Raw genomic sequence first — 576,716 nt, forward strand, 5'->3', positions numbered from 1 at the left:
ATAGCACTAAACAAAAAGGACACCAAACCCTAGACTTTAGGCATCTTGTGCCACATCTGCTGCAAACTCACTAGCAGCTTCCTATTCCACACGGAGTTAAAACAAGAGTCTGACGAAACCCTGCAAGACCCCACAAGACCAGCTTCCTCGTGGCACATGAAGGCTCTACATTCGTCACTCCCACTGTGCTGAGCTCCTTTCTGTCCTTCCCCAACGCAGGCAGCCCCCTCAGGCCATGAAGTGTCTGCAGAAAACCATAGGCTCCTTTTCTCCCCTTTTTGGTCCCTTCCTCAATTGCTATCTCAGCAAGGCCATCCACAAGCTGTTTTTAAAATTCTGATTCCTCCCAGATGCACCCTATTTCTTTCCCTGCTGTATCATTATCCATTGCACCATGGCCAGCAATACTACTTTTAAACAGGCAATTGTGCTCCTATGTATGCTTCCTTTGATTATATTAGGCAATAAATTAAAACACAAGTTTCAAGAAGGCAGAGATAGTGTCAGCTCACTGTTATATCCTTATCACCTGAGTAGTCTTCAGACATAAGAGAGCTGCTTATACACTACAAATTAGGACTATAGTTTGCTGTGCTCAGGTGGTTTCCTTTCACTGACTTTAAAGCTAACAGAATAGTCACTCTCACAGGCTCATCTTTTGGTTGGTAGGACAGTTAATTAATTGAAATTAGGAGCAAAGGGAAGAAAGCTGATGTAACTCGTGTGTGTGTGTGTGTGTGTGTGTGTGTGTGTGTGTACGTGCCTATGGTTGCCATAACAAAATACCACAAACTAGATGACTTAAACAACAAAACTTTATTTTCTTACAGTTTGGAATCTAGAAGTTCAAGATTGAGGTCCAGAGAGAGAAAGTTGTCTTGCTGGTGTCTTTTCTCTGTTTTGGTTTGGATATGGTTTGTGTAATCTTGTGTTTGCCAAGACTTCATTTGTTGACATTTAAAATTTTATAAAATATTATGACAGTAGAAACTTGGTTCAACTATTGTGTTTAGAGGCATGGCCTTTGAAAGGAAAAAGATTAGATAAATTCACCTCAGTGTAGCCCTCAAGATTGAATCTAGGTGGTTATATAAGAAGTGGGAGAGAGAACAAAAGAAATAAATGTACACATTGGAGCACCCTTTTGCCACCTCACAGTGATGCAGGGTGCCACCTCAGAGCTCTCTAGCTACAAGGCACCACTAGATGCAACCCTTCGACCTTGACCCCAGAACCATAATCCAAGATAATCTCTCCATCATAACTTATCTAGTCTTTACGATTGTTACTGACACCACAAAATGAACTGATGCAGAGAAGAACCCAGAGTGCCACCCTAATATCCTCATTTAATCCTAACAACTTCTCCAAAGACCCTATCTCAACACAGCTCCACTGAGATGGGGGAGTTGAGCTTCAACATGATTTCAGGATGTGCAAGACACACATATTAAGTTCATGTTATGGCCCCATTGAGTTGTCTTGCCTCAGTTCTAAGGCAAAGTAAATTACTTTCTATGTGTCCTTATGTGTTATGCTATATAGAATATTTAATTCCTAGGACATCCTTTTATTTTTCTCACAATAGTGTTTTGATAGTTTAAGATTAACATTTTCCTTCATGATAGGATTACATGAGTCCATTTTAAATGTTCAAAGCCATCTTAATGTCGCATTTGCAGGAAAAGAAACAATATTTTAGTTATAGAGTTTTAAGTTCTTACTTATTACCTGATTCTCCAAAGGAAGCAAATAGCCTAAGATTTCAAATGCTTTTATTTGTAATCCATGAATCCATCTCGTTATGAATCCACCTGTTATGTTCAGGCACAGGTAGAAGCCCACAGAATAACCCGTTAGCACTGACTTTGGATGTATGGAGCCAGTAATCTTAAGGGGAAAGCTGGCATAGAATAATGTACTAAAATAGCATGAAACATGATGGAGTGAGGTTCGGGGACAAATAGGGTGTCACAGGCAACGTGAACTGTAGAATATCACAAGTTTTTTTGTGTGTCATTTGAACTAAATGAAGCCTTTTCGTGGCATTTTTAAAGCATGAAAATAGTGTTGGCCTTTATAATCTCAGCAAAACTTGATCAAATGTGACATGCAAATTTTAAAAGGAAATAAACAGAAAGCTCTCCTAATTAGGAGAGGAGAAACAACCCGAAACATTCCCATGAAACAAAGTGGAAAATGTCACTTCTCTTCTGACCCTGATCACATCTAAGAGAGAAGGCAAAAGGTCTGAATAGTGGTCAGAATTGTTGCTGTTCACTGCTCACTGCTTTGTAAAAATCATTTTAAAAAAAATTTTAACTGAAATACAATATTGAACAATTTTATGGGGTACAGTATAATATTTTAGTACATGAGTACCTTGCTTAATGATCAACTCAGGATACTCAGGTTTTCTGTCATCTTCAATATTTACCATGTTTTTGATGAGAACATTCAAAATCTTTTTTTCTTACCATTTTGATTTACATGATATAATACTGTCAACTGTAATCATGCTTGTGTGTAATATTGCATGAGAATATGATCCACCTGTCTGGCTGTGTCTCTGTGCCTGTTGATCAGAATCTTCTAATCTCCCTCTTCCTCTGCATCCCAGAATTTAGTGACTGCTATTCTACTCTTTTTGAAATTCCATTTGTACTTGGAATCACGTGGTACTTGTCTTTCTGCCTGGCTTATGTCCCTTAATGTCATGCTTTCCAGGCCCATCCATGTTGCTGCAAAGGACAAGATTTCATTCTTTTTATTGCTAAATAGTATTCCATGGTTGTATGTTTACTGCCTTTTTTAAGTTGGAAAAAAATTGGAAGTCACCAGGAGGAATTTATACATTAGACAACTGTTAGTTTCAAAAGGAGATGTGTGCAAGGTCAGAATTTTAAATAATGCTTTCATGCTTGTCAGTGAATGATAATATTTTTACGTCTCAGAGAAAAAATTTTTTACTTAGCAGAGAAAATACAAAACGTTTGGGAAACATTGTATCAGGTATACTATATAACTGGTATAATAATATGAAATAAAATATCTATAAGATTTTCTAACTGAAGCACCCCCAGTGTGGGCCAGGAGGAGAACCAGTGACTCCTGTGAGCTTACCGGCCTGTGGGCTGAGAGTCAAACACATCCCTCCCCCAGTAGCTACTGGGGAATAGATGTCTCAGCATCTCTTGGGAGGATGAGCATATGCAATATAGCAAATATGGGGGATTTCCTTCTATCTTCTGTTTGAAGGCAAAGGTTGTTTTCACTGTTCTGTTTTGTTATGTTTCTTTTACTCCACTCAATACTCTCAATTGGTTTTATAATGTTCTGTTTTTAGTTTGATTTCGCTATACCTAATTGACTGGACAACTATTATGAAGATAACGAGATATACCGTAGTACCTATTACTAACATCCCAGCATCCTACTCTGAAGTTCTGTACCAATTTCACTGCATTGTCTCAGTTGGCTTTATTCTGTCATGTTCTGTTGTATTTTTACTACTTTCAAAATAAAATTTAAAAATCACCAACAAAAGAAAAAAGAATTTCTAAGAGTAAGAGGTTTGAGGTTGGTAGAGACCCAGAAACAAGATCAATAAATAGATTTATTCAGTTATTGAGATCAAAAAAAAAAAAGATTTTCTAACCCTACCAAAAAAAAAGCTGCATACTTAAATTTCACTCTGTAGAATTCAGTTCTACTGATTTTTTTCTTACACAGAAGAACTGATCCAAAAATATATTGCATGATACTGAATGACAATTCTATTGGTAAAGTAGTACATTCTAAAGCTGAGTGTCTCCTGTATAAAAGTCTAAAGGCTCTATCAGTGTCTTCTGGTGGTGGTGGATGCTGACAACAACTGGGCAGTGTCAGGTTTAACTCTCTGTGACCTGGAATGTATGCCATGAAAGTCCATCGGCTCGGGAGCACAGGATTTCCCTGTGACTGAGGTCATGATGTCTTCAGCCTTGCACGTTTGACAGTAGCTCTGAATGTTTTGCAATTTCTGAATACATCTTGGTATGATAACTGTGCAATCAATTTAGCAACTACGATATTTGTTCCTTCTTTTGTTTAAAAAAATAAGCACAGTCTTAGTGGGCTATAGTAACTTGCATTAGGACCTGCTTTTATTGCTCATTTCTAATCATGACAAAAATTTTGACATTTTAATGCTACTAGATAGGCTCTATGGACATCACACTAGAGACCGATAAATACGGAGTGAATGTTACTCAGAACACCTGCTGCCCCAGAGACTTTGGTTTTTCCCAGGACAGTTGTTCCTCTATAAATGGGTGGATAATAGATGGGGAATGACAGCACTATAGGTATAATTTGGCCACACACCCACAAACATACCACTAGCCCATTTTACACTATTGCTTTAGCCTTCCTCTCTTCTCTCCATTTCCTGCATATTGTGCATTTTTCTTTTATAAGAATCTTAAGTTCCAGCTAAATCATCTTTTTCTCTTGTCCATTCTCTTTATCTCTGGGCACACTGTTCCCTCTCCCCACTGCTGGTGCTTTAACAGTCCCTCTTTCACATATTTCTGAATCCTACTCTATTCTAGGAATTCAACTGATTAGTCCTTAACTGTTCTTAAAGATTCACTTTGTATGATATGAATTATTTGGGGAGGAGGGAGCGGGTCCTAGAAATTAAACTCAGGGTTTTGCACATACAAGGAAAATACTTTACCACTGAAGTACATCCCCGGCCCTCTAAACTATTTTTATAATGATTTCAGTTTGAAATGATATTTCCTTACCATAAACACCAATAGAAATTATTGGTCCTATAACTGATACGGTAATCAATTGTGTACATCAAGTGTAGATAAGATCAGATCATATATTTTCTACATATGGCTCCCACAAATTTTTAAACAGTATATTTTTTACTTAAATTTCTCTTATCCACTACTTACGTCCAGAATAAAATTGCAAATTTCTTGATGATAGTAATCATATCATAGTAATTTATTCAATTCTCTAAAGCAGCAGTTTTCAAATTGTGATTCCTAGATTGACCACATGCAGATAAGCTTAGAGCTTGCTAGAAATGTAAATTTTTATATGACACCCAAGATCTACTGAATCAGAAATTCAGTAGAGGCCCTGAATCTGTGCTTTAACAAGCCTTCAGGTGATTCGGATGTTAAAGTTTGAGAACCAGTGCCCTAGAGCATCTAAGATAGACCCCTAAACATTTATTCAACCCACTTCCATTCATAAATATTTATGGAATGCCTACTTCCTGACTGGCACTATGTTAGGTATACAATGCAAAAGCAGAAGTGGTTCCTGCACCAATGAGTTTCTAGGCTGGTGGAGACAGAGACAATATTAAGTAATCTCATGACTAAATATAACATGGCAGCTGTCATATGTTATATAAAGAAAAGTCACTTGAAACCTTCTAATGGAAAATTGATATTGTCTGAGGCATGCTTCTGAAAATGTGTCACTTAAGCCGGAAATGAAGGGTGTGTTTAACAGGCAAAGCAGAACCAAAGTGCTCTCTAGACTGAAGGAAGAGCATATGCAAAGGCCTGTGCTGAAGGAGGGCAAGGTGACCAGAGCTTAGGAAGTTACAAGAAGCATGACGAAAGATACTACCTCCATTCCAAGCTAGAAACTATCGGCTTTCTGAAATTATGGAAAGCAACAGAAGAAATGTTTAACATAAAGGAAGTAGGGCAAGTTGGGTAACAAAGTGAATAGATCTCAACATGGAAAAATGAATTGGAGGAACTGGCAAGATAAGTTAAAAATTTCTGTTGTCCAGAAAATGAAAAGTATCAGCCTGGATCACAGAAATGGTGATGGGGACAGGTGAACCTGAAAAATAGGAAAAAATTGACAAGTTGATGAACGATTGGGTGTTAGAAATAAAACTGAGCATCACAGATGAATCTAGGGCTTCTGGATTGCATAATGGGTAAATGCGCCACTCCCTGAAATATCAGATAGGAAGTGGGTTTGAGGACAAGCAGTAGATCAACTGACATAAAAATAGAAGATAAATGTTGGGGTTCATTTTCTGAAAGCACTGGAGAATGAAGCCCACAAGTGGGAGGATTTTAGACAGGCAGACCTCCTTCACCTGACAGGAAAGAAGGCTGAATCTTGATGCAAGAGGTCAAGATCCTTCCCATCTGAAAAATTTCCTGGGAAATAAGCCAGATGATCTTAGAAAGTTTGGATAGTATCTTAGAGGACACAGCATAAGAGATTTGAGATCAATGGAAAGATCGAAGGGCTACTGCAGAGGATGATAGCTTCATTTGATCAGAAAAACAGGATGTTTCTGGAGACAATGAGATTAATTTTATGAACATATCAAAACACTCATCTAAGTTACGGTGCAGCTTTGTCTAGCAGGGTCACATGGTCATATAGAAAATCTATAACAAGGTTCACTCAGCCAACTTTGAGTTTTTCTCATTCAAATATGATGAAAAGATGGAGCGAGAGGGCTTGGAGCATAATAAAAGTATATAGATGAGTGACTGCATGGGAAAATGAATGTGTGATAAATGAATTCTATATTTTATGTGGTTCTGTACAAATTCATGTATGCAAATAATAACAGCTGGACGATTTTACATGTGATTGTATGTTATAGTAACCTTATACTACTTCTAACCTTGCTTCTAGGTAGCCCGCATGTAACTAACTATTCCAGCATTGGCTTAAAATTTTGGCTGTCACCTTCTCTTTTCATATTTTCCAACTGATGAGCCCAAATTGCAGTGAGCCTGACTCTAATATTAGGGACTAACCCTGGGGAAAGTTTCCCGGATCTCATTACTGGTGACCTGATTGGGAATGAAGGGGCCTGAGTTATGCCTGTGGCATTGATAAAAAGCCACTGTGTCCCTTCTAATGCTGCCTGTTCTCTAACAAGGGTCAAAAATCAGTCTTAGTCTTCCTTACCTAGTTGATATGTACCTTCACACTGAGTCAGATAAAATTGATAAAATGGATAAAAACAGATAAAACTGTTTTTAAAGAGAGTTCAGCAAGATCAGGAGCTCAACAGGCCTGGAATCATCTGCAAATCATTAGGAAGTTTTGTGAAAGTACAAACCTTCTAGTTCTTGCTATTCTCTCTCCTTCTATCTCTAGGCTTCTCTTCTGACTCCTACAGTATTGTGAATATTCAAATAAAGGATTGCTTTTGAGATAGGAGAGTGTAATATTCTAACCAATGAGTTATTTCCAGATAAATGCAGGAACTTGGAGGATGTGGCTTTCACCTGACAGCTGTGTGCTCTGCTGCAGCTATCATAAATGGGGTCTTCATTGCAATGCATCATTAGACTTTTGTGATAAGATCCTGGCTCATTTTCAGAAATAAGGAACAATACAAAGCCAGGCCCAGTGGCACATGCCTGCAATCCCAGCACCCAGAGCGCTAATGCAAGAGGATTGCAAGTTCAAGCCATGCCTGGGAAACTTAGTGACTTGAAACAAAAATTAAATTAGGTTGAGGATATGACTCAGTGCCAAGGCTTTGGGTTCAATCACCAGTACCTTGGAGGGAGGGAAGGGCAGTGATGACTATACCACATAGAAGAAAGTTCAACTCTGCTTTCTTATGGAATTCCTCCAATGCCATGGCTATGTGACACCTGTCCTTCCTGCATCTTTATTTTGGGAAGACAAAAGGGTGGTGGTGAAAGCCATCTCTCCTTAAATCTTAAAACTCCCATAATACCTGTCATTCTCATCTTAAGCCACTAATCTTCTTCTCCATCCCCTACATTTTATATTTATTCTTGTGTAAATTGCTTAAAGAATGCCCTAAGTGGAAACAAAATTTAGACACAAATTCCCATGAAAGAGAATCATGTCATAGCTCCACAAAAGAATCCAGTGTAAGAATTCATAGAGCGTCGCTTTCAAATGATAATGGCTCTTCCTGACGGGCCTTCATGTGCATAAATGAGGGCAGAAAAATAGGGAATCTCAGAGAGGAGTGGCAGCACCATCCTAAAGGAGGTTTGTCTATTGTAAGACTCTTTAAGCACCCATTCTCAAGCTTCTTTATCTTGGACGTTAAGTTCTTTGTTTTTAAGTTATTTATGTCACTGTTGTATTAGAAAAACAGTATTTACTGAACAGGTCATTGTATGAAAATACAATATTAGATTAGAAATTAAAACTGATTCTCATACCTGGATTTGCTTCCAATCTGCTATCTCAGACTGGTGAAAATATATGAAGAAATTTGAACTCTTAAGGACATGCACTTGACAAAGAGAACATTTCAGTGCTTTCAAAGTATTGTGAATGGTTTTCTTGGCATCTGTACCAAATCTTGACAATGATAGTTTTGCAAGAGATAGTTTCTGTGTGATGTCTCCAAACATAGCAATAAGCTTCTCATACTTGGTACACACGCAAGAAAATAAAAGAAGAAACACCAAATAACACCTCAGTATTACACAAACTATTTTGGCTGTGGGAAGTCCTTAAAGTTTTAGGGGAACCCAGCAGTTCCTAGACCACATTTTGAAAACCATAAGGAGCTTGCAGGACACAGAGTGAGTGGATTTGATCATAAAATGATGTACTTGGTATCATCTGGTATCATCACGTGCATCACCAAGAAATATGTTCTCCATTGCTGGGAACTACAATAGAAAATGAAACATTAAGGTTGAAAGGAGCATTGTAATGGTTCATCTATATCACTGTCTATTTCAAGAAGGAAACAGTACTGAACATCAGAGCAGGGTGTTGAAATGGAAACTACCTGCTAGTCTGGGAACCAGACTCACAGTTACCATTTTGTGGGTTGTGGAAACATTGTGAACTGTAAATGCATGAAGAATTTCTTAAATTTTTTTGTACTAGGGATTGAACTCAGGACCTCACCCTTGCCAGGCAGGCACTTGTGCCACTGAGCTAAACCCCCAGCCCTGCATGAAGTATTTCTATTGCTTCATACTTTGTTTTTTATTTTGTTTATTTGTTTGGATTTTGGTACCAGGAATGAAACCTGGGCGCTTCACATCCAGTAAATACCCAGCTCTCTCTATTTCTGTCTTTGTCTTTGTCTCTGTCTCTTTCTCTGTCTCTGTCTCTCTCTCTCTCTGGACTGGGTCTTGCTAAGCTTCTAATTTGCCCAAACTCTACTCAAATTTTTAATACTCTTGTTTCAGCCTCTAGAATTATAGATCTATATATATTATAGAGAAAATAGTGTTATTTATTTCATACTGTTTCCCATTCACGCCTGTTGGTAGATGTCTTCTAAAAGACAGCATTTTAGAGGTCTGAATGGCAGGCAACCTTAAAGGAAAAGAATGAGAAAAAAATTTAGAGGACTGGGGATGTAACTCAGTTGCAGATCAGTTGTCTACTACATGTGTGAGGTTTGATTGGCAGGACCACAAAAAAAATTAAGAGGAACAGCTTTTTGTAGTCATTGTAATCTTCAAGAATAGTGTTGCTGCACTGGCATGGGCCAGACCCTGTGCAGCCATGTGCAACAGCCCTAGCCAACCTTCCAACAGTGAGGGAATAGTTACATAAATGATTTTATATTTACATTATGGCAGAGTGTGTAGCCTTCACAGATAAAATCTAACAATAGGGAAAATACATATGACAGTGGTAATGAAAAAGCAAGATGCAAAATGATAGCTTCCTGACACTTACAATTTTATAAGGCCATCTAGTACATTCTATAATCTCTCTATACTCTGTCCACTATCTCATTTTAAATACAACCTCTATTTTGGGGAAATGAGCATATCACACCCTTCATAGTGAGTCTGTCTTGAACTAAAATTGATCAGGCTTTTTAAACTTTGATTCTCCTAACCATGTTCAGTCCTCCCTTCTCTGTATGCTCCCTTGTTCCACTAGCTCAGACCCCTAGAATTTTCAGACTATGTATGTGCCAGGGAACATCTTCAGGATCGTGGAGAGAGAAAAGGAGTAAAAGGGAGAGAGTTATCAGTTCCTCCACTCCTACATCAGTCAGAACAGGTCTTTTCTTATGTATGAGAAATATGGTAAAATCACATTTGATGCAAGTATGCTTTGGTGAAGTAGATGTAAATATCAGCACCATAGCTCAGATACGTAAATATCTGATCAGTAGAGTTTAGGGAATATGTAAAGTTTTACACTTTGATCGTACTAAAGTTTATCTTTCAGATTTGATTTATCTAATTTCTCAGTGTCTTTTTTATTTTGATTTTGCAATCAACTGTTTTCTGTCCCTCCCAGCTTTGTGCCATCTGCAAGTGTGATTAGCTTGACAGCTCTGTCCTCAAACTAATTCAGTAATAAAAATGTTGAAAAGAATAAAGTCCTTAAGCAAGCCCCTAGACACCTCCCACAGGGTATATTAATTCATTAATTGGTCTGCTCTGGGACTGAGTTTTCAAATCAGTTATCAATCTCATAACTATATATAATGGCTCTCTCATCTTGAGCCCAAATTGAGATTCAAATATGTTGGCAAAATGGATAGCCCTGAGATTTCCAAGTTAGTTGTCTGAGAACTTCTGTTTCGAAATGAAAGGAAGAAAAAAGATTGCATACAGAGGCTGTTACAGTTTATGTCTGATGTCACCCCAATGTCTCATGCACTTTTCGATGGGGCTTTTTTGGAGGCAGCTAAAATCTAGAGTTTAGATTAATTCACACTTCAGATTAAAGGTGCTGGGATTAAGAGTGGATGGTTGCTGTATTAGTCCACTGATTTAATTTGCATCACCTTAATCCTAGCAGTCTGGATAAAAGGGGTAGAAAGAGGCTTGGGCCTCCTTATTTTGCTCTTGCTGCTTTTTGCTGTCTTCTTCTTCGATGAACTGTTGCCCCACTGCCGTGCCACCCTACTTTGGAGCCAATCAACTATGGACTAAAATCTTTACAAAGTGTGAACTAAATAAACCTTTACATCCTGAACTTTGGGCATTGGGTATTCTGTTTCAGAAATGAGAGAAAAGTAACTAAGACAGAATTTGGTATCAGAGAAGTAGGGTTGTTGCTGTGACAATACCTGACCATGTGGCTCCTTTGGGAAACGATTATGGGAAGAATTTGGAATTACTTGGAGATGCCAGCTGACTTGTAGAGCAGAAACACTTTATGCTGTTCTATATGGGAGGTTCTGATCAGAGTTCAGAAGATCAGAAAGTCGTAAAAACTAGGATCAGGAGGATTCTTATGGGAATAAGGACTGTACAGGTTGTTGAACTCCAGATGATGTATGTTATGGCTTGGTAGAAAGTTTGTCTGATTTTTTTTGTGGCCAGGGACTTTCCCTGAGACTGAGATTATGGGCATCAGACTAATTAATCTGGCAGAAGAAATTTCAAGGCAGTTGAATGTTGAGGCAGTGGCGTGGCTACTGTTGGGGGTTTTAAGCCAGATTTATGTTGAAAATCAAAAGTAAATAACCCAGTAGAATGATTTTTAAAAATTGAGAGTAAAAAACTATAGTAAAGCTGTGGAATGCAAAGATAGAGTAGAGGAGATCTTGATTGCTGAGAAGGAACAGGAAAATAGAAAAGATTACCTGAGGGTATCACAAAAAGTAGCAAGACTCGCTGCTTTGCAGCCTCAAAATTGCAAAAGTGAAGTGCTTTGCTTTGAGAAGAAAGCCCAGCATGCCATGTTCTAGAATGGTGGCAGTATGAATTCAGCATGACAGAATTGGATTCAGAGTGCTCGGTAATCCAGGCACTTGACCCTTACATCCAAAAGGAAAAAAACCTGGCTACTGCTCCAGTTGATGCAAAACTTGGCATCGACCACATGTTGCTGGTTTGGGGGCATATGCAGAATGGAAGAGTTGTAGGGTCAGGAAGACTTCCACCCAGATTTTAGAAGGCCTGGAAGTTCAAGCAGTGTGCCCTGAGCGGGCAATGTTTGAAGCTGTGAGTGTGAAGCCAAAGATGCAGTGGAGACTCCAAAAGCTTGAAGAAGCCAGAAATGTGGATTGCATAAAGAAAACTTCAGGGAGTGAGCAGAGCAGACCTAAAAGAAAAGCCATGGGAGCTGAAACTACCAGAAGTACTGTAGAGGCAGAGCTACTCAAGCCCTTTGGAGTTTACATCTTGCCACAGATTGCCTCAGATGCTGCACATGGAACTACAGGATTTAACGTTTGCCCTGTTGGATTTTGGACTTGCTTCGGTCTCATTCCTTTTATTCTTATTTGTAACGTTTGGAATGAAAATATCTATCCTGTACCTGGGCTCAGGTATTTTATATCAGCAATGAGAAAAGTAACTTAAGACAGTTGCCCAGCAATAAAAGAGATGATGTCATAATGGTAACTTTCCCTTCACACAGTCCTGTGATTTGGGACAAGAACTCTGAAGTCTGCAGGAGATAGGACAATTGTCACGTGTCACATTCTTATGGTGGACAGCCTTGTACAGCTTTGCGAGCATAGAGCATTTGGGGAGAATCAGAGAAGTAAAACATGAGATCACCTTTTATTATATCCCCAACAAACTGGCACATGTTTATGTCAGAAATGCCACCTAGGGCCTCCCAAATTTTGAAAGTGGGTGTGTGAGAGAATGAGCAGGCTCAGGAGAACAAAGTGGGTAAGATGTTGAGACACAGATGTTTAAAATTATATAATGCCATTTGAACCCTCGGACTGATATCTGCAGAGGTTCAGAGCTATCTGTTGTTATTGAGCACACATTTCACCTACTTATGAAAAAGCTTTCTGAACTTTGAACAATGTTCCAGTACTTTCTAGTTTCTGTTTCATTCTGAGACTCCTGATAGCTGTTTACTTAAGTTCTTTGGAGTGAAACACATTCCTCTAACTGCAGTAATCCATCATGAAATTCATGTTTACACGTTTGCTTTTAAGGTTGTTTTACTCTTATTATAGCAGAGGCATATTAGTCATTTTCCCATTGCTGGCACAAAATACCCGCAACTATAATTTAAAGGACAGTACTTTGGCTCATGGTTCCAACTCATGAATGGCTGGCTCTGAGAAACATAAAGGCAGAAGGATTTGGAAGAACAAAGCTGTCCAATTCATGGGATCCAGGAGGCAGAGCAGTGGGCTGGGACCACATGCTGCACAGTACCCAAGGTCACACGCCCATGACCTATTCAGATACACTCAGCATTGCATTTCACTAATTCATTAGGCTTTTCTTTATCCAATGAAGCTGATAAATCAGTATTAACGGTCACAAAATATTAAGGTAGAAGAACCAAAAGGAATCATAAAAAGGTAAATTCTAAAAGTGAAGAGTATCTCAAGCAGTATGGTCCCAAATTTACTTAATCTCCTGAGACATAATTATATAAAATGGATCACAGGCCTTTTACATTGTAGAGGGATAGGACCAGAGCCCTTCCTTTACCAAACCTGCCAGATAAGCCTTCAGGTCAAGCAAGTTTTGGAAACACCGATTTTGGGTAGCCTCCGTTTTTACAGATAACGCAATCAAGATTAACATAGTTCAAGCAATTTATTCAAGGTCACAGCTTTATTTTATCGTACTTACATTTTCCCCTTTGAATTGACCACCTCAGGAGTACTACTTTTGTTCCTCTATAAACTTGTATCAAGCTCTTTTATGGAAATGATCAAGGCATGTTATATACACGCAAGCAGACGTCACAGAGAAACCCATCAATTGGTACAATTAATATGCAATAAGTATGCTTGTAAGAAAAAAGGGAGACATTTTTAACAGGATACAAAATTATGATTCCCAAAGTGTGTGCTGAGAACTCTCAAATCCGGTTGCAAGGCTCAGAGGTTGCTCTGCACATAGAGGTTTCAGAGAAAATGTGGAATTGCAGTTCTCTTCCGTCCACCAAAATAGCCTTAATCTTACCTATTTCCTGTATTCAGTTTCATGAAAAATTTCAGCAAGCAAGGTTTGCTACTTAAAAAATTAATTTGAGGGCAGCTCATTTAAATATTCCCATCTACAAAACTAATCATATTTAAAAGTTCACCAGTCTTGAAAAAAATCTTCAGAGCCTCTTATTTTAAATTTTATTCAACCTTCATTAATCCTCACTGCTAGTGACATCTACATATATTTATTTAAAGGTCATATTTATTTTATTAATGTATAGGTGACCAATTAATGATCACCACATATTTCAAAGAGGTCATGCTTAATAAAGACTATTAGCATCAATTTGGGAAAGGAAACTAATACCTGCTTTCCAATGAGAAGAATACAAAGCTCACAGCCAACCTTCAGAAATGTAGGAAGTATATAACAGCCTGGAGCTGTTGCTCTCAGTGAGAACAGAATATGCACCTGCTCTCATGCCTGATTCTTACCCAGAACCGCATAGGCTGCGGAAGAACCACAAACACTTCACAGCTAAGTTGTAAACACGTCAAAAGCTTAATGTCAAATTTTGATCCATGTGTAAATATTTTTGTTCGAATTTTATATACTCAAGATAATACTGTTGCTTGGAGGATGTGTAGAGCCAGATATACTTGCTGCCAGCAGGAGGAGAAGATGTAGTTTAACTCTAATGTGGCATTGAAGGCACACTTATGCATTCTACAATGTGAGACACTGTATGGCTTATAAATAGAAGAGAAAGTCTGCTCGGGAAGGTGTACAATCTTAAACAAAGACTCAGAACTGAAACTAGTCTTGATGGTACATGATCTGTAATGCCAGTACTCAGGAGGATAAGGCAGGAGGATCACTTTGAGTTCAAGGCCATCCTAGGCTTCACAGGGAGTTACATAGTCACATACTAAGATCTTGTCTGAAAAAAAGCCAAAAAGAGGGGGAAAACTCAGAACAGAAGGGTAGAGAAATGAACAGTCAAGAACTGAAAGCTTTTGTTGTTACTGGGAGATGCTGGAATTCGGGAGTAGTAATTGTGCTGCCGGCATTAGAGACTTAATGTTCTTTTCTTTTTAACATGCCTCCTGAACCTCTTTAGTAGTAAGTGTTCTTACAAAATTCTTACAAATTTCTTTGAGTTCTTAAAATTTTTTATGTTCTTAGAAAAAACTACTATAGTAACATAATCCAAAGATTTAGGGCAAGAGGATCCTGCCCTTTTCCATCAAGGCATCAGGGTTGGTCACTAGAATGCTCTCCAGATCAGAAATCCGTAACAATGATGGGTGCTGTCTGCTCTGAATAGAAATGGTTCAGCCCTCACACTTCCATTTCAGGGAGGTTAAATCCACAAAGAATGTATTGGTCACAGAGAAGAGTAAGAGTTGAACATGGATTCACATCAATAACCTTTACTGACCTGCATTGTGAGGGACAAAAGCCGACAGCAGGTCTTCATGATTCCAGCTTCTCTTTCTCTCAGTGTCTGGACAAAAATATTATCTTCAACTTATCCTATCTACTTATCTATGAAGGCCTGCCTTCCCACTCAATTGTTAAAAGTATCTCCTGAGTTAAAAGTTAAAAGTATCTACGTCATAAAAAAGAAAAAAAAATGACATCATCCATTTTGTCCAGAAAGATATAATTTTTAGTAGTACATAGGAAATAATTACACTTTGATTTAATTAGACTTCAATATGTATACAACAGGGATCTAACATTATTCATGTCAGGTGTATGGGGCATACAATGAAAGATGAGTGGTTGAGAAAGAAGGTTTCAACTATGACGTGTTAATGAAAGCATTTCCATAGAGTTAGCAAATGTACATAATGCATAGTTTTGAGAGTCAAAGTCTATTTTCATCTACTGTTTATCATGACCCAGATACCAAACTATTAGTTTTAACAAACTTATTTTAATTTTATTCAAAACAAACAGGAAATTTTAATACAGATTATATATGATGGTTTGAGAACTGTAGTTGATTTTATTTCTTCTTACAGTTACTCCTCATTAAAATAATGCATGCAATGTTATGAAAAGAGTTTGTAAGATTGAGAAAGATAAGAAATAACGCAAACTCCATCACAAAAGTGTTCCTGAGAACCAGAGACACAATTTTAGGCAGTGCACCTGAAAATGAAACTTTCTGTGAAGCAATAGAGTTTACACTTACAATTCAAGCAACATCTTTATTTTCTTGCCTTATGTACTCCTATTTGGTATAGTATGAAATTAAATGATTAAGGTTTAATCAAGTAAAATTGATCAGTATATTCTGTACTTATTGTACAATTGTTCCAGGGCTGAGAAAGCTCTTTTCTTGCTCCGTCATATAAATGACAATTGGGCTCTTTTTAATCCTGCACAGCGAATGCTCCCCATCTCCTAGACCATGACTCTATACCACCAAAGTCTCTTCATGTCATTTCAGTGTGACCCTTTAGACATTCAAACCTCTGGTTCCACTCTCACAGGGAAGCAGAGAGCGACACTCAATATCTGAAATAACCCAAGTGCCTTCCCACAGAGAATGTCTCCTCCAGAGTGAGAGCTTCATTGTAATGGGAAAGGTGCAAGAGGAAATATAGGAAGTGGTAGAGGGAGTGGTAGATGGTAGTGGTAGGTAAAAGACATAGAATAAAGGGGAAAAATCAATAGGATTTACTGACAGTACAACACAAAGTCATTTAAAAAGAAAGGAGAAGGTAATCAAGAAATTGATGATTCCCAGGCCGAGTGACTGGGACAAACTACAATAAGGTCATTAGCAGAAACACAAAATTCAAACAAAAAGATTGCTAAGAAGAAAAAGTGAGCTCAATTTCATTTACGCTGAACTTCAATTAAGCAATACATTTGAAATCATCATGGAAAAGTTGAACCTTTGAGAAAGAATGTGGTTCGCAGGTAAGGGACTGGGCCTGAGAAGAAAGGAACAGACTGGTGTATTGGCTGGAGGTCAGCAGAATCACAGAGAGAAGCCGCAGGTGCATGGCCTGTGGGGAAAGTGTCTTCAAGAGAAGCAACTCACAGAGAGGGTAAAACCTGGCACAGAAGACAATGCAGATAAGGGAAGAGAAAATCCCACCATTTCAGTAAGGAAAAAAATTATTGCAAACTTTGAGGAAAGTGATTTTAACAGTGTCACAGAAGGGGCTGGGGATTTAGCTCAGTGGCATAAGCACCTGCCTTGCAAGCAGGCAGTCATGAGTTCGATCCCCGGTACCGATAAAAAGGAAAAAGACAAAAAAAAAAAAAAAAAAAAAGCCAGTGTCACAGGAATCTAAAAGAGATGAAAGAATTCAGGAAGAATGTTGGGAGCAATCTATGCACCAAGTAGAAGCCGTGAATATTTGTAGACATTATTATGGAGCAATAACCATCTGTGTGTCTAGTAATTGTAACCTTTCTAAATCAAATGAAATTTGCAGCAACAACTGAGAACCAGTGGATAAGAGGTATTATACTGTTTCACCAACGGATTTTTTTTTTTAAGTAAAACTGTGGAGACTAAACAGAAGTTCTTGACATATGAAGAGAGCCCACAATTGTCACTGTACTAAAAACAATCCACATCTATTTAATGATTTTCTGTTCCAACTGAAAAGGCAGGATAGAGGGTTGTTGAACCAGACAATCCAATAATGTACATCCCAGAAAAATAAAATGATTCTGAGATTATCCATATCTGAGTCTAAATAAAAATAAAAGCAAAGCCTTTGATAAGAAATTTTACTGGTAATATAATGCAATATAAATTACTCTAAAAATAGAAAATATCAGCATTAACACCAAATGCTTCATATCCAACCTTATGATGGTTAGGAATTTAAGTGAACGAAGTTGCCTATATAGCAAGTTGTCTCTTGGTAAACCTGAGCATCTAGCACTAACACACAGTAGGTTCATTTACTATGCCATAGTGAATATATATATATATATATATATGTATATGTATATGTATAAATACATAAATTAGATTTCATAAATTCATTGATGCCAGCTCTGTAATATCTAATAACAATTTAAACCAAAATATTCTCTTGGTATTGTGAAAGAAATTTTCGTCACTGTGCCTCTTTTAATGGATTAAGCAAATTAAACTATTCAACAGTGTTATGATATAAGCATTAGTCAAACTTGGTTGGACAGAAAAGTTCGAAACAGCAATATAATTAGAGTAAGAAGAAAACTCTGGCTAAGCTCAATAATGTGGGTGAACCTACACAGAATACAGAAAGACTACCATTATATTAGCAGGGACATTTGTGGGTGCTTCTTGTCAAGCTGAAGAAACTCAGGCTACAGTATCTCAGCTGAAAAAATACTTTGCCATTATTTTAACTTTTTGTTCTTCTTTTAATTTAAATAAAGGATTCTTTCCTGATAGTATATATCATTTCATGGGTGTTAAGAAGAAAATATACAACACACACACACACAAACACACACACACACACACACACACACACACACACACACACACACACACACACACCGAGGCTCACGATGCTCAAATTAAGTGAACAGAAATTGAAATCAGAATCCTTGGGTTTACAGACATCTTCTCATCATCAAAATATTTAGGGAGAAACTTCAGATATATAAACTATCTCAATTTACATTACAGGAAAACAACTTCAATTAATTATTTACCTCATAGCATTTAGGAGGTTTTAATCACTCTCTAAAATTCCTGTACAGCATCCATGTCAATCAGACAAAATAATTTTTCCCTGTATTTTTCTTCTGAAGAACTTGCTTTCATAATTCAAACAACTTTAGCAGCTTGAAATCTTGAAATACCTCTGTGCTTTTCAAAATCACATCTCAAAAAGGGCATTTATTTTATAAAGTTTACTGAATAAAAAATTTAAGCAATAAAAGTTGTCAAAGCCCTTGAATGTCAGAGTTAAAGCCAATAACACTTCATGATTTATTCTGCTTTGAAAAACAAAGAGAAGCCGAATGCAAATGACAAAGTAAAGGCAAATTCATTCACATTTCTTCATCTCATGTGTTTGCTATAAATAACAATTTAAGTATCCTCTGAGGTTAATATTTTCTGATTTGATGTGACAGTATAGCAAAAATGAATATATTCCTGTACACTATGAGGCAATAGAGACAGGAACATCTTATTTGTAGCAAATTTTATTTTCAAATAACCATAAAATGTATCCAGTTACGCTTCAGATCAATTTATAAGATCATGCAAGATGTAAACAGAAAGTTCCAAAGGAAAGAAACATTCCTGACAGTTCTAATATGTAAGGAAAAAGTACAGAGAAATGCACACCAGGAACTTTCTTAATATGGCTAATACCTGGATCTTTATTCTTATGTGTTTTGTCATTTGAGCACAAGATAAAATGTATTGCAAAGAAGCAAAAATTAATAACCCAAGGGAAGAGAAACTTGATGTGATACATGGCAAAGGAGGGTTAACTATGTTAATATTCACAGAGAAAAATATCTATTTTTCTACACAGTTAAAAAGAAAACGAATTGAAGCAATAACATTGCTACTCACATCATACTCTGAGAAATTTCCTTGATTATCATGCAGCTATGAACCTTTTTATTTGTTTTTGTTTGTTTGCTAGGGAACTAGGTAAAAATGAAATGGAAGTCATCCAAGAAGATGTTCAAAATAATATAGTAACTTAGAATGTTAACTTATTTTTAAAATACAGAAAAATCTTAATACCCTAAAAAATAGAAGTAAAGTTTTTGATTTTTAAAATGCTTAAAGGCAATAACAAATTGTAAAGAAAATAACTTATTTTGACACTGTAAATGATCCTGCATCAGGGTTTTATTTAATTTCAATGTTCAAAATTGATTTCCTATCACCAGAAATAGAAAAAAAAAAATCCACACCAAAGCCAATCTAGAATTTATCTATGTCCAAAGAAAATACAGTGGCATTTTTTTTCTTCCAATTTATTTTTTTGATACCAGGGATCAAACTCACAACCTCGCGCTGGTCGGGCTGAGCTAAATCCCTGGCTTTTCTTCCAATTTAAACTAAATCCTAGATTCCTTAATGTCCTCTGTTGTCTGATACCATAAAATGTAAAATGTATTGAATTACTTGGCAAGTATGCACTCTCTATAAGTTAAGCTTACTTCATTTGTAATGTAGTTAAAAATTAAACAGCAAAGTTCCATACAAAATTAGGCATTTTATATTTATTTTTACAACTACGTTATCCCTAATATTCTCCTTAAGAGCCTAGAATGACATTGAGTTCAAATGTCCGCTTCAGAACTGCTCATTTCTAATGCCTTCCACCAAAACACACTTTGCAGGCACACCACCATATGTGGTTAATTTTTTTTAAAAAATGTTTTGACTCCAAAAAAATGTAGATTCCACTGGGGTTGTTAAATAAAGCTATGTATTTTCTGGGTAATGAGAAATCACTGAGCTTTCAAGGGTGTTTGCTTTGGTTTCTATTATGAAGTTTTATCCTATGTGAGGTATTGAAAATCTTCTCCCTATGTAAATCAACCTGTAAATGCTATTCAACCAAAGCTCACAGACACTAACTCTTAGTAGAACTTTTTTTTCTAGAAGTTAGACTAACACAGGCATTTGGGAGGTAGAAGCTATAAAAACTTGATGCCCTGCGTCCATCTAAGAAGTTCACATTTTCCATTCTATGCCAGACAATAAGCTCGCAGTTGCCCGGCCTCAAGGACTGCTGTACTCCATGGGAAAGCTTGGTGAACCGTCCAATTCCGCCTCACAAGATCTGCCTTTTCCACGTACATAATCAGTGCTCCTTTCCTCTCCTTAAAATGTGTCTGTTTCGAATTGTATTATTTTTTTTTAAAAGATCTAATTTCAGTTGTGTTCTTTCCCTCTTTGGTCTCTTCCCACATTTCACATACCAGACAAATATTTAAAGGTCTGTAATGCTAGGCGAGATTCCAAAATATTTCTAAATGAAACTGCCATAGGTGACCGAACAAGAAAGGAAGGCAAAGGTTGTAAGACAAAGATGTGAATAAACTGGTTGAAAATCCACTGGAAACCCTGTTTATGTTGCTGTAGCCGTGGACGAGGTTTCAATGAGGCATAAACATTCAAGTTACTGACAAAACCAACATGTTCCATGATCACTCAAAACAGTTACTTGTCATGGTGCATTGTTCTTTAGTTGTAGCAGAAGTAGCAGTAAGCTGCCTCTCTCCCTACTGGGGTTTTTTTTTTTTTTTTTATTTAGTATCCAGGAAGAGAAAACATTTAAAAAAACATTCAAAATTCTGAGAATATATGTAAGTGAAATATTTAATGTCTGTTATTCATAAAAGTTACATCATTTACATAGGGTTCATTTGTATATAATAAAGATTTTATCATAATGAAAAATTTTCTGGAAAGTATGTCAATTTGTTTAACATATGCTTTGGATATACAGCTGAACAGGAATAGTTAAAAAATTCTTTCTTCAAATATTTCCTTAACAATTAAAAAAAAACCTCATTCCTACGTGATTTTTCTTTCCACCTGCTCCTTTGTAATATCAGTGTAATGTGAACCATACAAAGACTGGATCTTTTCATAGTTCAGAATATATTTGTATACTTCAATAAATTTGTTCATTGCATAGTGAACACGTAAACTCATACAGGATCTACATATTTTATCCTAATAATCTAAAAAAGTTGCTGAAATTTTACACAATAATTTATTCTGAGGTTTATTTTTGTTGTAATTTTGGTTTACATTTTTATTTTTCATGTATCAATTGAATATAAAAAATAAGTCATGAAAGTTGAAAACCAAGTAATTTCATTCTAGACTACAATTTTACCTCATTGTATTGTTTGAATTCTTTTCTAAGTATAACAAATTGTAAATGTACAGTGCTGCCTCTTTAAGACAGTGTTCAAAATTAATTTCAACAGTGTGTGTTTAACATAAAGTTAACTATTTTTGCAATCAAATAAAATGTTTATTAATGAAAGCTATCATACAAGAAACAGCAAAGATAAGTCATCATTACAGAGGTGTACACTAGAAGTGACAGATGTAAAAGTGCATGCAGAGACTTCTGTTTAAAAAGGGAATAATAAACAATAATACTAAAATTACTGCATTTTGGTCCCTATACTCTTAAATGAATGATAGTTTTTCTTTGAATTTACAACTGGAAAATGCCATTAACAGATAGGACTAATACACATTAGCAAGCAGGTGAGATGAGTGTTTCTGGACTTTATTTTACAGCTATTGTGCTTGACAAATGTGTGGGATTTTTTTTTCCATAATAGTTTTCTCCAAATATGGAGTGGGCATATTAACTGCCAGGTTGCTCTGGTTTATACATAGTTTATCTAATTTTTTAAAAAATCACATACTTTTAAGCCTTCATCTGTGTTAAACATCATAAAGAACAGAAGTTTTGAGAACATTCAGTAAATGACATTCTCACTCTCTCTCTCTCTCTAATGGTTTTTTTTTGGCTCAATAATTTTAGATGTATGATTATCATAACCTAATAGTGTCTTTGTCTTCACTGCAGTGGATTTCCGATCAAACTTTTCCCCTTCTTTTAATACTTTAGGGAATTTTCAAACGTCGGGATGTTTGGCTGTAATGCCCCAAGATTTGTTCTCCCTGAAAAAAATCATAGTGACAATTTATTAACTACAGAGCAACTTGGCTTTTAGGGGTCTGCAATTTCTATTTAGACTTACAAATATTCATTTCTGCTAAATAGACCTAACATAACTCTTAATCATATTTATGATTTCTTTTCATGCAATTACTTTATCTGCTAAATTTATTTTTTATTCTGAAAATTGGAGTGAGTCAAGTTGGTGGGGCATTACTTTTGTTATAAACAAATATATTTAAAGGTAATTCAAGATGGGATGGCACTGCATATGCAATGGTGTGTGCAGTTCATATGAATCCGAAGTCTGGAAATCTAAAACTATTGTATGTTTGAACATTAAAAAATTATACTATCATTTTAATATCTTTTACATATAGATAGCAAAAAGACACTACAATCAGTAAAATTTAAATAAAACTGATGGAAAATAAAAGTCCTTAGATTCAAAATGGTTTATTCACACAAATTTAATAGGATATATCACAATTGTTTGGTCCATAAATATTTAGGGGAAATAGTTTCTATACAATGCATTTATCAATAAACAAAGAAACATGGACAATTTTGCTAGACCACTTACTGTACTATAAACACGAAGCTCAATATATAAGATTATTGAATTTATCAACTATATTTGAAAGAGTGCACAACTGCTTTCTATGACATGTTTTGTCCCCTCTAACAGGATACACCATAAAAAGAGTTTCAGAAATAAGAGGTAAAACAGTACAAAACTAGTGAGGTGTCAAAAGGGTTTAAAACAGTTAATTTAACAAACAACACATATAATCCTGATTTTCACAAACTTACTTCCAAGTTATATCATAAGGCACATAGGAGAACTGAGTTATAATTAGTCTACTTAATAAAGTAGATCTATAGTACCATATATTGTTCTGTCAAAGAACAAAATTTATAAGTATCAGTATTTTACCTGTAAAAGTGTATTAATAAGATCTCAGCCTTATCAAGGTTGTTTGGTCTGGTTAGTGGTAAATGCCCAAAATGTAATAGAAATATGAAAAGTCAAGATTTAAGCTCCATATAAGATGATAACCACACTTGCTAAATATATAATGGCAATCACACCTTTCTTCTGTTACAGTGTTAACTTATCTTCCATCATCTTTTTTTTAAAAATAAGCTACTTTCTGTGCTAATTTTCTAAAGACCCTGAGCAAAAGTTACAATAATGCACTTTAATGTGGGCAGTGAACTGTCAATATGTAACCACACATTTATACAGCCAGAGGATACTTTTAAAACCTATTAAATAGCCATCTAGACCACCAGAGGAGATTTAAGGAGTCCAAAAAAGTGTAGAATATGTGCAAAGTTATTCTTAACAATCCACTAAAGCAAGACATATATCTTGACTTCTTTTTTATTTTATTTTTTCTTTAGGAAATCCACGATCTAATTGGTATTTAACTACAACAGAAGCATATAGATGAACATTCACCACTGCCCAGACCATTAAGAGTTTACCTTAAATTAAAAGGAAAAAAATGCTACTGTAAACTAGGAAATATATTCAGATCAGCATCCACAAGGCTTCTGAGTTTATCTACTTTAAGACTCATTTCAATTCTCTAATGTCAGAAAAGTTTATATATAATATATAAACCAACATATGCCAAAAATAAAATAAAGCAAAACACAGCCGAAGAATTATCATTGTTTGTGTTACTTTACTAAGTTTTTAAAAAATTATTCAGATAGCATGTCAGAGACAATATTATGGTACAGCTGAAGCCAATTAATAGTTATTAATTAAAGCATACCAAATTTTTTTGACTTCTTAAAAAATTATATTTTGCTTATTTCCATTTTCCCTAGGAAAAAAAATAAGGTGGAAAAAAGAATTTCAGAGCATTTAAGATTTTGTTGTTAGGTGGTTTTTGTTTTCTTTTTTAGCTTTTGCAGATCAAAGTATAGAACTGTAAATTCTAATTGGAATTTTCATGGATACATAAGGAGTTTAATTTTTTAAATGTTGAAAAGGAAATTACTACATAATCCTTAAGAAAAGGAAAAGTCACATTTCTGGAATAGATTTCCCATCTAGTTAATCATGACTATTTAAAATTACTATTATTGTCTTTGTTAAATCACAGTCTTCATTCGAACTAATAGTTCAAGTAAGAAATTAGGAATGCGCAGTAAATTTTTCTCAGGCTTAAAATTTTTAAAATGTGGGCCTTTCAAAGTTCCATAATCATACATACAGTTAAAAGATTTAAAAATAACTAATTATCTGGTTAATTGTTCTAATCACTTAAGCGGGAATATGACTAGTTGCTTATAATACAACTTTTTTTTCTTCGAGATTCTGGAAATAAGTAACATACAATTTTAAGAGGCACTTATTAGAATGATTCAAAACCTCCAGTCGCGGACTAAGAAACCTAATTAAAGAAAAAAAATCCAAATACACTTTTGTAGACAAACTATGTTTACTTAAAGGAGACAATGCTGTAAACTCATTTGCCAAGTGGCTGCAGATGCTACACACCAAGCTTGTTTATTCCCCAAATAGTTTATGGGTTAGAAGGGAAAAAAAAAAGTCTTGTAAATAATAAAATAATAATAATTAGAATAATAAAAAAGAAGAGGAAAAGTTTAAAAAAAATTAACCAATGTTAGAAAAGGTTCGTTAAGGTAGTTTGTGAGGGGCTTCCGGATTCGTGGCTGTCCAGGTTAGAGGTCACAGATGTCACTACAGTGATAGTGGGATTGGTCAGGTCTGTTAAAGTGGTCGCAGTGCCGGGTGGAGTGAGAGCTCCGCTGTCTGCTGAGGGCGGGGCCGGAAGCGACGCGCCATCGGCTTTATCAACACCCCCATTCTCCTGCCGCAAAAGGTTCCTTCTGAATTTGGCTCGTGCGTTTTGGAACCAAACCTGCAAACCAATCCCAATTGATTTCTTTACCGATGTTTATTTTTATATATTTGTTTTCTCTCTTTCTTCCTTTTTTTTTTTTTTCCTATTTTTCTCTTTTTTGAGATATTTCTCCTTTTAAATATAATTGCTTATTGTCCTCGGGAGGGAAAGGACTTTTTCCTGTCTTTTAAAACAGAGAAATTCTAGTAAACCTAGAGGTGTTCCTCTCTCCACTGCACATACTCCCCCCCAGCCGGTTTGGAAGGTCATCACATCAGCATTAAAAAGAGCCACTTGGGACAACTGAGAACTAAATGATGGAGATAACAGGAAATAAAGGCACAGAGATATGCGGAGGAAATACACCCTGATTCCACAACAGTGGTCTTTTGAGAATGAGAGGTAGATGGGCACTAGAAGAATTGCAAGGTAAAACTGCTTATGTGAACATCACTAAAAGTTTTAAGCTACAAAAGGAGGTAAATCTTCCCAGGCAAAAGACTCAAAACAGCCAGAGACAACTTAGTAAAATATAAAACAGCTGTAATTTGATCACAGCTGACTCAAACCAAGCCTTTATAATTTCACCATTGTATAGTTTTACCACAATAAATTCGGGGAGGCATTTGGACAACAGAACTCCCAGTTTTTAAGTATGATTTGCTAAAAAGGGAAAACTTGCTTCAGTTGGTTGCCTAGATGCTAACTATACTTCTGGCTTTTCAAGAGTTAGGGGAGGGAAAAGTCCACCTGAATTTAGAAGATCATCACATCTGGGTGAGGCTGCCAAAGGCATCCTGAAGTATGATAGTGCCAGCAGATACCTCATATACTGGCGCCCTGAGCTTACTGTGCCCGGGAATCTCTAGAGCTAGAACTTGTGCAAATCACAATCACTTGAATTTGCACAGCAGTAAGCAAGTTGTGCTGGCTTTGGAGACCCTCTCCCTATCTGTAGGGAGAAAGTGGCTGCATCTTAAAAGACCTTGTCTTTCTCTCTCTCTCTCTCTCTCTGAGTACCCCTCCGCAGGCCCCTGCAAAATCTCAGCACGCCCTCTAAGGAAATAACTAAGATAAACTAATAAGAAGTAGAACAAGAAATATCCACATCAAGTTGATGGGGAAGAGAGCTATTCACTGGCAAGGGGAAGGGAAATGTATGCACAGCCAATGAAGCGGTGTCTTACCTGCAAAACTCTTTTGGTCAGGCCTGTTTTCTGAGCAAGTTGCTTGAGATCCTTGGCATCTGGGTTGTGGTTGATGGCAAAGTAGGATTTCATGGTGCGGAGCTGATGGTGCTTGAAAGAGGTTCGCATGCGCTTGGTCTTCTGTGAGGGTGGATAAGGCTGCTGGTCCCGGTCCAAGTGGTCTGCCTCATTCTCATTACAACCTGTTGCAGTAACAGGAAACAACAGCTCAGTAGAGATCCCTGCACTAACTGAATGATTCCACTATGATAATAAAGCAACAGAGAAAAAGACTGTCATCCCAATTATGAATAGTATGTAGACAAAAAGGTGTTAATTGCCAGAGTCAGGCAATCTTGTCAGTTAATATAGACACAACTAGAGTTTGTAAAATAGAAAAAATACTAGATCAGTATTTTTCTTTTGCTTAAAAGATTGGTAGACAATGTTGGGAAAGTGAATAAATCTTAAGCAGGAAGTAGAATGAGAGGACTCTCCAAGAGAAAAGAAAGAAATCCTTTTCTAATACACTTATGTATGTCAGCACCCCACGCCCACATTCATACGGCATTTTTATGTCTCTAAATTTTGTCTGTGTTTCTAGAACAGGACTGTCTGAAGGCATCGCTGTTTCTCATGTAGAATGTGTCAAACAAGTATTTCAGCCCTCAACTTTGAAATTTGTGAGAACCCACCAACTGTAAGAGAATGTACACCAGTTCCCATTTTTAGCATTTTCTCATTTTCTTATAATTTTCATGATCAGGAAAAGTTTAAAAAGGACTAGAAAAAAGGGAAATGTGAGAAACATTTTTGAATTTCTTATGAAAGCATAAAAATATGTTTCAGGGCTCCTAACTATAACAGATTAGCACAGGGCTATACAGGGAGAAAATATTTTTTCCTTGGAGTTATCCTAATAAATATTTCTAAAGAGAATGAGTCCCACCTTCTTCTCTCTTGAATCATGCCTGAAGCACTCCTTACAGCTCACAGGAGACACTGATGGTGCTTAGGCTCAGATCTTGGCCCCTTTTCTCTGAATACACATGAGTAGGATGCGAGCTGTGCCACTGGCTAGTCTGGCAGAGAGGACAGTGTCTTCTCTCCTCTCCCAAAGCCCTCTTTGGCAACAAAGGCAAAGCAAATCAGCTTTTGAAAGCAGCTAAAAAGTCGTTATCCCCAGGATAAAGTTGTACATTTAAATGGTCATTTCCCTGAACTTACTGGTTCTGCTAAATATTTTACTACTTCCTAATTCAGTCAACTTTGCAAATTCCAGGCCATATCATTGTTTTGTTTAAACTTATACTTTTTATATTTATCTGATGCATATTCATAACTGGTCACCCTCCCTTTCAGTGCATTATTTAATATTAACCTTATCATGTCATTCAGCAGAAGGAAAAACTTGAATACTGAAAAAAAATCAGGCTCTCCTATATTGCTCAGTAAAGTGTTATCTGCCTTCTATGGCCTGATTAGCATTACCTTTTAAAACTATCCAGAAAATCAATATATATATGTTTTCTAATCATTAACCAAGAAATCAGTCACATACAAAACTCACTAAAGAAGAAATTCTCCCTAATGTAATAAGACTAAGCATGAATGAATGTTTCCTTAGTTAATGTTTCTATAAGATGAGTAAATGGGAAGACATACACTTAGCAAAGAGCAGGTGAGTTTTTTGAGAGAAAAGACTATATCATATTATGTTTGGGCCCCCCCCCAAGTCAAGCACAGAGCCAGGAATGCAACAAGCATTCAATTGAGATTTAAACCCTTTGTTCCTCAATAAAATTACAGATGAATATTGATGCAATATCAAACCAAACTGAAATGGAATCTACTTTAGAGGTTTATATTCAAACAAAGGCTTTTTTTCACTCACCAGAAATAGTAACATACACCCAGAGATAACAGAGATAATATATTTTACATTTTTTCCTATTTCAAACCAGGGAAAATATGTCAAGTTCAAATAGTCTACAGAATTGTGCTTTCATATTCTCAAACGGTTGAAACAATATCTCATAGCATACTATAAAACTATACTTATCTCTGGTAAACTGAGCCATATTTCACAGCCAGATTATAAATATGCCCAGTACAAAATAGTCAAAGAGGCACACATGAGCCATCAAGACTTCTTCAAATAAGATTTCATTCCTATTTTATGTGAGCAGTTTTTCCGGAACAACACATCAAATTGAGTATATTACACTCAGGGCAAAAACCTTAGTGCAGTGCTTAAACAATGCCCTGACCCATTCCTCCTTCCCCATGGTAATATTTCTTAGAAATTAATATGATTCCCAACCTAGCTATGTAATCATTGGTCTTTAAAATGGACTTTATGAAAAGTAACTACAGTAAGATTTGATACACTGCTTTCCTGAATATGTACTCTATCAATTATTGGTGATTTAAAACTTAGTGAAGCATTGTAGTGCCTTAAGTAGAATTAGAGGACCCATTTCCACATGAAATATAAAATTCAGTGTGTAAGAAGATAGGTCATTAGATCTTTATTAAACAGATCTTACTATATAAAATTTTCATGCGGCTGTATTATCACTTATATCACACAACTGCATAGGAAAATATATTTTTTTCCACCAAGTAATTCAGTTCACCATTCTAAATTATTTGGGTTTAGCTACAAATGCATTAAGTAAACTTGCAAATGATCAAGTGTGTCCCTATAATCCAGAATTTCTAAAGCTTTAGAGGTATTTTCCTCTGAATTAAGAGATCAAATAACTTTTTAAATTGTCTCAAAGTTCCACCTGCAAGTACACCTTTGACATTATTAAAATTAATAAGATTTAAAAAGTTTATTTTCAGACACAAGACAGTCATGTAACTAAAAGGGTTCTTTCTAAAGGTCTGTTAACCTTCTGAGAATTAAATGATTCCAGTGAGACCACTAGGGGTCAGTGCCAGGCTAATTTAACAACAACCAGGCACTTAAAAGTTGGGGTGGAAAGATCCTACGGAAAGATTTTGAGAAGTGGCAAAAAGGGAGTCTCTTAATTAATGTCATTATAATATGTCTATCTTAGACTAAATCTTCTCACTGTGAACAGCTTTATTTCAATCTGGTATTCCAGATAAACATTCCATGTCTTTTTCTAAAATACTGCTTGATTAATCTGCACAGAGGTGTAAACTACATTAGGGACATTCGCATTAAGAACACTTGCCTTATTTTAAGAACTAATCTGAACTCCATCAATTTTCACATCTCTGAGACTGTTTAAATTATAAACCTGTTTTGTGCACACTTTTGAAAACATGTCACTATGTAAAGTATGTTTTGTTTCATATCAATGGTACCCTTTATGAGACTAGTTTATATTAAAACAGAAATGGCAGTATAAAATCCAAAGATGCCTAAAATAATGCATTAAAATAATGAAAATGGGCCCATTTTGTTTCTGTATTTTAATGTTTTTAATTTGATGAAAGGTTTCCCTAGTTTTATAATAACCTGACAGTGGATTTATAACACTCTTAAAATGGTATTGTATCTGGTCAAGCAATTGTTCTAGATTATGTTTGGCCTAATCTTAGAGAAATATATAGTATATACTTATATCTCTGGGAAAAGTTCAGAAAGGGTGGTGTGAACATTAATTAAAAGGTTATAGGGAACGAGCAATGCACAAATTCTTCAGGTTAGGCAGCCCTGGGCAACTTTCCCCTCTATGTCAAGCAAGACATCAACTTGCTCAGCAACTTGTGGCAGCATTAGTTTGCACAGCAGAGGTTGAAGAGGCTCAGGAGGAGATCATCATTCTTCTTAAGAAATAAATTTGTACTCTAGTTCTCTTCAGAGAAGAGAAAAGAAGAGAATTATATTGTCCTTAAAGCCCCTTGGATCTTTTTAACATAAGATCCAAGGCAAAAAAAAAAAAATCAAATTTAGCTAATTAGATTAAATAAACAGGCAAAAAGCCAGGCTTGGCTGCAGTTTGGCTAGAAACATCCACCCTCCTGAACTTTTATCAGACTGAGAGATCCGCCCCCTCCAAAGGACTCAGGGTGCAGATCTCATTCACTCTGTCTCTGCCCCCACCCCTCTCTCTGGCATTAAGGCCTTGGTGAGTGGCTTGACATTCCAATGTCATCTTCTATTAATAAAGAACAATTAGTACCCTGCCTGTCCTGCCCTGGGGACCATGCATCAAAGGAGATGAAGTAAGTGTGCTGTGCAAAGTGGCCCCTAACCAAGGCACTGTCCCAGCACAGCAGGAGCCAAGGAGAAGGGAAAAGGCCACCAACACTCCCTGCTGTGGTGCCTCTGCCCAGGGTTGGAAAAACTCAAGACTATGCCTACTGCCTTTAGATAGACTGTGTGGAGCCTGTCCACCCTTTTCTCTTCATCCGGGCCACTCCAGCATGAACCTGCTAAGGGCAAATGTAGTTTTGCTGGGTTCTGCATCTCCACTCTGAAGATGTTACCTCCTTGGGCTGCCCAGAATCAAACCATTTGATTCAGAAGAGACAGAACCTAGGGGAGAGGCTCGCTTATCCTATGGGCTAGCTCTGAAAACTCTCCACTTTAGAGTAGAATTCTTAGTTCCTCCATTCGCATTGGCAGTGTGACTTCAGGTGGATCTTTAACTGGCTAGACATTATTTATTCCTTTATCACTCAGCAACAACATCATGCACCATGCCAGGCCTTGGGGACTGAAAGAGAAAAATAGGCACGCTATGTGCTGTAGGGTACTCAAGCCTGGCCAAGATGTCTGGAGAACTCATGGGAGTGACAGTAGAGTTGTTACAGTAAAGTGGTTCCCAAGTCCTTTTCCATAGAATGGTCTCTCCTGGTCTGCATCTCCTGCTGCTTGTTGAGATTCTAGACAGGTCTTGGCCAGAGCACCTGTCAAGGGGCAGTCAAGGTCCCTAAGCTCCCCAAAGTGAGCCAGGGCTTTTTACTCTTTTCCCAAGGACTGGGATTCACCAGAAGAACTTCTCTCTTAGAGTAAGATGATGGTCCTCAGGGCCTGTCCACACCCTTACCTAGGAGACGGAAAGTGGAAACTGGCTACCCTACCCGACAGTAGGAAATTGATGAAGGGGTGTGACACGGATTGGTCAATGATAGGTGTGTTCCCTAAAGTGAGGGAGAAAGTGTACTCTCAGGCTATATTGCTGCATTTTGTTTTTAATTAAGAGAAGGATATTGGAGAAAAGAGCAGTGTGAGACCCCACTAAGCTTCCTCAGTAGGCTGGGCTGAGAGTCTCTGTCAACTAGCTGAGGTCTGGATGTCCAGATGCTCTGTTATATGAGGAACGAGTCAGCTGGAGGAATACCTGACCTACCAGAGGCACAGGCCAGCTCAGCAGTGGAGAGATTCCTGCCCCTACCACAGCTTTTCGACAAGATCAGGGATTCGGTTTTTCAACACTCTTGCCAACTGTGTTGCTGATTAACTTTAGGCTGGTGAATAGAACTCTGCCCACTCTAGACAGACTGGGGTTGGGCTCTGAAGTCCCTCCCCACCCCCATCAGTGTTTAGGAAAATCTCCTCCTGGATCTATAATTTGGCTTCTACAAAGGAATTGGCCTGAGGCTGTTTTGCTCCAACCGGGAGCCAGAAACTAATGGGCTCATTAACTAATGGGCAACCAGGCTCGGTCTGTTTGGGGGAAGTCTCCGTGGCCCAGTGGTTTCCAATGTGTTTCTTGCCATAACCTCAATAAATGACGGTCTCATTCCCTGTGTCCCTTTCCCTCTGCCTTCTTTCTCCACACTGAGGAGAGTGAGAACGTTGGCTATAGCATCCTCTTGCAGTCAGATCTCGGACAGGCAAGGGACTGGATTGTCCGGTGGCTGCAGCGGGTATGCAGGGGCAGGGACCCACCTGAGTTGTAATTGACGATGTCCACTCCCAGCGCCGGGCTCTTCCGCTTCCGCGGTCGCCCTTTCTGCACGGTGCCGGTGCCGTTGAAGTAAGGAAGAGCCAAGCTGCCGCTCTTGGCCGCCAGCTCGGTGTAGCTCAGCTGCGGGGGATACTCTCCTTGCAAGAGGGTCTCGAAGTGGGCGCGGCAGTACACCAGGCTGTCCTTCATGCCAAAATGGTCGCCCGTGGTCAGAGTCTTGTTGCAGGTGGAGCAGGTGAAGCAGCTCAGGTGATAGACAGAGTCTCGGGCGCGCATGACCATCTCGGAGGCAGAAATGCCAAGGTGGCAGCGGGCACATCTCTGCACAGAGAACCTTCTGGAAGGAAACCAAAGAGTCAGGGCTCTGATCAACGCAAGGAAGGCCATGTCCCGCCTGCGCAATACCTGGGCTTGGTTTGCCGCGGCCAAAGATTGAGACGGGAGGGTTCGAGAAGGTCCAGACACTTGGGCCCACGTTGCACATTAGTTTTATTTGCTCATTTGACCTCTTCGGATTCTAGAGCACCAGGGCAAATATCCTTACAGTAAAGAAAGACCTGGATGCTGGGCTTCATTTTCTTTCTCTACAAAAATGTTTTTTCAAAAACTACCCCACGGTATCTAATTCACAGCGCTATTGAATACATTAAATTGCAATGCCAAAGTGAACAGTTTCCTTAACTACAAAATATTCTGTGAAGGAAGATAGACCTAAAGGTTGGAATGCGCCTCAAAACAACCAACCCTGGGTAGGTAGCAGCAGTATTGTAGAGGAAAGGTCGTTCTTTAATGTCCACCGAGAGTGCAGTTAGATCACCTGTACATAGCTCTGTCTTTCCCAATCCAGAAGAATCAACAAGCCCTCCTGCAGCTGAGTTTTTTCTCTGGTCTGGTGCAAACTAACAGGAAAGAGGACTCTGAATCTAGACCTTTATAAGGTCAGCTGCCCCCCAACCCGTCCACTGGCTCCTGTCTGGGCACCAGTTCGGTTTTCAGGCTCCTAAATTGCTCATTTCGCAGTAAGCGGGGGAGGGTAGGAGGAACGGGACTCCAGTCCCCGTCCGCAGTTAGTTTACTCTTCCTCAGATTTTTTTCCCCAGAATTTGGCAACAGAGCTGGGAGCAGTCTAAACCTTGGAAGCCCCCTCACCACCCGCGTGAGATGTCAAAAGCAGTGACTTTCCCCGGCCTCGGGAAGGACAACCTTACTCAAAGGTGGGGCACAGAGAAGACTGAACCCGGGCTAACCGTCTGGCGCTGCACACTCCGAGTGAGGAGCGCTGCGCGGGGGAGCCCTCACCTGTAGTAATCCTCCTTGCAGTAAATGCTACCGTCCTTGGCGAAGCAGGTGAGCTCAGACTCCAGCGCCAGCTTACATTCACAGCACTTCAGGCACCTCAGGTGCCACTGCTTGTCCACGGCCAGCAAGTAGTACCTATCCGAGATCTTGCCTCCGCACCCCGCGCACAGAGCGGGCTTCTCCGGGCTCAGCGGAGGCATCCCCTGCAAAGCAAGCACACGCGTGGCTGAAGAGAGCAGAGCGCGCGCACCACGCGGGATCCCCCTGGGCAGTGCGAGCCCAGCGCGCAAGGGGACCGCGCCAAGGGCCGCAGCCACAGCGCAGAGGCTAACTGGTAAACCTGGTAGTTTCTTCTTTGCAGCTCAGTCCTCCGTGTCTCTCTGAACCCGCGATTGAATCCTTCAGATACTAGGCTAAAGACATCTCGACTTTCTTTCTGATCCTTGCTCATGAAAGACAGATCGCCTATTAATAATAGTTTAATGGGTGTTCCCAAAATTAGAGTACTTATAAGCTGAATATTGTGGCTTCAAAAATACATAAAGTATCGTTATTGGGGGAAAGGCAATCTGAACTAGCTCAAAAATTTTTCACAGAAAAATCTAGAATTCTTTCTTTAGTTTTGTTTAGAAGGCGTTAAAATAAAATTAAACGAAGCATTACATCGGTGCTCATAATTTGGTCGGCATTGTTTTGATTGAGATATAAGAGCCAGATCCTTCTGTTCACTAATTTTCAAGGCTGTTGTTTCCTTCCCTCGTAAGAGTGTAAAAAGTGGCTAGTCCGAAAGATGGACCATTGTCCAGTTCTCCAGCGCAGCGCCTCTTTGCCAGGCATCAGCGTAAACAGGAAAATCCTTGTCCTGAAAAACCTCGTTTGGTGCGGAAACGAAGCTTCCCGTGGGATCCCACGGAGGCGAGGGGGGACGGCGCATCTCACCTTGAAGAGCCCAGCCCCGGCTGCTGCCTCTTGTTTTTAAATAGGATAATCACAAAGGGGGAAACAAGTTAATCCCTAAACTTTTCCCTCACATCTACCCAAAATGGGTTGGAATTCCTCAAGAAATTTTGACCGGCCCAGGGAAGTAAAGTTTTGCTTTATGCGAATTCGATACCTGCACTGAATTAATGTCACAAAAGGGAGGCACATCTACCCAGTGGGCTATTTGGCCCCTCAAGACCTGGTTAAAGTAGTCTCCTGGGTGAGTCTGAGCTCCAGTTCCCCTGGAAACACCAGAGCATCTGTGCCCACAGCACTGTTTGAAAGCTGGAGTCATTTCCGGAGACTTGGGTAGTTCTCTCTCCGGCTCAAGAGTGGAAGAGAGAAGCATACTGCGCATTCTTTAAGAGGACACGACTTCGCTGTTATGAATAAGTAATAGTGGTAGTTGATTACTACATTTAAAGATTAGAAAGTTCTTGCATTTGGAGTAAGTGCCCCGCTCCTCTGCAATTTTTCTTTGATTTCCCCCTCTCCGCGAACTCAAGGCAAAACTGAGGTGTCAAAGCCTGGAAATCTCTGGGTTTGAGACGCCGAACCCCAAACGTTCAGAGAACTAGAAATGGACCAGTGACGTGAAGTTCACTCCAAAAATTCAGGCCTCAGGCCCAGAGACTAAGACACCCGGCTCCTGCGTGGCTCGGGCGCCCCGACTGCAAGGGGCTCTCTCACTGCATGCGCCCCGCTCGCGCTCGGGTTGGGGACCCTGCCGAGGAGGCTCGGCAGTTTAAGAGGTTGGAGGCTGGAGTTTGAGATTTGCCTAGGAGGAGGCCCTCTCCTCCCGCTCCTGTCCACCCAGCTTGCTACCCAACAGTTGCTAGGGAGGGTAGCGAGCTTGGGGTTTGGGGAGTTTAGGCGTGAAATCAGAGAAGGAACCTTAGCGCAGACTTGGGTAGAAGGGAGAAAACCCAGCGGACGCCCTCAGCAGTCGTCCCCGCAGCCCTCCATCCCTAACCGCGGCGGGCCCGGGAAGCCAAGCTCCGCGTAACTGAGCGCGCAGGGCGGCGGGCTACTGCGGCGCGGGGCCGGTCCTTACCGCGTCGCGACCGTTGAGCTGAGCGCCTTTGGCCAAGCGGGCCTCGGTCTTGGATCTGCGCTCCATCTCTTCCATGATGCCTTGGATGTGGCCTCCGGAGATCCCGTGGAAGAGCATGGCTGGGGGGCGGAAAGGACACGAGTTGTCTTCTGCTCGGCACCCCACTATTTCCATAAACACAAGCCCGGGGCTCTCAGCTCATCCGAGTGAAGGAGCAACGGAACCGCAGAGGACTGCGCGGTGGAGGAGCACAGGGACAGAGCAGAAGAGGAAGAGAGCCAAGAAGCAAGAGGCAGGCAGAGAGAAATAGGTCTATTTGGGGAAGAAAAGGCAAAAAAAAAAAAAAAAAAAAAAGCGGGGGGGGGGTGAGGAGGGGATAAAACTCTAGCGGCCCCCAGAAGGAGATGTACAGAAAACAACCCGGTCGAAGGGGAAAGCGGGTGAAGAAGGAGAATCTTTTCTGCTGTGAGAGATCGAGTTACTAATGGGAAACAACTGCCACGGGGCGGGGCGGGGGGGCACAAAAAATCTTGTGAAGAAAGAAAATAGTTTAGAACACAAAGAAAGAAAACGAAGTGCTATTTTCAGCGGTCCCTGGCTGCTCGCAAGTTCGCAGTGCCTGTGGGTTGGGTAGGGGACTGCTCCTACCGGAGCTGTGTCCAATTTGTTAAGAGACTAAAGCCAGCCCATTTTTGATAATTTAGTAGGAGGAGTTCTCTCCCTGGAGCTGCCACGGATTTTTACTCAGACAACAAAGACCTGTCATACTCCTCTCAACCCCCTGGTGATGGGCAAGCAGGGACAAACATTACAAAGGGGTGGGGGGATGGAGGGGAGAGGCAGAAGGAGGGGGCATTTGCCTCCCCACAATACCGAGTGTGCACGCTTGCAAGGCGCGCGCACACGCGCGCGCGCACACACTCACACTCACACACGCGCGCACACACCCCACATATCCTTCCAAGAGTTCTCAGCAGTCATGCTTTAAAGGGGGAAAGGAGTCTTTGTTTTAAAAGGGGAAAGGAGTCTTTATTGTGTGCGCCCTGGCGCAGGAGGCAGAGAGCCCGTCTATTTGATCCCAGTTCAAGATCACACTGACTTAGAGCACACGGAATATCAACTCCAAACTTTAGTTTTCTCCTTGTCGACTTTTCATTCCCAGCCTACAGGACTCATTCAAAATATATAATGATTGGACAGAGAGTCAAGCTGTTCATTAAGGTGGAGAATTGAATGAGTCTTCCTTTCCTCCCCATCATCTTTCCTTCAACTCTATTTATTTATTTATTTATTTTTGGTACCAGGAATCAAACTCAAGACCTTGTGCTTGCCAGGCAGGCGCTGTGCCACTGAGCTATATCCCCTGCCTTTCAACTCACTTTTTAAAAGCAGCTGAAGATTCAGTTAGTCTCTTTGCCTCACCGCACTGAGAGCCTGTAACCCTCAAAGACTCCCTAGCATCCTCCAAAAAGGGGCTTGGAGCACCTCCCTTTCTGGGCCATACTTTTGCTGAAAGGACTTTCTTATCAGAAAAATTAGTAGAGGAACAGGACTTAGACTTGTAGTTGTGATTATGCAACAGAACCTTATCCATCCTCGTTTATTCTCTCACCTATGGAAGTTTGAAGAAAAGTGCTAGAGATTCTAGTATCCCATTTGAGACTCCTCAACGTGGGGAGGGACTCCAGGGCACTGATGAACTTGGCACCTGCCCCTGTAGGTCTAGGAACTGGCCCCATGGAATGCTGTGTCTGCTACCCTCACAAGACAAGGGACTTGTAAAACGGGGCGCCCCCACACACTTCGGAGGGTGTGAGGGGGCGCCTCGTTGTGGAGGAAGGAAAGGTGAGAACTGACAAGCAGAATGGCAGAACGGTCCTCACAAGAGGTGGGATTATTCTGTCGCCCTCTGTTCCTGTTAGCAGCAGCCCCTCCCGGCCCCGTTAAAAAGTGTCCACCATACTCTGATATTGTTGATTCATTCAAGCAGCCAGAGGCCCATTAGGGGGCCTGAATCCAGACGCAGGGACAGGAACCAACATTGCTTTAACCAGAGAGAAAAGGAAGCCCGAAAGCTCTCTGCTCCTTTCTTCCCTCTATTCCCAGCCAACTTGCCCAGGAGCACTGACGGTTACTTCCTGACACATCCGGAAAACTTTAGAGCAGCCTCCCAGCGGCAGACCCACTTCCCTCCGCCCGGGGGAGCCCCAGGCGGAGCTGTAGCCAAATCTATAGAGATGAAAGGAGAGGAGAAGCAAGGGAGAGAAAGAGGAGGGGAAAGGAAGGGAGAAAAAAGGAACTGTAAGAATGAGAAGAGGAAGGAAGGAAGGAAGGAAGGAAGGAAGGAAGGAAGGAAGGACAGAACAGTGGGAGAAAGAGACGAGCCACCCGTGATGTAGCAGCCTGATTTCCCGTCCCAAACCATCTCGTCTAAGGCTGCTGAATTTGCCTCTTCTGTGAAACCCAAGACCCAACTGCTCCCCCTCCCCTTTTTTTCCTTCCTCGGGTTCAGAAATAATGTTATTTGCAGACTGGCCGCTTGTAAGGTCCTCTGGGTGCCAGAATACAGCTCATAAAACACAATTTCACACAAAAATGAAGCCAATCAAGTGAACTAAGCTGGAGGACCCCCCCCTCCCATTTTGGCAGCCCTACCTGACAGCAGGGCGGCTATTTACTGTAAGTAATGTAATTAGCCCCTTTGGATGGAAATCAATGAGCTTTTCAAACCCACGTGCACACAGGAAGGGCCCCAAGGAGGGGCTGAGGGCTGGAGCCCTTTCAGAGACAGCAGGTCCTCTCACAAAGGGGTAGATTGCCTGCATAGGAGTCAGCAGTTCACTCAGTGCAGAGGAGGAGGAGGAAAAGGAGGAGGAGGAGGAAAGGTAAATACAGGACTTTAGGCCACTTTGTCCAGTTACTGTGCTAAACCCCGTCCCACTCTCAAATAAGGTATTCACAATTAAGTTTAGTGGTTATATGTTTGTCTTGCTCAGCATAAATAGGAAGAAGAAGAAGAAGAAGAAGAAGAAGAAGAAGAAGAAGAAGAAGAAGAAGAAGAAGAAGAAGAAGGAGAAGGAGGAGGAGGAAGAGGAGGAGGAGGAGGAAGAGGAGGAGAAGGAGGAGGAAGAGAAGGAGGAGAAGGAGAAGGAGAAGGAGAAGAAAGAAGAGGAGGAGGAGGAAGAAGAGGAGAAAGACAATAACAACGAGGAACACCACTGTTCCCTTATAAGAGAAGAAATTTTGAATACTTCCTGAAAGGAAAGCTTAAATAACTCTTGGAGAAGTCAGAACTTTCTGAAGTCTTCAGGGAAGCAAAATAGAGAAGTGCTGTCAGCCTTCTAATCAATTCAGTCGTTCATCTATTTCACACATTTTAAAATCATCTACTAGGCACCATACCACATGTAATCAGCTTCCCAGCTGAGTCCTAGCTATGACTTTTTTCTCCTACAACTTCAGTTATAAGTTCCATATGCCCATTGGGATTTGCTTCTTCCTATAAAGCAAGGAACTGCCAGGTCTTCCTGCTCAGTGAAAGGAAGTCTGTGGAAAGCTGGGTGTGGGGCGAGGTCCGTTGGAGTTTGGGAGGTCTCGATAGTGCTGTGGAAATAGTTCCCCAGTACATCAGTTCCTCAAGAGGAAGCCCCAGGCGTTGGGTGGGTGTGTGGGGAGGGGGTGACTTGCAAACTGAACTAGGTCTGTGGCCTGAGTTGTACTAACTAACCTCTTTGCTGTGGAATCCTGAGGGATTGCTTAAGAGCCCTCCCCCTCCTCCTCCTCACTCTCAAAGGACACTAAGCACTATAAATCAGGTGAGCATCTTTGTTTCCGTCCCTCGTTCTCTTCACCATTGGAAAAGCTGAGGCTAGAGAAGGGAAGCATTTCCTATCTTCCAGATTGGGGCTGAAAGACCTGCAAGTGTTCTATAAAAGTCAGAGTGCTCGCTACAGTTCCTAGGGCTAAGTCCCATCCTCTTCAGTGGGACAGACAGGTGCAGGAGTAGGCTGGGGGAGGGTCTCCCCTCTGGATTTAAAGCATCATTTCCAGCAATAGGCACATGCAATCCACTGGGCTCTATTTCCTTTCTGCTTCACCAGCACCCATGTGGCTATGATTGCCGCTTTCAGGAAAGCAAGAGAGGCTGAACTCCAGGGGCATAGATGATTTTAGATCGAGACTTCCAAAATCTAGAAGAGAGACCGGAGCATCCTCATTCCAGGCAGTTTCACCTGGGAAAAGTGACCGGGCTCAGTCAAACTTCCCAGAGGGGAAGCAAAGGCTTGCTTGGCTTTGCCCAGCAACCAGATGACACTTTGGAATAACTCTGCAAATGTGCATCTCTTGATAACATAGGTGACTCACGTTTGCTTTCCATCAGACATGAATTTAGAGGCCATAATCCTGTGCCCCTACGAAGGGCCTTTTGGTCTGAAAGATACAGTGCCCGAAATTTAGCCCAACTCTGGCAACCGCCAAAGCCTGAGATAGCTTCCTGAGCTAGTGGCGCCGCCACCGGCTTTGAATGTCCCGAGCCTCCACTAGGCTGGAGAGGCGCGTACAGCCAAGAGGCACTGGCGCCTTCCACTCACAGTGGAGACTGAATTTTCTCTATATACAAACCTTTCCCAAGCCAAAATTGGCAAATCCAGTCTGGTGCAGCTGCAGGGGCGCACCTCGGACGTACTTGGGAAGCCTTCCCAGGAGCCAGGACAGGAGAGTTTGTGATTGCCTGGAGAGGGTGACTCCGGCCCGCACCCCAGCTGGGAACCTTTAACAGCTGCTGGCCCCGCTGCATTCCGGGTCGGGGCCCCTTGGGTCCATCTACCAGCTCGGGGTCCACACACACCCTCCGTGTGCGCAAAGCTAACCCCGGCTGCCTGCCGCCTTCAAGTCTATGCCTTGCTTAGCCCCTGAGTTTTCCTCCTGCAGCTCAGCCCCCAGGTCTACAATATCGCGCATCTGAAATCTGCCTGAGACATGGTGCGCCGCTGGCCCTCTGCCCCTCCAAAAATAAAGGGTAAATCCTACGCGGCTCTTCTGATGCCGCGCGCAAAAAGCGCTGCACTGGATTAGGACTGAACAACAACAAACGTGCGTGAAGGCAGTTTCCAGTCAAACCCTAGAAGGGTGAGAAAAGGAGGCTTTCCTGCGGGTCTCCCACGGTTTCCAGCAGGGAGACGCCCACAGCAGCGCGCTCCGCGAGGGTCGGAAGGGCGTCCCCGCGCCCGCAGCTGCAGAGGCTCCGCGGCTCCGTGACCTCTGCCCGCGCTCGGGACCCCGGACCCGTATCCTGAGGAAAGTCAAAGACATTCAAGGGAAAAAGCAAAAGGAAGAAAACGCAGATTTCAGGAGTCCGGTCTGTCGGGAGAGTGAGAACCAGACTCTGTATTCGAGCCTCGCAAGCGTTTGCATTTTAAGATGCGCACTTCTCTGCGTTCGCCTCCACGAAGGCACGCTCACGCGTGCACACACGCACTATATGCACACCTGCGCACGAAAAGGAGCGAGCAAAACGAGAAGGAACCTGGTCTACAACTCACCTGCCTCTAGAGTGGTGCCGTTCAGCATTCTTAGAGCAAATGGAGTTGATCACGCTGTTCACGGCGGTTGTACTGACAGAAAAAAAAAGCCGCGTGTCAGCCGGGCAGTGCGGGCCGGGTTCCCCAAAGACCTCCTCCCATCTGGTGGGACAGTCGGAGCCGCTGGTCCCGCAGGGACCTCGGGCACCGACTTGGCTTCCGAGCAAAGCCGGGCTTTGCTCCGGGAGCTCCTGGGACGCCGGAGCTCCTGGCCGTCCGGGCGCGCTCCGGGCACAGGAAATGCTCCCACTCGGCGAGCCCCATCGGGATCTTACCTTGGTGTCTAGATGTCAGATGTTTTCCCCCAAGAATCTGGTGCTCGGCGCTAAAAGGCAGGAGGTGGCAGCCAGAGGTTCGGGCCAGTCCGGGAGTCTCCACAAAGGTCCCTCTGATAACCAAACAGATAAATAAACGGAGGACCGTTGGATGGAAATTCGTCCCCACCCATCAGAATTGACCTGAATGCCTCACCTCTGACCTTCAGCTCCCTCCACCTGTCTTTTATTTTCTGTTTATGCTTTCGAATCGGACGGAGGAGGAGGGAGGGCAGGGCAGAGGGTACGACGTGGACCGGCGCCGCAGACACGCTCTGAGGCTGCGTCCAGCCCTTGCAGCCTCTAAATATCAGAGGAGGTGTTAATGGAGGACTCGGCGGTAACCGAACCTCATAAAGCCGAGAGCGTCTAGAAGTCGGGGATAGGCTGGGGCTGGAGTCCCGCGGTGTGCCCTGGGCTCCCGGCCCCCTAGCCAGCCTGTGCCTTCCAGGAGCTTGAGCTGAAAGATGCCGCCGCCAGCTGGTGCCTGCATAGACGGTGAATGGGCGGTAGCTCCTGCGGGAAAACTGGGCTAAGCCATTCATTGCTCATCCACCGCCTCCCCGCCTCCCCTCAGGATCGCTCCTCCGCTCCCCACGCTCTTCAGCAGGGCACCAGGAACCCAGCGTCTTGCAAAGCATTCTGCTTTCGAGGGCGGAGTTCCTGGATGGGTCGGAGCGTGGACCCGGGCATCTCTCCAGTTCGGGCCCCTACTAGGGAGTGGGAGGCGATTGATCCTGTGGAGGACGACCTGCACTCAAACCCTGGCTGAGGAATGTTCGCGGGATGGACTGGACCCGGCACTGGGGCGGGGACCCTGTTACCTGGTTTCAGGTTCCGGAGGGGCTGCGTCGCCCCGGGCGCAGTCAGGCCTCTGGATGTGCAGGGAGAATCGGGAAGCCAGGCCTCAGGCCAATTATTTACCCATTCCCCACCAGGTGCGCCCCTCGCAGTGGGAGATGGGGAGGCGCGATTGCTGCTGGGCTCCCGCGCCAGTGGGGAAGGGGGTGTGAGCGGTGAGATTGGCAGCTTCTGAATGCTGGTCCAGGTGACAGAGCCGTCCTCCCTACCCGCCTCCCCTCTCCCTCGTGCCGTGGTAGCGCTCCACGGCTGTGCGTGGGCCGAGGGCTCGGTGGGCAGAGAATGCGGTGGGCCAGGGCTCCTGTGCGCCTCTAGTACTCCAGGGACCGCACCGTGGGATCCGGGGCGACGCATGGGGCAGCGCAGGATGGAAGCTACCAGCTCTGCCAGCTCCGTTACAGGCTACATGGTTTAGTGGAGGTAAAGGACAGTCCAGGAACTAGGAATCTGAGGGCCCTGGCTTCCTCTTTTCATCTGAAATCCTGGAATGTCGCACATATCAGTCGGGACAGAATCCCTTTTTTGGCCTCACTAGTCCCATCAACCAAACCATCCCACCGGTTTACCTTTTAAGCTTCCACTCCCAGACTTTGCCCTTCCCATCCTGGCTCAGCTCCCTCTTCCAGTATTCCTGTTGTAAGTCAGTGTTCACTCTCTACCAGGAAAGGATAGTTAAGGAGCCCTACAGAGGCCATTGAATAGATGGACGACAGTGACAACCGCAAACTGCCCGGGTGCTCTCAGCTCAATCTCATGATCGTAAACCTCTTTTAGCTCACAGACTCTCAGGTTTTTGATAAAGATATGCATTTAGCAAACACACACACACTTTGGTACACACACATGCACTGAAGCACACATCTAAACTCACACTTTAGTATACAAATTTCAGGAGGATGTGTTTGTTAGGAATTTTCAAGGACAGGACCATCACAGCACTCAGGCACACATGGGGCCCCAGAAATCCAGAATATGCTGAGGGCTCCAGGGACAACGCAGTCTCTGGCTGAAGGTAGCTGAGGCTTCTTCCTTCTTCCACAGTCTATTCTGAGAATTCAGATTCTTCAGAGGTGATTAGCAGGGCACAAACCTCGATGTAAAATATCTGATTTTTTGTTTTGGAAGAGAAGATAGTTTCAGCATCAGGGAGTATCCCCTTAATTGCTTCAGTGAAAAGAATATACTGGGTTTTAAATCTTCTACTTCCCTGGACAGGTATCAGTCCACAAACTCAAGTCACTGCTGGCATATAGAGAGGATGAAGTGGCAGGGGGAGGCCATGGGTGAAGAAAAAGGTTCCTGGTGGGCTGGTAGGGGATGCGCTGAAGGCAGTCAACATGCCAGCTGCCACTTGTCTAGGTAGGTAGACCTCCCCAGCCTTATCTAGAGATGAATCTAAGGCCTATCAGTTTTTGACAGTATAACTGTACCTTTGAAACTGACTTTGAAAGGGGAACAAAGACACTTTCCAGGTCAGGATTGCCCCATTCCAAGCCTACCGTTTGGGAGCCACAAATTTTATTCAAAAAAATAAAAGCTCTCCTCTTCCTTGTTAGCTGAAGAGATGCATCAGACTCCAACTGTTAGAGGGCCACACAGGGCAGGGTCTTTCCCTAGCTAAGAGAAGAAGCACAGGGCAGCACAAACTATGCCCAACCCTTGCCCTGGTAACCCCAGGTTCTACTGGGCCATTCTAAAGTGGAAACAATCTAGAAATTGGTCTCCCTGGATTCATTGCTTCTGGGGCAGGAGTCTCCAGAAACCTTAAAGTAGAACAGCATGAGTTGATTTAAATGGGAAGTCTCTATTTTCCAGCATCCACATGTGTTTGTATACACACACCTAATAAGAAACCTGCATTTTTACTTTACAATGTGTGAATACAATATAGCTTAAAGCTCTTTGCAGTAAGATCCATTTATGTGGCCATATTGTGTTTAATGTGGCTGCCACCCTTGATGTGTGTGGTTCAAATGCATCTCTGGAGAATCACTTCAAACTTCAGACCTTAGCTTCTGGGTCCAGGTGCAGGAAGGAGTCGGAGCATCCTCATCCCCATCCCTTTCTGTCCCACTCCCTGCCCAGTGACTCCTTTGGTCTCTTGCTACCAAAGTTCGATGTTCTAGCAAGTGTTCCGTATACAAGTGCTTTATGATGGCGGACTTTCTTTGTCTCTAGAAACAAGATATTGAATGGTTTTATACTATTTTGTTATGTGAAGGTACACTCAACTATTTCAAAGAAAGAGACATTATGGTAGCTACTGTTAATATTGAGTGGTCTTGTGGTGAAGTACTGTGTAGCTTACATTGTTCTATTCTGATTATCTTTGTTCTGTCCTCTTTTGTCTTAATCTCTTTAAAATAAAAAAAGTTCAAAAAGAAAGAAACAAGACCTTTTGGGGCTCTCTTCTCTTTTCTTCTTGAAGCTACTGAAGAAACCATTATCCACCCTCCACCCAAAAAATGGCCCTGTTAATCTTCAAAGCTAGTGGAAAAAACGTGAATAACTGGCTGCTTCTTGACCTAAAAATGGAAATAGAACTGCCTGCATCCTTGTGCTTTTCTGGAAAGATTAACTGCCTCCACATTCACAGTGCTGACTACCTTCTCCTACCCATCCCTGCAAAGTAATTTCAGGTCAAAAACATGGCTCTTTTGAATGTAAGGAAGCTGCTGATATCTCATATGGCCCATGTGAAGGGTTGTTTAGGGCATCACGGTTAAGGTACCAGCAAGACTACAGGGAGCACCAAAACTTTTTGGAGGACTGTTGGAGGCAACTGAGGTCTTCAAGAACCTTTCAGATTCCATTTGGAGAAGGTGAAAGGTCAGCTGCTCCAGGTAAGGCCCACTGTCCTAGGATCTAGAAGCCTCATTTTATGGACACCATCCACTGGCTAGGAAAGGGTCTCCTGGGAACTGCAGTCTGCATGGAGAAACAGAAAAAGTATGGAACAAACAGTCCCTGTGAGTTCCTGACTCAGCTTGAGGACTGATGCTTCATGGAGGCATCACTGCAATGGATATTGTAGTTGCAAAGCTAATGATACAGTCAAAGATAGATTTGCCTGGCAAGTGTCAAAGGAATGAAGAGGAAAAAAGGAAGAATGGTCAATGAGGTGTCTTCAGTGACCCAACCTCCAAGTCAATATGATTTAAAGTCTTCATTAGAAATACAGATGGGAGATGAGAGTATTTCATGGGCACTTATATGCTGCACAAAATTGCATCGTATTAATCTCCTAATAGCTCAAGACATAAGTATCAAGAACAAATATTTCTGTTTGCCAGCAACCTCCCTTGACTGCTAACACTGACAAGAAAATAATAGGAGACTCAAGACATCAAGACTAAAAGACATCAAGAGCTACTCATGTGACCCAATTGCTACTTTTATTTAATAGAATGGGCATTATTTTCTTTCCTCAACATATGAAGCACAAAAGAAAGGAAAATGATTATCACTGTGCTATACATATTTGTTAGCTTTTCCACTGATGTTCTTTTAATATGTGTATTTAAGATTAAACTTGTGTTCCAATACAAACAACATAGCAATTCTGAAGTAAGAGATTTATTTTTAAGTACAAGTTCAATCAGAGAACAGAGACAAAAAGCATTGTCAAACATAAAAATATGAATTGAATTGCTTCTTTTTAGATGGATCTTTAACATTGACTTGACCATATGGACACTGCAGAAGAAATAAAACATTATTATTATTAAATTATTTAACAATCATCTTGAAAAAGCACACTTCTTTTCAAGTTAAAAAAAAGAGATTGCTAAGAACATTATATAGATCATTTACTGTATCAACTGTTGCAGATCAAGAAGAAAGAATAGTAACTTTCAGCAAATGACCCTAGCTAGGGTTCAAGAATTATTTCCTAAATGGATCCTTCCAACTTTAAGAATTTTACTGTCAAATATTCACTTAAAGTATCCAAAGTCTTCAATTTATACAAAATTGTTACGTATTTCATCAGAAACAGCATTAATAATACAAGTAGGACCATATATAAAAATGAAGGCTGAATTTTTCAATAAGGACACAGTAAATACATACACTTAATGTCTACTCTTTAATCAAGAAGTAGTTCTGTTAAAGGAAGTAACACTTTCTTGCAACAAACCATATAAAATGTTCTGTAAACAAGATATTGATTTATAATCTTAACCCTATAACAATTTACCTTAATGTTATGTTTTTAATAGTAAACAATCCATTTGTATTTCATTGCTTAAAATAGGGAAGAAGGAAACAGTTTGTCATTTACTGATATAAAAATATTAGGAAATGTATAGGACTAAATTTGGGGAAATTTAGCTTCACACTTTTAAACATAAAGGATTAGGAAAAAAGCTAGATAGACAGAGAGGGAGGGAGAGAGAAAAAGACAGAGAGGGAAAGGGGAGTAGGGGGGGTGGGGAAGAGAGAAAAGAAGGAAGAAATCATTATCTTCTGAAGGCGACCCACCTCTCAGCTCTCAGTGCTGGGCTAATTTTTATTTATTCAGCTAATAATGAAAATGCTTCTTGGGATCTAGTTTGCCACATCCTTGATTTCTTTTCCTGCCTTCTTTGTACTTGCCTAGTGAACATAACTCATTTGGAACCTCATGAAAAGTTTTCTTGTAATGAAAGAGCTCCCGTGAATTTCAAGTCCGCAGCATTTTTAGGGACTGATGCTTACAATTAAACATTACCAAATTCCATTAACTTTAAAGGTCCTATGTTGGTACTAAGGACTTCATTGTCCTTGGCTAAAGTAGCTTGTGAAAAGTGCACTCCAGGTCTATTTAGCTTTTTTATTTGACTTGTTGTTCAAATAACAGGTCTTTATGAAGTTATAGAAGCACCGCAAACTGCTGTTACAAGGTGAATTGTTACTCACGTGTCTGCAGGCGGAGCCACAGCAGGCGCCTCTCTGCAAGTGGGCCAGCCTGGTGAACACGAAGGAACCAGTAGCTGGGTCCACATAGTTTAACTGCCCGGCCTAAGGGGTGAGAAAATAAAACAATCCATTCACCTCAGTGTTCATCATAGCTCCTCAACACACTTTCTACTCCTGAAGTATGGTAAAACATTGTAAAAAAATTATTAAATCTCTTCCCATGAATTTTAGTGCCATTTTCAAAGAAAGACTGAATGCATTCCAACATATACTATGATCCAACTTTATGTGACTACAGGAGAAAATACACAAGTCAAGAAAATGAGAAGTTGATGGAAAAACAAGAACTCCTCTATACACAGTAACTATTAGTGACTGCTCTGATATTTTTCATTCAGTTTCTAGGTAGCAAGCTTAATAACAGGTGATTTAAGTGATTTTAAGAGCTTAAGAGGCTGAAAATGAACTTTCACTCAGAAGTTGCAATTGCAATTTCAGTACTTAAAATATGTGGATAATGATTTAGACTTACAGAAAAGGTGCTAATCAAAACCAACGGTCCTTACAGAAACGTATTACTTTTGCCGTTATTGAACACTTTTCTTTACCTTTATGATGTTACTCCATTGCATGTCTCACACTATTTTCTTTTTGTCTAGAGTGTTTTAAATTTTCTTTTTAAGTAAAAAAAAAAAGTGGTTTAACACATTAAGAATCACTTCTTCTTCAAAGGTTCATCAAAAGCCACTTCTAGTAATAGCACTCTAATCAAGGAAGCATTGTTCTACCTATATTTACACATTTATCAAAAAAATCACTTTAAGTACTTGGTGTAAAGGTAAAAGTGAATAACTTCTGTGGATCTCAGAAATTTCGGTGATATTACTTAGTCTTAATATTTTGTATGGGAACTTTCCCATGGGCTTTTTCAAAAATAACGTTTTTACCATATGCTCGGGTACAGAACTTTGCAATAAAGTATACATTAAGTTACCCTGTATGCTGACATGCATTTTAATGAGTCATGAACAACTTCTTTGGCAGATCAATGTCTTAGTTAATGTTATTTAATGGTTCAATACCAACTGTATTTTGTGAATAAAATGTTGAAAAAAAAAAAAAAAGGACTGGTAAGGTTCAAAGTTTCAAGGGTCAGGTCCAGGTTCTGATATAGCATCCCAGAAAAGCTAGATCAAAGAAGTAGGAACTCAGCAAGGCTCCAGTTTGGTTGTGGAAACCTCCCCAACTTTTTGAGATCACAGAAACAGATTACACAGGATTGGGCACACTGCATACCACTTTAGAGGACCTTTGCTTCTTTTTTTTTTAAATTTTATTTAAAAAGAGAAAAAAAAACCAAAACAAAACAGTGTAAGGGTACAAGTAATACAGAACTACAAAAAAAAAAAAGTAAGAAATCACCAGTTAATAGATTACACATTATCATCTTAGAGATAGTTGCTCAAGTCACAGGATCAAAGCATACAAAGTGGACATTCAAACAGTGAGACTGCAAACAGTTGTGTTCAATGATCCAACAAAAACATTAATATGGTCATCTATCTTAACACACCTAAACACACTTGCAGTTGTATTCTTTAGAGTACTTTTTTTCCCTCGCTTTTTTTACAACAAAATTTACACATTTTGGGTTTTATTACTCCCATAGTTCTTATTATTTTTTTGGAAGAGAATAAAACCAAATATGACAAAACAAAGCTGTCAGTCAAAACCAAGGATAGACATAGCACATGATGTAAAAATAGAGTACAAGGTTATCAACAATGGTTACCATAATGCCTCTTGCTTCCTTAAAAAGAATTGCCTATATCATTAGGTATTATAAAGTTGAGCAAAACAGTACAGAACAAGACCAATAGAACCTAAACATTGTAAACACGTGGTAATCATGATTCCCCATTATGTGGTCATGAAGCCTTATAAAGTTTTCACTTATTAATTGGAATGGCTTTATTCTGGGCTGCTTGATATTATTGCCTGTGATGAAATGAACAGCTATTTTGAAGAAAACAAGTCATAGCTAGTGCTGATTTAATATCATCTTGTTTTGAAGCCCCACCAAACTATGGCTCTTCTGTCTCCATTGGTTTTATCATGATATATCTTGCTGGATTTTATTATATGTGATAGTATAAATAAAAATTATTATAGGCAAAGAGATAATATAGAAACCATTGCTCGTTTTCTGTTAGCTGGTTCTAAATACAATACTTTCATCCACTTGAATGCTTTTACACTGTCTTGATATGTTTGATGCTATAGTATATGAAGTTTTATTCAAATATTTCAAGGAAAAAGACACTATGGTAACTACAAGGTCGGGTTATTTGTTGGTGAAGCACTAGGCTGCTGAAATTGTCATGCTTTGACCTGAATTGCTATGTTGTTATGTCCTCTTTTATCTCAATCTCTTTCTTATTCATTAAAAAAAATTTAGTTATTTTTTTATTTTTTTAATTAAGGGGGAAAATTAGCAGGATATATTATAATAACTTTTTTGATTTCCTATTAACTTGTTTTGAAGTCCTGTATTACTCCCACTATCTTGTTTTGACTGATTAGACTCTATTCCGTTCTGTTTGACCTTTGCTTCTTTATTCATAAAGTTCGTTTTTTGGAAACTTGGGAGAGAAACAAAACACCGAGCACATCACAACGGCCTTCTTTCACTTGCAGTTTCTAGATGATTAGAAGGGCAATTATCTCCCCAACTACAGGGCTAACAGCCTGCGCATGCGTGTCCGCCTGCCAGCTTTTTTTTTTTTTTTTTTTTTTTTTTCCATTGAGAACCTTTGAGCTTGCTGGCTGCTCATACAAACGCATTCCACCCTCAGCAAAGGAGTCCTACACAATGGTGGCAACAAAGATCGGTGGCAACAAAGATCGGTGGCAACCAAGATCAGTGAGTTGACAGTTCGATTGGCGAGCAAGATCTTCAGTGATGCACATTGGTGCAAGAAGTTAAGCCAGTTCTCTACCTTGAGGTATGGAAGAAAGCAGCAAGAACCACCAGCTTCTCTTTGTGCGTATTTATGGTTTCCTGGAAGTCATTTAACCTCTGATACTGACACTAATGAAACAACTGGGGATTTCCTGTGTAAGAAAAAATTCATTTCTTTCTTCCTGCTGATTGAACCTGTTTTTACATGCTGCTAGTGTTTGCTCTAAAAACAAGAAATTTTTGGCTTATATTCACCATTTTTATATGGTTGTGTGGCAACAAATTACACATGCTGTTTTTAAAGGCAGTGTATAAACAAGATCAAGTCTGGTATAGTACCATAGCCTAAAATCCTAGCACTCAGGGAGGCTGAAGCAAGAGGAATGCAAGTTTGAGCCCAGTCTAGGCAAAATTAAAAGGGTGGCGCTGACAGCGTGGCTCAGTGAGTAGGCCCTGGATTCATCTCTAGTACTGGCGGAGGAAAAAGCAAATCAAAAGCTATCAGTTGTTTTGGTGAAACTTTATCCAATTTCAGCACTTGAATGGATTAAAGACTGGATTCTCCTGGTCTTCTAATTATCAATAAAAATAAAACAGTCAACTTTAGTCAACCTCTAAGGCTTTTTTCTAAAGTGACACCATATAACACTAGACCTATCAAGCCCTGGTCACGTATCTATGCGGATTATTAAATAGGTTCATTTTATATTATTTGTCTATCTTATTAAAGAACTGTTTCTCCTTTTACCATTGTTTCTTTCGTAAGGGTTATAAAAATATAAATATGCTACCTTCAAATTTATGTCATCTTAAGTACTGGGAGACATTGAGTTTAGATGCTGCTGGAAACAACTGTCAGATCTACAAAACAGAAGAAAGCATAGCCCTGGCTGGAGAGTCTAGGATGAAACCCTATAGTTTCCTCTGCTCCCTCAGAAACAACCAGGAGGCCACAGCAAAAACTAAAAATGAACTTGCCCTTGTCTTTCTTTTCTTTCATTTTTAAAATCACTGGATAGTGGTGTTCAAGTGAAACACAGATACAATATATCTGTTCAACACATTTTCCCTAAGACTTCCAAACTCCCCCCCCCATCAATGCCTCAATTCCACCCCACCACACACACACACACACACACACACACACATGGGAGCAAGTCACATACTGCGACCAGCTGATCAGAAAATAAGCGCTACTCTAACCCAGGACCCGCACACCGTCAACCCATTGTCCAGCGCGACCCCGAGGCTATGTCCCCACCGCCACAGACCGCGCCGCTCCCCAGTCACCCGGTGAGGGGCGTGGCCGGGCGCAGGCGCAGGCGCACTGGGGCGTGGTGGGCGTGGTGGGGCAGGAGCTCACCGCGCAGGCCTCTGCGTGCAGCTCCGCGATCCGCCGCTCGGCCGCCGTTAACTCTCCGCTCGCTGGGAGCCTCTCCGTGCTCTCCGGCTTGTCGTGCAGGCCAGTTGTGGAGCCGCCGCGCCCTCCCTGGAAGGCCCCGCCGAGAGTTAAGCCCCGCTGCAGCGGCGACCCCGCGGCGACGCGGAGAGGACGTGGCGGCTGGGCGGAGGGAGCGTGGCCGCGGAGCACGCCGCCCGCCAGCGCCTGGACCCGCGCGGCCGCCATGACCGCCGCCTGTGCGAGCGGGGCGGGGACGCGAGGCCAATGACGCGGGCGGTGCGCCCTAGGGCCTTGGCTGGGCTGAAAGGTGAGGGGCGAGGAGCCCCAACCTGCAGCCTCCACTGCCAGGCTCTTCTGCGGAAGTGGAATGTTTTTTCTTTGTGCTTGTGTGTTGTGTGCGCTAGTGAGTGCGGTGTTTTCCTGGTGCTTCCCGTCCCAGCACTGAGCTACATCTCCAATCCCTTTTCACTTTTTATTTAGCGTCTCTCTCACTAAATTGCCCAGTTCTGGCTCCAGTTTGCGACTCTCGTGCCCCAGCCGTCCTCCGTGCTGGACTAACGACTGTGTGCCACCACGCTCCGTTTATACTGGTCTTTTTAAGTCTTTAATGCCTAGTGATCCACTTTTGGAATCTTTATAACAGTACAACATAAATGAAGTGTGTTCTCTTCAGGTTCTTATTGCAGCTGTCTAGGTAATCTGAATTTTATGTAAAAATTCTTTTTAAAAATTTAGCCTTTGGCATAAATCAATTAAGGCCGTCAATGAGGCAGGCACTAGGAAGAACCGTCCATCTCTGTTTCTACCTAATTTTTTTTTCTTTTTTTCCTGTACGAACTCAGGACGGCCTGCTTGCAAGGCAGGTCCTTATGCCGCTGAGCTGAGCTAAATCCCCAGCCCCCAAGTTTCTACCTAATTCTAAGCTATTCTATTTTTCTGAGATGAAGGTGGGCTTTCTTTACGCATGTCATTACTAGAGTAGAAGTAGATCATAATTGCCACCACTGTTAAAAGTCCTAGAAACTTGGGTGTCCAACTGACTACCTTGGGCCTATCGAACGTTCATAGGTAGTATGTTCTAGCAATAAAGTCGGCAGCACAGTCTTAGCTTGACTATCTGGCCCATCCTAACTTGAAAGCCAAAATAAAATTGCACACTGAATATAAAAAGTTTTCATGTTGCTAAGTTTTTGCAGAATCGAAACTAAAAGTGTATTAGCTGTATGCAAGATGAAAGGTACCTTGATGCCTCAAAAAAATTGAATTTGAGGAAATTTGCATAAACCAAGAAGTAATTTCAGAGCGTTAGAGTGAAATTAATAAGACTTCCAATCTGGCCTTTATGAGGAGGATTGTGTTCTTCCATAGGAAGATTGAGAGCAAGAACTGATTCTTGAGGACAAGAGTAGAGACTTCAGTTGTATACCGGAATGACTAAGCCACTGTAGATCATCAGAACCTTTTGTAGACCTTCATTTACCATCCAACCCTGCCATCACGTTTTGATTTTTCTTATGATTGATTGACACAGTCCCCACTGGTCCATTAGAAATCTCAATAAGTTGGGTTCCTATTTTGCAAATGTTTGACATTTTTGGAATATTAAGTCAGGATCTGAAGACTGAACATTTTAGGAATTTAAAATCTGACAGTCTAAAAAGAGAATGTAGGGGAAACTATGGAAAGATGAGCAAAACTCAAAATCACCAAAAATGAGAAATTAGGCAGAAAAGAGGATTCACAAGTCAGCCCCACTATCCCCGCCATATTTCAGAGGCACTAAGTTCTGAAGTTTCTGCATTATTCTGCATTATTTTTGAAACAGGATTCAGAGTCCATTAGAGACTGTGACATCAAGGGGTGGGACAGCACTTCACAGAAATGGAACAGACAAAATGAAATTTAAGTAGAAAATGAGCACTATCATCTAGGAAGAATAATTGGAACACAAACGAAATGATTGTGAAAGTGACTAGAAGGGATTAACAAAGGAAATCTTTGTATTAAAGTAATAGCTCTGTATCTTGATAGGATGTTTATGCAAATTTAAATGTACAGGTGATGTCATGGAACTATACATGCACTGTTCGAATGTCAAATTACATATTGTAGTGCAGGTATATAAGATGTAAGCCTTGGAAACCAAGTGAGGGGTATGCACCTCTCTGTGTCACATTTACAACATGCTGGGCATTATAATTATTTTAAAATAAAAAAGCAGTAAAGATATATGAATTATTTATACATTAGTGAGGCAGATCATTGAATTCAGCAGGACTTTTGCACTCTTCATATCATCCTGGTTAGTCAGGGCCCCTGGGCAGCAGAGCTGGAAGTGCTGTTTTGTACTGTTTGCATGCTGCCACCATATTTATTTTTTTCCAGTACTGGACATTGAACCCAGGGCCTTAACTGAGCTATATCCCCACTCCTTTTACATTTTTTTTTAAATTTTGAGACAGGGTCTTGGCAAGTAACTCATATGCTTAGGCTGAGCTTAACTTGTGATCCTCTTGTCTTGGTCTCTCCAAGAGTTGGGTCTGTCAGAGTATAACTGTGTACCATGCCCAGCAATCCCTGAACACATAGATACCGTGCATCTTTATAGTCAAAATTACAAAAAATAATAAAATAATAATTAGTAAAATAAATCATATTGAATAGATTATGTATCACCTTCAATTCTCATTTGATCTTCAGAGTCTGGCATATGATATCAAGTAGCTTTCTTTCATTATATCTCTTATTTAAAAAGTCTATGCAGGGCTTTATCCTTAGTGTATTCTAGTATATGTTCATTTCTCAGATTTTTTGCACTTACAATAGACAAAACTGTGAAAGTGGAGCTTTTTAATCCTGTCATGGAATGGTAGTTTAAATTCTCATTTTATATACAAAGCATTTACTTCTAGACTTGCTGTAGAAAGAGTTTTTTTGTGTTACAACTGTGCATGTAACACAACATTGGACATTTCTCATCATTTAGAGTACTTATGTTGATACTGAACATGCCTGTTATGTTGAGAGAATGGGTTCTATGAAAATGTATTCACCAAGATTTTATTTGTCTTACTTTGTAAATATATACAGTATGATTATCTTGGTTTCAAGATACATGCAGATTACATAACAATCTGTTACTTGATTCAGAGGTCTATGACATAACTGGCACTCAGTTCTTTCCATTTTTGTGCTTTGCATCTTCTGTGCTAATTTCCTTTTCTTACTGGTGGAAAATAGCTTCCAGGGGCTCCTGCAGTGTCATCGTTCCCTCCTTGTCCAGGTTAAAAAAAAAAAAAAAAGAACCTTTGCTATGAAGGTCCAGGATAGAAGAAACCACTGTTTACCTCTCCTGGAAATCCTACCATCCATGGATTGATTCCTGAAGCAGTTTTCTGAGTACAGATTCTACATAAATCAATCAGGGTCTGTCCTGGATCTCCCTATAGGCAATTCCTTCTACACCCCTGGCTGAAAACAGCCCATATGAATGCTCAGTCTACAATTATAAATTCTACCCTGTGACTTTCAAAAGCAAAATCAGTTTCACCTGCACACGGAGTCCTTTTAGTACTTAATATTTCTGTGTGCATCTTTTAAAAAGCTTCTGCTGTACCACCGGTTCCCCTCGAGAACTCTTTCCATCAACCTCTCACAATTATTTGTTCCATTTTAGCTTATGTAGTAATTTTCTGGTGCTATTCCTCCCCAAATACCGTTGTTAATAAGACAATAGGGAATGTGTCATTTTTGTCTCTTTATAACCACAGCCCATTATATAATTTTACATATAGTACCATGGCACATAGTGGATAATGCATAGTGATTTTTTGACTGGATAAACAAGCCAGTGGTTCTTCATTCTTAAACATGTATTCATAACTACTGGCCAAAAATGTCATGTGAAATTTTAAATTAGTCTTCTCTACCTAATATTGCATATTTGAAAATATTTATGTCTTCATTGTTTCAAATGTTTTGAAAAAAACTAAGGACACTAAATCTGCAATCTTTGGGGGTCATTTTACTGAAAAACAAGACATGCATACATTATCAGATTAACTGATCTAAAGACTTGAATGCTGCTTCTAATTGATTTTAAGTGTTGACTTTTAGTGAATTATGAATAAATTGAGTTGTTAGTGGACAAATGAGTGCAGTGCTGAAGCCGCAGAGCTACCCATAAATTTCTCATATACTTCCTGTTTTGGTCAATTCCTTTTGGACACTGATTTATGTATTTGATGTTTTTCAACTAGCCAAATGGTGTGTTATGACATGCTCCATGCTCCGTGCCCCTCATAGGCTGCATTTTCACTACCAATTCCTATGATTGAGAGCAAATGTTACATGCCCCTAAGGTTGCCTATGGGAAATCCATTTTTTGTTTGTTTGTTTGTTTAATCGGACATCCAATAGCACACTTTGTCTCACAGAGCTGGCCTTAGAAAATTCTTTTGGGAATTATAATCATTTCTATTTTCAAGCCCAGCAAATCTCTGCTGACTTCACAGTGGATATTATTTCACCAGTGTTGCATGCCTAGAGCACTGCCGCATTTAGCTCTTATCTTTCCATTTTGTTTTTGTTATCCTGGGAAGTGTGGATGGGGTATGTAATGTGATGTAATCAAGCCATTTCGTCTCCTCGTGGACTCTCAATCATTGTGGAACAAGTAGTTTCCCTTCTATCCCCACTGTTAACTTGAAGCACCAGGGATCACTTGACTGTTAAATCCAGTGCATTTATCTAGTATTTCCTGTACTAAATACTATAAAACGCTGCTTTTAAATGGTGGATTATCTGTACCTTAAAGATACTCTCGTGATTTTTTTTTACTTTAAATTCTGAAAATTTGTCTTGATGATTATTCTTTTTCTGACTTCCTGGAGGGCCTGTCTTCTTTGAAAGTTGATTTTTGTTAGAGTTCTTCTGCAGCCCTCAGCACAATACTCCTTTCATTGTATACTTGGCAGCTGATTTTTTTCGATACCCAAATTCTTTTTTTTTTTTTTTTTTTTTTTTTGTCTTTTTCATTTTTATCAGTACCGGGGATCGAACTCACGACCGCCGGCTTGTAAGGCAGGTGCTTATGCCACTGAGCTAAATTCCCAGCCCCAACATCCAAATTCTTAATCTATTGTTATATGCTGATAACTCCCAAATAAATGCACCAGGATCAAAGCTTTTGAGGAAAATGCACCTGTGTATTCACACATCTGTCGGAGGTTTAAAAATACCCCCAAATCAGGCATGGTGGTACACACCTGTAATCCCAGCGCTTGGGAGGCTGAGGCAGGAGGATTGCCATGAGATCTAGGCCAGTTTGGACTATATAAAGTGAGTTCAAGGCCAGCCTTGAAGACGAGATAAGACCCTGTCTCCAAAAACAAATGCAAAACCACCAAACTCCTCATGTCCAAAATGGACTTAGTCATTATTTTTTAAATCTTTCCTGTTTTTTTGGTGTTTTTTGTTTTATTTTGTTTTGTTTTGACACAGCTGTCCAGTCATTCATCTTATTTGGAGATTTTAGACTGATTTTGAACTCTCCACATATCCCAATCTGGACCATCACCAACTCCTGCCAATTTTACTTGTAGATACAGTCTCAGACTGTCTCAAATTTGTCAAAAACGTCTCAAGTTCATTTGTTTGGCTTCTATCATTGCTCTAGTTCAGTTCATTATCACTTCTTTTCTCCAGTACAACTAGAACTGAATGGCTCATTGATGTGAAGAATGCATAAAGAGAGCTTATTGTGCATCAGAGAGCCCTCTGCTAAGTGCTGGAGAGGTTTTTTTTTTCAAATGTTATTTCGTTGTTACTTCTGGCAAGAACTATTTGACTTCTCATCTCCACCTCAATCTTCCTGTTCACTGCCTTGGAGTGGCGAAGTTGTACCTTTTCCTAAGGCCTCAGCCTGGGTCACTTCCTCTGCCACCCTTTCCCAGACTGCGTCTTTTGCTCCCTGGCTTCCTGGGCTCCCCTGCAGGATCAGCTGGGTGCACTGCCTCCAGGTTCCTGTAATAATCAGAGCATGACTCCACATTTGCTCTTTCCTGTTGTTATGTTTATGAGTTTTTCTTTATCACCAGACTGTGAAGCCTTAAAGGATAAAGATTGCCTTACTTACCTTTGTATCTTCAGTATTGTAAGTGCTTAGGAAATGCTAAAACAAACAACAAAAAGGAAGAAAGAAAGAAAAAAAATAAAGCTTGTTTAATGAGTGGATGAAGGAATAATAGCAGTAAAAACTCAAAAGCCAATTGCATAGTAAAGAAATGATACAAATGTATTCTCTTAATAGTTTATGGTTAAGCATCAGTTTATGGTTGGGATTTTACCAGCGTATCAGTTGTTCCCAGGCTGTTGTTCTGAAACACAAAATACTAAGAAAACAAGGTAATTGTGATTTTACTTGGCACTCTATTTAGTAAGTTCCCCCAGAACGGTCATTGAATTAATGGTAAGTGCATTGTATGGGATGGATTCCAAATGAAGTGAGTATACATTGACAGTGAAGTGAAACCTTGTTAACCCTGAACAATCACTTCAATTATAAACTACATGCACACAATCACTATCACATAAACTTTCTGCACTAATTACTTCTAGCTCTTTTGTTGTGCACGTATTAGAAATGAAGCCTGTTTTTATCTATTCAGTATAATAGTGAAAGAAAGAACATAGCTAAAAAGCTATAATTTTTACATTACTTAACTATATGGGTTAGTGTCATGCTTTTAAAATTATATAGATAGTCATTGTTCTTTAAGATTCCTCACACACTAACACATTTGTAAGAAATCTTGGTTAAGGCCATAAATACAAGATATAAATCAGACTGTTGTTCTCTGCACGCTTGTTACTGCCTGAGGGAGAAAAGCATGTCCACTGTTCCATGACTGGAATGAAAGGCACACTGAGTTTTAGGTCAAATACCCATGACATTGACATGTATGACTAGTCTACTGAGTATGATACATGTTAATATCTTCCCAGTGGTGGACCCGAGTGATACGCTTCAGTGATCAACACTGCACACATAGCCCATTTAGGTTTTCTACAGGTATAAAACTGAAGCATCTTTGAAATCCCGTTGAATGTGCTCCTTCTACATGCAGTTAAATTGTGCTGTTGCTGTGTGGTTGTCATATTTGTATAATGCTGTAAGGATATCAGTGGCATCCCTCTATCTGATCTTATTTCTGGATAACACATTTCAGACAACATCGCTGTGAACTAAGCTTGTTTGCATTACATTATGGGACCAATAATGACAGAAAAACCTAAACTCCATGGCTGAGTGAGCCCTATAAAATACAAGTGGTGTTATCTACATTATAATTTCTGAAATGGTCAGTGGAACATAATTGTGTAGTTTATCTGCCACCTTAAGCTCCACTGCAGTAAAAATATGTATATTTTGCCTATGATGTTATTTCACTGTTACAAAGAGTGACTAACCCAAAATTCAGTAAGTGAATAAATTGTTGAGTGGGAAAATGGCATGTTGAAAAAGCATTATCTTTTAAGGAATGAAGACCTGGTGTTGAATCTTAGCTATCCATTTTCTAGTTCTGTGACATTTTATTTAGTCTCTATGTGTGGAAAGTGAACATCTTTGAGATACATTATCATAAGGGTTGAATGAGATATTTTATATAAAACATCTAGTTGTGTGCCAGACACATAATAGGGGCTCATAACTATTAGCTATTGACTCTACTGAGCTGCAAAACACTTCTGGGCTTTTGGTCCTTTAATCTGTTAGTCCTTAGCTGCTTTACTAGCATAAAGCTTAGATTGAGTGAATAACTACAAATTTTTATTGGTAAATGATTAAAACTTGCTATATATGTGCATAATTAAACATTTCCCCATTAAAAGAAAAGATGTTGGACCAAATTACAGTTTAAGATTCCAGAGATCGTTTCCATAGCAGCAGCTTTGTAAGAATTTAAAGTGCATATTCATTGAGCAGTCCTAAATAATCACAAAGAGCAAGTGATATTTTGAATAGAGAGCAATATATGAGAACTTCTTAGTGAAGAAAAGTCTTATGATAGAAGTGCAATTCACACTGAGAATAAAGATAGAGTATTTATAAAAGTATTTATAATTTTGATAGCATTATGAATGGAAACCCTGTTTTTAGGGAAGAGGAAGAGCAAGAGATAAGAGTTTTAATGAATGATAATAGTTGGTGTGCTTTTAGCTATAAGCAACCACAAATATCAATTCTTTTTGCTTAACCTAAGAATGTTGTCCTGGTATAGAATAAGAAATCCAGAGGTAGGCATTGCAGTATGTCACACCATCCAGGAACTAAGTTCTTTTCATCTTTCAGATCTGTTTTCCTCCATGAGTGGGTGAATACTACTCACTGCCCACCGCAGAATGGTAGCCTAGGTTTACGTAATTTTATTCTTCCTACCCAGACATAGTAACACCCAGTTAGAGAAAAAGGACGAGTTTCCTTCCTTCTTAGATTCAGTTATGAATATATAAAACACATAAAATATGATGATAATATAACAATACCCGTACTCCTACCCTTAGTTTAAGACACAAAACACAATTGTAACTCTCTATACATAACGCCTCAAGTGCATTTCTCCAAATCCCCGCCTTGAGTTATTTTAAATGCATTATCCCATGTGCTATGGCTTGAATGTGCGTCTCCCTAAACTTATTTTGAAACTCAAGTCACAAAGTGATATTAGAAGTGAGGCCTATAGGAGGTGCTTAGGTCTCAAGAGTTCCACCTCCCAGATGAGTTCAGTGCCCTCCTAACAGCACTGATGGGAATGAGCTTGGCCCTTTAGTCCTCCCATGTCTTCTGCCACGTGCAGACAGAGTTTATCTCTTTTTCTTCCCTTCCACCATGTGAGGATACACACCCTGGAGGCAGAGAGCAGCCTTCACCAGATACTAAATGTATTGGCACCTCGATCTTGGATTTTTCAGTATCCAGAACTGAGAAAAATAAATTTCTTGGACTCAGATGTTTTGCGACAGAAACAGACTTTGCCTGCATGACTTTATATTTCATTATGTAATAGTGAAAATAATATAAGCATTTTAAAAAGTGTTAAATTTACATAAATGATTTCATACTATTCAATGAGTATCATTTTTGTTGTTAAATTTTACATAAATATTTTCATATTGTATATAACTTTTTATAATTTTTATTTTTCTTGATACATTTTTGCAGTGCATAATGTTTACATTCATTGTGTCGAGTTGCTATATGTACATAACATTTTAATTTTTATTTTGTTTTGTTTTGTTTTTGAGATAGTCTTTGCAATATGGTTCAGGTTGGCCTTGAATCCACTACAGAGCCCAGGCTGACATTGAACTCTTAGTGATCCTTCTGCCTCTGCCTCCTGAGTGCTAGGATTGCCTGGCTTAATTCTTCTTTTTAAAACTTGATTTTTCAATTAATTTTTAAAGATGTATCTATGTTAAGTCATGTAATTCTATCACATTCATTTCAGCATGTCTAAGAGTCTATTTTACAAGCATGGCTTAAAATGCTCACCATCACTAGTAATCAGGGAAATGCAAATCAAAACTGCAATGAGCTATCACCTCGTACCTATTAGGAGTGCCATTATAAAAAATAGATAAATATTGGCAAGGAGGAAAAAAGGGAACTCTAAAAGCACCTTGTTGGTAGAAGTGTGAATTGGTGCTGCCATTATGGAGAAACAGTATAGAAATTTCTCTAAAAACTAGCGATAAAAAAATCATATGATCCAGCAATTTCCCTTCTGAGTATTTATCCAAAGAAATTGAAACCAGTCAAAGATACTTCTGTCCTTCCACATTTATTAAAACATTGTTCACAATAACAGACATGGAAGCAAATAAAATGTCTGTCAACAGCTGAATGAATAAAGGAAATGTTACATTTCATTCCTCCATAAGACAGTTCTACAATTTGCAATAACGAGTAGACTCAAAGGATATTATGCTAAGTGAATAAGCTGACCATAAAAGGCCAAAAATACACCACTTCTATAGAGTCTAAAATATTCAAGCTTGAGGAGTGTTCATTGTCTTAGCTAGCTACTCAAAAAGCTAAGATCAAAGGTTTGCTTGAGCAAAGGAGTTTGCTCTATATAGTGGGACCCCACTTCAAAACAAACAAACAACAAAAGCCAGAAAGTTAAGAATAAAATTGTGATTGCCAGAAGTTGGAGAGAGGGAAAAACAGAGGGGTATTAGATGAAGGGTAAAAGCTGTAATTATTTGTAAGAGGAATCAATCTTAGATATTGCACCGTGCAGTACAATAATGGCTTTATCTAAAAATAATGCTTTTTTTGCTGGAAATTTTTTTAAAGCGAGTAGAACTAAGAAATTATGAGTTCATTGGCTGCTGGGAGGAGAACCAGATGCCAGCCTTTTCCCATGAGTTGGACTGTACCATTCACGGACTGTAGGGGAGAACAAGAAGTCAACAAGGAGCCCAGCCCTCCCTGTGAGTCTGCACTATGTATGGGTTGCTTGGGAAGAACCACATACTAGACCTTAGGGAGCACAGCCTGGGAGACAAGAAAAGCTACACCACCCTCCCCCACCCCTCCCACCTCCCCAACCCTCTCACCCCCCCCCACCCCCGTCCCACACCGCTGTAAGCAGCCAGCTGATCTGGAGAAACATAAGCTAAGATAATAGCTATTGTGGTAGAATACAGTTTAATGCTTAGAGTGTTTAGAGTTTCACAGACCTCGCAGGCCTAACCCAGTAATCTGATCAACATCTATGGGGGGGGTGGATTTCCTTCTGAAGGTGATAGCTGAAAGGTTTTGGCCCAGGCAAGACACTGTAGCCAGGAAAGCCACAACCGGAAGCAGGAAGCCCCATCTTGCCCTGCCCCTAGGAAGTTACCTGTGACGCCATCTTCCCGCCCCTGGGAATTTACATATGGCGCCAAACCTAGGACCAATGGGCTACCTGTGTATCCCTAATGCCCGCCTTAGGTTCCACCCCAAACCGAGGCTATTTACGGGCCCCCACGCCACGTGTCCGCCGGAGAGATCACCGGACGCCAGCGGTGGGGTTGCCGATCATCTCTCTCCGTGTTCTCAGAATAAAGGCCGCTTTTTATTTTATATTTCTCATCTTTTGTTAATATTTTTCATCTTTTGGAAATAACTCTATCATTTGGTGCCGTGACTCGGATCGGCAGGCAACTGACTCTTGGGCCACATACCCAGAGTTTCCTCGCCGATAACCAGATAACATCCTGGATTAATCCCGAGCTTTTTCCTCTCCCGAGACGTTCCTGTCGCCAGCAGTCTGCACTCCGCATCGGCCAGACTGATTTCAGGTGAGCACTCCCCGGGGAACTTTTCGCACTGGGCAGCCCCAGTGGAATGTTCTCCCCGTCTGCGTGGGTCTGTGCATTTTCACGTCCTTAGGACTGCCCAGGGCAGGGTTCTTTCTGGGCAAACCTGCGCCCACAAAATCTCTCACGTTCTTTGGGTTCGGATAGCCCAAAGCAGAGATTTTTGGGACCGCCCACACTGAAAGAATGCCTCACTTCTCTTAAAGCCTTGCGCTTTCACGGGCAAAACTGTTACTGACCCCACGTAGACTCCATTTGTAAATCTCTCAGTGACGACTGGAGTTTACGGTTTGGAACCGTAGCCGCCGCGTGGTACCACAAATAAGTGATGACTTTTTCTGGACCTCCGGTTTTTTTTTCTTGCCTGAATCAGTCATGGGGAACGTATTTTCTAACTCCCAAAAGACGCCTTTACAATGCCTAATTTCCAATTTACGTACTCTAAAAATTAAAGGTACCATAAAATCTAAACAACTAACTTTTTACTGCCAGGAGGTCTGGCCAACCTACCCGCTTATTGACAAGCCTTGGCCCAAAAAAGGAACATTTGACCCCTGCATTCTCAGGAACTTGTACGATTTTTGTCAAGCTGGCAACAAGTTATTAGAACTCCCTTATGTCCAAGCCTTTATTATTCTGAGAACACGCCCATCTCTCATTAAGTCTTGTGCTCCAGCTGAGATACTTTTAGCTATGTCTACTGCGCCGCAAACTTTTCCGTCCTGCCCTCCGTTGTTTTCCCGGCCGCCGCCTGCCTACCACCAAACTTGTTCCCTGCCGTTACCTCCCGCCGGACAGCGCTCTCCTCCCCCTATGCCTGATTCTCTCAGCAGCTCTAATCCCTCTCTGTTGCAAATACCTCCCGCTGTGCGATCGTCTCCCTCTCCGCCTTCCAGGACCCATAACTCTCCCAGCAGCTCTAATCCCTCTGTGTCGCAGTTATCTCCCGATGTTCCATCCTCTCCCCTACCTTCTCCTGGGACCCATAACTCTCCCAGCGGCTCTGATCCCTCTGTTAGTGCTTCCTCTCAGTCTCCGACTTCTCCTGAGAATTCTGTATCCCCTACAGCATTCTCACTGCCCGCCCACCATACTAGGTCTTGGTCGCTATGTCCTTCCAGCAGGTCTCATGATTGTTCCATCTTGCGCGGGGAACAGTCGCCATGTTGCAACCCTCTGCCACGTGGCATGGCGCTGCCATGTTCAGGAGGGTCACATGGCGACAGGGCGCCGCCATGTTTCGGGTCACATGACAGGGCGCCGCCATGTTCCTAGGTGCCGCCATGTTTTGGGTCACGTGACAGGGCGCCGCCATGTTTCCAGGACCCTCACTGTCAACAGGCGTCTCCTCGTGGCTCCTCTTGTGAACTGCAACAGCCACCCTGTTGTAGTGCACATGACGCTTCATTGTGCTGCCAACAGCAGTCCTCTAGCTGCAAGGCACACAGTGAGACGCCATCTGCTCGTGTTTCCCAGGGTGACCGGCAGCAGCTCTGTAGCTGCTCTACAGATGATTGCTCACATGCGCCTACCGGAAGGATGGCTGCTCAGTGGCCCTCTGCTCCGGAATCTCCTCAGGCTCTGCTACCGCTTCGGGAGCAAGCTGGCCCCGAGGGACCTGTTAACATCCATGTGCCTTTTTCCCTTTCTGATCTATCCCAGACTGTCCATAAATTAGGTAGCTTTTCTGTTGACCCACAGAATTATATCAGACAATTTAAATTCATTACTAATTGTTATGATTTACATTTTAAGGATGTTTATGGGATTCTAAATACCTCTCTCATCTCACAAGAACGGAATCAGCTGTGGCAAGCAGTTCAAAAAAAAGCTGATCACAGACATGAGGTAAACACCGCTGGTAATGACTCTAGGCCTATAGCTGTGCCAGAGCAGGACAAGCATACTAACTATAACAAACTTTTAAAACAGGTCCAGGAAGCTAATCAAAACCCAGCTGTGTTCCTAAATTGGCTTTCTAATCCTCGTGCCCTGCGAGCAGTTCCAGCTTCGCGCGCTGTGTCAGGCCGCCTCCCAGCCCCTCCCCCATGTGCCGTCCCAGCTCCTCCCTCCCCTGTGCACCGCCGCCGTCGTCGCTGCCACCTTACACGTTTCCGGGGGCAGTCCGAGCCCGCCCCTGCGCGCCACGTCCCAGCGCTTGCCCCACCCGCTGGGTGTGCTCTGCCGGAGCGCAGCGAAACAGCAGCTCAGCGGCTCTGCTCAGGCATGCTTTTTTTTACAATTTGGCTCCGCTCAAAAGATGCTTTTTTATTACAATTCTCAAACCATTTAATCAAGGTTATTGGCCACCTGATAACTTTACCAGCCTTGTTTATCAATCAAAGCCTTCACCAATCTCCTGTTTAACAACTAAGGTTATAAATTCCTTTTTGCTGGGAACCACTAGCTCTATTTCAAGACAAGGGTTTTCTTCAAAGTTTTATTTTATTTGTCTTGGTTCATACTACTGCAAATAACAACTTTAAAAGTAAATGTGTTCAGAATTTGACAGTATTAGATCAGTTTTGATTTATTCATAAGATTGCTAAACCTTTACTGCAAAATGTTTCCATTAAAGCCTTGTTTGGCAGACTAAAGCTTTGTTAATTCTACGTGTCACCCTATAAAAAGCAATGTGCCATCCAGATAAAGCCTGCTTTCTAATCTAAAATGCCAATATTAAATTCCTGCATACTTAATTCTACTATAGTCCAAATCCCAAACAAAAAGGCAAAACTTGACCTTCAAACCTTATAGAGATCTTAATATGGTTTTTTATATTTTTAACACTTGTGACACTTGGAGTTCTGAGACAGGTAAACCTACACAAGGTGGAGCTGCCTGCCCCCTCCATGGACCATGCTCAAATGCAGCAGAAGACATTGGCCACAAAATGCCCCATCCTGGCATTCTTTGAGACCTTACTCCAGGGCTACTGGACTGTCCTAGCCACCAGAGAGTGGGTAAGTCATCCTAAGTAATAGCCCTTACAGGAAATGTCGACACTGCCAGATTTGTCACTGACAGAAAATCGCTGCTGGAGGCTGAGGGAGTTCAGGGCAACAACAACCCCCTTTAAGATGTCTGTCTCAGATTCCAAGTCGCACTACAGTCTCAGGTAAGACATTCTCTATATTTGTGGACATAGAGGCCATATATACAGAGTTCTTCCTGAGTATTCAGGCTGCTATAATAAGTCCTCAATCTCTATGACATGGTATTGATGGTCAACCTATGCCATTTACAAACAGGGCCTATTTTGTGCAGGTCCCAGTCCTAAATCTTAAAATGCCTTTTATACAGGCTGACTTAGACACACTGAGGCCTCTACATCTTCCACCTGTTGTTGCTGGTAGACCCTTCCTCAGTGATATAGACCACCCCCTTCCTTTCTTGTTCACCAATTTGTCAGACAACCCTGGTCAAGACTGACAGATATATTTTTGTCTTCTCACTTTGTTTATACTTTTTCAGGAGACATAAAAGCCTTTCTCATACTTGCTAAAGTTCTGTTACAGCAAATCATTCCAAGGACAACAACCAGGTTACAGCGACCCATGCCTAAATCAAAGTTGCTAGACTGCCATCCTGGTTTCACATCACTCAGGCTAAGAGGTGCCCTTCCAGCCCTAAATCTGATCATTCTGAGTGGTCATCTCATCTTCTGTCGCCTACCCGTCTCCGTCTCACAAAGGCCTCACAGCCACAGTTAACAGGCTAAGTCATGTTTTGTTATCCACTTTGGTTCCTAATTTCTTACATTCTATTAATGATCATTTTTACAGCAGGACTCTTTAACAGTATTGCCTACAGACTCCAACATCATGCATACCAGAGACAAGCCTTACCAAGCTACCGTCTTAACTTTTATGCTTTCAGATGGGGGAGTAAGCACCTCTCATAACTCCACTCCTCCTAACCCCACATTTAATTTTCAGAATTCTGCCTTACCATGGAAATGTTTCTACCTCAACATGGTCCTGATAGAATGATATGTCTAAATCAAAGGCACCTTTCCCTCTACCTCACCTGGGTCCTTAATATGACAGTGCCATGTCTCCTCATAACATTTTGTCTCTTTGTTTTTCCAGTCTGACATACGTGCATTCACCAGTGAAGTTGTCCTGGCTAAAACACCTGGCAGCAGCGTCTACCTGGGCATCAACCTTCATCCCATCGACTCCCCTAGGCTCCAGTACAGCGCCCTTTGCCAGCAGGAAGTAGTTAAAGAGAGAAATCTTCGCCCCTTTTCATAATAATAACTATAAGACGGGATATGAAAGGTTTTGGCCCAGGCAGGACACTGTAGCCAGGAAAACCACAACCTGAAGCAGGAAGCCCCATCTTGCCCTGCCCCTAGGAAGTTACCTGTGACGCCATCTTCCCGCCCCTGGGAATTTACATATGGCGCCAAACCTAGGACCAATGGGCTACCTGTGTATCCCTAATGCCCGCCTTAGGTTCCACCCCAAACCGAGGCTATTTACAGGCCCCCATGCCACGTGTCCGCTGGAGAGATCACCGGACGCCAGCGGTGGGGTGCCGGTCATCTCTCTCCGTGTTCTCAGAATAAAGGCTGCTTTTTATTTTATATTTCTCATCTTTTGTTAATATTTTTCATCTTTTGGAAATAACTCTATCAATAGCCATTGTTAATTCCATGTTACTGTGTTTTGAATTCTTGTATCATTTTCATTGTTTTGTTTGGTTGTGTTTTATTCTATATTTTGTCTTGTTTGATTTTATTAAATCCAGTGGCATGGAAAGCTGTTTCAAAGATAACGATGTATTATAGTAGCTATTTTAGATTTACTATTATCTTGTTTTGAAGTCTTTTATTGAGTACATTGTTTTGTTTTATCGGTTCTATTATGTTCTGTTCTGCTTGATTTTTACAGTGTATGAAGGTTTGGACAGCTATTTTGAAGACAACAAGAGGCATGATGGTAACCATTGTGGATTTCCTGTTATCTTGTTTTCAAGCCCTGTGTCACTTGTACTGTTTTACTTTAATTGGAGTTATTCTGTTTTATTTTGCTTGGTTTTATTCTTTTTAGAATAAAAATTATTAAAAAAGTATATGAGGGCATGGATATGTTAATCAGTTAAATTAATAATAAACATATGAAAACATCATATTGTATACCAGAAATACTATATGCAACTTTTATTAATTCTACCTTAATAAAGCTTGGGGAGAAGAAGAAAGTTTATTTTTCAATCTCAGAAAGCCCATCATTTTTGGCGATCTACTCTTTTGGACAACTTTGCTTTATGTACTGATCCAAGAATTCAGAACTTTTTCATTTTTTGGTGCAACTTTTTTAAATGCAGTGTCTTAAATTTGCTGAAATGCTTAACCTCCTCAGCCTGGATGTGACTTCACTCAGAGTTGTATTCCATCACCTAGATAGAAGGTAGCTGAGACACAGTCAGTTCTGCCGTCCCAACCTTGATCTAATACATCGCACTTTATACCTTTTTTAAAGGCATGAAGGACATGAAAAGCTTCCCAAGAACAGCTTCTAACATAGCCAGGTGTGGTGTTGCACACCTGTAATCCCAGCACTCAGGAGGATAGGATAGAAGGATTGCTACAATTCTGGGCTACAAATTGATTTCAAGACCAGCCCAAATGCAAGGTGAAACCCTGTCTCAAAGACAAACAAACAAAAAACTTCTGATACTAAAGTATGGCAGACTTAAGGAAAATCATTGTATCTACTAATTTCTGGTGCGATATCCAAACTTAAGTCCTGGAGAAGCCCTAATAAACATTAATAGAATTTTATTAAATTTTTTAGTAACATTAAAAGCTACTTCATTTAATTCTTACAACAATTTATTACAGGAAGCAGATACATAATAATATCTGTTTTACAAATGTGGGAACTGAGGCTCTAAGATGCTAAGTGATTCTGCCTAAGTTCCTACCTAGGAAATGGCAGACCTGGAACTGGAACCTGATGATCAGAGTCTAAATTCTCTGATTCTTTGCACATTATCATATGAGTATGTAAATGTACCAAATCCTTGTGTTTCTTTTTAAGAAAATAATTCCTCCTGTATCCGATTTCTTTTTTCACAATATACTTCCGTTCTTTTGAATTCCTGTTGGCTCAGGTCATTATGTCTTAATGCCTAAGTTAAAAAGCTCTTCCTTCTCTAATTGCTTCTTAACACCATTGTCAAAGAAACAGTACTCATACACCATACTTACCGTCATCATTGGGCTCCCAAATCCTCAATGTTAAAAACTGTACATGTAGGATAAAATATGAACTCATTAACTAGGTATCTGTAGTACTCCCACAGTTTCACCTCTGAAAAACCTCTCCAGTCACATGTCCTACCACTCCCTAGGTCAAGGACACTGCTTGCATCACACTAATCTACCCAGACTCCCCTAAATTATCCATGCTGTAAATAGGCTATTCTGTAACAGCTATTTCTTTCCTATCCCTCAGTTTTGTTTAATTGTCATTCCATGCCCCCATGCATCCCTGAAGTAAATCCTACCAAGTCTTAATTTTGGAAACCTTAACTTTTCTTGTCATTGATGAATTTATGCAAGCACTTGACCAGTGATGCATGGGGGTAAATTCTACAGGGATTCTACCGGGAATGGTTCTTTACTCTTATGAGACTACTAGAACTTCTATTTCCAAGAACATAGCACAGTAAATATCCATAAAACACTCCCTAAGAAGATATTTAAATAGAAAAATAAAACTACATTTTAAAAATGCAAATGTGAGGATACAAAATGTAGGGGGGAAATCTAGGTATCAAAAACTGAAAACTAAGCTAAACATGTGAGTGGTAATTAGTCTCTGCCACTACTTTTTTCTTGAAGAAATCTTTCAAAACTGATAGTCATGATACTTGGGTTTTAGTGACTGAGTAGAGTCAGGAGATAGAGCCTGAGCCTGGAACAGCTAAGTAGTTTGAGCCAAAATCCTTTTATAAAGTTAAGACACTCAAAGGGCTATGTCCTTGTTCAGAGCCGAAACTCTCACGGAATGAGGAAAGCATTCACGTAATCACGGCCTTGCCCTTAGTAAATGGGAGGATTATAAAATACAACTACCTGTCAGGAAAGGGAGGAAAACAGGATAGCTTTTCTGCTCTGCCCACCAATGAGCTTTGAATTAAAAACTATGTTTTCTGCTTAGTCTAGTAAAATCAAGGTCAAAATAATAACAAAAATTTGTTTTAGTTTAGCAGAACCCATGCTTGTTTGCCTGAGAGAAGCAACCATAAAAAAATCAATTTTTAATAGAAGCTTTATAAATAAATAAACTTCCTGCCCTGTAAAATTCCTACAGACAAAAGTATGCTGAAAATGACGCCCTAGCTCCCAAAATACAAGACATAAAAGAGATCCAGGCATCATGGGTGACAATAAACAAAAATAGTGAAGAGTATAATTTGACAACCAAAACTCCTAATAATGCAATTACTGGAGAGGCTATAAAATAACCTTGAATATTGCTAAGTTAGAACTGAAAACTTAAAAGATAAAATATTTCAAAATCTAGGTGGCTTTAGTAAAGACTAAATGGAAATTGACAAACACAAAAAAGCTAAACTTAAAAACTCAGTGAATTAAAGAATTGACTCATTCTAACTCAGTAGGAAGTAACTAGTTTTAGTAGAGAATTAGAAAATGTAAAAAACATATAAAGAAATTATGTAAAATGAAATACAGAAAGAACAAGAGGCAGGAAATTTAAAATGCAGGTGAAAGGATATGAGGGATAGAATTGGAAGGTCTATCATCATCTGTTTGGTCAGAGGTTCAATTTCCAGCACCCAAACAAGCAATTAGGTGGGAATAGTGACATATGTAATTGACAAAGGATTATTGTCTAGAAAATATAATAAACTCATTCAAATGAAAAAGAATTTAACAAATCAAGAAAAAACATCAAGACACAAACAATTATTTCAAGAAGAGGAAACAAATGGCGGCTTTTAAAAGTATGAAAATGTGCTCAATCTAAATTCCTCAGGGCAAGGTGAGGCCCTGGATTTGATATACAGTACTGCAAAATAAATGAACAAAGAAATGAATTAATACATTATCCAGGACAACCTAAGTTAATACTACAGTTAGAACCTACGTTCTACCCAAGAGAGTATAAGAAAATCAAGACATCAACCAATACTGAATATTGTCTAGAAGCCAGAACAAATGAAACTCTGTGGGTTAAGAGTATAAATTGGCATGTTTTAGAAAACAATTAGGCACTCTGATAAAACTTTTATTACTAGAGCTTTGTACTGTAATTTGAAATCCAGGACTGTGACGTCTCCTGCTTTGTTCTTTGACCCAAGACTGCTTTAATTATTCTAGATCTCTTCTGGTTCCATATGAATTTAGGATTGTTTTCTCTAGTTCTGTGAGGAATGCTAATACTATTTTGATTGGGGGTTGCATTTAAACTATACATGAATTATGGCCATTTTCACAATATCAGTCCTGCCTACCCAGGAACAGGGGATGTCTTCCCATTTTCTGATATCTGGCACTTCGATCTTGAGCTTCTCAGCCTTCAGAACTCTAAAAAATAAATGTTTCTCACTTAAACTGTCAATTATGTGGTATATTTGTTGGAAAAGCCTGAAATAACTAAAAGAAACAATTATCTCAGACCCTGGGTTACAACAGTTATACTAGTGTCTTTTCCATAGTTTGTGACTTGGTCGTATTCAGGGTGGGCAGTAGAGGTCATACGACCACTGAAGGAAAGGGAAGAGTACAAAGCAAAGAGGGATGGTGACTGCATGACAGCCACTTTTCACATGTGGCCTTAAAGGATAATGCTGTGGGATATATATACAGTGAAATATTATTTAATCTTAAAAAGGGAAATTTCAAAAAAAAAAGAAAGGAAAATTTCTTAAATAGGCTACATCACAGAAGAGTCTTGAAGATCTTATGCTAAGCAAAATAAGTCCATCACCCAAGGACAATATTGTGATTGCACTTCTAGGAGATGCCTAGAGTAATCAAATTCATACACAGTAGTATTGTGCTTGGCAGAATCTGAATGGAGGAGGAAGGGGGAGTTACTGCGTGATTGGTAGAGTTTCAGTTTTCAAGATGAGAAGAGTTCTGGAGCAGAATAGTGGTGATATCTGCACACCACGTAAATGTGTTTAATGACACTAGATTGAACTATATACCTAAAAATAATTAAGGTGATAATGAGGATACAGCTCAGTGGTAGAGCACTTGTTCATCATGCATGTTATCCTGGGTTTGACCCTCCACAAAGAAAGCAAGAATGGGTAGAGAGAAGGAAGGAAGGAAAGAAGGAAGGAAGGGAGGGAGGGAAGAGATAAATTCTACGTTATATTATTTGTCACATTTAAAAATATTTTTGAAAACCTATTGCTCTAAAAACATGCTTTTTAATCTAGAGAAAGTTTCTATTAATTCAAAACAATGTATATGTGCGTTCTATGCTGTCATCTTTAATTTTTTTTAGTGAAAGAAAATATAATGGAAATAATTCTCTATTTCTTTTATTCCTTTCTTAAAAACAAACAAAAACCAAACCCGAATAGTAAGAGAGAAGTGTAATTTCATCTCTTCTAATTTGGTAATCAAGTTTTGAGTTAAATATATGTGATTGGTGTAACCTGACTTTTAAAACATCATTTCAAGGAGAACATTTTTCCTTTTTTCAGTACCAGAAATTGAACTTAGAACCTCGTGCTTGCCAGGAAGGCTGCTAAGCTAAATCCCCAGCCCCAAGATAACATTTTTGTACTAAGAACTCCTCAGTTTCTTTCTTTGTGTCCCGTTAAGATTTATGTAAAACTCCCCCAAATTAACGACTACTATTTATTGATTGCCTACCAGGTGGCAAACGGTTTGCAGACATTATCTAACTTAGAATGACTTTCAAATTACCTATCATTACTTTCAGGTTTCAGATAAAAAATGTAGACCAGTAAGGGGCAAGTTCTGGATCTGAATTCAGCTCTAGCCCTAAAACCCAAATAAACATTACACCACCCTTAACTACTTGCTTCTAAACTATAGGGAAGTCATCTCTATTTAATATATATCCATTTCCATCAAATCAAAATGGACATTTGATTCTAAATCTTAACAATTTGTAGATAGATAATTTATTAATAAATGAAGCAAATTATATCAGATAATCTTTAAGGACTTAAGATGCACTTATCAGAAAAGTGCAAACTGACAAATTTTCAAAGACTGAACCACACATGGATGTGTAACCAGTTTCTGAACAAAAGCCAGAATGTTACCTTCTCCTGCAAAGTTGTCTCATGCCCCTTTCCAACTGCTCTCTCTATTTTTAACAGCAATTATTATTCTTGCTTAAACATTGTATTTCTTCTCTTATGCATATTTAGTTTCTGGTTTAGACCATTATGAATTTGGCTGCTATGGACATTCTTGTTCATGTTTTTGTACTTAGCATATATATATGCTAACTACAAAACTATGCTAAGAATTGCTTGTTCAATATATATCTGTTCAATTTTAGCAGGTATTTCTAGTTTTCCAGTACTGTATCTTCCTACAAAGCAGTGAGTAAAATATTAGCAGCCAATAGAGAAAATAGATGAAAGACGTGAGCAGATACTCAGAAAAAGGATAACAAGTTATCAGTAAGCACAGTGAAACGTTTGAAAATTTTAAGGTTTTTTAAACTATAAATTTCTTTGATACAAAGATGGGGAAGAAGACATTCCATAAGTTTACCTAAAATATTTGTTTTGTGGCAGGGGATGCAGCTCAGTAATACAGCACTGGCTTAATGGTCCTGAGTTCAGTTCACAGCACTGAAGAAAATGTTTGCCTCAGGCCAGCCGGTCTTGCATGTGTCATGTACTAGAGAATTCATGAAATGAACGGAATCATCAATGTTAATATCTGTAATGTAGTAGTTCAGAAGTTAAAAATATGTATTGTGGTCAATGAAAACTCTTTGCTTAAAAGAAAAAATTCAACTAACTCATAAATTTAGAAAACTGAATATTAATAATATCTCCAAAATGATAGTACCTGGTTGAATTGTCATCAATTTAGTAAGTAAATAACTATTAATCAAGTTCAAAGAAAACCAATTACAGTTATTCACTAGATTTAATGATTGTTTTAAGAGTTCACTATTTGAAAAATGTAGAACAAATTTTTATAAATGTTGTATAAAATTGTTTACAAATGCAAATAAGAAATGGATAAACAAAACAATCTGTAATCAACTAATAAAGCCACTCTTCCTTTCTTCTCTCCTTCCTTCCTTCTTTCCTTTCTCCCTTCCTTCTTCCTCCTTCCTTTCTCTCCCTCTTTCCCTTTCTGTGCCCTCCACCATACTGTGGGGCAAACTCAAGGCCTTGCACATGTTAACCACGTGCTCCACCACGGCACTGTACCCCTGCCTCTGCGTCTTCTTACTAATTTTAATGTTAGCATTTAAGAAAAGTGTTTAGTGTTTGGGAGTGAATTATTTCCATGCACAATAGCAGTCCGGCTAGGCTCATGCCCTGAATTTAAAGATGGGATGCTGAGTCCACTGAGAAATGAGCCAAGAGAAACAGGTAAGACAGCCATCAGAAATAAAGTTCTGTGATCTCACATGTGTGCAAGTAATTTAGGAAAATAAAAACTTACAATGTTAATATGGCCTGAATTTCCAGTGAATATAAATTTTATTCCCTTTTCTGGAAGTGCAAAGCATAGAAAAAATTAGAAAAAAAATTAATTCTATGACCTGAGAGATTACAAGTAGAAAGTAAAACCAAAAATATAGCTCATAGATATTTTAGCATATGCAGAGAGGGGAAGAGATGGAGAGGTATAAAAGGAGAGAGAGAGTGAAAGAGAGAGATAATAATTCAATAATTCTTGTTGAAATCTTTACTAATACATCATATTTCTCATTGCTGTGTTTTACTTCACTATTGCCACCCAATTTTGTTTGTTTCCATTTGAATTTCCACATAATCCATTCTTTTCTGTGATAAATGCGGAAGTTTAGGTTTGTTTGGTTTTCTTATTATACTCTCCATTATCTTTGAATTCCTGTAAATGGACCATTTATAAACCTGTCTCTTGTAAGTGCTGCACTCTCATTTGTCACCCCTACTCTTAAAGGACTTAATCCCTAGGTATCTGAGGTATTCTTTGGGAGTCTTTTTAGGAGCATGTATGGCACTGATGGATCTGACAGAGCCTTTGAAAATATAATGGCTTATGTTCATCTTTTCATCAATGTTTCATGGGTTAATGCTGGGGACTTAGTTCTTTTCCTGAACACTTTAGCCCCATTTTCTACAAAGACTCATAGTTGGCTTGACTTGGGGTCTTTAATAGGTAGTAGATATCCTGTGCGTTCTTTCAGTCTGGCTTTGGGGTGAGACCTCTGATCTGATCTTTCTTAGGCTTCTATTAAACACATTTTGGTTTCCAGAACTAAAGAGTGATAGATAAATTCATAGCTATTTTAGAATATGCTCTGTATTTTTGTATGTGAAAAATTTAGGATAAATTATGGAAATAAGAAAAATAAAGAATAGGTTAAAAAATAAAAAAAAAGAAAAAAATGAGCTTTATATAAAAAGAAAGGAGCATCCACAGTTTTATAAACCTGCCTCTGGGAGGCACTAAGGGGTAGAGGTTGAACCTGGTTTCCATGGACTTCAGATCTGCTATAATTATTCACCACTGGTTGTGTGATCTGTGCCTTGATTTATCTGTGAAATAGGTATAATAGTAAACCATCTCCTATTGGATTTTTGTGAGAATTAAATGAGATAATTCCTGCCAGGCAGTTACAATTGTGCGGGTGCAGAATGAATGTTCAATACAACTTAGCTTTACTATGATGGCATAGGCTGTCTGCTCTTATATGTTCATGATCATTAAAGAAATTTAAGCAGAAGTGGGATAAAAAGTTGGTAGGGATTTTGTAGATAAGATTTAAGCACTGAATAGCTCCTTCAACCCCAGAGATTTGTGTGTCTATTATTTCCTTTCCAGTGAATATCGAGGTATTTTTCATATGACAATGGTGGTATTAACCTGCATGGTGTGCTTTTCCCCTGGTGGTACAATTCCAGTGGCACAATGTCCTGTAGGCAATCTGGGCCTCAGAGTAGGGAGAAGAAAACCACTGTGTAAATCTTGTTCACATGCTGACCTCACAAGCAAACCAGCTACCGACATTAGGAAACTAACATGTAGATTGTACATTCAATGTGGGGAAAACTCTAAAGAAATGTTCCTTTGATAGTTTAGAGTCTTTCCTTCCCAACGACAAAAATTTTAGAAGGGCCAAAATGTTCATTGTTGCTAAGACATAAAGGGGAAAATGGACTGTGTAATATATGGTTAATAGGAGTAAATATTTTGGAGTAAATCAGTGACCATTATAAGTTAAAATAAACATTCTTTTCGACCCACCAACTACACTTTTAAAGTGTAGAAATATAACACCATTATTGGTGTTACATCAGTAAAATTTAAAAACATTATTGTGGCATAGATACAATATCATGGTCTATCAATAGGGCACCACTACACTTTTCTTTTCTCTTTTTCTCAGTGCTGTGGATCAAAACAGGAAGGCCTTACACATGGCAGGCAAATGCTCCACCATGGAGCTACACCCACACCCACAGGATCTTTCTATAGAATATTAAATAACTTTGAATAAGGATTTAGACTCCTGTTTACTGACTTGAAGGACTTACGATGTACAATTAACTCAGAAAGCAAGTTCTATCATAAATAGTTTAATTATCTGATTTTTAAAATAACAAACAAACAGGTAAACAAACCATAACTTTCAAATTCCTTTAAGCCTCTTCCTACTACTACAACCTGGATACTCTCTTTGAGCAATAAAGAGCTGTAACTATGGGGCTTACTTCTGTGTTTCTTCTGTCATGGCCTATTGTCTCATTAACTTGAAAATCAATGTTTTATGTGTTCTTACTCCATTTTTTTTTTTTTTGGTCTTTTTCATTTTTATCGGTACCAGGGATCAAACTCACGACCGCCTGCTTGTAAGGCAAGTGCTTATGCCGCTGAGCCCACTTACTCCATTTTCTAGCTGCTTAACATCTGAGGGCTTATCTGACCATTTTGATGTTCCAGTCAAATTATACTAAGTTTTCTTTTCCTTTGGCACTGGGGATTGAACACAGGGCCTCATACATTCTGAACAAGCACTACAACTAAGCTATACCTCAAATCCCTTTTTAAAATGTTTATTTTGAGTCAGGATCTCGCTAAATTGCCTGGATTGGCCTTCAGTTTTTAATCTTGTCTTCTGGGTAGTTTGGATTACAAGTATGTAACACCACACCCGGCCCACAATTGGTTATTGTTTTGTTTTATTCTGTTCTGTTTTGTCTGTTGTTTTTGCTTTGTACTGGGAACTGAAATGAGGACTATCGCATTGGATGATATCCCAGTTCATTTTTTTTTAAATTTTGAGACAGAGTCTTGCTAAGTTACTAAGTTATCCAGGCCAGGCTTGAATTTATGGTCCTCCTGCCTGAGCCTCCCAGAGTGCTGAGATTACAGGTTTGTACCACAAGTGCAGCTCAGTCCGCTAATTTTTAATGATGAAAACTGATGATTCTCCAGGGTTTCTCTAGCTTTATTCTATGTACATTTATATTCCATTGTCCTCAGTGCTACTTTTTCTTCTCATTTTATTTTTTGCAGGGCTGGGGTTTGAACCTCGGCCTTTGTATATGCTAGACAAGCCCTCTATCATTAAGCCATGCTCCCAGCCCTCTTTAGACAAAATTTTTAGTAATCAAGATCAATCATTCAAATCAACAATAAAAGCAACTTTTTTATTTAAAGAAATGAAGAATCTGAAATGTACAAGTGATAATCTTGATTTCCAAAATATGAGTACCACTTTTTGTGTACGTAGAGAAAGGATTTCTTTCATAAGTTGCCAAAAAACCAGAACCTATATTAACCATAATAGGAAGTGAAAGGGTTTTGGCCCAGACAAGACACTGTAGCCAGGAAAACCTCAACCGGAAGCAGGAAGCCCCTATCTCCCCTGCCCCTAGGAAGTTACCTGTGACGCCATCTTCCCGCCTCTGGAAATTTACATATGGCGCCAAACCTAGGACCAATGGGCTACTTGTATATCCCTAATGCCCGCCTTAGGTTCCACCCCAAACCGAGGCTATTTATAGGCCCCCGCGCCACGTGTCAGCCGGAGAGATCGTGGCACCCAGCGATGGGGGTGCTGGTCATCTCTCTCCTTGTTCTCAGAATAAAGGCCGCTTTTTATTTTATACTTCTCATCTTTTGGAAATATTTTTCATCTTTTGGAAATAACCCTAGCAGGAAGTATAAGTCTCCTACAAACTTTGAACCCATAACCTGAAGATTCTAACTAAGTTCTCAGTTTCACCGTTAAATCAGAAGCCAGGCAAGGTCCATTGAGGTCGGGGCAGGAAGATAGTTATTATAGGGAAGAAGAGCATTGAACCTTTCCAGAGGCTGTCTCTCCCTCAAGGCAGAGTGAAACTTGATAAATCATTAAGAGGTTTTTGTCATCCCACTTTTCCCACCATATTTCTTAAATGGTTAACCCTGGGTGAGGCTGCAAAACCTCAGTTGTGATGTCTGGTGCCAGTAAATTAGAGTGATACATGCAAATAAGGCTGGGACTTCTCCCTTCTCAGACAATTAATATAAGAAACTCCCCAAGTGTCATAAACAGAGATTGAGTGATGGATGACAAAACAAGACATAGATCGTGAAATTATAAAGAGTGAAAATCAGTTGCTAATGTAATTTTCTTGCATTTTTATGATTTCACTTTCACTTGAATAATGGAATGCCACTGGATCCTAATCCTGTGACTAGGATGTCAGATAACCAGTTTGTGATAGCGGTGGTGTCCTGTTGCCACCTAATGTTTCAAAGTCAGACTTTCATTCTCTGCCAAGGACGGATCAAACTAAGAGCTGCTTCTCAAAAGAGGATTGTCACTGCTAACACGGCTAACGCCTTAAGAGACAACACTTTCCCAGAGCATCTCAACTGGATGCAGACACGAGTATAATTAAAGCTTCATTGCAATTGCATTACGTTTCTGTAAAGTTTTTACTTGACCCATTAAAAATATTAAGCCTTTTGGTAAATCTGAGAAATGGAACATTATGCTTACATGTGTTTCATGGTAGTATATGTTGCTTCTAAATAATGTCTACCAATCACTGTACTTTCTTTGTGGTAAACAGTAGGAAGGTATCAGAACTCCTGTTTGGAGAGGGTGCTTAGAGATACTCAATTGCACTGAATCCCCAGGAATTTTACCTCCTACCCTGGCACACTGGTATTTTACTGAGACATTTTGCATAGTCCTCACTGCATTGACATCAAGGTAGGGGATGAGTACGAGTTTCTATGGGATAAGGAGATAATAAATATCTCTGTGGTACAAAACTGGTGAATTTTTACCTCTCTGGAGCAAGACAGTAAAAGTGTCCTGCTGTCTTTCCAGTTAAAAGTAAATTTCTGTGGTCTCAGATTATGAGTATAGAGTAAATGTATGTGTTACCTAAGCACCCACACAACTGCTGCAGGAAAAAGACATTTGTGACAACTACTCTAATTGGAGTAAGCCACAAATTGATTAAAACAATGATTTATGTATTACATATCACATTTAAATGTGATAATATTTTAAAACAATTGAATATTTAAATTATTACTTCCCATTTTTTCTGATGCGTGTGTTCACTAATTTGAAAATTTTGAGAGCAAGTCACATTTGATAAGAGTAATAATGTTTTAACTTAACACGTAGAAAATAAATGCAGTCTATAGCATTTTCCTGTCATCTGGTTTATATTCCTGTGTGACTCTGGAAGACCACTATAAATGGTTGTGATTTATGTTCACTTTGAAATGATAACAAAATGTGTACAAGAAAATCTTTCTTACATTAAACAATGAATAATCTTTTATTTTTCTGTGTGTCCAGTTCCCTTCTTTTCATTTATAACTTTGGTTCATAAAGATGTAAATATTTTATGTAAGTTATACTATTTGAAATATATATTTACAGAAACTTTGGTGAACATACAACTGCTTTTGGCTAAATGTTAATCCTGTCACGTGGTAAAATGAGCATATGTGCATTTCTTAGAAAAAGTATATGTACACAAAAATAATAACTCAAGTGACTTGAAAGAATAACACTTATGAAGAAAAGGAATGTGCATTGAAAATTGAGATGTATGAGCATAATGCAGAGATAGCTAAATTGTGGAAACAACCCAAATGCTCATCAGCTGAGGAATGGATTTTAAAAAGTGACATTTTTGGGGCTGGGGATTCAGCTCAAGTGCTTACCTGGTAAGCACAAGGTCGTGAGTTCGATCCCTGGTACCCAAAAAAAAAAAAAAAAGTGACATTTTTATACAATGGAGTACTTGAGACTAATAGGTATGTGGATACAACTTGAGGCCATACTCACAAGTAAAATAAATTAGACTCACATGTGTAAACATCACATTGTCCCACATCACAGTGGGACATCACAGTGTAAAAAGCTAAGAAAATAAGATTTAAATGTACAATAGATTTATTAAGAGATGGGAAGAAACTGCTTAAAACAAGAAAAACTGGGATATGGGAAAAGAGAAAAGAAGGAACAGAGAAGGAAAAAATAAATACCCAAACAGTTAAGATAATTATACTACTTGTCGCTATTAGTTCATTGAAAAGAAAAGTATGTGTCTATATTTTATGATCAATTTGTCATGCCTACATCTTGCATATGAGCATTTATTTTGAAGATAACAATATACAATGTACTAACCCTTGTTACTCTCCTACAATCTCATTTTGAAATTTTGTACCATTGTCTTTATTGTTTTTTTTTCTTTGAAATAAAAGAGAAACAAAGAAATTGATGATTTCAGTGACCCCTTGGACCAACACAATATTGAGCTGTTTCAAGGATGTGAACAATCATTAAAGAAATACAGAATACTTAGATACAAATACAAAACATTTAGATACAAAATACTTACATAAACATCCACATATGTAGACTCTGAAGGAGCTGACAGTAATATCAAGGCATAGCTGTACTAATTTAGTACATTGAGTGAGTGCTTACTAGGTGCAAAATTTGGAGCTGATGCCGGGGATTCAGAGATGAAAAACTCACAAACCCTATTTCTGAAGAGCTTATTTATCTCCACCTAGAGAGAGTGTCATATAACAAATACTTAGAATTCAATGTGTAGAAACAGAGATATTAAAAGGCCATTAAAGAGAAAATGAACAGGTTTGCATGGAAAAATTGATAAAAGTTAATACAGTCCATAGTCTTATGAAATAAATCAGACATACATGCTTAAACATCACATTAACTTCCAGTGTGAGAAAACAAAAGAATAAATAAGGACTAAAATGTATAAGAGATATTGTGAAACAGGAAGAAAATGTACAAATGGAAAGGGAAACGGGGGTGGGGGAGAAAGGGAAAAAAGAGAATAGAAGGACAAAATGGAAACAGAGGCTTTGTAAAGAAGGAGGGGAAGAGCGGCTGAAAGGGAGGGAAGGGAACAGGAAAAAAAGAAGAATTAAATATATCATGTATAAATTCCCTATGATGAATGTTATCATTATGTATGTCTAAAATGTACCAATAAAATTAATTTTTAAAAGTTATGTACAGAATATAAATTTTAAATATTGGAAGAAATAAAATATGATAAATATTTTGGAAGTAGTTATTCAGAAAGTTGTTTATGTAAGGTGTAAAAGATATATGATTAAGTATATCCGTTTTCTATTGCTACATAACACATCACTCAAAAGAAAGTAGGTTGGAACAAATATCACATTATTACAGGTAATACATCTACAAAGCCTGTCTAAATTGCTACAGAGTTCACTATTCTGTCTTCTATTTCCATGGTACAGCCTTACACTATAATTAGCTGTTTTTTTTTCCCTAGACAGGGACTCAGCAAACTTTGGTCTCCAGAACAGTCTTGTCTCTTGCTTATTTTTGTAAAGTTTTTTTGGAATATAGACATGCTCATTTGTTTCTCTGTCTCTGTCTCTGTCTCCGTCTCTCTCTCTCTCTCTCTCTCTCTCTCTCTCTCTCTCTCTATCTATCTATCTTTCTCTCTCTCTCTATCTCTCTCTCCCTTTTTCTTTCTTTCTGGAGTACTGGGTATGGAACCCAAAGCCTCATGCATGCTAGGCAAATGCTCCAGTTCTATGCCCACTTTTTTTTCTGGTGCTGTACTAAGGAATCAAACCCAGGCTCTACCACTCTACGGCTGTACAACTAAGCTATATCTTCAGTCCTTTGGACTTATTAATTTATGTTTTAAATTTTGGGTCTTGTGAATTGTTCAGGCGGACTCAAATCTATGATCTTTCTGCCTCAGCTTCCCTCAGTGCTGGAATTACAGGCATATGTCACTGCATCAAGCTCTTAAGCCTATTATTTTGCTACAAAGGAAGACTGAGTACTTGTATCAGATTCTATATGGCTGGCAAGGCCGAAAGTACTGCCAATCCGTATTATAGAGCATTATTATCCAAAATAAGTTTGTGTGATGGTGTTGATTGCAGAGCACTTGAGAAGTGGTTACCATGATTTAGAAACTGAATGTTAAATTTCACTTCATTTTAATGAACTTATATCTAAATAGCTACACGTGGTAAGTGCCTACATACTAGACATACTAGTTGTAGATACTAAACTCCCTGAAGCCTCTGATCAATTTTTTATTACCATTTTTATTCCATTATATCCCATCATGACATGTATACTGCTTTTTCACATGGCCAGCTCAACAGTCTCAGTAAATATTTATTAAACTAAATTTATCGTGGCTCTTTTCTTTTAGTCAACTTTTGTGAACGAATTAAAGCTAAAATATTTTTCTCAGAATGATTAGTGTTTGGCTCATCTCAAATGACCAATAACTTCTTGAAAATGTCTCCAGATATCCTCGCTTATAGAAAAGTTTCTTGATGAAGAAGAGCCATTTCTGATGGTCTAGTTCACAGCATGAATATTCAGCTACATGCTGAGATCTGTGTATTACCCCAGATACTAGATTGTCTCTAGAGCAGATAAGGAAGGTACAAAATATTTTGTTGGGATCACAAGACCTCAGGCTCTTTGTGACTCACTCTGAGCTTCTGCACAAGGTCACCTGCTATATTTCCCTTTATCTGAAAGCAACAGCACTAAGCCTGCCCAACCAGGCTACTTCTCCGACGCCTCAGGTTGACTGCATTACCACTGGGTCTCAGAACAACATCCATGTAGTTTCATAGATGTTGTTGGATTTGAATACCAGAGAGTAGGAGCTGGAGTGCAGGTCATTCTTGGAGGAGTCTAATGCACATTGGTTCTTGATACACTAAGGGAAAGGGTAATTTTGTAAATCAGTAAACAGGGCTCCCCAAGGGAGAGAGGTTTCAGATGGAAACAAGGAGCCTATTGGAAACTGGACAATGTGTGCTGTTACATTCTAGAAAAGAACTTGACTACACTTTACTCATGTCCTAAAACTTTGGAGCAGGCCAAATTTATTTATTTATTTATTTATTTAGTTAGTTAGTTAGTTAGTTAGATTTGGTACTGGGATCAACTTATGACCTTGCGCTTACCAAGCAGGTGTTTATGCTGCTGAGCTAAATCCCCAGTCCAGGCTAAATTTAAAGACAACAGACTAATTGATCTGGTAGCAGGAATTTAAAGGCAGCCCGACATTCAGGGTAGGTACTACTGACTGCTTTTTGCCAAACCTATAGTGAAAATCAAGAGCTGAATGATGTAAAAATTTTCAGTTTGGCTAGAAAAGAAGCACATGTAAAGTTAGGATCAAGAAGAATGTGGCTGATGAAAAGATTAACATCGTTAAAAAGAGGTCATGTACTCTGCACAAGACAGTAGGAAAGCAGTTTTGAGTGCATCTCAGGCATTGGCCAGACTCCCCATCGAAGGTGAAAGATGTTTCGGAAGAGTGCCTCGCGACAGTCTATTCACTCAGAGCCACCTTAGAGAAGTATATCCATGAGTTCCATCACCTAGGAACACACAGGCCATTACCACCACGGTCCACAGGAGGCTGGCTCCTGCTTAAGCTGGTGGAAGCTCCTGGCATCATCCACATTGGACTGATGAGATATGAGGAGGGAGAGTCCAGAATAAGACTGGCTTATCTGTGTAAGAAATAAACCTCGATAGATACTAGTTTATAGTCAGAAGTTCTTTCAAAAAAGAAAACTAATTCAATTTATTCAAAACTTTTAAGAAATTTGGTGATGATACAAGTAAGTGCATGTCAAAACAGAGAAATTTGCTAATATGGAATATAAGAAAGGCCTTCTCCCCAACTTGCAAGTGGGATGTGCATAAAGCTGTTTACTTGTTAGGCATTTGGATTGCATCTTTACTTAAGGAGTAATACCAAACATCTATAAGAAGTCTTTTTAATCCATAAACAGTTGACTGAAATACTGTTTCTCATTCTTGACAATCTGTGTGAACTTTATTCCTTCTCAGCATATCTATGAATGAGAGAAAGTGAGGGTAGAGGAGGTTGGAAGAGTTTAATAGTGTGGTCTTTCTAGTAGAAAGGGCTGATGTCCATGCTTGCAGAGGACTGAGAGAATGTGAATATGGGGTGAATCTCAACAGGGATGCAGGACGGGGAGAGTTGTGGAACCAAGCTTTCAGTGGTATGGACAGGAGAGCTGCAAGTTTTTCTATGTTTAGCAGCCACGTAGTGCTCATATCTGGCTTCAAAAGAAAAGGCCATTCAGCTAAGAGGAATGTGATTAGAAATCAATCTGCAAGCGTGTTGCCTTTAGCATACACCTCAGCTTTTGGTCTAGGGCCACTCTCCCTTTGGTCAACGTTAGGCGTACTTGCACTAAGGCCTTGCCATCTCTGCCTAACATGAGACTTCTAACAGATGACTTCCACATTGCTAACTAAAACTTTGGCGGACTGCCTAATATGAGGTTTTTCCTGCCAAATTATCATTCTTTTCCCTTTTTTCTTTTCCAGGTGTCATATCATCAGGTTTTCCACGTGCATATTCTGAAGCCTCATTGGATAATCCTTCATGGATATTATTCCCCCAAAATCTGGCAGCTTCTGAAATCCCCAATTGCTGCATGAAGGACTCCATGGGTCTTTGTAAAATCAGTGTTGCTAAGTAGAACCATATAAATATATGCTATCTGAATTATCAAATGCAAAGGCTGAAATGTAAGAAATTAAATTAATTATACATGATACTATGAAAAAAATTTTAGAATTAATCATATATCTCTAATTTTTAACAGTGCCTAATTTCTTTTAATGGAAGAAAGAAAATGAGCTTGCATATTTGCAGTTTTTTGTTTTCATTTCAGAAGTATCATTTGCATAATCTTTTGTTATGTAACATTTTCAAACAGGTAGGCTTCATATGTTGAAATGTGTAACTTCATAGATTTACCTGCATTTGCTTTTGCCTGAGACTATCCATTTACTGAAAAAAAAGTTGCATAGACTTTGGATTTGTATTATTCCATCTCTTAGAATTCAAGAACTCAGTCTCCACAGTTATAATTTGATGTGAATCACTAAGATTCCTCTTTCAGTTTCTCCTATTTATTTAATGAGTTTTTTAACAGTTCATTGAAAATCATATTACTGGATTATTGATGAAAACTAAAATATTTATTTGAAGCAAAACAATGCAAATATAAAATCAAGACTAAATGCAAACCTAGGAGTATTTTTTCATGCTTACTATATTTATGTTTTTCATATTTATGTTTGCTGCAAGTAGAACATGCAAATCATAGAGCCTGACCCAGACATCCATGTACTTTTTGGAGAATACTCAAAGCATCTCCATATATATGTGGATTAACTGAAAATTCCCTGCTTTCATGGGAAAAATAAACCTGATTTTGGCCCTGATTATATATCCTGAAAAAAAGTTTTTACATGAAGAACATCAAGAATAATATTTTCCAAAGAATGTGGAAATTGTTTTTTGCTTCTGTCTAGTATTATTTCCTTTTTAACTAATTTACTTTTGAGTATGCTAGAGTTTTCCTTTGTGCATGATCACTAAGCGAAGTATCTTATGCTTCTAATATGCACTAATGAGTATGAGCTTGTGCATTGCATTAGGACTGTTTCAATCCCTGTGAAAGGTTTGAAGCTGTTTAGTCACACCCATGCAGCCTTGTAACACTTCAGAGTAATATGCACAGCCCTGATTTTCTACTTCTACTAATGGATGTCTGGATGACCTTAGAAATACAGAAAATGTGTAGAAGTCTTAGATGGTGGACCCTTATGGCCAACCCAAAAACCAAAATTTGTGAGCACTGTCCAGATACCATTAAACGCCCCTATGCCCACTTCACATATGTGAGAACAAGGCAGGTACAGTCCAGGCAGCACCAAGTTGATGAATGCATTTTGTAACTTTACCAATCACCAGGGAGCCAAGTGTAAGTCACTGGAAGGGAAAGTTAACTGAAAGTGGCAGTCAAGGTATTTACTGTGCAGAGTGGACAAAGATGTTTTTGCTTAAGTGGATAGAAAGGATTGATTTCTGTTCATGGCACCAGATAGTGGTGGCCCACTATCTGAGGCGAGGCTGAGGGAATCTGGTAGGAGGGTAAATCAAAAGCGTCTGGCATGTTTGAGGAGCAGGCGGTGGGAAGCCCCAGTCTCACTGCTGATAGCTTATCTGTCTCCCTCCAGTGGGGCTGGATCATGGTAGCTAAAATATAGCCTGAGTGTATTTTATGTTTGTGGCACTGTGGAGGTATTTATACACATTCAGCACTTTTATAAATTTAAACTATGTAACATTTCAAACTTACCAGATACATAGATAATAAAGTGACACCTAGTTAAATGTCATAGGTGTTAGATTTTATCAGTGTTTACATTGTTCTTGTAAGTTTCAAGTTTTTTCTTCCTTCTCCATCTTCTTCCTTTAAAAACTTATTTATATAAGATTCCAGGCATATAAGAAATATAGCAACACTGTTTCATCTGTATCCCTACTCCTTCCCTGACACCCAAGATTATTTGGAAGTAAATCCTATGTGTTACTTTAGACATTTTTTAGTACCAATCTCTTCTAACAGATAAGAATCCTTTTTTTTAAAAATTCCACAGTATTATATATCATGTAAGTAATTACAAGTAATTCTTTAAAATCTTTGAGTATCCACTCAATATTCAGTTTTTCAACTTTGGTTTTATAATCTTTAAATTTATTTTAATCGTAATTTATGCATCACAATAGATTGATATATTCTTAACTCTGTTTTAATGTGTAGATTCCTTGCCCCTATGTCTATTTTCTTTCTTATAATTTATTTATTGAAGAAACACACACTCCAGGTTTTGCTGATTATATCCCAGTACTATTTAACACTTTTCTTTGTCCTCTGTTTCTCAATAAATTGGGATCTGATTCTAGACATGAGATGGATAAAAGCCTATTTTTTAGAAAATACTTTATAGATATCCAGTGTACTTCTTCCAGGGGCACATAATGTTGATTTTTCTTTCTTTTCTGACCACTGTTTACTCAACTCATCTGAGCATCTTCTCTTTATCATCTTATTTTTAAATAAGTAAAATGCCACAGATACAGCTGAAATGCTGCTTTTTTGCTTTCCCTAGAGTTAAATACTTGTTTTTATACCTTAACTATATATAATACATATTTTAAAAAACTACATTCAAAATGTGTTTTATGTTTAAAATTTGTATACACTTGGTCTCACACTGCTGCATGTATGTGCAGCTTTGAGATTAACATATATTGATATACAAGCACCTAATTCATCATTTTAAAGTACAGTTTGATGAATGTTATATGAATGAATCCCCTGTATTTTACCAATGCCTCTACTTATGGACCATTATCTTTTCTATTTATTAGAACATGATCACAGTATGTAATGATTACATTTGTCAAGGGACATTGGTACATGAGTAAAATTCATCTTAATTTTTTTGCATTCCGTACTCCTTCCTCCCAACTCTCTCAAACTCTTGGTCCCTTTCACATTTGCAAAAACTCTGTTTTCAAGATCATTTTTCTCCTTCAATTTTTTAAAATATATAATTTTTTAGGGGTGGTGCTAAGGATTGAACCAAGGGCTTTCACACTAAGCGATCTCCTCAATCTCTTTTTAAATATATTTTATTTTGAGACAAGGTCACTCTAAATTGGCCTAGCTGGGGTTAAACTTGTGAGATCCCTATCGCACCTTCTTAAGAGTGCTGGGATTACAGGCCATATCATCACATCTGGCCACAAGGAATGTCCTTTTATCTGTGTTTTTCTTTTTATTCCTCAAATTACTTTAAGGTGAGCATCTACAAGGTACAGTTCTGGGTTGCAGTGACATCCCTGTCTTAGCTCGTACCAGCTTGTGAGAGTCTATTATTAAAATTGAAAGAACTGCTTATGAAAGACAAACATCAAAAATTAGATTACCTAAAGTTACTATTAGGCAAGTTATATTAGAGACAAAGGGAATACTCAGAAATCTTCACTTACTAATTACTATAGACTACTATGCTCTTATTGTGTGTGCTACAATTATCTGTACTCATGATTACTTATTGTCTCTGTATGGAAGAGAAACCATAGAACTGCACCACTGTGTGCATTTCTTATCATCTCTGTCCTGAGTGGCATCACATCTACAGCTTGAAATCAGCTATTGAAGGATTTTTACATCACAGAAATGGACACTATTACAAATCTGGGCTTAACTGATTATGGTTAAGATTTAAGAAAGTGAAGAGAAGAAAATAATAATGTGAATGAATTTTAAAAGTGTATCATGTCTGTGACCCTTGCACTGTAAACAGCACAGAAAGTGAGAAAGTATTACTCGAGCATTCAAAACCGGTTAACCAATAAAACATCCAAGGTTACATTAAGTGGTTACATTAAAATTCTTTGGTTGGTGGACTATTGAGTAAATAACAGAACAGTTTAGAGTTAATTTAAGAATAACTATGTAAACATCTTTCTTTTAAAAGAAAATATCAGAGTGTCTTTGTGGCCAAGAAGGAGACACAACCAGGTTCATTTCCAGGAAAGGTTTACTGATCAGCGGTGTGGGTGGCTGCCAGCATCCAGCTGTTAGCTCAGTCTGGATCCACATCACCTTTTCGTTTATGTTCTGCTGGGGGAAAGGAGTTGGGAGTAGAACCAGTCAACGACTAAACAAGGTGGTAAGCAATGTTCAAGCTATGTCTTTTTTCTTTTTCTTTTTTTTTGCGGGTGGGGAGAAGGTTTAATTTCTGAGAATCAAACTCAGACCTCATGCTTGCCAGGCAGGTGCTGTGCCACCGAGATTTACCCCCTCCCCGGCCTTGTTCAAGCTATTTCTATATAACATGAGATTAATTGGATGGGTGATCTTTGCTCTGCAGCCTCTTTGTTGGAGATGTACTCAAATCTGGATAGTGGTCTAAGAGCTTCTCACCCAATCCTGCTTCCTTATTTTTTCCTTCTTAGATGTAATGTCCCCCAAACATCTGTTTCGGTTTGTGTATAGATGTGCCCCCAAACCCTAATGTGTTCTTAGGGGGCGCTTTTGGGAGGCAGTTGGATCGAGGGTGTGTGATCTGGGACTAAGGATGTGTGATAACTAACTTGGTTTAGCATAGTTTTGGGTGTGGATAATGGAAGGCCCACCCTGGGTATGAGTGGTACCAATCAATAGGCCTGTAGCCTCCATGGACTATAAAGGGACAGAAGGACGGCTGCTTGCTGCCTACCCTGCCATGGACTGTTTCTCCTCTGCCATGAGGCCCTGCCTTGGGGCCTCACAATTATAAACTAAAACCTTCACAAGCTATGAGCTAAAATTAACCTTTTCACCTTCTTTTTATGATACCAGGGTTTGAACTCACAATCTCACATTTGCCAAGAACATACACCACTGAGTTAAACCCTCAGCTCAACCTTCTTGCCTTTAACTTTGGGTGTTGGGTATTTGTTCCAGCAATAAGAAAAGTAACTAAGAAATCTGACAACTGACTTGATCTCAAAATCTGCTTCTTTATTCCTTCAGTAATAATTATGATGTCTTAGCAAAGTATTTTTTGTTTACTCATTTAAAAATTCTATGAGATTCCACTGGATTTTTGTGGAAATCACTGATTATATTAAGATATAGTTTGTATATGCATACACTGAATTTAGAATTATACATACTTGTTTTAAACTGTATTCTAACAGAAATAATTGGCTGAAATGTTAACCAGGATTTAGTTGGTGGGAAGGTGGCTGAATTTTTCTGTTTGCTAAAAAGTATATTTCTTTTTTATTAGTTTTATTGAGACAAGATTTCACTACATAGTTCAAGCTGGCCTTGAGCTCACTATGCAGCATAGGCTAACCTTGAACTTGCAGTGATCCTCCTACTTTAGTATCTCAAGTGCTAGCATTACATAGATGTGCACCATGCCTGACAAAAATACATTTGGTAATGATGGGCGTTTTAGTAGTTTAAACACTAATTTTACTAAGTTCAAAAAACATTTATTCAATTGTCAAACATTGTTTTAAAACAGCAGGAGAAGAAAATGTGGTTTTTACACACAATGTAGTACTAGTCTGCTATTGAGTTAGGTAGACCTCATAATTAGGTTAAGTGAAATAAAACAGATTCACAAGCTTAAATAGCACATGATTTTTCTTTTTAAAAAAATTTTTTTATTATTTTGAAGGTAGTAAAATACAACAGAACATGATGGAACAGAGCCAATTGACACAGTGTAGTGAAATTGGTACAGAACTTCACAGCACATTACTGCAATAACAGTAATAGGTACCATAGTGTATCTCGTTATCTTCACAATAGTTGTTCTTTCAATCAGGTATAGCAAAATCAAGCGAAATACAGAACATTATAGAACTTATCAAAACAGAATATTGAATAGAGCAACATCATTAATCAGAACAAAGCAAAACAGTGATAAAAATATTTGCCTTCAAAGAGATGGTAGAAGGAAATCTCCCTATTGCTACATTGCATATGGTCAACCTCCCAAGAGATGTCAGACCTCTGACTCCCATTTGCTACGGGGGGGGGGGGGGATAGGATGTTTGATTCTCACGCTGGATGGCTCAAGGCTGCTTACCAGGGAGGCGAGTGGGTTGCCTGGCTTCCCAGTGCCCTAAGTTCCAACAGGGTGCAGATCCTGGGAGTACGCGGGGGATTTTTCTTGTCTACAAACTTAAAGCATAAATAAATTAAAAAGCAAAACGAAAAGAAGTAGGGAGATAAATCTTTTGCAAAGTAAAGGGGATCAGGAGATGGAAAGAGGAAGGAAGGGAGGAGGAAGAAACGTAAAGTGAACCAAGTTGTGTCATTTACATCTATCAACTTCCCATGATAAATGTAATTATTATGCATTGTAAACATGTACTAACAAAAATAAATATGTACTAACAAAAAAACCCAAAACATTTAAAAAAATAAAATCATTCTTGCTTTCAAGGATCTTACAAACTAGAATTAACACAAGGAACACTTTGCAGGAATGTTTTGGCAATGTAATCGTAGTCTATCTTAATTTGGTTCAATCAAATTAGTTTTTTTGAGAAGCTTTGTTTCAATTTCAGGTGGTAGCACCATTACATCTACAAAATTATCATCTAGTTTTTCTTATGGAGGAAAATCATTCGTTTTTGGTGACATGGGGTCTTGTTCACTTTATGTCAAAGTGACACTAGGAAGTGATTGTTGTGTAAATGGGAAAATTTCTTCCAGTACTTGGCTAATTAACGGGCACTCCCAACATACATTAAACACGTCTGCCTTCACTGGAGGCAACGCGTATGTGTTACAGCTATAAATAGAAAGGCTGTGCAAACGTGCACCAGGGCTTTCTTCTACCACACACACTTTCTTTTTTTCTGAGATCCCTCTTTTGATCTGATAGTCGACTCTTTCCTCCCTATAGTGGCAAAGAGATGAGCGCCATATGTTCAGAAATAGAAATACAAATGAATGGTCTTGGCAATAAAATAAGAAACATTGTTTTCAAGAAGTCATTTAGATTAATATTGAATGAAGAATTGTAGGAATGAAAAGGAAGCAGTTGTGTTCTAAGAATTTGAAATAAACTTGAGTTTATTTCAAAAATCCCTTATGACAGAGAGAAATATGTGTCTGATGAGGCCAGTGCCACTAGACTAAACTCAGTGAGATAGTGATGATTTAGAATCTGGCGTCACAGAGTTTTCAGTTGTGTGTGTAAATTTTAACACCCCCCATCCCTGGATCTGAATGAGAAAAGATCCTCTAACCCATCTCAGTCAACCTTCAAAGGAAAGCTAATTAGAAGAGGGGCTGGGATAGGGAAAAGAGGGCTATTTTTATGTCTAACTTATCAGGGATGTAGTCTCTGAATTTAGTCTTTCCAAACAGAAAAGATTGCTTATTGTTTTCCTTGTAGACCTATCATACCTTTGGCAATGTCCCAAAAACTCGATTTATTCTCTAGGGTCTTAGAACCAGAAAAAAGACAAAGCAGAGACTTTTCTCATGGTTACTCAGAGGAAATGGAATGAAAATATTGTGCAACTAAAAAAGTAAAACCTCAAAAAGCTAAGAAACCTTCTACACACTTTCTAAGTCTGGGTTATTTTTGAATTTATAACAGATTTACCTGACAAAAGACCACGATAAGTACATTTCATAAATACATTTCATAGTGTAATTGTGATTAGTTGACATTCGTACAACAAGTCATTGGGGAGGAAGGAGAAAGTGTGCAAAGCTGTGAGTTCCCAGTAGTCTTCTGTGGTGCTTGTGACAATAACAATGTGCTCTCACATACTCAGGCTCAAAATTTAAGGATTTGGCTCTTGAAATTTTGACAACCAAGGGATTGAGCCTTCCATGTTGTCTTACACTGCCTGTGTTTCCTAACGATGGAACATTAGCTGTTTTGTGATCCTTCCCTTAGCAAAGCTGGTGTATTTCCACTGTTTTAGAACATTTCACCCAGGCCTTTGTTTATTTGAAAATGGAATATATCTTATCTTGATAGGCCATGATTATTTTATCAGCAGTATTTCTTTCTTGATGAGAAACAAAGTAAGGGTCTATTATCTAATAGATCAAGTAAAATATCACTGTAATAATGACATTAGTATCAGTTCTATATTTGAGAACTTTCTTTGTCCTAGTCATGGTGCTAAATATTTTGCAATTAGTATGTTACCTAAAGTAATCCTCACAAAAGTATGTGAAGATTGTCCTTGTTTACATTTTGGAAAACAGATCGGACACTTTAACTTATAAGAAATAAAGTTTTCCAGAACCCAGCAGTACCTGAATCCAAGCCCTATCTTCTTTATACAATGTCTCATTGCTTCTTGAGGCAGTAGTTGACTATTTTCACTCAGTTCCAATAGCAACAGTGGTGTACTCTTAATATCAGCAAACATTAGTATCAGTGATGTACTATTAATATTGCCAAACTGTGTGTGCATGTGCGGGTGCATGCATTTACATGTGTGTGCGAACAAGGTAAGGGCCATTATTTCCTATTACATGGAAGAGAAAAATGAATCACAGAAACCCTACCTGCAGCTGATCACTGGCAGAACCAGTGTGAGCCTGGCAGATACACACATCTATTAACCTATGACTGAGATGAAAGGAAATACTACAGCTAAAATTCAAACACTGACAAATGATACAGAAAATTCAGCCCAGCTTTTTGCCACAATCTGCTGCTTTAAAAAATAGTAGATCTTCAAAACAATGCCCAGGCATTAGAGAAAACCAGCATGTGATTTACAATATGCCACTGGATTTGAAGAGCCTTGGAAGGAGGTTTACTTAACCCTCATGAAGACTATGATTTAAAGCATGGAATGGAGCCACTAGTGTGGGCAGAAGTGAGAAAGGTTATTTCGAAAACAGCCTGTCTTCTCTTGAGTGGAAAAAAACCAGAAGCAGGGAGGATCTGTAGTCAATCAGTATGTCTAGATGACTATATCACCCCCAAAATGCAGGTCAGTGCTGTGTTTTTTTTGAGTTTAGATAGATTTCTACTCTTCCCCTTCTTCCTCCCCGCAAGCAAGACTGCACTACGATCCTTTGTGATCAACCGCAGGATGGGGAATTAGCAATGAGCTGGAACTGAGATTTGGAACAGAAGACTGAAATCAATACACCAGCTGGAGCAGAAAGTCTATGAAACATAAATTTCTTGGAAAATGACCTTGATTTTGGCAGTTATTACAATGAATGAGAATATTTCAGATTCTTAATGCAGAACAATGTAACATGCTTTGCTCCCAATATGTTTATACTTGTAAACAATATGCAATATGTTTAAACTTGTGTTTATCCCTGAGTCACATTTGCATGAAATGTTGATTCTGCTTATTCCTAAGTGACTCTGAAGGATTTTATGCTTTAAAACAACACCAGACTTTATTTTATATTATTATATTGGAACTTTAAATTGTTTTCTTCACTATGAATACATTTCTTTTCAGAAAAGGATGTTGCAAATGTATTTCAGTGGATTGACTTTAAAAATGGCAAACAATAAATTTAGGATCTATTAATATTTACAGTTTGAATGTTTCTGTTTTCAAGCATAAAGTCAGTATATCTAGCCACCTGAAATCCCTTGTGATTAAGACCCCACAGTACTAGACAGGCAAATGATGAGTGAAATACTTCTGGCATTTTAGTGACTAACTCTTTCGGATAATATACGGTACTTTAGCTTCCTTACTCTGTAGTAATCAACCTCTGTTAAACCAAGAGACTTCCTCTGCAGAAACCAGGCTTCTACTTTATGATATTACAAATGGTTTGATTGTGAGCTAGAATCTGCACAATCAGACAGAATGAAACACCCTCTTTGCTTTTTTTAAGGTCCAGGGAATAAATTTGTGTCTATGTTATTTTTCACATTTTCTCTATTAGTCTTTGCAAGGCAATTAGTGATAACGTGCAGAAACACCTTATATTCTCATTACTTTCTTCTCTAATTGTAGGTACGCCATTTAATAATATAGCCTTGGACAACCATAACTTGGAGTCTATTTTTGTTTTGTTTTGTTGCTTGTTTCTGTCAATTTATTCATTCAAGAAATGGTCCTTATGTTGACTTTTGTATCTGGTCCTGGTTTAGACACTGGGATTACAAAAATTAACACTTTAGACTGAAATCTTGCTCTTATGAAGCTTACACTCCACTGAAGGAGCTACATAGACATTGTGCAAATATTTGCACTAATATTTACATTAATATTTCTCTGATTATCATTTTGTTGAGTGTCAAGAAAGAACAGCATATATAGATTGACACTTCATAATGAAAATTCCTAATCTTGCTTGTGTGAATTCTGAATGACAAAATGTGCCTGGCACATAGTAGGCTCAATAATGATAGCCAGATCTGACATTATGCTATTTTGGTGATGGGTAAAGTAGCAAACAAAAACAAGAAAACAATCAAATTTCTTTGATTTTTATAACACTCTTTTTTCTGGAGGCTGACAAGGGGAAGTGCTTTTGTCTTCTTCAGGTGAAAGAAAGAAAATATTTCAGGGATTCAAGCATAATATGTCTCATATATAATAATAATATATGGTATCAGATATATTATATATATAATATATGGTACCAGAACTCAAACTCAGGATTTTACACTTGCCAGGCAGGAGCTATGCCTCTGAGTTACATCACCAGCCTTATATGTACTTTAAAGAACTCAAATTAGTGAATTTTGACTGTTCAGTTTTTTATATTGCTTTGCTATCATATTCAAAAGTTAAATTCTCTGACTAGCTTTATTTTCTGCTTAAAAGGAGGCTCAGAACATGAAGCAGTGATTCAAGTGTCGGGGATAAAGACTTAGATTCAAAAATTTAATTCAACTTCATTCTATTCATCACATTTTTATGTGGTAAAAAATAGAAATAATCTGGCTTGGTCACTAAATGGAGCCTTGTTTTGGTACTATTCATGAACTAGAATGACTATTCTGCTTCAAGCCAAACTAAAAGTAGAATCTTACAGACCTCAGAGGCAGCCCAGGCAGCTCTCTAATGACTTACCTGATTAACTCTACATTAATGAGGAAGAAATACTGCTTTCATCATCATGATAGCTATGTTTTTCATGTCATTGCTTCTGACTGAGATATGTAGGGTATCTCATGTTATTTGGCCATCCTTAAGATCAAGAAACCAAAACAAAACAGACGAGGAAGTTATTTCCTTGGGGAAACAATCATTACTCAGAAAGGAAACTAGAAACACATTGGTCTGACTCATAAGATTTGACTTCAGGGAACAGTGGCATGGTGAGGAAAAACTGGCGGAGTGAAGAAGAGTACAGGATGGAGAAAGGAGCCCTTCTAGAAAGAGAGCAGGGAAAAGATGCTGAAGGAGAAGGCTTTAAACAGAGTGCCTGAGAGCACTGTTGTAGAAGTTTCAATGAAAATACAACCAGTGAGAAAAGTTTATTGTATTTATTTCTTTACTTTTGAATGAAAACCTCAAAATGATGAAAAATGAAGGTTATGAATAGCAAATAAAAATGGATTCATCACTCAAAAATTTTTACAGATTGGAAAACTGGATCAAAAGAAAGCACATAAAATACTGAATTTATAAATTAAATCACACAGATTTCAATCTAATGACAGAGGTCCTTCCTGCTTTAGCTGTGTTCAGAGCCTATGAGGAAGATGTGTAGGTGCCACACCTTGTCCAACATCTGGGGCTAATGAAAGCTGGACTTGTCAATATATTTGTGCCTCCCTTCTGAGAATCTAAAATCAGTATGGGTCAAGTGAACCAGAGGAGGTGCCACATTCCAATAGTTAAGAATATGGGATTTGCCATCAAAAGGACTTTTCTTTATGTCCAAGATCATGTGTCCTACTGTATGATCTGGGAAAATTACTCAGCCCTCATAGCTTCAATTGTTTCATGTAGAAAATGTGAGTGTGTCAGGGATATGGCTCGATGGCACAAGTGCCTGCCTGATAGTAACTAATTTAGAGAGTTTTTGTGACGAGTAAATGAGGTAGCACATTACGGTTTTAAGCAGACTTTGGAGCAGAAGTGACTGTGGTTGAATGGTATATATGTGAATTGCTGCTCACTGGATTTTAGGCAAGTTACTTAGCTTCATTGTTGTTGTTCTCAGTTTCCTCATTTGCAATACGGAAATGATGCACGGTAGCCACATCATAGATTGTGAGCATTTAATACAAGAGTACAAGTAAAACACTTAGAACAGTGAATGGCGTGCTGTGTATTGTGGCTCACATCTATAACCCCAACACTCTAGGAAGCTGAGGCAGAAGTACCACAAGTTGGAGCCCCAACTGATCAACTTAGTGATATAATGAGATCTTGCTTCAAAAAATAAGAAAAATGTTTAAAAAGAGCTGGGGATGTAGCTCAGTGTGAAGGTCCTGGATTCAAACACTGCTTGGGGAAAAGAAGAATTATAATTGGCAATTAGAAGGCATCCAATAAAAGATGATCATTATTAATTAGTCAACAAATAAAAGTATCTTGTATTTTTGCTTTTAAAATTATTATTAGCATGATATAAATTACCTTTTTGAGATCTAGCAAGAGAAGTGACCCAATATTTCCCTATTACAATAACTATTTTACATGACAAATTTCAAGAACTTTTTGCCCTATTTCTGATTTAGATTAACGTCTTTCTAGCCCAGAGTATCAATCACTGTGAACTACAATTCTCATCCTAATTGTAGATGGTAATTTCCATCCGCCAACTGTAGATATGCCTCCACATCAATTAAGACAAATTTCCATGGGCCGATATCTCTGAAATACACTTTCAGAGTGTCATTCTTCCTTACAAAATTACCCATTTCTATACTTTAGCAGTTTTTGTATATCTGAGAGGATCTAGATCAAAATCAAATTTCATGGGCCATAAAAATTTTGTGACTTGGAATTCTAGACCTCTTTCAAGACCAGATAGCCCATGGCTGATAATAGATAGATTCTTTCAACTTACCCATCTCATTTTATGTTGGCCATTAATAATTTCTACCTATAATTTACACTAATATAAGAACAGGCTTATATGTGAGGGGAATAACATCTGTTTTAGTCACTTTCTAAGACACAATACTTAACACCTGAAACTTAAAGGAGGAGAGATTTATTTTGGCTCATGCTTTAGAAGTTTCAGTCCATGTTCAGCAGACGCAGAGAAAACAGCATAGTGGAAGAGCATGGCGGAAGAAACCTGCCCACATTGTGGTGACCAGGAAGTTGAGAGATGAAGGGAGGGTCCAGGGACTGAGATACACCAGAGCAGATCACTGACCAGACCTACCTCTGTTAGCCTGACTCCTCTGTGGATTAATACACTGATGAGTGAAATACTCCAGTGATCAGTCACCTTCCAAAAGCTCCATCTATGAATGAATGAGGTCTTTGGGGGGGAAATCATTGATCTAAACTATAACATTCTACTTTTGGCTTCTAAATGACTCATACACAACTCTTTCTATATAAAATCCATTTAGTCCATTTCTAAGAGTTAACAGTTCGAAGTCTTAACACTTCCAACATGGCTAAAAAGCCTCAGTCCAAAGTCTCCTCTGAGACTCAAAGCAAACTCTTAGCTGTAAAAATCAGAGATAAAGGTAAGCACTGCAACACAAAAATGGCACAGGACAAACATTCCCATTCCTAAAAGAAGAATGAAGGATAGAATGGAATGGAACCAAAGCAAGACCAAAACCCTGCAGGGCAAATATTAAATCCTGTGGCACCATCTCCAACAACTGGAACAAGTTATGTCAAGATATAAACTACACATGGCATGGCACTACATTTTAATAGCAGGTGCATCCCCTGTGGCCTCTCTTTGGGGCAGATTCTATTCGCTGCCTGTGGCCTTCCTCAGTATGCTTTCCACAGTTTTGACTTTTCCAACTTTCTGTGTTTTCCACTACACTTTCAGCTTCACTCTCACAGCTTTACCTGCAGATCTCTCAGGGGCACACCATCTGCCTTTCAAGACCTTTTCTGAACTCTAGATGGAAGCTTCCTAATCACATAACTCTTGCATTCTGCATGCCTATAAAATTAGCATTCCATGGATGATGCCAAGGTCTGCCACTAGCTTGAGCAGATGCTGCACGTCCTTTGTTGTTGTTCTTTGTTTTTTGCTTTTGGTTCCAGGGATCAAACTCACAACCTCACATTTGCCAGGCAAGTGCTTTGAGCTGCTGAGCTAAATCCCCAACCAGGGCCTTCTTGAATCATGGCTTCAGATGCCTCTGAGTGCGTAAAGAAATACTATGAAATAAATCCTGGCAAACCAATTCCCTAAAGTCCCAGAAAACCAGTTCTCTTCCAGGCCCTTGTTGTGCAGGATGCCCTCCATCTGACTTCTCAAAGCAAATTCTTTTACCTTTACAAAGCAAAGGGAAGAATCTTGCTATTTCCTAGGGTGCCCTCAAGACAATCTTCCTATTGTCCTGACTCAAAGTACTTGGCTTCTTTATAACACTGTTCTTTTCATTAACCAAGCTCTCCTCAGCCAGAATCTTACTGTGACAAATACGAAACTGCAATAGTTTATTTCCTTTTTTCTCTTGGTATAATGCATATAATTTGAACATAAAAACAACAGTTAAAAAGTCTTACTAACTTTAGGCATTAACCTTTACAACCTGAGAAAATTTTCTATTTGTACTAACGTATGTTTAAAGAAAAATGAAAGCATTCTTTAGTACATAAAACCTTTATTGAAATACAAAGCAATTATAAAGTAATACATAAATCATAAGTGCACAAACTTAGGAATTTTCAAAAGTAAGCACATTCAGGTAAAGTCACTGACATCAACAAGTCATATATTACCAGAATCTCAGAAATTCCTTGTAATGTATGTTTCTTTTCAGTTACTACCTCCTACTAAGGGTAGTCATTTAATGATTGTTTTTGAACTATATATAGTAGAAAATATACACCATTTTGAGAGTGTGCGTTTTGGATCCTTTTGCTCAAAATGATGTTTCCAAGCTTCATGCATGTTGTGTATAGATTTAGATTTTTATTACTATATAATATTCCTCATGTGATTAATCCACAATAAAGTGGTACCTTGGTTCATGAACTTAACCTGTTGTATAGTTTTAGGCAGGATAGTTACATCAGGGTTCAGGTGAAAAAGATGGCCATAGTTGTGTTTGTCACTTGATACAGGGCTTGCAAATGAAAACAAAACTTGGATAAATGCTTCTGTTTGTGAACCAAACTGCAAACAGAAGCATTCGTGAAACTGAGGTACCACTGTATGTATATAAATTTGTTTCATTATTGTTGGAAATGTACATGGTCTCTCATTTGGGGATTTTTTAGAGTTGCTTTAAACATTTGAGAACATGGTTTTGGTGAAAATAATATAAATAGTTTGATGAATATATATCTAGACGTGGACTGGTTGTGCCCCAGAGCATGTAAAATGTTACAATACCTACTTTTAAGACTATGTCAGCTAATTGCCTTAGAAAGATAAAATTGGATATTTTATAAATTCATGATGTTAGGTAAAGACAAGTATATTATGTTTCATTGAAGAATATGAATATACCTGTGGTGGGCAAAATAGTATCCCCCTTTCTCAAACTTGTTATATTAGCTTTCCTGTCACTGGGATGAAATATCTGACAGTTGCAAATTTATTTACTGGTATCAGGAATTGAACTCAGGAACTTGCATTTGCCAGGCAAGTGCTGTGCCACTGAGCTATATCCCCAGCCTGACAACTGAAATTTAAAGGAGGAGAAGTTTGTTTTGTTCATGGTTTTAGTGGGTTCAATCCATGGTTGGCTTGCTGGAAAGTAGAAACAGGAAAGTGGGAGGACATGATGGAGGACACCTGCTCATCCCATGACCTCCAGGAAGCAGAGAGAGAAGGAAGATCCAGGAACAAGAATATATCTTGCTTCTTGACACCAGGCCCTACTTTCTAATAGCCAAGGTAGCCTCTGGTGCTCCCGTGAACCAATAACCTTTTAATAATCTTGCCTTGTTAAGACATGTGAAACTTTTGGGGATATTTTAGACGTAAAGCACAACAGTTGTCTATGTTCCAACCCTTGGAGCCTGTGAAAATATTACCTTACATGGTAAAACAGGCTCTGCCAGCATAATTAAGTAAAATTATTTTGAGGAGTGTGGCTTGGATCATCCAGGTGCAAGTGTAATTACAAAGATCTTTATAAAAGAAAGTAGGGAAGTAGGGTCAATGAGGGAGGTAAAAGAGAGAGAGAAAAAGGATGGGAGGAGATGAAGATTCTATACTACTAGCTTTATAAGTAGGGAAGAAACCATGAGCCAAGGAATTCAGATCACTTCTAGGAATTGGAAAAGAAAGGGAATAGATTCCCCCCCATGGCCATCATAAAGTACCAGGCATAATGTGAGTCTGTAGTTCCAGAAAATTTGTGAGGCTAAGGCAGGAGAACTGCTTAACTTAGAGGAGTCTGAGACCAACCTGGGCGACACAATGAGATCTTACCATAAAAATAAAAAATGTCACCATCAACATTGCCAACCAAGATTTTGGCCCACCAGACCCATTTTATACTTTTGATCTCCAGAACTATAACACAGTAAATTTGTCTGGCCTTAAAACATTACATCTGGGGCTGGGGATTTAGCTCAGCAGCATAAGCGCCTGCCTTGCAAGTGTGTGTTCATGAGTTCAATCCCAGGTACTGATAAAAAGAAAAAGACAAAAAAAAAAATTTTTACATCTGTGGTGATTTGTTATAGCAGTTATAAGAAACTAAAATTATATAAATTATAATATTTAAAACTTATCTCTTTTTAGTTGTACATATTTACTTCTTAATAACATTCCTATTCTAGTATACAGTTTTATTTTAACACTAAAGATGACAAAATCTTTCTATATTGAATTCCTTGGTGTAATAAATATAGGTAAATTTCAAATAAATGCTTTTGCAAGCTATTTCCAAATATCACATTTATTTTACTAATAATAATAACTTTCCTTAGATTTATTTTCCCATTTGCTCTTTGTTTTCTTTATTTTCATTTTGGTCTTGTCATGTATTTAGACTCTCTGTAGTTCTGTTTGTACTACAAGACCACATTGTCTGGTGAGTGTGTGTGGGGGGGTAGCAAGAGTTTTCCAATCTCTGAATCAAACATAGAAGAGCGGCTTAGGAAACCAGTAATTCTTGGCCCCTCTTTTACTTATATGGCTAAAATATGGTCTAGTATATGAGTTAGTTGGCCTAGAACACATAATCTTAGCTTTTAAAAATCACTATTTTACTAAGCTCTTTGAGTTCTATATTGATTAAATTTGTTTTCTTAAAATCTAAATTTGGATAATATTTAGCTAAATAAGTAGAGAAAAATACAAGAGTAAACAGAACTTGTATATGTTCTTTGAACTTAATCTTTGTCTGGTCCCTGTAAGAGTTCTATGTTCTGTCACTCCTTCTTTTTTACTAGGACAAAATCTCTTTTTAACGTAGCATAGATATATTTAGTATGGAATATGGTTAGAAAAAAATGAAAACCATGAGGATTAGCCAAAAATTAAATTTTTGATTGCCAAGATGTACTGCCATATGCAATATGGCCACCATTCTCAGGGCTAACTCCTAAACTCCAGAGCTGGGCAGCTTTTGGATGAGTATAATCTGATACCAGAGTTTGTGTTAAAAACTGGCTCAGGGAAATAAGAACCTCTTCAGGGACTCTGAGGCAATGTCCAAGAGTAAAAAAGTCTCATTTACCAAGATTTTTTAAAAATTATAAATAATATATTTTTTTAATGAATTAGACAGTATTTAAACTCAATCCTACAGTAGAAATCATATGGCCATTACATATTGTCAGTTCTAAATATATTGTGTGAGTTGTATGGATGAGAATTAATATTGGAAACTCCATAGAAGAGATCCTGTACGGATACAATAGGGAATAATTATGCATATTTTTAAGAACAGGATTCATAGAAAGTAGTTGATACATTTAATGTGATTCTTACGTTTTTCCCTGCTCCTGAGTTTGCAGTCTTGACCCTCATTAATGGGCTGGTCAGAGGTGAACTCTGAGTTCAGTCTGGTGCTTAGCTCAAAGCTCCCAGCCCTGAGATAGGCTGCTACAGACTCCTTTGTTGATTGAGTCATCTTGGTCAGGAGAAGTAACAGAAAAGGACAGTGTATCAGGGTTAATTACTAGAAAGAAAAATGTGTGAATTCAGGGGAATATAAGTGGGTTACCAAGAGAAACGGGCAAAATGAGAAGAAATTCTAGAATGTTTACTTTTCTTTGAGCCTCAGAGATAAGGTGAGGCAAGTATCCAAGTGGGTTTCAGTAAAGGCTGATTTAAAAATAATGCATTCCTAGTTGCCTTTGTAGAGGTGTCCTTCTCCAAATTAATGATTTTAAGATGAAAAGAGATATATGCAAATGAAGTAAATAGCATTTTTATGTAGAGCACAGAGTCTAGCCAGCTTCATCTTAGGAGAAAGCCTTGGTAGGGGGACTGGACTATGGTGCTGCTACCAAAAGATTAAATTACAAAGGAAAGAATTCAAGTTATATACAAAAAGGTAAAATAAAGCCTGAACGCCTCAGGGCATATGGAATATAGGAGACATTGGCTATGTGTGTTAATAATAAATCTTAGGGTTGAATATGAATGTATCTTGCCTGACTATCATCTTCATTGCTGTTTGGAAGGAACCTTGGGCAGGGAAATTGCAGAAACCCATTTTCTTGCAAACCTGTGCAGTATGACTAAGGTTTGTGGAAATAGCTTAAAGATACAATTGTTCTAACTGGCCCATGTGACCACTCCAAAAATCGTACCACGCTAGGAGAACAAAAAGGTTGCCAGCACTCTCCACTGTTCACTGGCCCCCCTCTCCACAGGCTGACTGGAGCCTAATCCTTAATTAAAGCCAACAACCCTAGAACAAGAACAAACTACTCTGAACCTGTATTACCTGCTCTGCAAGTTTTCTTGACTTTTCCTAACTCTTACTACATTGGATGAATTAAGACTAAACTTGAGAATGTTAAACACATTATGTATGCATTATGGACCGATTTATGTAGTACTGTACTTTCATAGCCAACTCTTAGGCCTGTTCTATCTTTAAGAGGAAATGAGCATTTTAGAACATATCTGCTGTTATAAACTGAGCTCTTTTGCCACCTGAAATACTAGATCCTTCTGTGTGGGAATATGGATAATGTTAACTTTGAGGCAGTTAAAAAATGGAGGAAGAGTACTAATACTTGGTAATTTTCTTTAAAAACTTTGAGATATTATTTATATACTGTAAAAAGCATAAATAGTAAGAGAACAGCTTGATAAATTTTTATATTGGTATATATACAACCATAACTCAGATCCGGACTACAGCATTTACAGCATTCCAGAACATTTCTACATTTGTCTCCTACTCATCAGAAATAACTTCCACCATAGGGAATCTCGATTGGTATTTCTATCACTCTATGTTAGGTTAGCTTTTCCCCATGAATGAAATGAAGTAGAATAGGTAATGTGCTCTTTTGTGCCTTTTATTTTTTTAATTCAGTGCTGCAGTTTGAACTCAGGGTCTTCACAGTGAACTACATACCCAGAGGGATTGAAGAGAGGGGAAGGAAATGGTGGGGGAGAAAATAAGATGCATGATGTACATATGCAAATTCCCTATGATGAATATTGATCTTTATGTAGATCTAAATTGCACAAATAAACTTAATTAAAAAAAGAGTTTGCATGCTGGAGGTCCCTTTGGTGTCTGGCAGGGACATGAGGTGGCCCTGTTGCACATTCCTTCTGCTCGCTGGCCCTCTTGGTGCTGCTTCGTGTCCCTGGACAAACCTCCAGCACCTGGCCTGCAGCTGAGAGTGAGGGGACGAGGAAGCCAGTACAGGTGGATTCGGAGTACATATTTTATTACATATTGTAATGAAGGCATTGTAGCTATACATTTAACTTATTCAGTTTATAAAACATGCTTTTCATAGAATCAGTTAGCAAAGCCAAAAGAATTGTCTAGTACATAAGAGAATGGCTTACTTCATTTTCCAAATAAATGTGAGATATGAATTTTAATACATTTCATAAAAATATTAAGGAATAAAGTGCTGAACATACTTGAAAGGACATGATATTAAAACAAGATTAAACTTGAAATGTAGTTGTAGCATAATTCATCAATTGTATAGATTATGAAACAAAGTAATAAAAATACTTCTCTATTTTTAAATTTATAATAATATAAAATCATGTACTACATAACAGTGTTTAGTCAATGTCAGACTGCATATCTGACAATGGTTCCATGAGGATATCACCTTGATGTCTTAATTTGTGTAAGTACACTCTGTAATGCTATCAATGATCAAATCACCCAAGGACACATTTCTCAGAATGAATGCCTCCCATGGTTAAGTGACTCATGACTGTAATATACAGAGTAACTAAGATTACTTAATAACGTGAAGAGGGAAGTAAGAAGCATATCATTCTTCCACTTAATGTTTATGGATATGCATGTAAATAATATTTAAACAACGTCTGATCTTTTGAAATAATTAAATAATAATTAAACACAAAATCAAGAATGTTATCCAGTATTTTTGATACTGTGCTGAAACATTTCCTAAGTATTTGATGGAAAGTGTATACTGTCAAAACTAACTAGTGTTATAGCTAATGTATGTGTCCTAGTTAGTTTCTCACTGCAGGGACAGAATGCCTAACACAATTGAAAAGAGGAGAGGATTCGTAGTTTTTAAAGGATTCAGGGTTTAGTCAGCTCGCTCCCAGGCAGGAAGAGCAGGATGAAGGGATCTGGTGGGGGAAATCTGCTCACATCACGGTGGTCAGGGGCAGAGCAAGAAAGCAAGAAAGGAGGAGTCAGGGAGGGAGATAATCCTTCCAGGGGGTGCCCCAGGGACCCACCTCTTCCAACCAGACTCCACCTCTATCCGCGCATTAGCGGTGGCTTCTGCAGCAGATGAATCCACTGAGGAGTGTTGTGCCCCTATGATCCAATCACCTACAAAAGCCCAACCACTGAACACAGGAGCCTTTTGGAGGACATTCTAGATCTAAACCACAACGTTAGTGTTTTCGTCATTATGAGGAAGAAAATATTTTATAAGATGATGTGTGATTGTAAATTGAAAAAATGTATTTCATAATATAGTTGGAACAAAAGTAGAATTTTAAAATCCCATTGACACATCTTGCTAAATGCAGCTTGACTTTGCTATAGTCTCATGCATTGTACATACGTAACAATAAACATCAAGCATGTACTTGCTTTAATAGTGGAGGAATATTAAGGAGTTTATTTAAAGGAATATAAAATAGATCAGAAGATACATAGGGTAAGAAAAACATCAAAGCGTATAAAATCAGTGAAAAATTGGATAAATGCACTGTAGGCAATATACTTCTAGTTTTGGCAGTTCTGTCTATTCAGCAAAATTTAAATTTCTTGTGTACTCCATGTAAATTATTTGCAACTTACCATTCTGCTATAATTTAGTTTCTAGATGTAAGAAATCTCTCAAATTACAGTAAATTGTGAATTAAAGCCTCTATGAAAACTAAGGTTGCTTAGGTTGCTCTGTAGGACAATTCCAGAATAATCTGGAAAGGACACACAACACCATTTTGCCACAATGTGGATAAGTTTCCTTGACACAGAAAATGTTTCCACTCTATTTAAAAGAACTACCTGTGGTTTTTCAGCTGTTCAAAGGTGCCAGCCAATGATATCACCCATGGAAGATTGATGAGAATAGCCCAAAAATAGTTGCTTTCATTTTAAAAATGAGGATAAGTAAAGTTAGAAAACTGTCACTACTCTGCCATCATTTTCTCATAGATCTGAATTAGCAATATCCAAAGGGTATACACAATACTATGTTCCTAGCAGGCTTTTCAGTAGCAGAAATAAATATTAGAAAGGAAAAGACAGAGAAACAGAGTCCTGTGGGCTTCACTGTTAAGGAATGATCTCCTTTACTTGGTGCCCAAGGCATATATTTTACATTTTAATAAAACACCCTTTCTAAGGGTTTGGATAGGTGAGGAGAATTGTTTGTTTTGCAAAGGAAGAAGCTCATGTTCAAGTTGGAACATTTTAGAAATGTGTATAGCCAGTGTGGCCTTTGCCTGTAATCCCAGCATGGGATGACTCTGAGGCAGGATGATAACAAATTTGAGCCCAGGCTGTAATTTAGTGACTCAGTGAGACAGTGTCTCCAAATTTAAAAAGGACTGAGGATGTAGCTCAATGGGAAGGCTCTGGGTTCAATTTCAGTTTCCACAGAAAACAAAAAGAGTACGCTCAGAAGCTGAAAGTCCAGAAACTGATTTCCCTACAAACCTACCTTTATGCCCCTTGAGGGCATTCATGCACCACACGCTTTGGGAGACTGCATTAGGATGTTCCAGATCCACGACTGGAGGCACTTAGTGACTTTAGTCAGTTACAGGATTCCTGATGGTGTTGTGTGTTCTGGATCTCGTCTGTCCCCTGCACACCACTCATCGCCTTCTTCACCCGCTCTCCTCTTAGAGCTGAGTAAGTCACGGACACCTCTGCCCTTTGCCTTCCAACAAGGTTTGGTGAATGGAACTCTCTGATAGGAGAATGAAGACAGACAGTTGATAACCCTGACTTGTTCCTTGTGAAATCACCTGCGGCTGTTGTGTCCCTCTTGTGAAAGTCACTGCTCAATTCAAAAAGCATAATTTTCTCTCCTGGGCTTTGATATTCTCGCTCTATCTTCATTGTTTTGGCCCCAGGGAAGGAAGAGCTCCACTGCCAGTTCCTGCACTATTCTTTCTGGCTTCTCAACACTGCCATGCCTTTGCAAGGTGTCCCTTTGTAAACAGGCCCTCCTTGAATTTCCTTCTAATTTGAGACTGTTATTTATTTCATGTCTGAGCCCCTAACTGATGCTCACCTTAGGCATTACTGACTACACCCTGATCCTCTCAGGCACATTTTTTGGAGATGAAGAATTTAAATTGTTACGGACGGGACACTGTGAGGGCTTAGTGTGAGAGAATCATGCCTCCCGTTGAACTCCTATCACATTGCTCCCCCTGTACAAGCTTAACAACTATTATGCCTGGAAGACATCGAGTATTTTGGAGACCTTGCTGGTTGGACAAGCTGCAGTTTATCTCAGAGGATCATCGCTGACCCTGCCAAGATCATACACACCACAGCAGAACCACCTAGTCTGGGAAAAGCCTCCAAATAATAGCATAGATATGCTGAGCTTTCCTGAAGATTCGGGAAAATAAAAAGAAAATAATCATAGAAAGAAAACAATTTACATTTGTCCTTTCCCTGATGTAAATAGTTACCTAATATCATTTCCTTAGTATATGAGCCAAACATCTCAGTCTAATTTTAAACAGTCTTATGAGGACAAATATTAGCTCTCCCCAGTTTGTTCTTAGAAAAGCTATCCTGCTTTAATTTGCTCTAAGCCAGATGACTGCTGTCCTGTTACTTCTGCTGTCTACCACTCTGGGAATTTATTTTACTTTTTCCCTGTGTTGTATCCCTTTTTTCATGGATTCTATATCTTATTCTTTCTTAGTTTCATGGGGGGCTATTTTCTAGTAGCTTTCTGAAAAAGGAAGCATAGGAGGTAAACCTTTAAGGTCCTGCATTTCTGAAAATTTCTTATTTTATTCTTCTACTTGGCTGACTTAGTTGAGTATAGAATTTTTAAATTAGAAAGCATTTCCTCACACTTTGAAAGGCATTTTCCCCCTGCCTTGTGGTTCCAGGGAAGCTGGTAGAAGGATTCAGTCCTTTTTATGTGCCATTGTTTTTAATTTCTGAAAGCTTCTAGCATTCTCACATTATTTTTGGTGTTTTGATTTTTTAAAAAATGATAATGTGACACGATACGCTTTCTCCCCTAGCAAGTGGGAGTGGGCCCTCTCAGTCTAACCCTTATGTTCTTTAGAGAAAGTTCTGAGAATTTTCTGGTATCATTTCTTTGATGATATCTTGTTTTAAGGTCTTTGTTCTTTTTTTCAGATGTTATATCTTCTGGCTTGATACTCTAGATTTTTTTCTCTTCTTCTTTTCTCTATTGCTTTCTTCCAAGTGTTTTGTTTTTTTAATTTTTAATGTTCTTTTAAAAAAGATCTTTCCCCTCTATTTCAGACATCAATAATGTGACTAAGTATAACAATGAAGAGATTTTTTTCAAAATATTTTTTCCTTGATTTTCTTTTCTGTGTTTATATGGCTTCTTTTTTTTTTTTACGTTAGAGACTTTCAAGTGTTTTGAGTGATCTTTCACTCTCCAACTATTAATACAGTTATTTTAAGAGTGGGATGATCAGATCACAAGGAGACTTACCTGCTCAGAGCCTGTCCACATGAGGATCATTCTTCAGGGCTCAGAAGAGTCAGTATATATAGTTCTTTTGTCCAGGCTGGACACTTTTTCTAGAGAAGGATATTTCTACTTTCTGTTTGGAGATTAGATACCACAGCTGCTAGTACTTTGGTGAAAGGGGGTTTGAGAGTGCAATATTCAATGTGAAAATTTGTATTAATTCTCCTTTTAATTCTCAAGTGCCTCATTCTCTCCTGTATATCACATCAGCCACACCTAATGTACTCGAGCCCCTATATTGTGACTACTCAAGAAAATCAACAAATATGCTAGGGTGTCATACTTGCCTTGTTATATGGGGTAGAGGAGATCACAGTTAAAATTTCAATTACTTTAAATGATTTTTCAATCTCATTCATAACTCTCTTTTTGGAAGTACTTGTTGCTTCTAATTCTTTTGTTTCTCCAAAGATCTATGGTGGTAATTGTTTTACATCTTTTGGACATGAATGCTTAGACTTCAGCTTTCTTTTGATTACTTGACCAGCTTATTTTTCTATTTACAAGATTTCTTCTTGTGTATGCTATCACATATTTTCCACGCATGCACATGTGAATGTGTGTGTGTGGGTGCATGTGGTATTTTCCCGTTTTGCAATCATTGTAGTGGGACTTAGGAGAGGGATGGACATGTTTTTCATTTTTCTTTTATGCTTAAATGACACTCTCCCTTTTCTTCCACTTTAGATGACTGTTTCAAAAATAATGTAAGTGGAATCTCATTCTTTAAGGTATGGGTGCAAGGACTTTACAGAGGACATCATTTTCAATTAAAAGATATTCACAGAGGGAGTTAGTACACAATCTGGTGGTGTATAATTCAGTGTTAGTTAATGTTGTCCAAGAAGACCTGGAGGTGAGGAAATACAGACAGATTGGAGCACATTGTGACATCTGATATTCTCTAGGTGACTTGAAGTATACAGGACATAGAAATGAAGAAGTACTCTTAACCAGTCTAAGGGTCTCAAGAAACAATGCAGATAAATGTGCCAACAGAAGATTCTTTTCCTTTTCATTGGTTTCCCCCAAATCCCACATCTATGATGGTTGAAACAGAGAATGAAGTTATAAGAGCAAATGTCATCTTAATCCCTATATTATTCAATACACTCCAAGTTGAATTTAGGATGTGTAACTTGCCTACTTAAAATGCTATGAGGTGGGCTGGAAATTTAGCTCAGTGGCATAAGCACCTGCCTGGCAAGGGGTGGGGTCTGAGTTTGATCCCTGGTACTAAAAAAAGGCTATGAGGTATCTAATGTATTAAATAGTACAAAATGGAAAGTAACCTAAATATCTCCTTGTTACTCTCTCAGATTACTTTTCTCCCATCCAAGTACTAACCAGGTACTACTGCTTAGCTTCTGAGATTAAAGAAGATCGGGTGCCGTAGGGCAGATTGCTTTCCTTCCCTGCTTCTTTCTGTCTTCTACTGTAGGAGTCTGACTGGGACAAGAATTTGTGTCATCTGCTTTTTTATTGTATTTAACCTAAAGGCAACCAAACCAAAGGTCTAAGTTAAGGGTGAGAGCAACCTCAGGGTATTTTCCCTTTGATTATCTCCTTGCACCATCTTCTCCAGCTTCTTCCCTCACCAGAGCTGACCGCTCTTTTCAATGTGACCAGCCGGCATCAATGTCCCTGTGATCACTCCCTATTGCTTACTCCCCTTTTCCCTTCTTATCATGCGAGTAGCACCCCTTTTGCTCTGTAGTTTTGGTGGAGAGTATATCTATAACCACATGTAAATAGATAATGTTGAAACTCTGAATAGATGTAAACAGCTTAAACTGTGCATGTTCAGTCTTGAACCACAGGGCTCAAAGGGAAAAGATAGCTTTGTTTCTTCCAGTTGTTGTTGCCTTTGGGTACATAACTGAGTGGTGCAATTTATCAAGATGTAACTTTAATGAATATGTTTTAATGCTTCTCCTTTTATAGCCTCATGCCAAACAACTAAACTAAATAGATACACTCCTAGTTTGCTGGCATTGGCTGAGTACTAATTATTTTGCATTGTTTTATACTGATTGATGCAACAGAACTTGAGGAAAACAAGAAGCTTCTCTGTGTCTTGTTTCAATCCTGAGAATCAAAACCAGAGTCTCATACATGCTAGGCAAGTGTTCTACCACTGAGCTACATCCTCAGCATGAGAAGCTTCTATTCCTGAAGACGTACAGGATTTCAGTGAGGAAGTCTTTCCACCTATTTCTACACACATCATTTTCTTAGAGACTCACAGGATAAGGTGAATTCATTTTGGTGCTCATAAATTATGTCATATAGCCTGAAACTCTAACATAATGAAAATTAAGCAATGCCTTTGAGTTAAACTTTAAGCAAAAGCTTGGTAGAAATGTGAGGCTGTAGCACAAATTAACAGAATAATGAGGTCCTAGACATCTTAAATGCGACCAAGGGTAAATTGTTCTGGACTCACAAATGATCTAACTCTATTTAACAAAATAGCCTAGTCCTTCAAAATTATTTCATTATTTTGTTTCTAGGCTATGCCATATCATAGCTATTATTTAAAAGTACTACACTGATCTTAAAATTTCCTCAAAAATAATTTGGTAATTATTAAATTTTAACAACAAATCATTTATGACAAAGAAAGAAGTTTTCATTAAAATTTCTGATTTGCATTCTGGAAATGGTGAATTCAGGTACTGAGATACATATTTTTTTGTGGAGAAAAGTAGCACAAAGTTTTATAACAAAATAATAGGAGAATAACAATAGCTAATACATTAAGTATCTAAAAGTAGTTAATCAGTGTACAAAATATGCCTTAAAAAGTTCTCCAAACAATACTAGCACAAACTTAACTTTTCAATGAACTAAGAGACAATAGTAGTATAACGAGCTTATATTTTGTTCGTTGTTTTTCTCTTCCCTCCTTTCCCCTTTTCTCATCCTAGTTCCTTTTTCTTTTTGAATAGTTTGTTCCCATTTCACAATATTTATTGTGAATTTTGGACCTTATTTACTCTTTCAGTTCCTCACACCGGAGAGGCCATGTGATACTTACACATGTGGATCTGATTTATTTCACATACAAATTTGGTCACTAGTTGTATGTATATACCAATAAAAGTCTCAAGTTTATGCTTTACGGATTAATAGTATTCCATTGTTTAAGAAGATTAAAAATTTTTTTCAAAAAAAGGTAAACAAAATTTCATGAGAGGAGAATAACAATTCTTAATACATTGCATATTATTATCTTTAAAGTAGTTACTCAGAGTACAAGATATGGGTGTAAAAATTCTCCAGTCGTTATTAGCACAAGCCTTTCTTTTCTATGAACTAAGAGACACTAATAACATAACTAGCTTACATTTTTTCTCTTTTCCGTTCCCCATTTCCCTATCTTAGTTTCTTTTTTCCTTTTAAACAATTTCTTCCCATTTCACAATATCTATTGTATGTTTTAGATCTTATTTATTCTTTCAGTTTTTCACACGTGACAGACAACACAATACTTACACACTAGTCTGACTTACTTCACTAATGAGTATGGTCTCAAGTTGTCTCCACTTAGCTATAAAAGTCTTGAGTTTATCCTTGTTTTTGACTGAGTGGTACTCTGTGTTATAAAAATATCACATCTTTTTTTATTTATTCCTCAGTTGATGGACCTTTGGGTTGTTTCCAGGATTTAGTTATTACCAATTGTGCTGCTACAAACCTGGGTGCACATATATCACTGTGGTATGATTTTTAATTCTTGGTAGATAATAAATTGTTTTTATGGTGATGTTTCAAAGAAATGCTGATAGGAATATATTACATGTCTAACATATTTGTTTTGCATAGTTCTTCTTGTTGATGGAATAGGAAACTGTATTGATCCCAACAAATATAAAACATAAAACTCCACAGACCAAGGACACAGAGGCTGTCCAATGGAAGAATATGTCCAGCAAGGGTATTAAAGGTAGAAACTGAGTCCTACAGTAATAGTATGCTGGGCATATGTTAATGCATGATATCTGGATACTAGATGTTGTTCTGCAGGGAGAATATAGGCTTAAATGAAACTACAAAGGAAGGGAAAGATTCAACCAGGAGATATTGCATAAAAATAGCTATTTTATACATTATTTGGAAAGCATTAACTATGTCAAGGAAAAAATTCCTCTGGGTCTTACTGGTCAAAGTTCTACTCAGGAATGTGTGTTTACTAAATCCTTAAACATTAGAGCTTAGCTACTTTATCCAAAAAGATCAAGATCATGCCTGGAAACCACCAGGGAGTAGCTACTGTGAAGTTCAGAAAACCACGTGACAGGAGACTAAATTTCATTAGCAACACCCAGAGAGGAGCTGGTCAGCCAAAGAGAACAGCAGGGAAATCCTCACCACTTAACACACAAAATGATCCTAACAGCTCCATCTCTGCATTTGCCACATCTGCTGCAAAATAATTCATCAGACTGAAAGTCATAGGTGTGAATCAGGGGGCAGCACCGAGATCCGCTATGACTGTGAGTGGGCACAACTTATAGCTGAATGGAAATACAGAAAACATGCTTCTCAGACTAAATTAGCAAACACAAAGCATAGGAGTCCAGTCAGTATGGTTTTATATACAAAAATCTAGGAAAATAAAGACTCAAATATATTTGTTGAATACATGAATGAATGAAATGGTAACTAAGTTTGGCATAATTTGGAGAAGAGATGAAGAACCTGGAAAATGCTGAATCTTACACTAGATAAAGTTAACTGTAAGCCTCTAGAAAAAGATTCTCTAAACTCTGATTTACTGATAATTTTTTATTTTCTGAAATAGTTTCTTAGTTACTTTTCTCATCACCGAGAATGTAATGCCCAACACCGTAACTTAAGGAGGCGAGGCTCATTGTGACTCATGTTTCAGAAGTTTCAATCCTGGTGCAGCCTGTGATATGGCTGGATGGAAGACAGTTGCTTTTATCAGGACATTTGGGAAGGAGCCAGAAATGAGCTACACTCATCCAGCTCATAGCCCCAGTAACCCACGTCCTGACGGTGCATTGAGCTGTGTCTCCTCAGTGGCCTAATCCATCAGTGAGTGTATTGCTTCCATGCTTCAGTCATCTTCCCGAAGCCCCACATGAGGCTTTGAGGGGTGTAGGGGTGTGTGGATATAAACCATAAGACTCTTTTTCAAGTTACTAAATTAATAAAATAATTTATAAAGCATTCATAATCTAAGCCATTTTGATTTCATAAATTTTTAACAGAAAAATTAGTATCAGCTCATATTCATGTTAATCATATTTTAAAATTCATCTCGGCACTTTTATTCCTCCACATATAATGTATATATTGAGATGAATGTATTTTAGCTATCAAAAACTTATGGAAACATAAACTTTTACAAATGAACCTATCCTGCAAAGACAGTAGAAAATTTCAGAGTTTTAAGAATTTTGGAACAATGGTGATTGTTTATGATTTTTTTTTTCTTTTCCTGGTGGTCATCACATTACTGTATTAATCAGTCAGTATATACTGAATATCAAATGGTCTCCAAATTACCTAGAGTATTACAGAGGACACACACACACACACACACATACACACACGAAATCACGATTCCAGCCCTTAAGACATTTAGAGTTTGAAGTTCTTGTATTATTATATGTTAAAAATAAAATTAAAAAATGATTAAATATTAAACAGCTGCAGCCTGGCTAAATACCACGGAAACATAAAGGAAAGAGACTATTGAGTCAAAACTACTGTGAGGAGTTTGTACAAAGAAGGCAGGGCTTGAAGGATGGGAAGGAGTGCGAAGAGGAGCTTTCTCAAGGGATTAGGTCAGCAGAAACACAGGTGGAAGAAAAATGATGCTGACAAGTCTCACATTATGTATTAGAAGCCGAAGTAAGGTAAGAATCTCATAGCAAGGAGCAGATTGCAAAAACCCAACTATTATTACTTGTGGAGAAATGCTGCTTTGGAAAATTGACAGATGGCATAATTTTTAGGAGATTAATTTGAATCTTGATAATTTTTGTATCTGTGCTAAAGATACTTTGAGGAATCAAATACGCTTATGGAGAATAGCTGATCTGCTGGTGCTCTGTTAGAAAATGCTGCTAGATTTAGAAACTGATCAAGTTTTAGGAGCCTAGTGAGTTCATTGCTTTATTTTTGCTACACTCTGGCTTGCCTATGCAACTTGTAGTAAAACAGTGGGCTTTTAATAATGTAGGATCCAGAAATATTTGAATGCATAGTCTCATCAGTGTATGTTTGGGAACATTCCCTTTCTTATTCCAATCTGTAAGAAACCAAAGAAAACATGTTCTGAGTCAACAGTTGTGAAGAAAAAATGAAAATATCCGAAAACATGTAGTAAATCTCTTGGCACGTAATTGGTTCTCAAATACCTTTCCCACTTTCCTATTTTCTCTTTCTCTGTTCTAATAATAGGCACCCACACACTTGAACACTACAACACCACATAAGTTATTACATAGACTTTTTGTTATTACATGACCTTTTTTGGAGTAAAGGAAGTATTGTTAAAGATTATTCCGACGAATTTATTCAGTGACCCTTACTGTAACACCTGTGAAAAGAGAAAGAAAAAGAATCCAAAACAATTTTTTAAGCTGAAAAATATTGAATAAAAGCTTGTCATCATAAGTGGCAGCTTGTGAATTTCCTTATATTTACTTGGAGTCAAACTCTCATTGCAGAATGGTTGACAGATATCACTAAAATAGCAATGAATGCAACGTTAAATGCAAACTACTACTCACAAACTCATGATACAACTTTTGCTATTGTATTCTGTTTTCTTCAGTTTTATTGAAGAATTATTGACAATTGTATGTATTCAAATTACCATGTGATATATTGATGTGTTACACTTACAGAATTATTACTATATTCAAGTTTAATAGTATATGTATTAATTCATTTATAGATACCTTTTGTGGTGTGTGTGTGCGTGTGTGTGTGTGTGTGTGTGTGTGTGTGTGTGTGCAGTAAGAACATTTTGGACCTATTTTCTAGCAAATTTCAAATGTGTGAAACAGTATTTTTAACTCATGCTGACATAACTCACCTTGCTGTGTAGTAAATCTCCAGGAATTTTTCATCCTCTATGACTGAAACTTTCTATCTTTTGACCAACATAATGTTATTTCTGCAGCCTCCCAAGCCCTGAAAAACACTTATTTTCTGCTTCCACATATGTCTGAGATTATACAGTATTTATCTTTCTGTGTCTGGCCTATTTTATTTAACACATTGTCCTTCATGTTCATCCATGTTGTCTCAAATGGCAAAATTTCCTTCTTTTTAATGTTGAATACGATTCCACTTTGTGATATGTATGTGCATGTATAATATTTTATTTTTATTCATTCATTGATGAACACTTAGATTGATTTCATATTCGCCTAATGTGAATGACTATGGAAGTGCAGATAGCTTTTTGATATACCAAGTTTCTTACCTTTGGATACATACCAAAAGTCAAATTGCTGGATTTCTGGATTATACGGTAGATCTAGGTGTTTTTCATTCTGTTTTTGTTGTTTTGGTTTTGTGCTCCTCAGGGCCTTGCATATAGTAGGCAAGCTACACTCCTGGCAGTAAAGAGATCTAATTTTTGTTTTTTAAGTATACCTATTTTTAATATTTTCAGAGCATTCCATACTATTTTCTATAAGACCAAAACCAACTACATTCATAAACATGTGTACAAGGTTACCCTTTTCTCCAAATCCTAATATTTATTATCTTTTATCTTTTTGATGTTAGCCATGCTGACAGATATGAAGTTGTATTGTACTGTGGTTTTGATTTATATTTCCACAATGACTCCTGGAGTATTGTTTCATACACCTCCTGACTACTTATGTACATACTCTGTGGAAAAGTATCTTTTCAGATCTCTTTTTCATTTTATGATTGAGTTATTTTATTTTTTGATTGAGTTGTTGGAGTTTATTTTATATTTTGAATATTAACCCCTGATAAATTTATGCCTTGCAAAAGTAGTCTCCCATTTTTTAGATTGTCTCTTCATTTTCTTTTGATACTCAGAGGCTTTTGAGTTCATTTTATTTGTCTGTTTTTGCCTTTATTTCTTGTGCTTTTGGAGTCATATCCAAAAAAAAATCATTGCTCAGAATTAATGTCAAGCTTTTCCCTTATATTTTCTTATAGGAGTTTTATGGTTTCAGTTCTTAAAGTTTTCAGTCCATTTTGCATTGACTTCCATACATGATGTGAGATAAGAGCCCAATTTCCTTCATATGTGAATATTCAGTCCCTACTTATTGAAGAAATTATTACTATTTTCCCACTGAGTGTTCCTGGGATCTTCATTACATATGAATTAGCTGTAAATGTGAATTTATTTATAGATTTTCTATTCCGTTGCATTAATTTATATGTCAGTATCATACTATTTTGATAACTAAACACTGCAAAACATTTTAAATTAATGTAATGTAATGCCTACAGCTTTGGTTTTTTTTGCTGAAGACCGCTTTGGATATTTGGGATTTGTTGTGGTTCTACTTCTGTAGAAAACACTTTTGGAATATTTATAGGAATTATATTAAAATCTGTAGATTTCTCGGGTTGGGTAGCTATTTTAACAGTATTCTTTCAATCTGTGAACATCAGATTTTTTCATTGTTTTTAATTTCTTTCGTTAATGTTTTACAGTATTCATTGTACAGATGTTTCATCTCTTAAATTTATTTTTAAGTATTTTTATGTTATTGTACATTACTTTTGTTACTTATTTTTAGATAGTTTATTGTTAGTATATAGAAATGTTATAATTTGTAATAGGCTGATTTTAATCCTGAAACTTTTCAGAGTTTATTAATTCTAACAGATCTTGGTGTAGCTATGGTTTGACTGTGTCCTCCTAAATTCATATATTGAACATTAATCACCAATATGGTAGTATGAAAAAGGAAGTTTAATAAGGTAATTTAGTAATGATGATTTGGATTAGTGGCCTTTTAAGAGAGGTTTGTGGCAACATGGATGCACTGAAGTGAGTAGGAAAAATAAATGCTGCATATTCTCACGCAGGTAGGTAAGAAGGTAAGGTAAAAAGCTGATCTCGTAGAACAAAAGAGAAAAATAGTGATCACTCGAGGCTAGGAAGAATTGGAGGAAAGACAGACATGCAGTGGTAGAATAACAGACACCACAGTACAGCTAGAGGAATTAATTCAAGTGTTCTACAGTACAGTAGGCTATAATAATTACATTCTCAAAAATTTGTAATGTACAACAATTTATTGCATATTTCACAATAGAAGAGTTTAAAGGTCCCCAACATATAGAAATGATAAACATTTGAGAAGATGGAAATACTTTTTACCCTGATTTCAGCACTTATCATGTACACGTATTGCATTATCATTATGTGCCTCATAAATATGTACAAGTAGTATGTGTCAGCTAAAACATTGTTAAAAAGCAATGAGCACACACACACACACACACACACACACACACACACACACACACAGAAGCTGAGGAGAGTTCTCCAGTCCCTTTCCCTCTTTTTCCCTTTCTGCCTTCTCTCAGCTGAAGACGTAACAGTTATGGTACCATGTTGGATGCAAAAAGCAAGCCTTCAACTGGCACCAAAATTGATTATGTTATGATCTTGGAGTTCTCAGTATCCAAGACTCTCAGAAACAAACTTCTATTATTTGTAGATTACTGAATCTATGGTATTTGTTGTAGCAGCAGAAATGGACTGAATGGTGGAGTTTTTAAAGTTTTCCATTATATATGATCATTAGCAAACAATTTTACTTCTTCCTAATATGAGTAACCTATTTTTTCTTACCTAATTTCTCTGAGGAGCATTTCTGATAGTATATTGAACAGAAGTGGCATGAGTTAGCACTCTTGCTTTGTTTCTGATCTTAGAGAAAAACTTTTAGCTTTTCACTGTGGAATGTGATACTATCTGTGGAAATCTATGTTTATCACATATGGCACTTATCATATCCTATTACATTTCTTCTATCGCTAATTTAATAAGTTTTTATTATGTATGATCGATGAATTTTATCAAATGCCTTTTGGTAGATGGTCATATGATTTATGTTTTCATTGTGTTAGTATGAAGCATTACACTCATTGGTTTTTATTTGTCAAACAACTCTTGCATCCCTTGTAAATTTTACTTGATCATGGCATATAATCATTTCCAGGAGCTGTTTAATTTTGTTTACTAGTATATTGTTGAGAAATTTTGTATCCATGTCCATAAGGGATATTGGCTTATAATTATACTTTCTTGTAGCATTTTCTCTGGCTTTGGCATAAGGACAAACGACAGCCTCATAAAATAAATCTGAAAGTATTCGTTTCCTTTATTTTTTTGAAAAGTTTGAGAAGAAAATGATGTTAATTCATAAAAATTTGACAGAATTTATAGGCAAAGACTTTAGGTATTCTACTTCACTTTGATGGGAGATTTGTTTATTTTTAAAAACAAGGTCTTACTATGTAGTTTACGCTGGCCTTGAACTCACTATGTAGTGCAGGTTGGCCTCAAACTCAGGGTGATTCTCCTGTTGGAGTTACAGGTGGGCACCATCATACCTGTTGATGGCAGATTTTGAACATGATTTAATTGCCTTAACTCATTTTTGGCCTGTTTAGATGTTTTGTTTCTTCATGATTCAGTCCTTAAAGGTGTGATTCTCTATATTTCTGTGATGTCAGTTGTACTATTATCTTTTCTTTTTTTTAAATTTTTTTTTTGTCTTTTTCTTTTTTATCAGTACCAGGGATCGAACTCACGACTGCCTGCTTGCAAGGCAGGTGCTTATGCCGCTGAGCTAAATCCCAGGCCCCACTATTATCTTTTCATGTATATATTTTTGTCTCTTTTTAAAATAGTCTATCTAAAATTTGTCAATTTTATCTCTCAGAAAACAAGATCTTAGTTTCATTGATATTTTCTATCATTTAAAATCTCTATTTTGTTTAATTATGTTATCTTCATTATTTCTTCTGTTCTGCTAACTTTGAGCTTAGTTTGTTCTTATTCTCTGAAGTATCAGTTTATTTCATTTAAGATCTTTGTTTTTCATGGTGTAGACATTTACACATATAAACTTTTCTCAAAGAACTGATTTTTCTGTTGTCTTTAAATTTTTATGTTTTGTTTCTATTTTTATTAATTTCAAGGTATCATTGATTTCTATTTTGACTCAGATATTTGAGGAGTGTGTTGTTTATTATGTATTTTCAAATTTTCTTTTTGTTATTGAATTTTAGCTTTATACCACTTGATAAAAATTTACTTTTCTTAAATAGTCTAAAATTTGTTTTGTAACCTAACGTACTGTCTATCCTAGAAAACAGTCCATATGTGCTTGAAAAGGATATGTATTCTGCTGCTGTTGAGTAGTGTTATGGCTGTGTCCAGATGTTCCCCCAAAGCCTCAGGCAGTGATAAGTGAGGCTTTTCCCGAGGTGCCTGAATCTAGAGTGTGTGGTTGATTCATCATGCAATGCTAGGATTAAAGATGTGAGGATTAAGGGTGGATAATTACTAAATCAGTTCACTGACTGGTTGACACCATCCTAATCCCAGAAGCCTGAATAAAATATAAAGGACAGAAAGAGGCTTGTCTTGTACCTCTTGCTTATTTTGCTACTCTCTCTACTATAAAGTATTTTTCTTCTGAGATGCTTCTCTGCCATGCCACCTGTCTTTGGAGGTAGCTGAAACCTCTACAAACTGTAAGCCAAATAAACCTTTCGCCCTTTAACTTTGGGTTTGGGGAATTTTATTTCAGCAACAAGTGAAAAGTAATTAAGACAAATAGAATATGTTTATTTGTTAAGTCTACTCATGTATGACAGTGAAAATCTGTTGATTTTCTGTCTGGAAAATGTATCTATTATTGGAAGTGGGATACTGAGCTGCTCTACTGTTATTATGTTGCTTGCTAATTTCTTCCTTCAGTTAATATTTACTTTATAGATTTAGGTGTCAATATATTTATGGTCGTTCTATTTTCTTGACCAATTAACTCCATTATCATTATATTATGACCTTTGTATTTTGATATAGTTATTTTTACTTAAATCCTATTTTGTTTGATATAAATATAGCTGCTGATGTTATGTTTGGGTTACCATATTCAAGAAATATCTATTACATCACTTTTAGCCTATGTGCATACTTAAGGCTAAAATGAGTCAATGGAGAACAATAAAGCTTTATTTAGCTCACAGTTTGTGGAGGTTTCAGTCCATAATCAGCTAGCTCCAAGGCAGGGTGGCCTGGCATAGGGGCAACACTTCAAGGCAGCAGAAGATAACAAAAACAACAAGAAACAAAAAAGATAGGGGATATAGAGAGGAAAGAAATCCTCTATTCCTCTTTTCTTCCCTTACATTGTAAACAGGCTGCCCTCAACCCCAGGATGGATGTAGCACTCACACCATCTTCCTGCCCTCCTGTTGTATATGTTGAGGATGTTTACAAAGCCAGGACCTTGGCTTCCTGCTGATTCATTAAGTTAAACTTCTAAACTTCTCAAGTTGACACAATGTGTCAACCATTACAATCTACCCCTTGTCAACTTGACAAACTTTCTTTAAAGACACATTTCTTTAAACCTGTTACCAGATACAATGACATGCTTATTCTTACCATTTCATAATTGGAACATTATAACACAGTTTAACAATTCCTAATAACCAGTATTAAATTTATCAATGTTATACTATACTATATTATAACCATAACATTCTGCCCTTATTCCCCTAAAGACTCATGCACATCCCTTTATGCAAAAGCCATTCAGTCCATCTTCAAGAGCTGTCAAAGTCCCATCAGTTTCAGCATTGCTGAAAGGTACAAGCCCCAACTCCTTCAAGATGTAAGGCAAACTCTTAGCTGTGAGTCCCTATCTATATGAAAAGTTAAGCACTTCCAACGTTCAATGGCACAAGATAAACATTTTCATTTCAAAATTCCAAAGCAAGTCCAAAATCCAGTAGGGCAAACACTTAGTCATGTAGTTCCACATGCAGCAATCTGTGAGCTCCAAGGGGCTTGGGTGGCTTCACTCCTATAGCACTTCCAGTGGTAGTAGCCTCCATGACTTCTCTCTTGGGTCTGTACTGCTTCCTCCTTTCAGATTTCTCTAGATGACCCATGTTCATGGCTTCTCCAAAATTTTGGGATCTCCACAGCATCTTTGGCTTCACACTCACAGCTTCACACATTGTGTTCTCAGAGGCACATTGCCTGGCCTCCCAGGCCTTTTGCAATCAGTCTGGAAACCTTCTTAACCCCACAACTCTTGTATTCTGCATGTATTTAAAACCAGTCCCATATGGATGCTTCCAAGGTCCCCTGCCAGTTGGAGCAGTAGCCAGGTTTTCTCTCTCTTAGTCATAGGGGTTGAGTGGCTGGTTTGCTGGGCACTCACTCTGAATCCAATTTTGAGGAACAAAGTTTCTATATTGTTGTCATTCTGGAACATGGCCACAACTTTCTTTTCAAAGCAAGATCTTTCACTTTTGCAGTTTTGAGGCTGCAAAGGGTGCAGACTTGATGCTTCTTGTGATGCTCTCAGGCCATCTTTTCTATACTCTGGTTCCTTCTCAGCAATCAGGATCTCTTCAGCTCTATCGTTGTAGTCCACAGCTTTATTAGAGCTTCCCTTCTGGCCAAAATTACAATATTTTAAATCATGTTTCTGGGCTCTTTGCTCTTGATTCTCAACATAGATCTGGATAAAAGATCTCAAAAATAGCCATGCCTCTGCCTCAACATTTGATTGCCTTGAAATTTCTTCTACCTGATTAATTAGTCCACTGACTTTAATCTCAGTCTCAGGCAAAGTCTCTGGACACAAGCAAAATGCAGACCAACTTTCTGCCAAGCCACAACACACGCTGTCTGAACTCCAACAGCCAATGCAGTCCTTCTTCCATAAGAAGCCTCCTGAGCTTGGTCTTTACCAGCACTGGCCTTCTGAGCGCTGACCAGAATCTCCATACACAACAGCCTAAGGCATTCCAACTCTACTCTTTCAGCTCACATATCTGAAACTTTCTAAACTCTTCCTACAAGCTATTCCCAAAAGCTTTCGAATCATATGGTCAGGTATGGTCACAGCAATGACTCAACTTCTTTGGTATCAAATTCTCTCTTGTTGCTGGGACAAAATACCTGACATCCAAAACCAAGGAAGGAAAGGTTTATTTAGCTCCCAGTTTGTAGAGTTACAGTTCATAATCAGCTGGCTCCATGACAGGGTAGCATGGCACAGGGGCAACACTTCAAGGTGGCAGAAGACAGCAAAAGCAACAAGAGTTAAAAAAAAAAAAAAAGGAGTGGGAGGGCAAGCTTCTTTTCTTCCCTTATATTGTAAGTAGGGTGTAGCACTCACACCACCTCTGTGCCTTCCTCTTGCACAGGCTCAGGGTATTTATAAAGTGAAGACCCTAACTCCCTACTAAGTTAATTACCCAAACTTCTAAACTTCTCAAATTGGCAAAGTATAAACCATTACAAAGATCAATATTTTCTTATTGAATCTAATGATTAAAAGTACAGCATGACCCAAATTGATGCTATTATATTGCTTACTTGCCATTTGCTAAAATAATGGATCTTTAGTATTCATACCACAAAAAGGTGATCCTTTGAAATAAAGGATATGTTAATTAGCTTTACTACAATACTTTCAATATAAATAATTTATAATATGTGTACCTTAAAGTTTGCTCAACTTCCATAAAATAACTGTTTTCAATTCTTTGTCAGGCAGTTCATGAACCCCCATTCGCTGGTATTTAATTTGTTCTTTTGATGGTGTCATGTTTCTCTATTATTTCTTTCTCTCTTTCTTTCCTCTCTCCCTCCTGAACACCCTCCCTTTCTTTCCCCAGTACTGGATCTTAAAACTCAGAATTTTCTCATTTAGTTGCATCCCAGTACCCTTTTCTTAAACTTTCTTTAAAATTTTCACAGAGGGTCTTGATAAGTCATTTAGTTGCCCAGGCTAAGCTTGAACTTGCACTCCTCTTATCTCAACCTATCAAAGTGCTGGGATTACAGATCTGTTTCACCACATTTGACGCAAAAACTTCTTCTTCCTCCTCCTCCTCCTCCTCCTCCTTTTTTTTTCCTTTTTTCTTTTTTTGAAACAGGGTCACTATATAGTTCAGGGTGGTTTTGGACTCATTTTTAGCCCAGGTCGGCCTTAAACTCACAGAAATCCTCATATCAGCCTCCTGAATGCTGAGATGACAAGTATGTGGCACCATGATCACATCAAGTTATTCTTGATTCTTGTGGCCATGTGTTAGTATCTGCACATTGGAAAAAGTAGAAGTCTGACAGTCTTTGCAGACTGACTTTGTAAGAGAAAGCTCTGTATCAGTCACTCTCTCAAGCAGTTCAGACAGCATATCTGGCATGGTCCATTGTTGTTCAAATCCTCAGGCAGGCTGGTCTGGGTCCTAGGTTAATATGTGAGTGGGACTGGAGTTGGGCCTGGAGCCTGCGTCCACTATAGTGGATTAGGAAGCTATGTTAGTGGGAGCTAGTCTAGGGCTAGGCATATGACTCTAATGGAGAAGTCTTGAAACTTAAGTCCATGCATGCTGGCCTGTAGCCAGGGTGTGCCTAAAGCCTAAATTTATAGGGTACAAGCCTGGCCTCCACGCAAGAGGGGGATAACCTTCATATTGGGCATGCAGACCTAGTTTTGGAGCTGTTGTCTGTTGATGCTGGCTTGGCATCAAGGGCTATAATAGTGGGTCAAGACCTTATGCCTGTTGGAAGAGGCTTGGACCCTGGCTCCACATGACTAGTGCCTGGGACCGAACCCTCTGGAGTCAGCCTGCTTCTGAGGATGAAAGGAAACTGTGTGGGGGGTTGGTCTAAAGTTTGGAGGTCACAGATGCTGGCCTGAAGATTAGTATACTCATGGGCTTGGAACTAAACTCTGGGCCTGGAGAACTGATCTCAAGACTCAGACCTGTGGTCTGCATTTGTGAATGTTGGCCTACACAGTGAGCCTGTTAGGAATGAGTGCCTACACTGCAACACAAAACCCATTTACTTATCACAAAGTGTCAATACTGCAGTTAAACCTAAATTCTGAGGTTTTAGTTTAGAAAAAGCAACTCATTCATTAACATCTTTTTAAAAAGAAAAACAACATGCATGCCATAGGTTTGCCACCACCAACTAGAACTTGAGGTAATAATGGTTGTTGAGTTGACATCATAGTGGGGCTCAAATCCAGGCCTATAAGGACTGACCGCACTGGTCTGAAACCTGGAGCAGCCTGGATTCTGTATTCATAATGGACTGATGTTGGGGTAGGGCAGAGACACTGCAGGGCATTGGAAGGCGGTCAGAGCCTGGAGCAGGAATGAAGATCCAGCCTTTGGAGGTTGACTTGGTAACAGGGTGGGTCTAAAGCTTGAGGCTTGGGGGAGGAGGGGGCTGATATCCTGCAGTGGTTAACTTGGAACATAAGACAGCAGGGGCCTACCGGGGTCGAGCATGGATGAGGAGCCTGGGTCTACAGGTGCCAGCCTGGTGATGACTCCCCAGGTGCTATCTGCCAGTGGATTCACTAGAGTGTGTAGTAAAGCACTCTTCTCCTCACACAGAAGGGTTTCTACCCCATTGAACTGTCCTTCCTACCCTCTTTCATCTGTGTCTTTTATTATTTCTGTGCCCAAGACAAGTGCCATAAACTCTCACCTCAGTATTTGTGAAGCTGTTTTTCAGGTTGAACAGCTGTCAAGTCATTTGTGTTGTGATCAACCTTGGAAACCCTAGAAACCCCTATGCATTATGTCTGCTCTGGGACATTAGGGAGACCAATAATTGAGATTTAGAAGGGGAAAACCTATATATACACATAGTCTCTGCCTTGTGATGGTTTGACTTGCCAATTTTTTTGTTTTACTTTATTGTGGTGTGAAGGCAATAGGCATTTTGCATTTTGTATTTTGAGGTCAGGCTCTGTCCTGACCTCAGGTAGGGCAGTGTGCCACAGCTCCCACTCAGTCACCCATCACGGTATTCCAGTGTGCTATGTTGCTGAACCAGAATGTTCAGTTGTCTAACTGTATTAAGTGCATTTTTGCTTATGATGTTTCCAACTTATAATGAACCAGCATGTAATCCTGTGGAAAATCAAGGAATGCCTGTACTCAGAATCCAGAGTGATCAAGTTTGGGATATAACATTTAAGTAAACTTGGGATGTACATTTAAGTGCCTTTGCTAAGAGGAGCTTCAAGGGGCACTGCAGCATAGACTGGTATAATCATGCCTTAGAATAGTTTAACTTGTCCAAACTTGTCCAAAGTTAACTTGTCTTTGGACAAGTTAAACTTTATATAAAATACCTTAAATTATATATATATGTATATGTATATATATATATATATATAGTGTGTGTGTGTGTGTGTGCGTGCCCTGAATGTCATTAAAAGAAAGGAGCTTTAAACTATTCTTCCACTCATCTCTGCCTTTCGTTATCGTTTATATTTTTCTTAATACTGAGAAGTTGCCCCTGAAATACTGCTGTCTTTTTTTATATTTGTTGAGTTTCACCTGTGTATGCTTTAGTATTTAGTAGCATTGATATTCTGTTTACAGACTTACCGCTTGTACTTGGCTCTATGATTGACAAACTAAATGGAAGCTCCCAGTCCAAGAAGTTGTGTCCTACAATACCGATTAGCACATGTCTGAGTCTCCTGGACAGCTGGAGGCAAAGTACAGCAATGAATGTTGATTTAATCTCTGGAGGTCTGCAGGAACTGTTTATAACTGTAGTTTATAACTAATTATAGTGGCAATACTCCTACCTATAATTCACAAGGCTGAAGGACTGATTCAGGGTATATTGGGGTGCTCTTTCAAATTATTTCAGTAATTTCTTAGATTTTTTTCTGGGCCTGAATAAGATCCCAGGTTTCCCCAACAACAGTGTCCCTAAATCAGCTTCACCAAATGCAAGGCAATTGGAGAACATCTTAGTGCATTCATGATGAGTGTAAGAGTGCACTGTCCACACATGTTTCTGTGTTTGGTGTTTTAAGCTGTCTGCTACATATTACCCAAACCATAGCACTCTGTCTTTCACTTTTTTCAAAAGGTCTCCTGGGGCAGAGGATCATTTAAAAGGGCCTGAGTAAGATGATGATTTTCAGACTTTTTAACCTGAGTCTGAAAAACTGTCCCAATCAATGGGCTCCTAGTGTACCAGTGGGCTGAAAGCGAGACTAAGGAGCTTCAGTTCCCTCCCTGCAATGCCTGGCATTGGGTTGGTGATAGATAAGACTCACAGGATGGCAGTTATGCAGACTGGTTTCCTTGTGGTTAGGCTGCATTTTCACTTGAGTGTGGAACTGTCATTTCAGCCTCATAATGTCTAAAAGCAGAACATTTTGTCCTTTTCTCATTCCATGCATTTTCTTTAGCTCTGTCCTTTATCAGATAGTTAAAGGGCTAGTAGTGACCTTCTCTTATGCATAACCATTCCACACAAACCTCCCATTCATATTTGGTATCCGATATCTGCATTTGTACTGCCATTAAAATCCAAAATATTATCATTGCTTGTTTGGAAGACAGCAGCCTCATAAATAGCTTTCTTAACTCCTTAATTTGCTCCTATACGTATTCTCCCCTATTAGCTTTAAACAAAAAGTGGAATACAATACAGTCTTTACCACAGTTTGCAGAAACACTTTACAGTCTGGCTGCTGCCTACCTCTCTGTCATTATCTCCTACTATTCGTACTGACTGTTCTGTTCCAAGTTCACACATGCTGTGTCACCTGTTCTCTTTATTACCAGGAAGCTCCATTCCCAGTATCTCCACACAGCTGCTGTATTTGCTTCTAGTGGCAGTTCAGAAATCTTTGCCTTAGAGGGGTATGCCTTGTCTATCTTAGCTAAAGTACCCTTCCATTCATCTCTGTCTCTCATAATTATTTATATTTTTCTTAGCACACACTACTATCAGAAATTTTATTATTTATATGTTTATTGTTTATGGATTCATGGGTTACAAACTTAATTCATAAAACAATATGAAGGTGAAGATGAAATCTCAGGGAGGATAATTAGATTAGATAAGGTCATGAGGCAGGACTCCCATTATGGATTAGTGACTTTGTAAGGAGAGAAGTAGACACAGACTTACTCTGTCTTGCTATGAGGTATCTTGCACCATGTTACCATGCAACAGGGAGATGTTCCCTGGGTCCAATGCCATGGTCTTGCACTTCTCAGCCTCTACATCCAGAAACTAAACAAACCATTGTTCTTTACAAATTACACAATCCGTGATATTTAGTTCTTGTAACAGAAAGTTAGCTGAGACAGGAGCCAAGATGCATAAATTCCTCTAGGAGAGGTAAGGTCATGTAGGAAAAGAGCTGAAAACACAAAGCATAACATCTTTGGAGATTTGCTTGATCCCAGAAGGCAAACGAGAACTGGATAGGCCACGGGCAACTGCACACGTAGAGCTGAGAACCAGAAGAGGTATGTGGGAAGAGGTGGAAAGCACTATAGAGAAATAATAAAAGATAAACCTTGAACATTTTGGGTTTGTGGGGCAGCAACTAACTGAAGTTCTCATAAAAGAACTTCCAATTCAAATCCACCCTCATAGGTGTGCTAAATACCCATGACCAGCACTATATATCTTGACTATGCAGATCCCTTCATTAGCCCTTTGTCCTCCTCTGGGTTCCCACTCTTCCATAAGCAAACAAAAAGTCCCCAGCCTTTTGGCAGGAACTGCCATCTTCCAGTAATTTGCCAAAATAACAAATGTGCAGTTTTGGAAAAAGGAGGAGAAACTGGTATATGTTTTCTAGGCTTTTAAAAACAGGGGATTATTCCTTTGGCCATAAACATGTGACTACAAAAAGGGTGATACTGTAGACATCAAGGGAATGGGTACCACTCAAAAAGGAAAGCCAAACAAATGTTACCATGGCAAAACTGGAAAAGGCTACTTTGTTACCCGGCATGCTGCTGATATTGTTGTAAACAAGCAAGTTATGGGCAATACACTTGCCAAGACGATCAATGTGCATATTGAGTCTATTAAATACTCAAATAGTCAAGATGGCTTCCTAAAATGTGTCAAGAAGAGTGATCAGAAAGAATCCAAAGAGAGAGGCACCTGAGTTCAACTGAAGCACCAGGCTGCCTCACTTAGAGAAGTAAACTTTGTGAGAACCAATAGGAAGGAGCCTGATTTGCTGGACCATCTTCGTTATGCATGCAGAGAATAAGCTGGGGATGCAGCTCTGCCATTCAGCACCTAATTGGCGGCTAAGTGTTCCAGGTCCTACTTAAAAATAATAAAAAAAAGAATCCTCTGTTGTAAGGATAACTTTCTTACTTGGACAGGTATGTGGTGCCTTCATTTCAGAAGCAAACATCTGGAGCAGATTTTCATTCCAACTAGTTAATTTTGTGAGGTCTTATCAGTGTTTTTGTTGCAGAAAAATATTACTGAGGTATTGTGTAGGTGTATACCCAAATGACCAAATATTTGTGAAATATTTACACTGCCTTGAAGGTCCTGTAAATCACCATAGTGAAAAAGATACATCAATAAATAGAAGTCATTTCAGTTATAAAAAAAAAACTCCCAATGCATAACTTTTTCCCAGTGTGTAATTTTAGTGAAAGCATTAAAAATTATAGGTTTGGACTCCGGGAGAACATGGCGGACAGACAACAGCAACTACTGAAGGCTCTCTGACAGGCTCGGCTCAGAGGCCAGGAATGATGCGGACTAAGGAGATACGAACCAGTAGAGATATGCTCTGCTGACTCAGGAACGAACTGGGCTGAGAGAATCCAACTTAGGATACAGTCCTGACGCTAAAATAGGAACAGAAAAGACTCGGTGTAGAGGCTCGACCCCGCGCCATTGGAAGCCGCGGTTTGGGTTTCCCGCCGCCTGGCGGCTGGCTGCCTCCACAGCGGCTCGGCAAGGAGAGACGCGCCGAGCTCTGGGAACGGGAGTCTGCTAACGGAGTCGGAAACAGGACGGACAAAGAGGCGTACACGAAAACTGACTGGTGGCGAGGTGAGAGAGAAACTGACTCCCTACCACAGTTTGACTCCAGCGGAGGTTTTTCTGGGCTCAGGCAGTCCTGTAAGAGCAGGGCGCGGTGGCAACTCCAGCCACACATTCCCCTCTCGGACGGGATTGGTGAAAAGTGCCTGGCCTGAGTGATGCTGCTGGCGGACTCCCTAGGCTGGCCTAACCCAGATCCCAGAGCCTGACGGTGGCCCGGAGGAGCGACTGACTCCCGCGTAGGCTGCCTCCTCCGCAACTCCCTGGTGCGCAGCGGTGGGCGGGAACACCTAGCCAGCGCAATTTGATCAGGCTGTGGCTGACAGGCAGGGAAGCCGGGCCTCCTATGTAAGCTTGCATTTTATAAGGAACAGAAAATATGGGGAAGGGAAGCAACAAAAAAGGCTCCTCGGCCCCCAATCCTGAGAATCAGGCAATAGTGGACACCGCACCAATAGACATTAAGCACCATATAGAGAGCCTCATAGACCAATTCAGGAATGAAGTTATCAATGACCTGAAGCTAGAAGTATGCAGAATAGTTAGAGAAATGCTAAGCACCACCCAGGAAAAAGCAGATGGTGGAATGGAAGAACAGAAAAAGAGGGGAGAATTGCTTGATGGAGAAAACAGAGAAAGCATTGAGTATGTGAAGCAGGTTCAAAGGGACTATCAAGAAATTAAGAAGTCTATCCAAGACTGGCATAACAGCTTGAAAGAAACTAAGGACAGACTATCTGAACTGGAGGGCAGACTTGAAACATGGGAGAATGAAATGAAAAACTTCTTAAAAATAACAAAGAAACAAACAGCAATAATACAAAGACAAGAAGATGATAAGAGGAGCCATAACTTAAGGATTAAGAACATAAAAGAAGAAGTAGGGACACAAACAAGTGAACTACAAAAGCTACTCACAGAAATAATCCAGGAGAATTTTCCTAATTTAGCAAAAGGTAAAGATACTCAGATGTATGAGGCATACAGGACCCCAGCTACCTACAACCCTAACAGAGAAACACCCAGGCATATAATAATAAAAATTCCAGAAATTCAATACAAGAACAGAATATTAAAAGCTGTAAGAGACAAGAAACAGATCACTTACAAGGGAACACCCATCAGAATTACAGCAGATTTCTCTTCACAAACCATCAAATCACGAAGAGCATGGGGAGAAATAATTCAAGCTTTGAAAGATAATAATCTCCAGCCAAGATTGAGATATCCTGCACAACTGTCCCTGGAAATTGATGGAAAAATGAGGTGCTTCCAGGATAAAGAGGAACTGGGGGAATTTGCAACCACCAATTCAACCCTACAGAAAGTATTGCAGGATATTCTAAAAAAAGAAAAATACAAAGAACCCAGAAATAGTGGCGGGGAGGCCACAACGAATGGAGCAGAGAACAAAATGAAGAAGACAAACTGACAGCTACTGACAGAAAAAGAGCTCAACAGAAATGAGACAGAGAAGATTGGATGATAGGAACAGCTTTTTTTGGAGAAAATGACATCTTAATAGGTAATGCTGATTTAGTACCATCTTGTTTTGAAGTCTCATCCAGCTTTTGTTCTTCTGTCTCCAATAGTCTAAACAGGTTGTATCTTATTGGATTTTGTTATGTACGATAGTATAAGAAAAAACCTTTTAAAGACAAGGAGATTATACAGAGACCATTGTTCATTTTCTGTTAGTCGATTCTAAATACTGTATAATGCTGTCATTCTCTTAAATGGTTTTACATTGTTTTGATATACTTAATGCTACAGTATATGAAGTTGTACTCAAGGACTTCAGGGAGGGAGTCAATATGGTAACTATTTTTGGGTCAGGATTATCTGGTGGTGAAACACTATTCTGCTTAAATGGTTATGTTTTGATCTGCCCTGTTTCGCTGTTATGCCCTCTTTTTTTCCTCAATCTCCACTCCATTATTTACTTTTTTATTTTTATCCATTTAATTAAAGGGAAAAATATAGCAGGATATAATATAGTAACCCACTTTGACTCTCTATTATCTCGATTTGAAGCCCTGTATTACTCTCACCATCTTGTTTTTGACTGAGGTTCCTCTATTCTGTTTTGCTGGATAGTATCAGGTTCGAAAGTTTAGGCATCAGCTGAGAAGATAATGAGATTCATTATAACGCCCATTCTCGTTGACTTTTATCTACTTTTGAAGACCTACAATATCTCCAATGTTTCGGTTTTGTCGGTTTTATTCTTTACGGTTTTGTTCAATTGTATTACAACTAATGATATAGGCAATTCTAGTAGAAATAGCGGGAGGCATTATGGTAACCATTGTTGATCACCTTGTATTATGTTTTTATATTATCTATTATGTCCACCCTTTTGACTTGACCGATTCTGTTCTGTTATGTCACATTTGGTTTTACTCTCTTCCAAAAAAGCAATACGAACCGTGGGAGCAAAGAAACCCAAAATGTGTAATAGTCACTGTACAAAAGAGAGGAAAAGAAAGTGCTCTAAACTATATAACTGCATGTATATTTAAATGTATAAGATAGAAAATGATATCACAGAGTTTTATTGGATCATTGAACAGAACTGTTTGCAATATCATTGTTGGAATGTCCACTCTACAAGCTTTAATTTTGTGACTGGAACAATTATTTCTAAGATGGCAATATGTAATCCATTAACTAGTGATTTCCTACTGCGCATTTTTTTCTTCTGTAAATCTGTATAACTTGTACCCCGTCACTGTTTTTTTTTTCTTTCTTTTCTTTTCTCCTTAAATAAAAATTAAAAAAAATTATAGGTTTCATATCACAAATATATAATAAGATGAAAATAAAATGACACAGAATTAGGTTTTATTTTTAAACTTTCATGAAAGTTGATAAAAAATTATACTTTAGCTTTCATCTTTGAGAATCAGGAAAACTTTTTCCCTAAAAGACACAAGTTTTTGTTTTCTTGGGGGGTGTAGTGGAGACTCAACCCAGGAGTTGGTACATCTGCACCCTTTTACATAGTTTTTTTTCATTTTGAGACAGGGTCCTTCTAAGTTGCCCAAGCAAGCTGTGCACTTGTGATCCTTTTACTTCAGGCTCCCAGGTAACTGATGTATGACACCATGACTGGGAACGGGTTTTTTTTTTTTTTTTTTTACAAATTAATTATATCAAGCACATTTCTATCAAGCCAAACATGGTGGCCCAGATTATAATCCCAGAATTCTGGGAGGCTGAGGTAGGAAAGTTGCAAGTTCAAGATGAGTCTAAGCAAGTTAGTAATTTAGGAAGACACTGTCTCAAAATAAAAAATAAAAAGGGCGGGGATGTGGCTCAATACAAAAACTTGGGGTTCAATACACAGTAGCAAAAAATAAAAAATTAACTTTAACATAATTGAACTGCAGTTTTCATTATCTGCAATAATATGGAGTGACAACAAAAAGTATCTCTTCTCGCTTCTTATAAAGATGATTTTCTTTCATTTTCAACTGGTACAGAGAACCCTTAAACAAGACTATAGTTATGACTACATGGGGTGATCGAAATATACAGTGTATGCTTATTTATATATTTATCTGCTGTTGTTTTTTGAGACAGGGTCTTGCTATGTAGTCCAGACTAGCCTTGAACTCACTATGTAGCACAAAATGGCCTTGAATTCACTGTGGAGGTTCCTGCGAACTTATATGATGGATATTTAAATTAAAAAATTTTTACATAGTGCATGACACATTGCAATTAGTACCCCTTAAAATGCTCCCTCTTACCTTGAACACACTTATCTCATTGTTCTTGTCACGTTGTGAAGCAGTTGTAGAAGTCCTCTGTGATGGGTATTTTTATAGGATGTGATAAAAATATGCAGAGTGTTGCTGGAACATGCTGTCCAACAGGAAAGCAGGTTCATAAAAATAGTATGTTGTGTTCTCATCCACCTTATGTACCAGATATGACACTCTGCAGTGGCTGGCTCTTCTCCATAGTCAAAATGACCATGAAAGGTAAATGATTTGAAATCATTCAGGATATCACAGCAGCCACAGCAGCACAAAGACTCCCATGAAAGAGACTTCCAGAAGTGTTTCAGAAAATGCTAAGGATAATGGGATAAGTATGTTCAAAATGAGGGGGAGTATTTTTTTTCAATGGCACTGTGTCTTTTACTATAATATTTTAAAAAATTAAATATTCCCTGCATCTTAAAAACCATACTTCATGCACTATTTAATGCTGTCATCTTGCACTTAAAGTATCCGTGAGGGAAATACCATATCATAATAAGTGGTTTTGAATTGAAGTATCATCTCACTTGAGCTTCGCTTACTTTGTTTTGAAAGAGAAAGCAAGTTTGTAAACCAATGCTTCTGATTTTATAAAGAAAACGGCTTTCACAAATGGTTCTGCAGCATTATACAGGATGACTTCTATTTCCTCATGCCCCTGGCAAACATGGGAAAGTACCTTCTTTCACACAGGCATTCTTGGAAATAGAGTCTCCCTGGAAAGCAGCTTCTTGCTTCATTTATAGCTCCTGTTTTACCTACTACTCTCTACATCACAGGAGTTTAGAGAGACCTAGCTAATAAAAAATGATCATAAAGCATTGGAAAAATCACAACTATAAAAATGCCTATGTGGTAAGGCTTGTCCTTCTGATATGTGTGTGAAATCTTTTGTCGGTTATGATTCTGTGACTCAAATGTTGAGAAAAAGCTCTATTGCTCTTTTGCATATGGAGAAGAATTTTGCTAGGTAGTTTGCTAGAGTGCTTTGTTTCTAATTCAATAATAGGCTACAACATTTAAAGCCTTCTTCTGGTTCTAATATTAGGCCTCTCTTCATAAAGCCATGTATGTATTACTTAAGATTTCATACCTGCTTATTGAAAGAAGACGTGCAACATATTTGCATTTAAATCATAGAGGTAAGTAAATAGGTCACATGATAATCAATGGCTTTATTTACATTGTCACAGAATAGGAATTAGCACCAATTTGGTAGCTTTCTTAGTAACCATGGTGAGAACACAGTATAATTACAGTACACCCTGTATACACTGTGTTGTATGTCTGCAATCCTCAACTGTGTCCATGAGGGAAGTGAAGATCCAGGAAACAGCTGTGTCACAAGCAGAAAAAGCAGCCAGTCCCCACTGATGTAGCAATTCTTTTAAGTCATGTGCAAACTCTCGGGCTGAATCATAGCTCCAAAAGCCTCCTTCCATTCCACCCAAGCCCAGCTGTCCTGGTTGATAGGGTCAAGAGATGTCAAAAGACTACTTGATGCACATAGAATGAAGAAAAAGGGTGTTGAGGCAGGTTTCTTTATAAGTGAAGCAAATTCCCAGTGATGTAAGAAGAACTTGATCAGTTTCACAGAGCTGCTGCTTTTCTGCCCTTTCTTTCTCAAAGATTGAAGATGAAACTGTTTTATGAAACCCAGATGAAACCCAAGACCTAGGTACACCCCTAGGTCTTGGTTTGTGACATCAGAAACAACCGTAGAGAGATAAGATCATGCCCACACTTTTGAAGCCCACAAAAACTCTATTTTTGTCTTTATCTATTTGTAGCAGTAGGAAATGGGCAGGGGCTAACAAATACTTTGGAGTTTTGAATCTTTTTATTATTCAAAGTATCATCTGCTATGGAATCTGCCCTGCTACTTGACTGAGTTCTATTTGCTGGCATGTGGCATATCCCTATTAGAATCAATAATACACAAGTACATGTAATATTTGCCTAGTTATCTCCTTCTATTTTATGAACATGGAACATGGCACATAGGAATTTATTTTGATTATTTTTATTTACATTAGAATTAGGGTTGCTTTTAAGAATTGCTGATTTTGTTGAACTGATTTTGTTGAATTGCTGATTTTAGCGTTACATAAGATGCTCTCCTATGTTTGCTTCCAATTAATTCTAGGGACATTGCATTTTGTATGTGATTACTCATCCACCTGAAAGTATTAAATGGGTGTGCACAGAACTGTCACACAATGATGATGCTATTATTATGAGGAGTATCTGCTGGGTGGAGTTAGGATTTTTTTTGCACAGGTGTGCCACTGGGTTACACAAGCACTGCACTCTTTCTTGAAAGCCAAGCAAGTCTTTTCAGCGAGTCTCCTAATATAAGTTGACTCCTTTGATTATAATCTGCTGGTCATACCCTCCTTTGGATATTCTTTACTCCTAACTCCAAGGATTGCTTTAAATTTTCCAATGTCTGACAGATTGAGGAATGAAAACAAGGATGAACTAGAAGAGGCTATTCAGAGGTAAGATAATTTATTTTACAATATTGGGTAAATCACCTCCAAAGAGGGGAAAGGAAAAGCTGTGTTGTTTTATTTCTATTTTCCTTCTTTTCAGTGTGTGTGTGTGTGTGCTTGTGTGTGGTACTGGGGATTGAACTCATGGTCTTCACACTGAAGTATATGACAGCCCTTTTTATTTCTTTATATTTGAGACAGACTTTTCTAAATTTCTGAAAATTACAGGCATGTGCTATGTTATTTTTGAGAATTTTACTACCCTCTTCACTAAAAATTTAACAGCAAGAGAAATATAAATGTACCCCTTGAATTTTAGGAGGATTTGGGTATGTTCATATTTGTTACTGAAGATATCAAAATGTATTTGAGCCCTTTGACTACAAATTATGAGACAAATTTAATTGGAGTTGAATTTTAAATCAACTTAATAATGCCAACTATGAGGTATAAAAGCAACCGAGAAGCATACATTAGGAAAGATATTGCTCTTAAATCCTCTCCTCTGTCTTCTGTGTTCGAATTACTTCTCGTACTAAAGGAGATCTCATTTTTATATCATTTTACATTGCTGCTAAGTATATAAAGAACCATATGTATGCTTGATGTTTTCCTTAACAACATTCTCTCAGTTGTTTTAAAAATCAGGTTCTGACAGAGTATTTTAAAAATAGTTTCCTTCAAGAAATGTGACTTGTTAAATATTTTTATATAAATAATTTTTATTCCATAATAAATGAAGATTGTGATACTATTAATAAATCTAACTTGAGAAGAATAATAGAAAGCCATGCAGAGTTGGATGCTAGGGAGGTTTTTTTCCCCCCTAGGGAGGTTTTGATTTGATACATGCTGACTGCAGATGATGAACCAGCTGCATGTTAAAGCTTAGTTTTAATTACGTGAAACTCAAAAGCTTGATATAAATTGGTGAGGTTCACAGCCAACATTTTTACTTGTTATATTGAACCTGAAACAATACTAATGAAATTAAAAATTACCATTCTAGAGTTTGCAATGATATTTTTCTTTTGATATTCCAAGATAAAAGAAGCTATCAGGGAGGTACTTTTAGATATCAATAAAAATTTCTATGTGGATAAGTAGCTAAAGTTTGGGAAATTAAAGGTTACTTTTGTGTTAGAACTCATGCACTGGGAAACGAGGCCTTTGTTCATTGAAAGCCCTGAGTTTGTATTTTTATACACTATTGTTACATAAGGATATATAAATCAGGGACTATGTGGGTATGGCTTGATATGTGTGGGAAGGCGGATATTATCAAGTGAATAAAATGTTACAGTTAGTTCATTTCACATGATACTATGGTCATAAAAGCCATTACATGTAACTATGAAATCATGATCAAATTTAGTCAAAACATCCATCAAAATCCACTACAAATTTATAATTAAATTTGAAAAAAAATATTTTTTATGTATTATTTATGTATTTTTAGATTTTTTTGTGCTGGGGATTGAACTCACGGTCTCATATATGTTAAGCACATGCTCATTCCCCAAGCTCCAAGTCTTGCTCTAAAGCATATTTTAGAAGCATTCAAGAGCAGGCAATCAAGTGAACTCCTTCAGGAAGCAGGACGAGTGAAAATCATTTTAAGAGCTACCATTTATATTGATGATATCGGTTAAACTAGATGGATTTAAACCTCTGCTGTCATGGCTCTATGAGGCTCAAGCTCCTTCCTAATGTGAGAGTTTCAATAGAATACTTCTCATAAACCACATACCCAAGAGAGACTTAAGATAAACTGGTGGCCTCACATACTGAAACTGAGCCTATTTCATGCTCCAGGAGGATTCACAAGTACAAGTCAGATCTCATATGCATGGTCCAAAAATTCCCAAGTCCAGAAATAAATGTACATCTTCTCCAGACAACTCATTTCAGACCCCAGTAAATTTCTATGTGTACAGTTTTAAGGATCAGATAATATTAAAAGAAATCACCACATATAGACCACATAGATAAGAGCTAGAATTTAAAAAAAATCAGATGAGTCAGTCCCACAAATGCTACAGATATTATAATTTTCAGAAATAGAATTCAAAATATGTATGTGCATTTGAAGACATTTAGAAAAGGCATAAAACGTGGTGAAGGAAAATATTTAAAAACTAACCAAACATAAGCATAGAATTAAAATATGGGGCTGGGGATTTAGCTCAGCGGCATAAGCACCTACCTTGCAAGCAGGTGGTCGTGAGTTCGATCCCCGGTACCGATAAAAAAAAAAAAAAAAGGTAGAAATGTAAAAGGTAACATTAACAGAGAGACAAATGTAAAGAACAGGAAGATATCAAAGATATTTCCAGAATGTAGGTGAGCCGGGGCGGGCGGGGGGAGAGAACTATGAAAATGTGTTGAGACATAGAAAGAAAATACGTGTACAATCAGAACAGAAAAAAGAGAAAAGAATGGACTGCAGAGTGAGAACTGATGAAACTACCAATCTAGAGTCAAAAAATAAAGGAAATCAAGAAAGATGAAAAAATAATTTATACCACCATTCTTCATAGTGGAACTATAGAAAACCAAGAAAAAAAAAAAGAGAGAAAAATCTTAAACATAGATACAAAGGAAAAACAGATTATATTTCAAGATTACTTTCAAAATTGAAATTGTAACTAAGGAAGCCAGAGGACAGTATAATGATACTGAAAGGATGCAGAAGAAAATATTAGTATACTTAGAAACATATCAGTGGATGAGGCTTAGTAGTGCAGGTCTATCATCTCAGCTACTTGGTAGGCTGAGGCAGGAGGATACCAAGTTCAAGAGATCTCTAAAAAAAGCAAAACCAAAAAAAGAGCCCAGGATGTAGGTCCACTGAAAGCTCCATTTTCAATCCTTAGCCACACATATGCACACGAAAGAAAAAGAAATGTATGGATGAAAATATTTTTAAATAATGAGGGTGAAATGTACCTCCACTCAAACAGAAAATGAGGAAACATGCCACCAACTATAGCATATATTGTAGGCAAAAGTTAAGGGGTATTAGGTTTTCAGGTGGAAATAAGAAGAGCAAAATAAAGAACAATGATCTAGGTAAATTTAAACAAACACTGGAGATATTCCTCATTAAATGATCTACCCGTTTAATGAGTGTTCAGACTTAGGACTGAGGCATGCTGCTTGGATTTATGACAGCACTGGGACCTAGACCTATCTTTTTTTTTGATATATTTCTATAATCTTGATCACAGAGCTTCAAGTTTGTTTTGTTTTGTTTTGTTTTGTTTTTTTGGTACGGTGCTTCATGTTTATACAATACTGTAGTTTTTGCTTATTGGATTGTTCAGTACAGTACTGTGGTTTTATACATTACCATATTGCATGTAAGAGTCATGCAAATAAAAGGAAAATCATCAAGGTGGGGTTTCCTCTGACCATTTCTTTGTTCTAAATATTGTAATATACATAGTAGATACAATTTCTCATTTAGCAACAAATTCACTTAATGACCTAGTTGCAGGAATGGAACTCAGTCATTAAATGAGGAATCTCCATATAAAAGTTCATAATGCAGTTTTGAAAGAGGTTTTAAAGGTCCTCATATTGTTGGAAGAAGGTGGATACAATGGTGAACTCTGGATTTAATCAGTTAGAATTGTTTATTAGACATTGAAGATGGTGTCACATACCTTTAATTGCAGCACTCCAAAGGTTGAAGCAGGAGAAGCATCATTAGTTCAAGGCCTGTCCCTGCCTTGTAAGCAGGCAGTCGTGAGTTCGATCCCTGGTTCCGATAAAAACAAAAAAAAGACAAAAAAAAAAAAAAAAAAAAAAAAGAAGAAAAAGGGGCTGGGGATTTAGCTCAGCATCATAAGCACCTGCCTTGTAAGCAGGCAGTCGTGAGTTCGATCCCTGGTTCCGATAAAAACAAAAAAAAAAAAAGACAAAAAAAAAATAGTTCAAGGCCTGTCTGGGCTATATGTGAATTGAAGTCCAACTAGGAAAACATGACAATCTCATCTATAAACAAACAGAAGTCCTCAAAACCAAATAAGCAAAGACCAACAAAACAAATTGCCTATTAGCATTTTTTACCAAATGAATGGAGCACCTAATTTCCAAATCAGAAGGTTACTGGGAGAGAGGTGGCCAGAAATAAAAGCATAAAAAGCACAAGAAACAAAGGAGGAAGAAGAAACATATAGATCAGGAGAAACTAATGGGAAGCAAATAGATTCAAATTTCTCAGCAAACATAAGAGATGTAAATGGTCTAAAAGCTCAATCTAAGAGCCAAAGATAAACTAGAGTAAAATCCAAAATTGAAACTTGTTAGATCCAAAACAATGATTTGGAAAGATTATAAAAGGATGGAAAAAGAAAAACTAACATCATGTAAATACTATTCAGAAGACAACTGTTTAGCATTAAGACAAAATAATGTCACAACATAGTGATAAATGGCTCAATTCAACTAGTAAATATAAAAAAACTGCTATGTAAATTACATCATAACGTTAACCAAATAAGAAAAAAATGACAGAAGTTAACTTGAAATGGGCAAATTCATTCATATATTGGGATATTGTAATTTATCTCTCATTAATTAAATTGTGTGATACAGGTAAAAATTTATTTGTAGAATATGTTAATAACACACAATCCTACTTGGTCAAGAACAGTTTGTTAGAATACTATGCCCGTAAATGTCAGACTATGTTAGAATATTCTAATTTTTTTCCTTTTTTGGTACTGGGAATTGAACTCAGAATCTTACACTTGCCAGGTAGGTGCTGTGCCACTGACTATATCCCCAGCTTCTATTCTATTTTTTCTTGTGGGTCTGAGGATGGAACCTAAGGCCTCTGGATGCTACCTGAGTGTGGTGTCACAATCTATACCCATGGCCCCAGAATGTATTTTATGAAGCCACACATGAAAATTCAAATTCTCCAAATAGTAATAACTTATAGGCCATATTCTTATAGTTATGGAAAATGTTTTATCAGTCATCAAGTAGAAAATATTATTGCTGAAACATGATCCTGGGAAGATCATATACCAACTGGAAAGTTTGCCTTTTGTACACTTCTCTAATAGTCATATGATAATTCTATATTAAACGAGTATTACAAAATTATACCACCAGTTTCAATAGATGTACTATCAGGATAACAGTGTAGGGTTCTTTTCTTTGCAGAAGGGTTAATCATAATGAAAGGAGAAGCCCAAAAGATTCAGTAACTCTTGGAGCAGAAGTGGGTTTTACATAATTTACTTCAAGGCTTTGGAGTATGCTAACTTTTGGGGCAGAAAAAGCTTTACTTGGGGAAAAACAAATGTATGTGATGTGGTTGACACAACCATGAAACTGAAATTGATAGAATAATATCTCAAAAGAGCACACAAATCTATAGAATTTTAAAAATCACACTGTTCACTTGATATTGTAAGGAATAATTCTCATTTTACAAATGTGGGAACTGAGAAACTGAAGTTAAACATCTCACCCCAAGTCAAGTTATGACACCACACACTATGCTAAACTATAACTTCTTTTTTGTTTCTCACATATCCTGTCCTCATTCTTTAGTAGGAGGTACCTGGCTATGCAATGCGCCCTGTTCGGCTGATCAAATAACACCATTACCTGGCAAAAACATTTAAGATCATTGTAATTGAGCTTAACTTTAAGTTGTCCAATTCTAAGTTCTTTTTTTTAATTCCCAAGACTCCTAGTCTGACTTTTACATTTTGTGACTCATATCACATTCACATCACTCTGCTTTCCTCTCATCTTCTCACCTCCTCCATGAATACAAACTGACACAACCCCCATGTGGATGATAATCAGTGGAACCATGTTTCAAGGATGGTAGAGTGAAGGCCGCCCCCAGAAGAAATGTGTAACAAACAGTCCAACCCTGGGCAATCTTTTGAATGTCTTAAGACTTTTTCTTCATCTTTGTACATCTCCAATGAGAGACAACATTGTAGAGAATGAAGTAGTAGGAATAATAGATGGACTGATCTCAGGTCTGCTTTTACCATTGCTCACTGCTTAGCCTGGCCTCAGTTTTTTATCCATAACTCCGCTGTGGCAAGTTCTGGGAGGGCGTGCATAACCTTAACATATACCTTGGCGCTCTCTGAATTGCTCCAGAGTTCATTCTTCAAGGATACTGTCTCTCTGAGCTCCCCTGAACTCCTGTCTAGGGGGCCTGGCACCACGTGAACGTGGGGAAAGTTATCCTTGGTTGTGGGGCAGCCGCGGCTTAAGAATGTGTTTCCTATATGTGCAGGCACGCGGAGCCCTATCGTTTTGCTACTTGACAAGACTGTTTAGCAGGTGCACAAGTCGGAACATTCCTGAATCAGGAGGGGGCCGCTCTGGATGTCAGAGCTGGGTAACCAGGCCACAGCTGGAGTGAGGCAGAAGCCAGGAGGGAGAACTTCAGCCCTGGAGTGTGCAGTCTGAAAGAAACGTCCTCACATCCAAGGGTGTGAGATGTGGCCAACTCCGCAAGTCAAGGTACTTTCTCAAGTGCTTCACTCCGGAAGGCCCCAGTCCGGGCGTCCTGGAGTGTGGACTGGACCCAGAGAAGCGGCGGGGGACACGGGGGCACCTCGCGTGCCGCCCCAGTCGCGCGGCCGTGCCGGGCGGGCGCCGGTGCCGCCCCTCCGCGGCCGCAGGGGACGCGGGCCCCGCTCGGGTCGCCTCCGCCGGCCGCGCGGCCCAGGTGCAGCGGCCGGGCGCGTCCCCGCGGGCCCCTTCCCCCTCGCGGCGACTTCCTGGTTTGCAGAAGGTGCAGGAGTCGCTCTGGGCGGCACCGCTCGCGGGAGCTGAAGAGGCCTGCGCTTGGGTGGTGGCGGGGGCGGCGGCCGGGGTGGCGGAGACGAGGGCGGCCGCGCGCCGCGTGCTGCTGTCACAGAAAGGCTCGGGGTGGGGTGCGAGGGAGGCGGGCCCGCGCCGGGGGGCGCCGCGACATGGGCCGGCCGCCTCCGCGGCCCTGAGCAGCCTGCTTCCCGGCGGGGCGACCGGCGGCGGCGGCGGCGGGGGCGGCGCGACCCTCGGCGACGGCGGCGGTGGCGCGAGGCCGGCGCGCAGCGACATGTAACCATGGACTGCAGGACCAAGTGAGTGCGCGCGGCGGGAGGCGCGGGCGGCCCGCCTGGACCCCCGCCCGCGCCGGCCCCGCGCGGCCCCTGAGACCCGGCCTGGAGGGCGGGCGGCGCTAGGCCGCAAAGCCTGCCCGGCCCGCGTCCCCGTGCTGGCGGGGTCCGCGTCCCGGGCCGGGGGCCGCGGCTCCGGCGCCGCCGCTGCGGTTTCCGCCGCTCAGTGTGTCAGACGCGCCCGAGCTCCCGGCCGGGTCTGCCGCGGCCGCCCGAGGGCGGGAGGCGGCGAGGGAGGCGGCTGTTTTGTACCTGGAGTGCTCTCCAGCCGGAGGATACCCGCTGGTGTTTTCATGGGTATTTCCCAGCTGTGACAGGGATGTTTCTTCTCCCTTTATTCCTGCAGAATTAAAATGACCTCTGATGTTTGTTTATGGTATTTTAATGTGTGGGCTGAAGTATCTTCAGGAGATTAGGTAAAAAGCGATTTGAATAACCGTAGTGATTTTGCTTGTAGGCATCTTAGAGGCGTGCATTTTGTATTTTTCTTCTGAAAGTTACTTTGGAAAGAATTCCTTTTTTCTCTTATTCCCCACTTCTTCACCTGTACCCCCACATTTAATATCATAGGTGTATTTATAATACTGTGGAAGCATTTTGCAATATAGAACTGTAACTAAACCGGCATTGAACTTTAACACCGAAGAGAGATACTATTAGGAAAATGAGAAAAATATGTAATTCAGAGTTATTTTCTTCTGTGTTTCACATTATAGTGGGCACAATGAATGAAAAAGGATACTTCACTTGCATTATGAGGGAAGAAGTCACCTGAGCCCACATTATTTCTAGTAAAGCAAGGCAGTGACAGCAGGGCAGAGCAAATGCACGGTAATTTACATGGCTTGTCATTTCCATCTGATTTTAGAGGCACGTCTTGTAGTACATTTTAAAAAAAACTTTAAGTAGAAGTCAGAGCTAGCATTAATTTCTTGAAAGATGCAGATACGTAAACAAAATCACCAATGTACAAGGACACTGAGGTCTTACTTAGCAGGGATATAGAGTACCTGAAATAAGTATTTGAGCACTTGGGCACTGTGGGGTCAGGCCACTTGTATCTTCTAGTAGAAAGACAGATTAAAACAGAACTGTCTTGAAAAGGTTTTAAATGGCTTTCAGCTCACTTTTTGAAATTCAGCCAATGTGTGATTGTGTGAGAAGTTAGCAAAAATCGTGACTTTGATTGAAGAAGCAAAAGAACCTTATTGTTACTAGTGGGAAAATGTAATACAAAAGCAAATGTCTAATTTGCCCAAAAATGTTGATGTTAAGCAAATCTTTTTTGCTAGCCTTGAGGTTTAAGTTGTTACTAAAATATGTTTAGGTGCAGTAAATAGATCTCAAGAAAACCATGCGAAACTATGCGTTCATGCCAAATATAAATGTTAGTGATCCAAGAGCTGGCAGGTGAAACTACGTATTCAATTATTTACCTTTATTGCAAGTCTTATGAGGAAGGCTTGAATGTGTGTTTTAGGCTGTGATAGGGTAGAAAGGCACTTAGGGATGTACTAGCTTTCCTATTTTAATTCACTGAGATAAAAGCAATGTTTGCATTTCTGCTACACTTAATATTTTATAAAAATACTTGGACATATATTATTTGAGTTGTAATCCTCATAATTATTCTGCACAGTGGGTAGAATACACTTTATAGAAAGCACAGCTTCACAAGTTAAATGCTTTGCTTTAACTCTTAAGTTCAGGTCCTTTAAATTGCTTGCCTGATAAAACATTTTCATTGTTATTTCTTCTGCACTGTAGTCAGTTACATGGAATGTATTGAGAAAAGAACATTAATTTTAGAATTAAGAAATTCTAAATAAGGGCTGGAGATATGGCTCAGTAGTAGAGTACTTGCCTAGTATGCACAAGTCCGTGAGTTTCATCCCCAGTTCTTCGAGAAACGATAACAATAAACCATGTATTACTTATTGGTAAGCTTTGTAAAGATGCTTGTTATAGGAAATAAGTGTAACCAAGGTTTTTTTTTATTTTAGAGAAAATCCAGAAAGAACCTTTGACTTGGTGTTGAAAGTGAAATGTCATGCCTCTGAAAAAGAAGGTATGTGTGATCTTTGGATTCTAAAACACATTGATGGAGTTTATCAAACAACTATTAATATTGCAGATGGCTGAAATGTGATAGTATCAGGAAAATGATAGTCCTGACAGTGTATTCTGTAGAGAGTGTCTCAAGTTTCTAGTAATGAAATACTCGCTAGGACTTTGCCCTGGGGTTGTAGAAATCCATGAATGTTATCTGTACAGCTTGAATTTCAAGTGAGTGTTAAACCTGAATAACTTACAACTCAGTTTTCTTCTTTGTTGAAGTTGTCATTAGTTATGGTGAAATGGTGTGTCTTTTCACTGGCTTTAATTTGATCTTGAGAATTTAGCTCCCTTTTTAAAACATTCATGTAAATTCTCTGCCAGTACCAATGGTATTTTGACCAGTTCTCTTCTAATGTTTCTGGAATGCAGAATAAAAACTGATTGACCCTTCCTATTGGACGTACTCCAGTGGTGTAGCACTTTCATGTGACATTAGTGTGAAGTAATAGTCACCTGGAATAGTTTCAGCTGCCAGTTCTATACAATTTTCTGAAAAGTCAAGAATACTTTAGTATTGCAACTTTTGTCTGCCCTACCCCGTTTTATATTGTATGTTATGTATGTTTTATGTTGGAGTGAAGAATAATTCTTTAACGTGTCCCCCGTATGATGTGTCCTCATGGATATCTCTCATGTATTGACTTTATTTACAGTGTTCTCAGACCATAGATAGCATGGTGATTAACTGTGGGATTCTGCGGAGACTACCAGTTGACTGTCCTAAAGACTTGAGGGAAAGTCTGCTGACACTGTTAGCTCTAAAACCTAGCTAGCAATTATATATTCTGAAGTAATTTGGAGTTGAACACCTTAAAATAGAGGAGCCCAGCCCAGTTGTGGTGAAATGGGCTTGGCTAATTTTAGGTAGGAAGTCACACACATTCCTGTCTCTACCAGCTCTGCCTGCTGTACTTCTGGTTTGTTTGAACTACAGATGTGATCAGGTTTGTCTGCTGGCAAGGAGTTAATCATCTTAAGCCTCCTTCAGGGTCCTCCTCCCCTTAAAAAGATTGGCTTTGTTGTATGGTAAAGTTTGTCCATTTGCCTTGTTCCTAAGCCCAATCAAATCCTCTTTACAGAATGGATACATTATGCAGAATATACTCAAATGGATGTATTGTTTTTCAGCTCCCATTTAAATCTATAGTATACTTATGGTATGGACTGATCTTAAAAAATTCTGATGGATTTGTAAAGCAGGCTAATATCATTTGGAAAATATGGATTCTATAATTTTAAATGGATCATTTTTGAATCATGAAGTAATCTTGATAAAAGTATCAATCTGCCTTATAGACCCAGTGATCTATGCATTTGTCACAGAGACTGTGACCGTCTTATAAAGATATTTGAAACTTTTGCTTTATTTCTTTCCTGTGCCCTTTATCACTTTTCATTCTAATATTTTATCCTGGTATGAATCTTCTTTTTCTGATTTTTGCTGTTGTTATTATTAAATAATTACTCTTTAGAAACATCTTCATTCATGTTTTAATAGTTTACCTACTCTGGTAAAGTTGAGAATGTAAGAAATGGGTAAAATAAACAATTTTGGCTTCTCTGTATGGTACAGTTTTAATACATTCTATGTGGCTGACTGGCAGTAAATTCTAAAGATTTTTTTTAAACAACTAAATTCAACCGTGTTGAATTTAGCCTTTCTTCTAAAACGTTAGCCTTTCTTCTTTTGATTGAGACTTAATGTGAATATAATGATTGTTTTAGGGCCTAACAATTTATATATTTTTGTGCTATAAAAAGTAGTAATATCTGTAACTTAGAGGGCTGTAAAAGTAAAATTTTATATCAAATGGAGAGTATAATGTTTTTGTAATATTTTACGAACTTCTTTATTGCTAAATATTAAAAGGAAGATACATTGAAATTATTTAAAAATTTTTGAGTATTCCAGTTTAACTGTCGATAACTGTTTTAATGCGACCGATATGCATATATTGGCTTGTTTACAGTTAGAGATGTTTTTGCTGACATTTAAATGAGCATGGATGAAATTCTTGCACAGTAACAGTCTTTGAAAACAAAATATCAATTAGAATGCTTTAGGATACAAAATATAAAGCTGATTTAAATACCAGGGAATCTCGGTAGTTCATAGAAGCAGCAGCCCAGAGGTGGCTCATCAGTGATCTAGGTTCTTTCTACATCTTAGCTCTGCCACCCACAAAATTGTGTCATTAATAGATATAGACTCCTTATAGTCATGACAGTAGATGTTGGAAATCTGCTTTCTTTTTTAGGGCTATCCAGGTGACAGACACTAGCTTTTCATGGTTCTGTCTTTAGGAAATTTCCTTCTGAAAATCCCCCAGAAAACCTCCTAGATGTCTGTAGCCTGAGTTGTCATAGTCATGACCATTCCTAACATGGCATGATTGTGGCAAGAATGGCATGATTGAATTCCTAAACAATTGGCAAGGGATAGACGTTGAGAAGTCAATTAAAATTAAAAAATTTCTCATAGCATTTATTTTTAGATGATTTTGATCAAATAAGAAATGTGCTCAGGCTAAACTTGATTTATACCTTTTCAATCTCTTGTTCATTTTTGTTATTTGTTGTTTAATGGAAAAATTATAATTCTGTCATTTATCCTGGATAACTATCTCTGGAGATAACATTATTAACTATGTTTTAGTTAGTAGTTTGACGTAGTTAGCTATGGTAAAATGATGATCTTTCGCTGTTTGGACTTGTTTTAAATTGATATTTCTGAGCATAGTACATTTTTAGAACACTCTGGAATATAAGTTAGTTTCGTAGGTAGTATTGCACAAATCGTAAGGTTTCTATGAGGGGAATTGGCCATGTCTCTCTGTAATGTCCCTGTGTTAGTGGAACTGCTTCTGTGGCATCTTTTAGTGGAAGTTACCCTGGCAAGACAACATCCCAATAACTTGGGCTCTGGCTATCCAGAGGGAAGTGTCAAGCTGTGGGTGTTAGTGCTCTTTGTGGTGGGTCTCTAGGCTGTAGATTTTCCATTTGCTGTTTCTTTTTTTCTGGCAGACAGGGAAGTGCAGCCCAGCATGACCTGTTCTCAATTCTAATGACAGAACTTACTGTTACCACACTGCATTGCTTTCCCCAAAGTGACTCAAGACTTTAGGGAAATGAAAAGTAACCTTTCCTCAAAAAGAATGGAGATACTTTCAGGGTTTGTGTTTAGGCTGTCTTGGTACTTCAACTTTTTCTTTTTTATTTTGTTGTTACCTGGCACAAGTAGTAGTAACAGTAGCAACTGAGACAGGTAAAATCTGTGATTTTTTGTGTACTAGACCTGTAAATCTCAACAAAACTTTATAGGAAATATTTAACTGAAGCACAGAGAAATTAAGAATATTGTTTGAAGTAGTGTCTCCACAAGCTGTATTTTAATCACAGTACCTCTCATTGCATAGTGACTTGACATAAACTTCTGTTTTATCTTGTGAGAGAATATTAGAGTATAAACTTCTGTTTTACCTTGTGAGAGAATATTAGAGTATAAACTATATATGGAGCAGTTAATATTTAAAAACAGTAATGTAGAATGTTATTTAATGTTAATGAACTACATATATTGCACCTATATCCGTTACAGAAGTTTTTATGGTTATGAACCCTAACTCAGCAGAGTAGACCCTACTCTTTTTTTATAGAATTTATGTCTGCTATATTTAATGAATCCTTGGTTTGTCACTTGTATTAATTTTATTAATTAATATTTTTATATTAGTAGTTTTAAATATACTCTTAGAAAATCTTGTTTTCTTTATTTCTTTCTCTTAGAATAATTTCTTTTGGATACAAATCTCTGTTTGTAACAGACTTACCACTTTGTTTAAGTCACCCATTTTGGTGTCATATTATCCATCTTTTTTTTTTTTTCTAAATCTTCAGCTCACGTTAGCAGTTTATGGACTTTTTACTCTTTTCTTAAATAAAGACTTTAAGGCAAAGAATTCTTGGTATCAAAAGATATTTCTAAGGCTGCCTTTGCATTTGATAACATTTTTGCTGTAGTGATATTTGCAGAAGAATAAAAACCACTTTGCTTCTGCTTATATTTTAGCACCTAGTATGTTCTGGCAAATATGTCTGATTTAGTCATATATAGTCATACAGATAGCATAACTAAATGTGTGTGTGTGTGTGTGTGTGTGTGTGTGTGTGTGTGATGACTCAATGTATATAGATGGTATCACTAGATATATAAATGTCTGCCCTGCTTATAAAATCTGCATGTGCCATATTAATTCATACCCTTAAGAAAAAGCTTACCACAGCATCTGACAAATTTAATTAATATTGAAAGAATGACAAAGAAAAAGAAATTGGACATACCTTATTGCTGGCCATTGAATTATCAAATGCTGATTAAGCTAATTCACAGAGCTGCTTGTAGAGGTGATCTTAAAGGCGTGCTGGCATGATAGGAGGAGAGGCATTAGAAATATGTAAGGGATGATTGAAAAACTTAAATGAATGCTGAAATTTTAAAAAATTATTACTATAAAAGATACATTGCCCTTAATACTGCTCAAAATATTCTCCTTTGCTTTGTGTACACTTATCCTGTTGTTCTTGCCACTCTGAAACAGTTCTGGAAGTCCTCTTTTGTGAGGTTTTAGTTGTGCTGTCATAACTGCCTCAGTATCCTGAATGGATTCAGAATGTTTAACTTTCATGGTCATTTTGACTTTGAGGAAGAGTCAGAAATCTCATGGTCCTAGACCTGGTGAAAAAGTGGATGACACACCGTAATGGTTTTATGAACTTGCTTTTCCATTGGATGCACTTAGCAGCATTTCCTGAATTTTTTATGACAACTAGTAAAATGATTTCTAGGTCTGTTTCAAAAAGTAGCAAGAATGATGGTTTAAGTATGTTTGAAGAGAGGGGAAGTGTTTTGAGGGGATTAATGATAATATATCTTTTGCTGTATTGAATTTAAAGAAGAAAACATTCACTGTATTTTCCATTCATTGGGTGCTTTGGGACACCCTGTGCTTGCTCAAACTCACATCTCCCATCTTCTCATTGCACCACAGGTTTTACAAGACAGTTGCTATGTGCATATATGTTTTTCACGATTACCTGAATGCCCTCTATAGTGATTCAGACATAGCAAAACTCAGCCAACTCTAACATTTAGAATGTAGAATATTCACAATATTCCACATGTGGAATCATTCACAATAAAATAGGAGATACTATAATATTTTCCAATATGGAAAAAAAATCTATGAGTAAGATGTGGTCACCATGGTAGTTGTTTTGCTCAAGTTTTGTGTTCATTAAAATAAGTACTCAGTCTGAGTTCCTCTCGGTCCACATGTACTATGATAAATCGATCATTTCTGAAAATATTAACTTTATTTCTTATATATAGGCTGAAGAAAGCTAAACTGTCTTATGTACTATACTTATTAACCAGAAGCAGAACTTAACATCTTTAGAAGTATTATCATTGGTCTATACCATTTTTGTTTCCTGTAGAAAATAGTTAAGAATGGCTGTATTTTTACATAAAAAGCAACTATAGGAACAACTCAGATTTCATTGTTGAATACTTGTTGATTATTTCATTAGGTGTGCTGCAGAATTTATATTTTCATAGTCTCACAAGGTACTTTTGTTGATCCTGTGCTCTTTTTTTTTTTTTTTTTTTTTTGCTTCAACTGGGTGACTTCCTGGCTTTGGAAATTAGGCATTCCCACCATCAAACATGTGAGGCCGCAGGGCCTCCGCTGCAGTGGTCTTCACAGTAGTGTGTTCTTGGCCCGCTGTTGGGCTACTGCTGTGTTGCCTGCCACAGGGCAACAAGTTTGTTCAGGTCTTAGCTTGGAAATTTGATTTTTCTTCTTTTCAAAGTACTGTGTTTCTAATATTCTTTTGATAATAATCTTTCATTGAGAGATTTTTATATTCAGATAGCTTCCTTTTTTCCTCCAAATTTTAATTTTTGATGTGCAAATTGCAATTTATATTTCATGTATTTAGGGTAATCACTTATAATGTATATTTTAAGGTAGGCATATTTTAAGGCCTATATTATGTAAATGTGTAACAACATAGTTTTATACATATATCATATGTGTGTTTATGAGCAGTGAGCATTTTGGGGAGCTTTAAACAGATGGTTTGTTCATTTTAAATAACAATGAGAGCATCCCACTGAATATCACTGATTTTTGGAATCTAGGAGAATGAATACTCTTAGCTCAGGCTAGCAAGGATTATAGATATTTTTGAGAAGCTTTTCTGTTGTTTGTTCCTGTATGGTTAGGTTGAATGATTTCTTTACTGTTTTATTTATTTTGGACAAACTCAGACTCTTTATTTATGTAAGTGGAGGAACATTGATTTATTTCAGTTTGTAATTAAATTTTATGTATAGAAAAGTGTGTCGTGGTTTTAGTATGTTTAGTGAGAATATTTGTTCAATGAATTTCATTAAGATTTTTAAAAACATTCTTAGTGAAATGCTGTTATTTTTTAAGAATTTTATTTGAAAGAGAAAAAAATTTGAAAGCATGATATTAGGGGTAATAATGCTGTTATTTATTGATAAGGCTTCAATATGCTGTTAGGCTTCCACTCAGTTGTTTTACAATAATAATGAAACTATTATTTGGTTTTTATCTTACATTGCAATCATTGGAGAGAGAGACTTGTCTTGGTTTCTTTTCCCTCATTGCTGAGACAAAAATATGATGCTCAAAGTTAAGGAAGGAAAGGTTTGTTTAGCTCACAGTTTGCAGAGGTTTGGCTTCAAGGGAGGATGGTATGGCAGAAGGGCAACTATTCATGGCAATGGAAGACAGCAAAAGCAATAAAAACAGTTTGTGCTTTCATTGTGTGATTAACTTTTCATGTCTATATCTTGCAATTTTTTTTTAAGAAAGAAAGAATAAAAACGATGACACAAAATTTCAAAACAAAACAATAGGAGATTAACAATGGTTAATATATCACATATTATCTTCAAGGTAGTTGCAAGAAATTGGAAAAAAGAGCAAAAGGGGAGGAGAGAATGAGGAGAGAAGACTTTTTCTGTTCTTCATATTGTATGTTGGCTACCTACCAAAGGGTGGTTGTAGCACTCACACCCATATTTGCAGCATTGTACCATAAATAAATTACAAACTATAGAAGCCTGCCCTCATGACCACATGAGGCTTTAGGGGGACATTCAGATGCAAACTATAACAAGATTTTTATCCTTTACAGAAAGATAAGAAAGTGGAGGCTCAGAAAGGGGAAAAACCTGGGCAGTGGTGGATGGTGGTATGTATCTGTAATCTCAGCTATCTGCAGGCAGAGGCAGGAGGATTGTCACAAATTCTAGGCCATCCTTGGATGTTCAAGGCCAGCCTGAAGTACATAGAGAGACACTGCTTCAGAAAAACAAAATAAAACAAACAACAACAGCAGCAAAACCACCCCCCCCCAAAAAAAAAAAGAAAAGGAAAACAACTTGACCAAATTACACAGCTTTAAGAGGTAAACAAGATTGGAACTTGTTTCTATTACCTTAGGCTCTAGCCTGAGGTCTGCATCTTTATGCTGTGCTACGTTTAAAGCAACTCTTTCTAATAGTGAAATCTTGTGCAGTGATTTTTAGACAGTTATCAATTTTAGAAAATCCACAACTAATTCTAGATTTGGCCAGAGCTGTAGTAATATTATATTCATTCTTACCAGACAGCAGAAGATCATGGAAAGAAGAGTCTAAACATCACCATCACAGGAAGTATTCAGCTCTCCTGTGCATTCAGTAAATGTTTCAGAGTGCTGCTTACTATGTCAGGCATAGATGAACAGCAAGTAAGAAGGTGCCATACTTGAAAGAATGTGCCAGTTTTAAATGAATGATTATACTAGTAAAACTGAGGTGCATAGCACTGAAGTCCAGAGGGACACCTCACTCATTTGTGTGGGGTCTAGAGGGCAATAGAGGAGTGGAGAGACTCCCATAGCTGTGTAGTGATGGAGTGAGAGACAGTTATTTTGTCAACCCTCAGTTGGGCATCTTTTCTAAAGTTACTTGGAGTTTTACTTTGTAGTCAAAGTCTTGAGTGAATAATTAATAATTAAGGATATGTTGCTTTCAATATAAGTATTTACATTTACAGAAAAAGATCAGTAGTCATCCTTGCTGATACAGTTAGAGTAACCTGTCTTGGCAGGAAGTTGCTGAGCTTAGTTTTCAGTCGGAACTTAAAGCAGTGTCTGACACATACGTGTTCAGTTAATGTTGTACTGAAGAACTGATGAAGGTACTAAGTGGAATTTGAAAGAAGAGAAATGGAAATTGTCTGCTTCCTCAATTAGTACTGATGGTTCAGTCATTATCATTAAATTCATTTCTCTTTAAAAGTACATTATCGGGGCTGGGGATTTAGCTCAGTGGCATAAGCGCCTGCCTTGCAAGCAGGCAGTCGTGAGTTGGATCCCCGGTACCGATAAAAAGCAAAAAGCCAAGAAAAAAAAAAAAAAAAAAAAAAAAGTACATTATCAAGCAGGTTGAGAAGTTTGTGAAGATGAATATTGAGAAGTAACCTACAAAAAGTTTCTAAGTAATGATTCCTTTGGTGTCTGTCTTATAGACAGTGATATATCCTGAGTCAGGCTTTTACTGTCCTGGTTGATACAGTCCCCTGGATTTTAGGTTTTTTAGGACAATAACCTCTTTGAATTTCCTTCAGGCTTTGGGAAGGTGTTTTTTTTAAATATAAATGATGTTCAGGGTTTACTTACTAAATTATATTATTAAAATAAAATTAGAAAAAAATACTGCCAGCACTGCTAAAGATTTCTTAAATCTTTTAGAAAACTTTATGGGCTTTAAGAGGCTTTGCATTTCTATCATTATAAGCAAAGGGTGCTTTAAAACTTTTTTTTTTAATGGAACTGTTGATAAACCACAAACTGTAACTTGGTAGGCAGAATTGGTAAAGATCAGATAGCGCCTTTTCCTCTTTCAGTTCCTTCTTACTTATCACTTGAATCTTTAAAAAGGCATGCAGCTATCAGTTTAGTATATCTGATGGTCTTCTGTAGAAGTGCAAACATCTAGTAGTCATTTCAAAAATAATTTTGTCTTGGTTTGGTAGTAGAAAAGCAGTAGCCCAAGAGTGGTATATTTAGTATTCAAATTCACTGTTAATATTAAGCAGTCTTAAAATTGTTACCTGAGTAGTTGTAATATTTACATCACATTTTTGCGTGGATAATTTAAACTTGTGAATTTATCCAGCAATTATTGAAATGAAACCCAAATAAGTTCATGTGTTTTGATATACTAGAATGTGTTAAAGAAGCTTGTGTGGAAGTATTTTTAGAAATCAGTTTTAAATGATTTTGTTTTTCTTTTCTTGAGAACCCATTTTATTTGGGATATGATGTTTGGAAGAGGAAATCATATAATTAATTTGATACTTTTTTCAAGACCATGATCATTTTTACTCTTATTAATTAAAATAGCATTTTCCATTTGATAAGGTTATTTATTTGGTTTTTAGAAAATGTGCTATCTTTTAAGATTTTTATTCTAAATGCAAAGATCTTGAGAGTTAAGTTTTGGAGTCTTAGTTTTTCTGTGAAATGTGTGATTTTGATGCTGAATACCTGCAGAGTAATCACTGAGAGTAAGAGGCAGTAAAGTTTCATCAAGATGATGTGTTGGTTATGTTCAGTGTGTACAGGTTTAGACATGTTAAAGCAGAAATAGGTGAGGATTGGTATGTACAAAATTTTATCTTAAAATTTTTAATGGTTGCTATAGTGTTGTAAATACTGTATAAAACCTTAAAAAATTACTAGTGGAAGACAAAATTTAAATTTAAAATTAAAATTTGTACATATTTACTCATTATAGCTTAATAGTTGAACATGTAATTGAATATACAGTATTATGCTTACCAAGTTATCATTTATGTATGTTTGGCCTTTAAGACATATAGTTGTCCAAATTCATTGTAAAGTCTATTGTTAAACTCATTTACTTACTCTTTGTTCTGTTTAGGAGATGCTAAGATCTTTTGGTTAATTTTTTAACTCATTTCCATCCAGTATTGTTCATATTAGTAATAACCATTTTGTCTGTAGATGGATATGGGAATAAAAGAGAGAACCTTAATTTTTTTTTTACCATAAGCATCACATTATTTACTATTTGTCTGCCACTAAGGATATATGAAAAATGGTGGTCACATTGTGAAAAACCCTTGAAGTTACTGAACACTACTGAATTGACTTCTCAATTGTGAAAGTAAGATGAAAATATATTTAAGATGTCTTCTAGTTTATATATTAGGGTATTTTAATTCTTCAAAAATAAAGCTAGGCAGTCTACTTAAGAGATATGACATTAAGCATGAATAACTTAAATTTAAGACATTTTAAAATAGATTAGAATTGATTTTTCAGGAATACTGATTAAGCTGGTCAAAGTACAAAAATTCTGTACTTATCAAGGGACTTGTCAATACTGTTTTGAGTAAACCTTATTTAGAAGTTCGTTGTTTACTTTTGGGTGGAGTAGATGATGAGTAGGAGATAAAATTGGGGCAGCTCTCTGAGATGTCTTCCTCCCACATAGCTATTTTTAACCCAGAAGAAAAACCCTGCTAGGCTTCTCCAGAGGTCCTGTTTTCTGATCCTGAGACTTTTAACCAGCTGCTTGACCCAAGGAAGCTGCTGTGGGTTGTATCATCTCATGCAGCTTGTATGGAGGTGATAAAACACTTTCATTCTGGAATTCATTCTTGTCTTGCTTCCTTTTGCCTTTTGGCATATTTAGTATTTTTCTTTTATTCATTAGACATTTAGTATTTCTGTATTACCTTGAAATGTTTAAGCTTCTTTAGTTTTTATTTTAATTGCACTTTATTGTATTATTGTTTCTCAAAATGTTTTATTCCTTTTTTAAAAAAATTTTATTTAAAAGGAAAAAGAGAAAAAACAAAACAAAACAAAGCGGTGTAAGGGTACAAGTAATACAGAACTACAAAAAAAAAAAAAAACAGTAAGAAATCACCAGTTAATACATTACACATTATTGTCTTAGAGATAGTTGCTCAAGTCACAGTATCAAAGCATACAAAGTGAACATTCAAACAGAGAGACTGCAAACAGTTGTGTTCAGTGATCCAACCAAAAACATTAATATGGTCAGCTGTTTAACACCCCTAAACATAGTTGCAGTTGTATCCTTTAGAGCACTTTTTTCCCCCTCTCTTTTTTACAACAAAATTTACACATTTTGGGTTTTATTACTCCTTAGTTCTTATTACTTTTTTTTTTTTTTGGAAGAGAATAAAGTCAAATATGGCAAAACAAAGCTGTCAGTCAAAACCAAGGATAGATATAGCACATGATGTAAGAACAGAGTACAAGGTTATCAAGAATGGTTACCATAATGTCTCTTGTATTCCTTTTTGATTTAAAAATTTATTTAATGAAACATTCTTGTTTGGGTAAAGTTGTGCTATTTTTTGTTCTGTAAAATTATGCCATTTAAACTTCTTAAGAAAAAGGGCTTTTTTTTCCTAATGATGAGACAGGATGATTACTAGAGAAGAGAGAACAAATATTCAGCAAGAACACATTCTGATTTGTACTTGTCCTTTGATTAAATGTGAATAGGTAGTTAAATGTTTTAATCAGAAGTTAATGGATTGGATGCTAAAATTTTCTAAAAATCTGAAATAGGAAATCCTTTTGTAGATAAAAAAGAATATCTTACCTGGTAGACATTATAAGGGAGTAGAAAGATAGTAGACTAGGAGTTAAAACGTGACTATTGGTACTGGTTTCACCACTTAACTACACTTCGTACTTTGGCCAAGTCCTTTAACTTATATTCATTTCACTTCACACTCACAAAATTTTTGCACATCTCCAGAATTTTTATAATTTAGATATTTAATAGCATGAAAATACTTTCTAAATTACATAGTAAAGCAGTATAACTCCATAAACTTTCCTTTGACATTTACAGTCTATAATGGTGGTTAACTGTGGGGAAAAAGGCATAATCACCTCAACAGTGTCGGTGATAAACTTCCTCTTTTGATGTGTGTGATCAGTTTGGAAGAAAGGAAAGCTTAAAGAAAGGTCGCCTAGTAACTTCTAGGAGGCCTATTTAATATTGCAGAAGTGTCAGGAACAAAGGTGATGGAAGACACTAACATATATTGGTCTAATTTGTTAGTTTCACTTTCAAAAGGATATTTGTGAGACAGTGACAGTTTATCACATCAAATTTGATAAGACCCGCTTAGATTTGTTGGTTTTTAGAAGGATAACACAAGATTTGGAAGTTACAACATGTCTTCTTTTTCTTTTACCTTTTTTTCCCATTTTCTTCTTTTTCTTTTCTCTTCTTTTGTTTAATATTGGGGATCCAACCCAGGCTTTGTACATTATAGTCAAGTACACTACCACTAAAGTTTAATCCCCAGTCTTATGTGTTATTTCTTTAGTGCTCCTTTCAAATATTTTTACATGCACAAATTTTTGCAGCAGAGGAGTTCCACATGTTTTTAGGCATCTCAGAGTAAATCTTGACAAGCTAGAACATTATTAGAGGAGGAATAATGTTAAGGATTTGTGTCCTTGAAGGAATAGTGATGAGGTGAGAATAAAGATAATATACTAGTGTAGGGTTTCTAAATGGAAACATCAATTGAGAAGTATGATGCAATTGGCTGTGAGGTATGTGCACATAGGTGCTACTATAAGAAGAAATTGAATATCTTTTGTCTGAAATTCTTGAGACTAGGAGTGTTTTGCATTTTGAATATTTGCATAATTTGGAATATTTGCATACACAGTGATGTCTTGGATATGTGATCAAGTCTAAACATGGAATTCATTTATGTGTCATATATACCTAAAGGTAATTTTACATGCTATATGTATATGTATTAGCTTGAAGGAAATTTTATGCACTTTTAGTAGGTCTGCATTTTGATGTAGACTGTCACATGAGATCAGGGATTAAATTTTCCACTTGTGACATCATGTCACTGAAGAAATTTCAGATTTTGCAGCATTTTGGATTTTTGAGTTTTTGGATTCTCTTCCTATACTGCAATTTGTGAATGATTAAAAACAGCAAATTCAAGGCCCTTTTAGTAATGACATTCCTCTCACTTGAATTCCTATAGAACTTTCTCAAATGTGAAATTTAGTTTAGGTTTGAAGTTATCCTTGAAGCAACAATCTGTTGTGTCATTGTTATAAATATCTTCTTAATATGTACTTTAATGAAGTGTTAATTTTATCTAACAAATTTAACTTTTAAGATTTTTAAGATTTCTTCATATTCCTTAGTTTTTTTTTTTTTTTTTTTTTGTTTGTTTTGAGGCAGGGTCCTACTATGTAATGTAGACTGGCTTTAAGCTTGCTTATGTAGCCCAGGCGGGTCTCAAATTTACAGAGGTCCTCCTGCTCAGCCTCCCAAGTGCTGAGATTATAGGTCTGTGGTACCACACCTGGCTTTCCTTAATTTTTAGTCACAGTGTTTTTCAGTTTGTTTTGACACATAGAAAATGACAATATTTTTCTGCCTTTGGGCCAGCAGGCTTCATAGAGTGGCCTGGAAGCTTCTTGAGTTGAAAGGGTCATTCTGCTCTCACTCTTTACCCACTACAGTGACACAGTGGGATGTTCTTGTCATGGTGTTTTTGGTGGGAACTTGCCTTTTATTTACTGATTTTGTTCACTGCCATTTATGCTAGTTTAGTAGAGGGGAAATCTGGAATTAGGCTCGAGTTAGAAAGATTTGGATTGGAGTTCTGGGTTAAGCTCTTCGAACTTCAGTTTCTTTATCTTTAACAATTATAACCCCCTTTTTCCCACTATAAAACTATGATGATCAATAAAATAGTGAAATATATGCAGATGCTTTACAATGGATGATTATTTTTACATGATTTAAGCAAACTGCAGGTGCATGCCTTTCATAGTTTTACATAGTATATGTGTATTATGTGTATTTCTATATTTAATGTATGATAGTGTGGTGCCACAATGTACTATGAGGAGTTTTAAAGGTTAAGAGGAAAAATTACAAGACTTAAAAATGACATTAAAAATTAAGAATTATGAGGGATATATTACATTGATTTATTCATCTCTTTTCAGGCTAACGCCTAGTCTGTCCTTTTAATAATTAATGCTGTAGTTTGTGGTAGATATTATACCTAACAATTTCATCGTGGTTTATTTTAATAACTTTTAAATAAAAAAGACAGTGAATAAAAACTCAGTAATACCCATGTTTACTGAAAGTCTGGCTATTTGTACCATTTCCCACTTAAATAATAAAACTATTTGTGTAAAGGGAGCATATTCTACTTTTTGGAAAAGCAGCTCAGAATAAATAGCTTTTGGTCTTGTATATTTAAAATCTAGAGTAGCAGGTGAATGCACTGAATCTGTCAAACATAATTGAGTAGTCAAAATATTCTTCAGTCATCAATACTCTGTTTGGAGGAATAATTCTAGCACATTAATTTTTTAGTTCTAATTTTTATTATTGCATATTCTCATTACATAAGGGTTAATTCATTATGGGGGGATTGGTACATGTACATATCTTCCTTTTTCATCCCCCTCTCTTCTTCTTTCTCCCGCTCTCTCCATCTGTGTTACTTCCCTTGCCTTTGAAAACCTAGTCCCATACACTGATGTAAATGCATGTCCCTATGAAACCCAACATGCCTTCTACCTGCTGTAGTGGGGCTGCCATTCTGGTTATGTGGACTAGTGTATATGGCAACCTTGTCCATGCACCAGCCTTTCAGTCTTCACTGCTAACTGAAAGTTTTCTCAAGCCAGAGTCTGCAAATTTTTATGTTTAAATACTGAATCTCCAAAATAAAATACATACTCAAGTCTAATATTTTAGATCCCTTGTGATCTAGATTTACATAACCATTTTAGACTTTATTTCATTGCCTCACACTTCTCACCACTCAAAACAAATCTTGGGTAATCCTGCATGATTTCCTTTCTGTCTAGGTTGCCATTATTTTCCATTTCCATATGGCCTATTTGTATATTCATGAAAGCTCAGCTTTCAAATCTGCCTTTAGGGCAACTGTATCAATTATATCCAAATCATGGAAGTGTATTAAACCTCCTGTAATCAAGGTACACATGTTTTAATGATAAGTCTTTAAAAGTATGCTTGTTTTAATGCGTTATTTATAAAATACTTATTAACAACCATGTTTCAAATCAGAAAATATTAAACACAAATGGTAAAAATGATTTATTATTGTCATACAAACTTGCATAAAGGAAAAGTTATTCTCCCACATCAGATCCAGAATCCTTCACTGCCTCTTGCTAGGATGTCCATAGCTGTTTCTTATATATACCCTAGGATGCATCTCATGCAAACTGTTTCTGTCTGCTTATGTAATTTAGTTTGTATAGTCTTCTAATTACATAGAGCCCAGTCTGATTCCTGCAAAGTGTGTTGGCTCAGTGACCATACAGTGAGCTAGTTCAACTTTTCAGCTTTTTGGAGATTTTTAATATATAAGGCAGCTCTTCCATTTTTATTTCGGTTTTGATGAAAATGAAAATACTGAATGTGAAGTGGCACACACTTGTAACAACTGGGAGGCTGAGGCAAGACGATTGCAAGTTCAAGGGCTGCCTCAGCAACTTAGCGAGGCTCTGTCTCAAAGTAATAAAAAAAAGGCCCACAGGTGCAGCTCGTGCAAAGGCTCTGGGTGAATCCCCAGTATTAGACAAACAAAACACAGATCCCTGGAAGAGTTTATTGTAATTTTTCCTCATTTGTTATTCATGTTATCATAATTGTATTATCATTGGAAATCTTTTAAGTTGACTTTGGTGAAGTGAATAACTTTACTTGCTTATATAATTTTTTTCACCGTGGTACATGAATATGTTGTAAAGACATTTTTCTCCTGAAATTATACTTTGAAAACATTCTTAGCATTTAATATCATTAATAACATTAGATTATTATATAATTTGGAATAAAAGTGATAGTATAACCTTATGAGAAGTATACTGAAAAGCAGAAAAATATAAATGATACAAGATATTAAAACAATAAAAACAAAAATATCAGATTTTTTAAATAGAAAGAAAATTATTAAATGATGAGTACTGTCATCATGAGCATGCATTTCTTTAAATATCTTCTAAACACTGAGCACAGCACAAGATACACAGGATTAAAATATACATAGACGACATTATTTCTTCCTTTCGAAGAATTTACATTTATTTGAGAAACAAATTCACAAGCACAATTATAAAAATTGGGATACCTGAGGGGAGGTGTAGGCGAATAGGACTAAAACCCAGAAATGAGAGAGCTGCAACAGCAGCAAGAGCACCTGATGGAAATGGGGCTGGCTCAACCCTGCATTTAGTCACACCTGGGCCAAGAAATGGAACGAGTTACCCAATATTACTTTGCTGGCACTGAAACATTAATGTTAATAATTAGTCATTCAACATAATGCCTGCTCAATGTTGAATTTTCGTTGAAATGTTGCCAAAACTGGGAGGAAAAGTAAGTCATCAGGAAAAAATGGTTGCCTCTATAGGATCAGCTTTAAAAAGAATACTTTAGGGGCTGGGGATTTAGCTCAGCGGCATAAGCGTCTGCCTTGCAAGCAGACAGTCGTGAGTTCAATCCCTGGTACTGATACAAAGGAAAAAGACAAAAGGAAAAAGACAAAAAAAAAAAAAAAAAAAAAAGAATACTTTAGGGGCTGGAGATTTAGCTCAGCGGCATAAGCGCCTGCCTTGCAAGCAGGCCGTTGTGAGTTTGATCCCTGGTACCGATAAAAACTAAAAAGACAAAAAAAAAAAAGAATACTTAGTCAAACCAAATATCAATGATAACTGTGAGCCAGTATTTTTCACTGGCTAATTCAGAATAGTTTTTTCCCATCATCTCCTTATGAATCAATAACTTTTAAAATTAGGAATGATCACATTCTGTGACAATATTGGTAACAGTGGTACTCCAATAAATAACAGAATTTAAATTATTTCATCTGGCTATAATTCTGGATTCTCAACCACTCAATCTTTTAATGAGCAGCAGTTAGAGTTGGGGTTTGGAAAAAATCTAAAATCTAACAAATTTAATAAACCCTAAACATATTTGAATTTGCTAGGTTATAAATTCCCTTGGTGACTTAGCCCCAGATCATTTTATACTGTACACTAGGATGGTCAGACAAGCAATAAGACAAACAAACACGTATGCCATGGAGATTTACAGTTTAGTTTGAGTGTCTGGGAAAGTAATGAACTCAATGGTAAACATAGGTTTCAGGATTAGATGCAACAAGGCACATGGAGGTGACGAACGGAGAAAAAAGGGGCTCCGGCTCTCAGCAAATGGGCAGTGAAAGCAGGCACTAGAAGATGAGACAAAGACACTGGAAGTGAGAACAGAGGGGAGGGGAGGAGAGGGGAGGGAAGGGGAGGGAGGGGAGGGAGGGGAGGTTAGGACTCATCATTTAATAATTTTCTTTCTATTTAAAAAAATCTGATATTTTTTGTTTTTATTGTTTTGATATCTTGTATCATTTATATTTTTCTGCTTTTTAGTATACTCCTCATAAGTTATACTATCACTATTAATATGTTATTTATTTATCTGTCTTGACACAGGATCTGTTTATGCAGTCCAGGCTGACTTTGAACTCACTGTAAGGCTCACCTGGCCTTGAATAGTGGCAGATCCTGTCTCAGTCTCTGGAGTGCTGGGGTTACAAGCCTGCACATGCACTCAGCCCAGCCATTAGTAATATTTTAGAAAGTATATTTAAAAGTTATTTTTTCACATAAATTGATTTTCATATCAATCATGTGATAGACTCTAATACTTCTATTTTACACTTGAGGAAACTGACGTACTGAAAAGTGAAGTGACCAGGTTCCTATGGGCTGCTGGATGACATTAAGATTTCAACTCTAAAGCCTATTTATTCCAGTACATCTTGATTTTAAAGAGAGTAAATTATGAAATGCCCAAAATTGCATAATAGCATGGAATGATTTCTTCAGTAGAATGACATTTTTTTTATCTTGTTAGGAGAAATTAAAGTTCAATTAGAGTGGACAAATATTGTTAGTATGTGTATCCATGTGTATGTGTGGGTGTAAATGCCTCCATGATTTGGGAAAAGAGATCTAGCCCATGGCAAAAAAATTTAAATAAAAGAAGAAAGTAACATGATGGTGTACTGCTATAGTCTGAAAAACCACACTAAATCCTATCATCCAGAGAACATCCTCGTTAATATTTTATGGAATAATCTGGTATGCATCTCTGATTTTCTTAAACTGCCTCTGTCCTTGGTATCCTATCATCTGACTTTAACAGTTGACAATTTATAATAAATATCTTTCTGTGTCTGAAAATAGAAATTTATTTCAGATTTAATAATTCCCTAAAATTCTGTTGGTTGGGTCTCCTGGGCATATATCCCATTGAACTTTTTTCCCCCCGCATTGGACTTCATTATCCACTTTGAGTAGATTCTGAGGAGCATCGTTTAACACATTATCTTCCCCAAGTGGTATGTACTTGTATGGTTGTTTTCAATAATACTAGGTAACCCTATTTTAAATGTTTTACTTAATTCAGTTAAACTGATACTATTTCCTTAAGTAAGATTTGCTGCTGAAGCATCCTGAGTCTAAAATTTTCTTAGTGAGTAGGATTTTAATTATGATTTCAGTTTCTTTAACAGATAAATAGAAAACCAGGTATTTAGGTTTTCAGTTTTGGTAATTTGCGTTGTTTTAAGGAGTTTTTAATTTAAAAATGTATTGACACAAAGCTTAATATTTTTTTTTTTCTTTTTAATTTTTGTAAGGTTTGTAGTAATGTCTGTTTTCTTGTAGTATTGATATTTTGTGTATTTTCTCATTTTTCTTTATGAATGTAGCCTAGAAATTTATTACTTTTATTGCTTTCAGAGAGCCAACTTGAGATTGTGATTTCTAATGTTACTTTTTCTGCTTAATTTCTGCTCTTTATTATCATTTTCTTCCTTATATTGACTTTGGAGTGTTACACTTCTTTTATTGGATTTAGTTTTTGGCTCCATTTATGAAAATTAGAATATTGATTTTTAAACTTTTCTGTTTTTCCTAATACAATCATAAAATTACTTTCAGGCGTTGCTTTATGTCCCATAAATCTGAATATATCATGCTTTCATTCTTGTGTGCTTGAAAATATTTTCTGATTTCTGTTATGACTTGTTCTTCATGCATAGGTTATTTAGAAATGTGACACTTAATTTCAAGATACTTGAGATTCTAATACATATTTTATTGATTTTAAATTTTCTTTAATGTAGGTCAAAGAACGTACTCTGTATATCTTCAATCCTTCACAATACAGGTTGGTTTTATGGTGTCTTATGTATTCACTAAGCACTTCAATAACAGTTTGTACCCTTTAGTTGTTAAGATGTATAAGTACCAGTTAGGTCTTAGTTTTTGAAGGATTATGTATTTGGAAATAGATTTCTAGTTTTAGAGCTTTTTCTTTCAGCGTTTAAAACTTACTGTTCTATCATCTTACATACTTTTTTTCTTTTTCAGTACTGGTCTGCTTGCTTGCTTCCTTCCTTTTTCTTCCTTTCTTCCTTCCTTCCTTCCTTCCTTCCTTCCTTCCTTCCTTCCTTCCTTCCTTTCTTCCTCATTTTGAGATTTCTCGTTTTGAGGCCTGGCTGGGTCACTAAATTGCCCAGTCTAGGCTTGAACTTGCTGTTCTCCTGCCTCAGCCTCCCAGCATGGTGGGATTATAGGTGTGTGCACCACGCCTAAGTCAGTTTGTATAGTTTTTGATGATGTTTTAGCAAAAATTTTTAATCATTATTTCTCTATATAGTAGTGTTCTTCCCCCTTCTCAGCTACTTGTAAGGTTTTCTCTTTTATTTTGGTTATCACGTAACTAGAATTTGTTTCTTTTTTTTATTCTACAGGGTCTTTTTGAGCTTCTAGGCTCTGTAATATTTTATATAGATACAGAAAAGCATTGTTGATTATTTTTTCACAGTTTTTCTATACTTTCTTCAGTATTTCTCTCATAATATAGTTTATGTATGCAGATTGCTTGATACTACTTCATAAGTCACAGAAACTTTTATTTTTTTCAGTATTTGATATGTTGCTTTGTATAGTTTCATTTATTCTGTATTTAGGTTCTCTGATCTTTTATTCTGCAGTCTCCAGTCTGCTATTAATCTCAGTAACTTGTTGTTTTCTAAATACTATTATTTTTGAGTTCTAGATTTCCGATTAGTTCTTTTTTCATTAGGTTCTTCTTATTAGTTTCCATTTTTCCAGTGAGAGTCTTCATCTCTTCATTCATTCTATCTTTGCTTTTAAATTCTTAGAAATATTTTTAATAACCTGTATTCATTTCTTCTCATTGGCATAATGAATTAAAACTTCTGGAGATCAGAGGTCTGACATGGGTCTCATTGATCAAAGTATTAGCATGATTTTGTTTCTTTCTGGAGCATCTAGGAGATAACAGTAATCTACTTTTTTCTCTTTTTCAATTTGGAGGCTTCCTGCATCCCCTGTCACATATTCCCTTTTCATCTTCAAAGCTCCCAGTGGCCAATGAATCTTTCTTATATTGTGTTACCCTAACATTGAAGTGTTTTTCTCATATTGTATTACTGTAACATTTGCTTCACATTTTGCTTTCTTCTTTAACATTTAACATTTAACTCTTATGGTTCCATTGAGACCACACTTGGCTAAGCTAGGATATGCCGCCTATTATAGGTCCTTAATTCATTTTGTAACTTTAATTTTCCCTTGCTGTGTTAACTAAGATATTCCCTGGCTCTAGGTGTGAAGGCATAGAAGAGAGTATTCCACCTATGTCATGACTCGTAAAATGCTGTCTGTCAAGTCTAAAGTTTGCATCTATTTATTTTCCATGCTCCCGGTCAGGGGCTGCATTTTCTTGTTTATTTGCATGTCCACTAATTTTTTATAATGCACTGAATATTATGTATTTTTACTGATATTTTAAAATTTATCTTCCTTTAGTAAGTACTGAATTTTGTTTTGATAGGTAGTCAGTTTTTTTTATTGATCAGTGATTCTTTCAAAATTTAATTTTAATCTTGAAGTGAATTTGGAACATTCTAAAGCTATAGTAGCAGTACTTTTAAGGGTGTGTCAAGAGCTAGCACACTGTGATTTTATCTGTTTAAGTGCTAGTTGGTTACCTGTAGTGGTTCTTGAGTGCTACTAGCAGACATGAGTTTCCAGAGTTAGGAACCAAAGGGCTTTATGACTTTTCCCACTGCAAGTAGTATGCATCAGCTTTTGGATCAGTTTTCCTTTCTTCTAAATCACACGAAGGTGGTGTGAAAGGGACCAGATAGATGCTTGCAAATGTGGTTGATTGCATAGTGGAACAGGACTTCAGAGTTTAGGAAACTCAAGTAACATATAATGTAACACAAGTATTATTGCCTTTTATTGTTGGAGGGAGATAGTGTTTCTTCTTCCAAGGCTATAAGCTAATGTGCTTATTGTTTTGAATGGAGACAGTCTGTTCCAGGTTTGTTTGCTTTCATTATGTTACATTATGTAATGTTTAATCATGTTACTATAGAGTATTTATTACTACTTTTTTAAAATTTAAAAAATTGCTATTTTTATTATCACTTTTCCATATCTTAGAATTATGTGCAACAAAACCCAGGCAGTACCTCTGCTCTCAAGAAGTAAAGAAAGATGACAAATCTTTGGGAATCTTACCTAAAAATACGACAGTTTGGGAGTACTCTTATTTGAATTTCCTGTGTCCATGGTTTTATCTGCATCAAAATCTCCACTTAGTTGTTCTCTGCCAGATTTTGTAGAATGTATCCTGCTCACAAGGGACTTAGTGTTTGACTTACTATTATTTTTATGCAGATTCCTGAAGGTCTTCTTATTTGGCATTCTGTTCTCATGAAGTTTGTTGCTCATTCTCTGTTCATCGAGGGTGTCATTTGTTTGTGATTTCAATTCTGAAATTCCTCTGAAATAAAATCCAGGGAGAGTATAGTAGTGTTCATTTTAGGTAAGTTTTTTATTTGTCATCAGAATCCTGCTTTGTCTATTTATCACCATTTAAAAGCATTTGTTTGAGACGTTTTATATAGTATTTTGCCATTTGTTAAGGTGAGCTGGCTAGTTTGTGCCCAGTACTGGCTCATGGCCAACAATAAAATCTTTTACCATTTTAAATTATTTATGAATGTATGGTATTATGCCACCTAGAATGTAAGATTGCTAATATTTCTTAACTGCTCTTTAAATTTGAGTAAATATCTAAGAAAGAATTATAAAACTGAAGTGTAAAGATTCTGTCCTTTAATATTACTGTTATGATAATCATGAGAATGAGTAATATGATAAGATTGGTTTATAGTATTTACCTGTATGACCACATGCCTACAGTTGATAGTAAATTTCTTTTCTTTTATTAGAGTATTAAGGTTGAACTTAGAGTATTATATATATTAGTGAACACTCTACCAGCAAGCTAACCCTCACTTTTCAGAAAATATAAACTTTTTATGCGTTATTATAGAATGTTTTGAGGGAAAAAATTACTGGAGAAATTTGTAAAAGGCTGCCATATCTGGTGGTATTTACTCACTTGAGAGTTTGCCATTTCATTACATTAATATTTTCTAAAACTGTTTAATTTGAAAATTTGCAGAACAAAAAGGGCTTTTATAGACATTATCATAAGCTAACTGAATTTCTCAACAACTCTATGTTAGGTGCAACAGCCATCTTCATTGAAATAATGAGAAAGTGAGAGCTCAGTGAAGTTCTTCCATCCCTGAGTTTTCAGAATTGAAGGACCAGAGCTGGAACTAAAAACTGAGTCTCTAAATCTAGTGTTCTTCATGCATACCACACATGTGGGGTATCAAGTTTGTTTTAACTTTGTTTTTTTAATTAGTGTATATAGGTTATGCCCATTTTATTTATTGTGTTCTCCATATTGGATCCTAGAATTGAAAATATAAGTAATAACCAAGTGAGATTGTGTTGGTACTAATGTTGCAATTACTTTTAAAAGTTTTTGTAAGTAGTTGAATATGATGGTACCTGTCTGCAATTCCAGCTTTTTTGGTGACTGAGATAGGAGGATCACTGTTTTGACCTCATCCTTGATAATGTAGTAACTTGGCAAGACTCTTTCTAAAGAGGATGCTGGTGTAGCTTAGGTCAAAGGCCTGGGGTTCAATCCTTGGTACCACACAAACACACAAATTTCTTGTAAATAGTAAATCATTAATAAAGGCATGAAAGTATGTTTTTAAAATGTTACTTTATCCCAGAAAACCTGAAATGGTCATGTCACAGTGATATAGGTGCACCTATGTTCATAGAAGCACAGTTTGTAATAGCTAAATCTTGAAAACAACCAAAATGGCCTTTTGGATGAAAAAAATGAGGTATTTTTATACAATGGAATATTACTCAGCTATAAAAAGGTTGATCTTGAGGCCTTACTGAAATGGAGGCAACTTGAGACTATCCTCATAAGTGAAATAAGTAAGAATCATATTTATCAATATCACATTGTGTCTATAGTGTAGAAAGTAATAAGCACTGTAGGAGTAATAAAACCAAAATGTGTAATTGCTATTGTAAAAAGAGAGGAAAAGAAAGTGCTCTAAAGGATATAACTGCATGTATGTTTAAGTGTGTAAGATAGATAACCTTATTACTAAGTTTTTGTTGGATCTTTGAGCAAAACTGTTGGCAGTCTCCCCGTTTGAATGTCCACTTTGTATGCTTTAATTTTGTAACTTGAACAACTATTTCTAAGATGACAGTATGTAATTTAAGTAGTGATTTCTTAGTGTTTATTTATTTTTGAATTCTGCATTGTTGCAACCCTTTTTTCCTGTTTTGTTTTTTTCTTTAAATAAAATTTAAAAAGTTCCTTTAGTCAGTAACTATTTCAAATTGTCAATTGGATAATTAGGTTCAAGCTATTGTATAAAAACTCGTTGAAGATTATGTATTAACATATTCTTACATTGGGCTTGTTCTAATACTGTTATTAATATTCTAACATTATAATATACTCTCAATCATGTTTGTAATTCAAACATTTTGAATTGAAATAACATTGTAACTGTTTTAATGATTATTTGCCCATTTAATGTATATCAGTAAGGATGACATCATTGTAATCATCTATATACGTATTTGGGTAATATATTTCTGGTTGTATTGTCTTGAAGGTGTTGATTATTTTGAATATATGCTTGAATCCTGTTGGCCACTCAGTCCTGTGGGATGTCAGAATTACTCCTTCCGTGAAAGGACTTGTTAGCTGGAGTTGTTATTTTTTACCAGCCAATAGTGTTTGATGTTGATTTGAAAGAAGCTAGCTCTATCAGCCCATACGATAATGATTTACTTCCCTTAGCTGTTTTTTCTTAGCTTTGAGAAATCTCAAAAAAACAGAGTCTTTTTGTTAGGGAGAAAATACAGTCTTTATAAGGAAAGCTTTGAGTACTTTTCTTATCAAAATACAGAAGGCTCTTTATCTTTCCATCCAGTGGTTTCCTTATCAATGTGCATATCAGTTTAGCTTTTCACTCCTTCCTTCAGAATTATAGGGCAGACCTGTGGAAATTATAAAAATAAATGAATGTAATAATTGGTATTTGCAAAGTGCTTTATAAATTTATTCTTCGCTTACTTAGCATTACCTTCATTGGTATATTAGACTTAAACTCTGTGAGTTTATTTCTGTCTACACAGATAACTATTTATATGATGTTATGTTAATCATTTTTGTGTTTTTGGCTTAAATTCCTTTGGTTAAACAAACACTGTAGATTATTTAAACATTGCCATTTTGTGTATGTTGTTGATTTAGTCCTTCGCCTTCACTGAAAGATTTTTATCTTCTGTTCTCACAATCAATTGAATAAAATATTAGATAAAGACTAGCAGAAATTTGTTTCAATTTTATTTCTCCAACTTCGACTTTACAAAAATCAGTCTTCCCCAGTACAGGGAAGATTGCTCATCATTCCTATTTTTATGTCGTTCTGCCTTTTTAAATCATCTGGATAAAACTAAAGACCTTTTAGGGACCTGCAAAATCTGATTTGAATCCATTTTTTCTTATTTCTAAACTTCTTCAACTCTTTTTCCCTTACACCCTTAATTATAGCTCCACTGGCCTTCTTGCTGTCATGAACACATCGAACTTGCTCCTTCAAGTATTTACACTTTTTGTTTGCTCTGCTTGTTGTATTATTTACCAGGGTATTGGCATAGCTAATTCCTTTATCTTTTTAAAGTATACACTTGAGGGTGGTTATTCTCAGTGAAACTTCTTTGATCAAGTAAATGCAATTAAAGTTTTACACTGTTTTGTCTGGCACTCTTGATTAGTTATGTGCCCATCCTTGAATTAAGCACAAGTTAATAGCCATAGTGATTGACTTTGCTAATATAAAAATTATATATGGAACTATACAATTTCCCTAGGCATACTGAGTGAAGCTGTTAATACCTTCACATGTTGCATTTTCTAATTTAAAAGTAAAAGTCTGATATATTTGTCTCCTTCCTGCCAGTATTGGAGATTGAATGTCCTCTGACTCTTTATTTTTATTTTTTAGTTTGAGACAGCCTCTTACTAAGTTACTCACTTGTGCAAGTTAGAGGTGGAACTTGAGATCTTCCTGCGCAGGTGTGTACCACTACACCCAGCTAGGGTCTGCTAGGTTAGACATTGGTGGGAGCATTCTGAAACCCAATTATATTCTGTTAAAATAAATTCACAAGCTTATTTTTCATAGGTATATCTTGTTTAGTGAAATGTCCAGATTTTTTCTTATGTTTTTTAAATGTGGTATTATTCTCTTACTACTGAATTTTGAGGGTTTTTCTTTTCATTCTAGGATACAGTAAATTTTTTGGATTTGCAATTTTTCTTTCATAGTCTGTGCCTTTCATTTTCATTTTCGTAGTAAACAGTGACTTTTACAGAGAAATCCTTGATTGTCACCACTTCTTTAGTTTTATGTTCATTTTCATTTAGTTCATTATTTCTGGTTTGTCTTTTGATGTTTTCTTTGACTCATGGTTTATTTAGAAGTGTGTTGTTTTGCTTTCAAATGTTCAGGGATTTTCTAATGATCTTTCTCTTATATTTTGATAATACTGTTTCAAAATGTAAGATGTATGATTTGAATTCTTTTAAATCTGTTGATACTTGCTTTATAGATACAAATATGTTAAATGTTCTATGTGTCACTTAAAATTGAGTTGTTTTTAGGACACATTTTAGTTCTTTGCCAATATTTGGTCCAGTGCCGATTTTACTGGGCTGCTGAGGTAATGTTGTGAGTGTCATACTCAATGGCCTAGTTGTTTTGAGCTTTTCGACTCTGAGGGCTTGAATATCAACTGTTCCTCTTTTTCTTTTGGGAGATTCTGTTGTCAGGTTTGGGTAGTCTTCTTATGGGTGTGCCCTGATCCAGTAAAGACTGGGTGGGTGGGGTCGAGGGTGTAGTAAACTCTCAGAGCTCTCTAAGAGATCTGTGTCTGTGAAGTGCCCTCTTCTCCAGTGCTTTTCTCTGTGGACTTTTGCCACCTTGGCTCCACTCCCTCTTCAAGACTTGTCTTGTTGTCTCCTGGATTTCTCCATCCTTGTGCCACATTCTGAACATATTGGATAGTAAGTTGGAGAAAATGTAAGACTTACCTTGTTTGCTCCTTCCCTTTTCAAAGACCACTGTCTGGTACAAATGGAGCTCGTATTTCATACATTTTTTTTTTTTTTAAATCTTAGTTGTTAAAGAGGAAAGATAAATCCAGTGTGTTATTTTTTGTTTGTTTGTTTTGTCGGAAATATTGTCTCAGTATGTTTTCTAGGCTGGCTTGAACTCCTGGGCTCAACTAATTCTTTTGTCTCAGCCTCCCACGTAACTGGGACTTCAGGTCCATACCGCCACACCTGGCCAATCTGTTACTTTTTCTTTGCTGCACGCCTATGTTCTGTTTATGGATTGTAAAAGTGTGGCTTTACCATTCTTTACCATAGTTACTAGAAGAGCTGTGTTAACAACATATATGGGATAAATAATTTTGGAAAATATGGTTACCATAGTAGTTCTGAGAACCTCATGTCACCACTGTGCTAAAAAAGTTATTCTGCATTATTGGTGTCTCTCATTTTGTGTGTTTTTGCAGTTTATAGTCCAAGACTTCTGTATGAGAGAAACAGTTCCATCTTAGATCACGTGTTTAGCTCCTTCACCTCTGGCCTGCGTTTAGATTCATCCATCTGCAAATGCACCCTGTATATAACAGGCATGGCTCCCAGGAATAGGAGAGTTGAGACCTGGATTTGACATTGATACTTTTTGTTTTAAAAGGAAAAGATTTTTATGTCCAAACAAAAATAGCACTTTAAATTCAAAATTTAGCAAAGCTTCAAAATAATTCATTGTAGAAACTTTTTCAACTATAATTACATTAAATGCTTGTCTTTGTCCTGTTACACAGCAGTGGCTACTCATGAATGCTAATTCATACAGGATCAGCTACAGAGAAATAAACAGATATCAGAGAAATTACTCTAAATGCAATTGAAGAGACATGTAAACAGAAAAATAATTATAGGAAATTGAAAGGTACTAAAAGGCTAGAAGAGAATCAGTTGGATTATCTGCTTTCTAGGTTAAGATCTATACATCATCCCTGTCCTTTCTAGTGCAATTTCAGCATAATCTGGAAATCTTGCCTTTAGAACTGAATATTGTTTTTTCCAACACTAGCTGATTGGAACTTAGGCTAATGGGAGATGGATAACTGAACCAAGGTAGAAAGCCAGATCTCTTTCTTTGATGCAGAATTTTGAGTATTTGCTCTTAAATTCACCAGATTTTTCATGGTTAGAATCATAAGTCTTCTGGTCTTTAGTAAATTACATTATTGTTCTCTGTGAATGTGTAGGAAAGGTGTAAGGGTCATTGTGGTATTCTACTTGTAATGATTAAGCCTCTTGTACTTCTTGGTAGATCCAGGTAAACAAGTCTAATAGAGAATACAAAAATTTTGTTTTGATTTGTCTCTGGATTTTTATCATGTCTTTCAAGTAGAATATTGCTAGATGAATATCCAAAAAATTGTTTTTAAAAAACTCACTGTTCTATGATGTTATATATTTTTTGTTGATTAATTGATAAATTGGGTTCCTGTGAGATTAGATTCTTTTAAGGATGAAAGTGAGAATATAACCTACATTTTTGAAAATGTTTCCCAAGGGATTGTTATGCATCTGAAAATTTTAAGCTGCTTTTTATAGAAATTGAGTTATGAGTGTTTCATAGTTCCCAGCCCTTGGACATAGGACAGATGACTGTGCTACTAGATGTTACGGATAATTGATATGCTGCCCTATAACTGGTTACAAGAGAGGAACAGCATCATGCCCCTCACTGTGATCCTCCTGCTTCAGCCTCCAGAGTGTTGGAATCACAGGTTGCCACTGTGCTCAGGCCTGGATCAGTGTCTTTAATAGATCCTTTATGTTCAATTGGAACAACCAAAGCAGCAGTAGGGATAGACAGGAGGTGATGGTGGCTGATCTTATCAGATGACAAAAAAAAAAAAAAAATCCAAGATTATTTGGATTGGTAGCCCTTTACATGTGTAATTCAGCAATCTTGGGTGATTTTCAAAAGAAGTGGTAACAGATTGTTAATGTCTTGCACAAATGTTAGTATAATCAACCCTCTATATATGTCTGTTTTTGAGTCACACATCAAAATGTTTAAAAAATTGCTTCTTACCTGAACATACACACTTCTTTCCTTATCCTTAGTCATTAAATAATGTATTTTAACAACTATTTATACAGAATTTACATTAAGTATCAGAGTAATTGAGATGATTTAAACTTTATGGCAAGATATGTGGAATTACATGCAAATACAATACCATGTTATATAAGAAACATGAACATTCATGAGTTTAGTGTCCATGGGTGGTAGAACTGATATCCTATAAATAATGAGGGACGACTATAATGAGAAATGGAGGAGTCTCAGAGAGATACTTAAAGAAATAGACATATGGATGTGTATTTAGAATTAAAAAATGAAGATGCTGTTTTTAGAATGTCAAATATAATAGTTATATAGATAATCAAAAGAGGAAGGAATTATATTCCTATGTATACATGTCTATTAACTGGTACTGTGATTACAATGAAGTAGATTGCCAGATAAAGTTTGAGGAAAAAATTTAAGTTGCTTAAAAGTAAAATTTACTTAGCCATATCAGTAAAACAAGTATGCACTATGAGATTTTGTAGAGAAAGGTTACAGTAATAAACTTATCACTAATCACTTAAGGGTGGTTTCTGTGCTACATATAGAATTTATTTCAATTTAAATATAATTGAGTAAACCATTTAACATCTTGTGAGTTTCAAAATGAGTACCTTGAATTAGATTTTTTAGATGTACTATAAATCAAAATTGTACTATTGAAATTCAGTAAAAGTTTTAATCTGAACTCCAGAGAGAGGATTGTTTGATAGACATTACAACCTATATTTTCTAATAATAATTTTTTATTAATAAACTTTATTAGGTACAAATTTTAAACAATAATTTTTTATTAATACAATTTATTAGATACCCATTGCGTATTATGTGATACACTAAAGTGAGCATAAACTTCAGATTCTGGTTCCAAATAAAGAAACTGTGTCCAGAAGTCTATGAAAAGTAGCCTCAGGATAGTGATTTTCTTTAAAAGTATGACAGTGAGATACATTCCGGTTGGACTTTTAAAATTTATTTTTAAATTTTCTTGCCAACAGCCAGGTGTCTCATGAGACCTTTCCATATGGATCTGAGTAGCATTCTCAATAGGAGAACAATTGAAGCAGATACATTTTTAGAATACATAGTAGAATAGAGACCCTGCCTTCAGTACTGTATTTGGATCAGTGAACTTGGTACTGTACTCAAAGGGAGACAAAACAGGAACTAGACATGTGTAAATAATTCAAGGTTCTGTTTTGAGTGCTGAACACTGAACAAGTATACGTAAGAAAGCAGAATTTCTCTTACCTAATATGTCGGCTCTAATATGAAGAAGTGAGTCAGTGTAGATTTTTGTACTATTCAAGCAAGAACTGTCTGCATCCATCTTGTGCATTTTCTGTCCTGTGACCGTTTCTAACTGAGGCCCATTCATTCATCAGACTTTACAGTGAAGCAACCTGCTTCATTGTAATCACAGTGCTAGTTAATACACCTGGTAGTTTTGGATCAAAATTATATTAATTTCCGGATTCTAGTTCAGTTGGCAAAAATGCATTTAAAACTATAAACAAAATTTATAAAAGTGCTCAGTGTTAGAGTGCATATTCTAATTTTTTTCTCATAGTAAAAAAAAGCGTTACTTGGTTCCCATCATACCGGTAGTTGCATTCTCTGTGGACTTTCCTCGCCTTTCTCTCGTATTCATTTTCTTTACTCCCCCCCCCTCTCTTTATTGTTTACTTATTACCAGAACGATTTGTTTCTCACAATAAACTTTCTTTACTTTTTAAACTTTGGACTATTAATACACATTTACAGTATACACTGATGAAATAAAAGTAATTCATGTTTCCATTTCCTTATCATTATCTTACATTTGGTGCCTTTAGCACCTCTCTTCTATTTATTCATAAAATATGTAATAGGTGGGTGGGAATAATGGTCCATACCTGTTATCCCACCACTAAAGGAGGCTGATGCAGGATCTATAAAACAAACAAAAATTTGTGTGTTTGTGTGTGTATGAAAGATAGGCTACTGTTATCTTCCTGTGCTATGGAGCACTAGACTTACTGGTTCTACTTAATTGTGTTGCCTACCTATAGGCACCCTTCTCTATGTCTCCTTGCCCCTTCCCAGCTTCTGGTAATTGTGCTTACACTCACATTGACTTTCTTTAGCATCTACTTATGAAAAAGAACATTCTATACTTGTCTTTCTGTGTCTGAATTATTTCATTTAAAATAATGTACTCTGATTCCATTCATTTTCCTGCAAATCAAAAGATATAATTATTTTTTATGCCTGAATAATATTCCATTGCAGTTATATTCCCTATTTCTTTATCTATTCATCTGCTGATAGGAATTTAAATTCATTCTGTATCTTAGCTGTAGTGAATAGGTCAGTCATAAACATTGGGTGCCAGTGTCTCTTTGATATGCTGATACGTTAGAGGTTTCTAGTTGCTGTACTAATTTACACTAGAGGTGTATAAGAATTATTTTTTCTCAGTATTGTTGCCAGCATTGTGTTCTTAATGTAATGTAATGTTCATTTTTTTTAAACAATATGAGGGTCTTACCTGGGCTCAGGGGTTTCTCTTTCCTCACCCTCTCTCACAGGTGTTTAGCTCTATTTTTAAACATATGGCCACTTGGTTGTCTTTTTTTCCTATCCTTTTACTTGTGGGATAATTCATGGAGAAAGAAGATATTTAATGTTAAGTGTGGTAGACCCTTTCATTCTTGGCTTTTGTAGCATTCTTTTAAATTTTGTATTATTCACTTATTGTAGATTTAATAAATTTTTTATTGTATTTTTGTTTTATGAAATGCTTTCTTTTTGCTTTCGTTTCCTGTTGTGTTTTATTTTATTTTATTTTTTGTAGTACCAGGAATCCAATCCATGACCTCACTCTTGCCAGGCAGGCACTGTACCACTGGGCTATATCCCCAGCCGTTACTTTCATTAAATTCTTTGTATAATTTCTTCTACAGAAGTAGAAAAAAAGTAGTTAACATTTCTTGCCAGTCATTGCCTGTGTACTTTCTTCAATAGTCTAAATCATTTTCTTTGTCGGTCTTAGAATTTCACATGACTCCTAGAGTAAAAACATGCATTTCCAGCCAATATCTGCTATGCATAAGAATTGCTTTTTCTTTCAAGAATAAATTTATATCTTTTGTTGAGTTTCTTAGTTGTTGCCTCTTGAAGTTTTCAATCTAATCATCATAGGTTAAAGAGTAAGTTTTTGGTTTTCCTAAAATTTGAAGAATCAGTTTATATTCCTGCATGAACTGTCTAACAAATGATTTGTTATTTAATTCTAAATTTTACATAGAGTGTACCCATATATTTCTTTAGTTACTACCCACTTACAGTTTTTTAATATTTTGATCATTTTACAGTTTCTTTTAAATTAACATTATGGTATAGACAGCTTTTAAAAAGGAAAAACATTGCTCATGCCTATTTTTAAGCTTCCTTTTTTAGTGTCAATATATGCTTACTTAATGTGTTGCAATTATATGATACAGTTTTCACTTAATAATTTTAAATACTGGTTGTAACTTGTAAGATTATATTTGGAAAATTGCAATCTTCTCTGTACTATTGTAAACAGTCATGAACTTAACCTATAATTTAACATATTTGAAATAATCCTTCTTTTTCTGCCATCACATGATCAAATTTGTGTAACGTGTTCAATGTTTTATAGGTTAAAATAATTTGTAAATTTTTATAAAGATAGATTTGTTACTGCTTTACTTTTGTTTCTAAATTTTAATCTAATATCTGCTTTTATTTGTCTATTTTGAGCACTTAAAAGCTAATGAATAAATATTATGGAGTGTGAAAAGATAGGACAGTTTTATTTAGACCTGCACTTTAACAAATGCGTTCAATGACAAATAAAATAATAAAGCTTCTAGTAAGAAATATGTAATGTAAAAACTGAATAAACCATAATCAAATGTGCTTTTCTTGAATGTATCCTTTGCTTAGGCAGATTTTTAATGTAAGAGGTTAGAATGTCATAAATAAGCCCCTGTGTATTATTTTAAGAAACTGAATAAAGGGAGGAGTTCTGTATTAGTAAAATACATTTGCTGACCCATGTGTGAATTGGTGACCAAATTGTTAAAGTGTTGAGCTCTAAAAGTTTTTCTCTTATCTTTATGTTAAACAATGGAAAGTTTTACCGTATGGTCAAATAACATCTTCATCAGGTTCTCAACAGGATACCTTAGTTAATTTTCAGCTGAGTGCTTGACAGGATTTTCTTTTTGGCTAGCTGGTTGGATGAGAGTCTAGACACTGAGAGGCTAGGCTTTCGTGGGGCCTCACAATATCATTATTGTGCATGTTGAGTAGGAGCAGCTTCCTCTGATGTAGGGGCTCCATGCCCAAACAACGAAGACAAAGACATAGCTTTTGTTCTCCAGGAGAGGAGCTAATCCGACTGCTGCACACTGTGAAAAACCTATTATGAGAGGAAAAAAAAAATTTCCTGGAAGGTGAAGGGTTAGCAGTTTAACCTCTGACAGAAAATAACCCAGTAAGGAGGAAAAAGTATTGGATTCAGTAGAATAGGAGAAACATTCATCGAGTTCTCTACTCTTGAGTTTATAAAATTAGGTCAAGCACATGACTGTCAGAGATGGGTGCTTGAGTTCTAATAATAAATATAGGTTTCCAAATGTGTGTGACTTAATATTCTTAAGCATAGAGATTTAGCTTTTTAATTGGAAGCTTGTATGTGGTTGGCTAAAAAAATGCAACTATAGTATAGTAAGTTTGGACTGATAAATAGTTGAAGACCATAAATATAAGTATTTGGTAAGGGATTATTTTTTAAGACAAAAGTATAAAAGAATTGTATAATATAAAATAAGTGACCACACTTGAGAAGGTCTTCAGTGAAAAGAAGTAGATTTATGTCTAGAGAGAAGAGTAGGAATAACCTGTCATTTCGGCTAATGCATTATCTCCATTTACTATAGTGGAATTTATGCTTCTACATCACAGATTATCTGCTTGCCTTACAGTAGTGGGTGCCGATGATGGCTAATACTGATATGTCTTTCTAAGTGCTAGGTACTGGTCTAAGAAGGTATGTTTTATATGTTTATAATCACTCTCCCAGAATCCCTCATTGGGTACTATGCAAGGACTCTTGAGGCAGAGTAACTTAGGAAAGATCATAGGCAACTAATGACCGGGGTGCATGGTAGTATCTGTAGAGAGTTGAATCAAGAACCCAGGCTTTTAACTACAGTGCTATGAATTATCTAAGATTCACTGAAAGCATAATCATACATGGCCTATAGTTTTAAACTTCAAATAATAATCCCCTTTTTTAAAAATTTCACTTCTTAGTAGCTCTTGTAGAATAGCTGAGGTGGAAACTTACTGCCCAATTTCTTAAAGAACAAGCGAGTGTTAGGATACCCTGCTAAATATATGCATATTTTTGTGTCTTGTGAATTTCAGATTTTTGTTTTTCTTTTGGTGTATCTTATTTTCCTAATACAGTTTTAAGGTAGTAATTATTTTTCATTGATCCAAATGACATAATTTTCTTCTTTCTGGCTCCTTTACTAATCTGTTTTAATTCTTTTGGTTGTAAGGTTCATGTAATTCTTTCAAGTCTGTTACGAATACTCTCAAGTTATAAAAATAAAAATACTTGCTTTTCCTCAAAGCTCCCTAGTGGGGAGTGTCTTTTAAGGTTTTAGCTGCACCCTATGTTGAACCATGTGTTGCTATATAATATTATCAGTATGCTCCTTTTTAGAATAATCAACTATATTCTATTTTGAGGTTGTGTTTTCTTTCTGTGGTATAACTGTAATATTCAAATATCTCCAAATGTTAGATTTCTATAGAATATAGTGTTTTGATTTAATTTTTTATGTGTGGTTCAGAAATTCAAGGAAACTGCATTGCTGGTATCTAGAGTAACTTAATTTTAAATTTATAATCTTAGAATCAGAAAAATTAAGAGGGAATTTTCTGTATTTTCTGTACCATTTTGATGAACTTAAACAACAAAAATTATGTTGAGTTGAGAAACCCCCGGAGCAGATTTTAAAATTTCAAGTAGTTAAATTATTCCTTTTTAACATTAAATTATGTTTTCCATTTTAACTCCATATCACACAATACAAAGGTTAAATAAATGATCCCTGACGTATCTTATTCATAAAATGTTCAATTAGTTTTCCAAATTTAACAATTAGATTTTTTAAAAATAAAAATCCTGGCTTCTCATGAAAAATTAAAAAAAAAATACCCATCACACTGGGCCTATGTGACTAGGGGTTACATGTTTGAGAAGGGGCAGGGATCTATCTATTACAACATGCCCTTTCATCACTGGTGTTATATTTATGTCTTTGAATATGTACCTACATGTTATCCTAAAGGCTTTTAATCTTGAAATCTTCTGTTTATTCAAACTATAAAAGGGGAATATATTTGTATAATAAATAATTACACGTGGAGTTTGCTTTAGGTTTGAAGGAAAATCTTACTCATTTTTTAATTTTTAGTTTTATATTTAAATATTGTTTCACTCTGGTTTTTAAATTCTGGATGCTATACCTGGTGTTCTTAAAGTATATTCTGGGGTCTGTGAAAATCCTTTATAGTTCTTTGAAATCAGAATTATTTTCATAGTAATAATGAAATATTATTAACTTTTTTACTTCCATTTCTCACAAGTATTTGGTAGGCTTTTTAAAAAAGCAGCTTCAAATGCTATTATTATTCTGATGAATAGTGAAGTATGAACTAGGATTTTTTATGTTTTACTAATTTCTGGGTTTTAATATTTAATAGTGTAAACATTATTTGCTCTAGTTCACAATTAGAAAGTTCCTTGATCTCAAATGTGATATTTAAGCTACTAAAATAATTTCTAAGACCTACTGTGCTGTATATTGAGAGGTTAACTAAAAACATATCACTATAAATGTCCAAGGACAGTTTGTATATAATTAATGTTTATTTGCTCATATCTTTCATGAAATATGTTGCTTTACTAGTTAGCAATAGTTTCAAGTAAAAATAAAACTGTCTTTTAAGAAGATGCATTGAGGCAGCGGAAGTGAGTGACTAGCTAGGCAATAAGGATGGCAGTGGAAACGAACATTTCAAAGCAGGCCTGCCAGTAAGCTTATCGTTAGTGAAAATATGTGTTAAAAAATACAAAAGCATAGTTTTTGACTTTTGGGATATCCACAAAAACTTGATTTCATTATATTACCTTTAAATCAGAATTAGTTAGACATACTTGATTAGGCTGGGAATTTCTCAAAATAAGCAAATTAACTGAAGCAAATTAAATCCATGAAATTTACCTTGAAGAAACTGATACGATATAAAGAATTTTGTATGCTTTATATATGTTCAAAGAATGAAGAGTGAAACAAATTCAGAAAAACACCATTAAAGGCTAAATATTTGAGGGCCAGGGATTTAGCTCAGTGGCTTAAGCGCCTACCCAGCAAGTGCGAGGTCATGAGTTCAATCCCTGGTACCAAGAAAAAAAAAAGCTAAATATTTCCATTAAACATTTTAAGAATATAAAAATGATTCCTGCCTTCAGGAAGTTTATTTAAATGAGGAAACAAATAAAATATTTAAGTTACAGTATAAAGTAGTATCATATAGTTCAAGTTACCTGGCTCAGATAATATTTACTGCCTGGAAATGTGAAGGGCTGTATGGTTGCAGTGTTTGGAAAGGCTTCATAGCATAGGATCAGAATAGTGCATGGAATTTGGAGAAATGAAGAGTCCTTAGAATTATAAGCAAGCTATATAGCATGTGTTGGAGTACGAGTAAATCCTAAGACTTGGGAATAAATAGGAAAGACAAGACCCCTAAATTGAGTAGAAATATTATTGGTATGTGGGATGAAATACCTTAGATAGATAGAACAGAGATAGGAAGTGCACATTTTTGTTATGCTAATCGGTCTTAATATATGGAATTGCTTAGTGTTAACATTTTAACATCTTGTTGAGACATTTAAAGTCGGTTCAAGGTACCTTGATTTTGTTAATGTAAGCAGTAGTTTTTCTGTGAAGGGAATCGTAATAAAAATATTCTTTTTAAGATTTAGTTACAGGGATTGGAGAACAGTTGAGCAGCAAAAAGACTGATTAGAGGATATGGATTTAGAGTGTGATGAGAAAGGAAGAGGAGGCATGATGTGAACCTCATTTCAAAGGAGGAACTAACATGATTAGACAGCTGATTAGATATAGAGGATGAAAGGGTGATAAGGCTGATCCTGAGATGTTTAGCTTTGGTCCCTGCATCCCATTAATAGAAAGACATGACTGTGATTCAGCTTTAGATCCTGGTTAAGGGAATGCTACAGTGAAGGCATGGGGAAAACTGGGCTTGAGGTACAAAATTTTGCCTTGTTTGTGGTTGTGAACATCTCTGCATATCAATTATGTTTCACATATTACATTACAGATTGAATATTCTTTTTCTGTGTCTTGAGACCAGATACGTTTCAGGTTTTGGAGGTTTTCACATTTTGAAATATTTGCATAAACTAAATATTGAGCATCCCTAATTCAGAAATCTGAAATTAAAATAGTTCCAACATCTGAAGCATTTTGAGCATCATATTGGCATAGTTGTGAGTTGTGAGTTCAGTGTGATGCAGTTTAAAACTTTAAAAAAGGCTAACAGTTTTGAAAAGTTCTTTTTTTCTTTTACAGCAAAGCTATTTATTCAAGCAATTTTAGAATTAAAAGAAAGGATCAGAAACATTCGAAAAGAATAAAACTGGTTCGAAAAGACTCAACACTGAAAATATAGTTGAATTGAAAATTACAATTGCTTTAACACAGAGTATTTACAGAAATTAAAAGTGGTCTGACATAGGAAAACTTTACACTCTGTCTATGATCCTTTAAGCATAGAATTGGAATGCATGATTTTCAGCCTGGAGCTCTTACTTTTGACCTCACTTGATGGTCATTTTAGAGGCATTTTTAAAATTTTAAAGTGGAAAATAAAAAGTTTCAAAACAAGATAATAGAGTAACAATAATCAATACATTGCATATTGTTATCTTCAAAGTAGTCACTCAGAGTAGTCACCAAGGCATGGAATATTGTCCAGATTGTATTAGCATGAACTTTTCTGAGTGAACTAAGAGAAACTAGCAGTGTAACTACCTACTGTCTTGTGCATAAGGCAGTATTGGTTTTCTTTTAAACAGCTTCTTCCCAATTCATAATATCTGTTGTACATCTTGGACCCTGTATACTCATTCAGCTTCTCACACTACTGAGATTTCATGGGTCTGATTTATTTCACTTAGGAGTATGATCTCAAGTTGTATCCATTTACCTATAAAGTCCCAAGTTTATCCTTCTTTATGGCTGAATAGTACTCCACTGTATAAAAACACCACATCTTTTTTATCCATTCCTTGATTGATGGGCATTTGGGTTGTTTCCAGGATTTAGCTATTGCAAATTGTGCTGTTACAAACATGGGTGCACACATATCGCTGTGTTATGGTATTTTTAATTCTTCTGGGAAGATACCCAGAAGAGGAAAGGCTGAATGGAATGGCACCTCTAATACTAGTCTTTTGAGGAAGCTTCACACTAATATCCACAGTGGTTGTCTACACTACCACCACAGTCTACACTACCACCAACAGTGGAGAAGGGTTCCTTTTTTCCCATAGTCCCACCAGTGTTGAGAGAACAGTGTTGTTTCAATTTGCATCTTATGAGTGATTAACAGGAATGCTGAATATTTTTTCATGTATTTATTTGCCATTTGTATTTCTTCATCTGAGAGGCGTGTATTCATCTTACATGCCCATTTTTGGATTGGGTCTTCGAATTTGGGGAAAGGTCCTTTTTTTCAATTCTTTATATGTTCTAGATTGAAGTCCTTTGTCTGGGGATAACTGGCTATAATTTTTTCCCCATTCTATAGATTGTCTTTTTACTCTGTTGGTGATTTCCTTTATTATGCAAAAGCCTTTTAATAAGGTGAGACCCCCATTTGTTGATTTTTTTTTTTTTGGTAGTATTTCCTGTGTAGTCTGGATTTTGTTCATGAAGTATCTGCCTATAATATGTCTTCAAGATTTCTTCCTAATTTCTCTTTCTGTAGATTTAATGTTTCTCTTTTAATACTTGGATCATTGATTCATTTTGACTTTAGTGCATGATATCTATATGAATCAAGTTTTAGTCTTTGGCATGTGGAGATTCAGTTTTTTCAGCACAATTCATTAAACAGAATATCATCCAATATCTTCCAGTGAATATATTTCTTTCTTTTTTTTTTTTTTTTTTTGTCTTTTTCATTTTTATCGGTACCGGGGATCGAACTCACGACCGCCTGCTTGCAAGGCAGGTGCTTATGCCGCTGAGCTAAACCCCCAGCCCCAATATATTTCTTTCTTAAAGATAAGGTGCCTGATTTTGTTTGGAGTTGTGTATGCATCTTCTCTTCTATTCCACAGATCCTCAGGGTTTTTTTGTTTTGTTTTGTTTTGCCAGTACCATGCTGACTTTATCACATTCACTTTGTAGTAAATTTCAAGTCAGGGATTGTGATACCCAGTACCTTGCCTTTGTTGCCCAGAATTGCTTTTGCTATTTTAGGTCTCTTCTGGTTCAAATTAATTTGAGGATTGTTTTCTTTAGTTCTGTGAGGTATGCTAATGGTATTTTGATTGGGAGTGCACTGAATTTGTATAACAGTTTTGGGAGTATGACTATTTTCACTTTCTTCCTTATGAATGAGCAAGGGCTGTCTTTCCATTTTCTGATGTCCTCCATCTCTTTTTTCAGAGTACTATAATTTTCAATGTATATATCTTTTATTTACTTTGTTAGAGTTATTCCTAAGTATTTTACTTTTTAGGATGTTACTGTAAATTTCTCTGTGTGAGTTTGTTGCTTGTGTACAGGAATACTATTGATTTTTGAGTGTTGACTTTATATCTAGTTATACTGCTTAATTTGTTTATTACATCTACAAGTCTTTTGGTTGAGTTTGTGGGATCTTCTATGTACAGTATCATGTCATCTGCAAATAATAATTTACCTTCATTTCCTATCCTTATTTTTAAAAGGTTTGAGAAAATTTTTCTTCTTTTAAGACAGACTGAGGTAGTGATTCTTACCTTAAGCTGCACATTGATCATTTGGGAAGTTAAAAAAAAACTACAGATATCTATTTTGGTATGGAATATAGCCAATGGGTCATGTTTTGAAAATTACGTTTCTTAGGTAATTGTAATAAGCAAAAAAAGTTTAGAACCACTACATTCGTAGAAGAAATAATTGGTGAGGTTTGGGAAATAGTTTCAGTTTTTTGAACTTGGTTTTAGTTACTTGCAGTTACTTCCCCTTTGCCTTCTCAGCTATAGAGAAGACATACATTCTCTTATGTGAAACATAACAGGACATGGTAAGAACTTATAACCGTTAGGTTTATTGGTTGTCTTGAGATGGAAACCTGAGATTTAGAGCACTCTCTGTGAGTATGCAGAATGGACAGACTAGATGTAATAGAGTTTGACACACAGGACAAGGTTTCTGGTAACGCCTCTAGCCTACAAGATGTGATCATTTTAATTTGCTAGTTTCAGATGATGTTATCCTTGTAAAGTTGTTTTTCTTCTTGCAGTCTACCTAAAAGTCATTTTTAGTTTATTTGTTCCTAAACCAGACCACTGCTTTCTATTTGAAATACATAGCCAAATGTTTTAAATTATAACCTCGAATACCTTGATAATTATGTTTTAAGGAAAATGGGTAAAATGATTCTGAGACTTAATTATTAACAAACATGTTCAGACCAATACTTTTCTGCCCCTTCAGATAAACTGATTCTTGTTGCCAGTGTCAGTGTTAAATTTGCCAGTCATAATATTGACCTCAGAGGATAACAATATATATCCATTTTTAATTCAAAAAAGTTCTGGATACCATCGGCAAAGATTTTAGATATAAAAACAACACAATTAATTAGAAACAGGATGGTGTATCTTCACATTTTTCATTCTCATTTCATTTGTTCTTTCATACTGTGAACATTTCAGGAAAGACTTGAAAACTGTAATGTAATATTTGGGTTATGCTCATTTTTCTTATTATTGTACTTTTTACAAGTTTCTTAGTTTTTATTGTATATATTTTCAAGCTATTATATAGATGCTCTTAGAATTCACTGACTTAAGAATGAAGATGATGGCACACTGACATTTAAAACTTAATCAGTCCCAGTTTGGTAACCTCTGTTTGAGTGCCTTGTAGATTGCTGCCCCATTTAGAGGTGTTCAGTTTTATTTTTCTATTTCTGTGAACCCCAGGGGATATTTTATAAGTGCTGAGGGGATGCTCATCCTCTTCAACTGTTATGTTTTATGTCTTCACTCTTGATATTTCCTTACAGTCATTTTCGTATCACAGATTCAGTCCTTTTTTAGACCTTGCCATGCCATCTCCAACACTGACAACGACCCTTCCCTAACTTCTGACCCTGGTTTAAAGTGCACTGCTATTCGTTTGGTTATTGCCAATGATAGCACTCTGCACTTGCAGTGTCATTTGATCTTTCACAGTCTAGAGTGTTACAAGGTGGGTAAGAAGGTGGCACCTCATATATATATTAAAGGAATTCGGCACAGGTAGAGCTCATTTAGCTTTATAAAGCACAGTTCTTTTCTTCCCAGAGTACCCATATGCTACCAGTCTCACTGGGTCAGGTCAGGTTGAAAGAAACTCATTATAATCTATAGGAAATCTTTTTCTTTGAATTTAGGCCCTATGTTTGTCTCCTTGCTTGATATTTTATCACAAATGTTTGCATTTAAGTTATAACATATGGTTCCAGTTCTTTTCCAGAAAGTTTATTTTATATTCTCTGAAGTTATAGTAGCCATGAAACTTTGTTAGCTTTTAGGTAATAACGCAGAAACCACACAGAAACTGGTGTGATCCCGTTAAACTAATGTCAACTCTCATTCAGACTCTCTACAGTTGATTGTTCTGGAATGCAGGTTGAATTCTATTTTGTGACTCTTAAGATCTTTTAGGTTCTGCATATTTCTCTTTGTTTTTCTAACCACATATTGTGTCCATATTTAGATTTAATACTATGTTAAAGTTTTTCTCTGTGTAAACAAATACAACTTTTATTTTATATTTTTTTATTTTCAAGAGAATAAAAACAAAACCAAACAGAACAAAGCAGATCAGAACAGAACAACATAAACAACACACGAGTTCAAAACAAGACAACAAGAAATCAACAGTGGCTACCATAATGTCTCTTGTTTTCTTACAAATATAATTTTAAATATAATTTTAAAAGCTATGATCTTTTTAAAGACTGCATATAGTATTTTGTGTAAGCAGTTTTATATTGATGGGCATTTACATTTTTTGTAGTACTTTTAAAATTGCAAAAAGTGCTTCTATAAACATTTGTGTGTGGATGTCTCAATACATAAATTATATAATCTCTTGCATATTACACTTTTCTTTTGGAGAATTATCTTTTTCTCTTCATGTCTTTGGAAGCCATTCGTTTACTCCTTGGTAAATCTTTCAGGTTTGTCTTTCTGAAAATATTTTTATTTTGACTACATTCCTGATAATATGGTTTTTGAATGACAGTATTTTCTTAAAGGTTTTGAATATATTGTTCCACTGTCTTCTGGTTTACATTGTTGTTGTTGAGAAGTCAGCTGTATTATTTTGTTATATATCTGTATATTATCTGTGTATATATCTATGTACCTATCTATCTATAGATGTGTTTTTTCCTGGTTGTCTTTTTTCTCCCTTGGATGCTTTTAAAGATTTTTTGTATTTTATAATTTCATTATGACATTTCTAGTTATGTATTAACATCTTGCTTGAGTTTCTTGTGATTTTTAAATACTAAGATTTATGTCTTTTACCAGGTTTGAAAAAATCACCAGGTTTAGAAAAACTCAGCCTTTAATTCTTCTGTTTTCTTTGTGTTTCCCATTGTACACGCTCATTTCTTTATCCTGATTTTTTAGGGTTCTAAATGGATTTGTAATTCTGGCCTTTATTTTTGTTTCTTTCTATGCCTTATTTTGGTTGAGTCTTTTTTCTTTGACCCAGTTTCCTGTTTCTCCCCTCAGTTGTGTACGAGCTGCTGTTTATTTGATCTATGAGTTTTTAATTTCATAAAAATATTTACGTATTTTTAAAGTTCTAGTTTTCAAAACTTGCCTTTTAAAAATTGATCTCATTGCTTGCTCATGTTTTGAATCTTTGTTTTTAAAACATTTTAAAGTATTAGTATAAATGCTGTTGCATGTAATTTTAGTATATAAAGGCTTTGTGGGGGTATCAAAATAATTAATATATTAATTCTTCTATTTTTTCTGATGGATTGTAATCCCAGGTGTTAGATTTTCTATAGTAATTTTTTTATTTAAGAGAATAAAACCACCAGAAATAAAGCAGAATACAGACAATCAAAACAAAACAATGAACGTGATACAAGACTTCAAAACAAGATAAAAGGAAACCAACAGTGATTATCATGATGCTTCTTGCTGTCTTCAGAATAGCTTCCCATACTGTCATTCACAATAAAATCAAACAGAACAGAGCAGAATAAAACCAGTCAAAACAAAACAATGAAAGCAATACACAACAGTGGCTACCATAAAGCATCTTGTTATCTTCAAAGTAGCTGTTTATACCATCAGACATAATGAAATCAAACAAAACAGAATAGTCAATCAGAACAAAACAATGAACATGATACAAGGCTTCAGAACAAGATAAAAGGAAATCAATAATGGCTGCCCAAATACCTCTTGCCGTCTTTAAAATAACTGCCTGTACCATCAGGCATAATAAAATCAAAACAGAACAGAATAAAAGCAATCAAAACAAAACAGTGAAAACAATACAAGCCTTCAAAACAAGACAATAGGGATACAACATTGGCTACCATAAAGCATCTTTTTGTCTTCAAAGAAGCTGCTTATACCATCAGACATAATAAAATCAAATAAAACAAAATAGAATAAAATCAATTAAAGGAAAACAAAGCTATATAGGGCTTCAAAACAAGATAATAGGAAACAATAATGACGACTATTACACATTTTATTATTTTTGAAATAACTGTCCATGTCATGAAGTAAGAAAAAAATCAAATAAAATAAATGGAATAAAACCATGCTAAACAGAACAATGAAAACAATACAGGATTTCAAAACAGCATATAGATTAACAAGGGTCACTGTCTTCCCCGCTAGACATCTTCTCTCCTTTCACCTTCATAACTTCTACTGTGCATTTTGGATCCACTAACTCCTTTAGTTTTTTATATTAAGAAGAGAACATGATGTTCACCCATGTGACTGACCCATTTCACTCATGAGCATGATCTCAAATACATTATTTCCATTGCCATCACTTCAGAAACTTCAAGTGTGCGACTCCTGATCACTTCCATGTTATCATCTCTTGGACTTGCTCTGCTTGGGTTGGGGTCCAGGGCCTAACTACCTTTTCCTTCTTACTCTTGACATTTTCTTGTTTTTTTTTTTGAACAAGTGGGTAGTTGGGTACCAGGCACTTCCCGCATTGGCTACAATTTCTCCAAAGGATGGCTGTTTGGTTCTGCTGGGTTCTCATCCAGTGCTGGCTATGAAGAACCCAGGTGGCCACTGGTGCACTTGTGAAGGATAGGCTGCTATTTTTCCCTGCTTGTGCCGGCAACTTGCAGACAGTGTCACCTGATGGCTGCTGGAGTGCAGGTGGGCCAGGGCCCGCTGGTGTCTCCCTACCAAGTTGGTTACCTGTGGCAGCACCTTCCCATGGCTGCTGGAGTGCATGTCTGGGCAGGGCCAGCTGCTACTTCCCAGCCTGAGCTGGTTACCTGCAGGTAGTGTCTTCCAATGTTTATAGTAATTTTGAATTACAAATTTCTATAAACAAAGACCAGAATAGTTTTCCCTTTCAGAGAACATTTAAAAAAATCTTTTTAAACAGGGTAAGACCAAGAAAAATAAAACAATAAAACTAATCAAAACAAATCAGTATAAGTGATATAGGACTTCAAAACATTACAAAATCAACAATAGTTACCATAATGCCTTTTGTTGTTTCTAAAATAGCTGCAGGTACCTCTGGACATAGTAAAAACCAAACAGAACAAAATGAAATAGAAACAATAAAAACGAAACAATGAATGCAATAACAGACTTAAAAACAAGACAATGGTAAATTCAAAATGGCTTCCATAATGTATCTTGCTATCTTTGAAATAGCTGCTCATGCCATTGGATTTAAAGTAACCAAGCAACACAAAAGAGAAGTAAAACCAAGCCCAACAAAACAATGAAAACAATATAGGACTTCAAAACAAGAGAATAAGAAATCAGCAATGGCTACTACCCTCTGAAGGAAGTCCCCTGCTACATGCCACACTGCATACCACTCTCCTCTGAGCAGATGATCAGACCACTGGCCCTTGACCTGCAAAGTCAGTGAAACACCAAAGCACCACAGGCATCCAACTGCATTTCACCTCAATAGCTATCATCACAGCCTGTGTTTCTCTGGATCAGCGGGTCACTTGTGGGGTCAGTAGGAGATTGGTACTTCTTGTTTGCCAACTCTGGAAGGGGCTATAGTCTGGCTATTCCCACTCTTGTAGTGCCTGGTGCATGGTGCTGGTTCCCAGGCAAGGCTTGCTTCCTGGTGTGGCCTCCTTCTCTTTCCCCACAATCTGCGAATGGTGCTAATTTATGGCCAAAGGCTTGAGTCTGGCTGTCCCAACTTCAGCAGTGGCCAGTGCATGGCAATAGTTCCCCAGCAGGGCTTACTTCCTAGTGTCCAGAGAGCATTTATACTTGGGTCTGCCACATACCTTTGCCACAATGCCTGAGATGCATCTCTGTAAGATTATAGAATCTGAAAGGGTTTTGGCCCAGGCCGGATACTGTAGCGGGTAAAGCCAAGGAGCTCCTATCTCTTCCACTCTTAGGAATCTACCTCTGGTGCCAAACTAAGACCAATGGGCTACCTGTGCATCCCTAATGCCCCCCTTAGGTTCCACCCCAAACCGAGGCTACTTATGTGCCTCACTCCACGTGTTCCACGGAGAGATCACTGGCCCGGGGTGGAGATGCCAAGCCCCAGGGGGTCAGGGGTGTCTCTCCCCACATTCTCAAAATAAAGGTCATTTATATTTCATACTTCTTATCTTTTCAGCCTCCGCTGGTCCTCCCCCCACAGTTCTATCAGAATCCAGTCCTTGACATTTTAGATACACAGATATATAAGTTGAATTGTTGCATTTACTATAATTTTCTTAGTAAAAGGATCTGTTTGAGTTTTAAATTTATTCTATAGTTCGTTTGATTTTAACTTGAATGTATTAAGGAAAAATGTGGTGTATTATTTAAATGTGGTATTATTAAAAATGTGTATTATTAAAATGTTTATTATTTGGTTCTTTAAAATTTTATTATAGTTGTAATTTTCATTTTAAAATTAATTTTAATTAGTGATTATTTTTAGTGTAGCTTATACATGTTTTCATGTTAGTAAATTTTGAGTTATTTTTATAGTTAGTATGATTCTACTCATGAACTTCATTCACAAATACTGAAACTATTATATTAAAGAATGCCAGGAGTGTACTGTGCTTCAGATTATCTTTGAATTATGCAAGAAATACCGGCCCAGTTTATACTTCCATTGTCAGTTGTATATTGGTGTAAGATAAAAATTATTTAAATGTTATGGAGAAAAACCAACTTTTATGAGAAATTCTTCTACATTTATATTTCTGAACATTTATAGTAAAGCTGTATTTCTTGTAAATATTTTAGTTCAAAAAGTTAAATATTAGACATATTGAGAATAAAAATGTCTTCATTTTGTTCAATAATATAGTTATAAGAAAAGATTAAACACTTGTCTCATGCTATCATAAAGCATGACTTCTTGCCTCCTTTCAACTTTGTGGAAATCATGAAACGAGGTATGCTTTAGGATATGTTGAATATATACATCTGACTGAAAGGATTATTGGGTTTTGTACAACAGATCATCTTTCTAGAAGCAATCTATGAACTTTTCCCCCTGTATTGTAAAAACTTTTGTGTTGGTTTTTAATGATTGGTATCTGAAAAATGTCAAAACATTGATTCTCAGTTGTAAGTTCCCTGTCATAGATTAATCAAAATTGAACATCTGTGGTATAGCATTTCTTTCTCCTTTTTCTTGTTGATTAAAAAAAAAAAAAAAAAAAAACTCTCAAGAAGGGCCTTTGGGACAGATGGCCCCTCACTGTTGATGGTTCGATTACCATGATCACCCACAGCTTTAGAGGAGTGCGAAGAAAAGAAATTGCTTTCTTTGTCAAGGTGTTTTCAATTCAATTCTCACCCATTAGCCCTGTTTGGTTAAGTTTGGAATTACTCTATCAGGTGATTGATGAGGGTTTTCATTTTATTATAATCTTGTTTAAAAGGAATGGAAGTAGCAAAATGATATGTCTAACATGCTATGGATTGGATATTTTCTAAGGGTTTTTAAAATTTCTGTTTTTATTGGCTTATTTCAAATTTGTTTATGTATGAGCAAAATGGGCTTCCTCATTTTGAATTATGAGACTAATTTTAGATAATTCTGAGCAGAAACATTTAGAAAGGCTAGAATTTTCTATTAAGTTGTTTATACGGCTTGAGTTTTCAAAAGCACCAAAATTATTCTTGCTATAGTGGGAGGAGTTTGATTATCCAGATGACCCTTTAGAATGAACACAACCACATGGGACGATATTTTATTTCTACCACTGCTTATGGACATTTTTAGAAGGGTGAAAAAATGAACAAATTTCTAAAAATACTTGCCTTAATTAAATTTATATTTAAATAGAAATACATACATTATGCAAATCAATGAGTAAAGTGTGATACCTGCTTTTGCAGTTGACTAAAGTATCTTGAAATAATCTCTTTGAGGTTTTTGAATATGTAGTCAAACTTACATAATTAAATTAAATTTATTTTAATTTCAGATTGATATGTATTTATTTGAGTACTGTTAGTTATTAATGTCCTTTTCATTGGCTTATTTCAAGTTTCCAAATACTGTTTAGAGAGTCTGTAGGGTTGATGTCATTATTTTGCAAAAATTTTTAAATATTTAATGATTATATTTTGATGTTGATAATTAAGAAAATTGTAGACAATGTAGACAGTAAGCTGCTGCCAAATGAATAATCACATAGCAACAAAGTAGAGCAAATTGACTTTTTCGTTTTTCTTTTCTTTTTTGTAGTATGATTTATATACAAGAGAGCAGCCTAGTTTAATAGTTGAGAAAGTTTGCCCTGTTATAAGAAGCGAGAATACATGCATTCTAATTGTAGCTTCAGTTATTTCTAGCTCAAGATGCAGACTATGGTACAATTTCTTAGAGTTTGGATACTATAAATAAATCTTTGAAGTCCTTTATCATTCAGAAAATTCTGATTCTATCCACATTTACTAGATCTTTTTCTTAAGTATACAGCAATCTTAAGTTTATTTATTCACACACATTTACAGAAAGTACATTTACCACTTTGGTTGTTCAAATTTGAACTAATTGTTTAAATTCTATAAATGAAAATATTCTTGAAAAACATAGCAAAAAATGTTTTCTCATATGATATATCTGAGATGGTAAGGTACGAAATACATATTATTCAGCTAATATACTAGCAGTGCATATGTGTGTGACATACAGTGAATAATATCTCTTTATGCACATATAACTGTAGTCCTCCATAATTGTACCTTAAGTCGTATATGTCTGATGGCACAAAACATTCAGTTTTGAAATAAAATTCTTTTCAATGAGATATGCAAATGGAACTTTAGTATTAGTAGTATTTATTAGCACAGAAAGTGTTTTAAGGACATTTTGGTCCAGTGCTTGCTCTGAGTTCCATCCCCAGGATGGCCAAAAAGCAAACAAAACAACAATAACAACAACAACAACAACAAAACAAAATGTAGTGTATCAGACCCTCCTAGATCAACGTAAGTTAGAAATTCTGTGAATGGTACTGAGCCAGAGATCTCTGTTCTAACCAGCTGTCTTGCCATTTCTGCTATATGCTTAATCTTGAGAACTGCTGGACCTGTAAGAAGCTAAAATTCTGTGTTAGCACATATTTTTATGGTGTATTTTTAATTGATGGATAGTCATCATATTGCATTAGACAATGTGTAGTGCTTGAATTAGGATAATTGGCCTATCACTTACCATTTGTATATTGTTTAAAATAATTTACGCAGATATGCCTGATTATGTGTTTTATTAAGATGAAATGAAACAGTGATTTTGTTTTTGTTTCACTACTGGTTATGATCTTAAATTTTGTAAGATTATATAATTCCTAACTAATGTTTTTAGGTGAAGAGTAATATTAATCAGTAGAGGTTTTATTACTGCCTTGTCAGAATGAGTGATATCTTTCCACTAGTGCTGTGAATATGGGTTTTTCTGGAGTGTATGCCAAGAAAAAAAATGCAAAGTGTTGGTTTTCTGGGTCTTTGGCTTCACCAAGTTCTTCAATAATTGAATGAAATGCTTCTTTAAATCTTTTCTTTTTCTAGTCAGGCTATAAAATACAGTTATTAATGAGTTTAAAAACTGTTTTGGGCCAAACTTATAATTTTACCTATAGTTATCTAATTATTTTCTTTTCAGTCTTTTTCATACAATTGCACTTGTAGAAAAATGGCTTTTATTTGATAAACAAGTGAAACTGTTCTTTTATATTAATCTAGTATTTTAGATACTGTCTCAATGCTTGGACAAACACCAGATACCTTCTGCTTCAAGGAGGAGACGGTTAGTTTGGTTTACGGTTACAGATAGTGGACTGGCTCCAGGGCTGAAATGGCATGACAGGGGTCTGAGTGGAGGAAAGCTGCTCACATCTTTGTGGCTAGGAAGCAGAGTGAGAAGAGAAGTGCTGGGAAGGGAGATAGAACATAAGCTGTCAGGTCATACTCCTAGTGATCTGCTTCTCTTGACTAAGGCTCACTTAGCCACAAGCCAGCTATATTGTCCCCATTTGAGAAGCACTACCCATGAGCACTTGTGGCCTTTGGAGGACATTCTTGATATAAACCATAACATCTAGAGAGAGTCAGAGAGGAGAATGAGATTAATGTGCTTTTGTTCAGTTCCTATTTATGATCATAGCAGAAAACATTGTTATTGATGAGTAGAAGGCCAAAGTTTAAGGTACCCGATTTTGTACATGTATTTATTTTAGTTTTTTATTTTTTTGAGTATATCACTGTGTAGTTGAGGTTAGCCTGAAACCCACTCTGTAACCCAGGCTGGCTTTGAACTCTCGATGGTCCTTTTGCCTCAGCCTCCTCAGTGCTGGGATCGATTACAGGTATTCCCTGACACTTGCAGCTCTTATTTGCCCTTAGTTCTGTTACCTCAAGGGTGCTTCCTAGATTTAGCTATTAAGAATTGTGCTTCATAGATACGCACGGATTGCTGTATTACGATGTTTTTAACTCTTTCAGAATGATACCTAGAAGGAGAACAGAGTCAAATGAATTTTCAGTGTTAGTTATTTGAGTAATTCCCATATTAATTTCCATAGTGGTTGCACATACTTAGAGTTCCAACATCAAAGTAAAAAGCTACTTTTTCCTTGCAGGTTCTTCCGATATTGTCATTATTTTATTCTTGATGATAGCCATTTTTTCTGGAGTAAATGGGAATCTCAGTGTTGTTTTAGTTGGTATTTTTCTAATGGTCCATGATATTAAACATTCTTCATATATTTATTGACCATTTTTACATTTTCCTTTGAGAGGCATTTATTCATTTTAGTTGCCCATTTTCTGATTGGGTCTTTTGAGGTCTTTATATATTCTAGATATTAGTCCTCTGTTTGAGGAACAGCTGGCAAAAATTTTTTCCTCATTCTATGGGTTGTCTCTTCATCACTCTGGTAGTTGTTTTGGTGTGCAGAAGCTTTTAAATTTGATATGATTTCATTGTTGATGCTTGTATTATTTCCTGTGCAGTTGGGGTTCTGTTCAGAAAGTTCTCACCTATGCTTATGTCTTTAGGAGTTTTACTACTTTTTCTTTTTGCAGATTAAGTATTTTAATACTAACATTTAAATTTTTGATCTATTTTGGTTTTAGTTTAATACATGGTAAGATACATGGGTCTGGATTCAGTCTTCTATATATGGGTTGCTAATTTTCCAAACACCATTTAACAGAGGCTATCTTTCCTCTAGCGTATGTTTTTGGTTCTTTTGTTAAAAATCAAATAGTCAAATGTGCCTGAGGTTGTTTCTACTTTCTCTCTTCAATTCCATTCATCCACATGTCTGTTTTTGTGTCAATGCTGTTTTTATCACTGTAACTTTGTAATATTTAAGTAGTAAAGACACTTTTAAATTCACCATTATATTTCTACAAGTAAAAAATATTTCAGACATTTTTGTTAATCATTTTTGCTCACTTATGTTCAAAAGATATTACCATTGTTTCATTAGCAAAGTTTCTTGAGATTATTAAGGCAGTGAGTTTTTCAGCTGATGCTTGGTTCTGCAGTATACCTTCTGCAGTATACCTTCCTTAAAATAATCTTACGCATAAAAACTAGGCATCCCTTTGACATTTCTGTTCATGGGTACTATGGGGCATTGGAGGACAGAGATTATTCTTGCTTAGTGCTATCTAATCTTTACATATACATATGTATATGAATTTATATTCACGTTTATATGTACATAGAGTGCATATACATTTATACATATGTACATATATGTGTATATATATTATACATATATGCGTATATACATTTTTACATATATATGTATGTATTTTAGATTGGGTCTTACTGTGCTGTCCGGGCTGACCTTGAACTTGCCATTTCCGATTCAGCCTGAGTAGTGGGATTACATGCATGTGCACCATGCCCCATTGCATAGATTTTTTTGAATAAAACAAATTGTACTTGTCAGATGAGTCACAAAAGTTATCAACTAGAACTAGTTATCAATTAGAAACTGGAATAGGTGATGCTTGCATCTCAGTGAGGAAAATTCTAATCTCTGGCATCAGCTAGCTATATGCCCAAGCCAATTCTTCATTATTTTGGCTTTAGTTTCCTTATACATAAACATTTGATTCTACAGTGTCAGTAAATCAGGTACTAGATAATCAAGCAAAATAAGAATATTTTACATTCTATTTTTCCAAAAATATATAGTCTCTTACCTGTGATTTTATAAATGTATAAATTTAAAAGGCACTGTATATTTGATCCATGTTTGAAAATTCTGCAGAATTAAGTAAATTTCTTAATTTATGCAAATTAAAAAATTTTTGCATATTTTTTGTAATTTAGTACAGTCACATTGATATTCTAAATTATTTTATTTATTTTCTATTAAGGACCAAAATATGGGAAAGGTCTGATTGAGAAAGAAAGTATTTCTGAATTTATCTTACTTTATATTTTTAAAGTCTTCATTATGAATTAGGAATCTTTTTGCTAGCAATACAAAAAATAATATTTTAAATGGTATCTTTAAAACACTGATTTAACAAAAATTTATTTTGCTGTAATTTTCTATAATTTTATGCACTGTAATTTTATGTTGTTAAAATAAAGATTACATATCAAAATCAAGTTTTATATGTATTTGATTTCTATATTTTGGTAGCAGAGTATTTTTAAGAATAAAGATCAGTCTCCTTTTAATTACCAGTGAACACTGGAAAAAGGAGAAACACAGTATATTATTAGATATCATTGAAAATTGTGATTCCTGCCAGGAATTCCCCCTTTCAACCATAAAATGAACATAAAACTGGCCTAATATTGTTAGATAACATTGAGTATTTAGAAAATAATCCCCAGGGAAGCAAACTTGTGGAGTGGAAGTTTTTCCTCCCATCTCTTTTTTTCTTTCTTTGTAGTCCTTCTGAAAAGTTGCTACAAAGTTATATTAGATATGGTCTAAATATAGCTATATAAATAGCACCTAATTAATTCATTTCAAAATATGACTCCACATGATTCTAATACATTTTTGAGTCCTGAAGTATAGGTTTTAATTAAACAAATAGTATGTTTTCTACTAGGCATTTAAACTACTTGTTCTTAAGTGAAAAAAAAAAAAGTAGATAGGGGGCTGGGGACTTAGCTCAGCGGCAGAAGCTCCTGCCTTGCAAGCAGGCAGTCATGAGTTCGATCCCTAGTACTGATTAAAAAAAAAAAAAAAGTGTATAGAACATTAACAAAAAGAATAAAAGATGAATGAAAACTCAGGCTACAAATCATGGTTAACTAAATGTTGGCAGCAGTGAGGGCAGACTGACTAAAAAGGCTATACAGAATTCGGTTAGCAAGGTTCTGGTTTTAAGACATAGGTGTTAGAAACCTCAAGAAGTATTTTCTTAAATGGTAACTAAAGTTGAGGTTGTTGATAAGGGATACTATAAATATTCTTACCGAAGCCCCTTGGTACTATAATGTATGAGATTATATTGTGCATGATTATCTGTTTATATAGCCCTTAATTTTAGTGGTTTTTTTTTTTTTTGTTTATTTGTATGTTCGTTTTGATTTTTGAGACAGAGTCTTGATAGGTAGTTCACTCTGGCTTTAGAATCAGGCTTGCCTTGGCCAGCCTGAAACACTTGGTAGTCCTGCTGCCTTAGCCTTTCAAGTGCTTGGGTTATAGGCATGTGCCACTCTGCCCAACCAGCCACTAGTCTTTGTATTAATTCATCATCATAGTATCTTTTACTTAGTATTTCATGAAGAATCTTACTATATACTTTTGCTTTATGGGATGCAAATCTAACACATTTGTTGAAACTGCCACATGAACATATGTGTATTTTTTCCATTTGGAAATCCTAACCCTAGTTATCCTTAGGACAATAACACTTGAAGATTTTTAGATGATCTACAACACACTTCACATTTATTTCATAATTGTATATTTGTTTTACATGAGAAAATAATCATTTGGTATTACCTTCATAAATTGTATTGTTTTACTTTTACATAATATCTCCTTAAGTGATGTACTTTTATTAATTTATTTGGAAAATTTTAAATCCTTAGGTGAAAAATTTAATTGTGGAAAGCATGATTTTTTATTTTTAAGTATTTAAAAACAGTTGTTTACCTGAAGAGAAAATACAAGAAGAGCCAGCTCATGCTAAAAATACCATTATGTATTTATTGTATTTTGAAATTAGCAGATAGGAAATTACGCATTCTTAGATTGCATTTTTTTAAAAAACACATATAATAGTGGAAATAATTTAATAGAGCTATAATTTTCCACTAGCTGGATACATAAAGTGATATCCTCGTTCAACAAAATTCTTTTATTGGGAGTGAAATTCAAACCCTGTCAGGTTGTCAGTACTTGCTATTCATATTAATTTCATTGTGAGTTTTTAAAGTTTTTTTCAGAAATAATATTAATTCATTTTATATTTTTCTTTTAAAACCATTAGAGAGTTTCAAAAGTTTTTTTGACAAGTTTATAAGTGTATGACCAAAATATTTACTACTGCTAATTAAAACTAAGAATTTCATTTTATTATATTAAGTTAGAAATAGGGAAGGATGTAATGAAAACTTAAACAAATACTTGTGACTATTTTTTAACAATGTTGATTTATGTATAAGAATTACTATGATATGTAGTAGAAAAAAATTTTTTAAATTTGAAAATATCAGTTGTGTTTTACAGTTGCTGTTATATCTGCATGCTGATTTATCTGTAATATTAAAAAGATTTGTAGAGTCTAAATACGATATTTGAAAACTGGTATAAAACTGATACTATTTTTATAAATTCTTAATTGGAATTTTAACTGCAAATTTAAAATGATATACTGTATTTTGGTTAGTGTTTGAAGGCCATAATATATTTGAGTCTGTATTTTCTACATTTATATTTATATTTTCAAGACAAAACCAATAATTTTATCCATAGATTTTTAAAATTGAAATTTCAGTGTTAAGAATCTTAAAAAAATTTTTTAAAAAAGGTGAGTTGCTAAAAGAAATGATTTTTAGTAGCCTGACTAAGTTATTAATTTCATTTGATGTTATTGTAAAGGTAATTAAATTCCCGAAAGGGTCAAGATATTTAATTTGATAAAGGAAGAGAAGTGAACCCAACTACCTATGTTTATAGAAAACTTTAAAAATTATAATTAAAGCAGCCTTAACTATTTGAAGACTATTTTAGCAAGACTGTTGCTTTACATGTCTTCCTTTGCCTCTTTTTTAATGATGTGACAATTATTTGCAGATCCTGTGGTGTTGTGGAAATTCCCTGAGGACTTTGGAGATCAGGTTTGGACAATATAATTTTAAAAAGACATTGAAATTAGAGTACCATGATTATTGTTACTATTACCACTACTGCTACTACACAAGTATAATTATTTTTTCTTGATCAACTGTTAGAAACAGCATATGTAAAGAATATATAGAAGAATCTTTTAAACTTACCCACTAGATAAGTGGAAAAGTTTTAATATTGAAAATAGTAGGTCTGGATGTTCACTGTTTAAACGTATTTGTACTCTTATTTATAGAAGATATATTTGGAAACACTTAAAAATTATCTCAAAAACTTGAAATTGTTTAATATTTGCTAGATATATTCATTATTTCTGTTTGGAAATAAGTATAACTGCCATGATTATTTTTTCCTTGTCACAATAATACCTGAATCATTTGCATTTAGAATTTAAATTGGCACTGTTTCCTCATTTTTAAATAACTTTTGCTTATTGCTTTATTTTCTTAAAAACATAAAACATGGGAGAATGCAGGATGAGTTGATTCCATTTATATTTTAAATTATATTTTCTATATAGTTCTTTTGATACTTAGTGAGAGCAAAATGACGAAATATTTATAAATGATGTATATAAATAATAAAATATTTAAAATTTTATGTTATAGGTTCATGCTTTGAAGTTGAATTATATTGAATGATTTTACATATGATTAAGTTTTGATGGGAATAAATATTTTTTACTGGATGCCTAATGAGTATACTCCTTTATTTTTCTTAATAGAAATGGGAGAAAGCAATCTTATCACTGTTAAAATTATAATACTATAAACTTATAATTTAAGATCACATATAATTCTCACAATTTATAAAAAAATTGACAAAAATATAATTTTAATTCATTCAGAAATAAGTATCCAGATATACGATTTGAATATACATGGAAGGATAATTTTCTAGGCCTGAAAGGCTATCTGAAAGACTTAAAAATTAGCAACTGACTTAAAAAGTTAATTAAGTGGCAATGTAAAGTATTAATTAGATCTAGTGCAACCTTTTGCCAGACCTTTTAATAAAATGTAATTAAGTTTTAAACTTTTAGAGAAATAATAGATTTCTAAATAAATATATAAAATAAGTTCCTACAGTGAAGGCAATTGGAAATAAGCTTAATTGGGTGTGTTCCCAAGCAGTATACAATGAATAGTCTTGCTGATTGATTTTATCCCTTTGAAATGTGCTTTTCGTGGTCTATTCATTTATTATTTTCCTACTTATTCAGGAATGTCTTTTGTTTCTCTTCAGTTCTGTTTTGTTGTTATTTTTGTTGCTATTTATTTCTGCCTCTTCGAATGGCCTTAAGAATTATTAGGAGGTCTGGAGACTCTAAACTTTGGGTTCAGTTTTAGTGAGATCTTCTATTGCTCTTCCCTTTTGTAACTTGCAAAAATTGTATTTGGATTTTTCAGTTGGGGCAGAACTTTCCTTTGTTTTGAGAACTTGTTAGGTCAACAGAATATCAGTAACTAGCCTTCAGATACTTAGTGAACTACAAAAGCAATTAACCATGTTGTCTCCCGAGTGTGAGGAACTGAAAGAGTAAATAAGGTCCACAATGCACAGTAGATATTGTGAAATGGGAAGAAATTGTTCAAAAGGAAAAAAGATAGGGGAATAGAGAAAGAAAGGAAAGGAAAAGGAAAACAAAAAACAAACTACAAAATAATTATACTACTAGTTTCTCTTAGTTAATTCAAAAGAAGGTTTTGTGCTAATATTAATTAGATGTTTATAAGCCTATGTCTTGTATGCTAATTAACTATTTTAAAGATAACACTCTGTGTATTAACTGTTATTCTCCTATTATTTTGTTATGAAATTTTGTTTTATTTTTTTCCATTAAAAAAGCAGTTAACAATGTAATGATAGTAAACGTTCATAACTCCTAGGATTCCAGTTCTCAGCAGTTCTCACAGACCTTTATTTTTAAAGAACTGAAAGGAACTCTTGTCTACTTACCTCAATTTATATAAACAGAAATAAAGCTTTGTAAGAGATTCTAACACAGAGCCTTGAAGAATGGTTTTACTACGTGCTTTTTGATGACTATATTGAATACTATAGAAGACACAAGTACTGTGCATGTATTTCTTACCTGTCTTACTTTTTATTAATTTATTCTATTAACTCTTCACTTTTTAACCAGCCTTTTCATTGTACCATCGACTGCCTCAGTAACAATAAGTTTTTTTTTTTTTTTTAACTCTTCAGCTCTTACTATATACTGGTCATCATACTAGGTGCTTTATGTGCATAATTCATTGTACTTTTAAATCCTCTCGTGGGTACTGGGAGATAGTATTATCCCTCAAATTGAGGCATACGTAGGTAATTAACTGAGGTCACACTGCTTATTCTCAGAGGCAAAGCTATGATTTGAAGGCACTGTTTCCTGAGTCAGAAGTGTGTGCACTTAACCATTAAGCTGTAATGTTCATTCTTATAAAGACCTCCGAAACTCTTCCTAATTATTTTAGTTCCCCCTTAATAAAGTTTACCTTAATAATTTTTTATCAGTATTGTTACAGCTATTAAGTAGTAATTTTATTCAACATAGTACAGTAATATCAATCCTTTACCCTTTGTTTCTACCACATGGATTTAACTGGTGTCACTTTGTTTCACATTTTTAATTGTGTTTTTCCTCTTTTGGTGTAATGGAGGAGCAATGGCACGTCACATTTCAGGAGCTGTGATTAAATTTTTTTTAATTCAATGAAAGGACACTTATGAGGGAGAAGTAGGAGACAAAACCATAAAATAAACGAATTTGATTTTAGTAACAGTTTATCTTGCCAGAAAGTTTGTTTCTTAAGTGAACTGTGGGAATGTATAATGTGACAAAATCACTGTTAGGAAGTTGAATGTGGGATAGACTAAAGCCTGGATTGGTGATAGTAGAAATTAAGGACAAGGGATACTAGTGAGGTAGCTACTGCCAAGTTCAGATGAGAAGTAAGAAGTGTGAAAGCAAGAGTTGGTTATATTAGAAATGTAAAAGAAGGTACACACGGAGCAGAAAAAAGAGAGGTTATATTTTGGAGGTGGGAGAGAGTGGAGAAGAGTAACTAAGAGAAGATAATTTAGTTTTATCACTTGAAAAATAATAATCTTTCATGTGAGTGATGAAAGGCTTTGTGGACTTAATAGAAATGAAGAGTATCTGTTTCTAAGGAAACACAAAGGCATGAATATTGAAATTTGAGGATTGCTATAGGGGGTAAAAATAACCTGTCATATTGTAGGCAAAGGCATTACTCAGGAAACTAAGGAAAGCAAGCTTATCAGAATTAAGTGGATTTTAACAAGTCCACTGGTGGGAGGGTGCATGTGAGGTAGTCCTGAAGCCTTATTCTTTGATCTTTGAGTTTTTTTCTTTGAGTTGGTGTTCTTTTTCAGGTGACAGTAGATGGTATCACCATAATTGAGGGTAACTGAGTGTGACCTAATATTGGAAGACAACAAAATAACAAATTACTTTCTGATTTGAAGTTGAGATGGAGTGACAACAGGAACTTTTAGGATGGTATTTTTTGCATTACTTTGAAGACTTAAATTAATTTTTTAGCAATATAGATTTGAGTTTGAATTTTAACACTGTCAGTTGTATGCATTTTGCCATCAGAAAAATACGCTGTATTAAAAATGATGTAATAGTTACTTCGCAAGATTCATCATGGGCTTTAAGGTCAGTGTGAAGCACAGGAGGAGGCATTTAGCAAGTGGAAGTTGAATTTTCTTCACACCCTGTGTCTGCCTTTTTCTGTTTTTTGTTTGTTTGTTTTGGGTAGCATTTCTGATTTTACTTCCCTTTTTCATTTTGTTTGGGTATTTCTCCTTAGTCTAAACATTGGTTTGAAAATAAGTTTTTGAAGGATTTTTCTGAAGCTCTGTGGTGCCCTATCTACACTTTCATAGCTTTTTAAGTGTACCTGTGTATCCTGTTGCTTCCTCTTCTCTCCTTTTCTCCCCTCTACTCCTCTCTCTTTCCTTCTTCTCCCTGCCCCAGCCCTTGCCTGCCCTTTCCTCCCCATTTCTCTCTCCCTTTATTGAATAACTCTGGGTTGTATATTTGTTTCTTGAAGGAATAGGGTCAGAATCTCCCCATTATTCAATTTCCACATGTAGCAGAGTGATGACACATGATAAGATCTGAATAAATGCTTTTTGAATGTTTAGTTGAGGGAACAGCAGAATAAAGGATGTTGAATAAACTCAGAATAGGTTATCCCAGTCACCTTGGAGAAATAGGAGACAAATAGTCTCCTGATAGAGGTGGTGTAAGAGTAATGTGCGCACATAAATTTACAACGTCGATCCAGTGCTATAAGACATACAATAGGGCTTCATTAAAGTATGTATGAAAGATGCAGTTTGTCATAGGGGTTAAGTGGCCTGAAGTTCAGTGGTTCCATGACAGACTCAAGATGTATATTTGACCTTAACAGTTGACCTGTGTGTTTTTCCCTTCCCACATTGCTATAAAGTTTAATAAATTTTAATATATATTGGAAAACTGGTGCGTGCACCAAGGCTACAAGATGAAAGTGAATTTAGAAAAACCTTTGAAAAAGTACACATGCCACATGATAATTTTAATCATATTAGAAATTTTGTTCATTAAGCAAATCTTCGTAAAAATTATCTGGAGACAGTTTTAATTCTAAGGCAATAGTAGTAAAAAGTACATATTTTACAATAATAGAGTGTTTAAACTTTTTATCTGTATCTTTCATTTTGCTTATTTATTTTGTGGTACTGGAGGTTGAACCTAGTACCTCATGTTTGCAAGCTGAGTGCTCTATCACTGAGCCATATGCCCTCCGCCCCATACCTTTTTAAAAAAAACTTTGAGGTAAATCTTGCTAAATTGCCCAGGACACCTTGAACTTGTGAACCTAGCTCAGCCTCCCAAATAGTTGTAATTATAAGTTACCATCACCTTTATAGGTCTTTCATTTCTAAAAATACCCTACTAGTTAGTTGATGTTAATACAATTATATTTATCACTGCATAAAATTTTTCTTTTATTTTCAGCATTGTCTAATGGTGGTTTTCAGAGTTAATAAGGATTGAGCCAAAGCCCTATGCAGTATCTTCAGTTTTTAAAATTATTATTATTATTAGATTTGTTTCTTTTATGAGCATACTTATTATTAAATTATTATTTTATTTATGTTATTATTATTAATTAGTAATTCATTAGTTTGCAAAGGCTGGGCTTGAATTTACCCTTCTTCTGCTTCAGTCTTTCAGAGTACTGGTGTGAGAGGCATGCACTACTATGTCTGGCTTGTTCTGAATTGTTAATTAAAATACAGTTTTATATATCATTATTAAAAGAATTTTCTTCTATATTAATTTAAAAGGAATTTTTTCAAAACAGAGGTTTTCATAATTTAAAATTGACAGACTTTGATACCTGGAATTGTATAATTTTATTTCCAGCATCAGTAATAAAGGTCCAAAATTTTCAGAAATAATTTATTAAATTCTACTACAAAATAAATATTTAAATAATTATAAGTTCTTTAAAAAACAAGTTTTTACATTTGGACTTGTCTTTTTAAACTGCCACTTGATTATTTCAGAAGAAGAACAGAATAATTTAATTTCATTCTATATCAGCTATTGCTTTTCCAAGTGGATAAAATGAAATGTTTTACTTAAGCTAATGTTTGATTTGAAAAATAAATTTTTATTTCAGTACATCTAAGAGTATTTGTGTACTATATGTAAACACTTTTCTAAGACAAACTAATTTCTTCATTTTTTTAACAAAATAAAATTTTATAGAGATACAATGAGTAAATGTAAGAAAATTATAACTACTTGCTTTGTTTCACATTAAAAAATTTTATCAATTATTTATCTTAGAAGCTAAAATATCAATTATTTTTTATCAGATTGGTTTATCATAGATTCGGTGTTACGTTTTTAGTGTATTGTGTAAAAAAATCAGAGTGAAGCATTATAAGGGACAAACATGTAGGAAAGTAAGATCATCTTCATAATTTTATCTTTCTATCTTTATGTAGATTAGATTTGTTTCTTTTGAGAGCGTAGTGTTAGGAAGTTCAAAACAAAACCTGATCATATTCTTGTTTTACCTGCATGCTTATTTACATTTTATACTTTAACATTTAAAGATTTTATTAGAAACAAGGAAGCTAACCTCATAAAGCATAGAGATATTTTAGAAATTTTGCTTTTTGAATGAGATATTTACTGAAAAACAGAACTGTATGTTTTAGGAAATTCCTATTGAAAAGAATATTTTTGAATGTTAGATAAAATTATACTTGAAAGTTCTTGTAAAAATGACCTTATTTTTCCTGCTGAAAGATGAAAAGTTTAATTTTAATGAGCTCGTAGATGTAAGGTTTTTTACATTTTTTTGGCAGTGGAATTATTATATTGTAACTATGGAAATGATTTAGATCAAACCTGGGATGACTGACTTTCCTCAGCAATTTACAGAAATTAAGTAACATGCAGATTAAATAAATGTGGTTTTAAAATTTTTTATTGAGCAATTAACTTTAAATGAGTAAAATTGGCCGTTAGTCCTGTTAAATTGAGTTCAAAGTCTTTGAATGAAACAAAGTGGAGAAATGATTTTTTCCAGTGTGACATAACATAGCTAATCAACGAGTCAGAAACAGTTCCCCCAAAGTCAGAAGAGAAAAACAGCATAATATGGGGATAGCTCAAAACTTTCTTTACCTTTAAAAGGAAGTTAACAGTGAAACAAATAATGGAAACAAGAATTTAGACATTACTTGACGGAAATAAAGTCTTTTAAAACTGGTGTTAAGTCTTTCTAATTCCAAATAGAATATACTTGAAATAATCCTGTTTATTACAACTGTATGTTAGCTTTGTGTAACTTGTGGGGAAATTTTCTTTTTTTGAATTTATTTAAGATGGATGGGATTTAGGAAGTATAAGAGTGAGCGACTGTCTGTAAGTTCCCATTGTACCTTTCTGTTTGGTGATTTCTGTTTTCCTGTATCATTCTCAGTACATTATTAATAGATAAGCATTTTAAAGAAAGTATTGCCAGGTTGCTCATCAATGTTTAAAGTGTAGGGTTGAAATATAATTGGGGAGAACTAATATACACAAAGACACTTCAGTATTAGAATTTTTAAATTTAAAAATATTCTGTATTAACTGAAAATATTGAATTTGATCAACATATGGTACCAGCTAGCCTCATTGCCACCCATTCTTTTGTTATCTTGTTATTGTTATGAGGCTTAATGACAGTTGTAAGCCATAGTTCTGGATGTGAGGGTTAGTCCCACCCTGGGGAGAAGAAGAGGAAACTGCAGTGTGGATTATGGAAATATGGACTGATCTAAAAAGAGACCTCTTGTAAAAGAATGAGGCTCAAAGAAAAGCTTGGAGAAACTGGTGAAAAGAAGATGGAATATGATGTGAAAATGATTATTTGAAATCTTTCTTTTCATTCCCAGCTGCTGTGTTTTGGAGAAAAGGAATACATTTGTATATTAAGGGAGAGCCAAAAGAGTTTAGATGAATAGCATTATTTATAAATATATTTTGATTCAGATAAATTATGTGCATTTTAATAGACTTTGCATATCTTACACATTTTAAGTCCTTAAAGTGTAGTTACATATTTCATAGAAACATTTCTAGTAATAACTGATATTTAGCCTTCTTAATTTCAAAAATTAATTTCAAGGTTTTTATATGTGAAATTTAGCTTATTATAATATTTACTGTTTTGTTTAAAATGATTATATTGTTAATTTTTTTAATTCAAGTATACAGATAAATGTTTATTCATATGTACATTTTAGATGGATAATAATATTACAGTGTATCTTGGCTTTGACTTAGTGATAATTTTTTTTAAACCTGTTTTCCAATCTAAGACAGCAATGCAGTCTAGTGGTCATTTTTGCAAAATGCAGACACAGGTTCCATGTGGCTTTAACTGATTTTCAGTGTTCTGGTGTATAAGTAAAAGAAAAGTGTTTCCTGATTCTAAAGTTTGAAAAAGGTTAGAACAGAAGAAAGTTAGCATAAAAGTGTAGAAATATGGCATTTTGGTGAAGCATCATACTTTGAGGGAGGAAGATTTCCATTTTGGATATGTTAAGTATTTTAATAGGAATATCTTCTAAGCAGTTGGAAGCCTTTGGAGTATAGGGAAAAAAAGATGATGTGGAATTTACTGTGCAAATGAACTTATAAAGGTAAGTTTTATGGAGAAATATTAGCATTTCACAGAACATCTGTTTATATAGACCCATAGTGAAAATAAATAATTATATTCTATGATGTTTATGAGTATTTTGTTTTGTAAGATATGTACAATATATGTGACTTTGTTCTTTCAGTCTTTATAGGCTCTAGCTGCCCAATTATAATTATTTAATATGTTTTGCATTGCAAATTGCAATCATTTAATATTTTTCTTGCTTATCCATGGAGTTAGATAGAAAAAAAATGTGACCTGATTGTTTATAGGATATTGGATAGGAAGGGGGAAGAATAATATCCAGGTGATAGCCTTCGGGTATGGAAGAAGCAGCAGAATATGAAATTAAGCATAAGAGCTTGTTGAAATAAGCACTGAATTACTGTGATTAGAGTGTGGCATGTATGGAGCTTGATGCTGAGGCTTCAAAGGTAGTTGGTCTGGGATAGGAATGTAAGTCAATGATAAAGAGCTTGCTTAACATTTGAATCCTTGGGTTCAATCTGTGTGTGTGTGTGTGTGTGTGTGTGTGTGTGTGTGTGTGTGTGTACTTCGGGTCAGATCATGAAGAGCTTTGTATGTATGCTCTTTGGTATTAGCCTGTAGGAAATAAATAACTATAAATGGGCTATATGTGTCAGTATAAGCCTGGAATCTCAGCATTCTGGTAGACTAGGCAGGAAGGTCACAAATTTGAGCCCAGCCTGGGCAACTTAATAGATTAGTGAGACTTTGCTTCAAGATAAACAATTAAAGGCCTATGGATGTAGCTCAGTGTGGAGGCTCAAGGTTCAATCTCCAATACCACAAACAAATATAAATATAAGCAAGGGGATTTTAGGAAGATAAATTTAGATTTAATGCTTTGGATAGGAGAAATGGAGCTTGTTTGAGATGGAGAATACTTTGAAGGCCATTGCTATTATGAGCCTGAACTGGTAAATGATGAAAGGGAAAGTGGAAAAGGAAAAGGATTTGACATTTTTTATTTGTCTTTTATTATAGAAGAACAGATGGGTACATAATATCTCTTGGTTGATAAAATTCTAAGGGTGTAGTACGGTTTGCTGAGTTTAGGACAGTGTGGATCAGCAAATCTCTATACATAACTAAACTGTGCTTGTTTAATAATAACTCCACTCTTCACTGTGCCTGGGCTATCATTCTACTCTTTTGTGTCTATGAGTTTGACTGTTCTTATATTTCATATAGGTATAATAATGCAGTATTTCTGCCAAATATTTCATTTCACTTACTGTCTTTAAGGTTCACCAACCTTGTTGCAAATGGCAAGATTTCCTTCTTTTTTAAACCTGACCAATATTTCACTCTATATCTCTATATATCACAGATTCTTTATCTGTTGCCCTATCTGGACATTCAGATTATTTTGTCTTGGCTATTGTGAATAATGCTCTGATGAACACAGGAGTGCAAGTATCACTTTGAGATTCTGATTTTATTGTAGATAAGTTCACAGAGATAGGATTGCTGGATCATCTGGTAATTTATTTTAATTTAAGAACTGTTACCATAGCTGCTATACTACTTTCTGTTCCCACTAACTTCACAGAGTGGTTCCAATCATTTTACATTTTCACCAAAACTTCTGTTTTGTTTTTATTTTTCAAAGTGGGCATCTTAATAGATGTGAGATGATATTGGTTTTGATTTGATTTTGTCATAATTACTGATGTTGAGTATCAAGCATCTGTGCATCTTGTTTGTGCAAACTTCTGTTCAAGTACTGTGCCCAATTTTCAATCAGGTTGTTTTGTTTTTACTAATTAGTTATAAGAGTTCCTTGTATATTTGGGTATTAAGCCCCAGGCACATATATAGCTTCAAACATTTTCTCTCATTTTATAGGTTGCCATCATTCTGATGATCTTTTTCTTCATTGTGCAGAAACTTGATGTAATCCCATTTGTCTGTCTTTGCCTTTGTTAACTGTGCATGTACACGTGTATATGGATGCGCGGTTGGTGTTACATCTAAGAAACCATTGCCAAGACTAGGGTCATGGATTTTTCCCCTTATGCTTTCTTGTAGGTGTCTTATACTTCTAAGTATTTATTATCTTTTAAGTTGATTTTTGTGTATAGTGTTAAAAAAGGCTCCACTTTTATTCATTTACATACATAAATGTTATTTTCTGAATACTGTTTACAGAAAAGATTTTTTCTTTCTGGTTATGTATCCTTGATACATTAGTCAAAGATGAGTTGATCCTACTTGTGTAAGGTAACTTCTGGGCTCCATAATCTGTTCCATTGGTCTATATTTTGTCATTGTGTTCTTATATTGTTTCAGTTACTATGGTTTTATAATATATTTTGTAACTATAACGTGTGATATTATTAGCTTTATTCTTTCTCAAGACTGATTTAACTATTCAGTGTCTTTCCTGGTTTCATATGAATTATAGGATTGCTTTTTTTATTTCTTTAAAAAGTTTCCTGGAAATTATAATAGGAATTTTATTGAATCTTTAGATTATTGTGGGCATTTTACCAATGTTAGCTCTTCTAAACTGTGAACTTAAGATACTATTCTATTAATTTGTGTCTTTTGAAATTTCTTTTATTCAAAAAAATTTAATTTTTATTTTATAAGTCTTTCACTTCCTTGGTTAAGTTTATTCCTAAGTATTTTTTTCTTTTTTTGTTGCTATTATAAATGAAATTGTTCTTTTAATAATAACTTTATTAAAGTTTGTTATTAGTATATAGAAGTGAAGCTTATATATTGATTTTGGTAGCATACAATGAATTTTATTCAATTTGTTTATTGATTTTATTAATAGTTTTTTGATGGATTCTATAGGGATATAAGGTTATTGTTATATGTGAATAAAACTAATTTTACTTTTTATTCCTAATTTAATCCCTTTTATAGATTTTCCTTGCCTAATTTTCCTGACTTGTATTTGTACTACTATGTTGAATAAAAGCAAAAATAAATAACCTTGCCAGGTGTCTGGTCTTAGAGGAAAAGCTTTCAGTGTTTAGCATGAAAATGGTATTAGCTGTGGAATTTTCATATATAGTCTTCACTATTTTGAGATCATTTCTTTCTTTTACTAGACTTTTCTTTTCAAATCATAAAGTGTCAAATTTTGCCAAATTCATCTTTTGCATGTATTGAGATTTCTTCAGGAAAGTAAAGAGTAAAGAGGGCAAAAATTTCTAGATTAGAAAATTAGGTAAATGATGATATTTATAAAGTGTCAAATTTTGCCATACATCTTTTGCATGTATTGAGATTTCTTCAGAATAGTAAAGAGGGCAAAAAGATCTAGATTAGAAAATTAGGTAAATGATGATATTTATAAAGCAAAGGACAACAAATTTGAAGAATATGATAAGTCAGCTACAGTGTTTTTTGGGTCTTCAAATGTCCCCTTACAATATCAAATTAATAATTGCAAATGAAAAAATGCAACACTGGAGAGGCATTAAGTATTGGTAATAGTAAGAAATGCGTTACATAATGTTGTTCCAAGCTTTTTATTCTTATTAATTCACCTAATTCTCACTATTGCTCTACAGATTAAATACTTGTCATCTCACTTTATAAGTAAGGAAAGTGCATTGCATAGAGATCAAGCCATTTGCTCAGGCTCTCATAGCTTAATTAAGTTGCAGAACATTCATTTGAACAAAGGCAATCTGGCTTGAGTGTTCTTATTCTTAATTATATATCATTCTCCTTCATAATAATAAGGGTTTCTGAGCATTTTTATAGGTAGACATTGTACTTATAAATCAACTCAATTGATGCTCAATATAACCCTGTTATTTTACAGATAAGGAAATTGGAGCAAAAGAGAGTAAAGTTGTAAGAATGATTTTATACCTCTATTAATTAGCCAAACTGGACCTTGCATTCTGGATGTAGAGTACAACCTCTTACCCAGTATGTATAACAGTGAGAGTAGATTCTTCATGGAGAGCTGCAAGCTGGAGACAGATATGGGGAAACACCAGTGCAGAAGGCTTAGGAAAACTTTTGAAGCAACATAAAAAGAAATGACAGAGATAGGGGAGCCAGAAAAAGATGGAGAAGGACATCGGAGAAAGATATCTTTAAGCTGGATGAGAATAGTTAGAAACCTTTAGTTTCCTCAGACCAAGCGGTAGGGCACTTGTATCTGTGAGTCCCAAGTATTTTATATGTAGAAAATAATAAATAAACACATATTTACTTAGTGAATAGTGTCACACACTGCAAAAAAAGTCAAATAAGATAACAAAGGTGTAGAAATCAACAGAAAAAGGTGAGAGGGAATTATTAAGTATGGATGATACTTTTAAGGGATCCCCAGGAAAAGGAACTATTTTAGTTGTTCTTTTAGCTGATGAATGGTCAAATCAAACTTTACAAAATGTACTATAAGCTGTTTGTGCAAATAAGTTGCTCTAAGTTTTTATAATTCTTATTTTATATATAGGCGAATATTAATGTAAGAATAAAAATTTTGAGATAATTTAATAAGGAGAAGTGTTAATTCTTAAATGAGAAAGTTATTAAATAGAATATGTATAACTTCTTACTCAATAAAATTCTTTATAAGAGTCTGGGCTGGGGATTTAGCTCAGTGGCATAAGTGCCTGCCTGGCAAGTGTGAGGTTGTGAGCTTAATTCTGTTTTCTCTTTAAGGTACTTGTACCAAAGTGGCTAAGATGAGGGGTGATCAAAATTCATTGCTACTTGTTAAAGGCTGTTTGGTGGCTGTCTTAGTTACTTTTTACTCATTGAGATAAAATATATGATGCCCAAAGTTAGGGAAGGAAAGTCTTATTTTTATAGTTCTTGGAGATTTAAGTCAATACTCAGCTGGCTCCAAGACAGGGTAGCATGATGCGGTAGCCATTTATGGCTGCTGCAAACAGCAAAAGAGGAAGCAAAATCCAAAGCAAAAGAGAAAGACCCACCTTTCCCTCACCATTACACTGACTCCACCCATGGCCTGGTGAAACCTTAACACTATCAATCTGAGCACTAAACAAGGAGCCAATCACAAATGTTAGATTTATTTTCCTCTACCACTGAATGAGGCTTTGGGGGAACATTTAAATAAACCACAACAATGGGTTTGTGTATGTAAAAAGAACCAGTGTTCACACTTTAATTTCCCCACATGCTTGCAAGGCAGGCGCTTATGCCACTGAGCTAAATCCCCAGCCCAAGAGTTCTCATTTTAAGAACCAAGTCTTCATTTATAATCTTAGCAAAAGTCAAAGATTGTATCAGCAGGGCGTATGAACTACATTTTTATTAAAAGTGGTAGATGTTCTATAAGGGGTTTGGCATAAGTTTGCAACATGATAGCTTACAATATTTCTATTTAGAATTTCAAGATACAATCATTTAAACACTTAAAACTTTAAATTTAAAAATTTGGGTATTTTTTTACAAAGAGACATCTTGTATAGTTTACAGTCACCTAAAAGTACAAAAAGAAAATTTGGAGCTCTTGTATTATTGAGCTTTTTAGTCCATCTTGCTGACTGAATAAAATCCAAATAAGGTTTTAATTTAAATATGAAGTTCTTAGTTCACTCTTTAAGTTGAAAGTTTTAGAAAAGTCTAATAAAGTTTATTGAATAAACTGTCGAGAATATTGCAACTGACCCCAGAGCATTCACCATTTGAGTCATAATTTTCTGTCTTTATGTAGCTACCAGATGTAGACAGCTTTGATCCATCTGTAGATTCTTACTATTAACCTAAGCTAATGAAATAGTCTCTCCACCTTTTAGCCTGCTGTTAGGTTAACCTGCTTATGTTATTCTGGCAGTGTCTACTTGTCTTGATATGACCTTTTTCTATATGTGTCATATAATTTTCTCAGATTTTAAATTAAGTGCTTCAATTTATTTACAATTTTATCTGTGATAATCAACTTAAGTTCTTACTACAAGTCTATTATTTGAAATATACTAACTGTATGTTTCTATGATAAACCTAATATTTCCTGTAGTAATGAACAAGCATAGATACAGGAAGTTACTTATTTTCTTTTTTCTTAATTTCAAGGGCATGGAATAATCACGGGGAGATAAGACTCAAAATTTGTGATTGTATAATACCACCCCTCCCCTCTTACCTCTTACTAATCATTCCTCTTTATTTTTTTATATACCAGGGTGAGCCTTAATAACATAATCTTTGCTTTTCATATATATGGATAATATCCAACATGCAGAGACAAATCAGACATCACATGTATGGATCTGCTGATCACAAAGTACAGCCTGGTTGAAAATAAGTAAACAAATAATGTAATTGGATCACAATGCTAAGTTTCAGGATGTAGTTTCAAAGCTTGTTGTGACCTTTCACTTAGCCTATGTGTCCCTCAGTTTTTTTTTTTTTTAACATACAAAGAGGAATAAAGCATGGATGGTTGTGAGGATTGAGTGATATATTTACAAAATACTTACATCAGAATTTGGCACAGACTAAGCAGATATTTTGTATCTTTATTTAGGAAGAGAAAAAAAAGACAACATACGAACTTTTAAGTCACATTTCCTTGTAATGTATACTATGGTAAATTTATTCTGATGGTGCCATTCCATTGTTTTTTCTCATGCTGAGTGATATGTCTGGCACTGGTTGGGTGTAAGGGGAATCTCTCAAATTGAATGAGCTCTCAAGATTTTGAAGCTACACTTGTTCTAGTTGATCATGTGGTTTATAATATCTAGAACTTTCTGTATCATTGCTAATTTCACTGATAGAGCTACTGCTAATCAACTACATATTGTAATTGTAATACCAGAAATGGCTGAATACTCTAACCTGTATCTTGATGGCTCCCCTTCCACCTTCCTTTCCTTATACTATGATTGGTCAACGTCTGATTTTTTCTTCATTTCTCTATTTATGTACAATTTCTTCCCTCTGACTTTTTACTACATTCCCCCAGAATGTTCCTCCCAAATTTGGTTTACATGTCTGTCTTCTACAGTCTTTGTTATTTTTCTCTTTTCTTATCAATGTTTTTATTACTGTATATTGTGGTTATCTGTGATTGGTAGTCGCATATTAAATATTTACAGAATTAATGTAATAAACACTACTTATGTAAGTTCATACTATTTGTAAATAAGTTAGCTTTGATTGTAGTTTACGCTTGTTTATGTAATTTTCATAAAACAATCTACTTACTGTAATTGTATAATTATAGTTTAATTATCTAGCAAACCCTTCAAATAGCTGAATAGACAATTGATTGTATTTCTTTCTGAATTTTCAACATATACCACGATTCTCATTTCTACATATTTTACAGGCTTCTAGGACTTGCAAAGCTTAGAGATAAGAGATAAAACAAGTATGTCACTACTCCCAGAACATGAGTTATTAAAAGATACAATTTTCAGACATCTTAAATCATAGATTTAATTTAATTTCTATAGCTAAATGTTTTATTTTTTCTTAAACCAACTTATACAAACCGCAATATTACTTTCTGGTTTATCAGAGGAGACACTGCATAGGGCAGTTTATGGTTATTTCTGAGAAAGGTTCCAGGGAGGATTATAGCAAAAATAATCATGGTGAAGTAGCACCATGGAACATATCTTTCCATGTGCCATGTGTTGCATAGACATCTGTTCCAGTGTAAGGCATTGGTAATGGATGAGAAATATTTGCATGAATATGATGATGGAAAATTATCTGCACATGGTCCATAAAGAATAAGAGAGATAATATGAATCAAAAGTCTGGTGATTTATAAGACTGAGGAAAAATATAAAATAGATTGACAAAAATAAGAAGCAATTGCCTTCTGAGTAAACAATATAGAACACAATTGTGTGAGAGTGTAGTAGTCAAAAGAAGATGTGTTTTCAGAGGATGTGTTTAATATCTTTTGTCAAGACAACAGTAGAAGAAAAGGCATAATTTGAGATTATAGAAGAGAGAAAGAAATACAAGGGCTGCTAAAATATTGTTAACATTTAAATTAAAAATTTTATTACAGTAAATGACACATTGCCATCAATCCTTCTTATAATACTACTTCTTTTGAACACTCTTTATGTTATAGTTCTTGCTACAATCTAAACCAGTTCTGGAAATCCTTTATCTTGAGTGTCTTTATGAGATATGATCAAAAATGCAGTGAATGCTGCTACTAAGTGCTGTCCAACAGGAAGGCAAGCTTGCAAACACACTATGATGCATCATTTCCCTCACTCACAGGATCTGCCACCTTGTGACTGTTCTTTCTAAAAGTAAAAATCACCAAAGGTAAATGTTTTGAATTGATTTAGCACATCAAAGCATCTATAAAAGTGGAACTAAGAACAGTCTTGAAAGTGGACACTTCCAGAATTTCTTTAGAAAGTTTTTCATACTTTTATTCCTTAAGTTGGCAAATGCCTCACTAAATTTGGTAATCGATCTTAAGGACTGATGAACAATGCACGAACAAAAAACAATTTTATAAATTTTTTAATTAAATGCAAAATGTCTATTCATATGACTATGAAGCTATTTCTGATTCAAAAGAAGCAGATAATGTAGTAGCTCAAAATAAGCTTCCAGTACATATGGAAATCTTTTGGTACACATAGTGTATGACTCCTTCTATTTTAAGTGGTTAAATAAAAGTAGTTGAATGTAATTCAAATCTGTGTTCATATAGGTATCTATGTCTATCTGTATCTATATAACTTTATAAAATATATGAAAAATCTTGGAGTGGTAGATAAGTTAATCAAACTTTCATCATTTTGTATCTGTGTTAAAAGTTTTAACTGTGTTAAAAGTTTTGGCAACAGGACACAGGACTTTTAAATGTTGTAGTTAACTCAGTAAATATATATTGAACTCATGACCTCACGCTTGCCAGGCAGGTGCTCATGCCACTGAGCTAAATCCCAGCCCACAGCTAACAATTGTTAGGGAGGTTTTGAAGCTGACATTGTCTTTATAATTTTACATGATTTACTTAATGCTTACACAAATTCCCAAATAAATCCTCACTTCATCTCATTGGACAGGTCCCAATTTGGCCTAATTCTTAGGCAAGGTAATGGAAACATATAGTCAGCAGCTTTTACTTTTTCCTCCAAAGCATTGTGCAATTGACTGAACTCTCTGATAATGCCTCCTTCTGTGTGTGAGTGTGTGTTTGTATTTTCTAATAATATGATCTTAATTCTCTTAGTTCTGAAAAAAAGGAGTCATATTTTCTTTATCCTCCACTGCATCTAACTGTGTTTTGGAGCCATAGTAGCTGATTGACTCATACAAAATTTTTATCTTTCAAAACTTGAGGCATTTTCCTACTTATCTTAATCCAAATGATCTTGATTGATACTTATTTTTAAGTACCTTGTTATCTACTAATTGCAAAAAATGTGGGCAATGCTCTGCTTTTAAATTTAGTTTGATACAGAAATACTACTAAAGTAGAAGTGAATGAAGCAAAGGGTTTAGATGTGTTAGCCTGAGAGTGTGGGGAGTTCTATGATTATTAGGGAAAAAGGAAATTTTTCTAAATGGCTTTTCTTCTTGGGTAGAGTTGGGCAATTGATACTCAAACTCTTGCCTAAAAGTGAGGCATAAACATTTACAGTTTGTGTATAATAGACGTTTTGACCAAAAAAGTCCCTTTGCAAACCCATTTGTTTTATATATACTTTTAAGCTTGTAAGTGGTTCTTTTTTAACTAAGTAATGAGAATAAATATATTATACTTTTTATTTTCTTATCAGAGCTATTGTATTTTGGTTGGGGGTACATATTTTGGATTCTTACTTTGTAATGCTTTCTACCTAGGCTTTCTCACTGGTATGAGATCAAATAATCTGAGACTGCAGAGGGCTGTTCATTTCTATAAGAATGATATACATAGGATGAATATTCCCAAAATTTATATGTTATAACAATTCTTGTTATAGCTAAATGTATTTGTTTTTTAGCAATTACTTACTTTCTAATAATGAAAGTCACTTAAAACTTGTTTTTGCTTTTTAATTTTAAAGAGAATAAAACAAAACAAAACAGGACAAAGCAGCTCAGAACAAAACAATGCAAGCAACACTAGATTTCAAAACAAAAAAAAAACAAGGCATCAACAGTGGCCGCCATAATGTCTCATTTTCTTCGAAATAGTTGTCCATATCTTCACAGCAATGAATTCAAACAAAACAAAATAGTATAAAACCAATCAAAGCAAAAGAATGAAAACATTACAGGCCTTCAAAACCAGACAATAAGGTTATTAACAATGGCTACCATCATGTGTCTTGTTCTCTTCAAAATAGCTGTTCATACCCTTACATATATTAAAATCAAATAATAGAAAATAGACTAAAACAAAATTTCATAAATAATAAAGAGAATAATAATGGTTAATATATTACATGTTGTTATCTTCGAAATATTAGCTCAGGGTACAAGGTATGGGCATAAAAATCAATCGATTTTAGCCCAAGTCTTCCTTTCTAATGAACTAAGAGACATTAATACTATAACTCACTTGCATTTTGTCCTTTTTTGCCACTACCCTTTCCTCTTTCACTTATCCTAGTTCCTTTTTTCTTTTTAAACAATTTCTTTCTGTTACACAATATCTGTTGTACATTTTAGAACTTACATAGTCTTTCGGTTTCTCACACCATGGAGATAATGTAGTATTTACATACGTGAGTCTGATTTATTTCATTTATGAGTATGATCTCAAATTGCATCCATTTACCTATAAAAGCCTCAAGTTTACCCTTCTTTAGGGCTGAGTAGTACTCCACTGTATAATATTATCACAACTTTTTTTATCTGTTCCTTGACTGATGAACATTTGAGTTGTTTCCAAGGTTTAGATATTACAAATTGTGTTGTTATAAACATTGGGGCACACATGTTGCTGTGGTTATGGTATTTTAAATTATGGGAAGATACCCAGAAGGGGAAAGCTGCGTAGAATGGGACCTTTAAACCTAAGTTTTTGAGGAATCTCCACACTGATTTCCACAGTGGTTGTAACAGTCTACCCTCTCCCAACAGTGGAGAAAAGTTCCTTTTTCCCTATAACCCCTCCAGCATTTGCTATTGATTGATTTCTTGATGATAGCCATTCTTACTGGGTGAGATGGAAATCTCAGTATTATTTTAATTTGAATTTCTCAGATGACCAGTGGTGTTGAATATTTTTCATATATTTATTTGCCATTGTATTTTTTGTCTGAGAAATATATATTCATTTTAGATGCCCATTTTTGGATTGTGTCTTTGAATTATAGGCCTTGATTTTTTTGAGTTCTTTATACATTCTAGATAGAAGTCTTTTGTCTGAGGGACAATTGGCTAAATTTTTTTCCTACTCTGTGGGTCGTCTTTTCATTTTGTTGGTTATTTCTTTTCTTGTGCAAAAGCTTTTTAACAAGATGAAATCCCGGTTGTTTATTCTTTGAAGTATTTCCTGTGCAGCCTGGATTTTGTTCATGAACTCTCTACCTACACCTGTGTCTTCAAGATTTCTTCTGACTTTCTCTTCCAGTAGATTTTGTGTTTCTGTTTTAATATGTTGATCTTTGATTCATTTTGACTTTAGTGCATGGTGATAGACAAGAGTCTAGTTTTAGTCTTTAGCATATTGAGAGCCGGTTTTTCCAGCATTATTTATTAAAGATGCTGCCTTTCTTCCAGTGAACATGTTTGGCCCCTATGTCAATGATAAGTTAGTTGAGTTTGTTTGTAGTTATGTCTGCATCTTCTAATCTATTCCACTGATCCTCAGGTCTGGTGTTTTTTTTTTTTTTTTTTTATCAGTACCTACTGACTTTATCATACTAGCTTTGTTCCTATAGACAAACAGCAAACTCACTGAGAGAGAAATTAGGAAAACCACACCCTTCACAATAGCATCCAAAAAAAAAAAAAAAAAAAGACATACTTAGGAATCAACCTAACAAAGGAAGTATAGGATCTATATATTGAAAATTACTGTACTCTAAAAAAGGAAATTATCAGAAAATGGAAAGATATCACTTGTTTATGGGTAGGAAGAACCAACAGTCAAAATAGTCATATTCTCAAAAGATTTAATGTAGTCCTAATCAAAATACTGTCAGCATACCACACAGAACTAGAGAAAACATTCCTAAAATTCATCTGGAGCAGGAAGAGACCTAGAATAGCAAAGGCAATTTCTATACAACAAAGGGAAGGCAGGACACATCACAATCCTTGACTTGAAATCATTTTAAAATCTTTGTTGGTAAGAAAGAACTTAATGAGGTTTAATAATCTAAACAGTTTTAGTGTGAGAATACACAGTGTTTTCCTTACCTAGAGAAGAGTAGTAATGGAGACTTTTATTTCTAATTGAAACATCACAAAAAGTGAAAACTGAGAGAAAAATCCCGTAGTTATCCCATTGATTTTTCTTTAAGTTTAAAACAGATTCTACAAATTTAAAACAGTTCTTTAAAAATAAAATGGAGATGATGATGCTCAAAGAAGTTGTCTCTTTAACTTACCATGTTAATATAAGACTTAATAAAATGCATTCTTGATTTAATCACCCTATTGGTATAGCTATGTTTCCTTTGAAAATTTAAAATATCCCTGATAGTTGGCTGTAGTGCCCTGGAGCACCTCATCACACAGTTGGCAATCTCAGTGCTGTGTTATGCATCCTCTGTGGCAGAGCAGTTTGGTACATGTTTCCCTTTAAGAAAAAAAAAGTTATTGATTCTTTATATAAATTTCAAAAAGATTGAATAAATATATGTTATTCTGATTTACTTTGGAGATAGTATTTAAAATTAAGTAATCATCCTTTTAGACATTTGTGGTCCTTGTAAAAATGATATTAAAATTGGCAAGTGGACCTTTTTATTACAAAATAATTCTGGACATGTAAAGCACACAAATAAAATATTAATATTTGAAAACTGTTTTGTGTAATGTTTTTCTTAAGAACTATATTGTAAATTTATCTGATTAACATTAAGATGAATATTAATTAGAAATACTACTTTTCTCAAACTTCTGTAACATTACATGTGCCATGGTTATTAGAAAGTAAATTAAGATTAATTCTGACTTTCCCTGTAACCACTCTGAGGTTAAACTGTGCATAGATAACCATTTCCCTTGCCAGTGATTAGTTTAGAACTGGCTTGTCACAGTATGGCTAATTAGATATAATGGGAAAGTCAGTGGTGGATCTTCTGAAAATCTCTTCCTCTTTGACAAAAAGAGACAGAAATTGATGCTTCTTTCACTGAATATTGCTAAATCACTGCTGTTTCTTCAAGTGATGTGCTAAACTCTGGCAGCTCATTCTGTGACCATGAATAGAGGAAGCTGGAGACAAAGTCAAAGTCAGATATCCATATAGCAAAATAGGGAAGAAGATTCCTAAGTCCTTGCAGGCTAGAAAGTCTATGCCAGCGGGGTGAAGAATCTGTGTCAACAGGCTGAGGGTTCTGCATTGGAGCCAAGAAACTATGCTCAAAATAAGGGTCAGAGTTCCCCTGAAAAGTACCACAGTCGTCCTCAGCAACAGTGTGGTCCCGAGCTCCTCCGAGGATGAGAACATCCGAGTACATATTAGGAAGCCAGCATGACAGACTTCTGGAAATTAAATAGCACACATTTTCCCCTCCAGAGCTAGAAAGAGATGCTCAAAGTAAGTATCAAAACTCCCCCAAAGTGAACCACAGCCATTATTAGCAATAAGGTACTGAGGTTTTCCAATAATAATAGTTGAGTTCATATCAGGGGAGCCAGCAAGACAAGCTATTTGAGGAGAATCAACAGCTCCAAACAACACTTAGGAGAACCTACAACAACTCTCTCTTCCTATCCACATCTCCTTTTTATGCTTCCTGAGGTTGGCCATCCGTGCATAGCACCACGCTGATTCAGTTCAGCTTAAATTGACCACCAGTTACCATTCCACTACAGTCCTTGTGTTGGATTAACAGTATAAGCAATCAAATGTGTTTCAAAAAATTGCAAGTGATTCTGATACCTCTTACCTGTCTTCCAATCCTTTATCTCTCTTGGAGAACTTTTAGAGCAAGGTAGTTAATAAAGAACTTTGGTGAATGCTGATTTTATATGAGGGACAGGGAAAAAGGAGGGATCTAGGTGCATACCATGTGTTTGGTTTGGGAACCGTGGAACTGGTACTACCACTCTAAATGGTAAGGACAGTAACCTGAAGAACAGTCTATGTCTTCTGCATTCTGAATGTGAGATGTCTAGGAATATTCAGAAAATGATTCCAGGAGGTATGCAGATATATAATCCTGGGATTTACAGAAATGTCTAAAGACTAAGAGATTTAGTATTTTTAGTGGAAACCAAAGGTGTAGAGGAGATTACATATAGATCTCAAATAGGGAAGAGAAAAATATGAAACTTAAGAGAACATCAGTGTTTCAGTACTGAGTAGGGGAAGAAGTGATTGAAAATGAGAAAAAAATGATTACAGATATCTTCAGTGACATAACTCATTTCATCTTCCTTTTTTTAGAGAAATTCTAAGAAATTTGTAGCATGGATCTTTGATCAGGATGTGAATTTTACATTTTTTAAAAACTAGATTCTTAAATGCTTTCGTTAATTAATGTGTAGTGCTATATTGAAGTTTCATGGATAAAAATCTAATGTACCATCTAACACAGGCAGCTCACTGTCTTCTCTTTTATAAGATCAATTACATTATTATGCTTATTAGTAGAGATGTATTGATGGGACCAAAAATGTATAAATATTCATCAATCTTTGTTTCCAGTCATTAATGATAGATGCCTTGTTTTTAAGGCACATGCAGAAATACATATAATTGCCTCTTGTATTGTGCTGTTCACAATTTTATATCTCATTCCTTTTGTTATTTCTGTCATTCAATATTGCTAGCTAATGTACTTTTTTGTATTAAAAATAATACATTTTGGAGAATAAGGATGATTCTAAAAGTCGGTTTTTCTTGGTTGAGGAAATTTCTTTAGAAGTGAACAAAAATTCATAACTACTGGAAAGAATTACCTTAAACCTTTCACGTACCTGTGACTGGAGATCTAAAATTGTGTGTGCATGTGTGTTTGTGATAACAAAAGCACTGTGTGGTAGAAATATCAGTCTTTATGAATACACTTTTCCCAATAAATGAAAGAAATACAAATTTCAATTAACACTATTCCTAAAAGGATCCAAAAAAAGATATTTGAATATATTTTATTCCTTCTTCCAACTTTTTCTTTGCTTTTTAAACTTCAGTGTGAATAGCACCTGTAATTAAGGGAGAAAACTGAGCCCTGGGAGCTAGGTAGGGCTTCTAGCTATTGATCTGTGCAAACCCTGCTTATACTGTCAGGGGAGAAACAATCAACTGCTGAGCTGCTTTGTCACTGCCATAAGCTGAGAGAGGATTTTTTTTCTTTTCTTTTTTTTTTTTTTTTTTTTTTTTTTTTGTCTATACTGTTTATATGCTAGTCTATAGACCTGCTGCCTGGTTGAATTTTAAAGAGTGCGGAGGTTTAAAGACTTGTCCCCTGAGGGATGCTTCTGCCAGTTGGGAAGCGAGCTGAGGCTGCTTTGCAGAAGTGTGTGCATGTGTATTGCTTGTGTAAGAAGGGAGGGGGGAAGGTGTGAAAAGACCAAGCAGCTAAATGGAAAGCCTCCTTCTTAATTTGAATCTTAAACTGAGATAGAATATATGACTAATTTGGATATATTTAGAGGTAGACATTGACTTTTTGAATATGTATTTATTACAGCAATTACGCAGGCACTTTTGCAGTAGGATATCTGAGTATGTTCATATGTTTAGTAAATATGATGAATAACTTCACTTTTCTGCAGCGCAAGATGGAAAAAGCAATAGATATAAACAAACTGTTCTCATTTATAATGAACTGTTATTCAGTAGTTTATTTTGTGTTTAATTGCATTTAACAAAATATCATCATTAGTAAGATAGTTGGCTTTCTATAAATATGGAGTCTATGTGCATACTTACATAAGTACATGTTCATAAGCACCCTGGGTATCCTGCCCTAGGCGAAGAAGTTTTCTTTTTTTAATATATTGCTTCTCCTTCTGTTTTGAGAGTTAAGGCTCTTGAAGTTTTCTGAGGTATTGATAGTAGAATTCTAGTATATTTTATTTTTATTTGATATATTATTGCAGTATACATTTTAAAAGAATTTAAAAATTTTACTTTAAAATAGTATATTTATACATAGTATTTAAATATTCAGAGATGGGATGATTTTCAAGATGTTTTATTGATAAAGAAATAGTAGTAAGGTAACTTTCTAGGGGGGTGGATTCTTACATTAATATATTTGCTTGATTTTCTTTTGATAGGAAACACTTTCATACATCTTTGCTTTGTCTTATAAGACCTACTGGGGCTTTGAGCTTTTTTGAATCAGAATTAATTTTAAGTTGTTTTTCAGATATAACAAATGGATCCTTTTCTATTTTTTGACAAGTGCCTAATAATTGCTAACATTTTGGTGTAATTGTTAACTCATATTATTTATTAAAAAATTAAACTTTTTGTAATGACTGTAAGTTATTGAAGTTTGCAAAATCAGTTTATTTTCTATGTTTTAAAACATTGATTTTAATACTAAATAATTTTTAAATAAAAGTGCACAGAACAGAAGCTATGTTTTAATCTAAAGGCTTATTTTTAGAAAACTATTTCTTTAGAAATGTTATTTAAGGTAAAACTTGTTACCAAGGGGGGAAACATAAATGTTTTTTAGCTATTGAAAGTTTTTTTTTTTTTAAAGGAACCATTTGAGTGTGGGATATGAAGACTTGTTATACCTCTCAGTAATTCATTCTCCTGCCAACTTCATTCCCTTTTCTCTGCCTGCATTTTAATTGAAACAACATTTATATTTTTGAGCCAGGATCTGTCAGAAGTCCCTATGGCTAGTCTGTGGTACAAGTAGCAGCAGACATAGCTTACCCATATGGTGCAGGGCTTCTTGTAAAATCCATATGGCCTTGTTGAAGGGAATCCCAGCGGGGATGTGAAGGGTGTTAATACCCTTCAGGCCAGGCCCTTCCCTCCTGTGGCTTCTGTGGCATTGTCAGTGCAATCTGCCAAAGCACAAACTTAATTCCTTTTTAATAATCAATTATTTTAGGCTAGGAACCTGCACTATTTTTCTGAAGAAAAAAGATTTTGCCTAGACAGTATCTTTAAAAAGTTGTAACTGCATCTTTCAAAAGTATTCTAAAGTTTTTTTTTTAATTTACATTTATAGGAAGTACTACAGAGCGTGCCAAAGTTCTGCTTTCCCTTTGACATTGAAAGGTACAGTATAAATCAATACTTATAATAACTTTAATTTATCTTAGCCCACTTTAAAATGATTACATATGGTTTTTCAGAAATCAAATAATCTTAACTGTTTCTAGAGAAATAGTAAAGGCTAAAGATTCAAGTTAAATTAAATGATATTTGTAATCAAGAAGCCTTTTCAGTTTTAATAGCTAATACTTTGTCCACCATGCCCAGAATGGAGGAGTACCTAAAGCAGAATTACAAATAAGTTATATTTTTCTCCCTAATCTTCAGGTATATGTTATACAAACTAGCAGGAAAAATATGTCCTTGATCTGAACTTTCACATAATATCTTTTAAAGTTAGACGTATATATCCTGGTGCCTCACTTCATCCTAATTCAAAAGACCATCTGTATGATGTAAAACTCATGGCCAGTTGTCTCCCAAGAATAGCTTCATAGAAATAATGCAGTATTATGGAAGGCTTCGTGGCAGTTGTGAAGTCTTATTTTTGTATTTTTTTTTAAACAAATACTGAATGTACTACATGTATTTAGTTGGAATTTAATAGAATATAGATTCCTTTGAGTCTAATGATACATAAGTTATTGTTTTTCATGTGATTTTCATATCATATTATTAGCTTTCTTAAGGGGATGGTGTAAGAGTTTTTTTAAACAAAATTTATTATAGGGAAATATTTTGATAAGGATTAGTGAGACTGCAAAGTGTTATTGTATTAAAGATAAAAGCTTCTATTATGAGCTAATTGATACTAATAACTATTCCTGAGATGATACTTCTTATTTCTAATTTCTGAAGAATTAGTTTTCTTCCCCCATCCTCAAAGTTACTATCTGAAAATTAATAGTAAGAATAAAGTAAAAGAAGAAAAGTTATCAAAGGATATTGTAAACTTGGAGCATAGTAGTCGTTGGAAGATTTATTTGATGTTTATTAAAATTTTTAAAACGTTGTCCATGTAACAGTATATTTTTTAAATATTAAGCATTTGAAATGTAATATTTCCTGAAAAAATAGTAGTATAGGCACATTGGTAGTAGTTTATTTCCTTCTTTACATCTCTTACTCTATTTTAAAACTAAATTTTAGGTGTCATTGGTATTATGTTTGGGAAAAGGAACCAGAAATTTAGTTATCTAATACCAAAATTATAGCCAGTGTATAAATACTTACTGATTTTATCTAATAATTTATATTTGTCTTTGTACTGTGATGTGACACATATTATGACACTATGACACATAGTTCAAGTTAGCTAGAATTCTTTATAACTTAGCCAGTGTAATTCTTCCGTAGAAATCACATTCATATTTGTATTTGAAAATATTATCCTCAATATATTGATAATTGTAACAACAAATGCTGAGAAACAAACACCAGTAGTGTTTTGTATGGTACTCTATTGGGTGAGAATGTCAACAGAATAAGCAATTAAACAGAAATGGTAATGGCTGACATTAGGTTCTAAAACATGGTTTGCTATCTAAGCAGTTAATAACTGTGGAAAGCAGAATAATTGGGGGAAAAAAGAAGCTATTATGAGGACTTAGTTTGTGTAGCTTCTTCCAGTGTATGTAGTAAAAATATGATACTTTAGGCTTTTGAAAACTATGGCAAATTCTTTTTGATTTTCTACTTAGGAATTATATATGCTGAATTGTGTAACCTATAAAGTATTACATCTAACTTTGATGTGTGGTTCATTATTTAATTTACTCATTTCATATTCATTGTCTAGGTATAGAATATAATTCTAACTTCAGGAACCAGTTAATTGAACATCAACTATAGAAAACACCACCACATGTATTTTTGGATTTTTCTTTAAGAAAATTGTCATGCCATACTTAAGTTTTCATAATATTGCTATATTTTAGGGTGTCTCAAAATCAAGTTGGACAGCACTTTACCTTTGTACTGACTGACATTGAAAGTAAACAGAGATTTGGATTCTGCAGACTCACATCAGGAGGCAAAATTTGTTTATGCATCCTTAGGTGAGTAATTGTAATTAAAAAAAATTGGCTGCTAAACAGATGAGCTGTATCTTTCTATTGTATTTTGCTTTCCTTAGATGCCAAAAAATAAAAATTGAAAAGTCTACTATAATTTTTTAACTTGTTTCGTCTAACTTCAAGTAGGTTGAAAAGTAATTTTATTTTTACTTTCCATATACAGAATCAGTTGGCTGTAAAGATTTGTTAGGAATATAGTGAAATTTTCTTTAAAGAAGTCTTTTCAAGATTAGATTTTGTGGATTTATTTTTGCAAATTAAACATTAAAACACAAGTTTGAATGGTATGGTTAAACATGATCCAAAGTTTCAGTAAATCAATGGATGCCCCTCTCTGTCACTGTTTATAATTTCGATTTTTTCAAATTTATGACTACTTTAAGGCAAAGGTTACAAACTGTTATGTAGACGAAAGGTAGAAGAGTTTGTTTGACTACTGTGTGTTTTAAAACCGTTAAGACATTGTCAATCTCATGTATTTAGGAAGTATTGTATAAATTCTGTATTTTCAATTTCATTAATGAGAAATGGAAATGTTTACGAATCTGGTCTGCACTCCCCAAATGACAGCAGTCAGGTAAAATTAAATGGCAGGTTTTCACTTCTGTCATGAGCTTGCTAGTTTCTATAGTTACCCCTTGTTTTGTTTCAGTAGGTTCTGTGATGGAGCTTCATTCAGTAAGTAGTACATAGTCTGTCTCCTGCTGGCAGAACTGATATTTATTTGCTGGCTATTGAGAAGAAGGGGTACTACAGGTTAGCGTTCCTGAATGTGTCCCAATGAATCCAAGTGTAATCTATAAAAATAGGACTGGATGCTGTTATAACAAGGATATCAGTCAACTTAGATTCTGCAGAAATATTTATAAAAAGAATTAACAATTAATTAACATATTACAAACAAATCAGTATAAAATCAGATGTCTTCTTTGTTCATTTTCTATTTAGCTGCATTTGTGAGATTCATTGAGTTAAGCATTAATAAATTCAAAACATTTATTGGAGCTGGGGAATTTTTCAATTTGTATCAGAACTAAGTGCTTAACTGTTTTCTAGGTAATAGAATGAATGTGTCTCTATTTTCTCTTTAAGGGCACATCTTTTTCATCTTGGTAACAATTGTATTTAAAAACAATGTTCTATCCAGAAAAGTCATACCCCTTAACTCTTTGTTGACTTTTCTAACTTGGAGCAGGGTGGTACAGTAAGGATTGAGTGGCATTGTGGGGAGTGGTTGGAGAGAGCTCCTTTTATCATTGTGTCTCATGCTAAAATTTCAAAGCTATGTACAGCTTAACAAGGAGCATAACCTCATGTACTCTTCCCCAGACAGGTTTGACCTAAGTAAAACCACAGCTATTGGTACTCTTTTGTCACTTTTGCCAATTTTTGAAACCTTCATTAGAACAATCCAGATTTGCAGAGAATTTGCAATAGTGTAATGAACTCACCATCACATACATTCATGTTTGCAGGCATCTTTCTCTCTTTCCTTTCCCTTTCACCCTCAGTGTATTCTTTCTTTCTCTGTCTGTATTACTGTTTCTGTTGAATATTTGGGCATTTGAGGGTAAATTGAAGTATTACAGACATAACTTTCTATATTTGAATGTATATTTTGTAGCTTATGTCAGTCTTCAAAGTATGTTCCTGTTATTTTAAAGAATCTAAAAGTGTTTGAACTCTTAAAATATTTTGAACCTGTTAATAATAAATAATTATATTCAGACTAGTCTGTATAAATGTGCTTGTAGTGTTTACATTTAGGAAAGCTATTATCACTTCAGAATATTAACAAGATGGGTATAGTGTCCATTTCAACAATCTAGTTGTCACAAATTTGTAGAAGTCAGATCCTAAAGCAATTACAGTAACCAAAATATTTTTATCTTAATTCTAAAACTTGTATGTGTGAAAGAACAGATGAATCTTGTAGTATTCTTTGAATTAGAAATAGTTACTTGTAAAAAATGTGACTATATAGCAGTGGTGTAGTAAAACATTAAATTATATATGTCAATAAAGATCTTTCAGAATCAACATCGATTAGTTTATCTTTTATTTAAATTATTTTATATTTAATCATTTATTTTGTCGTATTTTCTGATAGATAAGAAAAAGGAATGTCAAAGTTTGTGGAAAAATCCTGGAAGTAAATCTTATATTGAAAAAATTCTATACTTTTCTGCTTTAAGATTTAAATGACATGTTTCAATGTTGATCCTGAAAGTCAGCAGGCAAAGGTGTTTTTAGAGAATAGCTAGTTTAGAGAATAACCTGTAAATTAGATAACTACTTAGTTTTAATGGTGAAAAGAAAATTCAAATATAATGGAGTTCAGAAACTTATTTGGGAATTGTTATGGGTAAGTAAATATCTATAAGTTGAAATCAGTGTTATCACTTGGAAAATAATTTTCAGAAATCTCTACAAGTGCTATGTTGAGAGAAATACTGGTGTTTTGAGCCTTGGCTTATTCATCTAGGTTTTTGGTTAGATTGAATGTTGTAATTGTTGAAATGATCCCAGAAAAATTGAAAACAATATACAACAGTGATATATGTGCACTCATGTTTATAGCAACACAATTTGTAATAGCCAAATCTTGGAAACAACCCAGGTGCCCATCAATCAAGGAATGGATAAAAAAAATTCGTATTTTTATACAATGGAGTACTACTCAGCTATAAAGAAAGATTACATCGACACTTTTATAAGTAAATGAATGTGACTTGATATCATATTCATAAATGAAATAAATCAACTCACATGTGTAAATACTGTATTGTCTCCCTAGTGTAAGAAACTGAAAAAGTATATATGATCCAAAATCTCTAGTAAATATTGGGTAATGGTAAGAAACTGGTCAAAGAGGCAAAGTAATTGGGATAGGGGACAGGAAGAAACAAGGAAAGGAAAAGGAAAAATATGTAAATTTCTGTGTATATTTGTATATATGTAATTACATACATAAAAAGCTAACATGACTAAACTAATTGTATTAAAAACAGTTAATATTCATATGGTTAGACCAATTTTACATGTCTATATCTGTAATCTAAGCGACCTTTTTGAAGGTAACAATGTATAATACCACAAGCATTGTCAAATTCCTATCATCTTGTTTTGTAAAACTATACTGTTATAGTATTGAATTTGTTGTTGTTTGTTTGTCGCTCTTGTTTTTTTGTTTTTCTTTTCTGTGTCTTTTTTCCTCTTAAATAACCCCCAAAACCTCAAAAAACTGTTGGAAGAAATGATAAAAATCTAAATACACTGGGAAAAAATGACTGTGATAGTGAAAGCCTTTATGTACTTGACATGGAATACAAGAAGTCTGAAGGGTTAGTGTTGTTTTGTTTTACCAAATAATGATGATGGAGCCTTTCATTTGGTGACAAATAAGAAAAGTTAAAGTACAAATAGAAATACATTCACAATCACTATAACAGAGGCTAATAGCTGTAATATATAACAAGTACCTCCAAATTACTAAGAAAAAAATAGAAAAATAAGTAGACTGTCTGAAAATCTTACAAAAATGCAAATAGATTATGTGTTTATGAAGGATGCCTCGCCTTACTGAAAGTAAAATAAACGAGCACAGTAAGGTGGGCAGAATTGAAAATATTTTTTAAAATAAGCTCGTGAATACATGCATCATCTGTAAGAGACTATAATGAAACTGTTGTAAAAGAAAATTTAATATTGTTTGTCATACTTTCTTAAAATCTCATGCTTCTTGGTTCAAAGTTATATTTGTGTTTTTTTCAAAGTAATACATTATGGGTTTATATGTTCTTCAGACAGTTATATCTGTATACATGTATATGCATATATCTTAATAAGTAGCTAATCCATAACAGATAATTATAAAGTAATGAATGAGTATGTAATTATCAAACAGTTTAGAAGGATACATATACTCCCAGTATTTTTTATTTTATATACTTAACTATCCATTTAGTGGGAAAAAAAGCATTTCAATGAGTTTTTTTCTAGTTCAAAATTTTTGAGGTATCATCATTATATAGATAATAAACTATAAATATATATCTATAGATTATGTTAAAAGTAGGCATTTAGCCAGACATCTTATGCAACACTCAATATTTAGTGTGTTTGTGGGATAGGAAGTTATCGTACTAGTGTGTTTCAGTATAGGCATTTTAAATACATAACTTGATTATGGGTATATAGCAGAATTAAGAATAGGGAGAGGAAAATTTTGCCCTGTGCTTTCAAAACTCAGCACCACAATGTAAAAGAAGAATCTTTTAAAGAAAAAATATTGCTGATGGGGTGACTGTGACACTCTTGGAGATAGATATTAGTGAATTTTTTGTAATTTCAGTGTAAAACGTTCAATATGGTAGAAATGCTTTATGAGGTGACTGAAGAAATGCTTCTTTACCTAAAATTTAGTTTCTACTTCTCTATTTTCTAACAATACTCATTTAAATTCACTATACCTTGGATGCAGGATTAAGATACAGAAGAAAGATGTGTGATATTATACATAATATATATGCATTATAAAACTGAGATAGATGATTAGTTATTTTTTTGGAAGGAGTGGGTAAAGGCAGGAATATTTAATATGTTATTCATAAGTTGTTTGTGGCAATTAAGTTTCTTAATTCATAGCCTAGTTTTCTTTGTAATAGGTTGCACTGCTTCCAGTAGTGTATGAAAGATCAACTACACTCACTGCTCTTTTGAGTATCTCCTAGTGGCTGCCAAAGATTTAGAGTAACATTTGCAGTGTTTTATAAAAGTGTTTTGGATTTAGAATTTATGTATCTAATAAGGCTAAGATTTATTGAGGAATATAACAAAACACTTGAGTCAACAAGTCATACATATGTTTTTAACCATGTTTCCTGATAACAAAAGTAATATGCCATTTTGTTATGTCTAAAAATTGTAGAAGATTCAGATAAGTTAAAAAAACAAAATAAGAGCCCCTTGTATTATTTGTAATGCATAATGAATGCATTCATTTAGTAATCTTCCATAAGACTTAAGAGTATTTGCAAATTTTTCAATGAGATACCAAACTAAATGATTAACTATGCAAAAAGGTATTTCAAGTATCTCATAAGTTGACTTTTATATTATATTCCATAAATGCCCCAAATTTTTGCACATGCTTAATCTGATAGTTAAAATTTTTCTTTTTGGTTTTCCATACATTGTCACACAGATAGTTTTTTCCTTCTAATTTCAATTTAAATCATTTACTTAGAGTTTTAAATATATTATGACTTTTGAATATTAAATGTTATTATGTTGTCTGTGAAGCTATTGTTTAAGATTAGGATATTTATATTGAAGCATATTCTAGTTTTATGTGTTTTGAAACAACACAGGTTTGATTATTCACTGTGCATTAGCAAATGAATTAAGATTCTTGGGTAAAAATGATATTTTTTCGTAGTCACTAAAATGTTTTGGAATCTGAATTTTTTCTGTTGTTACAAAGTATATTTCTTTTGTCAAATCTTCCCATTTATAGAGTTACTTTCTAATGTGTGGATTTGGGTTTCAATGATATAAAAATTAAAATATTTTAAGTATCTCTTGAATTTTTGTTGATAGTGAAGTTTAAAATACTTTAAGTTCTTTTTTTTAAAGGTAGTAATGAAAATGATAAATATAAAAGATTTTAAGATATTTTATTATAAAATAAAACAGTACAATTGATAGAACACTTTTTAAAAACAAGCAAAAGTTAACTGTTGGTTGAATTTTGAATACTGGGTAGGTACTGAGGTTAAATACATTAATGATACAATGATGGCAGTAAATTAATAGCAAGATCATTTCATTTTTGTATACTATAATCAAGTTCTCTGCTAAATAACTTGTATAAAATATTTTAAAAGTATTCCTTGTATTTTAAGTTGGAAATTTGTATGTAAGTCATTAAAGCCACCTTTCTCCTAGACCATGCTGTTATGAGGTTTAAAATAATTTGGATATATATTCTAGTTCTAAATGAGGTAATTTGTACAGAATGCTGTAAAAAACAGGTATCTTTTTCTCTTAATTTTTGCTATTACAATATTTGGATGTTAGTCTATGTTTGATTTTTATTCATTTTGTTTATTCTCTAAAAGAAAAAATTACTTCTATGTAATATAACAGTTAATACTTAATTTTGAGCCACTGTTACATGCTTTAGTTTTTTTCTCTAAAATGTCTGTGGTAGTTTAATATGATTTCAGAAATATCCTGAGATATTACTGATTTAAATTTATCATTTGTATATGGAATTTCGTACATATGCTAGCAAAATGCAAGAAATACCTTTTGTTTTTAATTTGATTAACATAATTTTACAACTATAAAATTGTTGCCAAGGGTTCAAAATGAAATACTCTAATAAGGAAGACTGATTTATGTTTGAGCCTTTGTAGTTCTCTTTGCTCCCTTTAACTCATACCAAACTTCAAGCTTACATACTCTTCCTTTGGGCAAATCCTTTAGCAGCAGAATGTTTCAATTTTACACATTTAGTGTCAATTTTCCAGACAGCCTCTAGACATTAGAGGTTTTTCTACGGAAAAGCAGTTTCCTTGGTTTTATTTGATTAGTGTAAGTTAGGTTCCTGCTGATCACTCAGGCTGTTAGTGGTTACCTGACTATTTGACAAAAAACATTTCCTTTTCTTTATTTAACCTTTGACTTTTGAATGTAAAAGTTTTATCAGGTTTATAGTGGAAGTACAAGTGTGGGAAGTCTTCTTATGTCACAAAATGGGCTCATGCTTTTATATAATCTATGTTTCTGTATCTGTGTCTCTGTTTATGCCTATCTCTGTATTTTGCCTGTCTTAATATTAAATTAAGAAAATAATTTTACAAATCAACTTTTTGTTTTAAAATAATTGTCCTAATGTATGTATTTCACCTTTTTGTTTGGAATACTGTGATATTCATCTTTATTTTTTGTTAAAGAAATTATGTTTCTGTTTTTAAATATTTAAGCAAATATATTCAATCTTTGCTATATGGAGTATTTGTTTTTAACTTTATGATATTTTTGTGTTTGTTTGTAATACAAACAGATTTTCAAAAATGAGAAATAAGTGGAAACCAGAAAATAGATTTTAGTGATGGGGAAAGGAACTGTGAAGGCAGGAAAAAACAGGGTAGAGCATAAAGGGAAAGTAGTCAAAATACACTGTGTGCATATTCTAGTATATCAAAATGATTCGCCTTATTCCGTATTCCAAATATATACTAAAAAAAAAAAGATTTTGCACATCACATCTTTGATTGTGTGTAAGATTGCCTGAAAAACACTTTAGCTTATTGATAATTAAAGAGGTTTTATGAGAGTTAAAAATTTCTTTGAGCATATACTGTTTGAAAATTACAGAAATCAGGAAAAATGACATAGGAATAGCATTTCTTCCTTGGATACAGTAAACTTATAATATTTAATGGTATGTGTTTTATATTTGTATCTAAAGGTTTGGTCATAGTTCTCTTTTTTAAAAAGAATGTTATTTTGCTACATATTTTGGCTTTAAATGTAAAATGGTATCTAGATAAAGTTTTGAAATTGTGCTCCTTTTTATATCCTGGACAATTTTCCTATCAGGAAAGAAAATGAGCCATAGGATTCCCTGTTGAGCAATTGCTTTGTTTCAGTGTAAATTCAGTTACCTTCAAGGGACAGGTAGGTCACTCAAATTGGGCTAAAGTGTAGTGATCTGAGTAACCTATGAACATCCAAAGATAGATGCCACTTCTCAACTGTATTAATTGTACAGAGAAAAATTTGTGACTTGTGTTGCAATTTAAAAAAAAATTTAATGAAACAAAATAGATTTTCAAAGTAAATTACTTGATGTTTAATTGAGAACTTACTCAATTAAACAACAAGTATAACCACAAAACTGTTGACTTCACAAGATATGACTTTGGACTGGTAACTGCAGCCTGCAGGTAGCATCCTCTGAGCTCTGTATGCTTGCCTGTTTGCAACAGAAGTGTCTTTTCTCTCTTGACATTACTAGGTACATAGCTAGGTTAAAGATTAGTTCCAGTTTGACATAAGTGATATTTCCATTAAAAAGTGTGACTGATAATTTATTCTTTACAGGGAGCTAGTTATCATTAAGAACCAGAATGTATTCACAAAGAGCATGGTGTATGTGACTATACTTTGTTCTTTATGGTGATAGTGCTTAGTAGTGTATCACAGGGTGCTACAGCAGACATTTGAATGTCACTATTTCAAAAAAAAATGTAGAGAAGAATGTTATTTGGATTATGCAATTCCGGGTCTTCTGATTGAGTTTAAATGTCATATTTAGTCTTCTATTGGATTTGTATTATTTTAGAAGGCATTTTCTACCATGTTTCAGGTTAAATCATTGCCAAAATTCTGTAACCACATTAATGACCCAAAGTAATACCAAAACCTCGAATTGGATGTACCAAATTGTTAGAGGAAAGGATCTAATTACACAGATTAGAGAAATTTACCCATCTAAACTAAAATAATTTAGAAAACATAAAAGTAATCTTCTTAACATTAAACTAATTTAGGAATTTATAGTTTGCCTCAGTAGGTACATATTGTAACTAAGCTGTTTTAGAATTAAAGCAGAATGAATCTTACTGAGTTCAAGTGTCTGAAAAATATCCAGTCATTGGATATATTTATTTAAAGACTGAATATTTTAAATATGGATGCCTACATTGGGGGATAGGCTGTCTGCAGTGAAATACTGAGCATGTATTACTCAATCAGGCTGATAAGAATTTTAATTCCAGGGCTGGGGATTTAGCTCAGTGGCATAAGCGCCTGCCTTGCAAGCAGGCAGTCGTGAGTTCCATCCCTGGTACCGATAAAAACGAAAAAGACCAAAAAAAAAAAAAAAAAAAAAAAAAGAATTTTAATTCCAAATTTACCATTCGATAGCCTATGACAAAAAATATGAGCTGTGACCAAAATATATGGTGAATGTTTAAATTAAAAAAAGATAATAGTAAAAGACACTTGATGGTGGTTCTCTGCAAGATACTTTCCCTCAGTTGGAATCCATTTATCCCTTCAATCTTAGGCACTTTCTGGACCAGTTCAGGAAGTCTTCTTTCGTGATTGTCTTTACAAGATGTGAATGCCTCTGTTGAGTGCCACCCAATGAAAAGGCAGGCTGATAAAAACATAATGATCTGTCCTCATCCACCTTATTTACTGGATCTAGTACTGGGTGACTGCCTCTTCCACAAAGTCAAAAAGTCAAATTACTCATGAAAGTTAAAAGTTTTTTTTTTTTAAATTTTTTCTTCCTTTTTTTCTGAGTTTTGTTTTCTGTTTTTTAAGACAGGTTTTGCTTTGTACTATGGGCTAGCCTTGAACTCAATAGCCCGGGTTGGTCTTGAATTCATAGCAAGCCTCCTGCCTCCATCTCCCACATACTGGAATTACAAATGAAATGTAAAAGTTTTGAATCACTTCAGTCCACTGAGGCAGCCATGATAGCACAACTAAAGACACTCATGAAAGAACATTTTTCATTACTGCTTCATAAAGTGGTAAGAACAATGGAATATACAGGCGAGGGAAAGTATTTTTGAAGGTGATTAATGTCAATGTGTCTTTTGTTATAATAACTTAAAAATTTACATGTTCACCATATTAAATTCCATACTTCTTAAATGGCTTTATCTTAGTTTAGTTAAATACACATCAAAGTAAAAATCCATATAAGTAACACTTACTAAGTACACATCATACTGTTTACACATATAGTTTGTGCTAAGAAGTTTTACTCTCTCTACATTCAATTATTTTAATATATAACATTCTATAATTATTAATCTGTCTTCTATCCTCCAGATGGGCATATAACTAATTAGCAAGTTATAATCTCCAAATACATGTAAAGTGTATTTTGGCCTTAGATATGAGTGTTGAAAATATCCCATAAAGGTGAAACTTGATTTTAAACAGTGATAGTTTTATATACAGATGGGACATAGTCTGATACCAGGATGAAATTCAGTAAAGGTTAGTATTGTTGATTCTTACAATAGTAATAATTCTATAGATACCATATGCCTAGCACATATGAGAACTTTAAGATATTTTAAAGTAATCTAAGTGTGGATACTTTAAACATTATTTATTCATTTGTCATTAATAAAACATGAATAAATAATCCAACTAAGTTATTTTTCTGTGGGTAAAGCAGGTATCTAATGAAAAATTGGTTTCTAATTTATATTCACAGTTTGAAGGAAATTGAAAGAATATAACCAATGAAAAATATAATATTAAGTGAGAAAATCCAAACTTAAATGATCATTAGTGAGTTTATCCTAGAGAGAAAAATATTATCTCACATTGTGGTGACCTATAATTATGTTTTGTATATTTTATTTTTATAGTGGACTAGGGAAGAATCATAGTTAAATTTGGTTTTACATTAAATAGGGTGAAAGTGACAGTGTAAGAAATGCACTAAATCTAAATCATCTAAAAACATCTAAATCATCTAAATCATCTAAAATCATCTAAAAACAGTAAAGTTCACTTTTTCTAGGGCTTCTGAAAGCAGGATAGGAACAGACCAGTATGTTCCTTTTAGATTGTATCTCAATTTACATATGTATATAGGCCTGAACTACATGACACATTGAAGTTTTTTTGAAATACCAATTGTTTTCAGGCTGATAAAATTCATAATGTGAGTATGAAATGAATGTGAACTATAATGTGTCCTGGTGGAAGGGCATGTGCATGAAAATTGTGTTTAGAATTCAAATGAGTACAGAAACTATGATGTGGTAATTTATACTGTTGAAATGCTAATTGAAAAAGTAGTAGTAGTAATTTTAAGAATTACTGATTTTTTTCATAAGTGAAGAAGTGGTATTAGTAATTTTAAGAATTATTGACTTTTTTATAAATGAAGATTATAGCAGAATAACTATTTAAAAACTAGGATTTAAAAGATTTGAATAACCTAAATATGAAAATTGAGACTATCAATATTCATTTCTGGTTTTCAGATTCTTTAAAAGCTTTCACAGTTTTTCACAACTCTATCCAAAATTATCTAGAGTACCATGCAAAACTGTCAACATACTAGTTGTAAACATCCTGTTGAATTTTCCCGGGAAGCTTTTATTCTTACTGCAATCTGGACTGCTTGATCTCTAGGCCTTTTTGAAACTCATCTTTGGACTATTTTTCCATGGTCATAAATTTCTTTTCTCCTACATTGTTCTTTTTCTTAGTGTCCCTAATTTTGTTGTGATAATCCTTATGGTGGTTTAGGAGGCGAATTTTTGAGGTCTTTAATGACTGAGAATACTTAATAGTATGTCTTCACACTGTTCTGACAATTTTTGGTGCAAAGAAGTTAACCTCTGTATTTTGAAGACATTTATCTTCTAACTTCCTGTGTTGCTTTTGAGAGATTTAGTGGCATTTTGAACTTTGCATGTTACCTGTTTTGTCTCTTTGGAAATTCCTAGGCACTTTTCTATCCCCTGTTCTGGAATTTCATGGTGATGACTTTGGTTTAACTCAATTCATTGTACTATTCAGTTGCTCTTTCATTCAGGAGGCTACTGTCTAGATTTTGAAGTTATTTCAAGAAAAATTTTTAAGAAAGAAACTTACCTCTTTGTCTCTCTGTGTCTGCTTCTGTCTTTCTTTTTCTCTCTGTCTCTATCCATCTGTCTCCCTCTCTTCTCCTCTTCCCTCAGTAGGGAAAAATACAATTAGTCAACTACGTGGTATGGAGATGATGCTCTGATGTTTTAACATTATTTTCTACTTTTCTATTGATTTAATTTGTTTTCAGCTTTTTTTTGGGGGGGTAGGATAGTCTTGCTATGTAGTCCATACTGGACTTGAATTCACTACATTGTACAGAGTAGCCAAAAATTTTTAGCGCTGCTGTCTTAGCCTCCCAGAGTTGGAATTGTGGTTGTATGTTACTACAACCAGCAGCAACTTTAAAATTTGTGAGAGTCCTTACTTGTTCTCTAGTAACTGTTTTTCCTTTTTAAAAATTAGTTTTGTTTAGTAATATCCTGCTCTTTATTCAGAGGTCCTACAAATATTAAGGAAAAGTTTCTCCTGATTTATCATCTACTTTCATGTTTGTTTATTATATACATTAAGGTGTGCCTGCATTTCTTCATACTTCTAGTGGTTGGAATAATTTGTATTTAAGAATCAGGTACCAGATTGAATTGGAAACACTGAATGTGTGGTCGTAAATTTACAAAAATAAAATAACAACTTGTAATGATTTTGTTTTTGAAGAGAAATTTACAAATTAGTGTTTCACATTTGTGTAGGTTGCGTATTAGTTGCTCAGTTTTCTTTATGTTCACATGTAGATTTTGATTTCTTCTATCCTGCTGTCCGTTATCATTCTCTTTACTCACTTTCTTTATAAAATCATATACCCATGTTGTTATTTCTTTCTGTATCCTCCGCACTTACTAGTCTGTGCCCTTTTATATTCATATCCTGTCATTGGGTGCTACTTCTAGAGGCTATGGAAATAAGTGCATATATTCAATTCATTAAGTTTGACCACAGTTCGGTAAATAAGATTAAATATTATGGGCATTTTAAACATTATTTGTGTCTGTAATTATTATTTTAAAGACTTCTATCTTATCCTGCATAGTCAAAATACTGTAGCTTATCTAGCCATTCTTCTCTTTTTTTATGACTTTAGGTTGTTGCTAATTGAAAAAGCATAATTAATCGCTAAAATTATGTGACAGATTTCTGAAAGAATGCTCTTTGTTATTCATTAATTTTTAAAATCTTTGTTTTATGCACATAGTATTAACTGTAAGCAATTATACAGCAAAAGTATAATGTGGTCTCTTAAAATAGCTTACTATACTAATGGTTTGGAGAGAAGAATATGTTTTTAATTGATAATTAACAACAGTGAGGTATATTGTGAGTTTCTACTTTTCTGTACAGAGATTATTGATTTTAATAAGCATTAAATTGAAAGTTTTGGGCAGAATTTAAATCAGTTTCAATTTTTAAATAAGGAATATATATTTTATTTTATACAAGCAAAGTTTAGATTTACTATTTAGCTTTCTTAAAATAGTATGGAGAGCTATTTTGAAGATAACCAGAGGCAGTATGGCAGCCATTATTGATTTTCTATTATCTTGTTTTTAGATGCTGTATCACTTTCACAGTTTTGTTTTGGTTGGCTTTATTCTCTTAAAAATAAAAGAAATGCTTTGATGTGGGATGAATTAAATGGGTTTGTCTAAGACCAATTTACAGTTTTTATACTTTTTAAAAAATTAAACTTATTGGTACACTTTAGATATGCATAAATATCATATTCATTATGGCAAATTTGGACCTGTGTATGATATATTCTACTATTTTTTACACATTTTAAAATAGACTTTCTGATATTATGTTGATGTTTGAGATTTACCATCCTATTTAAATATAACTTCTGAAGGCTAGATTAAATATATAACTATAGTATGATATGCACAATGGAGTATATTTGCAAAGAAATACAGTTTTGTGCTGCAAAGTGGATAAGTCATGACAGATAACCTGTATAATGGTAGTATCACAAGATAGAATTACTCAGTAACATTGAAGTCTTATTAGATTGTAAGCATACATATATACTTGTAATCAAATTATATATTACTGTAATTTGTGTGTATGTGTATATATATATATGTATATATATATATATGTATATATATATATATATATATATATATATATATGTGTGTGTGTATTTTTAAATTTTGTTTTGCTTTGTTTTTTGGTACTGGGGATTGAACTCACAGCCTACAGTTTGCCAGGCAGGCGCTTATGCCGCTGAGCTAAATTCCCAGCCCCATATATTGATTTAAAAGCTTTTAAAATTAGTTTTAATGTAATAAATTAAATGAATTAAAATTAGTTTAATTAAAATTAGTTTTAATGTAATAAATTAAATTAATTAAAATTTAAATTAATTAAAATTAAAAATGAATTACATTTCATTTTATGAATGCTTCTAGTTATAACTATGAAATAGCATTAAATATTTTTAAATTCTCTATAATAAAGTAAAAGTATGTAATGAACAACTCTTATAACTTGAATTTTGATCCTTTTTTATGGAACTGAAAATAGATAATAAATAAAATTTTTCCGAAACTCAAGTTGTATCTGAAGAGAGAATACAGTTTTTTGAAAAAATTATTTTCCTGGATCAACCACTTTGAACCAAAGTAAACTCATTTTCTCTGCTTGTTTCTTGATTCTAAATTTCAATTTACAGTTTTTATACAATTTACAGTTTCACTTAAAATTTTTTTTACAGTTATCTGCCATGGTTTGAAGTATACTACAAGCTTCTAAATACTCTGGCAGACTATTTGGCTAAGGAATTGGTAAGCTATGCTATTTCTCTCTTGTTCTTCTAGTGTTAAAATATGCATAACATAAACTTTACCATTTTAAGTGTATTTTTTTGTCAGTAAGTACATTGACATTGTTCTGCAACCATCAATACCACCCATCTCTAGAATTTTTCCATTTGAGATGAAACTCTACCTATTAAACAATAACCCGTTTCTTTTTTCTCCTCTTCCTCCTCCTCCTCTTCTTTGGCAGCCACTATTGTACTGTGTACCTGTAAGAATCTATATATCTCATATGAGTGGAATCACCCAGGGTTTTTATATAAATGTTTTATTTTACTTATCAAAATGCCTGCAAGATTTTCATATGATAGGATATGTTAGAATTTCCTTTTTAATTTTTGATCATATCTTACTATATTTATACATTTATTCATCTGTCAAAAGATACTTAGGTTACATCTTTTTGACTACATATGAGTGAACAGTGCTTTTATGGAAGATGGCTGTACAAATATCACTTCTAGTTATTAGGTTTTTTTAGTATATCTACAAATATAAGTGCTAGGTAGCACAATAATGTTATGTATCATTCATTTTGAGAAACTGCCCTGCCATTTTCTATAGTGCCTGTAGCATTTTATGTTTATACTAGCAATGTACAAAGGTATTTTTTATTGTTTTCTTGGTATATATTTTATTCATTGAATATGCTTTTATTTATTCAAGGAAAATGATTTGAATGAAACTCTCAAATCACTCTATAACCACCCAGTACCAAAAGCAAACACTTCTGTCAATTTGAGTATGGTAAGTACTTAACCACTTTGTTTTTGGAGTCATAATAATTTTTCACTTAAGAGCACATACACTTTATAGAAATCATTTGCAAAGTCACATTTCCAAAAAAAGAGAGTGATATTACTAGTGTTAGTAATATTATTAAGGCTTTGACATGTAGTACTGTCAAATTTGATATATTAATAATTATGTATTTTGGTAGCTGTTAAGTTGCAAAATTAACAGTTTTATTATGAATTGAAAATAACAAAATCTGTAAGAACATTTTGATTGTGAGGAACATTAATTTTTCTTTGTAGTCCATGCATAGTGAAGGAATACACACACACACACACACACACACGCTACCTCTCCTAAAGCAAAAGCAGTGCTTAATGAAAATTCTGGCTTTAGAATTCTTTTTCCCCATACTTCAGTACATCTTCTAATGTGATCACAAAATCCTGGAAATATGAATGAAGTTGTCAAAAACAGAAAGCCTAATAGGACATAGGTTTTTGTTATTAATAATAAATATATTCAGTGAACTGGGCCATCTGAATCTAAAAGTACATTCAGTTTTGTAAATATTCAGATTTTGTGAAAATAAGTTACGAATGTTTTCACTAATGGTCTCCAATAATTTGGTATGTCAAATAGAATTAACATATTTTATTGATTTTTTCCAAAATAATACTAAACTTGTTCAATAAAGAAAAAACTTAATGATATAAGAAATATTGCAAGAATAAATAACTTGAAAGATATATAATTAAGGTTTTGAATTTTTCTTTTTTCTTTTTTTGCCTTTTTCATTTTTATTGGTACCGGGGATCGAACTCACGACCGCCTGCTTGCAAGGCAGGTGCTTATGCCACTGAGCTAAATCCCCAGCCCCAAGGTTTTGAATTTTTCAAAATAAGGAAACTGTCATTTTTAAATTATTTTTAATAATAACTTTCTTCTTGCTAAATTTTGTCCTCTAGTTTCATTTAATAATAATACTCTCTTACCTTACTCAGTTTTTAAAATTCCTACTATCACACCCTAATTTTAGGTGTGTGATATTTTCAAGTTTTTCTTACAGTCTTGTCTTTCATTCCTTTCCTCAAAAGATTGCCAGATCAGACTGCCTTAAACTATTTAAACTCCCCAGCTAAAAAGTTATTATGTAATATTCATCTACATGATTGGCCAGACTATTAGCACTATCCACTTCTTAGCTTTATTCAGTTTTTTGGGTCTATTTTTTTTTTCTAAGTTCATTATTCTGGTCTCAGTGTTCTCTCAGCGTCTAGAATTAACATCATACTTTCCTTTTGCACTAAAACTGTATAAACTGTCTGACTTTAGAATTGGCTCAATGGATCCCACAAAGCTTAAAATGTTCTCCCCTTCACCCCTGGTGCCTTATGTCTATACTCTTTTTCGTTGTATACTGCTAAAGTGGAAATGTTTAGTGGTAGTTTGGAGATTAGTGAGGTGAAAGCTCAAGATAACCTGTACTTTTTAAACACCAATTTGGGAATTATCAGCAGATGTAAGTTATAGCAGTTGAAGAATAGATGATGTTGCACAATCAAACATTAAGGAAAAAAAAGGAAATTAGTAAAAGAATGAGGAGAAATTCATAGAGCATAAATGCCAAAAGAATGCAGTATTAGTGCTAATGCAGCAGAACAGTGGAGAACAAAGAAAAGCTTTGGCTTTTCTAAAACAAAACAAAACAAAAAACTAAGTCACCTTTCTTTGAAAGTATTACATTTGTTAAGTGATCGTAACAGTTTGTTAAATAGCTAAGGAAAATAGTACAGCTGCTAAGACAATGAAGGCAGCTATTGTATAATATTAATAAAGAATGTTTTTTGACATTTATTTTATCTCCTTTTAAACTGACATATAATAATTACTCATATTTATCGGATGTAGTAGGATACATGTATCCATTGTATAATGATGCATGAAGGTGATTATACTTGATGTCTCTGCTTTCATGAGATCAAGTTTTTAGATCTGTCTATGAGTGAAATCAGATGTTTGTCATTTTGTTTCTGGCTAGGATTAAGACTGTGAGCACTACATGTGCTCCAGGGTGGGTAGCTTTCATACAATACAAAGCACAGGAAGAGGTTTGTCTCTTTTTTCTCTTGCTTGTTGTTTTTGCTATCTTCTGTCCACCATGAATTGCTCTCTATAAAACCACCCTGCCTTGAAGCCAGCAGATTATGTACTGAAACCTCTATAAAATGTGAGCTAAATAAACCTCTTCCCTTTTTAATTTTGGATGCTGGGAATTTTCTCCTAATAACAAGAAAAGTAACTAAGATAAATGCATACAATTTTTCTTTTATTTAATTTTCATCTGTATTGCCTCAGATTACAGAATTTCATTTTTTAATGGCTGAGTAGTGTTCAGTTATGCACATGTACCCCGACTTCAAAAATCCATGTAACTTTTGAGAAGCCCTTAGATTGGTTTCATATCTTGGCTGTTGTGAATAGTGTTGCAGTGAACATGGAATTGTAGGTACACTGATTTCTCTTCCTCTACGTAGGTCTAGTGATGGGAATGCTGGATTAAATAGCAATTACAATTTTAGTTTTTTGCATAACCTCTGTAATGTTTTCGGTAATGACTGTAATACCCTTATATTCCCACCAACATTGTATGACAGTTTCCATTTTTCTACATCCTCCTTAACACTTATTATTTTTTATAATAACCATATTAACTAGGTTGAAATGATAACACATTGTGGTTTTGATTATTTCCCTGATGGTGGTGATGCTGAAGTATTGGTTTGAAAGCTAGGCTTCCGAGTTTTTAAATCTTAGACACTTGTTCTCAGACTATGTTATCTTACATACTGGTAAAAGCAACTGTTTGCCTTTATATAAAGTTCATTAATAATTTTGTTTGTTTTCAACAACAGATAATGTTATGGGCCAAGTATTCTGGTCCAAATGAGAACCAATTTTGTTCTAGAATGTTTATGTTTATCTAGTAGGACAGATTTTGCTTTTTCATTGTCAGATTAAAATCGGTGGAAATTTTTGTGCCTGCAAGTAGGTAGTGGTCATAAGAATATGAGAGATTTTATAAAAGTTAATGTGTTAAACCATGTTTAAAAAGCAGTATTTCAGAAGCATTATATATCTTCCGCATTCTCTACTTGATGAACTTAAAATAATTTCTTTAGGTTTTTTTATAGCATGAAACTAGCAAATCAGCGTTTAGAACAATTGTTATTCAGTGAGTAATGTAGCTGCATGCATTTGTCTCAAACACACAGAAAATTTTTATGAAAGCTTCCCCTTGAATGTAAAATATTCATTTTTCTCTTATATATTATAAGAATCAAGAGATATTTATTGCCAGTGAGCAAATTCTGAAAGATCAGCTCTCACTAATATCGGTGAGTTAAAAGGACATTGGCCTCTAAAAATCAGTATTAAAGGGGAACAATCATTATTTCTTTCTCTAAGTCTTTAAAAATGACTTCTCAAGAGACTCTTGAGAAGTCATTTTTAAAGAAGTCTTCCCTTGAGAAGTTAGAAATTGACTCAAAAATTAATCACTTGGTATATATTTTCTGTTTATACTATCTTTTAATGATCTTATAAATATAGATTTATGAAATACAGTGCTATCAAACCACAAAGGTGGTTAATAGAGACTAAATCTATGAGTAGTTATCTTAATCGCATTCATAGCGTGACATTCCTGTTAATTTTGGTCACAAGATTTTCTTGTGACTTACCTCATATTGTTTTTCCAAATTGGAAAATGATGCATTCTGACTGTATAAATTAACTTTCTTCTGACTAGTTGAATTTGTGCTCACATTTTGGCTTGATAGCTTCTTTCCAGCTATAATTTTTAATTCTATCCTGATGTGACTAAGATATTAAATAATTTTGTAATATGAACAGAAAATAAACCATGTTTGTTGATTAAGTTGTACTTTGATTTGGATGATAAAACTTATAAACATGAGAAAAATGAGTAAATGTACATAGTGTATTTTTATATAAATATTTCAATGAATTTTATTGCTCATACAGTGTAAAAGTTAGGATTTGTATAGTGTATGTATGAGAATTATAATTCAAGATGAGTACCAGAGTTTTAAACTTCTATAAATTAGGCTTATTGCTGTCTTCTAAATAATGTACTGTTATTTACAGAATTTGCTATGATTTGTGATAAAAACTCAGTAAACAATAGATTTTAGTGTATTTTTGGGTTAGCATGCTTTATTTTTTCAGTTTTACCTAAACTATGTATGTTTTAATAATAAACATATGTGTATGTTTATCACTATACACATATATATCTTTTTTCTCTACTCGATTATACCTTGCTTAATATCTGTTAAGAACAAATGACATGCGAGAACTATTTCTATGCTTTACAAAATAGTAAAGTTTTATTATCTATCAGTCTATCTGATTTGGTAATATACTCTTCTTTTTTTTTGCCTTGAAGCTTTCACCAGGATTATTATTCTATTTCTCTCTTATTTTAAAGTAAAGCATTTTAACCAATAACTTTTATATGAGAAGGGTATTATTCCAATAAACCTGCTATCTCATGCAAGAGTGTCTCAAATTCAACAAATCCTGAGTGTCCCTAAAATTTATTAATTTAGGCAATATATTTTTATTTTAACCTAAATTAAATATAATATCAAATTTTTCATTCTTTTCCTTTATGATTTATTTCTACTGATTAGCATTCTTACTTCATCGCCCCTGATGTAACTGGACTCCCAACAATACCTGAGAGTGTAAGTTTTCTGATTTTTAGTTTTATTATTCTACTTACATTACACATTTTATTTGTTTTAATCTTACTGTTTATAAATTTCTGTGTAGAGAAATGAAATACATTGTAATTGTGTTTGTAAGAAAAAAATGAGATAAAGAATAATAGTGTTATCTTTTTTCCTCTACTCCGTCATACCTTTCTTAATAGCTGTTGTTGATAAGAAAAATGATGTGAGAAAAATATATTTCTGTCATTTGGAATAGTTATGTAAGGTCATATATATTCAGTTAGGGCCTGAGATTCAATTGAAAGTAAGGAAAAATCAGTAGGAAAAAATATTTCCAGATAACCTACTATTTATTGTTTTTCTAAATAGTTTTGCAAACCTCCTGAGTATTTGCTTTCTAAACATACATGAGTAACCCGTGGAGACCAAGAAGGCAAGCATAAATTTTCTAATATCTAATCAAGACTATCAGATAAAAACTTTAAGTAGTACAGATGAATTCTATGAAACCCTATGAAAAAGGTCTTTCAGTCAGCTGCTATCAAAAGACTTTCATTGAGTCACTGTAAATATGAACCTGAAACAGACCATCAGAGCTTTCGAGGCCCCTAATACAGCTGCAAGTCTTGAGTCCTGTGTGCTAGGGGCAAGGTACTTTCTGTTGGGTTTTCCTTAAGAACCGTTACCCGTCTCTTAACTTAGTGGCCCTTCACTTCAGTAGCTGATGCAAAGTCAATTTTACTTCCTTCTGCTTGCTCTACTTAACGTTTCCTTACATTTACTAACAAATAACTGGTCACTTCATTTAAAAATGTCACATTAAAAGAGGACTTTGCTTTGAGTATTTTACAGAGGTATTTACAACCACAGAAAATATACTAGCCCTTTTTAAAATTTGAATTTTAAACAGGGTCTCACTAAATTGCTCAGGGTAGGCTCAAACTTGTGATCATTTTTCCTTAGCCTCACAGAGTGGTGGGATTGGGGGCAGGTGCCACCATGCCCATTTTGAGAATACAAATTTTTGTATTGTGTTGACATATTTTATTTTGCAAGAAGTCCTGTTTAGGGAAAAAAGAAAGCAAGGTTGTATACATAAAGAACTATTCTGTGTTGAAAAATCTTCATCTAAAAATTACCCCTTTTTGAGTGGTAAGGAGCCAATTTAGAATATCATCATATTATATTTGGGTGCAGTGGTATAAAGCAAGCTTGATGTGGGATATAAATAAGGATTTTCTTTAATAAACAAGCGAAGTCTGCATCTAACTCTGCTCATCGTATGGCTGTCTTGTGCATAGTACACAGTAAGAAACAATAGTTTTAACTGTAAAGTGAATAGCAAATATGAAAAGACTCAAATGTGTTTTCTTCTGCAGTAGATTCTGTCAAACATCTGTGTATAACAACCAGCAATAGTACAATTTGTTTAAAAATCAGATTCGTGGGACCATTCTCAGAAGATAGTAACACAGAATGTTTAGACTGGGGCCTAGGAAATCAGCTTCTTTTCAAATACTTGGTGTGTTTTGAGTGGGGAAGACAGGGAAATATTTGGTTTTCTGATCACCCGTTGAGAAATAGGGTTGTGAGTAATAGGGTTATGCTTCAAAGAATAGTAGAATATTGTATGCTTTGTGTGGCAGCAGAAGAAAGTTAAATTTAATTATTTTAATGAATTCCACCTTTGAACTCCTGGTAACTGAATAAAATGTTTTTCTTTGTATTCACCATGAGCTATAACTTACACATTTTTCACTTATCCAGAGAAATCTCACGGAATATTTTGTTGCTGTGGATGTGAACAATATGCTGCAACTGTATGCCAGTATGCTACATGAGAGGCGCATCATAATTACCTCTAGCAAATTAAGCACTGTAAGTACTTCACAGTACTGTTAAGTAGCATGTATTGAGTGTTTCACAAAAAGACCTAAAAGCCTTTGCAAATTTAGAAATGTGGTATGTGTACTTGTAAGACAATATCTACATTTATATATATGGTTTTAATCTAGCTGTTGAAGTACAAAATGATTTATAGAAGGCCTTCTCTGATGTATTAAGTCAGGTTAATTATTTTTTCTTATCAGAAGATAAGAGGTTTTTTTTTCTCCTTCTCTCTTGAGTTCATTTTACTGCCTTCAACTATATAAAGAATTCTTAAGAGCTATTATGAGATCTTTATTATTCACTTGTGGCTTTTTCCACTGGAGCCTGCTTGAAAGAAATCAAGAGGCCATGATAATAGCTGCTATCCTAACCTGGTAATAAGTAGATTCATCTTTGTTGCTAAGTAGTGGTTCGCAAGTAGATTCTATAATAGTTCTGATTTGGAGGAGCTCTTCAGACTGATAATAACTTAAAAGTCAAAGTAGCATTTTTTATTAATCATAGGTTTTATGACACTCTGATCTTCTTTTGAAAGGTCTTCACTTCCATGGTAAAGTCATTGAGTACAAAATGATTTTTCTTGTGTCATTCAAAAATCTTCAAAGTATTTTGATATATTTCATAATTTTTTCTCCATGAAGCATAAAAACTTAAAATAGTTAACTTTAAAATTTTAAAACAAATTTACATAGCATTATGAGTAATCCATGGAATATTAAAAACCATTGTGCATATTTCATGAATTTGCATTTCTATAAATGGGTTTACTTTATGAAAATAAAATCATATTTTTAATATTTTATTTTCCTGTAATAGAAACAAAATTTCCTTCTATAGTATTACAGAATAGCAGGAGTTTTAAGATTTTTTTCTAGGGTCTCTAGTTTTTTTTTTAACAGTGAGAAGTTAGTATATCGAAGTTAAATGGTCACCCCAAGGCTTATTGTAAGTAGCTAACGGTGAAAACCAGTTCTCCTGATTCTATGATTTGAGTCATTTCCATTACCCTACAATTCAAAAAAATATAGTGTTGAGATTTTGAATATGTAATGGGTATTCTGTCATATGGTGATGAGTAAGTACTAGGCGATAAAGAGTAAAGTGTTGTATCAGGATAGAAGGTGAGGGGCAGGTTTTTATTTCATATTAGGTGGTTGTGGAAGGAGTGCTTTTCTTATAGGTAGAATTTAAGAAGAGATCTGAAGAAAGTAAAGCAATAAGATATGTGAATGAAGTACAAGCTGTACTGTATAGGGAAACAGTAGAATAAAACCTGCTTACATGTTCTTAAAAATTTGTTAATTTTTTTGTTTTAGTTTATTTTCCTTTCTTAATGGAAAATTAACCTCTGTTTGACTTGGTTTCTTCACCTATAAAGTGATGATAATAATAGTCTTAATTTCATAGAGTTGCTGGAAAGATTAGGGAGATATAATGTACTTAGAGTTGTATATACAACTTTCTTAGGATAATGTTCAATGTTTATTAATTGCAATTTTATAATAGTCTAGGTCTGTAACTTAGAATAAAAGCTAACATGCCTAGCTTTTAATTCAATATTTGACTTAAAAAACAAATTGTTAGAAAGTTTGGTACTACACAGGAATTGTTTCATGTGTTGAAGGTCAGTATAATACCAATTATTTCTGACAATTCATGAAAACTCTTTGATAATATCCTCTAAGTTATCAGCTTTGGCTTGGTTCAATCTCTTATTGCAGAAGGGATGAGAAAATAAATGATTCAAGTGTACTTTCATGATCTTTCATCCTTCTTAAGTAGGGGAATCCTGCTTTACTTCTATTATGAATAGTTATCATATATACTTTATATGTGCTATAAATATGCTAACTATAAATTCCATGCATAACAACATTTTAAGGTCAAGGAGTAGTATTATAAATTAGCGATACCCTATTCTATAAAAAGAACTGAACAGAATCTCTGAAACTTTCCAAAAAATAATTATTAATAAATTTAATTAGTATAATAGTTTTAAGCTTTTTGTATTTTTTATGAATCATACAGATTTCATTAATATAAATTGTTTTCTCTCTTGATCATCTTTTAAATCTATAGCAAAATTTTAATTGTTATTAGAACACATACAAGTTAAATTATCTTAACATTTATAATTCTATTGTGTTAGGAATTTTATTTTATTTATTTTTTGGTACTGGGGATTGAACTTGCGACCTCGCACTTGCCAGGCAGGTGCTTATGCTGCTGATCTAAATCCCTAGAAGGAATTTTATTTTCTTTGGTTACTAACTCTTTGACAATCATAAATCCTCATAATTATGATAGAATTATTAATATACATCTTGCTATGAGTTTTTAATGACTAAGTAGATTCTCTTCAAGTGCCATTTGTAATTTAAAATGATAATTGGTAATCTTTATAAACTTTATTTAAAATTTTTTTAAATACAGGACCTTATTCCTGTTGGGCAAGACTTCTGAGCTACATTTTCAGCCCCAACAAAATAAAAAAAAAAATAGCTTTAAGATAATGTAAGCAAAAATACTGAGGCTATTGTTATATTTAAAAATTTATAATAGGGTTTTCCCTCATTTCCTATAGTATAGCACAGTGTTAGAACCAACCATTATATTTTTTCATTGAGGTTAATGAATTAGGACACTATCTATTTTGCTTTATTTCTTTGATTTATACATTATCAAGTACACATGCAATGGTTTCTGGCAATCGTGAACAACAACATTGATTTTATGCATGCTGTAGGCAGGCCTTAGATGTTTAGGCCCCAAGTGAATGTCAGTAGATGACCAGAACATCATATTAGAGTCTCATACATTCAAAACAAAGAAATAAATCATGATATTACAAGGTTGTATCAGTTGACTTATTGCTGTTTTGTGACCATAGGTAGGGAGTACTGCTGTTTAAAGCCATGTCATCGGTTCTCAAATCAGTCAGGCATGAAGCCTTGTCATATGCCTCTGTAATTGTACTTCACCAGACTTTCCCTAACTAGTCAGCTGGGGCTGTGCATTTTGTCTCAAACACCCAGCTGGCCAGCATCTGACAGGAGCTTTCTCATCATCCTGTCAGTAATATGTTAACTAGCGTGTATCTTTGTAGTCCATAGAAGCAGGTGGAAAGGAAGCCTCTCTTTAAAGCAGATGTCTGTTAACTACTATATTGACCAATATTTAGTTGGTAAACACCACCATCTTAAAGTCTGTAATCACGTTACTTATAGAGATTTGACTCTGTGGTGAATATTGTGATGGAATATTTACAGCAAGTTATACGCTGTGAGTGTTGGAATTGCTTTAATAAACTGCAGTCTCTTCCTTTGTTTTAGATTCCCCTAGGCATTTAAGCATATCCTTTTCTCTCCCTTTCTCATTAATTCCATCAAGGGCATTTACAAAAGAAAATCTTGTGATCCCCAGAAAATCAACTATTAAAACAGAGATTTTACAAGTTTAGTTAATCTAAAGATGAGTCCAGAAGATTTTAACCTCTCCATCTGGATTGTACATATTCTTGATTTGTCTCCTAATGGTGGTACCACCTGTATCTAAATTTAATCTGAAATCTGAAACACAGAGGATCTTTCTGGAGATTAAGAATTGAATAGCTGGTGAGAGAACAAAGAGTACCCATGCCCACTTGCTGGTTAAAGTTATTGAAATGTAGTTTGGACCTTGTGCTTTTAAGGCTACGGCAGAGTAATGGGGTTAAACTTTTATCAGAGCCTTTTGGGGAGAGATATTCCAGAAATAATTTTTTAATGTTTAAAATTCTTCCAAAGTTCATAGCAACCAATTTTGTCAGTTGAACTTTAAACAATAATGATGGTACTTACCAGTATACTATTTTGACATATATAGTGCTATTCCATACATTGTTTTTTCGTTGTACTGTGGAGTGTGATTGGAGTATGGAAATGGGAATGTTCATATTATCATGAAATGCTTAATAGGAAGGAATGTATGTATATAGGTTAGTTGGAGGAAACCTCTAGGACAGGAAAACTAGAAATTTTTTTATACTCCTGTTCTTCTGAGCTAAAATCTCTGTCCATGGAAATGCATACATTTCTGGCTTACAGTTTAATACATTTGTCTTCTAAAAGCAATCAATTGGCTTTTAATTCACAAAACAAAATTTTTAGTACAACAGTTATGGGATGGTGTGAGAGGTACATTAAAGCATCATTCCTTTAGATTCTATAAGCTTCATTCCTACAATAGCTAATCACCAGAGCGAATGTGGATGAGTTTAGGTTACTAAAGTGTTTTCCTTATACATCAATGACTTGCTTAATTTTGTGATTTATCAAAATTAGAGAAAAATTGCACACACTTGTCTTAGTTACTTTTCTTGTTACTGGGAGAAAATTCCCAACACCCAAAATTAAAAGGGGAAGAGGCTTATTTAGCTCACATTTTGTAGAAGTTTCAGTGCATAATTTGCTGGCTCCAAGGCAGGGTAGTTTTACAGAAAGCAATTCATAATGGACAGAAGACTTCAAAAACAACAAGTGAGAAAAGAGAGAGACAAACCTCTTTCCTCTTTTATATTGTATGCAAGCTACCCGCCCTGGAACACATGTAGCGCTCACAACCTTTATCCTGACATTAGACCATGAATTCCATCACAAACTCCAAAGCCTGCCTCATGAATGCATGAGGCTTTGGGTGAACATCTAGGCACAAATCACAAAAGTATTGTTTTCTTTTTATTTGGTAAAACTGAGAGCAATGTGTAAAATGTATCTCCTATATTGATATGATTTTATGTATGATAGTTTTTATTCCACTGCTAGAGAATAAATCCAGGGCCTTCACACTGAGCTATAACCCAGACCTTTGTTATTTGCTATTTTGAGACAGAGACTCCAGAAGTTGCTAAGAGGCTCAGCCTGAGATTGAACTTGTGATCCTCATACCTTAGCTTCTTGGAATGCTGGGTCTACCGACCTGCACCACCATACCCAGCCTAGAGTTTTTCATTTTGTAGTTTCACAATTTTTTTTTTTCAGTTCTGGTAAACATTCCTAAGTTACAGGATGCATTTAACTCACATGGATATTTCACTCATATCTCCAAATGGGAATTTATCCTTTTGCCTTATTACATTCTGAATAAGGCTGATTTGGTGAGTGCACCATCTTGCTCATTTGTCTTTTCCACCTAAATGCTATAGATTCTACCTCCTTAATGCTTTTTTCTCAGAGCTCCATTCTCCATTCCATCTGCCTGCTGTCTTATTCTGAGCAGTTCTCACTTTGCACAGTATTATTTTTAGATTATGAATACTAAATGCTTGCATTTTTACTATTTACATAAATTGATGATGGTGGCAGTCATTGCCTGTGTAGTTCAGTGGATACTATGAGCTGGTCTCTCGTTTGAGTAATTATACTGATTTAATAATTTAAACTGATTTAATTACCATTTAGCATGCAATAATTACTGTTGTTATCTATAGTAGGTAGATGAAGATGAATATTTTGAAACTATACAGGGTAAGCTTTTCAAACTCATAGAACTAATTTGTGGCTAAGCCTGTACTACCTGCAAAGTAGCCTTTATGTAATTTTGCCTTTTATAGTGACTGCTTGCAAAACCAAATGCATCTTTACCTTCCCTTCTAATTCATTTGTGTAACACTCAACTCATCAGGCATTATTTTGTAGGTCAGATGATGAATGTGCAGCCTCTGTATTAGTTTAAGTCAAATCAGAAGACAGAACCTACATATTCACATATGGAAAATTTAATTAAAAGAATTTAAAATTATAGTCTTGGTTGAATAACAAGTGATAGGCTAGTAAGGAATGAAAAGAAGTCTAAAGACTATTGGAAGACCAGTCCTAAAGCACTGTTAGTTCTATAGGTATAGTACGTATAATGCAGCTACCAGTATTAGGGAGAAATAGAGCACTCAAGAAAGAAACCCCACTGACTCTCAGGGTTTGAGGTCCTGATCCTGGTAGACAAGGCTTAGCTGTGGTTTATTGGAAGCACAGAAGTTTCTTTGATATAGTACCATCAGAATTTATTGAAATCAGCCCTTTAAGTTGCCCAGGAAAACTCACAAAAAGAGGTACAAGAGAGCTATTTGTCCCCTGCCACCATATGAAATTGCACCAACAAAGTACCATCCATGGGTGCTGTGTATAGCATGAATAACCCCTCACCAGGCAGACGGTCTGCCTGCATTTAGATCTTGTACTCCCTAATGTCTGTATTGTGATAAGTGGATTTCTATTATTCATGAATTACCTAGTCTGAAGTATTTTTTTATAACAGCCTGAATGGATTAAGACACCATCTTAATAGAATAAACGAAGGGAATGATAAATAAAATACTAATTTATTAAAAAGATTTTAAGATTTTTTTTAAAAAATGATAAGTTTTGTAAATCACTGAACTCTTTTCCAAAATGGCTGTACCATTTTGCATTCCCACCAGAAATGAATGAAAATTACTGTTGTTACACATTTCCCCAGCACATGGTGTTGTCAGTGAACTGGGTTTTGGTCCTGGTAATAAGTGTATAATGATGTCTCAATGTTGTTTTAATTTGCATTTTTCAGATATGATACAAACATTTTCATATGTTTGTCAACTATATATATAATTTGATGAAGTGTTTAAGTCCGTCAGTCTTTTTAATTATGTTGCCAAAAAAAAAAAAAAATAGCTCAGCGGCATAAGCGCCTGCCTGCAAGCAGGCAGTCATGAGTTCGATCCCTGGTACCAATAAAAAGACAAAAAAAAAAATTGTGTTTCTTTCTTATTGCTGAGTTTTAAGAGTTATTTATATATTTAGGACAGCAATATTTTACCAGTATGTTTTTGTATTTTCTTGTAATCTGCACCTTCTCATTTTGTTACATTGATAAAGCAGAAATTTTAAATTTTAATGAAGCCCAACTAATGAATTTTTCTTTTATAGATTATGTGTTTGGTGTCATATTTAAATTGTCAAACCCTAGTTCATATAAATTTTCATCTTTATTATCTTGGAATTTTGGAATTTTGCATTTTACATATCGGTCTATGATCTATTTTGAGTAAGTTTTTGTTAAAGGTGTAAGGTTTGTATCTAAATTCCTTTTTGGAAGGCAGATATAAATCTTGGTTGTTTCAGTGTCTTTTGTTTAATAGATTATTTTCTCTATTACTTTTGTTTCTTTGTCAAAATGTGTTGATTTTGTTTATTCAAGTTTATTTCTGGTGGTCTCTGTTCTGTTCCATTAGATGCTTTGTTATTTTTTGTTAATATTTAGGGTCTTTGTCCATTATAATTTTTTATTACTAAATGTTTATAGTATATAATGATTACATTACTCATAGGGAGCAGGTTCATATATATATAAGACATCCTGATTCTGTATCATCTCTTTTTCCTTCTTCCCTCTTTCCTCCTCCCTCCATCTCTTGGTCCTCCTTCCCTTTGCAACAGATCCATCTTTGTATGTCCTGTTATCTTTTATTTTATTCTTTATGTTTTGGGTTTATCATATAAGAGAAATTATGTGGTATTTAGCCTTATATGTCTGTTTTACTTCACTTAACATTATGGTCTCCAGGTGCATGTATTGTGTTACAAATGAGTCAAACTTACCTTATTTGAGAATGATATTCCATTATGTGTACAATATCATACTTTGTTTTTTCATTCATCTGTTAGTGGACAGGTAGGCTGTTTCTGAGATTTAGCTATTATGAACTTTGCTACCATAAACATGAGTATGTGTGTATTACACTGTGATATGATGTTTTTAACTCTTTTGGGAAGATACCTAAAAAGAGCATAGCTGAGTCAAATGAAATTTCTAGTTTTAGCTCGTTCAGGATCTCCATACTGATTCCCGTAATGATTGCACTACTTCACATTTCCACCAACACTATAGAAGGGTTTGTTTTTCCTTTTAGCCTCATCAGCATTTCTTTGATTTCTTTTTTTTTATTTAAAGAGAAAAAAAACAAGAAAAAAAAGGGTAGAAATAATACAGAATTACAGAAAAATAATAAGAAATCACTAGATGATAAGTTACATATTCTCATCTTAGAAATAGTTGTTCAGGTTACAAAATTAAAGCATACAAAGTGACATTCAAGGGGCTGGAGGTTTAGCTCAGTGGCATAAGCGCCTGCCTTGGAAGCAGGCAGTCGTGAGTTCGATCCCCAGACCTATAAAAAGGAAAAAGACTAAATAAATAAATAAATAAATAAATAAATAAATAAAACAAAGTGACATTCAAATAGTGACACTGCCAACAGTTCTGTTCAATGATCCAACAAAATGTAGTAATACGGTTATCAGTCCTACACACTTGTTTTTTATTAATGATAGCCATTTTTTCTGCAGTAAGATGAAATCTCAGTGCAGTTTTAATTTCTCTAATGGCCAGAGATGTTGAACAGTTTTTTCATATATTTGTTAGCCATTTATACTCTATCTTAATTTCTCTAACTTTACAGCTAGTTTCAAGTTGACTGATGTCTGTCTTCTGATTTTATTCTTTTCCTTCAAAATTGTGTTGACAATTCTAGGTCCTTTCTTCTCCATGTAAATGTTAGAATCATCTTGTTGATAGCTCCTAAACAACTTGCTGAAATTTTGACTGGGATGGCATTGAATATAGAACAAGCCAGGAAGAACTGACAACTTGCAGTATTGTTTTTCTACCTATGAATGTGAAATATCTCTCCATTTATTTAGTTCTTTGATCTCTTTCCTAAGGATTTTGTACTTTTCTTCAGATAGCTCTTAGAAATATTTTGTTACATCATACTTATGAAAGATTTTTATGGTGGATGCATATTATGAATTTATCCAGATCTATAGGATGTTCATCCCCAAGGGAGAACGCTCCTGTAAACTGTGGACTCGAATGTTAATAAGTCAGTACAGACTCATCAGTTATAACAATGTGCCACTCTGGTGAGGTGAGGGATATTGATGATGGAGAAAACCAGGCAAATGTGACAGTTGCAGGTATATGGAAAACCTTCGAAATTTTTGTTTAGTTTTGCTGTGAACCTATAACTGCTCAAAAATAAATTTCATTAAAAATTCACAACCAAATTCTTTTTTATTATGTAAAATGTCTGTCTCCAAGAATTTTCTTAATAACCATCACTTAATAATTCTCAAATATATGGTTGCCACTATTTTGGTCTAAATTTAAAATGTGAATACAAATTAAATGTGTTTAAACATGTGTTTTCTTTATAGTTTCCTCTGTCTTTTAATTCCATGAGGAATGTGTTGCATTTCTATCTGTAGTAGTTTAATCTGTATATTTGTTTAGTTTATGGTGCTTATATTTCTCAATTGTTGATTCAGTTCAAGGTCAAATAATGTCTCTAATATGTATTATATAGAGAAGTTTACTATAGTGTACACATTAGATTATGGGTATACACAGATCCATAGACTGATCAAAATTACAGCAAATATTTAAATTCTAAAAAATTACAATAGAGACACATTGCTATTAATCCCACTGCAAATATTCCCTCTTGCTTCAAACACATTTTTTCCCATCTTTCTTGCCATCTTCTGAAGCAATTCTGGAAATCCTTTTTTATGAATCTTCAGTTGTGCTCTTGTAGCTGCTTCCATTAATAAATTCTCTGAATAAATTCAAAACAATTAGTGTAGTTGCTGTCAAATAAAAACTAACCGTGTCCTCATCTCCTTATTCACTTGATATGGCACCATGTGACTTCTGATTCTTCCTCAAGATCAAAATGACCATGAAAGTTAAATCTTTGGAATTATTTTGAGCGGGTTTTATGTCAGTGTCTTTTACTGTAATAATTTTTAATAGACATTCACCGTATTTTTATCAAATATATATATATTATGATTTGATGAATAAATACATTCTTAGCAGTATGAAGGTGTCCCTCAGTGACGCATAGAGTTCTGGATGAAAGTAAATAGGGTTTCTATATAATAAGAAGGGGCAGTATGGCTAGGTTATACAGAAACTAGAATACTTGTAGTAGCAATGTCTTAGTATGAGAGCTTTACCTGTAAATTGTGCCAATTAGAAATTTTCTGTTTTCCATTATGCTAGTCAACTGCTTAATTAAAGATGCATTTTTATGCATTTGGTAATTTTTATATATTTAAGTAAGAATATATTTTTCAGTCTCATGATGATGATAAATCTTTATATATTGAATATTTAAAGTAGTGGTTATACTTTGTATCTAGTCTCTCCTAATTTGTATTCCGACTTTTCTGCTTACAAGATGGATGGTTGTGGTCAGTTGGTTTAACTTTGCTTCTGTGTTTTGAGTGTAAAAAGGGAATAATGATGATAGGATCTACTTTATAACATTTTGTGAGGATTAATCTTGGAACCTGAAATCCTCATATTAGTGACTGACACATGGTAGGCATTATATAAATGTTTTCTGCTATTACTAATATTCAGTTATTATCAGTAGTGTTTTTTGTTAGATCTGGTTACTTGAGGTTGAAAGGTCCAAGTGCCTTTATTATGTGACTAAGCTCACAACTGCTGATGTCAGTTGTTAATTTTCTCCATTTTGAGATATCACAGGACCCAGTTGTTGAATCTTCACATAGTTTCCATGTATTATTATTAGTTCTCTTCCTATCAACTTTGATTAGCTGGGATAACCCCTGCCAGATAATGCCTGATGCAGAAATTTTATAACTCAGTTTATACAGAAATCATCTTCTAAGAACTCAATTAAATTTATCATTTAATATTGTGTCTTTTTAGCAAATAGTGAGTTCATTTAAGGAAGACCATTAAGTGAGTAGGAACAGTATCTACATGGTAGGGTGCTTCGTGATTTAACTGTGCTCTGGGAAATAAGTCACTCTCTTTCTAACATCTCATTTTTAGAATATATTTTTCCTTTTTTTTTTTTTTTTTTTTTTGATACTGGGGATTGAACTCATGACCTCACACTTGCCAGGCTGGTGCTTATACTGCTGAGATAAATCCCCAGTCTGTATTTTTCCTTTTGATTTACTACTACTATTTTTCCACTAATATGAAACACCCCCCTTTAAAAAAAACAGGCTTAAAACAAGATATTTTAAAAGTTATATGTGTAGAGTTGGAGAAATTTACTAATCAACTGCTTTCGAAAGCTACATAAGGTTTCTTAGCCCATCAGGTTACAGTTCAGGGATGGAAAGGGTTAATACAGTTTTAAAGATATCTGGTATACAACCAAGTAGTATCTGAAAGCTCTTGGAGAATTTGACACAATGAGTTAGATCAACTCTAGTTTCATTTCTCTCTGATTCAACTTATTAATGTAGGTAAATCCATGGTCTGTAATTAAATAGAAGTATTTGAATGCCTCCTAGTGGCATGTTATATACTCTAAGGAATTTCAAAATACTATTTGTTGAAAGACTACCTTGATTAATTAATAAAGCTTAAAAATGTAACGAAATAAAACCTGTTAATGATAGTATTGCATATAGAATCAAGATAAACTTTTTCCACATAAAATTGGGTAAAAATCTCTCTGGAAAAACTAGAAGGTGTATTATACTATAAAGATGAGTATATTTACAAAAATATATTTTTGTTTCAGATCAGATTTTTTTGTGTCATTTAATGGGCCTGTTTTGCACTTAAACATGACAAGTGTTGCTGTTAATAAAATCTGGATCATTTTGTGTACATTTTTTCCTTAGAATTAAATTAATTGTTGTTTCAGTATCTTTGTATAATCACAGTAGTAATGGTTTTTAGAAAGTCAATAGTTCCTTTTCAGGTAGTTTTTAAAAATTCTCATGTTTCCAGTTGAATACAATTATTTAAATTGTATCCATGAAATATAGGCAAGAGAAAAACTTAAAATGATGAAAATGATGTTGATATAATTATTACTTTAAACACTAAAAATTACTTTCCATGTGTAGAAATGTAATTTAAAATGGAAGGAAAGTCACATGAAAAGAATTCTGATGAGGGTCAGTAGGAGGGGAAAAGAGTGATATTCCTTTGTTCAGCATTAAAAATGTTTAATTAACTGCTTGCCAAAACAAAACAATTAAGATGGCAATTACCTTTAAAATAGCAACAATGTAATTGCAGCTGTTGTGATATAAAGCTAGGAAACAAAATGTTAATTTGGAATGAACAGTTTAAATATGAAATTATGATATACTTGGCTTCCTGTAGTACAGCTGTCAAGCTTGGGCAGTTCGCTGGTCAATAGTGACATTCTATGTGTCAGTGAACAGAGTCTCTTGATACCATAACCCGCAGTTCACACATTACTGAAGCTCCAACTGTCGAATATTCAAGTCCCCTGGTACTATTGCAGTTTCCAGACTCTCCTGACTGGCTCATGTTTCATTCTTTGGCAATTTGCCCTAATGATATCCCTCAGGAGCTTTCAGCTACTCTTTTTTCCATATTTAATCGTGTTATATTAATCTGAGTGATGCGCAAACTGTACTGTACAAATTGTAATTTCCTACAATATTTTTTAAGATGCTCACCTAATTTTTCAGTTTTATTTATGTTCTGAATTTCAACTCCAAACTATATTGTTAGGTGGTTATAACTATCTACATATGATTCCCAAGAAGCTACTTTTGCTGTTTATGTATTTTCAGAGGGATCTCTGAGACAAGACTTTTATAAGTAGAATTGGTAAAGACAGTGTGAGCTTTGTCATTGTGTAAATTGTTCTGTGATTATCATTCATCTTTGCTACCTTGAACATGCCTTTTTGTTTGGAGGGTCAGCAGCTACTTATTATTGTTGTCCTTTTACAAATTCTAGTTAACTGCCTGTCTCCATGGATCAGCTGCTCTGCTCTATCCAATGTACTGGCAGCACATATACATCCCAGTGCTTCCTCCTCACCTGCTGGACTATTGCTGGTAAGCTGGCTTTACCAGACTTTTGTCATAAACCTGGGCTTCATAATTAGGAAAAAAATCTTTTTATTTGTAGATATGGAAGAAATCACAAAAATTTCACTTTTAGATTATTATTAAACATTGAATGCTTTCTTGCATGTCAGAGTATTTCTTTCCATAAGTAGCAAAAATTTATACTTCATAAACAAAATTCATTAAATTTTGTGTTTTATCTGCATTTAGATAACTAAATGCATAGATGGAAAAATAAAACTTTAGTTTTTGGTTAATAAAATTGAATAGAAGTTGTGGTATCTGTAAGAGAATCCAAAATCCCAGCTGTCAGAATTTGTGGGGCATATCTGCCAGTAACCACATTGTGTCTGTTTAGGTACTCTTTTGTTACTTGTATTTACCTTAAAACTCATGTTCCTTGACTTTTTCTTCTACAGCACATCGAATACCAAGTACTGACAATGGGATTGCTTCTAATACAGGAATTCTTAAGTTTCTGATTTAAGTAAAAATTTCAGCCTAAAGTCATTATGAAAAGCAGTGTTGAAAGTTTTGGAAGTAATGCTGAAGAGGTTGCTAGCATTAGAAACAACTCCCAGTCTCAGGAATCTGAATTCAGTCAGGCCTCAGGACATCATGACAATAGCCAGTGACCGCCTTGTTCTCTTCCCATGGAAGTCTTTGTACTTGGACTCTTAACATATTGCAGCTTTGGGAACGTCATTAGAATTTATGGGTATAATGTTGTCTTCATTGCAGTCATCATCTGAAGTCTAGCTTAATCTGTATTGAATTTGGTGGATTTTTTACCCTCTAAACTTTATATGAAGTACATCATTTTGGCCCAAATGTATTTGGTTCTATAATGGCTAATTTTAGTCAAAACCAAAGCTCTGTTAGAGTTAATTTACTCATGTAAAACAGATCGAAGTATTTAAGTATTAAAATGGTTTAAGTGTACATATATAGGCTTTTATTAAGTTATAACAAGTGACTATAATGACAGGACATGTACTTGGCCACAGATTATTATACTGCTAAATTGTGTGTTTCCACAGGATTGATAATTCTGTGAAATAGGTGTGCAATGACCTGCCACTGCTTTATGGCCTTGGGAAGCTAGAAAGAAAAACAGTTTCTTAGACCATAGAAATGTGATTTAATTACATTGTGAGGTGTCACACACAACGTTAAATGTAAAATTAGATCTATAAGTAGATCTAATTTTTAGTTTTTACTATAGTTTTCCTTTGACAACATATCTACAGTATTTTACTCTGCCATAAATTAGAGGCTGCAATTTATTCGTGTCGACACATGCAATAGATCTTTACATGTAGTGTTTAATGCTACTTATTTTAAAAAATTTTACAGAAATATTTGAAAATATATTGTATATTGTATACAGTTTAAAATACACATCAAGTTTCTGTTTTAAGAGCTAAAATGTCTAATTATGAGATTTAGAATTATATTTTATCATATAATGATAGTTCCATCTTAATTTTTCTATAAAATGTTCTTCTCTCTTAGGTAAAACGCCTTTCAACTCCTTTCTCTGTAATGAATTACATAGTTAGGACATTCTCAAAAGTTACTTAGAAATTATTCAATGATCCAAGCAGTTCTATACTAGTTCTTTAGAGAAGTCTCTTTCTGATATTTTTTAGTCCTGTCATCAGATCTTTCTTTTCTACTATTTATAATATAATGAAAGAAGCTTCTTCTGTATTTTAGCTGGAATTGTCTTCTCTGTGGCTGTTGTCTGAAGTAGTGTTTATGACACATTGTAACATTTTCATGTGAGGCATCATCTCTCTGGGCTAGAGAGTATAGCAGTGATGCCCAAACAAGAAATTCTGAAAGTTACAATGATAAACTCTGTTTTGGCCATAGGAACTGGGCATTATAGCTAATTTTTTGTAAGTAGTAAAGACTGTAGTCATCTATTATTGTTAGAAAATCTGATGAGCGAAATAGTTTTCTGTGAAAAATGATTCTCTTCCATCATGTCTTTGAGGTTAGAATGATATGGACGTAGTTCTTTCTGTTTTAAAGAGAGAAAAATTACTGAGATTTTCTCCTTAATCTCGTGGGCTTTGAATAAATAAATTTTTACCTTCTAATTCAAGATACCACTACAAAGGCTTGTAAGGAATATATGTATCTTTATTAATTTCTTGGAATGATTGGGACTTTCCAGATTCTCTCAAATCTTGAGAGAATCCTAGTTTGACAGAGTCTTTCTGTTTTTTTGTCTGGGAACCTTGTCATGATGTAAACTGTGGAGAGCCATAATGCCATCTTGTGACCATGAATGAACATCGCATCGTGGTCTATGAATAAGTGTTCCTACTTTGTTGCTCCATCCCTCCTTCCATCCATCCATCTATCCATCCATCCATGCACTCATTCATCAACAACATTTAGTAAACGCCTATTTGCTTGAAGATGAGATACAATGATTAAGACTTCTTGCCCCTGAGAGATTCACAGATAGCAAGAAACACATGCATACATACATGCGTACGTACATGTGCTTATATGTAGCTACACATGCACAGCAGCACAGAGTAATACTATAGTGCCATAAGTACTATAGCACAAATGAAAGTACCATGGATGGAAAGATAGTAAGAAGTGCCCCACAGTCTGTGGCAGGTTAGGAAAAGCTCTTGGGAAGAATTAGCATCAACTACATTTTTCCCTGAATGAACTACAATAGGAGTAATTTAATTTGGCAAGTCTATGATGTTGCCTGGCACTTTTAAACCGTCTGAATCAAGAAACACATAAGAGGTGGTATGATGGCAAGATCAGTAAAATTATAATAGATTGTTATTTGTTCAGGAAATGCCTATGCCAGGCTTTTTATTTACCATATATATCAGCTTGTCTTCGTATGACACAATGAGATTTAGGTTGCAAGAACAAGTTTTAAAAAAATAATGGAAAATTATGATCTCAGACTACTCTAATACATTGTCCTTAGTCTCTGTCACAGGTCTCTTCATAAGAAAGGTTAAAAAAAAAACTTTCTTGAGCAAAGATTAATTGCTACCAAAAAGAAAAAGCAGTCATACAGAGCCTTCTGTATCCCATCTTTAGAAAATAACTACTGATAGAAAGATCTATGCCAGTTTTGTACATGGGTGATAAAATGTCCAGGTTGTCAGGAGTCTTTTCTTGATTTATTTACATCATAATCTAATTAGGGAATTTCAGATGGGATTGCAGAATTAATTTTCATGGTATTTTATGATAGTATATATGCAACCTAGTGTGAAAAAGTGAGAGACATTATACAATTAACTCTATATTCTGTAAAATACCATAATTATTTTATAAAATTATGCTATAGATTAATAATATTTGTAATTAAAACACTTATATGTTGGATTTTGTGAGAAATCTTGAGAAAAAACTACTTGGAGATACCCATTAATTCCATTTTTAAAAAGTTACTTTATTATTAAAGTCTTCATAGGAGCTTTATCTTGAATATCAAATTCTAGCTTAAGTATTTCTATAAGCTCACTGTTTACATTTTAAAAGATAAGCAGCTCTCATAAACTTTTAAAGGTATTTCTGTTGGTATAGTTCCTAGGATTTAGCAGTTTTAGCTATCATTTTTTGAAATTTCAAACAGCAGCATCCCTCTAACGTCATTAAAATAGAATTAAAATTATTATTTTTAGAAGTGTGATATATTTTGATTAATACTCTTTTATGAGTGTTTTGGAATTTAAGATGCAATGAACTCCGTGTTATAAATCTTGTGGGTATAATATCCTAAGCAGGAGTAAGTTCCCACAATAACTTGAATAATTTTATACTATTTTGGATGTTGAAGGGCTTGACATATTAAAGACCCCGGGGGTTGCCTAATTTGTTTTGTGAAAGTTGCCCAAACCTGGCAGTGGGAGAGCAGAATACTGATATGCTTTTTTGTCTTCTCGGAGTCCCAGAAGGAATCCCAGAATGAGACTTTGAACTAGGAAAGTAACCAACCTTTCCTTACTTAAGCAAAAGTGGAACAGCCCACATTTGTTCTTCCTGTTAGGTCTTAAGGATCTCAAAGCCTATAAATAAACCTCAACTTTTAGTCAAATGAAGTATCCATAATATTAGATCAATTACAGATAGTTCGTTGTGTAAAAATAACAGAATTACCAAAGGTAGAGACAATTAGGGATTAAAATGTAGTACAATAACAAGTAATAAACTAAAAGATAAAGACTAATGAACATCTTTATTCTGGATATATAGGTTACTGTTTACCCATCCTTGAATAAATTGAAACTTTTTGAGGCTACTTGTTATCTGTAGATTTTTCAAGGTGCTTGTTATTTTAATCTGTTAGTGGTTCTCAATAGCAAAGGGAACATACACGAGTTTGGCAGATTTGTTTTAATGATGACAATGATGTTTAGAAAATTATGCAAATCTTTTGAGAAAAAAGATTATCTGTATTAAAAAAGGTTTACATTAATAAGCAAAGATGTTTATAAAAGAATTGACAAAAATGTTTAATTTTAAATAGTATTTGTTTACATATCATCTGTCACTTTTGTAGGCATCTGTCTGTTCTATTATCTTAGTAGATAATATTTAGTTTGAAATACCACATTGAATAATTTCATAGCAGATACTGCTATAATTGCTAGTAATTCAGATTTAATATAAATTCCTTAATGTACACATTATGTACTAGAGTATAAGACCCATAAAAAGTTACATCCCATCTATATTGGTAATTATTTTTCCCAGACCTATGACCCAGTGCTTGGCATGCATATGTTCTTTATAAACATCAGGTTTTATATTCAAATAATTCTTAAACAAATATTTTAAATTTATTTTTTATTAATACCGATGAAAATAGAATAAATCTCAATTTATAAAATTTAAATAAATGATGATTTATGTATGAAAGGGGAAAGGTAGCAACTTTTGTGTTTTTATACCTCTAGCTCCATAACAGTGCCTTGCGTACAATGGCTATTTGGTGACTAGCTTAATGAATATATTGTAATATAGTAGGTATAAAATAATGAAGTAATATTAAGAAAATCTTTAAAATAAGAGTTTAATTGAATAAGAAAAGGTGTACAAGATAATTGCCCAATAAATTTGATGATTATGTAGGATATATTGCTACAAAGTATATGGAAAAGATTTGACTCAGATTATGGCCTTGACCCTGCTACTTTTCTTAGATAAAACTTTTTTATTCATTAAAACTCCTGATTTCATTATAAATTATTTGTGATTTTAAAAATATAAAACAACTTTAAGTATGATAATGGCCTCTAAGATTAAATTTGAGTATCTATTTGATTATCTAAGATTTTGAATATCTGTTTTATGGTATGCTGGAACTAAGCTTTAAATAAATTTAATTTTTAAGTATTAAGATCACTTTTAATGAACTGCATGAATGTATAAATATTTATTTATATTTCAATTTAGTGCCCCAATGCCATACCTGATTGGAATACACTCCAGCCTCTTAGAGGTGAGTATCTTTCAGATGTGAAATAATGATGGCATTAACTCATCGATAAAATTAAGTAGTGACAAATTTCATATTTAAGATATACTTAAATAGTCACTTTCAAAAGGTAAATTTGAAATAATTTCATTTAAATTAGTATACAAATGATCATGTTTAATAGCATGAGGCCCATGAAAATGAGTTATGTTGGTAGAGATCATATGATAAATATGAAGTCCTAAAAATTTTAATTCTTGATGAGCTACTTTTTTATGGCAACTTGAGATTTTTTATTTCTCTTTTTTAGGACTATATTGTGAAAGTCAAAGTTTACATACTTACGACTCACAAAATCACACATTTTTATTTTGTAAACTTTACTATTTTCCAACCCAATATGCATTTTTTTTTTTTTTTTTTTTGTCTTTTTCCTTTTTATCAGTACCTGGGGTTGAACTCACGACTGCCTGCTTACAAGGCAGGCGCTTTTGCTGCTGAGCTAAATCCCTAGCCCTCAATACACATTTTAAAAGCATGGTTTTGCCATACCTTTTAATTAAAGTATAACTTCTTTTTTGTTTTAATTTTCAGTTCTAGTGGAATATGTAAAAGTCATTTTTCCATTGTTATAATATAATTCTAAATAATGTTTATCAGAGTTTCATGTTACTGAAAATCCTTGAACTTTAAATGGTGAGCTTTCTAGAGAGGGATACCTTGTAAGATTAACTTCTAAAAAGTAAACAGAAGACTTACATTAAAACAAAAGATTTGAATCAATTGAATGGTGTCATTACGCTGACTGATTTCATTTTACACAAATGCATTTCTCTTTTTGTTAATTGTGCAGATAAATAACCTAATTTTTAATAAACAATTTATTAATTAGAGTGTTTTTCTTATTAGTTGCTGACACTGTATACACCACTGATACTTACTTTCTTGAAGAAGAGTCTATAGATACATCTTAAAACCTCTTAGGGTAATATTTAGAGTCATGTCCTTATGGAAGACTCAGGTTATAGAATTCTTTCTTACCTGTGCTGCAGCAGTTTTATTTTTATTTTTTATTTTTTGCAAAATGCTAGGGCAACATTTTTGTTTCATCATTGATGTAAAATATCTTTTTAATGATTTTTAAGTGATTTGTTTTCAACATTGAAGTCTACATTGAATAACTTTAAGACTATATTTTATTTGTTTTTTAGGAAACTTTTTTACAAGCGAAGACATAGTGAAAGTGCAGAGTTTGAAATGAAACACTAATGAATAGATATTTGGTCTATTACATCATAAAATATATATTATCACTGTCATTTTATCGATTAGTTATTGGACTTTATTCAAATTTAACTATGCTTGAAATTTTTTAAAAAGTTATTGAGTTTGACTTTTATATTACTGTAGTACTTAGCTATGTTTAATTTATCTAGTGAGATACATATTTTTATAGTGCATTTATAAAAGCAAAAAATAATTTAAAACTTTTGATAGTACCTCAGTGTTATGGTATGTATAACAATTTTATACTGACTTTTAAAAGAAATAATTTGGCTTTTCCAAACTTCTGTAAAAGGGATAGAATATTTTAATTAATATTTGATTTAATTTCCAAACTTCTATAGAAAGGAATAGAATATTTTAATTAATATTTAATTTGATTACATTTATCACATTTATTGGCCACATAAAGAAACCCAGTACTACTTTTTTAAGGAACACATTTAGGAATTATTTACTTTTTGAAAGTATTAGCTTAGAGAAACTTTAAATTGGCTCCTGTTATTAAATATGAACATTTGGAGACACATTAGCTTGGCTGAAACTCTATACTTATTGTAACCTGGATTTATCCAAGTACCTTAATAGTCATATTTACTGATTTATCTGGTTTAATAGTGAATGAGATGCTATTCTTGAACTTTAGAGATTTCTTTAAACTAACTAGGTATCATTTAGTAACTTTTTTCTTAATCTGATACAAGATAAGTATCTTACAGTTTTTTTTTCTTTTTTTGATACTGGGAATCAAACTCAGAACCTTGTGCTTGCCTAGGTGTAGGCATTTGTGCCACTGTGCTGTGTCTTACCCAGCCCTATCTTAGTTTTGTTCTTATTACACAGATTTTTAACTTAAATTTCTTCTTTTGTGCTTTTTAATTTAATAATAAATATTAAAAGATGGGTGTAACAACTTAAATAGTTAATATATCAAATAGAGCCCAGAAATTTTTACCTTGGTTGGAGTTAACAGATAATTCTTTTTTCTGGGAATCAGAATACTTTCTTCTCTCATGGTTAATAGAATTTTAACACGTCAGTTTTTAAAAAATTACTTTTTATTTTCATTGAAGGACTTTATGAGTATATGTTTTTGATACATAATGAATATATTCATCATGAGGAATTAGTAAAATATACATATTGCATTTTTATCCTTTTTACTTCCTGTTTCCTCTCCTCCCGCTGGCATCTCCCATTATTAGTTTTATAAAAACTTCTAAGTATTGCTGCTCCAGTCTTCTTTTGAAATCTCCCTTTCACTTATTTTTATTGAATTGTGAATAATGGATGGAGAGAGATCTCATTTTAAAATATAAATTTGCTTTCAAACCAAAGAAATAAGACATTTTGATTACCCTGAAAATTCTAGAAATGAACTCAAGAAGACTAAGGCATGTAGATGATTAAGAATAAATTAGTAAAAGCTACAAATATGAGGTTTGTGCTGTTTGTTTCAGTACACAAAGGATTCCAAATGAATGTTGGCTTATTTTCTTAAGTTTGTGTTATGTTATGTTATGGTTGCTGCCACTGCATCATTTTTCACACCAGTGAGCTTAATGAACATTGTCCCACACTATGTATGAATGTAGAGAGAAAGGAGTTACTGACTCTAACCTCTGAGTTATTCATTGTAAGCCTTTTTGTCTATGTGCAGTGGTGTTTTCTTATTTTTGAAGAGAAAGACAATTTTTTCACATTCTCTCATTTACTTTTATATCTTATAACAAAATATAAAACAAAGACAGAATTCTGAGACAGAGAAAGGAGTGCCATTTATGACTTTCCGTTTCTATTTAGAAAAAATAGCTAAAACTTAATTTTGAAAGAAAAATAGATAAAATACTGATATTATTATTATTGGTACTGGGAATCAAACTCATGGTCTTGCACTTGCCAGGCAGGCACTTAACGCTGCTGAGCTAAACCCTTGGCCCTGGATATTAATTATTTAAATTATAAACTTTTTTTCACTTATATCGTTCTAACATTTGGGGGCTCCCAGTCAATTGATTAGAAATGAGTGTTTTTCTATTCTTATTGAATGGCTAATAGAAAAAATTTAATATTTGGCTATTACCTGACCTTGTAAAGCTAGAAGCAATTTTGAGACAAATACATTTCATATTAATACCAATTTGTTTTAGCTTTTAATACTAGTATCATCACTAAAATCCTTGCAGACACATAACTGTCATTCTTGGTTATTTAGACAAATTCCTGTTTCCTTAAAAGCATATCAGGTTTCTACATTATCTTTATGGTTTCTGATATAAAAACAATTTGAATATGAAGATGGAAACTATAATTATGTCCTTTTTCCCATGAAATGCCATTATGTAGGTATATTTTTGCATATTATTATAGTTATTCTATAGTGAGTTTATACATAAGTTTGAAAATATGCATTTAAACCTTTTTACATATGTATATAGATGGAAAATAAATGAATATATTTATGTATTTTTGCAGTAGTATTAATAATATCACAAGCAACAATTTTCTTCTAATGTCTTAGAACTGGCCATCTTTTAAATCTTACTTTACAATAATTACAATGGCTTATATAATTCAGATTTTTATATTTATTTATTTATTTATTTAGGTACTGGAGTTTGCACTTACAACCATGCGCTTGTCAGGCAGGTGCTTATGCCTGCTGATCTAAATCCTCAGCCCTATTCAGATTTTTAGAAACATGTGTTTTCTTGACTAGCCTCTTGATACATAATTATTTCTTAAGGCATAGAAATTTCCTTCCTTAGATTGTCATTTTCCTAAAAACTTTAACACTACCAAATATGCAGAAAATTGAAATTTTAAATGGATTAGAGAAATTTCAATTAATACAAAATAATTAGATGAGTCACTTTAAATTTTGAAGCATGTAATGTTAAGAATAACTGTTCTACAGTGACACTTTTTAAAATATTACACTGAAATTAGTTATTGACATTTTTTTTTTTTTGTCTTTTTCCTTTTTATCGGTACCAGGTATCGAACTCATGACTGCCTGCCTGCAAGGCAGGTGTTTATGCCGCTGAGCTAAATCCCCAGCCCCTGACATATTATTTTTTGACCTGTACAATTATGAATTTCTAAATTCATGGATAATAATTCATTAATTAGTACACTGTTTGTCACTGAAAAATAATACTGTTTACTAAATTTAAATGAGATTAAATTAATTCAGTTATTTAACTATTTGCTAATTTAAATAGGAAAAATGAGCCATAAATGTTTCCTTTATTTAAAAATGAAAAATTTGATAAAATTCTAATTTATGGATATAGTGAGATACTTTGACTATTTTGACTGTTTTCAAATAAGATGAAGATAGTCAATCTGATAGACTATAAAATTTAATTACTTACATTGAAATTTATGGGTGAATATTACTAGTAGTAAATCCCTCTCTGTTCTTTCCTTTAATTCCACTTTTCATATTCCTCCTCACCTATTCATTTAAAATATAGTTTAATATTTTAATTATGATTATTGAATTATGTTGTCCCTGCACTATGATTTATGCTAATAATAGATATAGAGCTGGGCACACATTCCTATGTCACAGCCAGACTTGGTGATGCATGCTTGAAAGGGATGCTCAGGAGGCTGAAGCAGGAGAATTGCTGTGAGTTTGAGGCCATCCTAGGACTACATAGTGAAACTTTGTCTCAAAAGCATAAAATGAAAACAAAAAAATGCCTGTATCGTAGGATTGGTATTGAACTGATAAATTTTAAAAGCCTCAGTTTTTTACAGTTCAGTGTAATAATATCCATTTTATTATGTGTTGTTTGTGCTTTATCTTTGGTAGTTAATTCAGTATTAAATTAATAAATATTCTATTTTTAACAATTTGGCCAAATATTTTGAATGGACTGTACTCGTGGTAGAAGTATTTAGATTTTTATGATGTCAGATTTTCCTGTTTTTAGTTTTGCAAACTTTTGTTAATTAACATGATTTTTGTTTGCAAGCTCTTAGTTTTCTGAGGAAAATAAATTTATGAATAACAAAAAACTTTTTATGATTGTGTTTTTTAAACAGAGAGTGAAAAATAAATCACTGGAAGATGTGGTTATGTTAAATGTTGATACTAACACTTTAGAATCACCATTTAATGACTTGAGCAACCTACCAGTTGATGTGGTAAGTCTGAAAGCTTTTTGGCAAGCATATATATTCTCGTGGACTCTCAAGTTATTAAGTTATTTTTCTCATTTTTATTTGAAATAAAAAGGTGATGTATGTTTAAAGCATGTGAGAGGAATCAATATAGGTTCTGTTTTTAATATTTTTACCTTTCGGCAGTTGAAGAGATGTTGAATGGAACATCGTATTCCTTATTGTAAAAGTAGAATCATAATTAAAAAGCTGGATGCATTCATTAGGCAGAGTTTCTTTAAACATAAGTCTCTTTATCTCTTCTTAATCATTATATTACAAAGTAGGCATTTCTGTCTGCCTGGTGGCATGTCTTGCAAAAGAATGAGAGAGTTTTTGAAGGCAAGAAGAAGAAGGGGGCCAATTATCGGCTTTTGCTTCCCTGCCACCTGCCAGCGCTTTTCCTTTTAATTAATGATCTGATGGCACTGGTCAATATAATAAGAAATGCTTGTACAGTTGGGGTCAGAAAATTCTGGCTTTGATCTCCCTCAACTTTCTGAAACATTTATTTGTTTTCTCTAAATTATTTCAGTTTTATTTTAATCTTTTCTATCCTGCTGAGGGCTGCAAGAATGAAAACCTACACTGTTTGTCATTTGCTTTGGTAGAGCAAAGACTGCTTACTTAGAATTCTATTTGTAAATTAAACTGCAAACCCAGTTTGTCATAAAAGACATCTGATCCTTTTGAAATGACGAAAACTCTTTTGTCTGTAAAGGCTGATAAATTAAGTGCCAGTTCTTTTCTGGTCTTTGATCTTGCAAAGAGTGTGTGTGTGTGTGTGTGTGTGTGTGTGTGTGTGTGTGTGCTTACACATGTGTGCACATGGGCACTCGTGCATGTGTGTTTCTAGCTTATAGTGGTACATATTGTACATTTCACTGTTAGTCTCAAAAATACATTTTTGCCTTAATTTTTGTTAATATAGGCAAAAGTCCAAACTAGTTTTATTTCTGAAAATAGTATATTTAATAACTATATGAATATATTTTTGTAACAGTTCTAAATTAAAATATCTTTTAGAAATATAGACATTCATTCTTTAAATGGATATTAAAATTGGGGAATTTAAAAAAACCCTCTAAATATACTTCTCAGTAAATCACAAGTACCTGAAATTCATCATTAAAGAGTTTGAGAAAGTGAATTTAAAAATCTAAAATTTAAAAAAAGAGTAATACTAATTTTGATCTGATAGCTAGTGATAAAAATATTTCACTGATTTCAAAGTAAAAGGTTATTTATACCCATAAATATCCTAAATACTTGTTGACCTTGAAGTACATTAAACTGAACTGCTTTATCTTGCTGTAGTGAAATTTATGCTTAGTATGAACAGATCCAAACTCAGGCAAATGGAACTATTACTGTATTTCTTTCTTTTAGCTCATTATAGCTAGATTGCCTCCTTATAAAATTCTTCAAACACTGCTGTAAATGACTGTTCATTTAGAAATCCATCAAAGTATTCTACATTAGATAGAGAAATAATTACAAAAATAGAATCTCAGCTTTTAAGAATGTTTTCCTATGCATTTGTGTTTCCTATTGTTAATCCCGTGAGAAAGGATTATTAAAAAGAAATAACAAATAAAAAGAAAGAAATTCAACTTTTCTATATATTATGTTAAAAGTTTTATAGTCAACTTTGAAGAAAAGATTTCTTGAGAAGAAGCTTTAAAATTCATTTTATGATGGGTGATTCTTTTTTAATTGAAAAGTATTGTAGAACTAGTTGGTGATTCAGACAATTATTTAAATATGTAGGAGAGTATGTACTATTCACAAAATACATAAGCTTAAATGTATGACAACAGAAGAGATCGTATAGTTTACTCATCAGCAACTGTATAAGGACGGAAAGCTCGAATACTCAAAAAATAGGTCAAAAGAAACACTGAATGTGTAGATTGATTACATAGATGCTTGAAATTGAAGATCACAGATACACTGACAAATTTCAAAATGAATAAATCTGTCTCACAGATAGAGGTAGGACCATTTGTTAAAAGTATGTTTTAAAAATTATAGTAAATATTCTAAGAATATTTTAGGTGGTTATCCAATCCATCCCCAATAAATTTAGTTTTTTCACCAGTTTTCCAAGGCTGTCTCTTACTGTTCTGGAAGAAATATGAAGAAATATGATGAAGCATGTTTATAAAATGACAAATATTTTAAATGAGATGTATTAAAATCACAATGACCTTACTGAAGTTTTCTGTGTGATTTGAGTTAATAAAGTATGCTAGAACCCTGAGAAATATTGCTACTGCTATTATTTGATTGTTTAATAAGCTAAGTGAGATTTGCCTTTTAAAATCATCCACCAAGGCATTTAAATTATGCTTACAGGCTAGATGACTTTCTATGCATGTGCACTCCATTACTGTGTCAGGTTGACCAGTGATCTTGGCTGTTTAAAGGTCATTGGTCACAGTTGTCCTGAATTACTAGTTCTTTTTTCCTGTGGACCCTCTGCTGTGTTGTATGCTGTAATCTTCTTAATGGCTTCATTCCAATATTCACACATAATATTTTAGATTTATTGACTGTTAGAAATACTACCATGCCAGTAGCAGTTCCGCTACTCTTAAGGTATTTAAAATTGGAAAAATAAATCAGGGCAAAGCTTTCAAGAATCCTTTGTTTTCCTTAAGGCAGGGGAAAAAACTCTCTTCCTGTCTTCTGACAAGAACACTCGTTTTTGATTTCATCATTTCACTATTGTTTTGAGTTATTAAAATAAATGTTTTTTGGGAAACAGTTTTAGTGATATTATTATGTGATACAACATTTAATAGTAGTAGGTGCTTTAAAATATACTTGTTAGTTTTTATGTATAAATATATTTGACTATATTTTTAGTGGCTATGTAGAGACATCTTCAAACATGTAGTTTGAATATTTTGAAATAAAATAGTAGATTTTAAGGCTAAATATCAATTAAATAGTATCTTGGTATGCTTAAAAGGATAGGAAAAAACAACCATTTGAATTAAATGTAACATTCAAAACCTCAGATGAGTTCATTTTAAGAAGAGACTATGGAAATTCCCCATTCCAAATATATACATAGATTTACTTCTGATTGCATAGTAATTTAAAATGTGCTTCTAAAATATTATTGCTCATTTGAATTTTTGTTATTAACATTTTTCAATGTAATTTGGATAAGTGTTAATACTGAAAAAATAATAGAGTAATCCACTTATTGGAAATTAAATTAGTAAGTGGAGCTATATAACAAGATTCAGGAAGTAATATCTTTGTATATATAGTAAACAGAAACTTAACTCCTATATGTGGAAGCAGTTTAGCATTAACATCTAAAAATGCTACATCGGTTACAATAAGAATTTTAGCTTGCATCACTTACCTGTCTTTTAATCACTTTAACTCACTGGATTTTCAAAAATAACATATTCTGAATTAAGTCTCAATGCTTATCCCTATTTTAGATAAATATATCAAGACACAGAAAATATACAGCTAATAGTATATTTAAAGCTTTAGTTCATACAGATTGATCCGCAACTTGTGCCCCAAACACTAAACTGTATTCTCTCTCATATAAATCTGCTATACAATATAAGAATATTTAAAATTTACTATAGAAACTCACATTAAGGAAAAACCAAATTGATGTATTCAATTTAAATTATTAGCACTGTTTAAGATTTTTCTTCATTTTATATGCAATACTACTGGAGAATAATTTTCTATTTTCTTTTATGAGTATATGGAAAATGTAATATATTTAGGAGTACAATGAACTGTAGTTCACAATATTTAATAACACAGTAATGTTTTATATAAAGCATCTTAAGTATAAAGCATCTTAAGTCCTAAAACATTAAAAAGTCCTTATTATAAAATGGAGTTAATGAAACTACCATGCATGTTACAGTAAAGCTTTCAAGTATTATATGAAGAAATATGTTAAAGGTTTTGTTGTGATGTGAAACAGAAATTACTCAGAATTGCCAAAATTATATAAGCCTAAAGAATTGGAGAAAACCCCTAGAATTTTGACTTTACATAAGATTTTTGAATACCTACATTCAAGTGAGATTATTATGAATAAGTTCCAAAAAAATCAACTTTTAAAAAAAATAAAGAATATAAACCATTATCAATAGATATGTTTATTTCACTGAATATTTCTCTAATCTAAAATGAAGTTTTAACATGTTAAATGTCATAAAATATGTTATAAAGAATAAAGAGGCCCCAGGGAATATCTGTATTAGTTCCAGGTTTGCTACAGTCTGCCATAATCCTGTAGTGTTTAATGATAAGTGAAGTCCTTAACAAATTTCTAGGGTGACCATATTAGAAAGATAATGCAGTTTTATTCAGCTTATAGCAAAGTTTGTTGTATATTTTATTTAGTTTATAGGGTAGACTTCAGGAGAGAAATTGTGCTTTTGGTCTGTCCCTGGAGAAGTGAAGTCCTGTGCAGATGCCTTCCCTCTGGATTCCTAGCTGTTAAGATTCAGGCATCTGGCGGTCGATTGCCCCTACCGCACAGCTTTCATACAGTCACTGTAATGCCTGCTGTTAGCACACATTCAATAAATGATTGCTGAAGGGAGCTAAAATTGTACATCTTTTATCTTTTGTAATAATGTTTGCTTTGTAAAATCCCTGTTTACAGTTATCTCCAAGAGTATTTTTCTTTGACTTTCATAATAATGAAAAGAAACTTGAAACTATATATTTAAATAATACTTTTTAAATAGATAATAGGGAACAGAGAGATAGGAAGTTGGACCCCTTCTCATGGGAAGAGGATCTGGAATGGAGATAGGGGAAAGAAATGAAGAGGACTAAAATGTAATGTGTATATGTTCCAGGTCCCATGGTGAATTATTTTATATATTGCAAACACATACTAATTTTAGAAAGTGCCCAATAGCAAAAATAAATAAGTAAATATATATTCTCTTTTGACCGTGAGTACAACCCTTCATTTCTTGTCTCTGGAAAACACCAGTCATCATACTTCTCACTGAGTGTCTGTGGACACTCACTGTTCTTTCAAGTGTTTTTTTTTTTTTTTCAGAGATGTGATTATTTATAAACTTGATTTTTGTTCATAGGTAAAATATTACAGATTTTATTTTGTCTATTCTTGATGTATACTATATTTTTTTTTAAAAAATGCAAACCTTAAATGTAAAAACAAAACAAAACCCACAAAATTTAAATGTGCTTCCAAACATTTGAAAGATCTTTGCTAATTGCTAGCAGCTGAAAAAAAGAATCTGCCCCTCCCATCACAATGATCCAGGCTTTAGTAATTCCTTCCTTTATTTCTCTGTATTTTCGTCATTTCCGAAGATCATTTATGGTTTGTTTCTTCTAGTGATTTTAAGTGCTTATGAAGTTCTTCCGCTTCTTCATGGCTTTCCTTTCTAAATTACCTAGCCTCCTCCTAGTCCACCCATTTTTTAAATAGCATGCTTCTCTCTTTCCTTACTGCTAATGATTTTTAAATGGACAAACCTTGATTTTTGGCTTTTAGCATTTTTTTCCAATTTATTCTAGCTCTACGAATCTTGACTTTTCTTTATGCAAAAAAAAAATCCATGTGTTTAATATTCAGGGCACTGTCACAATAGCTGCTTCCAAGTCTCACCAATATCATAACTTGGTGAACTTCAAATGACCTATGTTCTTGATGGCCATCACAGATATTCTGCTTGAATAAACTCGAGTTTACTAGAAGTGTGCTGCAAATAGGTTATTAATTTGTTCATTTATTCTCTCATTCTGTCACTCCTGGAGTGAGTTATTTATGAAGCACCTACTGTGTGCCTTACTTGGTAGAACTTGATATATAGTGGTGAAAGAGAGCATAGACCCTCATTTCACAGCTCTTATATTGTAACAGATACACATCTAGGATTATAAAAAATTCCTTAAAAATTTATTTTTTTAAAAAAATACACATCTAGGATTATAAAAACATAAATTGAGACAAGTATTACTTTTAAAAAGTAATAAGGTATAGTGGAAGAGAGAAACAAGGTAAAGCTAATTTACATTAAGGGTAAGATAGGTAGATCTGGCCTGTTCTAGGTGCACTGATGCAGGGAAAGTAAAGTGTTTACCTTTGTGTACAGCAAGGAGCTATTTTCTTTGGTAGTATACAGACTCTTGAGAGTTCAGGTTAGTAAAGTGTGTAAACTTGAGGATTTTTTTTTTTTTTTAATGGCGTGGACAAACCCAGGTGCTATATCAGATACACTGAAGGTGAGAATTCAGGCATCATTGTGAGAAACTATGGAAGCAGTTAGAAACTTGGCCCCTATTCTTATTTCATATGTCTTGTATATCGTTTTTAACTGTTTGTTTCCCTTTTAGGTAGAGTACAGGCTAAAATGCTGGAACAGAGAGTCCTAAACATGAACACTTAGATCTAATGAGAAGTTTATTTCTCTGTTGTGTGATAATTAAGAACAACTGTGGAGCAAATACCAGGCACCCAACTCCAGGTTTAAAGTGACCATCCACTATTCTTTGTCTGTCTTGCCCCTAGGGAAAGAAAAGTTTAGTCGATGGCACTCATGTCTTTTTTTAGGGGAAGAGTCTGAAATAGTCATATTTTTCATTTCATATTTCATTTGTCCAAACCACCCATCTGGCACACCAAATCATAAGGGATATTGGGAAATAGCTACAAAACAATGTACTAGTCAAAACTTGATTTCCCCTACCAGAGACGGGAAAAATAGTTGCAAGTAGACAAATAGCTATCTCTGCTACCAGTAAGCTAAATTAATTCTGTCTAAGCAGAAATGTTATTCCTACCAGTCCACAAACTCAAGTCAGCCTTTTGCAGTACATTTAAGCTCAGTGTGTCAGACATAACTTTCTGCAGAAGTGGCCAGAATAATGCGTATGAGAAGTCCAGAGAAGGAGGAGGTGGGAGAGAATGTACAAAGGTTGTGCTTTGGGAAAAAGATTGGGGAATTCAAGAAAGGAAGATGCTTCTAGCTGTAGTGTGCCAGTGTAAAATACTCATAGTCTTTTTAAAGACTTTCAAATTTTATAGAAAATTCAGTGAAGATTTTTTTAGTGTTTGTTAGCAACGCATAATAGTTACACTTATTTGAAGAAATTGGTGTTCATATCTGGCATATCTTGATCATTTTAAATCACTTTACCTACTCTCCCTTCATCCCTCCTACCTTCCATCTAACTCCCTTTCCATGTCCCTCAAGTCTGCTTTTTTGTTTCCTAGCCATCATTCTTTTATTTTGCTTATTTATTTGTTTATGGTTTAGGTTTTTAATATGAGAGAAACCATTGATATTTATTTTTCTGTATCTAATTTATTTCACTTAACATTCTGGTCCAAGTTCTATCCATTTTCCTGAAGATGACATGCTTTCATTTTTCTTTGTGGCCAGATTTTTCTTTGTGTATATAGACTACATTTCAGTGAAGATTTCCTGCAGAGAAATAGAGTTTAATTTTGAGGTAGAAAAAATGTCTTGAGTTTTGGGTGCTAAAGATAACTGGATTTAAGAAATGAAGCAGGAAACCTGGTAGGAGATAATTGGAGAAGTCACAGTGAAAGATAGCAGTTACTTGAACCTAATAGCATCAAGGATTCAGAGAAAAGTAGGGCCAGTTGGAATGTGTATCAGAGAAGGCCTAGGTTAATTATTGTACGTAGAGGGTGGCAGAGGGAGAGGAGGACGTGCAGAGTTCCTGTTAGAGCAGCTGGTGAATAGAAGTGGTGTTGAGCCTGAGGTAGAGTGGTAGCTTTCTGTCACTGTGACAGGATTCTTGAGTTTAAACAATTTATAAAGAGGAAAAGTGGATTTGGACTCATGGTTTTAAAGGTTTTAGTCTATACTTGGTTGGCTTTGTTGCTTCTGGGGCTTATCTTGGTGGGAGCACTTGGCAGAGAAAACCATTCGCTTCCTGGTGGCTGGGAGGCAGAGAGAAATAAGGAGGCGGCAGAGTTACACGCCCTCTCAAGGATATATCTCAGTGACCTAACTGTTTCTTAAGTAGGTTCTACAATTTAAGGATTCTACTGTTGCTCTTTAGTACCACTGTTAACACTTGGGTGTCTGGGGCTTTTCAGAGCCACACTATAGCAGGTGGGGATAAAACCAATTTCTTTTTAATGTTAAGATGCCTCTGACAGGAAGTAGTAGGTATAGATGATACCATATTAATTAGTGGTTGCTACATAATGTAAGCATACAAAAGTTTTGTAATGATGCCCTTTATAGATAACTGTGTCATGTGCTTTTCATGAAATAAATGTTACAATTCATTATTTTGAACTTCAAAGAGAAGCTTATTAAAAAATTAGTATGTCATGAGGGAATTGTTAATTTTGTTTGTTAAACTAAACATTCAAATGGTGAAAAATACAGGAGTTTAATACCAAATTCATATGATAAATGTTTCACAAGAATAAAAATTAAATTTATACCTCTATTTTAAAGCAAATGATGATTTTTAATTAACTTTTCTAAATGTATGCAATTTCTAAAGTACAGCTTGGCTACATCAAAAGCACTATAGGGTCAGTGGAGTTTCTAGCTTTGGTGTTTTGAGGAATTTCCACATTGAGATCCATCGTGGTTGTACTAGTTTATATTCTCACCAACAGTGTGTAAAGGGCTCCTTTTCCCCTTGAGCTTCTCCAGCATTTGTTATTATTTGATTTCTTGATGATAGCTATTTCTGGAATAAGATGGAATCTTGTGTTGTTTTAATTTGCGTTTCTCTAATAGCCAGTAATGTTGAACATTTGTTCATATATTTCTTGCCCATGAGAGTTAAAATTATATTACATTGATATATGCACATTCATGTTTATAGCAGTGGGCAATTTATAAGTAAATCTTGGAAAAAGTTTGCTCATCAATGGATAAATGGATAAAGATAATGTGCTATTTATACACAATGGAGTACTACTCTGCCATAAAGAGGGATAAATTTGAGGCAATTGTAGGAAAATGCAGTTTGAGACTATAATATTAAGTGAAATAAACTTAAATATCACATGATTTCTCTTATATGAGAAACCCCAAATATAAATAAAGAGCAAAATAAAATCTAGATGTGCTAAGTAGGGAGATATTTCTTAAATTCATAGCAGCTCAAGACATGGGGACGAGGAAGGAAATGGGATTAAAAAAAAATTAAAAGGAAAACATAAAAATAGGTATTTTACAAATGGGAAGAAGACCAAGAGGTGGAAGGAACAGAGAGGGATGGGAGGAGCAGAGGCTAGAGAAAGAGTAAAGAGATGTTATGTGCATGTACCACCATCCCACAAAAAAAATACAATCATTATACTCAGCAAACATGCACTAATACAACAAACAGTATAGGACTATTTTAAATTGTATAAGTTATCTAAATACTACCTAAATATTATTTTTGAACAATTATTTTTATCCTTTCTTACCATAATGGTTCTCTTTATTAGCCTAAAAAGAAAACTTATCTAGGTACAGCAATTATTTATTTTTTCTACAAAGATGAATCAAGAAGTATAAGAAGAGAAAAATATATCATTGTTTTGAAAACCAGCCCCTTTATATACTCTTGCCTTTCTGACTTGCTTGTTTTGCATTATTAGTTCATTACTTAGGCTGTGTGCACATGGCTTGGACTAATAATTTGTACCTGTTGGCTCTGTGTACTCGTGTAATTCCCTCCTGTTACTCACAGTCACTTCAGTGCTAAGAGGTAAAAGTGGAGAGCTTGTGGTAACATTATTTATGCTGCAGTGAACTCCCGCTGTGCTAAACCCAGCTTCCATGGCTGACTGCTTGGAAGCTCAAATTCTCATTTCATGAAAGGAATTTAAACACTTGATAAGAGAAGTGAAACAATGTTTATTTCTGGTTTAACTATTTAACTTTATTTTTTGGCCTAATATAATACATAACTAGATGGAAATTATTTATGGTCCGAAAACTTTCTAGAAACAATAAAATACAATGTCAGTTTTGAAGGACTCTAGCAATTGGAGATTGGACTAGCTTACTTTATTAAAAAGAGTAAACTGGTTACTTCTTAGTACTGAGAGGATCACGTTATACTGGCCATATCATTAAGGTTTCAAGTGTTTTTCTGAATTCAGAGGGAGGTATGAGTATCAGCTTTAAAATTTCATAGGAACATAACATTTATTTTATAACCAAAAGTGGAAGTCTGGGAATTAAAGTGGACCAGATAATGAAAAAGTACAGAACACCTTCATTTTATAGATACAAACTACTAAGAGCTAATTGCTGGAACAGAGGACAGTGGTAACTCCTGATAATAGACCCCAGTGACCCAGGGGCCAGGAAAGCAGCAAGGTGGACACAGTCATTTCATGTTAGGTTTGATTTCTGTGTCTAAAACTGATTTGTAGAGATTATTTTATTTTTATAGGCTACTTTTGAGCATTTATTCTAGTCTCTGAAAACAGGAACAACCTGAAATTGACTGACGTTGTAGCCTTGAATAGATCATGGAAAAATACTTCTGGTGTAGTTTGTGTGAACTGAAATAATGTAGAAATAGACAAAGGAAAATGTGTAATCATGTTTCTCACTAGGCAAATTTTAACGCCCCATATTTGTATGAAATTAGATGATACAGTCATATAAAATAGCACCGTTAAATAGAAATAGTCTCATTAAAAAGTTAGAGAAATGGGTGAAATAACTTTATGATATATTTTACTTAACTCTGTACTGACAGTATTTTTTGAAAATGTTATTAATATAAAAATTATTCATGGGGGGTTTTTTTGCCCTGTCTTCTAAATACAGTATTTTATACTTAGAGCAAAACTGAATTTGGATGGAGCACATTTCATTTGCTCATGGTGTCTAATGGCTGCCTTTTAGAAAGCATAATTCTAGGACAAGTATTTTCCATTCTTTCCTATTTTGTACATATCTACACGGAGCTCAGAAACTATTGCCGAGTGATTACTTTTGGAAAGGAAGGCTGCATACTTTTGATTTGGTCAGGAAGCAGTTATGACAATGTGATTCCTATTCTTGGGTGGCTCCAGCAGCAGTTATGCAGTCAGTGGCATGGAATACTAAAGGCTAAAAAGTGGCTTGACTTGCCTCTATCATTTGTGAAACTAAGTGTTACAGTTGTGCAGAGAATATTGTGTCCTTCATTTGTGCAGAACTGAATTGTCAGTTTTTTGTTTTATTAAAAAGTATACTTTGAGGGATTTTTTTTTGTATAGATATAAGACAGGGATATCTTTAAATGAATATTTTTATTTTCTACAGCAAAAGTTTCACAGCTTCAATTATTTGCTTTTAGTAATATTTTTAAATATTGGAAACTCCTTTTATTGGTGTCAGACAGATAGATAGATAGATAGATACATAGGTAGATAATCATTCCCATTGCTATTTCTTTAAGGGCATTTGAAACTTAGAAAAAATTAACTTTTTCAAACTAGAATAAAAGGTTTTAAGTTTGAGTTTTGTTTTTGCGTCCTATATTATGGTTTGATTATGTGAATTACCTTAAAATGTTATTTATTGAAGTTGTGTTTTAGTAATAAAACTTTTTTAAATGAATGCTGGCTTATGCACTTTGTGGGTTAAATGAATTAGGCTATAAACTTATCAGAATCTGTGGAGCTTGAATATAAATTGAAAAGATCATAGCTATGGGGAGAAGACCTACACTGCAAAGGCCTTCCTGCATAGATTATGAACATCATAACTCAATAAGTTTTTCAAAACTATGGTTATAATTGGACCCAATGGGGGTCTCTTTCTTTGATCAGATCACAGCAACTGTGACTTTACACTGGAAAATGTCACTACTGTGCAGGTTTATCACCTGTAGAGCTGCTCTTTTCTCTGATGCTGTGTTCATTTCTCATTAGCATTATTCAAAGTTTAGTTCTTAATTAGTTTAACACTTCAGTTACAATTATCATTTACAAGAGTAGTCAGGACTGCTTGTATAAAGAAGTAAAAGTATTTATTTTTGCATATATATATATATATGTATATATATATATATATATGTAAAGACTGAATGGCACTTTTATTATTTGGTTGTTTCCTATGGGTAAGAACATGCTCTGTTAAGTTAATGTACAGTTAGGATTTGTATCATTAAGTTGCTTTTTATCGTAAGAAAATGAATTGTTATATAGCTTCATGTTTCTGTATTATCCACGAGGAATGTATATAACAAATGTTTTTAAATGTATAAAGTATAGTTATATGTTTGTATAAAAGGAATCAGTGAGTAAATGGGATACATAGAATATTATCTTCCTCTCCTTGAAAGAAATGAATTTATATCAGGAATGTGAAATCACTTAAAAATTAACCTAAGGGAAGTTTGTAAGTATAATTTTCTGTGTATATAACACTTGAAATTAAAGAGCAAATTATGTATGAAAAATTATGATTAAGTGCTCTTTAAAATTTTGCAAATGCTTAGGTAAATTTTTCTTTGATTTAAAATTATCAGTACTTTATTGTTATTACTGTTTTATGAGGAAGTGACTTTGAATTCAAACCCAGCATGTGGTACTGATAGACTGAGCTTGTATCGTAGATTTACCACTTATTAGTTTCATACTGAGGGCAAATTAATGCCTTTGTTTATTTTTAAATTTTTATTAGTACATGTTTATAGTACATAATGATTACATTCATTTTGGTGAAGTGGTACATGTACATAACACATCCTAATTTTGTTTTTCCCCTTCACCCCTTTTATTTTGTCAGCATCAGGTTAACTTATAAATCCTTATAAAGTTAATTATTAAATATACAGTTTAACAACCAGACTAAACATATATAAAAAAATCCACATAAGACAATTATACTAAATCAATGATACTTTTAGCTACATTGTCCATGCCAAATTATAGTAACTTTTTTCTTTCTCTTTTTTCTTGTTATGTATTTTGCACTTTATCTATTGAGTTTTTTATAAAAGAGAAACCATGTGATATTTAAGCTGATTGTGTTTGATTTTAATGCATGTCTTTGTATTTCTTATTTCTTCATACATTAATGGTATTATGAGTGGTTTTCTTAGAATACAGTTGTGAAATTGAGTGTATATAACATTTGCATAATATAATTCTCCACTCATAGTATGACCTCAATAACTTTCTCTCTTCTTCCCCCTTTCTTCTACTAATGATAAAACTATTGACTGGAAAATTACACATGCAAATGAGGCTTCCAAAAGTAAAATAAAATAGTAAGCAATCCCAGAGGACCCATAACAAATAACCCTACATAGCAGAAATGATTGATAGCCAACCAGCTTCACTTCAGAACAAGTAGACACATGTTGTAATTTTCTAAAAATCTGCAGAAAAGTGGCTCAGAAGCAGTTTACTGTAAAATAATTAAAGCTTATTTATGTCAAGAGGCCTTAGAAAAAAAGAGAGCATAAACCAATTTGCATTAGCACGTTCCCATCCTCTCCTGCTTTCGTTTCAATTAGCAGACCAGCAGGTGCTCTCTGCAGTTAAAAAGATAAGCTATCAGGGAGGAGGATGAATTTTTGGCTGACCTGCAGACTCTGTGGTTTGTCTGCTGATTGGGTTCGTACCTCACTGTACCAATTTCTGAGGTGTTAATTTAACTGTTCCTCTCTGTCATACAGGTCTCAGCCTTGAAAAATAAACTGAGGAAGCAGTCTACAGCTACGGGTGACGGAGTGGCTAGGGCCTTTCTTAGGGCACAAGCTGCTTTGTTTGGATCCTACAGAGATGCACTGAGATACAAACCTGTAAGCATTTTATTTCATTGTTATTTTAATTTGCTTCTTTATGTTTTTTTGGAATGCGGCCCAAAGAAACACCATTTTAATACCATACCTTAACTTTCTTTTAAATTCAATGTAATATTCTTTAAAGCATATATTCCATTTCCCATTGCATGACTTTTTATTTTGGTTCCTTTGATAACCTTTAGTTAGTATTTACTGCTTTTTTTTTTTTTTTTTGCACTTCACCTTATTAATGTTCTAAAAATGAAGTATTTACCCCTTAACTAATTAATGGTGTTCAAGCACTTACCTGATCTTGTTAAAATCATTAAGAAATTCACCAGACAAGTGAATTTATTTAATTAATAAGTTTAAATATGATGAGTATAAAGTGAAAGTTTAAAAAAATTAGAACTTAAAAATTTTGCAGTATTTGAAAATTTGTTGTATTCCTACTTCTTAACACTTTCTAAAATATGCTTGTCAATTTAGCATATCTTAGCTCCTTTTACCATTTATTTTAGTACTCTAAACATGAGTATTGTATACATGGTTTTAGGTTTTTAGGGTTTTATGAATATTGTATACAAGGTATTGTAACTAAGGTTTTAGATGATCCAAATAAGCATAACTGAAATATATATCTGTTTCCATTATTGATTGAAGTATGTACGTTAGGTTGATTTTATATAAATTATTTCACAAGTGTTCCATGACCGGAAAAGTCTTAAGGATAATAATACTGAATTAATAATAAATATTGGGTGACCTGCCATTCATTAAGATTTTTGTTGGCAAGCTGTATAATGCTCAGTGTTTAGACTTCTATCATGTTAATTGTAAAATGAGAATTTTTACTTTTGTACCCTTTCAGGGTTCATATGTCAACTTGCTTTTAAACTAGGGAGCACTAAATAAATTTGAATGTGCATCTTTGCCTAACTGACTTCTGAATTAATGGTTCCCACTCAATGTCTCTTATTCTCTGAAGGATTATTGAGTTTTTGGAAGCAATCAAAAGACTGTACAAGCCTCTGTCCCTAGATAAATATATATCTTTAGTTTATGTGCTATGTTTGTTATCTTTCTGTTACTGTTTCAGAATTTCTTAGATAATCAACTTATAAAATGTAAAGGTGTATTTTCCTTCATAGTTTTGGAGGTTTGAGTCTATGTTCTGTTGGCTTCTTTGCTTTTGGGCTTGTAGTGAGGCAGCCATCATTGTGAGATGCATACAGAGCTGCAGAGCTGCTGAGCTTCTCACCTCATGGCTGGGATATGAAAGAGCAGAAATAAGAGGCCTGGTTCTCAGTTCCCCTGAAAAGCACACTCCAATCAGAAATCTCTCTCTGAGCAGTGGCTTATAGGTCCCAACATCTCTTGAGAATAAATCCACTGGTTGATGACCAAACCTTTAATACACGGACCTGTGAGGAGCACAAATCCAAACCATAGTACATGCTAGTGTTTTTAAATAGGTCTATATTTTAAAGCATTACAGAGGTTATAGTATATTACATAAAATATATATCAGAGAGGAGAGTCTTAAAAATTTGTTAGGTATAAGGATCTGATTCTTTGAAATACTGGAAATCAAGCAGTCATCCATGTTACAGTAGAGGTCATTGCTGTTCACATTATTAAACTCAATTTAATGTGGAAAAGTACTTTTAAAATAAAGCTAGTTATCTTGTTAAGTCAGATTTTTGTAATACGAATTAATTTCAAGTTTATAGGAAGGAAGGCTAAAAATACCATTTTATTTGAGTTCTGCTGTATTTATTCAATGTCCAAACTAATTTTTCTTATCATTTTCCTGATATAATTTGTGAAAGACTCCAGATTTGAGGAGTCTTACACACTGAAATGAAAAGTAAAATTTCTTAAGTGACTTAAATTACTGTGTAAGGTGTTGAATAAATTGATTAATGTGTCTCATCTTTAGCATTAATCACTATGGATTTATAGATTAATATTCTCCCGATCATTCAACAGAGAGGGGAGTGTGATTTTCATTGATGAATTGTAAAAATTCTTGAAAGACATATTTCTAGTACCTGTAAAAATCATAATTTCATCATAGATTCTATTCATTACATTTTATTATAAATTTATTTGTTAATGTATCTACATTTTTTTTCTTTTTATGGTTGATATTTTCTCCTCTCTTAAGTCTAGTTCTTTTTAGGAACAAGGGGATGATACTTTTGTTTTCTATGCTTTTACATTTCTTCTGACTGAACCTATGAATTAGACCTACTTTTTAAAGTATACTGAAGCTTCACATAATTCTTTGAGACAGGGTTTCAATTTGTAGCTCAAAGGAGCCTTGAACTCACTAGATAACTCAGACTGGCCTTGGACTCAAGATGATCCTCCCATTTGTCTCCTCAGTACTGTAAGCCATTATCTTTACAAAGTACCTGTTTAGTCCTCCTATGAGAGAGAGAGAGAGAGAGAGAGAGAGAGAGAGAGAGAGAGAGAAAGGAGAGAACATGGAGAAAGAAAGAAAAGAGACCTTTACTGCAGGCACAGCAGGGCTACCAAAGAGATGCATGTCCCTGTGAGGGAGACATTGTAACAAGAATGCGGAAGTTAGTGCTAAAGGGAGATCTTGTGTATGATGTGAAAATCACCCAGAAAGACCACCCACAATCCTACTACAAAAAGAACTAGTAAAACACAAGGGATGAGGAACCAGACAGGGTAACAGACCATTGGTCAATCAGAGAGTGACAGTCATGAGTCCTTCATAAAGTGAAGGTGGGTAGGAATCTGGAGCTGAGATGTCCACTTGTGAGAGGTGCAGCTAGAGGAGGAGTCCATAACTAGTGGATACCATTTAGCCTGAATGATGTGGAACCAGGATGGCAATGCAGCAACTTTGGCCGCTGTTGGCATTGTCAAGTAGACCAGGTGAGGTCCACTCTACTTAGGCTGTAACCCTGTGGATTTAGAATATTTGAGATAAATTAAGTCTCTGAGAGATAAGGGGGGGGGGTCTGGTTTAATTCCTTCAAAGGACTGCGGGAGACAATGATCCACATGTTGGTGCAGCAGATTTCAAAGGAAAGTAAGAATCGGGATATAATCTGACAAAGAAGGAAGATCTTGGGAAGCAGGTAAATTATGAAGAATGGTCTGCCATACTTGAGCTCAAAGGGGCATAGGAAGGTAGAGACCAGAAAGTATCCTAAGCTTGGCTAGAGCCAAAGGAAGAAGCTGAGGCCACGGTTGATGTAGTTCTAGAATAAGTTTGTGAGATGGGTCTTACTGAGCCCATTTGCTTTTTCTACCTTCCCTGATGACCAGGCGTGATATGGAATGTGTAAATGCCACGCAGTATGTATGCTAGTGGACACCTACTGGATGATTTGAGAAATGAAGGCCGGGCCATTGTCAGACTGAATACTCTGTGGCAGCCTATTGTAGTCAGGGGTTGTGCAGAGACCAGTTAGAATTAGGACACAGAATTTATAATACTATCTTATGATGGTCACCCAAAGTTAAACTCAGAAAGTACAGGAAATCTGTCCACAACACTAGAGACTCAGAATATTCAGCCAAACACCTGGATCCCACAGCAATGTCTGTTTTACAGATGTCACACCAGTCTGTTTTACACATCCATACTGGAAAGGCCCAAAGGTCAGCAGTGGAAGCTAGAAAGTCTATGCCAGTAGGGTGAAGGAGCTGTGCTGGTAGGCTGAGGGTTCTACACTGGAGCTGAGAAGTAATGCTCAAAACAAGGACCAAGACTGTCCTGAAAAGTACCACAGCTATCCTCAGCAACACAGAGGTCCCAAGCTCCTCTGATGATAAGAATAGTTGAGTACATGCCAGAAAGCCAGCGTGATGAGTTTCTCCTGGAGATTAAACGGCACACATCTTCCCCGCTAGGGCCAGGAAGCAATGCTCAACGTAAGGACCAGACCACTCCCAAAGTGAACCACAGCCACTCTCACCAACAAGATTCCAACCTCATCCGATGACAATGGTCAAACACACTGGGGAAGCTAGTCATGATGAGCTCCTCCAGGAGAACCAATGGCTCAAACAGCAGTACTTAGAGAAACTCAAAATGCCTCATTCATCTTCTTCATGTCTCTATTTATGCTGGCAACTTTCCTCAGGAGGAACATCTATGCTCAGCACCATGCTGATTTAATTCAGCTGGCATTAAGTTGACCACCAGTTTTAAATCCATAACAGCCCAATCTAGGTATGATGTCCTGTAATAGAGCCCTGGTAACTACTGCAGCTGTGTCCCTAGCCATAGGAAAGGCTTCTATTGACCCTGAGAAAGTACAAAGGTAAGAAGATATCTGAAGACTTTGTGACTAGGCAGGTGGCTAAAGTCTATTTGCCAGTCCTGACCTGGAGTGTGTCCCCTAAACTTGTGAGTAGGAAAGGAAAAGGGAAGGTCTTTGAGGAGAGGTTTGACAGTCATGTGTGACCTGGTGAATAATGTTTCTTAAACAAAATGTGTAACCACTGAAGCTAAGAGTTTATGTGAGGCTTTTGGTCTACATGGAAACAGATATATGTAAGCTAGAGGCTTGTTGTGCTGGTAAAACTAGTATAGACCCATGGAAAATTCATGCCTGAGTGTTTCGTGTATAACTTGACTTGTGAGGGAGAAATAGGTATTCTGTTGAGTGTTTGGGGTAGTGGCAAGGAATCTGAGACTAATGGAAGCAGCTGGGTCAGATACAGTACCTCTGTGGCCAGTTTGGTCTATTTGTCTGCAAAAGGTTACCCAGAGCCACAGAATCAGTGGAGTTTTTGTGTGCATTGCAACGAATGACCACTACCTATGCTGGGAGTTGTGCTGCCTCTAAGAGTTTAAGGATGAGCAGCCCATTAATGATAGGAGTGCCCTGCACACTAATGAGACCCCTTTCCTGCCATATTGCAGCATGACAGTGTAAGATGCTGAACGCATACTTGAGTCAGTGTATATGTTTATGTTTTTACCTTTAGCTAGTGTTAGGGCCCATGTGAGTGATACAAGTTTTGCCTTTTGTGACGAGATCCCAGGTAGTAATACGTTGGCCCCTATAGTTTGTGATCTATTAACTATGGCGTATCCTACCGTCTTGTGATTGTCTGTATTCCTGGAACTCTGATCTATGAACCAGGTGTCATCAGCCTTGAGAAGAGGATCACTGTGGATATGAGGGAGGAGGTAGGAGTCATCTGTGAAACCTCAACACAGTCATGTACTGGGGCCCCCTTATAGGTGGGAAAGAGTGTGGCTGGGTTAAGGGTATTACTAGTGGAAATGAAAACAGCAAGGATCTTATTTGAGGGTTAAATGGACCCGTTGTAGATGAGATGGAGTCATCAGAGCAGAGAGTATTTTATGTGAGATTAAGTCTGTTTGCCGATGAGGTGAGTAAACTGTGATGGTCTGATCTATTGTGAACTGTTTTGCCTCTTATGTAAGTATTGCCACTGAAACAAGTGGTCAGAGACAAGGAGGCCAGCCACATAGAGTATTATCAAGCTGTTTTGGAAGGTGTGCTACTGCCTGAAAAGGGGGTCTTTTTTGGTGCCCTAAAACTCCCATAGCATTATGGCCTTGGGAGGTAGTACACAGAATGAAAGGTAAGGTAGGGTTTGGGAGTGTGAGAGCTTAAAGAGGGCATCCTTTAATTTAAGGAAAGGAGTACGTATAGGTAATGTTGGATCTAAGGACTCTGTTAGTGGCTCGATATAAAGGTTGAGCTAAAGTGGTAAAGTTAGGAAGCCAGAGACAGAAGAAATTAGCTAGATCCAGAAAGGATAAAACCTATTGCTTGGTGACAGGTTCGCGAAGGTCCCCACATATCACCTTACAATCAGTGGTTATTGAACAAGTGGTAGGTAAAGGTAAGACCCAGATACTTGACCTTTTGAGAAAGTATCTGGATCTTAGTGGCTGAAACCCAGTATGCATGACTGGAAAATTTAGAAGAATAGCTGTATGTTGTATAGCCATAGGATGAGAGGGAGAGCATATGAGGAGGTTTTCAACCACTGAGAGTTCTTGAGGTGTTTGAGGTTAATAGCTGTGAGGTCAGTAGCTAATGCCTGGCTGAAGAAGTGAGGACTGTCCCCAAATCCCTGAGGTGGTACTGTCCAAGTGAGCTTCTGAGATCAGAGGATGTCTGGTTCTGTCCATATAACTGCAAAGAGGTCTTGCCAATCTGAGTGTAAGAGAATGGTGAAGAAGACGTCTTTGAGATCCAGGACCACAAAAGAGTAGTAGAAGGGGGTGAGTGTGGAAGAGCATAGTGTAGGGTTTGGGACTACTGGGTGTATAGGCATGACAGCATTATTTATGGCTCTGAGGTCTTGAATCAAACAGTAGTTTCCATTGAATTTAAGGACAGAAAAAATTGAAATAGTGTATGGAGAGTGTGTAATTTTGAGAAATCCATTCATTAATAAGTGATGGATTATGGGTTTAAGATTCTGTTGCTGTTTGGGAGCAATAGGATATTGTGAGACAAAAGGAAAAATAGAAGGATCCTTGAGGTGAATAACTATCAGAGAGGCATGAGTTACACAGGTGGGATTGGAAGTGTCCCAAACAGGGGATCAACGAGGAGGTGAAACCTTGACACAAGGTGAATGAGTTTGGAGAATGAGAGCTACAAGTAGGGAGAAGGTGAAAGAGAAACTGAGTTTTAGGAGAAGGTCCTGCCTAGCAGAGGAGTGGGACAGGTTAGGATACCAAGAAAGTTGTATGTGAAAAAGAGAGTATGAAACCTACAAGGCACGAATTCAATCTGAAGAGGTTGTAATGGTTGACCATCAAACCTCCTATAGAAACTGTGGACTGCAAACATTGGCCCAAACAATCAAGTAAAACACTAAACTTGGCTCCTATATCAATAACAAAGGAAAGGGTTTCATTTGAAATGTCCAGTGACACTCAGGGCTGTAAGAGAGTCACCTTGTTTGAGGCCATAGGCCCAGAACCCTATCAATCATCAGTGGCAAATCTGAACAAGTTAGTCTGCAATGAATTTAAAGGCATTAGTGCTGTAGAATCCTGTGAGGATGGAAGTTAATGATATACTTGCTCTCTGTCAGAGAAGACAGTTTTCCAGTCACCCTCCAGCTTGCAGATGAGGCACGGCCCCAGTGGTGGCCTCAGATTTGGACATGCTCATGCCCAGCATCCTTTCTTGTTGCACTTGAAGCACGGTCCTCAAGGGGCTTGGGCTTGTTGAAGGGTTGTGACTTGTGTTGAGTCTCAAGTGCCACAGCCAAGTACTTGGCCCTGAAGTTTAGCTTGGAAGTTTAAGTTGTATAAGATCCTCTTGTTTCTGTCAAGTCTTCTATTATTAAAGACAGAGAAAGCCACATCTGACAGTTTACTACTAGGGACTTGAGGGCCAAGGACAGACTCTTGAAATTTAGTCAATAACTGGGGCTGCTTGAGAGACAAAGTATGAGTTAAAGAGAATGACCCTCTCAGGCAAGTCCCGTCTGACATCTGTAAATTTAATAAAAGCCTCCATCAGATGAGACATAAATTCTGTGGGATTTTTTTTTGGGGGGGGGGAATGCAGAAGTTTAATTGACATAGCAGCCATGTGGGGTCCAATGGGTTGGGTGGAGTCTGAGACCCCAGACAGTCCCTTGACCCCTTTCTGGACGCAGTCCTAACCCTGGGGTGGAGCCCCCCAATTGTTTACAGGATGCTCCAGTCAAAATGAGAGATTTGGACATCTCTGTGGGATTTTTGTCCTGTCTTTGAGTCAATTCATGAATCTTGTGGTAATTAAGCTGATTTGGGGAAATTTTGTGGAGTCCTATCAAGATACAACCATAATTTGAGCTATATATTTAGGACTGTTCGTATCACGTTGATAATGCCATTGGGGATCTGCATTGGGAGCAGCAGGGACCCTAATGGGATGATCATGGTCTAATTCATGTTTTTCATCAGCTACCAACTGTGCGGCTTTCTAGAGGTCTACCTTTTATGCCAGAGAGTGGACAATAAAAATAATATGGATATCTTTATAGGTCAAATCATATGATTGAAAGACAAACTTAATCTGTTTAATAAAGGTAAGGGTCAACATCAAAGGAGCCTACAGGGGAGGAGATATGAGAGAGATATGAAATGGAAAAAGGGACATATACCCAAACTAGCCCTTCAGGGCCTGCCACTTTATGGAGAGAAAGGAGAAGCTCAGGCAGAACAGGGCCAGCTAAGGCCTGGGAAGAAGGTATGGGTGAAGGAAGGGCAGAAGAGGAGGTCATGGGTGTTGCCTGGACAGAGTGAGACCAAGTGCAATGAGCAGGCAGAGGGTGGGCCTGGGTGGGAGGTGTCTCCAGAAGGGTGGGGTAAGTGGCCAGTAAGGAAGGGGAAGATGGAGAGACAGGAGAGGTGGGAGACAGCGAAGAGAAGGAGAGGACAGGTCTGGGGGTAATTTATCAACGGTATTGTTTTAATTTTGCAACTAGTTTTGGACATAAAATAGAAAAATGTGTTTGATATGTTTTTGATAGAAATAAATAAGGGCCAAGATTAGAAGTTATAATTTTTTTCAGTTTGTCTTTTCAGAAACTTATTTTACTAGTATCGTTTAGATGTTAGAGTACAATTTGAAAGGAAAAGCCTACTAAACAAGTTTAAGTGTATATGAATTCTTTCACTAGGCATTACTTTTTAAAGTTCAATGATTGTTTATGCACAATTTCCGTTACATGTGACAAAATCTAAAACTACAGGTTAGGCTTGGACTAACTGGAGTCTCAGAGGCTGTTTCTTCCCTATCATCAAAGACTCTCACCATAAATGGGCAGTTTGTCTTTTTCTACATTATTTTCCCTAAATTTTGACTACTGTTTAGATAATTCTGCCTTATAGATATCCCCAAATCCTCAAGCTTCCAAACTTCATTTTTGGATTGTTTTTTTTGTAATGTTTCCCATGTGATTAGGGTTTTATTTATAAACTCTCTGCCTATAACTATGTTTTCAAGAATTCTTCTACTTTCTCTTTCAGGAGATTCAGTATTTCTGTTTCAATAGCTAGATCTTTAATCCATTTTTACGTTAGTTTGGTGTATGGTAATAGACATGTGTCTAGTTTTAATTTTAGCATATGGGAAGCCAGTTTTTCCAGCACCTTTTTTTTTTTTTTTTTTTTTTTAGGAAAAAGAAAAAAGGGTAAAGGTTTGTTTAGGTAAAACAAAATTTCATAGCAAAATAATAAAAGGTAATACACTACATATTGTTATCTTTAAAGTAGTTATTCAGAGTACAAAATGTGGGCATTAAAATTTCTCTAATCGATATTAGCACAAACCTCTCTTTTCAATGACCTGAGAGACACTAATAGTATAACTCATCTGTATTACTTTCCCTTTTTCTTTCTGTTCTTTCCCCTTTCCTCAATTCTAGATGCTCTTTCCTTGTGAATGATTTCTTCCTATTTCACCATATCTATTATACATTTTAAAATTTCAGCTTATTTACTCTTTCAGTTTCTCACACCAAGGAGATAATATGATGTTTATACATGTGAGTCTGATCTATTTCATTTATGAGTATGGTCACAGGTTGATCCATTTACCTATAATAGTTTCAAGTTTATCTTTCTTTATGCTGAATAGTACTCCATTGTATAAAAATATCACATCTTTTTAGTCTGTTCCTTTGTTTATGGAAATTTGGGTTGTTTCCAAGATTTATCCATCACCATTTATTAAAGAGGCTATCTTTCTTTAGGTGAACACGTTTGCCTCTTTGTCAAAGATAAAGTGGCTGAGTGTATTTAGAGAATTGTCTGTGTCTTCTATCCTGTTCCACTGATCCTCAGGTATGTTTTTTTTCAGCTACTATGCTGATTTTATCCCAGTAGTTTTGTAATATAATTTCACATTAGGGATTGTAATGTCCTTTGCCTTTCTTTCTTACTCAGAATTGTTTTTGCTAGTCTCAGTCTCTTCTGGTTCCAAATGAATTTTAGGAATGTTTTCTCTAAATCAAAGAGGCATGATTTTCATATTTTGATTAGGATTGTATTAAATCTGTATAACAGTTTTCAGATTATGACATTTTTAACTGTGTTGACACTTCCTATCCATGATCAAGGGATAGCTTTCCATTTTAAGATATCCTCTTCTTTTTCAGAGCACTGTGGTTTTCAGTGTAAAGATCTTTTACTTCCTTTTTTAAATTTAGATTGACTCTTAAATATTAGATTTTTTTGAAATGTATGAAAGTTGTGGTTTCCCTAATTCCTCTCTCAGGGAGTTTGCTGTTTATGTACAGAAATGATGTTGATTTTGTATCTAGTTATACTATAAATTTGGTTATCAAGTATGCAAATCTTTTAGTGGAGTTTTGGGGTATTCTATGTAAAGTGTCATGTCATCTGCAAATTATGATACTTTAACTTCTTACCTTCCCATTTTTATTGATTTTCTTTCCCTTGTCTAGTTGATCTGGGTGATGTTTCCCTGGGAGTTGTGATAGTGGGCATCTTTGTCTTGTTTTAGATTTTAAAATGAAATGTTTCAGTTTTTGACCATTTAGTATGATGTTGGCTGTTGGTTTGGCATAAATACCTTTTATCAGATTGAGGTAAAGACCATGTATTCAAATTTTTTATAGGGATTTTATCATGGATGAGTGTTGGATTTTGTCAGATGCTTTTTCTGTGTCTATGATTATATGATCATATGATTTTTGTCCCTTGATTTGTTGATATGTGTCTTACATTTATTGATTTGTGTATGTTGAACCATCCCTGCATACATGGGATGAATCCTCCCTGTCATGTATAGATCTTCTTGATGATTTGCTGCATTCTGTTTGCCAGTATCTTATTGAGGACTTTTGCATCTACTTTCAGGACGGTAATTGGCCTATAGTTCTCTATTTTGGTTGGATCATTCTCTAGTAGCAGGGTAATGTTTGCTTCCAGGAGTGATTTCATGAGTATTGCTTCCCTTTCAGTTTCAGTAAAGACTTTGAGAAGTACTGGCAAATTCCATCTTCCATGAATTTATTGTAGAATTCCTTAGTGAATCCATCAAGACCTGGGCTTTTTTTTTTTTTTGGTCAGTTTTTATGTACATCTTCAATTTCACTGACTGATACTGGTTTATTTGGAATTTTTGTGTCTTCTTGACCTAGCTTTGGTAATTCATATGTATCCAAACGTGTGTCCATTTCTTCAGTATTTTCCATCTTATTTGAGTACAGGTTCTCAGACTAAGTATTGATGATCACCTGAATTTCTACAGGATCTATAGTGATTTTACTCTTTTCTTTCCGTATTGCATGAATTTGAGTTTTTTCTTTCCTCTTTTTGACAAAGTTGGTGCTATTATTGACACACTGGTTCAATTTGAGAAGTTTAGAAGTTTAACTAAGAGATCCAGCAGGGAGCCAGAATCCTTACTTTATAAATATCCTCATCATGTGCAAGAAGAGGGCACAGAAATTTTGTGAGCATTACATATGCCCTGGGCAGAGGTGGCCTGCATATAATATAAGGGAGGTTTGCTCTCCCCTACCCATTTTTCTCTGGCTGCTTTTGCTGGCCTCTGCATTTGAAGTGTTGCCCTAGTGCATGTCACCCTCCCTTGGAGCCTGCTGATTATGGACTGAAACCTCCACAAACAGTGAGCTAAATAAATAAATCTTTACTTCCTTCATTTGGGCATTGAGTATTTTGTCCCAGCAATGAGAGAATAATAACTGTTCCAAAAGAATTGGATAGGTGTTTGCCAATTTTATTTAATCTTTTAAACAATTGTTTTTTCAATTATCAATTCCTTGTATTGTTTTTATTTATACTTCCAGTAACTAATACTTTGTTCTTTATAATTTTCCAACCTTGCATGAGCTTTGCACTTGACTTGTTCTTCTTTTCCTAGAAGTTTGAGGTTTAACATTAGGCCATTTATCTGTGCTCTTTCTGTTTTCCTAATGTGAGAATTCACTGCTATAAATTTTCCTATTAGGACTATTTTCATTACATTCCACAGATTTCTGTTAAGTTGTATTTGCGTTTTCATTTGATTGTAGATATGGTTTAATTTCTTCTTTAATTTCATCTGTGACCCATTGGTTCTCAGGAGGGTGTTAGTTTCTACCTTTATGGAATTTTTGTGGTTTCTATTGTCATTAATTTCCAATTTTATTGCACTGTGGTCAGATAATACACTTGGGGTATTTGAATTCCTTTGCATTTATTTAAGCATGTTCTGTAGGCTAGTATATAGTCTTTTATAGAGAACATCCCATGTGCAACTGAGAAGAATGTGTATTCTGATGTTGGTTGGAATAACTTAGGTGTCTACTAAGTCCATTTTGTCACAAGGTTGATTTAATTTTGTTACTTATTTGCTGATTTTTTGTTTTGTGGACCTGTCTCTTTGTGATAATGGGTTAAGGTCCCTTGTTACAATTGTTATTGTTTATATTTTTTTGTATCAATTAATATTTGTCTTGTGTAGTTGGGTGCTCCCATATTTGATGCATATGTGTGTGTATGTGTGTGTGTGTGTGTGTGTGTATACATATAATTATTTCTTTCTTTTGAATTTTTCCCCTAACAAGCATGTAATGACCTTCTTTATACATTTAATCATTCTTGGTTTGAAGTTCACATTATCTGAAAAAAGAAATAGCTACCTCTTGCTTTTTCTGGGTTCCTGTTGCATAGAGTATTGTTTTCCATCCTTTGACTTTTAGTCTATGAAATTCTTTTTGAAAAAAATGCATTTCTTGTGTACAGCAAATTATCAAAACTTATTTTTGATCCATTTTGCCAGTCTGTTTCTTTTGATTGCTGAATTGAGGCCATTTACATTGATGGCTATAACTGATACGTATTGACTTGTGTTTTCATGTTATTTTTCTCTTAGGTCCCTGATTTTCCTATGTGTTTAATTGCTTGACCTGTTTGATGGTTTCTTTCTGTTGTTCCTGGAACTTGCAATACCCTTTGTAATGTTGGTTTGTTGGTGAAGAATTGCTTCAGGTGTTCTTTGTTATGGAAGTATCTTGTTTCTCCATTAATTTTGAAAGATAGTTTTGCAGGGTATATCAATCTGAGTTGGAAGTTGTTTTCTTTCAGGACTTGAAACACTTCACTCCAACCTCTTCTTGACTTGATGGTTTGTGTAGAGAATTTTGTCATGATTCTGATGGGTTTTCCTTTATATGTGATCTGTTTCTTTTTTCTTTTTTTAAAAAAAATTATTTAAAGATAAAAAACAAAACAAAAAGGATATAAATAATATAACATTTCAAAAATAAGCAGTAAGAAATCACTAGTTGATAAATTATATATTGTCCTCTTAGAAATAGTTGTTCAAGTTACAAAAGTAAAGCATACATAGTAGACATTCAGTCAGTGAGACTGCAAATAGTTCTGCTCAGTGGTCCAACAAAATCCTACTAATATGGTTATTAATCCTACACACTTAAACATACATGCAGTTATATCTTTTAGAGCACTTCATTTTCCGCTCTTTTTTACAATAGCAATTATACATTTTGGGTTTTATTATTCTTACATTTCTTATTACTTTTTACACTAGAGATACAATGTGATATTTATAAATATGCTTCTTATTTATTTCACAAATGAGGATAGTCTCAAGTTGTCTCCATTTACCTAGGAAGGCCTCAAGATCATCCTTTTTATAGCAGAGTAATATTCCATTGTAGAAAAATACCACATCTTTTCCATCCACTCTGTGGTTGATGGAAATCATGGTTATTTCCAAGATTAGCTATTACAAATTGTGCTGCTATGAACATGGTTGCATGTATATCACTGTTATGACCTTTTCAGTATTTCTGGGAGAATACCCATGAGGGGAATAGCTGGATTGAATGGAACTTCCAATCCTAGTCTTCTGAGAATTCTCCATACTGATTTCCATAGTGGTTGCACCAGTTTACACTCCTACCAACAGGGGAACAGTTTTCCTTTTTCTCCACAGCCTGACCAACATTTGTTATCAGTTGATTTTTTGATGGCAGCTATTCTTTCCTGAATGAGATGAAATTTTGTCTTAGTTACTTTTTACTCGTCGCTGAGACAAAATACCTGAAGCCCAACTTGGGAAAGGAAAGGTTTATTTCTTACAGTTTTTGGAGGTTTCAGTTCACATTCAGTTGGCTCCAAGACAGGCGGGCATGGCTGGACCACAGTTCATGGCAGCCGCCGACAGCAAGCTCGAACCAGCAAAGAGAAAGACATACCTTCTTCCTGCCATTACATCACATCCTGGCTTCACCCCTATGTGGGTGGAGCACTGACACCATCAATCCAAGCACTAGACAATGAACCAATCACAAATACACCTTGCAAACTCATGCGGCCTGGGGGACACAAACATAAACCATGACAAATCTAGATGCTGTTTTAATTTGCATTTCTTGAATGAACAGTGATGGTGAACATTTCTTCATGTATTTATTTGCCATTTGTATATCTTCACCTGAGAGCTGAGTGTTCATCTCAGATGCTCATTTTTGGAGAGGCTCTTTGAATTTGGGAGGCTTGATGTTTTTCAATTTTTTATATGTTCTTGATATAAGTCTTTTGTCTGAGGGGTTGCTGGCTAAAATTCTTTCCCATTCTGTGAGTTTTCTTTTCACTCTGTTGGTGATTTCTTTTGAAGTGCAGAAACTTTTCAATAATATGAGATCCCAGTTGTTGATTCTTTGAAGTATGTCCCAGGCAGTTTGTGTTTTGTTCATGAATTCTCTGCCTACCCCTATGTCTCCAAGACTTCTGCCTACCTTGTCTTCCAGTAGATTTAGTGTTTCTATTTTAATATTTAGGTCTTTGATCCATTGAGACTTCTGCTTTGTACATGGTGATAGGCATGGCTCTAGTTTCAGTCTTTGGCATGTGGAGAGCCAATTTTTTCAGCACTATTTATTAAAGAGGCTATCCTTCTTCCAGTGAACATGTTTAGCCCTTTTATCAAGTATCAGGTGGTTGAGTGTCTTTGTAGTTGTGTTTGCATCTTCTAATCTGTTCCTTTGTTCCTCAGGTCTATTTCTTTGCAAGTACCTTGCTAATTTTATCACTGTGGCTTTGTAGTATAGTTTCAAGTCAGGAATTGAGATGCCTCCTACCTTGCCTTTGTTGCCCAGAATTGCCTTTGCTATTCTAGATTTCTTTTGTTTCCAAATGAATTTTACGAGTGTTTTCTCTAGATCTGTGAGGTATATTAACGGTATTTGATTGGGATTGCATTAAATCTGTATAACAGTTTTGGGAGTATGGCCATTTTCACAGTATTGGTTCTTCCTAGCCAAGAGCGAGGAATATCCTTCCATTTTCTAATATCCTCTTCAATCTACTTTTTTAGCATAGCTTAATTTCCAACATATAGATCTTTTGCATTCTTAATTAGGTTGATTCCTAAGTATTTCATTTTTTTAGATACTATTGTGAAGGGTGATATTTCCATAATTTCACTTCTGGTGAGTTTTTTGATGGTGTACAAGATTGCTATTGACTTTTGAGCATTGACTTTGTATCCAGCTACACTGCTGAATTTGTTTATTACCTCTAGTAGTCTTTTAATAGAATTTTTTTGGGAGTCTTATATATAGAATATCACGTCATCTGCAAATAGTGATAATTTAACTTCTTTCTTTCTTATCTTTATTCTTTTTATTTCTCTCTCTTGTCTGATTGCCCAGGCTAGTGTTTATAGAACTATATTGAATAGGAGTGGTGATAGTGGACATCCTTGTCTTGTTCCTGATTTTAAAGTGAAAGCTTTCAGTTTTTGTCCATGTAGTGTAATGTTGGCTGTTGGTTTGTCATAGATGGCCTTTATAAGATTGAAGTAGACCCTGTATATTCCGAGTTTCTGAATGGTTTTTATCATGAATGTGTGTTGGACTTTATCAAAAGCTTTTTCTACATCTATTGAGATGACCATGTGGTTTTTGTTTTTGGCTCTGTTGATGTGTATTACACTTATTGATTTGTATATGTTAAACCATCTCCACATTCATGGAATGAATCCCACTTGGTCATTATGTATATAATCTTCTTGATGATTTGATACATTCTATTTGCCAGTATTTCATTGAGAATCTTTGGATCAGTGTAAATTACTTAGATTGACCTATGGTTCTCCTTTTTGGTTGGGTCTCTTTCTGGTTTTGGTATGAGGGTAATACTGCCTCCAGGAATGATTTAGGAAGGATTGCTTCCTTTTCAATTTCATTGACAAGTTTAAGGAGTATTGGCATCAAATCTTTTCTAAATTTTTTGTAGAATTAAGCCGTGAATCCATCAGGATCTGGGCTTTTCTTTATGCATAAGTTTTTAATTATGTTTTCAATTTCAATAGCTGATGTTGGGTTATGCAAAATTGCTATATCTTCTTGGTTGAGCTTTGGTAGTTCATGTTTCTCAAAATCTGTCCATTTCCTCTGTGTTTTCCACTCTATATGAGTAGAGATTTTCAAAATAGCTATTCATGGTCTTTGGAATTTCCATAGGATCTGTAGTAATTTCTCCCTTTTCAGTCCTTATCATGTGAATTTGGGTTTTTTCTTTCTTTTTTTTTTTTTATAAGGTTAGCTAGAGGTTGTCAATTTTGTTTATTCTCTCAGAAAACCAGACTTTTGTTTCATTAATCTTTGTGTTTTATTTTTACTTTCAATTGCATTTATTTCTGCTCTAATATTTACAATTTCCTCTCTTGTCTGAGCTTTGGGTTTAACTTGCTCTTCTTTTTCTAGAAGCTTGAGATGAAGTATTAGGTTGTTTAGTTGTGCTCATTCTGTTTTCTTGATATGACAATTTATTGCTTTGTATTTCCCTCTTAAGACTGCTTTCATTGCATCCCACAGATTACAGTATGTTGTTTGTGCATTTTCATTCAGTTGTGGGTATTGCTTTATTTCTTCTTTAATTTCATCTGTAGCCCACTGGTTGTTCAAAAGGTTGTTATTTAATTTCTACGTATTTATGCAGCTTTTGCCCTTTCTTTTGCCATTAATTTCCTATTTCAGTGCACATGGTCAGATATTACGCATGGGATAATTCAGTAACCTTGCAATTACTTAAGAATATTTTATGTAATGATGTATGTTATGGATTAAGAATTGGTGGTCAACTTAATGCCAGTTGGATTACATCAGCATGACACTGAGCAAAGATGCCCTATCTGAGGAAAGTTGCCAGGATAAATAGGTGTAGAAGGAGAAGGAGGTTGTTAAGGTGCTGGGGCATTGAGGCATTGTGGATTCTCCCATGAGTTGTTGTTTGAGCCGTTGGTTCTCCTGGAGACGCTCTACTCCTCACATTGATCATTGCTTCCTGGCTCTGGAGGGAAGACATGTGCCAATTGGTCTCCAGGATGAACTTGTCATGCTACTTCCTGGCATATACCCAACTGTGCTTGTCGTTGTCGGAGCTTGGGGCTTCAGTGTCGCTGAGGATGGCTGTGGTGCTTTCAGGACAGTCCTGGTCTTTGTTGTGAGTGTGACTTCTCAGCTCCCACGTAGAACCCTCATCTCACCAGCACAGCACCTTCATCCTGCTGGCATAGACTTTCTGGCTTCTACTGTTGATCTTTGGGTCTTCCGGACACGGTTTCATAAAAGAGACTGGCGGGAGTCCTTCTTGTGGTCTCTGGACCCTCCAGTTGGACTCATGGGAGGCATTGTCATGAGCTCTGGGTTTTTATCTGGACTCACATGGTACATTGCTATGGGATTTAGGACCTTGACTAAATATTCCATGTCTTTGGTATTGCAGATAGATTTCCTGCATTTTCCTGTGTTAACTCCTGGTGACCATTATAAAAATCATATACACTCCATGTCCTGATCCTGATTGTTCTCAGTGTACAACCCCTAACTACAACAATACTTGGTCTATTTTAGAGAGTGTCCCATGCGCAGCTGAGAAGAATGTGTATTCTGTGTGGTTGGGTGGAATACTCTGTAAATATCTACTAAGTCCAATTGCTCACAAGTATGATACAGTTCTATTATTTGTTTGTTTATTTTTTGTCTAGTTGATCTAATTCTTTTTGACAATGGGCTGTTAAGGTCCCCTGTTATATTTGTGTTCTTGTGCATTTGGTTTTTCTTGTCCATTAATATCTGTCTTATATAGTTGGGTACGCCTGTATTTGGTGCATATATATTTATACCTGTTATTTCTTCCTCTTGAATTTTTCCACTAACAATATGTAGTGACTTTCTTTATCTCTTTTAATCATTTTAGGTTTGAAGTTTACGTTGTCTGCAAATAGAACAGTTACCCCTGCTTTTTTCTGGGTTCCTGTTGCATGGAATACTGTTTTCCATCCTTTGACTTTTAATTTGTGAGTTTTCTTTTGGGTCAGATGTGTTTCTTGTATACAGCATACTATGGGATCATGGTTCTTGATGCATTCTGTCAGCCTATTTCTTTTGGTAGGTGAATTGAGGCCATTTACATTTATGGATATCAGTGATATGTACTGGCTCGACTTTGCCATGTTATCTTCCAGTTGTTTGCTTTCTGCTTTTCCCCCTTTTGTAATTGCTTGTCCTACCTGATGGTTTCTTTCTGTTGTTGTTCTGGGGATTGTGGTCATTTTTATCTGTCTGGTATGTCTTTTAATACTCTTTCTAGGGTTGGTTTGGTGGACATGAATTTCTTCAATTGTTCTTTGTCATGGAAGTATCTTGTTTCTCCATTAAATTTGAATGAAACTTTTTCTGGGTACATCATTCTGGATTGAGAGTTGTTTTCTTTCAGGGCTTGAAATATCTCACTTCAAGCTCATCTTGACTTGAGGGTTTGTTCTGAAAAGTCTGGTGTGATTCTAATGGGCTTTCCTTGATAGGTGAGTTTTGTCTTTTCTCTAACAGCTTTTAGTATTCTGTTTTTATGTTGTATGTCTGGGATCTTAATTATTATATGTCTGGGTGTAGATTTATGTTGGTTGTGACTGTTTGGCATTCTATATACCTCACTTATCTGCATATCAGATTTTTTCCCTATATTTGGGAAATTTTCTGCTATTACTTCTGTGAATATTTTAGATATGTCATTTGCATTGACTCCTGCATCTTCACTGATGCCTATTAATCTTACACTGTTGCTCTTGGCATCATCTTGAAACTTCTGAGTTGTCATTTCATGCTGCTTCGTTATTTTTAAAAGTTCTATCCCTTCATGATTGCCAATTGCCATCCTGTCCTCAAAGTCCGAAATCCTATCCTCCGCTTCATATAAACAGTTTTGCCAGCTTTGAATAGAACTCTTTGTTTCTTTGATGTCTCTTTGAGTTTGTTTCATGAATTCTGTTTATTTTCTACATTGTTCATTCCAGGTTTCAATCAGTTTCCCATGCTCCTGTACTTTTTTCTCTATTTATTCTTTAGCTCTACTCAGCAACTCCTTTACCAAGATTGTTATTTCTATCTTTATATGGGAGAGCACTTCTAATTTGATTTCCTCTATAGAATTGGTTTTTTTATTTCACTCACTGTCTTTTCAGAGATTTCTGGTGTGTTAATTTTGAAGTCCTCTATTTCAGTGTCTCCTGTACTTGTTCTTGGTGGACTAGATGTTTGAGATTGCATTTTGCTTTTTCGTTTTGCCATTTTTGTCTTCAAGTTAGTATTTGGTCCTTCAGTCCTACTAGTGTCAACTTTTGGTAGTGTGTATCTTGGGGTCCTAATGTGAGGTTGATGTTTGTCCAATTGCTGGGTCCCTCAATGAATATATGGGCCAGTCACCTGACTTCCCATTGCAGGGCTTATTGGGTGAGTCCTGTATTCTTCCTGGGCTGACAAACCTGGTAGTATTGATGTAGGTCAGTTTTTCGTTCCGGCTATTACTTTATTTTCAGGTTAGTCCAGGTTACCAAATCTTCCGTCTATAGTGTTTGTGGTGACTGAGGCCCTACTGTGTCCCTATTGTGTGCCTATGTGTCTCATAAGCCCTTTTGATTTCCTCCAAGTTGCGGGAGTACTTATTGATGTACTCCTCACCCTGCCTGATGTTTTCTGTGTGCACACTCTTGTCAGACTCATGAAGGTCTTAAGAGTTACTTGGAGGGAGCTTTACTACTGGCCCTATTTCCCCACTGTACACCTCTATTTTAGGGGCATACTCCCCTCAGTGACTGGAGCCTGCTGAGATCTTCTGTTTGGGTGAGACAGTTATTGAATCTCCCTTCAGACTAGCACAGTTAATCCACTGTAGTGCCGGGTTCTGGGAGAAAGGGTGGGAACTGAAAATCAACAGCAGTATTAAGTCCAGGAGGTAGGGAGTGTTCCAGAGGGACCAGTAGATGTCCTGGGTCTGGGGTCTGCTGGGCATAGGCCAAGGTCCTAGGGCAGCGTGGCGTTCCTCACTGGCAGCTGGAGTCACAGAAAGTGCACAACTGTGCAGGCCAAGGTCCGAGCGGAGCACAAGTTTCCCAGAGCCAGCGTGAGTGGCACAGGGAGTGCCCAGTGGTGGGGCCGACGTCTCAGGGTGGTGTGGCGTTCCTCACTGGCAGCTAGAATCTTATTTCTTTTTTCTAACAGCTTTTAATATCTGTTCTTGTGTTGAATTTCTAGAATCTTGATTATTATATGTCTAGGTATAGATTTATTTTGGTTATGTGTAGCTGGCATTTTATATGCCTCTCTTATTGTATATCACATTCTTTTCCTATGCCTGGGAAGTTTTCTGCTATTGCTTCTGTAAATAGAATTTTAACGTCATTTGTGTTGACCCCTATTCACTGACACCTATTATTCTTAAATTATTTTACTTTGCATTGTCTTACAGTCATGGAATTGTTATTTCCTGGTTCCTTGTTATTCTTAAGAGATCTTTCCTTTTGTAATCACAAGCTGCACACCTGTGTTTAAGGTCTGAAAGTCTGTCTTCAGTTTCTTTCAAGCAGCTTTGCCAGCTTTCAATGGAATTTTTGATTTCTTGGATATCTGCTTGAATCCGTTTCATGCATTCTATTTCTTTCCTGTATTGATGATTCACAGTTTCCATTTTTTAATCATCATCTATTTTCTTATCTATCTCTGCTCTAGATGTGCTGAGCATTTCCTTTAGAAATGTTGACTTTTCTTTTATAACCTCAAAGATTATTTCTGATCTGATTTCCTCTATAGCATCATGGATTTATTTCTTTACTTCAGTTGCTGTCATTTCAGAAATTTCAGGTGTGTGTCTCCCATTTTCTTCTATGTTGATGATTCCTGGACTTGTTCTGGGTCAACTAGAGGTCTGAGATTGCATTTTTCTTCTTCATTTTTGTCATTTTCCAGGTTCCCTGGAAGTCAAAGAGGTGATGGAATTGGCCCCTGCATCTGGCACAGTTCATCTGAGTTCAGTCTGTGCTTTTTGTGTCTTTGTACAGATAGGTATTAGGGTAATTCTGACCTCTTAAAAGGAATTTGGCAGACTTCTTTGCTTTCTTTCTTTCTTTTTTTTTTTCTTAAGGATGATTTGAGAATAGAATTAGTTCCTTAAATATTTGTAGATTTCAGGTGTAAAGTCATTTTTTAAAATGGATGACATTTAATTACTGCTTCATTATTGTTACTATTTGTCTGCTTAGATTTCCTTTTTTTTTCCAGTCAACCTTGATAGAGTTTGTGTCCAACAAATTACCCATTTTCCAAGGTTTCCTAATTTATTAGTATAGTATTTGTTTCTATAATCTTTTGTATCAGTTGTAATGTCTTTTAATTTCTAATTTCTTTTTAGTTTTCTTTTTTTTCCTCGTCTGACCAAAAGCCTTTTTAACTTTGTAAAAGACACTCTTTGTTTCTTTAGTATTTTTAAAATTCCAATTTTAGTTATTTATCTGAAATCTTTTAGTAATGCTGTGATTTTCATTATTTCTTTCTTTGTATTAATTTTGAATTTGTTCTGTATTTGTTCTCAATCTTTGAGGCAAATTGTTAGTTTTTTATTTACAGTTTTCCAGATTTGAAGTATGTATTTATTGTCATAAAATTCCACATTATTACTGTATTTGCTCTGTTTCTCAAATTTTGATATGTTGTATTTTTATCTTCACTTCAAAAAATTTTTAAATTTTCTTTTTAATCTGTCAGTTCATTGTTTTGAAGCATAGTATTCAATTTCTACATTTTTATACTTTCATTATTTTTCATTTTGGCCAAAGAAGATACATCACATAATTTTTAAAATTGGTTTGTGACTTATCATATGATCTATCCTTAGAGAATGTTCCATTTGCTGATCAGCGTATATTCTACCACTAGTGAATAAAATATTATTTAAATGTTTGCTATGTCCATTTGCTCTGTGATACAGTTCAACTCTGATGTAGTTTTCTTGATTTCTGTGTGTGCATTCATAGATAAAAGCAAGGTCTTTAAAACCTCAACTTTAAAAAAAAAACCCTCAACTTTTATTGTGTAAAGTATAAGCCTTGACCTACAAACTTATCAGTTGTGAGCTCTGATAATGGTACTTTAAAAGGGACATTTTGTCAGCTTATGAGAGAATTCAACTATAAACAATTTTCCTAGAATGAAACACATATGTAAGTCAAGGACTTACTGTATCTGCTTTATAGATGGATATTCGAGCATTGAATCCATATATTCTTACAATCATACCTTCTTGCTGAATTGGTTGCTTCATCAACATATAGTAACTTTTTCTCTTTTTCAGTGTTTGATCCAATGTCTTGTTTTGTCTTCTATAAGCATGCTTATTCACTATTTCCATTTGTGTGAAGTATCTTCAAACATTTCCCTTTTATCTATGTATGTCTTTGCCAATGGGGTTTCTTATAGATAATATATAGTCATATTTTTTAACCCATTAGACAAGTATGTATCTTTTGATTGGATAATTTAATCCATTTACATTCCAAATTATAACTGATAGGTAAAAACTCATGCATGCTATTTCATTGTTTCTGACTGTTCTGTATACTTTGATCTTGTCAGTTTCTCTTATGATTTATCTTTATAATTTGATCACTTTCTGTTTTGACCAGATTTGATTCTTTATTTGTATATATGATTTAGCAATGAATTTTTTTCTTTCATGTTTTTATAGTGGGCTACTATTTTTTCATTCCTAGTTTTTCAAATCCTTTACAAATTTCTTGTAAGTTTAGTTTGGTGGTGATGAATTTCTTCAATTTTTACTCATGAAATAAAGACTGTTTCTCCTTCATTTATGAATAACAATATTTACTTGGTAAAATTTTCTCATTTTCTTTTTCTTTGTTACAAGATTTCAAATAAATCATTCCATTCTATTCTGACCTATAAAATTTCTTTTGAGAAATATGATGTTAATCTTATGAGTACTCTTTAATGTATGAGTTGTTGCTGTTCTTTTACTATTTTTAGAATTGTGTTTATTTTAGAATTACTGATTTTTGTATAATTTGACTGTAAGTTACTTTGGACATCTCTTATGCTTGAGTACTTGAGATCACTTCAGGCTTTTGGACCTATCCAGGTGACTCACTGTTAAGATTTGGGAGGCTTTCAACTATTACTTCATTAAATATGTTTTCAATATCTTTTCCTTTTTTGTTCTTTCTTAAATCTTTATAAGAAAAGTATTTTTTTAATGATGTTCCATATGTCTTGATGTTTTTCTTTTTTATTATATTTTCTTTTAGTCTGACTAGGTTATTTCAAAACATGTGTTCTTAAGTTTATAATTTCTTTCTATTGCTTTGGCTATTGTATTGTTGAAACTTCCAATTGTATGTATTATTTAATTGAGGGTTTTTGATACACAGTTCATATTTGTCTCCTTTTATTATTTCTGTCTCTTCACTGAATTTCTCATTTATATCACAAATTTTCTTAATTTCATTGAATTGTGTCTGTCTCTCTTTTCTTGCATCCTATTGAGTTTCCTTAGGATCACTTTTTGGAATTTTTAAAAGCATTTTATAGATTTCTTTCATATTTTTATCTATTTATGGATATTATTATGCTGCTTTGGATGTGTTGTGCTTCAATGTATTCATTTCCACTGCTTGGGCAAATGCTCCCATAATTTAAAGTAGAAGAGGTATATTTTGGCTCACAGTTTCAAAGGTTTTGGTTCATGATTGGTTTGCTGTTAACATAAGGAAATGAAACTCTCAACCTACTATGTCCACAAGATCACATTCTCAAAAATCAAAGAATGAATTTTAGGAACAGCTGAGGTTAAGAGTAGAATATATTTATTGAGAGAAAGAAAGCTTCTATCTGAAGAGAGACAAAAGGGTCCTGAGCAGACTCTGTCTTTTCTTTCTTTTTTTTTTTTTTTTTTTTTTGTTTGTTTTGTTTTGTCTTTTTCCTTTTTATCGGTACGGAGGATCGAACCCACGACTGCCTGCAAGGCAGGTGCTTATGCTGCTGAGCTAAATCCCCAGCCCCTGACTCTGTCTTTTCTAGGGACTTTTATAGTGTAAAATCATGAGACAAGATGGGTTCAAGGTGGGGGAAGACTGGGAACTCACAAAGCAGATGGGCATAGGTGGAACATAACTATAGTTAGCCAATAAGATTAGTAGTTCAGGTAAAATTGATTAAATTGGGGACAAATGGGAAAGCAAGTCATATAGGAAGTGGGCATTCTTAGAGTTGTGACTCTTCCCTAGGGGGATGGGATGGTGACTAGGCTTCCTCAGGGGGATAGGGAACTAATTAGGATATCAGTGCTTAGGATGTGGATGCATTTGTTTGATCCTTTGTCTTGAGGCCTGGCCCACAGCAGGAGGTGTCTATCTTCCCCAACAGTTGGAAGGTATCAGTACTGGCTCCATGGAGGACCCAGCCCTGTCTGACTGCCTATAGTATTTCTAACTAACTCAACTGCCTGCAACACTATGAGTTGGAAACATCATGACACATGACCGACCATAGCAGAGAAAGCTTCTGAACTGATGGCATCCAGGAAACAGAGAGCTAAGGAAGAGCCAAACAAGAAAGAAACAGGGACCAGATATAGCCCCCACATTCATGCCCCGTCATCCACCTAGATACACTAAGTGTAATCTGGGTATCTCTGAAGACTAGTTGACAGTCAAGATTAGCCATTACACTTTTTTTTTTTTTATTCCTGCTTAGATGCCTGCGTAAGTAGTGTTGCAATCACCTTTATGGTTTTGTGGAGTAGCTTTCTGGTGATGCAGAGTTGAATGTTAATGCTGAGGGGAGCTCCCTCAGCTGGATTTAAAAGTTGTGAGGGCTGTGCAGTAGAGCCTCTCATCCATGGGGATGATGGTAATCACTAGTGTGCTTCTGGCTTCCTTTTTCTCACAATGTAGGAATTCCTCCTGGCTGAGTGGGGCACAGTTCCAGCAAGCTGTGTTCTCACTGTGCTGCCATTATTCCCCATGCTGTTTAGGATTCCTGTCACTCCCTCCACAGTTCCAGAGCTTTCCCTTAGTCACTTTCTTGGTAAGGCAGTCCTCCATTTGTCGCCCATTTCTTCCCTGTGGTGGAGGTAAGTGCCAGACACTTCTATTCATCCATTTAAGATATGCTCCTCAAACAGTGCTTTCACTTGTCCATTTGGGGACAGATTTTAGAGATTCCCTGGGATCTGCATAAGATAACCTTTGTTTGCAGTAAAGCTTAGCACCTTCTCCAGACTAAAGAATTTAGGCTATTGTTTTCTAGGATCATTCTTATTTTGTAAAAATCCCTGTTTATATTAAGAAGATAACCCTATAGTTCTATAGGAAGCAGAGACAGTAAAATCACAAGATCAAGCTTAGCTTGGGCAACTTAACAACTAGTGAGACTCAGTCTCAAAATAAGTAAAACAAGCTGGAGGTGCAGCTCATTGGGAAATCCCAAGTACTGGAAAAAAATAATTCATTCTATTACAGTGATATCTGCATACCAACATCTATTTTATAGTGGACAACTCATAAGAGTGAAATATTGGAAGAGGCCTGTATGTCTATCAACAGATAAAGAAATTATGAGTTTGACTCAGGTTTAAAGAAGAATAAATTTGAACCAGTTGTAGGAAAATACATGACCTCGAGGTTCATAATGCTAAATGAAATAAATCAGACATGAAAGGTTAAATAACTATCTCATGGTTTTCCTTGATAGGATTATTTCCAAAAGATGAAAAGTATAAAACAAAAAGAGGCTTTTATTCTGAGAACATGGAGAGAGATGACTGGCACCCTAGCTGCTGAAGTCTGGCGATCTCTCTCATGGACATGTGGCATGGGAGGATATAAGTAGCCTAAGCTTAGGGCAGTGCCCTAAGGCCATTAGAGATGCACAGGTATTTCATTGGCACACGTTTGGTGCCAGGGGCAGATTCCGAAGGGTGGGGGGATATAGGATTACAGGTAAATCTCTGGGGGCAGGGGAGACAGGAGCTCCCTGATTCTGGCTGAGGCTTTTTCTGGCTACAGTGTCCGGTCTGGGCCAACAACCCTTTCATCTCCCGTCTTATGATTGTTATGAAAAGGGGCAAAGATTTCTCTCTTTAACTACTTCCTGCTGGCAGAGGGCGCTGTACTGGAGCCTAGGGGAGTTGATGGGATGACGGTTGATGCCCAGGTAGACACTAACGCCAGGTGTTTTAGCCAGGACAACTTCACTGGTGAATGCACATATGTCAGACTGGAAAAACAAAGAGACATGATGTTATGAGGAGACATGGCACTGTCATATTTAAGGACCCAGGTGAGGTAGAGAGAAAGGTGCCTTTGATTTAGACACATTATTCTATCAGGATGATGTTGAGGTAGGATCATTATCATGGTGAGGTAGAATTCTGAAAAATAAGTGTGAGGTTAGAAGGAGTGAAATTATGAGAGGTGATTACTCTCCATCTGAAAGCGTAAAAGTTAGGAGGTTAGGTGTGTAAAACTTGTCTCCGGTCCAGGAGTTGAACTGGAAAAAATAGCGGGGGTAGGGGAGACCGGTGGCTGTACCAGTATAGAGAAGGTAAGGGCTTAGGCTTTCGGGGATGTCACGTTTAACCAGACAGCTGAAGGTAGAAAGAACCACGACAGTTATCACATAGAACATTATGAAGATGATCTTACACATGATGTGGGAGTCTTAGGAAAGACTCTCAAGAGTCCTGCTGTAAAAATGATCATTAATAGAACGTAAGAGATTAGGAACCAAATTGGATAACAAAACATGACTTAGCCTGTTAACTGTAGCCGTGAGTCCTTTGTGAAATGGAGACAGGTTAGTGACAGAAGACGAGATGACCACTCAGAATGATCAGATTTAGGGCTGGGAGGTCACCTCTTAGCCTGAGTGATGTGAAACCAGGATGGGAGTCCAGCAACTTTGACTGCTGTAGGGGTAGCCAAGTAGAACAGGTAAGGGCCACTCCACCTTGGTTGTAGCCCTGTGGATTTAGAACATTTGAGATAAATTAGATCTCCTGGGGATATAGGAGGATCTGGTTTGGCCTCTCCAGAGGGTTGTGGAAGGCAGAGATCAGCATGTTGTCGCAACAGGTGTCAGAGGAAGGAGAGGACTGGGACATAGCCAGGGAAGGGAGATTTTGGGGAGTAGGAAGATTGTGGAGTAAGAATGGCCTGCCGTATATAAGTTCAAAAGGACTTAAGTAAGTAGGAGCCCGGGGAAGTGCCCTGAGCTTGGCTAAGGCTAAGGGCAAAAGTTGGGGCCAAGGTTGGTGTAGTTCTAAAGTGAGTTTTGTAAGGTGTGTCTTTATGAGGCCATTTGCCTTTTCTACTTTTCCTGAGGATTGCGGATGGTATGGGATGTGTAGGTGCCAGGTGATGTGTAAGCTTGAGGATACCTGTTGAGTGATCTCAGAAATAAAGGCGGGACCATTGTCTGACTGAATACTCTGAGGTAAACCAAACCTTAGAATGATTTCTTGTAATATGATTTTGGTAACTACATCAGCAGTTTCCCTGGTTGTGTGAAAGGCTTCTATCCATCCTGAAAAGGTACCAACAAAGGTGAGAAGATATTTGAGAGTCTTGTGGCGGGGCATGTATGTAAAATCTATCTGCCAGACCTGACCAGGGTTGTGTCCCCAAAACTGATGGGTAGGAAAGGAAGGGAGTGCCATGTGCCCCTGAGGAGAGGTCCTGGCACAGAGATCACAGGTGTGAGTAATCTTAAGAATGATAGCTTTTAGAGAAGGGTGTGTGACTTTTGGGGCTAAGAGTTTGTATAGGGCCTGTGATCCTATGTGAAAACAGTTGTGTAAATCAGTGATGGTGTCTGAGGCCTGTTGATGTGGGAGAACAAGTTTAGATCCCTGAAAAATCATCCCTGAGTGTTTTGTGTGTAACCTGGTTTATGAAGTAGCTGTAACTGCTCTGGTGAATAATTGGGCTGAGGTAGACTGTTTGGGACTAAGAGGAGAAGATGAGAAGGGCAGAGCCCTTGTGCAGCTAATTTGGCTTGTGAATCTGCAAAGGCATTGCCTTGAGCAATAATCTGTAGAGTTTTGGTGTCCTCTGCAATGAATAACTGCTGCCTGCTTTGGAAGTTGGGCTGCCTCTAGAAGTTTAAGGATAAGGGGAGCATTACTGATGGGGGTTCCCTGAGTGGAAATAAAACCCCATTCTTGCCAGATAGAGGCATGAGAGTGTAAAATGCTAAATGTATACTTTGAGTCAGTGTATATATTTATAATCTTGTCTTTTGCTAGTGTAAGAGCCCTAGTAAGGGCAATACGTTCTACCCTCTGGGAAGAGGTCCCAGGTGGCAGTAGATTTGCCTTTATAACTTTTGACTGGTTAACTATTGCGTATCCTGCCTTCTTTTGGTTGTCTGTATTTGTTGAACTGCCATCTATGAATCAAGTGTCAAAGGCCAAGGAGAGAGGTGTGCTACTGATGTGAGGGAAAGGGGTGAGAGTCATCTGTAAAAACTCAATACAGTCATGGTGAGGATGGCCCTCTGAGATGGGAAGTAAGGTGGCTATATTAAGAGGACCACTAGTTGCAATAGAGTTACAAGGGTCTTGAGAGAGAGCTAAGTATACCTGTTGAAGGCGAGAAGGGGGTCATTAGGGCAGGGAGCACCTTATGTGAGATAAGGTCACGTAGGTGATGAGGTGAGTGTACTGTAATAGATTGGCCTAATGTAAACTTTTTAGCTTCCTGTGTCAAGAGGGCTACAGCTGCAAGAGCTCGGAGACAGGGAGCCCATCCTTTTACTATGTGATCTAACTGTTTTGACAAGTAAGCTACTGCTTGAAAAGAAGGTCTCTTTTTGTGTCCTAGTACACCTATAGTGTTGTGGCCCTGACAGGTAGTCTATAGGATGAAAGGTTGGGTGGGATCAGGAAGGGTAAGAGCTGGAGCTTGTAGGAGAGCCTCTTTTAATTTTTGAAAGGAGGCATGTATGGGCCTAGTAGGGTCCAGGGATTCTGATAAGGGACCTTTAGTGGCCTTGTAGAGGGTTTGAGCTAGGGCTGCAAAGTTAGGAATCCAGAGATGAAAGAAATTAGCTAAACCTAGGAAAGATGTAACCTGCAGCTTAGTTGTGGGCACCTGGAGATCACAAAGAATTGCCTTACGATCTGAGGTGATGGAGCAAGTGGTGGGGGTGAGAGCAAGACCGAGGTATTTGACTTTTGGGGAGGCTATCTGGGCTTTAGCAAGAGACACCCTGTATCCATGACTAGCAAGGAAATTAAGAAGACTGGCTGAGTGGTGTATGGCTAACATATGGGAAGGAGAACAAAATAGGAGGTTGTTCATATATTGAAGAAGAACATTAGGTTTGAGATCAAGTTCTGTGAGGTCAGTAGCGAGAGCCTGACTAAAGAAGTGGGGACTATCTTTGAACCCCTGGGGGAGCACTGTCCAACTAAGTTGTTGAGACCTGAGAGTGTCTGGGTCAGTTGATGTAAACACAAAGAGGTTCTGGCAATCAGGGTGTAGGGGGATAGTGAAGAAGGCATCTTTAAGATCTATAACTGTAAAGTCAGTAGTGGAGGGAGGGATATGAGAGAGCATGGTATAAGGATTTGGCACCACTGGGTGAGTTGGGGTAACAGCACTGTTAATTACCCTAAGGTCCTGTACCAGGTGATAGGACCCATCAGGCTTGAGTACCGGGAGAATGGGAGTATTGTGGGTTGAATGGGTAGGTTTAAGAAAACCATTGTCTAAAAGCCGCTTAATTATGGTTTTAAGTCCCCATAAATGTTGGGGAGCTATGGGGTATTGGGTAATGCAGGGAAAAATTGAGGGATCCTTGAGACGGATTAGAACAGGCATGGCATGTGTAGCCAGATTGGGATTGGATGTGTCCCAAACCATGGGGTCAACCAGAGAAGGAGGAAGAGCAGAGAATGGCTTTGCGATACATTGTGAGGCTGTTTGGAGGGTTAGGGCTGTGGGGAGAGAGAAAGTGAAGGAAAAATTAAGCTTTTGAAGAAGGTTTCTACATAAAAGGGGTGTGGGACATGTTGGGATTACTAGGAAGCTATGGGTAAAGAAAAGAGTCTGGAATCTACATGGGATAGGCCCAATCTGCAAAGGTTGATTCAGCTGGTCGTCTACGCCCACGACAGAAATTAAAGACTTACTACAGGGTCCTGAAAATTCAGGAAGTACACTATAAGTTGCCCCCGTATCCACAAGCAGAGATATTATTTTGCCTGAGACCTCCAGTGAGACTTGGGGCTCCGACAAGGTTACCGGAGTGGGGGCTGTGAACCCCGAGCCCCATCAATCTTCTGCAGAAAGTCTGAGCAGGTCAGTCATCGACGAATCTGGCATTGACGAAGTCTCCTGTGAGGGCGAGGGATTAGAGGATGGCCTAGTTGCTCACTGGCATTTAGGACAATCACTCTTCCAGGGCCCAGGAGGAATACAGGGTTAGGGCAGTCTTTTGCCCAATGTCCTTGTTTGCTTTATTTGAAGCATGGTCCAGGTTGGACTCAGGAAGCCACACCTTCTGCATTTTTTGTCTTGGGAGCTCCAAGTGCCACTGCTAAGAGGTCAGACTGATATTTAGCAAACTTTAATTTTTGAGCTTGCTTTTCCTCTTTTTGAATCTTATCTCTATTGTTGAAGATACAGAAGGCTAATTTAAGTAGATTTTGTTGAATCTTGTCCATTTTGATAGTTCCAGTTAGGATCTTGGTCTGGCACAGCTACAGGCCCAGGGTCGTTGTCAGTGGTATTTGCCCTATGCCTGCGGTCAGCTTCTTCTTGAGCTGCCTGCCACAGCTGATTTCGCTCTTGCGAGCTAAGGGTGGTATTTAAAATCACATAAACATCTTTAAAATGTAAATCATAACAGTGAGAAATTCAAATTGCCTGATATAATTTTGTGGATCAACAGAGAAGCTACCTAATTTATGGGTAATCTGAGACAGATCAGAAAGGGGAAATGGCACATGGATATTGCCCAGCCCCTCTGGGCCAGCTTGTTCTCGAAGCGGTAGCAGAGCCTGAGGAGAAGAATGTGGAGTGTAGAATGCCATTGGGCAGCTATCTGCCCGGTAGATGCATGTGAGTAATTATCTGAAGAGTGGCTACAGAGCAGCTGCCTCTCACCCTGGGACAAGGAATCACAGGCAGATGACATTGCACCGTGTGCCTTCCAGCGAGAGGATTGTTGTTGGCCATCATCACGTGGACCGCAACCAGGCGGCTGTTGCTGTTCACAAGAGGAGCATCAAGGGGGCGCCCATTGACTGAGACCAGAACGAACATGATGGCACCCTGTCACCATGGTAACTGACCAAACATGGCGGCATCCTGTCGCCATGTGACCCCTCTGAACATGGCGGCGCCCCATCGCTGCGGCAACTACCCAAACATGTGGCGCCCCGTTGCATTGCAGAGGGCTATCACGTGGTGACTGTTCCCAGCGCAAGCTGGAAAAGTCACGCTGCTTGCCGGAAGGGCACAATGAACGTGACCTAGTGTGGTGGGCGGGCGGCGAGAAGGTGTCAGAGGGCAGAGCAGAGCTGCTGGGAGAGGCCTGTATCGTGGAAGGTGGGGGGAGAGAGGATCGCACAGTGAGAGGTAATTTCGGTGCAGAAGGACAAGGGTGGGGGGAGGGGACGGCAGTGGTGAGCGAGATAAGGATGAAGAATCAATTTGGGGATATGCTGGGGGCCGAGAGAAAATTGGAGGAATATCGTCAAGCATATCCTGGGGACAGGATGAAACACATTGGGTCGCAGGAGAGCTAGCTAGGGAGTACAAGACTTAATGAGAGATGGATGTGTTCTCAGAACCAAGAACACTTCTATGTTTGGCAGCTCTATCACCCTGTCACTGGCTCAGCAAAAATCATGCAGTGTTTGCAGAATGGAAGCATCAAATGTTCCTCCCTGGGCCAACGTTTGCCGAGGAGTGGGTACGTAGGCCAAACTTCCTGGAAGTAAAAAGTTAATAATTTAGTTTTTATGGTACTTTTAATTTTTAAAGTATATAAATTGGAAATTAAGCATTTAACAGCGTTTTTTGGGAGTGAGGAAGTATATTTCCCATGATTCAGGTAAGAAAAAAACCTGTGGCCCAGAGAATAAGCCGTCACTGATTCTGTGGCGCCACACGGGGGACTAAGGTTCCAAAAACTCGTATATTCTAGTCGTCACTGAGAAATTTACAAGTGGAGTTTGCGGGAAGTCAGTAGCAGCTTTGCCGGTGAAAGCACAAGGCTTTAAAGGGAAGCAAGGCATTTTTCAGTGTGGGCGGTCCAAATCTCTGCTTTGGGCTATCAGAACCCAAAGAACTTGAGAGATTTTAGTGGCTAGCCCAGAAAAAAACCCTGCTCAGGGCTGTCCTAAGGATGTGAAAATTCTAGAGACCCACGCAAACGGCGGGGAACAGTTCCCTGGGGCCTGGCCCAGTGCCGCGAGTTTCCCGGCGCGTGGTCACCTTAAATCAATCTGGTTGGTGGTGCATGGAGGCGGCCAGTGAGAAGTGAAATGCGTCTCGGCAGAAGAAAAAGCGCAGAATTAAGCCAGGATGTTACCAGTTCGTGAATTGGCTGGGGACCCAATTGGGTGTGTGTGTCCCAGGAGTCAATCACCTGCCGATCGAGTCACTTCACCAAATGATAGGATTATTTCCAAAAGATGAAAAGTATAAAACAAAAAGAGGCCTTTATTCTGAGAACATGGAGATGCACAGGTATTTCACTGGCACACGTTTGGCGTCAGGGTCAGATCCAAAGGATGGGGGGATATAGGGGTTATAGGTAAATCTCTAGGGGCGGGGGAGACAGGAGCTCCCTGATTGCGGCTGAGGCTTTTTCTGGCTATAGTGTCTGGTCTGGGTCAACAACCCTTTTATTCCTTGTATGAGAAAAAGAAAGTATAAAAAAGACCAAAAAAAAGATAGTAGAAAATAAGGAGATAGACTTTGAGATTCCCAGGGTTGCGGGGGTGTGGACAGGAGGAAAGGAAGACAAAATAAAAAGATCAAGATATAATATATACCAAACACATTAATAAAACAATTAAAAAAACCCTCTCAAATTGTCTACAAACTTCTTCCCATTTTCTTCTCTATATGGAAAGTATTTATGTTTCAACCAGCTGATCCTTTTCCCCTGCCCCATCTGTGCTCACTGTCTCTACCTAGCGTTACCATGCTGTGATCGATATTGTTGATGCACTGCCTAGACTCCCCATCCTGTCTAGTGGTCCTGTCAGTGAGAAATTGTTCATTGCCAAATGAGAATTGCCACATTGGGAAGCCCATGTGTTCTTCCTCAATTCTGTCTCCACTGGGAATACCATGTTCTATGTTAAGGGGTGTAAAAAGCTGGCTTTATTGCCCCAAGGTGGGATCAACTCTGTAAAACAATCAGTGTTTTCCGTGGAATTAGGTTAAGACTGAGCTCTAGGTGGGATCACGTTGCTTTGCTTTTTTCTTCATTTTCATTTACCTTAATACCTTTTTGCTGAGAATAATACACCAACAAAACAATTGAACAAAATTTCCTGTCTCAGGCTCAGCATAGAACAGGACTTAAAATACAGGTCAAATTTGATTTCATCAACCTCTTCTTAAACTGAGTTATCTTTTTGTATTTCCAGTATCAAATAATATCACCTTGTAACCTCAACCAAGAAATCTGAAAAGTCATGTTTGACCTCTTCTTTCTTTCTCAAACTTTTTGGTCTGTGGATGTCTTTATACTACTTTAAATTATTGAGGATATTAAAGAATTATATATTTGTAGGGTTAATCCATCTTTATTTAAAATATTAGAAGTTAAATATTTAAATACTTTAAAACAGCAATACAGACTAATATATGTGTACCACCATAAAGCATATTGTAAAGAAAAATGACTATACTTCTAAATTAAAAATTTAGTTATAACAATGAAACTGTTTTTCATTTTTTAAAATTCCTTAAATTTCTTATAGGAGTTGCTGGATTTTTTTATATATTTTTTTGTGTGTTTTATTTTGATACAACCTCATGCTTGCCAGGCAGGCTGTGTGCCACTGACTTATATCCCCAGCCCAGTTACTGGATGCTTATTCTGATCATTTAATACTGTATTTAGACTGTGGCAGTACTGCAAGTTATGTAGCCCTGGTAAACTCCAGTAGGACTCATGAGAAATTGACAGTAAAAAGGGCAAATAGTGTCTTGCATTATTATGAAAATAGTTTTGATATTGCAGATGCTGTGAGAAGGTCTGGGTTACACTTTTAGAAATACTGCTGCTTATCAATTTATAATCGAGTCATTGATTTTGCCATCAAATGACTAACAACGTAGCAAGTCACGTGAACTCCAAACTCAAACTGACTTTAAGATCCTAGGCAGAATTCTTTTTCTTATGCAATTCAGCTTAGTTTTAATGTGAAAGAACTCATATGATGGGATTATTTATAATTGTATATACTCAAAGCATGATAAGAATTGAGACTCCTATGGATGCCAATACTTGAATCTTCTGTGTATTTAGAGCACTATTTATTAAGTTTGTTTTTTCCTCTAAAATTCTAGTATCATAGACTTGTGTTCTTTATTATTACTAGAGAATTTTATGCTAAAGGAAATAGTTTATATTGGTGCCATGAGTATAATAGCCATTAGCCATACATGACTGTTGAGAACTTCAGATGTAAATTTATAGAAATGAACTGAATTTATGACTGAATTTATAGAAATCAACTTTAATTTTATTTAATCTTAATAGACTTGTCCTTAGTAGCAACTTGTTACTAATGTCTACTGCATTTTTGGCTGAATAAATCTATGGTGTTGCTTACATATATCTATCTAATAGAAGGTGAACAGGCTCACATTTTCCTTTCTCTGCAATAAGATTCATTGCAAACTGAAAAAATTATTGTCATTGTGCTCTGTTTTCATTTCAATTATAAATTACACTTAACTAATACAGTTCAGTGGGCAAGGGAGCCATTTAGGCTGATGAGGGGAACAGCAGGGGAAAAAATCAACCAGTGAGTGATAATTTTCTGTCTCACAATAGTAAGTAGAACAAGTGGAATCTATAAGACTACAAATTTAAGTCTTTGTTGATTTGGAGGAGGAACTTCCAGTGTAATCCAGTTTATAAAATATGAATATTTAACTAACATTTTAACTTTGTATGAACTTTTCTAGCCACAGAGTCAAAATTAAGAGAAAATTTATATTTACATTGTATGTCTTGAGTTTTGGTTCAGAAAACATAATTGTTACTTCAATAGTAGAACTATGAAAGACACAGAGATGATTATTTAGCATGAAGGATAGAAAAAAGCAGATGCCAAGTGAGATTTATGCTAAAATATATATAATAGAATTGTATTTGTAATTGTGAAGTCTTGACCATAAAAACATTTCATTAATTTAAAAAATCGTGATCATTACTAATATACATGGAAAAACTATTCACCAATGGCTATAATGGTATTTTCTAATAAGGATGAACGATTGGAAGGGGGATTTTTCAGAACAGAAATATTTCTGTTAACCTGATAGCCAGCTATTACATATAAGGATCTATTTATTGCATCTGTATCTTATACTTCTCTAGAACACTCCCTGTGCCTTTGTAAAGAGACTAGTTCTCTCTGACTGAACATTCATTGATGCCCTGAACATCTTTATTTTTGTCTAGGGTGAGCCCATTACTTTTTGTGAGGAGAGTTTCGTAAAGCACCGCTCAAGTGTGATGAAACAGTTCTTGCAATCAGCAGTTAACCTTCAGCTTTTTAAGCAGGTAAGAGTGGACCTGTATGTTTTTAGTCTATGACAGAATATTATCATTGTTACACGTTTTTATTACTCTGAAACTGTGTCTAAACCCTAAGTAGAATCTTTCCCTGAATTTTAGGAAATTTTCTTTTCTTTTATAACTTCTTAGGTAGCTACGGAATAACACTGCAGAAATAAAGCCAAATAACTTTGCTGTTAAAAAATTCCTCATAAAAAGTTGTTCAGCTCAGGGTTTCAATGAAGAAATATGAACATCTATAGAAACAAAAACAACATAACTAGTTTAAAGTGTCTTAGAAGCCAGTGATACAGTTCAGTGGCGCAGCACCTGCCAGGCAAGCATGAGATCCTAAGTTTGATATCTCGTAACAAAATAATAGTAATAGTAATAATAATAATAATACTTAGAAGGACTTATTTACCTTGTCAGTCTCCCATTGACAAGGTAAATAAACTAGAAAGTTTTAATGTAATCCAGTTTATAAAATATTGGATAAAATAAGAATATTTAACTAATGTTTTAAACTTTGTGTGAACTTTCTTAGCCAAAAATTCAAAATTGAGAACATTACATTTACATTGTATGTCTTGAGTTTTAGTTCAGAAAATATAATTGCTACTTCACAAAAGCAAAAGTTTAACATCAGAATTTAGAAGTTTTAAATGCACTTTCATCCTATTGTAGAATAATAGCAAGTCTCTTAAATTGGGATCATCTATTTATATAATTTAAATTAAATTCTTAATACTCGTTTCTCTGACAGTAATTATAAAGTTAACTTTGTAAAAAAAATAAAGTTAACTTTGTGAATTCAGTATATAACAAAGTTTTAAAACATGTCATAAATATTGCTTAAGGCCAGGATAAACTTATAATGCCCTTGAGTAGCTGCCATCCTAATACAAATTTCTTTGAACTTCTAAAGGGGAAAAACACCATATAATTTAACCCTCAGATTGCTAAGAAAATCATCATTGCAGCAAATTAGTCTTATTAACTGTATTCTATATTACTTTTATCTTTTATTTATAGTAGGAGGTTTTAAAAAAATAACCTGAGGTTAAAAAAAATACTCTGCTAATATAGCTGTCTTCGAATATGTAAACTTTTACCTTAAGACAAGGCTTCTATTATCATATATACAAGCTTCAGGAGCATACATTTCAGGATCAACTCTAAAGATAGTTGTCTGCCTTGGAGATCTTTGTCCCCAGATATCTCCAAGCTGATATTGAATTACTCCAAGGTTGTCAGGAGGACCAAGTGATAGGGCTGTATAAATGCCGAAGTAAACACAGTGCAGTCTTACACCAGATATACAGTACATTATTGTTGAGTTAAAAATTAGTGCTTTATTATATTCATAATCTATCAAGAGGAGATACTATTTTCCATTATGAAAAATGCCTTGTGAAGATCACATTTTATACTGGTAAAGGATTAAATAAGTGTATAGAATATCAAATTTCTTACTTTTCTTTGTTGATGAAATTCTATAGCTAAATTGTTAACATTGGACGAAGTTAATGCAGTATAGTAAAGAAATTGCATACTAATGTTTTGCATTTGGTTTTGAATTCCATTTTTGGAACGTAAATTTTAGGAATTAGGTAAAGTTAGGTTAGTCTTTGTTACTTAATATTTGTCTATTTATGAGTATATGTTTCTTTTCCTTTAAAACAGAATATTGCCACTTACAAAACAGAGTGGTGGTAAAGTTTTTGTGCATTAGTATGTATACATTCAGCATGGTGCATAGTACTCTGTAGATACTCTGTAAAAAATTACCTTCAAAGTAACAATATATCGACCAAGCTAACTTAATGTCAGCAACAATGGAGTACAGAAAATTCTGCATGACATCCTCCAAGTGTATTGAGAGAAAACAGAGGTTGGTATATATAAGTGACGTGGAGACATTTCCCAACAAAAACTGAATTAACCCCTCGTGTTGACTTTATTGATGTTATTCATGTATTGTTGATAATCTGGTTATTGCTGGTAATTTCGTTGGTTGACTTGTCTGAATCATTAGGAATGCTTTAAAGACAGGATCCTGATGTTCAAGAGAGAGAAATTCAATCTGTGGAAAACAGCCTTCAGCCCTTGCCCTTGGTTCCATTTTGCCTATGATTCTTTATTGATTGCTTCTCCTGTCATCCTCAGACTGCCCTAGGCATCCTACACAGTTATACAAGCCAGTTTCTTGTCATAAATCATGTGTGTGCGTGTGTGTGTGGGGGGGTCTATGTGTCTGTCTGTGTTTGTGTATGTGTCTATGTAAAATTTCCTACTGGTTCTTATTTCTGGGTGAACTCTGACTGCCATACCAATAGCACAAAGAAATTCTTAAATAAGTACTTTTGAAAAAGTGTTTCATGAAGAAAGTAAGTTCTTTCAAATGGAGGATACAAGGTGGGATATCGTAGATGCCAGAAGAAGAACAAAAGAAGAAGTAAATGTGGCGGTTACATTTAAAAAGTAGTGACTATATAAGACATAATTTCATCTCTGTTCAAGAATTGAATGTTTCAATTCAGAGTACCAATTTTATTTTGAATATAGCAAAATGACACTCTATTTTATTTTTAAAGATAGTATAATTATATAGTATTTTCTTAAGTGCATAAACTAATGATACTAAAATGTAAAAATACATATATTTGATCAGTTAACTTTCAAAGACTTTGCTAAGGTAAGCTGGGGTTTAAAATACAGTATTTTAAGTCTGTAATTTTTATTTTTATTTTTTGTATTTGGGGGCTATATACGAATATTATTTTTCTTTTTATTATTAATACCTATTAACTTCTTTAAAATTGGGTTTTGGTGTTTGGATCCTATCCACCTTCCTGTTATCCTCTGTTATACACCTCTCCCATGGCCCTTATTTTCTTCCTCTTATCTAATAGTAGTGACCCTTTTATTTTCTTTTTTATATTATTTATATTATTTTATTTTCTTTTTTATATTCTACATAATAGTGAGAACATGCAGTATTTTCCTGAACCTGACTTATTTTATTCAACTTGGTGGTCACCAGATCCATCCATTTTTCCACAAATGACAATTTCATTGTTCTGTAAAGCTGAATATTATGTGTGTGTGTGCGAGCGTGCATGCGTGTGTGTATTTCCTCATTCATCTGTTGATAATTAGGCTGGTTCCATTATCTTTACTATTGTGAATTATTCTGCAATAAACATGGGCATGCATGAATCCATATTATATGCTACCTGACTCCTTTGGGTGTATATCAAGGATTGATATGGCACTACTTTAGTTTTTTGAGTAACTTCCATAATTTCAGTGGTGGCTGCACCAATTTACATTTCTAGCAGCCATGTGGAAGCGTTCCTTTTCTTCCAGCATCCTTTAGTAACTAGTTTCTTTGCAGCTTTTATCATGAAGCAATCTTGGATTTTGTTGAACGCTTTATCTGTGTCAATTGAAATGATCATGTGATTTGTATCAACTCAACTTATGTGGTATATTATGTTTATTGATTAGTGTATGTTGCAACATCCTTACTTCTCTGGAATGAAATCAACTTGACCATGGCATATGGTTTTTTAAATTTGTTGTGCCATTCACTCTGTATTTTATTAAATATTTTTACATCTATATTCATCAATTGTATTGGTCCATAGGTGTGTGTGTGTGTGTGTGTGTGTGTGTGTGTATGTGTGTGTTATCCTTGCCCAGCTTTGGTATCATGGTGATTTTGGCCTCATAGAATTCAGTTTGGAAATGTTCCTTTCGTTTCTATTTTATGGAATACAGTGGTATCTTGTTTGTGAATGCTTTTGTTTGTGGAAAAATTTGGTTTGCAAACAAGAATATTTGACAGAATTTTGTTTTTGTTTGTGAAGTCTGCATCGGGTGAAGAATATGACCATGGCCATCTTTTCTCCATGAACACAAATGTAGTATCATTTCCAGAATCATGGAATGAATTAAGTTGTGAAATGAGGTATTACTGGAGTTTGAAGAATACTGATATTAATAATTTAAAGGTCTAACAAAATTTACCAGTGAACCATCTATAGAGTTTGGGCCTTTTTTTGTTGTTGTTAGGAGACTTTTACTTCTGATCAATGTTTTTAGGTGTTTTTATATTCTCTTGGTTGAGTTTAGGTAGGTCATATGTATTTAGAAATGTATCCATCCCTTCCATATCCCCCGGTTTATTAGAATGTAAGTTTTCAGTGTAGTCCCTCTGGATTTCAGTAGTGCTTTTTCATCTCCAAGTATATTTATTTAGTTCTTCTCTTTCTTTTGGTAGTTTGGTTTAAGGGCTTATCATTCTTTATCTTTTCAAAGAACTGATGTTTCACTGATCTTATGCAATATTTTTTTAGTTTCTATCTTATAAATGTTAGCCCTGCTCTTTATTATTTCTTTCCATCTGTTAGGTTTGGTCTCGGTTTATTCTTATTTTTCTAAGACATGGAGATGAATTGTTTATTTATTTGAAATTTCTCTGATTTTTTTAATGTAGCTATAATCCCATCCCCTTTTTAGAACTGCCCTTTCAAACTAGGAATGGTGGCACGTGCCTGTAATTCCATCACTTGGGAGGCTGAGGCAAGAAGACCCATCCATTGTGAATTTGAGACCAACCTGGGCTACAAAGTGAACTCAAGGCCAGCCTCAAATGCATAGCAAGAACTTGTCTCAATAAGCTAAAAAAACAAAAACAAAAACAACAAAAACTACCTTTTCTGTATCCCAGAATTCTAGTATGTTTGTGTTTTCTTTTGATTCTAGGAGGTTTTAATTTCCTCCTTGGTTTGATCATTTCAAAGTGAATTACTCAATCTCCATGTATTTGTATATTTTCTATAGTTTTTTTTTTTTTGCTGTTGATTTCTAGTTTCATTCCATTATAGTCTGTTAAAATATAGGAAGCTATTTTTTTGTGTGTGTTTCTTAAGGTTTACTTGATGGAATAAAATATATGAGCTGCAGTGAAGAATATTTATTCTCGAGTAGTTGGAACTAATGTTCTGTAGACATCTGCTAAGTCTGTTTGATGAACGGTATGGTTTAACTCTGTTTCTTCATTGACATTTTTGTGTGGATGATCCTTGTAATGTGAGAGTAGGGTAATGAATTTGCTCACTATTAGTGCATTTGTGAATTCTTTTATGTTGAGTAGTGCTTATTTTGTGAAATTAGGTGCACTGAGATTTGGTGCATATATATTTAAAATTGTTAAATCCTTTTGGAAAAGGATTGTTTCCTTTAACAGTATTTAGTGACTTTTTCTTTTGTCTCAGTTGACTAAGTTTGTCTAAGTCTGCTCTGTCAGATATGAGAATAGCTACTCCTGTTCTTTTAGGTTCTGTGTGCATGGAATATTGTTTTCTGTCTTTTCACTTTTCAGTTCATGTATGTCTTTGCTAATGAGGTATGCCTTTTTATATCTAATGTGCTGGTGTGTTGTCTTTTAATTGGAAAATGAAGAAAGACTATTTATATTCAGAGTTACCATAGAAATGTTTGTACTGATTCCAACCATCTTGTTTTCTAATGTTTGATGCTTTCTTATACCTCAGTAGTACTCTCCTCACCTATGCCTGCATTCTTTTAAGTACTTTCTGCAATTCTAGTTTAATGTTCATGAATTTATTTAATTTTGCTTGTCTTGGAAGATCTTTATTTCTCCTTCAAATGAAGAATAGGTTTGCTAGATATAATACGGTAGACTGGCAATTACACTCTTTTAAAACTTGAAATACATTTCATGTCTTCCTGGCCTATGATTTCTGCACAGAAATGTGCAGCTACTCTGATGGGTTTGCTTCTAAAAGTGACTTGATGTTTTTCATATATACTTTTAAGTATTCATTCTTTGTTCTGTAGGCTTTAATTGTAATGACAAGTCATGCTGGCTTGTGTTTCTTTTCTTGCTCTTCCTGTTTAGTATTCTAAATGCTTCCTGTAGAGATGTCTGTGTCTTTGGATGTCTTTTCCAAAATTTGGAAAATTTTCTGTTATTTTATTAAATAGATTTTCTGTTTTGGAAACTGAGAGTCAACATTTTCTACACAATATTTGTTGCTCAGGGTTTTTTTTTTTAACCATGTCCCAGAATTTTTGGAATGTTTTATTTGTAATTTCTTATTTTCTTTTCAAGTCTTCATATAATAATTCCTCAAACTTATTTTCAGAGTCTGAAATTCTAACTTCCACTGCTAGGATATTATATCCTGTCTGTTGGGGAGAGGTTTTGTTGACTTATTGATATGACTCATTACATTTTCATTTTCAAGCCTTTATTTGATTCTTCTTCAGAATTTCTCTTTGTTGAACTGAACTTTCGTTTCCTTAATTTTTTCACTCCTTAATTCATTTAATTCTTTATTTCTAAATTTGAAGTTATTATTTTTTTAAATGAGTCTGTGGAATTCTTTGGCATTTCATCTTTTCATTCACTTACTGACAAGTTACAAGGACTTGAAGTTGTCATGCTGGCTTATGATTCCATGATTCTCATGTTTCTATATTGAGATTTGTGTGTTTTGGGTTGGATATTTCTTCCACTTGTATATAAGGGTCTTCATAATTTCCAACCTTTTTTTGAGGGGGTTAATCTCCAGGATACTCAGGAGAAAACAAATTACAGTAATGATGATGATACAGAATAATCAGATATTAGCATACAATAAAAACTGATTAAAAGCAAAAAATCCCCTATACACCATCAAAAATAGAAATCAGCAATCATAAACTAAAAGACTAAACATTAAATTAATAATAATGTGGGTAGGGAAGGGAAAATGAAAGTAATAGTAAAATTTTTAAAAGAAAGAAAAGATTAGGTGAGAAGGATGAGGAGAAAAAGTGACATAAAAATTCAATGAAATAAAAGTTAAATTAGGTAAAAGTAACTGAAAAATAATCAAGAAAAGTAAAAGTAAAAGGAAGCCAGAAAACAAAGTAAAATAAGAAATAATTCTAAAAATTTTCTCAAGGTAGAAGTATTTCTTTCCAGATGTGTAATGTTAGAATCCACCAGATATGTGGGAGGAATAGCACTTCACATCTGGGTTCTGTTGTGTTTCCATGCCCACTTAACTGGCTGCTGCTGTGTAAATGCTGAGTTCCGCCCCATGTTTCTCCCAGAAGGGTCAGTGAGTGGTGTGTTGTCTGCTTCAAGGCTATATTCACTCTGGAGATTCTTAGCATTTTTTTTCTGTGAACCCTGAGCCATTGCTATCCCCAACTATCTTTGTAGCATGTGGATTCACTTGCTTCAGCGGCTCAGGAATGTGGCAAACATAGAAGCAGCAGCATATACCTAATCGTGTTGGCAAGTGGGGAAAGTACACAGTTCTGTGCATGCAACCCGGGGAGCCAAGCAGTCCACTGGAGCCAGTCTTAGTGCTTTCAGTGCCAAATGGCCAGAAAACCGTACACAAGAGGCCTAGCTCTTCACCAAACAGAGTAGAATCACTGTGTGCTCTACCATCTTAGCTGCTGCTGCTTAAACTTCTCATAGGGTCTGTGGCAGCTCTCTACCTTTCCACAGATATTTCCTGTGGCCTTCTCTTACTTGGTTAATACAGTAGGTGACACCAGAGAACTGAAGTATGGTTGTGGTTTCTGATTCACAGAATAGTTCAGTGAATAATAAACTACTCATAACAGCTCCTCATTATACAAATCTAAGATTTGTATGGCACTGCCATGGATTTCTTCTGCAGTGCCGGCCTTACAGTGTGAAAGCAGTCACTTTCAGAGCAAATCTTGACATTGAATTTGTAGCACAAAAATAACAATCACAATGAGTTTTTCCTGGGACCAGCGCTGCCACTTTTTATCACTGCAGCTTACCTATGCTTGCAGTCAAGTTCCTCTGTCCAAAAGGTATAAAGATTTAGGGAAGAGGATGATATTTTTTGTTACTTTGATGATAGAGACATGTTTCTTATGACATGAAAAAATAATATGTTTGACTTCGTTGAAATTCAGAACCTTTCATGATCAAAAGAAGTCATTCTTGCAAGATATGTAAGGTATTCAAGAATTTAGAAGAAAACCTTCCAGATGACTGCAAAACATATTTTATATTGGGATATATAATATGTAAAAGACTTGATGAGATACATATGGAAAATTTTAAATGATTGGTAAAGATATATAAGACTCAGCTTTATTTGTAACCAGAGACTATTAATAAGAAATACAGTAAAATACTACTCCTCATCTACCAGACTGGCCAGCTTTTAAGCATCTGGAAAGCCCAAATTTGAATGAGGGTATGCAGCAAAGAATAACTTTTAATTCTTTATGAAAATGTAAATTTTATAAATTGGAAAACACTCTGACTTTACCACTTTAATTTAAATATTTAAATTTCGTATGAGTTGGTACTCTCATTGTGCTCTAAAATGTTCAAAAAGTTTATTTACTCAAATTGCTTAGAATAGAAAACCTGGACATAATCTTATGCTTGTCAATATTTGAAATAAATTCTTTTATCTATATTCATAATACAACACTGTTCAACAGGGAAAGATCTACAGTGAAGTTGAAGTAAAAGAAATTTCATTGCAGGGTATGTCTGTTTATGTACCGTTCAAAAGCAGTAAAACCTAAGTAGTATTGAAGTACACAAATTCATGTGATAAAATCCATAAAGGAAGAATAAGCTGAAGGAATTTTAGGTAGAGAAAATGGCACATAAGAGAGACATTTAATGTAAAGTCCAGGAATAAGATTCTCCTTATTTATCATTTTTGTTAATGAACTTTGTAATTTTAATTTACAATTGCACATAATGTGATATTTTATATAATATATATACACATACAACAAAAGCCTATACATTGTGATTATATGACGCTAATTAACATGTCTATCAACTAGCATATTTTTTGTAGTTAGAACATGTAGAACTGTTTTGCAGTTTTTAGCCAAAAGTGCATTATTATTAACTAAGGTCACTGTGCCATATAATAGACCTTAGAAACTTACTCCACGAAGTGAAACTTGGACTCTTTGAACATGATCTCCCCCTCCCCATCTTGCATCTTACCAGTTCCTTTGGTAAAATCCTTAACTATAAACTCCCCAGCTTTATCATTATTAAACTGTCAATTTTTAAATTAAGTATTGTAGCAAAATGCATTTTTTAATGTGTTTAGGTTAGGCACTGATAGGCTGTATTTTCACTGACTTTCGATTGTCTTTCAAAGTCTTTAGACCTCAATTTCTGCCTCTGTAACATGAGTTAAACTAAGATCACCAAGTTTGAGATACCTTTTGACTCTAACATTCCATAATACTATAAGGTAAACATATAGCTTAGGCAATGATAGTACAGTCATTTGGATGTGTGCCTCCTTAGATAATAGGTTTGGAAGCAATCCCAGAAATGATTACTTAAATCTACAACTTTAACATCATCTTTCTCTTTTTGTTTAAAGAAGCAACTTCAAGGTTTAAGCTATTGGTTTTAGGTCTCTTACCTTAATTTCATACTACCCGAACACGAATTTTCTTGTGTATATTATTTGTTATTGATACCACTGGAAGTAAAGTTTTCTGTGCTTATTTTCCTATACACTTCTTATAACTAAGGACCATGATAAATTTAGTGTCAATCCAAGAGCCTAAGTTTAAAGTATACATTTAAGGAATCTCCATGTCTAGACTGTTTTTGCTGGCAACCTACGTAATTAAGAAACTTGCAAAATAACAAATTGCTGAAATATGTTCAAGTAGATATTTTTTCTTTTAAATTCTACTTGTCAAAACTTTAACTCAACTAAGGACAAAATGGTAGGGAACATTAAAATTGGATAAAAAAATCATTGTTAGTGTTTCTCCAAAACTTTTTCCTGTGTTTCATAAGAAATCATAAATATATAGTCCTCAAACTTTTCATTTAAAAAGGACCTATCATGGCAAAACAGATCATATTTTTAAATATGTGGGGAAGTAGCTGTAGACATACTGACTAATATACAGTATTAGGAAGCCTTCTGCAGTTTTCCACAAAAAATTACAATACTGTATTCTATATTACACTACTGTCTTGCATTATTTATTTTAAAGTAAAAACATTTGAAGTATATTATTGGTAAAATTATCCTCTTCCACCTTCATATACAAAGAAAGTAAAGAATTCAATTAAACTCACAGTATCCATTCTGTTGTGGCTTGAATTCCTGACTATGCCACTGTGTGCTACTAGTAGCATGCCTGTCCCACTGTTAAGAATAATTCGCTCAGCACCCAATAGTCTATTCTTCATATTTCTGCTGGGAGTATCACAGTGTGTAAGTTCTTGATCTCTTGCTAGGTGTCAGATCCTTGCCCAGCTTCCTATACTATCACACTGAATATTCTTTCAAATGCATCTTTCCCAATGTGAGGCTTTACCTGTGCTATACCATATCGCCGCTGTTGGGCTTTCTGTCATTGTCCCATGGTCTGTTCATATGTCAATCCTTTTGTCTATCACTGTCACTTATTTCCTTTGAATTTTGCTCATACTTGTGTTACAGCATTTATTCCAGGTTATTATAACTTACCTCTTTTTCACATGTACCTTATCTCTCTGAAGCTTTTCCTAATTGTCCCTTTCCCTTCCTCACTGTCTTCTACTCTTTTCTCTGTGTCTGCCCAGCTGTTGCGGCAATAGCTTATTGTTTGTTTCATGTCAAAATTTCATTCCAAGGACTTTAGATTCAGAGCTTCTTTCACAGAGCCAGAAGTTCTAGAAAAGAGAATGGGCTAACAAGAAAAATGTCAGTCAGTGAAAAAATCAGCAGAAATGAGACAGTTACTGGTTGGCCAGTTAAGACTGAGTGGTTGGAAAAAGCATTACTACTGAAAAGTGATATTTAATCTAAGTCTCAAGAAGGAATCAGTTTTGAGCTATAAAAGTAAAAACATCATTACCAATAGAAGGAATTGCTATTCCAAAGACCCTATAAAGAGGGAAAGACTGAGAATTTCCTAGGGCTAGAATTCAGTCAACTACTGAATTGAGGGGGAGTTGTACTAGTTGAGGTTTGAAGGGGATGGATAAAGGGTACAGATCATACAGAGCTTAAGGCATAAGGAGTTTATATTTGATTCTAAAAGGAACAATATTCTCTGAGGATGTTTTGAAGAGACATGACGAGCTGATTAATATTTTATAAAGATTTCTCAGATTACTCTATAAAAGCGGATCGGAGAAGAGAAAGATAGCAAAAGTCCAGTTACAAAGCCTGAAGTTGCCCTGGAGAGACAAGAAATGTGAACTACAGTGGTGGTAGAAAAATGAACTGAAGTCCAAAAGACAGAATTTGGTTAAGTTTACAAAGTAGAATGGTCACGTCTTATATGTGACAAATCTGAATTAACAGATAATGTCCTTATTTGTATTTTTCTATTGACAAGTTTAATAATTCTTGTTATCAATCTTTCAATAGATAATGAATTTTTCTTGGGTTGAGAACATTATGACTAAAATCTGTGTGTGTACTTTCTTGTCTAGAAAACTGTCAATTATGTATGCTAAATAAATCTTAGAAAAATTTCTTGACAACTTGTTTTTGATTGCTATATATGAAAAGTGTTTCAAATACTAAAATGTTTACATACTAGAATGATAACAACATGAAAGGATAAAGGAGATAGGTTCTGTTTCATTACAGTAAACCAGCAGCCGGACATAGTGGCACAAAATCCCAGCACTCTGGGGCTGAGGAAAGACGATTATTGCAAGTTTGAGACCAGCCTGAGCTACAAAGTGAGCTTGAGACAATAAGACCCTGTCTCAAAAAAAGTAGCTATTAAAGTACACTTTGTTATAATTGAAGGAGAATAGTAAGATAACAATACATCCACTAAATAGAATTTAATAATATTATTACAGCAAAGTCTACAAGGCCATCTACCTTAAGAAATCCTTCAATTTTGTAAATATACCAACAGATTTTCATTATATAAGAAACATTTCTGTGGATATAAATAGAAAAACAAGCAAATTTCTTTTTTTAAAAATTTTATTTAAAAGGAAAAAGAGAAAAAACAAAACAAAACAAAGCGGTGTAAAGGTACAAGTAATACAGAACTACAAAAAAAAAAAAAAAAAGTAAGAAATCACCAGTTAATAGATTACACATTTTCGTCTTAGAGATAGTTGCTCAAGTCACAGTATCAAAGCATACAAAGTGAACATTCAAACAGAGAGACTGCAAACAGTTGTGTTCAATGATCCAACCAAAAACATTAATATGGTCAGCTATTTAACACCCCTAAACACAGTTGCAGTTGTATCCTTTAGAACGTTTTTTTCCTTCTCTTTTTCACAACAAAATTTACACATTTTAATCTCCTTAGTTCTTATTACTTTTTTTTTTTTTGGAAGAGAATACAGTCAAATATGGTAAAACAAAGCTGTCAGTCAAAACCAACGATAGACATAGTACATGATGTAAGAACAAAGTACAAAGTTATCAACAATGGTTACCATAATGTCTCTTGTTTCCTTAAAAAGAATTGTCTATCTCATTAGGTATTATAAAGTTGAACAAAACAGTAGAGAACAAGACCAATAAAACCTAAACATTGTAAACATTACAGGACTTCCAAAGGAGATAATAGTCAAACCAGAATGGGCATCTTAGGGAATCTTATTGCCTTCAAAGTAGTTGCCTATACCCCCAAACTTGTTACTATCATACAGAATGGAACAGAGTCTAATCAGTCAAAACAAGATAGTAGGAGTATTACAAGACTTCAAAACAACTTAATAGGAAATCAAAAAGGTTACTATAATATATCCTGCTAGTTTTTTTGATTTTTTTCCCCTTAGTTTAAAAAATAAATTTAAAAAATTAAATAATTTTTTAATGAATAAAGGAGAGGTTGAGATAAAAGGGGGCATAACAACATAACAATACAGGTTAAAGCATGACACTTTCAGCAACCTAGTGCTTCACCACCAAATAACCCGACTTAATAGTGTTACCATAGTGTCTTTTTCCTTGAAATATTTGAACATAACTTGATATGATACAGCATCAAACATATCAAGACAGTGTAATACCATTCAAGTGGATGAAAGCATTGTAGAGTATTTAGAACCAGCTAACAGAAAAATGAACAATGGTTTCTATATTGTCTCTTTGCCTGTAACAATTTTTGTTTATACTACCACATACGATAAAATCCAGTGAGATACAACATGATAAAATCAATGGAGACAGAAGAGCCATAGTTTGGTGTGGCTTCAAAACAAGATGGTATTAAGTCAGCACTAACTATTATGATGTCTTGTTTTCTTCAAAATAGCTGTTCATTGCATCACAGGCCATAATATGAAATAGCCCAAAATAAAGCCATTCCAATTAATGAGTGAAAACTTTATAAGGCTTCAAGGCCACATAATGGGGAATCATGGTTACCACATACTTTTATATATTTGAATCATTTCTTACACTAGGGAAACTATTCGGTGTTCACAGATGCGAGTTTGCTTTATTTCACTTATGAGTATGGTTTCAAGCTGCGCCCATTTATTGATAAATACCTCAATGTGATCCTTATTCATAGCTGAGTAGTACTCCATTGCATCACAACTTTTTTATCCATTCCTCAGTTGATGAACACTTGGGTTGTTTCCAAGATCTGGCGATTACAGATTGTGCTGCTATAAACATAGGTCCACATATATCACTGTGGTATGATGCTTTCAGTTCTTCTGGGAATATGCCTAGAAGTGGAATAGCTGGAATAAATGGGACTTCCAATCCCAGCTTTTTGAGAAATCTTCAGACTGACCTCCACAAAGGTTGCACCAGTCTACACTCCCACCAACAGTGTAGGAGAGTTCCTTTTTCCCCACAGCCTCTCCAGTATTTGTTGTTGGTTTTCTTGATCCTGGCCATTCTTTCAGGAGTGAGATGGTATCTCAGTGTGGTTTTAATTTGCATTTCTTTAATGACCGATAATGATGAACATTTTTTCATGTATTTATTTTCCATTTGTATTTCTTCATCTGAGAAGTGCATATTCATTGCAGATGCCCATTTTTGGATTGGATCTTTGAAGCAAATTTCTTAGGATTACCAGATAATTGAATTGCAATTTATTTTAAAAGTCTGGTTGAGCTTGGTTATATGGTTATTATAAGCAAGCATCTGAAAATTTATCATTTAATAAATCCCATATAGTTTTGGATAGAGAAACTCATTTTCAACTAACATTTGGTAGTTCCTTGAAGACATACTAACTACCATAATACCTAAGAAAAATTTAGTGACTATGATATAGGTTGATTATTGTTGGTGAATAAAAATTGTATATATTTGTGTTAAGCAACTTGATGTTTTTGTATTGGAATTTGATTATAGGATGGCCAAATCAAGCTAGTTAACACTAATTTAATTATGTAACTGTTAAATCAAGCTAATTAAGGTATCATTTAATATTCTTTGTGGTTAAGCCATTAAATCTGCTCTCACCATTTGCAAGACTATATTACCTTATAATAAAACATAAACATCATGTTTTTAAGAAAATTTTCTATACTTCTCTTGTCTCTAGTTTTGTGTGATTTGAAAGTGTCACTGTGTTCTCCCTACCTCTTCAGTCCCTGGTAACTACAGTTATATTCTTTGTTTACATGAGTTAAATTTTTCTAACTGTCCACATAAGTGAGATCATGTGGTATTTTTCTTTCTGTGCCTGACATCGTTAGCATAATATCTTTCAGGTTCACTCATGTTGCCATGAATGATTGATATTCTTCTTTTAAAATGCTGAATAAAATAACATTCTATGAATGTATATGTGTGTAGGTACAGTATGTGTAATACATATATATATATATGCCTATAATATAACATACATCATTCTGTTACTCATGTACATGCATACTATATATGTATGCAGGTTTTACATGTACATATATTTATATAGTATTCTCTGTATACAGCCATCCATTAATGGGCACTAAGTTGCTTCCATGTTTGGCTATTGTTCACAATGCTTTAATGAACATGTGAGTACAGATATCTCTTTGATAACCTTATCTCATATACTTTGGATATATATGCATAAGTAGAATTATTGGATCATTTTATTTTTTTGAGGAACTTTCATAGTATTTTCCATAAAGGTTTTATACATTTACATTCCCATCAATTCTCTGACAATGTTCTCTTTTCTTTGCATTATGACCAACAGAATCTCTTGCTATCTCTTGCCTTTTCTCTACTTCTTTGTTTGTGCATGCTTATAGTACATAGTGATTCATTTATCACGATGAGTTGGTACATGAAGATAATACATCTTCATTTGTTTTTGTTCCCTACCCATTTCATTATTCCCTGCTCCTTCCAGTTTTTGGTCCCCATTGCTATTTGCAGAAGCTCTGTTTCCATTTTCTTCCTTTATTTCATTTTCTCCCATCATTTCCTTCCCCTCTATTCCTTCCTTGATCACATAAATCCTAATGAGTGTGAGATGATATTACTTCTCTGATTGATAATACTGAACATTTTTTCATAAAACTGTTGGTTGTTTTTAATCTTCTTTTAGAAATGTCTAAATGCAGTGTATAGGTACAGTGCTCCTTTTTAATTTGTAATTACTTGTGTATTCTCTAATATCTTTTCCGTGACTGACTTTTAACACTGATTTTAGACTTTCACATTCAGAATATTATTTGACTTTCATTTTCTTTTATAGTCTAACATGTGATCTATTCCTGGAGAATGTTATATAAATGCTTAAGGAGAGTGTATATTCTGATACTTTGGGAATATATATATATATATATATATATATATAATGATTTGAAGTGTGATTAAAGCTCAATGCTTTAAATCTTTATTCCTTGATCACCTGGCCTCTATCTGTGTAATACTTAATACTCTTGTTTCTTACATTCTGAACTGTTTGCTGTTCTTTCTCTGAAAATTGTTTCATTATGCTTCTGCACCTGCATTGTATAGAGGCTTAAAATAATGAATGAATGAATGAATGAATACAATAAATTATAGATGCATAAAAGTGTCATTTATTACATACTACTTAGTGATGAGTGCAGTTGGAATGCATTATCTATTTTAATCTTTAAAATATAGTATTATATGCCAATTACTGCTGTATTGCATTTGTCACCTTGTAATATTGTACATAATTTGTTTCTGATATCATGCCATCCGTTACCCTTTCTAGACGTTTTAGAATCACAAGGATTTTAATTTCTCTGTTTCATTCACTTCTATAGTCAAGCATCTAGAATACTACCTGGAATATAGTAAACATTCAGTTATATATTAAATGATTGAATTAATTGATTCTTTGATCTTGTGATCATAAAATTCAACAGACTAAATCACTGAGGAAATTTTAAAATTTCATTTGACTTTTAATTCTTGAAAGTAATATTGTCTATTACTGTTATTTGAAGTTATTAGTTCTGCTAATAAATTGCACTGAATGGGTTCTTTGTACTCTTCAGTGTTCATTGTGTTCACTGTTCATTATACCATGGTAATTTTAATTTTATATACTTGAACATTGCATTCATCTAATTATCTAATTTTTGAAGTGGCATAAAGGTAACAGCTTATCTCCATTTTCTCATATGTTTAATGTTCGTGATTTGAGCTCTAAACTGACCTACCTCATTCTTTACATGGCATAGCCATTTGTACTTACATATAGCCACTAACTGAATGCCTTACATTTAGCAGGTATCTAAAAATATCTGCTGACTTAATTTCTTGCAACACTTTAGTGTAGTTTTAAGTAACCCGTCAAGTTTTACTAAACATTTATAAGAAAAAAACATTTAAATTAGGCTACTTAGTCCAAAGCGTTATATAAAAAGCCAAATTTTACAGATTCATAAGAAATTAATATATTTTTAAAAACAATTTTTCCTGTATGTAAAAATTCTTAATTACTAAACATTTTGATTTATTTAAAACACTTTCTCTAGTTCCCAACACTTTTTCTTAATTATCTTATTTTGGTGACCAAGAAGTTTCAAATATGAAGTAAGTTTTTGAGGTATTAGTAATTTTTCCTTGGAGGAAGGAAAACTTCCTTGAAGAAGGAATGTGGGTGTATAGATTTGTTGAGGGCGTTGCTTCACTATCCCTGATGCTTTTCCTCAGGAAGATGAAGGAAGCACTAAGGAGCAGTAATCCCTCTTCCCTCCTCCCTAGGGGTACAGAAAATCACACCATGGGCCCTGTTTCCTCAGTACGTTTTTTTATGAGTTCCCTTCTACCCCAAATCAAATGACTTTTTAAAAAAATATTAAGAACCCTGAAATTTAATTACTATAATCCTCAGAGTTTTGATGGAATGATTGCAGTTAAATATTTATATAACATATGTGTAGACCACTAAGGGCATTAAGCCTTTGGTGATAGCAAAACTTGCGTTAGATTTTTAGATCAAATCCTGGAAATACACTGACTGATGAATAATTTTTTGAATGCCTATAACTTATCTCAAAAGGAAAGAATGCATTTCTACAAGGCTACTCACCTCAAACTCACTCAAATCAAGTTTTATGTGCATTTAAAGTTGCCAGTGTTTTAACATTAACCATGTATTACACTTAGCAAAACCAATACATTCAAATTTATTCTGTGAATCTCACCAGACTTTTAAAATACTTTTGAAAGGAGTTTGACATCAGACCTATTCTCTGTACTACATGGCATTATTTAAGCATTCATTTTATATTTAACTGTAGTTTAAAAATCAGTTTATAAGATAAATGTTCATTTCATGAATAGTAGTGCTTACTAAAGTACATTTAAATCACTAATTTCTTTAAATTGATCAATTTTGTGTAAAGATAGCTATTTAAAGATTAAAATGTGATAAGAATCCTAGTGATATTCAGAAACAAGAACAAGAGCAGTTTTGGTCTTTGAAAATATTTACTTCATTATCTTTATGATTCTAACACCAAGTTTAAGAAAATCTAGTTCTTGCTGTTGTGGATGATTTAGAGGAAAACTGTCATTGATCTTGAAAATTCATATATTTGATGTGACTTGAGAATTATGTATATATTGTTATCTAAATATATTCTGTCTTATAATAAAATCATAGAATCCATGTTATGAAAATGTATTCAAGTATTTCTCTAAGATTTCCAACTATTTAGTTTTGGTATGATCATTTAGAATGCTTAGTTCTAGGTTTTAAATTTTCTTTCAGAGAAAAAAGCAAAATACCAAATTTTATGCAAAAAGCATCAGTTAAACAAAATTCTTAATGTTCTTTAAATTCTGCTTACAATCTAATTTTATCTTATAGGTATATCATTTTCATTGTTAACAAAGTTACCAGTCTTTACTTTCAATTACAAAAATATTCAAAACCATCTTCTAGTTACATAAAGACACATAGTTATTAAATGATAAATAACTATTAATCAACATGTTATAGCCCATAGCACAGCTTTTATGTACAGATACTTTTCTATTCAAAATTACTTCCGTGCATCAATAGTTTAAAATGTTCTTTTCTCTCTTACATACTATGAACTGACCCAGCATTATTAGAGCGGTATTACCATAAACCAACTCCAGTTAGTAGGAAAAAATAATTGTTAATGAACCAAAAGTAGAAAAGAAGTTTCGACAAGTATTATTGTCTGTATTGTGTCCTTTAATATCACTTTTCTGTTTATTCCCGGATGTCTGTATTTGTATGAATGTGTATGTGTGTATACATATAGTACATGTGGATGTTTGCAAGTAATCTTTATTTCACAAACATAATTTCATTGTGTGTACATTGGTAAGTATCTGATTGTCTCTGACAGAAATGTTTAGAAAGTCAGTGATAATATGTGGTATTTTACCAAGTGATTAATTTATTTTGGCTCAAATCACTAGCTTAGTAATACAGAGTGGTTGCTCATGCTCAAAAATGCATGATCAGTAAATAGTTTGGGGATTTATCTCTTTTTAGACTTGAACTATTCCACTCATTTAATAAAATGGATGGATTATTTTCAATAAACACAAAAATGAAACCTTTTAAGAAGTCTTATAGACTTAATCTTTTTAGAGCAAATTAAGTCTTCTAAAAGGGTGCCTTAGTTTGTTCTACTTGCCAGTAATGTACTATTATAAATTTATCATTTTGCTTTCACCTTGTTTTTTAAAAGATGATACTTAGTCCATCAACTTAGATCACTTTAATTTGATTTATACTGTTGTGTTGAGAACGTGTACAAATCAAGTTTTACGTGCATTTAAAGTTGCCAATGTTTTAACATTAACCATGTATTATACTTAGCAAAACCACCAGTATTTTAAGTTACTAGCAGTGATCTCATGATAGAATTAAGTGAATTGCTTTTGTCTGGTATAATTATTTAACTTTAAAACTTGGTAAAAATATGCCACCTGTCAGCATACTTCAGTGAGCAGCATTTATTCAGTTTGAAATTTATTTTTGGCCCAGAATATACTACAGTGGTAGAGACAAAGTCCTGAGTTCAGTCCCAGCCCCCCCCCACCCCCGCCCAAAAAAAAGCAGTAAAAACTTGTGCCATGCATTTTTGCCAAGTGTTGTTGATGCATATGTGAGAAAGATAGGGATTTATTCCTCAGGCCACTCACAAATAGACAAAGATGGAAAAGGTAATGGGAAAAGTAAACTTTTATTATTTAGCCCTTATTCTATCTATGCAGTTACAGGCACTTCCTATCATTTTAATTATTTCATATAAAGTTCCATAAGGTATTTATTATTCTCATTTTCTAGAAGGGGAAATAGTGTTTTAGATGAGAGAAGTTGCCCAAGGTCTTAAATCCAAAAGTGACAGTGTTGCGATGTGGGCCTTTGACACTCCATACTCCATGTATATTTGTACTTCTGGAAACTCTGTGTGTCAAGCACACTGAGGTTATATAAAGGGGTCACCATTCTCGGAATTCAGAGTTCAGTGAGAGCAGCTCAAGCTCAAAAAAGCCAGACTACTATTTTAGACTGTATTTATTTACACCTATATTATCACATTTTTGTTGAAAAACACTGTGATAAAATTAAGACAGTTAAAATGCATTTTGAACAGGAATCCATTGATTGGTTTGACATTAATTTTTAATTTTAGTCTGCAAGAGGATTTTATCTGAAAATTTAACTGTTTAAGTTGGTTATAACTGGTATAACTTAGTGTTTTTAATTATCTTAAATTTCTCCCTGAGGAAAACTATATTTAGCTGTACAAACCTTCCCAATTAGTTTTGTCCATTAAGCAGTCAAATATAAAACTAGTGGAGTCTTCAAGGTTTTTTAAGTGAAGCAACTTTATTTTAATGTAATTAAAATTTTAATTTCTATAGTAAAAATTAGGGTTAATTTTAGAATGAATATGAATACCTTGTGTTATTATCAAATCTTTGTCTCCCCTCCAAAAAGCATCTAAATCTTCTCTATGTTAACTACTACTTCTTATGCAAGGAAACTTTAGACACCTTAGTTTTTGTAGATGTGGCATATCAACAAAATAAAATAATGAAATTCTAGTAATATATATACATTTGATTACATGATGGATTCTTCACCTCTAGTTGGTCATATGAATACACTTCGAGTATTTTTTAAATGCAGTGCAGATGCTACAAGGCAGTGATACCCGCTGTGTGGGAATGGGACAGGACAGGTGGTGGGTAGTTATATTTGACAAGGGATTTGAGGGAAGTGTTTATGAATAACTTTTCCTTTTTACTCGAATCTCTTCTTTAAAAGTACTGAAAAGTATTATTTAAAAGATCCTTATGCATGTCAACACATACTGTTATTTCAACACATACTGCCTTGACATGCATAGGATTCTTTAAAGAACTCCTAATCAGTCAGCACATATGCCAGAAATTATGAAAGTTGTGTTTATTTTCTTGTTAATGATTAAAATTTTCTGGTTTTCTGTTTTGCATTAAGGCTTCATAGTTTAGAGAAGGAGTGGTATTTTTTCATTGAAATTAATACTAATCTTGAGAAATAATATACAACATTTTTGGATGTTTTCTGTGACAGAGACTGTACTAAGCATGTAATCTACATTAATCTCATTTCATGTTTGCAGCAACACCATGAGGCAGGTACTGGGAGAGCTGAGGCCAGGGGAAGGCGGATACAGCCTCCTGGATAAACAGCTTGAGAAGTCAGCAGTGCTTTTGTGCAGATCCTTCTGCAGAGACATGTGCCAGGCAGCCTGCCTGCAGCCTGTGACCTTTGCTGCTGTACTTTGCCATTTCTTTTAATGAGTTAAAGTCTATACTGGACCTTTGTAATTTAACTGATTAACTCTTGTTTACTGAGCACCTGCTCTTTGCTTTGTTTGAGAAATTTCTTATGTGTGTTTGTATACATCAGATATATGCATAATTATATAGATACCTTATGCCAATATTTTAATATAGGTAAAAATTTATTATGAAACATGAAAAATTAACATATTTGATACTTACAAATTTCAGTTTATTGATGGTCGACTGGCAAAACTAAATGCTGGAAGGGGTTTCTCTGATGTATTTGAAGAAGAGATCACATCAGGTGGTTTTTGTGGAGGTATGGAATATTTAGAGTATGATTATCTGTCTTTTAAATAGCAGTTGTCTCGACTTTTCAACTTGTGTCTGATGTAATCTATTTCATATACAATGATTTTCTCCTAAGTATATAATATCTTATAAGAAATATGGTGTCAACTTGTTTTGCTTCATATCTGTTATTATTAGCATTAAGATTGTCTCATAAATTGGTAGCTATTTGCTTATATGGTCTCATAATATTATCAAAAGTAACACAGAAATCCAGTCAGTTTATACCCTTTAAACTTTCCTCCTGAAAAGCCATAGTCTCTGCTTGAAAATGACTAATGACAATAGCCATAACTGAGTATGAATTTAAAAACTGAGATTACAGTTGAAATAATACATTGTAATCTAATCCAAAAAATATTTGAACACTAATACTGCAGCTTTAGGAAGGTTTTAATATTACCATCCCACAAATCTAATTAATTCTTCAAACATAAATATTCAGTGTTATAATTATATAGGCAATTAATGACCTACAAATCAGTATTTTATGCACTGTTATTCTTGTATATTACTTTGGCTTGCAGAGAATTTTTTTTGAATCCTTGTAGTGTTCTGTCCATTCACTTAAGAAATATTTCTTGGTGTGTACTATGTACTTTCTAAATACTAGGTGAATGAAAGAAATAAAAATTACTTTAGCATGTTAATTTTGACCTGTTATAATAGTGTTTTTCTACCTCTCCCAGGTGTGGTGGTAGATGCCTGTAATGTCAGACTTGGGAAGCTGAGACAATAAGATTGCTTAAAATTCAAGCCCCTCCTTGGGTTACACGTAGTAAGACCCTACCTCAAAAAGAAAGGAGAGAGAGAGAGAGACAGAGAGAGAGAGAGAGAGGGAGGGAGGCAAAAGGGGAGGAAGGGAGAGAGAGAGGAAGGAAAGAAAGGAAAAGATTTTCATCTATACATGTATAAAGTCCCTAGCCTTTAGAACAAAATATGAAAATATAAAAAGAAATCAGTAATCATCTACAATTTCACAAATTTAAATTTATTCTTAACTAAGAATTATTTTCACACTATGAAAATATAGAAAATATATAGAGATCATTTGTTCATTAAAATAAATACAAATGAATTTAGCAGTCTTAGACTTTCATCTGATATAAGTACATTTCATTGAAAGTATTTAGTTTAGGGAATAAATTTACTTAGCAAAAAGCAGAATGTCGAATCATTTAGTTCCATCATTTCCTCAGCTTATGGATTAAGAGTTACCTTCAAATGGAACTTTGGTGTTAAAATAACACTTTTTTGCTTTACAACTCTGAAAAGCAAAATATTGTCAGCTCATGGACAAATTGTTTGAGCCATCTATTCAGTATTTACATAACTGCTATCTCATTATCTTTATGACCCGTGGGGCTAGTAGCTTCTATAGAATTGAAGATGACATCTTGTGACAGTAATGGGGTAGAAGTATGGTCCTTTTGTGCAATTAAATTCCATAGTCTTAACCATCTAGCTGGATGCTTGTATAATACAGGGAGATGTCGTGTGTGTGTGTGTGTGTGTGTGTGTGTGTGTGTGTGTGTGTGTATGTTGGAAGAGGGTAACTAGAAATTTTTATTAAAGGTTTTACTGTTCAAAGAAACAGAAAGGGAGTATTGTCTTCTGACTTAGACACTGCTGTATTTTAGTACAACTTAATGACAATTGCTTTTTGCTCTTTATTGCGATGAAAAAGGTTTTAAATTCATTTTAATTTTAAGTAACAAAGACTTACCCAAAGAGATGGTTTTACCATCGTTAACTTCCATGAACAAGAAATTACCTCAAAAATTATGCTTGTCAAATGTTATTTTTAATTCTATTTTAGATATGTATGGAAATTACTTCTAAAAGAAAAGAAAGCATATTATTAGGATTTAAAACGGGAAAAATAAATAAACTAGTAAAAATTAGTAATGTTTCTCTAAATACTAATTGGGATATGTATCTGTCTGTGTAGGATATATGTTCTTATATGTATGTTTGTGTGTGTGTATTTCCAAAAGTATTCTACTCCAAACTTGTCATAGAGACTATACTTATGGAAAGAATGTGTCTGTGTTGTGATGTTCACCTGTTCTTCTAAGAAGAAAACAAATTTAACATTGTGATTCTCAAGTAATAATTTTAGTATTATTTATTGAGCACTAATATGGGTCAGAAAGTCACATAAGAGATCTATAATATTTCACTTGCACTTTATAACAATCTAGAAGGCCAGTTGATCATCTCATTTTGGAGGAGGGGCCTCTCAACTGAGCAGTTCATTTAAGGTTACACAGCAAGTAGAAGGCAGAACCTGAACTCAACATGTGTCTCCTTGCTTCAGAGCTCTTGCTTAACAGCTGTAACACACTGATATTTAAATATTAGGATCTTACTAAGAAAACATTTATAAATAGTTTTACTCAGACCCTCCCTAATATGATCAAATACAAGCAAAACTTCTGTCTCTTCTTTTAAATATTTCTCTTACACATAAAGCTTAGGAAAGATCACTATATAATAAACCAACAATCACAAAAACTGAAGGGGAAATTTTATTCTGTTAAACAGAAATAGGAAACTTTATGGAAAAGTTATATGTTCTGTTTTTATACATCAGTGTATAGTAGTTTGTACACTATTTTTGCTAATGTCCATGGTCATGATAAACTTAATGAGTATGGTAATATTTTACAGTTATGTTTCTAATTAAAAATTCAACACAGTCAGATACAGAACATCTTAAATATCATTTGAATCTAGAGCTGTAAAAATCTGTGACTGTATGGAGATTTTCCAAAATTTTTTTCTGTCCCATGGGGACTATTCAGGAAATACATGATTTCCTTACACATGATTCCTTTCATAAGACTCTCGCAGAATATTCAACCTTAGCTTAAAAGGAAAATAGTAAAGACATAAGGAAATGTGTAAAAGAATACCCATGGAGATTACAGGGTGATAAAAGAGAACCTGAGAACAAAGGACTCAGTAAATACAAATGTTAATCTATGAAAAAGTCACCAAGGAACATTCTGTTAAGAACATGATTTTTCAAATATATATATATATTTTTCAGTTAAAATAAAACTAGTTCTTAAATCCAGATCAAATTGTGTAAACTTTGGAAAGGAGAAATATTTTCAGGTTGCTTTTATACAACTATGTGTATATTTATTAATAGCATATGCTTCTTCATTAGTTTCCTTATATAAACGGGTGAGTCTTTTATTTGTTTCTTTTTACTAACTACATTATTAAAGGGTTTGAAAAAGTGGTAGGCATTTGCCAGTTTTAGGGACATTTCTCTGGCCACATTGGATAATGTAGACCACTTTGTCTTTTAATAAATATTTACAAATTACTAGGGTTTCAAATAGATTTAGAAGAAAATATTGGCACAAATGAAAAATCAAAATTCTTTCCCTTGAGTATGACAAAGTCAGTTGTTTAACAAGAATAATGTTATATCCTCAAATATGCTTATTAATTGTCATAAGATCGTTAACTTAAAAGAAAGACTGAGGAATTACTTTAGCATTCAAATGAATATTTAGGGGAAAAGTGGCCTCATTTTTTTCATTTTACCAGAGGATCATGTGCTACTCTCAGAAGTTTTGTGGGGACAGAAACCTTAAATCATAGGAACATTTATATTTGGAGACAGCCCTTAAAATTTCAAAACTAAGAAGCTATTTTTGAAACATGTTTTACCACATTTCCCTATAATCTTAAATACTGTGTTTTTTCCTAGGGAGTTCCTCTTTGTCCTCATACTTTATATTTCTAGATATTACTGTCAAATGTTTTTATTTCCTTTCCTTTCAAGGAGCAATCTTATCTCTTTTCTAATGTGATGGTTTTGAAAATGGTACAGAGAAAACTTTTATGTGACTTAAATTTTATTATTTTTAAGTAATCTTAGAGGTAGTATTTTAAGAGTTGAAGGAATAATAAGCCATGAATTAAAATACCTAGATTCATATACTTTCTTACTTGCTAGCCTTCCAAAGCAAATAATATATCACCTCAGAGCCCCATTTCTTTATCTGGCAAGTTACTTAGAATAATTAATATTTATGGTGTTCCCAAGATGTATTGGGGACCATACTACACATTGTATAATCACTATCTTTCATTCTGGCAATAATTCTAAATGGCAGTCACTGTTTGGTGTATTTCGTGAGTGAAGAAGCTGAGGCTCAGCGTGATGAAGTATCTCGTCCCAAATCACATCATTCACAGATGGAGCGTGAGCTCCAAAGGCCCTTTAAACTCTGAAGACCTCTTTCCTGTGCTGCCTGTGGCCCTCTCTGCTTTGCCTATTTTACAGTTCAGAAATACAAGTCAAATAATGTAATATAGGTAAACACATTTCATGACCCCTAAAGAGCTGAATATGAACTTTTATATTTGTCAATTCTATTTTTATGACACTTCTGAAATTTTTTAGTAGACATTCTCTTTGTAGTTCAAGTATTTAAGTATTTTTCTGGGTTGACATATGCTCCAGAATCGTATCATACTGTTACCATTTCTGCTATCTGAAAACACATTTTGGAAAAAAAAAATAAAACCCTCTAAGAATAACTGTAATATCTAAGTCTTAAAATATGTGATTTCTAGTCAACCATTTTTATTAAAGAAGTAAAAAAAAAAAATGAACAGGTGAGAACTTTGAATAAAGAAGTAAAGTAAATTATCTGGATGAATGAAGAGAGGTAGTATTTTCTTTTGTTAAAATCTGAGAAATTGATAGGAAAACTTGGAATTTGTCATTATTTTTAAAGGAAAATAAATATACCTTTAAAATTTTGGTCAGACCAATGCCACCTGGAGCTCTAGTGACATTTAAACAATCATTTTACTTTTATATATGTTACTTTAGGTAAGTACATTTTGCTATAATAATTTGATGAAGAAAAAAATATTACTTTCTTTTAAATTTCTTTCTCCAAAAGAACACACAATGCCATGCTGAGTAGTAAAAATTTGTTTATCAGAAAGTTGTTTCTTGAAATTTTTTTTAAATTAGAGAAAAATTTTCAGTAGAAACGTGAAACTAAAGCTGGGAGACAGCTACAAAAATATTCTTGGGCCAGAATCATCCTGCCTCTATTTTGTAACAGCAGACTGATACTTTTTAAAAAATATATTCTTTATGCATTTGAACTATTATTTGAAGTAAGCCTAACTGTGTAAAAGAAGAAAGCCTTCGCAAAATAATATAAGCTTCAAATATTGACAAGTCAGTTTCAAAAGCATGGGAATTTTAGATTTCAAAAGAGAGGTTACATTTTCCCTTGAGGAATAATACTAACATTAAAGAATATAAAGTGATATATTAGCTTGATAAGTCAATGAAGAACACATTATTGTCTGTTTTTAAAAGTGCTAATTACTGTGTTCCTTGAAGTAATTCTTTTACAATACTGGAATTAAAACTTGCCTGCTAAAATGCTGAAACTGTGATTTCTTAAGATGATGATTTATGGACTTATTTTTGATCATATGTTCCTGGGAACTTTTATGTATTCCAGGGAATCCAAGGTCATATCAACAGTGGGTGCATACTGTTAAGGTAACATGAAATCTTTGACGTCTCTTCTTTCATAGTGGTAATTATGGAGAAATATTGAATAAAGTGTGCTATTTATAGTTACAATGTTTATTTGTAATATTTGAAATGAGTTTATATTCTCATAATTTGGATACCTCTGTTATGCTTATAGTTTGTTGATAATCATGATGATTTTAATTGAAACTTTTATTCAGAGATAAGTAGCTTGATTTGGGAAGCAAGGATTCGTTGTCACTTTATGTTATATTACAGAACAAGAAATTAAATACATTAATAGGATTTGATGGAAACGTTGTAATTTCTAATAACATTGTTTGGTTAATATTTTTATATGAAACATTTCTTCCGTAATTTGACTTTATCAAGATCTGAATACTGAAACCTCTGATAAATCTTGTATTTTTTATTATGCTATATATATATACATATGTACTATATTACTATCTATATTACTCATCTAGCTAAATTGAAAGATGAAATCATTTTAAGTAATGTGTTATGTCAACTAAAAGAACAAAATGAAACATTCAAATTTTGTTCTAAATTATTATAGAAAAACTTTAAAAACATTAAACATGAAATAATTTTTATAGTTCTATTTAACTTAAGAATAAGGTTCTTATTCTATGTTACTATTGCTGCTTTGTTTTTAGGACAATTTGTCAAAAGTTTTTGAAAATATGCTTGTTTTTTCTTTTCCAGAAAGGAGGTGCACTATTCAACACAGCAGTGACCAAAGCAACTCCTGCTGTACGGACAGCATATAAATTTGTAAGTTTTATTTTGTTATAAATTCTATTGCTAAAACTGTGCATTCCTCTAGAAACTAGATGTGTAAATTCAAAATATTTACCATTTTTAATGCTTAGAGTTAATATTAACCAACCCAAATTCATTTATTAAAATTCGTTTGTTGATAGAGAAACAATATTTCCTTTATATAACCTTAAAAGATTTCTTTTTTGTTTCAAAGCTACCAAAAAATCACACATCAAATTGAAACAGTTCACAGTCAGGTACCCTTTTGTAAATTCAGTTCTTTCATAAAACAATACATTTTAAATTTTCATCATGTACTTGAGGCTAAAATGGGAAAAAATAAACAGATACGGTAATATTTCTTCCCTCAAAGATGCACTGACTCTGCATATTTAAAAATTTTAGAGATTTGCCATAGTTTATGTTACATTAATAACAATAATATTAAATAAGCAATAAAATAAAAATCTTTCATATGATGACCAAGAGCCTTCAAGGTCTGTTCCTTTCTCTGTCCTGTTCCATTTCACCCTGTTCCTCTGCAGCTTACAGACCTCTAAAAATAGCTAGTGCTCCTTGTTTCTTTAATGCAAGATACCTTCTTCTGTCCTCATCCTTGCTCGAGTTTTTCCTAACACTTGAAACTCTGTTTTTGCTCAGTAGCTACCTAGTGAACATTGGCTTCTCCTATGAGATAGTTCAAACATTGGTTTCCTTTCCAAAAATTTTTCCCAGCCCTTCGGAGAAAAACTTATATAGCTATTTCTACATCCCTACAGGAACTCTGAGAACTTGTTTCATTACTACCTTTGCTTCTGTGTGTTTTTATTTTTAGTACTAGACTGGTAGCTCCTTGTGGGGAAACTTTGGAATGATATTCATTCAAAACAGTTTTTGAAATTCAATAGGTCTTATATAGTCTATATTTATAAAAATATTTAGGCCAGTACTTGTGATTTGATGAGAATTTGTCTCTAAATTATCTCAGCAAATAAGTTAATGTGATGGACTAATAAAATATTTTAATAAATATTTAGACCTTTTGTTTTTTTCCTTGACTTACATCTACAATATACATGCAGTTACTTTTTGTTTAAAAAAATCTATTTTGAAGATTGCATTTTATAGTAGAGAAGATAATCTATAGAGTTAATTCAAATATACAATACCAACATTCAAAAATAATTATTTGCCTTAGGAACATTAGCCTCTGCTGTTTGGTTTTCCTATAACTTTACTAAGAAATCTCCCTCCATAGATAACTATCTCTAGAGAGTAGGTTTAAATTTTCACAATGAAATAGCACACGGCTGCCAAGTGAAAAACTCAATTAATGTTGAGCCTTGTTTTTCATACACACAAAAATTAAGTTTCTGCAAAAGGTGTAGCAGTCAGTAGGCCCTCATTTTATTCCTGAAGCACGGACTTGAAGAATTTTTTAAACATTAATGCTGTTGTGTTGTTTTATAGACTATGTTTCTTCCCCTAATTTTACTCAAATATTTCATAAGAGTACAATAAGAAAGCAAGCTTGTTGAAAGCTTTATTCATTATTTGCAATTTTTGTCCCTGTAATCAGAAGAATGTTCTGTTTGAAGCATTCTCTGCAAGGCAATAAAAATCTTTCCAAGTTAAAAATTTTACGTTTTTTAGGATTATTCTTTCATTTTATTTCAGACTAATTAAGATCGAATTCCTTGTATCATTTCTGTTGTGATTATGCCTGCAATTTGAGATTTCAGGCAGGAATCAGTCATTTCATGACCTTTATGGTTTTACCTAAAACTTATCTTTCCAGACTGCTCGTATTTGTTCTTTGACTACAAATTGCAATGAGCAAAACTTCCAGTTTCTATTATGTGTGTATAACAAACTGTGTGCACCTTGATTTTCTGCAAATGGTAAATTTTTTCAAAAGTGAAGGCCAAGCATTTACCTTGATTTCAATTTGTTTAACAAATGAAGAATCTGTCATGAATTAGGCCTTTTGCTCATGTCAGAGTTAGAGTATGTAAGGTAAGAAAGACACTGTCCCAGGTTTTCTATTTTTATCCCCATTGCTTTGCTATATGCTTTGAATATGCTACAGAAGTACTAAATATGTGTTCGTTGAGGTGAATTACAATTTTGTTCTATGCTTACAGCATTTTTAAATACTGATTTCTATGCCTAGATATTGTTTCCTATGCTTTATGTGCTTATGTTTTTATATGGCTACCATGGCGATAAAAAAATTAGAGGTGATAAGCATGCTCTCATAAGTCCAAGAATCACAACAAAGCAAAGTGCACATTTACCTGAGAGAGACCTAAGTCTTCTTTTTGTTAAGCCTTTGGTCAAAGCTATCTGCTTGATACATTTATATAGAGAATGCTTGTCATATATTGTTATATTTCATCTTGGTAAAATGAAAAAGAGGGAAAGAACCTGTATTCCATCTTCCAGGTAATAGGAAAGACATCCAGGAAAGAGGTAGGACAATAAGCGTTTAAATTAATTAGCACACATGCTGAAGGACCACCCGCCTAACAGTGGATTCCAGTCTGTTCACTAAAGAACATCTAAAAACATTAGTTGATCAAGTGAAAAAGAGGATATTTGGGTAAACCAGAATATACTCCAAACATAAACAAAGCATGCATGGGTACACATTTTAGGAGATGGGAACAGAAGCATTTTGCTTGATAATTATGTATTTCCTATATAAAGGAAATGTAGGCATTATTCTAAGACTTCCAGTGGCTTTTCAAATAAAATAATGAATATGACAGTGCTTTATAAAACTCTGAAAAGCCGAAGGCTAAAATTTAGTGTTGTTTGTTTAGATTATCTTTTAGTAAGTATAATATTTTAGTTTTGCTTCAGTTACAATGAATGATTTTTTCATTCAGTTCAAAATATTCCTTGAACAGCTACTCTATGCATTACTACTGGGTACTAAAGATATGAGTAGAAAAGAAATAAAGAACTTGGGAAAGTCATGATTTACATTTCTAGAAGCATCTCAATAGATCAGGATGGGTTAGTCTGAGCAAGAGTTTTTGAGTTTGCTTGTCATCAGTTTCTGGGTCTGTGAATGAAACTCAAGAGCCTTCTTTTTGGTGAGACTTAAACTCACTAGGTATGTTTTTCAAGTTTTTCCTCCTTCCTTGTTGAGAAGAGAAGGTACTGGACTTTGTAATTAAATAGACTTAGCTTTGAATCTAAGCTATGATCTATTTTCTGAGCCACAATGCTTACTTATAAAGTATGACAGTGATAGAGTTGTTGTAAAGGCTAAATGTGATAATGCATGCTACACACCCAGCACACAGTTTTGTGTTTGGAAAACACAAAATAAATGTGAATTCCTTTTTTTTTTTTCTTTATTATTTTTTTTTCTACTCTGACCATTATGAATGAAAATTTCAAGTGACACAAAGATTGAGGCTTTTATGAAGCCCCAGTTTTCTTAAGTTAAATTTCAGGGGTTTCACAGTAGGGCCTGAGCCACTCAGATACTGGTGCCAAATTCCAGCAAAACATGAGGATAGCATTTAGGCTGTTAAACGACTTCTAATTTTTCCCAGAAAATCTATTTACAAAATAGCAAATGGCTTTACTGCTAAAAATCTGTGTGTGCCTATAAAGCACTTTAATAAAGCCTTGTATAGTTGCCTGAGTTTTCAAATTGAAATATTTGCTCAAATAACTTGGTGCTATGATGTAATTTCTCTTTGCCCCTAATTTGTTGTAACTTCAAAACTGGGCATTAGTGGTTTGGTTGATTCCTCTTGTATTCATTATACTTTGGGAACCCAAATAGGCTAACCATTAGCCTTAGTATATTTATATGTAAACAGAGGCTAATCATGTTTTTAACCAGTCTTCCTAGGAATAATAAAAATAAATGGGTAGTCCTGAAAATAACTTTCAATTATAATCTGCTTCTTTGCTAAATAATATGAATAGGTAGTAATTTTCAATGAATATAGTTGTATATACTTATCTTATAGATGGTAACAGAACCATTCTAAACCAGAAACCTTTATTATTGTTTTCCAGGCAAAAAATCATGCAAAGCTAGGATTAAAGGAAGTGAAGAGTAAGCTAAAACACAAGGTACATCATATTCTTTTTATTCTACCTGGATTCTTGTATTAGCTTGAAGTTTATTCTTTATAGGCCACATCAGATTTATATTTTAGTGACTTTTGAAATATGCTTATGCCTTTGTTCAAGAATGTATTTTCTGAAACAAGCCCTCTGGCAACTATCTGCATTCTATATGCATCCCCTGAATAATCTCTTTATTGTTTGCATATTTTATCACAGAACTTACAGATCTTTAAAGATACTTTTATAGGATGTTGTTTTCATAAAGTTGATTGCCTTGATATCACAATTGAAATTCTTGCTTCAAGCTGAAATTTTTGTTTAAAAAAAGATGTCACTGGCATAGAATTAATCTAGAAATGCCATTATTTGGTTTTATAGGCTCTTTCCAGCATTTTAAGTAGATTTTTCTTCATGTACAATAAATTTTATATGAGGATTTATATTTAAATCTATGACTATTACAAGTATATGAATATTAATGTGTATGTATGTGTATGTTTTGTTTCACTTTATATCTTTGCAGATTTTATTATTGGTTGTTATGTTTTGAATTTTCCCTTTTTTCCCTTTTTGTTTCTTTTTGGTCTTTGGAGACAGGGTCCCACTATGCAGTTCAGTCTGGCATTCAGCTCACTTTCTAAAACAAAGCTGGTCTTGAACTCACAGTGACTCTCCTGCCGCACCCTCCCAAGTACCAGGATTACAGGCATGCATCACCATACCTGACTTTTTCAATTTTACCTTTGAAGACAACATACTACATACAACCTCCAGTCATAGTAATGGAGAATAACTTATCTTAGAACAAATTTTATTTAAATTATCCAAAATAACCAGAAATTATTTTGGTAATCATTGACTCATAGTGTAGAAAAATATAGTTGCTCCCTAAATACATTCTTAAACTTACAGTATATAAAGTTGTATGCATATATATCAGATGCTCTCTGTCAATCAAATAACTTTAGGAATATTCTAAAACAATCCTTTGTATTTTTTGTATATGTAGGAAAATGAGGAAGTTTATGGGGCCTGCTCTGGTGCAGTGCAGCATGCACCAGTTTACACATTACACAGTGAAAAGGGAGGGAACCTGGAGAAGCGTAAACTTGCCCAGGTAAGAACATTTATCCTATCTGCCTCCACATTTTGAAATTGTATAATTTAACTGAACACGTTAGGAACAATTTTGGACCTACTGCATGTTTATCTTATGATAAGAAAACCTGCTGCGTTGGTCTAAGAGAAGGGTGGGTGGATGCCAGCCAGTGATTGGCAGCACGCGCTCTGGACAGCAGCCTCTGCCTGCAGTTGAGCATCTCAATCTGAAAATGAAAAGCCCAGGCTTTCTGAGTGTCAGTATGATGCCACAATTGGGAAATTGGACACTTAACTTTGTGTGACAGGTTGCATTCAAAACACATACTATAGTATTTATAAAAATATCAAAATCACCTTCAGGCTGTGTTTGTCAGGTGAATATGAAACATAAGTGAATTTTATGTTTAGACTTGGGCCATATATATATGCTTTCTAAATCCAGAATCTGAAACTTCTGTTTCCAAGCCTTTCAGATAAGGGATATATTCAGCCTTTATTTTATTATGGAGTTTATAATCCACTAAGGAAGACAGACAGTTAAATAGGTAGTTGTCTTTGAATGTGAATAGTTTGGTAATCAACAGGAAACCATTGATTTCTTAACTCCAGAAATGAAATGAAATTTACCCATAAATATTTGATCATTGAAACAGTCTTTAGAAATTAGATAGTGAACTACCAAACAACTTACAATGGGGTTATAGTGTCATAAATTCATTCTAACCTTTTCCAGCTAAAAATATCATAACTGAAAATATGTTTGGCACACCTAACTTACTTAACGTCAGAGCTTAGCAACACAGTGCACCGTGGAACTCTTTACCCTTATCATTGCATGACCAGCTGAGAGCTCCCTGCCTCTACCCAGGAACAACAAAGCATATCACCCATATTTCTGGCATGGGAATATTCAAAGTTGAATTAGAGTTTCAACGGAAAGATTGTGGCTTTTTCGCCATCTTAACAAAACAAAGCAGAATCACCATAAGTTGCTCAGTTAGGCAGATACTGTGAAGTGTAAATGGCCATGTAGTATTTCAATGTGTCTTTGTCTTGTTCTCCTTTGTGCCCTATAATAGAATGCCTGAAACCCAGTAGTTTATAAAGAACATAAAATTATAGAAGAAGGGAAGACCAAGGTTAAGGCATTGGCATTTGGCAAAGCACAGGGACAAGAGAACAAAAAGGAGCTGAACTGTCCCCTTCATGAGGCACTCACCGGGGTGGAGCCCTTGTGATCTAATCAGTCCCAAAGATCCTGTGATTACTCTTTCCATTGTTAACACTAAGGCTTGGAGGGGACAAATACTTACATTAGCAGTCTTTAAGTATGGGAAAAGGCCAATAAAGTTGTACTAAAACTCTAGGCTTTTGTAAAGAAAACCTATTCATTTGGTAGTCCAACACCTACAATGTGGGAGCCACCTTCTAGTTACCTATTAATATACAGAAGGGGAACATAAAAGTTCTTCACCCTCATGGAACTATTTTTGTAATTATTTTCTCTGATTTTTCCATTTATTAAGTCGAACTATTTCCATATGTTAGAATTGCTTAATCACAGCATATTAGTGAACACTGATTATGTGACCTAAAATAACCCATTCAATGGAGTAATTATTCTTATGTAGAAAGCTTTACTGGCCACTGGCATTAACTGGAGAAGTTTTATTAGCTTGTAAACTAACGATAGGTTGTTGATCTTGCGGGTTTTTCTCTTGTCATCAGTATGATGAATTCTTCTCTGTTTTCAAAACTTCAACGTCTTAAAAATTTTTTTAAACTATATACTGGCTTAATAATGTAGTATGATTACATTTGCAATGATGAACACATTTTTGCATTAAAATGAGATTTTATGTACCTATTTGATGTTTTCATATAAAAAGTAAAGCTTTAAATTGAAGAAATTATTTCCTTAAATGTCAGTTTTGAGTTAAGAGAATTTTCAACTCATATTGTAATTTCTCAATATTTCTTTCCTGTAATATGGCATAAAATTTCTATTATACTTCAGTTATAAAATAAATTACTGATTCCTGGGTTTCACTTTGTGTTAATCCTAGAGATAGTTTTTTTTTTTTGTATACTATTAGGGAGCACAGCATGTTTTGATATGCTTGATGAAATGATTATTCCAATTGAGCAAATTAGCATTCCCACCACCTTCGCAGCTCTTTGTGTCACTGCGGTAGGAACACCTACAAGCTGCTCTCTCAGCAAACTTCCAACATGTTCTCTGCTGTGGCCCTCATACACTGAAAAAGCTATATAAAGTTGCAGAAAAATTACATGATAGTATCCATTGTATACTTATACTAAATCGTCAGGGTTATTATTTGTTATAATTATTTGCACTCATTAACATTTTATGGTTTTCAAATAAATATGACAAATGATTATAACAAAAATTAAGGGAAATAGATTATTGTTTAAGAATTTTATCATGATTTATCTACTCAGTATAAAGGAGAATTTGTTAAACTTTTAGAATTAGAATGCATGTGTCAATAATGTCTTCATAAAAACTTATTTATGTGAAGTATCTCAGTTTCAGAACACATGTATATCTAGTATATATACCATTTTATATATACATGTGTGTTTATATATAAATATATATATATATATATATATCCATATGTCTAGTGATGTGTATATACTTTAACAGCTAAATATTTTAGTAATATCTCTAATCATTTGTGACCTGATGCTTGGTATAGTTTAATTACTTGTATCTTTTCTGTAATTGAAATTTCATTCTTTAGTTTCAACTTATATATATATATATATATATATATATATATATATACACATATATATATGTATAAATGTATATATACAAAAAGAGTTCAATTTTTGCCTCTTTGGCAAAAATTGCCTTTCTTGCTACTTTCCACCCTATTTTCCCCCAAGGCTCCCTAAAATCAATAAAATTTTTACTTCCTTCAGTTAGTTAGTGTGTGCTCTGAAATGTACCCTATTTATGGACTATGGCTTATTTTATAAAAATAGAATATCATGCATTCAAATTGAATTTGTTACCTTTCATTTGAATTATGTAACTGCATAGTATTTATAAATTCACACAAATGAAATAAGACAATATCAGGACATTAATTATAAGTATTGAAGTATTCCTCGGGGTGGTCACGTGCAGGAATATATGTATTCCTGTGACTAAGTGGAAAATGTGTCAGGGAAGAATGCTCCCACCTTTACTCTTTAACTCTTTCTTTTTCTCTCTCTTTCCCTACTCTTTCTACCTCCCCCTTCACTGTCTGGTCTTCTCTTTTGCTTGTCCTTTGCACATTCTGTGGTTTGGCTATTTTGCTTCTCTGTACTCCTGGCATAAATCTTACAGGTTTTGGTTGAAGCAGGCATTAGAAATGGACAGAAATTCGAGAATCCAGTTTCTTCTTGAAGAGTGTAATCATCCCAATTAGGCCAGGCATTAGCCCTTGGTTCAATAAATTCTGACCCAGAGAAGTAGAAATCCTGTTTCTACAGGGAGGGAAGTAGGGTGAGTAGAGTGAGCAGTTAAAGCAGCTCTAAGGCCTGTGACAGTGTGTTGGTTACTTTCTGTCATTGCTGAGACAAGATATCTGATGCCCAAGATGAAAGGAAAACTTTATGTAAGGTTATTACAGTTTGTGGAGGTTTCAGGCCCTATTCAGCTGGTTCCAAGGCAGGTGGCATAGCTGAGGGACAACCATTCATGGTGGCTGAAGCAGATACCAAAAGTGACAAGGGCAAAAGGGAGGAGTAAACATCTTTCCCTCCCTTACAGTGTATGCAGGCTACCCACCCACGGGCAGGTGCAGCACTCACGCTGCCATTCCCAGCACTGGGCAGTGAACCAGCTGCCTTCAAAAGGCTGTCCACTCAAGACCACGTGGGGCTTTGGGGAAACATCCAGACACAAACCGTAACAGACAGTATTGCATAAGATGTCTACGATTTTTTAATGCCTTTATAATGCTATTTCCCAAGAAGTTGTCTCTTAACTTTCTGCAGTGGTAATAACAATACACATCACTGTTCAGAATCACTAATAATCATCTAGTCACCAAAGTAGCAGGGACTCTTAAAATTACTCCCTCCATTTTACATCCCTCCAGGGATGACGGCTGTACATACCAGTACATGATTTGAATAGCAGTCCATAGCATATTGTACTGAGAAGTCTCTATAATTTTGTGAGGTCCTTGTATGTTGTTTTATTGTCAGTAAAATTAAGTAGTGAATATGGAATTGACTCATATTCGTAGTCTATTTGATTACCTACTTCAGGAATGATCTTGTTAGTTGTGATGGTGTAGGCTTGTAGTCTCGGCTACTCAGCAGGCTGAGGCAGGAGGTTCTTAGGTTTGAGCTAAGCCTGGACAACTTAGTGAGACCCTGTCTAGAAACAAAAAGTAAAATGGGTTGGAAATGTAGGTCAGTGGTAGAGCACCCTGGGACTGGAACTCCAGTACTAATGAAAGAAGGGGAAAAAGGGAGGGAGAGTCTTAGATGTACTAAGAACATTGTATTTCCAGTTTCCATTAAGACTTATCAGTGAAAGCCTTTATTTTCATCTAATTTTCAAAAGATGAAAATGGGATGGTGATATTTCAATTCGAAGAATATTTTGAATTTAAAAAATTAATGTGTCTGCTAAATAGAAAAGAAAAAGAATCTAAATATCTCTTGTTTTAGGCCTGTGTTCCATTACTTAGCTCATCTATATAATAGACTGTGAATCTACAATGCATCCCCAGCAAACAGCAATTTGTGTACCAGTCTACTAATTAGTGTGGTTATTTTCTGTTTTGTTGATGAGGCTTAAATAAATGTCAGGGGTACAGCCATGAAGCTCTTCCAATTAGGCTTCACATTTGTAAAACCCAACCCTTTTCCCTTTTGTGTGACGATGACAGTTCTAACAGCAGCCCCAGCCTAACAGGACTCCAGGGAAAGGATGCTCCTCTGGCTTTATTAAAAATAGGGCCAGTTGAGTCCGGAGAGAATACTGCCACTGGTCATGGTGCAGAGCACTTTTAATCCTGTGTACTGCCTTTTCACCAGTTTTATTTCAAAATAGAATACTGAAGTCTTAAAAATATTTAGACTGTTGTTTTCAACTGAAATTATGTTTAAAATTTTATTAAATATTTAAGAATAAAAGTTCCTTTATATAATAGGTAATGTTTATATAAATCTAACATATTGCTCTATTTTTAATAATCTGAGCCATTCTTAGTCTAGCAATTATAGCGTGTATGTATTTGTGTCAACATCACACACACACACACACACACACACACACACACACACAAACTACATTAGTGCACAAGCAGGAGAGCTTAGTTGCATTACTAGTCAACATTAACAGATGGATGGCCCTGAGCAAGGCAAAAGCACTGCAGTGAGATCTAGTGAAAGTAGAGGTTTGAAGCTTTTTGTTGTTAAGCCCTATTAAAATCCTGGCACACAGCGCACTTTTAACTATTTCATATCTGGAGCAAATAGCGTCTACTTAGATTTTCTACGTACTCAGTCAGGTAAAAGTAGCATGAGAAAATAAGATTGTAAGACAGTTTTTATTTGTAATATATAATGTAATGTGCCTGTTGATAAATATACTTGGAATATAGTCAATATTTTAACTCAAACACAGTGTCTAACAAATAGAAATATGATTAATACTCATAATTTCTACAAATAGACCGAGCACTATCAAACTATTAGACACTTATTTTAACATACGGTGACATACAGACTTGGTTTGCAAAACAAAGTTATATTTTGAATACACAAATAAGTAAGATTTTTTCATCATAAAATGTAATCTATGTGATTTTCCATTCGTACTCATTAGGCAATGTGCTATACCCAGTTGAAAAAAGAAACTTTTCTGTCTTTTTGAGCCCATGTATTCAATTGCTTATAAATCATTCTAATAGATCTGAGGAGCATTTCATAATGGCTATAAGTTCATTTTATGATTGATAAATAGTATACTTTATATACTTAATAGTATATCTTTATAAAATGTGTTCTGATGTTACACTTCTTTTTAGCTTGCAAAAATTTGTAAGGCATTGCAAAGTCGTATTTTGAGTAAGAACTTAAATAAATCTCAGTGTAATACCATCATTTAAAAATAATGAACAATCAAGTAATATATCTTACAGATATTTATATATTTTAAAATGCTCCAAATGAAATTAAGTTTTTGAAAAACTTACAGGAAAATATAAAACTTAAATTCTCTTAGATTACTTAGTTTCTCATAAAGATAAGATATTTGCACCTGCAGGGTTTAGTTTATGGTAATGTACTTGACAAACTTTCCTGCATAGGAATTTGTGAATTCTGGGAATTATATAAATATAATTAAAGACAGTGTTTACTTAGATGACAGATTTCAGAAAGTGGTACACTCATTGTTGGGGTCTTTAAATAAATACAGTCTATTATATAGAATCACTTTACTGGTCAGGAAAGAAATGGCACAGCCATGCTTTACCGAGCAACGTTCCAATTACTTCTGACCAAGAAAAAAAATGATTGTAAATTACAAAGCAATAAAGATTATTCAGGTGGGAGGTTTATGTATGTGGCAGATAAGTAATTGGAAAGAATAATTTTATAAAATACGTTTTGCAAAACAATACAAATAAGTTTAGCCAAATCATAATGAGTAAAAAATTACCTAGTTTTATACTTTTAGCACTTTATGTTGGCACAATGTTTAAAATGTTGTTAATAGTCAATTAAAATGGTGGTGTAAAATAGGAGCTTCAAATGATAAAAAAAATTTTTAAATAAGTAAAAATGCTTTCTTAACAAATGCCCATAAAAAGTACTCCTAAGTGAAAGCATAATTGTGGCAGTTTCTGTTCCAGTGTCTCTTTTTCACATTTTTTGGGTACACTCTGAAAAATATTGGTACCATATTGTTAATTAGAAATAAAATTATATTCTTTATTATTTCTTTGTTGAAATAATATTAATTTCCAAGATGTCATATTTGCCATATTTATAATTAGATCTAGTTCCAAAAAAGAAAGAAAAAACTCAATTATGGATTACAGGAGTGCCCTCTAGTGGAAATCATGTAGTGCTTTCCTTAAGAAAGGATAGTAAATTTATAGCACCTTTCAGAATTGTTTCTTAGAAACACAATAGAGTACACATTGAGACATTTATGTTGTCATAAAGCTGTTCAGGTACATTATTGAATCAAGAAAAGAATTCAAAACTGACTCTCTTTTAGTAACTGGCCAGGGATTCATTTTTAAATGTTTTATATCTGTTGAATAATAGTTAGCATATTAAAAAGATATAATGAAAGATAGTTTAATTTATTTAAACATGTTCTCTAAGTTTTGAAATAGTTAAGTTGATTGAAATATATGTTTTAACATTATGGTTTTGCTCTTCAAATTTATTGCCACTATGTTATTTATTACAAAATTTTGAAACAAAACTAATGGTACACAATTTCTGTATTTAGGAAATCTCATGAACATCTAGATTGTGCATGGCATCGTACGACTACTATTTTTTCCTCCATGTTTTATTTCATGTTTAAAGGAAGGTTTTTTTTCCCAATACCTTTTCTATTAGCAAGGTTTACGATTAGATTAACAACAGTTCTGTATTTAAAAGTATCCATTTTTTGGTAGACAAATTGTTATTTTCTCTTAGGCATCTTAGGATAAATAACTGGCAATTTTCCTCTGGTTTTTGTGTAGAACTCTTTAAAGTTTCTTGGAGATCAGTGTTAGTGTTGATGAGAGGAGAAAGCAGCCTTCTCTCTGTGAGGGTTACTTTTGTTGCCCATTAGTGTCCCCTGAGAGGGGAATTGCCTGAAATGCCAGTAGACATATAACTCCAAGAGAATAATGGATTCTTACTATAATTTGAGCTAGATTTGTATCTACTACATATTGTTACATTCCCTGATATATAACATAAAACAGTACCTGATACATAAATAAGTTAGTCTGTGTCTTCATGCCCATTTCAAAATAGGGCTCCTGTGTTTGCAACCTTTTCTGAAAGTTCTTTGTTTTCCCCAACATTAGGAAATAATACTGTTAGCTTCACAGAAGTCTGTTTCCTATGTGCCTTTATCCGTGCCTTTGATATTTGTAATAAATTCTTTTTTAAGTAGTGGTATTCAATTTGAAACCAAAATATAATTGTAATTTTTATTAAAACTTTTTGCTACATTCAGCTTAAAAAATTTTTCCCACTTATATGTGTGATTCCACATAAATTTGTACTTGCTATACATTGATGTGATAAATTCGAGGAATAAAATGCAGCCATAGTTATTTTTGTAGATATTTTTATTTTTGAAAACATTAATTTATGAAATGATTGGAAATTATATGACTCTGTTATGCTGACTTTTAAATTATTTATCTTGCCTAGAGAAATCACCTTTATATTATTTAATGAAAGAAATCAAGTCTTATGTATCATTGGAAATAAAAGGACTTGTCATATAACAAGAAACCTTTTGAAAATGTTGAAATATTAAAACTGTCAACAAAAGTGAAATTTCAATAAATTGCCACTTAAAGAGGTTGCTAACTTATTTTCCTTTGAGAATATTATTTAACAATTTTATAAAACTTTTAGTGTATACTGACCAATGCTCTCCCAACCCTGAAAAGTTACTGTAAGGTCATTGATAAAATTTACATTCTCAAATGTAAATCAGAAAAAAAAATTAAAGATTGTATTTTATTAATTAATTATTAAATAAAGATTGTATTTATTTTTTCAAGTTTTATGATTTTGTTTTAATTTTTATTTCTATTTTTTGTTAAGTTTATTGGTGCAATTTAGTATACATAAAGATCATATTCATCTTAGAAAATTTGTACCTGTATGTATCTTGTAATAGCTAAATCTTGGAAACAACCCAGATGCCCATCAACTGAGGAATGGATAAAAAAAGATGTAGGTTTTTCTTTTAATTCAATGGAGTACTACTCTGTCACAAAGAAGGATAAACTTGAGACATTTTTAGGTAAATGAATGCACCTTGAGAGTATATTCATAAGTGAAATAAATTGGTCACATGTGTATAAAGATCACATTGTTCCTCTGGTGTGTGAAATCTTAAAAGTAAATAAGAATAAAAGTGTGTAATAGATATTGTGAAATAGGAAGAAGTGGTTTAAAATAAAGGGGAACTAGGGATATGGTAGAGGAAAAGGAAGGGAAAGAAAAGAAAAAACAATAAAAAGAAAAATGGCAACAAAGCTTTGTAAATAAGGTGAAGAAGAGGGGTTAAAAGGAGGGGAGGGGACTGGGACAATAGAAATAAATATTGTATTTTAAATACTTAGAGCTAATATAATATGCTGGTGTATGAACAATCCTTGAAAGTTGGCTTAAACAAATTTTCAACAGTGGTACATATAAGCTATAGGTGAATGAGGATGTGGATCTCATGACCTTTTTTGCCTATGAGCACATTTCAGTGAGAGACAGCTTTTTAGAGTGCCTAGTCGACTTTTGGCATTGGATGGGGTTTTAGATAGCCTTTGATCAACGATGCAGAAATGAATTCTAAAGTATTTTATTTCTAGGATGATCTTGATACAGTATTTGGCCAAACTCAACTTAATTGGGATCTGAGCTCCCTGATCTGCTGAGTAAAAGAACTCGATAATTGGGGTCACTTCTGACTTCCAATATTCTACTTCTAAAACTCTCATATGGACATACCTTTAGTCAGATACTCGAGTGGATCACAATTTAATATTAATTAAAATAAGTTCCATTAATTAATGGGACACACCATGGTGGAGAGTCCGTGTCATGGATTCAGTCATGTGAATATCTAGTGTGTGTTACTGTAGTTTATAGCTTCCAAGCTCTGTGTCTGCTCTGAGCCTCTACAGTGCTCTGCCTCTGCTGATTCACAGTTCAACCTCCTGACTTTCTAAAGGACCATCATTTACAAATTCTGAAAGACTTGCCTCATTAACCTTCATAGTCACTCTCCTTTTGCAAGTGTTAATCACCTCGCTTGTTATTTAGTTGAAAGACCCCTGTGGAAGTGTAAAGATGCTTGCAGGATTAAAGATCTGGACCAAAATGCCATATCATCCATGAACCTCACTGACTGTCCTAACTTCTGCAAGCCTCTTACCCTTCAAGTCTGTAAAATGCTGATAATTATGTCCACCTTCATAGAAAAATTATAGCAACTAGAGTTAGTAGATTCACACAGTGTGTTCTTCCAGCATTCATTAGAAGTTTCATAAATATTAGGTAATACTTTTATTCTATCAACTGCAATAACCACTCACTGCAGATAAAGGAGTTCTGTTATGGGTTAGAAGCAGAGTTAGATTGGTTGATGTTTGGATGCTATGTTCTGTAATTTTTGGCTTGTATTTTTTGATTCATTTTTCTTGTTCTCTTTTCTCTTTGTGTTTCAATTTGTGTAATTTCTATGGACTTGTTTTTAAATCAGCTGATATTTTCTTGAGTCTGCTGATGAGCCCATCTAAATAACTTCTTTAATAACTTGTTTCTTTTTCTTCCCCATCTTCTATCATTTTCACTTGACTTTTTAAAAAAAAATAGTCTAATGCTGTCACTTATTCTATTTCTGCATGCTGTTTATCTTTTTCTTCTTTTTCATGTTTCATAATTCTTTGTTAAATGCTGGACACTGTGTATAGAAAAGTTAAATAGATTTTACACCCAGAAATGGCCTTTTACTTGAAATGCTTGTGTTAGTTAAGAGGTTAAGTCAGTTGGAAGTGTCATTGGTTTTGGGTTTTGTTGTCATGTCATTACCGACGAGTGCTCAGGTTGGAACGCAATGGTGGAGGCTCTGGATGCTTCTCAGTATTCCACTTCACTCCCAGCTATCAGCAGTTTCTGTACACTACAACCACATGGAGCAGCGGGGGTGGGGAGCGTGCTTTTCTTTTGTTGTCACCTTCCCAAATGGTTAACTTCTGTGCGAGTTTCTTGGCCCTGGCCTGTGGCTCTTTGGTGCTGTGGTGCTCTGTGTTTCCTCAGAGGTGGTCTTTCTTAGCAGACCTCTCCTCCATCCCACAGCAAACAAACTGCATTCTGTCTGTGCCTGGGCCTGTGAACAAGAGCACCTAGCCCTCCCCATGGAGCAGATTTCTGCTTGGGATCGTGGAGAATCCTAAGCCTGAGAGAATTTCTCATTTCTCCCTAGGGTACAAAAACGTTTTGCTTCCATGCCCCCCACAGCAGTCCTGGGAGTGAGCTTGCCACCAGTGTAAGACTTTTATATCCTGTAAATGAAGCCCGAGAAAAGAGGTTTCTGGCCTGGCCCTGTGAGGCGACCAAATCTAAACCATGCTTCCTCCTAAGCACCAGGTGGTGGATCTGCCTGATTTAGCATGAATGAATGAATAAATGAAATTTGTATGTGGTAAAGAGCCTGTCTGTGCAAGCAGCCCGACTTTGAGAATTGCAACTATTTCAGATTAACATGTTAGTCCATACTTGGCCAGTAAGATTTTAATAAATTTTAGCCAATTGCTTCTTACCTGCTTATATGGCAACTTTCTGTTTCCTTGTGCTTTGCCAAAAGTGAATCGAGCCTCCCCTTGGAGGGATTTTTTGTATAGGAAAACATTGTAACTAAGCTCTCTGATATTCTCAAGAACCATTATGGCTTTTTATTTTTATCCAGCCTTTACTAATTGTTGAAATAGCAGTGAAGTTCTCTTGCAGCTTTCTGCATTCTAAAGAATAGTGGAATTAGAAGCAAAAGAAATTTAAAAGTAAGAGTCTTCTTGGTCTCAAGGATGTGGTAAGAGATGAGTGAATTTTATATAAAACACTGCTTTTACAAGGGAACATGCATCAGGTAGAGAATGAAGTGAATAAAGCTGTAAAGAATTTGCAGTCACTTGGTCTGGCGGATTGGGAAAAAGAGTTTTGGATGCATCAGAACCACTTGAAAAATCTTGCCTATTGTCTTAGCCTTATACAGTACTCATCCACTCAGAAACGTAATTTGATGCTTTTATAAAATCCCGTTTCCTTCAGTCTAATAATAACAGGTCACCATCAGTTGAAGTCATCAGAAGTCATTAACTATGGCTCTTGCAGATTCTTCCAGTATCTCTTTACATCAGTAAGAACATTTTTCTGTAACCTAGGTAAGAAGGTGCTAACCTTGTGTCCCTTTGCCCACATATTTCACCAACCTGGAACATCAGTACTCATTGTTCTGATAGTACTGTGTGCTTTGAAGATGTCTTCAAACCTGCCACTTTCAGAAAGGCTTTCTCAGGCTAGTTGTCACACACTGAATTCTTTTGGATCCCTCAGGGCTTTCTTACCCAACACAGTTACAATGAACAGAGTTCTGCTCACGGAGTCAGAACACTGGGTTGGGAGCCTGGCTCTGTCACTTCCTAAATACCTAATCTTGCCCAAATCACTTTACTTTTGTTAAGATTTGAGTTGCCTATGATGTTAAATAGGAAAAATGTTCACTAAAATTTGTGGTAACATAGACTTTTAAATGAACTAAAATATCCTATATAAACATTGAACGCACTAAGCAAATGAATCATGACTAAGGCACTTACCTTTGCTTCAGTTACTACTGGTACCTATAAAAGTTAAATGTGTTTCTAAGTTCTTTTCAAATGAAGAGAACTGCTGCTGTGTGTGTAATGTGTTGCTATTTTATATCTTTGATTCTCTTACTGTTTCATGCAGGTATTTTTGTCTTAGTCACCAAAATGCACAAGCTCGGGAGTTTGCTGCAGACTGAGTAAGCCAAACAGTCCTTTTGCTGCACCTGGTTGCCTCAACTCCTAATAGGAGCAGCAGCAAAAATTGTACCTGTTTTTTTTAAATTCATGTATTATAAGCACCTTAATTTTATAAAGTCTAAAAAAATGTGGATTTGGGGTTTATCTTCTTACTATCTTTTCTGACCCCTTCTTAAGAATTTGAAGTTATCCTTCATTTTGCGTTATTAGTATTTGTCTGCCATCTAGTGATCCAAACAGTAACTGCGAGATTAGTAGGCTCATCGGTGCCTCTGGGGAATGATTTTCTCCATTTCTTCAGCCTGATGCACTTTCAGGAAATTATTGGATGTAGACTTGCATCTTGAGGTCTCCTTAGATACTGAGTCCTATGGTTTTTTGACTGAGTCTTTGTGCCATGTGATTTTCTGTTAATGTTTTGTTATGGTTTTAATTTCATATAAAATGCTTTTCGTCTTATTTTCACTGGTGTTTATTTCATTCACTGTCTAGCTTAGGGTCAGCTTCTCTAGTAGCATCTTCCTCAGTAATTTTCATTCCATATTAATGAGTTTGTTTAATTAATTTATTATTTTCCCGCCTGCATAGCAAGCAACCTTTGTCATATGTTTACTTTGTGAATTTTCAAGTATATTAAATGGATGCTTTATATTTTCATGAAGCAAAAGTTTACAGTTATATGTAATCAGAACTTAGAGTCTGAAGAAATGTGGCATCCAGTTCTTTATCTCATTTTTAATCATTTGTATCAAAATGATGTAAAACTGTTACTTCATTTTGTATGAAGAGTTTTGTATAAAATATCTTATTTTGTGTAATGCTGAGTCTGCAGAAAATTACTGACTGCAAAGTCTTTATGTGACCATGAACTAATGTTACCCCCACTGCACTAGGGGTTTGTACCTCATAGATTTCTATACCTTCTGATTTGATCTCAGAATATGCCATTGTCTATAGTATGTAATTATAATTATGTATTGTTAATAACACTGTTTTGCTGACTTTTACATTATTAGAAATGTTTCCATTTGATATTGTGATTAGTTTTATGTAATTATTGTATATTAGGAATCTTCTACACAAATTTTCATCTGTGCTGACAAGATTAAATTCAGTTATAATCATACAATGAGGAATAAGAAGATTTTTCCTATAATGCTTTATTGTGTTTAGTACTTTCGCACTTTTACTCTGTATTTTTAAAATACCTTGAGAGGGAAATGTCCCCCTCAAGGGGAATATCACTTTAATTTCTCGGCTGTGCCTCACTACGTGGATACAGCAGCACAATGCAGTGAGTGGTTAATGGATGTTACAGGATGCGGAGATGCTAAGAACTGAAATACAGCTGAGACCTAACTGCTGCCTTACTTGAAGGTGTGCAGCCCCGTTTTCAGTAGGTTCTCAATAAATATTTGAGTAAATGGCTTTTTGTTGGTCTCCACTATCTGGACTTGAGAGTCTGGGACCTGTCTCTTGTCTACTGCCTCACCTCCACTACAACTTCTCAACTCCCGCACTTTACCAGTACATCTCTAATTTCTTCTGTATCTTTTTACCTGTTATGAATTAGAATCTAACCAGTTTTTGCCTTCTTGATGTGTTTCTGCCATCTAGTGATGAAAGGAGTAACTGCAATATTTAATAGGCTTAAAGAATACAATACTGTACACTAACCCAAGTTCTAATCCACAGCACACCAGTAGTTGTCATTAATTCACTAGTATTTTTCTTGATTGTCCCACCCAAAGAATTTTGTGCATATTATTAACCCTTCTAAACTGTTCCTTATCACCTACCAGACTTCCATAGTTCAACTTGAACATCTTTCAGAAAGACTTATTTTGACCTCTCAGACTAGATCAAATTTCTATTACATGCCTTCGTAGAAGTCATAGTTTAGTATAAGTTAATGTAAACCATAGTATTCATGATTATTTGTATGATGATGCAATATAATTCATGTCTGATTTAGTAAAATATAACATGGATGAGGGCAAGACCGTTCTGCTCTCGGTCATCACTATATCCAGGCATATAGCACAATCCCTGCACGTGGAAGGTAATTCTTTAATCTTTGTGGATGATTGTAATACTGTTCTGTGTCCCAGGTACACTGAAAATGCTTTTGTCAGTTAGTTTCTGTCACTTAAGAGCAGAGGCATAAAGCAGCGGCGGAGGAAGGATCTGTCCTGTAGATCCTAGAAATGTGCATATTCTTTATAGGTGCAATAAATGAAGGTGATTATCTGGAGTGGGAGATCACAATCAGAAGACAGAAAGTTATTCCTCTTTGGTGTCAATGATTGAAGTCTCAAAATTCAGTTTACTGTCTCTCATCCAGAATGCCATCTCATATTATCCAGGTCCGTAGCACCCAAATGCTGTACTTTAAATACCATTTCTCACTTGGAGAAATCAGGCTCTTTCCTGAAATCATGTTAAAGAACATAAGAACCAACTGGAAGGGGCAACCATTGATCAAATGGGATAATTCTTTCAAGTTTTGTTTTGAAAGCTTTCAACTATATGTAGCACGGAGAAGCATATAGAAGTACCTGTGGGTCTCTTATATGGTATCAGTCATAGTTGGACAGGGCCACTATTGAATTAATTCAACTATTGAATGAATTTTGAAATAGAAACCCAACAGCATACGATTTAATCTGAGTCTTATAGGGTATATCTCTAAAAGATGGAAACTTTGTAAATTAAAAGTGTGGTATATTTAAAAGATGAGGCAGTTTGAACATCCAGGTAGTAATAACTTGATATGTTATACATAAATCTTGATATTATTTTGAAAACAAATGCCTTACCTATAGTGATTGTTAGGACAGTACCTAATTGCTTTCAAAATTATCAAATAAAAGGAAACAATGGCTTATCATTTTTTCCCATTACATGTTGTAGTTTAGGCTAACCAAGTAGCTAAAATAAAGTTCTTCTTTCTAAAATGTCAACAGATAGAGAAGGAATGCTCCAGAAAAGCCTCACTCTGCAGCTTTAATAATGTAGTAGATTTAGCCAGTGTTGATAATAAAATAGTCATGGCAAACCTTTTAGAAACCAAGAACCCAAACCACAACTAGAGCCCATGTATTTATTGCAAAGTGCTAACACTGCAATAAAACCTGAATACTAAGGTTTTACTTTAGGAAAAAAAACACAATCGTTTGTCTTAACAGAAAAACAATAACAATGTTCGATGATACAAATAGCCCACAATGGTCCATGTGCTATAGATTCATGTGTATGATACATGTGCTAAGACACCAAAACTGTCATAAGATATTACCAAATGAATAGTTGGTGAAGAAATTTATAGTAGATAGATTGGCAAAACCTCACCTGGAGCCATCGATTAACCTTAATACTAACAAAAATTAGATATCTAAACATTGTATGTCTACTGATGGAACTACTAGAAAGCATGTATCACCATTCCACACCATATTCTTGCCAAAGACAAGCAGAAATCCAGTGTAACTAAAACTCTAGTTGTAACCTTCAACTTATAGGCAGTGAGAAAGGAATATATCATGTTCATACCACAAGATACAAATGTCAAAAAGGAGGGGAAGTGTAACTGAGTCCTCTAAAAGACACTAGAGAGAAGTGTCCATCAGGTACAGTAGTAATTTTGTTGAGATTCTGATCTGAAGAAAAAACAAACAAACTGAAACACTTGTGGAGTAATAAAGGGATGCCAATATGGCCTGGGTAATGGAAGATTTAAAATTATTAATTCTCTAGGCAGAATAATGATATTTTGGTTATGTTAAAATGTTTTTGTTAAAAGTGTATAAAGTAGCACTTACAGGTGAAGTGAAACGCTGTTTAGGATTTGCTTCAAACAGCTTGTGTGACCCCCGTTCAGCAGCACTGATCTTACCAAAGAGCCTGCAGAAATGCAGAACTCAGGCCCCAGAAATCCCAGCCACTACAGAGCCAGAGTTTCCATTATTGTTTTCATAAATCACTACGAGGTTTATATACATATTAAGGATTGAGCAGCACTGCTCTAACTTGGGGATGGAAAAGAAATAAGCGTGGCAACTTTTAATAATTACTAAATTTTTGCGATGTGTGCATGGTGGGGTATTAAATTAAATATGCTTGATATAGTGTACATATGTATATATGTATTCAGCCCAGTGATTTGTTTTCGGTTATTGGTGTGAGACATGCCTTAGGATTAGATAAATATTACTTGGATACTTCTGTTTCTTCTTGTCTCAGATTTCCAAGCAAAAACTTACTGTGTCTGACAAAAATCACATTATTCCTTTATAATGTATGAAAGCGATTTCTTTTAATTTACAAACGTCAGTCCATTGTCAATTTCTCTGACTAGGCACGCTTGAAAAAGTCTCTCCAGAGCCTTGATGGTGCCCTGTATGATGATGACGATGACATTGAAAGAGCAAGCAAGTGAGTAAAACATCACAGGGCTCTGTTACCTGGTGTGATTTAATGGCAGTTGTAAGTTTTAGGGTATTTCGATGAATGTGCACTCCTAGAGCTCAGATTTTCTTCCCTTCAGTTTGTGTCACCAAAAGGAACCAGTGCTCCTTGGAATGTTGTGGGGAGAAAGACTCCGACAGGAAAGCAAGCCAGCCCTGCAAGCCCTTGTTCTTGGGAAGCACTGGTGTCTATAGAGATGCTGGGGCAGGAATAGAGTCCACTTCAGTGAGGCTCACACTCTCGTGCTGAGGGGGGCAGGCCAAATCCGAGCCACAGTGGTAATAATTCATTTGAAGCAAATTGAGTTGAACAAATTGAGTTAAACTTAGTGAAGTTTAGGGTAATATCTAAAAAGGAAAATTTAGTAAAAAGTGTTCAAATTAATTTTAAGTAATAATAGTAGGTATTTTATCTTCTTTATAATTTTAATATGTATGAAGATGACAAAGTGGGCATTCTTTTTTCTTCACTAAGTAAATCTGTCTATATAAAAAAGTACATCTTTAAAATGAGTAAGTAAATATGAAAAGGAAAACCATGTAACAGTATTAAAAGTGAACTTGAACTACAACAAACCAAGTATTCAGTCCAAGGTAAAGATCCCCAGACCCACAAAGTTAGGCTGGGTGAATAGCCAATCCTTTTTCTCCAAATTGCCAGGTTATCATAACTCTCTGTTTGTTTTTTCATAACACATATACTTTAAATTTCCAGTATTTGAAGTGGTAGAAACACAACTATAAAGAGTTTGGCCATGAATCAGTTACTGTTTTATTCCACTGAAATAGCATTTGGATTTTAAACATCTCATTGACTATAATTGGTGGAAGTCATTTATACGCAGCATATGTGACTATATGTCTACTATTATATGTCTTGTTTTCTTCAGGTTATCTTTTGAAGATGGTGAAGAGCCTTCTGCCTATTTTTATGAAAGTGATGATTCTGGTGAAACAAGAATGAAGACGCCTTATTCAGGTGAAATGGACTTACTAGGAGAGATCCTTGATACACTGAGCACACACAGCTCAGATCAAGGAAAACTGGCAGCTGCAAAGAGCCTGGATTTCTTTAGATCAATGGATGATATTGATTACAAACCTACGGTCAGTTGATTTTTCAACTTATTAAATGAATGCAGTTCTCCTCTTGATGTAACTGTCTGAAATTATAATCTTAGTTGGTGGAAATGTTTAACCTCTTGGTGTCCAAACTGCAAAAATATGGTAAAATGTAATTATTAAGAATTACTTGCAGTAATATGGTCATAAAATTTTCCTTTTCATATATCCAATTCTGGTAGGTTTTATCATTAATTGAAATTATTTTTGTCCAGTAGCAATATTGTCTTGAAATCAAACTTTGTAAGTTTTCTTGGGGGAATTTTAAAATATGAAATTGTCTTATTTTTTTCCTTTACTTCCAGGGCTTTTAAAAAAGTAAATATGTTTCTTCAAGTCTTTTTTTCCATTTTCTTCGAAAATGAACACTCTTTTAACAAATGGAATTGAATATTTTGCCTGCATGTGAGATAGAAGTATGAGCCATGGCAACCCCACTGGGATTATGGGAGACTCCAGAACGTTGTTAAATTACTGTGTGTGGTCTAGTTTGAATTTGGCAGGTGACGAGTATAAGGACCTGGAAACCAAAGTCCATCTAGTTTGAGTCCTCTTCATACAGCCATTTAGAGGTATCAGAAAGAAATGTCAATGCTACATTTTTTCTGGAAGAAGCTTCAGGTTCAAGCCTTGAAAGATATGAATATTGATTTCAAAATGGAAAAAATACTAGGATAATAATTTTATTAAAAGTGTTCTGAACTTGTTTCTTTTTTCAGAATAAATCCAATGCTCCTAGTGAGAATAACCTGGCCCTCTTTTGTGGTGGCTCTGGGGATCAAGCAGAGTGGAATCTCGGACAGGATGATAGTGCCCTCCATGGCAGACACCTCCCTCCTTCTCCCAAGAAGCAGGTTTCCTCTAGTGGTTTGACAGAGTCTTTGTTTATTTTGAAAGAGGAAAAGAGTGATGAACACATCAGTGCTGACAGTGTGTGTGGCTCTAAAGTGGTGGAAAACCCAGCGTCTACTTCAGGATTGAATTTCCAGCTAGCTCCCTTTGAAGTTTCCCAAACTGATAAAGGAGAAACGAAAAAGAAGGAAACACTAAGCCAGAGTTCAGATGATCTGTTTATGCCCAGTCTTGGGAGATGTCCATCTACTTTTGTTCCTTGGGAGAAAGAAGGGAAAGAAGTCAGTGAGAATTCAGAAGATCTTGGACTGCTCCATGAAGTAGTGTCATTGTATCACATGTCATCTGACTCCAGGCAAGGCGCAAGCATTTCGAAAGGAAGTGCAAATGGAAACGAAGCTTAAGTCACCAGTGAAGTATCAATCGCTTGCATCAAAACTTCCAGGAGGCATTTGGGGATTCCCTATAACCTGTATAGTTAAATAGAATTATTTGTAAGGATGACAACTCTTTATACTATTTATTTTTTTTTCATTTGGAAGAAACATTTCCCCCACTTGTTCATCTCATAGATATATGTTATCCATTGATTTTTAAATGTAAACTGAATTCTACTGTGCTATTAAATCAGGTACTAGTTTGTATGCATGTTTAAAAGATATGTTGCACATATGATTTCCCAGTAATTGGTGCTTAATGCCATTCATTTTATTTAAAATAAGCAAGCATATGTAATCCTAACACATAACCAGTAGTTACTGTGTTAATCTGGTTAAGCATGAACTGATCGACATGTCACAATGTATCAAAACTAGCCTGAAACTGATAAAACTGTTAATCCACTAATTGCCTTAATCTTATCACCCATACTTAAATAATTAAGAAATTACATATAGAGACTGAAAGAGAAGTCACTTTATTTTGCAGAGCAATAATGCCTTTTTCTACTCATCAAGTTAAGGTCAAATTTAACTTTTTTTCAAGGTTTATAGCTCTTGTGGAAATACTTGCTTTTATAAGGATACTGCAGCCATGTTTCTCAAAAAGTAAAAAAGATATAAATTTATCTTTCACTCAGTGACAAATATGAAGTGCTTAGTTGCAGTGCAAAGTTAATGACTTCTGTTTACAAGGAGACACTTAAAAATGTTTGTGGTCTCTCTCTCTGTATGCCTTTGCTCTCTGGGGTCCCCTTCCAGAAAGCCAGATGCAACACAAACTGTCCTGGCAAAATTTTTTTTGTCTCTTTTCCTTAATTAATAGTTTTATGTCAAAAATGCTTTATATTCTCTTCTCAAATTGCATTTTTAAATAACTGACTTTGTATTTTAGAAGTTTTAGACTTATGGAAAAATTGAAGAGTTAATAGAGAGCTCCATATATCCCTGCACCCAAGTTCTCTGTTCATGTTTTTTTTTTTTTTTTTGTCTTTTTCGTTTTTATCGGTACCAGGGATCGAACTCACGACGGCCTGCTTGCAAGGCAGGCGCTTATGCCGCTGAGCTAAATCCCCAGCCCCTCTGTTCATGTTTTAAATTAGTATGGTGCACTTGCCATAATTAATGAGCCAGTATTGGTAATCTGTACTTTTTTTCAGATTTCACCTGTGGAAAGTGGCAGCGTCTGTTTTCTGTTCCAGGGTACATTACATATAGTTGTCATGTCTCCTTAGTTTTCTCTTGGCTGTGGCAGTTTATTAGACTTTACTGACCTTGACAGTTTTGAGGACTATTGGTAAGATGAATTATACAGTGCCCTTCTCTTGGAGTTTGTCTAATATGTTGCTCATAAAGTAGATTTCTCACAAATGGACTTTGGGAAGAAGAGTACAATATAAACTGCTATTTTCATCACATGCTTTCAAGGGTATATACTGCCGATGTGTTTGTGAATGTTAATGTTGACTTAGATGGCCTGGCAAAGGTAATGGTTGTCAGATTTCTTTATTAGAAACTCACCACAGCCCTCTTTTCTATTGTGGTCTTTGGAATGAAGTCACTATGAGCAGCTCACACATTTCCTCTAAGGCGGGGGAATATCTAAATTATTTGGCATTATTTATGTGAAATGTATCTCCCTCATTTACTGATAAGCCTTGGAGTTCATCTGAGAAGGAGTCATATACTGATTACTTTATGATAGGTGAAACTGCCAGGAATAATCAGGAAAAAACCTAGTGAGGTTATATTAACTTAAATTTCTGTGCTCAGTTATCTATTCTCTATATCATAATCATGATTTTTTAAAAAAATCTTTTAGGAAAAGTGTTCAAGAAGCTATTCAAGAATCCCAAGAAGATTGTACCCTAAAAGTATTTACTTATGGAATGTAATTTCATTATCCTAGAAGGAGATTTGTCAAAAACATTGCTTAAAATATTTATTCAGGTCACTTTTAAAGAAAATGACTAAGTATTTTAAATACACATTCCATAATCTAAACGAATATGTTGTATTTGGGATAGTTATTGATTTACAATTATACAGGAAGATAAATACAGCTTTTATTCTGGAGTAAATTCTATATGTAAAGAAAAAAGTACATAATCTGCTTTTAAAACATGAAAGATTCAAGTTCTTATAAAATTTGACTTTATGCTCATTACAAATTCTATTATACATCAGTGAAATACAAAATAAAAAAGTCCAAGTATAAGAGCTTTTTTAAGTAATAAGGAAAAAAGGTTACCATAGTGGTCGATCTGATTGACAAGTATTCCTTCTTAATTAATGACAAGAATTCAAAATAATATCTATTACGAATTTTTAAATGCAGTTTTTTCTTTTCAGAACTGATAGTCTGAAGAATAACTTAATCCAGAGTATAATATGAACCAGGTTTGGGTTTTAGTCCATTTACTTAACAAAAACATCATGGCCATGGGCTGTCTATCTTTCAGTCATCTTCCAAAATGTTTGGCTATAATGCTGTGTTGTTTTGAGGATAGTAAGCCATTCACAGATAATGTAATTGTCTTAAAGTATTTTAAAGTGAATTGTGCCTTATTTTAAACATACAAAATTACCTATTTTACTCTGTTAAAAACAAAAGCAAAAACAAAACTGTATTATTCTTGAAAACAGTCCATAAAACTAGTAGCAATTATTAACATTTCAAACCATGTTACCGTGACTTCCCAGTATTATGATGGATATTGAGAATGAAGTGAAATTAGGGTGAGTTCCTGAGTAAACAAACAAAAGTATTATTTTCTGCCATGTTCATATTTTATGTTATAACCTAACAAGTCTTTTAAAGTTTCTAAGTTTAAATTATTTTTTCAAAGAAGCAATACCACGTGTACAAAAGGAATTGTAACTTATACAGTACCACGTGTATAAATTAAGGCTTGGTACATAGTCTTTTATATAACCGCTGAATCAGGTCATGTTTTTTCTGAATCCCTCACTAGCTATTGTTCTTCTGCCCATAAATATTGCTCCCATGGCATTTCAGGGAGATAGAGATTATTACGTACATTAAGGAGCTGTCGTTTTATTGAGTGACAATGCTGCCTAGTGGTATATTTTGATGATTACCTACTTTGGCATATCTTGTAGAGGTACCGAAATGTAGTATGATTATTTTTCCCTTGAAAATTTCATTTACAAAATATTTATAAACTTTTTGCACAAATCATGTACAAAGTATGATAACTGAAGGTTTGAGGAAATAATATAACTAGCATGATCCCTTCTCTGAAGAAATAAAAGGGATTGTAAATGTGTTGAAGTGATGATAATGATGGTATAATAATAATAATGTGCTCTGCTTACAAAGTTACTACTCTGAGATTCTATCACCAAAAAATTGTTTTTAATAGCTGTTTAATCAAACCATGCTCTAAATACAATACCATTCATAATTTCATTAATTTTCTTAGTTATTCATGAATTATAATAATGCTGCTAAGATTCACTTTTAAAGGATAGAATCAGAATCATTCAGTGTGCTGGTTTACCTGATTCTCCTTCAGATGAGCAGTCACCACAGGGCCAGCCTCCTCCTGTAGGGAAAGATGCTCCTTTTCAATACGCAGGGCACTCTGCTCAGCTTAGGAATTACTGGTACAAAACCCAATCTTTTCTTTTTAAGATTGTCATAATAATTTTCTCCAGAACCAGTCCCTTCTTTTTAAATTGAAACTGTATGTGACAATGCTGTAATTAGGATTCTATCCTAATATCTTAGTAGTAGGATTCAGGAATGCTAGTGAATTAGTTGCTTATTAATGGTGAAGAAGTAGACTTCTGATCAAGAGAAGAAAACTGTGAATATTCTTATCTATAGACCTTCATTCTCTGTTTGGATTTTCAGGAGATTAATTACTTTCATGAATAAATTTTCTAGTAAAAATTCTATTTGATTCTGAATCTGAGAAGATATTTGTAAATCAGAATATAAATTTAGAAGTGTGAAACAAATCCCAAAATTTAGTTTTCCTCAAAACACTTCTTAATATAGGAAATAAACTTTAGAAATCCTGCTATTATCAACACCTTTCCTACATCAAGCATAGTGATACTGTTAGTGAATGTTTCTTAAAGCTTCTTTAAGAGGCAGAATGGTTTTAAATAAATCAATGAACATAATGATTTGGTCAAGAAATAGGAAATTATTTAAATTTAGATAAAAATTTTATTTGAAAAATAATAGTATTTTGTGCAATATTTTTTTCTTGCATAATTTAGTTCATATTGATATACACATCTGCTTTTCAGGCAGATGCCTTAAGGTCACGTCTTTCAGTATTTGTGTAAAACTGTATGTAGTAATGTTCTGTGTGATTTTAGAAAAGAACAGTCTTTATATTATTGGAAGGAAAAATGTTTTTGTTTATTTAAAATAATTATGTATATTCCATTACTGTATTATAACTAACTGCCTCAGCAACAATAAATATGCAATAAGAAAATCTTGTACCTTAGATTAATATTGACTATACTGTTACTTTAAAAGAAATGTTTATGGTACAAAGTGCTGATTCTACACATGTACACCTAAATACTCTGTTCTGTACCACATAAATCAAAATGGCATTTGTATGGTAATGACCGTATATGTAGAGTGTAACATCCTTTATGATGTATCTTTGCTAAGTTTTATAAAGGGCGTTGCCAATACATTTAACTGTCTATAAATTAAGTTAATTTTTTGTATGATGTACAGTTTGTTTAACCTTATAGCTTCTATAGATTTTTACTTTTATTATACTTGAATGAGGCAAACGCACTGTGGAAATTTGTAGCTCTGGATGCAATATGCAAATATACCAAAAAAATAAAACCAGGTACCGAACAACAATGTTAACAGAATGCTTTATATCCAGAATGCTATGTTGTTTTCAAGTCACACTTAAATGAAGTAATTGAAGATATGCAATCTTTTATCTTAGAAGGTTGTAGAATCACAAATGATTACCTCTTTGATATGACAGACTTGTGAGTCTCTTCATTTCTGCTCATCATTGTCAGATGAGAGCCTTGATAAGGTCCATCAGTGAGTTCACCCTCTGCTTGACTATAGATGTTTAGGACAGAACAAATTGAGAACTCTGTACACATTAAACGGATTGCATGCATTCACCGTCCTTTAGCTTTCATAGATTATTTTGAAAACTACCTAATCATATAGTAAAACTAAATTTTTAGAATCTGATGATTTAGCTGTGCCTAAAACAGCAATTAATATGAACTGCAGGACTTGTACAATTTAACATGCACAAAGGTGTTTTGCATAAAAGCCACATGATGAGTTCAAAACTAAACCTTTCCAGAGCCTTTTGTTATTGTTGTTGGCTTCAGATGAAAAGGTGTTTCCAAGGACTGAAAATCTTGAACTTTTTATGCAGTATGGTAACAGATACCTGTAAAAACCTACTCAACATTGTGATTTGCTGTATTATTATTACTATTATTATTATTATTATTATTTTTGCATCCTTGAAGTTAACAGTGTAAATCATCTCCAAGGTTGACTACTAGTAGGAAGCTGTTATGTACAAAAGTATTACTTTGGAAAACTTTTAAATATACAAAATATTCAATGAACTCAGTATTCCAACTAAATAAAGTACCCAACAATGCAGTTATAAAATAAAAATTTGGTCACAATTAAATTTTTCATGGTATTTACTCTTATTTTATAATTTTATCTCTATCAGTTTATCTCTTACTGTTCTAGGTTGAATGACTGAGGACTCTTCCCATCTCTAACCCTCCAACAGCATAAATGTAAGGCTAAATCTAACAAGATGAAAGTACTTTTACTGTTAGGTCAAGTGAAGTTTTTAGGCTTTAAAAATCATGGTGAAATAGTTAAATACTGCAGTTAGTATGTCAATCATTATATCGGAGGAGTGTGCATGTCAAAAAACTGTGTGTAAGGACCCAAATATTAGGTTTGAGGACTAAGATTAAAGTCAAGTATGCATGAATAATGCGGCAGGGACCAGAAGGATGGACTTCCCATTCAAGAGTTATGTTGAAATAAATGGTTCCTTTAAGTTTCAGAAGTCCTAGGAATACTGTAACATGTGGAACTTCTCATTTTTATAGAAGCAAAGTTCCGAATCCTGCAAACCGAAGATGCAGCTGTCTCTTATTGATCTGAATTGTTAATGTCTAGCCTCCCTCTCCAGATTTTTCTCAGTACCTCCCGTGGTCTGTAAATGAGAGATAGACTCATTATACACAAGCATCTCTTCCCTACAAACAAGGCTGAATCACAGGACCTACACAGATTTCTATATAAATGAAAATACAGCATTAGTAGCATGAAAGTAAGGTGTTAAATCATGGAAGGTAAATAAAACCTTCCTCAGGTTCTGCTGTTGATTTAGGCCTACTAACTTCGCTGAAACTTTATTTCTCTGCCTTTAAAGTGTCTGTTGTTAGACTTACTAAGAATTTTATATGTAAATAACAGCTACCATATGATTTGAGGGACAGAAAATATTCCTAAGTATCCATTTGACTTTGAGTTCATGGTTATCTGATGTCTGCAACTATAAAACAATTATAAAATCTTAGATTTTTGTCTGAGCCAATGGTCCCCAAACTTAGATTTTTATTTGAGTTAACTGGAGAACTTTAAAACAAAACAGAAAAAAACATAAAAGCAGATGCTTGACTGTACTCACACAATTTCTAGAGTAAGTTCTATGATTAGTTCCTTGAATATGATAAAGGTACACAAAAGATTAGTGATACCCTTAAAATCTGATAGCATCCAATGTGCAAGCTGGGCTTTGAACCCAGCTGTTTGATTGCAGCCCTCATGCAGATACACAGAGATAAAGGACAGAACGTGAAGGCCATGTCTAATATGGCCTTTCTGTTCTGTCTCGACTATCCCCTTTCAATATTTCATAACTCTTTGACAAATCTATGCAACTTTTTTCTCTTCTCCCCTCCCCTCCCCTCCTCTCCACCTCCAACCTCCTTTCCTCCCCCTCCTCTTTTCCTCTTCTTTTTTCTTGAGTACTAAATTTCCTGGTGTCTTTTTGGAAGATTTGAATGTTTGCCTTTTCTTTTTTAAGTCTTCTTTATACTTTCGCTTCCTTTCTCAATCTTTAATTCCTTTTCAAATACTCTCTTGTATATATACACATTCTCACCACTATCTTTGTGCTCCTTCTGCATTCACCTGACTCTTTTTTGCATGTGTTGGAGAACAGAAATGGGAAGTCCCTGTTGGGTTAGCAAGATAACAAGAGTGTGGTTGGTGTCATATCTGTGTATTTTGGAAAAAAGCGAAGGTCATGAGTTTTTAAAATATGGAGCCACTCTTAGCACATCAGCAGTCCTTGCAGAATATCCACAGATACCATCTACTCTTTTTTTAGCTCATGTTCAAAAATGATCTCTAAAAGACAAACTGTTATTCTTAGATTTGTTGTTTTATAATCAAGCCTCCCTTAAATATAAAGAGTGTTTCATATATGATATTTTGGAGTAACAACCATTTAAAACACTATAATTCACAAATTACTTTTTGCAGCTCTAGTTTCTAAGAGACTCATTTGAATTGTAAAAATACATGAATAGTATTCATTCCATATTCCATTGTCCCCCCCCAATCTAGTAATTAAAGTGTATTTTAAATAAAAGCTAAGCTTTCTGAGGTTTGATAAATGGCCAAATTGGATACAATCCATTAGGCAAAATTACCAATTTGTGAAACAGATGTTAGCAGTGCTCTGCTTACGCTTACAAGTTTCCTGTATATTGATAGTGTTAGAAAAATCATTTGAATTTCTAAGCATAACAGATAGTTTAGAATTTTTTTAAAAAACTAAAAATTTAGTCACTATTAATCACAAAAGTTAAGACTGGTGATCACATATTTCAGAGGATCATTCTGTACAAAAACAGGCAATAGTCAATTGTTTTGTGGTATCAAAATTGATTTTTAGCATAAAATGATTTGAGTAAGCTAAAAGTCTTGGCCGTTTTGATGGGAAAGTTCTTACAGGGTTTTCAAGTTGTCTTTGATAGCACCTCCTACTGTTGTTTGTGTGCGTGCATGCACGTGTGCGTGTGTATGCAGAATCTTTTCATTGTGCACCTTCCACATTAACTTCCTGAAGTATAATTTACTTCTGTAAAAATTTGAAGTTTCCATATTTGAAACTATAATTCAGTGAGTAGACATATATATACACACACATGCTGTTGTAAAAATAACAAATCAAGATTTAGAATACTTATGACCCAAAAAAGTTACTTTGTCTCTTTGCAGCTATTCCTTTTTTTTTTTTTTTTTTTTTGTACCTCCTAGCTACAAGTGATCTACTTTTACTATAGTTTTGCTTTTCAAGAAATGGGTGTGAACACATTCCTGTAATCTCAGCTATGCAGAGGTAGGAGGATTTTGGGTTCAGGCCAACAGGAGCTATATATTGAGGCCGGCCAGGATTACATAGTAAGACTCAGAAATAAATTCAAAGGGAGTATCACCTAAATAGATTCCTTCAATTATCATAGTGATCTCAAAAATTTTAATTTGTCCATTCTAGTAAATGTGCCATGGTATCTCATTTTGGTTTCAATTCACATTTTTCTTATGACTGATTATGCGAATATTCAAAAGTATGTTGACAATTTATTTATCTTCCCTGAAGTAGAGTGTATACTATCTTTTACCCATATTTGCATTGAATCATTTCTCCTTTTATTACTGACTAATAAACATTTGGTTTTCTAAAAATGTTCTGAAAAATCTCTTACATATGTTTTGTAAGAATTTCTTCTAGTAAGTTACTTGCCTTTTCATTTTATTCATAATGTCTTTCCAAAGAAGTCTTTAATGTTTTGTTTATTTGTTTGTTCCCTTTTTGAGACAGGATTTCACTATGCAGTTCAGGTTAGTCTTGAACTCACTTCATAGCTCAGGCTGACCTCTGACTCCTGGCAATCCTCCTGCCTCAGCCTCCCAAGTACTGGGATTATAGGCATATACCATCAAACCTGGTTTAAAAATCTTTCATTTTGATGCAACCCAATATTATCAGTTTTTATGAAGTATATTTTTGTTACAGGGGTTTTCTTGTCATAGTTTTAGCACTGCACTTCATCAATTCTCAACTGAGTTTACTTTCTTAATGTTATAAAGTTTTTTTTCCATTTTTCTCAGAACTACTTACTAAATAGTCTACAGTATTCTGTTCTTTATTGAACATATATTGTAAATCCATTGAGCATATTTGTGTGTGCCTCTTTATGGACTCTAAACTGTTTTCCACTGATTTATATGTCCATTATTATGGTTATACTATACTATCATCATGTTTTTATACTAAGCTTTGGAATTAGGGTCAGTCCACTAATTTTTTTCTTGGGTATTGTGTTCAATATTCTAGATCTTTTATTTTGCCATGAAAACTTTCCATACTAAAAATAATTCACCGGGATTATGATTGGGATTGTATTCAATCTATAAATCAAGTTGGAAAGAATTAATATCTTAACATTATTGAGTCTTCCAGTCAGTGAACATGGCATGGCTTCCCAATTAACTCTTAATCTTTTTTCAGCAATATTATATAAGGTTCAATTTAAGAATATTTCACATATTTTGTTATTACATATTTTGATTACATATTTTGATGCTATTGTAAATGATTTCTTCTTGAAATTTCTACTTACAATTGATCCTGCTAAGAGTTTTAATTCATTAATTTCAAGACATATATATATATAGTCCAGATTATTAGAATGCCTAGGATTCATAGTATAATATTTATTTTTTATTTTATTTTAAAGGGGATAAAACAAAATGAAACCAAACCAATATAAGAGATACAGGGCTTCAAAACATTATGAAATCAACAATCATTGCCATAATACCTTTTGATGTCTTCAAATTAGCTGCAGATAACTTTGGGTATAGTAAAAATTAAACCAGAATAAAATAGAAACAATAAGAACAAAACAACGAATGCAATAAAAAACTTAAAAAGTCAATAGTAAATCCAAAATTACTACCATACTATATCTTGCTATCTTTGAAATAGCTGCTCATGCCGTAGGATTTAACATAATCACACACAAGACAGTAAAACCAGACCCAACAAAACAATGGAAATATGTAGGACTTAAAACAAGACCATAGGGAATCAACAATGGCTACAACCCTCAGAAGGAGATCCCCCCTAGATGCCACACTGTGAAGCACTGTGCTCTGAACCGATGATCAGACCACTGGACCTAGACCTATAATGTTAGTGTAACACCAAAACACCACAGGCATCCAGTTGCATTTTACCTTGATAGTTATCATCACAGCCTGTGTTTCTTTGGAAAAGCTGGTTGCTTGTGGGAGGGAGGTGGAGAAGGTTGGTGCTTCTTGTTTGCCAGGTCATGAGCCAGAAGGGGTTGCGTTTTGGTTGTTCCCAGTGTGGTGGAGACCTATGCATGGCGCTGGTTCCCAGACTCTCTATGCTTGCTGGTGTGGCCTTGTTTTCTCTTCCCACAGTTGGTGAATGGCACTGACTCATGAGGCGTGGCTTGAGTCTGGCTGTTCCCGGTCCAGCAGTGGCTTATGCATAGTTCTGGTTCCCAAACTGGCCTTGTTTACTGGTGTATAGTATAGTATTTAGAAGAAGTGATGAGAGTGGGCATTTCAACCTTGTTCCTGACTTTGAGAGAGCACATTCAATCTTTTAAGAGTGATACTGGCTGTAGGATTTTTGTAAATTCCTTTTATTGCAATGAGGAATTCCCTTATAGTCTTAGTTGTTGAGTTTTTTTTCTATCAATACATGTCAAATATTATCAAATATTTATGTGAGTTGAGAAAATCTTAGAATTTTTCTTTTTTACTCCATTACGTTAATTGTATTGCTGGATTTTTAAAAACTTCGTTAGGAGCCAGAAGAAAAAAAGTCACTAATTGTTGCATATGTAGATTCAATTTCCAAATTGATCTGATTGAGCAGTCTCCCTTTCCCTTGAAAATACAAATCCTGCATTTTTTTTATCATGGAATATCCAGCTTTTAACATGACTTCAGGCCCAGATGAGATACTACATAATCTGATGTTGAATGAAATATTACTGGTTCTAGATAGTGGAACTATGGAAGGACCTTATAGCTCTCAACTCTCCTTAAGTATGATAAATGATCTCTTCTTTAGGAAATGTCCTATTATATATCATACCAGAAACAAAGGAATGGTATCAATTTTACTAATAATTGGGTAAAATTCTCAAATTATTATGAAGTTATGCTGAGAGTATAAGGGAAAGAAAGACACCAAGTAACCAGGGACTTTTTTCTGAAGTTCAAATCCCTTTAGGAAGTTAATCCTGTAGTCATTTCTACATTGCATTATGGCTAAAGATTCTCAAAGTATAAGGGAGTATTATTATATTTACTTTTTAAAGATCTTCAACAAAAGGATCAATATCTGCCATATCCTGATTTGTTGGATGCAATTTAAATGTGAAACACTTTATGCAAGCATAACCTGTCTACATGCAGTGTCTCTTAATGAAGAAGATTGGTAACATTAAACACCATAATTTATTTGTAGGCTTAAAGTGAATAACTTACATTTTATTTGTTCCAGCAATTGCACCACACATTTATTTCATGATTTGAAAAATGTTAACAGCAGAAAATAGTTTAGAGGTCACTTAAGACTTTTATTATTTCAGTTTTTGATAGAACTCTCAACAAATTTGACCTTAGGCTTATTGTAAAGCAGGTCATGCTACCATCTTGATATGATGAGTATTTTGAATGATATGGTGGGCAATGTTGAAATTTCAAACTAATTAGTTGCATCTTACTTTGTGATTTGCCTTGAGCACCCTTCCTTGCAAGTTGAACTATTCTTTTGAACTTTTATGATCTTGTCACATTTGAAATGGCAACAAAACAGTATTTCTACGCTTGGCTCTCTTCTCTCTTTTCAACCCATTAGTGCTTTCTTTAACACAAGAACATATGTTTTGTACTGTAAAGTCTAAAAAATTTTCAGAAGAATTGACTTTTATTTTCTTTTAAAATCTTTATGCTGTATGTGTTACATGATCTTTACCACCACAGTTTTTTCTCTCATGTAAGATTTCAGGTGATGTGTTTGATTTCAATTAATTGAATTGTGATTGGCAGCAAATGCAACACATTTTGTGCTTTTTTTTCCTTTCAAATTTCTTTTAAAGAAATTATGTGTAAATGAATGAAATGAATAATTCTGCTGTGCAGAGTGAATATGAGGAAGCATTATCACATGGATTTCCTATAAAACTATATATATATATATATATATATATCTTTGGTCAAAAAACTTGAATTTTGAGCAGCCTCATATAGAAGAAGCAAGTGCTTAAAGTATGTAAGGTCTGGGCATCTTTGAATCTGTCAGCATTAGAATGAACTGGGAGCTAAGGTTTAGTAGTACACACTGTGGAAATCACTGAATTTCCTTACTTACTTTAACTCCAGTAATTCAACACACAATAGATAGTAAGAATTGCATAATTTAGGGGAGATGTCCAAGAAAGTGGTTCAGTTTGTGTCCTCATGTTAGATGGAAGTGATAGCAAGAAAAGTGAATTTTTCTGGAGACACTGAATGGTAAAGTGTATCTAAAAGGAAAAATTTAGACTGCATTACCTCTTCACAGATCATGAAAGTGATTATATTGAATAAGAGAACATTATACACCTAACCTCAATCCAGGTTTTGAAAAAAGCCAAAACTGAGTATATTTTTCTGGCTAGACTGTCACCATTCACCTTCCTATGCAAACCTCTGAGTTCTATGTCCTCATCTGTGCTAAAGGATCCTGAGGGAACGAGGGTCTTGTCTGTGTGTCCTGGGGTTGGGCCACCCTTGGAAACAAATAGAGAGTGTTGCTTGAATTCTCCCAGGGAAAAGGCTGTATCTTTGGATGGAAGTCTGGAACAGAGGAAGGGCCTCAAGGAGAACATGCATGTGACAAGAGAGCCCTGATCCAATGCTACAGCAGCTGTGTCCCTGTAATGGCTCTAGTGCTTCAGGAGAAGCAGCTCGGTGAGATGTAGGGTGGAAGGTGATTGAATTCCACCAACTTTTTTCCTAAACACTATTAAGGTTCATCGTCAATTTTGAACTCTGTATTCATCTGCCATTTTGAAATATTTTTCACCTAGTTTTATCATTTCTAGTTTTCATTGTTTTATCAAACAACACATAAATATTACAGAAGAGATCCAGTCTTCCTCTTTAATATAAACTGATGTTAAAGTTCTTGTACTTTATGATTCCTTTATAATCTCATCACTAGACTAATAACTATTGAAGGCAGATGTTAAACCTAATTAAATGTTCAAAAAAGCAAAATATTACTCCTATAAACAGCTAGAACTTCAGTAAATATGATCAGTGTTTTAAGAAAGAGATGATGGAATGAATTTGTATTTCATTTCAAAAGATTTAGTTACCCTCTATCAATTTAAGTGAAAATATCATGTTTTACTCTCTAATTATAAATGACATCTTCTTCATGATTTTTCTCTTTTTAAACTTTTTATCGGTACCAGGGATCGAACTCACAACTGCCTGCTTGCAAGGCAGGTGCTTATGCCGCTGAGCTAAATCCCCAGCCCCCTTCATGTTTTTTCTTATGACACAGGATTTCACTCTACCATGTTAATAAGTGCTAAGCTACCATAATTTAAGTCCCCATTTATCGTTGATTCAGGTCATTATATGCTTCAGATGAGCAGCACATAATTATGAACTTGATTATCTTTTCCCCTCTTCAAATGGAGACGCTTAAGTAGTTACTTCAGATTTCCTTAATTAAATCAGTACATGAACTAGAGGAATTTTGAATTGAAACCCACGTCGTGTTTGAATCACCAATGAAGAGGTGTCTCTAGCTTCTCTTCTGCCTATCAGAAACATAAACACCTATGATTTGGAAACATAACAAGTGTTTCCAGGAAATTTTGAACTTGAATTTGTGTGAAGATGTTTATATTCTTTATCTAAGAAATGAACAATTTCACAAACCAAGTAAGACAAACCTTTTAATAAGCATTTAACCTTTAATCAAGATTAAGTTACCCTTAATTGGATTTTCCTTCATAAAAATTTTTTAAATTAAATCTAATCTTGACAATTTCTAGTCATATTTCTGAAAAAATAAAACCCCTAATAATTCAAATATGGAGCAAATTCTTTGTAAAACAAGTATTAGAAAATAGAATTGACATTATAAAGTAAGTTTTCTGATATCAGAAAGTTAAACTGAACTTATCTTGTGAAGCACCTGCCCCAAAGATACACGGCTTTTATAACTTTATGAAGGTAGATTTGATCATGTTTCTGAATGAGTTGTCTCATGATGTATACAGATCTATGCTGTGAAGGACTTAAGGGAAGCAGAGTCCTAAAACACTAATAACACACTGGTTTCCATTCAGGGTTTGCCTTATTTAGCCATGAATAACCTCCAGTTTCAAGGCAAAAGCCACAAGTTGCAAACCATGAACACCAAAAAAACATGCTCCATTTAGAGCTGAAGATGGGGATTTGGGAGCAATTTTCAAAGAAAGATTCTTGCCCAGCATATTAGGAAACCCTGTGACTGGTTTTTAAAGCAGCCGTCTTCAAGCAGGCGCAGTCAAATATATTTGATGTTGTTTCCAGGTTTTGGGAACCACATAAAGCAAAAAGGCTGGGTACTAAATCACAGAAGTATGGGTTTAAATTGGAAACATGCACTTTTGTCATCACTGTTCAATGCAATGCAAAGCAGTAAAAATTTCACATTTGTTGGAAGTAGGTTGAAATTTGAAAAGTCATATTCACTCCAGAATTAAGGACAACTTCATGGTTTGAATCATATTTCTACAAAGCATACAACCAGGTGAAAGTTAATCATCATTAGAAGGATAATTTAAACCAAGATTCATGGGTCAATCTTTCTTGTTGATGATGATAGTACATGGTTGTGTCAAAAGAGTTTGAAGAGTAATCACAAAAGGCAGAACCAAATAATAAAAAACAAAAGCAATAAGAAGAGGAGGAGAAAGAGGAGGAAGAGTAAGATTTCTATCAAGTGAAGTTTTTTTTTTTTTTTTTTTTTTTTTAAATCTCTATGGTCAGTTGTTTGGGGGAATCTGAGAAATCTGAGACCTTTCTATTTATTTTCTGGCAATTTTATTGAGAACACTGAAGCGATGTGTATATACATATTTCAGTTTTACAGATAAAGTGCATTAATCAGTGGGACTGCTATGGGGGGGATCTGAAGGTGACATAAAAGGAAATCTTTCTCTGCATAAAGCCTGCTTATTTTGCAGACCCATAATAAGATGCATAGGAAAGAAGACTGAGAGAAAAGGAGTGTGGAATCAATTAAAATGTTATTGCTTCTCACTTGTCCTACTAACACTCCATTTTATATGAATAATAACAGGTGCAATTAAAGAGTTTAAATGATTAATTATCAAAATATGCCTGTGAGAGGTATGACGGCCATTTTTCAGATGAGCTCAGGTCACCTTGATGGAGCAGATCAGAAATTTAAAGGAGTTTGTCTTCAAAGCCTCCTCAAATGATCAAAGTTCCTCTTTCAAAGGGATGTTGAAGGTTTAAATGAGACATAACATATGAGGTATAGCAAGCTTTGTTGATATAGTTCTAGCCCTATAGCTCAAGGTGTGCAAAGGAGGCCTCGTTTTATTCTGTAATCACTGTAATGTCTCCTAGCTCTGCCTCTCCACACTGTGACTATCACTCTTTACTGCCTCTAATGCTAACTGGTAATAGTAATCACTCTGGCTACACAGGGTCAGGCTGCGGGACCGTCCCTCCCTCCATCTCGGAGGTAAGAGGATTTGTCAAACAGTAGTATGTATGAAGAAGCAAAACAGGGGCCAGGCTGACAGGTGATTTAAGTTACAGTCATTTGCCATTTCCTGATTCTGCACTTGCTGTGGCCACAGAAGCCACGTGTGAGGCCACGTGAAGGAGCCTTTCTGTCATGCCTTCTACTGCACGCCAGATGTGCCTTTCCCATGGGCTGCTCTGGGCCAGGACTGTCCTGTGGGCAGGATATAGGCCAGCTGTGTCCACTTTACATCGGACCCCCAGGTCTGCGTTTGAATCTAATAGCCCCAGAGAGAAATAAAGCATGTATTTGTGATATTTTATTAATAGTGTACTAATTATAGTTAGTAGGAAGATGAACAGTAAAGAATAAAAAACAATACAGACTATTTTATATTGTCTTAGATTGCCCCATGGATGTGAATGGTTTGGTCCATTCCCTGTATAACTAACCTTAGCAGCTCACAACACAGCTTGCTTATTTCTCCAAAGTCTGTGTAGTAATAGAGTATTCCATTTCTTGTGGCAGGTGGGTCACTGTGCACCTGCATCCAACACCAGGCTTTGCACCGCAGGCATGGCCAGAACTCTCTCTCCACCTGGTGTTTTCACCCAGGCTCCCTCGAAAGGTGGGGGTCTCCAGGCCACTTTTCAAGAGAGGCCAAACAGACGGTAAGTATCCAGGGCCTGACCTGAAACTTCACAGCTTCGTATCTGTGGTCTTCTGTGGACCCAACGCAGCCACCAGCAAGTGATTCAAGACAAAGGTTGACAGACTCCACCTACCATCTAATTTGCAAATGACACAAGAATTGCTGTGTTTATCTTCAAAACCAATCCTAACATGAATTGCAGAATACATCTGGTCCTAAAGGTGTACCGTTTGTGATGCAGATGCTGGACTGTCCTACTTAAAGTGAGGTCCACCTGTAAAAGATCATTCAATGTGGTCCTCCAGAGGGGTAACTTGGAAGCATTTCTGGCATAAAGATGTTGAATATTTTGCTTGTCCAAAGATACAAAAAATTGGCTCACCAGTGCATCTTGTGTTTGAAGTAGCCATATGGAATCATTCACTTACTCATAACTCACAAATTTTCTATACATACATATGTACATTTATTCCTATGCAAAGGCATAAACTAAGTACTGAACAAGGACTAATAACCAGGTTAATTACACATGTTTTCAACTTTATGATATCAACATTGGAGTTACTTCTTTCTTCCTACCTATGTTAATACCAATAGGATGAATTTACATTCTGTAATTTTTGTTTGTATGTTTTAACTCAGTTACTTGTACTTTTTCTTTTAGGAAGAATGCTTTTTGCCCTTTCCACTTAAACCTCTGTTTAGAAGTTATAATTGTAATGTGATGCAAAAATAAAATATGTCTCATGGCACAGTTCATTTCTGGGCAGCCAGACACATCTGTCTTCTTGAACTCATACTGAAGGCATTGTTTAATGTTGAGGGAAAAACAGAGATCAATACACTAGATAACCACAGAACCATGATGCTAGAGCATCTAGTTATAAAACACATACATCTTGGGTATATTGCTGGTGGCAGGTGCAAACTTGAACCTTCCCTCACAGTTTGTTAATTTATACAAGAAATATTATTATGTTTTCACTATAGATTAATCTGCTCTAGGTGAAGGACATTAACAAAACATCTTTTCTACATTTTATGTTGTTATCATTGGAAAAACCTTTCTTCCTGTGTTAATACCAATGGGGCCAAGTTACTCTCTCTTATTAAGTTTGTAATTTTTAAAACTCAGTTACTTGCATTTTTCCTTTTCCTGTGAAGTTCTTTCCCTTGTATAACTTAAATTCTAGATTAGTGAAACAGAAAACAGAGGCTGTACATACATAGTCTTAATTGGTAGTAAACAATACAGAAAAGAAAATAAAACAGAGTTCTGGAAGATGGGAGAAAACAGAGAGACTGAGTGGACAATTGTTTCGAACTCTCCTGAAATCACGGAAAAGGGGGTTGAGGGCTGGTTATTGTGTTTGGCAAGTTGAGAAGTCACTGAGAGGTGGAAAGAAAAGGTAAATTAGTTAAAGAAGGGATGAGGAAAGAGAAAGAAGAACGTCCAAGTGGACAAGTCTGTTACAGGTACTCTCCTGACTAGGGAGGTTGGGAATAGGTCATGGTAGAAGATTCCCTGTGAAAGAAAATGTGACCGCATGTTTGGTGCTAAGGAGCGTGGTTCGGACAGTGTGTGAGAGAGGACAGTTTGCTGAAATAGTGTCCTTCAGTGATTGGGAAGGATGAGTTTTTCTAGACCAGATTTAGAAACTGGTACTATTAAAAATTTTAAGCATATATTCAAAAATGTGTGCACACATTCCTGTTATGCTATCAGACCCATAGAAGGCCTGGTATTTCTTCTCTGTACCCTATAGTCTTGCACACATACCTTAAAGTGTGTACATCTCACTTTTGGATGCTTGCCTTCAGGTAATGTCATTGTTTGACACTGATTTATCAAAAATGAGTTGAAAGAAAAGAGCTTGATCTTTAATACTTGATAATTTAAATTTTCTTTCTATTGTGATTTCTGTGAAGAAGGTAGCATAGTTTATAAAGATTAATGACACAATGTAATCAGTTAAATGATACAATTCAAAGGGAAATTCATTCTCTGGCATTACTTTGGTCACATACAATGTCACATAAGGCTACGAAAGAAAGAAAGAAAAGTGGACAACCACATCTCAATTTTTATTTGTCATATTTTGGTCACTTTTTAAAACAAAAGTCATTTCCATGGGTTTTTTCGAATCCATGATTTTTGGAAAACAAAAGTATATCTTTCATCACAGCATAGAACTAAAATCTTTCACCATATGATCAAAGGAGTGAAAAGTTTATCCCCAAATCCCTTCGCTTCTGTGCTTAAAATAGTTGCCCTCTAGGGGGCAAACAAAATAAAGTTTCCAGGTTGCAAAGAGGAAAGAACTTAAGAAACAACCAGTGGAGATTTTTATAAAAGATCCTGCTCTCTGAAAGATGTGTTTGCTAATTAGGAAGTTGAAAGTAACAGCACAGAACCACTGTGTTGTCGTGACTAATATAATAAACCAATGGCATCAAAATGGACCATTGTGAACCATATGAAAATCTTTCCGGTGGTAAAAGAAACCTTTCCCCCAGTTCCAGTGTAACCCCAGGTGTAAACTAATGCATCTAGGTGTGTGTCACAATCCCTACTATGCAAGCATCACTTTCACTGCCTGGAGATCCCTTTCTCAGAGAGTCAGCAGTCCTTAGATCAGCCTCTCCATCGTGGGGGGCGGCGTCACGCTCCACATTTCCACTCGAGCACCCTCCTTTTCCTGAAGGCTGGGGTTGTAGGTTCCCTGAGTTGCCCTCTTGTTGGAGGCAGCAATAGAAGCAATCACAGCCAGCAAGAGGATGAGTAGCAGGACTGAAGTCACTGAGCCAATGGCGGTGAGAAGGTCCGAAGTCATGTCACCTGCCAACTGAAAGGACTCGAGTAAGTGTGATGTGAATTTTACAGCAAAGCTAAGGTCTAGGACAGTAGGACTACCCTGGAATGAAGACCCATCAGATCAAGCTGGTTCAGCTCAGTACTGGAAAAAGACCAAGGGATTAAGGATTCTCAAACCCTGTGAAAATGATCATATGTCCAACATCTAAAGTCTGCAATTTAAAAATGTGGTAAGAATATCTACTGAATTTGCTCAGTGTCATAATTTCAGTGACTGAGCTTGTTCAGGTGGCAGCAGAGCCAAAACAGGAACCTCTTTGTACGTAAAATCATTCTAACTTAATAGGAAGGCTTTATTTCCCCTTTTTCCCCAATGTTCTTATTTCAGACGTATAGAAAAGGAGAAGAGAGAGGAGAGAGAGGAGGGGAGGGAAAAGAGGAGAATGGAAGCATGAGGAAAAAGGAGAGGAGAGGAAGAGAGAGAGGAAAGCAGTGGAAAGGAGTGGAGAGGAAAGAAAAAATTTGTTTCAGTTTGAGAAAGGAAGCAAATTAGATAACTTGGGTCTTTTGGGAAAGACTCTGGAGAGGAAAAGCTAGCAAGATGTGCCGGTCTCCAAGGCCATTTCCACAGTCATCACTTTGATTTGGATTTGCTGTGACAGGTCAGTGCTTGTGAATGAAATAAGTTGTGAGCTCAATGCTGAACCCAAACATCCAGCAACAGAAAGAGGAGGAGCTGGTGCTGAGCTCTCCTGGGCGTTCCTGGCTCATCGTAGTCTGTTTAATACTGATTCCAGTATTTACATAGCACTTCAGCTTTTCCACTCTCTGTGTCCCATTATCAAACTGATTTACCGTTACAAACAGAACCTTTGTTTTAACATCATAGGCAGTTTAAACGTCTTTGCTATCCTTAGTCTTTTTTCTCTGTGTTTTTGTTCAAATCATTATATAGTTAACATAATACAGAAATGTCTTCATCATTGATTAAGTGCTCATCAGTTTACTCACTTAACATTAACGATTTTCTATGGGCTGGGAAATAAAATATATAAAGATAAACGAGAATTTGGGATCTAGATCCAGATTTTGGGCATAAGACAAAAAGAAAAGATACACAAGTGATATCGTGTTATGATGTCATAAATAATTGTACTGAGCTGCAGGTCGAGTATGACTGGAATGAAGCATGTAATTCTTTGAAGGATGAATCAATGATGCTCAAGTACGCTAAACAAAAAATTCCATTTGGATGTAACTATTTGAAAAAACAACAAAGGAACATTATATTCCTTATAATTACAGGAAACAGTAGGACACCCAGTGTGAGCAAAGCTTTTCATTGTCCCTGAAGTGTATGTTTGAACTGGGAAAGGATTTAAAGAGTTGATGAGAAATAAAACTATAAAAGAAGTGAATCTTTTCAGGACATTTGCACCCCCAAAATTTCATCTGTTCTGTGGTCATCGTGGAATCATAGAAGATGCTTAAACTGTAGCATAACATGGTTAGATCCATGTCTTAATCTGGCTCTGAAGAGGATGAGAGCGAAAGTGGGGAAGAAATTGTAGATAAAAAACAGTTTATTAGCCATGATAAGAAATGACGTATATCTAAATTTTGCAAAGAAGTGAGAATTGAAGGAAAAGGATGACAGAGAGATTTTTGGAATAAATACTACATCGTTAAAGGAGTTAACCATATGAATTGGGATGTAATTAATTGAAACTGAACACCAAGAGGAAAAATAAATTTGTATGCATTCAATTGGGAAAATCGAGTTTCCAGTATCAACAAGGTGTTCACAGACAGTATTAACTATCCCATAATTAGAAATATCATAATTACTTCCTCTCCTCCTTTTCATATAGTTATAAAGAATTTGAGCCACAACAAATTATCACCCAGCCATCATTGGAACTTTTGGAGAGAAATATATAGTATTACAGAATTCAACAGTTTTTGAGAGAAATAATTTAACTGAGCTGGCGATCATGTTCCCCATCCATACTGTGTGTTCATGCTTTTTTGAGTACCTACATATTTTATCAGTAGCGATAACTATGAGCTGGGAAAAATGAGTCATGGAGCTGGTTTTCAAAGGCTAAAATTCTATGAGAAGGAAAGATTAACCTTTCGTTATTTTCCAGCTATCTTGAGATAATGCATATTCTTGTCCCTAGATGTTGGTTTAATCTTGGTCTGTCCAATAAATTGTGTTTTCTTTGGGAATAAATGACTCTTCTTTTGGATGAATGAGTTGGGATATGTATGCGCATGAAGACAGAAAACAAATCATTTTGTTTTTCCCTGTTGTTTTTTTTTTGTTTTTTTTGTTTGTTTTTTTACTTTTCTAGGCCCTCTCTTCTTCATTAGGATCAAAACTGATCACACTGGGGAAAAAGAAGACCACCTAGACCGTCTCATACGCTAAACTGCAAATGGAGCGCAGAGAACTCATGGGGAGAGTCCCATGCTCATTTTTGTTAGTACCATTATTCTGGTGGACATGGACAGCTGATTTACTTCACTTATCCTGTGACCTGTGAGTTACCAAGAACTTTGTCCACATTGCTTCACTGCCCTCAGAAATATAGTAAGAATGAAAGCAGATTGAAGGACTGGGATGTGGCTTCATCTTTGCTACCCAAACCCGAATCATTAAGAGCTAGCACATAGACTTAGAGGCCTGGTTTGGTTCACGTCTTTGTCACTTACTTGTGCAATCAGTAGCAATTTATTTCATCTCTCAGAGACTTATTTTAATCACTTCTAAAATGGATATTGTGTACCCCAACAAATGGGATCAAATGAAATCCAATGAATGTGAAATACATTAAAGCACTGCCTTTAGTAAATGCTTAATATACAACAGTATGTTGAGAGATATTAATGAACAATTTACTATTATTGCTAATTCAATTTTTTATAACAATAAACCAGAACTACCTAAGTGCCTTTTTTAGTTTGATCAATGGAGCCAGTCTATAAACCTAAAATTAAGTTTTTAATGAAATAGTTTCCCTAATGGTCAAATAAGGGATGTTAAGATTTGGGGCAGTTGAATGAGGAGTATTTACAAAGAACTTCTTGAGTGTCCTTTGGCTCTGAATTCCCATGGCTGAATGACCTTTTTGCTCTGCTGTTCTTCAACTATGTTTAAAATGTACAGCTCTGGGATTAATCTTTCTAAAATTAAAAGCCTAGTGATACGTGAACTGATGATACAGTCCTCAAGTGTGGGAAAAGACCTATTTGAATGGCTTGTGCTTCTAACTCTGTGCTTTTGAACAACCTTTTCCTCAAAGTAAATACCCCCAACTTCGCAAAAATTACCATGAACAATTAATTTTTTAGAAAATGATATGCTCCAATCTATATTCAGTGATGTTAATGTTTTCAAAGTATATCTGCTGTATATAAATAATTCAATGTGATTATTTTGAAATCTATAGCTGTAGAATGAAATAAATTTCTCATTTGTTTCTCTAAAAAAGGGCTCCTTCTGAAATATTGATAGGGTTGTGTCCTATCTAGAATCCAATCAAGATTATTATTATGCTATTCTGAGGTATAACTGTCCAAACATATTTTGCAACCTTTCACCTGATAACTGTGTGTTAGAATAAACTGAAAGGATGTATTAATACATTTTTAATTCCATAAAAGCAGTTCTATACTGCTTATTTTGAAGGGGTACTGAAAATAATACATATTTGCTCAACAAAGAGAAATGAGTTTGTATCTGGTTTTATCACTTAATATATTTAGTTTCCCTACCCATCGAGTGGAAACAATAATTCCTATATTTGAGAATTGTCCAAGAATGGTAGCATTCAGGTGTCTAAATAGCCCTTGTGGTGCTTAGGTACAGGAAAAGAACTCGGTCCCTGTTACTGAATTCATTCCCACTGATCACCCATGCCCTGCTGATGTTCCTAAATCCTACCACCCCCGACTCCTCTGTGAAACACCTGCCTCTGGAGCTGAACCAAGGTTGCAGGATGTCTTACACCACCCTCTGCACACTCGGGCACAGATAGATGGAGGGAGTGTGGTCTGGGCCCATTATCATCAGCTCTCCCTTTATTAATTGATTGTATAACAGTTCATCCTATTTTGAAAGAACAAAATGAGTTGGCTTGTTTGGGAAAAAAGTGAGACAATTCTATCGCTATTATCAGGAATTGCTTATCAACCAGGACCGATGACTGTATTTGAAAGATTTTGGAAACAATAAAAAGATCAAAGGAGCACCTCCACCCCCCAAGATATAAAGATTGACAGGATTTTGGGGAAAGCAGACCTCACATTTTTAAAGGATGGAGGTGAAACTTTAGAGCTTTGACTCAAAGTGAGGAAATTCAGGAACTTAGGCTAATACCACTGAGGTCTTTCTCTCAGAAACTGGGTTGTATAAAATTAGCAGAAATTTGTTTGTGGTTAAAAATGGCGGCTCTACTTGGAGTGAAAATTGGCCACAGAAAACACCACAGTGGGGTGAGTTGCTTCAATTCTTTCTGGAACTCAGAGTCATGTCAGTGATGTCATGTAGGACTATGTGGAAATATTTTAAGATGGGAAGTTAAATTGTTGTATGTGTTCATTGATTATAGGCTGCCTTCCAGCTCCTGCGTGTGTGTTTTCAAAACTAGTTTGTATATATTTGATGTTTGTGATATTCTGTGTCACATAAGTAACCAAGGCCATTATGTACTCTTATGAAAATTAGTACCTAATGTAAAAACTACTTTAAACCTGGGTTTTAATATATCATTTAGCATATCACATTTCAAAACCAAAATAATTTTAAGTATCATTTCCTATGTTAAAAAAAATCACAAAAGGAAAGGAGTATTTCTCATTTAAGATTTCAGAGAGCAGTTGTGATGAATTACTATTGCAACAAATAGATTCTATTTTGTGGATGGTAAAAATCTCCCACACAGACCTGAGTCCTTGAACTGTATCTTATCAGTGAATTGGTAGAAACAGTCGTTTCCATAGTAATACTGAATATGTGCCAGAATTTTGTTTTTAAATTTAATATTGCAACAGTGGCCAATTTTAACAATAATATACTGTCCACTTAACAGTAACCAGGGGGTGGGAGACAATGTACTGCAAAACTGGAGAGAACTTGGAAAGTGTCCTGGCATAAAACAGGACAATTTAGCTCTAAGAGAAGGCGGGAAGGTGAAGAAACTGAGGGGTCAGAGGCCTGCTTTACCTTCCCCAGTGCAGGGACTGACCATGGGAGTGGAGGGGAGGGGCTCTCAGACCCAGGGCGTCCTTTTCTCCTTGGCACTGACAGTCCCTTGACTGGCAACACACAGGCTCTCCCTAGGATTGCTGGGGACAGCACACAGTGAGCTCCAGCCACTTCGGGAGGGGCAGTCCTGCAGTCCTTTGCTGAAAACAGAAGGAATGTGTCTTTTCGGTAAATTCTCACCCAGGGTTGCAACGCCTTACAACTCTGCTGATTTGGAGGCTGTCAGGATATTGGGAGGAAAACTCTGGCTGAGATGGGTAGCTCAGGGAACCCCACCCAGGAACCTGTTACCCTGAAATCTCATTATTGATTTCTGTATTGATTTCCATACTGGGCCCTGCTGAAGAGGTTGGAACAGGGCCTAGAAATCTCCTGGGGGAAAGCTGGAGATAAATGGGAAGAGGAACTGATAATCTAGCACAAAGACACAAGTCTGAGTCGCAGCTGCGATCAAACCAGTACCCATTTTGGTGAAGTAACCCAAGCACAGCCTGTTGCTCTCGTCGGTCTTTAGGGGAAAAGTTCAGTATACTAAGACCTGAGTTGTGCTGACATTGGTCATAAAAGGGCGCATCTATTCCTGCATTCAACAACTAACGATCCAGCAGGTACTCTGCAGAAGCACAATGCTCGCTAGATATCCACTGGTGAGCCCAAAGAAACCTGCCTATTCCAGCCTCAGTCTGTGATTCTTGCTCTCATGTTTCCTGGCTCTGTTCCTACACTGGATCCCAGATGGAGGAAGAAGTGTACAAGCTGCTAGACGTTTGGAAACACTGCTTTCACATTTTTCTCTCTGGAAGCAGGTGGTGTAAGTGATATCATTGTTTTCCTTGGAACACAAACCCTTGTGAATACAACTTATCTCTCTTCTCTCATGCAAGAACCAGGTCCCAGCAGTGCAGACTCAGATTCCATTGTTTTGTAATATGTTGTTTAATGATGGTAGTTAACCATTTCTTCTGACCCTGCAGTCAGGTGTTTGCCAGATGTTTTAAAAGCAGAAATCACCTAATTCTCCAAATAATCCAGCTAGGTAGGTATCACTATTTTGTGTCACCTTCTCAGCAAGACCTTCCTGGCCTGCCTTCACTGCAGTCACCATGAATGCTGGCAAGCGGGAAGTGCCACATGACAGCTAACTTGTTCATGTTTCTCCCCCTGCAAGGGCAACTCTGTTAAGACAGAGGTGTTGGTCTGCTTGTTCCCACCTGTCCTTGCACCTGGGTGTCCCTCTAACACCTGAACAGTTTCTGTCCTGCAGAGACACTGTCACAACAGCCACCACCCAAAAGGGAGTTAAAAGGGAAGGAGCCTGGCCTGCAGCACACAGCAAGCTGCAGACTTTCTCACCACAGAATCTCTGCCTTTCAGGAGTTTTGCCTAACGCAGACCTCAGCCTGGGCCCAGCGGAGGAATAGAAGCGGGTTGTGCTGTGGCTGTCTCTGAAGGAGAGACTCAGCTCTGAGATGCTGCTAGCAAACACCACTGTGACAATGGCCTGAGGTGACCACAATATGAGGGCCCGAAGACGGTTGCAAATTATTCCTCATGGTGAAATTAGATGCACACCATCTATTTTTTTCCTGTTCCTCATATCAGGAATAAAAACCTCACCAAGTGACATAAGCAGAACACACTTATGAGGATTAAAAGAAAATAAAAGGCAGCGACCAGTTTTCATTTCCTATGTACGAATTACTCCTTTTGTCTCTGTTAGAAGCACAACTCAACACTCTCTGGATCCATTTTGTTCTCAGAAAACCTGGGTGGACATTTGTGCTTGCGCTGCCCTTTTCTCGTCTTTCTTCCTATGTTAGAATGTAGCGGTTGCCAAAGATTTCAGGCGTATAAACCACACAGCGCTACACAGAGCACACTGACTCTTCGGCCCAATCCCTTTGGCGCCTCACAGCACCAGCACAGAACCACTCACAGCCAAGGCCTTTGCATTCTGGTCAGATGTCTAGTTTGGGTTTTGTTTTTGATTTTGATTTTGTTTTCATTCCCCGTCCCGTTCCTGGCCTAAGCCATGTACCTTTGACTTGGATGATTAAACTGCCTTCTTGTAACTTTTTTCCCCTGAGAATCTACATCTCTTACCTAGCCCTCTAGGGAGAAGAAAGAAAGAAAAGGAAAGAAAGAAAGAAAGAAAGAAAGAACTAAAGTCAGAAGGCCATGGAAAGTAACTACATCAAATCAACCATTTAACACCTAAAATGCTAATTTTTAAGCGAAGACTCTGTTAATGAGCTCACATTTCCTTGGGAGGGTACAGTCTACTACAGCTAGAACTCTCCATTCCAGCCAAGCAACTCATACCTCTCAACTTTTTGGAACACTACTCAGTCTTTTTCTGACCTTTGCAAAGTCTCCCCAGGCAAAGTGCGTGACTCTGGGTTCCTCAGGTCCCTTTTACAATGATGTCCAGGGCCAGCATATTACTGAGAAGACCTTTAGCTGTGCTATATGGCTTGCAGGGTGTACCCGAACGTCTTGTTACCGCTCCTTGTGAGTCAAGTCAAATATTCCACTTCTCCCATTAGGACTGGAAGGAAAGCATGTCTGTTGTTATTGGGATTTTCCAATAATACAAAATGCAGAGCTTTGCACAAAGTGAGTGATTAGTTGTTATTGACTGACACACTTGTAATGCTCATTGCTCTGTTTAATGCATTATTAATTTTTTCAGTTGAAAGAAGGGTTCTACATAGCACAGAAACTTTTTGATGGTGAAAATCATTCACTCAATACAGTTTTACTTATGCCGTTAAAGTTTCAGAGAGCATACTCAGAGGTCATAGTCATTTTGTTTAAAAAAAAAAAAAAGATTATCTCACTATTTAGTGGTAGTGCCTGGGGTTGGAAGAAGCTATATAAACAACCACTGTTCTGTGCGGGAGGCTTTGGGTTAGAGGCAAGTATAAAGAACGCAAGGAACCAGGAAGGGCGACTTCCTGTAGCCTTAAATTCTTCATAGAAAATGTCCAGAGGACGAAATAAAGAGGGAGAGGGTACTTTAGGCAGAAGGGAACACCATGACCCAGTTTTTGGGAGAACAAGAAGCGTGGCTGTGGTGCTAACTTCCAGCTTGCCTAGGGAGCTTCATAGAAGGCTAAGTCTCTTAGGAGAGCCATAAATGCAGGCGTGGAGCGGTAGCCCACAGCCAGGAAAGCGTTTGTCCAGCCTGGATCTATAACCCGTCTGGATGCCATTCCTAGCACCTTTATTCCTTCTGCCTCAGTGAAGCAGCAGGTAATTGCATGGACATTGTATGTTGCCTCTGTCCTAATCCATGTGACCTGGACCATTGGATGAAATGTACCAGCTTTATTATGTTAATTCTTCTCCTGTGTCCTGCTAATCTACTAAAGATTTTAATATTTTTATACTCCATCTCTGACATAGTGCTGTACATAGATTTTAGAGAATAGTTGATACATGTGACAGTTAATTCATTGCAAAAGCAAGAGAGTATTTAGAGGCAAAGGTATTAAAATACTCAAGGGAATACTAAAATACATGACAACTACATGCAATTGATGGTGTCTTGCATTTAAAAAAGCAGTAAAGGCATTATTAAGACAACTGCAACATTCTGCATAGGGATAATATGTGAAATGTTAAGTTTTTTGAATGTGATACTACATTATGGTTGTAGAAGGAAGTCCTCTTTCTTTGGAAATACTTGCTGAAATATTTAGTGATATAACATTATGATATCTGAAACTTCCTTTCCACCAATTCAACAACACAAATATATGTACATAAATATAGATAAAGATAGCAAACTGTTAAAAAAATTTCAATCTGGCTATATAGGCGGATATACATAGATATATGTTCGTTGTATCTTTTTCTCTGGTTTTCTGTAGGCTTTTTCCAAAAAAATAGAAAAATAATATTTTTAAAAATGATTTTTATAGTTAACATCTCCCCCACCCATCTCATTTGCAGTTATTGTGGTTCTATGACCCTTTCCCTGTCTATTCCAGACCTTCCCAGTTCTCTCTCATCTATATATTTTTGCACAATAAATCTTTGCGTTGATGTTCAGGTTTTTTCTTTAGTTACTAAGGAAAATCACATCCTACACTAATTTTCTCATACATTTGGCCCTCACCTTGTCTGCCAGCACCCAGAACCGTGTCCAGCACACAGTGGATATTCATAGATCTGCTCGTGTTACCACTGTTGACTTGAAACCCATGTGTTGATTTTCTCATTTGGATTTCTACTTTCTGACTTTCTTCAGCTGGTTGAAGGCTGTTATTAATTCATTTCCACATTATGCAGAAAAAAGAATTCCAAATCCCTGACATCCTTATGGCTTATCACCTATTCCTTCAGCAAAGGTAATCTAGTCTGTGTTATCATATTTACTGCCCCCAAATCAAAACCAGTTGCCAAAGTAATGAAGGCCTATAGGTTTCTGTTGACTTAATCCATGTCAAAGGAGCTTTAGGAGCATATAAGGATAATTTGACTAGTAAAAAGGAAGCCATAAAAATGATCAAAAAGCCAATAGATATGCTGAGAACACCAAGCTTATTTTGCTGAGGATTTATGGTCAACTTATCAGAAAATTATTTGGTCAGAGTCTTCATTCAAATAAGTCCCTCTATAATTCAGCAAAGATTCCAGCCTCTAAAAAATACAGCCTCTTATAATGAGATACCCTGGTAACCCCTAACGTACAGCACATGTAGTCTAATTTTCAACAGTTGTGAGACTGCAGTAAATCCAGTTTCTGAATAGCTAGTTTCCAATATACCTCGGCCCTGCATTAAATTATCAGAGCATGAACTGCACTGGATCAGGGCCAGCGGCATCATCCCTTCTGACATACCTGCATAAGTGTTTATTAATCAAATAGAGTTTAAATATGCGACATGCCCCAGATGCAGCAGCGGCAACTCCTGCTGGGTCCCACTTCAGCAGAAGCGGATGCAAAGTCATCGAGCTCTGCTGTGCCCTGTCACTTTTGCCCCAAACCCAACCCTTCAGGTTGTATTTTATTGACCAGACTCAAATTGGCTCCTCTCATGGAGGTGATAAAGTGTAGCATCAAGTCACCCATGTAAAATGCATTACTTTAACTTTGACGGCTTGTCATTGAAGCCCTTGTTTATATAATCTATTGTGCCATTTACTCTATTCTTATTTTAAAAAGTAAACATAGACATAAGAACCCTTTCTTCCAGTGTTTTGTTGATGAATGTCTATACCCAAGCCTTCCCTTAAATAATATCAGAAGTAGCCATTTCTATTGCCACTGTCAACTTACATCAAATTACCAGACTCCCAGGTTTAAACTCTGCCTTGTGGAAGATAAAAGATACACATCAAGCTGTAATGGGAAACTTTTCACTGCCAGCCTTCTCTCTTCCAAATAGCTTGTGATTGCTAATGTCTGAAGAGGGGGATCTGGAGGAGGGACAAAGCAGCGAAGATCTGAAATGAGCACTGCTAGAACTATGAGCTTGTCACAACTTTAAAACGCCTAAGTATCAGGTAGCTAGCTACGGTGGAAACTTTCGCAATTGTGAGAACTTAGTGAAATAGCATTTAGTTTTATAAGTAAAGAGCTCTCTCTGAAGTCAGCTTTAAAATTCTAAATAAACCATTTGGTAAAAATCTAGAATTTTTAAAGTTAGTAAGATTGGGGGAAAAACAGCACATACATTTGACTTTACTAATGGTTTGCCTAAAATGCCCAAGCACATAACTAAGAGAAAGTATATATTTACTACCGAGGCATTGAAAGTATCCCTTCTTAGAGGAGACCAAAATAAGGGCTAAGAGCATTTTCTTATTGGTTTAAAAATAAAACTTAACTTAAATTGGTTAATATGTAAATTAAGCACAAAATTGAAGAGTTCATTATAAAATCAGATCAGATAATATAGCTGAAATGGTTATTTTATGTTTTGAGATATCTAAGTCCATGTGATATACATACAGTAACAATGATACTAAAAATGTTTTAATCTACTTTCAAAATAATAGTTTAAGAGATTCTTGTCCAAGAGAGAATGAGAATGTCCCTTTCCTAAGAAAAGTTCTAAGGACAAAACTCTTCTTTGCCACTGATTAATTTTTAGTGGTTCTTTTAACAAAAGAAAGACCAGAGAGCCTATTTCCTAAAGCTTAAAGACCCATTTAAGAGACAATTAGATAATCCATCTAACGTGCTTTGTTGTATTTTGGTTCTATAATTTGCTATTAATATTATCAAAATGTGAGATTTTTTCTGGATAATCTTCTTGATTACAACATTTTCTTACATTGTGTCATATTGCATTATTTACATACCTTTTCTACCTAAATTTTGAATTAATTGCTAAACGAATATCCCCTTCCCTAACTTGAAAAATTTGAAACTCAGGAAAATTTTGTTTTCTTAACCCAAAGAAACGTAGAACTCAGAATTAAAACTATCAACAAAGACTTTTCAATATTTTGGTACAGTACCATTCCCTCTTCCTTTTCCCATACTCCAGATTAACACTCCTCCATTCTTTAAGAAATATTTCCCTTGGGTCTGTAACTTTTCTATTCAGTCACCATTTAGATTGCCTGTCCTCAGGGATGAGGCTGTTTTGGGAGCCCCGGAAAGAAAGCGGTGATTAGTCACTGGGCTTGGAAAATCTTCCCCACCCTGTTTATGGGGATTGATGCCAAGTCTCCCATCGCGCCTCGTGCTCATGTTCTTTTCAGGGTCCTTCTGCCTGCACAGCGCAGATTAAACACACAGCCTCGGGATTTTCAGTGTTGCAAGGAGGCGGCACATTTACATTCCACTGACAGTGCTGGGTGTAAAAGGGAGCCATCTGCCGCGGTGCACAAGGCCAGGAGCAGAGCAGGAGTGGCCACGCAGCTCCTCTCAGGCCCAGGCTCCTTTGTGTGTAGACCCGGCAGAAATCATCCTGGTATTAAAAGAGATTTTCATTCTTAAACGATGCTTAGTTGGTCTGCTGGCACACGGTTTCATTCTCTTTCACTTTGACTGGCTTGCCACTATTTTTTCAAGATTTTTGTCTTCGTTTCAGGAACCCAGAATGAGTATGTTATTCTTCCTAAAAAGATGACAGCTAAATCTTTGAGTATTTGTTTATCTTACTCAGGCAATTCATCCCTCCAACACCTAGCTCATTTTCTACTTAGAATTGGTTGTAAAAATACTTTAGAACTAAAAGGTGATGTATAAGAAAAAGGGGAATCTGAGGACTTACGTGCTGGGTGTTTTACAAGCTGCCTCTTTATCCTAACAATCTAATAATATAGAGATTATTTAAAAGATGACCAGCAGTTTATTTAAAGGTACATACATAGTAAACTGCAGATTCAGTATCCAGATTATCAGAACTTGTTCAGTGACACAGTTGCATTCTAGCTAGAACATGAAATAGATGGAACCCTAAACCTACCAGTTGTTACCCTTAGTTGGCATATTTACACACTGACAGAAGAGCCGCAATGGTGATTTTATATTTCAGCTCCTTACTATGTACAGAGTTTTATAGCTAGTCATGCGTCCCTGCTTGTTCATGTTTGTTTAATTTTTTTTTTTTTTTAGAGTTTTACCTGTGAGAGCAAACTTCAATAAAATAGGCTGATGGATGGGAGAGATTTTTGTGAGTTCTAGGAAGGGACCTTGCCCACAGGAGGTATCTGGGAGGCAAGCTTTCTGTACATATACTGTGCAAAGCTGGAAAATTGAGCAGGAGAACAAAGAAATTCACAACTTTGAATCCTGTGCTTTTAATACTCACTGTTTCTATCAAGAAATAAAACAACTAAAACCATGTAGAAAATCTGCCAGGGTTTCTGCTAGTATAAAATTGCCGTGTGCTATCCTCCAGTTTTAACACAAGGTTCTCAGCTGATGATTAAGAAGGTAGCTTTTCAGTGCTTCACAGTGTCAGGAAACAAGGTTATCAAGACATCAACTCCCTTTTTAGGTGTAGCGCTTAGATTGCAGCCATGTACTGCTTCCAACTGTAAATATTAACAGGGAAGCAAAGAAAGAGATCTTCATTGGCCACAGACTGCCTGAGCTCAGCATATTATATGACACTCTGGCATTATTTGCTGAGATGGAGATAATTGTACCTCTTGTTAACAAGTTTCCATGCATTTTCACTCCATCAGCAGGTTCTTGAATCAATGCCTACTGTAGGTTTGATGAACATCAGCATAATTTGACTTTGATAGAAAGTTTGGAGTTTATGTGTAATTAAAAATTATACAACTGTTTCCCAACTTCCCGGTAAAAGTAGCTTAATGCTTTTGGATGTCATAGCATTTACACTTGGTTTCACAAACCACATTGGTTCTTTTACCTCTAACTTTAGAAATTTATGCTGTTTGGAGGACAAAGAAGGACATTTGGCTGATTGACAAAAGGATATAAGGCTTCCAGGAGCATGGGAAAAACAAAGAGCTATTTTATATTCCTTCTGAAACCCTGCGTATCAAACCTGGTATATTAGAGCTCTAATTTTCTTGTAAATGTAACACTAAAAAGTGATCTGAACATTATTTATAGGAAAACATGCACATATTTTACTATATATAAATCTTACCAGTATTAATATAAAGTGTACAAACTTGAATTCAGTAAATGCCTGTTGATAAGGATGGTGGTACAATAGTTCTTAAAATGTGTTCAAATTGTCTCATTGCAATGACACTGTACTGCCTGAGAAAATCAGACCTAGAAAGGTTCCGCTGTGGTTCCTGCCATACCTAAAAGCAAGAAAGACAGCTTTACATATCTTATGCAAAGTATGTCAAAAAATCAAGTATTATTTATAAGAGCAAAAATTCAAATTGGCATGTTCTCTGCCATGGACTTCTACAATTTATGATATATTAACCTTTTTACTTAATGTGTGATTTCAAAGCCTACACTTTTAAGTGTTTAGAAGGCTGTATTCAAAGAACACTCTTTTTCCTCTTCTCTCTGTCATCTTGAGAGTTTATGATGTTTCGCAGATGCTTAATTTTTGCGTGTGTACAGAACTGAAGAATTAAGTGGCATTATAAAACAAATGAGGCACCTTCTAAGATAAATTGAAAACTGTACCTCCCTGATACACCTGGGTGACACTGGGGAGAGGGAAAGACTACAGATCTGTGTATTAGGCCTCACTGAACCAGGAGAACATAAGAGCTGGTAACTGTGATTTCAACTTGCAGTCATTGGAACGAGTAAAACAGTGGACAAATCTTTAAACTGGAATTGATCCAAGGATGGTACCCTTATTGCACTGTTCTAACTATGCAAGCTAACCCACAGGATGCAGCCCACTCTCCTGCCCCAAATAATCCTGAGGCAGAGGCAGCCATTCAAAGGTTCCCTGCACTTACACGCCTGCTTGTCCCCTCCATATGGATTGCCATCCACCCTTTACCTCTCAAAAGTGCCTTTTTATAGAGATGTACATTTTTCTTCTCCTCAGAAGAGGAATGGCTTTTCCACCCCAGCTGTGCCTTTTTCAAGAGAAGAGACTAATTATACACAGAAGCCACATCGCTTCAGCTCACCTTGTAGGTTGCATGAGAATCTCAATGTCATTATTTAGGGCTCTGTGAATAAAATTTTAAATTGAGGTACTTATGTTGGCTTCTATAATTTGAGGACATTTATATTGGTAATTAAATGACAATGTAGCTAAAACCAGCCAAACAAACACAACCTCCAACCTTAAAAATTTGCAAGTTAGGATAATTTACATATGGCTAGCTGTGATTAGCTGTAGCACTCACAGGACTTAATGGTAGAAATAAATAGATACAAGATCCCATTATAACCATAAAGTTTCATAATCTCTTTCCCATGTGTAGTTCTTATTTGCCCCTGGATCTGTTCTTCAAAAAAATTAGTGTCCTAGACATTGTTGGTCTGATGAAAAACTTGTGTTTGCATGACTACATGTAATCACACCTGTTTTGAAAAAACTCTTTTACAGTTAGAAAATATTAACGCTTTAGAATTTTCTGGTAAGGCAGTTTGCTTCAAAAGAGTCTCCAAGAGTTGCATAGCTCTTGGCACAAAGAGGAACCAAAGGAAGAATGGGGTCATGTGATTCCTGAGTCCATGGGGTTTCCTCTGTACTGAGCTCACATCTTTTAAGTGATTAAGAATTTGCTCTCATAATCTCTGGCTTTCTTATCTCTGAAAATAGATCGCACTAATCACGTTCGAAGCAAGCATTACTTGCGTAAGATCAACCTAACTGGGGCAGATTCTAATGTGAATAAACATCGTTTCTTAACTTTATATACTGTAAGACAACAAATAATAATATTAGTCTGTTGCCCTGGGACTCATTTTTAGAGGTGCTAAGTCACAGAATTTGCTCAATTTTTCATCATGAGAGTCTTAAACCTCCCCAGACCATAACATGTCTTTGGTCCAGAGGAGGGGGAAGAAATAGAATTAGAGACCTTAAACTTTAATTAATGAGGAAGAATATTAGAAAGGATTCAGATGAATTTTTAAAAAGGCTTAAAACAAGACTTAGTTACAAAACTGTGCATAGAGAAAACTTAATTAGAAAAAGTAAAAAACTGAGCTACATAATAAGTGTATTAATAAACTTTTTTAAAAACCAAGCACCTCTAAGTATCTGCTCAAGAAGTACTTCCTTTCTGCACATTATTTTTAATGAAGCTCTAGGATTATTGAGTTTCAATACAAAAAGATAAGTCTAAGAATGTCACTGGAGAGGTTTTTATGGATAATAAATCCATCATTTGAAAAAGCCCCTACTGTTTTTGCATAATATCCTGCTATAGTATATTGGTGTCCCCTTAAAATTCTGAACCCTGAAGTGGTAGGATTGTGGCTTTAGAAGGTGTAAAGATGTGAGGATGGGGCCCTCGTGAACGACCCTTCCGCAAAGCGAGGACAGAGATACTTATCATCCAGGAAGCAAACCTCAACAAACATTCTATCTGCTAAATGCCTGATCTTGGATTTCCCAGGTTCTAAACTGCAAGATGTGAATTTCTCTTGTATATAAGTAACTCTATGTGTGGTACCATCTAAAACAGACAGATCCTTTCTAGACAGAAAGTAAGTAGAAACCAGCAATAATCAAAAGCTGTAGGAAATATGCTAGAGGAAAACACAGCACAGGCCTCCATCACAGAATCAGAAAGACTCTTCCATCTCTGGCTTTATTTTCATAGACATTTGAGCAGTTTAATCTGTGAACTAGCCCTACTTTTAATTATGTGCTTTTTCCAGCTTTTTTTTGCTTTTTTTTTTTTTTTTTTTCCAACTGAGTGTGTAAAGTCTCTGTTTTTCAACTCCTCTAATCTTTTCCCCATGATCATGTCTTTACTTAGGGCACATTTTCTATCTTGAAAGCTCTCTCATTTTCTGTCCTATAAATAATCTTTCTTGTATTTCATGGCCTAGTTAATTCCCATTTGCTCTATGAAAACTTCCCCTGTTGCAGTATTTCATAAGGATCTGTGAAGTTATACTGTTCTTTCACTCAGTAACATAGATTAGGAATTGATTGGTTTTGGTATGTTTTATAGGTCCCCTTTTTCTCTGCAATGCAATTATAGTTTTTTGAAATTATTATGGTAGGGATCATACATTATATTTCACTCACTGTCTGCCCTTCTTTTGGTCCCCCGATGTCCTAGCCATTGCTGGATGAGCTAGATACTCAAGGAAGATGGTCGCATCTCTCCGTTATACCAAGGCACTGCCTCTGTAACTCTGCATCATCATAGGACTTATGAAAGGACAGAATATGGATTTCCTGCCTCAAGGCCCAGAATGGCAGCTGTCGCATGGGGAGCAGTTAGTGCAGATGAAGGTGGCCTAGAGGAAGGATGAGTTGGCAGTGAGCAGGTGGGAGCAGACGACAAAACTCTTTAGAACTGACTGAGTTTGGAAAGGGGAGAACATTTGAAAAACGCTTTGTAAAGCTTTTCTGACAACTAGATTGGTGAAAAACGATCAGCTTTGGGCTTATTAATGGCATTTTCAGAGCAAATGTAGGAATCTCCCTCCCTGTCTCTGAGTCCTGGTGGCCACTCTTTCTACATGTGACCTCCTCCGACTCTTGCTCGGATCCTCCTTTACTCCTGGGACCACCTGTTTTTCCTCAGCATACGTTCCTCTCTGATGGCGTAGATCCTCAATCTGCCCTGAAAATTGGGGATTCTCTTTGGGGCAGTCCCTTTCCTTCTGTCCTTATAGGACAGAAAATGAGAGAGCTTTCAAGATAGAAAATGTGCCCTAAGTAAAGACATGATCGTGGGGAAAAGATTAGATGAGTTGAAAAACAGAGACTTTACACACTCAATTGGAACAAGCAAAAAGTTCCTTCCCTTTCCCATAGCTGGGAGCTTTGCTCGGTGATTCCTAAGGAAGTTTGTGGTTTTAATGCTTGTTTTTCGGGTTTTCCTTTCTCTATCCTCACAAATATAGTAATGCAACTATAGCAAGAATTAATAATAATCATCAAGGTAGAAAATATCATTATGAGAGATCATTATAAAGATCATTATAAATGAAACATGGCACTGATACTGTTAGTGTTAGTAAAAATAGGGCATTCCAAGCTTTCTCTGCTGACAGGCATAAATTAAATTCACCAGTAAAAACTAAAGTAACACTTTGATGCCAGACAAACAAACAAAACAAAAAAGTAAGTCTAGAGGAAATGTATTTTTATATTGTGAAGAAAAGTTCTATTCATTTCTCATGTTCTGAATCAAATATCTTCTGTGTGAAACACTTCCTGGCCTCCCCACTGGCAATGGATGCACTCTGCACAGGACATGCCATTCATGCACCCACTCATTTAATATGTACAGTCTTTTCCATCTTAATTTCAGGAGACTGAATAATATCTCTCCTCTACCCACAGATGACTTTTGAGGTTAGAAACTGTCATAGTGAATATCAGAAACATTTCATCTATTACATCAATCAGTTAATATTTATTATCAACTATATATCCAACTATATTAGCTATTGACCAATTCAAAGGAAGTTATTGATTTTAAAATGTATTTACTTCTGAGTTTCATGTATTAACTACATTGATTTTTATCATTTACCAGGCATCAGTATGGATTTGGCATTTTGAATGACAAATATAGAGTGCTTCAGTTTTCCTGTATCTTTTCTTGCTATCAGCATAGAATTATCAAAGAAATCTTAGGCCAAGTGGATAGAAATAATATATACTCAGAACTTTTAGGAAACTAAAGTAAACCCAATTGACAATGAAACAATCATGAATATGTTTTCCAAATGGTGAAATACATTTCAATGCAAATAGCTTGTTTTTGTATGTCATATTTGATGTGTTCTTTCCCTTCTGTATAAAATTAATCTTAAATAAATTTCTACAATTTATATGAAACTAATCTGTTTCATTATTTATAATCATGAGAACAGGGTAACAGTTATAAACTTTTATATATTCTTTTTATAAAACGAATATTTTTATTGTTAAAATATTAGGAAAGATATATAGATATTCATGAACAAATATTATGCATCATGTAAGTTTTAAGTAAAAACATTAAACAATTACCACTTCAAGTCAGTTTTCTTAGCATTTAAAATTTTTCCAATATTAAATCCCTCCCCATGTATCTAGTTTTCTACATACCATTCAATTTGTTCTCACCAAAAACATACACTAAAGGGTTTAATGATCTGTAGCCTAATTTCCTAAAAGCAATATAATGTCACTTTTAAAAGTCCATATACATAAAAAATCATTAACTTCACTTGGTTTTGAGACACGATCTCACAACACAGATCAGGCTCGCATTGAACTCATGGCAATCCGTCTGCCACAGTCTCCCAAATGCTGGGATTACAAGAGTGTGCTGCCATGTTGGCAATATACACTTCATTCTTGAAAACTAAAACTAAAAAAAATAAAAATCATATCAGGTTAATATTAGCAAACCGGATTATATACCATTGCAGACAATTTGCAGTTTGGTCACGATTTTAGATCGAGAATCCAACAAAGTTTACCTTGAGTAAAATATAAAGGAAATTGTAAAATGACAAGATGCAATCAACTTTAGTTGCCTGGGATGACATCAGTTTGGGCTCTTGTCCTAGAATAATTATTCATAGGATTTTCTTTTTCCTTCAAAGTTTGTTATCCCAGTTTGGACAACAAATATTCTCATTCTTGATATAACCAACATATATTACTATAGGCACATTTCCAATCATTTCATGCTTTACAAACTTGAAGAACATCATGTAAAGAGCTATGGGCTTCTTCTCTTACCTAAACTCTTTGTGGACAGGATCACACCCTCTGTGTACATTGTATTTTGGTAATTTACCCTGCCTATCTTAGGAGTTTGCTGTACTAGCCTTTCAATAAATGGTGATGAACATATAAATGCATTATTTAAAAAATCAGCCTCCTTAAGTACAGTGCTGTAAAGGTGATAACCATTTCAGGGTGATTTTTGTTGCTGATAAGATTGATTTGACAAGTAACAAAAATGCAATAGAATATGGTTAGTTAGTTACTCCATGGCAAGTATCAGCCAATTTCTCATAAGTGTTTACTACTTAACACTAAACTATTCAACAGATTTACCCCTCCCATGCAGGATTCATTTCTTCCTACTGTCTGTTTGCATTCTATTTTGGATACATAAAGAAATGTGCTCTGAAGGTGATAGTGTAGGTCCCACGATTTGTGGAAAGCCTGCTGCAATGACCTCATATGAAGAAATGAAGAACATTAATTATACTTGGTAAAGCAGAAAACTTAATGATGTGTGAAAGATGAAAGGAAAATAGGTTTGTGAACTAAAATCAGATCTGATTTCAAGGCTTGATAATGCACCAAAATAACATGTGAGAACTATTTGTATTCATTGCCCTCCATTTAAATGTTTTCACTATTCTCTTAAATAATTTACTTTTTTATCAGTGTTAAGAGCACTTAACATGAAATCTACCTTCCTACCAAATTTCCAAATGCAAACCGTAACGCTGTTAGGTACACACCCCCTTTTAATGGCAACTCCCTATTTTCTTCTTGCCCTTCCCCTGACAACCACTAATCTACTTTTCTCTTCCGTGAGTGGGACTATTTTAGATCTCATAGAAATGCAATCATGCTGTATTTGTCCTTCTATGCTTGGCTGGTTTCAGTTAACTCAATGTCCTGCTGTGTCATATGTTCAATACATTTCTGTTATATGCATATACTATATTTTCCTTTGCCATGCACTGTCAAAGGACATTTAGATTGTTTCTATATTTGTAAAAAGCCAAGGATTTTTAGAAACAATGCAGAAATGAACCTAGGAATCTAGAAATATCTTTGGGATCCTGAGGGCAATTCTTTTCAATATATCAGTAGAGTTGCTGAATTGCATAATACTTCTGTTTTAAATTTTTCTAGGAAACTTCATGCTGTTTTCCACAGTGATTTTGACATTTGCATTTTCACCAACAGTGTGCAGAGGTATCAACTTCTCTGCATCCTCTCAAGTACATGTTCTCATTTGCTTTTTTGATAATACCCATGCAAATACATGTGAGGTGGTATCTCACTGTAGTTTTAATTTGCAATGTCCTGATGATTAGTGATGTTGAGCATCTTTTCATATACCTGTTGGCCATTTGTGTGTCTCCTTTGGAAAAATATCTAGTGCCATATTTCCTCCCTAATGAATGCTAATTAGTGGAAGGTCAGTGATGACTGAATGCTTTTTTTAAAATTATAATTTGAAGAGAATGTCATTCTGGGTTCTCTTTCCTACAGGCCAAATTCAGGATACAAATAAGTTGCCATACAGAGTAAAATCGCTGTGCCTTTGGCCACTGCTCTGCAGCAGAAGCCTGGGGATGTGGACCAGTCTGCATTGTCCTTGACATCAGCCTTTATAATTAAGCACAATTCCAACTCTCCAGAAAACATTTATGATTCTGTCACTATAAATGACTCTGAGTCCTCATGGCACTGTGCTTATTTTTACTTCCTGATTCACTTAGATTAATGAGTTCTATAACTCATTTTACAATGTAATGAAGAACTTCATATTACTTGACAAGCATCCAGGACCAGTTTATTCTTACTCTGAATGACAAGGGTGTCTTTCAAGATGGTAAACAGGATAGAGTTGATGGTTTTTGGCTTTTAATTTCTGGACATCCAGCATAATAAATCAGTGTCACTAAAAACTCAGTGATTTCTGATTCCAAAGCATTTCTTTACTACAACCTGATCCAATGGATTAATGATTAAAGAATCCCAGATATATTCTTCTGAATCTCACAATCCTGTGTACAAAGTGTATTAGTTGTGCTTAGTTAACCAAACATAGATACTTAAGAAACTTCAGGTACATAAATCTTTCAGTCATAGTGTGTCTTCTATAATATTTCTGACATATCTCTCAGGTTCTATGTGAGAGTGTTCAGGGTTAGAAGTTCACTTTGGTGAAAACCAATTCATTAAATTATCAAACAATTCTAATGTTAACTTGTTTTCCCTTTTTCTGACTTGGAATCTTCCTGTAAGTTCTACCCCTTAATCTTATTTCTCCTCTCTGTATTGACATAGAACAAATGTACTTTCACATTTCTGTGATAACCACTGAAACATGTAAAGATAGTTTCATGCTTCCCTTAAGACTTCTCTTTCATGAGAAAACATTCCTTTATCATTCCACTATTTCTAAAATGCTTTTATCTAGGCCCTGGTAGTCATCAACATTCTCCTTTGACTCTAACGTCCAGAAGTAATCCTACTCTACTGAAGTGATCTGGTCAGGGCAGAAGTCAGAAACAAAACCATATCCCTTTTTCTGGGACCAAATACCTACATTAACAAGGTTTAAGATGATCTATTTAAAACTATAGTTTCAACTTCTGGTAATAATAAAGTAACTCCTATTTGGAAAAGCTTTGGGTAGATAAAAACAATATGTGAGCACAAGTGAATAAAGTTTGGATTAGATTATAAGGTGATTAAATTCAGAATCAAGGAAAACAGTGGGTAATTTTCATTTTCTCATTCCAATTTGTTTTCTGGGTACAGTCTCTAATAAATACTATCTAATGAACTAGAATTAGGAGAAAAATCTGTAATCTTATAGGTTTGAAGAATCAGACAAGGGAGTCAAGGCTTACTTGTTAGCTAGAAAGTGAAAAAGAAAATTTTGCAAATGAGAGAGCTACAATTCTATAGGAAAGAGCTACAGAGTCCTGAATTCTGAAAATAATTTCTGCTCATGTTTCTGGCTAAGCCCTAAGAGATGCTGATGGGACATATTCCAAGCAGTCCAGCTAAAGACAGAAGACCAGAGTAGAGATTTCAGCTGTGGCACACCACTGAGACTCCACTCCAAAGATGAGAGTTTGAATGAACTAACTGGATTCTTGGTAAAACAAAATATTTTTGAAGAAATATAAAAATATTATAGTCTCCAAAACATATGATCTACAATGCTCAAGGTGCAATCCAACACTACTAGAAAAAACAAAAATATAAACCATGTTGGAGAAAAAATAAAGCAGTGGAAGCCAATCTCAAGATGATATAGGTGTTGGGATTAGTAGATAGATAAAGATTTTATAGCACCTCTTATAACTATGTTAATACAACTAAAGGACAATCAAAATGTAGATTGACTTAAGCACTACCTTTTGACATTATTACACCACTACAAATAAGTGCTTAACTGGACTACAGAGACAATAAAACTTTGCTACAAGTGTATCATAGTAAACTTCATCTTAGAGAGATTAGCATTTATTTTCATTAAAAGAAATATATCAAGACAAGAAACACATATAAATACTTTTTAAACTCCTCATGTACTGTGAATTGAAAATTCTTATAAACATTGATAGAGCTGTGTCAGATGTGTTACGCAATCCCAGATTTAAGAAGATTATTACTGACTACTGGCTTTTGAGTATCTGCTTAGGTGACTATATTATCAAGTAAAAAGCATAAGAAGAGAGACAGAAAGTGACAGGAGCAGGAGTAAAATAGTGGCCTTTTTCTGGGGCGATTGGGGAAAAGATCCTAGAAGATTCCTAGTAGATTGGAGATTCAGGAAAGACAGGAATTTGCCAGGCAGAGGAGAAGGGAATGGTGCACAGGATCCGATTGTAAAGGGAAGAACTGTGACAAGCTGTGCTGATCGTGAAGGCAGACAGAAAGTTACACCTAGCTGGGAAGTGGAGTTGTGAGAGGACAGATAAAAAATGCGACTGGAAAAGCCCTCTGGGTTGTGTTTATAAAGGACTTTCAGTGAAATTGAGTGTGGAACCCATCTTAAACTACCCAGATGTTGTGCGAATCCTTAAACAGAGCATACAAAAATATGCTCTAGTCTGATCAAGCTCCTCGATGCCCAACCAAAGACCAAAGCCAGGATTATAGACAGAAACACTTCCACAACTCAGCGAGTGCACAAGGACTCCCACAGGAAAAAAAAAAATCCTCTAAGGTTGTGTTCATCCATAAAAGTTACAAATCTCAAGAGGAAAAACTCTGATAGGGAAATTCTGCAGAAACAAAAATAGGAGAATGAGTACTTCAAGGGTTTGAGTTATTAGAACAATCTTAAAATGAATATTAAGTAGGATGAGTATTTAAAAGAAAATAAGGAACTGCAATTATAATGAAAAAATTGAACATGGACAAAAGGAAGGTTGCCTTGTAAGATAATAAAATGTCTGGCAATTTAAAAGGTAATGGAAATTTTAAAATTCATCAGTGGATCATACACAGATGGGCCATCACACTTGAAGTGAAAAAGAATATGGAGACTCGCTGGGGATTTAGCTCAGTGGCATAAGCGCCTGCCTTGCAAGCAGGCAGTCGTGAGTTCGATCCTCAGTATCGATAAAAAGGAAAAAGACCAAAAAAAAAAAAAAAAAAAAAGAATATGGAGACTCCTAACTTGGACCTCAGGGTCCCCACCTCTGGTGTTCAACCTTCTCTGATCCTCTCCCTTTGTGTGTGGACATACTGCGATGTTTCTAACTGATAGAGTACCACACATGTACGGAGATGCCCGTGACTATATGGGCATGGTGATGTGATTCCGTTACACAACACTGTAACATCTTTCTTGCTAGAATTTCTCTTATTTTGGCTTCTGGGACATTAGCAGCCATGCTGGTGAGCCCCAGTGGCCTGGAACCACATGTGGGCTACACCTAGGATGGAAGAGTTGCCACTGGTCAACAGTCACAAAAACTGAAATCCCTCTTTAGCTGATGTCACCTTGTAAAACCTTGAGCATAGGACCCAATTAAGCCAAGCCCAGACTCCTGTGTCATTAGAAATAGTGTAGTAATACAGGAATGTTGTTTGAAATTTGAGGTAGTTTATTATAGAGCAATTGCTAAATAATTCAGATGGATTTTTTATATATGAACCCATTGAGATATGGAATACAAAATGCAATGTATCTATAATATGAATCTCAAATTTATGTGCCAAGTTCAGTTTATTTCTTGAATTCCAAACTGGAATATTCACATTGATTAATGAATAACATGCATAGCCTACAAAACTTTGTCCTCATTCATTTATTCAGTGAATGAACATTTAAAAAATAATATTCACCAAATATAACATATCACCCCTTGGACCTCCACTTTCTCCATATCACAAGGTATTACTGCTTAAATTTTGTTAATCTAGTCGCTTTTCCACATTACCTCAATGACATAAAGTAGCATTAAATCTTTCATTTTGTCTGTGTCTCTGCAATGGCTCTTAACTATGGTTTTCTGGATCCAATCTTGCCTATCTTTTTCATTCATTCTTTACTTAGAAGCTGAAGTGATCTTTGAAAGTACAAGTGTGACTTTCAAAGACTTCCTGTTGCTACTAGGATGAAAAACCAAAGTCTCTGCCATGGCTAAAAGGGATGTGTAGTGCTATAGCCTCAGCCTTACCAGGCTCCCTCTCCCTGCTCCAGACACATGGCCCGGCCTGGGCACCCCTTTCACTGGGGACATTCTGGCTATTCCACGCCTCCTTCTACAGGCCAGCTCCTGCTTACCTTCCAATCTAAGCTTCAGTTTTTGCAAACATCCTTGATCTTCCATGTCCACTTTTACAAGTGGACAAAATGCCCTTCTTATGTCCAGCTCTCACAGCTAGTCCTCAGTTCCATCCTAACCCTGACCTAGCACCTGCCCTTCTGCTTCCCTGTATTTTCTTTGAGACCTTCAGCTTGTTATAAGCAAGGACCGTGTCTAATTCACTGTTGTATCGCCAGTGCCTACAATGGGGTGTAGCAGATAGTAGGTGGTCACTAAGCATTTGTTGAATAAATCAAAAAAGGATCACAGAAGTAAAATAGTCTGTAGTAGTAATAATATTGGCAGTCAAGAAACAGATATCTTTACTGGTTTCCTATTTAACATTACTAACTCAAATTTCCCATGATATCATTTCTAGAGAAAAGCTTCATTCTAATTTTGAAAAGTAAAGACTGAGTAACTTACATTTTAAAATCCAGAAATGGGAAAAAAAGGCTTTCAAATAAATTTAGCAAGGAATTTAGAAGGCAAGAAATTTTGATCAACTTTGTCTTGAAAAAAAACCTGAAAAAATCATGATTTTAAAAATGTTTTGTCACAGTCTAGATACAGAATAAGTTTTCAAATAATAATTGAATTTTGTTATTTCTCCTTGTTGCCAAAAAACCACTTCATCCACTTTTGCCTAGGCTTCCTACTTCTCTTTTCATCAAAAGGGATGATAATGAACTCCCCATGCATGGATGAGACAAGAATGCATCCCTTTTCGTTCATATGAAAAAATGAGTAGAATAAAGTTGATTCTTAGTCAAGTAAATTCAGGCTATGTTTTAAAAGTTCAGCCCAGAATAGGAGCTTTGTATTTGTCACTTAAATAATCTGACATATCTTTAGAGCTAGATGGAACTAAAAAATAACTAGCTTTTTCAGGGGCAGTGTAAACCAGTAGTAAGAACAATTAGGATTACTGTCATTTCTAGAATGCCAACTAGACTATCACTTGCCAGAGAGCAAAAGTACACAGGATGTTGAAGTTGATATCACAGCATTACTTACAACAATGCATGTGGAGAGAGGTTACAATTCAAGAGATCAGTACTATCATCTGTGTTTCTTAAGTAAGTGTTGTGTGTGTGTGTGTGTGTGTGTGTCTGGATTGTGAGTCTCATAAGGCACAGTCAAGGGAAACAAAGAAAGCATCAGCAGATGAGAAAAGAAGATGCAGAAAAATGTTTTATTTTCCGATGCAAATGTGCAAAAGCCATAGTCACACAAAACACACCTGAAAATACAGAAGGATAAAAAAAAAGGATAGTATTTTAAAAAATTAGATATTTCATGACAGACTATTTGGAAAATCAGGAAGCAACTGACAATTACAGTGACAATAGAGACATCAGAATTTTACAGAGAAAGAAATTGTGAGTGAATATCTCTTAAATATATTTGGTAGAGTACATATAACCTTTGAAATAGTCCATAGACACACAATTATGCATAAATCTAAAAGGGAGTAAAGGTGACAAATAAAAGCGTAGTTTGGGGCTAACCTGCTTAATGCTTATTGTAAACACTTGTAAATGCTGGTGGGAGAGGTTCCTCCAAGTCTCTTGTCACAAAATCTGACTTCAAAGAGATAATCTAATACCATGGTGTGCTACACACTGCCTTGAATGTGAAGAAAATAAATGAATATAAAGGAAAAAATTAAACTTAATCACTTCCAGTTTGAAATCGCTGAAATGTTTGAAATGTCTACGCAGAAAATGAATTGCCTACTTAAACTCTTCTATTACTATTGCAAAATAAAATGGAATTCATTTTCTTTGCTTTTTTTTTTTTTTTTTTTTGTCTTTTTCATTTTTATCGGTACCAGGGATCGAACTCACGACCGCCTGCTTGCAAGGCAGGTGCTTATGCTGCTGAGCTAAATCCCCAGCCTCTTTCTTTGCTTTTATAACAAACTATTTTGTTCTTTTTGTCTTGAGAATTATATGTAGGTTTACCTTGGTCATTTACATGGAGAAATAATTTTCTTAAAACAATTAGAACTAAATGTGCACTGGATATTATCCAATGGATAAATTACCCTTATATAGGTTAAAGACCTAGACATAAGACATAACACATTTACAAAATGACATCTAGCAGGCCATTGTTAATTTAGTGTTATGAATTAATTCATAGTATCAAAATATTTTCCCTCTCAAAGAATATCTCCTTTGGGAAAATACAACCACACAAAGATATTTATACAAGACAATATGCCAGTAAAATGAATAGAAAAGTCAGTAGTCTTATCAATTTATCAGAAATTGACAAACATCATTGTACCTGTGGAAAGGAGAAATATTGGAAGATAAAGAAATAGAGCAAATGTCTTTTTGAAAGTCCTATGAAATAAGAAATTATTCACATGAAGTATAATTTGAGTATAATACCAGATCATTCTCTTCCTACACTTTTAGGGCTATTACTCTCTCTCTCTCTCTCTCTCTCTCTCTCTCTCTCTCTCTCTCTCTCTCTCCCTTCCTCCCTCCCTCCCTCCCTCCCTCCCTTTCTTCATATATATGTCACATAATCTATCTCACTGGCACCAGTTCCTCTGAATAAACACACACATATATACATCTATAGTAATTTTCAAATGTTCATGTCATAGGTAATAGAGGATAATGAAGAGCATTAATAAAACAGAACCAGTGAATGAGGGCAACTTGCCACAGGAAAGTACACTGGTTCAAAAATAGAGTGTGAAGAGAAAGTGGTCTGTTAATTGCAGCAGTAACCACTCAAATATGGAAGTATTAAGGGGGATCATAGAGTTGTGCTAAGTAAACTCAATAACCAGATATTTGTGGTTGTATCAAGAACTCTCCTCCCCCATTTTAAAGCTAGAATTGGGAAATATTTTATATAGACACAAAGTAATTGTGAAATGCTTGAAAGAAGCCTTGAATTAGTTTGGTTTTCAAGATGGTTTTATTCTACCTTTTCCCTCCTCCTTGTTTTTCTGTTTTAGAGATCTAAAAAACGAGGCAAGCCCTTTCTCGGGATTCAGTGGCTTTTGCTGCTGGAGATGCTCACAGGCACGCTAGCCATCCTCCTGCTCACCCCACTCCACAACCGGCTCGTCGTTCATGCGCAGAATGAGGTAGGAGAGCAGCTGGAAGAGGCTCTGCCACAGCAGGAGAGAGACATAAAAGGAGATGCCGCTTACGTCCAGCTCGCAGCGGTCGCCGGCGAAGGCCACGTCGCAGAGGCACTGGAACCTGCCCAGTAGGTCCTGGCACAGGCCTCCGTTGAGGCAGGGAGCCGAGGCACACTCGTCTATGTCCTGCTCACACCTGGAAGATAAACACGGACACGCGGAACCCTGTTGGTACAAGGGCTGTGAAACATTTGCCTTATCCACTTACACCAGCACAGTCCTGGCTACCAACCCCCGATTTTTACCTTTGATAGTGAAGGAGATGTTCCTTAAAAGCTTCTTCAAAGGTTTTGGGTTTAATAGAAATAATTGTGTACACTTGCGCGTGCGCACGTCACACACACACACACACACACACACACACACACACACACACACAGAGTGAATTAAGTAAAATGACAGAGCAGGTGCAGGTATTTACAAACCATGAGAAACAGGCCATACTACAATCACTTTCTGCCTTAAGAACACTAGTGAATTTACGACCTTGTAACTGTTTATTGCACAGAACAGGTGAACCAAGAATCCACTGAGCACAGGCTGTTAGAATCTAAGGCCTCCGTGTCTCTGGCAAGCCACCAAACACAGTTTCAGGCACACACACAACTGGACAAAAAAGGGTTATTTCTGAGAGATTATGAGTTACTTTTCTTTGAAATTCCATTTTATCATTAACAAAGTAGGCTATAGAAGATTACATGTGCAAAAAAAAATCAATGTTCAAAAAAAAAAACTAAGCATAATTTTTGTTTCAATAAAATGACTTTCAAAGCCAATCTTTCCAAAGAAGCAACATCAATTCTAAGGTAAATTGAAGTTTCCTTCTTCCCTTAGACATTGTCCATTTTTATCTAATTTTCCACCAATGACTTGTTTTGGTTTTTTTCTGATATATAGAACAAATTTGTGTATAATCGTGGGCTATCACACACTGTTTTGACACATGTATATATTGTGTGATGTATAAATCAGGTTAAGCATATCTCTCTCCTCACCATTTTTTTCTGGTGCAATCCTTTAAATTCATTTCATTTATCTGTTTAAAATAGTAAATTATCTTTATCTGTAACCAACAACTTGCTTTTCTATGTAGGCACTGATCAGTTCACCAGCACTCATATTCCATCATTCTGTAGTTATTTACCACATGCTTGAACACTCTTCTAAAACCGTGGAATGGAACAATTACTAGCACATGCTATTTTAGGAAATTCATGTAAAGTGTTGCCATCAAGGATCTCTTCAACCATCTTGTAATGTAGAAGCTACACTTTTTCATTTCCCACCTAGCAAAAAGCAAAAAGCTACCTTGTTTGGGTCAGAGACTAATCAGCAAGCTCAGAATGAGAGGATGAGGTCATGTGGCTGTGGCAACCCCAAATATGAAAGAAAAGGAAGATTTCACCTGGGAAAAACAGCTCCTTATCCTGTTAGATACCAAGCATAGCAGAGGCATTTTATTTTCCTTTTTTGGCTTAAGCTTCTGGGCTGGAAAGAGACTTCTTTGATTAGATCTGAGCAAAGCTTGACAACTCACAGGAGCTTGCCAAGCATTCTGTGTCCTGGGTGGGCCAGAGTGTGCACATCATCCATCATTCACGACCTGCCGGGATGACACTGTGAAGCTGAAGGTTTAACCAGGCCGGGAGCAGCCAATTCGCTAGAGGATAGCTTTTCAATACCCTTGGATGTTGTGGAAGGCTCGTTTCCCTAGTCCTTGGAAAATTGTCTCCAATTTTCTAGCCTTTCTCCAGCTATTCTTTTCTCCCTTTCTTAGCTTTTTCTATTTTGTACTAAACAGCAAGTGACACATATGGATGGCTTATAAGCATCTGTGGAGCTTTTATTAGAAGATAATTAGTAGATGGGCCAAATAAATCTATTAGCATCCAATGAACAAATTAAGGAAAGTTAAGGACTCTAAAAAAAAATAGTTTAGATTCACTTTGCATCAGAGAAGTTTATCCAAATGAAAAGTTTCCTAGGAGAGAAAATAAAATTATGAGCTTTTTCTGTTTACAATACTTCAAATCAATAATTTAACTACCAAATGTGAATTTTTAAAAAAGACTACATATCAAAGGAAAAATGTAATGTTTTTTGTAAATAGAAACAATGCTATAAATGAGTAGCATTGAAAAATAATCCAAAGCTTTGGATAAGCTCTATGTTTTGTGCTCTGTGATATGAAGCAAGTCAAGCACTTGAAAGATAGATACTGAAGACAAAGAAATATTTACAATACCAGTATTTTGAAAGTATGCAACTGGGGGTCAACTGAATGATTTTTGAGTTAGTAATTGCATGGAATAGACAGATATAATGGAAACTGCTACATGGCTTAACTCACTTTCTGAGCTCATGCATTTTACAAGGATCTTATGCAAGAATAGCCTGGATTTCCTCCTGTTTTGTAAAAATGGCAAATCAGCTATATCTATGTGATGCTAAAAGACCCAGCTGAAAACAGAAAATTCAAATTAGTCCAAAGCATAATTGGAGTCCACATGTATCCATTATTTTATTGACTACTCTTAAGGGGAAATTAATTCAGTCAAAATATTTATCAGTTGTGTCTGACATGCTGAAATGTTTTCAATGTATATATTTGATTGGAAATCAGTTATGTTATTCTTGGTGATATATGCGATAGACGAGCACATTGTTTTATTTTCTTAACAACTGATGAGCAAAGATTTATTCATACAGTTATCAAGCATTTTTGAAAGATAAGCAGAGGCTTTGAAGACAGCTCAGCCTTACTATAGCATACAATTGGGTTGGCACATAATCTGTCACTTAACTGCTTTAACCTTAGTTTGTAAAATAAAAACAATAAAACCTTCCTTGCAGAGTTCTAAGAATTAAGAACAATATTATAAGGTACATGGCATAATTATAAATGAATGGCTAGTGTGTATCTGTCTCTACAGTATCTGTGTCCTACAAAACCCAGGTTTGAAACCCTTTTGGAAACAGGTTCCTGTGGAAATCTTCTAGGGTTTATAGAGAACATACTCTTCCTCTCTTGAGCTCATCTCCAGCCCATCCAATACATATCCTACATTTTTCATCTACACTCTCAGCAGGTTACAGACTGTGTGAAGCCAGGGACTGTCCCTTTATTAGCTGAAGAAGATTTGAAGGGTTTCTCTGGAAAAAGCAGCATCTTCTGGGTGAAATGTTATGCTTTGGGAGTTGTAGCTAGTTCTGCAAAACAATCTTTTAGATTTCTTTTACTTCAGTGGCAACCATAGTTCCATCATGGTTAGAGTGGGGTGGGGGGGGGTGGATCACGAATCCAGAAGTAACTATTAGAAAAAAATAGCATGTTATACATTTTAAAACATATTATTTCCCTATTCAAGATCTTGGCTAATAAAATGTTCTCTTCTTTGACCTACACTGTAATTAATCTTCTTTTTTATTGCTTGATTCTGCCTGGAACTATATTTCAACACAGAATTTCCTATGGGAACTGAGATGAAAAATTAAAGGAGAAAATGCTCTGTGAGTGATCCCACTGTTCTTTCGTCTAGCATCCCTTCCATAAAGTTCTAATGTGACTCACCGTTCTCCAGTAAAACCCGCCCGGCACATGCATTTTAATTCAGCGTGGAACTCTGTGCAGTTGCCTCCGTTGTAACAAGTAAGATTTGTGATCCCATTCCCACAGACTGTTGAAGGTAATCTGCTGTGTCTAGAGAGATAAAAGTAGTATCCACAGCTGTTCATCTTGTTCATTTCATTCAACAAAACTTTTGAAAAGTTCATGTATGGAGTCAATGCCAAGCTAATTAAATACTCAGGCTGGAGGATATATGATGTTATCCAAGTAACACTTTCTCCACCAAAAAGCCCATTCTGTAGGGCACCGTAGCAGGCAAGCCTATCCATCTTTCATTCTACAGCTTTCATTCGTGAGATAAGATCTATGCCATAGGGTTGCAATAAATTTAGGGTTGGAAAAGAACTTGTTATAGCTAGATTTGCTGTTGCTTTCCTCATAAATCAACAAAGGCCATAAGAAAACTGCATCTCTATAAAGGCCAGGAAAGCAAGGACAGCACTTTGGTACCCAAGCACTCATGTGATTTCTCTGATGGCTTTCAGAGCTGAACTTCAGTTGCCCTGCCAAGACTTTCTGCTCCCTCTGTCATAATTCATAGACTTCTGAAATGCGAGCCAAGTGCTTTTCAGGAGGTTTATCTCTAATACTGTGGTAAATGCCTGTGAATTCAGCATGTGGCTCTCTCATACAGTAACAAAGCTGAACATGTTAAAGCATCCTCATAAAAGGCAGAACAGATTTTTATAAGCTAAGCAGAACCTCTTTCTAGAAAAAAAAAATCCAGTGGGTTTTAGGGACTGATGTTTACAAAGGTTTTAAATTTGTTGTTTAAGTACTTTGACTCAAAGTGTATGTGCGTGGTGTCAATTATAGTACAGAAAAAAGTATCCAGGAATTTAAAGTGAATTTCATTTTATCCTGTTATGTGTGATGCAGCTAACATGGAAAAACTGGACTAGATGATGGTAAACTTGTGTCTTCTCACAAGAGCTAATCAATTCTGCTTTTAAAAGAAGATACCATATGGACATTGCAAAGGAGTCAAAAGTGTCAACCAGCTTTGCAAGTGGTCAATTAGCAATGCAAATGCAAAGCTTGTATATGTCTTAAGCTTAATAAATAACTTCTGTATCTTATCAGAAGGTGCTTTGAGAATTCTAGTCTTTGAGAACTTGACTTTGCTGAACTAGCTACACATTCACTTATCCAGAGTCAGAATTTCTCTTGTTTTTAATCAGTTAGTTAACTCACAAGAAGCAACATATTATCAGAATGTCAACACTTAGCACTTATCACTGTGCCTTGCCACCACAGGTTTTGAACATGAATGTGATGAAGAAACATACAATTTTTATGGGTATATATGTTACATGTTATTTCTGTTAGAGGTCCATGTAACTAACATCCTATCTCTGAATTTGTGTAATACCCATTGGCTGCCAACCCAGTTGAGGTGTACTTGCCAAAGATCTAGAATGTGTTTCTTGTTAATAATGGCTCTCTCTTTCACCTCCCCAAAATGTCTCAATTATTTAGTAAATTTAAAGCAGTATAACTTGTAAAAACAATGACTTCCACTTATGTAGAAATATTGAAGCAATATGACTTAGAAGGAAAACACTATTTCTTGTCTGTTTTTTACAGCTTAAAATAAAATACTGATCTTGTAATTTCAGAAAAAAATTATGAAATATTTTGAAATTGGCAAAAGAGATGATAAGGTCTTCTTTCAATGGAGTGCTAGATGTGCCAAAAAGGATTTTCCATTATTAGTTGACTCTACAGCAACATATCCTTAGATTTTCTTTATTAAGCAATATTATAACTCTGTAAATTGTAGAAAACATTATTAACACAAATGACTCTTGCTTATCAAAGTGTTAAACAATTATATCAAACACTATTTTTCCTATAAGATATTAAGCAGTTCTGTATTTATTAGCAGATTCATTTACTCACTATAACAGTTATATCTAAAAATGTCTCCCAAATATCTCATGTATTTAGAGGTAGGGTCTGGTCTGCAGAGGTGAGTTATTAGGTATGTGACCTGGAAGAACATATTCTTGTTCTTGGCTCTTCCCTTCTCTCTGTCTGTCTCTCTCTGTGTCTCGGTCTCTGTCTCTGTGTGTCTGTGTGTCTGTCTGTGTGTCTGTGTGTCTGTCTGTCTCTCTCTCTCTCTCTCTCTCTCTCTCTCTCTCTCTCTCTCTCTTTCTCCTTTCTTGCTGACATGGAATAGGCAGCTGTCCCTTGTATCATGTGTCATGCTCTTTCTACTTTGGAGCCAGTCAACTTTTGACTTAACCCATTGGAATTATGAACCAAAATAAATTTCTCTTCCTTTAAATTGCAAGTATTGAATATTTTGTTCCAATAATAGGAAGGGACTAATACATTCATTGTGTGTGTGTGTGTGTGTGTGTGTGTGTGTGTGTGTGTGTATCTTATAGTTTTCTTTGTACTAGTTTTTGTATCTTACTTGTTCCCTCATTAATTGATGGCTAGTGAAATTATAAAAACACCTTCACTTTATATTTTTCTGGAAGTCATAATTTTGCCTTTTAGAAATTATACTGTAATGGAGCTTTAGGATTTTATAGATTTACCTGACTGAAATAAATTAGAGCACTATTTTGGTAATAAAAGTACTCCCTTCCCTAACAATACTAAATGTCAGATTTTGCATTTGTGTAAATACCTTAGTTTCCTGAGGCCTTAGTCTGTTAGACCCTGAGCCCTAAATCATGAGACATTTTCTAACAAAGATGACTGAGAAAGCACTGTGTTAATTGTCTGACTGAAGTATTTTGTACTTGTAAGACATCTCAGCAAAATAAATCTTGGCTTTGTACCATTAAAGTGTGATGGAAGTGACCAGAGCCAATTTCGGTTTAGGACAATACATATGTATACCTTGAAGAGAGGGATTTTCAATTTGACAAAGAAAATGTAGAATGCAGCTCCAAAAATCAAGCTTAGTATGAACTCTTATGCTCACCTGCAAAATTTTCCTGTAAAGTTTCCAAAACAAAGGCAGGAATAGCCGTTAGTGTCACTAATGCAGGTGGCCCCATTTGCACATTGGTGACTCTGGCAATTGTCTATCTCTGCTTCACAGTTCACACCAGTGTATCCAGGCTCACACCTGCATTGGTAGGCTGCAACTCTGTCAGAGCAGTTGCCATGGATACAGGGGTTTGAAAAGCATTCATCAATGTTGAGTTCACAATGTGATCCTGACCATCCCGAGGGACAGGAACAGTGATAAGAGCTATAGAGGTCTTCGCAGTCTCCTCCATGCAAACAGGGGTTGGAGAGGCAGGCATTTAACTGCAAACAGCCAGTAAGCACCAAATTGGTAGAGATTTTGAGAAACTGCTCTTCCTGGGGTTTATTTGTGACACCATGAACATTTTCAAAATAAGAAAGATAAATGCCTCCAATTTCTATTGTACTTAGACATCCTTGAAAACCCTTCATGTTGTCAATAAATGAGTCACCCACATAGATGTCTGTATTATCTTTCAAAAAGTTGAGGCTTCCAGTAGCAATTGCACTGGTCACAAAAGATGTTTGGTTGTCCAGCTTCATCTGCCACCTGGAGATCGGGGCCAGTGGATCTGTCATGGAAAGAGTCACTTGGTGCCATGTGCCATCATTCACTGACTGCAAACTTCTCAGTTGCAGAATATAAAAATTGTTGCCACTTTGCAACTGAAAAGATAATCGAGAATCTTGAATGCTGATATTAAGAAATGCAGGCTCATTTTCAGCATGAAGTATTATCACATTCGCATCCCTTGTTCTGAAACCAAATGTGATATTAGTGAGCTCTCTGGTAATATTTCCATTGCTTTGGAACAATATGTTACTGCTTTGTCCACTCAAAACAACATTTCCAATACCTAAAGAGAGAAAGCAAAATTATTAAATTTATGGAATCTATAATGTTTACATAATTACTTTTATTGATAATAATGATCATTGCATTAATGACATCATATATTGATTGATACATGCTGTAGTAGATGCTGTCCTAGTTGCTTTTATGTTATTTCTAGTACAGAAATCTCAAACATAAGCATTAATATTATCCTCCTTTATGAAAAAAGAAATTGAGACTCAAGCTAAGTAATTGCTCATATCATAAATAAAAAATAAAGCTGAAAGTTAAATGTGGATAGTCTGATACCAATATTTCTTTTTCATTGGAAGCCTAGGGAATAATAATTGTTATTTTCCATTTGTTTCAATAAATAAGGAATTGATTACTCATTTTATAAATAGAGACTACAAAGAAATGAATTCAGCTATGAAGACACAGCAAGTGAACAGTGCAATCTGAATTCTGAGTAAGCTGACCAGCATGCAGTTAGAAGTGTAATTCCAAGTAAGGGATTTGCTTACCTGGTAGAGTTCCAATTATATACCAAACTACCATCTGTCTACCTATTGCCAAATACCTTCCTGTGATTTGGAAAAAATATACAGCCATGTCGATTGCTCTCATTTTTTGCCCACATTTTGTATGCGAACAGCACTTTTGGGCAATCTTACTGTTTTTCTCCATTAAAAGTGTTTTTCTCATTCTACAAGATCATTAATTCACAGCTTGTTTTATCTTTTAAAATATCATCCTTGTCTATTTCTAACCCTCTTTGGCTATGTTCTCCTGTATATAATCTTGAGAAGATAAAAGAAGTAAGAACAGCCATAGATTTCAATGAAATCTGTAACCTTAACGATAATATCAGAATCTCATCTGACTCCACCCTGTTGTAATGAATTCAAAACAGGATTTTTCTATGCAGTTCGGGCTGGTCTTGAGCTCACTTTGTAGCCCAGGCTGGTCTCAAACTTGCAACAATCCTCCTGCCTGAGCCTCCCCCGTGTGGGGATTACAGGCATGTGTCACCACACCCGGGGTATGCATTATTCTTAGTACATCCTTTTTCTTTTGAGTTCAACATTTCCCTTCCCTTTCTGTTTTTTCATATGAATGTAGAAATATTTTATAATTGTCATGTATGCAAGATCCCAAAGCACTTACTGACAGTCCCCTCCCTTCTTGCTTTCTCTTTATCATCTAAACTTGTAATAGTTTTATATTCTCACTCTTCACTTTCTAATTTCCTATTTTATTTTTAATACAAGCCACTCAGGACTTTGTCCCAATTACTTCACTGCAACCATTTCTCAGGTCACGGTGATCTCTGGTTACACCACCAGATGTTGATTCACTATTGTCATTTCTCCGTCCTCAGTAACAACTAACCTTAAAATACTATTATTACCTTACTTTTAGGCACTGCAGCCAGTGACTGTCATCTTTCATATAGACTAATTACTTCTTAATATTTCTGTTTCTCTGGCCATGCAGATGAATGTAATAACCTCTCCTTAGCTCAAGACTTTCCTTCATATCACCATGGCCAGAAAAGAATTCAGCAGCACCCAAAAGAGTTTATGCAACCTGACCTCTGATTAACTCTCTCATTCTAATTCCTACCACGCTTTCTCACTCACGTATCAGCCACAAAATATCTTGTTGCCACTTATTGAAGATAACAAGCTTGCTTCCAGTGAGGACCTTTTAAATTTACCCTTACTTAAATCTAGAATATCCACCCCCATGCCTTACCATAACCGGTCCTTCCTCGGTGTTGATACCTGCTCAGTATCACCTCCACTGAGAAGCTTTCTTTAACTGCCTAAGTTTAAATATCTTCCTTCCTTCATCCACTGTCTATCCCATTACTGTTAGTTTTTAGCTCCTGTGACTATTTGAAATTATATTACTTGGCTCCTTGTTCCTTGATTTTCTCCACTACTGTATGAGCTTTGGGAGAGCAGAGTTCTTCTTTGTGTATGATTTCACTTAGTTCTTAAACATAGAATAGTGCCTGACATATAGGAGATGCTTAGTAAACACTGTTCAATAAATAATCTCTAAAAAGAACTTTATCCTTTATTTTGAAAAGTAATGATTAGCATAGCAGTAAAAAAATTACATCACCCAAGTGTTATAATGAAGTGAATCATGAGTGAATTAAATCTTAATTGACTGTATTATTTTTGAAGTAGGAGAAAAAGCAATATAAATGATAGCATGGTTTTATGTAAATATGTCAAAATGGTGAATGTTATATTCAAATTGCTAACATTTGAGAAATTGTGTGTTCTAGTACTCAAAGAAGCAAGAAAACCTTTCACGTGGAAAGAAATAGTCATTGCAAACCTTAACCTGGTGCCTAACATGTTTGATTGTATGTGCAACGGTATAGTATCATGACGAAGAGACTTCATAGATATTTTCATGCTGTTTTACAAAAGAGAAAGCTTTAGGTTTTTAAAGAAAGTCTCTTATTCTCAGTCATGAGGAAAAGGAAGTGGTTTATTCTTCACACATCACCATAAAATAACCAGGGATGTCAATTTCCATCCAAATACTTGAGGCAGGAAGAAGCAAGAACCTATTCTATCAGGTTTCTCAAACCACTCACTCGTAGGGAAACAACACAAATTTCTCCTAGAAGCAGACTGTGCCTCAATTCTTTTCTTAATGTTTCTGTTTGAACAACTGAAATGCACCAACTTAATTGGATGGGTGAAGATTTCGAACTTTACCTACATTCAAACCCTCGGGGCACCGGCTGGCAGCGGGTGCTGGCAGGACACGGGCTGAGTTCACACCACCGCACTTCCTCGCAGGCTTTGCCGGCCGTGTTCGCAGGGCAGGCGCAGGAAAAGTCATCCCACAGGGCATAGCAGACACCACCATTGAAGCAGGGGTTAGACTGCGCAGGAAAGAAATCAGAGGCTCAAATAAGCACTAGAACTCAGTATAGAAATATGGAAAGCAAGAACATGTGCTTGCTGTTTCTAAGCACCAATTTCTCTGCATTTTTAGATTGTAAACTTGAATGAACACTGCTAATCATACAAACTAAACCTGACTATTCCATTGCCAACTGTTTTCTAAAGGAGCAGCTGGAAAACGAGTGACAGAGAAAGGAGATGAAGAGAGAAAATAGAAACTCGATCTCTAATACAAGAAAAGATTTTTGAAACCTAACAATGTTCTCTGCAATTTGCAAATTGTCGAGCGCTTTCACAAACACTGTCACTTGAGGTAGGAATTATTACTTCTGTTTTTACAGATGAGGAAGCTGAGGTCCCTTCAATGCTGAAGGTCCTTAAGAAATGAAATAGTGAAGCTTAGTACCTGTTCTCCTGGGCCCCAGTTCAATACCCTCTCTCCTTGTGTACTCTGTCTCTGAATCATAGACATATTGTTATCGTTTTAATTCTCACAAGGTCCCTTACAAAGTCTTTAAAATAAAACATATTAAAAATAAAAATTTTAGAGCCTGGACTGTATTTTATTCCAGATCTCCTATTCTAGTTTAAGAACTAAGTGAAATCATACACAGAGAAAAACTCTGCTCTCACAAAGCTCATATAGTAGTGGAGAAAATCAAGGATGCAGGCTAGTTACACGAACCTGTTATTTTTGGATTTTGGTTTTTTTTGTATTTGGACTACAACAGGAGTCATGTGCGTGCTAAGCATGTGCTCTACTGCTAAGCTACAGCCCAACCTCACATAACCTTCTAAATCTCAGGTTCTTTGTGTGTAACTAACATACATGGTGATAACAGTGCCTGTCTTAAACAGTAATCCTGCAATGGAATTAGTTGCATTAATACTTGTAAAGTAGTGTCAGGTACATTGGAAATGTTCCTACAATAATGTCATGGTGATTAATTTGTGTGTATTTAGGACCAAGTGTAGGGTATGGAAATATTTTGAGCTCAACAAATGTTCAACATGTACTGTATGTTCCATTGTTTTCCTTTGAAAGCTCCTGCAGAGCTGACAATTTTGTGTATTTAAAGCACCTCTTTGAAGAGGCTATGAAAGAAGTAAAAAAAACTGGGGTGTGGGCTCTGAAAATTATATTCCAGAGGATTTCAAATTCAAATTACCTCTTAGTTTTTTTTCTTTTAGACTCAGTAAAATTTTAAAACAACAGAAACTGGACACTTAAGAGGAAAGAGATCTTCCCAAAAGAGTTCAGTTAAAACTCTGGATGCCATTAGAGTTTAGGAATTAAGACACTATTCTTGTTAAATAATTTGCTTGTTGTGGAGGCAGAGAAGCGTGTACCTGGAGTTATCTCAGTTGTCAAATACACCAGGATGCTAGAGCGAGGCTGTCACTTTATGCCTCAGTATAAATCTCTGTCTTTGTGGGAATATAGCAATAAAACCCTGTTCTTTGGCTGGTGGGTCAGTGACAACATCTTTGTGACATTATTTACAAAGAATTGTTTCAATAAATTACATATTTCATGAAATAGAAACTTAACATGCAACATGTACACAATCATACAAATAATCCTACCTTGCAAACATTGTCTCCAGGACAACCTTGGACCACATTGACAAGAACTGGATGGTGGGATGAACTGTTTGTTGAGTTTGGGAAGAATTCCAGATTTTGGTTGTTTAATCTTATATCTTGGATACAGCCTTTGAAGAATCCACTGTTAATTTCAGTCTCTTGCCTATCAGGCAGGCCACCAATGTAGATGACATCTCCTTTCTGGATTTTCCATGTAGGAGCAGAAATAAATCCTAACTTTTGTGAAGACTGAAAAAGTTCAATTCTATTTGACTTGATTTTCAAAGATATTAAGTGGAAATTTCCATCACTTAGAACAAATTTGGCTAGTAATTTTGGAGAGCCTGGAGTCAGCAGTGCTAGTCTGCCATGCTCTAACCAGACACGAATGTAGTGATAAGTGCTGTTTTCCAATGCTAGAAGAAAGCCTGATGGTCGATGTGTTCGCACAAACATGGAAAGGCTGAAGTTCCGTCCATAATTCTCATCAACCTTAAAGACAGCATAAGCAGCGGAGCCATCCAGGCCAAATCTGCCTGCCACATACTCTTCAGTGTTGAAATTGAAGAGAAATAAAGAAGAAACATCTTAAGAGTCAAAAAAAGAGACAGAACACAAGCATTTTGTACATGTAAACACTGATATGTACTTTCCAAGTTCAGGATAGACTGATTCAATATTTTCATTTTCTGACCTTCTGAATTTACTTTATTCAAAAATAGCTATATATTGGTTTGTACTTTATGGTTGAAGTTCATTAAGCACAAAACAAAATATTTCTGCACTGGTAACTAAGGAACATCCCCTTCACTGTCACAAAATACTGGAGCTTAAATGGTGAAATGCCAGACATCTAATAATATAATTTGATGGAAGAAGTTTTAGGATGAGAGCACTTCATGCAACATCTGTGAACAGGTTTTTTAAGTAGTTGTATAGGCCATTGGAATACATGAGGCAGACATTGTCATTAAACAGAACTGTTTTTAGTAAAAGGTAGAAGTGAAAAATAAAGCTAGGAGATCCTCTTTTGAAACGAAACCCACATAGTAAAAGATTCGGCATTGAACAAAAGAAGAAGGGGATGCTTTTATGGTCCTGATTGGGAAGAATGAGGCACTTGTGGAAAGGGAAACAGGGAAAAGGCAGTGTGCCAAACTCATCCAGCATTTCCTGTGGTCAGAAGAGTCAGGACTACACAAATGGCAATATTATCCAAGTGAATTATCTCAACAGTACTCCTGAGATGTGAAAAAAAAAATGAAACTTGACATTTAAAATAATTGGTGATATAATGGGAGCAAGAATTCCCATCCTTATAAAGCTTACACTGTCTCCCATCTAGAGAAAGACACATCAGACACATATAACAAAGCAAACTGTATAGTATGTCAGTAGGTAAGAAACTACTTGACATAAGATAAATTAGGTAGAGAAAGCAAATAGGAAGATTAAGAGTTAGAAGTGTAATTGTAATTTTAAATGGAATAGTCAGGGAAGAATTCTCTCAGAATATGACATTTGAACAAAACCCCCAAGAAAGTAGGGATATTACTACAGTAATTCAAGGGACAAACAATTATGACTTAACTCAGTAATGCAGAGGTAGTGAGATGTGGCCAGATTTTAAAAAGAGTTTGAATAGAATTTCTAGAACAAGTGCATTTTCAAGAATTTTGCCCCAAATAATCAGAAACCTTGAAAAGGTCTCTATTTGTAGAGATGGAAAGAAAACTAAAGGGACAGACTCGAGGTGAATGGGAATTTGTATTAATTTGAGATGCCTTATACAATATTCATGTGATGATGACTGATAGGTAGTTGATACAGAAATTTGGGGAGATAATCTGAGTTAATAATTTAGGAATTTTTGGTAATATAAGGCACAAATAGCAGCCAGTAGAGAAGAACCCTGAGCCAGTGGTAGCCCATAAGCACAAGCAGGAAAGAGTTTTCAGGAAGATGGAAGTGTTGGAGTGTGCTGACGGTTACTAAGATGTCAAGTAGGAGAGGGCAGAGATTCGACCATCGAATTTTGCAATGTAAGGATCATCGATGAACTTGACAAACACATGTCTTAAAGATATTGTTGCCTTTAGGTCTTCACATCTCAGTCATAACCAGAAATAAAAAAGCATATTCTTGTATGCTTAACTGCCATCATATGGTCCAGTTGAAGTGTAGACAAAGATAAGAGATATTTTGGTTTACCTGAACTATAGTGAAATTTACTTACGAAAAGTCTATGTTTGAAGACCTCCTGGGTAAGCAGATACATTTTTTTAGAACTCTAACTTGATTTCCTACAGGAGCATTGCATTTTGAATCTACTTTTAGAGACCACCTGCTCCAGGCAACTACAGGTAGCTTTCAAAGTCTACTGCTAGATAAAATAACCCCTTTGAAGAGGTTAACATCTCTGAATTACTGCAGTACTTTCATGTGAGATAAAATGCTTAATAAGAAAACTCGGCTCTTGAACCTCTTGGGGTGTGAGGATACGCACAGAGTCATTCAACCTCAGGGAGTGGACGCCCTGCTGGTCATCATACGATGCCTGTAGCACTACTTTGTGGATCCAGATTAAAAGACAGAACACAGAGCCGTTTTCTCTTTTCCTTAGAAGCCAGACTCGCCAGTAATCCTATTCTCCAGAAATCACAAGCAGGTAGTCAGAATGTGTGATGTACTACATAATTTTAGAAATACCCAAAGCTACCGATAACTCTACTGTGGACATGGAAAGAATCTCATACATATCACTGATATGTCCTGAAGATGAGTAACATAAAAAGGGAAAATGATTTTGATATAGATGAAATTTAGTAGAATAAATAAAAGGCAGTAAGATCTACATGTGCCTCATGGGTGTAGGGCAAAACTCTATGACATCATGAATGACAACAACTCAGACTGAAGGAACCATGTAATACAACTGCCAGAAAATTCACTGTAATGTTAAGCTGCAAAACAGAAGCACAGAGCTTGGGATTAGCTCAGTGGCTCAGGACCTGCCTGGTAAGCCTGAGGTCCTGGGTACAATTCCCAGCACCAAAAAAAAACAACAAACCAAAACAAAAAACAGAAGCACAGTGTACAGAAGTGATGATTGCATGTCACTGTTGAGCAGGAAGTACACCTAGGCGACATATTTTAGAACGAAGACAGAGAAGCCAATGTATTCTAAAGTCAGCAAGCAGGATGGGAGGGTCTGAAGGCTGTCATGTGAAACAGCGGAAGAAGCTGCGATGTGCAGTGTGGTAGAGGTGATGACTTGGACAGAGCAAGATTTTTTTGGAATACATAAATATTCTCAAAAGAGATGTTAAGGCTTATATGAACATCTTTCAGAATTAAAATGTAAGGAGTGAGAGATTTGTGCAAATCATACTTCATTTAAATATAACAGAAGACCTGATTGGAAATTTTTTCCAAGTTAGATTGAATGAAGATGTTTAAACAAGAGGTTTGGGTCATTACACGAGGCAGGCCCAGTAGTCTAAAAAACCCAGCCATAGAATAATACCTCTTCTATATATGTGAATTTATAATTCTAAAATGATAAAATTCCCAAAGTCTAGGTGTAAAACAGAAGATAAAATCTACATAGGTTGCTTTTATAACTTGAATATTTTCCTATAGTAAAAGAAGAAGTTACAAATCTAAATAATATCTCAGAAGCTTTATGTTTTTTATGCAATCAAAACAAGCCACGCTGAGATAAACACATAGACAGTTCTGTGAGTAATGCTCAGGGAAACCCTTCTCAGAACTATCCTACTTGAGAGTTTAGATCATTTTAGCAACTTCAGCTTATACTGGAAATCCCTGTGTCTTTTGAGTTTAGTTAGCTAAGTAAATCATCTATTCTATTCTACTTGTTCCTTTCAGTATGTACTGTGATTGGGAAACATTGTGCCAAAACCATAATCTGAGTAAAATTTGCCTTCTTTTTCTTAGTGTGTTTTCTCCCTCTTGCATATACATGCCCCTCAATAGCAGACTCCAAGTTCTCATTACTGCACTGAAACATGTTTTATAGTGGGAATGGACTCCTGGAAAACATTCTTCACAGATAAGAGCCAATACAGAATATTTTAGTTACATGACCAAGAGGTGATATGAAAAATAGTTTCTTTTAAAACTTACCCGAATAATTTTCAGAAAGGAAAGATTTGACAAAGCTCTTTCCCTATAATTTCTTAAAGCCAAACATTCTCATGGGGGTTAAATAGTTTCAAACTATGTAGGGATACCGGGGGCAGTAAGGAAGTGTAACCAATTCAAGAACTTGGTTTAAAAAGTTCATAATTTTCCAAGTTGGGAAAAATAAACTAAAGAAAACCAGAACACACTGGGTTGGCATCTCTTGGACATATTTACTAGGACAGTTAGCATCACCATGGTCAGCATTAACCTCATGGGTCACTGCCTCTGGAAGCCAGTCAAAATGAGTCAGCATCTGTTTGTTATTTTGTATATGTAGTAAAAATATTGCCTTGGGTCAATTAAATTTTTCTTCAAAAAGCGAACCATTGCCTCAGCATAATTTCCCCTTTTTGCCTTAAAAAAATCACAAAACAACTTGCCATTCCATTTAAAATATTGCATAGAGCTAGTGGATGTCATACCTCATTGTCAAGCAGGTCCATGATTTGTAATGAATATTGTGGTCAGGGAGAAACTCGTGAATAGCTTCTAATAATTCTTAGCCATTTGAACATGGAGTAGGGTATGGGCTAAGACTGGTTTTAATTTTACTTTATATAAAGCAGGGAAGACTATTTACCAGATGTTGTCCTACTTCAAGTTACTCTGAAATCTTGGAGTAAATTAGTGCTGAACTTCAAAGCAGTCTATTACAATAACCTCTCAGGTTTTCTCAATGCACATGGATGATTATGACAATAACAATAATACAGGTATATATTATCACTATCAGCAACTATCGGTGGGGTGATGTTCAAAATAAAAGACTTATTTTGTTAGAGAAATCAGATCAATTCATTTATAGCATTTACCGGGTTTCACTGGGGTTACTTTTCATGTTTTTTTTTCTTGAGACACCTATCTGTTTTCCCAAGGTAATCTTAAAGGTGATGACTTTGAATAAAATCGGTGGTTTGTAAATGTATAAATGGGAAGCATGATTTTGGAGTGAGGGTTAATTGCATAAAAAGGAAAGCAAGGAAGTGATTGTTTACTGAGAATCTACAAAGCACAAAATACTCTGCTATTGTGCGTCATTGACTAGTTTAGTCTATAAAAGCCTTTTTGTCCAAAAGATTCTCTTTTAAATAAGATTTACAATAAATCTCTGATATTTAACTCTTGGTAAAAAATTTCTAAGAGCATTTTAACACCAAGATGAATACTAATTTGGATAGAGCTATTTGCTTAATTTTTTATTTCTGTGTCTGAGTGGAACACGAATGTCCTATGACGTCACTCAAAATTAATACACATTATCTCAATATTATCTTTTCTCATTGTTGGACAAACAGCAGCATAAGTGGCAAAGGGACATTACGTTTCATAACAGGAAGTAGCAGACTGGCTACTTATGTTGATCTGCCCAGAGGCACAGCCCTCCAGAATGCCCAGCATCCTCTCACCTCTCACACAGTTGGGGCCTGCATAAGGCCTATAGCAGTCACACTGGTAGCCAAGCCATAAGTTGATGCAACGTCCTCTATTTTGACAAGGTTGACTTTTACACCAGTCCTTTCGCATGCAGCCTGCTTTGATATTTAATGACAAGCCAGATGAAATGTTCTCCAGGGTAATAGGATTTGAATCAAATTTAATGTCTTGGAGACAGCCCACAAATGAAGGTGTGGATGCTGTATTATAGATGTCAAGCAGTGCAATGCCATCTCTGGTCATTTCCACTGGTAAACCACCCAAAAAAGAGTCCCGGAAAGCACATATTGATTGATTAATTTCAAATGGAGAAGGAGCGTCAGTGACACATTTCTCCTTACAGGAGTCGTCAGTGAGGGAAAGGGTCACAGTCTCTGAAAATATCACCTCCACCAAGTGCCACAGTCCATCGCTGGTGTTGTGGGAAATATACAGAAGCACTCGCAACTGATTGTGAACTCGAACTGATAAGTGAATGTAGCCATGTAGCAACTCCAGCTTTGCAAACATGTCTCTGCTGCCCCAGATAAATAGAAGTGCCATGGGTTGAACAGTCTGAAACCTGAAGATGATGTTACAGACTGAGCTCTTGGTTGTATGTGAGCCACTTGTGACCCACAGGAAGCTATTGCCCCCAAATGAAAGTGTGGTGACAGCTTCGCATAGTGACCCAGTAAAACCAGATGGACATAGGCAACTGAATCCATGATGGCCATTGTGGAAGTGAGGTATGCAAATTCCATTATTTAGGCATTGGCGATGTGTGCAGCCCAGGAGAATATCAGAACAGTCTTGTCCTCCATAAAATGTTCTCGAAAGGTTGTCAAATGGACAATGGCAACTATAATTTCCCGGTAAATTCTCGCAAGTGCCACCATTTTTGCAGGGGTGTGATAAACATTCATTGATGTCTTCTTCACAGTGGATTCCTTTTAAGTAACAAAAATAAGTGAAAATTATGTGTATTCATATCATAAATAGAACAGAGCTAGCTCAAGTGTAGGACTGTAATGGAGTACATTTCTTGAAGAAAACTAAAATCAATTATATACTTTATATGTGTGGTAAAAGGGAGGGCAGTCACAGCAGACTTGACATTCATCCTTTAGAAATAATCAATTACAGCAGGTGTTCCATCTACCATTTCCAAGCATACGTGTTATATTCATTGTCATAAAAATGGAAAAAAGGAAAAATTTTGCTCCTAGCAGTGACTACATAATTACAGACTCTTCTTGGTTATTCTTTATCCTATTTCACTCTGTCCTATTTTAAAATAGTGCTTTTGCTTTTTGTCTTGTACCTCTCCATGACTCCTAAAACCAAAATTTGACAGCTATAAGTCTCAACATTTCTCACCATACAGGGATTCTACAGTGAATGGAGGGTCCCAATGCACTCCTTTTCAAACAGTTTCAGTAAAAAATCAGATACATAACTCATAACAAATTTCTGCTTGTATTTTTAACTTCATACTTTAAAATTTTTCCTAATTCCAAGTCAAAGGAAGATTTCTAGAAGAAAATTATTACAATTTGTTTCATATAATAGCAGGCAAAAATATAAAACTTTAAGAGAGATAGTAAATTTAAATGAAAAATAGTGAAAAAATCGACATATGCGGAGTACTTTTTTGATTTCTCCAATATCTTCATCCACAATTTTATCTTTGTACTCACCCTAGTTATCTGGTTTCCAAGCCAATATTCTGAGTTCTTCTTCACAGAAGAAACTCAAGCTTAGAATATTCAAAGTCTAAATTGCAAAGTAATTCTACAATCTCACTCTAACCAAAGTAGATTTTAAAACTCCAATGTGATATTGTTCTTTTAATTGATAACTTAGTGCATTCTTGTGTATTGTTTTACTGGTTTGTGTGTCATATTTTATGCTGAACTCTATGCCTATACATGTGTTTTTAAAAATTTAGCCAAAAGTCTTATGTTAGCTTCCTCTTGTTGTGTTGGAATACTGAGGGATAACAACTCAGAAGAAGTTGTTATTTTGGCTCATGGTTTCCAAGGTTTCAGTGCATGGTGCTAACTTTATTGCTTTTAGCTGTTCATCTCATGAGAACCAGGAAATAAAGATAAAGGGAAAGATCTAGAAAGGAAGGGAAAGGTACCAAATATAGTCCCCAAGATCAAGATATATAATAATATATTCCTTTCATTTTCAGCTCTACTTTCTGATTCCATCACCTCCTAATTATGCCCTGAAATTACGATCTCACTTATTGATGCGTTATAATGATGAAGTTAGAGCCTTCATGATCCAATAACTTTCCAAAAGCCCAACCTCTGAACACATGGGGTTGAGGGGCACATTTTAGATCTAAACCATAGCAAGTTTCCTGTACTGACAATGTTAGATCAGAACTCCAGGAAGGCTAAGTGATCTTGAGCAGGTTTTTTGACTTTCTGCTTCTCAATTTCCTCTTCTACAAAATGGGGTTAATGATAGTATTTATATCACAGGCCTTTTAAAAAGATTAAATGAAGTAAATATTGTACTATTCTCATAACATTAGTGTTTTAATAAATTATAACTATTGGCCACAACTAAAAGTAATAACCAAAACAATTATCCTGTAATGAAAAAATGTGAATAGTTCTCTGGTCGTTGAAAGAGGCACTCTAGAAAGTGCAGACATAAGTAGTCCATAAATTGCATTTTATATACCAAGAGATATATACGTACAACATAATAGTCTAGAATCTCATTAGATTTGAGAGTTCCTCGAGAGAAGAGAAAATACCTGTTTTATGAGTCAATATATTTGGTGCTTACTTAGTGCCTGCTCAAATTTGGCATATGGTAATTAATTTTTTGAATTAATGATGATCTCCCTAACATAATAAATATTTTATAATGTATTTAGTATGATCTAAAGCCCAAAGTGCTCTTACTGTATGTACTTTCAGATCCATTTAAACAATGTTAATCATTGACTGTACATTGCCATTTATGTGGCATATATTTAGGCACTTGATTGGATCCTATTGTATTGATATTGTCCAATACTTACATTACTTTTGTACAACCTTTATTAATTCAAAAACATGGTAGCTCTGTGGAAACAAGGAAGGTTCTATAATCCTTTTTAATGTGGAGCGTAGTGCCTGAATAGTGCTAAGGGTACATATTGTAAAACATTTGATGAATAGAAATGATAGAACTGAAACGAACTGATGTGTTACTTAATCATCCTTAGAACAGACATAAAATTATAGCTAAAGCTTAATTTTAAAGGAGTGTTTAACTGAAATGCAAGTGGAATTTAAATTTTATAAGACATTTTACTTTAATTTTTCAGAATTTTAAAAACAAAAATAATCAGTAAGTATTTAATTAAGAGGAATATTTGACTTATAGGTATAATAAAAATAAGATACGAAGTTTTTTTTCTCTCTCTCATTCTATTGTTAACATGTTTAATGGAGTGAAGATTTTTTTCCTTCTGGATAAATTCTCCATAAGACTGTGAATTTTATAACTATTGTTGGATAATAGATTCATGGTGAAGTTTTTAAAATTCATAATAATTAAATGGACAGTTACTAAAAAACAGTCTCAGTGAAATGTAAATGAAATAATCCCTTCCTTTGTCTGCTAGGCTAACTTTAAGCTGCATTGAGGGAAGACCTGGAAGGCTTCTTCCCTCATTTTCTGCCCCTCCGCAGGTCTCACCTCCCGAGCTGTAAGTGTTGGGGATCCAATTTGTGAAGAGAAAAGAGGGGTTCAGAAAGGCTTGGCCCAACTTATGACGTGCCAACGCCTCTGAGCCTAGAAGGTTTTAAAGTTGATTTTTCTAAGTTTCTTGGAGCCTCCAGCTGAGGCTTCCTCCAGGGACCTGCGAGGCACAGTGGGCCCTCTCACGTTCCCTCCCCGCTCATCCCATGGCCACTGACTTACTGACATTGATGCTTTCTTCACCAGCTCTCTGTCAGCATTCCCTCGTCTTCTGATGGGGACCTGCTGGAAAATTTCCCTTTTATTTGGACCACTGACTGATATTCCTTTTGTCATGAGTTTCCGGTCTGGACTTCTGGACTCTCATTCTTTTGACCTGTATTTGGAGGTCTTATTGGCTTTCCAGCATAGTATAGCAGCAATTTCTCTCTCTTTCTTTCCTGCTGCCTTAGAATGAGCCACAATCTTCATCTTTAGATTCTTCAAGGAAGTGGAGAGTCTACTCTAAATTAGGGTTTCTTCCTCCTCCCAAGTTTAGATGGCACTGACACTGTGCTTGTGGCCACCTCTCTCCAAAGAGATTTCTTTATAACCCCAGTGCTTCAAATTGCCTTTCAAAGATCTTCACATATGTTTCAGATAAAGATACTTCTTTCAAAAGGTCCTTTGTCTGCATTTATTGTGACATTCTGCATTATTCTCTCTCTTATAACTTGTTTTGGTACCTGACAGCAACAACATCTTAGCCCTTTAGCTGAAACTTCAATTGACCATTTTCTGAGATTTACAACATAGCTAATCTAGGTTCTACTCTCACAAAGTATAACAGGAGGGACAAAGTAGGAGGCACAGACCTGGGCTCAAAACACAATGTAAGTGAATAAAAATGCATCATTATGAAAGTACATTGTACAGAGGAGGTTCCCAATGGGAGTAGAAAATACACAGGGTAACAATAGAGAAAACTTAGCAAATTTTAGGGAAAAGACTTGGAGAGAAGCACAAATCTTTAGCTATGAAAACTTGGCCTTACAAACTATGTCAAATAAACAAATACTGACTACATATCCATAATTTATAAAGTTCTGTGTGTAACATGGAGTAACAACCAGTATCTAGTCTCGGGGAATTTAAGAAGTGAGACAAATTTGTGAAAAGTTAAACAATAGTATAAATCAAGACAATATTGAAGAAATATTACCACACATTACACAACAGATCTGAATGAGTTGTATGGGCAACAGTGACAAGGAGGGACCCTGAATTCCCTCTTCAGGTCGATCCGGGAGAGTTTAATGGACATAGGAGTTCGTGTTTCAATATGGATGAGGACAAAAGCATCTCTGTATGTACAAATAAGTGAATAAACAAAATACTTCTCAAAGAAAGCTTAAGGCCTTTAGAGGTGATGGTGAATCATGAGGTTGGTCTAGGCGATTTATGTAGGAAAATCAAGTCAGAGAGGTCAGATGCAGCCAATTTAGAGGTTTGGGAACTTACAAAGTTTTTATTGTTTTATTTTTATATGTTTACTACTTTATTTTCTGACAGTGGGGAATACTGGGCTCATTGTTGGACAGAAGACCAATACAGTTTCTCATAAAGATCAGCCCCCCAGGGAAATATAACAGGATGAAGTGAAAGGGAACGACAGGCAGGAAGACAGCTAGCAGCTATTAAAACTGTCCACACAGAAGATTATTTGGGCCTAAAACAGGGTGTTTAATTCCTTAATTCCTTTCCGTTCCACTTAGTCTACATAGAAATGCACATGGCTCACTGCTTTCTTACAATTATTAATAAATATTTCTACATTTAATCTTTCACAAAATATTTACATATTTCCTATTAATATAAAGGGAAGCTAGTTTCAAATAATGCCATGATTTAAAAAATAGAGAAAACTCATATCACGGTCAAAGGTCTGAAGAACAATAAGCACAATCCAGAGTCAGTGTTTACAGTGATTTGTGGCCAAAACAATTTCATTAAACATCTCCATAGTAAAATAAGGGTGGACATTCTTATTTGATAAATCTAGTAAACTAAAAATGGGGAAACAGGTTGAAAATTCTTTCATTAGTTATATGATTGGCTGGGCAAAGAAAAAGCTCCTCCATCAATCAAAATAAAAGAACCGAACAATATTTATAAGATTACTGGTGGATTCAGTTTTCTTAATTTGGTATTTTAGTTGACTACGAGTTGTTTAAGGTAAACAAGTGAATGTTAGCATTTTTGTTTAGTTAAAGTCTAATTAAGCATTATTCTCTTATTTTATTTTTCCTAAATTCTTTTAATTCAAACAACTTCTGATTCTATAATAATATTATATTTAACAAATAAATTTGTTAGTGAAAATTTTTGCTACTTGGTATATCTCATATATTAACCAGAATAAATTATATGAACGGGTAGAAAAGATATAAGCTTAATGTTTGAATATAAATATGGACTATGAAAATGACTTTCAGCATAATTCTCATATCATTGAAGTCACAGTCAATGAAATATCTGGGAGAATGCTATTTCTACAAAGACACACAAAGGTAACATAAAAACCAAGATTCTATTCTTTCTTACTGAAAATTTCTACTTTTCATATGATCATAATGCCATATGGAAACATTAAATATTAGTTGCTAAATCAAAACTTTAAAAACACAAAAGATGGTACCAATTATCCTATATACATAATAGCAAGAGAACAGTTTACCTATGAGAATCACCATTAGAACACGAAGACAATTTATTCTGGCTCCAAACATTTTTCTGGGAAAAACCAAAAATAAAAAAACCAAGCACCTAGGTTGACAGACCAAGTTTCTGATGTTCCATTTCCAGAACTGTGGGCTTGGTTTTCAATTTCACCATCTTCCTCTCAGCTCACAAATGGAGGAGCGGGGTTTGACTCATCCCCCTCCACTCTGCACTGGGTGGACTTAGTGTAAGACTCACGTGTGCTACTTAGCAGGCAGACGTGTTATATTCTTAGCTCCAATCCCTGCTTAATACGTGGAGATTGTCAGTACAAATGCGACACTGAATATGAGCAAGTTGGAAAAATGAGTTGCAAGGAATCTAAGTACAGATTGTAATTTGGGCAACTTTTATTATGAAAAATTAAGAGTTTATTTTAGTATCTTTACAGTGAAAATGTTGCTTTCTTGCTTTAATTTTTTGTTTTGCTTTTGAATAATGCTTAAGAAATTCATAGTAATTTAATAGTAAACCTATTGATGTATGCTGGAAAGGAAGGAGATTTTTAAAAATTAGGGACAAGAGAGTAGAAGATTCCATCAATTTAGTCAGCCCTCTGCGCCTCTGAGGTCCCACATACACAGATTCAGCTAACTCCAGGTCAAAATTATTGTTTTAGAAATCGTGTCTGAAATGAGCAGGTACAGATTTTCTTCCTGTCATTATTCCTCAAGCAATACAGCGTAACGAGCATGTGTATAACATTTACATTGTATAGGTGTTAGAAGTAATCTAGAGGTGATTTTAAATACACAGAAGAATGCACATAGATGGCCTGAGTATTCTTGTATTGTGGGGTCCTCTGAGGTCTTGGGTCCAAATTTGTTGGATATCAAAGAATGACCGTGCTTTTGAGATGCTTTTAAACTTAAATTCCACCCCTGTGAAAGAATAACTGTGTTCTGATCCTCTGAAATCCAGTGCCATTTAATTTTATGGAACAGGATCATTTGAATATATTCAGCGTTTGAGAAATACTTAGAGTACCTGGTGCTTGACATTTTCACTTAACTTTTTGTGAAAGGAGAAACTTGCTGACTTGCAGAGATTTTGCACAGGCAGTGCCAGGTGAGACGTCACTAATGCCTCCAGAATGTGCTAATAAAAAGATAAATAGGCAAATAGATAAATAAGTAAAAGTTCTGTGTTTAAATATGGAGTCTGCAGAATCGACTATTTTCTCGGGACTTAGTTCATCGTTTATTTTTATTTTAGATGTAACTAAAATAAGCTGGCCTGAGCCATATCTCAACTTGCAGTGAAACAGAATCACCAAGGGAAAAGTGACAGGGGATGCTGCTGCGTGTGCTTTCAGCCAGGAGAAAGTACAGCACAGAGCTGGGTGGCGCGAGCGAGGGAGTGGTGCTGATGCTGGGTTCCAAATATATGCAAGGCCTCGGTTAGAGTAAGGCTTTACTCATGTGACCTTTTGATAATTTCCATAAATGATGCCCAGGGGATGACATGAGCTAGCTTGTGGTTGGTACCCCATGTGCTTAATGCCTGGGATGATCCTTTTTTCTCTATAATGTGGTGCTGTCTTCAAGCAAAATACTATGATGAAATGGCCTAAAATACTGCAAAAACATAGCTATTTAGAGATATTGCAAATAGGAGCAAAATCAACATCTAAACAGCACAGGACAATAATCACCATATAAGTCATCATCTTACAATGTTATCTACTACATGTTTATTCAGAAATATAAGAAAGTATGCAATATACTTTTGAAATATTTTGATGTCAGATGATTAAAGTAAGATAAATTTTTTCATGACACTTAAAAATATGTTAGGTCAAAAGTTCTTTTATACATAATCACCAACCTTAATGATACCAGAAAAATGTAGAGTTGGTGATTGGTTTGGTATAATATGGTTTCGTTTTTATGTACAACATAGAAAGTGGATTTCTCTGGTATCCATCATTTTGTTCCTATGGTCCTTTATTATTATGTTATTTTGAAATCATGATACAGAGACAAATATACAAATATAAAAATTCTGATATTTATTCAGGACCACTTTTGGCCCAGATTTTAAAAAATACTGAATTCAGGGAAGGGTTTATTTAGTCTACTGTTTGAAAAATGAAAGTGCATACAGCAAAAAAGCTTTGTGTTTCAATTCCATGTATCGCTTGATTTTACACTTCAAAAGTCATGCTGATACTCTGTGGATATTGGTAAGTGATTGTTAAAAATTATTTTATGGACTCACACACAGAACGCTCAGCACTGCACATGCTCACTCTTGTTGATGCTACTTTGAAAAGTAATTTTAGAGAAACTCGACTCTGTTCAACCAGAACATTTCTAATTGGCTTTGATCAGTAAATCATCAGAAACAGCTCTGCTTCTGCTTAGTCCTTTTTTCCCCTTTTCTTGTCAAAAGTGAATGATTAAATTCTCAAGTTATGGTGAATTACAAAAACCTGCTTTGTACTGGGTTGGATGTGTAGCTATGCCAAGTGATGTTTGCTTTCTTTCTGCCATGGTAAGAATTGGCTTTACATTCTTTAGTAGTGCTGTTTGTCATTTTGCACAAATTTATTAATATTTTCATTCTGCACAGTTAAAAAGTAATGTCAAAGGCCAGGTAAATTACTGGCCTGGAAAGGCCTGCCTGACATACAAGGCTCTACAATCTGGCTTTTATTTATTTCCCAGAAATGCTTTCCCACTTTCCCCTACATAGATGGACTGTATTAAGACATACTGTAGTAGAATAAAAATTAAAACATATTCAGCATTCTCTCTCTCTCCTCACTTATTCAAAAATCCAAATTTCTTTCCAGGGTACAGCTCAATTGATATTTACCCCATGAGAATGCTTTCCTTAGGTAACTCTCCCTCAGGCCTATCCTGGAATTTCTGGGGCTGGTGAACCCAGTATAAACTGCATTCCGCTGCTGTTTATTGTGAAACATTTGTGATTTTTCTCAACTGTACTGTAAGGTTATTGTAGTTCTTTGTATTTTACTTCTAGAATAATACATTACATAACATAGTGCTATATTTTACATTGTACCCTGTGCTATACAGTGATATAATTCGGGTATATTTTTAATTGTGTACATTACTGCATCAATTTTCAAAGTTGAAACAAGGATGCATTCTACTTTTCATATGTCTAAAAAGCCTAAATCATTGGAAAGAGAGCTCTAACTTTTTTCAATAAAACGTTTGTGAGTCTAGTCTTACTAGACAGCTAAAGCATACATGAGTAGAAATTATATGTGTATAAAGTATCTAACACATAAGCAGCATTTTGTCACCTGTTGCTATTTTATTTTGCTGGAGAGATAATCAATAGAAATGAGTCCTTAAATCTTACAATTTAAAAAATTTCCTGGTTTTGAGTTATATTTTTAAATATGAATTCTTAGAATACATCCTTAAAAATATAGATTCTATAAATGAGAATTGGGATCAAATAATGAATTTTCACAATTTCCCCAGATAATTTTAACAGTATTTCTCAGATGAGGTCTAAGGTTATTCTTCAAAAATGATATTGTTACATTTTGATTTCCTATTATCTTGTTTTGAAGTCCTGTATCACTTACATTGCTTTGTTTTGATTGGCTTCATTCTGCTTTCTTTTGCATGGTTTTATTCTCTTTAAAATAAAAATTACAAAAAAAGCCCCAAAACTGAAATTTCAAAATGTAAAAAAAAGATATATAATAATCTGTTCTCTCAATCATGATTTTATTAACAAATAACAATATCATAAAGAACAGAGAGATTTAATTTTAAAATGTGGTTGGCTTTTTGTCTCATAGATTGAGCACCAAAATAATGTGATTTAATTTTGACCTTGATAATTAGGGAATATAGGTTAAAGTATTCTTAAAATCTAAATTTATAAGTACAAGTACTTAAATGAAATGTAAATTACTTAATTACTATGGTAAACAAAACCAAAGCAGGGTAAATTTAAAAATATAAGATAAAAATCTACAAGCTAATATAACAGAAGAAAGCATACAGTGAATAATTTAAAAATTAACAAAACAAAAAAGAGATGATACAAGCCAGATAAAACAAATGCTATAAAATAAATGTAAATTACTTAACTTACAATAAAAGAAAAAAGTTTAAAAATTGTGTTCAAACAAAGTTTAAGAATATTCTAAGGCAGAACAAAAATTCAGGATGGGATTATACTCAGATAAAGCAGAATATAGATTAAAATGTATGATGCAAGAATTAGGAAATTTTCGTACTGAGAAAAACTACAGAATAAATATACAGTTTTGATTATTGGCAATTAGGTGAACTAAAGACTTAGGAAACAAGATAAAACATCCCTGATACAGTCTATCTAACACTAGATTAAAGCACACCCTTTAAATGCTGGCATTGCTTTGGGAGTAACTGATGAATTTTTACAGTGTAGACTAGAATCTCTGTCTCTTGAGTTAAGCCTATTAAGTAAGATGAACTTCGCTGTACATATACAGTGAAAAAATCAGTTCTAAGGTTTCCTTTCTATGCATAGTTGCTAACACCACATAATCAGACACTGAATGTGCATAATAGATTTAAAAATTACCCAGTGCCATGAAGTTGTAAGGGGAGGTATTTGTTTAGGCTTTGGTTAATTAAAAAATAAAAGTTCCTGAAAATTCTTAATTAGTAATGTACATTTTTCTGTTGATATTGAATTCAGACTTCTATGAAACAGAAAAAAGAAACAGCAAAATACTTGGAGTAAGTTTTAGACAGTCATAAAATGCCAACTTTTTCTGTAGAAAAAAATGTTAAATGCAAATATCAAATAATTCTCAAAACAAAATTCCAAAGACTATGAGATCACAAAAATTAATACTTGTACATGAATCAGAGAGAACAAAGTTTATAAAAAATAAAATGTAAATGGTCCTGTGTTATTAAGATATATGAAAACAAAGCATTCGAGAATAGGATAAAGGATCAAAAGATTACAAATAAGAACTTCTAGAAATAAAAAATATAATTATTAAAGAAAGAAATTGTGAATTAAATAATAGGTTAGACAGACCATGACATTACTAAACAGGAGGGTGGAGCTGAAGAGAGAAATTCCAGGATGCATCTAAAAGAGAAAAGAAGATTAAAAACACAAGAACATAGTAGTATAAATCAACTTCTGCCGAATTAAGTTACAAGAGACTACAATAAAGAAAATGAGAAAAAGGCGATGCTGGAGGAGACAATGGCTGAGGAATGCTAAAAATTTATGAAGAAAACGAATCTTAGATTTTAAAAGTTCAACAAATCCTAAATGAAATAAAAGATGCAATGGGCATGATTTTTATATAAAAAGTTAAACTTACTGAATTACACAAAGGAAAAAATATAGACATTATTGTTGTATAGAAAAGAATCTAAGAGATATATAATAAGAAGAAAATAGATCTACAATACTTAGCTTTTGTTAGCCAGAAAAGAACGAAAGAATTTGACTAAAAACTAGCAAAATTAATAAGTCTGTGTTTATATATTATTAAAAGTTAGCATAAATAATGTCAGCACTTGTGAATTTTAGTAGTAAAATGAATAAAAAACATATAACCTTTATTTTGTAAATACTAGGAATAAGATACATTCTTGAATTGGACAAGGTGGCGTAGGTCTGTAATCTCAGCTGTTCAGGAGGCTCAGGTGGGAGGATCATTTGAACCCAAGAATTTAAGTCCAACTTGAGCAACAGAACTAGACCAGGTCTCCCAAAAAAATGTATTTTTCTTGATATGTATGTTAATAATGAAAACATAAAGATAAGGGAAAATTGAAATCCTTGTTCATGATTCACGTACATAGAAAAGAGACAGCCATTAAGGAACTATGGGACAATGATACCTCAAAAACCTTAAAAATTATAGAATAAATTATAGAATAAAAATTAGAATTATAATATATCATATGCGGAATATATATTTAATGTTTATTTCTGTTATCTTACACACAGTTCCTAAAATCCTCAGGATCTCCAAAATGATAGTTTCTTTTTTGTAGGCTAAAAAGATAAGAGAAGTTGGCAAGACTCTCGATGGCTTTAGGATGTGAGCTGATCGCCAGAAAGATCGAGGCAGGACTGGAATAGAGGACACTTTTCTTTAGAAATGGCTGTTTCTTTGCTGGTGAGGCAAAAATTCCCATGTCTTTTGAAGTCACAGATTTCTTCTGTGTTGACAGTGTAGTGTGGGAACAAAGAAAATGATTTGTTTTTTCCTACACTATAGAATCCAGTGTACCACTTCTGAAAAAATGTATATACAATATACATTATATATAAAATATATAATATACAAGATATTATATATTATATACATTATATATTGTAGTATATGCAATATTATATACTATATATTATATATTGTGTATATATGTATAAAATATAATACTATATATATTGTATTGTACATATTATATGTGTTGTATGAGATACACACACACACACACACACATATGGCAGGAATTTGAAGAGTTGTTTGTTCATCAATGTTAATAACAGCAATTTTCATGATACCGAGAAATGTGGAAGTAGCCCAGGTGTCCATGGACAGGTGACTGGGCAAATAAAATGCAGTGTACAAACACGGTGCTGCCGCATGGATGAACCTGGATGACACTATGCTAGGTGAAATAAGTCAGTCCCAGAAATAAATACTGTATGTTTTCACTTATATGGGATGCTATAGTTGTCAAGTTCATAATTAAAGCAGAACGGTGGTTGAAGGAATGGGAAATTGTTTGATGGGTACAGAGACTGAACTCTGCAAGATAAAGAGTTCCAGAAACTGGCTGCACTGCCATGGGAAAGTATTTCACATCGCTGAACTGTATATCTAAAAATGGCTCATAAGATAAATTTTCATCATATGTACTTATCACGATTAAAATTCTAAGTAAAAAATAAAAAAATTTTAAAATGCATAAGCTCAAAATGGTAGTCATTTTGAACTATAGATGTAATTTAAAAATAGAAAATGTGACAATAACATATGCCACTATATATAATCGAAAATGATTCTTTTAAGATGCTAAGAATGAATTAAATAAAATTTGACCCTATTTCCAGCACAGAAAATTTTCTTAAAAGAGTAGGGTAGAAGCAATAAGGTGATAGAAAACATATATCTTCTAAAAATGTAGGTATAATGCTAATGAATAAGTAAGTTTGGGAACCTGAGTTAGTTAATATTCAAAATATGACTAACTATGATTAAATATGCATTAGTTGATCTTAGGACATATTTAAATTCAAATGTACCTTTTATGATTTGTCAAGAGCTATGACCATTTTAATAAAAAGATAATTGAACCTCTTGGAGAGAAATTATTTTCAACAGATACATTTTTATGCAATAGGTATGTTTTTAAGGTTGATCCACTTTACTGAGCTCTAAACATTAGCTCATTTATCCTTTTAACAAGGTAAGCATAATTATACACAGCAAAACTGAGTCACAGCAAGTTAAGGTCACGCGTCAGCTAAGTGGAAGAATTCACACACTTGACTGTGTCTCTTGAATTCCAAAACTATTTTTTTCATTCGTCATCCTGTTTCATTTAAATTTTGCATCTGATTAACAAAACTAGAGACTTATCTTCAGAGTGATGAAACACACTACAATTTATGTTTTAGAGAATGTTTTAAGAATTGTAAAAGTGTTCATATAATATTATATCATAAAATCAGGATACAAAATTATTGATGATTTCAGTTTCTGTGTGTGTGTGGGGGGGGCTGTTGGAGGGGAGGAAGGAGAGAGAAAAGTGGAGGGAAATGAGAAAAAAATCATTAGAAATATGCCAAAAATTTTTAAGTGTGTGATTACGATTGCTTTTAATTTTCTTCGTTTTCTCTGTATTTTACAAACTTTCTATAATTAGTTTCATTATGATTTAGACAACTATAATAGCCACTATATTTAGAAACAGAAAAACAGGAACTTCTAAGTCTTTAAGAGCTAAAGCCAAACAGAAAATTTAAATCAAGACTAAGTCAGAAATCTTGTACAAGAGAACACTGGAGTTTTTGTTTATTTTGTTTGCATAGTTTATTTTGGAGGAAAAAGCAGAATAGTTTTATAAGAGCACTAGAGACTCAAAAGAGTTTTAGTGAGGTGCTTTTTGTGTCTGTTTTATGATGAAATGCACTTTGCCAGGGTTGTGCTGGTGGCTAGTTGACCCCACTTTAACAGGAAGCGGTGAAGGATGTACCGCCATCTAGTGGTACCTCGGGTTAACTGCATAACCCATTTATTCATTAATTCCTTTATCCATTACATAGCAAGAGCTGTTTGTGTACTTCTTATGTTACGGATATTTTGCTAAACCTTCTGGTTTGTTGATGTGTTCCTCATATGGGGCCCCAGTGATTCCATCTTCTGGTATTCACACTGTTGCATAATTTTTCCCCTTGGTAGCTCGCTTCTAACAGAAGATGGCGAAGGCAAGGAGGCCTCACTTCTGTGATGGTCACAAAGATCATGACTTCCTTGTTGCCAGAAAACGCTCTCTTGACTTTGTCCAAATTGTCTTTGTAAAAAGGGTCCCTGTCATTGAGGAACTGAGACCTCTGTCCAGCTGCCCTGTAGGAACTGAAACCTTCCAACAATTATATGAGTGAACTTTGTAGTTTAATCTTCTCAGTCAAGGCTTTTGAAGAGACCTTGGCCAATCCCTTGATTTCAGCCACATAAGAGACTTGGAAGCAGAGGAAACCACTATCCCATCCATGTCCCACAGATACTGTGAAATCTTATACTGGTTTTACTTTAAGATGCAGAGGTTTGAAACTATTATGAAACAATAAGCAATATCAAAATAACTCTATGAGCAAAGCACATTATAATCTTTATTTTATTGAACCCTAAACTTAAAGAAATTAAATTATTTAAATAATAACATAGACCAGTAGATATGAGTCGTAATTCAAACTCAGATCAGTTTGAGTTCCTGAACCTTGCTCTGACCAACTGTATAAAGCTACTATCCTACTCAACTATTTCCCGTGGGCCAGGAAGTTAAAAGCACTGACGTTGTGAAGAACAGGAAACCAAGAAGCTTACAGTGGTTTGTTGGGAAATGACAAGTTGACATAATTCATTCAAAATATAGTTCATTAGTGCTTAGTGTACAAATGTATACACTGTGCAGCTACTGCCACCACAATAAAGATAGAGAACATTTCTTCCTCTGCAAAGTGTTCCCATTTCTCTAAATATCAGAGCCTAATCCTAGGTTCTGGAAAACATTAGTCCGTTCATTGTTTCTAGAACATCATAATTCATCTTTGTTGTTTCGGGTGTCAGTAGTTCAGAACTTCTTATTGCTAAGCAGCATTTTACTGCAAGGAAAACACAAGAGTTTGTTTATCCATTAACCAATGGGAGCAATTTGGGTTGTTTTGAGATTATGATTGAAACAGTGATAATGCATATATAGGCTTTGCTTAGACATATATTCTCATTTTTTAAGTAAATATCTAGGAAGTAGTATGAGATTGCTGGGTCTTACATTAAGTATAGTTGTAGTTTTATAAAAAGTACCAAACTGTTTTCAATTTATATCTCCACCACCAAAGCATCAGAAGTGCTCCACATTCCTGCTGCATTTCATTATGCAATAACTGACTACAGATATAGATAAAATATTAATAGTTGTGTAGCGGTATCTTACTATTTTCTTGATGTTGAACATCTTTTCATGGAATTATTTGTCATCTTGTTCAGTAAAGTATCTGTTCAAACCGTTTGAATACTTTTAAATTTATTTTTTATGTACTTTTAAACTGATTTGTTTCTTTGCATCAGTACTGAGTGGTGAGATTATTTAAATATTGTAGATATTACTATGAATGAATATATGTTTTACAATATCTGCATGATCTGATTTGTCTTTCAATTTTCTTACTTGTATCTTTTAAAGAGCAGAAATATTTTCTGTAAAATGCAATTTATCAGATTTCCTTTTACAATTGGCACTTTTTTGATCCAATTTAAGAAATCTTTGCCAAATCCAGAATCAAAGAGTAGTTACGATTTTTGGTGCTGCTGCCACCCTGGACTTTAGATTCCATATTCTTAGCCCTTTGAGCTTGGACCTGCACCAGTGACACCTCCACCCACCCATGCGACTGCAGGCCTTCACGTTTCATGGGCCTGTATCATTTTTCTCTATTTTTGGATTCACAGTCACTACATCACTGGCTCTGCTTGCGACAAGCTCTTTTCCACGATATGCTACCTCAGCATAGGCCCAAAAGCCTATGGTCTGCCCAACGGTGGGCTGACACGTCTAAAACTGTGAGCCACAGTAAACCTTTCCTCACTGGTTCAGTATTTCAAGCATTTTTCACAATAACACAAAACTAACACAATTACTCTGTGTCTTTTCTTTTTCTTGTTCACTCTAACTTGATAGTGATCCATTTTATTGCTCTTTTCAAAATTTATCATTTTGTTTTTGTTTTTTCTTCCAATTTGATTTTTCTGATGTAAGATTCATTGATTTATGTTTTAGTATTTATTTTCTTCATTATGTCTTTCCCTTAGCCTCGATAGGATTTAACTTGCTCTTATGATGACATTTTACAGTTGGAGCTGAGGTTATTGATGATCATTTTCCTTTTCCAAGATAAGCAGTTAATGCTCCAAATTATGGATCCACAAACTTCTTTTGTCAAGTGCTTGATGGTAAATGTTCTTCCATGTGTGATTATTATGGTCTGTTTTATTTCTATGCAGTTCTTCAGTATACTGTGAAAGTTAGCTCAGAATAAACAATGAAATGGGTATGGGATGTTCCAAAATCTTATTTACGAAAGTGGGCAATGGTATGAATTTTGCAGTTGAGAATAGTTTACTCATCCCTATACATTCATGAGATAACCGTACCAAAAGTCTGGCTTCTATCTTGGGCATCCTGTTTTGCTGTCTACTTGGAACTGCTTTCTGTGAAAGAAGCCAGCTACTGTATCATGGAACCTCCTTATGGAGTGACTTCCTTGGATGAGCTTGGAATCAGATCATCAAAAGCTTGGCAAACGCCTTGGGAATGATTTTGAAGAGATTTTCATCCAGGAGAAACATGACAGCTGCAGGCCCAGCCAATACTTTGATTTTAGCCTGGTTTGAGACTGTAGGCCAAAGACAGAGTTGAGTCCTGATCCTGGAGTCACATAAAATGTTAGCTAGAAAAATACTTGCTAGTTTGTTTAATTTGTTACATAACACAATGGGAAGCGTATATAATAGTATGCAATAGAATACAACAGTATACTTCCAATTGCTTCCTATTCTGTGCTAAGATTGCCATGCATTTTAGTTTCAAGGATGTTATACTAATCCCAATAAATTATTAGTGTGTTAACTTTATGTTGTGAATTTTCATTAAAAATTATTATTTTTTCTTTTCAAGTTTTTAATTAACAAATAATATTTGAATATATTCAAACAGTAAAATTATGTAGGTATACACATTATGGAATAATCATATTAACCTATTTTACATGTCCATCACTTTACATATTTGTCATTTTTGGTATGAATATTTAAGATATACTAATCTAGAAATACTTCTTAAAGTATCTTTTATATTTACCTCATATGAATCTCTTCTTTGGGTCATTTTGGAGACCTTTATTTCTTTATGTAGATCTAAGTTACTAATATTCTTCACACCCACAAATTTACATAATGTTTATATAAGCATAAAAGTACTTACAATGCGTCCTTTCATCTTTTGTTTGTCTGAAAAGCCTTTGTGTGACTTTCATTTTTTGAAAGATATTTTCATTGGGCATTGAAATCTGAGTTGACTGTTTTTGCTAGAATTTTTGCCTGGTATTTTAAAGAGGTCACTTCAAGCAGTGTCAAATAGTCTGCTAAAATTTATATCTTGCTTCCTTTATGCATAATATATCTCATTTTCTGGCTGACTACAAGATTTTGCTTTACATTGGTTTCTTAGTTTTGACATAAGTGACTAGAGCTGTGTGTGTGTGTGTGTGTGTGTGTGTGTGTGTGTGTGTGTGTTTCTTAGGTTCCTCTGAGATTTTTATCTTTTCTTTCCTTTTTTTCCTGAGACTTGTTTTATATGTTACACTGTTTGATACTGTCACAAAGCTTTTGGATGTAATATCAAAATTTTTTAAACTCTTCCTTTCCTTTCTATGTTCAGTTGGATATTTTTTGCCTATTCTTAAGTACACTGATCATTTCCTTAGCTGTGTTAAATTTATATACATACATTGATTTATTTATTTGAGATAGGTGTCGCTATATAGTTTAAGCTGGCCTTGAACTTGCTGCGTAGTCCAAGTTGTCCTTAGACTCACAGTGAGCAACCTGCCTCAGCCTTCTGGGAGCTGGGTTTACAAATGTGTGCCATGGGTCTTGACTTAGCTGTGTTAAGTTTATGATTTAGGTTGTGGAAACAATTCTTAATCTCAGATACTCTTTTTAAAAACATTATATCAATTTGTTTTTATATGTTGTCTACTTTTAACATATCAATCATAGCTATTTTAAAGATTCACACTAACAGGTCCAACACTTTCCAGCACTGGGCTTTAGATTTTATTTGTTCCTGAATGCCTGAAGTACACTAGTCATCTTCTTGTTCTTATCCCCTCTCTGATAATAGCCTGTTGTTGGATACTGGGTGTCTTGTTTACTTTTCTCTCCTTGCTGAGACAAAAGACCTGACATCCAAAATTAGGGGAAAAAGAGGCTTACACGTTGTAGAAGTTTCAGTCCATAATCAGTTGGCTCCAAGGCAAGATGGCATGGTGCAGGGGCAGCACTTCAAGATAGCACCCAGAACAAAACAGGGGAAAGCAAGCCTCTTTTTATCTCTTATATTGTACACAGGTCACTCCTACACCCAGGGTTGGCTTTTCTGTGCCCTCCTCTTGCACAGGATGAGGATATTTAGAAAGTAAGGACCCTAGCTTCCTGCTGAGTCCCTCAGTTAAAACTTCTAAATTTCTCAAGTTGACATAACACCAGGTTTTTGTGAGACTGCTGGTAAGAGCAGAGTGTTCTCTGTTGCCCTGCTGCTTCCTCAGTCTGGGAGTAGACCTTGGGGGTGGGCTTTTGCAGAACTTCGGCCATTTCCTTTGCAGTCCAGTTTTGCCTGACTGTAGCTGACCTTGTGTGAGGGCTTCCTATCTCTCTCCCAGTGCTTGTAGATCACTAGCAGTATTTGGGTAGAATAGTAAGCGTAGGATTATGTCCTATGTCTCCTACAGGCTAAGAAAGCTTTATTTTTCTCTTCTTCAGCAGCAGTGTATTTTTTTTTTGTGCACCCAAAGTGACAAAGTTTTGTGTCTCCTGATTAAAGAAGGATGTGACAGGGATAGGCTTCACTCCATTTCTGCAGTGGCTGCTAATCAGTTCCTACTGTTCCAACAAGTAAGACAGCTATAGCTAATCTGGAGTCCCACTTGACCCACACTAGGAAATTCCCAGTAAAGGCCTGTGAGACAAAGATTGTAACTGTGTGCAAATTCTTCTCATGTACGTAAGTCGTTTGCTGAGCCTTGTTACTCCTGCCTGCACAGGGCCCTTAGCAGTATAGCAAATTTGATTCCCTATTATCCCTTTGGTTGGTGGCTTGCACCTCTACTACCCGCCCTCTGTCATGGATGAACCAATCTATGAGGATTTCCTTGACCTGTCTCTGCTTAAAGTCAGTCATCTTAGCTGTCTTTCTTCTCAATACTTCGATGAGTCTACAAAGCATCAAGATTTTTAAAATTTTATTTGTGATTTTCTCCTTACAGTAGTACTGACTCCCTTTCCAGTTTTCTACATTCTAGACAGAAGCAGAACCACTTTCATCTTTGAAAATTCCCACTACATCATAAAATGAAGAACTAAGAAAAGTGAGTTGGGCTCAGCAACTCCAAATGGCTGGGAACTGTCTGCATGCTGAGTAGCACAAGCTGCAGACGTGCACAGGGAACTCCGCCCAGCTGTACAGCCTTACTACATTGCTCAGAATCTGGAAGAACCCCGCACAACCATCCCAAGCAGCTGAGAAGCTTTGTTGTGCCAAGTGTCACGAGCTAATGGCCTGCATGGTGATTTCCACCTAACCATGTAGCCTTGGCATGTTGCTCAGCACCTGGTAGAACCCCCTCAGTGACCCCAAACAGCCAGAGAGCTTTGGTAGGTAGCATGGGTCCTGTTAGGGTCCCATCCAGTGACCCCAAGCAGCCAGGGAGCTTCGGTGCACTGTGTGTCAAGAACTGAAGAGCTCCACAGCACACTCTACCTAGCCATTCAGCCTTAGTACTCAGAATCTGGTAGGGCCCCATCCAGCAACCTCAAAAAGCCAGAGAGTTTTGGTGTGACACATGGAGTTTGCTAAAGGTCTTACCAAAGTACTCCCCCAATTCAGGGAGCCTCTGAGTGCCTCTAGGACCCTGTTAAGGCCTGCCTAATGATTCTCACTCAGTGGGGGAAACTCCCTCCTGTATGGACAGCCATCAGAAAGCTAGGAAATAACTGAGACTCTGCACTTGGCTGGCTCAGGGGAACACAAGAAAATGACAAAGCAAAAGAGCAAAATGCAATCTCAAACCTCCACACACCTGAAACTTCTGAAATGATAACAACTGAAGTAAAGAAACAACTGCATGAAGCTGTCAGGGAACTCAGATCAGAAATAATCTCCCAGGTAAAATAAGAAATGATACACACAATGAAAGAAGTGTTGGACACATCTAAAGAAGACATAGTTTAAAAAGTAGAGGAGCATTACAAAATGATAGAAACCTTGAATGAACAATTTAAGAAAGAAACAATGTATGAAACAGATTCAAAGAGATATCCAGGGAATCAAAAATTCTATCAAACGATGGCAAAACCACCTCAAAGAGTGTTAAGATAGATTTTCAGACCTTGAAGACAAGATTAAAGCTAGTAAATAGGAAAGGAAAGATCTTTTAAAAATAACAAGGAATTAAGAAATAACAATTCAACAGTTGTAAGACGATGCAAAGGAACAATATAAGATTGATAGAAGTAAATGAAAAAGAAAGTAACAACACAAATGACATAAAAAGGTTATTTACAGAAGTAAGAGCACAAAATTTTCCAAACATGGGAAAGGAAACTGATATATAGATAAGTGAAACATATAGAACCATACAGAAGCATATAAGCTATAATCAAAATAAATATACACCCAGACATAATCAACATCCCAAAAATTCAACATAAAAATAGAATATTAAAAGCTGTTAGAGAAAAGAAACAAAACACTTGTAAAGGAAAACCCATCAGAATCACAGCAGATTTTTCAACACAAACAAGTCAAGAAGAGCAGGGAGTAAAGTATTTCAAATCCTAAAGTAAAATGACTTCCAACCTAGATGATGTACCCTGAAAAATTATCCTTCAAAGTTGCTGGAGAAATAAGATATTTCTTTTCCACTAGAAAGAATAACTGAAGAGCTTCATGACCACCAAACTGATCCTGCAAAGAATACTGAAAGATGTTCTAGATAAACATAAAGATAACTACAATTTCAAGAACACCAACAGAAAAAAATCAAGCAAGGCAAACAATTAAACAGAAGGAAAAGGTAAAGAACCAACAGCAGAAAGATAACATGACAAAAAGAAGCCAATATATATCAGTTATAAACATTAATGCCAGTGGCCTCAATTCATCAATTAAAAGAAACAGATTGGCAGAATGGATCAAGAAACAACATCCAACCACATGCTGTCAACAAAAACCCATCCAACATGGAAAGAAATTCATAGACTGAAAGCCAAAGGATGTAAAATAGACCCTCAAAAGCAAGGGTACCCATTCTGTTTGCAGAAAATGTCAACATCAAGCCAAAAATAATCAAAAGAGATAAAGTCACTGCATACTTGTTAGGGGAAAACTTCCAAGAGGAAGAGATAACAATCTTAAACATATATGCACCCAAATATGGGAGAACCCAGCTATAATAAAATAAATATGCATAGAAATGAAAAATCAAATAAGCAGTAACACAACTAACACCCCACTGACACAGAGACAGATGAACTAAACAAAAAATCAGCAAGGAAATAACAGAACTCAATCAAACTTGTGAACAAATGGACTTAGTATACATGTACAGAAATGTTCCACCTAACAACAACAGCATTTACATTCCTCTCACGTGCATATTGGACATTCTCTAAAATAGACCATATATTAGCCCACAGAGCATGCTTAAGTAAATGCAAAAGAATTGAAATTATCCCATGCATGTTATCTGATCACAGTACCATGAAAGTGGAAATCAATGACAAAAGAAACTGCAAAAACTCCATAAACACATAGAAATTAAATAATACACTCCTGAACAATCAATAGGTCACAGAGGAAATTAAAGAAGAAATTAAACAATACCTACAAGCAAATGAAAATACAAATATAACTTACTGGAACCTGTGGGATGCAATAAGAACTGTCCTCAAAGGGAAATTTATTGTGGTGAGTTCCCATATCAGGAAAACAGAACACAAATAACCTGATGCTACACACCTCAAACACCTAGAAAAAGAAGAGCAATTCAAGCCCAAAATCAAAAGAAGGGAGGAAATTTTAAAGACAATAGCAGAAATTAATGCAATAAACACTAAGAAAAAAATACAAAGAATTTATGAATCAAAGATTGATTATTTGAAAGAATAAATAAAATTGCAATCTTCCAAGGTTTTTTTTTTTTTTTGTACCAGACATTGAACTCACGACCTTGAGATTGCCAGGCAAGTGCTTATACCACTGAGCTAAACCCCCATGTTGTTATGTCCTCTTTTATCTCAATCTCTCCCTTATTCATTAAAAAATTATTTAGTTATTTTTTATGGTTTTTTTAATTAAGGGGAAAAATTTAAAAAAATTAGCAGGATATATAATAGTAACTTTTTTTGATTTCCTATTAACTTGATTTGAAGTCTTGTAATACTCTCACTATCTTGTTTTGACTGATTAGACTCTGTTCCGTTCTGTATGATAGTATCAAGTTTGAAGGTATAGGCAACTATTTTGAAGGCAATAAGATTCACTAAGATGCCCATTCTGGTTTGAATATTATCTCCTTTGGAAGTCCTGTAATGTTTACAGTGTTTAAGTTTTATTGGTCTTGTTCTCAACTGTTTTGTTCAACTTTATAATACCTAATGAGATAGACAATTCTTTTTAAGGAAGCAAGAGGCATTATGGTAACCATTGTTGATAACCTTGTACTCTGTTTTTACATCATGTACTATGTCTATCCTTGGTTTTGACTGACAGCTTTGTTTTGCCATATTTGACTTTATTCTCTTCCAAAAAAAATAATAAGAACTAAGGAGTAATGAAACCCAAAATGTGTAAAATTTGTTGTAAAAAAGAGAGGGAAAAAAAGTGCTCTAAAGGATACAACTGCAAGTGTGTTTAGGGGTGTTAAATAGCAGACCATATTAATGTTTTTGGTTGGATCATTGAACACAACTGTTTGCATTCTCTCTGTTTGAATGTCCACTTTGTATGCTTTGTTACTGTGACTTGAGCAACTATCTCTAAGATGATAATGTGTAATCTATTAACTGGTGATTTCTTACTGTTTTTTTTTTTTTTTTTTTTTTTGTAGTTCTGTATTACTTGTACCCTTACACCGCTTTGTTTTTTCTCTTTTTCCTTTTAAATAAAATTTTTAAAAAATTACAAAAAAAGAAAGAATAAATAAAATTGATAACCCCCTAGCCAATATTATTTTAAAAAGGAAAGAAAAACTCAAATTCATACAATAAGGAATTAAAAGGATGAAATCACTACAGACACTGTGGAAATATGGAAGATTATCAATACGTACTCCAAAAACCTTTACTCACATAGGTTCAATAACACAGAAGAAATAGATGGGTTCCTAGAAACACATGAATTACGGAAGCTGAATCAAGAAGATGTAAAGCTGCTGAATAATCCAATTTCAGTTAATGAAATTGAAAGTGCAATTAGAACGTTACCTACAAAGAAAAACTCAAGTCCTGATGGATTTACAGATGAATTCTATAAGAAATTTAGAGAAGATTATTTCTAACACTTTTCAAACTCTTCAAAGAAATTTCAAGGGAAGAAATTGTCCCTAACTCATTCTTCAAAGCAAGTATTACCCTAATCCAAAATCAAAGAAAAACCCAGCCAAAAAAGAGAACTGCAGGCCAATCTCCTTAATGAACATAGATGGAAAAATCCTCAATAAAATACTGGCAAACAGAATTCAGGTCATCAAGAAGATTATATACCACAGCCAAGTGGGATTCATTCCAGGAATGCAGAGATGGTTCAACATTGCAAATCAATAAATGTAATGCACTGTATCAATAGAGCCAAAGATAAGAATTACATAATCCTCTCAATAAATGCAGAAAAAGCTTTTGATAAAGCTCAACACTCATTCATAAGAACCCTATGAAAAATTGGAATAGATGGTTTTACCACAATCTGATAAAAGTCATGTATGACAAACCAAAACCCAGCATTATATTAAATGATCAAAAACTGAAAACTTTCACTCTAAAGTCAGGAGCAAGACAAGACTTCCACTGTCACTACTATTACTCAATATAGTGCTGAAAACATTAAGCAGAAAATTTAGACAGGAGAGAGGAATAAAAATGATAAGGATAGGAAAGGAAAAAGTCAAATTATCATTGTTTGAAATGACATGATATTCTACATAGAAGACCCCCAAAACTCCATCAAAAGACTTCTAGATGTAATAACAAAATTCAGCAATGTGGTTGGATACAAAGTCAGCACTCAAACATCAATAGCATTCCTGTACACACAAAAAAACCAAACTCACTGAGAGAGAAATATGAGAAACCACAGCCTTCACAATAGCATCCAAAAAATGAACATTTGGGAATCATTTAATAAAGGAAGTAAAAGATCTATTCATTGAAAATTACAATACACTGAAAAAATAAATTGAAAGGATCTCAGGAAATAGAAAATCATTCCTTGTTCATGGATAGGAAGAGCAAACATTGTGAAAATGGCCATTCTCCCAAAATTGTTATACAGATTTAATGCAATTCCAATCCAAATATCATTAGCATACCTCAGAGATCTAGAGAAATCATTCCTAAAATTCATCTGGAATCAGAAGAGACCCAGAATAGCAAAGGCAATTCTGGGCAACAAAGACAAGGCAGGAGGCATCACAATCCCTGACTTGCAGTTATACTATAAAGCTACTGTGAAAAAATCAGCATGGTACTGGAATAAAAACAGACCTGAAGATCAGTGGAATAGATTGTAAGATACAAACACAACTACAAACACCCTCAGCCACCTTTGTTTTGACAAAGGGGTCAAACATGCTCAGTGGAAAGCAGATAGCCTCTTTAATAAGTGGTGTTGGAAAAACTGACTTTCCATATGCCAAAAACTAAAACTAGACCCATGCCTATCACCATGCACTAAAGTCAGAATGGGTCAAAGATCTAAATATTAAAACAAACACTAAATCTACTGGGTGAACAAGTAGGTTAAAATCTTGAAGATAGGAGTAGGCAGAGAATTGATGAACAAAATCAAACTGCATTGGAAATACTTCCCAGGATCTATAACTGGGATCTCATTTTACTAGAAAGTTTTTTCATGTGACAGTAGAGTGAAAAGAAAACCCATAAACTGGGAGCAAATCTTAGTGAACTGTCCCTCAGACAAAGGACTTCTATCTAAAACATACAAAGAATTTTTTTAAAAAATCCGGCCCCTGAAATTCAAATACTCAATCCAAAAATGGGCATCTGAGATGAATACACACTTCTCAACTGAAGAAATACGAATAGCAAATAAATACATGAAAAAATCTGCAGCAGCTTTGGTCATTGGAAAAGTACAAATTAAAAACAACACCGAGATTCCATCTCACTCCAGAGAGAATGGCCAAGATCAAGAAAACCACCAATAACAAATGATGGAGGGAATGTGGGGAAAAAGGAACTGTTTTGCATTTTGAGGGGGAGTGTAGACTGGTGCAACCACTGTGGAAATCAGTCTGGAGGTTCCTCAAAAAGCTGGGATTGGAAGTCCCATTTGTCTCAGCTATCCCACTTCTGGGCATATTCCCAGAAAAATTGAAAACCTCATCCCACAGTGATATTGCACCCATGTTCATAGCAGCACAATTTGTAATAGCCAAATCCGGAAACAACTCAAATGCCCATCAACTGAGGAATGGACAAAAAAGATGTGGTATTTTTATGCAATGGGGTACCAATCAGCTATAAAGAAGGGTCATACTGAGGCTTTTATAGGTAAATGGACGTGACTTGAGACCATATTCATAACTGAAATAAGTCAAACTCACGTGTGTAAAATACCATGTGGTCTCCCTGGTGTAAGAAACAGAAAGAGTAAATAAGATACAAAATCTTCGATAAATGTTTGAAATAGTAAGAAGATGCTCAAAGGAAACAGACTCAGAGAAAAGGAAAAATAAACAAGGGAGAAGAAAAAAGATATACACTTGTTTATATATACTTAAGATAGCTCAGATAATTGTACTACTGATTCTATTAGTTCTTGGAACAAAATAGTTATCAGTCATAGGATTAGATCAATTTTCCATGTGTATATCTGATAATCTGAGCAACTCTTTTGAAGATAACTGCAAAATAACACCTTGTTTTGAAAGCCTATATTGTTATTGTATGGGGTTTTCTGTTATTGTTATTTATTTGTCTCTTTTGTTTCTTATTTTTCTTGTATTTTTTGTTGTTTTTTTCCTCTAATACAGAAAGGATAGATGTACATGTATAGGAATATACATGCCTAGAACCTCTCTTGGAGAATTCACAAGAATCAATTTTATTATGTGTGATGATGTGAATGGCTCTTTTGAGGAATATGAGACATTTTCGTGGCCATTGCTGATTTTTATCATCTTGTTTTGAAGTCCTATAATGCTTTTATTATTTCAATTTTAGTCTGTTTTCTATTTGATCAATATGTGTGATTTCAATATGGACAGCTATTTTCAAGAGACATTATGGTAGCCATTGTTGATTTCCTATTGTCTTGTTTTGAAGGCCTCTAATGCTTTCATTCTTTTGTTCTAATTGGGTTTATACTATTTTGCTTTAATTTATTGCATGTGAAGGTGTGAAAAACTATTTTGAAGAAAACAAGAGCTATTACAGTAGCCACTGTTGATTTCCTGTTGTATTGTTTTGAAGTCCTGTGTTGTTTGCATTGTTGTGTTCTGGTCTGTTTTTTTCTATACTGTTTTATTTTATTTTCTTTACAATAAAAAAGATTAAAGAATTGAATTATGAATTAAATGTTTATATTAACCAAATAAATAATAAAGTCAAATTCACCAATCCATAAAACAGTGGACTTTTAGCAATTTTAAAACTCTATATTTAAAGTTTCCCTGAACATGAGGACATGTTCCTTACTGTGGTATCACTAGAGACCTGAAATGTACATCATCAAGTCCCTATGGATCAGAGAAGAGTGCAAGAAAGTAGCTAGAAATCTTGTACAGTCCATACAATTTTATGTCCGTGATTGTTGCCCTACATCATGGGATACAAGAAAGAGAAAGGGATCAGATGATAAAAAGAGGCTACAGGAACTTGAGACCATATTCATAAGTGAAATAAATCAGATTCACATGTGTGAACACCATATTATCTCCTAGATACAAGATAGAGAATTATACTACTATGCAAGATGGATAATTATACTACTGATATCTGTTAGTTCATCAAAAGGATCAGTTTGTGCTTTCCTTGGTTGATCTTTTTTCATGCCTAAATCTTGTAATCTGAGTAACTACTTTGAAGATAACAATATGCAATATATTAACCATTGTTAAAATCCTATTTGGATGTTTTGAAATTCTGTAACATCATTTTTGTTCTTTTCTTCATTTTAAAAATCAAAGAAAAAAGAGACTATGAGAGAGGAAACTATAGAGAGATCCAGCAAGTGCTGTTTATCACGTACTGGTCTGTGGATTATGATGTAGTCCCATACACAGATAACACATGCTTTCCTTCTTTGTAAGTCTCTCCTGAATTCCCCAGAATGAAATAATCCTTCCTTTTAATTTCCCAGAACTGTTCCCATATAGACATATGAATCCATTTTGACATACTGTAGGCGTCTTCCGTCATAATCATAAGTGTTCCAAAGTAACACCGGTCAGTTTTTCTTGCAGAGTTTCTCAGCATATTCTAAGTACAACAAATTAGTAGAATTAGTCAGACTAGATCCTTGCACCAGGAATGCATCTGACTCTCTAATTAGCTTAATATTCCATGAATCAAGAACATTCCAACTTGGATGAATTTGCCTTTGCCTTAATCACTATATAGATCTTTCCTTATGACCCACATTGTGGGGATCTGATCCAAATTATGCTGCCCACAATGACGCTTCTGTCAGAAAGTCTCCAATATATTGAATACTATACAATGCTAGATCTGTCTATCTTTATTTCTTTATGCTTATGACATCTTTGGGATGGTTCTTTTATCCTAGATCTAGCTTGTTCTGGAACATAGCACAGTGCATATTGCCTGTACTTATGTTTATTGTTTTGTTTACATGAGTCTGAACATTTAAAAGGAGGCCATAAGTCCTATCCTTATTTATAGTATATCCCTTACTATTTACACAGGGTAATTATACAGTGAATGGTTAATTAAGAAATTAACAGAAAGGTGATTGATTGTCTCCACAGGATTATTAACTATTTACCTAGTCTTCCAAGTATAATGATGATACTAATTTTTTTCTTTGATTAAACACCTTAACATGTATCCCACATATCAAAGGCTCTAAAAGAAATGAACTAGTTTTACAATACACAATTGTCTCCTTAATTTTTCTTGAGACTCAATTTATCCTTAGGCCACAGAGCTCTATAATCTGGTTGTTTTTAGCTTCAAACTTGGAATATGGAGATCTATTTAGATGTGTCGAGATATATTCTACTTTTGGTGATGTCAAGCTGACTGTGCATTGGGAAATGCTCCTTCTAGCAAGATACTGTAAGGTGGTTACAGGCTAAAGCAGTAGAAAACACTACTTATTGTGACTCAAAGTCTTCATAAAAATCATACTCTTATTCGTAGAAGTAGAGACTGTAATGGACTATGATTGGAATGATATATCATAACTCAAAACACCTAAAATTACATCGGGCAAAACACAATCTAACAGAGTTAGTTTGAGTTATTTGGGCTATTTTTTTTGGTTAAGAGTTTGACCATTCAAATCCTGCAAATCCTTAAATCTTTTCTGGTAAAATAATAATATCTCCCCTTTACCTCAGTTCACCTTTTAAAAATACTTTATCTTTTGAAAAAAATGATCACTTTTTAAGCAATTAGTGGTACTGAGAGTAGCTGACCATTTGTCTAGATGTTCAAAGGAAAACTATAAACAGTCTAACTCTTTAACTGCAAATGCTACCTCCCAGCCCTTCCCTTGCTCTGCTGTTGCAAGATTCCTCTGTTCTTTACTCATGGATTATTCACTCTGTGTATAGTAAATAGAGCCTGGGACCCTGAAACCATTAACTTAGCTGCAAACCTCACTTTAAGAAAATATATTGCTTCTTGAATATACATTTATAGTAATATAAATATTACTTTCCATGACTAATTTAAGAAAGATAAAATAGTGAGCAAGAAATTTTATTTTTTGTCATATGTTTATTCCTTGTCTCTTTTGGATGTGCTTTAAAATTTTTAATCTATTTTCCTGTCTATATGTTTAACTCTACAAAAAAGAGTCCTGTCTAGTTTGATTTACAGCCCTAATTATAGTGATATCATAAAAGGGGTACACAATCTGACGATCTAGTGTCAATTTGGATAGTACATGCATTTATGCACACATATGTTACCTTGGGAACAGTAAGAACCTTTTCCTGAAAATCATTTCCATCAGGTGGCTAATTTAAATGTGCCCTACATTTATAACCTGATTAGATACTGTTGCAGTTCCAGTAAAATGTAACCCCTCATTCTCTTGTACAGGGAGACCTGCAGGTGTCTTTCTCTTCATACAGAACTCAGTTGCTTTGCAAGGACAGCTTCACGAGTCCACTGGTGATCAGGTGAATGTTTATCCAATTGCATACCTTATATTTGATCCATGGTATTTTTAAAGTTATTTTTATTATGAATTTTCTGTAGTCATACTGATTTATTTAAGTGAGGCCTTAGAGGTCTGCAGTTTTATGTTACATGTTTTATGAAACAATAATTTCACAAAAAGTTATCCCATTGCCCTTTTCTCTTTTAGTGCCTTGGGATGCAACCATATTGCTTAGTAGAGTTTGAAAAATGAATTCCTAGTAATTGTACTAATAGAAAAAATCATTAGAGCTGACTACACAGAACCATAATTTTAAATTCAGTGTAATATGTATTTTTCCACTTCTTTCTCAAAAAAATTAAATATGTATTTTTAATCTGGCCAATTTGCATTTTGGTATATATAGATTGTGTTTAAACATATAGTTGTTATTCTCTACGTAACCCATTTCTTTACTGCTTGGAGCTTATTCCAGTAAAAATGTTGAAATATGAAAATTATGGAAGCAGATTATCTGAGTTATCTTCAAAGTCTGAGATCCTACCTGGCATCAACTGTACTACAGCTGTCTGTGATCATTTTTCTGTTAATCTGCACATTTTCTTACACAATCAGGAAATCCTTGAGGTCTTATCTAATTTGAGATACTTGAAGTCACTTTCTCACTTGCAAATGAGAAATTATATCTATGTATGTGCATGCATATTTTGTGTATATACATAAAATATATATGTATGTTTATTATATAAAGTGTATGTACTTTATTATATAAAGTATTATATAAAGTATATGTATATAAAGTGTATTATATAAAGTGTATATGTATAAACATATGTGTGTCTATGTTCCTTCCACACGTATGTATAAAACATACACAATTAGCCTTTTATCTCTGTTAGTTCCACATTTAGAGTTCAACTGATCTCAAATGAAAAATGTCCCCCCAAAATTTGTATCTTTACTGAATACATACAGACTTTTTCATGGCATTACTTCCTAACTACAGCACAACAGTTTTTTTGTACAACATTTACAATATATTAGGATACCTATATTATAAGTAACCTAGAAATGATTTAAAGGACAGAAGGATGTGTGGCTCTATGCTAATACTATGTCATTTGGTACAATGGACATATGCAACCACAAATTGGGTCCTGGAACCAAGCCCTGCCCCCTCCCATACTGACAAATACATTAAGATAGGTAGGTAGGTAGGTAGATAGATAGACAGACAGACAGATAGATAGATAGATAGATAGATAGACAGACAGACAGACATTTGGCTTTTTGTTTCTCTATATATGCAGTTTTGTTACCAAAGGGCAAGTTTAGCACCTTGCATATGGAGGAGTACAGGAAAGCTGGGGTGACCTGAGGTGTTGGCAGCACCTCCCTGGTACCACTGACCACATTTCATGAGGAGCCATCAGACTTCTTGGGTCCCTTTCCCCCAGGTTTCAGGAAGCTGTTTTCTGTACCAGCCTTGTAAGCTGTCTGCTGGCCACATCCCTACCTTCTTTTAGCTTTTAAAATACATTCTGCAGAATTTAAAAAACATTATGCTTGTCCTGGAGTGCCTGGGTCTCAATTGAACTCTACAAGCAGGTTCCTTGTCTGTCCACTCAGTGTGGGACACCCTCAGACACTAGCCCTGCCCTAGTCTTGATTTTGAAGTCCCTCCCCCCACTATATACCATTGTGGGAGGATACACTGCTATCTTCCTGCCAGTTTCTGAATTTTTGTCCGTTCTACCTCTGGTCTAACTCCTCAACATCTGTTAGAATGCCTTTTGAGTTATAGCTTTTGAGCACTGGTTGAGTTCAACTCTAATAAACAAGAAGTCAGTCACTTAGAAGTGCAAAACCCAAGAGTGGAATTTATTATAAAGTTTCAGGATGCAACTATCAGAAGCAAAGATGCCTGCCAGTGTGTGGAGTTATATATGGTGCTCACTTTGCTTGTTAACTGGAAACTACAAACATTTATTTTCCAGTTGAACTTCTTTTCTTGTAATCATCTTCCATTACAGTGACAACTTCACAGCAGAAACTTGGTTTGCTTTTTTATACTCTTCAAAATGATACCATCAAGCAACTCTTCTGAAGGGATCAAATGAAACCACAAGAAATTTATGAGGCACTGTCAGCGATAGACTCTTTGTCCCTCTATCAAACTTGGTTGAAATTAGCCTGTGGGATCAATAATTATTATAGTAGGTGGATGGGCCAACAAGGCAAATGATTTTATAAGATTTCTTTCCTGAAGATACTACACTGAAAACAAATTTGTTTTCACTTGAACACTTACTTCAGGGAATTTCAAAACGTTAGCTGTTTGATGAATACCACTATTGAGAAAGATTGGGATATTTCTGCTATGCCATAAAAGGAATTGTGTTTCTGGTCTCTAGGTGAATTCTCTCACTTGTCCTAATTGCAATTGGCATGTATTTATTGCTTTATGATGTCTACCATGAAACTATGTCTGCCTGTATCTGTAGCCTGGGGAAATCATTTCTTGAGAAAGTATTTCAAAAATTTTTAGGATCTTTCTGCTCCAAAGTATATAAATCTGCAATGGCTAAGTGATTCTGTTTAGATAACTTTATTGTTAAGGACTATTATAGCATATTCTTAAAGGCCTCAGGCTAGAATATAGTAATTTCAACAAGAAATATCTCTTTCTAAAATAAGAGTAGATCACCTGGAATCAAAACTCTTTTTCTTAATTTTTTCATGAAAGGAAAAAACAAATTGAAAACATTTTGATTTGCTACTTTCTTATCTGTAAATTAAAAGTCATAGCATTAACATTTTCAAGTGTGAACAACGGAACCTTATGGATCAACAAAATAGAGTGTTAGGTAGTGCTTAATGAAGGCAACCAAATGCCTTTTGCCTCAACCTCTACCTTATTTCTTGGGTTAAATCTTGGAGTCCTGGAAAAGGACGTGATATGGAAGACTCAGATGTGCCCAGGTGAGCCTGCTGCTCAGAAGAAACCTAGAAGCCCATGAATAGTTTCCTTTGCTAGCTCACAGTCTCAAATCAAATACAAGCGCAGTACTCGCTGCTGGCAGTAACCAAGGACGTGCAGCAAAATCACTCTTTTTCTGATCTCGTCGTGTGTCTCCTCTGAACAGAAGGATGTTTGTTATAGCCTACTTATATTTCTTTTTTGCATTCCTTACCTTAAGCACATTTTTATGTGTGTTTACAATATGATAATTTAATAAGAGAACAACATTTAAAACTGGTACACTCCTCCCAAAATACACACTCCTGACTCTTGGGTATAACTTTAACAGAAGGAGACTACTTCTTTTAAAGATTTGACTTCCATTCTATAATAGCCCCTCTTCCTTTTCTTAGTTTCTCTGCTCCATTCTTCAATAATATCCATTATTAGAGAAGGATAAGAAACATCACTGTTATTTTACACTGAAAGTTGGTGCAATGGAGATTAAAACTGTGAGTTCTTACATCATTTTTATACTGTGACAAACAAAGTGGCAAAATATCTCATGAGTGTCTTCTGGATGCCAAGGCACCAAACGCACACCTTCCAAGATTTTGAAATCATAGCTAAATCGTATTGCCTATGTCTAACATAACAAGATTGAAAGATTGAAGACATAGCACCTAGATCTTTTAACAAGTCACTTATACAACAGTGATAAACTGAAATCAAGATCTCTTTCAAATATATATATATATATATATATATATATATATGTATCAGTTCTGTGGCAAATGTGTTCATTCCTGTGACACTAACTAACTACATTCATATTATGGTTTAGCTATCAGCACCATCCATCTCTAAACTTTTTTCATCTTCCCCAAATAAATGTCTGTACTCTTTAAACATTAACTTCTGACCTCATAACCCTGCCAGCCCATAGTAATCACTGCTCCACTTTCTGACTCACAGAAGTTACCATTCTGAGAGCCTTATAGAAATAGAATTATACAATATATATCTTTTTATGGCTAGATTATTCCACTAAATATATCTGTACAAAATTTATTAATATAGCTTGTGTCAAAATTTCCTTTTTAAACATGGATGCTATTCCACTATTTGTATATACCACATTTTATCTAGTAATACATTTATGGATGGGGTTGCTTCCACCTTTGCCTATTGTAATAATGTTGTTATGAACATGTTTCAATTCCTACTTTTGCCCTTTTTTGGTATATAGTGGGAAGCGGGATTCATGTGGTTATACTGCGTTAAGTTTCTGAGGAATTGCTGTATCATTTTCTGAAGTATCTGAAACATTTTACTTTATCAACAGAAATACACATAGGATCCAGTTTATTCGTAGCTTCACCAACACTTATCTTTATTTTTTGTGGGTAGTAACCTTCTTCATGAGTATGAACAGGTAGCTCACTGCAAATATGATTTGCACTTTCCTAATAAATACTTTATTGAGTGAATTTTCACTTGCTTGTTGACCATTTGCAATCTCTAAAGAAATGCCTATTCAAGTCCTTTGCCCATTATCTGACTGAGGGTTTTTATTGTTACTGTTGTTTCTCCTAAATTTTATAACAGTAGCAATCCATGGGACAGATACAAAAGTACAAAGGAACTAATATTTAAATTTAATTAAACAAAGCAATGTAACAACTTTCTTATGAAATATTTTAGGAACAAAATTCATGTCTCTTTTGGTTTATTTTTTAGTGCTGTTTGATTTCTATACCCCTGATTTATAAACACTTCCTCAAGTCCTCTTCCACTTCTCTTTAGAATGGATATTCTATTAATTTGGATGATTGATTGATTTTCTAAATGTTGATTAATTAATTTCTTAACTTTTGAGAACACAAAAGAAAAAGAAATTCAGAGGAGGATCCTGCTTCCTTATCTCACAAGGCCAGGTAAGAAGAGAATTTGTTTGACTAGTATAAAAGTAAGATTTTTTTCTTATTTTGGTAAAATTTGTGGCTACAGTATTATCTTAAGATATGCTTTTACCATATTTTAAAGTAAGAACTTTAAAAGAGCGTATAGCCATTGCCTTAGCAATTTGTCTTCCAGAAATCTATCAGAAGAAATAATCTTAAATTCAAAGATTAACATTGTTTGGATCAGGATTGCCTTCCCCAAGTCCTTTGTGTTAAAGGCTTAGCCCCAGTTTGGCACTATTGAGAGGCTGTAGAACCTTTAAGAAGTGGGACCTAGCTGGGAAGTCTTTAGGCACTGAGGTGTGTAACCTGCATATCTCACTGTGACCCTAATAACCTAACTTCCTCCCATTTGGCTCCACCTCATAAGTTTTGAACAGCTTCCCAATAGCATCACGGCCTGGGGAACATTCTAGATCTAACCTGTAGCAGGTATTTATTGCTGTGTTGTTTATAATACTGATCAATAGGTTTTATCTAAGTGTCCTAAAATAGGAAATGGTATAAAACATCCATAAAATGGAATAGTACTATATTAAGACCATAAATTATATTTATGAAATGATTATGTTAATACGCTACACAATAATTTCAGTTATATAAATGCATATGTACTAATATTTAGTTTGATGAAAGAAGTTTATGGAATAAAGAAAGTAGATAAAAGATTATCAGAACTTTTTCTAACATACCAACAAATGTTTGGTGGTAAAACATGATATCTCTCCCTGTTTTTCCTTCTTAAATTTTTCTAATTTTCATTCAATTAAATGTATCTTTACACATTAAAAAAAGGACAAAAGTGGCCTCCCTTAAAAGCATAAGAACTGGGGATTTAGCTCGGCAGCTGAAGCACTTGTCTGGTAAGTACAAGATTATGAGTTCAATCCTTGCTACCCCCCTAAAAAGCATAAGAGTTGGTACATGAATGTTGACTGCACATAGCAAACACTTATGACACCATCACCAATGTGTCAGTAGGGTTCTAGAAGTTTGTCCTTTGTCACATAACTTGACCCTTTGTTTTTAGACCCATTGTTAAGACAAGATGGCAAAGTAACCTGTTCATGATTACATGGCAAGAATGTGCCAATGTGAACTTACCTAAGTGATCATACTCACACTGGTACACATTCTCTGACCAGTAGAAATAATACATAGAATGCATTCCTGAGCTAAGAATTTAGCTCAGTATCATAAGTGCCTGCTTGGCAAGCATGAGGTTGTGAGTTTGATTCCTGGTACAAAAAAAAAAAAAAAAAATCATTCTTGTAAAAATTGTATTAGAAGCACAAAGACCAGCATTGACATCTTGGGAAACAGTTCCTTGTAGAGAATTTTCTAGATAATGAAATCTATATTGCAGTTTCCAAACCTTTTCTAAATCTTTTTCCACCCATTGCTGATTTTATTAGTATTTTTTTTCTTGTACTGAGAATTGAATGCAGGACCTTGTACTTGCCAGGAAGCCTCTGTGCCACTGAGCTACACCCCCATTCCCTAGTACTTTATTTTAAGCTCTGAATTATTTGTGTTATTAAAGAGAAAATCTAGTGTTAGCTATATTTTTCATATTTAAAGAGATTATTATGAGTATTTGATTGTAGGAGTTCTTAATATGTTCAGTACACCTACCACTGTCTCTGAGCGATCCTATCTAGCTCTTGGAACTTTTTTGTTGTTGTTATTGGCTCTGGCAATCTTGGAGAATTAAAAACTTCCTAAAAAATGTAATAGTGACAATAGTCCATTTTAATAGTATAATACTATATATCCTAGCTCATTATTGTTACTTTCATAAATGATCTGTTGGATTTAGCACACTGGGGTGATGCATTATCTTATTGTGTCTAGATGTCCCCCCTAAGCCTCATGTGCTCACAGGCAGGGCTTTCTGGCACTGCCTGGATCCACAGTGTGTGTACTGAGATTAAGGGTATGTAACAATAAATTAATCCACTGATTGGAGTTAGCATATTTCTGGATGGAATGAAAGGGAAAGTTAGACTAGCTGTTTGCTGCTTGGTGCTCGCTGCCTTATACCGACCACATTACGGACTCTTTCTCCTCTGTAATATCCATCTGTCATGCTGTCCTGCCCTGGAGCCAGCTAACTATAGACTGAAATCTCTACACACTGTAAGCTGGAATAAACTTTTCCTCCTTTAACTTTGGTTGTTGGATATTTTGCCTCTTCAATGAGAAAAGCAACTAAGACACAAGAGAAAGACTCCAAAGGAAGAGAAACCTGAAAATTCTTTCTTATTCCACAATATTAGGTCCTACATTATAGACATACTTTCGTGATATGACATGAAAGAGAATACCAAAGAGCTCCTCCATTAATGTACTTACACTAAAAAAAACCCTATTGTTTTGGGAAAGCCATCCTCAACAACTATTTAAAAAATATTACAATTTCAGTATCAGTAATACAATTTTATTAAACAGTGATGTACAATTTTAAAATGAAGTCACCTAATTAGAAGCAGCCTGTTTATGTCAGGGGATAGAAGTTGTGATATGTGGGTAAAAGGAAAAACAAGGCCTGGCACAGAGACATTTCAGAGGAAAAAATTCCTTTCTAGAAACAAGTTACCTGAATTAATGAGCTTAGCTGACTAAATCATATCCTTTCCTCCCTGGAAACTCCTCAGATAGAAAAATCCTTCAAAGTTTCTGCTTATCCTCTGAAGTGCAGAGCAAGTCTCATTTTATTAAAAGTCTCTGCAGCTTTAATGAAAGAGATTTGTTGTACTTTTTTCTATCCAAGAATTTTTTTTAACAGAGAGGAAAAATAACTGATGGTGAACAGGTGGTACACAAATCTCTCAAAAATAGTGAGAACTGCTGTCAGGGCAAAGGAGCAATCTAGATATGCAAACATGGTCATTGGTGTCCTTATTACCTATAAATACTATGCAATTAAGTTGAAATGCTTTCTAGAATAATTTAGGGATAACTGCTGTTATTTATAGGTTGCATTATAGTTAAATGTATTTCTCTTCTTATTTGTCCATTTTAGTGTCAATATTGAGGACTTCAGAGGAAGCTATCAACACTGCCTGGGACTCATCAATGTTAATTAAATTTGAACAAAGACAAAACCTACAGAATGTAGTAAACACGTTTTAAGATGCAGCTTCCACCAAAGAAACTGTGCTCTAACCACAGAATTAAGGCAAGGATTGTAAACTGCACCCACATCTGTGGGTGTTGTAAACTAATACCCCCATCTGATTAAGAAGGCGCACTTCTCAGTTGTAGCAACAGATGCTGCTGCCATGAAAAGTGGTCCTACTGCAGAGGTGAGAATGTGGGCCCAAGTTTTGGGGATATACGTTTCACATAACAGCATTGTCTATGTGGGAGTGTTGGAGCCTGGTGGTCCCAGTTCTCAGGTGCCAGTGTTGCCATTTGCTAGCTGTGTAATCCTACAAACTAAATGACTGCCTCAGTTGTGAAATTTGGATGATGAGAATGGGAGTGCTATAGAGAATTTTTAAAAGATTAAATATTACAATGGGTTCTAGCTCAGAGGGCACTTAAGAGAAGGAAATCCAGGCTTGTATGAACTTGAAATCTAAGTTTCAAATGTTGGTCACTAATTTTTCTTTCAAAATTATAGGGTTAAATACTTGACATGCAAGGCAAGACCACCTGGGGCCCTGGTTTGTGACACATGCATTAAGCTTATTTCAGACTAATAAAGCCCTTATTGTTTGGCATTATTTATATGCTTGTACATATATATTATCTTTATGTTTGCTTTATATTCCAAGGTATAATTTTCATTTAAACTAGGAGTCAGTAAAATAAAATAAAAAATACAAAGGCAATTTCATGAAGAGAATACAAATACAGAAGGGTTATGTCCTAGAAAAACCAACCTCAGAAAATCTACCTCAAGAAAAAAATAAAATGAGAAATATTGTGAGCCTGTTTGATAGAAGAAAGCAGGATCAGACGATCAAAATAAGTTGTTTTTTTTATTTTTTTTCAACTTTAAATTCTGAAATTTCTAAAATTAATTGACATTTTTAACAATTTAAGTAAATTATTAAATAATAGCTCTATTGAAAAATTAAAGAAATGTCATATGGAGCAGCTCCTTAATTCACTGTTCAGGACCAACTGCAGGCATGTCTATCCACAGTTCTGTAAAAATATTTATGGGAGGCACAACATGGAGAGAAAAGTGGGTCTGGAGCTTAGAAAACCTTAAAGAAAGAATTGTTAATATGACCTGTATTCTAGCTTCCTCAAATATCAATAGTTTTAGTTTGGGCTTATACTGAAACTCTACAGCTCCTGTTGACATTTTAAATGTTGACAAAAAGATCCATCTACTTCACAGCTGGAGATGTGTGGTGGTGGGGAGAGGAATGAGGAGGAGGAGGAGGAGGGGAGAGAGGAAGAACAGCACAGGAGAGCTGGGAATTTGCACAGTGTAATTCTGGAGCCGTTCAAGTCCTTGGGGATTGTGGAACAGAGTTTGGGGGTTCTACACACACACACACACACACAAGTACCAGTAATTTTAGCCTATTTTGTACTTCTATTATTGAACACCATCCTAAGAGTTCTGTGCCATTCAATAGAGCTGCAAAATGTGTCCTGAAAATGAATGCTCTGTGTGTATCTTTCTTGTCTTTCTCCACTGAATATAATTTCCCGAGGATGAAGATATGTTTAATATTTTTAGAATATGCAGTAGTGCCTGGCACAAAGTTTGATCTTAATAAATACCAAAAAATGTTTTGTTATTATGTACTGGACACATCCATGTATCTGATTATTTTTGAAATGACAATTCTAGTTAGACATATTTTCTGTTTTGCAGTTTCTGCTAGACATAATAAATAAATAGGTTCTTTTCCTACTTAAAGCAGACTGCTCAGATATATCCTTTGAAAATTATCCCATAGGTTTTGAATAATCATTATAATATCTTTTTTGAGATATATTTTTTCACAATAATAAAACTGCACATTACTAAGTGAATTGATAAGTTAAAATATCTATTCTTATGTAACAAGGTCTTCTTTATTTATCCATTCAATCATTAATTGTTTATCACATTTTATCTGGTACCAATCTGTGCCAGTTTGGCCGTAAAGGTGAAACCAATATAATTACTCTCCAAGGAGTTCATATCACAGCAAATAATAAGATTTGACTTTCCCTGCACCAGATGCTGTTCTAAGGTTCTGCACACACTAGCTCACTCCACTGATAGTCACCCTGTAAGTTAGGTTACTGTTAAGCCTCCATAGCATCATTTTGCTTTGCTTCATTGAGTACACAGCACAGTGCTAGGTACACCACACATACTGAAGATTACATGCTGAATCAAAGTAGGATAGAAAAAAATAGAAGTTCGGTAGAATGAAGATAAGGAAATCACTATTTTAAAATTGGACTTAATTACATCTTTAAGATACAAAAGTTACTCGGGCCATTTTCTTTTCCAGGAAACTAAAAAGCAAACAACTAACAAAACCTTACAAAAAGGCCTTTTGCAATAGCCTGTAAATCTAGGCTCTGGACCTGTTCTATCCCCCTATAAGTTGTGCTTTCTCTGCCACCAAGGAAGCGGCAATATTGATGGGCAGCAGATCTAAACTTCAAGCACACATACATGCTCGCACGGTGACCTGACAGACAGTAAGAAAACACAGGTAAGAAGCCATCCCTTAAATACACCCAATTCACAATGCATCTCATTCCTCTCAGCACCTCACTCCACTCCTGAATGCATCCATATCTCTGACAATCCCTTCTCAGGTCTCTTACTGATGCATCCTAACAGTTTTTCCCACTATTGGAGTCAGCAAAACTGTAAATTCATTCTGCAAGGGTGGGATTGGTTACTTATTTTCAGCCTTGGGGACCCTCGAACCCAGCCCAGTGACAGTATCTCTATGGCCTTAAGAAGGACAGACCATTTGGGAAACATCAAACCTATCTGCAGGGAAGGCCTTCCTCCTTAAAACTCATAAATTATTTTGTTTCATCCCATTAAAGAGTACAAAACATTTTTAAGGAGTTCAGCTATCTTACTGGTTGGTATGTAGTTGGCTTTGCCAATCAGTGTGTAAATTTAAAACTTTTTTCCTATTAAGTAGCTGTGGAATTTAAGACCAGAACAGCACTCATTACAAACTATTGTAATACTTTTGTTATCACTTGAGAAAATGAAGGATGTATGCATACTTTCTGTAATAATTTTCTATAAATTCTTGGTTTGCCAAATAAGTACATTACATTGTGATGAAAGTGTACATCACAAAAAGTTATTATGTTTATTGAGGAAGCACTTTAGTTACACATAAGTACATTAAATTTCTGTCTGGCTTCTCTACGGAGAAACTCTTAAAATATCCTTCTAATGACCTAAAGAACGTACTCATTCTGTACAAACAAAAGTAAAATATTGTATTCAATTTTCTGTCAGCATGTTGAGTATAATCTAAATTTTCTTGTGAGATATGGAGTAAGTAAAGATAATACAAGTAATAAGAGACTCAGATATACATAGTCATAATCTGATCGCTTATATATCAATTATATCACAAAGTATTGAGTAATTATCTTGTTTCTCTAATACACAATGCCTGGCAAGGCTAAAAATATAAAAGGACAGTGATAGTAAACCAGAATGAAGGACCCATTCGTTAAAAGAGAGCCAAAGGTTCTAGACACATATTGCTAGAATGAACAGTCACAAGGGTGATATTAATGACTTTTCGGAATGTAGAAGTAATAATTCAAACAGGAATCGTTAGAGGAGACACTGGGGTCATGAATGACAACATATTGTCCGTATGTAGGGAGGGGTTGAGGAATCTCTTCATCCCCTTTCCTACTGCCTTTCGGAACATGCCTTTGTGTGCTTAAAATTTCTCACCAAGGACAGTTCAGCGAGAGGAGGAGAGATGCACCAGAAACACACACACACACACACACACACACACACACACACACACACTGGCTCCTGCGTCCTGTCCGTCCTGCTGGGCTGCTTTGTGTGTCTTGGCATGGTGATGTGCTCAGACAGGACGATCAAAGCACATGAGAGCCAAGAGCGAAATTCAAAGGCAGAAAAGGCTTCAGATGATCCTGGAGAGTATCTTGGTGTAAAGCTTCACGGCGTTTTAATTTCTTGTAGCATTTTACCTTTCGAGCTTAGCAGAATTTAGCTACGTTTGAAGTTAAGTGCTCAGTTGGGTGCTTGCTTCTATCATCTTTTCCTAGGGAATTCACTGTGAGAAATGCTTGAGAAATTGATTATCTTATTTGGAATTTCTAACCTATTTGTCTAAGCTGTTCAAATCTTTTCACTGGAACAAATTCATTGAGCTTCTCTCCCTTGCATCTTTGGGAGAATCACAGATATAAGGGTGCCCTAAGCTGCTAGATAAATCTAGCTGCTTCTTAACTGAATGACCGCAGCTGGATGGCTCCTCAAAAAATATTATGAAAGTGTGGGTTAAGATAAGAAATACAGAGCCTTATTAAAAATTCAAGGGTGATTGAGACAAGCAAGATATAATGAATAATGTTGGCATTTGGCCAGGTCAATTGTGTTAAAACTCACTCAGAAATAGATAAATAAGAGGCCCTGGCCTCTATTCAAACTTCCAAAGAGTCTCTTTTCCAAAACTTTTGATGATATTCCAGAATAGTTGTTTTTTATATGACTCAAAAGAAATGCTGCCTTCAGTTTAAGCACTTTAGACTCACAGAGCCAGTTGTTTTCTGTTTATTAAATCCTTGAAGTAGTTAAAGTATGTAAACACTAGATGAGATTATTATATATGAATAACACAAAGATGAAATTTTAACTGTGTTGTTAAATTTCAGTGTGTATTTATAAAAATTCTGTTATTTCATCATTTGTGCAATGCCATTGGGCTAAAATTATGATAGCACGAAGGAAAAGATATCATAATTTGACAATTTTCCAAAATTTATAAACGCTAAAACAAGCTTAGATATATCTCCCACCTCAGGAAAATCATCCTAAATTTTCACTCCAGACTGCATTGAAAATATCCATAACTTAAAATAAAATAAATATGGAAAACAGAAGGCACATTTCACTATTATACTTACTGCAAGAACTTGAAAAATCCTTTTGGGGATCTTCTAATTGTCATTTTTACTGATTAGAAAACATGCATAGAGATTTCATTGTGCACATTTATAATTCCCTTGATATAGTGGTTAAGACACTGATTTTATTAATCACTTTTCTTCACTATGGTAAATACCCAAGATAATGAAATTACAAAGAGAAAATATTTTTGGACTCATAGTTTCTGAAGCTTCAGTCCAGCGGTTGAACCCACTGCTTTGGGACCATGGTGGCACATCATGAGGCAAGCACATGGCACAGCAAACCACTCACCTTATGACCAGGAAGTGACAGATGCAAAGAAGAAGAGACCAGGGTCCTATGTTCTACTTGGAGGGAGATGACTGGGAAACCTTCTATTAGGCCCCACCTCTTAAAGTTTCCATCACCTCTCTTCCTGCCAGACTGGGGACCACAATACATGTTATCTACGAGAGATACTTCTCAGTCTTCATGATCTTCATGAGCCTGATTTTATGTCCATTCTTGGGAAGAACCAAAGGAAGACATCTAGTCCAACCAAAGACTCAGCGCAAAATCTCAGTTTTCCTATTTACAAACAATTCCAACCACATAGAATCCTTCTTGCTTCTTTGCTTTTTCTCACTTGTAGGTAGTTTTAATTATTTAAATACTGTAGTTCTATTGAACTCAAAGTTGTCTGGGCTGTTACCCATGCTAGTTCTAGTTGGTTTTTTGAAAAGAAAATAGCATATATTTCATCCCCATCATGATCTGGGTAATATTGATACATGAATGTGTTCCCTTTATAATAAAGGTTCTAGGCTACGAGTGCATAACATGTTCAAATTTCTGTATGTCTATGATACTTCTATATAGTCACAAAAAAACCCAAAAAGGTTGAGAAATCACCATGTCTGAGTCACTGTGATTTTATTAGTACTGTACAAGGTAAGCCGTTAGAAGACATTAATTTTAAAGAAATTACTGGAAAAGGGAATAAACACATATAGATTCAGCAGTAGGGTTGTTGTGACACTTAGGAAATGTTCCATTCAGATCCTTTCTTTTGGAGCCAAACTTCTATAAGAAGAGTAAAACATAAAACATGAGCCTGAAATTTACATGGCTACCATCAGATGCATGAAAATTGAATCCAGCTCTTCCTTTTTCAGGAATGTTTCATAGAGTCGTGGATCTGAGAATCTTTCACTTAATGAATTTATTATTAAGAATCTTTGAGACTGAGGGAAAGAGGAAGCCAATGACAGATAAAAAGGAAAGGTAAGAGTAAACCAGGTTAAACTGTATCCATGACAGCATTAGAACCACCTACAAAAATGTAAGAATGAACATTAACTTTCGGGGAAAGCAGGAAAGGTTTGATTCAGGTTGAAAAATCTTGAACAAATGCCTAGCATCTGCATCACTGCGATTTGGAAAGTATTGGTAGTCCTACGCTGCTAAAAACCCTCAGAGTCTTATCCTGTTCATCTCCCCCACTCAGTTCACACACTAGGAGAGAGAAACCAACAAGCCAAAATGGAAAAAAAAAACCCAGAAAGAATTGGAAAAACCATTATTGTGAATCAAAAAAATTTTATGACTGTCTTGAGAAATTAAGTCAACAAAAATAGTTCTAAAACAACTAACTTGTAAAATTACTTTGTCACACATCAATGAGCTAAAAATACACATTTGACTCAAAGATAGTGCCAGAGGATAACAACAAGCAGGGATATATGCCAACTTTTCCTTAAGTTATGAAATGTTTTATTGCCTAAGGGACCCTAATCACAGCTTCAGCAATAACTTATAGTTTTGGTATGATCTATTCAAAAGAGAAATCACTAAATCATAAAAAATTCAATAAAATTTCAAAGAATTTTATTTTTAACCTAAAACTTTCTCACAAAAATATAACCTCTTATAATACATTTGATTTTTTTATTTATAAATTTTTAAATTTCTTGATAGAAATTTACTGATACAGTATTAGATGCTCCAAAAATTGAAGATCAATCAGAAATAAGGAGAACACATTTTTCAAATTATGTAGGTCCGCTGGCATTGACATAGACTATAATTTTAACAAGAATGCTGGTCCTCAACTAATCACATCTGGGTTGAGAGACTCTTGTGGTAGATAGTAAAGGCCACACTTTACCTGACATTTTGAATTAATAGATCTTTGTCAATGAAAATCCTGAGATTGGACTGATATTACAGTTTAGTGATTCTAAAATTTTTACATTTAACAGATATTTTGGGGGTTTGAAGCTATTGTAGTTATATAGATGTTTCAAATCTTATTCATGGTGCACAATTCTAGTTAGGCAGGACTGTAGGTTGTGTGTGTGGGGGGGGTACACATAAGATCTAGTAAAATAAATACTATGAACTAATTAAGTACAGTAAGGAAGTAGAGTATGTATATGCCCATGTTGGAGAGCAGAGAGAGGTGACAGTTCCTTTGTAAAGGTCTATAAAGACCACTCTGGAAAAGTAGCATTTGAACAAAAATCTAAAAAGGCAAAGAAATCACTATAGATTCTTTCACCAAAGAGAAAAGTAAAAGTAAGGACTCAGAATAGGAATAAATTTGTCCTAAGCAAGTAAATTCAAAAATGCAGTCCAGCTAAAGAGAGCTAGGAGTCTGGACGTGTGTGGAGAACAAGGCCAAAAGCAGATTATAAAAGTGTTTGTAGGCACATTAAGAGCTGCGGCTTTATTTAGAGCATGGTGTGAACCATTAGGCTTTTGAATGCAAGACCCAGAATCCGAAGCGCATTAGGAATTATTCCAAGAGCTGTGTGGAGAATTGATCAGAAAGTCAAGAATGAGCCAGAGGCTACTGTAGGCTCCAAGGTGAGATATGAGAAGGGCTTGGTCTAGAATATAAATTATTGAGATAGAAAGCATGACCATGCTTGGCATATAAGGGAGAAGATAAAATTTTAGATGAATCAGATATGTCCTATCAAAGAAAGTGAAAAATCTCATATGACTTTTAGACTTATGACCTGACCAATTTGGTTAATATTTTGTTAACATTTTTTGATATGGGGAAGATGATGTTTTCATTACTGTTGTTTTATTCAGTGTGTGTGTGTGGGGTTGCCTATAATTGCTTTAACCTAATTTATTTGGGAATTCATGGATGTACAAAATAAGTTTGGTTTGGGATGTATTATATTGGAAAATCATTTAAGTTCCTCTAAATGGAACATTTAAGGGAGGTTATGAGAGAAGTTAGGGCTAGAGAGAAAAATTTAGATATTGCAAACAGCTGCATAAATTAAAGTCAAGAGATAACATGAGACTTTCCTAGAAAAAAGATGTACAAGACTAAAAGGCTAGAGGATACAAACATTGAGAGATTAAAAAATAGGGGATAAGCTGGCAACAGAATGACAGTAAATAAGAAGAAAAGCATGCAAATATTAAGAGATCACAATTGAAATCACATTGCCCTTAGGGGAATAAGAAATCATCCAGTTTGTGACTGGTTAATGCAGAAAAATGAAATTTCAAAATTGGTTTATATGACCTTGGGTCAGCAGCTGTGATGCTGTAGTTTGGCTGAAGCCACAGAGCTTGCTGCCCCATTGCTGCAATAAGGTTCCCCGTCCCACAGGGAGGAGAGCTGCATTTAGGATGTTTCTTTCTGTCATAACCCTGTGACTCAATCCCAGTCTGATTGATATGTGGGGACAGTGTGAGTCCCTTGCTTTCCCACTCTCTTCTACCCTTTGAATGAGAGTCCAAGAGTTTTTTTCCTATATTTTGAAGGTCTTGACATTTTTCTAATAGAAAGCTGGGTCTCTGTCAACATTTAATATTTGTTTCTGTAATCATTGGACATTTGCTATAAAAACAATGAATTCCACTTGCTAGACAAGTCCTCTATCTCTGAGCTACACTCACATCTGTCTTCTCTGGCTGAAAGATATGGCATGAACAGACGATTAAAGAAAAGGTAAAGTGGCAGAACTTGGAACAGACAATTCTCATAGATATGGAGAGAGACAGTAATCCCAGTGCCACAGAACAGAACATTCGGAGTCCTGAAGGATCAGGGAGATGGCAGTTAGAAGCATTTTACCCTTTAGATTTAGCACTGCAGATTAACAAAACAGTCACGTGGTAGCTGAATCTAGTTAGTGGATGCAGTTGACAATGGAGCTCACCATGGTAATTGTCCTCCCTGACCAGACTGTAAGAACAGAGCAACTTGTATGGACTTGACTGGCCCTAAACTATTCTGCATTGCCTGACACATTTAACAGCTCCTGGGCCCCACAATCTCAGTCTTGTGTATAGATCCAGAACCCTGTGAGTCATAGTTTGATCTTTACCAATTACATTTATATATGTGTATAAAATATTCGTTGAGGTTGCTTAGACTCTAAACTCTCTAATTTGAAATTGTAAGTAAGGAAAAATAAGGTGTCTCTCAGAACAATGAGCCTAGAATGTGAAGTAAGCATATGAACAAACTGCACTGGAAGCTTCTCTTTGGGCAGGAGATATCAGCTGTCCTATATGCCTACTGCTTCATGACTACATGAAGCTTTGTACGATCTGTGTTTGGCTGTATACGGCTATTTTGGGTGAATGGAAGTGAAATGACAGGATTCAATTTTTAAGGAAAAATGAATGCTTTATTTTTAGCAACACTGTGCTTGAAGTGGATGAGCCTGAGAATGAGAGTGCTGTGTGCAATCCCGCTGCCAGGTGGCTCTCATCGGGTGTTCATTGTTAGGAACCCTGCTATTTCTGCTGGAGGTTTAAAGTACAGGATCCCCTGCTGTACTGCTCAGTTCTTGCCTTGCACAGAGCAGATGGGTGAAGCGAATAAAATCCCAGCCAGAGAATCAGCGATGGAGCATTTCAGAGACTGACAGGGTCCCTCTTAGTTGGAATAAATAATAATCAGAGTTGCCCAGTGAAAGTTAGAATTGAAAATTGGTCTTGGTTTAAAGACAGTTTGGAAATTTGTTAGAGGGGTTGTTGTAATCATATTTTGATAAACAGAAATGAAAATGTTAAAATTAAAAATTGTCAGTTATTTCCAATTAAATTGATTGCTTAGGACAAGATGGACAGAGATTATGAAATCCTTTTTAATTTTCAGAAAAATCATGTCCATTTGAATTTTTATAACATGGCAACTTTTCGAACCATTTGAGTTCTAATGTTTGCTGAATTCTGTCTGGCACAAATAGTATAAATGAGTCTTTCTTACTGATTCGTCTGATTCCACTGTGCCAGTTCTCATATTGTCATATTTTTGCACATCTTTTTCCTCATACTCATTTTTTGGGGTAATAGAACAAATATTTTCATGCTTATATTCTTAGGACTAGGCTCATTGTCCAGGACTAGAAATCTAAAACAGAATGAAGCAGCCAATGTTCCTTCCAGTAATGGTCAAGGGTGCTCATACAAAAAAAGGATAATTTACTGATTTGGGAATAGACTAAACATTTTTTATTCAACTCCAAGTCTTCTGCAGTTATAGACATGTAATTTATCTTTAAAATTATGTTAAAATGTGGGTTTAAGTACACGCATAGACCTTTAAATCAAATGTTTAGGTTCTGTTCTCGTTTTAGTTCAACATTTGCAGCTTTTGGCACAAGTAGTTATAACAAGATGTAAGGATATTTCGCTAGGATAATTTTGATAATTTTAAGAAATTAGAGAGTAGCAAATATTATTGTAAGACCAATCATTAAAATAACTCAATGGATCTTTAGATTTTTTTTCCTAATTATTTTGTTGAATAACACTTTGGGTTTCTCTGCGCCATGATGACTTATTGGAAATCCTGGAAGAACCTTGTATGAAGTTAACCTCCTTTAGGGGAACTTGGCTCCTTGCACTAGGACCCCTCCTCCCCACCTTATGCCTCTGCTTGTTTTCTCCCACGATTTCCCTAATCTCAAGATCTCTCTATTCTGTCAGTTGAGAATTACCTCCTGAGACCTGTTAATTTTCCACTCTATATAGTTTTTACATTATAAAAAGGTAGAAAATTCATACTACCTATATAAATATTCCCGATTTGAACACTAATTTTTCTAAATAATGGATATAATTAAACTTAATCATATGTTTTAGGAAACAGGAAGTAGCTTGTACCTAAATTTAACAATTCTAATGTTCTCATTGAATGAAGCAATGTGATTAAGTATATGATACATAAATATATTTTTCATCATAATGCAATTTTATTTTAGTGATAGAACTTGAAATATATAGAGCTCGTGAAAATTAAATTGTATGTTTTGTGATTGAATCGTAGAAAATGAATACATAACAAAGACAAAGTACAGCCAAATGCCCAGCTTTTCAATGTGGAGGGGAGGAATAATTCATTATTAATAATAAATACAGACATCTCATCAATCAAACTAAATATTAGTGCTAGAGTAGTATTAGACTACTTTATTCATAGTATTATAGGAGAATAAAGGGAAAGTCAGCACTGATTCAGAAAATGTTTTTTTTTTAAATGGCTTTATTATACTTACATGGTTTTTAAATGTGACACAGGGACTTTGTTGTGCCTGTGGCCACAAAAGACTGTGGGCTTGTGTCACCTTGTTCTTCCTCACCAAGCACAACTTCAAATTGTATATAATAAAAAGACTCAAACTGGAAAAGCAGGTAGAATTACTAGGCCTGAAATAAGGACAAAGCATGAGGGTTTGTAACACCCTACAACATAACGCATGAAAGTTCCCCCGTTTTGATGTTTGCTGATCCCCAGGTGGCAAGAGGGCAGCCTAGCTAGGCTGATTCCTTCTCCAGATTGAATCACAGGGCCTCCTACAAGACAAATAGAGCCCAGAACTGGAAAGAAGAATTAAACAGAGTCCAGCTGATAGAAAGGAATCAGAGAAAGAGCTGTCTCTGCTGCTGCTGCTGCTGCTACTGATACTCCCCTCTCTTACCCACCGACACTGCAGGGCAAGTGGGACCTGACAAGGGCCTGGCATGAGCTGTGTTTATCTTCCTTAGCAATAGTGAGATTTCCTTCCAAGAGAAACACCCTTAGGCTGAGGGACCTCAAGAAAGAAGATTTTGCCTCACACATTTCCTACCTGGGACATTTTCTCCATTACTGAGTTAAAAAGAACCCTTTACAACACATGCTCAGCCAGGGAGGCCTTCATTACCATAGATCTAAAACTCCGCTTCCTCAATAAAGAAACCTGACACTCAGGTACCATCAGCAGAGACTGGATTGAGCCCCATGGCATGGTATAAACCAAGAATACCAAAGTAACACTACAAATACTCTAAATACTAACTGATAATTAGGCACAGTCTTGATGACTAGGCACTTACCTGTTTTTTGAACCCAAATTTAAAAATTCAAATAAAATCCAAAGTCTCCCAAATAATATCCAAACTGTTCACCATACAGATGGAAATACCTATCTTCACAAGAATCAGAAAAATCCCAACTTGAATGAGAAAACAAAATTAACTGAAGAATCAGTGGTTAGAATTATGTGACAAGAATTTAAAATCAACCATTATAAAAATGATAAAAACTCTTGAGATGAAAGAAAAATAGAACTATCAGCAAAACGACCGATATTATTTAAAGAAATAAGATGGAGGAGAAAAGTCAGCACCTTGTGGGAATTGGCCATGCTAGGACCAGGAGGAGACCACCAACAAGCCAACTAGCCAGCCTCTGGTAAGCAAACCATGCAGGGTCTAGGAAGAGTAAAGTCCTATGGGCTTCCTAGTGTAAGAACTGAGAATCAACACACACACACACCCCAACCCCGTAAGCAACAGGCTGGTTCAGAGCACAGGATGAGTTGATATCAACTAAGGCACATAAAGTAACTAAATGCTTGTATTGTCTGGGTGATTTTTCAGACAGCAGTCTGAGCATCCGCTGGGAAGATGGCCATATGCAATATAGCAAGTATGGGGGATTTCCTTCTATTTTGTCTTTGAAGTCCAATATAGTTCTCACTGTTTTGTTTTGTTCTAATTGTTTTGCTTTATTCAAGGTTCTGTTTTGACTGGTTTCATTCTGTTTTGTTTTGTTTTGATTTTGCTATACCTGATGGAATGAACAATTATTGTGAAGATAGCAAGATATACCTTGGTAACTTCTGTTGTTTTCCTCGTATTCTGATTCAAAATTCTGCACCAACTTTGCTGCCTTATTTTGATTGGCTTTCTTCTGTTTTGTTTTGTTGGATTTTATTATCTTTACAATAAAAAAGTCAAAAAATAAGATGGAGATTTATAGAATTGAAAAATAAAACAGGAGCAATAAACAGCTTCCTGAGTGTGTTAATGGAAAGGAGATGAAAAAACACAGAACTAGTGAATTTGAGGCCATCCTGGGCTACATAATGAGAGGATAACCTGAACTACCTAGGATAGTTGAGGATAGACTAACAGAATTTTCAGAGTCTGGTCAACACAGAGAGAAAATAAATGGCAAAAAATGGAAGAGCCTCAGAAACCAGTAGAAAAATAAAAAAAACAAAACCTCCCACAAAATGTGTGTGGTTAGAGTTCTAGACGGGGAGGACAGACAGTAGAGGTGATACAGCATTTAAAGAAAAACTGGTAAAAATGTCCTAAATTTGGCAAAAGATATGAATCCAAAAACTTGAAAAGTTGAATGCTATGGTTTAAGTGGATTTTCCTCCAAAATCCATGTATTAACCGATATCTCAAGCCTGTGGTGCAATCAGGAAGTGGTGGCATCTTCAGCGGGCAGGAAGTTAGGTCACTGCAGTATAATTTTGAAGGGGATGTTGGAACTCTGGCTGCTCTTCTTCCTCCCTTTTTTCTTCATAGCCACCAAAAGGTAAGCAGCCTCCCTTGCCACACACCATCTGCCACAGTGTGGGCCTTGTCACAGACCCAGAGGCCACAGTGTCGAGTGACCATGGCTTGAATCCTCCGATACTATGAGCCAACAGAAGGCTTTTCTCTTTTTCAGTTGAGTTATCTGAGGTGCGTGTTAGAGTGACAGGAAATTGATTAATACGCTGGGTAGATTCCAAATAGCATAAACCTAAATAAATAAATATGAAGGCAAATCATAAACAAACTTCTAAAACTAAAGACAAACAGGAGGGAAATATTGAAGACAGAGTGTGCTTAGAAAGAAACAATTCATCATATAAAAGGAACACCAGTTTAAGTGACAGAAGATTTCTACCTAGAAATCACAACTGCAAAAAGGAAGAGGTATACAGTTTTTCAAATTCTAGAAGAAAGAACTGTTAACAATGTATTCTGTGTGTAACAAAACTGTCTTCTAAGAATCCATGCGCGATAAGAATTTCTGAGACAAAAGAAAGCTAAAAGAAAATTTCACTAACATTCCTAACATTAAAGACCAGGCAAAACAACTTTAAACAGAAAGAAAATGACAAAAGAAAACTGCCAAGACTGCAAAACAAAAGAAAAGACAATAAGAGAGGAAAGATATAGGTAAAAACATGAATTTTCTAAATAATATGTAATGATTAAAATAAAAAGTATAATCTGTCTGATCCTCAAGACAATGATATTTTAAAGTGAGGAAGGGAAAAGAATCTAAACAGAAGTTTCTTATTTCATTCACTTCAAGTAGTAAAATGTTGATACCAACACATGAAAAATTACAAACAAAACAATCACCATAAAATTCACACAAAACAGTATGTACAGAAATGCTATAAATAAATCAAGATGAAATTTTTTTATTTTAAAAACAAACAAACAAAAATAATCAAGGAAGTCAAGAAAAGGGGAAAGAGGAATCAAATAAAAAACAAATGATAGCCAGTTGTGGTGGTGCACACCTGTAACCCCAGCATTTGGAAGGCCGAGCCAGAAGGATTGCTGCAAGTGTGAGGCCATCCTGGGCTACACACTGAGAGGATAACCTAACTACCTAGTGAGACCCTGGCTCAAACAAGCAAACAGAAAAGGATATAATTAAGCCTCATGTGTGAGAACTTACTTGAAAGTGAACAATATAAGTATGTCAAGTAAAATGTAGACAGTCGAATAAATTCAAAAAGCATGAACCAACAATATATGTTTGTAAGAAACAGACTTCAATTTCAATGACATAGTTAGGACAAAACGGTAGGAACAAAAAAAGATATATCATGTAAATATAATTTCTTGAAAGTCAGTAGTAACTAATATCAGATGGAGTTCAAAACATACATATACAGCATATATGTGTGCCATATACATAAAGGTTAATAAAAAGCACAGCGTGTTTAAATAACAAAGTCATATGGTAAAAGACATATGGTCATTGTCTCCCTCAAGATACTCCCCCACGCTTTGAACACATTCATCCCATCATTCTTTCGGAAGCAGTTCTGGACGTCTTTTTTTGCGAATGTCTTTATGAGGTGTTGTCCAAATTCAGTGAATGCGTTACTGAGTGCTACCCAAGGAAAGGCAGAGGAGTGAACACGTTACAGTGCCTCCTTGCTTTAGCCACCAGATCTGGCACAGTGCAACCTTTGCCTTTTCCCCAGTCACGAAAGACCATGGAAGATAAACGTTTTGAATCAATTCAAGACATCCAGGTAGCCACAACAGCACAACAAAAGATACTCACAAAAAAGAACTTCCAGAATTGCTTTAGAAAGTGGCAAAAACAATGAGAATATGACTGTTCCTCTTATATGGAGAAACTTGTATAAATATAAAGCTATCGACCCTCAGGAAGATACAATGGAAAAATAGAATATAGAAATTCACAATTATAGGTATGAATTTAGCATGCTCATTGAAGCAAGTAAAGACTGTGGGACAAAAGTTCACAAGGATGCAAACATCTGAACAGAATCAGTAAGATCTGAGGGACATCTACAGGAATTGCTGCTCAGACATAGCAAAACTAATTTTTTTTCAGGCACTCAAAAGACATTTACCAAGATAGAACTTGTCCTACACTAAAAACCTTCAACAAATTTGATGTAATTGAATTGGTAGAATATGTTTTATAACCCTAATGAAATCAAAATAGAAATCAATGGCAGAAAGGCAAATGTCTATAAATACTTCAGCAATATAATTCTTACTTCTAAGTGATTCAAAGAAATGTCTCAATGGAAATTTTAAAAATAGACAACTTTCTGCACTATGATGAAAATATGTGGAATGCAGCTAAAGCAGTGTTGAGACTTAAATTTGTGATATTAAATGCTTATATTTAAAAAAAATAAAAAGAAGCCTGAAACAATCAGAAAGAAATAAGAAGCAAAAATCAAAGAAATTAAAAAGGAAAAAATCAATGAAACAAAACACTGCTTTTTAAAAAACTGAAGGAAGATGGGCATGGTGGTACATGCCTACAATCCCAGCACTTGGGAGCTAGAGGCAGGAGAATTGCCAGAAGTTTGAGGCCGGCCTGAAATATACCATGAGCTCAAGGCAAGATCCTATCTCAAAAAAAAAAAAAAAAAAAAAAAAAAAGTAAATAAAAAATAGAAACATGACCTGTCAAAGTGGGTGTGGTATAGAGAAATCCTACACATCTTATAGCCATCAAAAGGAGAATAAGATAATACTACAAGCAACATTATATACATAAATTTGACCCAAAAAAATCAGCAAAAATACAGAAGGTCTTATCAACACAATTGTACAATATAATCTAACTGACAAAGTATAGAAGCCCCACCCAAACCAACAGGAGCACAGACTGTAAGGACCCTTTACTGCTCAATAAGAAAGCGTTTCAGGCTTACAGGCCATTCTCATGTGGATAAATTAGAGTCAAAGATGGACTACCATGCACAGGAGAGCCTTCCCCAGTATGAACAAACGAATATGCAGAAACTGAATTAAACACAGTAGTATTTATGATCACTCCCCCCAGTGAAATACTTGGGAATGAACTTTAAAAAATACTTACAGTCTGCATTCAAAAGTAAAAATAAAAAGGCAATCCACTGAAAAAGGGGCAAATACAGAAAAGATGTTCAATATCCTTAGCTATCACGGGGACAAAAATTAAAACCAGAATGAGATACCTTTACATACCCATTAGGATGGCCTAAGTTTTTAAAAAAATGTAACAACCAAATGCTAGTGAAGATGTGAAAAAATTGGATCACTCCTGCACTGCTGGCGGAAACCAAAACTGGTCCAGTGGGGAAACTAGGTAAGGTCTATTGGGCTTCCCTATTTCATATCTTACAACTGGAAGCGAATCTACTATTCTCATTTAAAAGATTTACTTTAAAAAATAGAACAGAAGTTTTAAAAAGTGAAACACATAAAAGTAGGAAAACTTAGAGTTGATGATCTATTTTTTATCCCTTTCTGCAAATTCCAGCTATTGTGCTACACTGAGTAGTTCATGAAACTTATTTCTTTTTAATTTTATGTACATAGTAAGATTAAATATACCAAAATCATTTACTGCAGTTAAATGTGGTTACATGGCTAAACTCTGACCAGTGAAATGTAGATAGATGAGGCATTCATTACTTGCAGGGCTTGGGTTATCAAACTCTTTATTTTCTATCCCCATCGCTTGTTGGAGGAGCATAGATTTGAAAGCTAAATTTTTATGAGGGATAAAATAGAGGAGTCTGTGACTCTGAAATACCACTGGAAGACATATAACGATGGGAACCATTTTTAGAATTTCATGAATGAAAAATAAATAATTTCATTAAGCCACAAAGATTGGACAGCCATGATGTTAATTCATGTAAGTAATTGTTTTTCTCAGCTCTTCAGAAATCAAGATCAACATACTTTTCTAGAATATTTTATTGTCTGTTTCATTGGATCTATAGAATCATTGATTATCCATGTCTTTTCATCAGGTAAGAAAATATTAGCAAGTGTCTCTAATTTTGATTCAGTCCCTTCTCTATCATCTTGAAAGTGTTTTTAAAACAATTTATAACTCTCTTGTTCCAGAAAAGATTTAAAGTAGCTGACAAAATGCACACAGTATACCAAAATCAAATAAATTAGAAATAAGAAAAAAAAAGAGGCAACAGTAAGAAACAGAAAGGGGAAATTGAAATATTCCCAGGAGTGAGGTAAATACATAAATAAATTCCAGACAGACCTATGTGTTTACAGACCCCCATTTATTTCTAGCAGTCTACATGACTGGGAAACCCATGCTTTTTATCATTCGCCAAGATTTATTTGCATAAACCTTTTTCAATTTGAGGTAAAAGGCATGCAAGTTAAAAGTTGCTCAGGGGAAATACAACTTATCCAGAGAGTGTTCTCACAGAGAGGGCAGTGAATAAACAAACAGTTTCTGCAGCACCTGCGCAACCAACAGTGCCACAAATCAAAGCTCATTAGTCTTTAAAACTAAAATATTAAAAGAACGAGGAACCTAAGTGTAAATAGACCTCTGTTTTCTTATCTTTTACCACTTTCCATAGAAATCCCAATAACAACTGAAATGTATGCCTGAAATATGTATTAATCTGTTGAGAAAAAAAATGAGATGGAAATCTGAAATTTAATTGGTTTTCTCACTGGTATTTATGCGGTCATGGGTAAATTTCTACTTACTAACACACTGGGAACTGAAAATTCTGAAAGTTTTCCCTACATGAAGCAGACACAAATACATGTGTTTGTTGAAAAATATACATGCAAATTTCCTTTGGGTTCAGTGTAAGAACGCTGTAAATAGAGTAGTAACTTAATTTGATGTATGGAGTGACTTTAGCTATATAATAGCTGAGAAAGGTCCCTTGAAATCAGATACTGGGTCCCAAAGTAACAACCGTTAGCAAATTAGAATAACATAAAACTTAACAGCATCATAAAAAATGTAACAACAAATTTGCATTTATAAAGAATTTGAAATGCACAGCAGTAAAATGTATGAACTTACATCTCCTCCATCCCTAAAAAGTTAAGGAATTATGGTACTTGAACCAGAATATTTTTCATGCCCACAAGGGGGACCCTTAGTACCATGGCAATAGAGTTTACACCGCACAAGTCTTACTGCTAATACACCGTTTGGTTAAATCCATGATCTCTCTTAAAATGCAGAAAGTCATTTCCTGTCACCTTGGCCTCACCTGTGAATCCAGGCTGACAAACACAAACATAACCTGCGGCTTCGTGATAACTGAATGGAGGAGGCAGCTGGGCAATGCGTCCATATTGTTTCTCCAAGGAGCGCTCCACACATTCCCCACCAGACTGGCAGGGATTGCTACTGCATTCGTTTATGTCTGTCTCACACTGGGCACCTGAGTATCCTGCAGGATGAGAGTTCAGAGAAACTGCTGAGTCAAAGCTCTCAAACTGTACAGCATGTGCCTGAACGGAGGTTGACCACTGTGCTGGTGCCAATTAGTTCATTGCCACCCTCAAAGAGCTAGCCAGGGGAAGCTGGTAAGAGGAGGTTTATGTGCAAAGAACTATTGCTAGCAATGGAATAAGTTGTGTAATTCTCACCGATACATTTTGAAAGATTTGATTGATGAGATTTGAAATTAAATAAGATTTAAGGAAGGCTTACGCTAATATCAGTTGGAAAAATTTTAATGCCCATATCTTGTAATCTGAGTAACTGCCTTAAAGATAACAATATACAATATAGTAACTAATGTTATTATTCTATTATCTTGTTTTGAAATTTTGTTTTATCTATTTTCTACAAAATAAAAAAATGGGACTTAAGAGAAGGTGGCTTTAACTTGAATATTTTAATTTGAATATTTACTAAAACCGAAAGCATTTGCTTTAATTTGGCATGTATTCCAACTGTTTGAATTTTTATCAAGAAGTAAATTTCTACAGAGAGTAACTAAAAAGTCAGCAATATCGAGAGTCAATCCTAAATGTTTCTCTTAAAATTTAAATTAAGGGTAAGTGATTATTTCTTAACATTCAATGAAACAGATTACATTATTTTATATTACTTTATATTTTATATTACTTTGTAATATATTTTATATTACTTTGTATAGAATCAGCTGAATCATTATATTATGGCCAGAAAATTTTTAAAAATCAATGATTTACCACTTTTTAAAGCATTAAAATAATAAATATAAACAAATTTCTTATCCAAACTGTTTCTTTGCTTTTACACACGTATATACCCATTAAAACTACAATATATATAGTTTAGATTGAGCTAACTCAGAATTTTTAAATGCCGCTGAGATCCAAAATATAGAAATACCATGGTTCAACCATTCTTTAATTGATTTTATATGTATTTTTCCTACTACAGTGTTGCAATGAATATCATTACTCATGTCAATGTGTGTTTGAGTAAAACCTTTATGCTTACAAATGGAATTTCTAGGTTATAGGTTATATACTTTTTGGGTGCAGACTGAAAAATGCCTTTAAAGCAGTTCTGCATTTACATAGTACCAGCAAATGGACAATTGTCTATGCAATTTCAAATCCTTCCTAATATTTAGTTGCTAAATATAAAAATTTTCTGCAGTTGGTAGTTTTAATTTATATTTCCCCTTGTTTTAATTTATATTTTCCCTAACTACTATTGAGTTTCATATTTTTTGACCCAAAAATGTTTTATATCACTTTCCTGATTTTTTATTAACTTACTGATTTATGCTGTGTGTCATGGCAACCCCCAAATGTAAATTTAGTGAAACATTAATATAGCCAATGGATAATAAAATTATATCAGCTTTTTGTGAGATGGACAGACAAATACATGAAGTTCTTAGGGAAACATAACTAGAGCTACAATATATGTGACTTCAGTCATCTAAAGAACTCCGTAATGTCACAAATCTTCTGAGGAACACATTTTTTAAACAAAATTTATAATCCAAATTGATGTTATATATCAAATTCTATTTTTATTACTTTAAAAGCACACTTTGTACAGTGGATAAAATTCAAAGTCCTTAACATGACCTAAAAACTCTCTCATTATGTGAGTCTCTTCTGTGTCCACATGATTGCCCATTCGCCATCTAACCCCAACTCCCGAGAATGCTTCCTACCCACCCTGGCCTTCGTAATGCTGCTCTCTTCCCTAGAAAACTCCTCCAAACCTTTGCTCAGCCATCTCTGACTCAGGTTTCAGACTTTGGTATCACTCTCTTAAAACTACTTGCCCTCATCAACCCATCTAACTTGGATTACGTGGTATCTCTTAAACCTCCCAATCTTTTTCACTTTTGCATTTTTGTAATGACTAATTATGCATTTGTCTGTATTATCTCCCTCAGCTGACTCTAAGCTTTACAGAAACAAGAATTGTGTTTATTTACTAGTCTAGTACGGAGCTATCAGACCTTCAATCCATGAAAAAATTAAGAATAAAATAGTAGTAGGTAATGGTAGTAGATTATGATAGTAGCTAATAGCAGTAGGCTGAAAATAGCAACAATTTACATTATAATTCTTAGTACATGAACCAGAATACTGACCTGTAATAAAGAAGATAATATGACTACCTATTTTACAACTTTAATAAAAACCTGAATGGATCATATGTCAAATAATAACTGCAACACAAATTCTACTGCTCAATAGTATAATGCATCTGTTACTTATAACCTTTGGGAGTTTTCTCAATCATCTGAAGAAAAAACTTAAGAATCAAAAAATAAAAATAATAAACTAAATGAACTTGTCAGATCAAGATCTCACAACCCTTTCCCCTAAGGAACACTCAGGGTCTCATAAACTTGAATGGTTCCTCTATCATATTTCAGCTTATACAAGAATGCAATAAATAACTGATTTTTATGAACTTGAATTTTTGTGTTACAGTTGACTGACCGAAGGAAGCCTGGATTATTTTCAATTTTCTTTTCATTCTTAAGACTCACTCATACACAGTGAGGTTAGAAAGTAATCTCGAAGCATCATAAATCCTTTTTTGTTTTGTTTTGCTTTTCCGGCTCATGCATTATCTGACTCCAATCCTGAACGTTAGGAAGGTTTTGATTTATAGTTTTGCCAGTCCTGTCCCCACCAGTGAGGCCGTGTGGGAATTTTACTTGCTATTCTCCTTAATCACAGATATAAATAGACTTCTACAGTCAAGACTATATTCAATAGTTTTAACAAGTTTTTCCATAAAACTCAAAGAAGAGATATGATGTTGCATCAAGTCCCAGGGTTTTTATGTTGTTTGTTTTTAGAACATCCAATCACATGAACATGAGGAAAACTTCTAAGGTAGGCATTTAAGGTGATACTTTTTCTTTTTCTTTTCTTTTTTTTTTTTTTTTTTTTTTTTTTTTTGTCTTTTTCGTTTTTATCGGTACCGGGGATCGAACTCACGACTGCCTGTTTGCAAGGCAGGTGCTTATGTCACTGAGCTAAGTCCCCAGCCCCCAGGTGATACCTTTTCATAATGCATTAGGCTTTAAATGAAGACTGTAGCTATAGCAGTGGATTCTTGCCCTTGCATTCTGATGCAGTGGTTTCATGACCCAAATGAATGGTTTTCCTTTTTAAATGTGGTTGGTAGTGTTCAATCTTTTTTTTTTTATGTATAATAAAATAGGGTACAAAGACATTCTGAATTTTGTAACAGAACCATCGACATTGGGTACCTAAGACAGAAACTCAGTAGAACTGTCTTGAATCTGAACCACATTATTTCATGTGGATCTCCCAAGCATCCATCCTCCTGAGCGCACCCCACGACTGATGTGTTACCTCTGGGACTCACCTCTGCTTAGACTCCTCCAGAACACGCTCACTAGAACCCTGCCTTTGATTATGTCTCCCTCAACTGGCCGTCATGAAACTGCAAGAGAGCTCCTTTAAAATCACAGGTCAGATCATAAAACTTCCCTGCCCCTCAATTTGCAAGAAGGATGAGCAGCTTTGTGGTGTGGCTTCCATCTTGCTAATAGATCTGTCTCTATAACACAAGCCCCGTATAATCCAGTTCTCACTCATAAGTTCAGGATTGGAGCTTCTTTTTATGTGTGTCTTCCACTATTTTTTGCTCCTTTTTTCTCCTCCATTTTCTCCTTATTTTCTTCTTCCCGTAAATAAGTAACGGGTTACTTGGTGCTGCCCATAGAGTCTAGGATGGTCAGCTTCCTAATTTTGGTATTTAGTTAGCATTTTTTGGGTACATTCTATGAAGCAAGTTCAGCCATGCACTTGTATACATGAGTAGATTTCTCTGTGAAAAATCTCTATGAAGTAGTTATTTCCAGTATCGCTGCTTTATAAATGAGGAACTGAGGCTCGGAGAATTTATATGTCCAAAGTCACACAGCTAATGTATACATTTCTAATATATGTTCAGTCATCTTTAAAGTAGTCTAAAATGATACCTCCTTGGTCAACCCTCCCCTGTACTTCTCCCTTTATTTCCTTTAAATAATTTATTATAGCTCCATAACATGCCAAAAATCATGCTACACATGTTTTTGCACAAGCTTCTTGGGGATACTAGAATTATCTCTTTGGGAAAAGGGATGATGGTTTTTTAAGTCCCAGATTCTAATTTGTGTAGACTTGACTATGAAATACAAGTGGCTTTAAATGATTAGATGTGTGAATGAATGGAGCCTATACATGCTGTTTTGTTTTCTTTTATTTTGTTTTTATGGTGTTGAGAATTTGACCCAGAGCCTTTGCACTAAGCTATATCTTCAATCTATTTTCACTTTTTACTTAGATTCAGATTCTCATTAAATTCCTAAATTGAGGCTGGGCTCAAACTTACAATCCTCTTGGCTCAGCCTCTCAGAGTGCTGGAATAACATGCATGCATCACTGCATCCAACTTGCATGTTTTTTTTTTCTTTTAAGACAAACCTTCTAACTGCTGGGCTCCATTATGCAACCCCATAGAAGAGTCCATCTCTCATACATAAGTTCCATCTTATGCAGTACAAGTTGGCATGTAGCAACATTCATCCTTTTAAAGCTATTAATATATTAAACTCTGCTTTTATAATTTTAATCTTCAGAATGATACTACCAATAGATTATTTCTATCCTCTTCTTCAAATGAGAAATTTAAGGACTTAGAGGAAACTCACTCAAATTTACTCAGTTATGGTAGTCCTATCCTCTTTTCAAATCATTTACTTTAGCCCCTACTTCTGGGTAAAAACCCTACATACGAACATATTTGGGCAAGTTTTCAGTATTTAAGTCAAACTGATAATTAAAAGACAGTAAATGTCCCCATTATTTGAAGGGGCAACACGTAACATACACAGATTTCTAAGTTATAGGACAATGCCAAGTTATATTTTTAGTACTGTTTTTAAATATACAGAGTATATTTAACCAAAAAGGTCAACTGTCCTTCAGGCAATGAAATATCTCAAGCAGAAGCTTCTACTGATGGGATGAGATTTATTCTGCATGTTTTCCTTCCATCAACAGGGCTATTTTTTCTTTAAGTAGATAAACGAGAATAGGAAGATAACCAGTAAGCTCACACAATTAGACCTTGAATAATGTTATCATTTTTCCCCCAGTGGGTCAAGAAAGAAAATAAGAGAGGTGCTGTACTGCTCATTTCTATCAATAAGTGCTAGTTGTCAGATAAAAAGTCAAGCAAGTTATTCACAAAAATTAAAATCAACATTTTTAGGTGCCCAGTAATGTAACTCATATATTATATACTGCTTTCTATTTGTTCTTGTATCATCTGTACATTCAAGTCTATCCTTTATATGTAATTTTAGCTATGGTTTTATATGCTTAACTTATATTCTTGTTGACCTTTGAAATATGTAGGATATTCCTTCTATTTCTGCAAAATCCTTTGTCTTCTATGGGTACCATCATTATGATGGTGATAAACTTTGTGAATTATAACACAAGTTCCTAGAATTTTAATGTCTCATGGGTTTCTATATATTTCTGTAGTCTAAGAAGATATTTTAAAGAAGCGGAAGTTGTGTTCCAGTGAATCGTTCTTTACTAAAAAGGTGTTGAATTTTATCTTTCTATTGATTTTACACTTTTTTCCCATATGGTTCTGATCACTGGGCAGCTGAGTCACCTACAATTTAGCAGTGTGTAGTGTAACTGTAAGTATGTACGAACACCAAAGAACACTAATGGAGTTGATAATTAGTAGAATTGGTTTAAAACCTTTACAAGAATTTTTAGCTCCATTTTCTGTAACTAGGTTGTTTCTATTCTAAGCAAAGAAGAAAAAAGAAAGTCGATGTAAGCTATTTTGTCACTTACCAGGCCAACAATGACAAATATAATTGTCAACACTGTCTTCACAGGTAGCATTATTGTGACAAGGTTTTGACCAGCAAACAGGCATCAAGGTCTCACAGTGTGTTCCTGTGAATCCACTACCCACGCAGTTGCAGCTATATCTGAAGGGTAAATGAAATTTTCTTGTCAACTGGTAGTCAAATGTAAATCAATTATTTTTATCTCCACTCTCAGTCTCCTAGTCTTCTCAGTAAGCTTTATCCCCAGCCCTATTTTCTTTCTATACTGAGAAAAAGTTTCACTAAAACCTGAAGTTGCCCAGGTTGAGTTTAAATTTGCAGTGTCCCTTCCTCAGCCTTCCATATGGCTAAGATTACAGGTGTGTACCAGGGATTTTGTCTCTTTTTCCCATTAACCGAAGACCTATAGCTTCATCTTAATACTGACCTCACTGCCTATAGACTTGAATGCATTATGTGTTTTTATATTAGTCTTATCACTATCTTTTAAAAAATTATAATAAATCTTCATGTAAAATGATTTGGAAAACATGATTTTTTTTCATTTCCTTTACCCACAAATTTAAGATAATAGTACCTACATCAGAGCATTATTTGATAATTAAATGTACATATAAAATAGATGCAATATGTCAGGCATCTTAAGGTACTCAATAAATAATAATTAAACAGTACTAAATAAAATTGTTCATATCACTGAAGATAGCAGAGAATGATTTGTGCCATAAAAGCTTCCTTATGAGAGAATGAACCAATAAATTATGAAAAATGTCAGCAAATCCCTCATTAAATAAATTGTGACTTGTAACATTCCTTTATTTTTAAATTACAAGAATAGTATAGTCTTGTTATTTCTAATCATTCACTGCTTATGTGAAACTATATGACAGTCCCCAAATATATGTCTGTTAGGGACAGCTATTGACTTCATGCACTGGGGGGGGGGGGTCTTTCTCCTTAGGTGAAATTTCATCAAGGATATGATATAGAAAATGATTCTGCTACTTACTTTAGAATGCAGAATGTCTTGGTTAGGGGATACCTATACATTATAAAGGAGTTTCAGTTCTGTTCAACACGGTTATGTGTATTTACCAACTAACACAGATATTTGGACATGTATAATGAAATTGAAACAACAAGGTTATGAATGACTGTAATTTATATGACTACTTGGACATCTTCTATTTGTTATTCCATTAGTTTAATTGGAAATACTTACAAAAAAGTCTTATTAGAGATAAGAGCCATGTACTCAAGGAGCTTGACTGCTGGTTGGTGTCCCTCATTTTATGGAATTAAAATTTCATTTGTATAATTCTTATGGTCTAAAGAACCTTTTTTTATCAACTGCATCATGCAAAATGTGTTAATTTTTAATTATGGAAAAATAAAGCCAAGTCATATTGGTTGACTGCATAATTATCTTTTCAAAATTAAGACAGTAAGAAATAAAATGCCATTAGTAAAATGGAAAACTATTCATATGATTCAAAGAAGGGCAGCAAACTGTGGCAAAGTTTGGCATTGTTTTGTTTGCATTCCCCCTGGAATTGAAAGATTTGTGTAATTTCTGTTTTCTGATTTCTGGAGACGGCAAATCTGCATAGGACAGCTTCATTTTCCTCTGGAAATCTTGTCAAAAGTTCTTTGGTAATCTGGCTGTCTCTATGTTGGCCAACTGTCTGTCTCCAAGAATAGAGATTCATGTCATTGGCACATTATTTAGGAATGACTGAAGTCAGAGAAGGGTATGAAACGTGATTAAAGTTATGCTGTGTATTTTACAAAAGAAATTGTGCAACCAACTTACTCTGTTAATAATCTTACTGTTTTGATGCATATATTTGAAGTGCACATGCCTTTTACAGCTCTCTTTTGAGTCTCATTCACTTCAAAATTAAACTTGTGATAGATGATGTCTTATTTATCAAATAAAGGAAAATTGGATTTAGTTCCTCATTTTGTAAAGAATTAGCTGTGTGAACTTGTGGAAGTCGTCTTTCTTGTACTTTGATATCTTATTGTAATACTGGAACATTAATGCCCATCCTGTCTTCCCCTGAGATGTTAAAAGATCAAAAAGATAGTTTGAAATGCAAGAGTTAAGTATTACTAATGTATTTGATGATGTGGTTATTTATTATTTTCATAACTATTGGAAAGTTCTTTCCAAAATTTTTGATATGAGCTCAACTACCATTACACAAATTTATTATTTTTATCATATTGAGATATATTATATTGTTGTACTTTCTGCCTGTAAGACAGTGATAGAATCTGATTTGTAGAAATATGATAAGATTATTTCTAACCATTATGCTGTCTCAAAAATCTTCATCCAATTTCCCATATTCTCGAGAATTCAAAATATGAATAATTCAATATTATTGTTCCTTCCAGCACTGTTTATATAAGATTTCTAGAACATTTATTTTGCCACTTGATTTATATGCTTGTCATCATATAGACACAATCTTATAGTCACAATTTTAATAATAATTAGCTTTGCTTTTGCATTTCCCTATTTACAACAGGTTTATTTCATAGAATTGAAAAGTTTACACTCTTCCATGCAGACAAAGTTAACCAATGCAAAACTACTGTATTTCAAGAGTTACTTGGAAAAGCTCACTAGAAAAGATGATCTCCAAACAATACACTTTTTAGTAAAATATGAATGTTACAACTTTTGATAATTTAAGTAGAAAGTAATCTATGAATTTTAAACTGAGTTGTTGAAATTCACCAGAATGGTCCAGTAGTTCCGATCTCTTTAAGCCACTCACCCATGGGAGGGGAAGACATACCTGTTTCTTCCGTCTACACATAGCCCTCCATGGAGGCAGGGCTGGCTGGCACACTCGTCAATACTGAGTTCACAGTGATCTCCTAAGAATCCAGGGGCACAGTCACAGAAATAAGCCTCCAGAGCATCCCGACAAGTTGCACCATTTAGACAGGGCTGGGACCAACATTTATCAACTTGTAATTCACAATTGACACCTTTGAAAAAAGTCAGCATAGAAATATAGGAAAGTTTTAGCACAGTAAAAATATTTTGGCAACGCTTTATTTACTAAGGCACTTGTCAAATGTTATGTTACCCAAAATAATTTTTCCTTCATTTATAATTATTAACATTGGTGTGTTTGTGGGAAATTTTACAACGCAGAGCAGCTGTTGCATACAACAGCTTGTAGCTTTTTTGGTCTATGGAAACAAGTCATTTTAGAAAAAAGTTATCGTTAACTGTATTTTTATTGGAACCCTAAACTGAACCAGTTTATGTTTTTTTATTACATTCAAATACGTGGTTTCACTAAGCAGTATAGAAAAATAGTAAAGAAAAGTTCAAACTCTTAAAACCAGAAGACTGGGCTGAGATCTTAGCGCATCCAATTAATTAGCTGTGTGATCTTAGTCAAGTCTCTTAACCTTTCCATAGTTCAACTTTCTCCCTGGAAAAATAACAGTAATTGTTGTAACAATGCCTTGGGATTGGTATACAATTCAGTGGATTCTGAAGTGATTATGAACTGGCACTAGAGAAATAACACTTGTTCTTTCCACGAAAATCTATCATACAAATGTTTTGTGCAAGATGAATAAATTGGTGTATGCCTGTAATCCTAGCATTCTGCAAGGATCTCTGCATTTGACCCCAGCCAGGGTAACTTAAGGAGATCCTGCCTGAAACTTAAAAATTACAAAGGAGTGAGGATATAGCTTAGTGTGAAGGCCCTGAGTTAAATTTCTTGTGCTACTAACACAAACACACACACAAGCACACACACAAAGCTGTACAATTATTTGCTATATTTTTAGTGTTGTAAAGCACTACTTTCAAATATAAAGTTAGAATATGACAACGTAATTTATGTCAAAATTAGAATCTATTTCACTTAAAGGTTCGATTATATTAAAATAGAAGTATATACTCCCCCAAGAAAAACAGATGATTAGTATTTATTAGGCAAAAAAAGCTTAAGATTTTAAAAATTGGAGTTTTATTAGGATAAAAGATTTCACTGAATCTGTCAACACAGTATTTGATACACAGTGATCAACTTTGTATGCAGGCTTTAAAAGACACAAAAGGATGAATATTTGCACTTATTGTTTTTAATTGTGTATCTGTAACCCCTTAATAATGAACCACATATTGGAATAATATTGAGGAGTTCTCAAACAGCTCAGGAGTTTGTCAGTTTGACTGATTTTATGCTTTTATTTTCCTGATAAAAATACAGTAGGATATTCTATGCTTATCTACCATTTATGACTGTCATCAGGGCCTAAAAATACTCATCTCAAAAAAGATGGCAGCACATTAAATTTGATTGTGTCTAAAGAGCTTAAAAATTAAAAGTTTCTATCAGTAACCACGGAAACGTGCAGCAGTTTTTGGCGCCATCCCATTTGAGGTGGTCGTGGTCACCCTCAGCATCTCTCATTTTCTCCCACAATCCTGGTTTCTCTCTCTGAAATCCCTCAGAAATGGGAGTTCCATAAAAATCCTCATCCTAGCAAGATGTATTTAAGTTTTTGAAATATCTCCCCTTGGTGTCAGGAGCAGAGCAGAGGTGCCTTGCGTGTAGTAGGAGCCTCCAAATGGTGGGAACCACGACGAGCTTGCAGCTTCTCACCTCCTGCCTCTGGGCTGCAGAGGAGCTGACCCGGCCTGTAACACCACGCCTCACTCCCTGCTCGCCACACCATCTCTAGCTTGTTTCCAAACGTTCAGTTCGAGCCACACAATTCTGGAATCCACACTTGGCTGCCTGTACCTGCCTCTGATGTCACGCAGCTGTGTTCCCAAATCTCCCTGTAATATAAATGTAATTTTACTCTGCAACACGGTGGCGTATTTTCCCATTTTGCTTGCAAAATGATGAGATCTTGGAAGTCAGTGTTTGTTCTTTTATACCAACATCTGTAGCATTTAGCATATATCCTTAAAAATAGAAAACAATGAATTTTGAGTGAACAAATGGAACAATTATGGAATAATCTACCATATTTCCTGGAAGATGAGCTAGTAAGTGAAAGAAGAGATTCTCGGTGCTTCTCCAAGCCTTGAGCCACTGTAAATCAAAAGCCCTGAAGTCAAAGTTATGGCTCTGACAATTGTCAAAAACAAATCTCTGAATGATGGCTCCCCAAATGTATGATAAGCGTTTAGAGATTGCTGTCCTTTACTATGTACCTTCTGGTGATTAGAGACTGATACTAACATTCTGTGCTGTAAGATAATGCATGTTGTATGCTATCAGTGCAGAGCAGGTTTGCCCCGTTGCTCTCCCATAACTCATCACAGCGGGCAGCCAGAGCACCACACAGGCGGCCTGGCACTGGTGAACCGCTCCCAACACCTTTCTCCTCATCTGCGCCACCCGAGCTTTGGCAGGCATTGTACTCTGGCTTTAAGCACCCGCCTAAATTTTAGTTTCCACCCAATATATTTTATATCCTAATGGGCCTCTAACACACATTATTCTTTTGAATAAGAATTATGTTGCTATTTCTGGGCTTGTTGCACATATCAATTATGGCAGTTATCAGTGCGGTTCTGTGACACCAGTATCTGTGCAAAGAGGAAATACAGCGTTCCATTTTCATTACCGATAGACACATAACTGTTCTCCTATATATCACAGTCATCATTTTTAACATGGACAATGAAGACAGCCAGATGGCTTCCTGTTCTGATTCACAGCATCAGATAAGCAGAGTAATGCTTAGCAGAATATTACGGGAGATTAATGCAAATAGTTTTCATTTTCCATGGGATCATCTTTGGGGTGTTAGCCAATTAGATTTCTGGCTTGTGCATTGAGATACACCTTTCCTAAGAATATCCAGAAGTAACAAAAGGCCCCTTTTTTTATTAGTTCATGTTTTCAGTAAATGACAATTACATTCCTTGTGTGGAGTTGACGCACACACATCTTAATTTTGTTTCTCATCACCTTTGCCTTGTTTCTTGCCTTCTCCCTCCATCTCTTGATTTTCTTCCCACAAATTGCCTTTTATAATCATTCTCTTAAAGCAGGGTTTGCAAGTCCAGAACTCTGTCTTTGAAGGACTACTCAAATTTGTCACCTCTAAAACTACTTTTTCTCTCATTTTTAGCATCTCTAAAAGTATCATGCACTTTATATTAACACTGTCTCAGGCTTGTTATATTTTAATTGTATCATTTTTCTTAGTGGAATGTAAAATCTATGTAACATTAACAACCATGTACTATATATATTCTCATGAAGTAAAAATAACATTATTCTTTTATCCTACTTGTAAATTTAATACTTTATTTTATTTAATTCTTATCATGTTCTTATTATAATTAACCTAATCCTTTTCCTTTCTACAGTTTTGCTTTTATTGAAAGACAAAAACTGGGATAATTCTTATTTCAATATTGAACAATTTTTGCTGGCTTTATCAATCTTTGTCACGCTGCATCCTCTTGAATATTCCTTGTATTATAAAAAGTTTGAGAACGTTCTCAGCTCTGTTAGCTCTGTCTTTCTAGATGTTTGTGGAGGCTGACACTGGTTGTAGAAAGAGTAGGAAAGAATGTCTCTTCTTTGCCAGCTGTAGGGGAAAACCATGAGAGGAAATTCTCAGATGCCCCTGTAGCTAATTATACTTTCTGGATTACAGTTGTCTGTTTGGAGAACTATTTTTCCTACTTATCTGTGTGCTCGTCTGTTTTTCCCTAAATCCATCAGTGTACTGTACCTTCCATATTACATCATGAATGGAGTAACTTATGTCAAGTTGTCATTTGACTGTAAAATAGTACTTTCAACTGACTTTAGTCAGTACACATGATTTTTCCCATCTGGTGTCTGTATTTTGCATATGTGAATATATACATAAATATATATTTTTAAAACTTGAGGAAAATAATAAAATATATATCAAGGGCTGAGAATATTGCTCAGCAGTATAGCACCTGCCTGGCAAGCATGAGGTCCTGAGTTTGATTTGCAGTACCCCTCAAATAAAAGAAACAAAATATATATTGAGTACTATATACAAAGTTTAAGAAGCCAAAGTAGGGTCAGAGACTTTAAAATGTTATGTTTGAAAAATAGTATTTTATGAATGGTTTACGTCTTTCTTATCCATTACTTGTGAATACTATAAGGAAAATGTAATAATTGCAATTTATGTAAATATGTTAATATCTTAATATGTATTTTATATTTCTATTATTACATTTTAATCATGGAAAATTAATCTCATGTTTCTATTAATTAAAATACATCTTATTACTAAATATTTGAAATATTAAAATAATAAAAATTTCTTAAATTATTTTATGATATGCTAGTTTCAGAAATTAAATTCTTGCCTAGAATTTAAGAATTAAATTCTTGCCTATTAAAATACTACAATATGAATTCATAAGGGGAACAAAGAGAATATGACTCAATGTATTTCTGACTCTAGTTCTGGCAGTATTTAAAACAAGATAGCAGTTTATATGTTAGAAGATGATAATATAGGAAGACAATACCTGCAAAAAGCGTTCTCTCTTGATATTAAATTTTATCATTCAAAAATAACAAAACATTACATGCAGAAAGACAGGTTTTTGTTTTATTCATTGGCTATATTTTTCTATAAGGGATTTCCTACTCCAAGAAGTGTTAATGCCTCTTTTCTTTGTACGTCCTCAACACTTCATTCCTAGACAAAATTGTATTTTTTATTTACATGCCTGATAACCGGATAACTGTGGGCCTGCTAGCAGGGATAAATTTTGTCTTAGTCAGTTAACATCTCCGAGGTCTAGCACAATGATCAGTGCATTGTAAGACTGTATGTTTGCTGAGTGAATAACTTGGTGTGTTCATTCAACAAACATTTGTCAAGAACTAGAAAGTTCATTTCTTCATGAAAAATTTTCTCAAGTTTTTAATTTTGAACAAAAGCCTAAACATTTGATTTTTTTATATGATAACATAAGGTCGCCAATTTCATAATTAAATGCATCTAGGAAAAGAGCCCATTTTCCTTTGCTAAAATAAACGTGATGTTAACATATTTTTATTAAATAAGCTTGTTTTATAATGTATAATAGATTTAATTTCTCACCATTATTTTCTGAATCTGTTAACTTATCTGGATGATTGTCCATTGGCCTTCAAATGATTTAATTAAACATATTTAGAAAGGGCAGAACTCCCAGCTGGGATTCCTACCTTCACATTGACTGAAATTCAAATCATTCCCTTCAATAATTCCTAGCAGCTGCTCCAATGGTAGTGTCAGCAACATTGCATCTCTTAAAATTACCTATCAAAATGGATTTGTGGACTTTGAGAAGGCTCAAGAACATGAAATGTTATTAAAAGAAAAAAGAAGCCCCAGTAGGAAACCTTAATGCATTAGCACCAAGTCAACTAGAGAATTATTGCTTCCTCCTGAGTTCCAGCAGAAAGTCTGGATGCAAATGAAAGACACTGTACGAAGCCATCATAGCTATCAGCTACCCAGGAAGACGGCATTCTTGGTCCCTGCGCAGTGTATTCCTAAGGATGCACCTGTTTGGAGTAACTCACGGCATCCCCATTAGAGGGCACTAGAGAGCAGAGCAGGGAAGGCACTTTCATTTTGTTGTTGCTCCTTGGTATTCGTTATTTTCTAGTTTAAGTCTTAAGGAGTGAGGGTGTTATTGTTAACCCGTAACACTTCCCTTTCTCTCCCCGTCGCTGTCTCAAAATAGTCAATCTCCATTGCACACCCTAATTCTACCCTATTCAATCAACCAGCAGAATGCTCTTGTTAATACATAGCATAACCTCTTCTCAAAACCCTCTACAAACCCCCCTGTCACCTAGAGGAAAGGCCAGTTCTCACCACAGGCCACAAGGCCCTGCAAGTCGGACCCACTGTTTCCCTGTTGTTAGCTTCTCCCCCCGTTGACGTTGGCCACACCAGCGTCCCCGCTGCCTTTCCACTCTCCCAGGACCCCCCCTGCGAGGCCTGCATTGGCGGTTCCTCTGTTCACACTGCTGGCCCACAGGACATTTGCACGGCTTCCTACCCACCTCCCACGACCTGTTTCACGCCCTTCCCAGCGAAGCTGTCTCTGTCATTCCATGCAAAGTTCAATGCTCTTTCCTCTTTTTTTTGCTTTTGTTTTCTTCCCTGAAGCTATGACACCTAACCGATTATATATTTCACCTTTTTTTGCTTGTTTTAAAAAGCAAAACAGAAAAAAAAAAGATTAGAAATGATAAAGAACTTCAAAAAAGAAAAAAGTAGGGAATTAACAATAGCTAGTATATTGTATATTTTTAATCTCAGAACTAGTTGTTCAGGCTACAAAATTTAGACATTAAAGAGATCAATCAAACAATGACAGCATAAACTGTTCTTTTTAACGAACTAAGAGAGATTAGTAGTATAGTTAAATAGAGTACCTGTACATACCATACATTTATATATGTTTATCAACATACATATAATCTCATTTCTTCCTGTTTTCCTTTCCCCTATCCCAGTGGTTCTGTCCTTTTGAGTACCTTCTTTCTCTTTCATTATTACAGGCTCTATTGTATGTTTTGGATCGTATTGCTCTTCTAGATTTTTATTTTTTTATTATTTTTATAGTAGGGAGACAATATAATATTTATAAATGTGAGTTTGATTTATGTCACTTATGAGTGTGGTCTCAAGTTGCCTCCATTTACCTATAAAAGCCTCAATATTATCCTTTTTATATCTGAGTAATATTCCATTGTATAAAATACCATATCATTTTTATTCATTCTGTGGTTGATAGGCATAGTGGCTGTTTACAAGATTTAGCTATTTCAAATTGTGCTGCTATGAACATGGGTGCACATGTATCACTGTGGCATTGTGGCATGACATTTTCAATTTTTCTGGGAAAATACCCAGAAGGGGAATAGCTGGATTAGCTTCTAACCCTAGTTTTTTGAGGAATCTCCACACTGATTTCCACAGTGGTTGCACCAGTCTCCACTTCCTCCAGCAGTGAAGAAGTGGTCCTTTTTCTCCACAGCCCCACCAACATTTGGAATCGGTTGATTTTTGATGGCAGCCACTCCATTGATGGAGTGACATGGAATCTCAATATTGTTTTAATTTGCATTTCTTGAATGATCAGTGATACTGAGCATGCCTTTATGCATTTATTTGCCATTTGTATTTCTTCATCTGAGAAATACATGTTCATTTCAAGTGCCCATTTTTTGATTGGGTCTTTATTTTTTCAGTTTTTGTATGTTCTAGATATAAATCCTTTATCAGAGGGACAGCAGCTAAAATTCTTCCCCATTCTGTGGGTTTCTCTTCACTCTGTTGATGATTTGTTTTGAAGTACAAGAACTTTTTAATAAGAAGAGATCCCAGTTGTTGATTCTTTGAAGGCCTTCCATTGCAGTCTGTATTTTGTTCATGAACTCTTCACCTACCACATGTCTTCGAGATTTCTCCCTACCTTGTCTTCCAGTAGACTTCGTGTTTCTGTGTTAATATTTAGGTCTTTCATCCATTTTGGCTTTACTTTAGTGAATGGTGATAAATAGGGGTCTAGTTTCAGTCTTCAGCGTGTGGAATGTCAATTTTTCCAGCACCATTTATTAAATAGGTTATCTTTCTTTCAGGGAAAATGTTTAGTCCCTTTGTCAAAGCTAAAGTGACTAATTATCAATGTAGCTGTGTCTATATCTTCTAATCTGTTCCATTGATCCTCAGATCTGTTTTTTTTGTTTTGTTTTGTTTTGGTTTTTTTTGCCGGTATCATGCTGATTTTATCACTGTACCTTAGTAGTATAATTTCAAGCCAGGAATTGTGATGCTTCCTGCTTTGCCTTTGTTCTCCAGGATTACCTTTGCTATTCTAGGTCTCTTATGTTTTCAAATTAATTTGGGGGATGTTTTCTTTAGATCTGTAAGGTAACTTGTTGGCATTTTGATTGGAATCATATTAAATTATTTAACAGTTTTAGGAATATGATCACTTTCACAATATTAATTCTTCCTAACTAAGAGCAAGGGACATCATTCCATTTTTGACATCCTCTTCCATCTCCTATTTTAGAGTGCTATAGTTTTCAGAATATAGGTCTTTGGACTTTTTATCCAGCTACACTATTGAATTTACTTATTAACTCCTATAGTAGTCTTTTGATAAAGTTTTTGGGATCTTCTATGTAGAGTAGCATGTCATCTGCAAATAGTGATAGTTAGCTTCATCCTTTCCTATCCTTATTTTTTTTATATCTTTTTCTCTTGTCTACTTGCTCTAGCTAGTGATTTCAGAACTGTATTGAATAGGAATGTTGATAGTGAATATCCTTGTCTTGTTCCTCATTTTAGAGTAAAAACTTTCAGTTTTTGTTCATTTAATATAATGTTGGCTGTTGGTTTGTCATAGATAGCTTTTATCAGGTTGAAATAGATACCATGTAGTCCAAATTTCTGTAGGTTTTTTTTTTTATCATGAGCAAGTATTGGATTTTATCAAAAGCTTTTTCTGAATCTATTTAGATGTTCATGTGATTTTTGTCTTTGGCTCTGTTAATGTGGTTTATTACATTTATGGAGTTGCATATGTTAAACCATCTCTGCATTCCTGGGATAAATCTCATTTGGTCATGATGTATAATCGTTTTGATGATTTGCTTCATTCTACTTCCTAGTATTTTATTGAGAATTTTTACATCAATGTTCCTTATGGAGACTGGCCTGTAGTTCTTCTTTTTGTTTGGGTCTTTCTCTGGTTTTGGTATCAGAGTAATACTTGCCTCCAGGAATGAGCTAGGATTTGCCTCCCTTTCAAATTCATTGAAAAGTGTGAGGAATATTGGTGTTAAATCTTCTCTAAATTTCATATAGAATTCAGCTGCAAATCCATCAGGACCTGGGCTTTTCTTTGTTGATAAGTTTTTAATCATATTTTCAAATTTAGTAGCTGATATTGGCTTATTCAAGATTGTTATATCTTCTTGACTCAGCTTTGGTAATACATATATTTCTAGAAATCTTCCATTTCCCCTGTGTTTTTTATCTTATGTGAGTAAATATTTTCAAAGTAGGTATTCATGATCTTCTGAATTTCCATGGGGTCTGTAAAAATTTCACTCTTTTCATTCCTTATTGAATGAATTTGAGTTTTTTCTTTCTTTTCCATGAGAAGGCTGGCAAGAGGTTTGTTAATTTTGTTTATTCTTTCAAAGAACCAGCTCTTTGATTAGGTATCTTTTTGTATTATTTTCTTAGTCAATTGCATTAATGCCTGTTCTGATCTTTATAATTTCCTCTCTTGTATGAGTTTTGGATTTGACTTGCTCTTCTTTTTCTAGAAGCTTGAGGTGTAACATAGATTGTTTATTTGTGCTCATTTTGTTTTCCTGATGTGACAGTTCATTCCCATATATTTCCCTCTTAGGACCGTTTTCATTATTGTGTCCAATAGGTTTTGGTATATTGTATCTGCATTTTCATTGAATTGTAGGTATTGTTTAATTTCTTTTTTAATTTCACCTGTAACCCTCTAGTTGTTCAAGAGATTGTTATTTAATTTCCATGTGTTTATGTAGGTTTTGCAGTTTCTTTTGCCATTAACTTACAATTTCATTGCACTGCGGTCAAATAATATGCATGGGATAATTTCATTCTCTTTGTATTTACATAAGCATGTTCTGTGGGCTAATATACGGTCTATTTTAGAGAATGTCTCATGCACAGCTGAGAAGAATTCTGATGTGGTTTGGTGGGACACTGTAAATTTGTCTATTTGCTCACAGGTTTGATTCAGTTCTGTTATTTCTTTGCTGACTTTTTGTCTAGTTGATGTATGTCTTTGTGACAATGGAGAATTAAATCCCCTACTACAATGGTGTTGGTGCTTATTTGGCTTTTCATCTCTATTAGTATTTTTCTTATATGTTTGGGTGCTCTTGTATTTGGTGCATATATATTTATGATTGTTAGCTCTTCCTCTTGAATTATTCCCCTAACAAGTATGTAGTGGCCTTATGTCATGGTTTATGTTTGTGTCCCCCAGGCCTTATGAGTTTGCATTGTTCATTTGTGATGGTTCATTGTATAGTGCTTGGATTGATGGTGTCAGCGCTCCACCCACATAGGGGTAGAGCCAGGATGTGATGTAATGGCAGGAAGAAGGTGTGTTTTTCTCTTTGCTGGTTTGAGTTTGCTGCTGGTGGCCACCATGAACTGCAGCTCAGCCATGCCTGCCTGACTTGGAGACAACTGAGTGTGGACTGAAACCTCCAAAAACTGTAAGAAATAAACCTTTCCTTTCCCAACTTTGGGCTTCAGGTATTTTGTCTCAGCGACGAGAAAAAAGTAACTAAGACACCTTATTTATCTTTTTTGATCATTTTTGGTTTGAATTTTACATTGTCTGCAAACAGAATAGCTACCCCTGCTTTTTTCTGTGTTCCTGTTGCATGGAATATTGTTTTCCATCCTTTGACTTTTAAGTCTGTGAGTCTCCTTTTGAGTAAGATGTGTTTCCTGTATACAATATATTTTTGGATCCTGTTTCTTGATCCATTATCTCAAACTATTTCGTTTAATTACTGAATTGAGATCCTTTATATTGATGGATATAGTTGATATATACTAGCTCAACTTTGTTATTTATTTTCCTGCTATTGGTTTCCTGTTTTTCCCCCTTATTTAATTGCTTGCCCTGTCTGGTGGTGTTTGTTTGTTTTTCTGTTCTGGAAATTGTAGTCAACTTCATCTGTATCTAATATGTCTTTCTATACTCATTCTAAGGTTGATTTGGTGGACATGAATTTTTTTAGTTGTTCTTTGTCATGCAAGTATCTTATTTCTCCATTAATTTTCAAAGAAAATTTTACAGGATACATCATTCTGGGTTGAAATTTGTTTACTTTCAGGGCTTAAAACACTTCACTATAAGCTCATCTTGACTTAAGAGTTTGTGCTGAGAAGTCTGTCATGATTCTAATAGGCTCTCCTTGATAGATGAGTTGTACCTTTTCTCTAACAGCTTTTAGTATTCTGTTTTTAAGCTGAATTTCTGGGATCTTAATTATTATATGTCTGGATGTAGATTTATGTTGATTGTGACTGTTTAGCATTCTATATGCCTCACTTATCTGTATATCTGATTCTTTTCCATGTTTGGGAATATTTCTGCTATTATTTCTGCAAATAGTTTATCAATGTCATTTGTACTGACTCCTGCATCTTCATTGATGCCTATTAGTCTTATATTGTTTCTCTGCACATCATCTTGAAACTGTTAAATTGACATTTGATGCTGTCTTGTTATTTTTAAAAGTTGTTTCTTTCATTATTGGTAGTTGTGATTTGTCCTCAAGGTCCAAAACTTTATCCTCAGCTTCATTCAAACAGTTTTGTCAGCTTTCAGTAGAATTTTTTATTTCCAGGATATCTCTTTGAATTTGCTTCATACTTTCTATTGCTTTTCTATATTGTTCATTCAGGGTTTCTATTATCTTCCCATGCTGCTGCATTTTTTTAATCTATATCTTTTCTAGCTACGCTAGAAAACTTTATTAAAGTTGTCATTTCTTTCTTTATGTAAGGGAATATTTCTAATCTGATTTCCGCTATAGCCTTGTGGATTTGTTTCTTTATTTCACTTGCTATCTTTTCAAAGATTTCAGCTGTATGACTTCTAATGTCCTCTATTTCAATGTCTGCTGTACTTATGATGGAACGGATGTTTGAGATAGCATTTTGTTTTTTTCATTTTGTCATTGTCTTCTCTTGGGTTAATATTGTGATCTTTTCAACTCTACCAGTCTCAACTGTCCTTTGAGTGTGTCTTAGGGTCCTACTGTGTGGTTGATGTTTGTCCAATTGCTGGATCCCATAATGAAAGGGAGGTGCCAGTCACTTGAATTCCTCCTACAGGGGCTGTTGGGTGAGTCCTACATTCTTCCTAGGCAGACTAGCCTAGGAGTATTAATGTAAGTCAACCCTAGTTCCTATTGTTACTAAGCTTCAGACTGTTTCAGGGTGCCAGATCTACCTGGCTATAGTGTGCACCTCAGCTGGGACCCTGCTGTGTCACTCAGTGTCTCTTAGGCCCTTTTGATTACTTCTGGGCTGGGGAAGGCATTGTCGGAACTCTCCTTAACCCACCTGGGTGTTTTCTGTATGGAAGAAGGACACCCTTACCAGACCCACCAACATCCTACAGTAGGGGATAAGTTCACTGCTGCTCCTGTTCATCCATGTGGTCCTCTACTTGAGAGGAAAATTCACCACACTAAGGGCCTCTGTGTGGGTGAGGAGTAGCTGAGACCCCCACCAGCCCACCAAAGTTCTGCAGGTGGTGGAAGGAGTCACTAGTTGTTTACAGGCTACTATGGTCTTTCGGGAAGGAGCAGTAGGGTAACTGATGATTCCACTGGCCCCTAGGTCAGTGGAGTGAGGAGGAAGTGAGGCTGATGTTCCTGCTGACCCCTAGGTCTATGGAATCAGGAGAGGGGCAAGGCCAATGACCTGCCAAGCCCTAAGTCCTTTGAGTAAGAAGGAGGTGGGACCAATGCTCCCCTACTTATTTGTATCTCTAGAATATAAGGAATTCTTTTTAAAATCAACTATCTTTACTCTTATATTTCTAGAACATTAAACAATGCCTGATTCACTTCAGATTCTTTCTTTCTCTCTGTATGTGTTCAAGTGTGTGTGTGTGTGTGTGTGTGTGTGTGTGTGTGTGTGTTTTGAATAAATTGATGACTTAATGAATTCAACAAATCTTTTTAGGCATATCATGTTTTTTAATTCATACCATGCTGCAATAATAAACTACCTGAGATGCCCAGCACAGGCAGAGAGAACCAGAAGGCCTGCCTCTGCCTGCCAGGCACCACTGCTGGCAGGCCCTTCCCTCTGCACACCCAGTGCAGGCCGAAGGAGACAGACAGATCCACCTCTGCCCGCTGTGTACTGCCACCAAAAGGCCACATCCTACAGGGAGCTAGTGTGGGCAGAGAGAACCAGCAGATCCATTTTCACCTTCAGGGAGCAGCACCCAGAAGGCTTCTTCCTGCAGGCAGCCAGCAGGAGCAGGGACACATAGCCAGGTAAGCCCTGTGCATCCATAGGTCACCATTTAAGGCCCTTGGTTGTCCGAGGCAGCCATCATCCACTAGCAGAATCAGACAAACATACCCCTGTGTGTCTGCCATCTTTGTGGGAGTCCCAGTGTAGACACACAGGCTGAGAGAAGCAGCGTCACCTACATGCACCCCTGATTGTCAGCAAAGCCCCAGTGTAGCTGCATAGCTCTGGAGAAGCCTGCTCTACACCCTGCTACCTCCCTGTAAATTTGGAATTAGAGGAACCCAGATGTCTGTCCCATTCTCCTATACTGCTTAGAGGCAGCCAACGTGGGAAGTGCCTGGGACCCCACAGCCAGCTTATTGGGAGGAACCCAGGAGAATGTCAAGAGGAAGAAGCAAAAGGCAAACTCAGACCTCTATCCTATACACAATAACTCTGGGAGACACAGTCATGGAAAAAAACAAAAGTCACACATCTGAAACCTCTGAAAGAATAGATAAGGAAACAACTCCATGAGACTGTAAAAGCAGCCAAATCAGAAATAATGTCTCAGGTAAAAGAAGAAGTCACAAACATATTGAAAGAATGAATTGTTCAGCAAGTCTAAAGAATAACAGAAACAGTAAAGAAGAGCATAGGAAAATAATGGAAACAAAGGAATTACAAGCATGAAACAGATTCAAAGAGTGATGCAGGAAATTAAAAATTCAATCAAAACCTGGCAAAACCACTTGAAAGAGTCTGAAGATAGACTTTCACACCTTGAAGACAGGATTGCAGCTAGTGATTATGAAAGGAAAGATCTCTTAAAAATAACACCAAATCAAGAAATAACAATCCAACATTTACTGTTATTTGGTTTTGAAGTTCTATAATGCTTTCATTCTTTTGAATAGTTTTACATTTTTATGTTTGATATTATTGTGTATGAAGTTATGCTCAACTATGTCGAAGAAAAGAGACATTATGGGAGCTGCTGTTGATGACCTGCAAGATGATTCAAAGAGGCATAATTTAAGAGTGAGAGGTAACAGGGGTCAACCAAAATGAAATCAAAAGAATATTCACAGAAGTAGTAGAAGGAAATTTCCAAAACATGGGAACTGGATCTGGCATGCAGATAACTGAGGCATAGAGGCCTCCAACTAGCCATAACCAAAGTAAATCTACACTCAGACATATAATAATCAAGATCCCAGAAATTTACCACAAGAACATGTGTTAAAAGCTGTTAGAGAAAAGAGACAGATCACCTATAAAGGAAACCAATCAGAATCACAGCAGACTTATCAACACAAACCATCAAGTCAAGAAGAGTTTACAGTGAAGCATTTCTTTTTTTTTTTTTTTGTCTTTTTTTGTTTGTTTGTTTTTATTGGTACCAGGAATCGAACTCACGACTGCCTGCTTGCAAGGCAGGCGCTTATACTGCTGAGCTAAATCCCCAGCCCAGTGAAGCATTTCAAACCCTGAAAGAAAACAAATTCCAACCCAGATTGATCTTCTCAGCAAAACTATCTTTCAAAATTGATGGAAAAATAAGATACTTCCATGATAAAAAAAGACAACTGAAGGAATTCATGACTACCAAACCAACCCTACAGAGTGTGCTAAAGGATTTTCTTGAGAGAGAGAAAGATGACTATGGTTCCAAGAACAGCAGCAGAGGAAGATCACCAAAGAAGACAGGCAATTGAATGAAGGGGAAAAGTGGAGGGCCAACAACAGGAGGATGGGAGGGCAAAGACAAGCCAGTGTATGCCGGTTGTAACCATTAATGTAGATGGCCTCAGGTCAGCAATAAAAAGAAACAAGTTCCATCGATACACTGTACACAAGAAACACATTCAACTGGAAAGGAAGTTCATAGACTAAAAATCAAAGGAGAGAAAACAATTATTTCATCTGACAGGAGACCAAAAAAAGCAAGAGTAACTTGTCCATCAACCGCAGAATGGGTAAGAAGGACATGGTACTTTCATGCAGTGGAAAGTTACCCAGCTATAAAGCAGAATAATTTCAAGCCTCCTCTAGGTAAATAGATGCGACTGGAAGTTATGTTCATGACCGAAACAATTCAAACTCATATGTGTGAACCCTGGCAAACAGAAGGAGGTAACGGTATCCAAAAGCAAAATAGTTCATGTAAGAGCAAAGGGCAGGAAACACCTTGGAGGGAAAGGTGGAAACTACTGTCAATTTCTTATTGTCTTATCTTGAACTCTTGCATTGTTTACACAATTTTGTTAGGTTTCGCTTTGTTCTGACTAGTTTTGTTACATTCTATGCTATCAGATGGTAAGGGCAGCTATTTTGAATATAATGGGATATTTTATGGTAATCATGGTTTCCTATTATATTGCTTTGAAGTCTTGTTAAGCTTTCATTCATTTGTTTGGTTTTATTCTGTTTTGTTTGATTTTATTATGTGTGATGGTATGAACAGCTATTTTGAAGAAAACAAGACATTATAGCAGCCACTGCTGATTTATTACCATCTTGCTTTGAAGTCCTACGATGCTTTTGTTCTTCTATTTTGATTGGTTCTCTCCTGTTGTTGTTTAATTGATTTTATTATGTGTGATGATATATACAAAATTTTTGAGGAAAATGAGATATTATAGTAGCCATTGCTCATTTACTGTTATTTGGTTTTGAAGTTCTATAATGCTTTCATTCTTTTGAATAGTTTTACATTTTTATGTTTGATATTATTGTGTATGAAGTTATGCTCAACTATGTCGAAGAAAAGAGACATTATGGGAGCTGCTGTTGATGACCAGTTGTCTTGTTGTGAAGTGCTGTGTTACTTGCATTGATGTGTTCTGATTTGCTTTGTTCTGTTCTCTTTTGGTTTTGTTCTCTTTTGGTTTTATTCTCTTTAAAAAAAAAACTTTTTAAAAATAAAATAGAATACCTGAGATTGAGTAATTTAGAAAAACAGTCACCAGGCATGGTGCTGCACACCTGTATTCCCAGTACCCTAGAGGCTGAGGTAGGAGGACTGTCATGAGTTTAAGCCTGGCCTGAGCTACATAGTGAGTTGAAGGCCAGCCTGAACCAAATAGTAAGACCCTGTCTCAAAACAAAACAGCAACAAGTCTCTCCAAAATAAATAAATAAGACAAAAAAAAGAAAAGAAACCTCAAAAACTAAACAAATTAACACAGAAATTTATTTTCCCTAGCTCCGCAGCTTGAGAAGCTTGTGCTTTAGGTGAGGATTTGGCATCTGGTATCGGCTTGTCTCTGTTTCCAAGATGGTGCCTTCAACCCTGCATCCTCCAGAAGAGAATATAGTACTTCTACTCACACAGGAGAAGAATAGAAAATGGTGAGCCACTCCCCAAACCCTTCTGGTTGTGGAACTAATGTGTTCATGGGGCACTATCTCCTCCGAGAAGACCCTGCATCCCAATGCTGTTGCACTGGTGACTCAGATTCCAACACATGCATTTTGAAGAGAATGTTCAAACCACAGCATCAAGCATCTAGAGCTGCTACCAGCAATACCTGCTTCATATAAATCACATTATTTATTTTTGTTCCCTTGTCTCATGGGCTTTGTGAAATAAGAGTCAAGGTTATCACATGAAACCCTCAGTGGTTTTTGAAAATTAGATCCCCAAGCAGTCACATCAGTGACACATGGAACTCATTATAAATGCAGTCGTGGACCCCTTTCAGATGAAGAATTCAGAATCAAACATTACATTTACTAAGCTAGACTCTAGGCAAGTTTGATACCGTGAAGATTGAGATCTGCTGATCTTATTCTAAGTTCACTATTTTAATGCATTCTTTATTGCTATTAGAGACTACAAGTTTTTCTTGGATAAAATACGTTGGGAAATAGTTTCTCCCTGATAAGTGTGGAGAGAGCCTTTTTCCTAGTAACTCTTAGGACTGCCTTTTCCTTCCATACCTGCAATTGCTCACCTAGACCAGGTCCTAGTATCTTATACCTGCTTATTTATATTACACTAACCTTCCAACCTAGTCTTTCTACCAGTCTCCTAGTACTAATAGGTTTTGAATACAGGAATGTCTTCAGATATTTTTGTTCCTAAAAAAGAGATACTTGAAAAATAAGTTTAATATGCATCTCATACTTGAAAAGTAAGTGCAATGTGATTGCTTTCATTTTTACAAAAATATTCTTTTTAAACCAAAGCTTATTTTAGAGTAGAGGAAATAACATATTGTCCTACAGGGTTGCTTCATCATCATTCAGTTGGCTTCCCTTCACACTGTGGCAGCCTGATTTTTCTCATGTTACAAGCATCTAATGGAGAAAAAACACCTTAGTCAGTCTGGTTAATTCTAAGGAAGACCACAATTACTGAATGATTCATTACCTAAGCGTGAACTAAAAGTACTCACATGCTCAGAGCTAATATTCTTTTCATTAAGGAAAGTTTGCAGGTGCTTACTTTTAGCTTCAACTGAAATTTTTGCTTATGCACAGCAAATTTTCACCAGCGTCACCAGTGGCTCTGTCTGAGCCCATTTCGGAATTCATGAATCACAGCTCCTGGAGCACAGTGGAGCACACCAAGGGGAATTCAAGCCGAGTGAAACCTCTCCGGTGTTATAGCTCTTTGCCTCTCCTATCTCTCCGTCTTTTAAAATTTATTATCTTTTCCTGCTTTGCTGCTTAGAAGGGCACAGGCTTTTGCCTGCAAGCCAAACTCTTTACAATCACTCTGAATTTGGTTGTAATGCACAAAAGTTAGGTCACTGTTTATAGTTTTCAGAATTCATCAGGAGGTCCCGGTTGAGTCAGAGCACACTCATGCTATTGTTCACGATCTTTTTCTTTCCTTTGCAACTTTGGCTTTTCCCTGGGTTCTGTCGACCTTCTTTGGGGTTTGAATTAATTGGCCTAAGCTGCCACAAACACTGGTAACACAGAATAGCAGAGAGGTAAACAAGCCTCTTTGAGTGTCTAGATGATAGTGCAGTGCAAGAAGTTCCCAAATTAAGTCACATGAATTTCATTTCTGACTTTCTGTGCTAGCTTTGTATCAGAATCATCAATAAAATTTGGCCCTCTGAAGATAGTCTGAACATTTCTGTTTTAGATCCCTCTGGGAAATTTCTAATGTCTCTTAAGGGCTGAGAACCACCAATGAACTACCACAACACAGTCTGTTGTGATAGACAAGTCTACCTACAGTCCCATCTTTGTATCTGAACAGCCCTAACCAGGTGATTCTCTTATGTGTTTCTCATTTAGATTCTACTTTTCCATTGAGTTTTCTTTATGCCAACTGAAAAACTGAAATAATAAAGTTCACCTAGATTCTTAGAAAACAAACAAAGATATATAGCATTATAATATCTATATCTTATTAGATACACATAATCAGCATTATATCAGGAAAACTGTCCTTTATTGTGGACTTTGAGCGTTAGAATGACGAGAGTGAACCTATCTATCCTTGGGACTGGCAGAAATATAACTCACAGCATAAATGAATTTATTGTTAAGTGAAATGTCTTTTGATGGAATTTTACTACATTTCATATGTAGAATACATCTCTGGAATTCCTTATGCCTAAATTTAGACCACTGCAATGATTCATTAAAATCCAATTAGATTAAAACAAAAAATTACAAAACAATCCTGCAAGCTATGCTTTTGCATTTATAAGGCCATTTAGAACTACCATAGTTAAAATGGTTGATACATTAATTTGATCTCACATATATTCTTTCTAACTGCTGTTCATGATAGTGAAGTAACAGCAGGCAATAGAAAATACTTAACATGGGGTTGGGGATTTAGCTCAGTGGCATAAGCGCCTGCCTTGCAAGCAGGCAGTCTTGAGTTCGATCCCTGGTACCGATAAAAAGGAAAAAAAACCCCAAAAAAAAAAAAAAAAAAAAAAGAAAATACTTAACAAAAGCATTGTAAACAAAATGAACATAATAAATAAAACTATTATAAACAAAAGCAATACAAACTAGCTTCACAAAAATTATTTATTTTTATTTAAATATTTTCAACATTCATATTCAATTTCCAAACTTCTAATAAAATAAAATGAGCTTAATGATATGTTATAAAAATGTGGATTTTCATGTATATATGCTTTATAAACAAACGTGTAATAGACATTCAATCAGTGAGTTAAGGAATAAATATAAGATGTCACTTCTGTCTTAAAAACTAACATTTTAGTTTGGAGAGAAAAAAACATACATATCTGCAAAACAAAACAGAATATAGAAAGTTCTTTAATAGATATGCAAACTATTTTGGAAGTAATAACCGTAATTACTGAAGGAGTGTGAAAGTATTATACCAGCTGAGAAGAATCTAGAAATGCTTCTTGAATGATGTGACATTTGAACTATGTCTTGAAAGTAGAGAACTTGATACTCTGAAATGTCAAGGAAGCCACTTGAGTAAAAAGTGAATGATGAGACGATACACAATGCTTTGGCAGAGAGATGTGGAGAGATGTGACCAATGTCAAGGACAAACTGTAGAAAGCTTTCCATAAGAAGCTAAAATTATTTTCTATGTAGTGGATCCTCTCATGGTTCTCCAGAAAGATCTCTTTTAAAAGGATTTTAAAATCTTGGAGAAAGGTGAGGCTATTTTAGAGAATGGGTAGGCTGTGTTACTAAACATAGAGATGAAAAAGATGAGTCAAGACACTGGGAACAGAATGGTGAGCTCTGTTTGGAAGACACCTTTGATGCCAAAGCAGCCAGTTGTGAAGATTAGGTGAAGAATGAGCAAATTTTGCTCTCAAGCATATTTTGTAAAAGAAGTATTTCCAGAATAGATGATATTACCTAAATGATTCTGGGTTTCTGGTACAAATTTTGAAAAGGATTATGTTCCAGGTCACTATATTGCTTAGCATATTTCAGGAGAAAATGACAAACTGAAGAAGTATGCAGGAGTTGACAGAGGAAGGAAAGTTGCAAATCAAATGCCACTGCTACATAAGTTGCAAGAACTAAGAGAAAAATTGATGTTAAAATCTGAATGATGTCTCAGGCACAGGAGACAGATGAGCAGGAGTTAGAATGGCGAACGTGAGGAAGGGTAGATGTGAGCTGTACTCACAAACTGGTGGAAATCCCTTATGGTTTATATCTATATGTCCCCTCCAAGCCTCATAAGCTCCAAGTGGTGGAGTTTTGGGAGGTATTTGGATCATGGTTGCATAAGTGGATTAGAAGCTAAATGTGAGGTTAAGAGGTGAAGCCTGGTCAGAGGACCAGGTCACTGGGGCCATGGCCAAGGAGGGTGTGTCTCCCTCCCACCTCCCCGATCTCTCTGCTGCCTGTCTGCAGCCCTACCTTGATGCCAGCCAACTATGGACTGCAGTGTCTACCAACTGTGTGCCAAAACAAACCTTTCCTCCTTTAAATTGTATGTCAGGTATTGTGTCTCAGCAATGACAAAAGTAACTAAGACAAAACCAAAAGGCACAGAAGCAAAGGAATTCATGAAGAATTGACTTACATGAGTAATTGTGGTTCAGGAAGGCGGAGAGGATAGAGATTCAGTGTACCTGCTAATGAGATAATACATAACCCAGTAGTGAATTGTCAGCTCCTTATTATTCAGATAAATTATATCAATGGAAATTTTTAAAGAAATAGATATTTTTTTCTTTTTGCAAAAAATTAAATAAGAACTGGCTTGCTATTCCTGACCTATGGCTCACACTTGAGCACTGGAAATCTACCAATTTGTAGTAGGCCTCAATGTCAGATTTGAGCCTTGGAAGGCAAACCTGAGCTAAGATGAATAAAAGATATGAGCTGCTAAGAAAATCTGAATTGCCTGGACCTGGGAAAGGAAGATCAACAATTCTGCATTGAATGCAAGTTATAGATGTTGTTGTTTTTAGTTTTATTTTCTCTTCAATTAAAAAAAGTATATGTATTTAAGAGGTACAGTGTGATGTTTTGAAATGTGTAGGCTTTGTGCAATGATCATGTCAAGTTGGTTAGCATAGTCGTCAACTCAAATATTCATCATTTATTTGTGCCAAGAACATTTCCAGCCTTCTCATGTGCATTTTAGAATATGCGTTTTTATTAACTATAGTCACCATGAAATAGAACACCAAGACTTATTTTTCCTATCAACTGTAACCTCAGGCCCTTTGAATAACATCTCCCCTTTCCCTGTTCAATTCCCCAGTCTCACAGCCTCTGGTAACCACCTTTCTACTCTATTTCTATCCAGGCAACTTTTTAGATTCCACATCTAAGTGAGATATTATGGTATTTGTCTCTCTGTGCCGGGCTTACAACATAATGTCCTCATTCAAGTTGTTGCAAATGACAAAACCCAAAAAATCTTTGCCATTTCTAACCACCAGAGAAATATAAATTAAATCCTCAGCAAGATATCACTTTACACGCATTATAGGAACTATTGTCAGAAAGTTGAAAGATAACAAGCATTGGAGGAGCCTGAGGAAAAAGGAACCCTTGTACACTTGTCATGGTTTATGCCTGTATCCCCCAGGCCTCATGAGTTTGCATTGTGCATTTGTGATAGTTCATTGTCTAGTGCTTGGATTGATGGTGTCAGTGCTCCACCCACATAGGGGTGGGGCCAGGATGTGATGCAATGGCAGGAAGAAGGTGTGTCTTGCTCTTTGCTGGTTGGAGCTTGCTGTAGGCGGCTGCTATGAACTGCGGTCCAGCCATGCCCGCCTGCCTTGGAGCCAACTGAATGTGGACTGAAACCTCCAAAAACTGTAAGAAATAAACCTTTCCTTTCCCAACTTGGGCATCAGGTATTTTGTCTCAGTGACAAGCACAAAGTAACTAAGACAACACTGCTGGTGATATTGTAAATTAGTGTTTTGGAAAGTAGTATGGAGGTTTCTCAAAAAACTGAATTATCATGTAATCCAGTGACTCACCTATGAGTACACATGTAAGGGAAAAGAAATCAGCGTGTCTAAAAGACACCCGCACCTGTTTGCTTGTTGTAGTGTTATTCACAATGGGCAAAATATGCAAACAGCCTACATGTCCATCAATGGAGAGGTTTTAAATGCAGAAAGTATACACAGTAGAATACTATTTAGCCTTTTAAAACCCGAATCTAGGCTCCAAATGATGTAGAGCCCTAACTATAACAGTCACAGTCACAATACACAACCACTTAGATTTCAGTGGATTTTCAGTAGTTTAACAAGCTTTCTTTCTGTATGGTGATTAATGCCTGTTGAAAACTTGGTCTTGTTTTATAAATGAACAGAACATAAAATGTCACTCCTACCTTTGCAATATTAAAGGAAGACAAGGTTAATTAGATCACATAGGATTCAGATGTAATACTCACCAGAATAATCTTGCGGACAGATACAAGTGTATCTTCCTATCTCGTTGAGGCATATAGCTTCATTCTTACAGGGATCCGAAACACATTCATCTACTTCCAAGTCACAGTGCCTCCCTTGATATCCTGGGACGCAGAAGCAGAAATAGCCATTGATTGCATCCTGACACACTGCCCCATTGTGGCAAGGGCTAGAGGCACACTCATCGTGATCTATCTCACAGAATCTTCCCCCATACCCAGCAGGGCAGATGCAGACCGGGTGAACGGGGTCCTGAAGGCAAGTGCCACCATGTTGGCATGAGCCCATACCACAGGAGCCAAGGGCAGTTTCACAAGTCACCCCATTATACCCGGGAGGACATTGGCACTGAAAGCCCCTTTCTCCTGGGGTGTTCATGCAAGTGGCAATTCCTTGGCAAGGATTGGAGGAGCAGGGATCTTTCATGTTGTCACAGTCTTCGTCCAAGTTATTGGCTGTGTCTGAACAATGGCACTTGCTGTCTTGTGAAAAACTTTTGCATGTAGAATTATTTTGGCAAGAATTTGAGAGGCACCTGGTGGTGTTTTTATCGCAAAAAGAATCTACAAAGAAATAAAAAAAATCAAGATTAAACATAAAAATGGTTGTGAGCAAAATTAAAGGATTTCTTTCCTTTTGATCCTGCCACTTCAAACTCATTAACAAAAGACCTACTTTCTACAGTAAAATGATGAGCAGTAATTCTTCATGTGTCAAAACTTTTTACATAGTTGCTAATAAGAAATGAAAATGGCCAGTTTCAGATTCTTTCTTCTCTTTTGTACCCCATTTTTCAAATCTAAATGGAATTGAAAGATTGGGGGAAATTGAAATAGTTCTTAATACTTCCCATTTACTCAGAATTCTGAAATTCACATTATTCATGGAAGATTTTTTAGAATACTAGGAAATTAATTGCAAGATTTTCCCTGAAGAAGTTGCCTAAGGAAAACTGGTAATTAAATAAATACTATTACTTTGTTTATCTTAGTTCCTAATTTATGCTCTAAAAAGTATAGAAAATAAAAATATAATAAAATACGATTATGTATTGAGAACCTACTTCCTTTGCTAAATATTCTATCTCCTCCGATGTAGCTAGTATCCTTGGAGCCCCTTGGTAAACAGAGGTATGGGTGTGTCCACAAGGAAGGTGCTAAAGACTCTGGAATTGTAGTCCACCACATGGGCATTATTAACTGATGCTACAGTTGTGTGCACTAAAGAGTCAATCACTTTTTAGAAAGACAATGATATTCTTTAAACATATAAAGGAAATGAAATTTATTGCATTATCACAACTAATTAAATACACAACAAGGAAATAAAGGCAGAGTGTGCACAGACTGCCACTGACAGGAATATTACCAGGTAAAGATTATAAGTACTCTAATATCTGTACCAGGCTTGAAAAAGAATATGGCATATAGTATTGTGCTTAGTACATAGGTGTACACTCAGTGAATGGCAAAATAATTTTTAATAGTGATAACATCTTTAAAACAAGACTTATATGAGCACATAAAAATTTGCAGGGTTATTTAAAATTCTGATTGGAATTTAATTTCAAGTCAATTCTGTGGCTATTGGAAATAGCCACAGAAATTTTGTTTAACTTTGATGCAAGACATATGCAAAGTAAGAAAATTTCCATACCCCTCTATGGAGGCTGCAAAATTGTTTCCTTGTAGTAAAGCTTGCCACCTACTGGCTATTGAAAAGTCTACACTGGTGAGCTTCAAACTGGCCTTTCTCTTTCCTTCTTTCCTTTTTCTTTTTCTTTTTCATTCCTTCCTGCCCGCCTGCCTGCCTGTCTGCCTGCCTGCCTTTTTCCCCTTTTGCTTTCCTTTTTCTTTTTCTTTCTTTGCAAGAGTAGCAAGATTCCTTCAGGGAAAATAAATGTCCTGAGTCCTCTCAATACACAGACAGGATGGGAGAACTGGTGAAGTTGGAGCAGACAGCCTGGTCTCCTGCTTCCCCTGGAATTGCCTCCAAAAAGTCTTAACAGTGTGAGATAAGTAGTTGGATAGAAAACAAATTTTTTGGTGCCGAGAATCAAACTTAGTGAAAGGATTTTTGCCCAGACAGGATACTGTAGCCAGGAAAGCCTCAACAGGAACATCCCCCACCCCTAGAGATTTACCTGTGACTCTATCTCCCCCCACCCTTAGGAATCTGCCCCTGGCACCAAACATGTGCCAATGAGATACCTGTGCATCTCTAATGGCCCTAGGGCACTACCCTAAGCTTAAGCTACTTATATACCCCCCCACGCCAAGTATCCACCAGAGAGAAAGCCAAACTCCAGCTGGGGGGTGGGGGTGGGGGAGTGTCGGTTCTCTCTCTCCGTGTTCTCAGAATAAAGGCCTCTTTTGTTTTATACTTCACATCTTTTGGAAATAATCCTATCATTTGGTGCCACTCCTCCTAACCTCACATAATTTTCAGAATTCTACCTCACCATGACAATGATCCTACCTCAATGTCATCCTGATATAATGACATGTCCTCAAGGGCACCTTTCCCTCTACCTCATCTGGGTCCTTATCTTGTCTCTTTGTTTTCCCAGTCTAACATATGTGCATTCACCAGTGAAGTTGTCCTGGCTAAAACACCTGGCACCAGCATCTATCTGGGCATCAACCGTCATCCCGTCAACTCCCCTAGACTCCAGTACAGCGCCCCCTGCCAGCAGGAAGTAGTTAGAGAAATCTTTGCCCCTTTTCATAATAATCTAAGACAGGATATGAAAAGGTTTTGGCCCAGACAGGACACTGTAGCCGGTAAAGCCAAGGAGCTCTATCTCCCCCACCCCTAGGAATCTACCTCTGATGCCAAACTAGTGCCAATGGGCTACCTGTGCATCCCTAATGTCCCCTCAGGCACCACCCCTAATCTAAGCTACATATAGGCCCCCACTCCACGTGTTCCACGGAGAGATCGCCAACCCGGGGGTAGAGATGTGCTCCAGGGGGTCAGGGAGGTTCTCTCCCTGCAATCTCAAAATAAAGGTCATTTGTATTTCATACTTCTTTTCAGCTGCCACCAGTCCCCCACAGTTCTATTACTTAGGATCTTGCACTTGCCAGGCCAGGGGCTGCACCACTGAGCTATATCCCCAGTCTCAAGATCAGCAATTTGAAAACCTCTATATGTAACAAAATGAAATATTTGTGTAGTTACTGTAAGTAGTTATTACTGTCTCTTCCACCAGGTATTTCTGATGGTAAAATGAAACACTTTGCAGGATGTAAAATCTAGTTTGACCAGTTTTTAAAATGACGAAGACGTAAATAACATCCAATGTGTTTGTGTGCGTATGCATGTATTTCTTTAGTAATTAAATTTATTTGGAAAACAGCCATATGGTTCATTTAAGTGGCTTACATGGACAATATATTTATTCAGATCAGTGAAACTGCAATGAATTATTTGGGGTAAGAGCATTTTAATTTCTCAGAAATTATTACTATTAATATTCATACCTTTGTTGTTGATGAAACAGATCTCTGATTTAAAATCATCAATTAAGACTATGGTTTGTCAAGTGTTTGTTTGTTTGCTTTTTACTGTCAATCTTTTGCCAACTTTTAAACTATCCAATCAAAGAAGATTTGCCAAGCAGAGGAAGATCTGTAGTGAGATGAGAGGAGAAACAGACCTGCAGGAGCCTGGCTCTGCCCCTCAGAATCTCACTGTCCTTATCTGCAAAAAAAAAAAAAAAAAGAGAGAGTAGAACTGACATCTTAGTGTTTTGTGAAGACTCAGTCACTAAGTGCTTGATGGACACATAGCTAATGTTCAATAAACGCTAGTTATTGTTGTATAAGAAATAATTATGAGTTCCTATTAGACTTACTAGATTGTGACTATAACAATAAAAATAACCAAAAAAGTATAATTCACTATAATTGCCACTGAAGGAATTTATTTCAGGAAACACAACCGCAAGCCCAGGTGCTCCTTCACATAGAGAGCCTAACATAATGGACTAATTCTCCATGCTAAATGCATCCTTTCTATGATGTATTCAGGCTCCGTCAAGGTTGAATAAAGATAAGTGTGGTACAGAATCATATAACATCTGTTCTTCAGTGTTTTCATTTTGCAAGAACATCTTTCCATCTAACTATAAATTTCAAAAGCTTGTAAATGTTTAGCTTAGAAAAACAGCTTAGGAAATGAGATTCGTGGTAAAGAGCTAACTATTCAGAGGACGTCCCATACCCTCAGCATCTATTTATTCGTAACAAATCCTCAATAATTATTTCTTGAGTATGAATTATTATCAAAGCCATGTGTTTTACCATAGTTATGCCTCTTTATGTATGAACCATATACATGTGTGTATATGAAAATATATGCACAAGTAAATGTATAATATTAATACTTGATCTTTTAGATTCTTTTTATTTAAATATTCACTTATCACTCCTGTGCTCATCCTTTTTTGGATTTGCTAACTCCATTCTCTCCATATAACTTCATTCCCTCCTCATAATTCTCTAATAATCTTTGTCTCCAGGTCTAATATTTATTGATAATAACTTTAAGAGGTAAATTTTCCTTGAGCAAAGGGTAGAAAAAGCATGGATGGAGCTACTATTATTGTTTGTATCTGACAACAATTTATTTAGCAATATTGATCACTCCCAATATACTTTCCACAGCATACACAAAATTATTTGTACTTATTGCTGTATAGCATATATTTTCCTAGTTTTTGTTTGTTTTCTTAAAACTACTGGAAGATCATCAGAGTCTTGGAAAATTCATTACTAAGGAATTTGCTAAGTATGGTGGGAAGTAATAAACTTACAAAGGCAAAATTCCTTCCATTTTAAATCTAGCTTTATGTATATTTAACTTAATTTTACCTAGATAAAAATAAGAGAGGAAAATGGGACTTAGGAACATAAAATTCATATTTGAAACAATTTCAAATGAATATTTTTACTTTCTTTCATATCAAACATTTTTGTACAAAATATAGCTAGTATTTACTAATAAAATGTTATTTGAATAAAATAGAAGGTATAAACAATGGTAGTGAAGCTGAGTCAAAACTTCTAGATCTAAAAATTTCAATTTATGAAAATAAAGTGTTTTCTTGCATTATTTTTAATCTGGATTTCTGCACAAAATGAAATTCCATTCCATGTTTGAAATGAGAAAGACATAGTGGAAACAGACACATCTTTATTCAGGACGTGGCCAAAATGACTTGCACATGCTAGTGAGTCAATAGAAATTTGTTGAATAATGAATGAGTGAGCAAGAATCCTTGAATTCACATTTGAGCCTTGCTGTGAAATTCTTAACTTCGGCCTCTTTTGATAAAATCAAGCAGGACAAATCATCAGTTAAATCACTTACTTTGATGTACAGCATGATAGAATCCACACGGAAGAGTTAAAATAAGAAGTCAGACTCCTTCTATCCAAAAGTAGGCATTCACTGTGTCACCCTTAGTTATTTCTGTACATGTGGTCTCTGAATTATTAAATTGAGAGTAATTAAGATAATGGAAAGAGTATAGTTTTGTGATCGGAGATACAGAGATTGAAATATGGGCTCTGATATTTATCATCTCTGTGAATTTAAGGAGAGCATCATCACCGAACCTTAGTTTCCTTATTTTTAAAGGGAAGGATACATAGTCATATGCATAATGGCTGAAAGCATAAACTTCAGGGCCTCTGCCATTTGCTAATCATTACTTTTTTATTATGTTAATATTCTTTACTCAGTTTCCACTTTGTAAAAATGATTCACCTATTTTACAGAATTTTTATGAGGTTTTAATTAATATACATACAGTGCACAGCTCAGAATGAGCAATATAAACTATTATTTTCATTGTTGTTTTCATTAGAAGTAAAAGAGATGATGTTCATAAAATTTCTTGGGAAAATCAGCATAAATTAGCTTTAATCAATATTGTTTGGGTTTCCTTTCAATGCGGAGTCCAAAGCACATACATCTTGACACCCCTGTAGCAGTTAGGGGGGAATTTCAACTTGATGGTCCTTGGAATCCACCCCACGAATTTGTAGAGCACAATTCTAGGTGGATTGGCATAGGTCACGGAGGCATGGTCTTGTGGTTTATATCTGTTCCCCGTGCCTTTCTGCTTAAGCACTCTTCCCTGGCACTGCTTCCTGGGCATGAACTAAGCATGAGGTGAGCTCATGAATTAACCAGTTTTGCTCTGCCGTGTCTCCCTTTAATGTCACTGTGTTGGAGCCAGCCGATCGTGGACCAAAACTGTGACCAGATTAAACGTTTCTTCTTAAATTGTGAGTGTTGGGCATTGCGTTTCAGCAATGGAAAAGCTAATCCAACTGATGATTATCAAGGTACTGCATACATAGTTTATGGTTGGTAAATACATACTTAAAAAATAAAATTATTCAAGGAAAATGAATCACATTTATATTGGAAAGAGAATTTTGAGTTGGGGGAGTTCTACAAAATAATAAGTTTATCATCAGCACTAATTATCTGAGAATTATGTCTCATAATATCCATGTATATCACCTTCATTCTTACAACAATTAACTCACATGTAACTCTTTCTTTGAAACATAACTTTCCTACTCCAGTTAGGAAGATTATGGTCAGAACTTACTGGTTCGATCTCTACCTCAATATTCCTATTCTGTTATCTCTTTAGAGGGTCCATGGCCTGACTGAGAAATTTTTCCATGACCATATTTTAAAACCTTTGTAAATGATAAACATTTTGCTAAATCTTTTATTTCTAATTTTCAGTGTTATCGTTGATGAAAGAAGGGATCTGAAAATTTAAAGATTTCTTTTAAATCTTTAAAGAAAAGATTCCCCCATGAGAATACAAGTCCCTGCATACTGCTTTACACAGCCTAAGAACGGATCTGGCTCAGACAGCACTTGATGGTTAGGGTTAGGGTGGCGGAGTAAGTTCTTCTTGCCTTTGGCTGTGATCATAGTATCTCAGAGAAGATGCCTTAGCTTTGGAAAATGACTAAATAATGTAAATTGTGAAGGTCATGCTTTATTAAATGCCATCATTGAGAATTTTAATAGAATCCAATTATATTTCTTTGACACTATTTAAAGCTTACCAGTGGATTCTCTAATCTTAATATAACATATATATTTTAATAATGAAAGATTTTTTATTCTTATCTCTTTAACTTGTGGAATAGACATATTTTACTAGCTCCTTTGTGTCTAGTAGACTCAAATTTAAATTTCCACTGTACAAATAGTCTTTTTAAAAAAGTAAAATTTTTTCTCAGTTCACAAAGCCAGTTCTTAAAACTGATCAACAATCACAAATTCAACATTAATTGTAAAACACGGATCCAGAAAAATTGAGCTATGCAAGACTTTTGTTCTAAAATAAGTTCTGAAAGTTTTAATATTTTCCATTTTAGTGTTTTCCACTAAGTAAGTATAAGTAGGGTTAAATAAAAAATGGGAAACGTTGGTAAAATAAATGAAAACAGTCCTTCAAATTCTATTCCATTTCACTGTACACCAAAATAATATAAATAATCAGTATAAGAATGAAAAATAGAAGTCTTTACATTTTATTGTTGATATCATAAAATTATCTCAAGTTGATTTGTTCCCAGAACAAATGCATAACACGATTTTCCATTTAATGTCTATGAAAATTAATGGAACTAGAAGTATTATATCTATTTTCTAAGTAAGGAATAGAAGTTCAGCAACTTCAAACAACTTCACCAAATTAGCACATCTACTATGCATTAGATTAGCATCCAAAAACCTTCAAAGATTATGGCATTGCCTGCAAGTCACCCAATGGTGTTATAGCTCTTGGTCCACAGACTACACTTAATGATAGGAGCTCTGCCAGTGCCGGCTATTAGTAAGTCTTCTAGTAATCACATTAAAAAGGAAAAAGATAAGTGGAATTAATATTTAATGTGTTTAACAAATATATTGAAAGGATTATCATTTTAATATGCATTCCATGTAAAATTACTAGTGAGATATTTACTTTTCTGTTGTCTATGAAATTCTATGTATATTTTACACTCCCTGCTCAATTCTGGTTAGCAGCAGTGCTACTCAGAATTGCTTTAAAGCAAAATGGGACTATAGATAGCAGTTATTATAGCAAATAATGCAGTTTATCACATTTTTTTCAAATTTTTGTACAGGCCACTAAGGCCTAGAAAAATAGTCTATGGTCATGACTTAATTTTAAATTATATTATTTTATGACCTTCTTATAGTAGTATCCATGAATAAAGGCAGTTCAAACTACTTTCTGAGAGTTTCTTAAGAATGTCCTTTAGATAGTACACAATCTTAGAAACCCAGACAAGCCATATTTTCTATATTTGCTGTATTTTTCTTTTTTCTTGAACATTTGGTCTAAGCAGCCACGGAACTTGTTGTTAAGACATAATTTAATTTATACAATTATTTTCATCATTTTATACATGATGACTTTTCTTTATAATTAAGAAATGATTTCTTTAAATTCAGGAACTATACTTCCTTGCTGTGCTTGTATATATGACCTATGCATAAGGTTTTGATTACACATTTTGAAAACTACATGAGCTTCTAATACCTCAATAAACACAAGATGATTGTCTGTTTTGCTGATTAATTGGTTTTACCCCAGGGAAATTTGTTTTGCTCACTTTATGGCTCACTACACTTCAACAGAGAGAGAATGATTTGTTTTTGCCAGGTCACTCTAAGTTTTGAGCTAAATTTGGGAGAAACTCAGGTTACTGTGGTTACCAGCTAACTTGGAAGCTACCATGAATACATTTAATTTTCTTTTTATTCAACTAAAAGCCCCATGGTACTGAGAACAACAAGGGTGATGCCACTGTGCCCTGGTCTGAATAAGGTTTTGAAGAGTTTCTAAGTGGCTCCTTGCCCAGTATGTCCTGGCACCTGTTGTTCTGAGCAGGAATGTGGTACACACAGACATGCCCAAGCTCCTCTGCACAGCCTCGTGACATACATGGGGAACAGGTCTTGATGGCTCAGTGACCCACTTGGCGAACTCTACCCCAGAAGGATGTGACAGATTCTGAGGTTTCATTGCTGAACATGAAACACTAGGGAAATGAAAATACTGTAGCACTATTTCAAAACTCAGAAGGAGATACATGATGCTGACACCTTTCTAGGAGTTGAAAGAAAATACTTCATATTTGGAATTGGCAGCTTAATTAAACAGAAAAGCACAAAAGTGTAAAAAGAGCTTTACTGTAAAAATGCATAAGATGCAACTTTACATGACATCATACTTTTTGAAATATGGTCATAATCATCTCATTTAGGAGGGCACGACCATCCATATCTTACAGCTTAAAATATTCTGAAGCTTATTTGGAAAAGGGGAAAGATGAATTTAAGCAAATAATTCATTAATTTCAAATCAATAAACTTAATAAATTAATATTGTATTTAAGAACTTTTACTTGATATGGTATTTTATTCTTAAAATTAAGCACATATACTATTCATCTGTCAATGGATAGACAGGTAGATAGATAGATACATAGATAGATAGATAGATATACTGTCATGCAACATAGTATTGCTAATCATAACTCATTATTGAAATGAATGCTTGCTCCCTATAACCCTAAATTTAAATCTCTCTGTGACTAAACTTAAGACTTTCATCTCTTCTCTTGAAAAATTATACCTAGATTAGTTTCACCTGTTTTTATGTCATATGCCTACATTTCCCAATCTTTTTACAAAACATCTTGCACAGTGTCTATGGATGAAAAAGGAGCCTTTACTTTCTTGTGTATTATATTTTACTATAACTTTAACTTCATAAATTTAGACAAAATTCTACTAAACTTCCTTTTTTAATATTTAGTGAAGTATAAATCAAATGGTATTGTCCTTAATTCAGAGAAAACTGAATAACATAACAAAGGCTTAATATTCAGGGTCCATTACTTAGCATGGGAAGGTTACCGCCTATCAGAGAGCCCAATAGCTGTGTGTATGGTTTCACTAAAGCAACAGCCTTTGGGTGATTTATGAGAACATTAGTCAACTTGCTAATGAAGATTATTTATAACTTTCCACATTTTTGGTGAATACTGAGACAAACATACTTTTATCACTATTTCAATTTCATTTGCAGAAAGAAAAGATGTGTCAATTATTATCTAGGTGGAGAAGCCTAAAATCTTATCCACTCAAACCAGATGTTGATAAACAATGGTTTATTCTTCACAAAATAAAAGCAGTGTTTAAAGGCTTGCATCAAATAAGCCAGCTAATATTTTTTCTTCAAAAGAATACTATCCCTGTGGTATAAAAGGAGTTAAAAAAGACCCATACAGCATCTATTTACCTCAAGTCTGTTTCTAAAGCACCATATCATGTTGTTATAGAAACCACTTAGGGCTGAAAAATCTCCCATGATGATTATTGCTATAGTAACCACCAAAAGACAAGAATCTAGGTTTTCATCCATTTGCCATCATCCCTCTCACTCCCAAGACAGATTTTCTTCTAAATTCTCTAATGTTGCTGGAAACATAGGAGGAAAAAGGAATCAATTTAATGGGGCATAAAATAAGAGAAAAATGAGGACACTACAGGCAATGAACAAATCCAAGGTGTTTTAGCGACACATTTTAGAAAGAAAAAATATAATTAGATAGAGAAATCCATTTCTAAATTGTCATCAGATCTCTTTATTTCTAACTGTTCAAACTCAAGATACTAAAAAACTGAATATGAAAATATTCTCATATTCTTAAAGCTATCATTAGACATGTTGGAGAGTTTCACAAGAACACGCCTTTGTCTAAGATTATCTAGTCCAGTGTAAATCAAGTGAAACAAATAAGGCACTTTTCTTTTAATAGTTTATGCTAAAAATTTAGGGGGCTGAAAGTGTAGCTCAGCAGTCGAGTGCTTGCCTAGCATGCACCAAGTCCCAGATTGCATTCCCAACAACGCATACACACAAACACACACACACAGAAAAACATTATTAGCTTCTAAAATAGTGTCACATTTAAAAATCAACTTTTGAAAATAAATATTTAATATTTTCTCCAAAGCATGAAAAAAAACATCAAATTGTAATACAACATTAAATTTTGTCACTCTTTTATATAAAAATGGTCGATATTAATTAAACCAAATATAATAATTCTTTTATCTGCTTTTTGGGCTTATACTTCATCTCTTTATAGGATTCATCCTGTGTGTCAGTATCTAACAAACATGTTAGTTGTACTTTTTAGTTTTTATATTCTAGTGCACATATATAGAAATTTAACTTTGATGTAATTTGAAATTTGATTTTTTAAAATCGATGCTTAAATTATGAGATGACATAATGGTAGTGACAGAAAAGATATTGAAGATCTCTCTTACTCCAGCAAAGATCTTAACAGTTCTTCCTTAAATTATAACTATCGATGCACAGAGTAGGAAAGAACCATTGCAAATCAAAGCTATCATTCAAGTGCATGACGTCAGCATAAACAGTATGCCCTGCTGTAGACTTTGGTTTACCTCTGTGATTTTCATTTTACAATGTCTAGGGTAAATTATAATTTTCTAAACATTTTATTGGAAAAGGAGTAACAGGATTGTTCAAATGAGCATTGGCCCTTTTCAGGATACACAAAATAAACCCAAAATAAAAATACATTCAATTCATGTCTTGAGTAAGAGCAGGATACTTTAAGAAAACTAGGAAAACTAACTCATTACATTTGAAAATTATTTTTTATTAACATGTTTTTCATCAATGTCTAAGAAAATATGTGGAAGTTGATGCAAATGTATCTTTGCTTTGGTTGGTTGCCGATGTTTGGGTATTTATATTCATGAAGTATAATTTCTATATAAATGGAAAAGTTAAATGTTTCTGATACTTTTCTCTACTTTTGGATTTTTACAGCTCTCAGAAAATTTTGCTATCTATTTTAAATTTGTGCAGATGTAGCTTTAGAACTGAAAGAAGGAAATTCTTTGAAATGTCTTTGGCTAAAGTATGTTGACCTAGTATTTACAATAAATGCCAGGATTTTTCCAAAGTGATTATGATAAGAAGTCTATAGTGCTTATATGCAAAGTACTACCTACCACAAACATAAAAAAATATTAGTACCTTTTGTATCTGGTTGAAAAATAGTCTGGCTGTTGAGTCACTTGGGTACCTGATGCTTTTTTTTTTTTTTATTTTTAAGATGGTAACGTGCAACAAAACAAGACAGAACAAGCCAGCCAGTCAAGATAATGCAGTGAAACTGGTACAGAACTTTGGAGTAGCATATAGGGGTAACAACAATAGGTACCATAGTATACCCTGTTATCTTTATAATAGTTGTCCATTCAATCAGGTATAGCAAATTAAACCAAAACCAGAACACTATAAAACCAATCAAAACAGAATATTGAATAGAGTAAAACAATCAGAACATAGCAAAACAGTGAAAACAATATTGGCCTTCAAAGACAAAATAGAAGGAGATCCTCCATACTTGCTATACTGCATACTGTCATCATCCCAAGAGATTCTCAAATCTCTGGCCCCAGGTCAGCCGAATCAACCTAACAATACAAGCACTTAGTTGCTGTATGTACTATCAACTCCCCACTGGCCGTGCTCCAAAGTATCCAGGTGCTGGGGAGGGGTCTGGAGTAGGCTCTTTGGAGACACTGACTTGTTCTCTCCCTGGCATGCCTGAGGCTTGCTTGCGCTGCTGACCAGGAAGGCTGGCTGGTTGCTTTCTTGGTCCATTCCCCAAATTCCAGCATGGCTGATTCTTGGGAACTACCTGATGCTTTTCTGCGATTACCCAGACCGACTTAAAGTATCATACTCATGACAATTCAAAAATATTATCTTTTTCTTTACACCAAACATGTTGTTTAACCATTTTTTAAAATATGATATCTTACCAAATGTGTAGTAATTTCAAGAAATAGCTACTTTTCACCATTGTACATATAATCAAAATAAGATTGCTGATCCAGGACATACCCTCCTTACTTTAGTGGTTAACAAGCAACTTAAAGCCGGGGGTGGGGCACATATGAGGCTACAATATTCAGACATTGAACAAAGTTAGTGGTGAATTGTAGTTTTTCTTAGAAATGGAATCTATGATTTCCTTGAATCTCTTACCTGCAACAGCTTTTATATTCTGGATAGAGAGAAGTTGTACAGAGAAGGAGCAATGTTCCTCTGGGCTGAGGAAGAAGAAACCAGAGGTAATTAGGGAAAAAGAAACATTCAGATGAGGGACCTAAAGGCATATTATTCATCACGAGGGCCTAGCAGCAATCATTTGCTGAGAAATGGAAAGGTGAACTGAAATACCAAAAGTTAGAGAACGGATACTCCAGCTCAGCCCACACACAGAAACTTCACTGCTTATCTCAAGCACTGATGAACCAGTAAGCCTTTTGCACTTGGTGTGCCAATGTTCTAGAGAAAGGAAAATACCATAAAGTCAAAACCAATATAGAGCCATCCAAAAAATAAACCAAGGTAGATAAAACATTTAACTGCCTTCTGGAATAAAATTAAAAATGTTTTAAAGAAAACTAACACAACCAAGAATTCCCAGTTATCATCTGAGTATCCAGTACACAGAAATCATTACACATATGTGAGCAACGATCCAAAACATCCAAAGGAAATACTGAAATCACTTAAAAGTTGAAATGAGTAGACAAGAATTTAATATTTTCAAGGTCTTAAGAAAAAATGAATATGAATAAACAAGGGAGAAATCTTGGCTGAGAAATTGATACTTTGGGAAGAGTCCATCAGAAACTGAGAAGTGTGACATCAAATTTAAATCATGTCCCTGGCGAACTCTATGGTACATTGGAGCCAGAGAAGGAGGATCCATGAGTTTGGAGATTATTAACAGAAATTACATAATTTAGTGAATGGACAGCAAAAGTATTTCATCAAAAGAAGACAGCAGCAGTGACCTGTGTGATAATTCTGACTAGAGTCCCGTATGTGTGATTCACCCAGAGGGAGACGAAAGGAATACAGGGCAAAACTGAATTACGAATGGCTACACATTTCTCCAGTTGAATGGAAAACACTGACCAGTGCAATTTAGCAAATTATATAATCAAGGTTAATGTAAGAAAATCATACTTTTACATGTTAAAAGAAAATTGCTCACAACCAAGTTTAAAGTGACATCTCTCATAAATTATTTAAGGATTAAGGAAGGAGAATCATGTTGTATACAGCTGAATAGACATGACCAATTTTTAATTAGAAAAATATAGCAGTCAGAAATATAAAGGAAAATGTAATGGAATTTTTGAAGTGCTTTAAGAAAAGCTAAAACCTGTCACACTAACATTTACACCTGTCAAAATAGTTTTTCGAAATGACAGTGACATAAGAATATATTCAGACAAACCAAAGCTGACGGAATTAATCAACAACAATCTATTTATTTGGGTTGAAGGAAAATGAGCTTGGCAAAAAACAAAAAACCTTACATCTGCACAAAGGAGTAAAAGCACTGTAATTAGCATATATTATAATAAATACAAAAGACCCACACCTTTATATTAATTTCTTTGCCCTTAAATCAAACTTAGTTACTTTTATCGTGGTTCATTCATATATAGATGCAAAATGTTAAAGTAGCACTAAGGGCAGGGAAGTTCAAAAACAACTTTACTCATGCAAAGTTCTTAATTTTATGTGAAGTGCAACAGTACAACACTTAAAGTTGACAGTGTAAAGTTCAGAACACATATTGTTATCATTAGAACAGCAAGTTAAGCATAGAGCATGGACCTCTGGAATCTGGAGAACATTTTTTTTTAAAGAACTTGTGACTTAAAGCTATTTTCATAATCTAATTAAGACACTATCTCTTTGCCCTCCCTTGTTATTTGCATTGCAAGTTTGTAAAGAAATCTAATCAGAACAAGGATTATCTGTGGGATGTGGAGATTAACTAGAAGGTTACATGTGGGAAAGTTTTTGAGCAATGGAAATACTCTAATGTGATATTGCTTATATGACAGTATATATTTGTAAAAGTTTCATTAAATAATATAGTTAGTATTTGTATATTTTATCACTTATACATACATTTTTGTCTTATTAAGAGATTATGAAAAGTTTAATGTATCTATACATAGACCAAGAAATGTAGTTTTCACTTAAAGAAATACTATTAATTCCTTATTTTTCTTCTTGACAGTCCATAGTGGATAGAAATACAATATTTTACCTCTATGTGGTTTAATTTTCTCTTGTTAAATTATGTATTGTTTGTAATATTGATTGGCAATTTAACTGGATTAAGAGTCTTGGAGAGGTGATTGTGTTTCAGGGCACTAATCACATTAATGGGCCAACTCACTGATGAGTTCACAGCTGAATAGGCTAGAGGAGGGGGCAGCATGAACTGAGTGTTTTGCTTTCAGGCTTTTATCCTGCTCTCTGTTTTGTGGCTGCCATGAGGAAAAAAGGTTTCCTCTTCCATGCCCTTTTGCAATGGAGTTTCTGCCTTAAAACAAGCAGAATATTGATGGAAATTGTGAGCCAAAATAAATCTCTCCTGTTTCAAGTCACAGGTGATAGGTAATTTGTTACAACATTGGGAAAGCTGACCAATACACTATAGTTGATAAATACCTTCTAGACTTTATAAAACTTGGAGATCATTTTCCTAGCAATGTGCTTATTGTTTTAGAATCAAATTAGACTTACACTGAAGACCTTTCCAATTCAATGGTGATCCTTTTACTTTTTATGAAAAGATTTTTATAAGATTGAAGTGAATAAAATCTTTGCTACTTAATTTTTACATTTTCATGTTATTATATAATAATTATATGTGAAAATGACAGATATGGAATATATAAATTATGATTATCCAAAACATTTGTGTTCTTGCTACTCTTGATTTAAAAAATAACATTGCCAATTTAAAATATTAGTTTCCTAGGAATCTCATATAATTTGAAGTCATTAATTCATATGTTCTATAATAGCTAGAATGATGACCAAAAACCTAATGTACCTGCCAGAAAGATTTGTTTTAAGTGCTGTGGAGCTGGTGTCATGCATGGTAGGCAAGCACTCGACCACTAACTATGCCCCAGTGATGGAAGAAATAAACAAATATTGCCTGTATGCTGTGTGCTCTGAAAGTTTATGATGGATGCAGACAGACAGACACACAGAAAGACAGAGATCATAGAGATGTTCACATAAAGCTAGGGAAGCTAAAGACAAAAGAACTGAGCAAATGAGTTCTGAATTTATAGAAATAATTTAAACTATTTTTGAAGACTTGATTAAGAAGGAGTAGGTAAGTTAACCATGTATGTTGATGGAAATACTTTTCGAAGTTCTAAAACATGAAATTATCTCCTTATAGAATTATAATAGGAAGTTATGAAAATAGGTTAAGTTTTTGCTCTGGATTGTTGTCTAAATATATAATTTTATATGTTTATATAGATATAAATGTTTTAAAATATATGTGTACAAATATATGTATATCTGTTTGCACAGACATTTAAGTTCTCCGACATCATGCATTGAGGTATCAGGTAATGTCTATATTATTTCCGTAGATATTTATCATAGAAAACTCCAAAGTAGCATCTTTATGAACGTTTTAAGGAAGGAGAAAAAGATACCGTGCATAGAAAATCCTTTCTTAAGTGCCAGAAGTACAGTTACCCTAGCTTTTATGAATTCAATGTTCATCTTTTTCCTCAATATCGAGACTCTTTTACTATTATAACTTAGATAACTATAGATAAATTGCTTAATTCTCTTTTATTTTCTTTTATATTTAGTTTAAGAATAGCACCAATTTTGCTGAGTTGGTCTGAAATTAAATGAAAAGCTGGTAAATGTTTCCAGCATACAACATGAAATTTTCTGGAAATTCAATTGCTAGCATATTCTCTTCTGTTCTTCCTCTTATCTTACTATTTCCATAGACTATGTGCCCCAATAGGGTAGAAATATGTTGTATTCTTTCTTATAATCCTTCTGTTTACATACAAGAGTGCTTAGTATATTTGATGAAGGATGGTAAATCTGTTACTGCAGTAAATGAATGTATTAAGACCACCTCATCACAGTTACTTTTTCTAACTAATAACATCCACACTGCTTATTATGGCTTTCTGAAACTATGACTATTTAGAAAACTAATATATGGTTATTTCATATGGTTCCTTCAGGAATTTTCTAGACTTTACATAGGTTTATGCAATATTTTGTTTAAAAAAACTATTTGGCCAGGTGTGGTGGTACATTCCTGTAATTCCAGCAGTTGAAAAGCTGAGGCAGGTGAATCACCATGAGTTTGAGGCCAGCCCTGGCTAGACAGTGAGTTCAATCCAGTTTGAAGTACATAGCAAAATCTGAAACCCGCAGACAAGAGGTGATACTCAGTCTCCCATCCAGTAAAGAGCAACAATTTAAGAACCACAATATCCTTCATATTTTGGTGATTGAAAAGACAAAAAGGAAATGAATGTATTCTTGGGTCCTTAATTCCATATATATTTTTCTATTCTAAAAAACAACTAGATTTGTGTTTTTCACTGGAGAGGAAAGGAAAGTATCAAAAGTCAGACTTTGAAAATTTTCTTGGAAATTTAATCATTGTGCTTTCAATTGTATATTATATCTGTACAACCCTATATTTCCGGGTAACCTCTGTGAAGAGTGTATAAACACTATGACTTGCACGTATTTTTCCACTCAAATGAAACAATGAAAAGAAAGCTATATTTTCAGATCTCTAGTTTTATCTGTTTTGTTTATATCATCAAGAGTGCAAATGTGAATTTTTTTAGTTGCCTTTATAAAATATGTTAGGACAGCAGATTTACATTATGCTAGAAAAGGATCACAAGCTACATCCACAATCCAATGCTCATGTAAACATGCTTAAAAATACCAGGCTCATGCTATAAGTGTTCTAATAACCTCTTCTTGAATCACTAGAGCTGAGAAGTAACTTTTTTTAAATATATGAAGCCCAGTGTTACTTTATAGTAAGGAACCAAATACAAAGAAAAAGGTGAAAAAATAAAGATTCCATTAAATAGATCTTATTCTAGTCCCTGCATCAACCAAGTACTTTCAGATGTGTTTATCACCTAGGATACTCTAATGTCTTCCCCAGAAGTCCGCAGTATTCTGATGAACTGACTGTGAAATGAGCACAATTTCGTGGACCGGTTTACTTTTTTCTGTAATTTCGAGCATCAGCGAGTATATGCACTTAATCCAATATATGTTTATATATTTCAGATTAATATATTTATATAAAAGTATTTATAGTATCGTAAAATGTTAATAATTTTTCTTTCTTAATAATCACCATCAAAAGATACCCGGTGAGAAAGTGGATCACACCTTTTTGTGAGCCAGGGTCCATCATGGGAATGAGAAGAGACCCAGCAAGAAGGCTAACCATGCCTTCCTGAGAGCTAACCAGTGTGCAGACTGGGAGGCCAGGAGAGCATCCACCGCCACCACCAAGCCCTGTAAGCAACTGGCTGATTCAGTGGAACTCAGGGTGACACAACAGCAACTAAGGTGAAAGGAACAGCTTGATGCTTGCATTGTTTGATTGACTTTTAGGCCTGGGAATGGTGATCTGGACATATATTTGGAGGATGGCAGGGTACACTGGAAACTGGAAGTCCAATGTTTTCTTGTTGAAATCCAATGTTTTCTTCTGGTTTACTATTTTGTTTTATTCTTGTATCTGGTAACCTGAGCAATTATTTTGTAGATAACAATGTGCAGTATAACAACCATTGTTAAATTCTTATATTATTTTGAAAACCTATACAGCTATTGTTGTTTTTGTTGCTGTTTTGCTTTTGTTGTTGTTTTTTAGGTTTGTTTGCTTCTTGATTTCTTTGTTTTTTCTTTTTTCTCTTTAAAATAAAATAAAATAAAATAAATTGCTATCATAATAGTTGCATTCCTTGAAGAGCTATCATATTGAGTATTTTAAATTTAGCCCCATGGCACAATTAAATTTTATCACTATCTTACAAGTAAATATATCAACCTGTTATAACTATTATTATACTAAAAATGATATTTGCAATATGTAGCAATTACTTAATCCAAATTATTTAGCTGATACTTTTCTGAAAAAAATACATTTTTTTAATCTTTACATTTATCTTATGATGTAAACCTATTAGTATTCTCATTTTATAGATAAACAGTAGAACAGACAGTTCAAGTAATTTGTTCAAGATAATATAATTATTAAATGAAAAGTTTAGATTAAAAGGCTGTGCAATGTTCCCAGGACCCACAGCTAAGTTAGGATGGAGCAGAGCCTGGCACAATCCTTGGGGTTCTTGCCCACTGTGACATAATGCCCCTACTGCATTGGATTAAAAACCAGCCCATCATCCATTAGTGTCTATTGTATACCCAGCAGTAATAGCCTATGGCATATATAGACATTTCATTTCATTGTTTGTAAATGATAAAGTAATTTAAAAAAATGAGGGAGAGCAATTGAACATCAGTAGTGGTTGGTTATCTTTAGTCACTTGTACTGGGCTTCTCTGTACTGTCACAGTTTTATTTTTATATTTTGTATTTTTTGTACTAGTGTCTGATGTGTGTAGTAAATAATGTTAATCTTCCTTGTGTGAACTTGGTACATGTACATAATGCAACTAAAATATCTTTAGAAAACGCAGTTAGTCACATGTCCTTATATATTCTTAAAATTACGTCTGACATTCTAAATTCATTGCATTAGTGCACAAAATGTTTTTCAAATATGCATGAACACTCTTTATTTGTAATAACACCTAATAACTATCTTCACTTCTTAAATTGCAGGCTGCTGATTCATTAGAGACATATTTACACTCTTGACTTCCATATACTCAAAACCAACAAGGGTAATTATAAGATAATATTAAAATTACATTACAAATAGGTGCCACATTGAAACAGAAATTACTTAAGAAGTTACCACAAATTAGAGACTGTGTTAGCAACCACATAAGGAAAGCATCCCCGTGACTTAAAGTACATTAGCTAGCCTACAAAATGAAGTTAGATGTTGTTATTCAGCACACGACCGAAAAATCACTGAATAGTTTTAGTCAAAATAGGTTTAATATAGGAAATTAAAAGCAAACACCATTGGAATGGCTGGTAGAGTGGGCTCCAAATGGACTTCCAGTTATGATTGTAGAATGTTAAAGAGCTGATCTTGAAGCTCTGCTGCTGAAATTACCGAATACAAAACACAACTCCATCACGAGGATCCTGGCCCTAGTACTGCCGACCTGTGGTGCAATGATCGTCAGAGTCACTGGGCTCCAAAATCAAAGGGTTGAACCCTGGAATGTGGGAGAGGAGGCCACCAAACCTTTGCTATGACCGCCTCTTGACTCCCTAGCAGGTAGAGTGGACAAAGCGACGTCGTTCCTGCAGTTCCCATTTTTTATTTCTTTTTTCTTTTCTTTCTTTTTTTTTTTTTTTATTGGTACCAGGGATCGAACTCACGACCGCCTGCTTGCAAGGCAGGTGCTCATGCCATTGAGCTTTCCCATTTTTGTGACCCTGCAGCTTACCACACAGTCAAAGGAAAGAAAGCAGTCCCCGTTTCACTTCTCCCTGAGAAGTGTGCTTAACTGCTGGAATATAAGTTATTTGTAGCCTTTCCTATGAGAAAACTCAGAAATGAATGTTTTAAGTTTCTAGCTTCTGCAGTAAAGAAAGGCCTGACGGAAGGAGGAGGAGGGTGAGATGAAGGCGAAGCAGCCTCCACCATCGGGGCATCTACATAAACTAACCTGTAGACTGCAAAGAAAAAGCCATGCAGTTTAAGCAAGACTATGATAAAGCAAGCACGTACACTTACCTTTAGAGACTAACACCAGCGTTGTTAGTCACTTACAGGTTTAAATGTGAGAAAATCTTTAATTAGTATTCAAAATCAAAATCAATGTATTTTAAAATGTGACCATCAGAAGAGCATATGTCAAGTTGCACCTGACCTATGTTTTCAGATAAGAGAGCGAACTTATCACAGGAGGTGAGGCATTTAAATCTGAAGACGCGTACTTTGAAGAGTTTAAGGAAGGATTGTTTCAGTTGGTGTCCATAATGACCCAGAATTACTTAATACTTTCCGATCCACCAATAGCGCTATCACAGGTCAACTCATAGCTTCTAATGTTTAGCAAAAGGATGCTGAAGTTTTGTTGAATTGTCTTTGGAATACTGTATTTTATTTTTCCAAAGCAACATTTGATTTTAAATGTTATTTTGCACAGTATTTTTCTAAGTATATAATATTCTCTTTGAATGCCTAAACTAAATCTAGGTATTAGATAAAGATAAAATAAAAATGCGAAGTTGAAAGCAACTTGTTTAGATTTCATCTACTGATAACATGAATCAAAACATCTGAATTTTAGTTCTGATTCTATCATCAACCTAACTAGGGTAAAACGTTTCTTTTCTGAATCTGAATTTCATCATGTTTAACCTCAGGATGATAAAGCTCATACAATTGGTCACTTAACAAACGTGACCAGGAAAACGTGAAGCTAGATGATGGTAGAACATTTTAAACAATATTGAAAGCTAGGTATAGACATAAGATGGCACTATTACGATGTTTGTCACTGTATATTCCACTACTATTACCAATAAATCTTTTACACCAGAGTAAAAATGAACAGAAAAAAGGTACAATGTCTTCTCTTCGTTAGGAATAGTTGACCTTTTAATTATAGATTTAGGGTTCATTTTCGCAAATAACTGATAATTGAAAAGTAGCATAGAGGAAGCAAGTGAATAACACACAAAATGCTTTTACTTAACAATGAAACATCACTAAAGATGACAAACTTAAATAATGTGCATGTTTGTGCACTGCGATGGTAATGTAAACTAATAAGCACATATTTGCATACCTTCCTACTTCTGTTTCCTAAAGGGTATTTAATTTCACTAATGCATTTAAATCCACTTCTGACTTTAATTTGATGACATTTCTTTTTTTTTTTAAGTTTTTTTTTTATTTAAGGAGAAAAAACAGAGAAAGGGTACAAGTTATACAGATTTACAGAAAAAAATAAACAGTAGGAAATCACTAGTTAATGAATTACATATTGTCATCTTAAAAATAATTGTTCAAGTCACATGTAAAGTGGACATTCCAACAGTGAGACTGCAAACAATTCTGTTCAATGATCCAATAAAACTCAGTGATATCATTTTCTATCTTATACACTTAAATATACATGCAGTTATATCCTGTAGAGCACTTTCTTTTCCTCTCTTTTGTACAATGACAATTACACATTTTGGGTTTTGTTGCTCCCACAGTTCTTATTACTTTCTTGGAAGGGAGTAGAACCAAATGTGACATAACAGAACAGAGTCAATCAAATCAAAAGGGTGGACATAATAGATAATGTAAAAACATAATACAAGGTGATCAATAATGGTTACCATAATGCCTCCCGCTATCTCTAATAGAATTGCCTATATCATCAGTTATAATAAAATTGAACAAAACAGTAAAGAACAAAACCGACAAAACCAAAACACTGGAGACATTATAGGTCTTCAAAAGTAGATAAAAGTCATCGAGAATGGGTGTCATAATGAATCTCACTATCTTCACAGCTGTTGCCTAAACTTTTGAACCATTTCTAACACTGGCAGTTAGTTCAAGCTGTCCTAAAAAGTTAATATTCTTCCATATTCTGTTATGAAATCTTGTCTTATATTCATTGATCCTGAAAAGGCAATACTACAGGGGTTGAATTCATCCTGAATTCTGGATTTTCTCTATTTCCTTTTGCCAGTTAGCCAGCCTGAGAAAGACTGGAGGCTTCAAACTTCACTACTGACATTTGACTTACCATTATAATCCTCTTGTCCCCTTTTGCCCTCATCTTCAATGTTTTAGTTCCTTTGAAATCTTACTTAAAAATATATAGCAGTAGAGAGTCTTGATTTTTTTATTCAACACAGTATTAGGTTAAGATTCACATGTGTAGTTTCATATAACAACAGTTCATTCATTTTTAATCTCCTCCGATAATCTGTTCTGTAAGTATATATTGTTTTTATTCATTTTCTTTTCAGGAAAAAGCACTTTTCATGATTTTTTCTATTAAGAATCAGCCAGGCATGGTGATGCACACCTGTAATCCTAGTACTAGGGAGGCTGAAGCAAAAAGATTGCTGCAAGTTTGAGGCCAGCCCGGGCTACTTAGTGAGTCTGAGGCCAGACTGACCCTGTCTCAAAAAATTAAAAACAAAGCAAAAAAGAATACTACCGCATATCAAACAGCCTGTGGTATATTTCCTATCACACATATGCATTAATTATTATTTTCCTGGTAGTATGTTGTCTTGGAGTGCAATTGCTATGTTGTACATTTGTGGTCAATTTTATAAAATAAGTTCTACCTGCTGTCCAGAGGGTTTGTGTTCATGTATACTTGCATTTGCAGTAAAAGTCATTCTTGTTCTGTTATTCCACATTCTTATCAGATTAGCCTCATGAGATTTTCTAATTTTAAGAAATCTGAATACAAAAATGGTATTATGATTTTAACTTGCATTTCATAGGACCAGGTATTTAGCTCAGCAGCATAAGGGCCTGCATAGCAAGTGAGTTCATGAGTTCAAACCCTGATACCAAAAATAAAAAATAAAAAAAACCTTGCATTTCACTGACAGTGTCATTGCCTGTATTTTCTTGTTCATGACCTTTTATGTTTTCTTTTCCATGAAATAGCACTTCATGTTTTCTGTTCTTTTTAAAGTTGATTGCAATTTTCTGAAAACGTAAATTATACTTTCTGTGTAACATAGTTTCTTCATTCATGGCTTTCAAATTTCTTTCACTTTAACAATTGTTCTCTCACATTATTTATAATGTTTTTGATAATTACACTTTGTGATGTAGTTTATCATTAATTTCTCTCGAAATAATCAGATTTTACTTTAAAAAATGTATTGCTGAAGGAAGAGCACGATAAAGCAGAGGAAAGGATGAATATGACCAAAGCACCATATACACAGCTACATATACATATACACAACTACATATAAACAACTACATATACACAACCATATACACAACACATATACACAACCATATACACAACTACAGAAATGTCACGGTGAATCACACTGATTCATATAATTAGTGTGTTAGTAATTATAATAAAAATTTATTCCTAGTTTGTGGTGATAAAATATTGTTTTGGGTTCTTAAACCTAAAATCTTTGCTTGCTCATGTAATTATTTATCTGCAATTGGTTTTTGTAAATAAATGAGTTGGCAATCTAATCTAAATTTTCAAAGTAAATACTTTCTTGGGCAAACCTGATAAAAGTTTATCCTGTTCCCATTGATGGCAGTACTACTTCTGTCATGTATCTTTTATGTGTGAAATTTGCGGACTTTTGTTCTATTTATTTACTCACTAAGCCTGGGTCATATTTTCTTGTGACATTATGATAAATCTTGATATCTTATCTAGTAAAACATCTTCTGTACACCTCATTCATCAAGAGAGCTTATTATCTTGCACTAAATTCCAGGATTGTTTTGTTAAATTCATTCAAAGATCACTATACTTGCAAATGAATTTGTGGAAAAAATGATTATTATTTTGTTTCCTCTCTCCTGAGCCATTTTAGCCTATTCCTTCCACCCTTTTCTTTTTCAGCAATTGCCTAGTATCATACGTTCCAGAGAAACATACAACTTTGTGAGAGGAACCTCCTTCAGCTTTCCAGTGCCTACAATATAATTTATCTATTCCCACACCCTATTACTATAGATATATATATATTGTTTATGCATCCATCTTGCAGATAGAAAGATCTAGGAGATATTAAGAAATTTGTGTTTCATAGTGTAGACAGTATTAGAAATTCTGATTTTCCGTTCTCATGCTCATTTTTGAAAGCTCTTTTCTGTCCATAAAATACATTAATGAATGTATTGCACCTTGTCTGAAGTTAAAACCAGAAATCTTAGGAATCTGAATAACACCCTGTTTACACCTAGCAGTAGGCAGCAAAATAGCTCTCTCCCAGCTGTGTGATGCCATGTTTCACACAATGCTGGCTTTTGTCTTTATGAAGACATACTACTTCATTAAGATCATCCTAGGTATACCCAGGTCTCAGACAAAAATAAGATGAGATCCTCAACCATATGTCACACTTAAAAGAAAATCTAATTCACAGTCTTGTGCCATCTGACAAATTTCTCCTTTAACAATGTGAGTGGAAGAAAGGAATGTGACTCAAATAAAACCGCTCAAAATATAACATGCATTCAGTGTTGCTGTACTACAGATACAAAGGCTTGGAAGTGAGTCATTCATTGAAGTGAAATAAAAGTTACTAAATGTATCATGATAAGGTATACCACACAATGGTATTGTAAAGTCCTTAAGTGTCTGCTTCCCATCCTTGAATACAAAAGTCAGCATTGCCAGATATCTGTGTACTGTAATAAGCCACTCGCTCACTCTGCCTGACTTCCCATGTTCAGCTACTCTAACCCACTGGATATCTCAAATTGCTCTTAGCTGTCCCTTTTTGACTTTTGACTGCACTAGCATGCCTCTTGGGATGTACCACATAACATTAGTTTTCAGATTTGGCCAACTATGACTCAAGTATTCAATACTCTGATGACACAATCCAGTGCCACTGTCACTCAAGTACTAAGTTGTCTGCAAGTTAGAAGGCAACAGGGAAGTACCTATAAACTATTGAAAGAAAGAATTCTGTAGCCTTACAGTAGCTTAAAAAATGTTCATGTTTTTGATTGGTAAGAATTTAGAGTATATTATTTTATGAAAATTTACTCCCATCAAAGACTCAGGAAAAACAGTATTACTTCACAGCCTAAAGATTACCAGGATACTATGGACAGCAGCAGTAAAGATTGTAGAAGAAAATTTGCAAACTAATATATAATATATATATATATATATATATATATATATATATACATGTATGTCTATAATTGAACTATATATGCTATTTAAAATTGAAAAAAATAAAGACAGGCTATCTAGGGATGTGTTCTATTTTGCACAATGCATGGTAAATAAGGACTCTGAAAATCAAAAAGATAAATTGCTAGAGTTATTAGATATAAAATTTCTAGTTACTTCTCTTACTATAGAAAGATTATATATGACATGCATCACAATGTCACTATAGAATTACACTATATTTAGTAGCCAACAATGTTATGAAATTTTGATGATTGAGTTGAGATAAAAGTCACTTGAACAAAATGTTACCTTGTAAATTAAATTAATTTTGAATGAGATTTTTGCAATAATCACAAATATTAATTTAAAAGAACATAACTAAATAGAGTTAGAAAATTAAGAAAATATTTAAATATTAAATCCCAGGGTGTACTTAAAAACTCAGATGAATGAGGAATGAATCTTGTTTTTTATTCCACAGTGATGAGGAAGATGAAGTTCAATTTGTCTGAATGGGAAAGAAAAACACATATGTATCTGCTTGAACATATTTTAATATTTTTATCATTGAAAACTTAACAGCAGTTTTTTAAGAACTATATAAGTCAAGAAATTAATTGCATTCATAGATGTTTAAATTACTAATTAAAATTAGAGATGCTAAGACATTCTAGTTTTTGTAATTATTTGTTTTATATCCCCAAAAATGCAAATTTATAGAAGCTGTTAATTTAGAACAGCCTGTGAGATTGCCATATACATAAAAAATAGGAGTTATTAATATCCACTTTTCATTACGGTTTCATTTCTCTTTTGAGTATACTTATTTTTAAAAGGGCTATTGCTTAACTAGGATTCATTACAATTGAAAATATACTTGCATTTACTTGCAAGACTCAGGCACAAGAAGCATAATTTCCTGTAACAGCATGTCATTTTACTGTAACGAATTCATAATTAACTTATATTTTTAGCTAGAGGGCAAATGTACATAAAACTCAAAATCCTCCCAATATAAATACTAGGAAATATTGGGTCTAAATAAAACAAAATTATTTAAAATGTATCAGGGAAGGAAAGGGAGACCACTGGGTAAAACAAGGGTGAAAGAGCTGAAAATCAGTGTTCCGCCCTGGTGCACCCACACTGCTGTCCTGTGGGCAGACAGAAGGGGGACAACGGATCCCGCACGTCGGAACTTGGTTTCTAACATTCCCTGGAGAAGTGGGGATTGAGACTGAGGTGTTTAGTGCAAAGAGAGCTCAACAAATAATCTCCCCAATATCAGGAATGTGAGAGTAAGAATGAAGCAAAAGATTGCCTGCCCCTCATATGCCCAAGTTCCGAGAAAACAAAACACCAAGCATCCCAATTTTTGTACCCATGTAACCTGAGATTTTTCCCCCTTCACACATAGACACACACACACACACACACACACACACACACACACACACACAGCAGAAAGAGCACATGTAAGTCAATTCCAAGCCACTGGTACCCTTGGCAAAAGCCCATGGTAAAGTCTTCCTTAGGAAACCCCACAACTCAGGTCACAAAATGTTTTCATAGAATAAATAAAATACAAGTATTTTAAAGTTCCTTTGAAGGGACTTTGTAAAAGTCCCTTTGAAGAAAGACTCACAATAAAATATCACAGATCACAGAAAAAAATAAGCACTGAGTTTGCATAAGCAGTAATACAGAAAACTAACAGCTTCGACATTGAAATAAAAGACTGACAGGTACAATTTTCATTTAACTCGATAAATATAACTATTTATACATATATATCAAGTAATAAATGTATATATAAATAGTTATGGAAGTATAACTATGTTACCTATTGCTACAAATAAGATATCTATATCTTTCTATCTATGTATATAATCGGTAACTAGGTAAAATATAGCTATTTTAAGTTTATAATACAATACAAAAAATGGAGCATCACATAAAATAAAGTGTATTTTAAGGGCGGATGGATCTACTATAAAGAAAAATGTAGCTACTGACATTTAAAACTAAACCAATAAATTAAAAAGCACAATAGACACCACTGAAAAGAAAAAGAAAATGTATTAGCAAGCTTAACAACTATAAAGAATAGAAAAACATCTCCAATACTCATCAAAATGAGGGCCAAGAAAGAGAATAGAGATTGAGAAAGTAACAATATTCAAAAGTATAAAGGGCTTCACTTGCTCAAAACTCATGAGATTTGTGAAACTTCAGATGTAGAAGCTCAGAAATCTTGAGCATTATAAATGAATTTTTAAAACATAAAAATAAATTCCTATTCAAGGCACACAACACTGATGGTAAAGAGACTGTATTAACAAAGAAGGGGAAAGGAAAATAAAAAAGGAAAGGAACCAGAAAAGAAATAGAATATAAAAGGGAAACACATCAGAGTGACACACTTTCCCCCCACAAATTATAGTGGCCTAAAGACAAAGACATTATATCTTCAAAAGTGAAACATCATTCAAGAATTTGGGAGCATATCAACTGACAAGTAAGTAATAAAATATTAATTCAACACAAAAACTGTCGGGACTTATTGGGATGCCATGGTACTCAACAATAACTTTCATTTTTGTTTTCTTCTCCAAATGTCTGGAATTTCATCAAAAACTCTTTATGAATGTTTGTAAGAAGAAATAATTAGATTTTTAAATTTGTCTTCACTATTAGTGAATAAACAAGACAATTTTAAAAAGAATTTTAGAAAAATAATGATATTTCTAGTGTACATTCCTCACTTATGCTGGAACTACAAAATAAAAGCAAATGCGAAAGGAAGAAATTGAAGTCAGATGGCTGAAGTAAAGCTTTGATAAGCAAATAGGTTGTTACAAAATAAGCCCTAACCGAGCAGAGCTGGTAATATGAATGGAACAGTAACTTTATGGACAAAAACAAGGAGACACAAGGGAAATACACAGTTTTTATTATTCAGAAGAATGCAGGAATATGGATTTACTAAACTATGAGGTGTTATTTCATTTTCGAAGTCTCTTTATTTAGATTATGTCCTATAATTTTATTCTTTCTTGTCTTTTTTATCTGTCCTATGACCTGTGAATATATGATATAAATATGAATTTTTGTGATTTCATGAAAACATATAAATATTTGCACATTAAATGAATCTGTTAATATAAGCTTACTTTAAGAATTTTCGGTTTTGTTAGGAATGTTTTCTTCATAAATATTTAATATTCTATAAAACAGAAAATTAATGGAATTCAAACTTATTTTCATTTTACCCTTGAAGCAGAGACAAGATGAATCAAATATAAATAAATTCAATGTTCCTTATTTATGAAGACCATAGGATTTTTCACTGAATTACAGATATAGAGAGAAATTTTATACAACTCTACTACAAAAAATACTCACGATCAGAGATTTCTTCATAAAATCATAAGACTGAAATGTATCCTTTAAGATTATCCTAGGAGCTCTGTGTTTTTCAGACACCAGTTACTGACAGTGATACTGAAGGTTAAGAAATTTTTCTCATGTTCCATTCAAAATTTTTTTGAAAAATTGTGTTCTATTTGGGTCCTTTAATAAATTGAATAATTTGGGTAAAAAGTTGAGAACTTATAGCATTATTATTAGATAAATTTCAAATTATCAATTAGTAAAAATTAGTTATACAAATGTATAGATTCAAAACCTTTAAAGTAGTTAAGCAAGAAGAACAAGAGGTTTAGGGTTAATTCTAGCTCTGTCACATACCTGTTCAACTAGTTGAACCACTTAACATCTAGGATAATTGCACGATTTTTAAATTGGAGGTAGTAAGTACTTTCAGGAGTTTTGTGAGCATCAGAAATTACTTGCATACAATTCTAAGTATTTGATCCACAATAAATGATATAATGTTGCCATCATTCTTTAAAAAAGAACTGCACTCAGAAAGTCTTCCCAGGGTTATGTAGAAACAAGCAATCATATGTTCATATCACATACGGAAAAGAGAAAATTCCTTTTTTGTTGAATTTCCCTAGTTCTGGGGCATCAAACACCAGCTTTTCCAACCTATGAAGATCCACAAAGAGGCTAAGAAGCTAAGAATACTATTGGGCTACAGTAAATACAGGAAAAGGCCTGCACTTTTTCAAGTAAGGTCTGCATGACATTATGATGTCACAGCGTTGGCTAAACAGTCTGGGAGCATATAGGAGTCCATAAAAATTAAGAGGGTCAGGAAAGATTGCAGGAAGGGATTCCGCTCAACTTCAGAGAATAACTAAAATTAAATTAACCAGGTAATTATTAAAATTAATAGAGAAAGTTTCAATTCATTTAGGCGATTCTTTTGCATTGTCTAATCAGTCTGAATCTTTCCCTCCTTCACATGACTTTCCTCTGGTCTAAACAGAACAAGGAACTTTACCTCCTGAGTCTTCCCCATATTCTCTGCTTGTGCAGGGAATGTGTCACCATACCACAGAGCACCTCTCACCTGTGTCATCACTCCCTCACACTTCCGAACTGTGGCGCCTCAGAAATTCGTGTTCCTCACACATTACGCTCTGCAGAGAGGCCATTGTGAGTCATTTTTATCTGTTCGCATTATTTGTCCAATATTTTACTCCCAAAATTATAAAAGAAAAGGTCTTACTTTTAGAAATTTTGGGACTAGGAAGCTTGTTCAGTAGTAACATAGATGAGTTCAAGTCCAGAATTTGATACTCTTGTACCTAGTCCTTGGTACATCTCACCTAGAGTAAAATATTATTGGCTATTTTCCTCTAGTTGTAGCCTTTGACCAAATTGAATGTTCTATTTCCTTATCCTTTTTTCTATTTATATCATCTTTTTTTCACTCTCTGATCCCAAAATTTGTGATCATTTGTTATGAAAAGGATTTCAGTTCCCACTTTCTTATATCATGCCTTTCAAACCATGCTTCTGTAGTACTGGAGTCTTCCCTTTCCACTCCTTTTACCAATTACCGTGATTACCATCTAAGTAATGTATAATCAAAAGGAACCTCAGTGTTGATATAATGCTTCCCAGTTTCATGACAACATCTCACAGCTTGTTACCGTCCCTGATATACTGAATTTTTACAGTTTTCTATCATATTCACTAGCTCATAATACAACATGATTTGAAGGACAATATAGATTTCAATGTTATTAGAAAAATATTATTTTGACAGAGGTATAAGGAGAAGCTTGGAATTTTAGCAAGGTTGATTTTGAGAAACTGTCAATAAAGAAAGGATGTCCAAACCAAGAAGCGGATGGCCTTGTTCTCTTTTTAAAACAATTATAGTATTATAATAAACACTTTGTCATCTTTTTAAAATCAAATGCAATGATTCTACTAAGATTTTTATTCCTTACTATGTATCAGGCACTATCCTGAATATTTTATTTACAGGAAAGAGCTAACAGTTTTTTCTTTGGCTCTTCTGTCTAGGATCAAAAATGTCTGAAAACTGACCTTTGAATTCCAGTAGTAAATTATATGAGGAATAAAAGGTACCTACCTGGACCGATGCAAGATAGACTAGAACTCCATGCACCAGATAAAGCCCCTTTAACTCATTGTTAAGGTTGTTGGATGAGTAATTGGGAACTAATGAAATAGAGCTTCCCTGGAGAAATGGAGCAAATCACACCCTGATTAAGTATCACTGATCACTTACATATCTATGACTACATATAAAAACTGAAGAAGCCTCAAGGCTGGTGGTTTCCCTGAGCTGAAATCATACCCAATCAATTTAATTCTTTGTGTTCACACGCATTCAGTGTGCAGCATGACTTGGACATCCAAAACTATGCCTAGGAGTCGTGAGGCCTCTGCTGGTTGTTGCTGTGTATGCTTTGGTTCATTTCTTGTAAATTTTCTTAAAGATAAGTAAACTTGGTGTTTGATAAAACCCACTGGTGAATAAAAAGTGTGCGACTGTGAAGCTGGGACCTGACAGAATGTCACACATATGTTGTTATTTAACCCATACAACACTCCAGTGCAGTCGAAGATAACCGCCATTCCCATTCTGGAGATGAAAACATAGAATTTAAGTAAACCTGTTCAAAATGACACAGCTTACAATTGAAACAGCTTTCTCATTATGAACATGTTTTTTTAAAATGCTATCTTTCTGATAATTATAACTTTTAGTACCTCAAAAGCAGCAATTATTGCTCATCCTAGTGGTGCATGCCTGTAGTCCCAGCACTCAGAAGGCTGAGACAGGACAGTTGCTGTGAGTTTGAAGCCCAACCTGGAGTACATAGTGAGTTCAAAGCCAGCCTGAATTACATAGCAAGACCCTGTCTCACTTCTCAAAAAACTCCAGCCAACATTTACTTAATAATTTGTCTAACTGTAATTCTTTCTCTTAACAGTAGCTATGGCTTAAACTTTATTATTAGACTATCTAAATTATTCTTATAAAAATTTATTTTAATATAAGTGATATTTTGTTTTATAATTGTTAAAGAAGCTTTACTGTTATACTTTAGATCTAAAATACCCCCCAAAGTATCATGCTAGGAGGTGGGGCCTGATCAGAAGAGGTCGTCATGGGGGTTATGCCCTGGAGGGGTGTGCTCTTTTTCCTGGTGGATTCTTCCCTGCCCTCCCTGCCTCCTGGCTACTGTGTGGTAAACATCACTCCCTCCCTATGCCATTCTGCTACGCCTCTTCTGCTCTGGAGCCAGCTGACTATAGACTGAATCTATAGAAACAAAGAGCCAAAATGAACCTATTTTTCTTTAAGTTGCAAGTGTCACCTATTTTGTCCCAGTGACAGGAAAGTAACTAATATTTTGCATATATAAATATTTTGAAAATTCTAATACTTTGTAATCTCACCAATGACAATTTGCTACTAAATTTCTAGAATTTTTTGGAGAGACATAATATATAACATATAGTAATATATAATACATTGGTACTGCAGATTGAATCCAGAGCCTTCACACTGAGCTACATTTCTAGTATTCTTGTATGTGCACGTATGTGTGTGTGTATGTGTGTGTGTGAATATTTCTTTTTATTTTATGAAAAAATGAAACAAAATTTCATGACAAAACAGGAAAATAACAATAGTAACTGTACTATGTATTATACCTTCAAATAGTTACTCAGAGTTCGTTATGCTGACCAAAAAAAGATTTTCTCTTACAAAAAAGAAAAAAAAACAGATAATGGACAAACTTTACTGTCAGTGAACTAACAGAAACTAGTAGTATAACAAATTAGCATATATTATTAAAACATTTTTCAATCAACAGAATAGGTAATTTGAGAATGTATCCATCTTGTAGTTTGCTGTTTATTTGTGTGTGTGTATGCATGTATATTTACAGAGTTTCTACATTCTTTTATTTTTGAGACAGAATCATATAAAATTGTGCAGTTGCCCAAGGTAGGCTTCAATTTGTGATCTCCCTGCCTCAGCTTCCCCGTGTGCTGAGGGTACAGAGGTGTGCTACCATGCCGATTGATTGTCTATGCATATTTTCTTACACTACAAATTGCATACTATCCATTACATAAAATTCGACATCATAGTGTGTGCGTGTGTGTGTGTGTGTGTGTGAGTGTGTTCACTTAATTTCTTTGGAGATCAATATGAGTTTTAGAATAGAGGATATTCTCTACTCGTTCCATGCCCACTACGGTGCCTTTGTCTTTGTTCATATTCCTTGTTCCTACTCTAACCTAGATGCAAAAAACATCCTTGCCGGCATTGGTCTTGAGTTTGTATTATGCAAAATCAAGCTAGTGGGAAAGAAAAATGCAAATTAGGAGAGTAATATGAGAAATTCAGCTATTTACTTCTAAGAGGGAAAAGGCAGAATCTTTGAGGATGTCGTAAAACAGGATCTTTAGGGAGGCTGTGAGAAAGTGAGAATACAGGAATGGAGAGCAACTATTTTAAGACAATTATCTTTGCATTATATTCTGTGTTTTTCTTAAAAGACTTTGGAAAATATTTAAATTACCTTCATTTACTTTAGCTGGGGATTGTCTTTATTCCTTTAAAAGCAACTCTAGATAATGATGGAACATAAAGTAATACAATTTATCTTTCAAACATTTTCTCAGTGTAAATAGATTGTGTCAATCAACTTCTATGACTGTGACTAAACACTTGACACAAACAAATTAAAAAGAAGAAAAGCTTATTTTAGCTCCTGGTTTCAGCAGTCCTACTTCATGGTTTCTTGGCTACATCTCTTTAAGCCTGTTGGAGACATGATGAAGCATGTTAGGGGAGACCTTATGACAACCAGAAACAAAGAAAAAATTACAGTTTCTTTTAGGGAAACCCTCAGTTGCTTAACTTCCACCAACTAGGTCTGACCTCTGAAACATTCCACCCTCTCCAAGTAGCCCTATACTCTGAAGACCAGACCATGAACATGTGGCCTTATACAGGACACTTATCCAAACAAATGAGTATGCAAATGTTATTTGGCATCTTTAAAGTTATTTCTAATTTTTCACTACTTCAACAAATGCTTTGGTGACATTTTAATATTAAATTTTACCTTTGACCCATAGGGAAAAATTATTTTTAGAAATCTTAACTATTTTTTGAGTTCCTTGTTCCTATCCTAAGTAATCCATAGGATGGGTTCAGTGGAAAATACTTAATTAGAGAAGAAGGACTTAATTTTTTATCTCCTAATTGGGTTTCTTTTTTGAAATTTACAAGGATATCTCCAACTGCCAGCTGGATATCTTCACCTGAATATTCCATTGATATTTAAAAACAAAAAGTTATAAATTGTGATGGTGCATTCTGGATTATTTTATGTAATATTACACCATTATTTTAAAATGCAAAAGCTAAAAGCCTGGAAATCATCTTTCACTATACTGCCTTTCCAATCTACTTATGTCTCACCAAACATTTAGTTGATTTTTCCCCTAAATATTCCAAGTCCATTTTTGTTTTGATCACATCACTATGAGCCCACTGTTTGAGGTCCTCATTATTTCATTCTGAGTCTCTCTGCCAACACTCATGCCTTTTCTCAGTCCATCTTTAATGGGGTCAGGTCTGAGCATCCTGGTGTCTCTATTTAAAAATCCTTCCATGGCTCTCCATCTCCTCTAGTGATGTTTCTCAATATGTGTACTGAGAATAACTTAAAAGATGCCACAGCTGCAAAAGCCACCAGCTTCCCTTGTCAACAGTCTCAACTCCATGAGCAGGTGTGGTGTGTATGTTCTGTCCTTTCTCTGGTCTTTGTCATTCTTTGAGAATCAGTACTCTCTCAAATCTTAATATATGAGTGAGGGTGTACATTTTAGAGCTTTCAATGATAACAAACAGCACACTGCAGCACACACACCCTAGGTTCACCATTGCTGAATTAGGGCCTCTTAAAACCTGTTTTGTAAATGATATACATCAGCATCATATGAGACTTGTTTTTTAAAATATTTGTAGGCTTCACCTGGGAACAATTAAATCATAATATCTGGACTGGGATCCCCAAAATCCACACCATGTTCATTGTACACATTAAGTTTTATAAACTCTACAAACTACAACTAGCTATGTATATCTATAGATACATAGATACATGACATAGATATTAAAAGCACACTGAGCAAAATGAGAAAGTTTTTTGAATCTGCATAAATAAATTCACCAGCTTTGAACAGCTAATAATGAAATATCTTCTAGAAAAAGGACTTGATGCAGACTTCCTTCATTTGAAAAATAGTTTCCTACCATTGACCTTAAGAATTAATGAAATACTTTTTTGTGGCAATCTGTAATCTAAGTAATTCAGGTATGCATGATGACCTATGAAATGAAAAACAAATCCCTCAAAGAAATGTGAGTGATAACATACACTTCTTGTACGATATATGGATTTTTAAGATAGTTTATTCTTAAATCTCATAGGTCTTTGAAATTCTATCAGTGATCATGTGGAATTTTCCCTCTGAGGGTATAATATATTGATATCTGACAGCACAAATGTAGTACATATACCTGGAAATAAATATGTAATAAATAATCTTTAATACCATTATTTCTTATTGTTTGAGTAGTGGATCATTATTTACAGGTGGAATCTATGAATTTGATTTGTGACCATCCTACTGTGTTGGTCTTGATTATGTTTTCTACGATTGCCCATTATATTCACATCAATGTTTCCTTTCACAAAAAATCTATTTTAGGTCTCTCATGCATCTATAAAAAAAAAAACTTTAGAATTCAAAGGGACCAAATTCTAAAGTATCCCATTTATCAAAGTTTAGAAGGTCTTATGAATAGTGGAATTGTTATTTCCAAATTCTGACTGTTGATATGGCTGTGTAAAAACTACTTGCACTAAACAAAATTTAGGTAAATGAACTATTTAGGGACTGTTGTTCTCCTAAGTCCAGCGGAGGCGTGGAACTCTCCTCTTTGCCTGGGGGCTAGGCTCTGACTCCCTGTTGGTCCAGTAAGACCAGCGGAGGCAGGGAACCCTGCCCTAGGCCAGCAAACTGTTTTCTTTGCCTGGGGCACAGGATCCAGCTTCCTGTGGGTCCAGTAAGTCCAGTGGAGGTGTGGAACTCTCTTCTTTGCCTGAGGGCCAGGCTTTGGGTTCCTAATGGTGGAGTAAGTCCAGCAGAGGCAGGAAACCCTGCTCCAGCCCAGTGAACTGTTTTCTTCACCTGGGGCCCATGAACCGGCTTCCTGTCAAAATCAGTGAGTAAGGAGGGAGCAGGGAATTCTGTCCCAGCATGGCTGACCTCTCTACCTCACTTGGAACAAAACTTGAAGCTCAAAAATATAGGAAAATGACAAAACGAAAGACCAAAATGCAGTCTCAAACATCCAGCCCATCCCAAGAAAGCCTAGGAGCCATGTGCATAGAAGAAAATATATGCCACTACCTGAAATACCTGAAATAATAGTAACTGAAATAAAGAAGCAACTCTGGGAAGCCTTAAAGGAAATCAAATTAGAAATAATCTCTCGGGTAAAAGAAGAATTGATAAAAGAAATGAAGGAGATGCTGAACATATCTAAAGAAGACACAGTTAAAAAACTTGAGGAGATAAACAAAAAGATAGAATCCCTGGATGAACAATATAAGAAACAAACAGAATATACAAAGCAGGTGCAAAGAGATATACAGGAAATCAAAAACTCCATCGAAAGTTGTAAAAACCACCTCAATGAATGTGAAGATGGACTTTCAGACCTTGAAGACAAGATTGCAGCCAGTGAACAGGAAAGGAAAGATCTTTTAAAAATAACAAGAAATCAGGAAATAATAATTCAACACCTGCAAGATGATGCAAAAAGGAACAACATAAGGTTAATAGGGATAAATGAAAAAGAAGGGAACAACATAAAGGATGTTAAGAGCATATTTAGAGAAGTAATAGCTAAAAATTTCCCAAACATGAGACTGGAAACCGATATCAAGATCAGTGAAGCATATAGAACTCCAAATAGCAGTAACCAAAATACAACTACACACAGACACATAGTAATGGCCGTCCCAGAAATCAAACAAAAGAATAGAATATTAAAAGCTGTAAGAGAGAAAAGACAGATCACCTATAAAGGAAAAACCTATCAGAACCACAGCAGACTTCTCAGCACAAACAATAAAGTCAAGAAGAGCATGGAGTGAAGTATTTCAGATCCAAAAGGAAAATGATTTCCAACCGAGGCTGATGTATCCTGCAAAACTGTCCTTCAAAATGGATGGAGAAATAAGACACTTCCATCACAAAGAACAGCTGTAAAACTACGTGATCATCAAGCCAACCCTGCAAAGAATGCTGAAAGACAGCCTAGATGCATCTAGGGAAAAAACCACTAAACAAAGCAGACAATTAAACAGAACCAAAAGACAAAGATGCAACAGCAGAAAGGTAACATGTCAACAATAAACCAATATATAACAGTTATAACCATTAATGTAAATGGTCTCAATGAACCAATTAAAACAAACAGACTGGCAGAATGGATCAAGAAACAAAATCCAACCATATGTTGTCTACAAGAAACCCACCTAACCCAAAAGGATGCCCACAGACTGAAAGTCAAAGGATGGAAAATAATACTTCATGCAACAGGAACCCCCCCCTAAAAAAAGCGGGGTGGCTACTATGTTTGCAGACAATGTGAACTTCAAGCCAATAATGATCAGAAGGGATAAAGAAGGTCACTACATACTGGTTAGGGGAAAACTCCAAGAGGAAGAGATAACTATCTTAAATATATATGCACCAAATTCCAGAGCACCCAGTTATATAAAACAAGTACTAACAGAAATGAAAAACCAAATAAGCACTAACACAGTTCTAACAGGAGATCTTAACACACCATTGACACCAATGGACAAAGCAACCAGACAGAAAATCAGCAAAGAAATAAAAGAACTGAATCGCACCTGTGAACAAATGGACTTAATAGACATATACAGAGTATTCCACCCAACAACAGCAGAATACACATTCTTCTCAGCAGTACATGGGTCATTTTCTAAAATAGACCATAGATTAACTCACAAAACATATCTAAATAAATGCAAAAGGGTTGAAATCACTGCTTGCATGATACAGACCATAGCGCTATGAAATTAGAAATTAATGATAAAAGATACTACAAAATTCCCACAAACATATGGAAACTGAATAACAGACTCTTGAGTAATCAGTGGGTCACAGAGGAAATCAAATAAGAAATTAAATACTACCTACAAGAAAATGAAAACACAAATACAACTTACCAGAATCTGTGGGATGCAATGAAAGCTGTCCTCAGAGGAAAATTTATAGCACTGAGTTCACACATGAGGAAAACAGAACGAATACAAATAAATAACCTGATGTTACACCTCAAACATCTAGAAAAAGAAGGGCAAGTCAAGCCCAAAGCCAAAAGAAGAGAAGAAATTATAAAAATCAGAGCAGAAATCAATGCAATAGAGACTAAAAAAAAAAAAATCAGAAATATCAATGAATCAAAGAGTTGGTTCTTTGAAAGAATAAATAAAATTGATAAGCCCCTAGTCAACCTTATTTTTAAAAAGGGAAGAAAAAGCTCAAATTCATGCAATAAGGAGTGAAAGAGGAGAAATCACTACAGACCCTATAGAAATACAGAAAATCATCAACATCTATTTCGAAAACCTCTACTCTCATAGGTTTGATAACACAGAGGAAATGGACAGATTCCTAGAAGCACACCAAGTACCAAAGCTAGGTCATGAAGATGTAAAACTACTGAATAACCCAATTTCTATTAATGAAATTGAAAACATAATTAAATCCTTACCTACCAAGAAGAGCCCAGGCCCAGACGGGAATTCTTGCAGAATTCTACAAGAAATACAAAGAAGACTTAATGCCGACACTCCTCAAACTCTTCAGTGAAATTGAAAGGAAAGCATTCCTTCCTAAGTCATTCCTGGAAGCAAATATTACTCTAGTACCAAAACCTGAGAAAGACCCAACTAAAAAAGAGAACTACAGACCAATCTCCCTAATGAACACAGATGCAAAAATCCTCAATAAAATATTGGCAAAGAGGATGCAGCAAATCATCAAGAAGATCATACACCATGACCAAGTGGGATTCATCCCAGGCATGCTGGGATGGTTCAATATATGTAAATCAATAAATGTAATACACCATATCAATAGAGTCAAAAGTAAGAACTACATGATCAATTCTATAAATGCAGAAAAAGCTTTTGATAAGGTCCAACATTCATTCATGATAAGAACCCTGCAGAAAATTGGAATAGATGGTCTTTACCTCAATATAATAAAGGCCATCTATGACAAACCAACAGCCAATATCATACTAAATGGCCAAAAATTGAAGGCCTTTACTTTAAAATCAGGCTCAAGACAAGGATGTCCCTTATTACCACTCCTATTTAATATAGTACTGGAAGTACTAGCCAGAGCAATTAGGCAAGAGAGAGAAATAAAAGGGGTAAAGATAGGAAAAGAAGAAGTTAAGCGATCATTATTTGCAGATGACATGATACTCTACATAGAAGATCCCCAAAACTCCATTGAAAGACTGCTAGATATAATAAATAAATTTAGTAATGTAGCTGGCTATAAAATCAATACTCAAAAATCAATAGCATTCCTATACACTAACAACAAAGTCACAGAAAGAGAAATAAAAGAAGCCACACCTTTCACACTAGCAACCAAAAAAAAAAAAAAAAATATATCTAGGAATTACTCTCACGAAAGAAGTGAATGACCTGTACATGGAAAATTATATTACCCTGAAAAATGAAATTGAAGATGATATCAGAAAGTGGAAAAACATCCCTTGCTCATGGTTAGGAAGATTAAATATTGTGAAAATGGCCATTCTCCCAAAACTTTTATATACAGATTCAATGCAATCCCAATAAAAATACCATCAACATACCTCATAGAACTCAAGAAATCACTCCTAAAATTCATCTGGAGTGAGAAGAGACCTAGAATAGCAAGGACAGTTCTAAGCAGCAAAGGCAAGGCAGGAAGTATCACAATCCCTGACTTGAAATTATACTACAAAGCAACCGTAGTAAAATCAACATGGTACTGGAACCAAAACAGAGCTGAAGATCAGTGGAATCTATTAGAAGATACAACCACAACTGCAAACACACTCAACCACCTTATCTTCGATAAAGGGGCCAAGCATGTTCACTGGGAGAACGACAGTCTCTTTAATAAATGGTGCTGGAAAAACTGCCTCTCCTATGTCGAAAACTAAAACTTAGACCCATGCCTATCACCATGTACTAAAATAAAATCTAAATGGATCAAAGATCTAAACATTAAAATAGAAACACTAAATCTGTTGGAAGACAAATTGGGTAAAAACCTTGAAGATATAGAGGTAGGTAGAGAATTCATGAACAGGACTCAAACCGCACGGGAAATACTTTCCAGAATCAATAACTGGGATCACCTCTTATTAAAAAGTTTCTGCACGTCAAAAGAAGTCTCCAGAGCATGCAGCCCCACCCTCAACCCCTTTCCTGTGAGTAGACAAGGATTTAGCATGGTAAATTTTCCATAATAGCCCTTTTATTCTCAAGGGTTTAAAAATAATCCCTTGGGGGAAAAAATGGCAGCTTGCTAGGGGATCGGGCAGAGAGTCTCTCAGGAGAAATCATATTAGAAGCCAGAATATGACAACATGGAGAGGGCCAGATGAATGGATAATGATTCTTATTAACCAAGACAGCATGGCTGGAGGATTTAAAGTCGTGCTGAGACTGTGAAGGCTGATAATGGGAGGCTGCAAATCCTGCGCCTTTAAATCAGCAAACTGACCCATGGACCCAACAGGAAAAGCTGTGTTGGCTTTTGGAGACCTGGGACCCTGAGAAGCAGCCAGGACTGCCCCGCTGCACCAGAGGAGATTGTGAAAGGCTCTGGAGCTCCGAAGCCAAATGCTGTGCAGTTTTCTGACCATTCCACACTGTGCCAAGAGCACAGGGAGGGTGAGCGGTGTGGTGTGCAGTAGACCCAAGAGGAGGACCTGCACCGAACCCTGGTGAGGACTGGGGACCCCACGGCTGCTGGGGTTGGCCAGAGAACATCTTGGAACTGGGCAGTGCCCACCACCACGGGGACATCAATAACACAGAGAGTCTGGCGGCAGACATCCTAGAGTTGGGCAGAACCTACAGCTTGGTGACATCACCGAGTCGCCCTGTAGGGAGGTCTGGTGGAGGACATCTTGAAATTGGGCAGAGCCTGACGCCATGCTGCCTTCAGTGTCATACAGAGAACTAGTGAAAGACATCTTGGATTTGGGCAGACCTGCTGTCCTGGTGCTCCTGTCACAGAGAGGTCTGGAAGAGAACAGCTGGGATTTGGGCAGAACCCTGTGCCACAGTGACATTAGTCAGCTGCTTCTGGTACAGAGAAAACTGGCAGGAGCTACTGGGGCTCTGCTTGGGGCCCAATAAGCAGATAAAAAATAGTCACAACTCAGTGACATCCACAAAGTACAGCCTAATTTATGGATTGACTGGCACAGAGGCTGGAGGCTAGCCTGTACTGCCCCTGCATCCCAGCCTACCCCAGATAACAGCAAATTGGGGAGGACAGTAAAAACTCAAATCAGCACGCTTCTGAAAGGCCCTAAGCAATATGGAGAGGGCCAGAGACCCCCAGGACACTCCAGTTTGAAAGAATCCAGAAACATGACAAGAGATAAAAATAAAAAAAAAAATCTCCAGCTGCCCAACATGAGAAAATAAGCCCAGGAGAAGTAAACACTGAAGAGAACAAGCACAGTAACCATCCAATACTTGACACAGCATCAGCCGAAATTAAAAAATACCTTCATGATCTCATAGATGAATTTAAAGCTGTACTCCTGATCCAAGTGAAACAAGATATAAAGAGATTAATTAAAGAAATGACAAGCCCCGCCCAAGAGAACACAGATGGAAGAACTGAGGAAATCAGAAAAGAAAGAGAAACTTCTGAAGAAGAATTTAAACATAACTTAGAATACATGAAACAGATCCAAAGAGATTACCAGGAAACTAAAAACTACATTGAACACTGGCAAAATGCCTTGACAGAAACTAAAGACAGCCTTCTGAAACTTGAAGAGAGATTTATGGCATATGATCGTGAAAGAAAAAGCCTCTTAAAAATAACAAGGAACCAGAAAGAAACAATTCAAAGGCTAGAAGATGACAAAAAGATACATAACTTAAGAATAAAGAATGTGAGTGAGCAACCAAAAATGAAATACAAAGAATATTCACAGATATATTAAAGCAAAATTTCCCATTTATAGCAAAAAGAAATGATATCCAGATAAAAGAGGCGTACAGAACACCAGCTACCTACAACCAAAACAGATCTATGCCTAGACATATAATAGTCAAGATTCCAGAAATCCACCAAAAGAACAGAATATTAAAAGCAGCCAGAGAAAAGAAGCAGATTACCTACAACGGGAAAATTATCAAAATAACAGCAGACTTATCAACACAAACTCTTAAGTCAAGAAGGGAGTGGGGAGAAATATTCCAAGTCCTGAAAAAAATAATATGCAACCAAGGCTCATATACCCGTCAAAACTCTCTCTCATAATTAATGGAGAAATAAGATGCTTCCAAGACAAGGAGGAACTGTGGGAGTTCATGGCCACCAATCCAGCCCTACAGAGAGTGCTGAAGGACATTACAGAGAAAGAGAGGAAGGGATACCAGAATTTTAGCAACAGTGGCAGAGAGGCCTCAATGAACGGGGCAGACAGTGGAATGAGGGAATAAGGTGGACAAATTATAGCAGAAAAGTGGAGTAGCAGACATGAGGCAGAGACGGTAAGCTATAGTCTTTAGTATAGATAGCTCTGAAACATGATAAAAAAAGGCAGAGGTCATTATTAATGGTGTATAAAGATTTAAAAGACACAGTAGTCTTATTGCCATATTTAGTTTGAATTTAATTTGTTCTGGTCTGTCCACTCATGTCAGATTTGAGGGCACAGACATCTGACCCAAAAATAGCAGGTTATACCATGGTAACTATCCTTACTTTCCTATTAACTTAAACTGAAATCCTGTATTACTTACATTGTCTTACTATGACTGATCTTAATTGAATCTGAATCATAAGACTATGGGTTGGCTTTGGCTGATTTTATTTGAATTTGGTATGCTTGTTAGTATCAACCCTAAAGTAGAGGCAACTACTCTGAAGATGACAAGATGTAAAGGATATCCATATTGGTATTAACTGTTAACAGCTCTGAAATCCTACAATGCTTTCAAAGTTGAGTTTTTATAAAAATAGGTAATACTATGTTTAACTATATTAAGCCGGTGTCGTGGACAAATCTATTGAAAATAACAAGAGAAAACATAGTAACTATGGAAGATCATCTATATTGTGGTCTTATATGTCTTATCCATTGCATGTTTTTCTAGGAATTTGTTTTGCTGTCTTGCTATGACTTGGTTTTCCCTATAATACAGAGAGGATAGATATATATGTAGAAATTCACACGAGTTGTTTTTTTTTAATTATTTATGGGAACAGATTATATAATGTAAGATGTAATGAACAGATATTCTGAAGAAAAGACGCTAAGAAACCCGAGGCTAATTTTGTAGCATTATGATATAAATTCTAGCAATACTATTGTTCGCTGATTAGAATGACATTGGTCTGGTCTCGAGTTCAATTTCAGCA

The 576,716-nt window shown here is 35.4% G+C and overlaps 4 protein-coding genes and 1 long non-coding RNA gene across 13 annotated transcripts in view; 1 reads left to right on the forward strand and 4 right to left on the reverse strand.

The window, feature by feature from the left end:
* Window positions 1–21,150: 21,150 nt before the first annotated feature.
* Lhx9 (LIM homeobox 9) lies at window positions 21,151–42,696 on the reverse strand. 6 transcript variants are annotated; one of them, XM_003474855.3, is made up of 8 exons: window positions 41,855–42,202; window positions 41,659–41,771; window positions 41,345–41,416; window positions 35,802–35,920; window positions 33,767–33,969; window positions 32,449–32,804; window positions 26,571–26,773; window positions 21,151–22,500 (listed from the first exon to the last, which is right to left on the reverse strand). In XM_003474855.3, the coding sequence occupies exons 3-8, from the start codon at window positions 41,370–41,372 to the stop codon at window positions 22,444–22,446; spliced, it is 966 nt and encodes a 321-aa protein (XP_003474903.1). In that variant the 5' UTR covers window positions 41,373–41,416; window positions 41,659–41,771; window positions 41,855–42,202; the 3' UTR covers window positions 21,151–22,443. The 6 variants fall into 6 exon arrangements, with proteins under 6 accessions (XP_003474903.1, XP_005005976.1, XP_023422963.1 ...); XM_063239673.1 differs by lacking the exons at window positions 21,151–22,500; window positions 41,855–42,202 and adding exons at window positions 22,511–25,401; window positions 42,522–42,696; XM_003474854.3 differs by lacking the exon at window positions 21,151–22,500 and adding an exon at window positions 22,511–25,401 and having other exon boundaries at window positions 41,855–42,211.
* A 3,422-nt stretch (window positions 42,697–46,118) lies between these two features.
* CUNH1orf53 (chromosome unknown C1orf53 homolog) lies at window positions 46,119–52,229 on the reverse strand. Its single transcript, XM_005008679.4, has 3 exons — window positions 51,783–52,229; window positions 47,458–47,559; window positions 46,119–46,254 (listed from the first exon to the last, which is right to left on the reverse strand). The coding sequence occupies exons 1-3, from the start codon at window positions 52,044–52,046 to the stop codon at window positions 46,183–46,185; spliced, it is 438 nt and encodes a 145-aa protein (XP_005008736.2). The 5' UTR covers window positions 52,047–52,229; the 3' UTR covers window positions 46,119–46,182.
* LOC134473898 (uncharacterized) lies at window positions 47,567–51,724 on the reverse strand. Its single transcript, XR_010044377.1, has 3 exons — window positions 51,623–51,724; window positions 51,211–51,280; window positions 47,567–50,571 (listed from the first exon to the last, which is right to left on the reverse strand). It is a non-coding gene; the product is annotated as an uncharacterized LOC134473898 (long non-coding RNA).
* Window positions 52,230–144,140: 91,911 nt separating the features above from the next.
* Dennd1b (DENN domain containing 1B) lies at window positions 144,141–383,416 on the forward strand. Of its 2 annotated transcripts, XM_063239912.1 has the most exons (23): window positions 144,141–144,273; window positions 146,313–146,377; window positions 201,717–201,760; window positions 227,278–227,327; window positions 229,202–229,321; window positions 243,699–243,768; window positions 244,468–244,548; window positions 247,875–247,934; window positions 249,255–249,308; window positions 251,064–251,174; window positions 263,979–264,079; window positions 269,546–269,591; window positions 274,908–275,009; window positions 288,681–288,806; window positions 324,846–324,947; window positions 346,427–346,517; window positions 352,066–352,106; window positions 352,809–352,877; window positions 356,910–356,966; window positions 357,973–358,080; window positions 375,216–375,292; window positions 376,215–376,431; window positions 377,166–383,416. In XM_063239912.1, exons 1-23 carry the CDS (start codon window positions 144,257–144,259, stop codon window positions 377,700–377,702), a joined length of 2,346 nt encoding a protein of 781 aa, XP_063095982.1. In that variant the 5' UTR covers window positions 144,141–144,256; the 3' UTR covers window positions 377,703–383,416. The 2 variants fall into 2 exon arrangements, with proteins under 2 accessions (XP_063095982.1, XP_063095983.1); XM_063239913.1 differs by lacking the exon at window positions 247,875–247,934.
* Window positions 383,417–396,347: 12,931 nt separating this feature from the next.
* Window positions 396,348–576,716, reverse strand: part of Crb1 (crumbs cell polarity complex component 1) — a 190,372-nt gene continuing 10,003 nt past the window's right edge. The window contains exons 1-12 of one of the 3 annotated variants that reach the window (XM_063239651.1): window positions 532,445–532,569; window positions 511,674–511,852; window positions 509,835–510,030; window positions 507,026–507,165; window positions 500,923–501,105; window positions 443,224–444,180; window positions 437,609–438,156; window positions 435,834–435,999; window positions 432,201–433,107; window positions 429,203–429,331; window positions 425,641–425,767; window positions 396,348–397,129 (exon numbers count right to left, since the gene is read on the reverse strand). In XM_063239651.1, coding sequence (XP_063095721.1) covers window positions 396,914–397,129; window positions 425,641–425,767; window positions 429,203–429,331; window positions 432,201–433,107; window positions 435,834–435,999; window positions 437,609–438,156; window positions 443,224–444,180; window positions 500,923–501,105; window positions 507,026–507,165; window positions 509,835–510,030; window positions 511,674–511,746 — 3,642 coding nt within the window. In that variant the 5' untranslated portion in view covers window positions 511,747–511,852; window positions 532,445–532,569 and the 3' untranslated portion in view covers window positions 396,348–396,913. Of the gene's footprint in view, window positions 397,130–425,640; window positions 425,768–429,202; window positions 429,332–432,200; window positions 433,108–435,833; window positions 436,000–437,608; window positions 438,157–443,223; window positions 444,181–500,922; window positions 501,106–507,025; window positions 507,166–509,834; window positions 510,031–511,673; window positions 511,853–532,444; window positions 533,027–576,716 lie in introns of those variants that run through there. The other 2 variants (XM_003474709.5, XM_063239652.1) reach the window with 2 other exon arrangements.

The sequence above is a fragment of the Cavia porcellus genome, unplaced genomic scaffold, assembly GCF_034190915.1.
Source record: "Cavia porcellus strain 051 isolate PalLab524CR breed Dunkin Hartley unplaced genomic scaffold, mCavPor4.1 scaffold_29, whole genome shotgun sequence".
Lineage (NCBI taxonomy): Eukaryota > Metazoa > Chordata > Mammalia > Rodentia > Caviidae > Cavia > Cavia porcellus.

Bases quoted from the DNA above. Each gene is read 5' to 3' on its own strand.
- Lhx9 (XM_003474853.3), bottom strand. From the start codon at position 35,975: ATGGAAATAGTGGGGTGCCGAGCAGAAGACAACTCGTGTCCTTTCCGC. The intron at 26,774-32,448 runs GTGGGTCCCTGC...TTACTGCAACAG, and splicing joins CATCGTCAATTACAACTCAG to GTTGTAATGAGAATGAGGCA. The intron at 25,402-26,570 runs GTAAGACACCGC...ATTGGTTTGCAG, and splicing joins TGACCAAAAGAGTTTTGCAG to GTTTGGTTCCAAAACGCACG.
- CUNH1orf53 (XM_005008679.4), bottom strand. From the start codon at position 52,046: ATGGCGGCCGCGCGGGTCCAGGCGCTGGCGGGCGGCGTGCTCCGCGGC. The intron at 47,560-51,782 runs GTGAGCTCCTGC...CTCACCCCTTAG, and splicing joins TGCACGCAGAGGCCTGCGCG to GCCGGGCAGTTAAACTATGT. The intron at 46,255-47,457 runs GTGAGTAACAAT...TTTCTTCTGCAG, and splicing joins GTGGCTCCGCCTGCAGACAC to TGTCCATATGGTCAAGTCAA.
- Dennd1b (XM_063239912.1), top strand. The intron at 227,328-229,201 runs GTACAGTATAAA...GCTATATTTTAG, and splicing joins TTTCCCTTTGACATTGAAAG to GGTGTCTCAAAATCAAGTTG. The intron at 269,592-274,907 runs GTGAGTATCTTT...TTTTTTAAACAG, and splicing joins TACACTCCAGCCTCTTAGAG to AGAGTGAAAAATAAATCACT.